We start from the raw sequence: 515,473 nt of genomic DNA on the forward strand, positions 1-515,473 counted from the left end.
TAGTTGCTTGATAACTCAAAGGTTGAAAACAACATTTAACACAAATACGTATACCAACTATTTATATGACATAAAAAATAAAGAGCTTATAGTTTGCAAAAGATTTTTCGGAAGAATTCTCTAAGTGCCTAGACAACTGCTGTAGCGCCTGTCATCTGCTCAGATTGCTAGCGTAATATGCGATTTTGCTGCCCGCCTGATCGTTCACAGATCTTGATGTGATTGGTCTAGGGTGTCTGGTAGGCGGGGATTCGCCCGAATTGGCACGATTATGCTGCACTATGTTTCCCATTGGTTCGTAACTCCCGCGTGGCTTGTCGGAGCCGGTTATTGGAAGAACATGGCGGCCGTGGGGTTGTCGAAAATTCTTGATGTGGATATAGATCCAGACGGCGTGTTTAAGTATGTGCTGATCCGCGTGCGCCCGAATGGTGGAGGACCTGACGAGGGAAAGGACATCGTGCGTGGCTATGGCTGGGCCGAGTACCACGGTGAGCAGGAAGAGGAGGAAGGGCGTGGGAGTTAATAGCCCGGCCAGGTTTATCCCGGCTAAAGTTAGAACTCTTCTCCACGTGAACCGGGTTTGATTCCAATTTTGGACCTGGGTGTTACTGTTGTTCCTACCAAACCAAGTGTGTCCAGCATTTGGGTCACTTAAACCAAACACGGGCTACAACTCTCAAAGTTCATTTCAATTAAACTGAAATACATATTTGGCTTTCTTCCGGCACGTGCAGTAGTGGTCGCACTAAAGCTCAGAGGTTGGGCTTGGAGGGGCAATGACGACATTCCCACAAGGGAGTAGTGATTGCCCGTTTCTTAAAGATTATCGGTAGGCGAGTCACCAAATCGACAGGGAGTGCCGAACCAGGGGTCTGACTTGGCTCTAAGAGGCCTCGTATGAGTGGAGTTCTCTAAATATTTATTAAATAAATTCCACTGCAAACGTTGTTTAAAATTGCTATAATTTAGCATAAAAAACAAGTTGCGTCAAAATTGGAAGTGTTTCCATCTAGCTAATGATGGAAATGCGGTTGCTGAAAAGGGTAGAGTCACGAGAGCCGGACTGAAAAGCATAAATAAAACAAACACACTTTGCTGCAAAGAAATTGCAATAAGTACAATTGTTCCAGCAAATCTGTTTTCTTCAGTGATCACATGGAGACAGTATTTTAACACATCGCAGCAACTGCTGCAGAGATCTTTATGTGCCCAGCAATTTTCTGGGGAGAATAATACCTTTAAGATAACGCTGGTTGTTAATATAATTTCTGGCGAGTTATTGTATTGTAATTGCATTTATATAGCGCTTACTACCCCTGATGAGGCGTCGAAGCACTTTTTCGGTGAGTAGCACACTACTCCGCGACCCATAGAGGATTAATGTTGAATTAGGATAGTGAAATATGCAAGTAAATTTTAAGTGGCGGATAGGTTAGTCAGTTATTTGGATTCAGAAGGACAGACGAGGGGGGAAAAAAGGTTTGTATGTATATAGCGCTTGTTTGTTTGGGCTTTCGTGCATCCTATTCTACCGAATATGCCCTGCTCCTTTCCACTGAAATCATCCGCACATATGTAGATGATGGACAGACAGTTGCTTTAGTCCTATCGACACTGGCCCATCCAACCTTACTTCAGCGCCTCAGGACAGGAGGTGTTGCTGGCCGAGCCATGGAATGGCTGGAGTCTTTCTTACACGATCGTAGTTTCCAGGTGTCTCAGGAACCTTATCACTCTAAAAGTATCAAGTTGAACCAAGGGGTCCCACAGGGCTCTACTCTCAGCGCCACCCTTTTCAATCTCTACATTTCCCCCTTGGCAGAGATTAACGAAAAATTCGGTGTTGGTGTTGTGTCATATGCTGATGACACGCAATTAGTGGTGTCCCCAACACAAGATCATGAGAAGGCAGCCATCAATTTCTCGACGTGCCTTCAAGAGCTGGCGCCGTGGATGGCTAACAACTGCCTTAAACTTAATGGTAACAAAACTGAAGTTCTAGGAAAAGCTCCCTCGATCTGGTCTGCAGCATGGTGGCCTGGTGACTGAGATCTAGCACAACGGGGCAGGTTTGCATTCAGACCATCAGGAGAGCAAGGATGGGTGGTCGCTCCTTTCGTTTTTTAGCAGACAAACATTGGAATGGACTCCCCCGGGGCTCTGGCTGGAGTCTTCGGAGACAATTTTTCAGAAAAAGCTAAAGACCTGGCTCTTTCCCTCTTTAAGCCCCCTGTCTGATCTCTCTCTTGTTTTCATTCTTTTGCTTTGATTCTGGTTTTCCTTGTGCCGCAGCGCGGGGACACACTAGTTAGTGTAGCCATACGCTTTATACATTTGTTTTATTTTATTATTGTTACCCCTGATGGGGTGTTGAAGCACGCTACTCCGGAAACCCATAAAGGATTAGTGCTGAATTAGTATGGTGAAATATGAAAGTAATTTGAGTGGTGGATATGTTTATTTGGATTGAGAAGGGTTGGGGAGGGGTAGAAAAGGGAAAAAGGTTTGTGTTTTCTGGTTGGGTTGCTGGTAACCCTGATGGGGTGTTGAAATGCTTCATTGGCGAGTAGCTCGCTACTCTAGAACCCATAAAGGATTAGTGGTGAATTAGTATAGTGGAATATGGAAATTGAGAAGTATTGGACCTAACGTCCTAGAGGTAGCTTGGCTCCGGTACAAAGGCTTTTACTCAGAAGCGCATATAGTGCTTGCATCACACCCAACTCACACTCTAGCGATACACCACTGAAAAATGACGCTACACCGAATAATTATAAAGTTTACCAGAAATCTTTATCTTCCTTCTCAAACGGGGTTAATCAGGTTCACATCTCAGAGTAAAACATTTCATTACATTTAAATCGACAGTACCATTCCCTTCGTTACTTCAGTATAGCAGATACCTACACCCCCTCTGCTGTTACAACCCAGCACCTTGACTCTGGAGCGCCACTTTAAATCCTCACAGAAGCACTCTCCATAACATTTACATCTCTCTGGATTTCAGCTGGTTATTTAGACTACACAATGCTCTTCTGACAGATGGTTTCTCTAACCGCTATACTTCTTGGACCTTACGCTGTCGCAAATAATCAAACTATTACATTTAGGAACTAAGCGGGAGATTCACTCTGTTACTGGCAAACAAATCGGTGACCTCTAGGCAGTGTACATGTAAATTACTTTAGCACTAGACATTAATGCATTACATTTAGGCATTGTACATGAACTCTTGCTGTTACTAGAGATTAAACTGCTATTTCCAACACTATACCTAAGATTCTTAGTACGTAGACTTCAGTCTCACGTGTGATTATGTCAGTGTACCCTTTTAATTAACCTAGAACCTGGCTTTCCCAGGAACTGGCAATCGGGTATGACCGGACATCAACCGTCCGTAACTGCGTGCTCTCCTGGGCTCTCCCCCCTTCTTTTTATGCCCAGCTTACTGTGTATTCAGGGTGTCCTCCGTTGGGGAAGTTCAGCAGAGCCAGGAGCTGAGTTCCCTCGTCGTTGGGACAGACGGGGCTCACCGCGCTGGCAAGGAGATCTCTTCAAGTAGGGGAGGGCGAAACACAGGGCACACCCCCTCGACCACCTCCCCCCAGGACTACCCTGCTGGTGGGTCTCCTCCGCTGGCGGAAGCCGTGCTCTTCCGCTCCCCACAGCCCGCTGTTCTCACTCCCTAATGGACAACAAGTTCCTGATGGACTCCGAAGGCCAGGCGCTGTCTCAAGGTAACTTCGCGTCTGCTGGGGAGGCGCGCCCGCAGCCGCCATGAGCAGTGCGGCTTGCGGGGGTGCGGCCTTCAACCTCTACCGGCAACAGTGGGGCGGTGCTTCGGCCCCTCTCACGTGACACCGGGACGGCGGCTTCAGGGCCTGTCACGTCCCCGGCTTCCGGGATGCAATTTCTCCTTAGCTATCAGACGCGACGGCTGCTCGCTGGCCCACACCAAGGAGTCCCGAAACCTCCTGGTGATTACAGGCCACTCCCTGGTGATCTCCAGCAATCTCTCAACCCCGGGGTTGCGGCGGTGAGTACTCCAGGCAAGGATTCGTGACGGGGGGGGGCTGAAATTAAGGATGCAGGGCTCACCTCAGAGCCGATGAGTCGGCCAGCCAATCTCTGCAGAATAGGGCCCGGGCACCCCCCCCTATAGCCAGGGACAGTGGACAGTCGCTAGGGCCAGTTTGACTAGAAACCCCAGGCAACAACAGGGATGAGAGGAAGGTAGTTCCAGACGGCGATTCTTTCCCTGGTCCAGACCTTCAAGGATTCTGAATACATGGAGGCTCCCAGGGTAACGATGACCCCCAAAGTCATTGGCTGTGCTCAGGGACCGGTCAGAAGGTTGAGGGTGGTGTCAGCTGATGAGGGAAGTCATGCAGACCCTAAGACCTGTCAATTCCCTATCTAGCGCAGCCACCTCCCCACTCAGGTGCCTTACTCCTGTCTACCTCACAGCTCAACTAAGTCCTAAAATGGCCGCCCTGCCCTCACTTCTATTTATCACCTGGGGCCTGACTGGCCAGACTGGCCCAGGAGGTTCCGGAACCTCTCATGGCAGTCTATGGCCCAGGTGCTGAGGTGACAGTTGGAACCACCATTTTGTGAGACTAACCTCTCTCTTCCTGTTTCTTCAGTGAAGCACCTTGCGCCTCTCCCTCAGCTATTGGGAATGAGGCGCCCAGAGCCTCTACATCAACACCCAAAAAGTAGTTAGTGGACAGAAAAAAAATGAGAAGGAAAAGGAAAAAAAAAAAGAAAAAGGGGAGGGAACAGCCAAAAGGGCTGACAGGTCTAACACGCGTTCCCACCCCCCCCCCCCCCCCCCCCCCCCCCCCCCCCCCCCCCCAGCTGAAAGTGGGGAGAGCTACCCAATCCCTTGGGAGTTCTCTTCACTAAGGCGGAAATACCTGGAGAAACCGTCCGCATTGGCGTGGTCCACTCCTGGGCGATGTTCCACCCTAAAGTCCATTCCCTGTAGGGAGATGGACCACCTCAATAACTTGGGATTCTCGCCCCTCATTTGCATCAGCCACCTGAGGGGCCGGTGGTCGGTCTGAACCAGGAAGTGCGAGCCAAACAGGTATGGCCACAGCTTCTTCAGAGCCCACACCACCGCAAAAGCCTCCCTCTCAATTGCACTCCACCTCTGTTCCCGGGGGAGTAGTCTCCTAGACAGGAAAACCACCGGTTGGTCCAGACCCTCTTCATTGAGTTGCGACAACACTGCCCCGATGCCATGCTCAGACGCATCCGTTTGGACGATGAACTCCTTGGAGAAGTCAGGGGCCCTGAGGACAGGTGCCGCACACATTGCCTTTTTCAAGGTGTCAAAGGCTTGTTGACACCCCTCGGTCCAGATTACCCGTCGAGGGTGCTTTTTAGAAGTGAGCTCAGTCAAGGGAGCCACGATAGTACCGTATCCCTTGATGAAGCGTCGGTAGTAGCCAGTGAGGCCCAGACAGGCTCGGACCTCCGTCTGAGTCTTGGGGGGTTCCCAGGCCATGATGGTTTCAATCTTGGCCTGGAGGGGTTGCACCTTGCCCCGACCCGCCAAGTGACCGAGGTACACTACCGACCCCTGCCCGATCTGGCACTTACTGGCATTGATCGTCAGACCCGCCTGCTGCAAAGCCTGAAGGACAGCCTGAAGGTGACACAAATGGTCCTCCCAGCTGCTGCTGAAGACGGCGATGTCATCCAGGTACGCAACCAAAAAGGCCTCCATCCCAGAGAGGACCTGGTTCTCCAGCCGCTGAAAAGTGGCAGGGGCGTTCTTGAGCCCAAAGGGCATCACACAGAACTGGTAGTGACCCTCGGGTGTGGAGAAGGCTGACCTTTCCCTTGCTCCTTCTGTCAGGGAGATCTGCCAGTACCCGGATGTAAGGTCAAAGGTGCTCAGATATTGGGCAGCTCCCAACGGGTCAATGAGCTCATCCGCCCTCGGGATAGGATGAGCATCGTTCTTGGTCACAGAGTTCAGTCCCCTGTAATCCACTCAGAACCGGAGTTCTGGGGTAGTGCCCGGCGGGGCAGCTTTGGGTACCAGTACCACCGGACTGGACCAGGGGCTGCTTGAAGGCTCAATCACTCCCAGCTCTAGCATCTTGGTGACTTCTCCATGGATGCTAGCCTTCACCTTATCCGACAAACGGTAGGACTTGGACTTCACAGGTGGGCTGCTCCCTGTGTCCACATCATGGGTACACAGATGAGTCCTTCCCGGAATAAGCGAGAACAAGGAAGCAAACTGCTCCAAAACTTGGCAGCAGTCTCTCCGCTGTTCGGGAGTTAGGGATGGTGAGAGGATCACCCCCTCCACCGACCCATCCTTCTCTTGGGACGCAAAAAGATCAGGAAGAGGTTCACTTTCCTCTTCCTCTGACCCATCAGTCACCATAATTAAAGTGACCTCGGGTATCTCTTGGTGAGGCTTGAGGCGGTTGACATGGAGCACCCGATGGGGCTGCCTGGGGGTCTTAAGGTCCACCACATATGTGACCTTACCCTTCTTCTCAATCACCTCAAAGGGGCTTGACCAGCGATCCTGGAGGGCGCTAAGCTCTCCGGGTTCCATCACCCACACCTTCTGGCCAGGCTCCAGCTCCACCGGGTGAGCATTTCGGTCATACCATTCCTTCATGACCGTCTTGCTGGGTTCTAGGTTTTCAGAAGCTTGCTTCCACAACCTAGCCATTTGGCAACGAAAGGCCAGCATGTAGCTCACCACATCCGGGGGAAGTTTTCTGGGAGTCTTTTCCCATCCATCCTTCACCAGGCTGAGGGGTCCGCGCACAGGGTGTCCGTACAACAGCTCGAAGGGGCTGAAGCCCACTCCCTTCTGTGGTACCTCCCTGTAAGAAAACAGCAAACAAGATAGGAGGACGTCCCATTTCCTCCGCAGGATCTCGGGCAGACTCCTGATCATGCCCTTTAAGGTTTTGTTAAACCTTTCCACCAGACCATTGGTCTGGGGGTGATAAGGGGTGGAGAACCGGTAAGTGACTCCACACTCTTTCCACATAGCCCGCATATATGCCGACATGAAGTTGGTACCTCTGTCCGACACAACTTCCTTGGGGAACCCCATCCGGGTGAAAATTCCCATAAGAGCCCACGCCACCGCAGGTGCAGTAATGGTCCGCAGAGGGATAGCCTCTGGGTACCGGTTGGCATGATCCAAAAGAACCAGGATAAACCTGTGACCGGCAGACGTTGGTGGATCCAATGGCCCAACAATGACGGTGCCCACCCTTTCAAAGGGGGTGCCAACGACAGGCAGTGGTTCCAGGGGAGCCTTCAGCTTCACCCCTGTTTTCCCACTAGCTTGGCAGGTTACACACGTCCTACAAAAAGTGTCGAACGTAATCCTCATCTGAGGCCAGTAGAAATGAGGGACAAGTCGAGCAAAGGTCTTGTCTTGTCCCAAGTGTCCTGCCAAGGGTATTTCGTGAGCCAATCCCAAAAGGAAGGCTCGGTAACGCTGGGGAACTACCAAGGCCCGTTATGATCCATGCACCGGAGCCTTGGGTTCGCTATAAAGGAGACAATCTTCCCAGTATATGTGGCAGTTCCCCGAATTGTTACCCGTTGCCTGGGCTTCGGCCTGACGCCGTAAACCCTCAAGGGTAGGACACTCCTTTTGGGCCCAACAAAACTCCTCCCTAGTGGGTCCTCCCTCCACCTGCCATTCTGCAGGGGTAGGTAAGCCCTCCAGGGAAGTCACATCACCCTCTGTGGACTCCGAGACCACTTCAGTTGCCCCCTCCACCTTCTGAGGTGCAGATACCGGGGTAGGTTTCCCCTGGCCCCGTCTACCCTTTTTGGCAGCTGGTTGGGCCCTTGTGCCAGGCTCCAACCTCTGTGAACTCCCCCCTCAGGCAGTCACGGACCGCGTATTGGCACAAGTCCACTCGGGCGTCCCCAACATCTCCATGTGAGCCTTGAACTCGACCTCCTTCCATGCCGTATGTTCAAGGTCATTTCCCAACAGACAGTCGACCGGCATGGCAGGGCATTCCGCAACCCGTAGAGGACCCGCAACCCCTCCCCACTCAAAGGGAATCTGGGCCACCGGATAGTGACCCTCTCGGTTGTCAGCCATCACAACCGGGTGGACTACGTTGGGAACCACCTGCTCTGGGACACCAGCTGACTCCTTACCATAGTCATGCTGGCTCCTGTGTCCCTCAGAGCCTCCACCCTCTGGGCATTGATGGTGACCCATTGCCTATACTTATTAGTATTTGAGGGCACATGGGTCTTAGGAACCATCTCGCAATCCCCTAGGGACACTAAGGTTAGCCCTGCCCACTCACCTCCCTTATCTAGGGGCAACTCCTCCCCGAGCACTACGCTTGCCACCCCAGGGGTCTTTCCTCCAATGGGAGGGTGTGGTCTCTTGGGACACTTGGCATCCCCCTTGTAGTGCCCAATCTCACCACACTCATAGCAACGGACGACCCTAGGCTGCTGACCACGGTCAGGATAAGGGGGTTTGTGGGGGCCAACCTTAGGAGGGAATCCTAATCCCTTCCCTTGCAAACTCTTTTGGGGGCCTTTAGAGAACTCCTTCTTTTTGTCTCCCCCCCCCCCCCCCCCTCTTTCTTCTGGGGGGCGCCCTGACCAGCCCCTTGGAAATTCCCTCCAGTCCCTTTTGAGGATACCCGCGTACTTGCCCAGATATCCGCCTCCTCTGCAAGCTTCCTAGGATTAGTTAGCTTGCTGTCCACCAGGTGTTGACGCAGCTCCGGAAAACTTTTCTCGAGGAGGTGCTCCCTTAAAATCAGGTCATACAACCCCTCGTAGTCTTTCACCTCACTGCCCTGTACCCAGCCCTCCAAGGCCTTCTTGGCGTAGTCCAGGAAGTCTACCCAATTCTGGGTGGCCAGCTTTTGACTACCCCGAAACCTCTGCCTGTATTTCTCAGGGGTCAACCCAAACTTTCTAATTAGGGCGACCTTCATGGTGGGGTAATTGGTCTGTTCTCGCTGCTCCAGAGCTAACGGGGCATCCCTCCCCATCGGAGGCATATACCTATACAGACCACCCCCCCACTGAGCTTCGGGGATCCCATGGGCTCGTAAGGAGACCTCATAGGCAGCCAACCATTTAGCAATGTCATCCCCGACACCATAGCTGGCGACTACATCTTTTGGCAGATAGGGTCTGGGCTCCCTGGTGATCTCTCTATGTACGCTGCCACCAATGGGACTGCTGGGGGTTCCAAACTGTAGGGCCTTGAGATCCAATTCCTTTAAATGGAGCTCATGGAGGAACCTCCTCTCCTCCCTTTCTTTCTCCAAGCGGGCTAGATCCATTTTGAACTGCCTCTCCTCCCTCCTGTCAACGAAGTCAGCTGAAGACAGGCTCCCCCCGAAGCGCTACTACCCACACTTGAAGGGGCACTAGGTCCCACCTCCATGTTGCCGCTCTCAGGGGGGAAAAGTAATTTGGTCCCTTCCGTAATGTCCAGTCCTGGTCCCTCCTCCTCCCGTTTTCCATTAGGGTGGGCCATAACCCAGGCTCTCAAGCTAGTTAGGAGTTCTATTTTCTTCGCCCCCTGCTTAAAATATACCTCCCTCTCCTGGCAGAATTCCTTGAGTTGGGTTACGGTATACTCTTCCAGCCTACCCAACTCAAACTCCATCCTACCAGGTGGGACCCAACTCTGCAGAAGAAAACTTCACAATAGGAGACCCTTCCTTTAAGAGGAAGTACACCACAGGACAGGACAATTTTGAAAAATTCCAATCAGGGAGACAACCTGGAGAAAACTCCAATAAAAACAGTCAAGTGTAGGGCGTGGTGCGCGCTAAACTGCTAATGAGTGGATGCAAGCACAGACTCAGGATCCCACCGCTGAACACCAACTTGTTGGACCTAACGTCCTAGAGGTAGCTTGGCTCCGGTAGAAAGGCTTTTACTCAGAAGCGCATATCGTGCTTGCATCACACCCAACTCGCACTCTAGCGATACACCACTGAAAAACGACGCTACACCGAATAATTATAAAGTTTACCAGAAATCTTTATCTTCCCTTCTCAAAAGGGGGTTAATCAGGTTCACATCTCAGAGTAAAACATTTCATTACATTTAAATCGAGAGTACCATTCCCTTCATTACTTCAGTATAGCAGATACCTACACCCCCTCTGCTGTTACAACCCAGCACCTTGACTCTGGAGCGCCACTTTAAATCCTCACAGAAGCACTCTCCATAACATTTACACCTCTCTGGATTTCAGCTGGTTATTTAGACTACACAATGCTCTTCTGACAGATGGTTTCTCTAACCGCTATACTTCTTGGACCTTACGCTGTCGCAAATAATCAAACTATTACATTTAGGAACTAAGCGGGAGATTCACTCTGTTACTGTCAAACAATCGGTGACCTCTAGGCAGTGTACATGTAAATTACTTTAGCACTAGACATTAATGCATTACATTTAGGCATTGTACATGAACTCTTGCTGTTACTAGAGATTAAACTGCTATTTCCAACACTATACCTAAGATTCTTAGTACGTAGACTTCAGTCTCACGTGTGATTATGTCAGTGTACCCGTTTAATTAACCTAGAACCTGGCTTTCCCAGGGACCGGCAATCGGGTATGACAGGACATCAACCGTCCGTAACTGCGTGCTCTCCTGGGCTCTCCCCCCTTCTTTTTATGCCCAGCTTACTGTGTATTCAGGGTGTCGTCCGTTGGGGAAGTTCAGCAGAGCCAGGAGCTGAGTTCCCTCGTCGTTGGGACAGACGGGGCTCACCGTGCTGGCAAGGAGATCTCTTCAAGTAGGGGAGGGTGAAACACAGAGCACACCCCCTCGACTACCTCCCCCCCCCCAGGACTACCCTGCTGGTGGGTCTCCTCCGCTGGCGGAAGCCGTGCTCTTCCGCTCCCCACAGCCCGCTGTTCTCACTCCCTAATGGACAACAAGTTCCTGATGGACTCCGAAGGCCAGGCGCTGTCTCAAGGTAACTCCGCGTCTGCTGGGGAGGCGCGCCCGCCAGGAGCAGCGCGGCTAGCGGGGGCGCGGCCTTCAACCTCTACCGGCAACAGTGGGGCGGTGCTTCGGCCCCTCTCACGTGACACCGGGACGGCGGCTTCGGGGCCTGTCACGCCCCCGGCTTCCGGGATGCAATTTCTCCTCAGCTATCAGACGCGACGGCTGCTCGCTGGCCCACACCAAGGAGTCCCGAAACCTCCCCAGACCTCCTGGTGATTACAGGCCACTCCCTGGTGATCTCCGGCAATCTCTCAACCCCGGGGTTGTGGCGGTGAGTACTCCAGGCAAGGATTCGTGACTGGGGGGGGGCTGAAATTAAGGATGCAGGGCTCACCTCAGAGCCGATGAGTCAGCCAGCCAATCTCTGCAGAATAGGGCCCGGGCACCTCCCCTATAGCCAGGGACAGTGGACAGTCGCTAGGGCCAGTTTGACTAGAAACCCCAGGCAACAACAGGGATGAGAGGAAGGTAGTTCCAGACGGCGATTCTTTCCCTGGTCCAGGCCTTCAAGGATTCTGAATACATGGAGGCTCCCAGGGTAACGATGACCCCCCCCAAGTCATTGGCTGTACTCGGGGACCGGTCAGAAGGTTGAGGGTGGTGTCGGTTGATGAGGGAAGTCATGCAGACCCTAAGACCTGTCAATTCCCTATCTAGCGCAGCCACCTCCCCACTCAGGTGCCTTACTCCTGTCTACCTCACAGCTCAACTAAGTCCTAAAATGGCCGCCCTGCCCTCACCTCTATTTATCACCTGGGGCCTGACTGGCCAGAATGGCCCAGGAGGTTCCGGAACCTCTCATGGCAGTCTATGGCCCAGGTGCTGAGGTGACAGTTGGAGCCACCATTTTGTGAAACTAACCTCCCTCTTCCTGTTTCTTCAGTGAAGCACCTTGCGCCTCTCCCTCAGCTATTGGGAATGAGGCGCCCAGAGCCTCTACATCAACACCCAAAAAGTAGTTAGTGGACAGAAAAAAAATGAGAAGGGAAAAAAAAATAAAAAGGGGAGGGAACAGCCAAAAGGGCTGACAGGTCTAACAAGAAGTGAACATGTTAGTCTGTTATTTTGACTGAAAATGATAGTGGAGGGACAGAAGAGTGCGTTTAAGAAAAAAAAAATTTTTTTAGGTCCTTGCAGTAGGAGGAGGCTTTTGGATGAGTAAATAGGATTTTTGAGGGGAAGAGTCAGAGGGGAGAGTGTATAAAGGTTTGTTTTGTGGGATCAGTATAGTAAAATAGGTGTCGGATGATGCGAGGAGGGGTAGAGTAGGGAAGAGTCTAGAAAGGGTTATTTTGGGATCATAGTAGTGGTATGGGGTTTGGGATAAATGAGTGGATGTAGAGGATATATTGATAGATGTATAGGGTGAGAGATAGAGTAGTGCATTGGAAAGAGTAGTAGAAAGTTTGAGATGAGTCAGAAGGTTGGGCCAGAGGATATATTGAGAGAAGTATGGGCTTAGAAATAGGGTAGTGCATTTGAAATGCTTAAATTAGAAGAAAGTGACAAGTATATAGATCCATAAGTACATTGAAAGTATATAGATGCATAAAGGAGATGAGTATATATAGATTAAAGATATTGATTGAGGTACAGGATGAGAAATAGGGTAGTGCATTGGATATGCTTTTTCAGGAGAAAGGTAAGACACACAGATCCAAGTACATGGGAGGTACATACATGTATAATGGAAGTAAGTATATGTAGACCAAAGATGATTTTAAAAAAAAAATCTTTTATTTACAACAACATAATTATTCTACATGTTTATACAAAGCAATACACAAAGACAGGTACATATTTATAGTGAAAATAAATGCTTTATATACAGAGGAATATGCTGTAAATTTCTGTTTGCGTATGGTGCTTATGTGGGGAAGAGCCAATTCTTGAGTAGTTTTCTGGAGATAAGGTGGATGTCGGTGGATCTTATGTTGGGGGGGTAAAAAGTTCCATAGTTTGGCTGCTTGAACGGAGAATGTGCCACCCATGTTTTTTTTCTTGTATCTTGGGATTTTGAGGCGAGATGCCCCTTTAGAGCGTAGATTCCTTTGTTGAATGTGTTTGGTGATTTTATTCCTGATGAAGAGCGGTTCCATCCCATGTATTGCTTTGTGGGTGATACAAAATAGCTTGAACGTGGATCTTCTGGCAACCGGTAAACAATGCAGGGCTTTCAAGGCAGGTGAGATGTGGTCTCGCGGTTTGATATGCAAGATTAGTCTGGCAGCCGAGTACTGAATCCGTTGTAGTCTTTTCATGGTCGTTAAAGGTGATCCGTGGTAGAGGCTATTGGCGTAATAGAGTTTGGACAGAACAAGGGAGATGGTAGCTTGGACCTTGTGTGGAAATTCCAAATGAGGGAAAATTCGTTGCAGCGTTTTTATAGTGACAAAGCTTGATTTTGCTAGTTTGTCCACTTGGGCATTCATCAACAGCTTGGAGTCCATGATTATTCCGAGGTTTCTTACTTCCTTCGATAATTTAGGTGGTGATCCCAGTACATCAGGCCAGGCAGCAAGTGGGTCGTAATGTTTCCAATCGCCACACGTGAGTATTTCCGTTTTTTAAGCATTCAATTTGAGATGGTCCAAGTTATCCACTGATCCACAGCTCTGAGACAACTGAAAATTGGGCATTTTTCAATGTCTTTGGGAAATTCCAGTTGGAGTATTTGCTTGTCGTCTGCATAGTTATAGCACGTGAGGTGAACTTGATTGTTGATTGATCAGTACCGGTAATGACTTCATGTAGATGTTGAAAAGCATGGGTGAGATGATAGAACCTTGAGGGACCCCTGCTTTTGTGGAGTATGGTTTGGACGAGAAAGGTGGGCTACGGATGACATTAGTTCTGTTTCGAAGGTAGGACGTGGTCCAGTCTAGAGCAGTTCCCTGTATGCCGGCTTCATAGAGTTTTTGTTTCAGTGTCATGGTCAGCCGTGTCCAAGGCAGCCGAGAGGTCCAAGAGGAGTAGCGCAGCAACCCCGCTGCGGTCAACTGTATTCTTTAGGTCATCCCGGAGGGCAGATTCAGTGCCTCTTCCCGGACGGAATCCTGTTTGGAAGTCTGAGAGTATGTCATTCTCTTCAATGAATTGTGACATCTGTGCGAATGCTGCTCTTTCTATCAGTATGTCCAGGAAAGGTCCATTTGTAATGGGTCTGTAGTTGTCAGGGTTCAGCGGGTTCAAGTTTGTTTTCTTCAGTAAAGGGCGGATGTGTGATTGTTTAAGTTCTTCTGGAAATATTCCAGTAGTTAAGGGCCAAGAATCAAAATAATTACCACATGGCCATTTCATATGGGCAATAGTGTTTATATAGATAGATCGACAACATAGTGAATTTAAGCCATATACAAGACAGGCTTTTGTCTGTGCACATCTTGACCAGATGTCTTTCAAGGTACTCTCAAACGTAATGATGAAGGAAAAGGAGGCACAGTGAAGTTAAGTAATTACCTACAATCGCACTATTTGGCCAAGTGGGGAAGCCAGGATTGAGTCCATGTTTCCTAGTTCCACAGTGCAATTCAGTCACTGAACAGGTGTCTCCTTCCCTCTTCCGTTTACTTCAAATGCCACTGCTTTGTGTTCAACTGTTGGAGGAGCTGAATTAGTAAATAGACATGGTATCAATCATTAAATCCATCTTGCACGCAAACTGTTTATAGTAATAAAAACACTTGGCTACTAAGTTTAGGGACAGCAGCATGCTCTGTTTTTATGCTGTTATCACTAGCTTCTATATACTACATTAAGACTGACTTCATAAGAGGCTCAAGCCCCTCAACACCCCAGAAAAGCATATGGACGTATTAGCAAAACAAAGGGTCTCTTGAGATCCCACAAAGGTATAGGTCTTCATTGAGGAAAAAAATATCTTTTTTATTATGTTTGCCTTTTTAATCAGCCTCTGGAGATGGGAGTGGAGGGTCAGAACGGGGGACCCATATACGGTGCGCATTTTCGCACCACTCTACACCGACACTAGGTCAGTACAGGGTTTTTTCCACCAATGGCAGTATTCTCGCAATGTATTCGATGTATGTATTCACATACCTTCAAACTCACGCAGGGAACAACGTATCATGATAGCATATGCATTTACATTGTTTACCATTCCAACATGTCTGCCATTTACTGTGAGTAAGTCCCCCTTTTTGATGATCATTACCATTGAAACTATAAGTGTTGCTTGCATTGGTTGCACTGTTCATGTGATCAAGCCTTCTGGGAAGGCGAAACGCGTTGTAATTAAACAACAGTAAACTTGACGAACGCGGATTCTTCCTTTACTCAGAGCGCGCTTACAAGTGGAATTTTGAAAGAAGATGTATAGTAACAATATCGTTGGGTGTGATAAAAATATCTGGACATCCAATGAGTGTTAGTTTGTTATATTATTTACAGAGTGGCGAGTAACTACCATATTATTTTTCTACCTTATTTTGTACAGTCTGTGTCCAGCTAATCGGTGTGTTTACAAAACGTACATGCTCCTAATGCACCAAAGGTGTTTAGAGGTATTGAACATATTATTATAAATCTTTGTATTGAAGAGTAACTCTGTGTGCAGGTGACAGTTGAAGACTTGTGTTCATTATGCTTCGCACACTTTTTTTGGAACTGCAGAAAACATTTCCAGCAGGGTAAAGATTCTACGTACGAAGTATTGTAAGCAGCTTGAGTTATTAGACAAAATCGTTTCAGCATGACAATGTCTACTTAACGCACCAGGTACTAACTTACATATGTACATGTGCTTGTTCTGCTTCAGAAGATGGGTTATCTGTAAAGTTTTCACCAAAGTATGAATGCTGCAGGTATTATGATCTGTATCACTTTAAGACCATCATTATTTTAAGCCCCCCTCAGCCCTGGGGACTATCACCTCCCCAGGACCGTGTAGTGCAAAGGCGGGAGGCCGCGCCCCCTCCTGGAGCCATAGATGACCAGGTCCAGCTCTTGCTATGTCGCGGGGTGGTGGGACATGGCTGTTTGCTGTGGCTTGGTGGGAGCTTTGTCGCTTCTGCCAAGCCACAGCAAACGCTCCGCTTCCAGCAAGTGAGAACACTCAAAATGCTCTCACTTGCTGGAAGTGGAGCAGTATTGCTTTCAGATGCTGGGAGCTGCATGTTTTGCAGCTCCCTATGTTGGCAAGCAATGCCGGCTCCCGCAGGCAATTACCCCCCCCCCCCAAAAGACAAATTAAATAGGTGGGGCCTCTGAAACAAGGATATCCCTCCTGGCAATGCCAAAAAGAGGAGGCCTCCACCATAAAGTGCATGCTGTTTTATTGTGTCCCAACCTAGAGCTACATTGTAGTGAGGGACTCAACCTGCATCATCCACATAATTGTGCCGCATGTTGCCATATTGCTGAAAATACGTCTTTTTATTCCCCTCAAGTCACTCTTTCTTTTCCAAAGAAAGAATGGAACTGCTACCCCTCCTTATTGCAGCTGCCCACAAAAAAGATCAGGCCAGCTGAAAGACCCACATATGCAACTGATCTCTCAGTGGTGAAACTCTTTCTGTACGTTTCACAGGTGTGAAAATAAGTCCGCTGATGGTGACTCTATTCTGCTCTCTATAAATAAAATTTTGCCCCCAATCGTGACTACAGTAAGCGGAGGAGGAAGCATCCACAACAAGGAAGAAATACAGGTGTACTTGAAGCAAATGGGAAGCTCCTGTCATCACTTACAAGCTATAGATTCTGACAGTAGCCTCTAAAAATTGTAGTCTGTCCCCTTGATGCACTCTCCATTTCTATACAAACATATGTTTTGCCTCATAACTAGATTACACTTTTTAACTCACCTAAGATGTCTGTCTCGTTCTCCAGCACATGGTCAGTGTCTCCAGACCCTTAATTCACTTCCATACTGCACCCATGAAATCATACCATATATTAATAGTAACGCATGCATGCCTATTCTCATTTTCACATCTTGATTTCTTTAATGCCTTCCCAGGTCTGCAGCTTTACTCTGTGCAATAACATTTGATTCAATAAAAAAAATTATGGTTAGATTTTATTTGCCTTTTTTGGTTCAGTCAAAACTTTTTGCATAAATAAGCAAGATCAGCTACAATACAGTTACATTCATAAACTGCTTCCCTTATACACTAATATGTTTTTCTAAAGACTTCTAAAACTCATCAGGGTAAGTAAACGTTGCATTAATATTTTAAATTATTCACGAACTCTTTATTGTTCACATGCACACTAAACCAAAAGCATTCTTTTATTGCTCTGATACAATCAAGTCTGAGTTTAGAAAACCAGAGGGGATGTGACCAGGAGTGTCCTAGTGATAGAGATCAGGGTGTGTATAATATTCCCACTACCACAGATAGAGTAATCTCATAGTTACACGCACATACATCCATCATACGCTAGGGCCCATTTCACTAACATACGCTCAAATACTCTACCAGCAGCAATAAACCTGTGGAAAGAAAACTCCTAATCACCCTGCATCTATATCGAGGTCGATAAGACCTGGTTATTGAGACTGTCCATAAACATAATCTATACAACCTATACGAATAATCAAAATATAATACACAATAATTGACAAGAAATAATATCCAACACCATGTTCAAGTTATATTGCTTTATCTAAAATTAGTCAAATGAAAATCAAGCAGCATAAATCATTTTTCTCATAGTTACCTATTCTAGCTAAATGTCAGAACGGGTCAGGACAAGTCTCTCGGTAAAGTCTCTCAAGACGAAGTCCCTTCAGCATCAATCCTCAGCAACGCAGATTCGGTACGCGGCAAAGGCAAATGGCAAGTGGCAAGACCCTCTCTAGGCTAACAATTCTTATACTGAATCGAACAAAAGAAAGATACAAAGAAAAGTTGTAATGTCCGCTGGACCGCTGAGCAGAGCGAGAAGGAAAGGATGTAACATTGCTACATTCGAAAATCTCCGCTCAGGAAAAATCACAAAATAAAGACTACGGAACAGGAACCAATAATCGCAAATGTATCTGTTAGTTCTACTTCTCCTCGGCAATGAGACCAATGCTCAGAGTCTTTCTCTAAGGCTCCTTTGTTTTCCCAAGGCTGCCAAGGACGTTCCATTTCACTCGAAGATTACCCCGGCTGCTGATGTCCTCACGGAAAATTTCATAAAGCAAGCAAGGACTGTGGTCAGCTGACTTCAGGACCATATTCAGCAGGGCTCTCTTCCATCACAGTTTTCTATTCTCAACTCGAGGCCAGGCTTACAAAATCGGCCATCTTTAACTAGGCCACCATAGGCCACAATAGACCATCTTAATTGAAAGAAACAAAAACAACGTTACCACAGCATAGTGATTAAACAGTGTTAACCCCACTAATACCCTTATGTGTATGCATCTATCTAGCACTTGCAACATAGAAAAGAATTATTCGGAAAGCGTTTTGTGCTCAAAAATAAACAGCACATAGCAACATTTAAACATGAAAACACGCACGTTATTTGTTAAACAGCACATTTATGCGCACCCACGTGTAACTCTCTCTTATTAGGACAAACGGATTGATTAATATAAACACACTTGCACAAGACAAATAATTAATTATTAATAATTAGAAAATTAATATGACAAATAGACATGCCAGAGCTTCAAAAACCAACGAATTTTCAAACAGAAAACTCTGCTCCAGCAATCCCCCCTTTGGTGATTTTATCACCAAATAAACCCCAAAAAAAAATTAGTGAAAATTTAGTCCCATTTTAGGAGAAATCGGAAATGTCTTTTTCCCCTTACACAACATTACACACCACTCACTCTTTCATCATCCCTTTTTGTCTCTAAGTAAACACTCTCCCTCAATTCTTCTAATTCAATTTCTTGAGGTTCTCTTTTCAACCTCTTGTTTTTCTTTTCTTTATTCAATTTCTTCCTCCCTCCCCTGTTTTTACAACACACACACACCAATCTCATTATCAATAAAGCAACAATTATACAAGTTAAAGGAAACAATATTCTACCTATAATAGTACTACCTATTTTTGCAATAAAATCCTTAACAGCTATCATTTTATTAGCTATTTTAGTCCATAAATTCTCAGCTTCAAGTGGTACTAATTCTTCATGCAAATCAGTAATATTTTTGATATAGACCTTCAGGTCTTTGCTTTCGTCTGGAATGTAAGTGCAACAATGTTGAACTTTCAGCATTCCACAGACTCCACCCTCCTTGGCCAATAGAATATCAAGGGCAAGTCGATTTTGCATAGAGATGGCACGTACGGCACTTAATTCCGTATTCACCAAAAGAAACCCTCCAGCGGTATTTGTCGATAAGCGATCAACCACTGTGGACAGTTTCCGAATTCCATAAGCATTCAAAGAAATTCCCACTGCTGGAATCAAAACCCCAAAAATGTCACCCACTATTTCAGACCAAGTTTCTCTCTTAAAACGCATTAGTAAATTAATATGTTCTACATCTGTTATTTTATCTATATGAAAAATCTTTGGAAAAACCAGGCCCACATAACACGTGCCATACCAATGGTCAGGCAACTTGTAATAAGCCTTGTTCCCACAAACATAATATACTCCTGGAAAAATTGTATCTTCTCCACCTCTGAAACCCCAACCTGTTGCAATGAAGTATGTATCATGGCACTCACTAGTCCCAAAAAAATATGTATCATATTGGGATTTCCTTCTTGTAATGCAAAGTTTACCCTTCTGTGGTGCATCTAAAGCTAAAGTTGGACTAGCCCCATTCTTCAACTCTTTTCCCATCTCAATGTCCCAAATTGTCTCACTCACTTTATATTTTCCTGCTTTCTCCTGCATGTTCAATCTCCTTTCTTCTACCATATCCAGGAAAGCTTTCTCCTCTCCCTTCAAACTGCAAGTTAAATTATTCTTAAAAATGTAATCTAATGTTAGTCCTTTTTCTTCAATAAAAATTTCACCAAAAGTGTTAGCTTCTTTAGCTGGATTCAGCTCTTTGTTCATTGGCAAGTGCCCAAAAATGCTATCTCTGTTAGACATCTTATAATCTACTTTCCCTAACAAATAAAAAACACTACTTAAAATACTACAAAAAATACCATATGTAGCTGGTAAATGATGATAAGTAACACCCTCTGAAACGGATGCAGGTAATTGCATACAGACGTAGCAATCCCTTACTTCCATTGTTTTCACATATTCATATAACAACTTTGAAAAAACATTACTAGAAAAATTATTAATTGACCTATCTTTGTGTATGTAAGTATTACTAATTCTAATTGGAACTACTTTTTGCGAATTCTTCTCTACATTTGTCACATTCTCTGTATGCATTTCAAACTCTACTTTAAAAGTAACTAATAAAACTAAAACACCCCATAGAAGCATTAATAATCCAGTACAGCAGCAGCACATTCTACACCACCTTTTAAAGAAGGCACATCTATTTCTATTATCCTCTATGTTAGCCATTTTACTACTTTAGTTTAACCTCTACTACTCCACTACTGTTGGAACTCTTAAATTCTTCAGCAATTCTTCAGCTTTCAGTTTTTCCAAATGATCCTTTCGTTCACTTAATCCAAGTGAATCCTTCCTTTATTCAGTTTGGATACTTGTCATTCTTCACTTCAATTTCTTCAACATCAAATTGTATTAGATCTCCAACATCAAAATCCTCAGTACTCGACTCTTCTCCAATGTCAGTCAAGAGTACTTTCAAAATTTCACCAGTATCTTCCTCAACCACTTCTCTCAAGATCTCTTCCGGATTATCTCGAGTCACTGTTTCTTCTTTTCCTCCTTCAGACAGTGCCACATAAGACCATTCCGGTGATCTGTACTTTTGGTTGGGTCTTCTTACTCTTTTTATTTCCACTGGTTCTTTTGACTCCTTTGATTCTTCTCCTTCGACTTTTGAACTTTGACTCGAAACTTCATTCACTTGTTCAGCTTTCGATGTACTTGCTCTTATTATTTTGTATCTCAGCCTCTTAACTCTGTTGTTAGGCCAACGATCTCCTCTTATCACCTTTTTTGGCTTTATTTCTTTATTACTTCTTTCTCCAATCCAAGTTCTCTTTCTCAGAACTCGACCTTCGGTTTGTTCATTCTCATCATCCAATTCTGTTTCAAGTGCCTCTTGTTTCCGTTTTCTAGCAGCTTTTTTCTTTTCCACAGATTTTTTCACCACTGTTTGAGACTTCCCTACTTTTGTCCCTCCTCGAGTCTCCGACACGCAATCTTCTTGCTGTCTACTTGTCCCTTCACCTAGCTCATCAAGAATGTTCCCTACACCTCCTCGGGGGTCTTCCGCAATCTGTCCCTCTCTATCTTCTTCTGACCCTACTTCTTCAAGTATAATCTCAAGTGGTTCTTCGATCTCCTCCTCTTCTGATTCAGGAGTAGTCTCTGTGAAATTTCTCTTTTCTTTTCTTTTTCCTTCACTGCTTTTTGAAACTTCAGGCTCTCTTGCAGAATTTGATCTCTTCTCTGATACTCGCAGTGGTTCATTCGAAGCTTTTCCTACTTCTTTCCCCACTGATTCTGTATCTTCATCATCACTGGAATCTGACTCTTCAAAATACTCTTTACCAGTCCCTTCTTTTGGGTTTGGAACTCTCAGAGTATGACTTGCATGTACCCAGTGTCTCACTCCAGCACACTTTACTGCAGTCGTCGTAGTCAGAATAACTTGTCTTGGCCTTCCCCACCTTGGAACCAAGCAATTTCTTCTTCTGTGAACTTTAATCCTCACCCAGTCTCCTGGACTTAGATCATGGGCTTGCTTCTTCTCAAGTGTGGTAGCTTCTTCTCCAACCTGGTGAAACACAGAATGAACTGCGTCAGCCAGGCCTTTACAGTAATCCAAAATCATGTCATCAGTTATTGTCACCAACTTATTGACAGGCACGAATGCATGGCGCATTGCACGTCCCATGATTATCTCGTGCGGACTCAAACCAGTAGTTCTATCTGGAGTAGATCTAATAGTCATCAGCACTAAAGGTAAAACATCTGGCCATTTCATGCCAGTGGCTAAGCACATCTTTCCAATCCTGTTCTTTATTGTGCCATTAATCTGCTCAACCACACCAGAAGCCTCTGGTCGGTATGCACAATGTAGCTTCTGCTGTATTTTCAATGCTTCACAAATCAAACCAACTCATTAGTTCATTTTGAAAGTGACCACCTCTATCAGACTCAACTGTTACTGGAAACCCGTACCTAGGAATCAACTCTCTTAACAGTAACTTTACCACTGTTATTCCATCATTTCTTCTAGTCGGGTAAGCTTCCACCCACCTTGAAAACAAACAGACTACCACTAGAACATACCTCAGTCTGTTTACTTGGGGCATCTCCATGAAATCAATCTGCATTCTTGTAAAAGGACCTCCTTCTCTGCCTATTGTTCCCAGACTCACCACTGTCTTTTTCCCAGTGTTAAATTGCTGACAAACCAAACACCTCTGACAGATGCTTTCTGCAATTGTCCTGAACTTTGCATTGTACCAGGTCTGTTTAAATGACCTTACCATCGCATCCCTTCCCAAATGTCCCTGGCCATGATACATTCTTGCCATTGACGACAAAATGGAGTTAGGCATTACTGGTCTGCCATCTCTGTAGACCCAAACATGGTCTGTTTCTCTTGCAGCACATCCTGCCTTAATCCAATCTTTTTTCTCTTCCTCTCCTGCCTCATCTTGTAACTGTTTCACTTCTTCCCAGGTTTCTAAGACATTAGTAAACATCACAGAGAGAAAAGACATTTCCCCCTCTCGGTCCCGATTTATGGACTGATTTGTCTTAGCACAGTATTGCGCAACATCATTAGCGTAACGGTTTCCAACCGTGATAAAATCTTCTCCTGGTCCATGGGCAGCACATTTTACAACTGCTAACTCCTTAGGCAGCTGTATCGCCTCAAGCAATTTACCAATCATTTCAGCATTCTTTATTGGAGTTCCACTCGATGTCAAGAAACCTCTTTGTAGCCAAAGTTGGCCAAAGTCATGCACCACTCCAAATCCATACTGACTATAAGTCAACACAGTCGTCCTCAAATCTTTCCCAATCTCGCAAGCTTTTGTCAATGCTATCAATTCAGCAACTTGCGCAGACTTCACTCCTTTCAATGGTGATGCTTCCATGACCTCTGAAACTTTGCACACCGCATATGCTGCACACAGCACACCATCATCATTTCTCAGGCATGAACCATCCACAAACAACACATGATCACTCTCATGCAAGGGAAGATCCCTTATGTCTGGTCTCGGTTTTGTACAGTACTCAAGCACATCCAAACAATCATGATCATCTTCCATTTTCACACCCACGTTTTCAATATCCGGCAAGAGTGTCACTGGATTCACATTCACACATCTCTCAAGAGTCACATTTGATGCTCCCAGAATCACTTTTTCATATTTAGTCAACCGACTATGTGACATGTACTGGGTTCTGCTTCTTGTCAAAAGAATTGCCACATTGTGAGGCACGAATACCCTTACAGGATATCCCATTATGATTCCCTCACTTTGTTCCAGACTCCTGCATGTTGCAGCCACAGATTTCAGACAACCTGGTAAACCCACAGCTACAGGGTCAAGTGTCGATGAGAAGTACGCAATAGGCCTTCTCAGTAATCCATGTTTCTGAATTAACACTGAAAGTGCACATCCATTTCTCTCACTGCAGTACAGCTCAAACTCCTTTTCGTAGTCAGGCATGCCCAAAGCTGGAGCCTCACACATTCTACTCTTGAGCTCTTCAAATGCTGCCATTTGTTCCGCATCTAGATCCAATGGATCTGTCATTTCACTTTTTGTCAGTTTAATCAGTGGCTTTGCTATCAAGGAAAAATTAATTATCCACTGACGACAATAACCCACCATACCCAGGAACATTCTCACTTCTCTGAGTTTTTGGAGCCTTCATTTCTCTGATTATTCTGATCCTGTCATCCGTCACTTTTCTCAGACCCTTTTCAATATTGTGTCCAAGATAATGCACCTCTTTCTTGCAAAATTGCAATTTGGCTGGAGATACCTTTAACCCTCCATCTGCCAGATGATTCAATAAAGCTATGGTATCTACTTCACAAGCTTCACGTGTCTTTGATGCCACAAGTAGGTCATCAATGTATTGCACTAGTACTGAGCTCTCAGGCATGATCAAACTCTCCAACGATTTCTTCAATAACTGATTGAATATCGAAGGACTCTCCGTATACCCCTGTGGGATTCGACACCATGCTAAGATACGCTGGCCAAACCTAAATGCAAAAATCGGCTGGCTATCATGATGTAATGGAATTGAAAAGAACGCATGACACAAATCAATTACTGTATACCACTCGGCATCATGTGGAATTTGATACAGGATCACTGATGGATTTGGCACGATAGGACAACATGCCACCACAATTTGATTAACTTTTCTCAAATCCTGTACGATCCTAAATTTCCCATTAGGCTTTTTCAGTCCCATTATCGGTGAATTACACGGACTACTCAGTAGTTCTCTCAGGACTCCTTGCTGAATCATTTTCTCAATTATAGGAGTTATCCCTTCAATTATTTCTGGTGTCATTTTGTATTGAGGAATGTTAGGATATGTAATCCCCTCTTTTACTGCAATTTTCACTGGATCTACATTATTCATCAATCCCACATCCTCTCCAGTAAAATCCCAAACTGTTCTTTTCACTGTGTCTCTCAGCTCTCGAGGCAAATCCTCCGGATTAAACACAGCAAATGCACCAATTAACTCACTTTCTCTATTTTCTAGAGTCACTCGGTACAAAACATCCTCATCTGGTGTCTCAAAGGCTATTCCATCCGGTGTACAAAAAATTGTGCAGTTCATCTTGCACAAAAAGTCCCTACCTAACCGGTTCACTGGACTCGTGTCACAGACAATGAATCTGTGCATGTCTGAAAATTTCCCTATCTGTACTCTTACAGGTTCAGTAAGACGTGTTCTGATTTGCGTATTGGCTACACCAACTACTTGGATTGCTTCATCCGAGAGAGGAAGATTTCTAACATCTGTTGACCTGACAGTTGATCTTGTCGCACCTGTGTCTACCAAAAAAGTAACACTCTCCTCATTTATTTTCCCATCCACAAATGGTCCTGCCTGGTCTATTTCTAGAGTTGCACCAAGTATGCACTCTTCTTCCTCTCCTCGGCACCGTCAATAATCACCCTCAGATTTACTCCCTTCACTCTTTAACAAGTACTGTTGTACCTTGTTTGAACGTCTCGGTTTGTTTACCTGTTCATCATTGTAGAATCCTGAATCCTGATTATACTTTTGTAACCCTTTATTCTGCGGCAAGGGCGGTTTTGGCTCTTGACTCTGCTGTCTCACAACTTTCTGTTGTTGCTGCTGTTGATTATTTCCTTCATTCTGCACCTGTTGATTTAAGGATTTATTCTCATTACTCACTAATGGTGGATTAGGACACTCCGATCTCCAATGCCCCAATTGGCCACAGTTGTGACAAGGAAACTTTTTCTTCGCTTCCTCAAGACTTCCTTTTCCTTTCCCTGCATATCTAGGTCTATTCCCTGCATTATTTCCTGGATTATTTGCCTGTTCCACTAACTGTGCTTCCTGTCTCTCCGCAACTTTCACTTGTGCCCACATTGCTTTCTCTTTCAGCTTTCTTTGTTTTGCTTCAATTTCATCACTGAAGTATTTTGCATGTCTCAGGATCTCATCTACTTTCTTACTCTGCCAATCCACTGTATGCTCACGAATTCTCTCACCAATTTCAGGTCTAAGGCCATATACAAATCTGTATACAAAATGACTCAAATCTTTGTCACCCAGGTGTTCAACTCCACTGAATTGTTTAAATGCCAGTATCAGCCTCTCGTAAAAAGCATGAACTGATTCTTTCGCTTCCTGTTGTGTTCGATCTATCTTTACCCAGTCTCTCTTTTGCAGGAACTTTACTCTTCAGGTATACCATCACCTGATCATACTTTCTCATTACCTCTGGATCTGGTGCCCCTGTTCTTGGGTCTCTTGGATATTCCTCAGTAGGCCAACTCACAACTATTTTACACTCAGTCCACAAGTCTGCTGGAACAATTATATCAAACAGACTATTCAGGTCAACCCACAGCACTTTTGACAATTTCACAAACCTATCTACCTGCCTATACCACTCGACGGGCTTTTCTCTCAATCTAGGGAAATCATTCGTGAATGATAAAATATCCTGTCTGGTCCATGGAACATGTACATATCCTCCTCCAGGTATTTCTCTCATAGGATAATTATCCACTGGTTTCTCTTTTTCTCTCATTGGAAATGCTGAATAAGTTGTTCTATCTTCAGCCTCATCTCTTTTCTTATACCACCTATCCTTCCACTTTTCTACATCACCCCATCTTCGCAATAATGCTACAATTTCCTTAATCTGTCCTGTTCTACCAGTAGCATTCAAATTCTCAATATCCTTCTCTGTAAAATCCATCCTGTAGGTTTTTTGTAAAGCTTTCACTTTATCAATGTCAACTCCCTGCTCATTCGCTATTGCTCTTAGCCTGTCATGTGTATTTCTTGCTCTCCAGGTAATGTTTTTACACATGAACATTAATTCACCATCATGATGACTCTTCAGAATTTCTGTTGGAACTGTTCCTGTAACAAGCTCTTCTAGTTCTACACGTAACCTAGCCACATCAATTACTTGTGAATCTTTATCCTTTTTCTGTAGAACTTTCATCCAATCATTCAAATCTTCAACTGTTATTTCAGCAGTTTTTCTCACTGGAACCACTCTCTTCTGCGGTTCTAAAATTGGCATCCCTGAACAACTAGCTTCACTAGCATCTAATATTTCACTACATGTTTCATGTCTTGATTGTCTCAGGTCACTTCTTTCTGCTCTTTTGCCTGAATCTCCTGAAGGACCAACTGAATTTGTCAAATTATTCCCAACATATGGAATCACCAGTCCATTCTCACCTGTCCTCTGTTTGTCAAACACAGGCATAACCGGACCTATTGTTACAGGCACCGTAACAGCTTCTAGATTCTTCGTTAACTCCCTAATCTTCTCTGTCAACTCTGTTGTAGTTATGGCTAATTGTCTGGCATTCTCATCAAGGTAATGATCACTTCTTACCTCAGGTGTCTCATTTTCTGTCTCACTAACACAAACTGTATCTCTTATCGGAGAAACAACTGGTGTACTTTTATCCGGTTCTGGTCTATATGGAGGTGGTCTCTTGTAAATCATGTCATTCAAGACCTCATCCTCATACTCATTAACTCCATATTTTCTAATTTCTGACTCAGGAACCCTTTCTGCTCCTCCTTCAACTGTTCTCATCGGATATAATCCCTCTGACATACTAACATCTCGCCACCTTTTCATTCGATCATGATGAGTCTCACGATCATGTCTCCTCCCAAACATGTACCTGTAGTACCCTCCAGATCTCTGTTTTTCTCTCTCATGTACTTCTTCTTCCCATTCCACTAAAGCCTCGAACTGTGTAGGTCTCGGTTTCGGGTCTAGACATAACATCTTTTCCCGTAAATTTCTCAACACGGCCAGATTAAATGAACCATGTTCTGGAAATGCTAGAACACCATCTTCTTTAGTATACCTAACCCAATTCTCCAACCATATACAGGTATGAAACCCATGTCTTGCAGCCATGAAGGATGCAGGTGTTTTCGGTGGAGGTAACAACTCACCCTCTCTCGTTTTAACATCTTTATCCTTGCTAAACCACTTTTTAATTTTACCAAAAAATGTTTTCTTCTTTTTCTCTTCTTGGTAATACATTTTAGCGTTTACCAAAAACTCTCTACTCATTTCGTATTATAAGTATACAATACGAATTTTCAACCAATTGCAGCGCGACTCACACTAACGCACCAATCCTGGAGCGTCTACGTCACTAAATAGCCCTTCCAATCCTTGCGCAGCTCACACTAACGCACCAATCCTAGCGCGAGCACTATTCTGATCTACTATCCAATCAGAGCGCGGTCTTTCTGACGTCAACAGTCGCTTGTCTCTTGTCTTCTGTCACTCGTCTACCCCTCCTTTACAAAATCTTTTCAGTAGACTTCGTGTCAAAATTTCTACAAAATCTATTAGTTACAACATAAAAAACATCTCCATTGTCTGCTTCGCTAACCACAGAATAGTAAAAGAGTCTATTTCACAAGAAATCTCTCGTTGACACAGTAGCACTTCCTCTACTCTGCCCTTCTAACATACATTCATTAACTGTTTCCTCTAGGACTTGTCCAAAGAGTCTTACAATCAACTAAATGTACAAACATTCATGCACATTCATACAAGGAAATATAGTACATACGCACAGAATCCTGCTTCCCGAGAACAGACAATCTGCTCCACTACAGAATTATAACATACATCAACTAAACAGCTTTCCTCTGTTCAGTTTCTCAAATAAGTTCAGAGAATACCTATTACTTCTCCCGCGATAAGCTTTAACGGTAATCCTTACGGATCCCTGGGACTTAAGACCAGAGTTTCACAGATAACCTTCACTATCATACACACTCCTTATATACCAGAAATATCTAATAGTAACATACGACAATGTCACTTATTCCGAACCCAGACAATGTGACGCGCAACTTCAATTGTCACACGTTATTCCTTACAATTCCGTCTTTCCCGAGAGCAGCATATACTTCCCTCTGCCCTACTACGGAACTGCTACCAGCTCCCAAGTTCCAGAAGCACTACATATAACTCAACATTACGACTCCAACATATAGTATTAGTACATATACCAACATCAATCAATAATCAATAAGCTAATGTACATGCAATCTTATCAGATCAAGACAATCATCAATAACCATCCTACTCTGCTACCAGGAAATTGATAGAGATCAGGGTGTGTATAATATTCCCACTACCACAGATAAGAGTATTCTCATAGTTACACGCACATACATCCATCATACGCTAGGGCCCATTTCACTAACATACGCTCAAATACTCTACCAGCAGCAATAAACCTGTGGAAAGAAAACTCCTAATCACCCTGCATCTATATCGAGGTCGATAAGACCTGGTTATTGAGACTGTCCATAAACATAATCTATACAACCTATACGAATAATCAAAATATAATACACAATAATTGACAAGAAATAATATCCAACACCATGTTCAAGTTATATTGCTTTATCTAAAATTAGTCAAATGAAAATCAAGCAGCATAAATCATTTTTCTCATAGTTACCTATTCTAGCTAAATGTCAGAACGGGTCAGGACAAGTCTCTCGGTAAAGTCTCTCAAGACGAAGTCCCTTCAGCATCAATCCTCAGCAACGCAGATTCGGTACGCGGCAAAGGCAAATGGCAAGTGGCAAGACCCTCTCTAGGCTAACAATTCTTATACTGAATCGAACAAAAGAAAGATACAAAGAAAAGTTGTAATGTCCGCTGGACCGCTGAGCAGAGCGAGAAGGAAAGGATGTAACATTGCTACATTCGAAAATCTCCGCTCAGGAAAAATCACAAAATAAAGACTACGGAACAGGAACCAATAATCGCAAATGTATCTGTTAGTTCTACTTCTCCTCGGCAATGAGACCAATGCTCAGAGTCTTTCTCTAAGGCTCCTTTGTTTTCCCAAGGCTGCCAAGGACGTTCCATTTCACTCGAAGATTACCCCGGCTGCTGATGTCCTCACGGAAAATTTCATAAAGCAAGCAAGGACTGTGGTCAGCTGACTTCAGGACCATATTCAGCAGGGCTCTCTTCCATCAGTTTTCTATTCTCAACTCGAGGCCAGGCTTACAAAATCGGCCATCTTTAACTAGGCCACCATAGGCCACAATAGACCATCTTAATTGAAAGAAACAAAAACAACGTTACCACAGCATAGTGATTAAACAGTGTTAACCCCACTAATACCCTTATGTGTATGCATTTATCTAGCACTTGCAACATAGAAAAGCATTATTCGGAAAGCGTTTTGTGCTCAAAAATAAACAGTACATAGCAACATTTAAACATGAAAACACGCACGTTATTTGTTAAACAGCACATTTATGCGCACCCACCTGTAACTCTCTCTCTTATTAGGACAAACGGATTGATTAATATAAACACACTTGCACAAGACAAATAATTATTAATAATTAGAAAATTAATATGACAAATAGACATGCCAGAGCTTCAAAAACCAACGAATTTTCAAACAGAAAACTCTGCTCCAGCACTAGCACCACACCACATAATCACTGGAATCGGAATGCTCTCCCATGCACTTTTGTCCCATTAGAAGGGCCAGTGGATTGATCCTGATCCTAAAATTCTACGATCTCTTGGGGTAGGAAATTCCACTACATCTGTCAATGTCTCTATATTTCAAAAATGCCAGTGTAGAGGTTTTTGGAAGTTGAATTCAGCATATATTGAAAATGACCTATGATTTTCCTGATTGATGCATCACATCATATGGTACTTTTATTATTCCAAGTGATTTTTATTGCAACCTGATATTAACAATTATTTTGTTTAACCATCATGGATACAGTGGAATGAGGGTTCACAGCATTATTTCACCTTCCTAATTAAGAATTAAAAACGAGAAAAGGGTAGATATGTTTCCTGTTATCTCTAATGAGGAGATCATGTGGACCCACCGACCTTTGGACTTTTCTGAAGGAGTGTCATGCTGAGCTAGTTTGACTGAAGAAAGGACTGTAAGATTATGGTCTTTATGTGGGAATGTTTTATATTCCATGCACTGCACAGGTTTTGCTTTAGCAGCCACTAGTACAGGTTGGCTAGCTAATAGTGCTTCACTATCTGTTTTTAAAGGAAGGTTTCACAACTGGGTCCTTTTTTTTTTTTTTTTTTTTTTTTTTTGTAGTTTCATTATTATGAATCTGATTGGGTATTATCGCATATAGAGTAGGAAAGTAACTAAAACCTACCAATAACTGTTTTTCACTCCTTGATATGAGGTTTTTCATAATTGATAGAGTAGATGAATCCCTCAAGTAATGCCTGAGGTTGGACAGTCACATCTATATCAGATGGCGCTTCAGTAAAACAAGTCTACCCCCAAAAATGGTTGCGGTGTTAGGCAACACGGCTCCATGGGCTTGTTGTTCAATCTAGTCTAACCTTCTACACAAAGCAAAAGGGTAATTGTTCAGTTGGTGAAGAAGATAATACCACAGAGACAAAGAGTCTCTTTTTATCATGGGGGCATTAGCACAGTCAGCAAGCATCAGATTCTGTATCCATCTCGGATAACTCACTCATATCCTCCTTGCTGGAATGAATAAGCAGAATTTTGGCAATTTGGTTCAAGGTAATGTGCATGCATTTTAATACTTTTCCTGTTCGATTGTCAATTAAATTCATGTCCTGGGTTGCAAAAAAGAGTGACCAGTTCTGTACTCGTCATGCAGTCATACCCAGTTGATCTGTAAGAAGTAGATGCATTCAGTTGCTTCTGTGAATATTAATTCAAAGAGATTCAATTTTCTGAGAGTGGCTGTCACACCAACACATTTTTAGGTCGAGCCTTGCAGTGCGCATGCGCAGCTCGCTTTGCGAGGCATGCAGTATTCAGTATAGAGTGGAAGCTCCGCCCATCTTTTTCATTGGCTTAGTTCCTAAATGCTGCCTTCTGATTGGTGTAAGGCTTGTTAGTCCCTCCTTATGACAGGCATGTCATCATTTGTATCCTTCCATGGCTACTGGCCCCTTTGCTTCGAGTGTTGCACGGTTTGTTTTATTTATACTGTGAGCACTATTTTCTTCCCATACCTCCCCCACCTGCAGTCGGTGCCTTCTCAGCTCGCCCCCACCAGTCCTGTTGTTCGTGCTTTCTCGCCCACGTGTTTGCAATGCAATAGGTCTCGCGTAAATGCGAGTTCTATTGCATTGCAAATGCTTGTTAGACTATGCAATGGCACGATGAAGTGAGTCCCAGTTGAGACTGAGGGATTGATAAGACCATGGGTCCGTTTGAATTATTTTTTGTACTCCTCATTCCTATCTACACTTAAATACATAACTATTCTTTATTGTGGATTTTCCCATCACCCCCACCTCCGTCCCATGCCTCTCCACACCACCTTCATATGAAGTGTTATTTATTGTATGTCCTTGTATCCAATTGTATAATTCTTCATGTGCTGTACTGTATAATTTACATAAATATAGCTTAAGCAAAATTAATAAACCGTTCAAATGACATTTTTACAGTTCATAAACCTAGAGGAGATAACAAATGCCTCAAAGACTGCTGTCATTGCCACATTTCGCTCTACTGTCTCACCGATATGTTAAGTCTTGGAATTCTTTTAGAGGCTGATGACATATGAAGTTTGCTGAACATTAAATGACTAGCGCCTTCGGCGTTGTGTTCAAGATAATGCAGTTGTCCTTTTTTTGTTGACGTGCTGTAGATTTTCTTTCAAATTTTCATAACATTCAGACATTTTCTCAGGCAGTTTCTTGGTTGCCTGTGTTTGTGGTTTAGAAACCAGAAAACAAAAACGAGCTAACCAAGATTATCTTCAACATGTGCTTGATGAAAGCCTCGTTATAATTTGTGGTGGTCACTTAGTAAGTCAGTTACTTCTAGATTAACAGAGTGGAACAGTCAACTCTGTCTTTCAAACTCTGCTGAACTGCATCACCCTTTGCCAAAAATGCCTGTGTGCCACGAGAGAACAAGGCAGGATATTTAAGAGATTCTGGCCACTAAGCATTTACCCGTTTCTGCAAACTCTTTCAACTGTAATTTAAAAGTACAAAAATGTTTCTCAGTAGTTGGGTTAGAGTCAATCCATTAAGATACATTTCATTTTTTCATGCACAATGTTTTATTCGAGTAGCTATTTGTTCTTAAATTGCAACCCAAAAATGAGGTAATATGGTTATGGGAATTTACTTTATTTCTTGTGTGTTTACTTTGCAGCTGATATTTATGACAAGGTGTGCAGTGAGATTGAGAAGCAGGGCTATGACTGCGAATGCCTTGGGGGTGGCCGCATAAGCCACAAAAGTCAGGAAAAGAAGATCCATGTGTATGGTTATTCTATGGTATGTAAAGTTGTAACAAAAAGCTATGAATTTGGGATGGAGGAAATCCTTTTCATGAAACAGGGCAAAAGGCCTGCTCAGTAAATGGGTTTGAGTATGTTCTGACCGTTGGATTAGTTCAGTAGGAATTTATTCGGAACGCTCCTCTTTAAGCGCCCCGTAAACATTCTGCACGGCACATAACCCATCTCCTCCCAGCATATCTTTAGAGAGGGTACGTGCAGTGCTTTTATTATGTTGTCTACTTTTTTTCCCCACTGATTGCTCAACATAGGTGTCTTTTGCTTGGATAGCCATATCGCTCCTGCAATAATGTAATGGCCAGTTAAAAAGCAATCTTATTTAGCAAACACATTTTATAGTTATTTCTCTTGCTATTATATGCATGCCAGAACTCTAGAGTGCTACATACCTATTTGACATCTGCTACATTTGGTGCTTCTAAGATAAGTTGACATCTGAGACACTAGTTCTGTGCCCAGTACTTTCTTTTGCTCTGCTTCATTCTTTTTTTTGTTTATATATATATATATATATCTTTTTATTGTAACGCATTCAAAACTGTGGCAGTACATCATCAAGCTTACAAGCACTGTTAATCCTTAGCATCCCGTCCTCCCCTGTATATTGCTCTTGGGCCACGCAGGGCCGCCATGCTCTGCTTCATTCTTGCTTTTATTCCATTTGTCTGTCAGACTGAGCACAAGGATGCTCTTTGAGTGTTCTTGATTGCCTGAAGAAATAACCACAGTGCACTATGCACAGTTATGCATGAAAAAGATTTAACGTTTCTCCCTAGGTTAGCCCCAGTCTAGAGGGGAAAAAACGCAAAGGGTAAAGAAAAAACTAACTGGAAATGGTGTCTCCTTTTGACTTCTGCGGACCCCCACTGAATCGTTAATTAGACTCCAAGGACCCCAACTGACCATTAAGGGAAATCAGGGACCCCACTTGGTCATTAAGGAAAGCCAGGGACACTGGCCTAGGCAATTTCTACAATTTGATCTTCAAAACAATAGCCAAATATACAGAAACAAGTTAGACATAAAACATATTGAAAAATGACGGCATATTTTATTTAACAAATACATTAAATTGAAATGTAAATTTTAACAGGAAGGTTGAAGCTTCTCTAAATTCGATGTTTAACTTTAAATGGTGAAGCAACAAACTAACCTCGAGCTTATTACTTTGTTTTTTCGGCGCTTCAATTGAGGCAACCCACAGTCCACATACTATCTTGTGTTTGCTGTACTTGTGCTGCTCATGTGAATGAGCCTATGGGTAATAACTTAATTTTTAGCTTCCAAATTCAGATTCTTTACAGAATGTTCTAAAATTTTCAGTTTTACAGTTTTTTTTTTTATTTAGGTAAACTTAATTGGTCTCCTAATATTATTGAATTTTCTATGCAGTTTCAGTTCCCCCGAGTCTGCATTGCAGACCCCCTCCCTTCCCCCCCCCCCGCCCCCCCCGCCCCCCCCCCCCCCCGAGGTTCTGCGGGCCACAAGCTAAGAACCACTGGAGCAGTTAATGATTGAAGATTAATACTTTAGACAAAATGGAGGGACGGCTTGGGCTTGAATAGGTCCCTACATGCACTATACAAAAGAAGGGTACGGAGTTCCTAGGTGATATAATAATCACACGCAATAAGCGTTAGCTTTTTATATAAAACAAGTTTACTACAGGTGAAAAGGAGGGGGATTCCTCCTTTCGGAACTAGGGCTCTCACACACCCAGCAAGCTAGGTGTCATGCTTCATCATATGAGCCTGCTCCTCGTCGGGTCGGCGCGGCAATGCCCGACGGGCAACCTTAAAGGGGCTCTTTATCTGAGATCTTTTGTTCCTTGCCGTAAGGGTGCAGTGGGTGTGAGGGGCCTAGGTTAGTGTAGATGTATGAAGTGATGTTAAAACAGGTAAGGGAGTCCCGTGATAAAATTTATTCAACAGATAAGCACCTCATAATTCAGTTTAATAAACACTCCTGCTCCTTAGACTGACTGAAAGATGTTCTCTATAAGCAGTAGAGGATCTCTATCCTTGTTTTTGATCTGATTTGTCTCTAATTAATACAAAGTCAATGATCTTGATTTTTTGGGGGGAAATACAAAAATGTATGAAGATGGTACAATTAAACCAATTAGCAAATTCTCCTATAGATAAACCTTGAGATTCTTTCTTGGATAAGTTTGATTAAAGAAAGAATTGAGTTGGACTAGGCTAAGCAAAAGCTTTAGAAAAAGCACAGTACTGCAAATGCACTGAAAAAAGCTCAGTCGCTATTTTATTGTACATGTAGTCCTTTATCTCGTCACCTGGTGACCAATAACAACATGAAGTAGAACAATATGCATTACAAAACTGTGACAAGAATATTATTCAAGTTGACCAACTTAGAAACAGATTGTACCCTTTAGTCAAGGAAATCTAAAAATGACATTCGGAAAGGCAAGAATGCCAAAAGACCACACTTCTGTACAATCCTCAAATGAAACTTGTATTAGAGAAGAGACCTCTCAAAGTTAATGATCAGCTATCAGCAGTTCAAATAACTCTAGAAGTCTTAATATCTGAGGAATATGTTTTTTTTTGGTGGCCCAGTCTTGACAAATAATCATTTCACGGGTGCCACTACCCATCAGTGCAGATGACAAATTATTATAAGTATCGTTCATAGAAGATCGAATATAAGGAAAGCAGTGCAGGACCGCTGAAATCTCTGATTGACCTGATGGAGAAACTCTGGAATGATTGGAATAACTTACTGTAGACCTCCTTTGATTCCCTTGTAATCTGTCTACCCAACACTAAATTGATAAGTTTAGAAAATGAAGTAGGACGTTGCAAACACTGTAATTAGTACCTAATTTTTTTCTTTGAAACTCATTGAAATGGAATCATCTGAGGTCTATCAACCCAGGCAGTTTCAGCTGCTAATTGACAAAAATTAGTCACATACGTCAATACATTAATTCCACAGTACACGTATCGCACAGTGCTTCCAGTAAATGCAGGTAGGAAAGTTTCATAAGTCTGCAACTTTCTGAATTCCTTACTAAATGAGATTTCCAGGTCACAACGGATCCAGAAAGGCAGTCATTCAGGTAACCCACTTTGACTCAATATTGACTAAAGTGCGTAGGATGAAATACCAATTGTATGGTGTGAACATCCAGGAATTCACTTATCTGGATCCCCGGAAAAACCACTTTGAGGAGCTGTCTACAGACCATAATATTAAGGTCTGCTTCAGAGCTGAAATCTCAAGGCAATTCTTGTGCTTGGTCCTGGGAATGATCCATAGTTCTACCAAACCCAGGGTTTCTTTGGCATTACAGCCGGTCAAGTATTTGCTACTCAGAAGGTTGTTGGGTTCCCTTCTTGGTTGCATGAAGAAATGGTGACTCCTCCCAGTAGTGGTGCCACCTTGGACAGAATAATACACATGAAAGTTGTCAGCGGCCAATGTAGAAAAATAGTCGACTAGTAAATCCAGACTGAAACGTAAAAAATCCAATCAGTGGAATCGGAGATATGCAGTTTTAAAGATTTCAGTGAAAATGGCGCCACAAAGCGCCTACTGTGGTTATTTGGTGATGCCGGACAGGGACAAAGTCAGAAGTTCAGGCCAACTGGGATGGAGTGCAAGCCGGCTACAGGGACCCACTTGGGTCCCCTAAACACAGTACCTTAATCCTGGTTGCAAAGAGATGGAGTCCAGCGGTGAGGATGCATCGAGCCGGGGAGGTGCGTCGTACAGCGGCAGTTCCTGGGAACTGTGAAGTGCGATGTGATGTCCTTGATTGGAGATGTGTTGTCCGCCCTGTGATTCCGATGGGCTGCTTTGGGTGAGGGCCTGTGTCTGCTTTGAGATTTCACATAGCAGTGGATCAGATGGGTTGCGTTGGGCGAGGACCTTGCTTAGAAATGCGTTACGCAGCGGCAGTCCTGATGGGCTGGACTGGGCGAAGCACAGTCCTTGCATTGGGGAAGTCCTTGCAGCATAGGCAATGAGTCTGCTCCGAGGGCTATGTGTTGAGCAGCACAGATGACGCACCGGTTCTGTGTGAGATGCACTGCGGAGGAGATGTGTTGGTTCTGCTGAATCCACAGAAGGACTGGCGGAGCACCTTCAGGCCGACTTCCAAGGGTCCAGTACTGGGGTGGCACCGCATGGGAGGGAAGGACTTGCAGATTGCAGAGTCCAGGTGCTGGATTTAGGGTTGTTGGAAGCCTTTTCTGTCCCCGAGGCTTCTGATCAGGAGGCCAGCCAACATTTGGAGTCACTCTGGGGTCCTGGGTTTAGAGATGCAAATCCAGTTTTTCTTGCGCAGGCAAGAGGTCAGTCAGTGGGGCAGCAGTCCATCTTGGCAGCAGAGTGGCAGTACTTTCAGCAGTGCAGCAGTTTCTCTTCCTGGCGGAGTCCATAGCTCCAGAAGTGTACTGAAGTTGGGTTTAAGGGTCCAATATTTATACCTGCTTTTCAATTTAAAGTAGAGGAAGCTTCTCAGAGGTGTCAGTCATTCTGTTCCTCCCTGTCCTGGCCCCAGCTTGTCACAAAAGAACAGCGCCAAGCCCTTTGTGCAAGTTCTCTGGCAGGAAAATTGTGATGTACAAGTGTGTTAGGTGACAGCCTCTCCCTTGTTTACTCAGTGGCCCATCCTGCCAAAACCTATCTCCCCTTTGTCTCCCTGAATGAGAGCAATACACAAAGACCAACTGCTAGCTACACCCAGTCATTTGACATGAAGACTGTAAGCACCAAATAGTTAGTGCACAAAAATGCCAACTTTCTAATATTCAGATTTGTGACTGAATAACGACTTTACCATTAAAGAGGGCTTTTAGTTACTGATCTTTAGACCTCAACCGATCTACATGCTCCCAAGTGAAAGTTATCACTTATTAAATGTAATAAAGTAACCCACGGTTATATTGTGGGAGAGGTAGGCCTGCAGTAGTGAAAAACGAAAATTCTGCGTTTTAACTCCCAGGACATGTAAAACTTAAAAGTACATGTCTAACTTTTTAAAATACAGTGCACCTTCCCTCATGGCTATTCACCAGGGGTGACTTATTTGTATAAAAAAGGAATGTTTTGTGCCTGGCAAAAGATTTATTTTGCCAGGTCAAAATGGGGTTTAAAAACTGCACATGCAGGCTGCAATGGGACATGAGGCATGTTGAAAGGGCTACTTAAGTGGATGGCAGAATCAGTGCTGCAGGCCCACTAGTATTATTTAATTTAAAGGCCGTGGGCACATGTAGTACCTCTTTACTATGGACGTAGAAGTAAATTAAATAGGCTGATTGGGTGTAAGCCAATTTTACCATGTTTAAAAGAGAGTGCAAGCACTTTAGTACTTACTGGTTAGTAGTGGTATATTACTCTGAGTCGTAAAAGCTAACAAAAAACGGTTCAGAAAAGGCAAAAAGGTATGGGGATGAGCCAGAAGAAAGGGCCAACTCCAACATTGTCAGTTTGAATTGTATACATTGCAGTACTTCATATTGGATTGGTAATCTTCGAGAGGGGGCCTTAACCCAGACCACCTTGTAAAGGGCAGTTTGTAATACTTGCCCACATCAGTTTCCTGAAGTTCTTGCTGCTCCTTTGGCTCACAAAGTAGCCCACGGTTGACATCCTTTGTCCAATGCTGAAGTCCACATTACTGCTGCTGGCCGTTGTGCTGCACTCCATGCAGCTCATGGAACATCCCTCTGGGTGGCCATTAATAAGGAGACGTCCGGTTTCAGGAGTTGCATGCAGTCGATTGCCGACTGGATGACCCTCAATTCCTTGAGGTTGAATGGCGACAAGACTGAGGTGCTGATTTTCGGAAAGGACAGGGACGCCTGGTCGAGTGAATGGTGGCCGCCATCATTGGGAACCTGTCCGACCCCTTTACAGTCGGCAAGGAACCTGGGGGTCATCTTTGACACTGAGCTGGCCATGAACCTACAGATCAATAGAACTGTAGCTACCTGCTGGGGAGTTCTAAAAATCCTTCGCAGAATAGCTCACTATTTATCTCCGCAGGCAAGAAAACAAACAGTCGTAGCATTGGTTGGATCTCGCTTAGACTATTGCAATGCACTATACACTGAGATTAACAAGGGATTGGTACTTCGCCTGCAAGTAACACAGAATGCAGCAGCGAGATTTGTTCTTGACCTTCCTTGCTCTGCCTCCGCCACATTAGCCAGGAAGAATCTTCATTGGCTACCCATTGAACAACGCATTTCTTTTAAAATTGTTTGCCTAGTCCATAAGGCTCTCACAGCAGGACCGACCGATGGACTGGGATCTCTGCTTTTTAACTATGTACCCAGCAGATGTCTCATATCGTCACAACAGAACCTCCTTGTCATCCCCCTCACCAAAAAAACAAGATGGGGAGGTAGAGCCTTTGCATCAGTGGCCCCTCGACTGTGGAATGCCCTCCCCTTCGAGCTCAAGGCCCTATCATCTTTGCCCCTCTTTAAGGGAGCTCTCAAGACCTGTTTTTTTAGGAAAGCCTATTACTAAGCATTGCAGGGCTACTCAATATATTATGTTAGGCGCCTTGATGCCCACTGGGCTGAGTTCTGCGCGATATAAATTTATTTTCATTCATTCATTCAGACGCTGTTGCAGTCTAGGCAGCGAGGATGCTTAACCACACAGCATCTAACATGCTGCCTGACAGTCTTATCACCACTTACAATCTTTTTCCTAGCACATATTTAACATTCATTGTCTGTCTCCATGGGAAGGACACACAAATTCAATGGTAGTACAGTACATAGTCGTACTGGTCAGTTCAGTGTAATCTATCTGGGGTCTTGCGTACTCCTGCTTTTCCCAGTCTCACTCAAAGATGAATTGTACGTGGTTTGGGAGCAGAGATTTTGAGGGAGCTGGTGACACAGAATCCTGAGCTGTTATTAAATTGTGCTGGATGAATGCTATTGTGGAAAGATGGTTTCTAAATCTAATGGGTTATTGTTATAGAAGATATTGTGTGATTGTTATCTACAAGGAAAACAAGATCACTGCTGATCATGAATATTTGGTAAGAATGCATCTATTAGCCGTAAGAGGTGGCTTTTCTTAGGTTTGTTACAATATCTGCCTTTAAATTGCACACCAGCAGGGAAGGTTAGGTTTTTCTATTCCTTTATCTCCCACTTTTAATGTCTTTGCCTTCTGTGCCTCTGTTTTTGGCACAGTGTAATCAGTTAGCAATGCTATACTTAGTAATGTTTCACAGGACATGACGAGGGTGTCAGTAATGATAAGTAAAGAAAGCAGACAAGACAGCACACACATTACAAACAGTACAAGTCTGGCTCAATGACATGAATAATGACCGCTTTGATCTCCAACTTTTACTGAATGCCTTGTCACTTCGATATACACTGGACACCAACCTTGCCTCCCACGGAGCACGTTTCCAAAATAGCAAAGACTGACTCCAGATCTTTCTTCTAAAGAAACTGCAAACACTTCTTCCAGAATGTGAAGTCAAAACTACCGTTCAAGCCCTTGTATTCTCGCATCAAGATGGCGGCAATGCCCTACTCTAAGGCTTGCCTGACTCCACACTGGCACCCCTTAGGGCACTGGTCTTCAAACTGTGGGGCGCACATCATCTCGGGGGGGGGGGGGGTCACGCATTGCAGCAGAATACCTCACCTTCTGTTGCGTACTTTCCAACGTCAAAAGTATGTTAGTTTCCTTCCCTATGTTTTTTTGCAGCCATCTCCAATGAAGCAGTCTGATTTGGAGGAAATGACCGAGCAACCAATCATGAACCAGTACCATTAGCCATGACCCTGCACCGATCACAGCGAGAGCACTGAAGGAGATGGATTGCTGCAAATTTTAGCTTCATAAAGCTCCAGAATGCCCACTACTTTGCTAATAGTGATACTTCTCCACTGCTGCCTTTCGCCTCCCGTTTGCTGCCTTTTGTTTTCAGCTTGCTGCCCTTCATTGGCTCGTGGGTGCTGCCCTTCGCCCTTTGGGAAGAAAAAAAAAACGTTCAGGGGTTGTTGGAATGTTTGCCATGTGAAAGGGTTACTCGGCTACTTGCTCCATGGGTCGCCTGACCTTACTGACCAGGCTTCTGCTGCCTGCAGTCGGTCGGGGTTTGTTGGTTGCGAGTTTCGGCCATGGCGTGTCTTTTGTTCTGTCCAACACAACATTGAGGAGTACATAGCGGTTTTGTAGCATTGCAGCAGTTTTAAAAGCACTGCAAAGTTCCTTGTGTATTCAGCAGTTTTTTAGGGTAACTATAAAAGTGTCATTTTAACTCTGGCGGTTCATGTACCTGCTGGAGAGAGAAGACTGTTTGTAGTGGCATGTTTTACTCATCTAAAGTAGCGCTGCAAAGACAGTGTACCTTGCATACCAAAGGAAAAATATTTTATGTATATAGCTCAGTAGGCTACAGCTTTTGTCAGATTTGTTTGTTATTGTGCAGTTAATAAGACACAATTGTAATATAGCACAGTTAGCTATGAGCTGCCATCAAAGCACTGCAAGCAAACTACATGGTACAGGTTAGAAAGCAGTTTTTTCCCCAGTCTTTCATTATCCTGATGTTGCTAAAAGAGGTTTTTTTGGGGTAGAGAATTCTTATTATTAAAGTTAGCCCTAACCACTGTTCTATTCTGAATCATGAGTTTGTGCTTTTCCAGACCAAGAACTCTTACAAAGTGCCTTCCAGTATAGATGGCATGTGAATCCTACACCTTGTAGTCCCCTTTGCTTTATGCAACATTTATCTATAAACTGATTTACACGTATGATTCATTGTCTCTGTGTGTGTTTGTGTGTGTGTGAGAATTAGAGGTCCTATAAAATATATGCACGAGAGGGGCTATGCCCTCGCCCCCTTTGTAGTGGTTAGGCTCGCTTGCTGCACACTCTATGCAACGTACGGGGCTGGCCTGACAATTTGCCAGGGCTGCTTTGGGTTCCCAGTCCGGCCATCATGACATATGCACTTCTAGCTCTTGCCCACTTGATCATTCTGTCCCTGGCAAAATAAGCAAGGGGGAAGAGAAGATGTGACTTTGGTTGCCATGGATAGCGCCTCTGGGCTCATCTCAGTGGTACACAAATTGCCCTCTGAGCACTATGTATCACTCAGAGAACCACCCTGGATCGGCGCTAATTCAAGTACCCTGTGCTGCAAAGTCTGATGCAGTAACACAAAGTTCACAGAAGCACCAAAATACTGGTCGTACCTCGGGCTTTTTTTGTGTCCTCATATGAGATGGGGAGGTGGTGAAGGGGAGTGAAACACTGCCCATTGTGCTGCTTCTACCTGAGCACTCTTGGACCGGAAGTTCAGGGCTGCCTTTGCACACACAATCCAGTCCACTTGGTATTCTGCAGTCAAAGCGCACATCTCCCTCTCCTGAAAGCACTTGGCATCCGGAGTCCATTGGTATGGTGGTTGGATAGTTAATTCTGAAGGACCTGCATTCCTCCTATTTCTGGAATCCTGGCATGGGTTTTTATGTCCGTGAACTGCAAAGTTTAAAAAAAACTATTCAACCTCATGCAGCAACTAAGACAACTTTCCCTACGAGGTGATGCTGAAAAGCTTTCAGTGCTAGATAAACAGCTAGAAGCTCTAAGTAACTGATGTAGAGATTTTTGTGCTTGGTGTTCCATAAACCCTGAATTCTCAAATGCGGAAGATGGGCAACGCAACCTGTGAGAGATTCTTCTGCTGTTAGCAAGACTTGTGGAATCTGGTCGATGAAAGGCTGCCCTTTTGATAGGTTTTGTATGTTCTACCACTGCAGAGAACGATGAGTCTGCCAACACTAGATATGTTAATTGACCCTGTGATTTATTCCACTGACGTACAAAGCATTCCTGTAGAGGACGCATGTGTAATCTTGTATGAGGCACTATTGCAATGCATGATGCCATCATCCCTAACAGTTGCATAAAAGGTTTGACTGTTAGGTATTGGTTGTTTTGAAACTGTAGCAATAGATTCTGACAGTTTTGAATTTTGGCTGTACTGGCAGAGGCTAGGGCTGTGTGAGTATTTATTATTGCTCCCAGATATGGTTGTATTTGTGAGGGTTAAAGATGGGATTTTTGTGCGTTGACTGTAAATCCCAATTGATGAAGAAGGTTTATGGTAGCTTGAGTGTGCTGTAGCCACCTTTGCTGTGTGTTGGTTTGGATAAGCTAATCGTCCAGATATGGAAAGACTTAAATCATTTCGTAAATACCCTGGGTGCTGTAGTTATTCCGAATGAGAATACTTTGAACTGATAGTCTTTAACTGCTATCACAAATCTGAGATATTTGCGATGTGCTAGGTGTACAGGTATATGGAAATACGCATCTTTTAAGTCTAGTGTGGACATAAAATCACCTTGCTGTAGAAGTACTTGTTGATGGGTAACCATATGAAAGTGTTCTGACAGTATGTATAGGTTTAATGTTCTGAGATCCAAGATTGGATCCGTCCTTTTTGGGGATAAGGAAGTAGAGTGAATAAACTCTTGATCTTTTATGTTGTATTGGAACCAATTCTATAGCTCCTTTTGTTAGAAGAGCTTATACCGCTTGTTTGAGGAGCTGTTGGTGTTGTGGCGATTGTTTGTGAACGCGAGGTTGAATATTGGGAGGATTGATGGTAAGCTCCAGGCAATAACCATGTTGGATAATCTCTAGAACCCATTTGTCTGTTATTAATTGCCAAATGGGAAGAAACTGTTCTAATCTTCCCCATACGTGATAAATGGTCGGGGGAAGTAATAAGTCACTTTGTTATTTGACTAAGAGGTGCAGGCTGGTGTAAATCTACCTCTTCCCTTAAAATTATTTCCCCTATAACCACCCTTGTAGAATCCTCTAAAGGGGAAAGATTGTGTTTGGGTCTTGTATGAAGACTCTGCCGCCTCTGTGGTGTTAGTTTTGGAACCTCCTCTATAAAAGGAGCAATGAAAGGAGCCTCTGTTAGGAGATTGAAGTGCTTCCATAGATTTTGCCATTTCAGTATCTTTTTTTCATTTTTTTCAAGGGATTTGTCTATTAGAAGGCCAAATAAATGTTCCTTATCAAAAGGTGCATTAAGAATGGTTTGCTGAACCACTGGTTTGAAATCAGAAATTCTGAGCCATGCATGTCTTCTTGGCATAATGCTAGTATTGATTCCTCTAGCTGTGGTATCTGCAGCATCGAATGCACACCTTGTATATGAATTATAAATGAGTTTACCCTCTTGTACTATTTTCCTGTGTTCTTCTGGAAGATGTTGTAATAATTCTTCAGTTTCAGGCCAGTGAGCTCTATCATATCTGGACAACCGGCCCTGCGTATTAGCTATACGCCAATGGGTAGCTGGTTGGACAGCTACTCTTTTGTCAGATGCATCTATTAGTTTAGATTCTTTATCTGGAGGCGGTGCGTCTCCTGATGTTTGTGAGTTTGCCCTCTTACGGGCATTTGAGACTACCAAAGAATCCAAAGGCAACTGACTGCTAATAAAAACTGGGTAAGATGGTGGTGGTTTACATTTTTGGTCCACCGTAGGTGTTAGTAAGCATGCTCTAACTGGGTTTTTAAAAATATATTCAGTGTGCCTCATCGTCCCTTTCAACATAGGCAACATTTGTGTTGTTTTGTGTGTGTTTCCTAAAGTTTCAAATAGGAAATCTTCTAGGCCTTCTTTGTGTAAGGGTACTCCATGATAATTGACTGCCCTAGCAATCCATTCCTAATAAGCAGTATGATGAGGAGGGGAAGGCTTGGCAGGGTATAAATCACGGTCTGTGTCCTGAGGTGGCTCTATATTATAATCATCCCATGGATCTGTTGGTGGTTGGTTAAAATGATCGTCATCCTCTCCTAAATCTGGATTTGTGTTAGGAGAACCGGATGGTGTAATGTGTACAGGACCTATATCCGGTATAAAAGGAATAGGTGAAAGAAGGTGGAGGGGTCTGAGGGATGTTAAGAGGGCTGGTAGCCATGTCCTTTTTCCTCTTCAAAGGGATCTTGTGTTCAGTGTCTGCCTTTCTTTTTGAAGGTATTACTGGTTTTGATATTATATGTCCAGTATCGGGACTGAAATGAATTTTCTTTTGTTTAGGGTCCAGCTTTTCTTCCATTTTCTTCAAAATCGTCTTTGGTGGTTTTAAAAGAGCATTTTTTTTGTTTTGGCACCGAAATCTTCAGTGCAGAGGTGGATGTGTCTCTTTTTTTTATTTTATTTTTTTTATTTTGATTCGGAACCAGTGGACGGGTTGTTGGAAGCACTCTCTCGGTGCCGACCATGGCCAACAGGCAGTGGTGGCCCAGAAGCCTTTTGCTTGGTAGAAGGAAGTTTGGGGGGGGGCAAAGGGGCTTTGTTACTCACGGCTCTATGTCCCGCTGGAAGGCCTTTGGAATCGAGCTCTATTTCCAGTTCCGAATCCAATTCTTGGATAGGGAAGGCCTCCTCCTCTTCGGCTGCTAATGCGTTCATTTCTTCCTGCCTGGTATCTTCTCTGAAGGTAATCCGGGGTGTGTTCTATGTTCTGTCTCTCCATCGAGCCTGACAGTCCCTAACGTCTTTTTCCACCGGAACGATCGACAAGCTTCGCAGTCTTCATGCTTGTGCTCTGGTGAAAGGCACAAGTTGCAGACTTTATGCAGGTTGGTGCGCAGGTATTTGGAGTGGCACTGATGACTGAATTGAAATGGAGTCTGTTCCATTGGCAGTGTAAGGTGACTGACAAGTCTAGGCCCGAAGACTGCCAACGGTGTTTTCTATACCGAAGATGGAGTTTTCCTATTTTTTTCCAACACACGGACGATGGTGAAATGCGTACGAAACGGTACTGACGAGGGTACAGTGGGTTCTGCACCGAGGGGATCTCCCAGAACTGTTTCGATCCGGAGCGCCGGAAACCACATCCAAACCCGATGGCGGAAAGAAAACAGTCTAAAAATAGAGTCTATGGCCATGCACATTATTACCGAAAGGAGGAGTCACCTTACCTTGTGACGGGAAAAGAGTTCTCCGAAGAACAACAACTTGCAAACATCCAGACCCAACACTAGATGGCAGGAGTATGCAAAGCATGTGTATCTACAGCACACATGCCTCGAACATAACATTTATTATAAAACATCTAGATTAGTTCAATGAATGTGAAGTAATGTCTTTATCTATATACTTAAAATAGCTATTTGCATTTAGCACACAGTTGCAATGTAAGATATTTTATGATTCAGAGGATTCTGTCAAGATTTTCACAAGTTAAGTAATTACTAGAAACCATTTGCCCATTATCTAGGTAGGGTGAATGCTAATGTTTTTGGTTTTCACATTCACATGGTATAGATAAACCTGACGTAGTTTATAAATTCACAGCATTGGTTTTAATCTTTTGTATTTTTTTTTTTTTTTTTTTTGCAGGGCTATGGGAAAGCTGACCACTCTATCTCCACCGAGAAGATAAAATTGAAATATCCAGGTTACACTGTCACATTTGCAGATGATGGGTACTGATGCATCCCCATTGATCTGTACCTTGAGAATCACCAAGCAGTTTTGTCATGCCTGTAATCACTTAACACTCGAAATATAAATCCTGCAACAAGGAACAACTTTGTGACTGTTGTTTGTTTAAAGTATTCAGGTTAAATATCACTCATCAGGACCTGCATTGGAGATTTTACGACTGACTTTTCTGCTCGACCTCTTGATCCCTTACTTGCTTTACATGTTCCCTTGTTTCAGCTTATCTTTTAGGGTTTGTCATAGGGAGGCGATTCTGAAAAGCAAATTTATGAGACAAAAATGAACTATATAGTTTTCCAGCAGTTTGTGGTGGATGGGTATGCTGAAGAAGGCCATTCAACAGAAGTTGTTCTGACTGTTAATCCTGGTACTGTTATGAGGCATCACAATGAGCTCTTGACAGCAACATTTGACTAACTCTTATAAGAGAGAATACAGGTGTACTGCAAATTGTCTCCTTGGAGGGTATGAAGAAAGTTGCACTGATGCTGTACTTGATATTTGGATGGAAGTTGAATGTTCTTGTAATATTGTCCTTTCAATGGGTGAATTTGCTGTTCTGCATATAAAGATTCATCCTGTATTTTACTATTTATTATGCTGAAATGTTATGGGTTTGGTTATCCTTTATCTTTACAGTACCCAGAGGTTGTTTCTTTGTGGCTTATATTGGCACCCATGCTGCACTCCCTTTTGCAACAGCTACAACTAACTGCACACTATACTGCCCTGATCTTAGAGTCTTGGGATGTAGGCTTTTACATCTTCCGGAGCCCCATAAGAATCAATTTCTTTTAACTCTTCCATACAAAGTAAAAGTGCCTGCAAGTGCCTGGAAAGATTATTGAGAAAGAACTTTTGATAAACACACTGAGGGGGGGACCAGGAGCAAGGGTTAAAGAGTAGGTCCTGTACCAACGCTCCTAAGTTAACTACTTAAACAAAAAGGTAACAGTTCCTAAGGGTGGCAGTACCAATGAGGTATCTTGCCTGAAGGGTGGAGAGGGAGCAAAAGAGAAGGTTCGTGGTGGTGTCTATGGTGTAGGCCAGATACTCCTGGGCGGTGTTCAAGGTGCCCTCACACACCCTTGCGGGTGCAAAGCATCATCATCGGGCGTTGCTCCTCGTGGGGGTGGCGCTGCAGTCCCTCACGGGCCCTTCAAGAGGGCTCTCTGTCGGAGATCTTTTGTTGGAGTAGCCGTAGTTGTGCGTGCGGGTGTGTGGGTATAGTGGGTGAGGTGGTGAAACTAAAAAGACCCTAAGGTACCCCAAATGGTTTATTAGTGAGTCCGTAGGGTCTGGATAAAATCTAACGGGGAGTGGTGCCAAATTAGCACTCCAAAGAGTAAGGGAAAGGATAGATAATCCTACTGCTCTCAACCCGTGTGTGAATTGTTAGAGTGAGAGTGAGGACGTGGAGTGGGTGGTCAACATGTTTCGCGCTGCCCTTGGTCCCTAACGGATCCTTAGCGCTTCGTCAGGACCTAAAGTGAAGGATAGTTGAAAAATGGGGAAAGAGGGAGTATACTATAATCCCATCTTGAAGGGGAGCACGTATTATTCGTGTCCCTGACAGCGAACCCGCATTTGTCTGGGTCCAAGCTGTGCCGGGTGAAGATCAACTGGGACAAGGGCTACAGACGAGCCCCAGGTAAACTGTTCTGAAAACCTACGGTGCCTCCAGGATCGCCGGAGGCACCGTAGGTTTTCAGAACAGTTTACCTGGGGCTCGTCTGTAGCCCTTGTCCCAGTTGATCTTCACCCGGCACAGCTTGGACCCAGACAAATGCGGGTTCGCTGTCAGGGACACGAATAATACGTGCTCCCCTTCAAGATGGGATTATAGTATACTCCCTCTTTCCCCATTTTTCAACTATCCTTCACTTTAGGTCCTGACGAAGCGCTAAGGATCCGTTAGGGACCAAGGGCAGCGCGAAACATGTTGACCACCCACTCCACGTCCTCACTCTCACTCTAACAATTCACACACGGGTTGAGAGCAGTAGGATTATCTATCCTTTCCCTTACTCTTTGGAGTGCTAATTTGGCACCACTCCCCGTTAGATTTTATCCAGACCCTACGGACTCACTAATAAACCATTTGGGGTACCTTAGGGTCTTTTTAGTTTCACCACCTCACCCACTATACCCACACACCCGCACGCACAACTACGGCTACTCCAACAAAAGATCTCCGACAGAGAGCCCTCTTGAAGGGCCCGTGAGGGACTGCAGCGCCACCCCCACGAGGAGCAACGCCCGATGATGATGCTTTGCACCCGCAAGGGTGTGTGAGGGCACCTTGAACACCGCCCAGGAGTATCTGGCCTACACCATAGACACCACCACGAACCTTCTCTTTTGCTCCCTCTCCACCCTTCAGGCAAGATACCTCATTGGTACTGCCACCCTTAGGAACTGTTACCTTTTTGTTTAAGTAGTTAAAAAGAACTTTTGATCACATAAAGAAAACTACTTACAAACTGGCCTTGAAGGCCCACTATGCCAAAGTTCAAGAGGGGAAAAAATCCTTTCTGGCCTCAAATTGAACAAGCTGGGAACAGAAGCCTGGAATTGTTCAAAATTGTCAAGGCGTTCTCCTCCCCGAATGCAATTAAGCACCCTTTCACCCCTACAGATGAATGGTCAAGCCACATGGCGCAATACTTTTATAATAAAATTAAAACTATCTAGGATGCATTTGTGACTGTGCCTCAAGCCGGCGACGACATTTCCGTTCCATTGTCCCCCCCCCCCCCCCCCAACGTAGATGAGATTCTTTGAGTCCCCCCCCCCCCCCTATTCCCCTGACTACGTCCCTCAAAATAATGCTAGCACTGAAATCTGGCTCCCCCTTTTATCCTTGCCCGGCCAAAGTGCTGGCTTCTATTGCGGAAGTGATCAATCCAGCAGCTAACTTGGTCCTGAATCTTTCTTTATCCGAGGGTTGCCAGAGTGTTGGAAACACGGATAAATCCTACCACTTCTCTAAAAGCCTTTAGGCAGATCCCTCTATAGCCAGCAACTGTATGCCAATAACGTTGCTGCCATACTTCTCCAAGGCTTTGGAGAAGTATGTGAACATTGTTTTCATAGAGACAACCCATGTACTGCACCCTAGTCAATCTGGGTTCAGAGCTAATTTTAGTACGGAGACGGCGTTATTGGAAGTCTCGGTACTGATACTGCTGGACCTCTCGGCGGCTTTTGATACCGTGCCCCACGAACGACTTCTGTTCAGACTCCAGGACTGTGGCATTGGGGGCAAGGTCCTCCAGTGGTTTGACTACTTTTTGGAAAGCCGCCAGGAAACCACATAGTCTATTCCCCCCCCCCCCCCCCCCCCCTTTCACAGCCCCTATCCCTCCCATGAGGGTTGAAGTGCCACAAGGTTCGGTTCTGAGCCCAACTTTGTTCAATTTATATATGGCTCTACTGGCAGAGGATTATGGGGAAAAAGTTATATCCTACACCGATGACACGCAGCAGCTGTTCACCTATGAGAAAAACGTTGTGTTGAGAGGAGATGAAATTAACAACTGCCTGTCCGAGGTGTTCTCCTGGTTCAGGCAAAACCAATTGTTATGCAACTCCGATAAGTCCAAAATCTTCTGTTTCGGCCATAGTCCAGGCGTGGGATGGCGTAAATGGTGACCTCAGGACATGTTCTACCCCTTCCCTGGACCTTTATTAGCTCCTGGTATGCCCCTTTTGTTGAGATATTCTGGAAAGGACAACTCAAGGATCAATGGTAACCCTTCAGTACCAGAACGTATGCAGATATGCACAAATACCCAACAATGCATGTGATCGTGCCAGGATGCATTTAAGGCCATCCTCTGACAGTACCATATCGTAGAAAACATGCCTCTTATGGGCATGTAGAAGCAGTTAGGAGAGATGGGCTAGCCTGTCACATTAAGGAAGTGAAGCCAACACCGGTGTGACTATGAATGAGATCAGTTGGATTTCCAAATGGCAGGCCTGTAAATCTGGTAGGTGAAGAATGGGATCTAGTGGTGTGGCAGCCATTCGATGGTGACTGGAAAGGAAAACCTTGCAGATTAGCAGTATGAGATAATTGACTTCTCGTATATAACAGAAACCGAACCAGTGTTGTACCTTTCTTATAACTTGAAGATCATTTATGAGTTATCTGTTCCAGCCATTTTACGGAGCTTATTTCAGACCGACACGCTTCCACCACAATACCACACCCTGCGCAACCAGAGGGTATGCTGCCATTCTGTCAGGTGAGCTGGGCAAGGACACATCATAGGCAATTAAAAACAAGAAGGAAGTCCTAGGGAGGCACCACATATTTATCACAGTGCTTCGGTACTAGAATAGTGAGAGTGATATGCCCTTGGGTGGGAAAAGAATGATGGGGCTGCTATGCAACATGGACCTTGTGTCTGGGAAATGGCAGAAACCTTTTATTTTCTGTTTTCATTATTGTTACCTACAATTGTTTAAAAAACAAAAAACATTTTAACGCGTGCTCTTAGTAGTGCAGTCGGGGGTTCATTTTACTTTCTTAAAACCTAATTAGATTCTGATTGAAAAATTGCTCCCATTAATAAAGTCCATGAGCATGTGCAGTAGGCTAAAAGTGACCACAATTAAATAAAACTAAATTGTGAAATTTTTACCATTAAAACCGATGGCTGTTTCAAATTGAAGTAACTTGTGTCAGCATAACTGAGGGAACATCGAGTATGACGAAGTTGCACAGAGTTAAGTACTCTTTTGGATAGGTTAAGCTCCAAACTGTACATTGACAATAGTGCACAAAGGTGTGATAGTTCGACCAGCAGAAAGCGGTGCACCAGTTGGTAGCCTCAATAAAACTGGCTATAGGACATACTCGTGGCTGCTTTTGCTTAAACTGGAAGGAGACATCCTGGCTGAATGTAATGAAACGTCAGACATTCTTAGTCACCCTGAGCATGTATTTGTACCCCAAGCATCTCTAAAATTTATATTTAAATCGTGTTTTTTTTCTTCTGGACACAAAAAAACGTGTGAAATATGCTAATGACAATGGTACCTATAGTGCGAATGAAAATTTTGCATTTATTTTAGAATTCCCCTAGAAAATATTTAGTTATAGGTGACCAGCTTATCAGGAAAGTAACTTTCTCTAGTTCATGTATGTATTCCTTCCAAGTAGAACCTCAGTTACGTTATTTATGGCGTTCTATATGGGTGAGGCACATTGAAAAAAAAAACACCTTGGAGTCTAGAGTGGTAGGAACCAAAGTTAGACAAATTGTACTTGCTCATACGGCAGTTTTGTCACCCGGTTACAGGTTTGGACAGCAGACTGATTATAAAAATCCTAAAGGTTGCGGTCATACACAGCTGTAATTGACAGATTCAAGTATACACTTAAAAATGCAGTTATTTTGTTCCCAATCATTAGTTACTCAGTTTGTGAAAATATTCCCATTTTGCTAGTAAATAGAAACTCTCCAAGCTCCCCCAAACCATCCTTATTTCATTAAAAATGGACACTAATTTTGTATTTTTAAGTAAACCAGGTTGGGCCCAAACATAGGTTTATCATTTTCATGAAGTGCTCTCCTCTGCTTCTGACACACATGGATAGACTCTGCCTTTCACGTCCATGTATCAACAGCTCATGGATACTCGCAAGATGTCACCACAACAGCATTGCACAAAGTACTGCCATTATGGCTGGGCCAGACCTATACTATCAGTTAGTGCCACAGCTCATGGATACTCACAAGATGCCAAGCACAAGTAGTACTAGGGAAGGTGCGTTGTCCCAGACCAAGACCTCAATCTGCTATGGATTCTTACAAAAAGCCAGTAATCACCACTACAGCATTGCACAAAGTACTGCCATTATGGCTGGGCCAGAACTATATTATCAGTTAGTGCCACACTTTCATTATGATCCACTGTCAGTCAGTCAGCCAGCCAATAAACGTTATTTCCGTCAACCGACCATAAAAGTGCAGAGTTGATATACACAAATGAATAAAGGTTACATGTATAAAAATCCTTTATTTCATTCAAAAGAATAATATCTGATCGATACATATAACTTGATGCTAAATGCAACCATCTAATTTGACATTTGATGAGTGGGGTCAATCCTCAATCGCCACTGGGGACCTAACCTTCAGGTCTATAAAGACCACTCAGTGTCTGCTCTTCATGAATACATTGGTAGGGTTCCCCACTGGCAGTGCCTGAAGAAGTTCATACTTGGTATGATGGAAGGGATAACCGATTTAATTTCTAGCCATCCTTCTAATTCCCCACATGTGACCCAAAAACCTTGCAATCGCACAAGCAAATAGGGGTCTTGCATCAGATTTTAAAATACGTAAAGCTGCGCCATAATCTCTGGTTCCCAGCCATATGCAATTAGGAATAAACTATGGATTCAGTCGGAGCAGGGCCAGAGGGACAGCCCTTGTTCCGAGCTGCGTTACATGACCACAAGTTTGTAAGTGAATTCAGGGGGAGTGAACCGTGTCTAAATTGGATGTAAAGCTTTCTATCTGCTAGAAACTGAATAAGGTAACCTTCCAAGGAACGCAACAGTTTAAATCAAAAAATTCCCCTGTTAATCTGCCCGGATTACTGTCCCTAATTTCATTCTCTTCTACCCAGCCCCAGTACAAGGCTTTTCGTTGCTTTTTTGTAAGCAGTTCTAGGCAGTTAGAGATACCCCCCCATCCCCCCTCCCTTTTTTTTTTTTTACTCCGAGGCTATCAAGTAGGTTATTGATGTTCCCAATCCAACCTATCTTCTTGAATGTGTCTAGGGTGCAAACATCGAGAGCTGAGGCGTATGAGGACAGTTCGGGCAGTTGAAACCAATCTCTGCCAGAAAAGGAGAGGACGGAGTTTTGCGAAATCTTTTACTGATTTGACCCCCCCCCCCCCGTCCAGTTTGAGAGGGAGAAGTGGTGTACTTGAAGAAAGTGATACTAAGTTCCTAAGGAACTTCTGCTCCATCACTGCAAGATCATCCACTTTCTCAAAGCCCCACAATTCAGCCTCATAGAGGGCACAGCGTACGGCCTTGCTTTTGTAGATCTCTAGGACTGGTGCAACCGGTTTGGTGTGAGAGCAAGAGTGTTCCTTCCTCAGGGCCAGAACTATTCACTTAAACTTTAGGTTAGCCTTGGTTAGATGTTGCTTCCAAGACATACCTTCTGTCAATTTATCGCCCAAATCTTCAAAACTACTCACCCTCTCTAGTCGAATGTTATTTAGAAAAAGACATCTTTTAAATGATTTGTGAGGGTTTAGCATCATGCGTTTTTGTTTTAGTTGTATTTATTTATAGGCGTCTCTGATGACAAAAAGCCTTAAATTGATTAAATAACATTTTGAGCCTCCTAGGCGTTTTCGAGACCAGGAGCAAAAAGAACCGTTGCAATCTTCTCATTCCCTAATGATCGGGCATCCGGTGGGGTTCTGGCTAGAAAGTCGACAACTTGGTTGATATATAATGAAAATAGCGGAGGGGCAAGAACACTGCCTTGACGGATCCCTCTGTTAATATTAATGGGATCAGTGACTTGGCCCTGGTTACCACTTCGCACTCTGGCATGGTTGTCTGCATGAAGGTGAACAACTGACAACATTTCCAGGGGCATTCTCATCTCCTTCAATGCCAGCTAGAGCTTATTTCGGGGCACAAGGTCAAATGCTGACTTAGTCTATGAAAGCTACATATAGACTCTCCTTCTCCAATAACACCACCTTCCAGTAAAGGAGGATAAATCTAAAAACTTGATTGATTGTTCCTGTTCTCTGTCGGAATCCAGCTTGTAGGGGAGACAGTATGTTATTCTCAGCCATCCAATCCTGGATCCTCACCATAAGGGTATGGCAAAAAACGTTCTGAATACAGTCTATAAGACTGATAGGCCTAATCTTGGTTGGGTTATTCTTATTGCCTTTTTTAAAGACTGGAATAACTATCTCCCTTCCATGAGTCTGGAATTGAGGCACCCCCTGCGATAGAATTGGAAAGTGCCAATATATAGGTCGCTCAATTGTTTTTGTCATAGTGAAATGAGTCTCCTGGGATTCCATCGGGTCCATGAGCTTTTGCTGGTACAATGGTCTCCATTGAGGTTACAATTTCCTTCTTAGTAAAGAGAACCCGTGTTGTGTTTAAAGATAAATCTAGAGGGGGGGGGCCTACCTTCAGTACAGCAAGTGAAGTGGTGTAAAGAGCACCAAAGTGCTCTTGCCAAGCACTGCTGCTATGTTATTGATTAGCAGGGCTTGGCTTTGAGTTTCCCCTCCCAACAAGAGCCCAACATTTCCTAAGGTCTTTCTGGGAACAAGCCTCCCCAATTGCCTCCACTTCTCTTAGTCCCAATTTCTCTTGGCTATAGCCAATTTATACGCCCTCCTTAGTTCTCGCACCAGTGGCATGTTCTTAATTTTTATATCTTTGGCAAGTTGGCGCCTTAAAGATCTGCATTCACTTGAGAACCCCATGTCTGTTTTGCATATTCGAGATAATCAATAAAGCGTGTAGCTAGCTGTTCAAAGTACTTTACATGCAGCGCACTGAAACCTTCCTTACTTCTCATGACATCTGCATAAGATTGAATCTCGTCCAACCGGGCAATTAATTTCTGCTTAATTATGATGTTTGGTTTCGTCCCCCAGGACCATAGGCCTTTAAAGACTGCATTTGTGAGTAGAGCCTCTTTTGTGATCATTTTACTCCTAGGGGCACTATATCATCCCAGTGTGATACTAGTTCCAGGCTTAGTGGATTATGGTCGCTATCGCTGTTTTTAGGTACAATCATAACAACTAAAGTTGGCCACAGCCTAAGATCCACTAGGATATAGTCAATACGACTAGCACCAGTTGGACCAATGAAGGTCCATTCTCCTCCTCCTGTCCAAATCTGTTCTCCCATTGGTGGCTCTTAGCCTATGTTCTACGACCAATGCATTTAGTTGCAAAGATGGTTGTGACCATTTCTTGATTGGATGCAAATCGAGCGATGGAAAAGACCATAATTTGTCCTCGTTTACATCATAGATACCATCCTTGTCTAAGGGTTCTAAGGTCACATTAAAGTCACCCCCTACAATCGGGGAATGTGCATCCGTCTCCTATCCAAAAGCTCATCTAGAATTTGTATAGTGAAAGATTTGCCACCCCCTGCGGCATCGCTGACCTAGACGATGTCTACAGTAAAGCCCGATTTGCCTTTCAATCGAACTGCTTGAATATCTGGGCTATTTGTGGGTAGCTCTTCAATTCTACAATTTAGAGCGATACTAATCCAAATCAATATTCCACCTGATGGACGACTCAATTGTGGGCGAGTGGAATGTCACACAACCTTGCATAAATGTCGGTGTTAGACTCCAGGGTTTTTGCAGAATAACATATATCGTGAGAATTGATGAGCTTTACCCAGTGGGGAAGGCACAGTTTACTTCTAATTCTAGCCACAATCCATGAGATCAATTTAAGCAAGTGATGGCCTGTGGACAATGAGAATTTAGAGTGAAGGACCTCCGGACTCCCTCCCCCCTGAGGGGATGTTGAAATGGGGATAGTATTTGCAATAGATTGGATATGAATATAGTCTCCTGGGTTAGACTGTGTAAAGAGCTTTAAACCAGCCCTATATATTACTGGTGATGTTGTCTCGCTAATTGTTAATAAACCTGTGTATGGGACAGCGCTATGGGCACTGGCTTCAGTAGATGTAAGTGCGGAGATGGACTGTAGATAATCATTTTTCACTAGAAGAGATGGTAAAGATGACCTTGTATGCGGCAGGTTATAAATATTCTGGGGAATGTTATTTACCATCTGTCGCTTAAATTTAATATTTTTACTTTGCTGTGGGGCATGTCGTAACTTCTAGTGCACTAGTCTCATTGGCTAAGGTTAGTTCTATTGTGTCTACTGGGCTGTTAGAGAAGACACCTTGCACGTAGAATGTCTTCCCATATGGATCTGCACCCTTTTACGTGCCTAATCCAATGAATAGATTTGTTTTTAAGGGATTCCTCGTTCTCATATCTTGCAGCATAACTACATTTGGGAACATTAATCATATAGATTTTGAGTTGCTGGAAGGTGAATAGTTTTGATGGTTCCGCTCTGTTTGCAGATCTTGGCTGGTGTTTTAATGTCTCTCTCCTACTTACTCCTCTAGGAAGAAGTGGACAGTTTGCAAGTGCCTCCTCGTGCTATCGGACATGGCTTAACCCCCCACAACATGTTCTACCCTTAATACTGTTCTGCCACAGTGGGTGGGTCTAGAAGTCCCTCGCACTCGGTCAATAAGTCAATATGATCGAGCACGCAATTCCTCCTTGTAGAACTCAGAGCTTTTTGTTAGGTTTCTTAGATACCTTATGTGCTCCGCCTGCCCCCCACCTCCTCCACCTCTTTCCTTTTCCCCATGCTGCTCCCAACAGCCCTTGGGTTTATGAAGTGAGAAAATACGGAGAGAGAGAGAGAGGGGAGCCCCCCAGACCAGCGGACCAGTTCAGAAGAGAAAGAAATTAAAATTCCTTTTAGCACCTCTGTGCGCAGTACCTTAATTTGCAGTCCGTATAGCAAGTCTTAGAGGGGAGGCCCAGCCTCTTCGAGGCTATGACGAGTGTGGACGGGACCGGGCGCGGCCCACCCAGCGTCCCACGACGTGGCTATGGCAAAGCGCTTATGAGCGTGTGGAAGCAGCTCCTCCAAGCAGGTTGTCCTGGGACAGGAAGTCCCTTCAGGCGGCAGCCCACACAGCGTCCCAGGCGCTTGTCTCCTCCCTCAAAGAGACAAGATAGCCATGTCTGTAAAAGCAGAATGATGCAGGCTCACCGAAACTAGCCCATGGCAACCGTGGCTCTCTCTGTAAATATCCGTCCCTTTGATCCACTGTTTACAGCTTGTGTTGCTGTAAATTACGTGTGCGCACTCCTGCCATTTAGTGTTGGACTTGGAACATTACAAGTTTTTTTTTCTTCGAAGAAGCCCTCCGTGCACCAGGGCCAAACTGCACTTCCAATAGTTTTTCTTTGCACCATCTGGTTCAGTCACGTTTTGACTGCTCACTTACTGCTGCTCAGCAAATAACTTTGGTGCCAGACAACTGGATCAATATTTTAAACACATCAGGGGCTGTACTGCAGAAAGTGCCCTGGGGGCGCAGCGGGCAATGTGTGCCCTTTGCACCCCAGGGCACTTTGGTATTATAGAAGGAGCTGCAGATGCTTGTGCAACCCTTCTCTAATACTGATAGCTCGGGTGTTACACGTGCACCAGTGTTGTCATGAGGGGTGTTACCTCATTTGCATGAGGGAATCTCTTTGCCTTTACTCTGTATTATGGACTCATTGGCAAAGACAAAGAAGCCATCAGGAGGTGCACTGAAAGTCCGCCACAAAAAGGTGATACACTGTCTGTGTACCCCCTGAGGGCTGCCTTCTGGAGGGTGGATGAGGGTCCCATGGAGTCCCCAGACATCACCCAGCAGACTGGTGCAGTCACTCACTTCACTCTCCTGCAAAGGGAATCTCTAATTCTTCCACAAAGTGCAGGCAAATGCCCACTGTATTGTGAGACACGGAGCAGCTGCTTCGTATTGCAGGACTTTTCCTGTTTGCAAATGATGCACCTATTTAACTTTAATTTCTCACTTGGGACACTCCGCACTGAAAATCTATAACCAATGTGGAATTTTATATATAAAATACCTCGATTCTCTACACACTGTTACATGTCCTTTTTTTTCCTCTGACATTTATGTACCCCCACTTTACTGCAACTGTGCTGATATATATATATATATATTTACTGAAAAAACCATAGGTTTCACACATGTTATAGTTAGCTGTACATTTTACTGATAAAAAACCAATGAAATTCCCCCGTTATAGTTACTGTAGGCAACTATAACTCACGCGACCGTAATCCTCTGCTGATGCTAATACTGTATTTAGACACTTATTTGCCCATGTCTTCTTCCATTAAATTTTAGCTATACATATATTACAAATATTTTTTTTTCATAAAGACACATGTCATCAGCAGAGGATTACGGTCGCGTGAGTTATAGTTGCCTACAGTAACTATAACGGGGGAATTTCATTGGTTTTTTATCAGTAAAATGTACAGCTAACTATAACATGTGTGAAACCTATGGTTTTTTCAGTGAATTTGCAAGGTTTTTTAAATGCTAATTCCTAACTATAACGTGTGTGAAACCTATGGTTTTTTCAGTGAATTTGTACGGTTTTTTAAATGCTAACTTACTTTACGCCATTCGTGGCGTGCGCGCCCAGTTAACGCAGTTCGTTCCGTGCGCGCACCGTGCGCGCACAGTGAGCACGCGGTGCGCTTCGCGCACCGCGCGCCCACATTACGCAGTTAGTGCCATGCACGCACGGTGGTCACGCGGTGCGCTACGCGCACCGCGTGCCCACATTATGCAGGATGGGCCATGTACGCACGATGCGCTTCGCGCACCGTGCGCACATGGGGGACATATTATGCGCATCGTTGTGAAATGTTTTTTTTATTATTTGCAACTGTTACATAAGCCATGCACAAATGGTGCCCTGCGGGCACCATTTGCACATGGGTTGTGGAGAGTGTGGATAGTATTTTTTTTTTAATTCAAATTTTACCGTACGTGTACGGTAAGCGTAATCGGCGATTTTTCGCCTTGGGGGTTGTTTGGGGGCCCGTATATCACTGCTGGGTGAATATTATCTCAATAAACTGCCCCTTTACACATTTTTGGGCTTCATTTATGCTGCCCCACTCAGTGCGAGAGAGAAAATGGCGGCCGCCGCTTCCTGGTTTCGGCCGATTCGAATGTTTACTAAGATCTAAGAGCCAATCAGAATCGCGCTCGCGCACGTCACCGTACGCGTACGGTAAGCGCACCGTAAGCGCACCGTAAGCTGGCTCAGATATATATATTGATTTAAAGGCTATTTTCTCAGAATCTACTGAACAGATTTACACCAAACCTACAAAAGGCACTTCCTTGACCTGAGGACTACCTCTCTGCCAAATTTCAAGTAATTCTGTTCAGCCGTTCGGGCTGTAGCTGTGTCTAAAGGTCCTATGGAAAAATGCATGGGAAAAACGCGTTTTGGGACCCCCCTTTTATCTCAGCCCCCGCTTGACGAATCCCCCCGAGACTTTCAGGGTAGGAGCGGAGCGTAGCGCCCCACCTATTTTGAAAAATTCACGAGGATTCGTCGACCGGCGCAAAAGTTATTCAAAATAGAATGTTGCGGATTTCCTATGGAAACGTGGTCCTAACTATAACTACCTACTGGCGACCGCCAGTAGGTAATATATTGTAATATCATTCACTGTGTCCACAGGAACCACTGTTTTTTGTTTAATTAGAAGTACCCTGGTTCCATGTGAGTAGGGTGTCTCTTGTGTTTTCTTACACTACTATTTAAAGGTGCACCATGGCACAAAGAGAAAAGTGTGCCTGCTGTGTAATAAGGCCCAGGCATACTATAATCACATTGACCTCTTTGGAACCACACTGTGAGACGAACCAGGGCACCATCATATACGAATGACTGGTTTGTGAGGAGTGGGATGGAGAATACGCCTTTTACATTTTGCTCCTTATCTTGAGGCTTTTCTGACTGGTGACAATTCAAACTGTCACACAGGCTGTCAGTGTCACAGAGCACCATAATGTACTTGTGTATGTAAATGAGGAGGAGGGTTTCCCTAGAAAAGCTCTCTCCAATAAACACACCACACTGTTCATGCCAATGCATAAGATTATGCGGAGGTGCTCCACAGTGAACTTTAAAGACCCTGCCAAATCCAGAGTAGTTCTCCAAAGGTAGAGAGAAAGTTTAAGCCCATTCCTCAAGATCCTTTGCTTATACACTGCGATGCACTGCCTGACTCCTGTGCATATGCCACATTAAAGTCTGAAGCTAGGAACAGGGGACTCTCCACCATCTGACCTGGAGAGTAAAAAGATCAGCACTGCAGGAAAGTGTGTAGCATTGGTTGCAATGCATGGCCCATTGCCAGTTAACAGTCCTGTTATCCAGGTATGGCAGACATCAAACACCTCCCAGAGGCACACAAAAGAAGGCAAAGGAGATTGTCCCGGTTGGCAAGGTTCCTTTGAAGCTGCCGATACTTTCGTTGGGCATGCTAATACTAGTATCCTGCTGTGGCGCCAGGCGTAGCTCAAGGTCTCAATATTCAGGCCCAAGGTTCAACCGCACGTAATAGGTCTTATGTTTGATGGACAACATCTGTTTGGGCCACAGGTGTAAGAAAATGCTTGAAAAGAATCAAAAGCTATACTGGCACTTGCATGGGTAATCTGTAGCACCAGGTGTAAAAACGGGGTTTCTGCAGATCACAAACCTGTGCAGCATCCTCCATTCCTAGACAGCCATACCAACCCAGCCGTCCTTTTAGGACGTTTCTGCTAGAGGCAGGGTATTTGTCTTTGGGATCTATGTCACCTGGACAGGGCTGTATATTATAGCCTAAAAGCTAACCTGTAGGCTGACTATACCCCGAAAGGCACACAAAACAGTTTAGAACAGGAAATGAGGGTGTAGGTTAGTTAAAGCCTTAAGTTATGAATTTGATTTAAAAGCTAGATTTGACTTTCTCGTTATATATACAAAATAGAGCAGCTTTCTTATTGAATTGTTTTTGTTTCTTTTTAAAATGGTAATCTTTAGGGTTCTTCCCATATTGTTGACTTAACATAGGGATTTGTAAATTAGGGCCAGACAAAACGTGTTTTGCCCATCGGTGGCACACATGTCTGGGGCTTTTTCAAGGATGTCTATAATTAGCATGCACATTCAAGCAGACCTATATGTTGAATCAAATTTATAATTGACATGGAACAGCCGTGCCCTCTTAGTTTTGTGCTCCTGGATCCTTTGCCCTCAATTGCCTCTTACCTTGCAGCACAATCCAATAGAAAGCAGGGGTTTGGCAAGCATGGGATTGTGCTCCAGGTTCTTCACCTTCTTGCCCTTGGAGGTCAAAATGCAGTGATCTCCAGCATCTGAAGCTTAGGTTAGTGGCACTGACCTGAAAGGGTAGGCCCACAGACTGCTGGCCCTACATGGCCTTTACTGCAGTAACAAGAACAGGAACATAGCAGGCAAGCAACAACCCTGCCTATGCATAAGCAAGCATGCATATGGCAGCTTACATGACACACATACCTCATCCTTTGCCTTAGCAGTGTATCTTTTGCTCTCCTTTCGTTCTGTTAAAGCTGCATCTCATTGCCTACTCTTCTCCTTTCACTGTGGTTCGTGCTGCGTCTGCTTCTTTGTTTCGATACTATGGAACTGCATCACTTGTGAAACTCCTTTTTACTGCTAGCCTCCCATCTTTCCATCAGAAACTGAAGGTCCACCTCTTAAATGATTTGTCTGTTTAGTCCTCTTCATGCCTCTTGTTTTCTCCTCTGCCTGGTCCAGGTGCTTTGAGAAAATAGGCTTTTATAATGCAATAGATGGTATTTCTGATCCCAGCAGCAGCTAAATCTAAACTTGCCAGTCGGATGCATATGAGTGGCTCTCTCCACCTGCTCAACATACAACCAATGCCAGGATTATGTGGATCCCGACTGAATACTCCGCATAAAGGAGCTGCTCAAGAAGAAACCTAAATACCACACTAAGGGCTTCATTATGAGCTACGTGCTAAATTCTGATATGCAGAAACTACCATTACTGCTTCTACACAAATTACAAGTATTGAGATTTTTTAAAAAAAGTATCCCGTAGATGAATTTCAGCAGATCCAACCAGTGGATATTTATCTGTGGGGAAAATGCTAGTAAGTACCGAGATATGCAAAGTTGTAGTAAGCATCAGAATCCTCAAGTTGTTCACCATTATCACCGTGAAAAAACCCATAACAGGGTGATATTTATGATAAATTCTGACTCGTATCATGTGTGAGTGATAAATAGACCAACTACGGCCCCTGGTAGTAAGGAATTACAAACTAACCAAGATCAACAGGACTAACTTGTGTGTCGACATTTGTTCCATCCTTGAACAGCTCATTCACCTGAGCACCTCCAGAGACCTATTTTATAGTTTTTACTGGCGCACCGAGGGGGGGAGCCTTCTGATACATTACCGGTTAAGCCTTGAGAATGATAAATCTTTGAACTTTTTATCCGCTGTTCTGTCTCGTTCAGTTTTCCCTTGGGTGCTTATACTGAAAGCCCATTGTGCTGGGAGGCACATACATTCCTAAATTGACTGTCAACTTTCTTGTGATCATATTTTAAAAGGACAACATCCTTCTTTATCTTTACTCAAACTAGGCAAGAAAATAGGTTGAGCAACCTAAGGGTCAAAGTGAATTTTCTGGAGCTCATACTTAGTTTGTGTTTTTTATTTATAACTTAATGGCTGGGGTCTAAGTCCAAGAGGAAGTTGGCAGGTGGGAAGTTAGTTAACTGCCTGGCAGCTGCTCTTGTCCCTGCTCTTATAGTTCTTTTACACTAAGTGATGAGATTGTGAAGCATACCTCTCGCTTTGCAATTGCATTAACCTCAAATGACATCTCACTAGCAACTAGAGACCAAGACACAGAGGATTAAACACATATTCTTCAGTTATTAGCTGAAAGAATAGGTTGCATGTGCAAGGGAGGACTTTTTGCTAATTCATAAACATTTCAATGGGCACCTTATCTAAGAAGTATGTGGACTCTTGACATTGTGTAACTATCCACAGGAGTTTGATGTTCACAAAAGTAGTTGACATTCCTATTTCTCTAATCCTACTAATACCCAATTTACACATGCATAATATTAGGAGGTTAAAGCTTTCCTTTTATTCCTGTGTTTGGAACTTTTTTCCAATTAAAAAAACTATCCATTAAGTATTTAGGGGCATATTATCAAGCACGGCGTTAAAATTATCGCCGCTTTAGCGGCAGAAAACTGCAGCTAAAGCGGCGATAATGGGCTTGATAATATGCCGCAGAGAATTCCAACAGAAGCCCATGTTGACACCAGAACATGGGCTTCTATGGGAATTTCATGGCAAGACCGAAGGCTATCATGCATATCCTTTTATTACTCCACTCCTTGCAGCACTTGGAAGTATTACATCGCCAAACCAAAACTTCTAGAACATAGAATGTCCAAACAATATATAATCCTCCACACAGCAGCCATCTTCCTCTTTTATTATGCCGCTCCTTGCAGATAAGTATAGTTTCTGTGCTTGTGTTTGAAAGGAAAACGTTTGATGAATTGTAGATGGTTGAAGAGAGAGAGAGTTCAAGGATGCATTTGGACGTTTCATAATGTGATCGTTTGAGTGAATCGAGTGATTGAGTTTAGCTGAATGTATTTTTGGCTTAACCCAATTTTCGGGTTAATAATGTTTAGTGATTAGGTTTTAGTAATAAGGTAGGTCAGGAGAGTTTTTATTTAGAGCGCTTAAAAAAAAAAGGAAAAACTAACTAATGTTTAAAAGGATTTTGGAAAGTCGCGAGTGTACTTACTCGTCTTGCGGCGGGTCTCGAGGCATCGGAAAGTGTGCTCGAGGGTTAGGAATTGAAGTGGAGATGGTACAAGGTGCGTCCATCACGCGTGCGTTCGTGGTGACGCACGGTGGCCATCTTGGATGAGGACTAGAGCGCGTAGCCTTTGTTGGCTGTAACGCGAAAGATTTTGACAGTTGCAACTGCCTCGGGCACAGAGAGGTCGGTTCAGCAGTTTAGTTAGTTAGTTAGGAAGGAAGTTGTTTAAGTGCCGTTTGGGGGAATATTGGGAGTGTTAGGAGTTGAATTGAATTCTATCATTTTAATTTGGGAATAGAATATTGAGAATAGCCAAGGTGCTGTGTCGGGGAACTCGGAGTTGAGGAAAATGGTGCAGGAGGAAATTAAAAGTTCTATGAAAGATGTTTTTAAAAATGTGCTGAAAAGGAGATTAGATGATGATTCTGAAGAAGAATTTTGGTCATTAAACGAAGAGGAGAGTAGTGAGAATAGAATTAAGGGGAAAAGAGAAGTTGGTGTTAAGTTTAAAAAAGGAAATGGTGTGTCAAGCGCCACAAGAGATGAAGGTGTCCATCGCGGCACAAAAGGTGTCCCTTGCGGCACAAAAGACATTGAAGAATCTCAAGATGAGATTTATGATGAGGAAAGTGAAGAGGATGATGATGAGTTCGTTCTGGACGATTATTTGGATGATGGTTGGGACATGGACAGAGATAAAATGGTTAAGGAGAGAAAGGAGAAGGGTTTGGTTAAAGACCCTCAGGGAGAGGATATGTTTAGTCCCGACTTAATTAGACATCCAAGGAGCACTGATTGGTGGCCATTGCCACATGTTGCTGAATTTATCAAACTATGGATTCGGAGGCCGTTGGAGAAGGAAGCCAGGGCAGCCATGAAGGCTGAATGTTCACGGCCCGTAGTTGACGGGAAGTCTTGTCATACTCCCGAATTGCACCCTGACCTGATTCGTTTTCTTTTTAAGATGGGTCGTGACCCACGGAAAGGTATAGAGAAGGCTTTAAAGCAATGTGATGACAGGTTATTAGACGTGTTGGGTGAAATTGCAAGGATACTTGATATGGTGGAGGAGGCCAAAATGAAGGTCGAAGTAGATTTAGATCTTCTTAGAGGTTGGTCACAAAGCTGTTTGCTTGTTAGGAAACACAAACGCATCATTAATTTCAGAGAGGAGGAAGGGAATTTTAATGAGCATTAGCCCAAAATTGGCAGAATTTTCAAAGAAGGAACCTTCAGATGACCCTAAAAGGCACCTCTTTGGAGAAGGCTTGGTGAAGGTGGTAGGGAAATACGTTGCTACCTTCACAAGCTTAGATAAAGCCCAAACTAGTCTGAAAAGGGTATTAATAGAGGTGTTTTTGACAGGGCCGGGGGAAGGGCCCGTTTCCCTGGCCATGGATTCTCAAGAGCTCAATACCAATCCAGTGGTAGAGCCGCCTTCAGGGGTTTCCAGTCTACACCTGGATTTTACCCTCCGAGAGGAAGAGCATCAGGAAGAGGGCGGCAGCCAAGGGGACGAGCACAGTTTGCTCAAGGATCACATGGTAAGTATGAGTACGAATTTTGGTTTTTCCCCAGACAAGATAGGGGGAAGGTTGAGATTTTTCGAAGAAAATTGGAAAAAGATAACAGGAGACAGTTGGGTCTTAGGAACCGTAAAGGGGTATGTGATAGAGCTGGTGGAGCTGCCTTTTCAAATGAGGGAGCCAAGTCAACTGATATTCAGCGGAGAATTAAAAGATATCGTAGGCATGGAGGTTATGGAAATGTTGAGGAAAGGGGCAATAGAGGAGGTTTCAGAGAAGTGCAAAGCGTTTGTAAGCACAATATTTTTGGTGGAAAAGAAAGGGAAAGGATGGAGGCCGGTGATAAATTTGAGATGTTTGAATCAGTTTGTGGTTTACAGGCATTTCAAGATGGAGGGTATCCATCTTTTAAGGGATATATTACAGCCCGAAGATTGGTTAGTGAAGTTGGAACTAAAGGATGCTTATTTCACGTTACCTATTGCCAAGGGAAGTCGGAGATTTCTGCAATTCAGATGAATGGGTCAATTGTTCCAGTTTACTTCTCTTCCGTTTGGCCTGGCTTCAGCGCCTTGGTGTTTCACGAAGGTGTTGAGACCTGTGGCGAAGTTTCTCAGGGAGAGAGGAGTTCGAATGATTATGTATCTGGACGACTTTTTGATTATGTCTCAGAGCCAGGAAGAATTGAGAGATCAGGTTTTGTTGTGTGTGGAGCTTCTGGAAGGTTTGGGTTTTGTGGTGAACAAGGAAAAGTCTGTCCTGGTTCCAAGTCAGTGTTTGGAGTTATTGGATTTCAATGTAAACACGGTGTCAAAGACTTTAAGTTTGCCGGAAAAAAAGGTAAGAAGATAAAATCAGAGGTGAGGAGTGTTTTGAAGAGGAGAATGGTGAATTTGAGAGCTTTGGCAAGAGTGATAGGGTTATCTTCTTCCTCAATTCAGGCAGTGTTTCTGGGGCCACTTCATTACAGGGCATTACAGAGGTTAAAAACATATGCTCTCAGGAAGGGCTTGTGGTATGGAGATCAGGTCATTATCACGGAAGAGGCTCGAGAGGAGTTGGTTTGGTGGTTGGAGAATCTGGAGGCGTGGAATGGTCGAGCAGTTTTTGGAATTTGTCCGGACTTTGTTTTGGAGACGGACGCAAGCCTCTTTGGCTGGGGTGCTTGTCTGGAGGAGCAGGAGACTGGAGGACGATGGTCTTTGGAGGAGAGTTCGGTGCACATAAATGGTTTAGAGATGATGGCGGGTCTTTATGCATTAAAGAGTTTTGGAAGGAAATTGAAGAACATCAATGTGTTGGCAGTACGGTATATAAATCGTTTGGGGGGGAAGCAGATCAAGGAATCTGTCTGTTAGCAAGGAAAATTTGGAATTTTTGTTTGGAAGAGAAGATTGGTTTGCAGGCAGAATATTTTCCAGGCCAGAGCAAGTTGTGGCAGATTGGAATTCAAGATATTTAAGGGATTACTGCGATTGGAAACTGAATGTACAGATTTTCAGGAGAATAGTAAAGAAGTGGGGCCCATTGGAAGTGGATCTTTTTGCGTCAAGGCTGACTTATCAGGTGGATCGGTATTACAGTTGGAGAGGAAGTGGATGCGTTTCAGCAGGACTGGAAGAAGGATCGATGTTATGCTTTTCCCCCGTTTGCAATGATACAGAGAGTGTTATTGATGGTAAGGAGGCAGAAGTGTCAGGTGGTGTTAGTGACGCCGTTTTGGGCTGGACAGGCTTGGTTTCCAGGTCTTTTGGAATTGGCAGTAGAGGAGCCTTTGCTGGTTCCAGACTCAGAGGGGGTTCTTTTAGGAGAAGGAGGGGTATTTCATCCTTTGGTTCAGGAAGGGGCCTTGAGCCTTCTTGTTTGGAGGATATCAGGAGAGAGGAGCAGTACGGAGAGCTTTCGGAACAGGCTCAGGAATTGCTCAATAAATCATGGGCTCCAGGTACTAGGAAGAGGCATTTGGGAGCATGGAGGAAGTGGTCTGGTTGGTGCTTGGAAAGGGGTCTGGATCCCGTGGAGGCTTCTGCCATAGAATTGGCAAATTTCTTGTCAACTTTGTTTGTTAAAGGTTTAAGTTTTAGGACTATTAATTATTATAGGTCTGCTATTGCAGCAGGTCAAAGTTTGGTAGGAGGTTCTTCAATTGGTAGAGAACCTTTGGTTTGCAGAGTTTTGAAAGGTGTTAAGTTAAGAAGACCTCCTAGGCCTAGGTATAGTGCTATGTGGGACATTAATAGAATCTTAATGTTGTTTGAAAATTGGCCAGCCAATAGGTTTTTGAGTCGAAAGCAGTTGTCAGGGAAATTAGCAATTCTTTTGTGTCTTATTTCTTTTCGAAGAGTTTCAGGCGTAAGGGCTTTAGATGTTCGTAACAGAAGCTTTACTCCGGATTGAGTTCTCTTTAGTATAACCAAAAGAACAAAATGCATGTCAAACTCAATTTTTTTTTTATCCAAGATTTGTGGAACATCCTAAATTATGCGTGGCGATGTGTTTAAAGGAGTACGAAGCTAGGATGAGTGAGTTTAGGAGAGATGCAGATTATCATTTGTTAATTTCTTTTGTGAAACCTTTTCGACCAGTAACTACAGCTACAATTGCAAGGTGGGTGAGATTTTGCATGTCTGAGGCTGGTGTGGATCTGAATGAGTTTGGTGCACATTCTGTTAGAGGTGCTATGGCGAGTAAGACTTTTTTGTCTGGTGGGCGTTTGGAGATCTTGTGTGCAGCTGATTGGTCCAGTGTGGAGGTTTTTGCAAAGTTTTATCTAAAACCTTTGGGGCATGTGTCGTCTGTGGTTTTGTCACAGCTTTAAACATGCATAATGATAGCCTCCGGTCTTGCCATGAAATGTAGGTTCTCCAAGTTTTGTGAAAAGAGAATCTGGATTTCGTTAAAGACACGGAGGCTAGCATTATCCCTCCCACCCTGCCTTGGTTTTGGGTGGGCTGTGGAGTAGTGAAATGTTGTGTGATTAATCTGGTTGTTATGTTTAGGTGGGTGTACAGTTGATTTAAAATGTTGTTTATTTTTCCAGATGTCCAGTAAGCGGATTTTTGTAGAAGTTCAGCTGCGGTTTGGTGTTTTTATGTTCTCTTCAGGAGCAGCGTAAAAGAGGAAGATGGCTGCTGTGTGGAGGATTATATATTGTTTGGTCTTTCTATGTTCTAGAAGTTGTGGTTTGGTGATGTAATACTTCTAAGTGCTGCAAGGAGTGGAGTAATAAAAGGATATGCATAATGCTAGCCTCCGTGTCTTTAATGAAATCCAGATTCTCTTTTCACAAAACTTGGAGAATCTACATTCTCACGGGCATATTATCAAGCCCATTATCGCCGCTTTAGCTGCAGTTTTCTGCCGCTAAAGCAGCGATAATTTTAACGCCGTTTCTTGATAATATGCCCCATAATTTTTTATATTGCATTAACATGCTGCATTTTAATCGCTTCTATTTTCCAAACCAACATAAACCAAAATGACGGTGGATATAATTGTTACCTTTGTAGATTAGTATGGTAATTACTGAGCCATAAACCATCAACAAGTTGTACTAGTTTTCAGGACAGAAGTCTCCTCAGTAGTTGGTGTTAGGCAGTTTTTTTGTGCATACCACTCTTCATTTAAATATTTTATGTTAGGTGAGCAGAGGTGAGTGTATATCCACATTACATATGATAGATTAACTTCCGGAGTCCTTGCATCAAGAGTCACAACATCTCCTGTAAATGTTCAGTACATTTCCATCGGAAGACATTAACATCGCATGGAACATTGCAGTGCAGGTAAGTATTGCTATTGTAAAAAAATGCTCTTAACGCCATCCATTTTATATATCTATTTCTATCTATTTACATAATATATATTTGTGTATCGAACATGAAACAAAAGTAGGGGTTACAATCAAGATAACATAATAAATATTAGCAGTTTTTTAAATAAAATTATATATGAGGGACCAAAATTGACAAAAATGATGTCAATCATATATATATATATATATATATATATATATATATATATATATATATATCCTAGGTGTAGGTGGCGAGCTGCTCCTGTTTAATAAGTTCATCCTGTTTTAAGAAATTAATTTACAATACCAGCATCACTGTAGATATGCCATCTACTAATATGTATTCTAGCTGAGCTTTTAAACAATCAAATTAGCATAGTGCTACCCAAGCTGTGCTGACAAATGACAAAAGCCTTTTACCATTCCAGGCACAGTATTTTGCCTTTTATTACCATCCGTATTACGTATTGTATTACGAATGGTAAAATACCATCCAAGCCAACCTGGAATAAAAAAAACCAGTGCCTGATACGTGTTTGTTTCGCTCTTAGTAGATTTCATCAGAACAGCATAGCATTGGCCTCGGCAAAAGGCGGCACCCACTATAGGTTAAAATTAAACCCAAACCTGCACAAATTAAAGCTAGGAACTCTGGGTAGTTATATGAAAATATATCAACGACAAGGGGGTTACCCATTAAAAGAATATACAACGTTAAATGTATAAAACAATAAGACTGTATAACATACCTACTAAATTGTATGTAATGGTACTGCTGATGTTATGGCCGTGATGTAGACTCCTGATGCTGTTGCCAGCGAGTAGCCCTAAAATGTTCTACTTTGTAGTATTCACAAAATCTGGACTGTATGTGTTTGATCGTTCATCAGACGTGTCCTCTTTTTTTTATGGTGAAAGCTTGAAATTCTCAAACCGTACACTCTTTATATTCTGCTCATAAACAAGTAGCTTCCTTAAATTTGATGTGCACTGTAGAAGTTTTGGAATTTCTTCGTTCCTAACCTCGATGTTGCCACTATGCAGAAGCTCACCTGTACATAATTGGCATCTCTGCCAACTGATCCACTGATTACCTTTACCACTGACCAGCCCACCGCACCTGTCCCTGGCTGCAGGTATTTGCCTATGAGTTTTTGCCTGCGGGCATTCGTTGCCCGTGTCTCCCCCTGTCCCTGGGCTCCCAGATCCTACATACGTATGTTTTTGTTTACCTAAATACTGACATTTTGTACCTAAGCAGATGGAGGATCTGACACTATGGACTACTTCTGTAGAGTTGAAATGAGGTCCTCCCGTACATGTTGGCATGTTTTACCTGGGCAGGGAACCACTGAACCTGGAATAAATGCATTTTTCCATGGGCAGGAAACTCCTTTACTTGGACAGTGATCCTTTTTACTTAGACACTAATTCTCTTCCAAAGATCAGGATCTGTTTTCCATCTGTAAATGCTCCTGCAACTTTTTTTAAATTCTCTTTATTTGGTTTTGTATAACAGAAACTTGCAGTAGCAGCTCAACAGATACAATGCACTTGATAGTATCACAAATATTATGTGCAGGAGAAGAGTCAGATCGGGCAACCTACGTTCTCGCCCTCCCTAGGGCGTCCACTGTTATAGTACTTTAACATCGTCAATTCTGATTTGTGTCCCGGGTCTCATGCCATGGGCCCCAAATCTTGGTGTGCCCTGTAGACCGCATCCTCTGCACACATGCACCAGTCCATTTTCTGGAACCATTCCACTACTGATGGCAATATATCTGAGCCCTGCAGTTTTATTATGTCCCTTTTGGTCACCATTAATGCTATATGACAGAATAGTAATGGGTATCTAGGTATTGTTTAGAAGTCCCAGATTCCCAGTAGTACCACCCTGGCATCCATTTTCATCTTTGTGTGCATGAGAGCCCTTAATTTATGTAGTATTGTATCCCAGAATGGTGTCGGGCACGGGCACGCCCATACTCTATGAAGCAGTTTTCCTGGGAGATTGCAACCCTGTAGGTACCCCTCATTCCCCATTTTTACCAGTCTGGTTCTAGTATAACATGCCCAGTGGAGGATTTCAAGTTGCACCAGCCGAAAAAACACATCTTATGGTCACTTGTCTCTGGTATTTACATGACCACAGTTTTTGTACAGGTATCCCTCCGGGTTGTGTTATGTCACTGTACAGTACATTTAGGTAATCCCTTGTTGCAAGTGTCTTCCTGTCCGCACTTACTGACAGCTCCTGCTGCTTCGCAAATTTCAAGTTGTTTTCTATGATCAGCTGGTTTGGCCAACAGTACAGCCGCAAATTTGATAGTGATAAACCCTAATGGTAAGGGCTGCCTGTAAGGGTTTTGAGTACTATTCTAGGAGGCCTCCCATCCCACAGGAGCGACCTGGTAACTGCGTCCACCCCTGCAAAGACGCCATCTCAGACCTCAAATGGTGCGTTTTGCAACCGGTACAGAAATCTTGGGAGAGTGATCATTTTATCAGCCCGCCCAAGTAGCAACAGCAGGAGTTTTCTCTAATGCTCAACACCCGACCGGTATTCATCAAGAATTCTGACCAGGTTCTTTCACATGGATTCCTTTAATCACTGGTGATGTATATACTAAGGTACCCAGTGCATGTCCAATGTATTTAACAGTCCTAGGCCTCAAATGGCCTCCAGTAAGTAAGGGGAAATGCCACTGAGTTTTGCCAATTAATATGTACCCTGAGTATATCTTCAATATACGTAGGATGTGAAGTATTCTATGATTGGATCATGAGGGGTCCACCAGACAGAGAAGGATATTGTCAGCAAAGCGGAATATGACGTCCTCCCAGTCTGGGTCCCTTCTTAGCCCATGTACTGGTGCATCCTATCAGGCGGATGGTTTAATTGCTAAGGAAAACATTAGAGAGGAAAGGGAACAACCAGGTCTTGTCCCTCAACCCAGGTGGAAGAGCCCTTAAAGTGTCCCATTAACCCTTACTCTAGCAATGGTCTTTGTTCAGCAAGTGGAACCAGTACAGACATGAACTCTGGTCCAAATCCCATTCTACCAAGGATCGTCATTCGAGCGAATCGAAGGCCTTTTCAGCATTCAAAGAGAGTATCAATGTGTTCCCCCTTTTCTCTAAGGCTTTGTATAAGACACTGTATTGGTGGCACAAATTGAGTTGTGTCAATCTATGGGGCATGAATCCCAAATGGTCTGCAGCTATGAGTTTGCTGACTACTTCATAAAGTAATGTGGTCAATATTTTGACCAGGATTTTTGTCTCAATGTTCAGTAAAGAGAAGCCTGTAGGCAGCACAGTCCTCCAACAGTTTCCTGGATTTGTGTATGAGGACAATATTGGCAGCATGGAGATCCTCTGGTAGTGAGCTCTCCTCTTGGGCCTCATAAAACATCAGTGTGAGAGATTCACTAAGATGGCAACCGATGTATTTGAAAACTTCAGATGGCAGCCCATTTGAGCAAGGAGTTTTGCCACTTTTGAGTTGCTTATTGACCTCCACCATCTCGTACAGTTTGGTCCTTTTCTCAAGTTTTACCCTGTCTTCAAGGGAGATAATGGGGAACGGTAGCTCTTCCACAAATCGTGTAATTTGCTCCGTTGTAAGTTCACCCCTCATGCGGTGTAGCTTGCTTAGGTAGTTTGCAAAAGTCTCAGCAATGTCTGAGGGAGAGTGGACCATTTTCCCCTGGGTTGTACATATGCCTCGCGCTCTTCTCCGGCCTGCCTCTGTGTGTGCAGCAATGGCAGGAGTTTACCCTACACAATGTGTCGTCCCCAGCAAGCGGTCTATATTCCTTTATGAGATAGTATGCAAAATTTCCAACCTTGCGTCATGAAGATATCCAGCTTATCATTTTGTGAGTCCCTGTTCAATGTCTTGCATCGCATTGAATTTTTCTGTGCATCTCCCAATGGAGGCAGCAATCAGGTGTCCCTTATAGACTTCCCGTAGTGTCACAGATGAGGTAACTGCCCCTGCATTTTCCAAGAAGTATTATGGTCAATTGTCTTCTAGCTTCCCAGTTACGAAGTTCCCAGGGGGCTTATCTCCAGGGCGCCCTCTGCTGGGGTGTTACTTGCTAATCTAGCAGATGGGGTGGATGGTGCGAAATACCCCTGGGCACGAACTGGGTATCCCTGAATCTCGAATCGTGCGTTGCCGGAACAAACAGATAGTCAAGTCTGGAGCATAAGCACAGACCTCTGGTAATTTATGAATATTGCTATTCCCCCAGATAGGCCATTTGCCAGAGGTCCACCAGACCCAGGACTCTAGTGAATTGAAGTAGTTGTTAGTCTTCCTTGCCCGCAAGAGAGGTGGGGGAGAATCTGTCAAGCTGTGTTTGCATTGTGAGATTGAAATCACCCTGCAAATCACTGGTGCTTCGGGGGCTTGTATAGATTGTTGCTGCTAAAATTTTCTCTACATTCCAGTTTCCCAATATAGCAGCATAGCAACCCCCGGGGTCAACCCATGTATGCAAGACCATAAGTGAGAGAGATTGACGGGACAATATTCCCACTCCTCAGGAACCTGATGTAAAGCCTGAGTGGGCTGGAACCTTAATCTACCCATACCCAGGAAGCCACAGTTATTCCATACCATGTGTGTTTCTTGTAGTAGTAAAAGGTCTGCCTCCTGCCTTGCCAGAAACTTTGTGACCACTCCCCGTTCTACCTTATTACTCAGGCCAGTCACATTCCATGTAAGGTCCAGAAGGACCACTTTACCATGTTCTATGTTGTCGGTAAATGTGTCTTCCCAGTGTTAGTCTCGCCATCCATCTCCTACCCCCGCTACTGCATTCACAAACACGGGTGTTGTATCACGAAGTGCCACCCTCTCCCTCTAACCAAAATCCACCAACCTCCCACCCTACTACCTCATGCTATGGGTTTAGAACTACCCACCACTCTAACTCTTGAGGTGTCTGAGGCCCCAACAAAACAGCACATCAAAAACAAAACGGAGCTAATGTTTCTTGTCCCTTCTCAACTGGGAACTACGGGTGTGTGACAATGGTGCATGACCTTGTGCCTCTCCAGCTGCCCCCAACTGCAGCTGGCTCTGTTTGATTAGCATTCCTGGCTCATTTTCCGTCAGACTTATGTCTTGTGCGTGTTAAAGGCTCCATCTTGTGAAAAGTCGATCTTCCTTGTGTGTGCTTCCGTAGGTGGCGGAGACAAGGAGCCTCTTATTCCATCTCGGGTCTTAACTTGATTCTTATGTTCGACCGGTTGCCAGCGCTCTAGCTATTCCCACACCTCTTCCGGTGTAGTAAAGAACCATGAGCAGAACTCAGAAATGTCTTTGTTTCGTTGGGGAGATCATTCTGTTTTGGATGTTATGCTTACGCAGTTCAACTTTTGCCTTGTCAAATGTACGCTGCCGTGCCTGGACTACTTGGTTTTAGTCAAGTAATACTATGATGGTCTTGTCATGTGTCTTAGTTAGGCCTGGGGAGAAACGCTGCCATTTTACCATGTACATGTTTCCTAAGTTGCTTTCTATTTCCCAGGATGACTTTTGACACACATTTGCGTGTGCGACAATGCAGGATTACTTTCTCTGGCTTACAAATTCCACTTAGTAAGAACATTAGCACAACACTTTGAACATCACATACAAGGCCTCAACACATATTGTGCAAATATCGTTATTTGTTTTCATCCATAAGGCGATGCAGCTATCAATAGATCATAACGATGTCGGCCTGGCTAAGGCCTCGACTCAGGGGGCAAGGATGCTTTTTGTTATAAATAAGCAAGCATTTCTGGGTTTTGGCAGAGGCGCACTTGCTGACATAGAGAAGTCACTACACGCTGAAACCTCAGCCCAGTTGCTTGCTGATCCCTCCACGAGGAGGGATGTCCAATCTGTGACCAAGACGGAGACCTACATTCTTTCCCTTCAGGTAACAGGGTTGAAACATGCAATAGGGGATTCTTGGCAGAATGCACACACACCCTAGACACTTGGGTTAGGGAACGCATAGTAGGAGTATGCTATCTAGATCTTGTTTTATATGCTTGCATAGATACATTGTTTTAGCAAGATGGTGGAACAGTTTATTCTGTTCACTGTCCTCATATTGCTAATTACTCTTATCTCCTTCTGTCTATTGATCATTGCAGCACATATATTCTATGGAAGAATCAAAATGGATCAATAAATATTGCAAATCTCCCCTCAGTGTATTCTTCGTATATTTCTCTGAGAGAAAGAGAGCATGAGTGTCTGAGCGAAAGGGTTCTAGGTCTGTTGCCATGATCCCTGGGGGGACCAGGGTTGTCATGTTCTGTGGTTGCCAAAACCATTTGCTACTTATCTAGGTTTAAGGATGCTGATGGTGGCACTGTGAGCTAGCTGGCATATAGGACAACATATCCCGAGGTGGTGCATGGAATCAGTCTGGCACCATTCCAGATTATGTTGCCCAACAAACGTGCAGTTCCTGCTGGAAGTGGAAACTACACAGCAGTCTGATTGTCAAATTGTATTTGGCTGCCTTGGTGGGCCACTCCAAGGACTGCGACCCAGTCTTTGTAGTTGAACACCCTAGCAATTAGTGGCCTTATGTCTCACTCCTGGCTTTGGTGGAGCTCCTGGGTTGTGGTGTGCTCTCTCAATGACAAAGTATGGGGAGAGTTCCACCGGTCCGATCGCCGTTTTGATTAATTGTTCCACAAATCGCTCAACTTCGCGGTCATTTGCTTTTTTTTGGCAGGCTCACCAGATAGATATTATTGTGCCTGGATCGTTCCTCTGCATCCTCCTCCCTGCCATGAAGGGGCTGGGTTTACATGAACAGATGCCCCACCTCTGTCTTGAAGGTAGCTATAGAGTCCTAGTGTTCACCAAAGTGCCCTCGGTCGTGTTCACTCTGGCTGTCATTTTGTGGAAATCGGCTCACTACAAATTTATGCCTATTGCCACATTATCCATTTTGGTTTCTAAGGATAAGCATAATTCCATGGCCTCTAGTAGCAGTTATTTCAACGTGCGGTCAGGGTCCCATGAGTTGTCCCAGTCCCGGTCATGGTCAAAGGGTTGTCCAGTGCCCTACAGGGGTAGATGTCTAAGGACATATTGTTTGAGGTTAGGTGATGGAACCGATTAGCCATGTTTATCATGGCTGTCTAACTGGGGAGGGATCCCAGTCAGGACAGTCCCTCAACTGACTATGTTTGCTCGTGGTTCTATTCGCCCTTCCTGTTTTGCATTTTAGGCCGTTATGCACAGCATAGCAAGCCACCCCTTGGCTCAAGATCGATTCAGAAGCCCCTGATCAGTTATGCCTGAGCCTTTCTCTGCCGCCACTGCCTTATTACGGGGATGGTGGGTCTGCCAATCACTCCCCCCGTCGCACAGTCTTGCCACTCGAAGTTAGCAGGTGTACCCTTCATCCCCCTCCTGCAGAATCTAGCTGTGTTGCCTTCATGACGTTTCTGTCCCCACGCACTTTGATCCCCCTGCCCACCATCCAGAGGGATTAGCAGCCGCTTCCGTTCCTCCTGCCAGAGGGTGCGGCAGGATTCTCAACCCTGCCCACTCAAATTCTTCAGGCCCCTCTTGAGTCAGTTTCGTTCCTTCGGGCGGCCGCCATTTTGGCCGCTATGTTTACGGGGATGACTCCTGTCTGGGCTGCTTTATAGGAGGCTGGGTGGCCCGCCAAGGACCCTAGGCAGCGCCTGCCTCCAAGGTGAGCTCAGGAATTTTGGGGTAATTAACGACCCCCTAGAGACAGGATTGTTGCCAGCTCCACCATCAGCTGCCTGAGCTTTGGCTTAGTGTGCCATCTTGCCACAAGCTACAAGCCACACCACTCCAAAATGCTTCCACTATTGTTTCCCTTTGTGCCCACCAGACAGGGCCCTCCCTCCCACATAGCAGGTGCAGCTACTACATCCATTCCTTCTAGTTGTGCGTGGGAGCCAGCAGTGAGCATTGCTTAATTTGCGCTGGTGTTTGCAGATGGTGTTGGTCACCAGCAGTCATATTTGGGGACTAGGACTTATTTTTCATTATCAGATTTTGACCAAAAGCAAGAGAGAGAGAGGGAGAGAGAAAGAAATGGAGAAGTAAAAGAAACATAGGAAAACAGTAACACAGAAAAAGTAGGGATGAAAAGGAACCTCCGACAGTGAGATTAATGAACAGGAAGTGGAAGGTGGTGGAAGAAAGAGACGTGAGCGTTAATCAGAACAGGGCAGCCTTGGTATTGAGCAACCCCATCATAAAGCAGGTCGGCCGATGGGCTCTTAAGAAAAACACAGGGCCTTCTGTGATTGCTACTTTTTATTTTACCAAATTAAGCCCCGACAGCGAGAGTCCTGTGCCATTACATTGGGGGACCGGATGTGTTGTGTGATTTCAAGTTGCAAGCCGTGACAGTGCTGTGCATGTATGTGGATGTGCAGTATTTGTATAGCACTCACCTAGCTGAAAGGCAGCAGAGCTCTGTGCCTGGTCGAGGATGCAGAGTGACGGGGGCGGGTAGGAGGGGGACTAGCTCACTTCTGAGAGTGGAGGTGGACTACTGTTTCATCATGATGTTTGCTCTTGAAAGAGGTGCGTCCTCAGATCTTTATAAAACCGCAGAAGCGTTGGGGGAGCCATGGTGGACCGAAGGATGTTGCCCTGTTCCTAGGTGCATTGATGGAGAGGGTCTCCTGCCCTGTTTTTTTTTCTTCCTTTTTTTTTTTTTTTACACCTCTGTGTTTCCAGTCTGATTGCGTCCTGGTTGCAGGTGTGCTTAGACCCGCCAGAGGTGCTGAGCTTGTCAACCAGAAATGCAGGGTGTCCACCTGTACCTCTGTGCGTGGGGTTCAGCAGTGACAGCCCAGTGGCATTGCATTCATCGGGAGTCCTCTGTGACAGCGCTAAGTAAACAATGCAGCAAACAGTTTTAAGTAGTAAGGACTGTGACATTGACTCAAACGCTCCCATGCCTTTACAAGGTGAGAGACATTGCACCACTGGGGTCAGATGTGACAGTGTTGTACCTTTGTACCTGTGAGTCAGCAGTCACAGTGTCAAGGAAGCAATAAAACAGAGTTAAGGATGGTAATGGTTGTGACATTGCACCTGGGGGTCTGATCTGTGACCGTGTTCAGTCCTCGTACTTGGGCGGAAGCAGTGACATTCCTCCTGGATGGAGACAGCCTCCCCTGAGCACCCTATCAGGAGGACAGTGATAAGGAGATGAAAGTCCGCTGCTTCAGCAGCTCTTAGCAGCCGCGTCAGCCCCCTCTGACGGGCAGGAGCAGGGCCCCGGGAGACTGCCGGCTCCTTCTCCACCCGGAAACCCCCATCCCAGCGCCATGTCTGCGGCTCGCCTGGTGCTGCGCCTGCTGCTCACCAGCCTGTGTGGTAAGCCCCGAAGTGCCTCTTGCGCACAGTAGTGTCTGTGTGTGGGGGAGTTAGGGGGGGGGGGGGCGTGAAAAGTGGCGCCATCTGTTGTGAGCCCTCTTTGGCATTTGGCGGGCATAGACAAACGTGGTGGCATTTGGTGCTTTTTTAAACTTGTCATAACTTTAAATTCTTCAAACACCTAGGATTGTGTGGAAACATTGTCGCAAATGGTGCATTTGTAAACATTTTGCTCATATTCGATATAACTTAGGATTTAAATATCACTTTATAGGGGTTTTGAGGTGCATCCCGTAATCGATGGGGCATTTGTAAACGTTTTAGGTCTGTTCCGGTGATGAAAACTGGACAGGACTTTAAAGATGGCATTCTGGGGATCACCCCGAATGATTATTCGAGAAACCTAGTGAGAATTTCACTTTTTAAGACATTTGGCGAGCAGGTTTTAAATTCCCTAACATAATAGCAACACTATGGAGTGGCAAGAAAGTGATGTGTCCGAAGCTGTGCAGTTAGTTCCGACTGCTCTCCTATATAGCGGGGTGAAGCCCAGTAGCACTCATAAGAAGAGCAGGAAGAGAGCAGCCATCCCCTACGGGACAGGAATCCGCGCAGGTGCAGCCCTAGCAGCTGGAAAAAAACACAAGGTTACAACACTTCAAAACCACATGAATGTCATGAGAGTCAAAACAGCAAATCGAGTAACTATTAATACGTGGGACTTGAACAGTTAAAGTCTGCAGTGTGCTAGTGAGGAGGGGGAAGTTTGGAGGGATTGGTGGCTTGAAAAAGCTGGCAGGGGTTTTAACGAGTCAGTCACTTGTCAGGCAGAGCTAACTGCAAGCCAGGCAATATCTTGAATTGGATTGACTCTGCCCCAGACCTATAGTTCTTTGAGAGACATTACTGTTGTAAAACACTACTGTTCGCCAGCACTGCCTATGCTTCAGAGACACCAGGGTGCAACCAGACCCAAACTTTTTGAGGGTGGGGGGAGGTAGCTAACATGTTACCCAATAAAGGCAGGAATAACATTTCAAGCAATGGTGCGGAGCTATCTTTAGAGCCAAGACTAGAAACTAGAATGATAAATTGTGCCTTTTATACATACTTGTCAAACCGAATACAATTACACATTTGACAATGTTTACTGGCTTCTAACAGAGGGCCCTAGTTACATGTTGCGGAGAGGGAACTCCATTTCAGTGGCGATGGAGGTTTTCTCCCTGCCAACACAGTGGTCCACCCCACTGATTTAAATGCATGCGGATAATAGGTTTGCTACGGTGATGACCACTCCATCACCACCGTAGTTAAACTTCTGCGATGGATTAAGGGCCATCGGAGAACTGGTTGTATATCTGTCTTCCCAATTAGCATGGGCAGCCATATACCAGTTCTTTACTGTTTGTCATCGCCAGGCACACCCTAGCTATAAAGGACAGTAAAAAAGACAAATAATGCCCCCCTCGCCATGGGAGATTACTTACATGGCAAGATGGGTATTGAATTTTTTATTTCCAAAAAGAAAATCTCACTGCGGGATTTTATTTTTGAACATTAAAAACAGTTTGGTGCAAGGCGCCAGTCATGTTGCTGAAGCCCTGCACCCAACTGCGAAAAGCATTTGCAGGAACCGCTCTGATGGTGGTTCCTGGCAATGCTTTAGAAGTGAATGCCAGCTTGGTGGTCATTTCTAAATCTGGCGGATGGTACCTCCGTCAGGCTGATGGAGTAATTTACCTTGCCGTCCTGGCGGAGAGACAGGGCGTCCACCAGAATAAAAATCAGGCCCAGAGCTCTTTAAAAAGGGGAATGAGTGATTTCACATCTAAAACACAACTTCTACAGATTTCAATATAGAGAACTTTAAAACCACTTTTCGCAAATCTATTTCAAGACGAGTACCCTTTCCCCAATGCAAAAACCAAAGGAAATGATGGACGGAGTGAATGAACATTGCAAGCACTCACCCCCAGTCAACTGATCTGGGTTTAATCCATCACCGTTCTTTAGCCCACTCTGCCACCCCAGTTCAGACATGGCCATATGCAAATCAGTCTGACCCTGTTACCCTTTCCCCAATACCTTCTGTGAATTGACAGTAAGCTTGTGGAGTATTTTTAATTCCATCTTTCGAAATAAGCTCCTGCCTGGCTGTTGCTCAAAGGTACATGTTCAGTCTGCTCATCGGTATGTTGCAACATATGCTTTTTTGAGGCCGCTCACAGGTACAGTTGTCAGAATATTGAGCTGAGTGGGTTAATAACCCTGATTTCGGGATGTGTGACAGGCAAGTCACAGTTTTGATTCTTAATGCATCTTTTGTTCCTTCTTAGATTGAATAAGTGAATGAAAATCAGATGGCAGTATTACCACCTGCACATTTCTCTGCCAGAATTCTGCACCATCCACAATCAAAATGAAATAGGTGTTGTTAGCACACCACATTAAGCAGTTCTCATAGGAAATTACTTTGCCAATTTCATGCACAAACCAAAGTCACCAGGCATAAAGAACTACATAACATTTAGTTGCATTGTAATAACTATGCAATAAATTGTGTTCATTCATACAAAGGGTGGAAGTATTCTTTTAAGATTCAGAACATATAGAATGAGTGGCTGATGAGCAATGCCCTGCAAAAATATCAAACCAAAAGAAACAGAAATTGACGCTCTTAATAGCAGATGTAATAATAACAACTAAGTCACATAGAGAGTATGACCTCCACTGGAACCAATTCTATCTACATGTGCAACTCTGCCATGTGCTCCTGCCCTATGCTTCTGGTTTGGAGAAGCTACCAGAGTTCAGTCCATTGGAGGCACAAGTATTACTTGGTGACCCCTACGACCCAAACTTTCAAAAATCTATAAATCTCTTGTCACACATACCCCCCAATTTCTTCCTTAGACTGCACACAGGTTGGACTCACAACCTTGCCAATTGGCAGACGAAGATTGGCAGGAAGCCTTGGTTTCCGCATGGGAGGCTGCTATTAAGGCCCAGATTTGCTTTATACAGTTGAAATACATAGACCCGTCTATCATACGAGCCCAGGTTGTGGAGAATGGGTGTGATTACTTCACTGCTTTGTCTGCGATGCTCTAACCATCGGGAGCCATTCTCCATGCAGTTTGGGGCTGCTGAGTCTTCACTACGTTTTTGGACTGGGTCTTGACATGCCTAAGGGGAGGGGTTGCTGGGCTGGCCCCAACCGAGGGATCCCAAATTAGCCCTTTTGCATGTCACTAACAACGTAGAAGATAACGGGTACAAGAGAGCCCTACTGTGGATTGGATTAGTGGTGGCCAAAGATGATATCGCCATAGAATGGAAAAAAGGTGAAGCTTCATCGTTGGCGAAATGTAAGACGGGCCTGGATGGAGGGATGGTCATGCAAAAACCAATTTACGTAGCTGGGGTTTCCCACATATGCCTGGCAATGTCTGGAGTGATTGGGCTAAGTACACAGGGAATCAACTTGACCCTTGCTACACATTAATCTGGTCTTTGGCCAAGGTGTACACCTTCGGGACTTGATGGAATAGAAGGGGCAAGGATGTGTTGTGGGGGGAGTGGAGGAGGATTGTTGCTAAGTAGTTCTTATGGCCTAGAAATGTGGATATATGATATGTTTTTTTTAGTTTGGATCTGTTACTTAGGAATGATACACTGTCAATTTGATATTGCTGTATAATATTTATGTTAAATGCCAATAGAATGTGTTATACAAAAATAACTAGATGTGCCCTCCCAGCTCGGTAGCAGCGTCCCCTTTGTTCACTACTGTAGATCCCAGAAAGGGATTGGTAATCCACTTGTTTCACCGTTCTTTAGGTGGTTTTTGAGCAAAGTAAACACACTTCAATTTTGATCTCGATTATTCAAAATTTCAATCCATCACAGAAATGCATAGAATCATATCCTGGATAAATGATGCCTATGTGTTCACACTGGTATATCCATCATAATCAATACATTCAATTGTCCCTATACATTTCAGGCTACGCACGCCTTCAGGGAATATGTTAACCTAAAAAGCAAAAGCGAATGAATTCAAACGTGTGTGTCTAAATCACTGACCTGACCTATGTGCTGAATACTAACCTAGTCCAGTGGCATAACAACACGTGAAAGATGGTCAAATAAAGGAAAAGTGTGATTCGGATGATTGTGAAAAACATCATCACTAAATGTTTTCATGGTGCTCAATCTGTGTCCGGCCATGCCACATGAGAATGAACCAAACACAAGGAGATGATAGACGGAGCACTGAAACTTTTCAGACACTCACCCCCCCGCTCACAGATCTGAGTTGAATCCATCATCGTTCTTTAGCTCACTTCAGTATCGCATTTCAGACCCAGCCATATGCAAATCAGTCTTGACTCTGTGCCTCATGGAAACAGTCCAGCTGGGATTGCCAAGCCAGGTCTTCACTGGACCGTAAACAAGCATCCTGGGACCGGTTTCAGTGTAACACGCCTCATCAACCAGGCTAGCTTGAATCCAGTGGTAAAGTGAGCAAGGGTCCCATGTCTGGGCATACCCTGCCAACTTAGGGCGAACAAAGCAAACACAAGGAGATGATGGACGGAGTGCTGAAACTTCTCAGACGCTCACCCCAGTCACAGATCTGAGTTGAATCCATCATCGTTCTTTAGCTCACAGCCACCCCAGTTCAGACCCAGCCATGTGTTAATCCGTCTTGACCCTGTGACTCATAGGAACAGTCCATCCTGAATTGCCAAGCCGGGTCTTCCCTGGACCAGAAACAAGCATCCTGGGGCCAGTTTTGGGGTAACACCCTTCATCAGCCAGGCTAGCTTGAATTCAGTGGCAAAGTGTGCAAGGGACCCATGTCAGGGCATACCCTGCCAATGTAAGGCAAACCAAGCAAACACAAGGAGATGATGGACGGAGCACTGCAACTTTTCAGACATTCACCCTCAGTCACAGATCTGGGTTGAATCCATCATCATTCTTTAGCTCACTTCGCCACCCCAGTTCAGACCCAGCCATATTCTAATCAGTCTTGAGCCTGTGCCTCATGTGAACAGTCCAGCCTGATTTGCCCGATCTGCCAGGCCAGGTCCTCCTTGGACCGTAAACAAGCATCCTGGGTCTGGTTTCGGGGTAAAACGGTCTTTCAGGCATAGTTATGGCACAGAACTAAGTTGGTATTCAGCACACGGGTAAGCTTGGCGATTCAGACATACACGTTTGAATTCACACAGGAGATGCGTCACAAGCCTTGTACATATTTAAGGATGAGAGTTTCCACGACCGTCCGAGTTACACTTTCCCTATTTTTCATTCACGGTCTCTAATGCTTGGGATACATTACATGGGTCAGGATTACCTATGGGACTACAATCCGGGCGCACTTGTTGGAATTCACATTAGATGTACTGGTTTGCACAGTGTACAATATTTTCACTGACCACTCCATAATGGTTGCCACTGTGATAAAGTGTGCATGCCGTTTTCAATTCTAGCACGTGCACTTGTGTATCACATGTGAATCTTTCTTTTATAGCTATGAAAAGAAGTTTTTCTTCCACTTATCAACTAGGCTAAAAGTTTGTACTACTGAGTCTATGTACTCCATTTGTGCTTATTTATTGTTTTGGTTATCATTCGCTTTCGCTTTTTAGGATAACATGTCCCCTGAAGAAGGGCATAGTCCAAAATGCATTGGGACAATTGAACCTATTGATTATGATGGATATACCAGTGTGAACACACAGGATGTTTTAAGCATCATTTATCAAGAATATGATTCTATCCATTTCTGTGATGGATTAAAATTTATAATAATCAAGATTACAATTGAAGTGTGTTTACTTTGCTAAAACACCACCTAAAGAACGGTGAAACAGGTGGATTACTAATCCCTTTCTGGGATTTATAGTAGTGAACAAAGGGGATGCTGCTCCCGAGCTTGGAGGACGCATCTAGTTAATTTGACACACGCCTATGATCAGTAGGCGATACCCTTGCACACACAGCAAATTTGACGAAACTGGATTATCTTCATTTACTTTATGGCGTGTGAATCCTCAATCTGAATAAAAAAAATGACAACAAACTTTTTTGCTTTCTATTAGCCCTGTCAGCCTTATGGTGGTCTTCCCCAAAACATTTTGCCTTCACCCCTCCTATTTTTCTTTAAATATTTTTGTTGGCCTTAGGACTCAGCGCACTTTACCACTGCTAACCAGTGCTAAAGTGCTTGTGCTCACTCCCTAAAATATAGTAAAATTGGCTTACACCTGATTGCATATTTGATTTACTTGTACGTCACCTAGTAAAGTGGTATACCATATACCTAGGGGCCTGTAGCACTTGTTGTGCCACCCACTTAAGTAGCCCCTTAAAACATGTCCCATCTCTACCATTGTAGCCTGTGTGCTGTTTTGAACTGCAAATCCGACTTGGCAAAATAAACTTCTTCCCATGCTTAAAACTCCCTTTAAAATATATGTAAAGTCACCCCTAAGGCAGGGTGCATTGTAATTAAAAACGTGGACATGGAATTTTACGTTTTACAAGTCCTGGTAGCGAAAAACGTTCAAATTTGTTATTCAATATTGTGAGGTCTACCTTCCCCATAAGATGACATTGGGTTACCTTATTACATGAAGAAAGTGCTAACTTTTGAGTGGGAGCAGGTAGGAAAGCCATGGTTAGAAACTGAGGAATTGTAATTTTAAATCCTCTTAAACCGTAAAGTCGGATTTTAAGTCTCAATAATGAAAATACCACTTTTAGAAAGTTGACATTTTCTTGTCCTAACAGTTTGGTGTCTGCAGCCTGGTCTGGGGCCACCTGACTAGTTGTGAGTGGCAGTTGGCCTTCGGATATTCCTCCCAGGCAGCCTCATAAAGGACAGTCTGGTTGTTGGCAGGATAGGCTATCGCTGACTTGATATGGGGGCGTAGATGTTACCTGTCTTCTTGTACTTGAAAGGCACTGGCTCGACTTACACACAGAGTACTTAATACAACCCTATTGTGCCCCAGACAGACTGAGAGCAGAGCAGGAAGGCAGGAAGAGACACTTCTTTGAGGAGAAAGCTTCTTTCACTTCAAAGGAGGCACCAGGTATAGACCCACTCTTCAGTACACTCCTGGACCTGTGGATACTACAGAAGGACACCCTGCTGCCCTGGTGCTTGAGGCCTGCCCTGCTTTTCTTGAAATCCATCTTTTTGATTTAACAAATATATAATGTATGCTCTATAAATATCTGAGATTCCTGCACTCTAAATCAAACTCATGTTTTGGGGACTTTAAACCCCTGCTTAAGGCACCTAAGCATATCTATATACAGAGGCATATTTTTGAGTGGTCTCCAATGACATTTAAATAACGCTTTTTACCTCATGTTAGGATGCTATATCACTTTTCCCACTTATGTAGTGGCGCTACAGATTGTGAGGAGTATGAAGAATATCAAGAAAATAACACAAACTGATGCTAATAGTAATTTTCTCATGTACCCTGTAGTACTACTTTCATAAGCATTTTGCTTAAAAGGCAAAATCCTTCAGCCATATAACAGTCTAAATTGTGCTTCTTTGGTTTTAATTGCTTGTCTTTTACTGCAGGGTGCGTGTTGCATGGTGCCCCTGCTGCGTATTTGTTGATAGGGTGGGTGCAGATAACAGCACCTTTCGTCTGTGCTACCCTCCTGGCACCTCATTATCTTCCTTAATAGGGAAATGATGAGGCAGGGCAATGCAGGGGGCACCCGAGTTAGTGGAAAACAAAAGAAAGCTAAGGAAGACTGGCTAGTTGCACTTCAATGTGCCTGAGGGCCGAAATTAACACTTTAAAGTGTCTGACATGCAGGTCATGCTGGAGGTCCAGCAGCCCCGCCCAACCCACAGGAACTGACGGGAGGGCTAAAGTTTGTTCAACCCAATGGGCATCGCGCGCCTGAGAGACACTTAGCCATGCCAGGTTTTCGGAGCCAGCACCCTGTTAATGTATGTACTTATATGCATCAGTGGGGTTCGGGATCTGAGAGGTATGACGTGCCCATACATTTTTAATTTTAGATAAACAGTTCACCTACTTTTGTGAAAAGACAACCAACTCGGAACGTTTAAGTCCGACAGTTGAAATGCCTCAACTGAAGTGTAAGGCATGGTTTCTCTTCTACAGTGAAACCTAGGGCGGTGCAGATAGCTAAACAAGTCTTCTTACTAGGCTGTCTGCTGCTCTGAAAGAAATGTAAATGTGTGCATCTGGTAAATCTGCAAACGTAAAGGGTGAGTGTAAGCCTTTATTGGGTTTAATTGATGGAATTATTTGAAGCTTACTGATGACACAGACCTATTCTTTTTGAGAGGTATTGTATGGGAGCTGCCAGCTAAGCTATGAAAAATCTGCTTCCTGAGGACACACATTTATTCTTTTGAGAGTATTGTAAGGCAACTACCAGCTAAGCTATGAAGTGTGAACTTTTAAAAACCAGTTATAAATAATATTGCACTACATACAGTCCGGGTATTACTAAAATCTATATTTTAGAAACACTTTTTTATCTTAAACTTTTTTGTATATTATGTAGCAGCCTAACTTATGCTTTGTGTAATACAAGTGTAAAATAATGACTCACAGTGCTTTATGTCACAGACTGGGAACTTTTAACACTAGACATACACAAGTCATTATTCTCCACTGCATCAACCAGGATTCAATTCTGTAGCTCTCTGGTGCAGTGTATTAAATAATATGGGTTTCATAATGTACGGTAGTGCATTTCCCACAGATTAAAATACTTTGCATTCATTTTTCACTTAAGCTGTGTGTTATTTTTCATGCAGTTACCTGAAGGTGAAAGACCAAAACATTTATAGAATATTCAGTTTTTTTTAGCTACGCCTTTCACCTCTTCCCCAAGCTTACTCACCCCACTCTGCTTGCCCAGCATCACAGTTTCCATACACTTTTTAATGCACTTCGACCACTGCATATGTGGTAGTGTGAAACTGGTCAAAAGGCAACAAAGCACTGTTAAGTTTCCTACTTTTCTATACAGCCAGTTCACCTCTGCACATCCATGATGTACTTATACTCATGGCCCTGTGATGGAGCTTTAAGTGCGGTCAATTTTGTACACCATTCCTCCTTTCTTTTCTGACACACATCCCTTTTCAATGGGTTAATGAGTAAGACCCCAAGCGGGAGTGGCTATATGAGACCACTTCTTTGGATTTGCTTAGATACACTTTGCTTATCCGTCTACAGCTGCAATGCTCCCACCATTCGATTAGCTGACCGTCCATCTACTAACTCTGGTGGAGATTCCTGTTGGCCAGCCAGCAGTGGTTTATTTGGTATCTATTTGCTGACACAACTCTTTTGGAAGTGATGAACTTATGGAAAACATTTCAATTGATCATAGTTGCATCTTGGAAATGCATTTTGTTGTATATTCTTGTTTTATTTAACTACTAAATCGTTGCTTGGTTTTACTACTGTCCAGAAACATATGTCACAGTAGAAACCATTTATATCTGGTCAACTGAAGTTTCCAGGTGAGATGCAAGCAAGGATTATGCTATAACTAATGAATTGAGGACGTCTGTTTCATTTCTGTACAGTGCGTGTGATGGACAACCCTCATATCAGATATGTCTTATGGGAATTTAAGAGGTATTAGTTAACATTTACTTCTGACCGCTGAGTATTATGGTTTTAGTATTATTGGGGTCATATCTCCTATAAATGCAAGTAGATAGCTATACAATGCCACAGCAAACCATAAGTCAGCCTTTCTTAGCTTAGCTGTATATTGAAAGCAGTTTGCTGATTGAGATGTTTGTAATTTGTGGGTGGTAAACGGAGGATTGCGCTTGAAGATGTAACTGTTTTATGGGCTCTGTAGCTGGAATGTGAGTGGTGCAGTTATCGAGGAAATAGCCATGTTTTCAGCTGTCTTCAGAAGTGAATATGCTTCTTGGTGCTTCCATTGTTGGTTGGTAGTGAGTTCCAGAGCTTAGCAGCTTGTACTGAGAAAGCAGCCCCTCCTATGTATTTGTTATGCTAAGGTGGTATGATAAGTGGTCAAGCCTGGTCGCAGTGTTCTGTTTTTTTTGTAATGCTTGAATTTATCTTGTAGCTAAAGCGGTCCTTTTCCTAGGGAGGCTCTGTGAACAATGTACTTATGCAGCGGAGCGGGTAGGTGAGCCGGACTGCTCGGAGCGGGAGCAGCGACACTACGTTGAGTGTCCATATACTCCGCTGCGGTCTGATGAAGCAGCACTTGAATCCTTAAGATGTTGGCTGCTTTTCTCCGGGGGACTATCCTACAGAGAGAAGGGGTATGTAGAACCACACCACACACTGTAGATAGTTTTCATTTAGTCACTAGGTCCTGAGGAATCGCCAACTGATCTATTAGAGACATTTTATAGGTGCGAAACATGTTGACCACTAAGGGGTAGAGCGTAATTTTTGTCAGATTAAAACAAAATAGTCGCCCTCATTCTTCTTTTTACTTTTTAATCAGGTTGTGACCTCTCCAGAATAAAAATAATTATAGAGGATTCCCTTACCTGTTTTAACCAATACACCACATCTACATCTTACCAGACCCCTCACACCCACGGCACCTATACCGCAAGGAACAAAAGATCTCCGATAAAGAGCCCCTTTATGGGTGCCTGTCGAGCATTGCAGCGTTGGCTCGACGAGGAGCAGACCCATATGATGAAGCATGACACCTAGCTTATTGGGTGTGTGAGGGTCCTAGTTCCGAAAGGAGGTATTTCCCACCTCCCCACCACTCTGAGTACTCACCAGGTGGCCAACTTGCCACCCAGGAACACCGTACCTCTTTTGTCTAACAATGTACTTATACAATGTTTTGGAAGCAGAAACCATTTCCCCCCGTGATGTGGAGTGAGGAGCAAAACGGTAACCTTTTCATAAATTGGTGTGAAAAAACATGTTTCGGCATATTTAGCCTTTCCTTTTGGTGTGAAAAAAATTGCCTGCCCAGTGTTCATGGTGCCTAGACCATAGGCCATTATAACCAATCATTTCCACGATTTAGCTTTTCTGAAATAATGTATTTTCACAGTAGTGAGAAGTGAAATCACATGTCCTTTAACATCATACATCAGAGGGAAGGACATGAATTGATTTGCCTGATCCAGATGGCAGGTTAATCACATTCTTATAATATTCGATTTGTGTAAAATAGAAGAACATCTAATTAAATATTGATTAGTAACAGATATAAACACCCAATTGCTAAAACAAGTATAAACTTAATAGTATGTTTACCTGTAAACAATCGTTTTTCAGATTAGTAAACCCGTACAAGTTACAGAGCAACCCAAGTCCTCATTTACAGTTTGGTGGCAAATGAAAACCCTCAAATTTCTGGAGGACACTCTAAAAACGGAGTAGATCTCCGCTAATGAATTTCTTCTGTCGGAGAAACTTCAGTTAGACAGTAAATTGTACATTTATTTATATTATAATTTATAAATTCTTCCGGAGATTGGAGGATTTTCTCTGCCTGTAAATGTAGCTCTTAGAGTGGTTGCAATGGCAGTGGCTGCTTCTCCAACACCCCTGCGTTTGTGCCTGCAATCAGTTTATATCAAACTATACTTAATTAGGATAGTGCAAGTCACCCAAAGTTCCCTGTGTCCCTATGCCAATATATGGTTACTGAAATTTGAGGTAACATGCCAAATACTGAACACTTTAGGTCTAGTGTACTCCTACCATACATGTATACAAGCTGATGAATTACTTGACCTGCCCTGTTTGCATTAGTTCTTGCCCTTTTGGGGCAACTTGGTATTCCAGAAGGGTGCACCAATGTTTGCGGAACCCCTTCTCATAATATCCACAGCACAGGTACCACCCTAGCACCAGTCCAATATAAAAAAGGTGTTTTCTCATTTCTGTATGAACCTGGCTTCGTGCAAGGGAGGGGATGCTTTCTTTTAGTTCCTGGTCCATATTACAGATGTATTGGCAGAAGGATCCAGGCTTAAATCTAGCTATATAAAAACATTGAAAATATTGTTATTTTGTGACCTACAGACAGCATAGATCTGTAGGGGAAAATGCCCAACGCTCACCTGGCCAACAACAACCAGTTCAAAATAACAATCTGTACCTCGTGACAAGGTTATTACGTGCTCTGCTGTTGCGCATGCACTGACATGATGTATATGTTGGAAAGCTGGCACAGCGTACATAAGTGTTCTGTCCTCTACCCCTCACTGTTCAACATCTGTATAGTAGCACCCCTTGGTGACCTGGTTGAAAACGTGAACAATACAATATGGCAATATCCAGATGACAGGCAACTGCATCTATGGATAACCGCGGAGCAAGGTATAACTCTCCAAGACCTACCCGATTGGATATCTGCACCCTCTAAAGCCCAGCCTCTAAACAGTATTACCTCTGCTCCTGTCTTTCACTATTGCCCTCCCTCTCCAAAGCTGGATGACCACACTGTATGATGTTGCAGTGTCCCCTACGTTTATATCTAATGCTAAATCTTAGGTGTCATCATGGACATCTTGACCATCACATGATATTGATAAATTAGCTCCATTTCAGCTCTTAAATTTAAAGCGTTTTCTGGATGAACCTTGATTGATCCATTTTCCTCTCCATGACCTCAAATTTTGGTATGGAATGTAAAACTATGTCCATTTTTAGGTCGAACATTCGAGACTTCCTGTATATTTTCTTTAGTATATACTTATATGTGTATGTACTTTGTGCTCTGGAGATCAGTCCTAGGACTGGTCTGCTTCCGCTTAGGGACTTTTTATCTGTTCAACTGCCTCTATTTAACTGGCTTCATCAAAAATAACCAGCAGAGGTCAGTAAAATACCAGAATTGCTTTCTGCTGAGGGACTTTCTTTTTTAGGTCTCGCCTGAGCCAGCGCTTTAGCGCTGCTCTGGCGAGAGCTATAGAAAACGGGGATCTGGAAGTGCAAACGAGGGCTTTTCAGTCCCCAACTACAGTGCATGTGCACCGGGCGCGCGCACCATTTGGCAGCCTGTGTGTACATTTCGCGGGCGCTTTGATGTTCTCAGTGAGCCGCGCGGCCACTGCGAACATCAAAGCGCCCGCAAAATGATTACTTTCACTTTAGTGGTAACGTTCGCACCTACTTGTTTCTGGAGCAAACCATGCGGCAGGCATGAACACTGCCTCGGCTGTGGGAGAGCGCTCACTTTATCGCGCACTTATTATTCACATTGACCACTTTTTACAAATGCCTGCACCGTTAAATCCTGGCTGGAAGCTTTGGTTGTGTGCACGTGCACACGTCTGCTAGAGGTTTGCGGTGGTATGGACAACGTATATTATCGCATTTTCCCAAGGCAGTCCAATCCACCACACTTTGCTCGTTGTTTACTTCAGTCACTAGTCCCTCCGTCTCTCACGTGCTTTTAACTCCCTCCCTGTCTCCGTTGTGTTGCTGCTCACTAACGTTCCCAACCGCAAATACCCCGTCCATGTTGTTTGATGCACTCCGTTTATTCTCAAACAGTACTGAATCCCTGAACACGTCCTAACTTCCTCCATTTACGGCCTCTCTTCTACAGTGTATCTGCATGGATTGAAATTAACTTTTGGATCTTGTTTTATTTCCAGTATTCAAAAAAGGAGAAAGGAGAGTGAGGAAACGGTGATGTGGATTTGCGTACGGGTTTGCATCAATGCTCGCCCCAGTGATAAAATTTACTCTGATATTGCTACTTTGCACTGCAGTCTCTGTCCGCTTAGCAACTGATCGTTTATCCCTCGCCTGTTTTCATTCCGTGCCAGTAACTTCCTGTTTGTCTTCAGGATATCTACCATCATACCTGCACAGGGTCAGTTTTACAGCCTACGTTTTTATCTGGTTTGTGGTTGCAGTTTCTGCCTGTGCAGAGCTGTTCCCAGTAAGGTCCCTTCCTCAATGAGCATGTATAGAGAGAGCATCCAATAATATTTTAGTTTTGTTTTGTTTTGTTCGGCTTTGTCTCTTTTTTTATGTGCAAATTACAGTGTGTGTTAGCCGCGCCATGGAGGCCCACTCAGAGACATTGGCACCAGGTGGCCCCCTTTGTTTATCTAACTCGGCTCAACCCCTCTTCCTCTTTTTCGCTTGTTTAATGGTTGTACTTTTTTATATAGATTGATCTCCCTAGCTGAAGAGTCCACCACTCCCTGTTCCTAAACCCTGCCACACCCTTCCATTCCCCGGCCATGGCAGCTGATGATAATCACCCTTAATGATGAAGAAGCCAAGCCAAGGTGGGAGAAAGGGGACAACTGAAGACAGAAGAAGACCTCTTTAAGTATATAACATGCAGTCATGCACAGTGCTCCACAACAGGCACATTAACCAGAAGTATTATCTTACCGCTTTAGACCCGCTGCATACACACAGATGTCAGCACTCGGCGCCTTAACCCAGTAAGCTACATTACCACCCAATATCCTGCCCACCAGATATTGCCATTAAAATAACTCACAAATTAATGCTGTTACTGAGAAAATCGATGGGCAATTTCAATGTTCCAGTTTGAGCTGTCTAGTGGCCACGTCAGCTTTTTATTCTTCCATTTACAACAAGCATTTGCAATGCAATAGGTCTCGCAGTTACACGAGTTAAAGCTATTGGCATTGTAAATGACAATACCAATAGGCATTGTTATTTGCAATGTCAATAGCTCAAACTCGCGTAAATGCGAGACCTAATGCATTGCAAATGCTTGTTTTGTTTTGGCAACTGCCTCTATTTAACTTTCTTGATTAAAAAAAAAAGACCAGCAGAGGTCAGTGAATAAACAGAATCACTTTAGCATTCTCTAGAATCCAGTCCATAGAAATTGTCTTCCATGAGCACCCGCTGACGATAATATGTTTTTCAAATCTTGAATTTTCAGTGATATGACCACTGAAGGCCCTGATTTTATATTAAAAACAGTGCTTTTGACTATGCCATTTCCTGCTGAAAGGCAATATTTCTCTCCATGTGTTCCTATATCTTGCGTGTCGCGCAGTTTGGTGCTTACTTCTCCTCCATGTTATAGAACAGTAGATGTTTCAGCACTCAGGCTAATGTGCTGCATAGCTAAGTACATATAAGGTCCCAAAGGCGAGACCGATTGCATTGCAAATGCTTGTTATAGGTACTTAGTGCTGAGTCCATTGGTTGTCATCGAAATGTTTACTTTATTCTTTCAGCTACGAGGTAACAATATAGCTCTTTGAGTGCTTGGATAATGTTCATTGTTTTATTTGTATTTTATGTTAGGCGGAACCTGGTAACACAATATCAGAGTCTTTGACGTTTTTTGATCTCTTTCTTAGATGCTCTTTCTTATAAAATGGCTTTCATGCTCCTCTTCGCCATCAACAGCCTATGTTTCTTGGGACTCTTGTTATATCTCTGTTCTCTAAGAGACCTTTAAAGGGGCCATTCAGTGACTCATGCCACCGAACATTTAAAAACTCAAGAAGACATCATGAAACAAACACCATTCCAGAATGTCTCTTGTCAGTGATTGATGAAGATACAGGACAGGGTAAAGAGAACCGTATTTCTCTACAATGGATGGCCCCTTTAATTTAACTGGGCTTGGCTGTGACATGACTCTTTATCACAGTGACGATGACAAAACCAGAGAAACAGAAGAAAGGGATATCTTTCAAGATCTCAGAACTGGAGGATGAATCTGTATTTTAGCTGCACATATTCTGTGTCAGGAATACCCCTCCCCCACTCCCTTCTGTGTTTTTTGCCCTGTTTATGCACAGTGTATCAGCTTTCTAAATCACCCTAAGAAGTCCTACAAAAACAACCGGGTGATTGCAGACGACTCTATATCAATGCAACAACACATCAAGGCTACTTGCGGGAAATGCTTAGCCATCTTCCAATTATTGAGAAGGTTGTTCAATTGGATTCCGATTGCTTGGTGGAAAACCATAGTCAAGGACTTGATTACTAATCGTTTGAACAAAGGTTATGCCCTCTTTGTGGGCATGGCAGATTACCTCTTTACCAGATTACAGGTCATTCAAAATACCACTTCCAAGCTCATTCGTAACACAGAAAGATGTGGCTCGGCATCATCTTGCCTGACAGCTCTACACTGGCTACCAGTTCGGAAAAGATCCAGCTTCAAACTCCTATGCCATGCCCGCAAGGCCTTGTATAACACTAGACCCAAGATTCTACAGGCCAGAGTTGAATTTTATAGGTCAGCATGGAATTTGAGATTCTGCAATTTGGCCTTAGCGAAGTCCACACAAATAAGGAAAACCAGAAGAGGGGGACGCTCATTTCCGCACTTGGCAGCAGTTCAGTGGAACTCCCTACCACTGGATCTCGCCCTACTGATAACCATCTTCAATTCAGAAAGAAATTGAAAACGTTGCTATTCTCCAGTTTGTGCTCCTTCTGAATATGAGAGGGCCGGCTGTGGGTTTTACCTAGATGAAATGAGTTAGAGCTTTACAGTACCGTGATTTCCCTTTAGGGGATGAGTGATGCGCTTTACAAAAACCCTCAACCCCTAAATAAATAAATAAACATAGCATGATAGTCATACATCACAGTGCAATCTGTGATGACAGAATTAATACATTTATATAGCACCCCCTACCACTAACATGATCTTGAGGTTCTGTGATAGAAACCCTGTGCTTTGATAGCCCTAGTGCTCAACTCCTTTTTTTATCCATTGGTCAAAGCATTGAGTTATCAGACTCTAACTGTCCAATAAGTGGCGGAGGACACAAGCATAGAAATGGGAGCCACGTAACAGAAATATTGCACTGATGCAAAAAAATGGCAAATGCATTTCACACTAAATTGATGATTGTGTAAATTGGAATGGAGCAAACACATTGAGCTACTCTCCATAACACAGAAAGAATTCTGAGGCATCTATAATGAAACGGATTGTGAAACCCTCGCTTGACACAGAATTATTGAGCTTAAGTCATTGTTTAATAGGTTGTTTAACAAAGAGATAATATTTTCAAAAGTTGTATTGTTTTTTACTTTTGTATCAGTAGATGGATTTTTTTTTCTAAACGGCTCCAATACTCCATCGGTGTTTCCCACTGCACTACCCTGCCTGCCCTGTCTCAAAGAAGAGCACTCAGGGTAGCAAAGGGATGGCCAAGAGTAGCCCTTCATGCATGGACAATGAATGGTGGAAACTCTTTAAAGCCGCCACCCAGTGAATGACAACAACAATAAAGTGATGAAAGGAAGGAATGCTTGAATTAATCTAAGCCAATGGCAATCACTCAGGCCGCGTTCCAGTCCATAATTTGTGACTTATCTTGCCACTCTAGACAAAGGCCCGCCTTATGCAAATCAGTACTGACCCTGCACCTCATGAGAACAGTCCATCCCGAACTGCGAGGCAAGGCACCATCCAGAAGGGAGCACAAGCAACCCTAGATCAGTTTCATCCTACTTCGGGCTTGTCAGTAGGATATAGTTTGAGTCCTATGGGGCAGTGAACAACTGGACCCATGTCTGGGCACGCCCATCACACTTGGTGTGACAATTGCAACAACAACAACGCGATAGATGAATGCTTGAATTAATCTCAACCATTGGCAATTGCTCTGGGTGCATATACCTTCCATTACCTTGTTGTTTTTGCATTAGGCACCCAGTGAATGATATCACAGCTCAAACCCCAGCTGACATGAACCAAAGCAATATTCTAGAAAGTTCATTGTAAGTGACTGCTAGAGATGCAGGACTGATTGGATTACCCCTTTTCAAATATATAGCATACTTGCCACTTGAGAGGCTCTTATAAGAACCACAAAGAGACAAAATAGGAAGACATTTCAAATGTTTTTTCTTACAGTGGCAAAGGTTGCTTTTTCTACCAGGACAGGTACAAAATTCGCTGTAGCAACTTCCTTTTTTATTGCTGGACACAGATTTTTCCAGTTTATGACTTGGTCACGCCACTGAGACGTCACTTCAAGCTGTAATCTACCAATAAACAGCCATTGGTACTAACATCCGAGTCATGTTACAGATAGGTTGCACTGGTGCAAAAACAGGGCGAACACGTTTCACACGAATTGGTTGCTTGTTTGGAAGAATAGTCCCCCTATTCTTCAGCCCCTGATCACCCCCTATCACCCAAAAAGAGACCTCCGGTCGTCTGTATCCCTCCTTGCTTGTCAACCTAAAATAAGGAGGACCAGATGTGGGGGCCGGTCCTTTGCATATAACGGTGCCATTGGCTGGAATGCCCTTCCACTCCATTTACGGAAGGAATCTAACCTTCTATCTTTCCGCAAGCTCCTAAAAACTTGCTTGTTCTAGCTCTTCCTTTGCCTTGCTCTCTGCCTGTTCTCTGTCCGCAGCGCTGGGAGGCCTCCGGGTAGCCAACGCGCTCTATAAATTCTACTTCATTCATTCATTCATTGTGTTATGAAATGGAGCAAACACACTTTACTCCGTTTCATAATACAGAAAGATTTTTGAACCAGAGGAAAATTGATGTAGTGGATTGTAAAACCATTGTTAAACGTATTACACCATACAAGTGATGTTTTAATTAATTTTAAGTGTGTAAAAGACTGTTCAACAAAAACCCGATTTGAATTATTTTTGATTCTTATGCATCCCAAAGTGGAACAAACAGGTTTTCCTGAAATTTAGCCTGCTTTAGATCTCTTATTGTCATGTAACCTGTTATTTTTACCAAAAATAGTATAAAAAAAAGTTCGGCCCATTTTTGGCCCAGGTGCAAAACTTTCATTTGGAACAAAATGCGAATGTTGATTTGACCTGTATTTTAATTTTCTTTCGCAAGTTTAAAGTTTCTATGCTAGAGCACAGCTGAAATATTGTCTTTGAACAATAAAGTAGGCTTGTCCTACTTTGGAATATTCACCTATTGCTGGTCATAACGTTGTTGGAGCTGTCATTCAATACAGGCAGAAAGATGGGTGCAAACTGCTGCAGTCAACACAGCAAGAGGGACAGTACAGGGTCCATGGTGTAACCACCCGGATGCAACCAAGAGGCAACCCACAGACCCCTCAGTCAAGGGCTTGCATGATCCATGTAGACTCTGTAGAGGTGCAACCCAAAGACTTTACATGCACCTTTTAGATGGTCTGTGGTGTGCTACCCATAGTGGTGGAGGTACAAGGATTACAGGCAAAACACCTTATTAGAGGGTCTGTGGTGTACCACCCATCGTGGTGGAGGTGCAACTCAAGGATTACAGACAAAACACCTTATTAGAGGGTCTGTGGTGTACCATCCAGAGTGGTCAAGGTGCAACCCACAGACATCTCAGAGGAGGATCAGTGGGATCCAGCGGTGTAGGGGAAATTTGGGAAAGCCTATGGAATGTGGCAGGAGGGAGGAGAGCCATTTAAGGAAGAAATCTGGGGAAAAGGTCAGGATTTCTGAGGGTTGGCTCTTTCACTGCCCTAAAAGCCCCAATCAAGGAAGCCATCACATGAAGATACTCCTCACCTCTTCAACCTTTATCTAGATGTCAGGGCTGGGCACTCTGGAAGCAGGAGCATAACTCATGCCCACGCATCCCCTGTGCTGAACAAGGCCCCCATCCTTTAGGGAGGCCCACTCAATGAAAAGCCTGTGGATATCTGGTAGTTACAGGAGTCTCAGGGGCTATTCAACACATTCTGTGGGGGGCATCATCTTGCCTTATGCCACCGCCTGGAAGGAGAGGTCAAATAGGGCATGGGAGGGATGGAAGACAGATTCCACAGAAGAGGTTGCAGGAGGGACAGAAGAGTAGACTTGGGGGAAGAAAGAACAGGAAATAGAAGGTCAGGTTGTACATACATGCAGCCCTAACTGGCCACAATCCCTGGTTTTAGAAACGACTGTAGAACAGGTACAACAGTTGTTGGGCAGTGAAAAAAACTCAGTCACCCCAAAATACCCAAAACACTCATTTTGGAGCACACTAAGCAAAAACGTTTTTTTTTTTTAATGTTATTCACCCAGTGCACTCCACCATCTTTTGGAGACTGCGGTTTATGATTTTTGAGGGAGCGGGAACAGAGAGCTTTGTATCTATTTCATTCTCTTGTGTGTTGACAGCCAATACAAGGTAGGGGTTTGTAGTGAACCGGGTAATAGGAACCCACCTTGATGGATTTTGTGACAGTCTTTTGTGAGTTCTGTGAGGAACTGGACTTGTTTAAGGGTTGGTTGGGGGACCATCGGAGATCTCTGCTTACATGATTAGATTTTTTTTTTAATTTTCATTAGTAAACGGATCAATTTAAATCCAAATGTGACCTGAGATAACATCACTTGAATCTTGTTTTCTGTTGATCTACAATGCAGTCCGTTAGCTAATATCAAAATAACACCAAGGGAAGTTTGCTTCGCTTGATACCCTTACCAATCCGAGGACAAAGCACTTATGGTGTTTGACTGAATAGACTCACTCATCGCGGTCACTCCTGGTTGAAAGATGAATTCTTTTTGGCTGCACGTGGCCAATTTTATGACCTCATTCTCTTTGAACTTTCAAGGAAATGTTAACTCAAATACCCTTCCCATTGTGGGAGTATTGGGCAAGAGCTGTATCTGTGAAGCCACTACTAAGTGAGATGGAAAAGAAGGGGGGGGGCTCTAAAAGGGGTGTGGCTAGGAAGCATCTCTAAGAAACCTCCACAAGAGTTGTGGTTTATGTACCTAGGGGATATAAGTTAGAATGTGTGAAATAGAATCATGTGTGCTTCATAAATATAGTCTTGTCGCCAAATAATGACCAGCAATCAGCAGGCAACAATATATTGTTGAAGAGTTTATATAGAATCATTATACAGGCCAAAAGCAGTAAACAATTCGACAAGGTATATTAAGCAGCACTTGACTGTGTGCCATCACTGCCCTCGGTGAGTCAAGTGTAGAAATGGCATAACTTAACTACTCAATTGGAATTTGTTGGAAATTTACCCTTTCTGCAGGGTCACCCTAAATTCTATTTGCCGTTTTGCTGGATCCTATTTTTGGCTACAGAACTCTGTGCTCTTTACCCATGCTAGCCAGCGGTAAAGTGTTTTTTACTCCTCCTTTTAGCATGGAAAAATTGGGTATAAACAGGGTGGGGGCGTGGCCTGAGGCGTCAAGATGGCGGTCGCACTCTAAGAGTGCTCGGGACCCCTCCGTCATCCGCCTCAAATCCAGCGCTCATCGCCACCCATCCGGACCTCCTACCTGACCGCTGTGGTTCCCCCGACTGGTGGTGCCCCTCATCTGGTGTTTTAGTGTAGATTTACGGCTCCAGTGGCTTCCTCTGGTGTGTGGCCTGTTGCGGCCTGCTGTCCCTGCAAGCGCGGCCCCTAGTCATCGAGGCCGCGGCAGCGGGTGATCGGCGGTGCTGAAAGGGGCCGGACGGCTGCCGGCGTCTGCGGAGGCTGTGCGGCGACAGCGGCTCCTGTTCTGTCCTGTGGGCAGCCTGCCACCGAGAGCGTGATCAGCCCTGCAAGACGTGGTGTGCCCCAGCCTGGGCTCGGCTGGCGCAGTGGCAGCAGAGGTGAGGACGGCGAGGACGGCCTGCGGGACGTGTGGCCGTGAACGCTGCGGCAGCTCCGTAAGGTGAGCGGGGGAAATGGCTGTCGGTCCGAGCAATGGCGGCGAAGGCGAGGGTGCAGATCACCAGCCTCCCCGCACCCCCCTGTACATCGTCGTGGCCTCTTGGGGTATGCGGCCTGTTGCGGCCTATAAGTCCTCGTATGCCTGGCCCTAGTCAGCGAGGCTGAGGTGTTGAAGATTGTTGGCGCTGAGGGGATGTGGCCAGCTGCGGCTTCTGAGGGGTCCACGCGGTGCCTGCGGCTCCCGGCCCGGGAAGGGCCTGCAATCCTGAGCTGAGACTGGCCTGAAGACGCTGCGGCAACTCTGGTAGGACACTGGCTGAGCGGAGGAGGCGTTTGGGGCCCCCGGGCGGTGCAGCTGATCCGTACGGTGAGTGGGGACCGGCTGTCGGTCGGGCAGCAGCTTTGGGGTTTGATATTGCCCTCCCCCCACTCCACTTCCATCTCAGGCACTATGCGGGGCCCTCTTCCTCTATGCTCTGTGCTGAGGCCGATTGAGAGACCTGACCGCGGTGCCCTGGGTGGCGGGGCCTGGTGGCATTGGGTCGGGCCCGTTGGTACTGTCTTGGAGTGGTGTTCCCCGCTCCTGGCAGTTGAGGCGGGAACCGGCTGCAGTGTCCAGGCCCCCCCCTTTATTTTGTTCTCAGCTTGTTGTGGACTTGTGTGGGGTCCCCTTCTCCTGGCTGTGGAGGGCCTGGTTCCCCACGGTCTGGCTGGTGGTTGGTGGAGTGGTTGGGGCCTTGGCCCATCCACGAGCAAGATCGGCCATCTCCTCGGGTGGCAGAGGGTGCTCTCTGCACACTGGTCCCGGAGGGAGCGTTTTCCAATACTTGGCCTCCTGAGTGAAACCCAGTGGAGCGCGCCATGGGCCCCCCTTGCCTCCGCCTTTGCAGATCTGTGGCCCCCACGCTGGCCTTCTGTCTCCCCGGGTTCCCCGCGGCCTCAGTGACATTGCACACTACCCCGACCATGGGGAGGGACAGGGGTCCCAAACCTACACCGGCCCCTACACAGACTAAAATGGACAGGTTTACCACCTCCGAGCAGGAACCGTCTGGGGGGCTGCGGGGGGACCACCTCCCCTCCAGACAAAGACCTTGACACCATCCTTCAGGCTATCAGGGCCTCACAGGCGTCTCTGGAGGGGAAAATTGGAGAAATCAAAATAGACGTGTCTCTCCTCTGGCAGGAGCTTCGCAATGCCACCGCGCGGCTGTCGGAAGCGGAGTCCCGCATATCCACGGCCGAAGATGATATCGCACAGCTCAAAGAGCAAGTGGCCCACCTTCGCACTCATACCAAGGAGCTCCACAGGTGGAGGCGGGTCAAGCCGCCACCTTTGTTGAAGACTGGTTCAGGGCATGGATGCCGGGAGGGGCCCTCTCAACATGATTTGTAGTCGAGAGGGCACACAGGTCCCTGGCACCCAACCCTCTTCCCGGTGCCGCACCCCGCCCTATTATCCTCAAAGTTCTCAACTTCAAGGACTGAGACGCCATCTTGCGGGAGGCTAGGGCTGCTGGGCCCCTCAAGTTTCAAAATGACGTTATCATGATATTCCCGGACTGCACCAGGGAGGTCCAGGACCTCTGGCGCTACTACACGGACGTCAAGAAAAAGCTGCGCGCCATGGGCCTACAATACCAACTTCAATTCCCGGCACGCCTTCAAGTCATTCTCTAAGGCAAGACACACTTCTTTGATGCACTCCAGGCGGCTTGGACATGGCTGGCGGAGGAACACCCTCTCCGCCAACAACGTGTCTCCTCCCCAGAACGCGGGGAGTCACAGACCGAGGGACGGCGATCGCCGGGATGCCAGCACCGGCATCGGATGCGGTCGCGCAGGGGGCGCCAATCACGAACATTGGTACTCAGGTCCTTGAGTGTGGCGGCTCCAGACCCTAGGGACTCCTCCAGCCGGTCGGGCTCTCCACCCGCATCAGGCATCGCTTCTCCAAGACCTCAACGGGCAGGTCTCTACCGATGGCCTAGGCGGACTCAGACCTTTCTCGTACACCTACTCTTTAATGGCAACGCAGTTAGAATTCAACGTATATGTCCACCATGGGTGGGGTAGCGGTCATTAGACTCTTGGTATGTCCTTATGATTATTTACAATGTTAAAGCCGATGCATTGATTATCCGTTCTTTTGGAGGGGTCCTCCACGCAACCAATACGAACGTTTTAGTTTGGTTTAGTTCCAAGGGGGTCGACAGATCCTTCCGTTCCCGAAGTATAGGGAGGGGGGTGGGGTTAGGGGGTGGGTTTGGTTGGGGGGGGTTCTTTGTTGTTGTGGGGAGCCAGGAATGTGTGCTCCCAGTGTTTAGTACGGTTTTATGTTGTTTTTCTGCACCACCGCTCACTCGGCACTTGGACTCTCTGTCATATGAGTCCACTATACAGGCTCCAGGCCCCGCATTTGCCACTGGCTTTCCAAGGCCCAATGAACCATTGTAATGATCTCCAGCCCCCATGAGTGAAATACCATCTCCGAAAGCAGTCCTCCATTATTTTATCATGGAACGTAAATGGCCTCTTAGACCCCCACAAGCGAACGGCCGTATTGCCCTACGCACAACGCCTCAACATAGATGCGCTTTTGCTTCAAGAGACACACCTGATGGGTAACCACTGACCCTTTCTAGTGCATTATGGCTACGACAGGGTTTGGCACTCGGGCTTGCCCGAGGTTCTCGTGGCGTGGCCATAATATTGAAGCGCACCCTTCCCTTTGTGCTGACGCAAGTTATTCACGACCCACAAGGCACGTTCATGATCGTTTGCTGTACTCACGGGGTCACCCCCCTTAACCTTATATCCATGAACTCACCCCCCTCGATGCTCGCCCTACCCCTGGGGCCCACCGTCATTGGGGGCGACTTTAATGCGGTCTCCTCCCCGCTTGTTGATATGACGGGGACCCCGTCTACTTCCAGGCAGTTAACAAACTGGGATGAAACCCTTGGCCTTTGTGACGCATGGCAAATCTGGCATCCACGCGCTAAACAGTTCACGCACACCTCCACTGCACATCACACGCAAACGCACATAGACTCACTCTTTATCCCGTCTATGGACTGCTCCATAATCCAAGATGTCCGCATACTTCCGAGAGGTATCTCTGACCACTCCCCGCTGCTCCTTAGTACAGGGACTCCTCCCCCAACTCCCGCCCAATGTGGCGGTTGAATGCCTGGTTTCTTCAAGACAAGGAACTCCAGAAAGCGGTGGGAGTGGAGCTGAAGCATTACTTCGCCACTAATGCGGGTTCGGTTCCATCCCCGGGTACCCTGTGGGAGGCGGGCAAGGCCACTATTCGGGGCTTCGCCAAGGGTCATGTCCAATGGCAGCGTCGGGCCCAACTGTTGCAGATCACCTCACTGGAGGCACAGGCCCTACGCCTTGAGCGCCCCCCCCTCCATGGATGGCGACACGGCTCAGGAGCGGCGCCTCACAAGTATTTGGAACGAAATCAAGCAACACTCGCTGGAAGCAGCCAAGCTTCTGTGGAGATCTTCCATGGCCAGAGTTTATGGTTGGGGTGACAAAAACAGCACGATCTTAAATAGGCTTGCCACATACCCCAGAGCGAACCGCATTATTCCAGAGATACTGGATCGGGGGTTGCTGCAGCAGTCCCCGGTGGCTATGGCCGGAGCATTCGCCGCCTTCTACCGCCAACTCCATGCCAAACGGATCCCGACACTGACGCTCCGTGAGCTGATGGGTGAGACGGGCGCCCTCCTCCCTCAGCTAGACTCTAATGTCCAAGCTGACCTTGACCGCCCTATCTCGCATGACGAGATTAACGAAGCTATCACGTCCAACCTGTCGGGTAAGACTCCTGGCCCGTATGGTCTCCCCAGGAATACTATGCAGCATACCTTGAGGCCCTTGTGCCCCGCCTCGCCGACCTGTATGTCGAGGCCCTGGAGAGAGGTTCCTTCCCGCCTGAGAAAGATATGGCCACTATCGGTGTCCTTCCAAAGTCACAACCACCATCTCCCCACTGTGCTGACTATCGTCCCATCTCCCTTATTAACACGGACGTTAAATTGTACGCTGCAATTCTTGCCCAACGGCTGAAGCCCTACCTTACCACATTGGTCCATCCAGGCCAGTGCGGTTTCATGCCCCAGCGAGGCACCAGACATTGCCTCCAGCGGCTGCACCTGGCCCTGGCTCACCGCCAAGTGCTTTCCCCTTATTTGGCACTCCTTCTCATCGATTTTGAGAAGGCGTTCGATTCCGTGGACTGGACGTACCTGGACGATGTGTTGGCGGCAATGGGTTTCGGCCCGCGCTTCTGTCAGCTGGTGAGGGTGCTGTATACCCAGACCCATTTGGGAAAAGGGGGTGGTGATGGACAGAGTTTCTGAATGATGCAGAATACTCTTACCAAGTCAAGAGATCATGGTTTTAATCCATCACCGTTTTTTAGCTCACTGCACCATCCCAGCTCAGAACCTGGCTACATGCAAATTAGTCTGTACCTGTCCCAGTGCATGATGGGAACAGGGCAAACCAAACTACCAAGCCAATTCTTATACTGGGAAGGAAACAAGCTTCCGGGGACCGGTTTCTGGCATCACAGCCTTCGTCGGCCCGGCTTGCCTGAATCCTGATGGTGCAATGAGCAAGGGACTCACGTCTGAGCATACCCTCCCACACTGAGTGTGGATAAAATCGATTTGGGAAAAGGGGGTGGTGATGGACAGAGTTTCTGAATGATGCAGAATACTCTTACCAAGTCAAGAGATCATGGTTTTAATCCATCACCGTTTTTTAGCTCACTGCACCATCCCAGCTCAGAACCTGGCTACATGCAAATTAGTCTGTACCTGTCCCAGTGCATGATGGGAACAGGGCAAACCAAACTACCAAGCCAATTCTTATACTGGGAAGGAAACAAGCTTCCGGGGACCGGTTTCTGGCATCACAGCCTTCGTCGGCCCGGCTTGCCTGAATCCTGATGGTGCAATGAGCAAGGGACTCACGTCTGAGCATACCCTCCCACACTGAGTGTGGATAAAATCGATTTGGGAAAAGGGGGTGGTGATGGACAGAGTTTCTGAATGATGCAGAATACTCTTACCAAGTCAAGAGATCATGGTTTTAATCCATCACCGTTTTTTAGCTCACTGCACCATCCCAGCTCAGAACCTGGCTACATGCAAATTAGTCTGTACCTGTCCCAGTGCATGATGGGAACAGGGCAAACCAAACTACCAAGCCAATTCTTATACTGGGAAGGAAACAAGCTTCCGGGGACCGGTTTCTGGCATCACAGCCTTCGTCGGCCCGGCTTGCCTGAATCCTGATGGTGCAATGAGCAAGGGACTCACGTCTGAGCATACCCTCCCACACTGAGTGTGGATAAAATCGATTTGGGAAAAGGGGGTGGTGATGGACAGAGTGGGCTAAAGAACGGTGATGGATCAAACCCAGATCCCTTGACTGGGTGTGAGTGTTTGATTGGTTCTGATGCTCCGTCCATCACCACCCCCTTTTGTACCGCTTTGTTCGCCATAAGTTGGCAGGGTATGCTCAGACGTGAGTCCCTTGCTCACTTTGCCACTGGATTCAAGCAAGCCTGGCTGAAGACGGCTGAAATGCCAGAAACCGGTCCTAGGAAGCTTGTTTCCGGTCCAGGGAAGGCATGGCTTGGCAGTTCGGGTTGGACTGTTCCCATGAGGCACAGGGTCAGACTGATTTGCATATGGCCATGTCTGAACTGGGGTGGCAGAGTGGGCTAAAGAACGGTGATGGATCAAACCCAGATCCCTTGACTGGGTGTGAGTGTTTGATTGGTTCTGATGCTCCGTCCATCACCACCCCCTTTTGTACCGCTTTGTTCGCCATAAGTTGGCAGGGTATGCTCAGACGTGAGTCCCTTGCTCACTTTGCCACTGGATTCAAGCAAGCCTGGCTGAAGACGGCTGAAATGCCAGAAACCGGTCCTAGGAAGCTTGTTTCCGGTCCAGGGAAGGCATGGCTTGGCAGTTCGGGCTGGACTGTTCCCATGAGGCACAGGGTCAGACTGATTTGCATATGGCCATGTCTGAACTGGGGTGGCAGAGTGGGCTAAAGAACGGTGATGGATCAAACCCAGATCCCTTGACTGGGTGTGAGTGTTTGATTGGTTCTGATGCTCCGTCCATCACCACCCCCTTTTGTACCGCTTTGTATACCCAGACCCAGGCATGCGTCTTGGTCAATGGGGTTCTTTCTGACGCCTTCCCCATTCAAAGGGGAACGAGACAGGGATGCCCCCTCTCACCTCTACTCTTCGCCTTGGCGATGGAACCCCTAGCAGCCCTGATTTGGTCCAAGAGTCTCGTTTGGGGGTGGGAATGGCCCAACTCTGAAGTGGATAAGATCGCTCTTTATGCGGATGATGTCTTGCTTTTCTTAAATGACCCAGCCCATTCTGGTCCTCGTTGTCTCCAGATCCTGCATTCATTCGGACAAACCTCTGGCCTCCACATGAATGCTAATAAGTCGATTCTGGTCCCGCTCCATCTCTCCAGAGAATGTTTCGACTGGCAGTCCTTTAAATATCTTGGGATATGGGTCACGCTCCTCCCGGAATTGGGATGGTCCCTCAATATCACCCCGCTTGTGAAGAAGGCTAGGGCAGATCTCCACAGTTGGCAGACATTGCCGTTGAACCCCTTGGGGAGGGTCGCCTTGTTTAAAATGATGATCCTTCCCAGATTTCTCTACGTCCTCCAAAAAACCCCCATTTGCTTTTCGCGGGTGTGGTTTCGGGAGATAGACACTATGGCTACTAAATTCCTATGGGGGGGAGGGAGTGCCCGGATGGCGTTACATACCTGTCAGATTCCAACATTCAACGGGGGTATGGGAATGACACATTTATACCTCTACTATCTGGCAACTCGTCTATTGAGTACTCATGACTGGTTCAATGGGGGGTGGTCAGACCCAGCCTATAGGCTTGAACTAAGCGAACTCGGCCTGCCCCAAATCCAATCCCTACTGTATGGGGAATCCCTCCCGTCCACCCTGCCTGACATCACACGATCCGTGCTTTTGGCCTGGCGGGCTGCTTTACGGCATACCAAATTGACGCGCAAACTCACTAGCACACGCCTCTATGGCACGGTACATGGCTGCTTGAGGTCAGTGGGCTACAGGGGTTCCAACAGTGGGATCTTATTGGGATCTCTCAGCTTGGCGATGTGTGGGTGAGCGGCCATATGTGCTCCTTTAAGAACCTACAATTCAAATATTCCGTGCATTCATCACAATTTACAAATATTTACAACAGCGGCATGCCCTCCTCATACATTTACCTGAGGACACTAGGATCCCTGAATATAGTCCCCCCCGAGGCACAGACCATGTTGGGTGACCTGTGGAAGGGGGGTATTTCCAGCATTTGGAAGACGCTGGTCAACAATACCCTGACTTCGCTTGACCAACTTCGGGACTAATGGGTGGGGTGGGTGGGTCACCTGGACGAGGTGGACTGGCGAGATGCCCTCATGTCGCCCAGGACGGTCACCACATCCGCCAAACTCCGCCTGATTCAATTATACTATATACACACTGCCTACCTAACCCCACAACGCCTGCATCGAGCCGGCCTCTTCCCATCTGCCTCATGCACAAGATGCGGTCAAGACCCGGCCGACTTCTTCCACATGGTATAGATGCCCTCGACTGGCGCAGTTCTGGGGAGAGATTGAAACTGAGCTGTCCGAGGTCCTGGGGTGGGAGGTTCCCCACGATCCACGTCACTCCCTCTTAGGGATTACAGATGGACTAGACAGGTCCAGGAACGAGAAATTATTCTACAATACAGCCATGGTCGTGGCAAAACGGAATATTGCCACTTCCTGGAAACTCCCTACATCATCAAGTTCTGATGGTTGGAGAAAGGGGGTGGATTGGTGTGCGGCACAAGAAAAACCCATGTACGAGTCACGGGGGTGTTCTAAGAAATACCGGAGGGTGTGGGGCAAATGGCTGGGTGCCGTGGAGTAGCATGTTCCTTCTACACAATGTATTGTACTCACTGCGGAAGGGTGGGGTCTGATTACAATGTCCGTGTTCCTCCAACTGTAATGCGTCAATATTGGTATTATGCAATGTCGAGTCAATGGTGTTTGCAATGCATTCTGTTAAAACAATAAAAATGAGTTTATAAAAAAAAAAAATTGAGTACAAATTCCAGATTAGCTTATTTAACACATTAAATATTCTGTGATATATATTACACAAAGTGTACCCAGGACCTGAAAGTAAAATTTAACCAGGGGCTGCAGCACCCGCACACACTGCAATGCCGCTTGCCCTGTGTAGCACAGTGGTGCTGTTTATAACTGCAGATGTAACCAGTCAGAATAACCCCTTTTGACATGCCTAAACCCTCCCCTATTTTTTAACTATTAATAAGGCACCTCTAAGTTGGCCTTACTGCCCATTAAGACAGGGAGCATGGTATATAAGAGTAGGGCATGTAATAGTTTAAACATGTCCTTACAGTGACTAGCACCTCAAAGCTATTTTCACTGCAGCAGGGATTGCTGTTCCATATAAAAGGTCTTGAGATCCAATACTCAATTGAATAAATGTTATCTCCACCTAAGAAGCAATTACAAATGTAATTGTTGAACTTTTTAAAATATTTATTATATGATCAATTTACTGGTGAAGACAGATTAGTAATAAATATTTTGGAAAGATGACTTTTAAAAAGTTCCCTTTGCCCTGCCTAAAGTTCCTAGAAGGTAAATTAGAATTCTGCTCTCTGCCTTCTGCCAGCCAGTAATTAGCATTTCAGTGTGTATGAGTGCAGTGTTAACTTGCTCCCAAAACAGAGACAAAAGGCCTTTAGTGTGGAGTGTGTATTGTTGTGCCCTTGACACGATGCCCCGTGGGCTGTGCCCAGGAATTTAATTAACTTCAAATAGCCCTACCCTGTCACAGGCAGATGTAGCTAACACCTGGGCCTGTCCCCTTCCTTTGCCCCCTAGTCATTCAGGCAGCAAGTCCAGTTAGGGAGGAGCTGCCCCTAAAACTGTTTTGAGCGACCATAGAGGAAGGGTTACTCATTTCCCTGGCTGCACATCTAGGCTGGGCATAAGGAGCTCTGTACAGGGGAAGAAAGGTTCTTCCATATTGGTTTTGGGTCTAGAGAGGCACTATAGAATTGTTTGCAGTAAAATCCTCAGGAAGTGCTGCAGAAGTCGGTAGGGTCAGCCCTAAGAATTTGTACCCAGTTGGTTAGGGAGTGGCGAGGAGTTTCACCCACCCACAGTCTGGCACTGGCATAAATGTGGTGTCCCCATTACCCTCCTTAGAACACTCCTGGGCCTCTGGAAGATCAGACGAGGACTGATTCGACTGAGTGAGACCAGAAAAGAGTCTAGAAGACAGGACTTGAGACAAAGTAGTGGACTCGAAGGGTCTTAAAGGCTGGCCCTCAGTTAAAGTTAAAGGAACATCAAATGCTACAATTGGCCTTTTCCTTCCACTGCCACTGTGACCTGTGACAACTAGACCTGGACTGGAACTTGCTGTGGCCTCTCCCTACCACCCTGTGAGTCTCTAATGCCTCTGCTGAGGTCCTGGGGGGCTTTAGCTCTGCACTCCTGTGGTGGATTAGGACTTAAAGGACTAAAGCCTAAAGGTAAATCTTTGGTCAGAATGGACCTGGTTAGTGTATCCGATCAGCGTCAAATTGTGCCAAGATTCTGTTCAACCATGACCATTGATGATCATTGGCACTTTGTGCTTCTTTGTGCTATTTCTGCTTAAAACTTTTAAAAATAAACACTCTTGTTCTCTTTATTATATTTTTGTCATGCTGGCGACATTATGTTAATTAATTTTTACTCTATTTTTCCAATTCTTTTTGGGATTTTTTATTGTTTTTCACTGTGACTTTATTACTTTTTTAGTTCTGCATAAATACTTTAGTGTGTAACAGACCATCAGTTAAAAAAGTTTTAGTGATTCCATAGCACTCTGGTTCAATGTCTGTTTATTTTGCTTTGCTATGGCTTAGCCCTGCAGGCCCGGTCCAATTAGGGCTTCATTACAAGCAGTATCCCCACTGTACCTGACTATGGGTTGCCCGTTATTCCTGCACCAGCAATTCCTGGGTGGGAGAACATTGGGATCAGCATTCGGTAAATCCGCTGGCAGCGCGGGGCCATGGGCTTTGGGTACTGGCATACTCTTTCTACGTGTTACTCTCCATTTTCAGGCCCAATAATCCTAAACAGCTGGATATTTTTGAGGAAATACAGACTGCAATTGTTAATTTCTGCCGCAGTGTCTCCCCAACATAAATTTGCCGTACTTGTAAAGATGACTTGGAGCCAACCATTGAGAGCTTTCAATTGAAATGTATGTGATTATTTAATGAACAAACCCCTAATATTATTGAAGATTGATGTGCCTTCGGTTATTTTCAAAATATAATTATTTTCACTATTTTTTTTTATTTTTTCAAAAAGACATTTAATAAAGACACCTGCCAAAAGTATTTAATCTCAAAGAAACTTATAAGGTCTTCAATAGCGTCAATATCTCTCATCAGCTGCTAAGTAACTATACCAATAGCAGCCACTAATGCAATCAGGTAGATATGTATCATAAATAAATTTGTTATCAACGTAAGTCAAACTGCTAGAATACAGGGCTTACTGTATAAACTATATTAGCAAGGAGTTCGTTTTTACTGCATGTAGAAACAATAAACATTCCTTCTTATCACTGAGTGGGTGATTTAACGATTTATTTTACTGAATAAAGATAGACTCTATAGAGATCAATGACAAAATTTTTGTGGTTGCGATCGCATGTGCAAAATACAGCAAGGTGCCTTAACGCACTGCCTCAATTTACTTACCATTTTGGAAGCCTGTTGGTGCAGCGCCACACAATGGATTGTGCAACGTTTAGTAAATGGCCCTCCTCTGTGACTAGCTTCTAGTAGGCACACAAAGTCAATCTGACAAAAAAAACTGAACAAAATCTAGGAATAGGGTTTGTTTTGTAACTACAGCAACATTCCATGATGGGATAGATATATTATCAGATTTTGGTTACCCAATGATAGTCTGTTTTCCCTCAGTGTTAGGAAGATCGTAGTATCTCTTTTGCAGTATCATTGTTAGCCGTCTGGTCTAGTCTAAATCATAATTTAGGAAGACATTTATTATTACATTCCTCCTGATTAACCTTGCTTTCAAGATATCAACTTTAACTAGATCAATTCAGATTGTGATGCAAAAGTTGAAGTTGAACTGTGTAGTCCTGGATGATGCTGAATCCAAATGAACCACAATGACGTTCGGGATATCCTTGGTGACGCCCCTGCCTCACCCAATCTCATATCTTATTTTAACCCATGCCACAATTGCCTTGTTCCAAAGGTCTGAGGTTTCACACCTAAACAGACAATGCTCAGGTGTACTTTAAACTTACTGGCAATTCCCCGTCAGATAAGCTCTAGTTATTTGACATTTACATAAAGGTTCAGTATTCGATAAAAGAAAATTGACACTTAGTGGTGCAACTGAATACAAGCTGGCATCAAGGAAGAAATTATATGATGTGTTTAAATTTGACAAAGTTGTCATTCCAGTAGTTTTCAGAGGTAAGATGTTGGAGGGACTCTGTTGAGACACATGTCTTTTTTATTTTATGCCTTCAGGTACATCTTAAAACAAACAAGCAAATTAGGAAGGAAAAAGGCTATACATCAGTCTTAGAACAGTCAGAATTAATGAAAACAAATGTACATGAGTAAAGATAAAGAAAAATATAGAAGATAGAAGAAAACCATGGAAGAACATTCCCATTTCAGATCTTCCCTTTACCCTATTCCCATTCTCTCCCCTAGCTCGCTATGACTTTTTCTTAACCATTTAAATAATGGAGCCCAAATCTTATCCCCTTTTTTTCTGGCACGATGGTCCTTGTTTTTATATAGAGCCATTTCCATATTATACATATTCAATATGCGATGAAGCCAGAGTGCATATATCGGTGGTTCCAAGTCTTTCCAAGCTGTAGCTATTAGTAGCCTAGCGACCGCTATTGAGACAAAAACAAAGTCCCTATGTGCCGATACTAGTCGAATTCGACTATCATACCCTAACAGCATCAGTGAAGCACTTATTTGGATTACACAATTAATCGATTCATGCCAAAAAATTTCTATACCCTTCTTTAAAGGGGTCAGGGTTTTGCATGCATAAAACATATGCGAGATATCCGCTGGACTATGGTGGCATCTGGGGCACTGATCATTATCTCTTTTCTCCCACCCGAAGAGTTTTGCTGGGGTGTAATATAGATTGAAAAGGGTTTTGTAATGTTGTGCCTGGAGATTAGCAGCTAAAAATATATCCTCGCCCAGTTTTAATGACATAACTATATCTATACCATCATCCCCTAGTTTAGATGCCCACTTTGTCTCAGTTTTCTCCACATTATCGGGTATTGTTTCCATTAGTATTTTATAGAGCTCCCCAATCCTCCCTTTTCCCCGATATACCTTATCCATTAGCGGTACTGGTCTGAGGTTTTCCTGTTTCTTGGCTTGATTCTTTATACACCCCCTTATTTGAATATATTTAAAATATGTTCTTTTATTAATCTCAAATTTCTGAGCCAGTTCTTGAAACGGTAATATGTCTAGCTTATCGTTAAGTAGGTTCCCAACTCGCTGTATGCCTGCCTGTGCCCACTCACTAGCCATATTGTCCGAGAGTTCGGCTGGAAAAATCGTAGTTCCCCACAAAGGGGTATATTTATTACATTTTGGGATGTTCATAATTTTACTTATTTGGCTCCATTCCGTTCTGGCAGCTTTCAAACATTTGAAACGTTTTTTTTAATAATATTTAGATTCTAACTGTCTGAGAAGGAGACCTGCTGCTTCTTTCCCCACAGCAAGCTGATATATAGAAGGTAAGTTGTCCTCACCCACGCGCCTATCTACACCCAGCAGATCACCCATTTCTTGCAGGAAGGTTGCCAAATAGTAATAATATAAGTTTGGAACAGCCCACCCCCCTCTCTCTCGTGGAAGAGTCATTGTCCTCAGAGCCTGTCTTGTTTTTTGATAGTTCCAAATAAAATTGGAAAAAATTGAGTTCATTTTCTGAAATGTACTAGCCGATAATTCTAGAGGGATTGCTCGAAATAAATACAGAATTCTAGGGAAGATCTTCATTTTTAAAACATTGACTCTGCCCACTATCGTTAAGTGCAATTTATCCAATCTTCGAAGCTCGGAGGATATATCCTCTAATACTGGATCAATATTATTTGCCCATAATGTATCCAAATCAGGCCCAATCTTTACCCCAAGATAGGTTGCAACATCTATCTGCCGCTGATCTTGTAAGCTTCCCTGTCTAGTGGAGATTATCTGAGTCTTCCCTTTATTCAAACAGTAACCTGATTTACTCCCAAATTCCTCTGCCAATCTCTCGATTTCTTCTATTGCTGATATTGGGCTTGATGTAACCACAGCGATGTCGTCTGCATATGCAAGTATTTTTGTCTCATATCCATTAGTTTTATAGGGTTCAATCACAGTGTTCTCTATTATCTGATTAATAAATGGATCCAGATATATAGCGAAGAGGATTGGGGAGCATGGACATCCTTGCCGGGTGCCTTTTGCCACCTCTATCGGACCTGATGCCATTCCCATCATTTGTAATCTAGCATAAGGTTGATGGTACATCGCCTGAATGGCTGTTATCATTTTGGGGCCTATCCCTCGCTCCGCTAGTGCCCCCCACAGATATTGCCACATCACTCTGTCAAAGACCTTCTCTGCGTCCAAGAGAATCACAGCCAGTCCATCCCCTCCTGCTGCGGCTATATCTAGCAAAGATATTCTTCGTCTGGTATGATCCGTTGTTCCCCTTCCTGGCACAAAGCCATGTTGCCAGGGTGAGACCAAGCTGGCTATGATTCTCTGGAGCCGGGTTGCTAGGACCTCTGAGTATATCTTCGCATCTGAGTTTATCAACGAGATGGGCTGATATGACCCTGGTACTGCCGGCGGTTTCCCCTTCTTATGAAATATGATTATATCTGTTTCCTTCCATGAATTAGGCGGAATCCCACGATATTGTACATCTAGAAAAAGATCCTGAAGGAAATTGGCCAACTGGCTTTGAAGCATTTTATATAACTCTAACGGGATTTTGTCTGGGCCGGCGGCCTTTCCTGAGGAGAGTGAATTTAAAGCTAGGACCGTCTCCTCCAGCGTGATCTCTTCTTCTAATTCCAGACGTATGGCTGGGTCTAATTTTCTAAGCTGTGGATATTCCCCTTCCGTAGCTGATTGAATATCGCAGGGATCTTGTTGATAAAGTTTACTATAATATTGCTTAAAAACCTCCATTATCTTAGCAGAGGTTGTTTCCGTTTGCCCCTCCAAATTTTTTATTTTTTTAATATTATTTCTGCTAACCTTTTGTCTGGTCCTAAGGGCCAGAAGTTTACCCGCCTTTTCTCCATATTCATACATCTCTTTTCGGTGTGATTGGTATGTCTGGGCTATTTGCATCTGGAACATGTTGTTAATCTCTGATTTACCAATCATTATCTGGTTATTAATGGTCCTTAATCTATCCCTCTCCCCCTGAGATAGTCATTTAGTGTGTTCTGTTTCTAGCTGTGCTAACCTACTCATTAGGGAGGTGACCTGACTTCTCCATACTTTCCGTTGTTGACCCACATAACTTATTATTTCGCCCCTTAGACACCCTGTATATGTATCCCGCACAATTGCTCGTGAGGCGCTATATCGGTTTATTTAAAAAAATCCTCTAGTCCACTTTTTAATGTACTTTATAAACTTTTCATCTATCAAAAATTTCCTGTCGAACGACCAGGAGCGAGGTTCTCTTTCCAGAGCCTGGCCCTTGATTTTAAGCAAAAGCGGATTGTGATCCGAAAAGATACGGGGCAGTTTATTGATCTCTGCTTCCCCCAGTAAATTAGCAGACATCAAAAAATAATCTAAGCGGAAATATTCCTCCCCCACCACCTTTAGGCTATCAAAATGAATATTAAAGTCACCACATACTATTAGTGGGGTTGACCATGTAGCAAGCTCCAATTCTAGCTCCTCCCAGAGCTCTGGATCGTCCTGATTTGATGCATAGACAGACACAATAGTTACACCAGTGCTTAATGTTATAATGGCCCATCTACCCCATTTGTCAGCCAAAGTCCGCTTAATAATGGCTGCTTGACGTTTGATAAAAATTGCTACACCTCTTATCATTGAGGTCTGCGAGGAGCATACTGCCAAATCATATCCTATAAGACTCCCCGATTGTTCCACGGAATATGGGTCTCCTGTAAGCAAATAATTTCCGGGGCAATAAATCTCAAAATCTCGAACACTTTTGCTCCCTTGGCTCTATCATTCAAGCCTGCGACATTAACGGTACAAATCTGTAATTTATCCATGCTTTACTGTGAAATTATACCAACATAATAGTTTAACATTTCAGATTTTATTCCTTCCTTCCTTTGCTACGCTTCTAGTTCTAGTCAACTTCATGTACCTGAACTGGCATTTCTTCCCCCCCCCGACCCTCCCCCATCCTCCCTATCCACCTTTACACCCCTCCCACCCCACCCACCCCACCCTGCCCTCAACCCACCCATGAAAGCCACTAGACCTTGGTCTAGTAGTGATGTGACCGCTCTTGGTGTAATCCTAGTGGCCCCCCATTTTATACTCTATCAAAAATCAAAAATAAATACATCCATAAGGCAAAAAAGGATCTTTGTGACGGACGCAATATCCTGGTTTCTTATCCACCTATTAGTTTATGAGTTCTTCATATCGCACCACCCCATGTGCTCTCCCGCATTTTCCTAGCTTTCCTATATTAATCTCACCTACACATTCTAATTTTTTCTATTTAACTCCTCCCCAATTATAATTTTTAGTTTTGCAGGGTTCAGGAGGAATGCCTGAGCTCCCTTTTCTTGGAAGGGAATGATCATCTGCCGTAACCGCCACCGTCTCTCCACTGTCACATGGCAGAAGTCTGGCCTTGTAAAAAATTCCACATCCTCCATACGTCTCTTACGATCTGGTCTTGCTTTTTCAAAAATTGATTGTCATGGGAGATAATTTCCAAAAAAGACAAGCACGGCCCGGGGTCTTGTAGTGTCACTTGTCTGCTGTTTCTGAGCTATTGGGACCCTATGTACACATTGCACTTTCTGATCCCAATTCCATCCTCCAATCTCGGGGAATGCCTTGGCCAACAGGTCAACCATATAGGTTTTGATATCCGCCGCACCTCCATCTTCGGGGATACCCATGAACCGCAGATTGTTTCTACGTTGGCGGTTTTTCTGATCTTCAAGTTTCCACTGTATGTCTACAAGTCTGGCCTCATGAGAAGTGGTCTGCTGCTGTGTTACCATCAACTCCGTCTCCATATTGCTCATTCTAGTTTCAAGATCTGTTAAACGGTCCGAAATCTCTGTGCATACTTTGGCTATCTTACGGACTGAACCTTGAATCTTCCGAATGGCAGCCTGGGATCGCCTATTATCTTGTTTAGATTCATCCCTGTGTGCCATGACCGACTGCAATATTGCGTCCAAGGTTGTCGTAGTCGCCGATCCCGTATTGGAGAGTGTTTCAGGTTTATCCCCCACAAGGTGGTTAGTGGATGAATAATCCCAGTTTAGATCTTGTGTTCCCCCTTTTGGTCGATTTGTAGCTGTCAAAGACTTAGCTAACCTTCGTATCGTTGTTGCGGAGTCTCTACCACTGGTATCTCTACCACTAGTGTCGTGTGGGCTTTCACTATCTTCTTCCACCTCACTGTCGCTACCGTTCATAGACTGGGCAGACCCCGCCAATGATTCTGATTCTGTGTCCTCAGAAAGAGAGTAATAATAGTCTGTCGTCTCAATATCTGTCTCCTTCCCCTGTTGTATTCTCCGTGAAAAATGCTTGGGTCGCACATGGGATGAATCATCCGTTATTTTTACTGTTTTTTTTAGCCTTTGACACAGGGAGGTTTGAGCTTGCTTCTTTACTGCAGGACCGGGCTGATCTTAATTTATCCCTATCCAGATATGTCGGTGTTATCTGTTTGAGTTTTGCATTACCATTACCATTACCACGGTCATGAGCCCCCTTAACCTGCTTGCCTTTTATCTGCTGCAACTGCAGTTGCTGTGTCTGGCCCCCCTCAGCTTGCCTGGTTTCCTCATCAAATATTGCTGCTGGAGCAGCGTTAATATCAATTATTGCCTCCTCATGTTGATCATCCCAGGCCCCATCAGTCATCAAGTTATTCTCCATCATTACATCATTTATTTCGTTAGAGGCTAAAGGTGTAGCAGACATAACTACAATACCCCCTGCCATAGCCGACTCTGCTATGTCAGTTACCTGTGAAGAGCATTCAGGTGTAATGTTTTGACTATCAGAGCGATCTCTCACCATATCCAGTCCCTCCTGACTTGCGTCGCTGGCCTTTTCCTTATCACTGCAGTTTGCCTGCTTTGCTTGTTTCTCCCGACTCTTCGTTAGCAGCTCCATTACGCTAGGACCGGCTGGTAGTTGCTGGGGCGTTCCTCTTCCCGGACAGTCCTTCCGGGTTGAATTCTGCCTGTGTCGTCCTAGCGGACGCGTCGCACCTCCTCCTGCAACAGCTGCGCCGTCCTCCAGCCGCCGAGAGGGTTTTGCTGCTATGCTGCTCGCTTTTCCTGGAGGGGGGGTATCCTCAACTGCATCCTTGGCTCCCACCTTCGCCCTGGGCTTCGGCTTCATCTCCTTGTAGCTCGCGCGCCGCTGCCCCACTAGCCACACGCTTGAAGACCCTCTCTGCTCCCGGCTCGCGACGATTCCGGAGGTCACCACACACCAACTCTGCCAACAGGTAACAGCCACTGTTTCCACTATAGCCGTCGAGGCTATTTCACAGTAGTTAATCCTTTCACCTCTGTTATCGAGGATTAAATTCTTGTTGGGGCCATACATCACCAGGATTAATTGCGGTGGGCGATCATATTCCACAAGTGGGGGGTCAATAGATCACACCATCGAGCTTCTGCGGCAGCCTAGCCTAGCCTAGCCTGCCGGCCGCCATCTTGCCTTCATCCCGCAAATCATCGGCCATCGCATTCACAGATTTTCCAACGCTGGTAGACCTCTTTAAGACACATGTCAATGCGGTAGCTTGCCTATGCCAGCAGTACTTGCTGATGGGGATGATTGCCAATCTGGCAGCTTACATTGGTTTGAGATGCCCACCACCAAGCAGCTGAAATTGGCATGATAATGTCCAAGAGGAGGCACATGTCACCTATTCTCAAGCAGCTGCCCTGGATACCTGTAAAACAGAGATTATTTTCAAGATTCTGTCCATTATAAAGGGTCCTCCTGATGGCAAGACATGGACTTTTAACGGTCATTGTACTAAAATGCATCAGGAACATCCCTTGAAACACTGAGCCAAAGTAGAAGACAAGAGAATTTTTGTTTGTGCAACTAGGCAGTGTAATTGCGGATTACATTACATTTTGTCATACGATGAAACCTATCCTGTTCTAATTCCCACTTTTTATCCTTTTTGTAAGTCTGTTACCATCAGGATTTCCTTCCTGGTTCTCTGAGTGCTTTATAGGTGAAATGGTGTTGGTTTAGGATTCAGATGCATTGTTTAAGCTGCTAAACCTAAGGCTCATTTGTGCCTTCGGATTGAAGGTAAATTCTGTGGGTCTCGTTTAATGGTGGGCAGTAAGGGGGCATCTCCCAAAAATTGTCACAATCCTTATCTTCTCACTTCTAACTCCTGATTTAGAGATGAGAGAACTGCTTTGTTTCCAATGGCAGAGCCTCGGCAGGGGTTCCATTTGATGAACCCACTCTTCTTTCTGTGCCTGGCCACTGAACATGTGGACACGTATCATGCATGTGCACCAGCTTCCATGCATTTTCATTCTCCTTACTTGAGACGACGGCAGGGACACAGGAAAAAATCTTTCTCAAGTCTTCATAGACTGTAGCTACAATAGCAAATTTTCCAGTCCTCAAATATATGGTTATATTTCTATGCCTTTTCTTCACTTTTGAAGGGAAGCATGGACATACACCTGATTCCAGGATGCATAAACATACGGGAGAGCTGAGCTTCAACAGTTGTAACACTTGCTCTGTCTTTTAAAAACCCCTTCTGGTGGATCACGTGCTGTAGAACCACCAGCCCTGTGGTGTTGCAAGGCACATCATTTCTAATGTGAGCTCCAGCGCTGTCTTTACCTATCTTGAACCTCCATGTACAACCCGGAAGTCCTGGACCAGAAAAAACTGGCAAATGTCCCCCATGTGCAGGGAGAAAACTCTGAGCACGCAAGGAACACATATTTTGTATATTAAGAGTGCCCAAGATGGTGGTCTAAAAATGCTAGCTAGCCTTTGCAACCATGGCATAATGGAATGACTGGCTTTGAGCATTTTCGCCAAGGTACTCCTTTTACAGTGATGGAAGGAAGCCCTTTTGGCAAACATTTTCCATGTACGGTGGCAGAAGCTTCAATATGACAAACTGGTAGATGTGGGGCCAACAACATAGGTGGGTCTTCAACACCCCCTTCGGCTAAATGAGACCATATATTATCATCCATCAATGCAGGCTTAGAACCCAACACAATCTGGAACAAAAAAGAAAACGCCAACTGAATACATCTTGATGAGGTTTCTTGCTTGGTTTATTACTCAATTACAAGAGCAAAGAGCACTACCTTCTCCTGGAGAACCCTATTTGCATTCATGCCTCACTCAGGAATTGTACTCATTATAGCAATCACAGAAATTCATCCAAAATGAATATCTCAAACTGACACTTCTATTTATCAGGACATTTCTGCATGTGATTTTAGTATTTATCAGTTTTGGAATGGATTGTAAAAACAAAAATAACTGAAAATCAATAATTTTCGAAATTGTAAAAGGATACATTTATTTTTCCTCCCTTGACAGATCAGTTGTACAAGAGTTAAAGTTGCACTAATTAAAGTTGTACTCTGGAAAACCAAAGTGTCCCATGCCATAACCAAAGTCTTTATTAACCCAAAAGAAATTATAAAAAGCTTGTGTTTCACGGATCTCTTCTAAATATATAAAAATGCATGTTAAAATTTTTTAGAATAGTATCTAATTTATATAATGTGTTTATTTAAATATCTTCTTACGCACAAAGAAGGCTGTGTCTAAAAGCATTAGAGTGCTGTATAGAGAGGAGTCGTAAGTTTGTGAGTACGTATAACATTTAACAATAAATATTAAGCATCCTTGAAATCTGAAAATATAATGCCGAGGCTGCCATATGAAGGTGGGTGTTAGGCAGTGAATACATGTTCTGCGTTCTAGAGCTTTGTGTGTTCTAAATTCTAATGTTTGTTGCTGCTGTGTTTGAGGAGCAATACATGTGGTATGCATAATATTAGCCTCCGTGCCTATGATATAATCATGATTTTCTACCCATTAAAACTGTGGAAAATCTGCATTATAACATAGAAGCATATAAGGACTGCAAGGCCAACTGTTGCCATGGAGGAAGCAATGGTGTCACAAAGTTACAGTGTCAATGTGGCCTAGAGATACGGAAGGGCAAGCCAGGCTCTAAGTTGGATCTGGAAACCCAGATTAGTGTTGGAGCGAAAAACTCTGGAAGAAGGGCAGCGAATTGTCTAGAGAGGTAGGAGAAAGTAAAATAGAAAGTCAATTATGTAGTACAACGTAGACACTGACTGAGAAGTAAGGAAGAGTTGATAAGGGAGCCCGGTCAGTTCGAACTTGGTTACCGGATCAAGGGCACTAAAGTCGAGAGGGGACTTTTGAATAGTTGTTTATAGGATCTGTTTTTAAATATTCAAACTGAGGCAGTAAAGTGGAATTTGAGGCAAAAGGAACTAGAGAGTTCTGGTAAAGTATCTTGAAACAGCTTGTGAGAGGGTGTGATGTTTCTTAAAACTTGGGGATTCGAGCCGCAGCATCTCAGTGCTCGAGGACATTTTCTGATCTGCCTAAAATGGCCAGGGTATCAGTAGCAGTCATCTTGCTTGAAGTCATCTATCAAATTATACATCTGCTATAACAGGAATTATTATGTGTATTGTCATAATGAAAAATGCTGAAAATCTAAAAATTGCAAACTTGTGATAAATCCATCACGCTTCTGTGTGAGAAGAAATATACATAGTGCAATAAGTTAAACATTCTTTTCAAATATCTTTTTATATATATATATATATATATATATCTTTTTATACCTTCTTTTTAAATATAAAAAGATATATATATATATATATATCTTTTTATACGTTCTTTTTATATCGGGCAGCCTTTGGCTCTATTTATTGCATTCCAGACGCAGAAAATAGTTCTCTCAAAGTCTATCAAAAGCTGTGGGACGTGGTTTGACCATTCCTTCCCTCCCAGACAACGTTCGAATTTCCTTTGATGTTTTTTTATTACCATTTAAAATTTTGCTTGATCATTTTGAAAATATTTAATGCGACTCTCCATCATCTTCACTAAGAGTTTTCTTTCTTTGAACAAATTGCCTTAACACTCTTAATAAGAAGGACAAGAACAATACTCACAAACTATTCAAAATGAGGGATTGTAAAGTACAGAAAATGGTGGTTTTCAGCATACTACGACATAATTAAGAATTCTGTTGATGGGTACAAGAAAGAATGGTTCCATCAGAAACTGTGTAATATGCATAGAAACTTGCTTTACAAAAAAGTGCATAGAATAAATTAAACAATCCATCTATTTCTAAAGCATTATATGAAGCAACATTTTAAAAATGTAAGTAAATTTTAGAAAGAAACACATACAGTATAGTTGTAATTTAGTGAGATTTGCGGGGCCGGGTCAAAGACATCAGTACCATGTTTGCTGTGGAGACTGTTTCCCCATCCTATTGTGAAAATGTATGGATAACTCATTTGACTATGTTATTTAAGAAAATGCCTCTTTTTGCAGGATCAGCCCCATTTTGTTTAACTGATGCGGTTGTTTTTGGACTCTGTACACTGGACCCTGCTAATCCGGCCCCATTGCATGTGCTCTGACCGCTAAAAACTTTTCAAACTGGCACATTTTACTTCCCTGTAAGTCCCCAGTACATGGTACTCATTGTACCCAGGGCCTGTAATTAAACATCAAAAGTGGACTGCAGCACCTATTGTGCCACTACTAAAGTGACAGTGCAAAGTATGTCTTCGGGCCTGCCCCTGCAGCCTGAGTTTGTTGTTTCAGTGGACCAGATTCGACACCCCTAAGGTAGGCCCTAAATTCCCATTCAGCAGGGTGCAAGGTATTTAAAACGTAAGACATGTGTACTTAAATTTTACATGTACCATGCACCCCTCCGCCCGTATTCGTCAGAATGAGCTGTTGTCTAGTCCAATTCTAATCATGAGTACAATACATCAGGGATGTCCCCTCTCACTTATCCTGTTTGCTATGGTGATTGAACAATTAGCTGCACAGCTGTGACATTAACATGCGGAAGGAGGCCTAAACGTCTTCTCATGACAAATTCTGGTGTCTCTATTTGGAGACGATGTAACACTTAATGTGAAAAGTCCAGAAGTAATCATTTCCCCATTGATCAATGAAGTCCTTGACCACTGTCAGGGCTATCCATCAACTGAGCCAAGTCCACGATTTTCCCATTAACCCAGTGCACCATGCAATGTGAGCTGTGAAGAGTGTGCGGCTTCTGTGAAGTATATATTTTTTTTACATGTGTTGTAAGTGAAAAATCTCCAAAGTGGTTTTTCACTGTGGCAATGCTAGCTCTTTCAAAGAAAAACACTGGATTACATTATAATGCTTTATAATGCATAACTTGAGCTTGGGAATTGCAAGAACAATTCAAGGACTCAAATGAATAGTAATTGAAAATCTAATCTGATGGTGAAGTCTGATTTTTAATACTGTTTTGAAAATGCCAATTTTAGAAAGTTGGCATTTTCCTGCCAAAGCCAAATGTGACTTTCTGCCAATGTTCAGTGTCACCGGACTGTTAATGGCTCTCTTGGGGTGAGTGAGATATGGTTGCTCCCAGACACTAGTACTAAAAATGTAGGTGCAGTGAGTTGTTTTCCCCTGACAGGATGACCATCTGGGATGTGCCCAGGAACTTAATTAAACCTCAGAAGATTCCTACCCTGTCACAAGCAGATGTAACTTACATCTATGCCTGACCTTTAATTGTCCTGTTAGCCAACTGGACACCAAGCCCAGTGGGAGAGCGGCTGCCCTCTGAACCAGTTTGGGTGGCCACAAGGAAGGGTTTTCCTATTATACTAGCCACACCCATGGGTGGGCTCAGAGAGCTCTGCACAAGTGAAGAAAGGTTTTGCTATATTAGCTTGAGGTAGAAAGGGCACTGTGGGATTGTTTACTATAAAACACACAGGAGTGCTGCAACAGTGAGCATGGACACCCCTGGGAACTTTTACGCCATTGGGTAGGTAGTGGCCAGGAGCTTCCCTCACCCGTAGGCTGCCACTGGGCATAAAACGAACACCCTCTGTACCCTCTTCAGAACACCTGTGGACCTGTAGAAGACAGAAGAATGACTGCACCTGCTTTTAAACCTGTGGAGAAAAACCCCAAGGGATGAACCTCCTCCCCACATGTACCCAGGACAGATTAATGGACTCCAAGAGCGAGTTGACTGGTCTCCTGTTCAGGGTCAGGAAAACAAAAGCTGCAAGGAGACCAAATCTCTGCTAAGTGCAGCTGATCAGTTCCAACTGGATCTGTCCTGGTCCCCTCTGGTGGCTTCTGAAAAATAGAGTCCTTATCCCCAAGTGGTGCCTTATCCCCAAGTGGTGCTCAAAATGTCCTGGACATTTGTCAGGTGTTTGAGCATATTCGTCCCTCCTTCAAAATTGCACGACTGGACACTTAGAAATTTTTTCTAAAAGCGGCTGCCAATGTACCACCGCTGAGCCACCAATTTCAAACTACAGGTAGGACTCAACTTGCTGCTTTCCCTCCTGAAAGGATCCTGACTTTCAGAAATGATTTAAAGTCCAAACATTGAGGACTTCAGAGAGACTAATGCTGAGCGGCACCCCAACAATGATGACACCTTTTTGGACCCTGTTTCAGACTTCGCCCACTCTGGGTTTTCCTGCTTTTGATGCCATTAGCCTCAAACGTCTTCAGGAGCAGAGGATCCCATGAGAGCCCGAGTGTCAGCTGGCCTCCATCGATGAGCCCCTTTTCAGGTCCAGCTTGCAGCATGATCTGCCAACAACCTCGTCGGCAAGGACTTTTCTCCAGAAAAACAACTAAATTCAAAGGTAAACTTTCCACCGAGACAAACCGGGTCCCAGAATCTGACCTGTGCTCCATCACGGTCAACCTTAACTTTTGGCTCAGTCAAGCATGATTAGATAACCACAGTTTATGCTTTGTGATTGTTGGTGCTAGAAGGATTTATAACTACTAAAAATCATTCCCTACTTCCAATTTTTTTTTAAAATATTTTTTTTTCATAATATTTTTTTTATATGTTTGTTGCCATTTCCATTAAGAACAAACATTTCAAACAACAAGCCGGTCACTTACAGTGTATCAGTATCTGATCATTCGTATAGTATTATCTTGCCTATAAACAAATCAAATATACAGTTCCAACCGTTCTGAGTAAATAGAATACACATATTTGTCAATACAGGGAGTACTTTATACAGAAGTGTCATAGATCACAATAAATAGTACATTTTTACCAACCAAACCCAGTCAGCCACGACCCCGCCAGTACTACAACTATGCAGGTGTGTCTAGCGTATATTATACATCACATTTTAGCATTCTCTGACAACAGAAGGCTGTCAAATGTCTGCCCGCGAGTCCCCCGGAGCTCCCAATGATCCCCCTCCCTCCTCCTGACGAGTGCGTGCCCACTCCACGAAAAGACTCCATATGTCCCTGGGCCTGGATGCCAACGGCATCAGCTCCCGATAGGTGGTTAGTTGCGTGTGGCCAAATGTGACATCCCTAACCCATTCTTTCAAAGTTGGCACCCCCTTAAGTCCCCAGTGCATAGCTATTCGGTGTTTGGCAAAATGCAAGAGCATAGCGTGTAGTTTGCGAATTACAATTAGTGTATCTTTAACATACCCCAGTAAACCTAATTGGGGGTCTGGGTCCAATGTTGTACCAATAATATCATGGATTGTAGTGAATATGGCTGTCCAATACATGGACAATCTCAAACCATGTGCAAAAATGTAGCCTGGGCATACCCACACCTCCAGCATCTATTGTCCTCCTTAATCCCCATACGGTGTAGTTGAAGGGCGGTTCTGTAGAATCTATGCAGAAACTTGAAATGTATTAAACGTAGTTTGTAGTTGGGTGATAATGCAGTGAGTTGGGCACAGCAGTATGACCATTGGTCTTCTGTCAGTGGGGTATGTAATTCTTCATTCCACGCCTGAAGTGCCTTAGGCTGCATTAACGGGGCTATGTTTTGCATGGTATTATAGATATGTGTAATTAATCTGCGGGGAGAGTTTGACTTTAGTATATTTTCGAGGGCTGGCAGTGTAGGTAGTGGGCTAGGGAATGTATTGTGTAATTGTGTAATGCCCTACATGTGGCCCTAAGTTTATAATATAGGAATAACTCTGAGAATGTTACAGTCTGCTGCTCTTCCATAGAAACCGGAGGGGCATAAATGATTCCTCCTGGTACAAGTCTGCGAATGTTACCAAACCCATCTTCTGTGCAAGTGTCTTGCTTGTGGCTTCTCCCATTGTGGGTATCATGGGGTTATATGTCAGTGGGATGGAGTGTGCATATAGGATTGTCAAGTTTGCTCCTTCCCGTAGTTTGTCCCATGCCCACCTCATGGTTTCCACAGTGTCTATGCCATTCCGGGGTCTTTTGTAGGCCTGATAGAGCGCTACCTGAAGGGGGATTGGTCTTGCCACATCCAGCTCCACAGATGTGTGCAGTTGGAACGGGGTTGGGTGAACCCAGTAATGGAGAAATTGAGCTTGGGCGCTTAGTGCATACAGCTGTAAATCTGGGGCTCCCAGACCACCCTGGTGTAGGGGAAGAGTCAGAAGTTCCCACGAGATCCATGCCTGACGCCCCGCCCAGACCATGGAAATGAGCAGAGACCGTAGAGATGTATAGAAGGCTTGAGTCAAGGGGATCGGAATGTTCATAAATAAATACAACAGCTTCTGCAAGACTACCATCTTTGCTACTGCGATTCTCCCGGCCAGAGACAGAGGGAGCCCAGCCCATGCCGAAACCTTTTCTTCCAGCCACGATACTGTGCGCCCGTAGTTCATGTCCCAAATGTCCTGCATGTCTCTACTTAACCACACACCTAGATATTTTACAGGCCCATCAGCCCAAGTAAGCGGGAATTCAGTTTGAAAAGGGGTGGTGTCATCCGTCAGGGGGAATATAGTAGATTTAGTCCAATTTATAGAGACTCCCAACAGGCCACCGAATTTGATGAATTCCCGAAGGCATATAATGAGATGAGAAGGGCCCTGGTGCTAAAGCCTATCCCCCGAGCTGTATGATGCTGCCTTATGCGTGCCACCAAAGGTTTTATTGCAATGGCAAAGAGCAGGGGGGACAGCGGCCACCCCTGCCGCGTTCCACGTGTGATAACAAATGGATCTGACAGCAAGCCATTTACTCTTATCCGAGCAGAGGGCCTAGTGTATAATAATCTCACCAAGCTGAGAAACAGAGGACTGAACCCCATCCTCTCCAGGACCACAAATAAATGGGACCACTCAAGCGTATCAAACGCTTTGGTAGCGTCAAGAAGAACTGCTGTTGCATGGGAGTTGGGATGTAAATAGTGAACCACCGTAAAGAAGGTCCTAAGATTGTGGGACGTGGAACGCCTAGTGATGAAACGTGATTGGTCAGGGCGGGCTATCAGTGGAAGCAAAGGCTGCAGACGATTAGCAACTAATTTAGCCAGAATTTTAACATCAACATTTATAAATGATAGGGGCCTGTAAGAATCAAGTTCATGTTCATGCTTCCCTGGCTTCAGCAGAGTAATAATAATGGCCTCACGTAACGACGGTGGCAGACACCCAGGGGTCTGAGCCTCCTCATACATTGCCACCAAATGAGGCGTGAGTGCTTCAGCATAGGTTTTGTAGAAGCCGTGGTTAAGTCGTCAGAGCCTGGGGCCTTTTTAATCGGCAAACCCTTAATCACCTCAGTGCCTACTTCCAATTTTTGACATTTTGGTATCTATCTGCTCATTAAAACGTACTCTATTTTAAAGATTGGAGTGGGATTTTTATCGAGTTGTGTTGTCTACTTTTTAACTGTTTTGGTACTAATAAATACTTCACACATTTCTCCTAAATTAAGCCTGCCTGCTCTGTGGCATAGTTACCATGGGTTACACTCAGGTTTAGATTAACTGGATTTAGTATGGATCTCTGACATTATTCCTTGGGAGGACTCACATCCCCTCCAACTAATAATCCATTTTCCCAAAATTATGCTTGAGTTCTGCCAACCTTTTGAATGCTATTCCTCAACAGGTGACTCCACCATGGCTATAAGTATGCCATAAGTATGTTAACTACAGAGGCAAGCAGCAGAGCTATTTCAATTGTCCCAGATGGTTAGACCAACAGTATCCTATAAACAAACTCTTCAGATGGATAGAGATTCTCTATCCAACCTTTTACTTTTTTTTCTTGAGACTGGCTGATTTCCTGAAACATGGATAAAAACATTATTTTTGCCCTTATGTAAAAAGGCAGCAGATCATTTATTGGCAGCCATTTGTTTGCTAGCATGGTGACCCCAAGTGAAGATTTTAGTCAGAATTCTTCTCACATGTTTAGTGAAATTGACATCAGAGTCTTTTTACTTTGTTCTTCAATCAAATGTTTTCTCAGGGGCACCGGTAAGTGAGCAATGCAAGATGTAGCGCACTCACCCTAAGGTCTAGAAAGAGTATCACTGATATTGCCACCCTGTTGTATTGTATATTTGTGGACTACCGCATAATCTTCGATAAAGTCAATAGTGGAATTCTGTAGGAGAACTCGATCCACCTCAAGTACAGTTAGTTGTTATTCTGGGTGAATTGCACAGCAATATATGGGGCCAGATTTGCTTCTAAGACAATGCATTATGTTCAAGAGTCCAATGTGAGCTGTGCAAGGATGTCTTCTGAAGGCCCATGTTATTTAATAAATATATCTGTTACATCATTATTGAGTGATCTAAAACAACCTTGTTTCCCCTCAAGACAGGTCTGTTCCCATATGCTGTATTGTCCATGCTGATGCCATTTTACTCATAGACTAAACACCTACCGGTCTCCAGAGACCCTTAGATGTGCTTTCTACACTCGCAGAACATAACTCACTAGTCCTCAACCTAACTAAGATGTAGATTATGTGTTTTGGTAACTCATTGAATAGCCACACTTGATTCCTTAAAGTTACATAAACTGCAGAGAATCCTGGCTACAAATACCTGAGTGCCCCAGTCTACTCTAATATGAAGTGGCACGCTGATTATCGGTTTAAAGAGAAGAGTGCTATCAGTATATCTAACGGCCTCTGCAGATTTGGAAGGAAATATAGAAGTTTATCCTCAGCACCAATATTGAAGAGATTTCACATGTCTGTCACAGAATCTACTCCATAGGTAAACTGGAAGCTGGTATTCTGCTTCGCGTATTTCCATCTTGCTAATATTACACCCTATGATGTAATTAGAGCTGAGTTTAATTTGCACTCAATATGGTGCCTCTCTTTTATCAAAATGCTACATTTTCTGTTCAAATCATCTAAGGCTCTGGATACAATGGTACCTGATGTAAATTTAGCTGAAGTTGCGTCATAATATGTCGCAATTTTGGCTGGATTGTTGAAGGGTTCTAGATGATTTAACTGCGGCCCCTTCCAAGTATCAGAATAAGATTAAACACACACCTTGTTCACTATGTGAGAACAGCTGAAAGCTAGGCTGTTGGTCTGAAGATGTCATACATATTGTGTGATCATATGCTATTCGCATTGATTGTTCAAGCTACCTTCAAAAGGGTTTAAGCCGTAAACTGAATTTTAATGAAAGGTTCCGCTTATGCAGGTTGTGCAGTTATAATATTGTGGGAACAAGTATAGTTACTTCTGAAAAGTATTTTTAACCTAATTCTGATCTAAGCTTTAGGATTCTTCCTCGGTGATGGTTGTAACACAGATAAAGTTAAATTATTTTTGGCATCTGATAATAGTACATTGGTTAAAATCTGTGTGTGAATTTTGGGATTATTTTGAATGTCTTGTGATTTCATATTTTTAAAATACTAATTTTGTCATTTCTGTATGTTATTGTAGTTGGTATTGTATATGGTACTATAGTTAATCTAAACCAATATAAAGCTCTTGCTAAACTATTACTAAGCTAAATCTAACTTGCGAGGAAGAGTTTGATTTGTGGTTTTGGTAATACCTGCTGCACATATGGGAGACTTGCCATTGTGGAGGCTACAGTTGTTCATGCTATCGTCTTACGAGGTTGGAATGATGGGGGTTATGTATGTTGCTTCTGTGTGTACTTTTGGTTGAACTGTATATGGTATGGTGGCCCCGGGAAGAGTTTCGGGTTGTAATGCACTTACTGAGGTTTATTGTACCTACCCTGATGCTCTCCTAATGGGGCCCTTTGTGTGATTCATGGTTTCTTTGGAGTTGTTTGGGTCTGGGTGTCATGAAGAGACCTCAATGAAGTGGTGCAATGTTCATGACTTAGGCATAGGCTGGTGCCTTTTCCAGGGTGTTGTGTGTGGGTGAATCAAGATAAGGTGAAGAGTATTGGTGGTGTTGCAGGTATTATGAGGGGCTAGTGCATCTCTCAATGCCCAATCTGAAGGAGAATGATTGAATTACTGTATGATTCTGCTTCTGGTTGGAGCCCTAGCAGTATGAGGAGTGGAAGAAGAGGACACCAGATATCTAAGATGAAATACCAATTGAATCCATTGTACGATCAATTGGGGAAGCTATTTTAACAACTGGACTACTCATAAATTAAATTGATTTATTTTGTAGTTTTCGCAATTTATTTCACCCATGTAGATACATTCAACACATTGTGATGCTTACGGACTGCAAAACAGGTAGCCTGAATTTTTCTTCAAATTCTATACTATCTCCCACATTTAAAAGATATCAAGGCTATTAGTATGCTCTATTCCTTGTTACGCAAGCATCAAATATAGTGCAAAATAAAATATTTTTTCCAAAAACAAAGGGCCTAGATTACATAAACTGCGAGGGTGAAGCATTTTTGTCTGTGCCAATTGGTCCAAGTTGTTAATTAACACCATCTTACATATTATTTCAAAGGGTGTGTTACTATGGTTTGTCTACACATATGCTGTTCTGTGGCATATCAATGTTCACATTGTGTCTCTTATAAATTAAGTAAAAACACAGACCAAAGAGTTATTGCCATGCTGGTAGTGTCTGCATTCTGATGCAAAAATATTTGGTCCTTTTTGTCTTAGTGAAACATTTTATGCAATATTGTCAAGAATATATGAGGTGAGTGTAAACAGCCATGCGGCGCCAGCGGAGGCCAGCTGTACTCCTCTGCTGCATAATCCCATTACACTGCCTTGCCCTCCCACATAAGAAATATCTGCTACAAGTTATGTCTACAAGCTAGTACTGTACCAGTCTACTGCAACAAGCCACTCTTCACCAACAAACAGGCATGGAATAACTGAAGAGACCTACCTAAAATCGCTAGCGAATTTAGTCCCCCAGAGATCGAAGCCGCGTAAAATTCTGGTCAACTTTCATACGTATGTGTTGAAGGAGCAGATTTTAAATTTGGCATTAAAGCAAAAATCTCTCGTAGGGAGTGGGTTTACTTTTTTAGTCAGGTCTGACCTCTCTAGAATTACATTGGAGAAGCAATGGGAGTTTGGGAGGCGACTGGATGCCTTTAGGAAAGTAGGAGCAACAGCTCAGCTCATGTTTCCGGCAGCCATCAAAGTTATGCATAATAATCGGATGTATAACATCAGGTCAGTTCAGGCAGCCGATGAGCTTCTGATGATGTTAGGCAAGGAGCATAAATAGGTTATATATGCTTTGAGATAGCCTTGGTGATTCTCTCTTGATAAGCCTTATAGATAGCGTTCACCTTTAATATATATAGGTCTATATAGGTCTAGGCTCCTCACTTTATGCCATATCTTCTTATCTATACAGATTAAAAAAAAAAAATTCTATCTCTGTGCAGCTAATCGGTTAAAGTAATTTTGGTTACTTTCTTTCCTACTGCTTGTCGGGTGGGGATTTCACTTTATCGTCGTGTATTTTTCACTTTCTATTTTCCATCGTTGGATGGGAGGGGTTTTTTTTTTGACGGGAGCTTGTCAAAGGGGTGCTTCTACCGGATTATTTTCCGGTTAGATAACACAACGGTTTTCCAAGGGGCGGGGGGTGGGCTGGAGATGTTGCACGGGGGTAGGAGGGGGGTTGGGGGGTTGCATAAATATAAAATGGTCCTCATTGCTCGAAGCAGCTTTATTAAAGATGGAAGTAGGTATATATTGACTCAAGAATCAATGCAACAAACGGTAATCTTGGCTTTTTTTTACTTTTTTTCTTTTTAAGTATGGGTAGTGTAAAATATATCTCCTGGAACGTTAATGGCCTCCGCACCAAGCCTAGAGCTAACAGAATCATGCAATATTTGCGGGACTTGGATGCGCAGGTCTTGGTGCTCCAGGAGACACACCTAACTCACACTGAAATGCTTACCCTTATTAAGAAAAACAGCTGGATAGACTTCGCAGTTTCAACTACCCAAACAACTAACACAAGAGGGGTCTCAGTTGTATTTAAAAAAGGAGCCAAAGCTAGGCTGATATCACAGGCAGTTGACCCAGGTGGCAGATGGGCCATAGTGTCAGTTGTTATGTCCGGTAAACAAAGTACAATTTTAGGATATTATGGTCCGAACCAGGACAACCCCTCCATTCTGGAGTCTATATTTTCACACTTGCTTACCTTCCCTGAACCCACTATCCTGGCAGGAGATTTTAAGATCGTACTGGATCCTTTGTTGGACAAATCACCCAATAATTGATCCTCTGTTTTTTCTAAGACTAGGGCCCTGCTCCAAAGTGCCATGAAGCAATATGGGTATGTTGATATCTGGAGAGTGAGGTCGGGGCAACAACAAGGGGTCTCTTTCCGGAACTATAAATATCACCACCAGTCCAGAATAGATTTCATCCTTATAAGTCTGAGGCTGGTGGATTCCGTAAAGAGTATTAGCTACCTCCCATCACATCTGTCGGACCATGCAGCGGTAGTAATGGAACTTGCCAGTTTGATTAAAAAAAGTTCCATCACATGGTCTTTTGACCGGTCTCTTCTCTCATCTTTAGAGGATATTACTTTTCTTAAATCAGAAACCCATAATTTTTTGAATTCCAACAGTGGCTCAGCTACGACTAGAATAATCTGGGATTCGTTTAAAGCTTTTTTGAGAGGGGTTATCATTGGGAAAGTTTCATACCGTAGGAAGTTACATAGAGAGGAAGTCACTTCCATTGAAGATCAGATATCTCAAATACAACAAGATATAGACTCCAACTGTATGGCTTCCGGTTTAGATCTGCCCACTCTCCATAATCAATTAGTGACTTTGAAGGGTAGTTTGAGTTCGATATTAAATCTTCGATTTCAACAAAGATGGGAAGCCAGTAAGTTGGCCCATTTTGAATACACTGAAGGTGCCGGGAAATTACTGGCCTGGAAAACCAAAACTGATCTGGTGCGGAATAACATTGCCGCAATAATGGTAGATAACACCTTCTCTTCAGATGAGGACATCAGGGCTGCCTTCAGAGATTACTTTCAGGTGATCTATAAGGAGGATAAGCAGATCTCGACAGACTCTGTTGAGGGTTGGTTAAGGGACATCAATTTACCTTCGCTATCTGCCGAGCAATCTCAATTTTTAGATAACGCTATCACTGAGGATGAGGTAAGATCTGCCATTAAAAGAAGTAAGAAGGGGAAGGCGGCTGGACCTGATGGTCTGCCGGCAGAAATTTATAGAGCCCTTGAAATAGAATTAGTCCCATTCCTCACCGTTCTTTTCAATCAAATCTTACTGGAAGGTCAGTTCCCGCCAGACTCCTGGGATAATGCCTCAATCACCTTATTCTGAAGCCAGGGAAACCAAAGACGGCTTGTGGATCTTATAGGCCAATTTCAATCCTGAATGTGGATTACAAGATCTTTACCACAATCTTGGCATCAAGGTTGGCTGTGATTGCGCCTTTGGTCCTTCACCCAGACCAAAAGGGCTTCGTTAAGGGGCGACAACTATTCGAGCTAACCTATGATTTAATAGGTGCCATAGATATAGCATCGGCTTGGACCCTCCCTTTGGCCGCCCTCACGTTAGATGCGACCAAGGCTTTCGACAGAGTCAACTGGGTATACCTGTCGGGGGCTTTGGCTAAGTTTGGCGTGGGGGTTGGGTTACGTAGGGCAATTGGCTTGTTATATCATAACCCTGTAGCACGCCTCTTGGTCAATGGAGATTTGTCTGATCCAGTTACTATCACTAGGGGGACACGGCAAGGCTGCCCACTTTCCCCCCTTTTGTTTGATTTTTATATCGAACCCTTTGCGCAACAACTGAGGGAGGAGACCTCTATTAAGCCTTTCTCGTATAAAGGGTGGGTAAGGAAAGTAGCCCTAAATGCCGATGACGTGCTTATTCTTACTTCAGATGTTGGCTCTGCACTCCCTATAATTTTAAGGATTGCTCGTTCATTTGGCCAAGTTTCCGGTTACGAAATTAATGATACTAAAACCGAGATGCTTGTTTGGAATCATGAAGGGCAAACTATAGACTTACAAGTGGGCTCCTCGATGAGGTATTTGGGTCTACAGATAGGGAAGGACATAGAAAAAATAGCTCAAATTAATTTAACATCGGTAGCTAAAGAATGCCGTAGGTTATTGCATTCATGGTCTCATATCCCACTATCTTTAATTGGGAGGGTCGACTTAATCAAAATGTCGATCCTTCCTAAAATTTCGTTTTTGTTTTGTACCATTCCCTTGCACTTCGATTATTCTTGTTTAGCTAAATTACAGTCAGACATAACATCTTTTATTTGGAACAACAAACAGGCAAGGATTTCTTGGAAAAAGCTTAGAAGGCGAAGGGACAAAGGGGGCTTGGCTGCCCCGGACTTGAAATTATATGCTTGGGCCTTCCAGTTAACTCACTCCCGTATGTTGTTAAAAATACCTACAGACTACGGGGTGGGTCTGATGTTCTCAGCCATGTTAGAAGGGGAAGAAGCTAGTCAATCAGCCTTTCTCTTCAAATTCGGCAACCCCAAGTACTTCAAAAAGATCAAATTGAAGGTATTACAAGGATTGGCAAAATTATGGGCCAAAGTCACAAGATCTATAAAATTAAGCTATTTTTGTGATAAGACGCCGCTATGGGGGCTTCCTGAAAACCCCGTTTGGCTTGGAGACATTTTAGCGGCTCCTATAAGAGACGCCGGCTTAGAGGTCTGGGGAGATCTTTTTTTTTGAAGGGGAGCTGCTCTCATGGGAACATCTTCAGGCTAAGATCGGCCCTAATCTATCAAGGCTCAAATACCTTCAAATACATAGTTGGACTCAGGCCTACAAATCTCAAGTTTTAGAAAGAAACAAGTTTCCACTTGGAGGATATAGCCTGCTCATAAATAACCTGATGAACAACCCCCTGGGAAAAAAGGAGACCTCACAGTGGTATAGACTCCTACTGGAGGAAACGGATGGAGTTTTCGATCTGCCTGATTCGCTTTGGAGCCCTTCAATCTCTGGCCCAAACTTACAAAATCTTTGGACAGACTCATTCGGCCTTTTGTGTAGCATAGTTAAGCCTTCTTGGTTACGGAGGAACCACTTGTTTACACTGCATAGGGCATATTATTCTCCTCTCAGACTATCTAAATTTTCCGAGGGCAACTCAATAGCTTGTTCTAGATGTGGGTTTCTGGCTGCACCAAACACCCATATGTTTTTTGACTGCCCCAGTTTAGTGTCATACTGGGCAGCTATTAGTAACATCCTAACCACTTCATTGGGTGTTAAAGTAAACATTGACTTACCTCTTGTGATCTTCGGGATTTTGGAAGGAGCTCAAGGTGCAGCCAAAAACTTAGTGTTCTATACGGTATTGTTGGCAAGAAGGGAGATCTGCAAGAAATGGAAGGACGTGTCCCCTCCATCCTTCGGCGAATGGCAGGCCTCCGTCATATATACATCACGTATGGACCTGGCTAGGGCTGGTAATCAGAGTAAAAGAGCTTTTTGGTATTTGTTGCCATGGGTACACTGAAATACCCGGGGTTTTTTTTTTTTTCCCGGGTCCGATGATTACCCTATTATGGTGTCCTAGCCATTCGTACCATACCTGGTCCTAGTCCGGGCTGACTTGGCTGCCACTTACACCAAGGTGGTTTATAAGAAGGGAAATGCCTGGTTCTTCGCCTTCCAAGATTGAGACTGCAATAGCTGAGGGATATCTTCTACCCACTTCCTTGGTCATATATCCCTGCCAGTTCTTTTATGAATTGAGACAGCTGACTGTAGGGTAATCTGGTATGGCACTGAAACCATGGTAGTAATGAGGACTAAAAAAAAAAAAAAAAAAAAGAATTTAGTCCACGGCTGCAAGTGCCTACTAACTGCACACAATGGCTTATTCTGACTTCTCACACCGACAATCATAAAAGTGATGATTGTAACAAAGCCCATCCCAGTGGATCTCCTGACCATCTCTCCAAACTATGCCTGTTGAGGACCATAAACATCAACAAAAGCACTCAGAAAGAACAACCCAGTGCAGTAAGGCGGTTACTCGACTCTGATCATAAGGAACACCATAAGGAATACCATAAAGGAACTTGCAGAGCAGCTAAAAGCTTCCAGCTTCTAGTAAACCAAAGTATGAATTTTTCTATCACAATCCTTCATTCATCACACTGCTGAGCACTGTGTCCCATAACTGAACCTCAGTGGTCCTCACGTACAATATGCAAACACATCCCACACAGGATCAAAACAAAGACAACCTCCTTCCAAGCGCACACACTACACTGTATAGCATGCTACCCATGTAAGCAAGTTCTTCAGCACCTCACATAGGGGTATTAAGTACTGTACAAATGCTATAATTGCTACAATGTAATATTGTTTATTGTCTCTTCATGTCTGTAGCTCAACAGGTTTCTTCTAGTAGCGGCTGCTCCGTCCCTCAAGACAAAAAATGTAACTTCGTCTGCGACTGCTGGAATTGCGCGGATGAAGAAGCGTGTGGTGAGTCTTTGCATCCTAAATGTCGCATACATCCTTTGTAGGCAGCCAACTTTACAACCCAATTTCACTGAATACAAGCAAGAAATATACTACATATCAGAAACATCTCTCTATATTATATGCATATTTTGCAAGCAATTCAGGCACATTATATTTATTTCATATTTTGGGGAGTATTTTTGTGGTGCGAAAATATCCCACGGGGCAGCAGAGCTTCTGTGGCCAATGATAACTTTCTGCTAGGGTCCTGGTTAGTGAGGAAGTTCAGTGCGGGGATTCCCAACACTGAGAATTACAGTTACCATCCGGTATCTCCGTTCAGAATTCTGCTTATTATGAGTTAAACCTCTCTGAATGGGGAATAATTGTGTGGACATGGAATTACCAAGCAGAGGTCCGTATGGTCTTTCATATTCCGCGGGATTTAAAGGCACACTTTTACCACCTGCTTCAAGCAAGTGATAGATGTGTGCTTGGGCTTCTGTGTGTGGGAAGAGGGGTTGTGTTTAGGGGAATGATAACTAGCAAGGAGGAGCATTTCATGCGCATTTTGGCAGAGAAAAACTTCGATGGGGAAGGGACTGAGGGAGCTAAGGGAACAAGGCTTGGCTGATGTTGCAGGCAAAGTATCATGCAATTTTACTGCCCAGAATCATCCACCAGTAGAATCAGGTCCTATGTGTCCATACCAGGCGCACAACACCTATTGGGCAGAACGGGTATCAGCCCTCCCCGTCAGCTGCCATCGGCTGGGCTGCCGTGGCTGGAGTTGGTGCCTGACAACCTGACCTTCAAGTAGGGTGACCAACCGTCTGTAAATTTCACGGACCGCCTGTGATTTGGATCTAGCGTCCGTTGTCCATGATGATCCCTTTCACGGACGCCATGTGTATTGCATTGTGCAGCACACATAGAAAAAGGAAAACACCTATTAGAATTGTCTTTGGGCAGGAAGGTGCCCATTTCTGCACAAAAACAATCCTGCATGCAACGGAGGCACCCTTGCACCATGGTTCAAGGGTGCCTGTGTTAGCACTAGGCTTCAGAAACGACACCAGCTCAGGGTGAAAGGACAAAAATATGATGTCTTCCTGCCATTTCACTTTGGCATAGGGCAGTACAGCCAGGTGTCTTGTTGCACTGCCCTATGCCAAAATTCCAAATATATTAGCTTTATTCGACAGTCATGTCATAAAAGCAGAGCACAATACATTGCAATATACATATAAAATAATAAATAATCTAAATCTAAAATCCTTTAAAAATGAATTAAACAAAATGCTGCCAAGTAAATTGATTGGAAAACCATTAAGATGCAGATACAGACAAATTGACACATGGAATTAATTTCATAATTTAGTCTGGACTTCATGACTGAGGCCAAATAGTCAAGTACCCTCAATCACCGCCCTGGCTCTAATGGACCAGGCCCAGCCTAGAAACTTAGCCATTGCAATTGCTATTGGCTGTAATGGGTCCATTGTAAGAATTCTTAGGGCATCATCATGCTTCCTAAAACCCAAAAGCTTACAAATAGGGATGACCCACATGGCCCGAGGTTTTTTATATAATGGACAAAAAAACAACAAATGGCTAACTGTTTCTACTTTATCTAAACATTTTGGGCAATCTTTCGTAGTAGTCCCCGCCCAATTACCAGTAAAAGATCTAACCCATCCCATTTGGAAGTATAACTTCCTATCTGAAGGTTTTTCAATAAAATCCCAATAGTCTTCTAGCGCAGGATTTGTCTTCAGTTCAAGGAATCGGCCTGTCAAATGTTTAGTAACACCCTTTGCTCGCGTTGTTGCCATTGTCATATCCCAGTACTTCTCCTTCAATAGCTTCTTTGACGGAAAAGAAGGATTTAGAGGCTCAACCCAGGGATCAATCAGGCCTAGGTTCACCAGTAGCAACCTTATCTCCCCTAGCCATTTAATCTTATGGAAAAAATCTGAGTCTATTACATCTTTTAGCCCTCTAGCATAGTGTGAGAGGTCCCTCGTGCACCACAATCTTCGCCAATATAAAAGAGGACGAAGTTTAGCCACATCCCTTATTGGTTTCCTCCCTAGGTCGAACAATAATGGGCACATAGGGGTACTTTTTGGTGCACCAACAGCCCTACGTAAACAAGAATTTTCAGCAGCCGTTAAAGTACATAGGTTCTGGAACCCCCATAATTCCGCACCATACAGAGTAGAGCTTAGGACTTTCAGACCATAAATCTCCATAAACGGGCCAAGTGGTTTGGAGAACGAGGTTTTAAAATTAGCTGCAAGGATCCCAGCCTGTTGTTTATACTTTAGGGTAGCTGCATTAGTTTGCTTGGACCAGCTCATATCAGATTGCAGCGTAACCCCCAGATAGGTAAAGGCATCTACTTTTTCAAGGGGTACATTATTCAAAAATACCTTACCCCGAAAGGATTTGTGCTCGTTAAATGTCATAAATTTAGTTTTTTCAGTATTAATTATAAGACCCTGATTTGTGCAGAAATCCTCAAACCTTCTAAGTGCCTTTTGTAGGCCACTAGGGGTCTTAGAAACTATCAATGTATCGTCCGCGAACATGAGGACAGGTATATGTTGTTTTGCCAATACAGGGGCATCGGTGGGGGTCTCCTGGAGGAAATCAACCACCCCATTCATGAAGAGCGAAAACAGAGTAGAGGCAAGCACGCAACCCTGGCGCACTCCTCTTTCAACGGGAAATGAATCGGTGACCTCACCCCTTGTCCCCCACCTGATCCGTGCATGGTTGTCCTCATGTAAGCGGACGATCAAGGACAGTAAATCAGCTGGCATCGCCATTTCATCCAAAACAGTCCATAGCTTACGTCGAGGTACCAGATCGAAGGCTGCTTTCAAATCAACGAATACCACATGCAGAGCACCTTTCCCCAATACGACTGTTTTCCAATAAATGTTGATAAAACGGAAAACCTAATCGATAGTACTCGTAAGGGGGCGAAAGCCTGCTTGCAATGGGGTAAGAATGTGCTCATCATCCATCCATGCCTGGAGCTTTTGAAGGATCAATCTCCCCATGACCTTTTGCATGGAATCTATAAGACTTATTGGTCTATAATTGGCTGCAGCGGATTTATCCCCCTTTTTAAAAACTGGTATAATCTCGGCCCCTTTCCAAGAGGCCGGAATTGGTGCCCCACAAGCTATAGCATTAGCTAGATGTCTTATATACAGGCGCCATGAGGATTTGTAGTTTAAAAACACATCACCAGGGATGTTATCCATTCCAGGAGCACGATTGGGGGTAATGGTGTCCAGAGCCCTGTCCACTTCTCTTAATGTAAACACCTCCCCAGAAAAAAAGGTTATATCGATAGGACCCAAGACTTGCTCGTCCTCCACAGAGGCGTACTGGGGTTTGAAGTATTCCACCCAAAGATGATGGGCAACATTATTCTGTGGGGGATCCGGAATCCCTCCCCTATCCCACTTGTACGTATCCCAAAATACTTTGGGGTTTCGTAACGTACAAGCATCTTTAAGTGCTATCCATCTTGCCTGATCCCAGAGTTTTTTCGCAACTTTAACAGCTTTTTTGAAGGAGTCCCGTGCCAGTCTTACTTTTACTATATCTCCTTCCCCTATGGCTAGCCCCAGGTTTCTCTGCAACTTGCGACAGTTATCAGTAAACCATCCCTTTATTTTTGTTTTCTTACCCTGGGATTTTTTTACAGGTTTCTGGAAGAACAATCCTATTTGATCAAATAATGCTGTATGCATTTCTGTTACATGGGTCATTGGAACTTGATTTCTTTCACCTAAACCCCAAACTTCTAGTACCCTATCCACCTCATTATTCATTGCGGTTATTGTTGCCTGGGAGCTTAAAACATTGGTCCATTTCAGATATCGTGTGTCATTAGACAACACCAGGTCACTGGCATTTGCCACTGGGGTAACCTGCTTGGTTTCCCCTAGCAAGCCATCCACTGTGACAGTGAGTGGGTCATGGTCACTCTCTACTCTGGAGACAACGACCATGTCCCTCACACAGTGCCACAGGGATAGGCCTACCAAGACATAGTCAACGCGGCTCGCCCTACGACCATTATTGAAGGTGTTAGCCCCATTCTTATCAGAAGGTGTACGCCCATTTACGGCCCTCAGTCGTTGCCCAATGCACAACCCTTTCAGCTGTATTGCCGCCTCTGTCCATTTTTTAATTGGTTCCACCTCAAGTGTGTGTATACCCCATAGTATATCCTCTTCCGCCGACAGATCTTGGTCTTTTAGTCCCAGGGGTTCAAAGGTAGTATTAAAATCCCCACGACCATCGGACTAGATTCCCTAGGTATATCGTCCAACAGCCTGTCCAGGTCAGTCACGACCTGAGAGCGTCGACCGCCGACCAATCCTCTTGCATAAACATTAAAAATGCATAAGCTGGGACTTTGCTCTGGGATTATTCTTATCCCTAGGATATCATTACTATTTATGGGTTTTGGGAAATTTTACACCTAAGTGCCTGACGTACCCATATAACTAAACCCCCCATTGGTCGACCCTTCAGTTGTCTAATCGCAGGAACCTGGAAAGAAAGATACCTCATACGAAACAGGGGTTCTGTTGCCCAAGATTCCTGAAAAAAAACACAGGTCATGGGTCTCAATAAAATCTGACCAATCGGCAAGTATCAATTTAGAACCCAGTGTCGGGATCCCACTGGTTCCGCTCCTCAGGATGACGCTGAAGCTTAAAGGGGTCCACCTCTCATCTGCCCCTAGTCCGGCGGATGTGTAATACACTCGGACGAAAGGGGTAGGTGAGCGAGGGAAGGACGGAAAGGGACGGCTGGGCGCGAAACCTGTGAATAGACAAACACACAATGAGTGATGGCTCCCTTCACCCGGCCCCCCGGCTTCCCCTTGGTGTTACTCTCTTACCGGTCGTCTCTTTCCGGGGGAGGAACAAGAGGGGTGTCTTCTCCTCTTTTCTGAGCGCACGAAGTTCTCCAGCACCGTTACGTCACGGAACTGTAAAGAACCTTGCCGTGGCGATCAGAGTCGCGGAGATGAGTTGTGTCAAGAGTCTGCGCTGCTACTCTAGGCTCAGCAAGGTCTCGAGCCGAGGAGCGCGATTCTGTGGGAATGCTGGGGCCCGGAAATCCGTGGGCACTGCCTGCGGTGTTTCGCTGCGACTCAATGCTCCAGGAGGAGCCGGGAGCAGAGGAGCGAAACCCCCAGGTGGAGATGCCCGGAAATCCGTGGGCGTTGCCTGTGGCGTTGCGCTGCTACTCAATGCTCCAGGAGGAGCCGGGAGCAGAGGAGCGAAACCCCCAGGTGGAGAGGCCCGGAAATCCTTGGGCGTTGTCTGCCTTAATACTCACAGGCTGTCCAGCGAGGAACAAGGAGGCGTCGAGGAGTAGTCGGCGTCTCTCGTGGTCTGGAGGTCAAGTCGCAGAGGAGGACCTTCCGCTCGGGTCTGGCGTAACCGAAGGCTTCAGAGAATCATCGGCACTGCTTCTCCGGGATTTGGCTGCTTTTCAACGTTTCCGGCAGCGTGAACTGTCACGTGGGACGTGAACTACCGGGAGCTCTGGGGGATGTAGTTCTTGCGGTCGCCGATTGCTCGGTCGTAGTCCAGGGGTCGAGGAGATGCGTCACTCAGCGCCACCCGAGCGCGGATCGTGACACCCAGTCCTGCTATGTTCCAAGATAACAACTTTAGGGCTGTTGGACTAGGGATACATAAATCGTTTGACATAGGGCACCCAGGGTGAGCAGGTGGAAAAGCCGAGAGCGTAATAGTCTCCATCTGCAATGCTGGGACAATAACCCCCTTTTCCCCTTTGTGCATCCCTCTATTGACAGATGAAGGGTTAGATACAGAAATCCTATCTAAAGGATAATTCGGTGCAATTGGGATTTTAGGGGCCGTAGCTAATGTCTTCAGGCCTAGAACAGGAGGAATAGCATCTTTGGGTGTACATTCCTGATGTTGATGCTTAATCATCATAATTTGTTGTCAATCACACTCCTCTAGGCAGGACAAGACCTCGAATCTGTTTTCTGTTGGAACTCCAAACTCCCCCCCAGGTCGCCCTACCAATCCACTCCTATATGCCCTAGTTTTCCAGGGGCCTAGTGGGGGGGCAGGGTAAAAATATGTTAGTGGAAGCGGCTTTATCCTAGAAGCCATACCTTGCCGATGCCAGCCACAAATAAATTCCCCTGTACTGACATCGCCAAAATTAATAACGATGCAATCACCCTCTATCGTTTTCTGTCTTGACCCAACCCAGCCCACCCTTCTTGCAAAAAGGATTTTAGCCGAGGCTCCATATGGTAGTGAACGATTCGTGTTTAACCAATGAATGCACTTGTTTTTTAAATCACTATAATTCTCCCGTTGTCCCGGTTTCAATGGGGGTACCCCCGTCAGAATGCACACATAGGGGGAGGATGCAGGAGGGAGGTCCAAACATGGAAGGCTATCCAGAGATGTGTCATAAGGCACTCTACTCCCCCTGTCGCAGACAGGGGGGATTAAGTTTGGACCATCCAACGCTACACCCTCCATGCTTGGATCCTGTGCTCCAGTTTTAGCGTGCAGGGAGGTCTGGGGAGTAGGAACACACACTGGCATGGTAGGGATACTTAAAGATACCGTTCTCTGTGGGACCTGTACTACTGGATTTAACCTTGCCATATTTTTAGTAGTCCCCTCCATACACTGTCCACTACTAGCATTGTCCGTAGGCCTCAGACTGTTAGTAATGTTAGTAGATTTACCTTCTACAACTTCTAGCAATCCTATTCTTTTTTCAATCATGGTTAATCTTTTAATAATAGGATTACAGATATTATTAATTAGCAATTCGATTTTGTCCCATACTGTCTGTGGTAAATCAGACAGGATATCTGTTCCTGGGTGCGTTACATGGTCTAACACAGTCAATATTGGGGATGGGGTCTCAACACTATTTCCTATAGGCACCATTTTTCCTCGAGGAGATTCAACTACAACGTTTGGCTTCTGGATTTTTGCCTTCCTGCCCTTCTGCACCTTACTCCCCCTTTTCCTCTTAGTTATTGGCAATGGGTAAACTACTTTTGCCCCACGTCTATAACTAGTCCTAGCATTGTTCCCTAAAGGAGCGGACAAGGTACTACCATCTAAAGTGTCTAAATGACCCTCAGAAGGTGATACAGGTATAGATGTAGAATCCAACCCCTTATGGGTATCACTTGGTGCTGAGTGTACTAATGCAGTATGAGCACCCAGATCATTAACTATGCACTCAGCCGGCTGAACAACTGGGCCAGGGATAATAGTAGAGATGGTTGTCGCAATGGGGGACACTACCCCAGCTAAAAGACCCAATGAAGACCTCCTATTGGCCGCAATATCCATAGACAATCTTTTTTCAGTGCGGTCAATTTCATGAGCTAAAATAGAAGTAGCACGTACAATAAATTGATCCAGTGTACCCATAACAGAGCCTGTGGGCACAACCTTCCTTCCCTTTCCTACTTTGCCCGATTTATTTGCCATTTCCTCCCTTTTCCCTTTCGACTCAGGTAAATGCACCAATAACCAAGTACATATGCATTGGATATCTCCAGATGTTATATAAAGGATACCAAGATGCAGAATAAGCAAAAATGATGTCCAACGGTAACCACAGAGAGGGGGAAAGTCCCAAATATCCAGGATTGCACAGGTGCACCACAATCAGACAGATCCCCACCCAGTCCGGCAGCCACAACAGGTCAACAATACCTTATGAGTACCAGCAGACAGTCAGCGTTAGGGGGGTGGCCCTGCCCTGCCTCTTCCTGGCTATGACGGGCAAGGACGGGCCCGCCCTTGGCCCGGGCTTTGCCCGGGCGCGGCCCGCGCGCGTCTCGCGCTGCGGTTCCCCTTTCGGCCTTAAATCCCTCCCCGGCGCTGCTTGATGATGTAATTAGCAGGCGCCCGGGGCAGGGAATGCTGGGAAATGGTGTTTTTGTTGGCCGTTCCCCTCACGGCAATGCGAGGTGCGTAGAAGCGCGTAGAAGCGCCGCCACCAGGACTCTGCTGCCGAGCACCGTTCCCCTCACGGCAGGACAAGTATCAGATAGCCTCAGGAATATGCCACCAGGTAGGTAAATGCGCGTCTCGCGCTGCGGTTCTCCTTTCGGCCTTAAATCCCTCCCCGGCGCTGCTTGATGACGTAATTAGCAGGCGCCCGGGGCAGGGAATGCTGGGAAATGGTGTTTTTGTTGGCCGTTCCCCTCACGGCAATGCGAGGTGCGTAGAAGCGCCGCCACCAGGACTCTGCTGCCGAGCACTGTTCCCCTCACGGCAGGACAAGTATCAGATAGCCTCAGGAATATGCCACCAGGTAGGTAAATGCGCGTCCCGCGCTGCGGTTCTCCTTTCGGCCTTAAATCCCTCCCCGGCGCTGCTTGATGACGTAATTAGCAGGCGCCCGGGGCAGGGAATGCTGGGAAATGGTGTTTTTGTTGGCCGTTCCCCTCACGGCAATGCGAGGTGCGTAGAAGCGCGTAGAAGTGCCGCCACCAGGACTCTGCTGCCGAGCACTGTTCCCCTCACGGCAGGACAAGTATCAGATAGCCTCAGGAATATGCCACCAGGTAGGTAAATGCGCGTCCCGCGCTGCTGTTCTCCTTTCGGCCTTAAATCCCTCCCCGGCGCTGCTTGATGACGTAATTAGCAGGTGCCCGGGGCAGGGAATGCTGGGAAATGGTGTTTTTGTTGGCCGTTCCCCTCACGGCAATGCGAGGTGCGTAGAAGCGCCGCCACCAGGACTCTGCTGCCGAGCACTGTTCCCCTCACGGCAGGACAAGTATCAGATAGCCTCAGGAATATGCCACCAGGTAGGTAAATGCGCGTCCCGCGCTGCGGTTCTCCTTTCGGCCTTAAATCCCTCCCCGGCGCTGCTTGATGACGTAATTAGCAGGCGCCCGGGGCAGGGAATGCTGGGAAATGGTGTTTTTGTTGGCCGTTCCCCTCACGGCAATGCGAGGTGCGTAGAAGCGCGTAGAAGTGCCGCCACCAGGACTCTGCTGCCGAGCACTGTTCCCCTCACGGCAGGACAAGTATCAGATAGCCTCAGGAATATGCCACCAGGTAGGTAAATGCGCGTCCCGCGCTGCTGTTCTCCTTTCGGCCTTAAATCCCTCCCCGGCGCTGCTTGATGACGTAATTAGCAGGTGCCCGGGGCAGGGAATGCTGGGAAATGGTGTTTTTGTTGGCCGTTCCCCTCACGGCAATGCGAGGTGCGTAGAAGCGCCGCCACCAGGACTCTGCTGCCGAGCACCGTTCCCCTCACGGCAGGACAAGTATCAGGTAGCCTCAGGAATATGCCACCAGGTACGTAAATGCGCGTCCCGCGCTGCGGTTCTCCTTTCGGCCTTAAATCCCTCCCCGGCGCTGCATGATGACGTAATTAGCAGGCGCCCGGGGCAGGGAATGCTGGGAAATGGTGTTTTTGTTGGCCGTTCCCCTCACGGCAATGCGAGGTGCGTAGAAGCGCGTAGAAGCGCCGCCACCAGGACTCTGCTGCCGAGCACCGTTCCCCTCACGGCAGGACAAGTATCAGATAGCCTCAGGAATATGCCACCAGGTAGGTAAATGCGCGTCTTTGGGCAGGAAGGTGCCCATTCCTGCACAAAAACAATCCTGCATGCAACGGAGGAACCCTTGCACCATGGTTCAAGGGTGCCTGTGTTAGCACTAGGCTTCAGAAACGACACCAGCTCAGAGTGAAAGGACAAAAATATGATGCCTTCCTGCCATTTCACTTTGGCATAGGGCAGTACAGCCAGGTGTCTTGTTGCACTGCCCTATGCCAAAATCCCATAAATAAGCCACTAAGAGGTAATACAGTTGTCATGTGCACCCTAAATGTGGCCTAGATTCTTATTATACATGTAGAAGCATTATAGACTATTAAATCAAATGCAAGACGTTTTTATAGAGTGCTCACATATTTCAAGGTAATGCCATGTGCAATAATAAAAGGAGGTATGGTGAAATTAAATATTGCCTAGGATCACTCCATTTAGTCAAGCAAGGAAGCTGGAATTGAACTCAGTTTTTCTGGTTTCTCATTGTGAATTTTAGACACTAGATGGCTATTACTTTTTCATGTTTTACATCACAGGTCAATGCTTTGTTTTTAATTCTTGCTGCATGAGGTTGGAGTGTGAGTGGAAGTGAAAAGCCTCAAGCAAACTTGGCTCTTTTTGGTCTTAAGGGTCTAAGAGGACCTCAAGGTGAGCCAGAGCACGGCATCTGTCTCGAGCCTGACTTGAACCTTCAGTAAGTCAAACCAACTATAAAGCCAGCCAGACATGGATTTGAATTTGAATTCCAACAAAGGCATATTACCTTTTCATCCTTCTGGGATCGATAAAATAGCTAATCCAATCCTGCAAAACTATAAAATATCCTGCAGCCTGTGTAATGTAGAACACAAATGTATATATTTAACTTAAACAGTTTTACAATGTGTTGTATACTAGAACTCCTATAAATAAAAGTCTCAAAAGTACAGAAGTGCATCAGTTATGTTGCTTTTTGAAAATCACAGCACTTGCAAATATCTTAATTATTTGAGTGCTGTGGAGTAATGGTTAGTCATTCAGAATTAGGTACAGCTTTAAAAGCACCATCAATTATGCTTTTCAAAAGCATTTGAGATATATATTTTTAAGTGTTGTAGTTTGTAGTTCCCACCTTTGTACCATGCTTAAAACTTTGAGTTATATGAACTTAAGTGGTTAAAGCCACCGATTTTGTTTGGCCTAGTTAATTTTGCAATGTATGGTAGCTCCTGGTACAGCACATATCCACATCGCAAGCCCCCAAACCACAACATTTTTCCCAGGTAAATTTCAACAGGTTTCCCTTTCCAAAATATACCTAGGAAAACCTTTGCTGGGGGATAAGTGCCTTGTAAATAACAGAGCAGAGAACAGTAAAACCTGTATCTTATGTCCCATTTTTAGACAAAACTCACAATTGATGCTATTTATCACACCGGATAAATTGAGACCCCCCTCTTAGTATCTAACTTAACATATGCAATAGATATCACACTCTCCTTCAAAGCCTAAGTAGAATTACGTAGTTTACAGTACAAAATTGTGCTGTCCTAATGAGCATAATTTTCAATGTGTTTTTGGGAAAAGATATATGCATGCAATATTGTTAGATACACTTAAGTTTGGAATGGAGCCAAGAGGAGTGAGAGATGCAAATACCTAACGCCAGTACATAGGTGACTGACTCAAATGAATAGCCCGGTCTTTACTGCATCCCTGAATCTGAGGTGGTTTGAGATGTTTCTTTGCAGGGAGTGAGTTTTAAAATGTTGCTTTGTGGACAGAGAAGGAAGTTACATCAGTGTGTAGCTTCCTGAAGGAAATTAATGAGGGCTGGGATGCCAGTTTTGAGGCCAGAGTTCTAGTCTGTGTGTATCAGTGAAACTTTGTTTAGATTCCCCTGTTGGTAATGAAAAGTGATTTTAAAGAGGAATATCTGACCAAGTATTTTGAGAGCAGGAGCTAATAGGGCAGGCCAAGAAGAACCCCTTGGAAGTAGAAGCTGCCCACCTTCTACATAGGTCCTCAAGGCAGACCGCTCATGATCCTTGCTATAATAGTTACATTTAGCTGAGGAGACAGCAGGAGGGAATGTGGAAGGAAGAGATGACTTATTCGAGGACAGCATGGTTGTCTTGTCTTCTGCAATAGTTTATTGGGCAGAAGGTAATGTTAGCAGGAGGGGCAGGGCTTAAAATGGATAATACTTTGTGAAGGTATTCTCTGTCTCTGCAGTAATTGCTTCCTGCTCAGATGAACCAATATGTTAACTCAAGTGAGGTTGGGATTAGGTTTGCAGGGCCTATCAATTGGCCTAATCTCCTGCCTGCCACAACAAAGCAGAGACTAGTTTGTCTGCAGTCCAGTCTTTTTCTCACACTATGATTACTCCAAAATGTTTTGCAATTGTTCTAATTTAGCCTCATCATTCTTATTTGACGACAGACTCAAGCATCCAAAGTTCTTTCTGGGATTACTTCATCATACTCCTACTAAGCTTCCACCCCAAGACTTCTTATTTCATACGTCATTTGCTTCATACAAGAATTCAATAGAAATCTGCACTGTTTTCAGTAAATACATTCTCATTCTTCGAGTACCCGTGCAAATTATTTTCACACATGTTATTGCTATTTAATAATCTGCTCCCATTTGTGTTCAGGGGTACATTGCAGGTTTGAATATCAGCCCTGAGCTGCCATGGCATTTATTCACTAAAATGGCAGCAAAAGCTGTAGTGACATCAAAGGTTGATACCTTTACACATGCTTAGCTCCACAAGAGCTACTTATTTGCTGCCGAGTGGCTAGGTAGAGGGACTGGAATGTAAAAAATACATAAGATTTACAAAGCTCTGTTTATTTTCTGATCCTTTCACTTGGACAAGGGGTACTGAGTGCAGTGTGATGAGTGCCAAATGGAAAACTAGGTCAACATATTTTACCCTTGGTAATCCCAGATTGACACCCATCTGTGATGTGGGGGTATCATCTATAATCAGGCTTGTGTACTCAGTTTCTATCCTTAATCTATGGTATTAGAGCAAATCTTATTAAACATGGGTTGTGTTTCTTGCTAAATGACTACCCAAGAATTTCAAATTCAAAAGTATTTGGTGGGAGTTGTCACAAAGTACCAAATAATATATATTCAACATTCTTTGTGCTATAGAGCTAGGATATGTGGCAGCTTCCCTCAGACAGCTACAAAGCTGTTTACTATACTAACATCATATTCAGAAAATAACATAAAAGTATTGTGTGCAGGTAAATGAAGCATGAACAGAGCAGTAACTAAATAAATGTGCTTAAACTGCATTATTTGCTTCCAGTTTTCAAAACCTTCCTTTGGTGGAAGGATGGTGAAATATCTAGTTAAAGATTTTTTTAAGACTAGTTAGTTTGACAAAACTGGCCCTGAGTGTTTGGAGTGTACGATTTGCCCGAGATTATGATGTAAAATAGAATTTGGTGTTTAACATTGCACCAGGTATACTGGTCTAATGTGTAATAAAATAGAACATTTGTCATTCACTATGCTAAAATTCCCTGAGAGCTCCAAAATCATCTTATGCCGAGAATAATGTTACTGACCCTGGTTGCTTTAAAATGCACTATTTGCCACATGTAGTCTCAAAGAATGACTGTGTTTTACGCACTACATCAGAGAAGTGAAGGGAGCCCCCCCACAAGTAATTTTGATTCAGCTCTTATGATGTCTCTGTCTCCACGAATCCACGTGTTAGCCCTCTCCCCCCCCGAAGTTTGTGTCTAATTGCGCCCCTGGTCCGTACCCAGGAAAACGGGTGACAGCAACACCCGGCCAATTGTGATTTGGCAGAACAGTATTCTATGGGGGGGGATACCTTGCTGCCATGGGCATCTGCAGACATTTTTTCAGGGAGGGGAGGGGAGGATCATTGAAAACATTTCAAGACTGCTTTGCCGGTATTATATCGGCAGCGCAATCTTGAATTTTTTTAAAGGGCTAGTTAAAATTCCAGGACCCCTTACCCCCACCCCCCTTTGCGGATCGCCCATGCCTTCTGCCTGAATCATATTCAGAAGCTCAGTGTTCCATACAGAAGCATAGGCCAACATTTACGAAAAGGTCCAGGAGAAAAAGAAATGGGCATGTGAAGATGCACATAAATGTACACATTGAACAGGAGGTAGAAAGAGGAAGGGAAGATATTTGTGAACTTTGGCATGGAGAAGGGGTTTGTGCGTTAGGTCAAGTATTAGAAAAGATAAAGGCTTTGAGTTCTCTCCTGGAGATGGGAAACAAATAGAGTGTCACCTTGGCTAACGTGGATTTTAACATCTCCGTTGCCCCTGTGTTACCCACCGAGGAGGCACCTTCCCTCGGTTCAGTGTGCAAAATGTACTGGTGGGAATGTGGCAACTGAATTATATGCGTGAGGGTATTCACAATTAAATTATGGGAATGATTTAATATTGAATTCTGTTCCATGAGTACAATAGTAAGGGCCTGATTAAGATGGTGGTGAACCCGCCACCGGCAAGCTGATGGGGGCGGATTCACCGCCATCGTAAGGTCTTTTTACGGCCTGCCAGATCAGGATGCCGGGCGGTATTCCTGGTGGGCATAAAGCCCGTCAACCATGGGTCCGACAGAGGCAATTGTTACGATTGCCTGTCGGACCCACCCCGCATCCACAAAATGGTGGCAGTGCCAAGCAGACACTGCCCGCCAGATTTGGATGCTGCATCTCCGCCAGCCTGTCTATGGCAGTTCAACCCCCATTGAAAGACTGGCGGGGATGTACTTTGGGAGCACATTTCAGGCCCCTTGTGCAGGGGCATGTGGAATTTGCACTTGGTGGGCACCTATGGTGTAACCATGAGTTACTGCGGGAGCGGGGCTCAACGCAAAGGAGGAAGGAGAGGAGTGGTGTCCTCCAATAGCGGGGCCACCCCCATGCACTCCGGGTTGCCGGAGGGCGGAGCCCTCCCTGCACAAGACACTGGTGAACCGGCGGGACGGCAGTGTTCGGCCCTCTTCCCCACTCCCCCCCTTTCTTTTTGCCCCTGTTCCCTGCGAGGCAGCGGGGGTTGATAACGGGACTTTGCACTCTGTGGCCTGACCTGGAGGACTGGCATTGCTGCGAATAGGGAGTGGGGGGCTCAAGTCTGTCCTCCTGTAAGATGATCTACGACCGTGGGGATCCCTAATGAACATGAAGATACTGCGGAGATAGGGATGGGACAGTAGCTGAAGTGGTGGCCATCTGGCAATCCCCTTTCTCCCCCGGCCCCCCCCCCCAACATTGAGGCTGGCACACCCTATGCGGCGGCATACTGCAGGCGGAGATTGCGGGGAGTCGTAATCTTGCTGAACATTGGAAGCAGCTGAGTGGTGTGTGGGAGCCTCACCACTTGGAAGGCTCCTGTGGCATGTGTTGTCTCCCTGGCACCTGCTACAGTGTACCCTGGAGCATAGGAGATCTACCCTGCCCGGCATTTGCAGTTGAGACGGAGAGAACGCCCAGATAGATATGTAGCTGCGTGATACCCATGGTGGGCTGCCTAGCGGGACTCCTCGTGCAATTGGTACACAGATCTCCTGCACAGCGTGGGTGGACAGGGATATACTGGGCGCTAAGGCCCACAGAACACTACCATAGCCGCTGCGACAATTCTGGGCTCTCTGACGCACAGATCAATCGCTCAAGGGCCATGACGCACTGAAAATAAGTGGAGTGATGGGCCGCACATGGGGTAAGATGCAGGAGGTCACAGCCACTAACCCTCAAGAAGTGGACTAGGACGACATAACACTGAGTATGCAATCACTCAATACGATCCCTCCCACAGCAGACGTGGGAGCACAGGACGGAGTCCAGGAGGGCCTTTGAACAGCAAATGGGCACCCTCACTACTGGTTTTACCTTACTGAAAGCAGACCACGTGAAGCTGGCTGACACGGTGAAGGAGCATAGCTCCACACTAGAAGACCTAGTGCCACAGCACAAGGACCATGCGAATCAGCTCCAATCCCTTCGGAAGCAGGTCACGGGATTGATGGACAGAGTCGAGGACGTGGAGGGCAGGGCACAGCGCAATAACATTCGTGTCATAGGGCTGCTGGAACGAAGCGAAGCAACTGATGCGACGGCTTACATGGAGCGCTGGTTCCGCACGCATGTGGCCCGGAGGGCCTCTCAGATTTTTTCTGCATTGAGAGGGCGCACCAGATTCCCACAGGCAGGTCGAAAGTGTGAGCCCGCAGAGACCCTTAATCGTGAAAATCCTCAACTACAGGGACCGTGATACGCTACAACAGAAAGCATGTGAAAAAAGCACAGATCCAGTTTAAGAACTGTCTAATCTCACTATATCCCGACTATACACTGCTGCTGCAATGGAGACCATCTTCATTTCAAGAGGTAAAGAGAAGGTTACGCACCATGAATCTCAAGTATGCTCTGTTGTTCCCCGCTCGTTTGAAGATAATCTATGAACAGAAGACCTACTTCTTCGAGAGCCCGGAAGACGTCGAAGAATGGCTTGAAGTTATGGAACCCACACAGCTCTCGGTCGGTCCTCTCCAGGATCACGTAGACCTAGAAATGCGGGACAATGACGATCACAACGAGTGACTGAGTCCACAAATGGGATGTCACTTCCCGGTCCCATGCAGAAAGAGGCCCAGACAAGCAAGGAGACAGCCCTGGCAGCTGCGAATGCCTTTAGAGACAGCACCTCCCGCAGATTGTCCGAATCGTCAGAACACAGTATGGTTCGCTTGGACTCTGAAGGCAGCTTAACAGTTTTTCCCTACAGTGACACCGCAAACGGCAGATGGGATACTGGGATAGCAACTGACTATGAGGGTTGAATAGCTGTAATCTGTCGTGGATGATAGCGCTACCGGCGCACTGCTCCTCTGAATTTACATATCCTTTTTCATTGTTTCTATATAAGTTGCTATGACAAATGTAATATCCTACATGATACGCTCGGGCTCTAGGGAGCTCCAGGATATGTGTTGAGTTACGCGATGGCTGCGACTGCCAGTCCCCACTTTGCAATGGCTACAGTTTATTGGGTATATGTTTATTGTTCATCTTGTTTGGTCTGGTCTGTTTTAGGTTGCAGGCATGACCTGGTATTGTGTTTAGGTTGGGGGTTACATTGCTCTGGTGCATTAAAAGCATTAAGTCTCACAAGATTGCACATGCTGCTGCAGGGTAGAGGAATCACGTGAGTGAATGGCTCAGCAGGTGTTCGATAAATATAAATTTGGCACATGGAATGTCCGGGGGTTAGGCTCTGTACACAAACAACATAGGGTACACACATTTTTGCTCCATCGAGGGGCGCAGCTAGTCTTCCTACAAGAGTCGCACCTGATGGAAACAGAGGCCGCGAAATTAAGGAAGAAATGGAGTGGCCAGGTCATTTACACAAATTACTCTGCCTTTGCCTGGGGGGTGACAATCTGGATAAGAGGGGGAGTACCATTTGTTGTGCTAGACAAATGAGTAGATAGACAGGGCAGGTACATATTTCTACGTGGTACGCTAGACGGAATACCGATTATACTTGGAAACATTTATGCTCCCCATCATGACCAACACAAATATTTCATGAGTCTGAACTCAGTACTGGCGGGGTGGGAAGCGCACCCATGGCTCATAGGGGGCGGCTGCAACGCAGTGATGGACACCACCCTAGATCGTTCACATCCTCCCCTGTGGGATGTGATAGCCAACTAGCAGGCAGCAGCACTCTGTGACTGGGTGACGGGTTGGTCCCTATGCGATACGTGGCCACTACGAAACCCGCTGCACAGGGAGTATTCCTTCTTCTCCCCGGTACACCAGTTGCATACCAGGATAGATAGGATAATGTGTTCCACCTCCATAGCTGGTCAAATTATATACACCACACACTTAGCAAAAACCTTCTCGGATCATAACCCTCTGGAGACAGTTTTTAGTTGGGGCAGAATACCGGCCCCTGTACCTATGTGGAGGCTCTGGCCCCAAACGCTAGAGGACTCTACGTTTCGCAAAACGCTCTCTACAACACTACAGAATTATTTTACAAAAAATAGGTACACTGCTACCACACCACTGGTGGAGTGGGATGCCATGAAGGTGGTCATCAGGTGCGCGGCGATTAGTGCCACAGTGGGGGCCAGACAAGAGGTGCATCGGAAGTTGCAGGACACAGAGACCAATATGTCAAGACTAGAACAGGAGGCAGTGCATGACACCACCAAACAAGCGTCACTGCAAGAGACACGTATCCAACATGAAGAATTGCTTGAAACGCTGAGGCTGATAGACTATAGAGCTTATACACAAACACACCATACAGACGCCGACAAATCGGGTACCCTCTTAGCGAAATTGATACGAAATGATCATCCCACTACTGTCATTAGCCGCATTGCACTGTCGGGAGGGGGGGATCGTGGGCACACAGTGTGCTATTAGCGACGCCTTTAGCGATTATTACTAGGGGCTGTACAGCGCCCCAAACCCCTTAGGGGAGTCTTCCACTGATGAGTTCCTTACGGACCTACCGCATCCACAAACCCCGCCAGGTATGCAGGAAGACCTGGAGGGACCTATTACCAGGGCAGAGATTAAAGCAGCTATAGGCGGACTCTCACGTAATAAAACACCGGGCCCGGGCAGGCTGCCGGTGGAATTCTTTGATAGGTTTTCTGAGATACAAGTTCCACGTTTGGAGGAGTTATATAAGACATCGCTTGAAGTGGGACATTTTCCCTGTACCACAGCACAGGCCCTGGTGGTGTCCATGCCTAAACCAGGCAGGGATCAGGCAGATATGTCAGACTATTGCCCCCTTTCACTGCTGTGTATGGAATACAACATTTTAAGTAAGGTATTGGCTAACAGAATTCAACAATACCTTAGTAGGTTGATTCATATAGATCAGTGTGGGTTTATACCAGCTAGGAATACCTCATTAAATCTACGCAGACTGCATCAGCTCATGTCTGCTGACCTCACACATCACCCAAATGTTGGCTGTATACCCCTGGATATGAGACAAGCATTCGGTACGTTGTAGTGGGAATACATGTTCAGGGCTATCGCATGCCTTGGCATACCCCCTGAATACGTGAAGTGGGTACAATTATTGTACACTGCACCCACTGCAAGAGTCCGCACTGGGAAGCTTATCTCCAGGGAATATAGTATCCACAGGAGTATGCGGCAAGGCTGTCCCCTGTCCCCGATATTGTTTGTTCTGGCCAAGCGCCTTTGGCACTCCGTATACGACAAGAGGCCACACAGTGCGGTATCCCTATAGGCACATCTATACACTTGATATCGGCGTACGCAGACAATCTCATTGTATACATGGCAGGCCTGTTGGAGGGACTGGGCTTGCTTCCCCGTATATTTGCTGACTTCGGATTGATATCAGGCTTATCCATCAATGAATCTAAGTCTAATGCCTTTTTCTTTCATGACCGAATACACCCAGACTGTATTGCTTTTGTAGAACTTAGGTTACCAGCAGCCCCTCACACCTTTAAATACCTGGGCATTAACGTGTACCGTTCACAAGCGAACATGCTGGAGGGTAACCTGGGTAAGACCATCCGGGGAATCCGATCGCAGGTAGCTTTCTGGACCGCATTGCCCTTATCGGCTATGGGTCGTGTGGCCTTATCTAAGATGGTAGTACTTCCCCGTCTTCTATATGACTTTACAAATCTGCAGTTGGTAATACCCGCAACGTCCCTTAATACACTTGACACTATCCTGATAGATTTGATATGGGGTACGATACGATGTTGAATAAGCCTTAAGAAACTCCAAATCAGCACACGTGGGGGCGGCCTGGGAGCTCCAGATTTCCGGACGTACTATTATGCATGTCAAGTTCAGTGGCTATCCTACTGGACTGCAGGGCGCAACTTGCAGGAAATTGATTATAACTCCAGTCACATTGAGCAGGGAACGCTCCATACTTTACAGTTGCCAAATAGTAAGGTGTTCCCGGCGCTTCCACACCTCCTCCAAACGGCACTACATTGTTGGGGTAAGGCACTACAATATACCTCTTGGGGCGGTAGATACGCCGCTAACATTCCATTGATTGGGGTGCCACTGATGAGCGGTAGACTAACGCAAAGGGTACTTGGACCCTCGTCGGATGTAGGGGTGGAGACTATAGGGGCACTTTTTGGAGATGGGACACTTATGGACCACGACGCCTTTACAGGTGCGACGGGAGTGCCAGCCACACTATACATGACACATGCCGCCCTATTACATTACATTAAAAGATAATGGGCTCCAGAACGGGAGGAACCCCTGACGAACGAGTTTGTCAAATCTCTGTATTACATGGGACACGGCAGTCACCTCATTAAATGGTTATACCTCAGTATCCGTACACATGCCCAAATCCCACTAGACGCCCTGCGGACACAGTGGGTGGCAGATGTAGGACGGGACTTAACGGACAGGGAATGGGGGGACATACTAGAATATCCGCGGAAAATACCACACAACGCCAAGTTCCAGTTTATTCAATATATGATCATACACAGAGCCTACTTGACCCCGCAAAGACTGCTCAGAAAGTACCCGGAAACAGCACATCACTGCCCCCGATGTAAACTACCTGAGGTGGACCTACTCCATATGGTGTGGGCGTGTGTATGCATTGGAGAGTTTTGGAGGGGTTTACACACATATTGGGAAATGTAACACACCTGCTTATGGGGAACACGGCCCTTGAGTAGGTAGTCGCAGACGAACGAAATCCCAAAAGGTTCAGCTCCGTTTTCTGGACTTAGTGCTTATAGTGGCATAAAGGTCCATCACCATGCGCTGGAAGTCCGCCAGGGCCCCCACCCTGTGTCTGTGGCATACTGAAGTGCTCGGATGGGTGGGAGCGGAAAGCGCGGCGCTGCGTAGAGAGGAAGCCCGTGGTCTGAGGAAGAACCCAATCTCCTTGGAGTGGGACACAATGGTGGAAGCATATAGAAAGCATCCCGGACAATACCCTAGCCATTCCAAGTACCCAATAATGACCAAACTAAAATGGTACTAAGTATATTAGTCCCCTGCAGTCTATAGAAGGAGCAGCGCGTTCAGACCCTACATGCAAAGTAATTAAACTTGATAGAGACGCTCAATTGATTTGCACACTATATCACCAGAGCCGGAAGGGGGGGGGGGGGCGCGGAGATAGAGGGAAGGAGGGGAGTGTTATTGAGTGATGATGTGCTATCAATATTCTGTTAAGCGACTGGTATCTTAAGACTGTGGGAATACACTGCATGGAACTAATTGTTGAGTGTAACGTCTCAGGATAAACACGATGATGAATACGTAACATATTTGATGCAGGCCTTATCCGTCAAAGGTTTATAACGTTGTATGGACGATATGTATAAAGTGATTGTCTGTTTGACAGCAGGAGAAAAAAGAAAAAAAAAAAACAAAGTTTGTTTAAAAAAAAATAAAAAGGCGTCAAACATCCTGCTTATATTTATCCCGAGCACAAAAAGTGTCCTCTGGCGGTTCTATCGCAGGCTGATGATCAAAAACCTCCTGCCTGCATCCCCTAAGCATCCAAATAACAGAACTTTCTTTGTAACAGATTCATATGTTTTTGGAGTTAGTGGTCACTAAGTTTTCAACGTTTCTTCGCCACGTTTTCCAGTTCTGAGATGATTTACTGGGACGCTGTCAAATAGAGGTAGTTGTGCCACCATGTTTAGGGTAGCCATGTCGAATTTACTCTTATCACCAAGTTTTATGTGTGTGTGTGTGATTTCACCATGTAGCTCTCTAGTTCCAACATATTTGTTTCACCATTACCATATGAGCGCTCCACGTTTTTGATTTAGTAGATTCCATAGAAACACAATGCAAAAAACTGAAAACATTATCTATTGTCAAAAAAAGCTGTGATATATGTAGTATATGCACTAATAAATAGCAAATCACAACAGTTTCGCACACCGTTACACGTTGCAGCCCAACCAGACCTAATGATCACTTTCACTGTTCCTGCATTGTTGTTGTTTCCACAACTGTATCCTCCCTGGATGCACGCCCTGCCCGCGAGGCACGATTTTTAACGCACTAGTGATAACGTGTTGCTTTCACCACTCACACTGCAGGTGTAGCATCCACAAGAGTAGAGAAAGCTTTGCCAAGTTCCAGCACTGCCTTTACTCCCTGAGTCACCAAGGACCTCGGCCTTCTCTCTTCTCATATTCCAGGTTATCGCACAAAGTCCCCTGGAGTTCCCTTCACCTGTGACTTTGAGGAGGACACCTGCGGCTGGCAGGACGTCAGCACCTCTGCATACAGATGGATCCGCGACCGAGGCGGCTTCTCCATGTATGGAACTGGGCCAGTTGCAGATCACACCCTGGGCACCGCCAGTGGTAGGTTTGGTTGCGAAAGAAGGTTCGGGGGTTCTCCTCCTGGACGTATTTACCTTATATCTTGTATTGGAGAAAGTAATTCTCGAGGTTTTGAACCTTTTATACCTCAGTTAATGATCAGTGAGGAGAGTGTGAGTACCTCCTCCTCCATTTCTCAGTTTATTTTAGGTAAGACATTTCATCCCGATTCCTGTTTACAGGAGATAGAGGAGGAGGTGCTCACACACTCCGTACTGCCAGTGGTAAGCCTTTCAACCCAGCCTCTTTAGTCAATTACTTCATTCTTGTGTGTGGACCTGAATTGCAAACCTTGCCATCAAGGAGATTCCCGAATGTATTTATTGATTGATTGATTTGTATTGATTGATTTTCTTTGTTCTGCAATCGGCCATCTCAAGGGTCTGGGTGGATAGGAGAGACCCAAAATCAGCCTCTGCAACATTTCTCCCACATTGCGCTGAGCGAGTGAGGATATAGATGAAGTCTGGCCAGGTGCAAAAAGGTGGGGGAGGATGAAGGGGCCACTCTACCCAGGAATATTTTGGGAAAAACGGAGGCCAAATGTGGCATTTGGCAGCTCGTTTCGAAATGTATTGGCTGAAAACCTGTAGGTTTTAGATGCAACTTTAAACTGGAGCCAGTAACATATTTCAGTGCTTCCGAGCCTGCCCCAGTACCGCAGAACACTATTGCTCCTAAGTATCAAATCCTGCTTGTCCCTATGAGAGAACTGTGTGCCCGACACACTGGGCCCACGGCAGGTGAAGGAGCTGAGGACAGGGTCTGTAGTTGTGGACAAGTAAACCTTCCATGGTGGTAGCTTTGACGGCAGGGGTGCTCATCACAATGCCTGATTTCCCCCCTGCTTCGCCTTGCCAGGCTTGGTGTGAATGCTCGCAGTGTAAGAGTGATTAGGTATGTGAATGGTCATAGCAGCCTTGAACCCGCTCAGTGCTAGGACTGATTCCTGGCTCAGACTTAGCTGGGCTTGCAGAGGAAGTCCTGAGGGGGGGCTTGTATTTTTGATTGGGTAGACAGGAAACACCATAACATTGTCCTAGTACATGTGCTGTAGTTCCCAGTAGAATTAGGGATACTGAAAACAAGATTCAACAAAGTGTTTAATTGATTTTGGGGAATTGGCGTTTTTGGTTTTATTGGAAGGATATGGTAGAGGGCCCTAAAATGCCCTTGAGACCGCTTCCTCAACCATCACTTGGATCAGTGCTTGTGCCATCTAGATAGCCAGTGGGGCCATTGATAAGAATCATTAAGGTTCATTGCTATGCCATTATGTTGGCTTGAGAGTCTTCGCTGGATTCATTCGGCCTCTAGTCTCAGAGCAGGTCTTACTGGTATAACTGGATTTCTGAACATCAGGGTGTGGGAAGCCAAGGTGATGTGCAAACAACCTCGGAAGTCGGACAGGCAGGAGACAAGATGCTTACCCTTATCTTCTAGGTCCTTCCCATGGATTCTGGATTTGAATGCACTCTTCTGAACTGTGTTCCCTGAACAGAAACCTTGGGCTCCCTCTAGCTAGCCAGGGCTGCAGAGTCCTGTCTGGAATCACCTTGCAGGTCACCTGCAAGGACATAGAGAGGTCTGGTCAAGGGCACCAGCTTTCCCAGAGAAACAGGTTCAAATGTCCCGTAGAATGCCTGCTTCATGAACCTGAATTGAGATGTTGGTGCAGTGCTACAAAGACGGCATTCATATAGGAAAATATATATCTTTAAAACAAATACGCATTCTTTGCTAAATAAAATTATGTGAATAATTCATATTTAATACCGCTGTGTAGGTAATTCGGAAATGGAGTAAAGCACTGTCCTATAAATTGGTCTTAAGACCCATGGTAGTAGGCCATTCTGTTTTTTCAGTTTTCTGTTTCTCCTTCACACCCTCACGGCTATCATTTTAGATTCTATGTTACTTTGCGGAAACCCAACTGTTGGAACAGCAAAAAATAAAAGCTGAGCTTTTTTTGGGGGGGGGGGCGAGGTTGTACTAATATTGAATTGCCACATGGGCTTGCTCTAGTGAGCGAAGAGCCAGAAGGGGGTATCATGGTGGGTTTGACCAACCTGGAGCTCAGTTGGGCGTTTCTCATCATGCATTATGTCCGTTCTTGCCCCCCAGTCTTGTGGATTTTAAGCTGGCTGGAGTATGATGTGGACGGAAATGGAGATAAATGGGGAAATGGAAGCTTGCATGATCCTGTTGGTGTTAGTTCTTGGTGCCTTTTTCCAAGAAGCATAGGTCTCTGAGATGTTTGTTAAAGAATGCCTCTTGGATCCTGTGGTAGAAAAGATGATGGCTTCTCGCATGAAGTACAACCACAGCCCTCAAGGCTGCAGGTGGACTAGCCCTAGTCGTGTTCATGCATACTACTTCAGTTGCATATAAACCTGAAGAACCACATGGGTCAAAAGGTCATATGAAGGTGCTCATCTAAAATTCTCTACGGCTACAGTTGAACCAGGTTTGGTTGGTTTGAGTTCAAACCACTTTAATAGCATATTAACCTCTGGAATTATTGGGATCAAATCGTTTTAGATATTCTGTCTGCATCGGCAAATTTATATTTGTTTCTGCAATGTCTATGAATCCATATGACTGATTTGCGTAGCATTTCCTTAGTCCAGGCAGGCATGTCAAGACAATTCAGAAAATGTTAAATCTGCATTAGGGAAATAATGAGTTTCTTTCATAGAGAGAAATGGTAATTGGCTTTGTGTAAGAGTACTGTAGGGAATGCTTCAGTATGATCCAAGAATATCAGGGGATCCGTACTGTCTTTGACCGGAGGCAGTCAGTCTGTCTGGTATTGGGTTGCAGGGAAAGTTGCATGTCTGAAGGTGTTTCAGGAGAGAGATGATAACATCTTTCCCACAAGCAAACCCATACAAGGTATGCTTGAAATGGTATTGTTATTTTGAGAATTTTCAAGATTGTCAGATTTAAGCGTCTTTTCAAGAAGTGCAAAGTACTTGATATATCTTAGATGTACCCTTTTTGTTTATTTCTTTGTGTATTTACAATTATTGTTCAACTCAAACCAGGCCAACTCAGTCATTGGAGAACTGGGCAGTGCATGTATATGATCATGTTTTGCTCTTGGGACGCGTTGAGGGTGGGGATCCAGATGCTGTATAGGGAAGAGACTTATTCCTTGACTGTGGTTGAAGACCGTGTGTGTAGACAGAGCCAGGAGCTAGTAATACTTGGAGATAGAACAATGAGGGCTGCTATATGAGTGGAAAGAGTAAAGATTTTGAGTAAGAAGAGAAGCCTTTCATTGCTGTCCTGTGTGGTCTACAATATTAGGGAAGACTGACTGCAGATGTGAGGCAGTTTGTTGTCTGATTTTGAGTGATATGTTGTTAAAGAACTGTAAGTCGTTTTCTCTGAGCCTGGAGGAGTTTGCTGGAATGGTGGTTGGTGACTGCTAATTTGTTGTTACAATGAAGGAAAATATGGGTGTAGAATGATAATTATTTTCTTGCTGGGCCTTTTGCTATTACAATGTTGGCTTTAAAGTTGTTGTTGCAGACAGGGCTTGTTTAAGCTTGTGGTGGTGACAAACAGAAACTTTCCTAATCTACATGGAGATGGTTTTTGGCCATTGTATTTCAAGTGGTACAAGGAGTTTACTGCCTATCTGCAACCCAAGGCCAACTCGATATCGGCGCATGAGGTCAGTCAATGCTATGGGAAAGGCCTGTAGAGAAGAGTAATGCAGTATTACACCCAGGTTGTTTCCGATGGAACAGGCGTGGAATTCTGTGTTTCTGTTTGAGAGTTTGTAGTTCACCTAGAGAACCCACAAATTGGTTTTGTAAAAGAGTATGCAGAACCCATGAACTTTCAGTAGTAATTGTGTATAATATTTGAAATCACCACAGAATATATTCAGTATTTCAAATCTCTGTAGAATTGTATTATTTGGAAAAGATGTTAAAAAAAAAACATGCACAAAAAAGTTTTTGAAACCGACTGTGTCCAGGTATTTTAATATTTCAGAACATGTGGCGCATTCATTAAAAAATATGCAGTATTGCAGATAGAGTTGAAAAGAACACAGAGCACATACTTATTCTCTCCAAATATCTGTCTTTTTTTTAATAGGTTGGTATATGGCTGCAGAAGCCCACAGAGGAAAATCCCCCGCCACAGCCAAGCTGAGATCTCCAACACTGCGAGATGCAGCAGCAACCTGTGAAGTGAGAATCCATTACCACATGTGGGATGGAGGTAAATGTGTTCATTCTACATCATACAATACCAAAAAGTTTGTATTCTTGGGTCCAAGGTACTTTGCAAACCTTTTGATGATAACAATGGGGACAGTCCTAATCATGCTGCACATGTCCGTATTATGCGGGTGGGGGCAGAGTTGTTATGCCATGAAATATTAAATAATACCAAAATAATTCCCTCATAGCTCATTGATGGCATGTCGTCCTTATCTAAATTATCTAGATAGGTTTCTTTAAACCCACAAAGTTCTTCTCTATTTCCTGCTATTAGAAAACTTGTGGATCACATTAGGCAAATGGATGTCTGTTTAAAAACCATGAATTGGTCTTGATTACAAACATAAGACTTGGTTGGACACTCGAGTTGTCGTTGATCAGCTATATTGAAATTATCTTTTTATGACTCATCTGGATTTTCTCACAACGATCAGTCTTCAGTCGTGGTGAACTTTTTGTCATTCAGTACAAGATAGTGCATTAATTGTATTTATTGAAATACTTAAATCAATGTGAAGGGAGATAGAAGAAGCTGTGATCATTCGGCTTCCAGCTAATCATTAATAATCAAGGGGAATGGATCACTTGTACCTGTCACCAGGGTTCGGTTGGTTGTTTCCGATATTTGGTAATATAAAAAATTGTAAAATTGGTTCATTCACGTAAAGCGGTTCAGGGGCGGTATATCTTGATTCTCCGCCTTGATTTTAACTACGTGACAGCATCATCATAGGGTTTTCTCTCATGCTTCCTCCGCCCGGAGGGAACCACCGGATGTTACAGTAGTGATCAGAGAAAGAATGTAAAAGTACAAAAAATGTGAAGTGCTCATGTGATGTGAAAAATTATGTTAAAAATTCCTCTTGCTGCCTGGACTCAATTTTATTCCGTTCGGTGCAAGGGATAGAAATAAAAATACAAAGATGTGCAGATAGGACGTGTAAAGAGTCCACTGCACTTTTACTCTGAGTAGTTGGTCGACATGTTTCAGCCCCTAGATTGCCCAGAAGGGTCGGGAGGCTTTCTTCAGGACCTCAGGAAAAAGTGATGTGTGAAGGAAATGGGAAATGTCCAAATTTGAAATGTTTTAAGTAAGACATACTTGAGTTATCACAGGTGATATGTGTTTTCATTTCTGTTAACAACATCCCATTTAGTTTATCTGGTGCAGGTGTGCTTACTGAATGGACTCCTGTTGTTGGTATTATTTGTGATTTCTTAGGTTAGGTGTGATTCACTGCTCTTCTGTTAGATATGTCGGAGACATAACCATCAGAATATAGAGTATGAAATAACAACAAGAGTATCATGAAGGCAAGCATATATAGGTAAATATGGGTTCATTATACTTTACCCTAGACACATGATCCATGATGATATATGTATTGCAAAGATACTTAGATGTGGAATTCAGAATAGTAAATCTATACTTACCGGTGTCTACTTATCTTCATGAGATTTTTGGCAGTTGGTATTTTGGCATGTCATTATTTTTTTCTCTGTATTCTGACATACACCCGGGGTAGGTGTTTTCTCAATGGATATTTTATGTTCCTTTTGATATTTGCATTCTTTTCAATGACATAGTGCAGAATTCCTTTTGCACATATATGTTCAAATTGGAATACATTGGTCAAGCCTTATTTTCATATGCATATTTGCTTTTGTGGAACTTTATTTGATTTGCATTGGTGGGACAAAATTGTCTTCAATTTAATAAGATTCCCTTCAGGTCTCTTGGTTGAACATGCTTGTTTTTTTCATTGTAAGATTACATTTTCTTTTTATGGGTGCAACATTTTTTGTCAATTTCCATTGATGGAGAATACTTAGTCTTTTCTTGATAAGCCACAACTGAGCTTATGATTTAAGCATAAGAAAGTTTCTGTTATTTTAGGGTCAAAAGAACTCACTGACTTGTGCAACTATCAGACTCCTTCCAAACATATAGTGTTTGGTATAGTCCAAAGATGAGTGTCTATGTTGAATGTATAACCACCAAAATAGTGAGTCTAAAATATTGACAAGCCAAAATATCGACAACCAGAGAATCATGATGGAAAGTATATGAAAATAAATATGGGCTTACTGTACTCAACCATACATATTTGAACGATATATGTGTGGGTGTGTGTGTATATATATATATATATATATATATATATATATATATATATGAACCAAACAACCAACTCCCACAGAAACTCCATAGAAAGCAGGCACGGACATGAAGTAGTTCTGGATTCGGCATTTCTTTATTTGTGCAGATCGCCCTCAATCCCAAGCACAAGGAGAGACACGTTTCGGCCTTCAAGAGACATTTGTCTATCTAGTTTGGCGATGTATTTCCCATATGTTATATAGCCCTTCCCACTGGAATAATTAATGAAAATAGAAGACATACTATAGCGCATGTGTTCATTTTACAGCCAAAATACAAAATGTAACATAAGCATGCTATAAGCTGGACACTAGCATAAATACTGGTAAGGCGCAACATCAAAAATATAATGCACAGTGCATTTTTTTTAGGTTGCTGAAATTGACCAATAATGCAGACAGAATGAACTATCAAACATGTAAACCAATTTGAACATAACACAGTGGGTTAGATGCGAGCATTTACACTATACAGCCAATCTCGAGACCCTGTGTTGCCAGTATAACATAAAATCTATCAAAACCAATTTAAAAATCAATGCTGCCGAACGTTGCTAATAATGTCCCATAGTGATTGCCAAAAACTCAGGAAGCTCTCCAAAGCTAATATCAAGTCTGCCACAGCATGACCTCTGACCCCGACTAAAAAGTCAAAAAGATTTGTGATATATATATATTGGTGTGCTGAGCAAGTTTTTACCTGAATAAATGCTTTCAACAGCGAGTCTCCTTCTGAGCGCGTCTCTAACTGGGGACAGTTTGGAGCTTTGATATATATATATATATCTGGTCAATAAACTTAGATGTAGAATTAAGAATATCACATCTATGCTTACTAATATATACTTATTATTATTATTATTAATTGATTTGTTAGGCGCGCAGCTACCCACAATGGGGTCTCCCGGCACCGCCGATGACCAGGCAATAAGGGGATCACTGTGGCTGAAATGTATTTGCGAGAAAATAACCAGGTTTTCAAATTCTTTCGAAAGTTCAAGTAATGAGCTTCAAAGACAGAGGTAGTGAGTTCCACAGCCTAGGAGCGAGACATGAGAAAGAACGACCTCCCATTCTAGACAGCCTAAAACGAGGAACATGAAAATTGCCCTGTGATGCAGATCTAAGTGGGCGGACAGGGACATAAGGATGGACAAGAGATTGCAAGTATGCAGGAGCAGTCTGATGTTTAATCTTGAACATTGTGCACAGTGTCTTGTGTTCGATGCGCTTGTCTATACGAAGCCAGTGTGTTCATGTTGTTCATTCTTGTTGTTGATATTTGGCATGTCAATATTTGTGTACTTTATATTCTTACATACATCCATGTTGGGTGCTTTCTTAGCAGGATATGTTATGTTTTTTTTATATTTGCATTCGCATTCGCTTTGATGAGACAACGCTGAATGGTTTTTGGAAGGATTTGTTCAAAATGGAGCACATCTGGCAACCCTTATTTTCATATCCAAATTTGCTTTTTTGGAACTTTATTTGATTTTCATTAGTGGGGCAAAATTATCTTCACCCTAATGATTCTCATGTTGAAAAGTGATTGGTCTCGCCATAGTACGATAACATTGTGTTTTATTGATGCAGTTTTGTTAATTACCTTTGATGGAGAATGATTGGTCTTTTCTTGATAAACTATGGCTGAGTTATGAACCAAGCATAACAAAGTTTCTGTTATTTTAGGGTCTAAAGAGGTCCCAGAGAAGTCCCTTTACGTACAAATTTCAGACTCCACCCAAACATATGAAGTTTGGCAGAGTCCAAAGAGAAGTGTCTATGCATGGAGGGAAATTGTCTTCTTCACCGGTAGGATCTCAGGAGAGTTTGATGTAAGTACGTTTACATTGTTCATTCTTTATCTTCCCTTTATACGGGCTATGCACTTTATGTTTTTATAATATACAAAGTAATCAGCTGAGGCACCATAAGATCAAGTGACTTGTCAAACTTGTAAAAACTGAGCTTCGAACTTTGAACTGATGACCCAAAACAAGTATCTTGACCAAAACAATCGCAACTGTTTCAGTTTTAAGTGAAGTTTTCTCATCCTCAGAGGACCTTTGCCCAGAATGCTCATACCAATGTTTAAAAAGAAATGTGAAACATATAATTGAAGTCACAGACAAGCCACCTCTTTAGCCTGCCACCTCTGTGTCCGACCATCTCTGCTGCATGTCGTCTTCGATGTTTCCACCACTTATCCTTCACTTTTACTGTATTCCAGGTCTGCCATAAGTCACCTTTACCTCATACCAAATGTGAACTCCAAGTTCCAGCTCTGTTATATGCCAGCTTTACCCCCATACAATGACTGCTGCACACCACCTACCCATCAGGTAGTCTACTCTGAATTCATAGCTGAGTTGCCCTCGCTCCAGAATGCAACTTCAGTTCCATACATCATCCCACACATGCCACCTGCTCTGTGGGCTATGTCTTTAATATGTCACCACTGCTTCCTGACAATTGTGCCGCCTCTAGTCCATATGTGTTCCAGTTCATGCAACTCTGTGTTTGTGTTCCTCCAGAGTTTTCCCTTCTTCTAGTGTATGCCCCATCTCCTATGACCAATCTCCGCTAAATGCTAACCCCGATATGCAGCTCTTCTGAGCCTTGGCGGAGGAGCCGCCACTGCCCTTAGGCACTGCTAGTCCGGGTTAATTGGTACAGATGGTTGCAGGTGGTGGGCACGCTCTTCCCTTAGGCCCAAGAGGTGCACCTTGAAGAATACACATTTTAATCACAAACAAGAACACGCTGCATTCCCAGTAGGATGATTTTTCCATGATAGATGATGGAGACTCCTTCATTTATCCTCATGCTGAACATCTACAATGCCAAACAGACCTCTACAGAACCTGTAAGAGTTCGAAACACATATGCTTAAGTGCTGTAGGGCTGTGATAGAGTCATTCTCATATCACGGAACGGACTGACGTGATGTATTCAGCCCTACCTGCCTTCAAGAGGCAGCGCCTTTCAGAAAATCTTATGATTACTGACCAAACCAATCCATCCCCAGGAACATCAAAGTTGTGCATCAGTAGCTGTGCAGGGGAGTGGTGCTGTGGATGGCACTTTACGAAACATCGAAATGCATCCGGCAGATCAAGGCCAGCAAGCAAAGACCTACCTTCATTTTGAGGAGAAATCCTGATTATCAAGTCATGTGATTCAGTAGGCCGTGTTGTTGTTGTTTTTATTTGACACTTATATACTGTTTGAACTGCAGGTGTTAGGGCTGGTGTTATGGCTGTTATTATGGCAGTCGTTATGGCATCGCAGTGGACTTAGTAGTTCCGGCATTTCCTCGCATATGGTGCCCAGGTTCCCATCGCAGACCGGAGAGTGGGTAGGGGTAACATTGGTGGAGATATGTTGTCAACAGTGTGAAGTGTTGAAGTTTGGGTAAGAAGAATCAAGCCATCCCCAATTCAAAAACATTTACTCTACAAACCAGCTCTTTTTCTTTCCTTTCTCCGCAGATAACTCTCTCATCAACTCGGAATTTTTCCAACAGAGCGGACTTGGCCATCGACGATGTATCGTTTCAGCATTGTGCTCTTCCACGTGAGCTTTGGAGCCTGTTTAAACCTTTATTCTTAGGAAGCATTTACACCAATCATGTCTTACTTAGCTTTTCCCACCGTCTCCCCCCATTATTTACCTAAACGTAACCATGATCCCCACATCAGCTCCTTTCTTTGCCAGATCACCAACACAGTGATTGGTCCAAAACTACATAAGAAAGTTAATGGACACTCCAGGGTGTGATTTAGAAAGAAGTAGGACATTTAGATCTGCCAGTGTCCAGTCAAGCATTTCGAAATTTACAATCTTTTCCCAATGTACAGATGGAAAACTGTTGGGATCAAAGGGTTTCCGGCATTCGCCTAGAAAACGTTTGTGAATTCAATTTTCTCATGTGAAAACATACACACATATATTTTTTACAGCAAATCTGCCTAAGACTTTCCCGGGCTGCGCGCGCTCACAGCCTGATCTCACAATCACTCAACACTCACTCCAACTCCGCAAGACATCACACAACAAAACAACACCGCAATCTACAAACATCTCACCCTATTCATACTCACTCCTCCTCAAACTGCTGCTTTCCGCCGCACCGCTACTCTCCATCAATCTCCATCAGTCCCCGTTGTCCGCTGCTCGCCATCCAATGAGTCACCATCACTTGACTTCTATGGGCCTCAAGGATCTCTTATCCTGATCTAGATCTCCCCTCGCTATCGGAAATAACCATCCTACTCTGCTACCAACTGATAGGGCCGGGTTCTTGCCTACCTGATTATCTCCAAGAACCCCCACAGGTCGCCAGGATCTTTTTATCTGCCAGATAGCGTAGAGGAGATGAACACAATTATCAAAATATATCTACCACAATTAGACTTCATTTGGGAAGAACCACTGACTCCGAATCTATAATTGAATCTATGATTGTAGGATTTTCTTACAATCAGAAATAACTGAACATACAAACACCTCAGTATAAGGTGTAACAGGTGAATAGGCACTAATACAAATGCAAGTCTACGCAAGATTCTCAAGCGGCTTAGAACAAAGAGGATTACTGATTCCAAAATCATCAAAAAGACAATGGTCAGTCCTACATCTAAATTAGAAATCATTAGTCATGGGAAAGAAAACATCAATCTGTCCCTACACTAACTCTAAAGTGACATCCCTACTTAGCATTCCCAACCCAGGCAAGAGAATCAAGGGGAAAAAAAAGGTGTCAGAAGTGAAGACCTCCTAAGAAGTTAATTCACTTAGTCAGAGCTCGATCTAAGATGCTCCTTCTAGCTTCCCGCCTAATTCTCATCTGCTCAACCCACGGGGCACTGTCCCTAATACAAAACCCCAAAATCGTAGAACACGCCCTTCGGCACACCTCTTCAGCCAGGTCTTTCTCCAGTACTTTTCCTGCAGTCCACGGATGGCATCCAACGACGGTTAGCCTGACCTTGGGTCCCAGGTACCTTCCATGCTAAAAGTATCTTCTTCACATTCCAATGCACTCCCCATTGGCTTCCCACAGCATCCTAACTCCTAAAACGAGCTAAATGTCCTTGCACCTGCAATAGAAACATGGGAACGAAAGAAGAAACATTTCACGTCTTAAGATTTTACATTTCTCTACAACCCAAAGCCTTTACCAAGGGAATCATTTTCGGCCTACAACATTAGCTAACATAAGAGAATGAAAAGGCATTATCTTCTAACGTATATGCAATTAAACCTTTCCAAAATTAAACACACTTCTAAATCACACTCTAAGCATTAGTTCATTATCCTCATGTACGTAAATAAGCAGCCTACAGATATAACGTTAACATGGCACACGTTTAAACTAATACATTACATTGTGCGAAACTAATCATTGTGCATTTTACTAAATACATTCACGATAACTTGCAACGTTGATCCTCACAAAAGCGTTATTACATTTCTAACCATCTCTATGTTAAACAATTACAGCAACACATTTCTATGGCACTTCTAAACATACATCGATTAATATGCGGGTGCTGACTAACGGTGTATATGACGCACCCCTACAAATTTCAGAATCTCATGGCGCTCTATCATCTGCAGTGCAAGGGCAAAGGCAGCTGCCAACCTTTTTTTCCTCTGCAAGGAAATTGTTTTGCCCTGTAGATAAAACCTTTCCCTTCCTTTCAAACGACCTCCTCTTCTCCTTTATCTCCTCCCCACTCCAGCTGCCTTCACTCTTCTGTCTTCCATCTAACTGCACACCCCTCTCGTCCAGATGTTGCTACTCTTTATTTAATGCTGGATTTAATCTAAGTTCTAGTTCATTGTTTTTGTCTTCTGCTACTGTAAAAAGATTCTGGTTGCCCCCGTTCTGGAGCTCTAGATACCTACCTGTCGTTCCTTTTGTAAACCACACCGATGACTATTTTAGAAAGAGCTGCACTATATACAAATGTGAAATAAATGTAAGAATAAAAAAGTATGTTGGTTTTCATTAACCTAGAGGGCATTCCTGCCATGCCACACCCAGCCCACTCCCCACGCACTTCATTCCCATTGTCTTAGAGTTGCTCACATACAATCTCAGTGTGAGGAAGCCAATTTATGAATAAAAAAACATTTTCCTAATGTATACAGCATGTTTTGCAGTGTAAATTCGATCCTCATTGACTTATTTTCTCTCAGTTTTCCACCATGTCCCCCTTTTTTTAACATATCTAGCTAAAGTAAATATCTAGTTAAGGGTCTCTTTTTTGAAAGTAGATGGAGGTGGTTATGTGATGGAACCACCCATGCGTTCACCACGCATGCCAGCTCCACGCGGTCTCAACCACGGAAGTCTTAACCACGCATATACCTGTACCACGCATGCCTTTACAACAAAATATACGTTGTTAAGGCATGTATGCCAAAGACATATCCGTGGTTAAGACTTGGCAGGTAAGTCTTAACCTCCCGATCCCTGCACCGCCCTGAGTCCTAAAACTACCCCCTTCTGAAAATCAAGCCAGAGCACTAAAAACCTCCCTGCCTCAGTCCTAAAAAACCACCCTCCCCTAACTCTAAATACTACCGAGCCCTAAAAAATACCCTGCCCCCAAGCCCAAAAAGTATCCAGACCCCTGCCCCCCAGCCTGAGCACTAAAACGGCCCCCCAAATCCCCACCCTGACATGTAAAACTTCCCCCTTTCTCCTAAAAACCAACCCCTCCCCAGCCCTAAAAACCTCCCTGCCCCCCCAAGCACTAAAAACTACACGGCCCTTCCCTAAGCACTAAAAACTACCCTGACCCCCCCCAGCGCTTAATACCTCCCCGACCCCATCCCTGAAAACTACCCGACCCTCCTTCAGCCCTGTAAACTACCTGACCCCCAGCCCTGAAAACTACCCGACCCCCTACCCTGAAAACTACCCCCAACCACCCTGCACTGAGAACTACCCCTAAACCAAACAAACTACACTCCACCCCCCATAACCTGGCCCCAGCCCCACTTACCGCACAGTGTCCTCTGGCTCCCCCAATCTTTCCTGCTTCTGCCCAGCAGCAGCTGGACTGCGCACTGCCTTAACCACGCAAATGTGTGGTTAAGGCAAGTGAGGTTGCACATGCGATGTTGGAACACGCGTGGCCCTGCCCGCGTTGTTCCGACTGTTTCCCAGATGGAGTAATTCCCACTGCTTAAAAAATGCCTAGAATAGAATAGAATAGAATGGAATAGAATTGACACAGAGAATCACTTCCTACACCTGCTGCCCATTGAACAGATGAGGTCCAGTGCTTAGTTTGAAAAAAAAATAAGTGCCAGGGCCTCTCATCAGGAGGCTGCTGCAGCTTACACCACACATTGCCCCTGCTATACTGTACATGATAGTAAGAATACAACTACTAACAACTACATTCCTGCAAGTGTGATAATTCGGACTATTTCAAGCTCCCAAAGCTATAACAATGGCTTGGGCAGCAGGTAATAGTCATTTTAGTGTATATTGAATTAAGAACTAACTGTTGTTGTGGTCATCTCTGAATTAGCTAGACCGCACCGCTTTCTGGCAGACTGTCACAAGTTCCGGTGTTGACAATTAAGTGCCTGTGCTGAGCACCGGAAACCGCCAACTCAAATTAAGCACTGCTGCCCTCTTGCGTAGCATGCTGTTCATGAGAGATGGAAATTGTGGGTAGACTCCTGATGTAACTGTCCAATAATAACTCCGATAATAACTCTTCTCCCTTCTCTCTTTCCTTCTTTACCTAGAGCCTCAGCGAGCCTGCCCACAGGATTGGTTCCAGTGCCCCGAGGGCTCGTGTGTTGAGCCAGATCGGGTTTGTGATGGCACCGCTGACTGTGGATCTAATGCTGACGAAGCAGCCTGTGAGTTTCGTTGGTACCCCTTTGAGCTCCATGGGTCAAACTGCCACCGATGGTAGATTGTAAATATATATTGCAAGTCACGGAGGAGTTCTGTGACCGTATACAATAAACAGACGAGAGGTTATATTTTATTCTTTATATTACATGATCCCATCATTACTTTTCACCCCAACTATATTTTAAGTTCTCAGTCTTGTAAATTCTTATGGACCTACGGAAAAAGGGAAATATCTACTGAAACGAACTTCATGGGGCATAGTCTGCCAGAGACCTCTCTGGTGGCAGCAATGCATTAATATGACTTGAGCAGCAATGTAATATTTATATTTGTATCCCATGGCAAATCTTACACAGACAGAGCTCTTGCTTTCTTGAGTTCTCAAGGTGATAAACAGAGGTTGCTGCCATAAAAAGTGACCAGGGCATCACTTTCTCTGATGCTCTAGTGGGATTGCTCGCTACCCATATATACAAGGTGGCGTTAAGCCACCTTGTAATTATTCCCTTTCCCGCAGCAGTCCGCTGCGGCAAAGGGGCGTGAAATGGCTGTTGCACTGGGCGTTCCACAGCAACATCCATTGCTTTTTGATGATGCCCCATATTTACAACTTGGTCTTAGGATAGCGATACAAGGAGAAATTGTACATTTTTCCTCGGAGTTTGCTCTTTTTATGTGTGCTACATTATGTAGCAAGCATAGGAACAGCAAATCAACTTTGAAGATTGTTTAAATGCAGGAAAGCTGTCCCTTCATGCACATAAACAATCCCCCCTGCAGCGCAGGCACCCTTGCAACATGACTCAAGAGTGCCTGTGCAAGTGCTAGGCAGTTTTTTTAGTGTCAGTGCTAGGGGAAACGCAGGGGTGCGCGGTATTTTTGTAAATACAGCGCATCCCTGCGTTTTGAAAATGTCAGAGTGCGGTGTTGCCAAATTTGGCATTACACCACACTCCGGCATTTTATTGTACATATCCCTCATGAGTGTAATATTCTAAAGAAACCGAGCTAAAAAGCTAGTTAGCACTTTAATTGTTTAAGATGCCAGTTGTAATATACATGGATACAAGTTTTTATACAGTTACCGCTTGCCTCCACATAATATAAAGACATGATTATCTATCACAGGGCACTGAGTTACCACTGCTTTCCAAATTGTTGAGGCACAGAAACACCCACCCAACTCCTCTATCCTACATCCTTGCATATTTATTTTCTGTTTGAGACCATATCCCTTAGTAGTTTGGAACATCATCCTTCCATGTGTAAATTATCTTCAACACAGAGTTTAAAGTTCTGAGTACGTCTCTAACCACCCTATAACTCATGAATAGATCAATATTGAATGAGTTGGTTGACTGTGTCTCTATGAGGCTTAAGACAACATATGGGACACACTCTTATGTGTCGAGAGGTGAGAGTGCAGAGAACAAGGTGCATAGAAGAGGTTGACGAAGAGCATCTTAGTGAACTCAGGTGATTTTCAATAGGCAGACACCGTCAGGAGTCCAGTGTGGTGGAGGATGCGAGATGCAGGCCCAGCAATGAAAAGGTGTTATTTAGAGTTTGGCAGATCCATTGTCCTCCAAAATTGTGGTGTTTGCCCACACCAGTTAAGTGTGTGGAGTGCTAGGCTTCTTCCAGTGGAACCACAGCTGGCTCCACCATCACAAACCTTTAGGCGATGGCCTGTCCGCCATAAGGCCGTCGGTCAATCTATGTCACAACAAGCATCCTGTTAAGGGCTGTCCTTCCACTGTATATGTTTTCTGTTGGACTGGCCAGGGAAAGCTTGGTTCTCCTTAACAGGGATCCACTTTAAACTCACAGGAGTAATACTTCAAGTGTATCAGGACCATTTATGGGTTTTTTTCAATAGCAAAATCCTGCTTTTGGAGTTTATTAATGAAAACAAAAAACTTTGCTGACTAGGCTCATCAACTTCAGAGCCAACTTAGTAAAGGATCATTGCCTTTACTGCAGCCACCAGAGTGGCAGCTCCATTGCAGTTACAGTGATCCCTGCTGGGCAGACGAGGATCTCTAAATCTGGAAGGTTGTCCTAAGCCAGATGAGCAGAGTCCATATACCTAGTGACCTGGTGGGCCGCAGACGATCTAACAGACGCTGAATAACCCAGAGTGTTGTTCACAGTGGGAGTTTGGCACTATGTAGAAATTATTGGGTATATTGCCTCATTTCCTTGTTGAACGTTGAGGCCAAAATTTTGGCCAAGGCATTAGCTAATCGCCTTCAACCTCATATAACTACTTTGCTCCATCCAGATCAGGCTGGCTTTATGCCCCAAAGGGCTACGCGCCACAACATTAGACAAGCCCACATTGCCATAGCCACCATTAAGGGAACAGGTGTAAAAGTCGCCATATTGCTGGCAGACATGGTTAAGGCTTTTGATTCCCTTAGCTGGATGTACTTGTTTGCACTCCTAGACCGTCTGAACCTGGGCCCGCGATTTTTGTCATATTTGAAGTTACTATATACTGGCCTCACGGCATCATTGCGTGTCGCAGGCTCTGTCTCCTTCACATTCCCCATTGGAAGGGGCACCTGTCAGGGGTGTCCCCTGTCGCCGTATCTTTTTGCGTTAGCAATGGAGCCCCTGGCGGTGTGGGTGCGGATGGATGCACAGGTGGCGGGCTTTGAGTGGGCTCATGGGCTTTCAGACCGCATTGCATTGTATGCGGATGATGTCCTATTCTTTTTAACAGACATCAGCAGGACGGGACCGAGGCTGCTCCGCATTATGCAAATCTTTGGGGAAACCTCGGGCCTATTTGTGAATCTGCATAAATCCAATTTGTGGGTGCTGGGGGAGCTGCAAAACTGAGGCCTTGGGCCTCAGCGATTCAGGTGACGACGGAAGGGGTGAAATACTTGGGAGTTTTCCTGTCGGAGGGGTGGCATGGGACAGAAATATTGTCCAGGTATGGACACGGGTGCATAAGGAGCTGAAAGTTTGGTCCCACATGCCCCTATCCATTTATGATAGATCAGCTATTTTTAAAATGGTGTTGTTGCTGCGCTTACTCTACCAATTGTAGAACCACCCATACCCAGTACTCCCTGCGTGGTTTCGCCAGGTTAATGCCGTACTGGGCCAGTTTCTGTGGGGTGGGCGGGAGGGGCAACCAAGGTGGCGCTGCGTACTTTTTTTTAATCGACGTATTGCGGAGGGCTGGCTACGTCAGATGTCCAATTGTATTATATGGCATCGCATTTATTGGTGCTGAACGAATGGTGGTATGGGGATAGGAAGGACCCCGTGTATGCAGTGGAACAGAGGTGTATGGGAGAGTCTACCCTTCACACCATATTGTATTCGGCGCCCATACGCAACTCGTTACCGCCGGCCACTTGTGTAGTATTCCAGGTGTGGAAACAATCTCTCCGCAGGATGGGGTGGTGGAACAGGCTGACTGGGGAAAGTCCGTTGTGGCATAATGGCGGATTGCCACAACTTGCTGCATTGCCCGGATTTCGTGGCTGGGACAATATAGGAATCTCTACGCTAGGAAATGTGATGCGGGGTTCGGTTCTGAAATCATTTCAAGATTTACAACAAGAATATCAGATGCCGAAAACTCAATTTTATAAATATCTTCAATTTCTACACTCCATTTACCCTAGCATCTTGAGGCTAGAGGCTCTCCCAGAGTTCAGTCCTATCGAAACCAAAGTGTTTATGGGTGATTTACAAGACCATAAAATGTCAAAGATTTATCAGTCCCTGGTGACTAACAGCCCTACTATGTTAGATAAACTCAGAGAAGCTTGGGTGGCTGACCTCAGCCCAATAGATGGGGACGATTGGATGGAAGCACTGGCCTCCCCTTGGGAAGCAGCATTGCAATGCGGTTGCATCTCATCCAATTTAAATACCTTCACCGGGTTTATTATACCAGACTCAGGCTGTGGAGGGCGGGTCTAGTGTCTTCCCTGACATGCCTGCGGTGCGGTCGGGAGGAGGGATCCCTAATACATACAATCTGGTATTGTACTGCACTCACGGGATTCTGGCGGATGGTTCTGGCCTGCCTTGCAGAAGTGTAGGGGTGGGAACTCCCCTCCTGCCCAAGATTAGTGTTTTTTTACATATTATGGAGGGCATAGGGGGTAATATATACAAGCGGCACTTGTTATTGCTGGGGTTGACTTTGGCAAAGAGGGATATAGCAAGGTTATGGAAGGCACCGACCCCACCTTCTCTCTCAGCATGGAAAAATGGCCTGGACTTCAGTATGGGATTGGAGATCCTAATATTCAGAGCCAAGGGATGTCCGCAAAAACACCAAGATCTGGAAAAGGTGGGCAGACTATTGGGCCTCTACTTGGATCCGTTACCTCCAGTGGACGCTTCTGTATCAGGGTTGCTATGTGGGCCTCTTGGGTAGAAGAGCAATTACGTAGTGATGTAATTTCTTTGGTAGGGTGGGTGATGTGGTGGCATCTGAAATGTAGTAGTTGAATAGTGCAATGGGGGGGGTTCGCTTGGTTTATGTTACAATGTTCTGCATGACGATGAGTATGATAAAGTATAAAATACATGTCAATGTCAGTCATTTGGAATGTCTAATATGGCAGATGTTTCCTGAGGTAAGGAGCACTGCACTGTACTTGACCTTTGACATAATAAAATTTGTCTTTAAAAAACAAAATTAAAAGGGTCCATAGCATGACATATAGATATATTTTCTTTCTTTTAAATAGAAATGTACATGCTAAACTATCATAAAATCTACAATGTTAAAGTAGGATTTCATGTTTTTACAGTGCTCTGAGTTATTTTTAGATATGATCTTTTAAAGAAAGTGACCAAGGAACCTACCAATACATTCAGTAGGAAGCGGGGCCTTAGCTTATTCTATATCAGGATCAATCAGAAATAAGTACATGCCCTTTGCTAAGACATTCTAAGCTGATAGTTTTATCCCTGCTTCTTCCCATCTCTTTTTCTTTTAGACCTGCAAGTGCTTATTACTTGAGCTGTTCTTGGGCTGGCTGCCATAGTTGTCCCTCTGATGCTGAGATCACTGCAGTCTCACATCTCAACTGGAAGACCTACAGTTATTTGCTGACCTTGCTCTACTTAATCAACTTAAACAACAGTTCTCAATGTGCATTCCAGGCACTTTAACCATCACTTTATGCTTGCTCCATGAGTGCTGTGATGTTGTTTTAATATAGCTCTGTGGTAGCCAAATTCTTGGCCACTTCACTGTAGGGGGCTTCAATTGCATGGATATCTTCAGTGGAGGGGCTCTGTATTGTCACAGTAAGGGATCTTTCACCTTTCCTCTTCATGCTATGAGTTTGTACAGTGTTACCTTTAAGGCGTCATCTGTCAGTTGTGGTTTTTCTGTGCACATGTCACCCATAAAAGCCATCGGGTCTTGAAACCCTCCATGTAACATAGATTAAGTAGCGGGATCTGTGGAGGTTCCCTGTCCAGAGCTCTGTAGGCGTTGGGGTTTGGGTCTCATAACTTTTCTTTAAACTTGTGTGAGTGAAAGTCATGATCTCCATTGAGAAGTATACGGATGAAGAGTGGAGGCGGGAGCGATAGGATGAAACAAATCATCTCATACACACATTCTATTTTTAAAGGCATGTCGTTCAAAGTGTGCTCCTTTGAAGAGGATAACTGTAATTGGGAAGAGGCGGCTTCTGATTTGAGCTGGTTAAGGACCAACAACGTTGGACCACCCAGAGACCACACCAGCAACAGACCTGAGGGTATGTACATCTTTCAAAAGTGCCTACCACTGCAACTTTAGAAATGAAGAACTTTCAGTGTAGCTAATAAACTGTTGTCAGAACTCGTGAGCCTCCTACAACAAGTGTATACAGGCACAGCCGTCACCTTACTTTTTCCTTGCCCATCACTTTGTAAAAAAATATCTATCTTCACTAAAATCTTGTAGCTACTCGAAGTATTTTCCCAGAATGCTCAGCATTGTGCGACAAAGGAGAGAGAACACTCTTCTCATTTTGTGATCAATGTTGATTTATGCAGGACAATCCAAAGCAATCCCATTCATCATTCATATCAATCATCACTTTATACTGTCTAGTATATCAGATAAACTGCAATAAAGAGATCATGGATTACTTGGTTAGGATGGTAGTCAATAAGGAGGGTAAGTAAAGAGCAGAAGATATTTTCACCAGTGTGTAAGCAGCTGAGCCAAGCTTGTTTGGAATAATGCTGATCAGGTCTGAAGAGCCTGTGAACATTCTCTTTTTTAAGTGCATTTCATAGATTGACAAGTTTTTTTTTTTTAATTCAGAAGTGCCCAAGCCTCGATATGTAAAGTCATTTAAATTATCCTGTAATGTGGAAGGCATACTCTAAACTGCGTGTACTTTGCTTTTATGGCAGGCTATTTTATGTTTGCTACAAACAACAGCATGGATGGTAAGGCAGGCCGAGCCACGCTGACCAGTCCAACCTTCAATGCGACGAGTGATGGCTCATGTTTTGTAAGTTGGATAATTTTTTAATAGTTGTGTACAGTATTGGGCTTTCGTTTTTGCAACTGGGACAGTATATCTAAACATTTGGGGAAAGGTCTGCGATTGAAAATTGATTAGATTTTAGGCTACAAGTATTAAGAACTTGTTGCAAAATACTATCGCAATTTCTGCTGAATATTAATGAGCTATGTCACAAAGTGGTGACCCACTATGATTTGCTACCATTACAGGAATGGTGGTCTACTGGGGTCCGAAGACCACCATGTCTGTGATTGCTTTTAAATAAAGTATTTGTTTTAAATGCAGCCAGTTTTACTCAAAGTTTTACAAAACATTTTAAGTGTAGGCAGTGGTCCATTGAACCACTGCCTACACTCCCAAAATGTTTTTGTTAACATTCACAAAAGGGAAAGCATTTGCAAATGGGTTACCACTACATTTTCGTAATTGGTAAAATATTATTATTTTGCAACCTGATTTCGGTTGCAAAACATTAATACATTGCATTCCGAATCAGTTTTTGGAAGGAACCCTCCCAAACAAGCGCCTTCCAAATACTGATTCAGTATTTAGTGGAAACCCCGAATTATGATTTACTAACATATTACCGAATCACAGTTTGGGTTTGTTACATGCCAAAAGGACTTTTTGCTATTGCAAAGGGCTGAGTTTGCAAATTGGACTTTTTGCGACCGCAAAATGCCTTTGTCCATCTGGCCCTTAATTTTTAAAGGATGAAAACTTGAAATAAAACATTATTAGCCACATGCAAATCCTGTGTGTTCCTTGGTGATCACGTTCCCTGTTGGGTCCTAAAGACCAGACTTAACAAGACGTTTCTTGTAATCTTCATTTTAGAAGACTTTCAGGAAATGGTATATAAGTGTTCAAATAGCATGTTCAGTCTTGTCCTGAAGTTCACAATTGGTTCATGATGATCCTATGAAGAAACTGAACATGCCTAAAAAAAGTCACCTCTACAAGATGTATTTAAATAGTTAACCACCTTCCTCTCTGCTCTCACTGTTGTAGCTCCACCTCCACCGATATTTTTCTTATGTACAGTGTTCTCTAGACTATACTTCTCCTGTCACTGATGTTTTAATGTTTTCTGCCTTGTTCACTGCTGCCCTTGTGTCCTGGTCAGTGCTATACAACTAACCTTTTATAAATAAATTATGTTTAAAATAATCAGCATTATTGGAAAATGCTCTTAAAATGGAGACTTTGGCCCTGATTACTAGTGGGCCAATAAATTCCAACCCATGCGTAAACCCTTGTTACACACAGGTCGGAATTTGTCTGTATTTAAGGCATCGGATAATTATCAAATGCATTAAATACCTCAGCTGTCGTTAAATTTAACAGGGGAAATTGTACAGTATTTATCGCACCACGCGGATGTTGGAGCATTAAACACCAAAATCCGCATGTTATTTCCCACAAACTCATGGTAGGTGTTATCCATCACACACAATAAATAACGTACCCCATGGGACTGTTATTTATAATGTGAAATAAATTACAACTAAACTCGTACTCAACTCCTATGTGGAACGGCTCTGAGATGCAGATTTAAGTGGGATACCAAAAAGAGCAAACACGCAGGATTTGTAGGGAGTCCTGACTTTAAGAATGACAGGAACAAAGGGTAAAACAGACAAATTGTTTTGTAATGTTTAATAGCCTCTAAACTGCCAAATGATGCCAAATAAATTCTGCTGCTAGGCAACTCACCCCTGTCTTGAATATGTTCCGATCCCACAACCACACTCTTCAAGATAAGCTTCCATTTGCTGTATTTCTGAATATTCTCAGATCAGTTGGAGCCAGAGAGCGTGGATCAGCCCACTCCATGCATAGGTGGGCTGGCCAATTTAGGTGGGAAAAGATTTTCTGATAGTCTGATGGCATTAAAAGGTCAGCAAGTTGTGATGGAGTTAGTATCACATCAGGCTTGCTTGTCAGGTTGCCTTGCAACCAGAGTTTTGTTGAGCCATATGTGCATCTTGCTCAGGAACAGTTGTCAAAATGGAGGCATTGAAAGCATGAGTTACATATTGCGCTGTCTCTGGGTCGAAGTAGTAATGTTCATCTTTGGTGGCTTGATTGGCATGGGGGTTCACAAAAGGCAGAATAGATGACATATTCTTGTGCACGGCCAGTGGGTATGGAAAAAGAGAAATTATGATTTGAATGATTGCTAAGAATGTCTATGGTACAGTCAAGACAATGACAAATATTCCTTATTTATTTTTATTTATTTATTTGAAAGGTTTTATAAAGGGGGAACAAGACCCATTTGGGTATCAGAGCGCTGTACAGACTTGTTAAGACAAGGGAACCAAACACAATGGGAAAATAGGTTCAGTACAACAAGCAGATCCAGTCATGAGTTGGGAGTGTCAGAAGTGCCCTAGAGAATGGGAACGCACCAGAGTAGTACAATAAGAATCAGAATGTTAACAAAACAAGAGCATGAAAACAAGTTAATGCTGTTAAAGTATGTTCAAGAGTAGCCGTTTGACCAGTTTCTTGAAAGATGCGGTGGAAGGATTGGATCTGATCTCGGGAGGCAGGAAGTTCCAGATTCTTGGAGCAAGACCGGTGAAAGTACGATTGTAAGATCTTTCCTTTTTGAATCTTGGTGGTTTCAAGAGTAGGGTGGACGTACTTCTATGGTTTCTGCCAGAGCCCGAAAGTTCAAGCTTATTTGCCAGGTAAATCGTGGTGTTGTAAGGCTTTATGGGTCAGGCAGGCTATCTTGAATCAGATTCTGGCTTCGATAGATAGTCAATTTAGTTGGAAAAGGTCAGGGGAGATGTTGTCATGCTTTCTAGAGCCCATGATGAGTCTAGCCGATGCGTTCAGGGTCGCTCAGAGTGGGGCCAAGGTTACTTTGGGAAATCCAGCAAGGGTCACCAGACCATATTCCAATCTAGAGATAACCAAGGATTAAACCGCCGGCCTGATGTCTTCGGGGGTAGGAAAGGTTTGATTTTCTTAAGAGTGTTAAGTTGAAAGCTGGCTCCCCTAATAGCTGCACTGATATGCGCTTGCATGTTTAAGTGTTTATCCAAAGTGATGCCTAAAGATTTGGCGGAGTCTACAACATGAGGGGTGCAGTTCAGAGCAGTGAGTTGTTTAAGCCATTCCAGGGTAGGAAGCGAGTGATTGGGGGGGGGGGGGAGAGATCAAAAGAAATTCCGTTTTGAGAGTATTTAACAGCAGATGGTTCCAGGCCCGGTACTAGAGGGTGGGCCAGGCCCATCCAAGGAAAATTCTCGCCTACCCAAGGCCATTCAAAAGTGAAAAAGCTGGTCCACATACCAGGGCCGACTTTCCTGCTGGCGCACAACCCAAAAAGCTGATACAGATTGGCTGTGACTCTCGGCAAGCCACAGTCAGGACGGTCCATTGTCATGGGCTGAATGACAATGGACCGACAGAGGAGGCACAGCATGGTGCATCTCCTCCCATCTCAGGCCTCGGGAGGTGGCGGAGTCCTCGGGGAGCTGCTGATGCTTTTAAGCAGTGCAGGTGACGTTGGCTTTAGTCCCTCGCAGCAGGCCACAACGATCGGTAGTAAAGCTACAGTGGGAGTTTGGGTGATGGGTGGGGGGTGGGGGGATAGTGCCAGCTGTCTTGGTTTAAAATACTGTGCAGTAGCATACCAGCTGTAGATACCAGATTGGAAGTTGCATTCTAATGAATTTCCATCTGTTTATGAAATGGGGAGGGTGCTGTGCACTGCGGAGAGCAATGGAACTTCAGAATTAAAACACACTTTGTCATAATCGAATTTTCCTTTTACCCATTTCTGGTCATATTTTTCTTCAAATGTAAATTTACATTTAAAGAAAAATATGACTAGAAATGGGTAAAAGTAAAATTCGATTTTGACAAAGTTTCAGTGAAATAATTAATTAACCTTCTTTGATGGGGCAAAAGGAGAGGCAAGAGGAAAGGAGAGATAAAAAGAAAGAGAAAAGGAAATAAGAGATGGAGTGGGGAGTAGAGATAAAAGGAGAGAGGAAGAGGAAAGAGGGAAAAATGATTGACAAGAGAAGAGAGAAAAAGAGGCTAGAGGGGAGGGGGGAGGGAAATAACTCTAGATAAGCACAGTAAGGGAGAGGGAGAAAGAGGTAAACAACAAAAGAAAAGATGAAGTGAGGACAAACTAAGTGGAGAGAAGGGTGGAACAAGAGATTGGAAATGGTAGGGTAGGAAGCGAAAGGGGAGAGAAGGGTGATGGTAAAGGGAGAAACAGAACAGTGAATGACAAAGTAAAGGATCGATGCAGAAGAGGGTGTTAGAAGTTTCCTGGTCAGTAATAAGAAAAGGGTGGAGCAAGGCCTCACAAACACTTCTTATTCTGACGTCCCAGCAGCCCACAGCCTGATTTAGAGGTTGGCAATACCTAGAGGTGGTGCCAAATCTAGAGTAAAACCCAAGAAAGGGATAGTATGGTACTACCCCTTCAAAGAAAGGATTGTATGATAAAAGAAATGACACCTGTGGATTCTCCACTGTTTCTAACAATTTCTCCAGAAATAGGTGGATTTTCCTTTACCACTCAACAATAAAACATACTTTTGGTCTGATTACTACTAAAGTTAGAATAAGGCCCCTACACTTTCCTGAATCACCTTTGGAAGCTGCAGACCTGAAAACACTCACAAGGACAGGAATCTATTTAATGTCTCCAGAAAATGGTCTTTTGCAAATGTCAAGGTTTGATAAAAACAAGTTGTTTCTGACAGCAACAAGTCAGTAAATTGGGCACAACGAAATATAACAGGTGTAGGGAAATGAGGGTAACTGGCATGAGAAAACACAATTGAAGAATGGGAGAATTTTTCAGATCGGAAAAACAACTGACGTCAAACTTGAAGAGGCAATATAAATTGAGAGAGTGGAGAATAAGGACATGGGAGGTAGAAAAAGAATGAAGGACAGAGTGTATGTGGGAGACAGAGGAGTGAGAAAGAGGGGGAGTTTACAGACTAACAGAGGGAAATAGTGCAGGGGTGATGGAAATAGGGAAAATCAGGGCAACCACAGAGAGAGAGAGAGAGACAGGAAAGAAGTGGAAAACAAGAGAGGCAGAATAATGGGAGGGAGAATGATATAGGAGGGGATTAAAATAGAGAGATATGTAAAATGACAGAAAGACAGAGGGCGGGAGACAGAATGAAAAGTTTGTATGATATATGGACAGACATACAGAAACATAGAAAATCTAATCGATGTGGAGGGGTGGGAATGTTAGAGTGCAGGTGAAATGAGAGGAAAGAAATGGAAGACAGGGATAAACACTAGCAGGAGGAGTGAAGGACTGGTCATAAGTGTGCAGGAGCGAAAGAGAGAGCAAGGGCACAGGTAATATACACACAAAGAAAAGAATGGCTGTAGTTGAAGTGATTTCCTTCAGCATGTCAAGCAGATTCAGATCATGTCTCTTCCCACAGTATAAAAGTCAACAAGTACTAAGCTCTGTTACACCCTCTAAGACATCACACTCAGAAAGACTTCTGTGTGGCAATCAAAAGGTCCATGAAAGGCTTGGCTGTGTACTGCCACTGAAGCCTGAAGTTTAGCAGTGCGTTTTCTGACTTATTATATCAGGAGACCTAAGGTGACTGGGAAAGTCAGTGATCTGAAGGGAAACAGGATCTTCTGGAATGTGAAATTAAGAGGTTTCGGAAACTTGAGGATGCCATGTGCCCCACGGGCGTAAGGTGGACCAGAGCTCCAATGAATAATGTCCCTGAGAAGGAACCTCTGGTTACTTGAGTGGGGCCAGGAGCCACAAGTAAATGACACGTAGCATGAGCCTTAGCACCCCCTGGTGAGCAAGAACCATTGGGACATGCATTAAAGACCTTGGAGTGAGCAATGTTTTGGGCAACTTGGAGTGAGCGTAAACCTCAGGACCCTGAGGGTGAGCGTGAGGCTCAGGGACCTGAACTGAGCAATGCCCCTGAAGTATATGTTCTCACCCCCAATGCCCGCTGCAAGGACTGAAGGTGAGCAGGAGCTTCAGTCGTCTGGTGTTGATGGAACACCTCATGCCCGTAGGGTGAGCAAAATATCAAGGAAGCTATATGGATATATAAGTAATGCGGAATCTCATGGTAAACTTGGTCCTTAGGAAAATGAGGCTGTCCCAGAGCTTCCAGGTAAGAGTAAACAAGAGCTACAGGGTGCTACAGTGAACAGGGAAATCAGGTGACCAGACGATGAGTGAGTTGGAACCTTAAGGACTTGAGCACAAGCAGGAGCTTCAGAGGACCACAGAGTGGAAATGAACTTCAGGGTCCTGTTAATAAGTGGGTCGTTAAGAGACCAACTGATGGTGAGCAAGAGTCTGAAGGTCTTAGGATGAGCAGCACCTATGGATTCTTAAGTGTGAACAGAAGCCTACAGACAAGAGGATATGCTGAGCTTCTGGGGTCATGTTGTTGAGGGCCAAGCAAGGATGCGTAAGAATGACCAGGGTTTTTTGGACCTGATGTATTTCAGTGCCTTAAAGATAGGTGTTTTAAGGTTCATAGTGCACCCTCTTTTTACCCTTACCTCATGTGGCAGTCTTTTTTATTACATGAGTGGCTACGCAGAGCTCTGTAGTGCATATTGTAGAGTTGTCTATTCTGAGCATGTTTGTTTAGTATAGGGCACTGCAGTATTGTTATCCTGAGTAACACTTCTTTTATTACTTGGTACACATTAATTACCATATACACATTGCAAACCAAAGACACGCTACAAAACAACCAGACAACTCAATACTAGCAGTTCAAGCATGTTGTTACTTCTTTCATAAAGGTGGAGATGTGAATGCTGGAAGTATTACCACTACAGGGAAGACTGCTAGAGGCCATAATGGTCAAAAAGACAATATTTCAGAAAAATACGTGGATGGGCTCAAAACAGATAGGAGAAAGACCCAGGCCCAGTTGAGGTGATTTTGCACGTTTGCCAAAACCATAAATCAGTTTTATTTTTTATTTTTAAAAAAAATTTTTATTCATGCTCGTGAATACATACAAACAAGCTGGGGACAGACAACATTTAAACAGTTCAAAATACAAAAAAAAGTATAACTTTTGTTAGTCAAATTCACTAATCCAGTCATTAAGTGGTCTCCAGATCTTAAGTCCCTTGATTCTTCCTTTTTTCCCTTTTCGGATATAGAGGGCTTTCTCCAAATTGAATATATGAAGCATACGCATTTTCCATTGTCCAAAAGTAGGTAGTAGCGGATCTAACCACGAGGAGGCGATACATAATCTAAGTATTGACATAGCAATAAATAGAAACTCCGTGCTATTATCTACTGGTGTAGATACACCCAAAAGCATAAGTTGGGGGGTTAGCAGAAAATTTCTATTCAAAACATATTGTAAAAATATTGTAACCTCCTGCCTTAAATTATCCAAAGCCAGACATGTAGAAAAAATATGAACCAGGTCCGCCCCCAAAATATCTAAAACAATGGATACCCTCCGCGCCACCCCATTTAGCAATTTTCGAAGGGGTAATATAAAGATCAAAAAAAGTCTTATAACATTGCGCCCTAAGATTTGCTGTAGTTAATACAGTGTTAGCCAAAACAACAGCTCTTTCCAACCCTGAGTCTGTAATCTCGAGCCTTTCCTGCCATTTTAGAGAGTGTTTCTCAATATCGTCAGAAACCCCTTCGAGAAATATTTTATAAAGTTCGGAGATTGATGGAGGAGAATCGCTGGTAATAGCCTCCAACAGGGGTATCACAGAATAGCCTTTCACACCACCTCTTTTTTTAGTTATAAAATCCCTCAATTGTAGAAATTTAAAGAAGTCTCTATTACTAAGATGAAATCTGTTTTTAATTATTTCAAATGTGGCTGGTTGGTCACCGACCAATAAATCAGAGATTCTACAAACCCCCGCCTTTATCAACCTCCCTAAACATCCGTCAAACAGCGTTGCAGAGATCTGAGTATTATCTAGAAATGGGGCTATATCTACTAAACCTGCCCAAACCAAGTTTATTTCTAACATGTGTCCAATTTTTATATGCTGTGATCAAGATCTTAAATCGTGTCTTTTTAAAATAGCTAGGCTCATATATTTTTAATAGGCATCCTGACCCATTAAGATCTCAAATATGGAAGGGACATCTTTCAAGATCGGAGAAGCCTTTTTATCTGCTCGAAACATAGGCCAATAGTATTTAAATGATGCTGCTAGATAATACAGTCTAATATCGGGTCATCCTAATCCTCCTCTTTCCACTGGGAGTGTTAAAAAACAATTTGCACGGCGTATTTTTTTAAAAGACCAAATAAACCTAGCGATCTCGCGGTCAATCTGCTGAAACCAAGTATTGTGAATTTCTAAAGGTATTGTGCGAAAAATATATAGAAGCTTTGGAAGGACAGTCATTTTGATCAGGTTGCATCTCCCTATTATAGATAATTTCAAATTATCCCATCGACCCGTATCCTTCTTAATTTTCGAAATAATAGGGGTAAGATTAACATCGACTATTTCCTTCGTTTGGGCCTTTACTCTAATCCCAAGATATATCGCCTCCTCTACTATTCTTTCGTCCATATAGGCCAGATGTTTGTTTAGTAAAATCTGAGTTTTACCCCTATTAAGCTTGTAGCCAGAAACTCTGCCAAATTTTTCTGCCAAAGTTCCAACTTCGACCAACGTATTAGATAATTCCGAAGTCACAATAGCGACATCATCTGCATATGCCAAAATTTTCGTAGAAAAATCGTTCAAAATAAAAGGGGATATGTTCTCAGAGGCCTCCAAAACCCTAAGGAAAGGATCCATATATAACGCATATAGCAGAGGGGAGGATGGGCAGCCTTGTCTTGTCCCTCTTTCTATAGGAAAGGGTTCGGAAAGACAACCCATAATCTGAACCTGTGCTACTGGTTTATGGTAAAGAGCCTGAATTGCCCTGATAAAACCTTCTCCTAAATTATTCGCTTCCAAGCATTTCCAAAGATAGCTCCAGGAAACGCGATCGAACGCCTTTTCTGCATCTAAAAAAGCAACCGCTAAGGGAAGCTTTGTAACATCGGAGACATCCAATAATGTAATAAGTCTTCTAATATGATCCTCTGTCCCCCTTCCCTGGATAAATCCGTGTTGCCATCGGGAAACAAGATGTAACATAACTCTATTGAGACGTGAGGCAAAGATCTTGGAGTATAATTTAGTATCACTATTTAAAAGAGTGATTGGTCTATAGGAGCCCATATTTAGCGGGTCCTTCTCCTTCTTTAGAAATACAACAATATTTGCCAGCCCCCTAGACATCGGTGGGACCTCTCCAGCTTTGACAAAGTTGAAGAGAGCTAAAAGCTCCCTTCGTGTCTCCTTGAAAAAAGTTTTATAAAACTCTAATGGTATACCATCTATACCCATAGCTTTACCTGATGGTAAATCAAATAGCGCTTTCTGTAATTCCTCATACAAAATTTCTAAATCAAGATGAGATGCCTCCTCATCTGTTAATTTTGCTTTGGGGAGAAAAAAAGGGTCACAGACTGTGTCCAATGAAATATCTGCTGTATATAAGGCCCTATAATAATCTTTAAACGAATCTCTAATTTCTTTCTCATCAGAAATGATATCGCCATTGATGTTTCTAACTTGATCTATATGTCGAGCGGATATCTGTTGCCTGGTTTTAACTGCAAGTAATCGCCCAACCATCTCGCTGTATTCGTAACAATCCTGCTTTCTAGCTAGATAAATGCCAGCTAGCTTATTTAAATACAAATCGCTTAGAGCCGTTTTAGTTACTGAAATTGAATCCAAAGTTCCTGTTAGTTCAGTCTTATTTCCCACTTTAGCTATTAATTCTGTTTCCAGCTGAGAAAGCTTCTGATAATAATTCTTAACTTGCAAGATATATTTCCTCTTTTTGAGCGCACCAAAACTAATAGTTTCACCTCGTGTCCAAGCCTTGAATGTATCCCAAACAATCCCTAGAGATGCAGTACCATTATTAATCCTAAAGAATTCCCCTATTCTAGTTCTCATATAATCTCTATAATCTTTATCTAAAAGGATGGCCCTTTCAAATGTCCATTTTTTACCTATGTTTACCATACCATCCAAGGGAATTTGGAGAACTAAAGGGTTGTGATCTGATAGAACCCTTGGATATAATTCAATTTTTGCTTCCTTTAATAACAAGGGGGAGACTAAAAAATAGTCGAGCCTGGCAAATTTCTGATGGGGGGCTGAAAAATAAGTAAATCCCAGATCCGGACCTCTTAATTTAGGCCAGACATCGATTAGCCCCAGATCAGTTATCAGATCATTAAATGCCTTACGTATTTGTGGTTTACGTTCTGCGGTCGCTATACTATCTGCCTTTTTGGCACCATTGATATTTAAATCCCCACATAAGACATAGGGTGCTGGCCATGATGGAAGCTCCATTGCAATATATCTCAAAACTGAAGGATCATCTAGTACAGGAGAGTATATTGAGGCTAAAGTAAACACACTTGATCCACATTTAATGGTCATTAAGGTCCATCTTCCCAGCCTATCCGCAACCTTTCTATCGCATCTAATACTGCTATTTCTAGATAGTACAGCAACACCCTTTATCCTGCAATCCTGTGTAGTATGGACAAGTCTTTTAAACCCCAAGCTATCTAATAAATTGCTATCTCTACTAGCTATATGCGTCTCTTGCAGACATAACAAGTCTATATTCAAAAATGTAAGATCTTCTTGGAGCTTTCTTCTTTTGTTTTTATCATTAAGACCGCAAATATTAATAGAGGCTATACGAATAACCGATCTAGCCATTATTTACTAATATCAATTTTCTCAATATTATCTTGCCACTAAGATACTTTTTTTTTTACATTGACAGCCTTATTTTTCAGAGGCTCATTATGAACAATGGATCCTTTGAAAATCAAATCCAAATAAAAAAAGTAACACACCAAATTAAAAAAACACATCTCTGTCACCAGCTGTGCAGAGCTGAGAATACTTGTGTCAATTATGTCAAAAACAAGCATTTTTTTTTATACCCAGCCCCCCCAAATCTCCCCTCCCCCCACTCCCAAGCAAATCCACCCAACCCACCCAACAATGCGGTCTCGTCCCACTCCAAAGATAGCTCCAGGAAACGCGATCGAACGCCTTTTCTGCATCTAAAAAAGCAACCGCTAAGGGAAGCTTTGTAACATCGGAGACATCCAATAATGTAATAAGTCTTCTAATATGATCCTCTGTCCCCCTTCCCTGGATAAATCCGTGTTGCCATCGGGAAACAAGATGTAACATAACTCTATTGAGACGTGAGGCAAAGATCTTGGAGTATAATTTAGTATCACTATTTAAAAGAGTGATTGGTCTATAGGAGCTCATATTTAGCGGGTCCTTCTCCTTCTTTAGAAATACAACAATATTTGCCAGCCCCCTAGACATCGGTGGGACCTCTCCAGCTTTGACAAAGTTGAAGAGAGCTAAAAGCTCCCTTCGTGTCTCCTTGAAAAAAGTTTTATAAAACTCTAATGGTATACCATCTATACCCATAGCTTTACCTGATGGTAAATCAAATAGCGCTTTCTGTAATTCCTCATACGAAATTTCTAAATCAAGATGAGATGCCTCCTCATCTGTTAATTTTGCTTTGGGGAGAACGAGGCATTAGGACCAATGGTCCCTCCCGAGGATGTATCGAGCCGAGCTGCCCCAGACCAACCCCACGGTGGCAGAATGAATATATACTTACAAAGAACATTTAGCAGATTTCCAAATTATTTTATCTTGCATAAAGCACACTACACGCCCATTCAAAGTGCCAAAGATAAACCAGAGAAAAAAACACCTTTCCAAAATAATATTATAGTGAAAGTAGAAATATCTTAGCTGCCGCTTCTGAGGTGAAAAACTTTGTTTGATTCTTACTCACTATCTTAAGTTTGGCAGGATTTAAAAGATACGCTTGAGCTCCTTTATTATTAAAAGGTGTAATAAGCTGTCGCAGCTTCCATCTAGTTTCAACTGTTACCGGGCAATAATCTGGGCGCACAAAAAACTCAACCCCTTTACCCATTTTTTTTCGGTCAGGGCGGGCTAAATCATATAGGGCCTCTCTTGCTAGAAAGCTATGAACAGAAATTAAAATAGCTCTAGGACGAGGGGAACCTTGTGCTTGATTAGGTCTACCTCGTTGAATAAAGGGAGAACTATGAGCGCGCAATATCTCTGTATTCCAGTCCCATTGGGTTAAGGTAGGAAAGGCTTCAATAAACAGATCAATAATAAATTGACGAGCATCAGATCCTTCCAACCCCTCCGGAATGTCAATAACACGTAGGTTATTCCTGCGCAAGCGATTTTCCAAATCAGTTAGTTTCCAGGCAGTGTCATTTTTTGCTGCGCTTAGAGTCTCTGTGGTAATTTTCTGAGCAGCTAGCTCATCTTCTAAACTGGAGATTCTCGCTTCAGCCTCCGTAAAGCGCGCCGTAAACTCAGCACAGGATTTCTCTATGCGCCTCACCGTATTCTGCAGTTTGCGACAAGCACCCTGCACCCTTTGACTTTCCACTCTGGTTTCTTCCCTATGTGCTTTAATGCTCTGAAATATATCTGCCAAAGAAACATTTTCAGCAGCATCTAGCGGACTGATAGCACTACCACTGACCGCTTCAAATTGTGGGGTAAATGAGTAATGCCATTGTAATTTCTCTAATTCTTCTTCAGGAGTAGCTAACGTGATTGGACCCCTGTGGCTATTCTTTTTCCGTACAGTTTGAGAGTTTTCAACAGCCGCATTGCTCCATTTTTCTTTTTCAACCTCTTGGCACTCGCTCGCCTTACGTTCATTTATTTTAGCCACAGGGCTCTCGCTATCTGATAAATTAAGCTCACCGTCAGATGAACCAGAGAGAGAAAAAAAGTCACCAGAATCCAAATCCTTAACACCCTCCTGCTGTGGAGCCTTAGCTGGGTGCTTTAGAGCTAAATTAGGCACATTAGCCACAGGCGTCTGAATGCTCATTAAATTGCTTGTGTCAGCAGATAATCCATCTTTTTTATCTTTTTTCCCCTCCAATCCATCAATAATTACACCATTTCCAGTGATCAATGTTGCTCCTAAGTTTGATTTTTCAGTTATCTCTGTGTTTATTAACTCAGTCAGTGATTTATCTGTAGCATCATGCTCTGGCGTTTTCTCACCAATTACAGCTGCACCCTGCGAGAGAAGATTGAGTCCTGCTGTGTTGTTTTCAATATTGACAAGTGAGGAAGCAGCGTTTTTCTTGCCCTTACTAGTAAAAATTGTAGGGACTAGGGGAATAGTACGCTTACCCCCTTCAGTCTTCCTCTCCGCCGGGGTTGCAGCTTTCCCCTTAGTGTTTTCTCCAAACGCCGAGCCGCCAGCAGCTGCACCGCCAGTGGTCCCGCTCTCGGCTGCTCCGTGAACTCTGCCCCGCCCAGCCTTCTGCGGCATCCTAGAAATTGTTGCTGGTTCGCCGCTACCCCGCCACGGCCATCCTAAGACCCAAGCCTGCGTCCAGAGCCTTCTTGCCGCGGACAGTGTTGGGGAATACTGCAGAAACAGCCAGAGCATATCGGTGCACTATGCGGTAGGTGGAGAATAGCGTAGTAGGTCAGTCCGCTGTCGATCCGCCGTCAATCCGCCATCATTCCGTCCCTGGTTAGTCCGGGGCAGGGATCCCAGCTCACACAGCCGTATCAACGGCCTCCATCTTGCCTCCCCATAAGTCAGTTTTAATTGTGTTATTTTTAAAAGACAAGTGCACAGAAAGGAAGGATACATGATGGTAAAATCTGTATTATTTTGTTAAGTAGGGGTGTGCAAAGTTGTCAGAGGGCTTGCTGTAAACTTCAATGCTTAGCAAATTCCAAAGCTGACAATTTAAAAATAATATTATATATATATATATATATATATATATATATATATATATATATATATATATATTATCTACTGGCAGTCGCCAGTAGATAGTTATAGTTAGGACCGTGTTTCCATAGGAAATCAGAAAATTCTATTTTGAATAAGTTTGGCGCCGGTTGACGAATCTTTGCGAAATTTTCAAAACTAATGGGGCGCTCCGCTCAGCTCCTACCCTGAAAGTCTCGGGGGGATTCGTCAAGCGGGGGCCAAGAAAAAAGGGGGGTCCCATAACGCGTTTTCCCCATGCATTTTCCCATAGGACCTTTAGTCGAAGGTACAGCCCGAACGGCTGAACAGAATTACTTGAAATTTGGCAGGGAGGTAGTCCTCAGGTCAGGAATGTGCCTTTTGCATATATGGAGTCAATCTGTTCAGTAGTTCCTGAGAAAATTGCAGTTAAAAGCACATACATATCTATAGCCGCGCACCGTGAGCGCTCCGTGCGAGCACCCTAACGTGCGCGAGCGTAATTCTAATTGGTGGTTACATGTTAGTCTACGTTCGAATCGGTCGAAATCAGGAAGTGTCGGCCGCCATTTTGTTATTTTTCAGTGCGAGAGTGAAAAAGGAAGGTGGCGAACGTGAAAAGGGGGCAGGGTAGAGAGTTCCTGACCCCCTAGCCTTTGTCAGGGGGTCCCTGAAGGACCCCGAAGGCAGAACATTTTTTTTTTTAAATCGCGGGGGTGTGCGCACCGTGCGCGCATGGTGAAAAACCCAAAAAAAAAAAAAAAAATGTTAATACGTAGTTTATTGTAAAATAAATATATAAAAAAATAATAATACATACATAACTTAGCATTTAAAAAACCGTACAAATTCACTGAAAAAACATAGGTTTCACACACGTTATAGTTAGGAATTAGCATTTAAAAAACATGGCAAATTCACTTAAAAAACCATAGGTTTCACACATGTTATAGTTAGGTGGATATTTCACTCGTAAAAAACCAATGAAATTCCCCCGTTATAGTTAGTTCAGATAACTATAACTCGTGCGACCGCCACTCTATCACAAGGATGATGTCATCAGTGATGTCATGAGTGATGCCACTGACCATGTCATGAGTGATGTAATATGTGACGTCATGAGCAGGATTGCGGGCGCGCGAGTTATAGTTATCTGAACTAACTATAACGGGGGAATTTCATTGGTTTTTTACGAGTGAAATATCCACCTAACTATAACATGTGTGAAACCTATGGTTTTTATATATATATATATATATATATATATATATATATATATATATATATATATATGATCCACAAATGAATGGGAACACCCGTTGCCTCCAGAACGAAGGGCGCGTCGAAGAAGAGACCTCCCAAACGCGGTCACAAATATTGTCCAAAACTTCTCCAAGTTAAAGAAAAGCAATCGACGCCGTGTCTGTGCTGAAAGTTATTTATTGCCAGCCGAAAAAGCTAGACGCGTTTCGCCTGTCCTGCAGGCTTGTTCACTAGCAGTTTGGTAAAGTTTTCAAAGGCAATTTAAAACAGTGAGTGACGATCAAGGCACGTGATGGACTACAAGACACAATGGCTGAAATTATTTTCAGAGCGTCTGATCACTTGATCTAATCACCCGTGTAATGCATTAACCTTGCCAGTTAAATATTGACTTGGTTTTAATGTTTCATGACAGGAACACTTGGTTAATAATTGTGTTATAATTGATGAATGTTACCGAATACTCCAAATCTTATGAGTTCATATTATGTTCTACTGACTGTAATGAATTGGTCTTACACTTTGTGGCACTTGCCTGGACTGTTTATCTATTGCAGTTTGGTGAACTACGAGTCTGCTGTTTATTTCTATACTTGTAGTCCATCACGTGCCTTGATCGTCACTCACTGTTTTAAATTGCCTTTGAAAACTTTACCAAACTGCTAGTGAACAAGCCTGCAGGACAGGCGAAACGCGTCTAGCTTTTTCGGCTGGCAATAAATAACTTTCAGCACAGACACGGCGTCGATTGCTTTTCTTTAACTTGGAGAAGTTTTGGACAATATATATATATATATATATATTTTGCCTCGGGACTCAATATCCCAGCATGCATTCCAACAGGAAGTTGTACTAAACCAGCATGCACTCCAACAGGAAGTTGCACTAAGCCAATCAATTTAAAGGCACTGAGCCAATAGGAAAGTACTCACCGTGCTCCATGTGTACATATTGCCCTGGAAGAAGAGGTCTTTACCTCGAAACGCGTCGGCATGAGTGAGAGAGTTCGGGAGTGCTGGAGGAGGTGGAAGAGATGCAAGCTGTCGTGTGCCTCCCTAAGATCTGGACGCTTTGGAGAGGAATATATATATATATATATATATATATATATATATATATATATATATATATATATATATATATATATATATATATATATATATATATATATATATATATATATATATATATATATATATATATATATATATATGAAATATATTGCAGCAGGATTGTTTCTGCACATGACCAGGAGCAGGCTACAGCCCATCTCCATGCTGCATCCCTCCCTTTCAACAAAGGCGGAAGCGCAGCAGGGAAAGCAAAATAGGTACCTCGTTGGTGGGTGATTATGGTGTTAAAATGTCAAAGGTCGACAAAGCCTGTACCTAAAATATCAGATCCCTGCAATACGTTGTACCACTGCCCATTTAATCTGCGTGGCCCACCCATCCTTGTTCATGGCCCTCCCTGAGCAAGAATCCTAGAGCCGGGCCTGGATGGTTCTGAGCTAACCATTGTTGGGTTTGTGCAAGTGCAGCATTTAGCGTTTTTATGTCCTCTTGAGAGGAGATCTTCAGGTACAGTTGTCTATCATCCACATATATGTGATACTGAATGTTAGCAAGGGTCAGAATGACAGAAAGTGGCTCCATTAAATGGTTTAAGAGAGTGGGCGAGAGCGCTGATCCTTGAGGCACTCCGATCATGACAGGGGTACTGGATGCAAGGGAATGGTTAATTGTTATCCTTTGTGTGCAGTTATGCAGGAAAGAGGCAAGCCAATTTAGGGCCAGGCCTGAGAGACCCATCCTGTGATGAAGAAGATCAATCAGGTTATCATGTTTGATGGTATCAAATGCTGAGGACAGGTCCAGAAGGATCAGGAGACAAGGGACATTTTGGTCAAGGGATCTCAAGGCATCATCTAAAATGTGAGTTAGTGCTATTTCAGTACTGTGCCCTGTTCTGAAACCTGGCTGATGGGGGTCAAGGAGTTGATATTTCCCAATGTGGTTTCATAGCTGCGAGTGGACGCTTTTTTCGAGCAATTTAGCTAGTGTCATAATGCAGGTGATAGGTCTGAAGTTGTTAGGGTCCAACAGGTCCACTTTGGGCTTCTTAAGAATGGGAGTAACTTGCCCAACCTTGAGGCAGTCAGGTATCTTTCCCTGTAAGAGGGATTCATGCATGATCCTGGACCAAAGAGAGAGAATGGCAAGCTTAGCAGGTATAGGATCGCTGAAATGGTTGGAGGGTTTAAAGGACGCCATGTTGTGTAGAAGCTCCGTGACATCTTGGAGGAGAAAGGAATTCCAAGAGTTGTTATTTTTGAGCGAGCATCCTAAGGTCGAGGATATTGTCGAGGAGTCTGCCAGCTCAGCTGGTAATACGGATGGTGTCGGAAGCCTCAGAGTTGGGGTGACAGGTAGTAGCTCCAGCTCGATTTCCCTTGTTTTTTCAGAGAAGTGAACTGTGAAATCATCACCTCTAGGAAGTAAGGATACCGGCGTAGTGATAGGGTTAGGAGAATGGTTAGCTTGTTCCTTGATGATTTCAAAGAGCTTCTTGGGTCTCTTTTTGGCTCCATCCAGCTGAGTCCTGAAGTGGTCTATTTTAGCCAAGCAGATGTGTTTGTTGTAAGTACTTCTCACTTTCCTAAGTTGAGTGAGACTAGTGGTGGAGGGCGTGTCTCTCCAGAGCCTCTCTGAAAGTCTAAGATTGCGGTGCTCATAATTTAGGGCACCATTAAACCAAGGTTTGGATTGTTTGACGGGAATCCTTTTGAGTTGCTTTGGTGCAATAGTATCAAGAATGTTAGACACCATGTTAATGTAGTGATCGGAGAGATCTTCAAGGTTGGTCATGTTGGGGAGGTGCTGTAGTCTATTTTTGGTGATTGAAGTTAGCAAATTTATGTGGAGGTCTCTCATATTGCGCGTCAGTTGTTTCGCTTCAATAGGTTGGCCCTGTCTACCCGGGCCCTTTTCCAAGATGAGGAAGGGAATTTGATGATGATCCGACCAGTCACAGGGTAGGATGTCACCTATTTGTATGCAATTGTCTTTAGCAATAATAAGGTCGAGAGTGGCGCCCTTATTGTGTGTAGAGTCTTTACAGAGCTGTGAGAGGTTAAGGTCAGAGAGGAAAGTTTTAAAGGAACAGACTATAAGATCATTTGCGTCATTCCAGTGAAGGTTAAAGTCTCCGAGGAAGATGTGGCAGAGTTGATCCAAGCTTGAGCTAATGACCTCCATGATTTGCTCTATGAAGACCAGATTTTCAGCCAGTGGATGATAGATCGAGTGCAGCACACAAACCTTCTTGCCTTTATTCCAGATTTCGGTGACCAGCTTTTCACAGGAGGATAACACAGTGCTCTGTGGCCGGTTCACAGAACTAATCTGAGACAAAATCCTAAACTTACTACCTTTGGTATTCACAGAAGGCATTTAGTAGTAGTAAAGTTAGGATTCCTAACTTTACTACTACTAAATGCCTTTTGTGAATACCGAAAGTCGTAAAGTTAGGATTTTGTCTCAGTTTAGTAGTAGTAAAGTTAGGAATCCTAACTTTACTACTACTAAATACCGAAAGTCGTAAAGTTAGGATTTTATCTCAGATCACTTTTGGGAATCGGGCCCATAGAGATTGTTTTAAAGTGAGGTTGGAGCAATGAATGCATGCAATGCCCCCCCACCTCTGGTTTTAACAAGTTAATTGCTTCCGATAGGTGCGTAGCCAGGGGGGATTAAGATGTCGAGAACTGGGGAGGAGGTATCATTGAGCCAAGTTTCAGTGAGAATCAGTAGGTCAATGTTTTGTTCAATGATGAGTTCTGAAATATCCACTGCATGTTTCACAGCTGATCTACAGTTGAGTAGCACCGATTTGACGTGCAGGTTGGAGGTGATCACTTCATGATGAGAGGTGGTTATGTTGAGTAGGCTTTCTTTGTTCACCGATCTGTGCTTAAGACTCGGTTCCCTGTCAGGGTCCGAGGTGATAGAGGGGATGTTGAGAGTAGGGTAGGAGGAGGAGACAGTCCTTGAGTCAGTGTAAGAGAATAGGAGGAAGAGAATGTCCTCCTCAGATAGCTGAGGCAGGAGTCTATGGGGCCTAGAGTGATGGTTAGGTGAAGGCCTAGAGCTCCCACTAAGAGGGGAGTGGACAGAGGAAAGGTTGTTAGGTGCGCAGATCATATTCTGAGTGTTGTATTTTTACTGTTCCTCTGAGTGGGGGGAGGAATCCAGAGCTTCTCCATCTTCAAGGAGAACTGTAGTATGACCTGCACGATCTCTTTAACAGCCAAGAGATCATGCTTCAGGTCAGCAAACTTCTCCTTGTCCTTCTCCTTCTCCTTGTCCTTTTCCACAGAACCAGAATGAGATGCTTGGACAGACCCAGCAGCGAGAGGGTTGAGTAGGACCCTTACCACAGTTACAGGGGGAGATAAAGTCATGCTTGAGACTGGAATTGGAGCCCGGAGTGGGAATGGAGACAGGCAGAATGAATTTAGGAGAGGCAGTAGGTGTAGCATGTAAGGTGTGAGAGGGTGAGTGCAGGTTACATGTCAACAGACTGGAGACAACAACTAGATCCCGAGCCCTAGAATTGAAAGATCCTGAGTCTAAGGGAAGAATACCAGCGCTATTCTGCTTGTTAATGTTGGAGTGGTGCCCAGCACCCCAGTTGTTGGAGCGTGAAATGGGTGACGAAGGGGACACAAGCTAAGAGGGAGGGCGTGGTAAAGGAGGAGCTGTGCTGGGGACAGCAGTTGGGTGGGCGGTACTCAGGTCGGATGAACCATAGCCCACGTGAGGCAAAATAGGTATGTCCGGGTTAAGGGTGTGGGTAATAAACACATCCTTCGTGTTGTTGGATAGGTCCTTATCATGAAGCCCTGACACAGTGTGCCCTGATATAAACTTGCCCAGGCAGATTGTGATATTGAGCTTCCAAAAAGGTGCGTCTCAATTTTATGGGCTCTTGAGGATTGATTCTGATATGAAGGAGTGTGAAGTTCTTTGAGTAATATTGGTCCACATTCTTTCCCCAGCTGGTGCTCTACTATTTTATGTCCGGCTCTGATACGAACATCCTCAACATTCACTACAACATTGGCAGTAACGTATCTCTCATCTTGGAATCGACACATGAAGGAGAGATGGGAGATCATTGGTTCAGAGACAGGGTGGTCTTCAATGTCACTCAAGGGACGTTCCAGGTATGGTATTCTACTATGATCGCTTCCTGGGAACAAGGAGAGATTATGGCAAATCCATAATAATTCTGTGGAGAAGTGGGAGTACTGTTGTTCAGGATTAAGAACCTGATATATAGTTTAGTGGACAGGTACTTTGTGACAAACTTGATCGATATTGCACCCGCTTTATAAGTGCATTAGGATACAATGCACTTGTAATAGGGAGGATGGGATATCTGTCACATTTGTGACGGAGCATCTGCACACTAAACTTTAAATGAGACTCTAAATCGCTAACTTTCTTACAGGAAACAGAAATGGGGACTTTAGTCACTATTTACATTGAAATAGCACTATAACTACAGGGTAGGTACACACCACACAAATGAATGACATGGGGACATATGTTATTCTACATGTTTCACTAGTTTTACCTTCCACTAGTAGAATAAAATAATCTTATTTGCATCTTAAATTCATGAATCCTATGTACACTCTACCCAAAAGAGAGATCTTAGTTCAATTTTCACATTTAGACATTTAAAATAAACACCAAGGGGCATATTATCAAGACCGGCATTAAAATTATCGCCGCTTTAGCAACAGGAAACTGCCGCGAAAGCGGCGATAATGGGCTTGATAATATGCCCTTGAGAATTCCAATAGAAGCCCATGTTCACACCAGAACATGGGCTTCTATTGGAATTCTACTCTACTCTAATCTCTATCATTTTCTACACAAAAACCAGAGTTGGAGTTCTAAAAAATTATTCCTAAAAATAGAAAATGTCCAAATGTGTGAAAGATGTATAAGCATGTATTTCCCAAAATCAGTAGTTCATCTTATTCAGTAGTGGTGAAGTTACTGTTTCATAAATTGTAGATTTCCTTCCCTTCAAACAAAGGTGTGATAGTATTTAAAGAAGTGCTATTAATCAGTTCCAAAATGTTCCTTAACATATAATCTGGATCATAATACTAAATTAAAAAATATATATCTCATACATTCCAGTGCATTAGATTGCAACCAGCTATACCACTGGAATTTCAGATATATTTTAGAATGTTCTGGCTTGTGTGTCCAGCATAATCTTTTTTAAGGCCTAAGGAAGGTCTTACAACTTTTTTATAGACTTTTCCCATATTAGCTGAAAGGTCAAATACTTAGCTCAAGTGAGCTGCTGGTTGTAGTATTTATGGATATAGCGCTGTTTTAATCACAAAACACCATCCCGAAGGTATCCACCTTCAACCACCAACAGTGGTTAGAGCTAGCTTGACCAAACAGAAAAATGCATGAAAGAAAGTAATAAAGAGAATAAGATAGAAAAGAACACTCAGATGCCCTCCAGAACTAATATTCCAGCATACCAATAATCAACACTTTCGAATGGCTTTAAAAAAGAAATGCTGTTTTACGTAAATGCTACCGATCCCTCATCAGATGCTTTTAGATTGTACAACTCCCACCACTTATAACCCATCTTGACTGGGATTTTGTCAGCTAGAAATATTTCAGTTTCGATTATTGACAGTCCAGCACATTGACTGTCCCTTACAATCTTGTGCAATTATTAATCTTGCAACAATACCTATTTATAACATAACTGACAATCCATGTGCAAATTAGTAGTAACAGAGTTCGTAAAGATTAAAGCAACTTTGTCCACTATGAAAATATTAGCAGAAGTATCCCTGTTCAAGTAACTGAGATACACAACCACAGTTTCCAAAGTAGAGGACATCCATGAACATATAAGGGTGATTGATCACTACCTCTCCTTATCTTGGACAGGCTGAAAGCAACCTTATCATCTTCATATTGTTCAGCTTTGTAGGGATGTAATATCCCAGATGACTGGAATGCATTATTTTGTGCTTTTTAAGAACACGTTTTGCTTAGCTGTAAAGTTTAAAAACATAGTAGTGCAACCAAATGGGCAACTAATACAATGAACTATCAAGTTCACTTCTGGAGTTACTTTAAAAAGCCGTAGCTAACTTTTTTCATACACAGGCTAGGATATCAAATACACAAAATACAATAAACATAACTGTAGAAGAGAAGTCAATATGCCACTGTAATTATGCATGGCTAAACCCATATATTTAAATCCAGACCACAATAGCCGTTTCATTCATGACAAATCTTGGTGATTCTCCAAGGGCAATATCATCTGGTGTAAACAACTGTTTCTGACTGCATACACCAGCCATATTGTTTTATCAAATATCCAATCATGAAAGCAGCCAGATCTAGTCACCACCAACCAAAGACTACAAAAGGTATTTGAATATTTCAATGAGTTGCATGTGTCTCATAAGTCAAATGGAACTGTTTACGTTGCCTTGGTTAACCTACACATGAGCCCTATCCCAGCAACCTTAAGAAGTAGGCAGTGCCTCATTGTGTGGATGCAAATACCATTTTGAGTACTTCGCTCAAACCTGTCATCGGAGGCCTTCTAAAGGACTGGAGTCAGGCAAAATACAGTTGTTGACATTGATATCTAGAGGCACAGCCTCCCATCGTAATGTAGCCATACCCTCACTCCGAATCTTCTTTCATCAGATTGATGACCCCCCTTTACCCAATTTGTTATGATTTGAGTAGACATATGCACCTCAGTCTTATTGTTGGTCTCTCCCAAAATCGCTATCCTTTGAGAAACAGTCTGATTATTAAAGACTTTACCCAAATAACAGATTCACTAGTATGATCGGATGCATCACATAATTACTCATATTGACAAAACAAAAGAATGCTTTAAATTGTAAATAGATCGAGAAAGTAAATTGCTGACCCACCATCATCTGAATTTCCTTCTATGCACCTAAGATCCCCATCCATTTGAATAAAAGACCCAACCTCCCTAAAAGTAAAATCAGTAGGAAGGGAGACACTTCTAGGATGAATTTCAGAGTTTCAAAAGCATAAGGATTGCGGGTGAACGTAGAATCTCTGAATGCTTTCCTATCCTCCAAACAGGTAAAACAGATGCCTTCCACTATTTTAAGGCAACCCTTCTTAAATTCTCATCTGAGATATCAGGTAGCATAAGATATTAAAAAATGATAGGTATGCAATAGAGTTCTGATACAAATGGCTTGCCAAAAGGTACTGGATAATCTCATCAGGCTGCTATAAAATATTTCTGAAAGCTAGGTCTCAAAAAACCACACTGATGAATTTCACTAGTTAGCTTTTGGCGGGAAATACAAACCCCACTGTTAAGACTGGCTCAGTCATTTTATTTAGTTTTATTTAGTTTACTCTCAACTATAATCAATAAATATTTTGTATATACATATTTTCTTTTTTTTGTGTGTCCCATTTCACCTGATCATTTTGGGTTCTATTAATATAAATGTCCTATCAACCCACATTTCTTTGCATGGCAGTAGTGCCTTACAGCAGCAAGCTTAAGAGGGGCAAAGAATGTACCTGATTTGTAGACATTTGGTTTGTCTTGGCAGATTGTCATTGAGGGCATAGTAAAGATGGGAGGAATTGCTTTGGATGATCTCATCATATCACCTGGATGCAAACAGTCTGATGGTGAGTACATGCTTTTGGGGACCATCAAACCTAAACCTTGCCTTTACTATTGAGGTAGCATCAACACCTCTGATGACATATTTTGAACCATTGGACGAGTGAACTGCACCTGCTGCAAAAGTGGAGATGTTTCTCTTAATACTGCACATGATCAAGACCTTCTCTATGGTTTGTTTGTCCTCATGTCCATGATGGCCCTACACCTATGCCAATATGCAGTATAATACTAAATCCTGCACCATTCACCTGTCTGTTATGGTATTCACTAAAGACAGTACCACTCTTGGGGAAGCTGAAGAGATTTCAAAAATAGGATTATGATCCTGTGACAGAAAGCAGAGGCAAACAAGTAGATCTCACAGGTAATCCACTTTAGACACAGCAATAGCTGGCTAGAAAATATGTATTTATTATATATGTGTATATGAGATACAAATCTGTCTTTTCATAGCAGAATGCAATGAGCTAATCTTAATGGGCTTTCTTCAAATTGAGTCAATACCTGTAACTTGCATGGTATCCATTGACAAAGCAAGAGTCAAAAGAGATCTAAACGATGTAATTAAGTTGGGGAACAATCCCCTGTATGGATAGTAAATGACAACCATAATAGGAGTGCAATGGACACTTATACCCCAGAAACCTAGATGCCACTGCACCTGTGCAATAATTATAGCACCACCCCAGACAGTGACTAAGAGGCATGTTTGGATTGGGGTAAGCCAGGCCACACAATGACTGGTTGCATGCTAGCTCATGGTCTGATAATCAGAAAAGCAATGGTAATGTAATTGCTTGTGTGGTACTGCAACATTGTTGTCGTAACACTGTTTGACGTAAATGATGTGTCCTAAACATTGTCTACAAAGATATTGCCTCCCATGTTAGAAAATAGAAAGTGGGACAATATTTTTGTAAAGGATATTTATGACACAATATTTATGTCAGATGATAGTTCTATATGTGATATTCTGACATAGAATTGGATATTTTCCTAGGTGTAATTTCTGAAGGTTTCTCTGCTGCAGAAAGTTCCTTTGTCGTGCTATAGAATGACAAAAGTAAATTTTCTGGTGGAATTTCTGTCAGTGGAAATGTCACTGCTTTTCAGGTGATGATACACTACCACTCTTCTTTGAATCAAGCCCTGTTAGAATAAAGAAGGGTGTTGATAAAGTGAGCAAATTTGTCTTCTTTTAGCGACACTTTGATGGCAGGTATTTTCCTCAACTTCTGCCTTCCTCACTCTCTATCACACAAATCCCATGACACTTTGTCCTCTAGCAAACCAACTTCCATGATGTCCTAGAGCTTTCTTTACTCTCTACAGGATCCACTCCAGGCTGTTCCCCTAGTTTGAGGCTAACAGATGGAAAGCGGGTGAGCTCTTGATGTCAACAGGTGGTCAAAGGGCAAGTAATGTCTCTCTCACTATGCCTTGCCTTTCACTGCATCAACACCCATTACAAGGACGGCGGTAGCAGTGTAGGCACCTCTAGCCCAAAAAGGGGCTATTTACATATGTTGTAGAGTGTGGACTCATTTGGTTGCTACATTTTAAAGAGTCAGTTCACAAGCCTTGGCACAGTGAGGAGCTGTTGACTTGATAATATGGAACGAGGTCTTCTAGTTCTTATTGAATTGACTGATGCCATTATTTGTGGCTTGTGCAGAATGCTGAAAGAGTTGCCTCATTTATTACTAAGCAAGCCACATAAATACTGAAGAAATGGATTACCAATAAGACTGTGCACCATGGGGTGTAATTTTCAAGGAACTATACAAGGCATTACAGAGAACTTAACTATACAGTGCCTCATGCATGCTCTTATGGATTAGTAATAAAGATATAGTCCATGTAATATGGAACTCACTGTTTCAAAATGTATCTCTACTTAGAGCAATAGCTGCTGAGAGACTAGTGCGAAAGCCTCTCTAGTACGAATGGTGCCTTTATTATGGGTATCAATGTACATATTGATAATCTCATAAAACAGTAAATTAAGGGCTCACGTCTGAGATCGGTATGACCTGGAGGCCACAAGTACAAATCCCGGCTAAGTGGACTCAGCCTTTCATGTTCTCCATATTAAGGCCCTCGCTCCAAGCGCTGAGAAAATCCTGTTTTCAGCACAAACCAGAGTTGTTTTGAGCTTTGCTGTTTATATCACACTCTTCCTTTCCCCAGGAAACTTCGGATGAAATTTATCTGAGGAAAAGGGGCGAAAAAGAGGCAACGCTTGCTTTAAAAGGGTGCACATACTCTGATAGCACGCTATGCTTCATTCCAAACTGTGGAACTTGGAATTAGTTGGTAATACAACACCTGGTAAAAGCAAAAACCTTGCTGTAGCTGTATTCTATCACCCAAATTACCAGGACACTCATATTGAGGGCCTAAGATGGGTAAGAGTTAACACCTCTTGGTTATACAGATTATACTAGGTATAATAATGAGTCCGTAGGTTGATGATTTCTTACAGCAAGGACTGTTTGCAGAACATTGTTAAGAACTGATAGATGAGTTGTTTTTCATAAAGAGGTATGTACAATTAAGAAAAACATGTCTGTAGGTTCTATGCATTTGTAAATCATCACAAATGTAGTGTCGCGAAGTAGCAATGCCGGAGACAGTTTCCCAAAACAAACTTGGAGCCTCTTAATAGAATAAGGTAAGTTTGAGAAAAGTTATCGGAAGGAGCTGAGCACTTCACCATATTGATGAAAGGTTTGAGCAGAGGAATATAAGTCTGAATTTAAAGGAGCATTGCTTGCTACCTAACCTCTAGACCTACAGGGGGAGTATAGACCTGATGTAGGGAAGAAGAGGATGCTGAGTTGCATTACCAAGCAAGGAGGCCCAAAGTTCAATGAAGACCTGGATGGTGTCCCCTTCATAATAAGCCCAGCCTTAGTGAATTTGATAGGGCCCACTAAAGGACTTAAAGGGGCCATCTGGTGAATGATGCCAGAGTACATCTCAAAATCCCTGCTGACTTCATCAATCAAAGCAATATTTTAGAATGCATATTGTTGGTGATTGTTAGCAATGCAGCATTGGCAGGAGAAAATAGTACTTTTCTCTTCACTAACTAGCCCTCAGGAAGCCGTCTACCATCTATACCTTAGCAGTTGTAGCAGGGGATCTGCGCACCCAAATATTTAGAGCCTGCTGTGCGTTTACAGATGAGATGACCATTTGTTCAAATGCTTTGTGTGTAATCTACATTAAGAGTGATCCCAACTGTCTGGTTCTTTGCAGTACCCTTAAACTCTTTTATTGATCCATATGTTTAGTGTGTTCTACAATAACAGTGGTCCAGGCTATTTGATTCTTTACAGTAAAGCTTGAAATCTTTTATGATCCTTGGCAGAAATTTGATGGCCAATTGAGGTCTTCACAGAATGGGAAGAAAATAGCATAATCACTGTAAATATGTTCAGTATTACAACAATGGGTTCATTTCCTTATCCATAGTCAATGGATAGTTGCACTTTCTGCGAGCGGCACAGTTTGATTTAGGACCTGTTTATCAACTTGTTAAGGAGTCCACATCAAAGAAGGTCTGTTTTTTGTCTGAGTTCAAACATACTCAAGTATTATGTGTTTCATCGAGGTGGGATGCCGGATGCAAAAGGTTAGACACACAGTTGTGTATATTACCTTGCCCTGTAGTAAACACAGCAATATAGTTTGTAGGTGAGAACTTTTGAAGCTGAAAGTTTCCTCAGGGGTGACAAAGCATTCGCGACAAAACATTCAGGGGTTTGTGATCCCTTTCTATAAGTCTTTCTGTGATTATCCACTGCCTGCCAGTCATTCAAAAAGTCTCTCTCAATTTTATCATTGCTGTGCTATGAAGTATAAGTGACAGATCTTCCAAGAATAGAAAAAGGAAAAAAATATATATTTAGGGGCTAAAATGTTGACAAACGCTCTGAAGAAATACATTTTTTTTAAAGAAGTTTAAGACATGAAAATGCCCTGTGTGTGTGTGTGTGTGTATAGATACATATTAGTGATCCACTTCTCCGATGCCCATAGAGAAAGAGGGAGACACTCGACTGCAAGCATCCAATCTATTTTATTTTCGCCAGGACATAACACATAGAGTGCCTCCCGATGCGTTTCGGTCTCCTGACCTTACTCATGGGTGTACCAGGCAAACCAACTTGTTACATGACTGCTGATCTTTATACCAACGGCACTTCTGATACACCAGCCAATCAGAGTTGCAGATGATGCATTATGGTCTAAATAGGAAATCAAGATAATCTTGTTTTTATAAACAGCAATCCGACTGGAATAGATCTTTATGTATAAATGTCACAGTTCTTATAATTACTTTCAATAGGTTCACTTTAGTCATGTCCATTAAACAATCACTTTGCTTGCTATCCTATGTATAGCCGTACTCCAGAGGCAAACATGGGCCCTCTACGCAGTAAAATCTGCTTCAGCACCAGTCACCTATGATCCGCCAGGCGACACAGTGCTTACATTTACGAGGAGGTGCCATCCCCTGCAGGCATTGGGCTACGCCATCAAATATATAATCCACTTCTTTGATGCCCATAGAGAAAGAGGGAGGCACTCGACTGCAAGCATTCAATCTATTTTATTTTCACCAAGACATAACACAAAGAGAGCCTCCCCGACGCGTTTCGATCTCCTGACCTTACTCATGGGTGTAGCAGGCAAATCAACTTGTTACGTGACTGCTGTCCTTTATACCAATGTCACTTCTGATACACCAGCCAATCGGAGTTGCAGATAATGTATTATGGTTTAAATAGGAAATCATAATAAGCATGTTTTTATAAACAGCAATCCGACTGGAATACTTCTTTAGGTATAAATGTCACAGTTCTTATAACTACTTTCAATAGGTTCACTTTAGTCATGTGCATTAAACAATCACTTTGCTTGCTGTCCCATGTATAGCCCTACTTCAAAGGCAAACACGGACCCTAAGCGCAGTAAAATCTTTGGCAACACCAGTCACCTTCGATCCTCAGATGACACAGTGCTGACATTTGCGAGGTGGTGCCGTCCCATACTGGCGTTGGGCTACACTGTCAAATTTATAATCCACATCTCCGAGGTAAACAGCCATTAGTTCGTAGTCATTACTTCGCATACCATTACAACGCATGCATTACCACGCATGCGCTGTACAGCGCAAAGTAATTACTATGCTTTTTTTACTTCACAAGTGCAAATACCACGCATGCCTTTACAAAGAAATTCGTTGTAAAGACATGTATGGTATGCTTTTACAACGAATTTCGTTGTAAAGGTATTCACATTGCAACTAAAAACAAAAAAAATGATCCATGTTGTTGTGAGGAAACAGGCTGTTTCCTCACAACGACGTGCACCACTCCTCGGAGACAACGTGAAGAAGGTCCCAGGAGGAGAGAGGAACCACGAGGAGAGAGAGGTAAGGGGGATTGGGTAGTGTAGTGGTGTTTGTGTAGTGTAGGGGTCCGTGCTGGGGGTAGTGTTTTAGGGTTTTGGGTAGTGTTGTGGTGTTAGTGTAGTGTAGAGGGTCGTGCTGGGGGTAGTGTTTTAGGGTTTAGGGTAGTGTTGTGGTGTTTGTGTAGGGTAGTGTTTTAGGGTTTAGGGTAGTGTAGGGGGTCGTGCTGGGTAGTATTTGAGTGTACAGACAGGACTGGGGGTCGGGGGTCGTGCTGGGGTAGTGGTTTAGGGTTTAGGGTAGTGTAGTGGTGTTTGTGTAGTGCAGGGGGTCGTGCTGTGGGTAGTGTTTTAGGGTTTAGGGTAGTGTTGTGGTGCATGTGTAGTGTTGTTGTACTGAATGTGTAGTGTAGGGTAGTGTTTTAGGGTTTAGGGTAGTGTAGTGGTGTATGTATAGTGTATGGGGCATGCTGGGGGTAGTATTTTAGGGTTTAGGGTAGTGTTGTGGTGTTTGTGTAGTGCAGGGGGTCGTGCTGTGGGTAGTGTTTTAGGGTTTAGGGTAGTGTTGTGGTGTTTGTGTAGTGCAGGGGGTCGTGCTGTGGGTAGTGTTTTAGGGTTTAGGGTAGTGTTGTGGTGCATGTGTAGTGTTGTTGTACTGAATGTGTAGTGTAGGGTAGTGTTTTAGGGTTTAGGGTAGTGTAGTGGTGTATGTATAGTGTATGGGGCATGCTGGGGGTAGTATTTTAGGGTTTAGGGTAGTGTTGTGGTGTTTGTGTAGTGTAGGGGGTCGTGCTGGGGTTAGTTGTTTAGTGTTTAGGGTAGTGTTGTGGTGCAAGTGTAGTGTAGTGCAGTGTAGTGTTTTAGGGTTTAGGGTAGTGTAGGGGGTCGTGCTGGGTAGTGTAAATGTAGTGAGAGGACTGTCACTTGCCTTAAAAACATTTACCACGACTATACCTTTATCACGCATGTTTTTGCGTTGTAATGGCATGCGTGGTAAAGGCATAGTCATGCTAAAAGTTTTGCATAGTAATGATATCTCGTTGTAATTGTCTATGTGTACTAATACACGCTTTGTAATGGTACGCGTTGAATTTGTATGCATTGTAACGACTCATATTCCATCTCCGATGCCCATAGAGAAAGAGGGAGGCACTCGACTGCATATACCATATATATGTATGCACACAGTTTTTAAACTGCTTTTCTCTCCCCCTCCAAAGGCTTAAAAATGTCGTGGGGACCACCATATCCTGGGGCTAATTATATTATTAGCATATTAGCATATGATATGCTTGGGGGGGCCTTGCAGACCGCCCCCCGAGCCCAAGGGACCACCACCTCCCCGGGGCTTAAAATAAAATGCTTAGGGGGCCGCGCAGACCACCTAGTCCCCGCGGGCTAACTTAAATATGGAGGGGGGCCATGCGGACCCCCGCACCCCGGAGACCACTACCTCCCTGTGGCTATCTTTTTTTTTTTTTTTAAATAAGCAACAGGGAAGGCCCGATAAAGTGAAAGGAGGGTCCTGTGCAGCCGCCCTCATGAAGCCAATAATGGCCTTGGGACTCCTCCCATATCCCAGAGTGTCTACCCCAGGGACATAGCTGTTTGCTGTAACTTGGCGGGAGCTTTGACAAGTCAGAGCAATCATTCAGCTTCCAGCAAGCGGGAGCTAACAAAATGCTCTCGCTTGCTGGAAGCGGAGGTTCTGTCTGTTTCTCTGCCAATTGCCAAGTGGGCAGTGAAAAAGATTAACGATTGCTCTAACGGACAGGGAGCTACATGTTTAGCAGCTCCCTGTCTGTGAGAGCACTGATAGCTCCCGCAGGAGGCGGGGAGCCACCAGGGGCCGCAGGGGCTTTGAGGTTCCCCCTGGGGTCCCCGGGGAAAAGAGCAGAAAGAGGAAAATAAAGGTGAGAAACGAGCAGAAAGAGGCAGAAAAAAGGTCAGCAATGAGCAGTAAGAGGCAAGATAAAGGTGAGAAACGAGCAGAAAGAGGCAGAATAAAGGTCAGGAACTAGCAGAAAGAGGCAATATAAAGGTCAAAAAGAGGCAGAATAAAGGTCAGAAACAAGCAGAAAGAGGCTGAATAAAGGTCAGCAATGAGCCGAAAGAGGCAAGATAAAGATGTAAAATGAGCAGAAAGAGGCAGAATAGGTAGAAACCTTGAAATCTGTGGATTGGTGGGTACACGTTAAGCGAATCAAATTAGATAAATTCTTTCAGCCAATGGGTATAGGGTGGGTGGGAGAGGGGGCGGAAATGGAAGCCTGCGAGTCAGTTTTCGCGTTCGCCATATAGTCTCTTTTGTGGCTTTAGAACTGCAATAGATTCCCTCGAAAGTGGGATCACTTTGTGCTCGTTGGTATGTAACGTTTCTAAATTCTCTCTTAACTGTTTATCTTGGACATGCCTGGCTAATTAACACAAAAGCCACAAGGGCATGAATGTGTGCCACATGGCACTTTAAAAAAAGCAAAAAAGTGCTTTTATAAAGGAAATCGCTAATTACCACCAACTTGAAGTTGGTGGTAATTAGAGATTCTTTAAGGCTAAAGTGCACTTACTTTTGTGCTACTTACATTGCATTTAAGGAATCACAATTTCCGATTCCTTAAATGCAAGAGCAAACTAAGGAATCGCAATTTTGCAATTCCTTTTTTTGCTAGTAGGTTTAAACTCACCTACATTGCTCGCAGCCAAATAGCAATCGCAAACGCTGGAATTCTGCTAATTTCTGCGTTACCGATTGCTATTTGGCCAACTACATCTGGCCCCAAATGGAATAATAGCAGCCCAGCAGCGTAACTAAACAGTAGTTGGTCGGTGCTGCTTCCTGCAAAACAGAAGAAAAACGCAAGTGACGTTTCGCATCGCGAGCCAACCATAAGCAAGATAACAACAACAATGCAACGTTAAACAAAGGGCGAGCAGCAGTACATATTAGCCGCCAATAGGTGGAGTTTCACTCAACAATACAGATTACTTGATGTCTCGGAGAGCAGCGCATGCGCGCTGCCTAGGTCAAACCTAAAAAGGCAAGATAAAGGTGAGAAACGAGCAGAAAGAGGCAAAATAAAGGCCAAAAGGGAGCAGAAAGAGGCAGAATAAAGGTCAGCAACAAGCAGAAAGAGGCAAACTAAAGGTCAGCAATGAGCAGAAAGAGGCTAAATAGAGATTAGAAATTAGCAGGAAGAGGCAAAAGAAAGGTCAGCAACAAGCAGAAAGAGGCAAAATAGAGATCAGAAATGAGTAGAAAAAGGCATTCAGACATTCACGTGCCCTCTCACAGACCCACACAGACTCATGGACTTGCTCACAGACCCAGTCAGACACTGCTGCACCGACTAATAGACCCACTCACACACTCATGCACCTATTCACAGAGCCACTCAGACACTCACGCTTCCAGTCACAGACCCACACGGACATGCATGCCCCCACTTACAGAGATCCACACAGGCACTCCTACACCCACTTACACAGCTATGTACACACCCATACAGTCACTCACACACCCACTCACAGACCCATACAGCCACTCACACACCCACAAACCAACTCACACACCCACTGAGACCCATACAGCCACAACATCTCTGTCATCTCTATCAGCCACACCTCTGAGCCAAATTGGACCGACCACCACTGCTTCTACTTCTTCACCAAACCCACATTACACCACCACATCTTCCACTAGTCTCGCAAAAACTGGAACAAGCTCACCGAAGACCAACTCACCACCTCCCTCAGCAAAACTCCACCACTGACATCCATGGATGCCAACGTCTCAGCACGCAACCTCCACAGATAGATTTCCGACTACGCCAACACACTCGCCCCCCTCAGGAAACCCTCAGGCAAGCTGCCCTCCAAGAAAGCCAGCTGGTTCTCCTCCTCCCTCCAAGAGTCCAGGCTCACCTGCAGATGGTTTGAGAAAAGATGGAGGAGCAGCAAGATCATGGCAGACCACGCAGCTTACAAAACAGCCATCACCGCACCGCACAACCACCTCATCAGAATAACAATGAAAGCAGCCATACAGGAACGCATCAACGCCAACGCACACAACAAAAAATAACTTCACTGTGGTCAAATAATTTGACAAACCCAGCACAGAGACAGCAACCCAAGAAACACACACCTCACCCGGAACCACCCTACCCAATGGCTCCAGTTCCCAGCATACCATGCCCAACTGGACCACCCTCGCCTCTGACAACACCCTCAGGATCATGAAGAGCATCCACTCCAGAGCCCCTCGGATCCCTGCCCTCACCACATATTCAACAGAGGTAGCACCCACCTCCATTACACCCGAACTCTGCTGCATCATTAGCTGCTCCATCGAGTCCACCACCTTCCCTGAAGACTGAAAATACCTGCTGAAGAAACCCTCTGCCAACCCAACGGACCTCAGGAACTGCAGACCCATCTCTCTGCTCCCCTTCCCAGTAATCAAGAAAGCCATCAAGCCCAGCTCTCTGAGTTCATCGAAATGAACCTTATCCTGGACCTCTCCCAATCAGGCTTCAGAAGCAACCACAGCACAGAGACTGCTCTCTCCACTGCTACAGATGACATCCGCACCCTCTTCAAGCGAGGCAAGACTGCTGCCCTCATCCTTCTGGAATTCTCAACTGCCTTCGACAACGTCTCCCACAACACCCTCTGAACAAGACTCCACGACATTGGCATCTGTGACAAAGCCTTAGAATGGATCCATTATTTCCTCATCGGCCAAACACAGAGAGTCAGACTTCCACTGTTCACCTCAGAACCCACAGAGATCAGCTGCAAAGTGCCTCAGGAATCCTACCTGAGCCCCACCCTCTTCAACATCTATGTGGCCCCGCTTGCAACTATCATCAGAAGCCACACACTCAACATTGTCTCCTAAGCCGACGACACCCAGCTGATTCTCTCCCTCACAGACAAACCCACAGCCACCAAGAGCAACTTCCACAATGGGATAAAACAGTTGCCACCTGGATGAAGAACATCTGTCTCAAGCTCAACTCAGACAAGACCAAAGTCCTCATCCTGGGCTTCACCCCCTTCATCTGCGGCGACTCCTGGTGGCCCGCAGCACTCAAAACCCCTCCCACAACTGTGGACCACGCAAGAAACCTCAGCATCATCTTGGACTCCTTGCTTTTTATGAACCACTAAATCAACACCGTCTCGTCCTCCAGCTTCTATACGCCCCACCTGCTTTGTAAGATCTTCAAGTGGATCCCCACCAAGTCCTAGAAAACCATCATCCATGCGCTCGTCAGCAGCAGACTCGACTACAGCAATGCACTCTACGCCGGCACACCCAAAAAGTCCTAAAGAAACTGCAGAATATCCAGAACGTCTACGCCAGACCCATCTTGAACAATCCCTGCCATAGCCACATCACTAGTCACCTGAGACACTTTCACTGGTTACCTATCAAAAATGAATTTCCTTCAAGCTTCTCAAGCATGCCTACAAAGCCCTCCACAATGCTGGACCTACATACCTCAACCACCGCCTCCTTCTACACTCCCACCAGATATCTCCGCTCCACCCAACTGGCACTGGCCATCATCCCACAGATCTGCAAAACCACGGCTGGGGGAAGATCCATCTCCTACCTCGTTGCAAAGACCTGGAACTCCCTGCCACTACACCTCAGGCAATCACCGTCACTGCGTCAATTCAGGAAGGACCTCAAGACCTGGCTCTTCGACTGAACTGCAGATCTACCCCCCCACTCAGCGCCTTGAGACCCTAACAGGTGAGTAGTATACAAGAAACATGAATAACTGACTCACACACCCACTCATCTACCTAAACAGCCACTCACACACTCTCAAAGGTTACACGTTATAGTTAGAAAATAACAATTTTAAAAACATTGAAATTCACTGAAACCAACAAAGGTTACAGGGACATTACAGTTAGGAAATATATTTTTTTAAACTTAGAAATTAACAGAAAAAATAAAAAAAGGTTACAGGGACGCTCTATTTAGGCTCAGATTTCACTTGTACAAAACCACTGAAAATCAGCAGTTATAGTTACCTAAGACAACTGTAACTTATGCCCCGGCAATGTACTGCTTATGACCTTACATATTGTATCACTCATGACATGGTCAGTTACATCACCTATGACATCATTGATGACATCTCATATGACATCACTGAAGATATCATCCACAGAACCACTCATACACCCACTCACATCCCCATACAACCTCTCATACACCCACACAACCACTCATATACCCATTCACAGACCCATACAATTACTGATACACATACTCATTCACCCATACAGCTACTCACACAGCCACTTATTTACACATACAGCTACTAACAGAGCTACTCCCTCACCCATACAGCCACTCATACATCCATTCATTCATCCATCACTCATGCACCCACTCATTCATCTATACAGCCACTCACACAAACACTTACTGTGTGCAAAAAAGCCACTCATACACCACTTACATACTCATACACCCAAACAGCCACTCAATTACACATACATCCACTTACATACCCAGTCACTCAACCATAGAGCCATTCACAGAGCCACTCAGTCATCCATACAGCCACTGACATGCACACTCATCCACCCATAGATCCACTCACACAGCCACCAAAATCATCCATACAGCCACTAATACACACACTCACCCACCCATACAGCAACTCACACAGTCATTCACTCACTCATACAGCTACTCACACACCCATGTATTCACCCATACAGACACTCAGACATCCACTCCCACACTGATACAGTCAAAGTGTCACTCAGATGACATACATTACAAACAGTATCACTCAGTAGTACAAAAAGAATAGTAATTTAACGTATGCAGTACCTTAGGGATATTTAACTCTCAGAATCTTTTATGAAACACTTACATTCACTGAATGATATCATCAGTGATTTCGTTTGAGATGTCATTAGTGATGTCACTGACCATGTTATGAGTGATGTAATATGTGAGGTCACAAGCTGTGCGTTGCGGGGGCGTTAGTTATAGTTAGCTTCGTTAACTATAACTGCTGAATTTTAATAGTTTTGAATGAGTGAAATCTGAGCCTAACTATAAAGTCCCTGTAGCCTTTGTTGATTTCAGTGATATATATATATATATATATATATATATATAGATATATATATATATATTATATACTGGCGGTTGCCAGTAGATAGTTATAGTTAGGACCGTGTTTCCATAGGAAATCTGAAAATTCTATTTTGAATAACTTTGGCGCCGGTTGACGAATCCTCGCGAATTTTTCAAAATAGGTGGGGCGCTCCGCTCCTACCCTGAAAGTCTCGGGGTGATTAGTCAAGCGGGGGCCGAGAAAAAAGGGGGTCCCAAAACGCTTGCACGGTGAAAAACCTGAAAAAAAATATATTAATAAATACATAACTTAGCATTTAAAAAACCGTACAAATTCACTTAAAAAACCATAGGTTTCACACATGTTATAGTTAGCTGGACATTTCCCTTGTAAAAAACCAATGAAATTCCCCCGTTATAGTTAGTGCAGGCAACTATAACTCACGCGACCGCAATCCTCTGCTGATGACGTCAGATATTACATCACTGATTACATATGTGTCTTTCTGAAAAATAAATATTTGTAATATATGTATAGCTAAAGATTAATGGAAGAAGACATGGGTAAATAGGTGTCTAAATACAGTGATGTAATATCTGACGTCATCAGCAGAGGATTGCGGTCGCGTGAGTTATAGTTGCCTGCACTAACTATAACGGGGGAATTTCATTGGTTTTTTACGAGGGAAATGTCCAGCTAACTATAACATGTGTGAAACCTATGGTTTTTTAAGTGAATATATATAAAGACAATCCAACTCCCAGCAAGAGGAGGCACGTACACGAAGTAGGTGAGAATAAGGCTTATTTATTGAGCTTCAGGTCTCCCCCGACCCCGCATTGAAAGAGAGACGCATTTCGCCTGCACAGCAGGCTTTGTCAATCTGATATATATATATTATATCAAACTAGATCCTATATATACTGCCAGTAGGTATTATATATATATATATATATATATATATAATACCTACTGGCCAGTAGGTATTATATATATATATATATATTCACTTAAAAAACCATAAGTTTCACACATGTTATAGTTAGGTGGACATTTCACTCGTAAAAAACCAATGAAATTCCCCCGTTATAGTTAGTTCAGATAACTATAACTCACGCGCCCGCAATCCACTGCTCATGACGTCACATATTACATCACTCATGACATGGTCAGTGGCATCACTGATGACATCACTGATGACATCATCCTTTTGATAGAGTGGCGGTCGCGCGACGTGAAATATCCACCTAACTATAACATGTGTGAAACCTATGGTTTTTAAAGTGAATTTGCAAGGGTTTTTAAATGCTAATTCCTAACTATAACGTGTGTGAAACCTATGTTTTTTTCAGTGAATTTGTACGGTTTTTTAAATGCTAAGTTATGTATTTATTATTATATTTTTTATATATTTATTTTACAATAAACTATGTATTAAAAATTATTATTATTTTTTTTTTTTTTTTTTTTTTTTTTGAAAACCTTTATTGACAGTTCAATAAGAACAAGTATGGGCCTACAACCCCCCGGGGCCGGCCGCTAAGCAATCAGAGCAATAACGACAAGTATCAACACAGGCAGCACTTCAGGGAGCAAAATCGTACTGCTAATACTGTGAACAGCGTAAGTAGGGCACCAGGAGAAAAAGGTTTTCATTTTATGATGAAACAAGGCAGAAGGATCAGGTGACAAGCAATTTTAAAACAACGATCACGGATATGCAGAGTAATGAACGTTAGCGATTTACAGCAATATATTCGGTCAATGGCGCAAACACAAGAACATCAGGATGGAGAAAAACATAGTCTACAGCTGCGCCCACAGTCCCCCGCCAGAACTCCCCAAGAACACCCCGAAAGTTGTGAACACATGGAACGGCAACGAGGCATAGCAAAAGGAGGTGTCTCACGCTGATCCCAGAAAAAGAAAGACAAAAAGAATCAGAGAAGAAAAAGGAGGCCGTGGAAAAAGATGAAGGAATACAGAGTCCCCTCCCCCAACCCCCCACCCTGCACCTCTGCAGATGAGTACGGCCCCCCCCCCCAGCAGTGTGCCTGTCGCCCTGGAACCAGACCCGAAATGTAGGAGAATAGGGAAAAAGAAGTAGGAAAGGACCCCCACCAGACGGGGGGGTAGAGAAAGTATTTATAAACTGGAGGAGGGCCTTCAAAACAGACTATTATTATTTTTTTAATGGTTTTTCACCGTGCGCGCAACCCGCGATTTTCTTTAAAAAAAATTAAAATGGTTTTTTCTGCCTTCGTGGTCCTTCAGGGACCCCCTGACAAAGGCTAGGGGGTCAGGAACTCTCTACCCTGCCCCCTTTTCACGTTCGCCACCTTCCTTTTTCACTCTCGCACTCAAAACAAACAAAATGGCGGCCGACACTTCCTGATTTCGACCGATTCGAACGTTGACTGACATGTAACCACCAATCAGAATTACGCTCGCGCACGTTAGGGTGCGCGCACGGTGCGTGGCTATAGATATTTATGGACTGTAACTGCAATTTTCTCAGGAACTACTGAACAGATTGACTCCATATATGCAAAAGGCACATCCCTGACCTGAGGACTACCTCTTTGCCAAATTTCAAGTAATTCTGTTCAGCCGTTCGGGCTGTACCTTCGACTAAAGGTCCTATGGGAAAATGCACGGGGAAAACGCGTTTTGGGACCCCCCTTTTTTCTCGGCTCCCGCTTGACGAATCCCCCCCGAGGCTTTCAGGGTAGGAGCTGAGCAGAGCGCCCCATTAGTTTTGAAAATTTCGCGAGGATTCATCAACCGGCGCCAAAGTTATTCAAAATAGAATTTTGAGATTTCCTATGGAAACACGGTCCTAACTATAACTATAAATATATATATATATAAAAAACATGTTGGGACAGGTGTACGATCAAAAGAGTAATACTTCTCTAACCCTATGAATTGCTGCATTGATGGTTATATATCTTTTTACATAAAAAGTGGATAATCTGATGCTTAGACAACTTTACATGCAATGAGGATAAAATATGTGTTTTTTATATAAATATTTTTTATAAAAATCCTATTTATTAGCATATTTTTTAGTTTTTAGAATGATTTTAGGTATTACTATTTTTATTTGGTTGTACAATGTAAAACAACTGTCAATTTACAAGCATTTAAGCAGTAATGATTTAGCACATGTTTAGAAAACAGACTTATCGCATCCCCAATGTTTGGTAGTGTTTTACCTATTTTTTATGTCTATGCACCATGTGATGTTGACACTCCAATCACTGTATAGCATTTAAAAGCAATGACGAAAGTGTTTCAAGCTGACTTGTGAGCAAGGGCTTTTGTAGCCCGAAACGCGTCAGGTTCGAGGTTAACAAAAAGAATAAACTCCATCTAACCTCATTCGTTGGGTTCGCGTCTCTGTTCGCCATCGTTGTGGAGGTGCAGAGAAAATCTTCGTTGTTTTCTATATTGAGTTACGGAAGTCGGCTTTCTTCCGTAGGTGAACCCACTCCCTTTCAAGTTGGCGGCCGCTGAAAAACCGTTGTGAAGAGTGCAAAGTTCGAGAAAGGAGCTTGTAAACGGCAGCCCCTGGTATCACTAAGCAATACACTTCGCCAGCCGGAAGGAGGATCGACCCGTGAGCCAAGTCAACAACGGGCTTTTGGTCGTAAGAGTATCCAAGGCGGTGAGTGGTGTGAATCTTGGTGAAATAATACCGGTGGGGGAGGTGAAAGAGGAGCATCAGTAGTTATGTGGCGTTAACTAACTGAGACGGAGAATATACTGAATTAGTATAACCTCGACATGTCAGCTGAGGCAGTGCGCGAAAGGGAAGCGGCAGCAGAGGAGTTGTTTAGCAGTATACCTAAGACGAGTAACACGTTCATATCGTCTACAGAGGAAAATGCAGGAAAAAATGGGGACCTGAAGGTTCTGTTAAAAAAACTAGAAAAATGCATGAAAACGAAAATCACAAAGTGGTGGGAACAGAAATCCCTGTCGAAATATATTGAAGCAGGAAGAGTCCCGAGGGGGCTTAGAATTCTTTTGGCACCCAGTTACGAATGCCCCAACCCAAATATGTTAAGAGAGTGGGGCGAAAGTAATCTGCAAGCATCGTCAAATCTGGTGAAAATATTGATCAAATACGCTGATATTGACAGAGAAATATTGTTGCGGGAGATTGAACAGATCAATGAAAGCTTGAGCAAAATGGAACCTAATGATCTCATTACCAAAACAAGGGCAGAAATAAAAGAACGTTTAAAAAAGCGGAAGAAAAAATAAAAGCACGCAAAGCCTTCAAATTCTCTAGGGACCAAGCGGATTATGAACATGGCCGTATCTATACCTTTGCCCGCAAGTATGAGACAGCAAAACGCAATAGTAACAGCAATAAAGGAAACAAAGGAAATCAGCTGCCAGAACAGAGCTCCAGCACCAACTCTAACTGTGCTAGCAATGAACAGACGACATTATCAGACAATGAATCACCCACAAGTGAGAATTCATCGGAAAGAGGAAGCAATATGGGGGATGAAATGCCAAACAGAGTACTAAACCTAGGGGAGGAGGTGGATTTTTAGCGCTGGACCGGCGCCAAACACTACGACCACGACAGCCAACAAGGAGAGAAAACGCAAGAGAAATAATATACGAAGGAGGGAAAGGCCGAAAAGCCACAACAAAGAAGCCAAAAAAGACTTTCTGGCACAAAAAGCAGATGTAGATGAAAATACGATCATCAATTTGTCCACCCTTATCCCTACCCAAGCAGAAAAGCAATTATTATCATTGGGACTCTTTTTCTGCACAATCAGCGATTTCAATTACACCCGCACAAGGATTGATATTTTCTGTTTTATACGAACATTAAAACTAAAAAAAATGTTGCCATCAAAGAAGGTTTCAAAGACTCTCAAACAGAGGGAAATGTGAATAGAGAAAAAATAGAACTACAAGCTAAGGATGTTCCATCGCTCTTGACTTTACACCATCTATTTGAGAATGCAACTCAGGAAAATACTGATCTATCGAATACACAAGAGCGTTTAGCAGCTGCACATATCAAACAAAGCGGCGCTGGTATAAGTCCTTTTAAACCGAAATCACGATTTATCCCAATGATGCCAAAGGACGATATTGACATTTTTCATGAAGTGATAGTAGAGGACATCAAAAAACTACACTATCAAACCAAGCACAAAAAACGTCATAAGAGCTACCAGGAAACAAAATACTTTGAACTTATGAAAAAACTCAAGTCAAATCATGAAATCTTGGTAACTAAATCGGACAAAGGAGGTAATGTTGTACTCTGGCCTCAAAAGGATTATAAAATAGAAGCACAAAGGCATCTGGATGATAATACATACTATGAAAAAGTGGACCACAAAACATACAATGCAGCCAGTAGTGGTCTGAAAAGCAAGCTGCTACAATGGAAAAGAGATGGGTGTATCTCTTCTGATGAATTTAACTTTTTATTTGTGGAACATCCAGTTTTACCTAGGTTATATTTTATTCCCAAGGTCCACAAATTGACCAATCCAGTGCCGGGGAGACCGATAATAGCAGCAATTGGCAGTATGTGAGAACACATCACACAATACGTGGATTTCTTCCTACAAGATTTGGTCAAGGAACTCCCAACATATATCAAAGACACCAGTGATCTATCAAATAAACTGACCAACATACAATGGACGGAAGACATGCTGCTCATTTCATTGGACATAGAATCACTCTATACTAGTATTGAACACAAAACAGGGCTAAATGCCCTGTCACACTTTTTGGGAACAAGATCATTAGATATGTACAACCATAATAAGATGTTAGTAGATCTAGTAACATGGTGTCTGTTCAACAACTATTTTCTGTTTGGAAATGAAGTATATGTACAGAAGAGAGGCGTAGCGATGGGAGCCTGCTTCTCCCCCAGCTATGCATGCTTGCATGTAGGGTGGTGGGAGGAGCAGGTCCTCAAATGCACATTCCAAGATGATTATTGCACCCATATAATCCAGTGGTGGCGTTACATCGATGATGTCCTTATTATTTGGAGAGGGGATGAGCTAAGTGTAAAAAACTTTATTGACAAAATCAACGATAACATCTATAATCTCAAATTTACATCTCATTTGAGTACAAAACAAATAGATTTTCTAGATGTTAGAATCTATGTAAAAGACAAACAGCTGGCTACTTCCCTTCACAGGAAATCAACAGCAGGGAATACCACGTTACACGCCAGCAGCGCACATCCCCACCACACAATCAGAAGCATACCTCAAGGGGAGTTAACACGCCTAAAACACATTTGTAGTACGTCTGAGGACGAATTGCTGCATTGATGGTTATATATCTTTTTACAAAAAAAGTGAATAATCTGATGCTTAGACAACTTGATATGCAATGAGGATAAAATATGTGTTTTTTTAATATAAATAATTTTTATAAAAATCCTATTTATTAGCATATTTTTTAGTTTTTAGAATGATTTTAGGTATTACTATTTTTATTTGGTTGTACAATGTAAAACAACTGTCAATTTACAAGCATTTAAGCAGTAATGATTTAGCACATGTTTAGAAAACAGTCTTATCGCATCACCAATGTTTGGCAGTGTTTTGCCTATTTTATATGTCTATGCACCATGTGGTGTTGACACTCCAATCACTGTATAGCATTTAAAAGCAATGACGAAAGTGTTTCAAGCTGACTTGTGAGCAAGGGCTTTTGTAGCCCGAAACGCGTCAGGTTCGAGGTTAACAAAAAGAATAAACTCCAGCTAACCTCATTCGTTGGGTTTGCGTCTCTGTTCGCCATCGTTGTGGAGGTGCAGAGAAAATCTTCGTTGTTTTATATATATATATATATATATATTCACTGAAAAAACCATAGGTTTCACACACGTTATAGTTAGGAATTAGCATTTAAAAAACCTTGCAAATTCACTGAAAAAACCATAGGTTTCACACAAGTTATAGTTAGCTGTACATTTCACTCGTAAAAAACCAATGAAATTCCACGTTATAGTTAGTGCAGGCAACTATAACTCACGCGACCGCAATCCTCTGCTAATGACATATGTGTCTTTATGAAAAAAAAATATTTGTAATATATGTATAGCTAAAATTTAATGGAAGAAGACATGGGCAAATAAGTGTCTAAATACAGTATTAGCATCAGCAGAGGATTGCGGTCGCGTGAGTTATAGTTGCCTGCACTAACTATAACGTGGAATTTCATTGGTTTTTTACGAGTGAAATGTACAGCTAACTATAACTTGTGTGAAACCTATGGTTTTTTCAGTGAATTTGCAAGGTTTTTTAAATGCTAATTCCTAACTATAACGTGTGTGAAACCTATGGTTTTTTCAGTGAATTTGTACGGTTTTTTAAATGCTAAGTTACTTTACGCCGTTCGTGCCGTGCGCGCCCACTTCACGCAGTTCGTTCCGTGCCCACGTTACGCTCGATGGGCCATGTACGCACGATGCCCTTCGCGCACCGTCCGCACACGGAGGACATATTATGCGCTTCGTTGTGAAAGGTTTTCTACTAAATGTTCAGTAAATAGGGTAATATGCCATGCACACGGGGGGGGGGGGAATATATGGATTTTTTTTTTTTTATTTAATTTTTCACCGTAAGCGTATTCGGCGTTTTTTAAAAAAAAAGAATTTTTTATTTTTTGGCTTAGGATGGCCTTCTGGCACACCATAACCAAGGCTAGGTGGTTAGGAGCTGTCTAGCCTGACCCCTTTTTATGATATCCAACTTTGTTTTTCCTCCCCCCCTCAGAGTGCGAGAGAGAAAATGGCGGCCGATACTTCCTGGTTTCGACCGATTCGAATGTTTACTAAGATCTAACAGCCAATCAGAATCGCGCTCGCGCACGGCACCGTACGCGTACGGTAAGCTTACGGTGCGCGCTCGGAGCGCGCTTACAGATATATGTATTGATTTAAATGCTATTTTCTCAGGAACTACTGAACAGATTTACACCAGACCTACAAAAGGCACTTCCTTGACCTGAGGACTACCTCTCTGCCAAATTACAAGTAATTCTGTTCAGCCGTTCGGGCTGTAGCTGTGTCTAAAGGTCCTATGGAAAAATGCATGGGGAAAACGCGTTTTGGGACCCCCCTTTTTTCTCAGCCCCCGCTTGACGAATCCCCCCGAGACTTTCAGGGTAGGAGCACCGTGCTCACTGTGCGCCCTGGTGCGTTAAGTGGGCGCGCACTCCACGAATGGCGTAAAGTAACTTAGCATTTAAAAGACCGTACAAATTCACTGAAAAATCCATAGGTTTCACACACGTTATAGTTAGGAATTAGCATTTAAAAAACCTTGCAAATTCACTGAAAAAACCATAGGTTTCACACATGTTATAGTTAGCTGGACATTTTACTGATAAAAAACCAATGAAATTCCCCCGTTATAGTTAGTGCAGGCAACTATAACTCACGCGACCGCAATCCTCTGCTGATGACATATGTGTCTTTATGAAAAAAAAATATTTGTAATATATGTATAGCTAAAATTTAATGGAAGAAGACATGGGCAAATAATTGTCTAAATACAGTATTAGCATCAGCAGAGGATTGCGGTCGCGTGAGTTATAGTTGCCTGCACTAACTATAACGGGGGAATTTCATTGGTTTTTTATCAGTAAAATGTCCAGCTAACTATATAACATGTGTGAAACCTATGGTTTTTTCAGTGAATATATATATATATATATATATATATATATATATATATATATATATATATGTACCACATATATGATGCATGAATATAGGGACGTCTAGGTGAAATGTTATTTTTAATATACACATGGCCATTGGTCACGTGAGAAACAATATGGTAGCCCACATGGGCTGGATTGTAGCAATATTAAATTTTGGCATTTTCATATTTTTGAGGTGTCCATTTCACCGTAATGTCCACAAAAATAACGTTCTTTTCATTAATGATGACACAACACAATATAAATTGTTATGATTGTTATTATTGAATGTTATTTTGCATTTAAGTCTTTACGTGCATATGATGGCCTGGATTATTGACCAATGTGGGCTAAATCTGAATTTTCAGTGATGATAAAGGATTGATTTTAATGTGTTTATGAATTTTAATAGACATGTTTTTAAATTCTTGCGACTTTGCACATAACATGCAGTTATTTGCACATGTATAAAGCATATTCAGTACAAGTAACAGCAATATGTATTTGTCCACGCTACTGAAGTTTCGGTTTAAACGTGTTTATGAAGTCAATAGACATGTATGTTAACCAATGCGAATTTGCACAAAAAAGAGCAGCATTTTGCACATTTATGAAACAATATTTGCACTAGTCAATTTATATTGTCGATGTCTATAGGTCTATAACTTGCTTCTTGAGACATCGTTTTTAAATGTCTGCAAATTTTCACAAAGAAAAACAGTATTTTGCACATTTGAAAAACTTCGAAGTATTTTGTCGATGTTTATGTACCCATAATCACATGGTTGTTGCACTGGCACTTTAAATTCTATGGTCACTCCTGGCGTCATGTGGTCAAGGCTTCTTCGGAGCCAAAACGCGTCATGGCGGCAGTGCCGGTTTAAAGAAAATGAAATAATCAGCACTTATATCTGGGTCCGTACCGTCTTTTACGCAGCGCCTGGGAAGTGGAGTAATGCGACGGATTGCGTGTGCATATACATAGATATATATATATATTTTTTTTTCGATATAGATAGTGATCTTTTTATCCTCGATATTCTGACATAATTTTTTTTTAAACTTTTCTACCTCTGCAGAAATGCCACTCCCTACATTGAGTGTGCCTCATTCACACCAGTTTGTAAACTTGCTTCCTTCGCACTGTGTTCTTTTCTTGACAGGAAATCAGCCCCCTGGGACGTTGGCTCCACAAGCAACAACCACAACTGCAACTGCAATCGCAACCACAATCGCAGCCTCAAACACATCCGCCACCACAATCATCTCCAATCCCCCATATGAGAAAAGACTTTTCCGCTGTGCCAATGGGAAGATCTTGGCAGAGCACGAGGTCTGCAACTTTAAGGACGACTGCAACAAAGGCACTGATGAAATAACCTGTAATAAAGGCCAACTGACATGTAAGAGATACCTTTTAACATAGCTAAATCATGTGGGTTCTTTGACTCAAGCATTCTGAGTAAGATCATCTCTGCAACACCAAGAATGTGACATATATTGCCTCACAATAGCCACGTCATGCGCAATTATGTGTATTTTTACTAGCAGATGGGTAGTGCCAAGATAGATAATTTGCAAACATTCTTGATTTTCCGTGTGCTGTATAATGAACCACATTAGGTTTAGAATTTACACTATATTCATATTTTGTGTATGGTCTTATCTGCTACTGCTGTTGATAAGGACACCTGGTTCACCCTCACACAATTCCTCATTGTTAGTGAAACTAGTATATTTGTGTGTCTGCTGTATTCACAGGTCGTCGTGAGGATACCCTTGGCAAATACAATATTCTTCCCTCTGAACAGGAGTGGACCTTGTTAAACATGCCTACTTTTCTGTATGGGATTCACTTGTAACAAATAAAGGCAGTTGCCAAGAAACATAGGCTTTCTAGAAAGAGGAGAGAGTATGTGGTTATGTACTGGGCAGGCAAGCATATTTGTCAGCAGAAGGCACATCTAGCCCCAATATAAATTCTTACCTTGGACTCTCCTTTTCACATAACAACAAAGGTGCAAATCTTGAACTTCTAAAGAAGACAGTATATTGCTGTCAATTAAACACAAGGGCCAGACTATGTGCAGTGGAGTTTGGGTAGCCATTATATCCAGATTATTCCAAAGAAGTCCACCTGTAGCACTAGATAAAACAAGCATTGGCAAAGCCAATAGGTCTTGGCAATCCCCGAGCTATTGGCCTTGTCAATGTGAATGTCTTTTAGCCATGTTGTCTAGCAGCACATCTGCTGTTCAGCATTGCTGAAAGGCATTAAAAGTGCAGAATCACAGGATGTCAAGCCAACGCCATGTCTTGTCAGCCCCCCATGTTGGGTTTATTGTCCTGCCCCTCCTAACACAAAAAAAGTGCTATGACCTGGCCTGCGCTGGCCACATCATCACTTTTTTCAGTGACTTTCAGCCATTGTGAACAGTAGATGTGCTGATAGACAACATAGCTAAAAGACATTCACATTGACAATGCCACTCGCTCGAGCATTGCCCAGATCTATTGGCTTTGCCAATGCTTGTTTGGTGTTGACTGGGTCTTGCTGAACAAATGTGGAAGTGATAGTGAGAAACAGCTGAGGAGCTTTGAAGTAAAGCAAGGTTGTGGCATAATGGCCAGAGCTGCCAACAGGAGAACAGGGGAACCACGTTCAAATCTCTGGTTTGGCTGAAACATTTGTGATTCTGGGCAAATCACTTACGCTTCCACCTGCATACATCAATGAAAGTTTAATTGTGTAATGTAGCTGGTGAGCACTTAACACACTCCAATACCATTGGCTGGTGTTAGCACTATGACAAGATGGAGGACAGAGCAAGTGCTCCAATACCATCGGATCATGAAAAACAATTTAATTATTAAAAGCAGCAGCAAGGAGGGAGGTGTTGGAGGGTGGGTGAGGCAGGGAAGCAGGAGGAGGTGGGCAAGCAATGATGAGAGAGGGCGGGAGGAAGCAACAATGAAGGGGGAAAAATCCCCTAATTGAACCAGGATAAGCGACAAAAATTAATGTGTCATTGTAGAATGTAACTGGTGAGCACCTAAAGAGCTCCAATACCATTGACTTGTGTTTGCGCTATGGCAAGACGGAAGATGGAGCGAGCACTCTAATACTATCGGATCATGCAAAAAAAAAATAACCAAGTGTTGTTCATGTTTTAACAACTTTTTGTCAAACGTTTATTTAATTTTTTTTTTGTTTGTGGCATAGTCAACAATAAGGCTATCAAGTCGCCCCTCGCAGGGGGGGATTAGCGTATGTAAGAAAAACATAAGCGGCTAGCAAGAAACATTATACAATCGGAGTTCACTGCCGTCGTTGAAGGGTTATCAAATAAGGGTTACAGTTCCTTATAACGACGGGAAGCGAGATCAGCCAACCTCAAGTGGCAAGGGAAAGAGCCAGTCCACCTGAGTGTCTCCCATCTTTCTTTTCGATGTGAGGCAGGATGGCCCCCAGTCCAGGGCGGACATTGAGATAGCAGGGCCCTATGCGAAGAGTCTCTAAGTAAAAGCACAAAAAAGAAAAACACAACACCCACCCCTATCCCTCCCCCACCCCGACAATGGTGGCGGCAATGAGCAAGCAAGTGGTCGTGGAAAAGCCAAGCAAAGACGTCTAAATCTGAAACAGATGAAGAGCTCTAAGCGACGAAGGGCATACAGCAGACGGTAGACCCCTTGAGAGGAAGGCAACCAGGGGTCCCCACCGGTACTCAAAATTCTTAAAGTCATCCCGGAAGACAGCTGACATGCGCTCCAGACTGAGTAGTTTCCAGAGCCTGGAATGCCAGAGTGAGACCGCTAGTGCCTCCCTGTTTTTCCAGGCAGCAGCTAAAGTGATTTTCGCTGCTCCAATGCAGAGCCACATAATAGTCTTATCAGCTCGTGTTTGGTGCTCCAGTGTTGGATCACGGAGACCCAGAAGGACACCCAGCATGGTGTTTGGGATAGGGTACCCCAATATATCTTTGATGTGTGCCAATATTTCCTCCCAGAACGGCCGAATAGTGGAGCAGTCCCACCAGATGTGCTGAAAATCTCCCAGGAGCCCACAGCCTCTCCAGCATCTATCGGAGGCGGTAGGGAAGATTTGATGGAGCCTAGAGGGGTGAAGGTACCAGTCCATCATGGTCTTTATGTGAGCTTCCTGGAGGCCAGAGGAGTGATTGAAACGATGGATGTTTAACCATAGGTGTCCCATTCAACGTCTGAGATAGCGCGTTGGAGGGTGTTTTCCCACATGGGCATGTAACGGGGCCTCGGGGAGTCTGTAGTGGTGAGAAGGAATTTATAGTGGAACGAAATAGCTCCCTTTAGAGCTGAGGCCTTAGCGAGGAAGGTTTCACATTGCGTGGGGGGGGCACGTAGCAGCTTCTCGTATGGGGGGTGTGAGGGCCCAATGCATTAGCTGAAGGTAGTGGTAGTTTTCCGAGGCGTTCAGCTCGTAATCACGTCTGCAGTTGTCGAAGGTGAGGGGTGCATGATTGTGGAAAAGTGAGTTAGAGCAAGGCATCCCCTCTCCCTCCACGTGTCAAACGGGCCCTCCAGATTACCCGATGGGAACTCCGGGTTAAAGTGGAGCGGGGTGAACGGCGAGGGGAAGGAGGTCCACCTTGCATCTTCTGCCACCGTGTCCCATACTTTCAGCGTGGTGCGTGTAGGTGTAGCAATGTATGCATTTTTGGGTCTATCTTTTTTAGGGTGCCAAATTAAGTCCCAGGTAGGTCTGGCGGTCACACTCCGATCCATGTGTAGCCTGTTTTTTCTCGGAGTCCCTCTTGGACCACTCCACTAGTATTCGCAACTGGGCAGCTTTGTAATACATTTGGATGTCGGGGAGGCCCACTCCTCCGTCCGCGCGGAGGCGCCGCAACAAGGAGAAAGAAAAGCGAGCGCGGCCCCCTTGCCAAATAAAATGTAAAATCATTGTCTTGACCCGACGGAAGAAATCCTTCTTCAATTCTATAGGGAGAGCCTGGAATAGATAGAGGAGCTTAGGGAGAAGGGTCATTTTCACGGCATGTATTCTGCCGAGGCAGGACAAGAAAAGATGTTTCCACTTTGTGAGGTCCGCTTGGATACGTGTGAGGATGGGCTACAAGGTAAAAAAACGCCACCATGTCCCCTCCCTAATCCACCCCAGGCCCCACACATAAAGAAAAAACTGTAAAAAACAATACATTTCCAAAACTTGTAATCAGAACTCAAATGGGGGTGAGAAGCACCCGCAAAATACAGGGGGAACAACGGGTCCGAGGGCACGGCCCACGTCCGCCCCAACAGGTAACTAAAAAGAGGGAACACTTAGTAGAGTCTAGGAGCAAAGAATGAGTGAGCACCAGCCCCCCTCCACCCGGCCCAGAAGCCCGCCCCAAGTGGCCATACACAGGGACAGAGCCCAGCAAGTCCACAATCAGTCTGAGAGAGAGACCCCAGTAGGTGTGAAAATCAATACCCTCCAATGGAATAAACAGTTCGTCCCTGGACAAGAACAGTAAAGAAAAGAGCCATGCTAACAGCAACGTTCTTACTTTGGAGAGAAGGCAATCCACGGCTGGTTCCACTCCCCCCTGCCTGGTCAGAGTTCCAAATGGTCGGGACCAAGGGGGTTCCGGCGAGAGCAATAGAAGGCATTGGAGGAGGAGCCGCTGGAAGCTGAGTGGACAGTCACAGTAGCCGGCCCCCCTCAGGCAGGGGGCTCTGTAGGTAGTCAACAGTAGGGCAGAACTGAGTTCAAGGTCGGGCCCAAGGAGGTAGTAGGTGATCAGTCCCATCAGGGGCCCAGCATTCAGCGAGGACCCCTGCGTGTATTCATGGACCACCCAGTGGCGGACGGGGATCGTTGGGCTCGGTCACCATGGCTGTCCTGTGCGGTCTCCAGGCTGTCCGTCGGCAAACCCAAGAGCTCCAACCCCTCCTGGAGGTCCGTGATGTGACGCCGCTTGTTTTTAAACTCAAAACTAACGCCAAAAGGGTAGGTCCATCTGTACTGGATGTGGTCCTCGCGAAGTTTGGTGGTAATGCTTCTGAATTGCTGTCTCCGTGCTAGAGTGGCCGGCGCTAGGTCTTGATAGACTGAGCAGGAGTGGTCTTGGAAAGAGATGGTGCTCCTCGCTCTGGCTACCTGTAAGACCTCCTCCTTCACCTTGAACAAGTGAAATGGCGCCAAAATGTCACGCGTCGTTTCTTGTCAGTAGATTGCAGGGTGCCCACACGGTGGACTCGGTCAAGTTTGATTTTAAGCGTCTGCGGGGCCAAGATATCAGCAAACAGCCCCTCCATGAAGGTTGCCAGGTCCGATTCTTCTGCGCCTTCCTCCAGGTCCCTGACGCGGATGTTCTCCCTCCGCGAGCGGTTTTCATGATCTTCGGACTTGAGGAGGGACTGGTGTAGTTTCTCTTGAAGTTAGCGAACATCATCCCGTAGTTCAGAGGTTGCTCGGTCATGATCTTGTGAGCGAGCCTCCAGATCGAGGGTCCCGGTGCCAATAGAGTCCACGTCCTGCTGGAGGGTGGACAATCGATCCGTTAAGTTGTACCGCAATTGGTCGATCGAGGTGGTAATGTCCTGGTGTAGGTCGTTGCGGAGTTCAGTTCTGAATTCCTTGAACATCGCCTCCAGATCTGCTTTTGTGATCGCTATGGTGGCGGTCCCTGCGTCGCCCCGCAGCGTCGGGTGGGCGTGTGGAGGGGTGAAAAAGTCAGAGAGTTTACTTGACTGCCTGCCCGTCGACTTCTTAGGCGGCATAGGGTGGAGGCTTAGTCGGCACTTGCTGGGTCGCCGGTGGGGATCGGCCACAAGGCTGCCAATCGTATGGGAACTACAGAATGGAGGAGTTACAGTGTAATTGGTAAAGGAAAGGCCGGGGTGTCAGTCAGTCACAGCCCCAGAGGTGAGGGGTTGAGTTGAATTCATGCTGGATTAGTTCAGTTTACAGGAGTGTTTTCTAAAGGTTGTAGTGTACCTCTGCTATGGCACTTGGGTTCTGTGAATTCCACAGTCTGGGACTCTGGACTTACAGGGAGATATGGTTTGCGCTTGTTGATCGCAGTTTTCTGTTTGGCACATAGTGAGTTGCCAATCTCCACAGGATCCAGGACCTCTGTCCCAGCAAGTCTTGTGCATGGTGCATAGAACTATCTTGTATCTCCTAAGAGGTAGGGGAGTTTATCAAAAATGGTCTTAAGCAGTTGCGCCGCCCCACCTTCAAACACATTATGTCCTCTGTGTTCTGGAGCCTTTAAGACCTGTCAATAAGTTTAAGTAGAAGCCTGGTGTAAACAATGTCACAATCACCTATGGCCACCACAAAGGCTCTAGTCAGCTCAGCACAGCGACTGCTTCAGGGGAGAGGGGGAGTTGCAGATTGATGCCCTTGACCATTTCATTGACCTGGGGAACAAAGGAGAGTTCAGACTAGAATGTCAGTGAGGTGGAGTCCCATATATCAGAGCATGGATGTACATTTCAGAATAGCAGGATAGAAAATTCAAGTGTGACAAAAAGATAATTTAATATAGAAATTATCAAACATAATTTATTAATATGTACTGAGATTTCCAACTCTGCACAAATTAATTTTTGTTTTCTTAAGTTATAATTAAAAAAAAGATAATACACCACAATTACCTAGACCAGTCATTCCACAACACATGAAAGTTCACTGATCAATCATGAAGAGCAAAGTGCCTAAAGTAGACACAGCATCCACAATACACAGAGAGGCTATACAAATAGAGCTACATAATTAGCATAACCAAAAGATATACTTTTTTTCTGTTTTTCACAACGTGCTTGAGGGTTTTTCCAGTGAATTCTAGTTTTGGCATCATTTCGGAAAGGAACGTAAATAACGAACAACTTTTCTGAAATCTTTTAAGCAAAATTGTTTGAAAATGTATTTTATGTTGGCATGCCTATAATATGCGATTCCTTGGTAACTCAAAGTCAAACAATCCAAGTTATCAAAATCATAACAATAAAGAATGAAGACACAAGAGGGAGTATTCCAACTGGTTTAATATTCCATTGAATATCCCATGCATGATAGATGCACACAACCACTGTAGCACTTGTGAGCCCGTTCTGGGTCGGACACAAAATGGCTGGTATTTCCCTCATTCTCCTGCCTCCCCAGGTTATCAATATCAGAGGCATCTGTATCTCAGTGGGGCAGATAGTTCACAGATTACAAATGGATTCCTGGGGATCCCCTCAGAAATAAGAATTTATTAAGGGAATTGGGACCCAAAATCGAACCCGAACCCGATCCAACCCGATCCTTTCTGGAGTTTCACCCTGAGATTTCACCTACTTTAGCAGCCAAATGGAAAAGGTGAAATATATTTAATATGTGGTATTAACATTGATCTTGTAATTCAAAAGTGGCTGTTAAATATAGTTACAACCCCTTCGAAATTAAACAGGCACTCTTAATGAGGCATACTCATTAATGATGGATAGTAATGCATTGGCCAAAAAATCCAATTAATGGAGGAATTATGTAGGAGTGATAACATAATTACAATACAATGTGAAACCCCTCTATCTTTTATATACAGCCATATGAAAGAAATATAGAAAATATTAGAATATGAGCATCTTTTTTTAAAGATTTAAACAAATACAGAAAACGTTACAAAGTCATTTACCAATCTAAATTACACTCTCAAGTGTCCAGAGACTGTAATAGGTAACATTCCCACTGCTAGGTTAGGTGGTTTTCAATTAGGATTTGAGTTGATTAATTAAATGAGTCTAAAATTAAACAAACCAGAAGAAGACTATCAAAATCACACAATATTATGTGCCTGTTCAAAATGTTTACTTACTAAATGGTAAGGTGCTGAATTAAATTTTACAGAAGTATATTTCTTTCAAGTCGATCTACATCTCTGAGCAAGTTACTGACAAAGTACTAACAGAACAGTCTACATATCAATCAAAAGATATTGTGGAAGGGGGGGGCGTGGCCAACCGGGCAACATGGCGGACGCGGGCTACTGAGGCTCCGACCGCTACCTCCTGGCGATCCTGGAAATAATCCTGTGAGGGGGCAGATCGCGGTGGCTGGGCACGGGCCCGGTGTGGGGAAGCGGCGAGGAGTCTGCACAGCCCAGCGGGCGGCGATTGCAGGGCGCCGGGAACCGGCGTGGCTCAGGAGGAGAGGATGCGCGCGGCGGCCTGTGAGGAGGGGCCGGCCGCTGGAGCCCGCGCTGGCACTGGGAGGCAATTTGGAGACGGCGCTGTACGAGGGGTCCCTTCACCCCGTGAACGGAGTGCCCTGAAGGCTGCGGGCTGACGCCGCCTGAGGGCGCGGACTGGCGGGAGCCCCTGCCGGGTGCTGGGGTGTTGCGAGTGGCCCAGAGGAGGTGGCGCGCGGCAGAGTACAGCGCCCTGGACTGCACACTGGAGGCCTGCTGCACCCTGTGGGGCGATCAGCGGCGGAGCACCATGGAGCTGCGGCCCGGGAGGACGACGAGGTCCGGAATGAAGGGGGAGCCTGAGGTCTCGAGCCGTTGCTGAGGTCCGGACAGCGAGGTGAGCTGGGGCCGGGGGCCTATGCAGGTCACTCTGATAAAGTGAGCCCGCAGTGACTGTGTGCGCGACGTGCAGTGAGGAGGGCCCAGGCATCGGGGGTGATGCATGGTCGCACCCGCGGCAAGACATGGGTAAAGGAACCTGGACTGGGGTGGCTCGGAGCCGGTGCACGTCGAGGGATGTAAGGCGGAGAGAGGTGCAGAAGCGCGCCTGGAGAGCCCGGAGGACCCGGAGGCTGCGACGCGGGCGGCCCGCTGCTGACTCTGAGGCCTGGCATAGGCAGGGGTGGGCGCCATCCCGTGAGGGACGCCATTTTGTGTGCGGTCGCGGCGGCGCATGGTGTGCCGGACACTGCAGGGATCGCCAGACGGCACGCAGCAGAGCAGTCTGGGGCCCCCTCATGAGACTGTGAGCTGGGGAGCAGAGCGTAGAGACTGAGGGAGTGGGGCCGCTGCTGTGAAGCCGGCTGACGGGGCTGACACGCCCAGACTGACTAACACTCCAGTGGGCGCAAAGTCAAGATGGCACAGCCCGAGTGAGCCTGGGCACGCAGCAGTCTGCTGGCGGGCACCAGTCGGGTGTACTTGGCAGGGCCGGAGCGGGCCTGGATTAGACGTCGGCCGGTTGCCGCATCGGGGGACAAGTACAGGGGTGCGGCGCCCTGAGGGGTAAGAGGCAAACAGTTCTATGCGCCCCGTCTGAGCGGGGGAGCCTTCCTGGTGTGCTTCCTCTCTGGAGCCTGTTGCTTGCGCGGGCTGTGGGGTGTCCTCGGTCCCCCTCCGGCTGTTTGCGGCCAAGCGGTTGGGCCCTGGGGACTGAGAAGAGCTCCGGCGGCCGCGCAGGACAGAGTGTTGGCGGGATCGGAGAGCCCACGCCCGGCTGTGCCTACGACGTCTGGGGACGAGCTGTGAATGCCGACTGCTCAGCAGTACGCGATGGGTGCGGCTTCGAGACAAATCGCAGCAAGGACAGCTGCGCGCCGGGAGCCTGGACCCCCCACAGGGGCAGTCGGGAGGAGACATGGAGCCGCAAACGGCGGCCCTCTCCACTAAAATGGACACCATACTTGCGGCGGTGGAGAGACTTAGCACTACCTTGGACCAAACACGGGAGTCCGTCAAAACGAGGATTGAAAAGGTAGCATCGGACTTCACCCTCCTTCACGCTGACCATCGCAAACTGGCCGAGAGGGTAGCGACACACGACCAAACGCTTCAGGAGCTCCAACCTGTTGTCCAGAGTCATAGCGCAGCATTGCAGGATGTGCTGGACCGGGTCCATGCGCTTGAAGATCGGGTGGACCACGCGGAGGGACGCTCCCGGCGCAATGATATCCGTGCGGTGGGTCTTCCGGAAGGAGTGGAGGGTAGGCACCCGGAGCGATACGTGGAAAACTGGCTGAAGGGATCTTCTGCCTCAAGGGGTACTGTGTCAGCACTTCGTTGTGGAAAGGGCACACAGGGTGCCGGCGCAGAAGCCCAAGCCGGGGGCCCGGCCCCGACCGTTTCTCTTCAAGCTCCTCAACTACCGGGACAGGGATGCAGTTCTGAGTGAAACTAGGAAGTCTGGCGACCTGACTGTGGGCAGTAGCCGAGTCATGTTATTTCCAGACTACATCGCAGCCGTGCAGCGGCGCAGAAGCAACTACATGACGGTGAAGCGACAGCTCCGGGAGCTGGCGCTACCTTACTCCCTGCTGTTCCCGGCCCGCCTACGAGTGGTAGCAAAAGAGGAGACCCGCTTCTTCGACTCCCCAGCGGACGTGTGGGACTGGCTGGAGGAGTCGGGGCAGTGGACGGGGGCGAGGCCCGATGGTCCGGATATCGACGGCCGCCCAGGGAGACGATCTAGGCGTAGAGGGGCACGACAGCTGGCGCGTCCGGGACCGGTGGCGCCTAGCCCGGAGAGTATGCGGATGGAGCGGCAGGAGGCACTTGAGGCGGTGGCGACGCTTGGTGCATCACCTGCCAGTGGGCGACTGGAGAATGGTGCGCACAGTGCCCCGGGCACGAGCGGGGCGTCGTCCCCGTCCACGGTGGTCTCGGAAGACTTGATTTTGCCAGTGGTGACCCCACAGACTGCTGACTTGATTGTGTGATCACATGTTGCAATGTTACAGTCTGGGCAGGGACTACGCATACTAGACAGGGCCACGTGCCTGCCGTGGCATCGTGCTGGGTGGTCCTGGGGCTCTGGGACCTACTGGGGGGGCGTGGGACTAGCGCTGGGAGCGACTGGGCTCGCGGGGGCGGGTAGGACATGGTGCGCCCCACTAGATGTCACAGCTGCGGGCTCCCTACGCCACGACTTGCACTGGGCCTGCACGGCAGTTCAGTCCTTGACACGATGCTGCTCCTCCTTCTTTCAGCGGAGATAAGGGAGGGGAACTAGTACCAACACGTAGCTACGCTCGCACGCACCCCATCAGGCACTACACTGCAATAGCCTAATCTTACTTAGCATTCCAGAGGATTGGACGGATGCCCTGTTGGGAATACGCCCTATTTGTTAAATTGTTCATAATAGTTACACTGTTTACATGGCAGCGCATTAACATGCTCCCTCCGGACTGTGGCCCACCCCCCTCCCCTGGCGCGGACACTTTGCCCCCAGCCCGGCTTGCTCGACTAGCTTCGCGATGGCGTACACTAACGTTGTGACCTGGAACATACGGGGCATGCACACGCCGTCCAAGCGTTACTCCATCTTTTCCTATCTGCAGCGACACTCCGTTGGGATTGCCCTCCTACAGGAGACGCATATGACCCAGACGGAGCTGGGAAGGCTCTCCAGGCGCTGGAGAGGGCAAACTTATGGCACCGTTTACTCGGCGCACACGTGGGGCACGCTGATCTGGGTGCGAGCAGGCGTCCCCTTCGATTGCAAAGAGGTGGTGGTGGACCGGGAAGGCAGGTACACGTTAGTGCGGGGGAAGCTGAATGGTCAAGAGATGTTGCTGGGCTCGTTATATGCGCCTAACGTGGATCAGGCCTCCTTTTTAGTGCGACTGACGCAGCTTCTACACCCTTATGCTGGGCTCCCCTGGATGTTGGGAGGAGACTTCAACATGGTGTTGGATGTCCAGTTGGACAGATCCTTCCCTCCCCTCCGTGCCACGGTAGCGGAGTCCGGCCCCTGGGCGCTAGGAGACTGGCTCACGCACTGGTCGCTGCAGGACTTGTGGCGCATACTACACCCGCAGGATAGGATATATTCTTACTACTCAGCAGTTCACGACCTGCACGTACGGTTGGATAGGATAGTGGGCTCCCGGTCCTTGCTCCCACTCATCGAGCAGTCGGAGTACCTGGGGCGGACGCACTCCGACCATAACCCCTTATGGTTTCGGATTGGCTGGGTGGCGGATCGCCCGCCGGTGCCCACCTGGCGACTTCAGCCGAGCGCGCTGGAGGACTCGGAGTTCCGCTCCTCCCTTGGCACGGCTATGCTAGCATACTTTGACGCAAATGAGGGGACGGCAAGCAGTGCCTTGGTGGAATGGGACGCCCATAAGGTGGCCGTTCGGGGGCACTGCCTGGGGGCCCTCTGTCCCCGTTGCTGTTCGCCCTGGCGATGGAACCCCTGGCGGCGGCCGTGCGGACGACCCTAGGAGATGGTATACCGCTGGGAGACGCTGTTCACCAGGTGTCGCTCTATGCCGACGACCTGTTAGTATACGTCAAGGATGTGGGATGTATGCCGGAGCAGCTGGCCCAGTTGTTGCAGTCCTTCGCCACTATTTCGGGGCTCCGTGTTAACGCAGGTAAATCTTGTCTGTACGCTTTTAGCGCAGGGACTGAGGACCCGGGTTATCGCCTGAATGGCACGCCGGTTCAATGGAGGGAAGGCACCTTTCGATATCTGGGGCTACAAATATACCGCTGCCCGACTGACTTATTTGATGGTAACCTGGGAAGGGTGGTCACGGCGCTCAGGTCGCAGGTGCACTTTTGGAGCACACTCCCACTGACGACCACGGGCAGGGTGGCACTAGCCAAAATGGTCATGCTTCCCCGCCTCCTGTACTACTTTGTTAATTTACCGATGTATGTCCCCCCCGACTTTTTTGGTAGGCTTAATAGGATGCTGCGGGATTTTGTTTGGGGAACCGCCAGACACAGTTTGGCGCTCGCAAAACTATTCCTGCCAACGGACAGGGGTGGTCTGGTGGCTCCTTGTTTTGAACACTACTACCTGGCCGCTCAGCTACAATGGGTCGCCCGCTGGCTGGCTGATGGAGGCATGGACGACACGGCCACGGCGCCCTATTCGCTGGAGCGTGTGACCGGACTCTTTCACCCCTTAGCTACGGTTACGGGACCGCTGCCGCTTCTCCTAGCTGTGGCACATAAGTGCTTTCGGAGGGCTTTGTTCCTCACTCGCGCGGTTGTTCCATACGTGCCGGCAATACCCCTGGAGGGCTCCCCCGGAGGTGGAGGGGTACTTGCGGCCCCCACACTGACGGGCTGGTGGGAAGCAGATGTGCACACGCTGGGGGACCTATACAGACACGGTGAGCTTATACCGTATTAGCCTTAGTGTCGGAGGACGGGCTCCCACCCGGTGGGTTCCTTACGCACCGCTCACTCCTGGCGAGATTGACCGCCAAATGGGGGAACATGACTACGGAGCCTCGTCAGCACCTAACCATGCAATACCTGCATGTCATGGGGAGGGGCGGACATCTGGTCCGCTGGTTCGTGGCTTAGTTACGGGAGCACACGGCAGTTAGTCTGGGCCCGCTCCGCGACAAATGGGAGTGAGATCTGGGGAGGCCATTCGCAGACAAGGAGTGGGAGAGGGTCCTTAAAGGCCCAGTGCGTGTCCCTAGAAATATGCAGTTCTGCCAAATCCAGCTGTTCATAGTACACAGGGCCTACCTCACACCTGAGTTGATTAACAGGTACTTTCACCACAATGACGCACTCTGCCCTAGGTGCAGAGAGCTAGGGGCGGGGTTTTTGCACATGCTGTGGAGCTGCCCTGGGTTGAGCGCCTATTGGAGAGAGGTCAATGGGCTGCTGCAGGGGAGTGTGGGTCGCAACATCCCATTAGACTGGCCCGAACACATTTTACACCACTTTAAAAGATCGCCCAAAGACAAGGTAACGTCCAGATTTCTGGACCTGGAGCTCGTAGTAGCAAAACGCCTCATCACCAGAAGATGGAAGGCACATGACTCACCACACACACGGGCATGGAGCTCCTCATTCCAGGCATGGGCTAGAGCGGAGGGGACGGCCATCCGCAGGGAGGAAACCCTGGGGCTGCAGAAGGAACCTATGGCGGATCGCTGGGAGCAGTTGCTTGCTGAGCTCCGGCGCTTGGAAGGGGAGGGTCACACGGGCCACATGGGGATGGTTGGAAATGCCTGCGCAAGCGACGGCGTACTGCCGGCTGCCCCGTAGACGGGGTAGCATAACCCCTACTGCCTCTGACCTGCGGGTAGGGGCGTATGCGAACACATGGGGATGGCTGCAACCATGGGGGTTGGGGGGGTGATCACGGGGGTGGAGGGGGGTGGAGTCGAGGGTAGGACAAGGGGGGGAGCACTCTATGTGTACAACTGTTCACGCTGCCACTGTTATGAGTTCTTCTTTTGAATTGTTAGTGACTCATCTGTTCTCAACGCCTCAGTTGTGTGGGCGACAAAAGTTTGCATGTACGGCTAAGTGGCTGGTATATGGTGGCTGCTGCCCCTCTTTAAGAGACAACACCAGAACTGATGAGGTAAATGCAGCCGGCTCCTGTGCAGGTGGCGGTTGGTACATTACTCGACTGCAGGTGATATTCAATTGACTAGGCTGGGCACGGATCAGCAACCCGCATATGTCCATGAACTTCTGTGTGTAATGTATCCTGCCGAACCATGTATTCTTTTACTAAACCTAAAAAGTAATAAAAACAGATTTGCAAAAAAAAATAGATATTGTGGAAGGGGGGTTTAGATGCAACCTTACCTATCTAGGCAGGTCCCCAAGCATTTAAAAAGTGCTGATGCCCATTGATCAGATTTAACACCGCTTCACTCACCAGATTGTCCTTGGTGGCATATACCAAATGATCCGTAGAATTTTACCTGTGGCCCTGCTGCTAGCGATGTAGCCAATCATAGCCCTTGCCTCTCTTGCATACCAGTCAACGGTTCTCTTTGGGGAAGCAATCTGAAGTGCACAAGTTCTTTTCACGGTAACCTCAAAAGTGAACTTTGTGTAAGACTCTTGAATTGACCAAAAGGCAATTGGGTCGTGTAGCATATGAAAGCAGTAGTATGTTGTTGGTGATTTCTTCATAAATAAATCTATATACTTCTAGACCATTAGACTTTGATGATCACATCAATAAAAGGTATTTGTATGTGGCCACGAAACGTGCACCACAATTTTATAGCCGTTGTTTAACCTGGTAAAAAAACCTTCAGATGGGAATAGCCGGCCTTACAAACTGAATATCATGTAATTTGTACCAGAATCTATTTCAGATGTTTTCGAATTAGAAAGAGGTATCAATCAGTGTATACAGTGACTCAAAAATAGTCAATACACAGATATGGCAGCCTCGGTCAAAAGTTGTCATTATACTAATATCTTTCTTTAAGCTTTATTTCGGCTTATATAGCCATAAAAGCAAGAATACATAAAACATTTCCAAAATACAAATACGGAGGGCAAACAACAATTAATCATCTCGGTTGTGCAACTTACAGCTTTAAAATCAAAGACATACATTATAATTTGATTTAAAAGCCAGATTTTTTAAAAACTTTGTTCCTAAAAACATATTAAAAAGGAGGAATCAGTGCAATTCTTAATAACTAACCAGGCCAGGGGAGGGTGCAAACCGCTTCTGTACATTACAACTTGCAACCTATCTGTTTCCTTATAAGGTACGCATTAAATAGGAACCTACTTGTACAAAACACTACTAGTTGCGAGGTATTTGACTTGAGTATCCTTTCTGCCTCTTTGTAGGACCTAATCGCCATGTTTTTACATAAGGGTTTGATCCAACGGTCCCTTGATTTTTTATAGGCTGGGCAGAAAAGCAATAGATGGGCATCATCTTCTTTTGCTTTTTAAAAGCAAAGGGTACACAGCCCACTGGCCTCCTTACCCCCCCCCCCACCTACAAGTGTTTGCAGAAGTCTGTAAGACCCCGTATCTAAATTGCAAATATAAAGTTTTTGCTAAGGGTGGTCTTATCTCGTCCATGAATTGTTCAAATTCAGGAATATCCTTTATGGTCAGAAATCTCTGGGTCAGTGTGCCCAATCTTGAACTAAAAAATAGTTTGCCATTGATATATTTCCAGAAAGTAGACTTCACAAGCTTTTTGAAGGGCGGTGTCATGTTCTGAGGTTCTTCCCAAAAGTGGGAGAACCCTAGCCTGGTAAACCACTGGGAAATGTGCTTTAGCCACGCAATCTTCTTATACCCATCAATCCGGATTATTTCTATCAGTCCACTCTTATAGTCACTCAACTCCGGAGTTGTCCATAACCTAACCCAGTACAATAGTGGCCTTAGTGTGGCTTGGTAGTCTGTCCTTTTAAGGTTAATATCCATAAACACTGGAACTATGGCGGTTCTGATTGGTATTTTAAGCAACCTACGTATAAAATAATTTTCTTCCTTCTCGAAGTTGCTTTTACAAGAGTGCCCCCATACTTCAGCGCCATAAAGTGCCGCTGATTGAGCCTTCGCTTTAAATAATTCGAGTGCCGGCGTAATAGCTTTAGAATGACTACTGCCGTGCACCTTTAGAATAGGCATCGAATTTTGTTTTAAGATTAGTTTACTTTTTTCCAACTGCCCCTTCCAAGAAGGCGTACTATCCAGCATGATTCCTAGATAATTAAAACTCTCCACATACTCCAATGTTTGGTTATTTAAGGCCAAATTCTTCCTAAAAGACTTCTGGGGATTTATGGACATATATTTTGTTTGAGATAAATTTATTTCTAACCCCTTCCCCACACAGTAATTATTAAAGGAATTCACTAAGTTTTGCAGACCCTTTGGAGTCTGTGAGATGAGAATTGTATCATCAGCAAAAAGTAATGCAGTGATCGCCTCATCTCCTAGTTTCGGGGAGTCATGTTTACAGTCTCTTAAGTAAGTAGGTATATCGTTAACGTATAATGAAAAGAGTGTAGGCGCCAGCACACAGCCTTGGCGTACACCCCGTCCTACTGGAATAGCTTTTGAGGTTTCACCTCCCTTCCCCCATCTAACTTTGGCATAATTCCCTGTGTGTAGTCTAATGAGTTCTTTAAGTAACTCACTAGGGACCGCCATGTTCTCTAGAGTAGACCACAACAATTTACGTGGTACGAGGTCAAAGGCGGCCCTCAAGTCAATAAATTCCACGTACAAACTGCCCTTCCTTATGTTAATGTATTTCCAGCAGATGCACGTGAACCTGAATACTTGATCAACCGTGCTGGTTTTTGACCAAAACCCTGCCTGGTATTTAGTTAATATCTGAGTCTCCTCTATCCATACTAAAAGTCTATTTAAAATATGTCTGGCAAAAACCTTTTGTAAAAGATCTATTAAACTTATAGGACAGTAGTTGGCCGGATCATAACGGTCGCCTTTCTTAAAAATCGTTACAATTTCAGCCCCTTTCCAGGTTTCGGGAATTGGCGTTCCGGCCACTATAGAATTACATAGAAAATTAATATAGGGCCCCCAAACTTCCACATCGTGCTTTAATAGATCACCAGGGATTTTGTCAGGTCCAGGGGCTTTACCCATTTTGACGGCCTGTAATGCCTCGATAGTCTCTTCTAGACCAAATCGCAAGGGAGAGTTATCCAATGTTAGATTAGTCTCTTGGTCCCCCATGGTCAACCCCTCACTAACATTAGAATATAATTTAGAAAAATGGTCACACCATGTTTTTTCGTCTAAATAGATATCCCTAGGTGATCTCCCCTTCTTATTTCCTTTTGAGATTAAATTCCAAAAGGCGCCCTGATCTCTCAGTTTAACCGCATTTCGAAGATCATCCCATAGGGCATCATCTCACGCTTTTTTTGCTTGGGTCAGTGTTTTATTATATGCCTGTCTGCTATCACTTATACCCTGGGGGTTCTTTAGTCTAACAGCCTGGATCAGAATGAACTTGGCTACACGACAATCCTTATTATACCATTGATTAACTGCCTCTAAATGATTTTCTTTCTGGTTCTTATCCTTTTTGCAAATTTTACTTAAATGAGGACTTAGCGCATCTACTAATTTATAATGTAGATCTAAAACACCCTGGGTGCCCAATAAGGGCATCTGGCTTGCTTCAATGGTATCAGCAAAGGTATTGTAAATATTTAGCATCGTCTCTTCTTTAGCCAGGATGTAGGGCCATCTTATAGCACGCCTATTGTTTGTTACCTGGAGTTCCCCAAGGGGGCTACTTAACATAACTTCTACAGCTATGTTTGATATAAAAGGCTCTGAGTATAACCATAGTTGAAGAGGGAGATGGTCACTCTCTGTCCTATGATCTATTTTAAAATCAATTATCAGGTACCATAGGCTCATGGAGACCAATATAAAATCTATATGTGACCTACAGTTGCCTTTACAAAATGTTGGAGCCGATGGTCTATCGGACTGGAAACGGCCATTACATGCCCTTAAATCATGGGTCACTGACATTTGTAAAATCTGCATAGCAGCTATAGAGTTTTTAGCTGAACCAGTGGAATCCAGAGGCAGGACATTGTTTGCAGTATCCTGTTCATCAAATAGAATGTCCAGGCCCAACACCGGTTCGTATTTACAATTAAAATCCCCTCCAACTACTACCTGTTCATTTGGTCTTAGTGTATCTAAAAAAGAATCCAAGAGCTCTACCACCTTCGATTCCTTATTAAGAGGGTGTGGTCTATTATAAATATTTAGCAAATATATAGTTTCTTTTCCCCTAGTCACCAGTTTTAATCCCAGTAAATCGGGGGAAGAAATCGACAATTGGGTGATATCTAGTTCCAGAGTAACCCTTACCCAGATCACCAAGCCCCCAGACGCTCTTCCTCTTACTGACGGGGTTGCGTCACAACAAAATGATTTGTACCCTAGTCAATGCGGCATTTCTATAGCCCAAGTCTCCTGAAGGAGAATGATGTCATACTCCTCAATATAGGAACACCAGGCTGCATCCCGTTGGTTCCTGGCTATCCCTGCTATATTCCATGATGTTAATCTAACAGGTAAATGTTCTTTTGGGCAAGTTACAGATACATTCACCAATCTGTCATGCCTTGCTGCACCATCTACAGGGCTACTTGACAATTAATTCCATCAACTGGGAGTTTTACAGTATTAATCCCCTCTATCTCAATACTCCTAATGCAGCACTGTCCAGCCTCACTCAGACTAGCATTACTAGCTCCTATATTGTTTGGGAGCTCATCAATTACCATAGCTTTAAGAGTCGAGACAGGCCTAGCTCTAGCATCATAAGATAATGTGGGAGCCTCCATCTTTGTTTGTTCAGGCTCTATGATACTCGAATTCATATCCCCAGCCTGAGTGACTGCAGTTGCCTCTATATCGGAATTACTGACCGACGAAAGTCAATCATTCTGATCCAGGGTACTTAATGCCAAGTATATGTTATTTGTAGGAATCTGGAAGGTTGGGCATTTGTTAGAATTCTGAAACCTACTTAGAATGTTAACCGGTGGAGCCCTGGCTAGATGACTATAGAAATATCCCAAGGGATGCACACCCACACTATTCTCTCCCAGTACCAACGATGCTGCTCTGAGTAACACAGTTGCGACATGTTGGGGATATTTAAAATTTATAATTATACAATCGCTTCTACAGGTTTTCCTGGCATTACCAATCCATGAAACCCGTCTAGTCGATAGTATCTGGTCTGAATAGTTTACGGGGAACCCACAATTTTTGTTCAACCAGGACACTGTTTTCCGTTTGAGAGAGTCATGTGATTCATTTCGTGTACTAGGCTGTGAGGAGTCAAGGAGTGGAACGTTTGAAAGAACAACAACATATGGCTCACACTCTGGAGGTAGATTAATGGAGCGTATTTTTTTGTTGGGACCGGAGTCCATGCTGGTCTGGTTGAAGCTATTTTAGACGGGGTGGTTTTATTGGCCATCCGGCTTCTCACCCTGGGATTAGGTGAGCAAATACTCTCAGTCAACGGTAGCTGTACAGCTTTTCCATGTTGTTCCACTATCTCACTCTGTGGATTACTCTGAACGTCAGTTATTTTAGATAGAAGACCACCCAATCTAGTCACTTCTGCTGATAATAAATCTATCTTTTCAACAAGTGGTTTAACGACAGATTCCAGTTTGGCTTCTAATACCTTGGCTATATGAGCCAAAATTTCTGAGCTCATATCTATATTAGAGCCACAGTTATTGGTCATAGTCTCCTTATGGCCAATGGAACTTCTCTGAGCTGGTTCGGGTAGTAGCTTATGCTGTACACCCCCCCCCCCCGCTTAAATTGCGTTTTCCTACACTTCCTTACCGCTCTCTTTACAGGAGAGTGTACTATTGGAATGACCCTGGGCTCGTTCAATAAATTCAGGTCTAATACATCCTGGTCCACAACCATTAGTGCAGGAGGCTCCGCTAGTAAGCAGTCAGTGACAAGAGGTGCAATAACATTAGGGCTGGTGCCAATGTCAATAGTCGTAGACGTTAACTCCATGCTACTATCCCGTCCCAATGATTTTCTTCTGTCATTATTAATTTTACTCACCACCTTTACTAGGTAGTTATCCATGGTTGATTTGTTTTTAGCCATTGGTGTACTTATATTACACTTTTTAACTCTTAGGCTAAATAACAAACACTTCACGTAAATGCTACCAACAGTGTTCAAGCTTTACAATACTTGTTAAATAATCACCCAAACATTAAGCACAAAACACAAACGCAAAAGAAAATCTTAGTGCTGCGACCAAGCGTAATTAAGAAACGCAACAGTCCGGGCGTAGCCGTATCCGTAACGGAAAAACAAACGACAAGCAGTCCCGCCCCTCTCCTTTCTCCTTTCACCTGGCGTGGAGTAAGGAGCTCAACCCACAAAGTACCTCCAGAAGCGTTCAAGCGATAAGGTAAGAAAGCCCACGATATTTTGGGGAACTCTTCGCTCAGTCACACGATAGAACACAGGAGCAACAGAAAAACCGTCATCAGCACCCCCCAGGAGCTGGCCACCGAGGCAACACAAGTCACAGCACAAATAAGGGGGCTCTGTCAATAATATGTGGTTGGGTCCTTACAACGGATGGTTAACACAGTCAATGTGCAACAGGGGAACTATCATTGATCAAGGGTTGTCCCCCATCTTACCTCGCGGAAAGGGGGTGGCCCAGCCCTGCCTCTCCCTGCCCCGGATGGCCACAAACGGCCCGCCCTTTGCCCGGGCTTAACCCGGCGCCGCCCGCGCGCGTCCCGCAACGCGGGTCCTCTGCTCGCGCTTTATGCCTCCTGGCGTGATTGACTAGCGGCGTCTTCTGGCCGCTGAGGCTTCTGGGGCTCGTAGTCCCCCCACACTGCGGCCGCGATGGTTGTTGCTGCTGCGGCGGCGGGAGGGAACGGTGGTTGCAGTGGCCGGGTATCAGGGTCAATATGCTCAGGACCCAATGCAGGAAGACAAGCGGTGAGTCCCGCTACAATTTACAAGGCACCCGCTCCGTCGGGCCTCTGCTCGCGCTTTATGCCTCCTGGCACGATTGACTAGCGGCGTCTTCCGGCCGCTGAGGCTTCTGGGGCTCATAGTCCCCCCACACTGCGGCCGCGATGGTTGTTGCTGCTGCGGCGGCGGGAGGGAACGGTGATTGCAGTGGCCGGGTATGAGGGTCAATATGCTCAGGACCCAATGCAGGAAGACAAGCGGTGAGTCCCGCTACAATTTACAAGGCACCCGCTCCGTCGGGCCTCTGCTCGCGCTTTATGCCTCCTGGCGCGATTGACTAGCGGCGTCTTCCGGCCGCTGAGGCTTCTGGGGCTCGTAGTCCCCCCACACTGCAGCCGCGATGGTTGTTGCTGCTGCGGCGGCTGGAGGGAACGGTGGTTGCAGTGGCCGGGTATCAGGGTCAATATGCTCAGGACCCAATGCAGGAAGACAAGCGATGAGTCCCGCTACAATTTACAAGTCACCCCACATTCAGGACCTCATCCCTAGTATCTTTCCGCTGAAGGACAAACATATTTTGAAACATAAACTACAAGGTCAAAATAAAAGAGATGGTCCAGTATAGAATATCTTTTATGGTTGGGTTTCAGTACTTATAAGGTTGTGTCCTGAAGAATGTTTGTATACAGCATCACCACATCAACCGTGATAACAAACAGTTCAGAAAACAAACGTTCCACCTATTCAAATAATTCTGCTATGATCAGTTATTGAGATAAGTGGCACCTCCTTCAACATGGTTGGACAAAAAAAAATCCAAGTAGTGAGACAAGCTCTAGTACATTTCCATTAACACCTGAAACAGAAGGTCTGGTCAGTTTAAGGCCCAGTGTGTGAAGCTGCTGCATACTCAGGCACATCAACTATTCTTCCCATTAGTTGGAGCTGTACCAGTGGCACACACAATGTATTAAAGTATGTAAGAGCAACAAAGCAACTCCTGCCTTTTCAGCTCAACTGCGTTTTTTGCTTCTTTCTCCTCGCACAATGGTCAATCTCACAAATGCATCAGAAAATAAATAATCCCTTAAACTTTTCGACACAATGTATGTGTCTCCTCAGGGATCTCATCCATTTATTAAACCCATAAACTTGTAGCTTTAGGTGCTGTTCTCTGCATTATATTTTTGTAACATTTTCTTTGGCTTCTTCCAAATTTATTTGTAAAAAAAAACTAAGAAGACTTAATTATTCCACTGATTTTTGTTCTTTTCTACTCTGGCATATTCTACATGTATTCCTGCCCTGGGATCACCGCTGTTCGCAGCATATAGAGGTATTCCAGCAATGCATGCATAAGAATAGGCCTGTAAACCCCACCCTTTCCAGTCTATTATAGGTGCATTCATGTACACATCAATTAAGTGGGCATGTTATTTATTTGTGTTTGGTTATGAGAGGCTGTCAAGCAGTCTGTTCTACTCTCAATTTAGACAAAGTGTGTGTGGCTTGATGTGAAAGTAAAATGATTTTGATTTTGGAAGATCTCTGTGAAGGTTTATGCGTACTGGTGGGTTTGCCAAAGGGCTTTTCTATTTTTTCATTCCGTTGGTTGGTTGTCCTTTACTCTGCTGGTGCATCACAATCCAGGTAGGTCATTATGATGTAATCTTGTGCTCTTGAGGATGTGGTATTCTTATGAAGGTATTGTGTGAGTGATGCCACTGTGCATGTTGGTGTGGTGAGCGATAGTGCTGTTGGTTTGGCAGCGCTTTACCACATATGTGGCTTTGGTAAGGGGTCTCGCTGCGGTGTTCTGAGGAGATGACTATTTGCGCATTATTGAATATCGAAATGGTGTTTTGTGAATGTGATAAGGACAAATTGTAATGTGGTGACTGGGAAGATGCCAGATGTGATCTTTGGTTTGGGTGACGTGAGCATCTTAAAAACTGCCTGTTCTGTAACCACAACACTATAGAAGTATGTCAGATATTATGCAGTACGTCCTGAAGGTTCAGTGGCCTGTCCTGTAAGGCAGGCATGGCAGGCAGAGCAAACCATCGCAGTCTTCGGATCATCATTGCCTGGCTAAAACAGGTAAACCAATTAGTAAGTACAAAGCACAATTTAGAATTGACTGCATAATTTGTGGTATGGACATTAAGGGGTCCATTAGGCTAACGGGCGGATCACCACCGCCTGTATGGCGGTGGTGATCCACCCGCCAAAAACCTCTGCACGCTTAGGATTTCCCCCCGCCACATTACCATGGCGGGGGGGGCCCTGGCGGACGGGGGCCCTGGCGGACGGGAAGACCGTCAGCCGGTTTTCCGCCGGTAGGCAATCCGTCCGATTGCCTACCGGGCGGAAAAGCATTTTATATGGTGGCGGTGTCTGGTAGACACCACCATCCATATTATTATGCAGGCGGGGACCTACCTTTCGGAAAGGCAGGCGGTTTTTGCCATTGGGGGCCCATAGCGGGCCCCCAGGGATCCTGGGGGGTGGGGGGTGCACATGGGGGGTACCTATGGTACCCCCCTGCAGTTCCATGCACAACATGGCAAGCACCGCGCGGTGCCTGCCATGTTGTGCATGGAAGTGCACGACATGCCTTCTTGGCATTGTGGCGGGCGGTGCTTTCTGCACCGCCCGCCGCAATGTTAACAATGCGGGATGCACCCGCCAGTGTGGCGGGCGCATCCTAATTGTAACTGCGGGACCGCCGCATGCATTGCAGGTGGTCCCATTTCCCGGGGCAAAGTCCGCCCGCCATGCTAATGGTGCCCTAAGTGTGGTTGGACAAAAAATACGTGCAAGAAGTATGATAACAACCATGTCACGTTTGATGACTTGGGTCTGACTGCTCCTGGACAGCGGTGAAAGACGCATCAGTCCAGGAGTCCCCCTGGAAAACTATGTGAATTCTGATTTACATTCATGCACAGCCATTTCCGCACACATAATTGTACAGAGTGTACAACCTCACATTTGAAAATGATTTTATATTAGAGCAATTGCACTGTTCGTTTCTTCGGCACAGGCAATTTCTTTCTTTGTGGAGACATTCACCCACATCCTCACCAATTTTGGGGGTGTTCCAGGCCAATTCCTGCCCTAGAAACAGAATACTCATGTCTCGACAGCAGTAACTCGTCCATTATTCTCAGGGTAGAAATGGGTCATGGAAATTATTTTGAACACCCTAAAAAATATTAGTGTAAGAGTGTTCCCAAACGTTCAGATAATTCACACTCTAGAACACACTAACCCTGCACCTGCTAGTAGATTTACAACCAGGTACAACTACACAATATAGGAGTAATACAGCCCTGCTTGCCCACTGCCACATACATAGAGTGTGTGGACACCTGAGTGAGGCAGAAGAAGCGGGGCGACACAAGGCAGTCTTCTGTGAGCACCATGAGATCGCAACAGCAATGTTGAAGTAATAGGGAGCCACACATGATAGGTATTTCAGAAGGAAAGCAAATCTACAGTAGGTTCCCAGATGACCAATGCAGTCTGCCTTGATATTTTATTAGATTGATGGAATGAAGTAAAGATGGTACAGGGCAGCATCATGCAGGTGAGCCTACTTCAAAGCCATAATTTGCTTAAAGTGATTTACCAACAGCCTCTCTACCTCATGAGTGGAAGAGCAGACCATGGCTAGTGACGGAGTGACATGCGGTGGCAACATCGAGTAAGGTCTGGTTGAGGTTTGAGAATGGTTCTTGCTTCTAAAGCACATGGAGCATTGGGGCGTTTCAAAAGCTGAAAAAGAAATGAGCACACATGCAATCATGGATCCTTACCAACCAGCATGGTAGATACTGGGGAAGGGAGAGATGAAGACTGGACTTTGCCTTGAGAAGGGTATACTGAAAAACTAAAAACATATCTTTCTGCTCTTTGAGACACCAGCTGCAATGGTCCTTCATTAAAAATTATTTTGTTTCTACAGGGGAAACCAACATCAGGATGATCAACGGTAACTGGAAGGATCACAGTGTAGGGCGACTGAAGTGGGCAGAACTAAATACATCTGATAACAATCAAAACACAAGCTTTGTTGAAGGTAACCATTTAACTAATGCCAGATCTCCTTAGTAGAGCGTTCGCTTTATTTAGGTGCAAATATATTTGTCTTTGTATAAAATACAGGGAGGGTGTATAGATATGTGTATGTGAATTGTATGTAGCTTCATAGATTACTTTACCCCATTGAAGACAGAAAGAGATATGATTTTTTTTCAAAGTTACTAACTATATTTGTTGGCTATAAGAAAATGACTCCATGTGACTTTTGAACTTGGTGAAGTCAACCTAAGTAACAGATAACACTATGTAGAAAATGTATTGCCTGCTTCCAGGGCGGGTCATGAGCTTTTACCCCACATATATTTTCTGGGCTGAAGCTGCCTCGCTTCCTCTTCTTCTTTAGGCAGGGGTTGGAAATGTACTTCTATGTATTGACTGCTTCAAGGTCTACTACTTTCTCTACGCTTGCTTGTACCTTTTCTGCTGCATCTGGGCCTGCTTCTCCATTTTTGAATTAAAGAAACACAGTGGTTCTCCTGAAATCACTTATTTTTGAAATTATACTGTACAATTATTTGTGTGAGCAGTGGGTTCTCTAATTTGCATTAATTTCATATAAGGTATGGGAGAGGATGTTGCCTTTTACCTAGAGCCGTTGACCTCGAAGCTGGGGAACCGGTTTCGAGTCTCAGCAACGACGCTCAACATCCTATGATTCTGGGCAAATTACTTAATCTACTGTGCCTAACAAAAATGAATGTGTCCATCTGTAACGAAACTGGTGCTCATCTAAAGCACTCTGATACCTGATATCTTCGGGTCTAGTTTGCGCTATATCAAACAAAAACAAAAAAAAGTGTATAGAGGTATACATTTGGTACCCTTGCATGTGAATGAAAGAATAATTTACTACTAAGTGCTTCTGAGGGAACTACTGTGTTTCTACAATTCAAGTTTATCTACGTTCACTAGAACTAAAGGGTTACCCCTTGTTTGTTGTAAATCTCTTCTCACCTTTAAGCTCTGTCCAGGTTATATTCTCCTTTTTTCTGGGAGTGTCTGGGCCTTTTGTTTCTCTTCTCTGGGCTGTTCAGCCTGTAAGTGAGACGACTTGGTGTTTTCTTTGTTTAGCATTTGTTTATCTGTTGTATTTTACATTATTCCGAGGAGTTGCTTTTAATTAGTTTTGTACATAATCATTTTTTTTTAAAGTCAGTCTTAAGTCTGAATCTTGTTTGGGCTTATGGTGGCTGAATAGTACCACTTTTTAGGCCACTGATGAAGTAGCCGCTCGCCCTAGTTGTAGAGCCTGGATGGGGCGTTTCAATCTTCTGCCATACTGTTTAATCAGGATGCAAGCATGGCTACGTGCTGCTGGCGCGCCGCCGGCGCACCAGTGGCAGGCCCAGATCACAGCCACCACCACCTGCTGCCCTTTCTTCCCCAGAACTGGCAAGAATTGTTTTCAGTAAGGCCCCTCTTCTCAGCCTTCAACCACCCAAATGTAATTACCATCTCTCTTGTGACATAGAAAGCAACAGCAAGTTTTCATGTCCAAACTGTGGCTTTCAATTACATCTTAACACGAGTTTCCCTGTATTAGACCCTCGATATCTTCTCACAAGCACCACAAGAGACTTTCCCATAGGGAACACATGAGGCCATCTCAATAGGGAAATATTAGACTGACCTCAAACGATTCTATAATTCCCAAACTAAATTTACATGCAGATGGTGTTTTAAAATCCTGCTCAATAAATGTTAGATCACTTCCCAAACATAAAATAGAACTTTGGCATATTTTACATGAAAACAACTGTGATCATATTTTTCGTACCAAAACATAGCTGAACAAAATGTGGGCCTGGATCTTGAATCAGCCATTGCTAATGGAGGCTCTATCTCACATTTAGATAGAACCAGGGCAGTGGGTGGTGGGGTGGCCATCATTTACCGCTCCAAGTTCCTTTGCCCTGTACATCCAGTGGATGTACAGGGCAAAGCTGAGGCCCTTGCTTTTTACCATAAAGGTCTTGGTCAATTTCTTCCTCCGAAGGCCGACTCACAGTTTTGTGAGATTTTAGACAATGCTAATATGTACCTTGGTCCTCCAAAATTTTGATTTGATGGTGCTGAGTGACTGCAACATTCATGTTGAAAATCCGTCATGCAAAGCTGCTGAACAGCTGATTGAAGCAATGTTTGACTTTAAATTAGTTCAAAATGTTGCTGTCCCCACACTTATTGGCGGCCACACTTTGACGTTATTTTCTCTAATTTGCCCACCCTTAAGTGGAGAAAACACTCCCCCTAGCTTGATCAGATCATCATCTAATTTCTTTTCAATTTAAATCACCCTCTCAGCAGGTCCCAAAAGCAAATAAGGTGGTGATGTATCACGGCCTTGGCAATCAGTCTCGGATGCAGTACTGAATGTGACCTGCACTCAAGTTAAGGTTGATCAGTCTGGTGATATTGATAAGGCAATTATAGCCTTTGATTTTGATCTAAGATCAAATTTTTATAAAATTGTGCATTTGAAAAAAGTTTTTTTCCTCAGCTCCGTTGTGCTCTGCAGAACTGAAAGCAGAAAAACGTAAATGCAAAAAACTAGAGAGGAAATGGCAACGTAATTTTGCAGCTACACATAAACTCATTTGCAAGCCTGCATTGAAGCAGTTTAGGAAAAACATAAGAAGTGCTAAAGCCTGCATGCAAATTGAGCAAACTGACAAGTACCCAGAACCATATTTAAAATTGTAGACTCCTTCCTGAATCCGAAATCAGACAAATAATCACTTCCCTCTTCTCAAGAATTCTCCCAAAAACTTGTTTTTTCCATGACAAAGTTTTAAAAATGTACTCCAGATTCAAAGACAGTCAGAATACTGCTCCCCCTCCCCCCCTCTCTACTAAAACCTCACAGCATCCTGTCACAGCTAACCACTTTTGGCAGGATGTCTCTGAAGGACTCTGAACGGATTATTATTCAAACAAGCATTAGAAATGCAATAGGTCTTACATTTTTTTGAGTAGGAGCTATTGGCATAGCTCAACAGCTACCGGACAGAAATTGCCACTTTGCAGGTGCCAACAGAGCATTGGTCCGTGAAACGGCCTAAAACGATGTTGATAGCCTAGAAAATAAAAGGGCAGATCAGGATGAGACAGGAGGAACCCCGGACTTATTGGGATGACCAACGCAAGCAAACAATGAGTGAAATCGCCTTGGCGTGACCCAAGCACGCAAAGGTGGGATAATCAGACCCAATGCACCAATAAAAACCCCGTATTTCTAAATGGCACAACAACGAACAAATGGCAGTTCATGGGCATGCCAAAGCCGATAGAGGAGATAACAACAGGTCTTGCAGACAGCGCATGCGCGCTGCCTAGGCTCAACCTAAAAAAATGGATGTGGCTCCCCACTAGACGTCTCTCCTCTGCATATAATCAAACGTGCAATTAATTCTCTCATTCTACAGATTAACTTTCTGTTTAATCTTTCCTTATAAACTGGAACGGTACCTATAAATTGGAAATAAGCAATGGTACTCCCTTTGCTGAAAAAAACTAATTTAGACCCATTAAATCAGAGCAACTATAGACCCATCTCCTTAGTCCCGGTGATGGGGAAGATGTTAGAATCTTAATTGCCAAATTATCAAATTTATAGTTGAGAACAACTGTCTGCACCCCTCCCAGTCTGATTTTTTGGGCTGGTTTCAGTACAGAATCAGCCCTTCTGGAAGTGACAGACTTTATTAAAATCCTGCTTCACTTTGGGAAAAAATGATGTTAGTCCTACGTGATCTATCGGCTGCTTTTGATATGGTTTCTCATTAAATCTTTTTGCAGCGACTGGAAGAAATTGGTATAGCAAACACCGTCTGGAGCTGGACATCCTTCCTTTCAGGCAGAAAGCAAGCCGTCCACCTAACCCTCTACACCTCAGAATTTATGGAAGTTAACTGCGGCATACCCCAGGGCTCGGCCCTCAGTCCTACTTTATTTAACATTACATGGCCCCCCTCGCTGCTATTGCACAGGCCTGGGGGTTTATTGTTGTGTCCTATGCGAATAATACCCAACTGTTGTTTGTCTTTAATGGTGAGGATTCTGTTATAGCCACCCTCCAGGGTATCTTGCAAGGGTCGAAATGGATTCATAAGTGCTGCCTCTGCCTAAACTCTGACAAATTCAAATTCCTGGTGTTTGGCACATCCTTCCTGCTTGATACAATGAGAATTTGGCCATCAGAATTGGGACAAGCCCTAGGACACACCACCGTGGCAAAAAACCTGAGGGTTAATATAAACACCTCACTTTCTTTTAAGCCACAAGTCAAGGCCACTGCCAGAATTTGTTTTGCCTTACTGAAATTACTTAGAATTTTTTTTAATTTCTACAAGACAATGCACGAAAGTGCATCACTCATGCCTTAATCACATCTAGACTAGATTATGCAAAAGTCCTGTTACTTGGGGCCCGTTAAGAGCTTGTAAATAGACTAAAGCGGGTTCAGAACTCCGTGCCTCCCCTTGTGCTGAACATTCCACAACCCAGTTTAATCCCAAAGCGGTTTAAAACACTCCACTGGCATCCTATCAGCCAAAGAATAAAACTCAAAGCACTCTTATTCACCTTTAGGGCACTGCAAATGAGGGGCCCGAATTACATTCAAAACAAGATTAAAAAGTATCAACCTTGCAAAAACGTACATTCTACCCACGAAAAGTTTCAGTGTATCCCAAGAATACATAAACCTATAGCTGGAGGCAGGGCCTTTTCCTCTTTGGCTCCCAAACTTTGAAACTCTCTTCCTGACCATCTTCAGAATATGTCTTCAGAGGCTATGCTCAAAGCCCTTTCAAAGATGCATCTTTTTAAAGAAATATGCATCTTTTTTCCTCGCCTCTCTGTAGAAAGAAATTGCTAGTGGTTTACTAGCACTGGGGTGCTCTCGTTGGAGCAGCTGCTGCACTTTATAAATTCCTCTCATTCATTCATTCATCTTCTCTGAGCTTCTTATCCCCTTGGCCATGTCTGGCACATTTTTTTCTGAGCTTCATCTCATCCATATAGTCTTCTTTTCTAGGCCATATTTCTGGTTGACATGTTTGGGCCACGTCCTCCCTTGTTCTGTGCTTCATATGGGCCTCATATTCCTGTTTTCTTGTCCACGTCTTGGCTGTTTCTTACTGGAGCATGTTTGGTCATCACCCTCTTCTCTGCACAGCGCCTAATCTGCTTGTTCTCTCGGCTGTGCCTTCCTTTTCTCTGAGCTATCTCTCGGGTGCTGGTTTGTTTTCCCTTGGCAGCTTTATTTCTGGAAAATTACTACCGACATCTTCGTGTCGGGTTTGGGTTGATTTCCTTGTGGTTTCTTACAGCTAAAATGGAGCAGGGAATTTGCGAATTTGATAGAGGGTGTAGTGCCAACAATGTATGGAGAAGCTCCTGTCCTCAAACCCCCCTAAGTCTGCTTGCATGTTGATGTTTAAGAAGCTCCTGTCCTCAAACCCCCCTAAGTCTGCTTGCATGTTGATGTTTAAGAAGCTCATGTCCTCAAACCCCCCTAAGTCTGCTTGCATGTTGATGTTTAAGAAGATCATGTCCTCAAACCCCCCTAAGTCTGCTTGCATGTTGATGTTTAAGAAGCTCATGTCCTCAAACCCCCCTAAGTCTGCTTGCATGTTGATGTTTAAGAATCTCACTAAAAATTGTGATCTTTCTTTTTGCTCGCCTCATTTTTGTGTAGAGATTCAGGGTATACAATCATGTTTTTAGATTTGGTCTAATTATGTGTTTTACACTGTTAATCTTTTGGCAGTGCGTTTTATCTGTCACTGATTGGCAAAAGAGCTGGTTTGCAAGACATCTTGCTCACAAGTCATTAGCCATACAGGACACTTGCCACACATTTCAGGATTTAGTCACTTAATGCTTGGCGTATTGACATGCACCTGTGGAAAGTCTGTAGCACCATGTGCATGAGAGAGTGGTGAAAACATGATACAACACAAACCAAAATTCAAAGCTGACAAGTGGCACAATCAGTGGCTGTCCCTGCAAGTGAGCGCGGTGCGGTGTGAGAGGGGTGAGGGGATGGAAGTGACACGACGGAATAGGGAAAATAAAATAAATAAATAATACCACTTAACTTACGGCAATGCGGCAAGCGCAAGGTAAGTGGTTTCATTTATCTATTTTATTTTCCCTATTCCATTGTTTGTCACTTCCCATCCGCCCTGCCATGCCCCCGTGCTGCCAAACAGCGCTTACCTGCACGAGCCACGACTGGGCACAATGTGATGCGTGACCCCTTCAGCCAGCCCTATTTCTTTTTCCCAACCATACGTTGACGACTGGGTTATTTGAGCCCAAACTTACAAAGTTGAAAAGTAAATCAACTAGTTTAAGAATTCAAAATGTCGTTGGTTAATAAGTCAGGACTGTTTAGAAGTGTGGTTTTGCTGCTGTGAATATCCACCACGGTCGGTCTGGCCTATAGGGCAAGCAGGCAGCGCCCGATGGCTGGTCTGAAAGGTCAATGTGTGGGCCGGCTTTTTAGCCATTTGTGGGCCTCTTTTATGGCCTGGTGCCATGGTTTAAACTGCTTATATTCTTGATATTATGAGAGCACATTGCCTGCAGCAAACACCAGTCTCCTTCCGCTTACAAAATACCCATTCAGCGTGTCTGTACAAGTTTAAAACTGGCTTTATTTGCAAATGTGGGACACATTTTTAGCCCTCTGGTTCGCGAATGGCGCCAATTTTATTTTGGATCCAGGGTTTGATTTCAGTGCCATATCGACCCTGATAGCCACACAATACCAGTACCACTTCCGTGCTGCAGGAATCATGGTTCTGTTGTGTAAAAATGTAGTGGTACAGATTAATCTGGTGTACGTCAGAGATTTGGAAATTCCACAAAATATCGTCATGTTTTCGTAGCTTAGAGCCCTGCAGATATCATACTATCCAATATGTATTAGGCGAATGGCCATTAACTGTGTCCAAGCATTAGTTTGCTAAACAATATTTGAATATGAATAATTTCGAGTCATAGACAGATCCCCATGAAAGTGTGGGAGGCAATGAGCATGTGAGAGGGCTTGTAAGAAAACAAGAGAATGAGTAAATTGTAAAGAGCCACAGAGTCTGACTGAGATCAACACTTCCATGAAAAATACAGAAACACCGTCCTAAGCCATCTACGGTATGTCCAACTGGTGATGCCCTGCATCATTCCTCCTTTAAAGAAAATTTGCATTTTCAGCTGGCACTGGAGTAAAAGAAACTAGTTTGTAAACAAAGGAAAATAACATGTTTGTGCATTTACAGAGGCTCTTCGAGCTGAGGAATATGATCTATTTTTGTTGCTCACAAATGGCTCTGTCAGGCGCGTTGCGTGCTCCCTGGAGCTATATGATGAGTGTTTGTCTGTGTGTGATAATGTGGTATTTTTTATAGTGCAAAGCTAGTCGAAAGCCAGCAGAGCGCTCTATAGGGTTAAAGGCTAAATATACTCAATGGGGCATATTATCAAGAACGTGTGGTAATCATCGCAAAGGTAACTTAACACAACCTACAACATCGCAGTCTATCGCGGGAAATTTACGCAGTGTCAACCAAGTATTCACAACACAGCGGAACCATGCAATAGTCACCAGATAACGCATCAAATGGCCGCGTTAAAAACAATGCCATGCCGCAAAAATGTGAAACACGAACACCAAACAAGCTGCGATGAGGCCAAGCGAGATACAAAAAGCTGCGAAAACCTGCCACAGGCCTGCAAATCCCAAGCGTCTGGCAGGAAAATGCACTATAAAAGAAAGGAAAAAAAAAACACCCAAACCAATTCAAACTGCGTCGCTCCATGGATGCACCTGGACCAAGTGCAGAGGACAAGCCGAACTCCACAAGCCCCACGGAAGACCAGCATGGAACCCCGTGTTCGGGGAAGGGCAAGGAGAAGAGAAAGAGGAAGACGGGTTCAGTCCGCAGGAAGACTGGATCATCGTCATGGAGGTGATAGAACACCATCAACAACTGTTCAGCACCTCCACTGCGGCACTGGCAACCCAAACGGAAATATGGCAGTCCATCGTCACCAAAGTCAATGCAGTCGGAGTACCGGGGAGGTCAATGGAGGAGGTCAAGAGGCGCTGGCATGATGTGAAAAGGCAGACCAAACAGAAACTCGCCGCCAACAGGAAGGCAGCAACTGCGACTGGAGATGGGAGTCCTGCGACACAGGAGATGCTGGATGAGCTGGAGGAAATGGTGGACACAGTCAGCAGTGTGGAGACGGTGGCAGGATTTGGGGCCCTGGACACAACTCGATACGACCTGACCCAACAGCAACAGGGTGAGTAACAACCAGGGAGTGGGGGCACGGGGGGATTTGGGCACAATGGCGCACATGCACAATTATGTGTAGCACACTGCACACCCACAATGATTGTGGAATACGTCCCACACAGCCTTGGCACACTGCAGCACACATAGACACACCAAGTAGGCCCCCGTCCACAATGTGCACAAAGGGGCCCCCATCCCTATCACCAATACCACAACCTACCCATGCACATGTGCTGAATCCAGCAAAGCAGCGGCTCTGTGAGCTACACTGACTATGCAAGTGACACTTCATGCCCGATACATGGCAGCAGCCCAAAAACATGACATGGTTCACAAATCGACATGGAGGTGGCCCAGTGCTAATCACATCTGTAAAGGAGCAGGTCACACTCTGACAAATCCACATGGACCCACAACCCATTTTGTACAATACACACAGCAGACGAACAATTCACCAGGCCACAAAATCTGTCCAAGAGCACATATGGCCCAAGTCCCATACAATTCAGCCCCTGAAAAGCACACAGTTCAAAGGCACCCCGCCTCAAAGGAAGAAGGATACACAAAATCAGAGCTGCAGGGGCAACTCCCCCACAATGCAGCACACACACATAGCAATCACAGAACATCAGCAATGACGGCAATGTGGTACAAAGTGCAACACCAACACCAAAGGACAGAGCTCACAACAGGTTCCGCCCGTGCGTAGTAACTGTCCACTCACATCTGACATTGCCTGACACTGTGTGATGATAATGTACGGGTACTACCACATATCCGTCATGTAGTCGAAAAACACACCGACTGCCATCAAATAGCCAGCTCCACCCAAACAGTCACAATGTACATTGGCATGCAGTCTGTATGTAAACATCTGCAAATCTTCAACATACATGTGAAACTCTGTTAACCTGCATTTCCCCTTTACGTTGCAGAGGGACAAACAACACCTCCTGCAGAGCACACCACACTTCTCATCATTGATGATGAAGAGGACAACCTGCACACATGTCAAGACACCCTCCAACGGATAATGGACAGCCTCCGTACCCCATCCCCAGGAGCAGGGCAGGCCTGCTGCCTCAAGGTCGCCCCACCACCTGCACAGACGACACAGCAGGAAACACACACCACCACGGCTGTCTCCCACGACCCCCTGACCAATACATTGAATTCCAACGGCGTGTGTTGGGTTGCCAGGTGGAGTTGGCTGATTAGCTGCGGGTGGGTTTCGAGCTCGTGGCTGCCAAACTCGATGCCATACGTGGGTGTCTGAGTCCCATCAGGGACCACGTACAGTCCGTATCGGACACCCCCTGTTCGCACCATGCTTCACCACAGACCTTGGCTGACTTCGCTGGGGCCATTAATCGGATACAAGAACTGTCTGGTCAGACAGGCACCAGCAATGACAGCACAGAGTTGGCACAGATGTGGAGGTCAATGGAGACCATGGAGCAGATGCAGGCTTGAAGTATGGCTGCCATGGCTGGACACCAGCGAGTAGTAGCTGGGAACTTCAATGCCCTGCAGTTCATTATCTTGCTATTGCTGAAAACTAAGCCTGTCCCAGATGACTGCAGCGGGAACATCGACACACACAGCTCCGACCCCTGATGTGTCAGTGGCACACAGTGATGCAGCCCCATCACCTTCGCAGTCTGATGTGTCAGTGGCACACAGTGATGCAGCCATTACCCGCCACACACACCAGACACACCGGACACAGAACCCGTATCAGGGGAGTAAGATGACAACCGAACTTCACGTCGCATACCTACCCACACAAATCTGTGTGGACACGTCCTGTTATTATTCATTACATTGTTCCACATGGTCTGAGTTTGGACACCATAGTCACATTGCTGAAGTCACGTAAGTGCACAGGTCGGCCAGCAACTATCCCAAAACTATGTCTGGCTCACAGAGGTGAAGCTTGCAAAAGGGAGCCACCCCTATTGTACATGCGTCAGTCAGTTCCTCTCTGTGTCGGGACGATGCTCATTGTGGCACACGAGTGGACAATCTAATCAACACTCATCACAGTTAAACACCACTGGAGTTGCATAGACTTTATTGGCATGTGCGTGTCAGTACGGACGAGGCAAAGGCCACAACAGGCAGGGACATACTTAAGACACATACATGCAGCATGGGAACATGTCAAGGTACAGAAAATGGTGAGGCAAAAATGGACAACAATCATCACGGATGGCAACGGTCTCAGCCCACCTTGCCGTGCTCCATGAAAGAGATGCAGGAACGTAGTTACTCGTCCATGAATGCCCGCGCAGCTTCATGTGCAATGTGTTCCAATAGTACGTCGTTATCCTGTTCAAGGAACACCAGGGTGAGCCAATCCATTAACTGGTCCAGGCAGGTGTGCTCAGCCTACGCCGTTTCACCAATCCGCAACACAGCCCAATAGGGGAGAACCTCGATGTGGTCACTGCACACGAGGAATTATGCAATCTCCCATGCACAACTGTCAACACATACGCAGTATGTCAAGGCATACCATGCATGGCTGTCTCGGTTACACTCCTATTCGTGATCCAACAGGGGGCGCACACACAAATCATAGTCCAATTCATCTACGGTTGTGTTGGATAGGTAGACATCCATGGGACACTTGAATCTGCATGTTCGGCAGTGGAACCAGGGCTGGACCCAGGTGACGTAGGCAAGGTGGAAGCTCAGCCAGTAACTGATCCCCAGCATTGCCAGTGGCAGTGCACCCACTAAATGCAGCATACATGCACGGTACTGTTCCACGTCACGGGGGCTGTGCATGTGCCCGGAATGGCCTGCCATTGCGTTGGTGCGTCTCGTGGAACCGGCACTCTTCTGAACTGCGGGAGTTGTGTGGAGGATATGCCACAGCTCTTAGCAATGATTCGAATGTGTGTGCAATGTTGGGGAGAATGGGTTGCTGTTTCCATGAGTGTCAAGGGTATCCCATGCGGGAGTACCTCAGGCGGGGGCTTCTGTGTGTGGGGTGCGGATAATTTGGATAGTTTATTTGCGCAATGCATGGTGTGGGAGTCGTCCCCATCTGCCATGGCATCTCTCTCAGGGTGTTCCAGTCACATTCAGGACGAAGGTCAGAGGTGCAGGTGTCCTCCCGCCTTCTGCATTGGAACAAAGGAGCTTTCATCCCTATGTTTGCCTGACTACTACTTGCGTTTTCGGAATGTAATGTGGCTTTGGCGCTGAGATTGAGACAAGGCCTTGGGCTCATGGTGTACCAATGGTGATACACACACACAAGTTGGCAAGTGGAGCCAGGTGCCCGAGAGGCCTTGCGCTGCTTGTGCAATTTCACTCCGTCTCTCTTCCTCGCTCTCTCCCTTTCTTTCCTTTGTTGGGCGCATGGCACACTTTCTTCTCTTGGATTCTGTCTTCCAGACTGTGTCCTACAGATTGTCCTGTGAGGACCCACTAGGACTCATCCGAATGGTTGTTTTGGCTTTTGTTTGAATGGTGTTTTGTGTTGGTGATTGCATTGCTGTATGACTGATTCTCCATTTTCTGGCCACGCATGGTCAAGCAAATTATTTTGTTTTGGGATTCGTAGTGTTAGTGTGCAGTATCTTTGTCTGGGTTTGGGGGGGCCCGGGGTGGGGGCCAGGGGTTGCGGGCCTGGGTGTGGTGTTGGTGGTTGTTGTGGCCCTCTTGGGTATCCTTGCTGCATGGGCAGTTGCTCGGGGGCATCTGCTGTTCTTCATGTGTGGCTATGGGCTGTGCTCCATTGTCTGGTGCCAGTTGTGGTCTGACTTTGCACAAGGTCAGAGCAGGTGTTAATTTCCTGGTGCTAACGTGCCTTATCGCATGTTTTGTGTTCTTATCGCAGATCTGGCTGGTCATTGAGACTGTTGCGGAGTGATGTTGTTGCTGCTTTTTGCTCGGGAACGCCTACTCTGCATCTCATTAGCGATAGTTGCCGGGGTCATCCGTGGCGATGTTTGTTGCGGATGCTAATGCCGAAAAAGTGGTGCTGTCTGCTGTTTGCACCAGCTTGTAAATGGGGCGGTAAATTTATCACAACTTTTGCTGCGCTAAAGTGCCGTTAATTCGGAGATAGCTCCTTGAGCATATGGCGATGAGTGATTGGTTCTGCGTTGTGATATCACGTTCTTTAAAGAGATGTATCTTGAGCTCTTTCTTAAATTGGAGCAGGGTTGGCGTGGTCTTGATGGGTATGGGAATGTCATTCCAGATTCTTTGAGCATTGAACGGGAGGGTTGGTTGCCTTTTATTTATTTTATCTGACTATGAGTGTACTGACATCCACTGAAGTGGTTAGCTTGACATCCATATAAGCAGGAATGCTGGCTGTGATGGATTTGTAGATGATGCAGCTAGTTTTTAATTGAGTGCAGGCAGGTAAGTGGATCCAGTTGTGTTTCATCAAAGAGGAGAGGAGTTGGCCTAAGGCTAGGGTGGTCATCCTCGAGTCTGGGGAACCGGGTTTGAGTCTTGGCAATGACGCTGAACATCCTGTGATTCTGGGCAAATCACTTAATCTCCCCGTGCCTAACAAAAATGAATGTGTCCTCATGTAATGTAACTGGTGCTATGTAAAGTGCTCTGATACCCGATACCGGGTCAAGTTTGTTCTTATTAAAACTCTGTAAAAAAAAGAAAAAGGGGTGATTTTCTCATATTTTGTTAGGCCCTAGATTAGACATACTGTGAATTGTTGGATGCACTTGAGTAGGAGACCGTGGCAGGTGTTGGAGGCCACTTACCAGGATGTTGCCACCATTACAATGCAAGTATACAAGAGAGCAGTTCTGAAGTTGCTTTTGGGGTGGAGTGGATTAATTTTCTTTATTATGGAGTCCTGGTACCAGGATGTGTTTGTTAAGGATTTGATCGGTGTCCAGAGTGAAACCAATAGACACTGTATTGTGTTGAAGTTGCAGACTGAATTTGTCAAGGCTCATGTCCTTGAGCCAGTTTCGGACAATTTAATGTTTATTGTTCTCATGATTGTTTTGGTGGGGGTTGAGCTTCATATAGGCGACAGACATCCAGGTCTGGATGAGGTGCAAGTAGTTTTTGAGGCATTTGATGCCTGAATTAGAGGAGACTTTCAAGTAGAGTATCATTGGTGTTTGTTTGCATTTTGATTCTGTTGTCGGTGAATAGAATCCTAATGGACTCAATACAGAGGTTGAAGGTGATTGTGGCAGGATGGAACCCTAAGGTGATGGGAATCTTCATGGACCTAAAAGTGCCCATGTGAATGAACTGGTGTCAGTGGATAGATAAGATGAGGACCAGTATAGGGTGTTGCCTCAGAATTGCCCTGGGGACTTCAGGGTGGCGACAGCATTGAATGGGCAACAGTGTAAAAGGCGGCTCCGAGGTCCAACAATATCAAGAGGCAGGGTTATCATTATCTGTGGTCAGGTGCTTGTTAACTGTCATTTGTACGGAAGCTGTCACTGTACTGCAACATTATCTAAAGCCAGATTGATAGATCTGGGTGAGATGGCTTGACTGAATGTGGTCTTGAATTTGTGCATACATTGTTTCTTGATGATTGCTTTTTGATGATCTTGCCAAAAAATGATGCATGAGTAATCGGCCAAAAGTAGAAGATGTCATCATAGTGTAGTGTGGATTTTATCAGGAGTGGGAGGGTTTGGTGTTTGAGTAAGGGAAAAATAACAGCGGTTCACTCGGGACTTATTTTGACAATTAACACTGAGTTAATGGATGTGTAAATTACACAGGTTTGAAGCAAGCAGGGGAGAGGAGTTGGCCATAACAGCTAGGGCGCTCGACCTCGGACCAGGTGAACTCGGTTCGAGTCTCGGTAACGACGCTGAACATCCCGTGATTCTGGGAAAATCACTTATTCTCCCCGTGCCTAACAAAAGAATGAATGTGTGTCCTCATGTAACGTAACTGGTGCTTTGTGAAGCGCTCTGATACCTGATTGGATTCGGGTCAAGTTCGTGCTATATAAAACTCTGCAAAAAAAAAAAAAAAGCAAGTAGGTAACCTGGCCAGCAAAATATATATTTAATACTTATGCATACATAAGTTGTCCAGTGTTTTTTCAGTCGTAACAGTTGAGTGCTCAAAAAAGGTGATCACAGAGTGTGACAAATGTGAGGTCGTGATGTCTATACGGGTGCAGAAATGACTCTGAACCCAGGTAGATACATAAAAAGGCATGGCCAATGAGTCTAGTCTAGGTTTATATGAGTCAACGCCTTTTCGACCAGTCATTTGGATTGAATGTCATTATAAGGACTAGGGATCAATTTCAAGTACTCCTGGAAAATGGCTGATCATTCCATAGAGAAAATTACTTCTAAGAGCAAGATGTGCCATAAGACAAGCAATTTAAAAAAAGTAAAAGCATTAAGTCACTGAAAGGGGCTTGAGATACGGCAATGAATATTATGTTGAGGAGAACTTTGAAACGTTGCAGAGAGGGGGCTAAAACAAGGTCCACCTCCTGGATATGATCAGCAACGGGGAGAAGGTACTACTCAAAGAGTCCTGTTTTTTGGCAAGGTATTGAGGTAGTGGGTGAGAGACCCGCACAATTAGGCATCATGAATGAAACACATCAACAAAGAAATTGAATAGACTGAACTGCGGTTCAGTGAAATATAATTATTGAACCAGATCTATTCTACCCAGGTATGATTTAACCTTCTAACTTTCAATTTGTGTGCTGATTTGTTCCCCTCGGGATGCATAATTTTGTGGATATGGGCTCTAGGGTGGACAACCCAAATGTGTATTTGGCATTGAAAGGTATAAATCTGCAAAAAACTTGGAAACTGGAAGACACACATGAATTGTACTAAGACTCAATCACAACTGCAGGGATGAAGAAACCACCATCTGTCCATGCTTTGAGCCTTTCCAGGAGGATCCAATGCTATGCATAGAAATCACACATACACAAAGCCACGTACAAGGTTTAAGACATACTCCTTATACAAGGTTTGAGACATGTACTGATAATGCTCACCTCACTTTAACATAATCCCCCCAAGGCCGTCAAAAGGCTCCTGGCAAAGTCATGCAGTAGGGGCATGAAGATCTCCCCAAATAGGGTTAAACACGGCGGGTGCTTCAAAGCTACAGCTAAATATCACCAATGTCAAATAGAGCTACAGGTAAAATGTACATAAAAAGAGCCAGTGATGGACACTCCCCCAGACACAGTGGTGACAGACACAGGACATCCTTAAATACAGCTAGAGATTGAGACTCCAAATGAAGCGTGAGAGCAGGAGAATCCCCTAGAAGGAGTTAGAGATAGAAGGCCATATAAATTGAGTTAAGGATGAAGACAACCCCTTGTCAGTGGGAGCTGCAGATAAAGTCCCCAGATTAATAATTAAGTGTTCCTCTGGCAGAGATAGAGATTGATACCTAGTCAGAGGTTAAAATTGAGACTCTCCCCAGAAAGAGCTAGTGATGGAGGCTCCATTTTGGAGAGAATCCTGTCACAACTAAGACAAACCCTACCCCAGGGAGCGGTAAGTCCAGCATGGAGCAAGATATTGTTAGACACCCCAAAGCAGAAAGTGTAGAGAAGTTGAAGCTATAGCTTGTGTTAATGTACACATCCCCATTTCTTTCTTCAAAAGTAACCCAAACTATGTTGTTTTGTTTCACACAGAACCTTCCATGATTTTGCAGGGTGCCGGGGGGCAGATGCTGACTCCAGCAGAGATGCGCACTGCTTCATTGCAGCCCTCAGGTGTGGGCTGTACCATGAGTCTGTCCTACTTTCTGAAAGGTGAACATGCAGGTAATTATTTTGAGTTACTTCTTTTAATTACTGGCCCTGAGGCTAATCAATGCAGTCCCTACCAGTAGTACTCACTATAGGTAGAGTCAGGTTTCATGTCAGAAAGCTTCAGTTGGGACATTTCAGAAGGGGTGTGTGTGTGTGTCTATGTGTGTGTGTGTGTGTGTGTGTGTGTGTGTGTGTGTGTGTGTGTGTGTGTGTGTGTGTGTGTGTGTCTTTTGTGTGTGTGTTGTGTGTGTCCCTGTCAATATGGCCTATACAAATATATAGAACCACTCTATTTAGATGCTTACTTAATGAAACAATTTCATCCTATGTCCCTGATCTCACAGGTTATTCAACAGTGTGTGGCAAGAAACTAAACTTCTTCTCAAATCTGTAAAACCATGTGTAGGTATTAACTTGCATTGATGTAATACTACATTGTACATCTTTTATAGTTTTGGTTTATACTTGGCTTTTATCATCTGTACATTTATGTTGAACTTGTGTTAAAATATTTTTAGAAACTATAAATAAAAAGTAAAAAAAGAAAGAAAAGTATATGTGCATGCACGCAGAACAAGGTCATGTCCCCATTCACCGGCGCAGTGCAGTGTAGCCTTGCAAATACTGTTATTTTCTTCTGAACAGTGTGGACTTAAATCTGTTTTCTTCATGCTCCATGTTTTTGGTCCACCTATTTTCATCCAGGGTAGCCACTGCCACACCACTTTGATTTCAAGACATACTAATTATGCCACATGCATTTGCAGCAGCTGACCTGCATTCGTACTGTGTATCTGGCATGGGGAAACCATTTAGTGCTCGACTGTGCTTTGTGTGTAGCCATCACAATAAGCTCTCTGAAGAATCTCCCATTGCCTATTCAAAGCATAGCCACAAGAGATGCTGGATTTAATTTAATATTTGTCAGAACTCCTCTCAGAGAGCCGCGGGGTGACACAATGGTTACTTGGCCCAACTGTGGGGTTGTGGCCTTTTACTCCTAATGCCTCGGACCCAACCTTCTATGGATCCTGCTCAACTGGGCCAAGTACCCTTCTGTGCTTGACTCTCAGTGGTAGCTGTGGTCGATAAGTCAAGGCTTCCTCGGGGATATAGATAAAGTTCAGTGAACACGACTCATACCTCAAAGTGCAAACAGTATGAACAATAAATCAATGTCCAGCCAAATACTTGCTTTTATAAGGAAAGTAGTTTTATATTTTTAACTACACACATGCAATGAAGTATGACATTCAGAAGAAACATCACAATCCCCCCTTAGTAGTTATTGGGGCACATCCCTGTCCCACCCTTCTTTGGGTAACATGTTTAGTTTTATTCCCCCTTCACTGGTGGCCACATCCAGGGAATGCGAACTATTAGGCCATACTCAAGAGGTCTCCCTTCGACTCTTCAGGAATTAGTTAAAAGTGTCTATGGTGCTGTAGCACCATTAACAGCAAGTCCCATTGGCCCCAAGGGTCTGGTTTAATTCTTACCTGCTCAGGTGGTATGGAAGTCTTCAGGGTGCAGTGAACACACTCTCCTTAGGCGCTCCCAAGTCTGGATTCTGTAAAGTGAAGTCGAGCCCCTGGCAAATGATACACAGCAGCAACCAAGTCCTTCCTGTCGAGCAGCCCTGATGATCGGTTTCCAGTGATTGGAGCTGCTCCAGCTCAGCGGAAACTAAAGGTAAGTAGCTCTTCCCCTAACAAAGGGAGAGAAATTCTCAGGCTCCCGACTGGAGCTCCAGTGAGGGTGCGATGTCCTCAGCAGTGTGCTGAGATCCTCTGGGAAAGAGTCAGGTGCAGTCGGCGGACTTGACCTGCTGGTCACGGCAGTAATCACCTCGTCTGGGCTATGACATTTGGCCACAGTGATACCGACAGCTTCTTTTGGCCTATGGGGTTGCTGCGTTGCTCACTATCGGGCACAGACTCTTCTCTGTGATCCCCCTCAATACATCGGACAAAACAATTTCACACTCTGGCCCAATTAAGTTCACTGGTGGCCCCTTCTGGCATTCAGAGTCATCGGGGCGTGGCGTGTGGATCTGGTGCTTACTGCATGGTGCTCTTCACATGGCTGAGATCAAGGCTCCCTTTTTTTGGCACATGAGGCTCATCGGATTGTTCCTGCACATGGACAATGACCTGATCAGTGCGCAGCCATTCTCCTCACACCTCGCTCAGGGATTCCTCTTGGTAGGGCTCTCCGTTGGGCCTTGCTTCATCCAGTGCTCTCTTCTTCCTCACAAGGCACACTGGTCTTGGCAAGCAGGGAGGCAATGGTGCTCCAGTGCAGGTGATTTTGGCTTCTCTGGGTAATGTCCCCTCAACCAACAGGGAGTCTACCAGGCCATGGCCCACAATCCTGGTCATAGGCAGAAGTCTTGCAGTGCTTCCACTTCTCACACAGTCTGTCTGGCTGCTTGGCAGATGATATATTTTGGGGGGACTTAACCTCCTCTTCTTACAGTCTTTTCTAGTTGGATTTCTGCCTCCTTTGAAGTGGGCACTTCTGCTTTTCATCTTCCTCCATGAAAAAGGTCTGTCGGAGCAGACACGACTTTGAAGCTGATTGTCGACATAATTCTTGGGAGTCACCAGAGTTCACACCTGGATGTCAGTCACAGTGATATGTTCATCAGAAGATTAATCCCAGAACCTTTATGATTGTCTTATCAGCCCCATCTCCATTTCTGGGATGTGTCCAGGCCTCTTCCTTGTGACCTATTACTGAATCAAAAAGCAGTCTTTTGAAATGTAAAAGGAGTCTCTTCCTTTTTCCTCCAGTGTGTCCCTGCCCAGATAACAGGAATGCAGTAATACACATATCTGTCTGGGGTGAATCCTCTCCTCCTTATGTGTTTACCAGCTAGGCCAAGGCTTGCCAAAATGGAACCTTGGGTCCTCCATACAATGTACTATTGCAGGCACAATCACTCAGTTTACTTTCAGAGCACACATTCAGTCCAGCACTTTTCCTCCACGGATTGTACCCTCACATGTACCCATGCATCCAGCACACACACTCAGCCTGCGCACACTGTTCAGCACTGAAGCTTTTTTATATTAAACCAGGATGTGCTCTTTTACAAACACACATACTGCCAGCACACACACTCACTATGTGCGCACTGTTCATTTTTCATCTATTGTACTTCACGCAAACACACCCAAATTCAGCACATGCTTTAACCACACATACACTGCACAGCACTTCACCTCTCATTCAATGTATCCCTCTCAGCTTACATACACCCAGTACATGAACTAAACACACATGCACTGCACAGGACTGTGCATCCTTGTACTTTAACCTCCCCAGGAACACACAAAAGAAATGAAGAGTCACTACTCTTGCGCTATGCAGCGTTCCACATCTTACCTAATGTAGGCCAAGGGTGAGTTAAGCACATAGCAGTGGAACTTTTAAAAAAGGTGAGTGAGCATGTAGGCCTCACTCCAATGACACAGGTTGTTAAGGTCCTGTTCACTGCAACTCATCACTACACGGTATGCTGCCACTGCTGGCTCGTGCTGGCTAAATCATGGTGAATGCAATAGCCTTCCACCAATGTGAGGGTAGGACTTTCGGTGCCCCCACCGGTCTAACAAGGCCACAATCTGTGAGACCGGTCCATGTCATGGTACACACGCATAATCCATGTTTGCCTGTGTCAAAAAATCAACAGTAGGGATCCAGAAAACAGAACAGTTGGACACGCAGGGCAGGGATACATATCTTTATCATGCAGAGGGACTTTCCCGGCCCAACAGTTCTTAATTTGAGCTGGTGGGCACAAAAAATAATTTTGGGATAGGGACCAAGAGCAAAAGAGAGCTAGAGAGAAAATGAGAAAGCAGGGAGGAAAAAGGGGAGGAATATGTTCATTGCGCTCTAGTTTGGATGCTCCAGTTCAGACTAGCCTTGATTTCAAGAAGCTTCACCAAGATCCTTGCTTCTCTGGTAGGTATACTGCATCCCAGTAGGTCCCAGTCTTTCTCTACCTGGATGATTGGTTAATCTGTTCTTCTTTCAAAAGGTAAAAGATGATCAGCTGGTTTATGATGTCCTGTATTCCCACGGATTCCTACTGAACTCCACTAAATCACACCTCATACCATTTCAGTCCCTCTGTTTAATTGGAAGAGTATTTCAAACAGACCTGGAACAGGTGTTCCTTCTTTCTCTAAGGAACAAAAAGAAATTTGCTTGACTTTCATCTTTATTGGAAGTCTAAGAATTTAGAGCTCAGGATTGTCTGAGACTGTAGTAAGACATGACAGCATGCCTTCTGGCGGTCGTCTGGGCTCGTTTACATCTTCATACACTCATTCGTCATGGGCTATCAGAACCCCTGCTCAGCAGACTTCAAGGTCATGATTCCGGTTACCCCTTCAGATTAACAGACCTTCCAATGGTGGCTAACCACGAGCCACTTGGACATAGCAATTTTGCAGGCTTCTCACCCTCTTTTGATCGTAACCACTGATGCCAGCAGTAAGAGATGGAACTCACCTTCGGAAGATGCCTGATCTCAGGGCTTTTGTTCTCAGATTGTATCAGCCGGTCCTCTAATTTGAGTTGGCAGTAGTCTTCAGGATACTCTTGTTTTTTGTTTCCCGTCTTCAAACTAAAGCATTCCATGCCTTGACACACAATCAGTTTACCTGAGCATATAACTCAGTGGAACAAGGCAGACCAGGGTTTCCAGTCTGGTAGTTCTAGCTCAAGAAATCAGAGTCTGGACAAAGTGTCACATCTAGTCTGCCTCCGGGGATGGAGAATGGGCATGCAGATCACTTGAGTCAGGGCTTCCCATTTTTCATCTTACTTTGTATTTGCCCCCAACTTTTTCAAGCTATCATGAAGTAGTACAGTCTTTCTCAATTAGACCTCTTCACTTCTGAACAGCATTCTATCCCAACACCTCTCTCAGGGCATGGGTTGTTGATCCTGAATTTTGACATGGCCACTTGGAATACTTTATACCATTCCCCTTTTGAGCCAAAGAATCAGGACAGTTGTGTAGAAGTCCTCTTAATAGCTCCATAACTGCTTTGAAGACCTTTGTTTCCCAAGTTACAGCTTCTCTTAGTGCTCTTAGTGCTCCCCTTGGAGTATTCCCATTAAACAACCTCTAAAAACTTCTCTGCTTGCAGAGTGCTTCTTGCTGCACAAAATGTTGTGAAGCTGGAACTTAAAAGGTTGTCTTCAGGCTGAGGTTGTTCCAGAGGTGTTAGTCTCTGAAAAAAGAGCCTAAGCATCCAAAAGCCCATAAGGTTTATGCTTGACAATGGGAAAATTGTAATTTTGTTTTTCTTCCAGGGTGTCTTAAGGCTGCCTTTTGTAATCCTTCAAATATATCGGAATTTCTCCAAGATTGGTTTCTTTTGGGTCTGGCAGTCTCCACTTAATAAAACAATTTGCCTGCTATTCAGGCTTTCCTAGATTCAGAGGTGTCCCAGGTGTCTCAATTAGCTGTTCAGCTAGTCCATTTATGTGATCTTTCATTGGTTCCTCAGGGGATGCAGTTTGATTCTTTTGAGCTTTTGGATTCTACTTCCTTGCAATAACTAATTGCCAAAGTTATGCACCCAGTAGTCTGCTTAGGTCATCATATGGCTGAATTAGATACCTCACTTTACTGTGACCTTTTTCTTCGTTTCTCTCTGTTTTCTCCATCCTACTCCTTGTTTTCTTCCCAATGTTACTTCAGAGTTTCCAGCTCACAATATATTTGTCTTGCAGTTTGTTTCCTTCTCCTTCCTCAGCTGAGGAGATTCAGTTACATTCTTTAGATATTCACCAAGCTTTCTCATACTGAATGGCCTCTTTACATAAATCAGAATCTCTATTTTTGCTACATATGGAGTACTAGTGAAAAAAGATTTACTAATCTAGTGGTCGACCACTAAGGCAAGCAGTGTTATTATGGCTACTACTAAGTGTACCAGTAGAATGTAGTTTGATAGCTATACCTCCGTACAGAGACGTTTTAAGGCATGAGCAAAGTGGCCAAGGGGTATCTGAGAAAGTTAACTTTCTCTCTAGCTCCCATCTGTCTATTTCTTCATCTTTCGCTTCAGCATTTTATTCAATATTGTTTGACATCATTGGGCTGGAATAAGAAGACAATGAGCAATAAAAGACAACATTGTTCCGAATGGGGGCCCCTAAAGTATGCTTGCCGAGGGACCCCTGAAATCCTTAAGTTGACCCTGCCTCCATACTGCCCAATCAAGTTAAGAACCAGAATACAAGGTTATGCATAACCTTGTAAATGAGATGACTGATCAAGCACATGTCAATGTCCTAAGACCTAATCGATACATCTTTGCATTTGCTGAACACTGGCCTCACCAGGAGGTGCTATGAGTTTGCCAAACTTGACCAAAGTTTGTCAACTTAAACCTGGACTGTTGGGACAAAGTCGTTCATCTGCTGTTGGACACATGCGTGTTCTAGTGACACATACCTTCCTTTCAGTTAGCAAAGGACTTAGGGGGCATATGTATCAAAGGATATTGTATTTGCAAACGCTGCGAATCGCAAAAAAACAGCGTTTGCGAATACAAAATCGCAAAAGGAGATGTATGAGGCATTTCAGCCTCGCAATCTTAAGGAATCGCTAAATTTGCGATTTCTGAAGTTTGCGTAAGCATTTAAGAAATCGCAAATTGCGATTTCTTAAATGCAATGTAACACGCACCCAAGTTTCTCCTTAAGAAATCGCAAATTACCACCAACTTCAAGTTGGTGGTAAGTTGCGATTTCTTTGAAATATGCACTTTTTTGCATATTTCAAAGTGCCATGTGGTGCACATACATGCCCTCAGGGCATGTATGTGCGCCATATGTGCAGACATGCTGATTTCAGGGGTGCATCAGGGTGTCATCATGACACCCTTGCACCTTTGAAAATATTCTCAATTTGCGATTAGCAAATAGAGATTCGCAAATTGAGAAGGACTTCCCATTCATTGCCATGGGCCTCCTGGCCCATAGGAATGAATGGGAAGGTATTCCTTAATTGCGATTTCGCCATTTGCTAATCGCAATTAAGGAATTTTAAGAAATCGCAAAATTTGTGCGATTTTTTAAATACATCCGTTTTGCAATTCTCAAATAGCGATTTGAGAATCGCAAATGGAGATGATGATACATATGCCCCTTACATTGTTTGAAGGAGAGCCTTCCTTTCCTTCAAACTCACAGGAAATGGATGCACTTCTGAATGAAGGGGCTTTAATAACAAATGTGCAGTATTAAGGCTCCTGTTAAAAAATATATATGCCATATTTGTATTGTAGCCCAAAGACAGACACACACACACTTGTCTCCTGCTGAGGCAATAACAACAGACGAGGGACGACCCTCTACTCCTCCCTGCAACATAGACTCAGCTTGAGCACCTCATCAAGCTGAGACCCTTTGCACGCATATGCCTTTCGTCAACAATCTGGCTGTCTTGGCAGCTGTCTAGAAATCATCCACAAGGTGCAAGTACAGGAGTAAGTGGCAGCGGCTGTGTCTTTGGGCCCTGATCAAGTCTTTTGAGAGTACCTGGTAAAATCCAGCACACAGAGTTCATTTAGTTGTCAGTGCCACACACAGTAACAAGCCGGGGAAATCTTTTTCCACTTCCAGTGAGGCCATCTGTGGGCCACAAGGGCTGTGGCTTGATGGAATTCAATCCTCATTATCTTTTATTTCTTGCCTGTGCTGTGTAAACCATTAGCCTAATGACAGCTCATGCTACATTCTTGGAAGACAGCCTTGCTGGTCTCCATGGCGTCTGCCAAGGCAGCAGCAAATTGCAATTGAAATCGCTTCACCGTATGCCATCCATCTTTTGTACCCAACGTGTTGCCAGAATTCCACCTGAATTAGATAGTGTATCCCCTGGTCTTCTTACTGCATCTTTCTCTTTCAGTCCTTAATGGCATTGATTTTAGGTGCACTTTTGATTGTACGTGAGCGGGAGAAAGGATCTTTGTTCCTGCGTGCTGGTATTTACACAGGCAACCAACCTTCTTACTCCCATTGATAAACTCTTGAAATCAATATTGTTACTTTTTGCTTGGGACATCTCCTTCAGTGAGCGTCTCTCTTTTTCACTAACTCTGGAAATCACCAACACACTGCATTAGGAGAGAGTTAGAACATAAGATTTCTGTACCCTTTGCTTCTGCTCCAGAACTCCCAGAATGAGTTTGTGGTGCTTTGTGTCAACTCCGGATTACCTAGACTGCTAGTGTGACATCCTTTATTTCTGCCCCAATATGCCTAGCACAAGATCAGTGTGTTTTCTGTCTGCCTGAGGGTTCCCAGAACACATTCTTTGTTTGATGCATTCTCCAGTACTCCCAGAATGAGATCTTCGCTCAGGTTTGTTTCTGCTCCTACAGATTACAATTGGATCATTGTGCTATATGTGTACTCAGCACTCTGAGAACGAGATTTCTTTGATCTTCCTGTCTGCTCTGAAACTCAGAGACCAGGATCATTATGGTATGTGTCTGCTTCAGTGAAATCTTCATGCTGTGGGTTTCTGCTCGTGGATTCCCAGAATTACATGTTTGCACTTTTTGTGTCTGCCCTTGGACTCCTAGATTGAGATTTTTGAGTGTGTGTTCAACTTGGACTGAGAATGAACTGCTCTTTGCGTCTTTTCTTGCACTCGCACTTTGAGATCCAAGGGCTAGATGTACGAAATAGTTATTTTGCATTTCTAAATAGTGACTCCTTAGAAATCACTATTTAGGAAATGCAAAATGATATGTATGAAACTACCGTTTTCCTAATAGCGATTCCTACAGAGTAGGTATCACTATTAGTAAATCCCATGCCATTCGTACCAATAGCAATTTTCTATTAGGAAATGCTAAACCAAGGATAGCTATGGGCATAAGGCCCCCCGTATGGCACCCCACAAATAGTGGTACACGTGTAGAGGGGGCATGTGTGGTCTCTATTGCACTTTAAAAAAAGCATCTTGGGGTGCTTTTTTTTAATTTGCACATGGTTGCCATCAACTTTGAGTCAATGGTAATTGCACTTTGTCCTCGACATTTAGTACAATTGATATCCTGACTTTGCTATTTGGTTTGCACACATTTCCCTTTTATTCCCAGTTTAGTTGTTTTGGGGCCTATTTTCAAAGGCAAATAAGAGCACTACAGAAACACTTGATACATGCTCTTGTATTCCTTTGTGAATAGGTCTATGCGCATTGGCTGCAGAGGGATGAGCGCGGTAGGTGTGTTGCTGTACATTTTCAATCCTTTGGGGCCTGGAGACTATAGCGCAGAACAGTGATGAGCATGGCTGCCCATGGCATAGATCATTCTGCAGACATTCAACAATTCAGGGGCATTATAAATGCTTGTCATGATCCATTTGGAGGTTATTGTTGCCAGTTCTCTGCATCACACAATCAATGTTTTCTCCTGTTTCCTGTGATAGGTGTCCTTTCCGCCAGTGTTGTAGACTCTACCTTTGGAACACACCACCTGGTGTGGTATGTGCAAGGCGGGCACAACACAAACTGGACCCATGTGTCTATCCCACTTGGAGAAAGACTGACGCCGTACCAGGTAAAGAATGGATCTTCTGATAATGGGCCCCTAGATGGCCACTGCTTACAGATACCTTTTATGTGGACTAGTTTCCCAAAATGTCAAACTAAGACACCTAGTTGACCAAATATAGTTACAGCTTCGAATGTACTATCCATGATCGGAGACTGCAAGTGGCCATGATTCGTGGTGTTGTTTCTTGTCCAGGTTCTCTGTGTTTAGAATTATCTCCTAGACTCAAGGCCGTCCATGTTGTTTGCACATGTTTTAGAAACTTTAATAAGCTGGCCACATTTTTAGAAAGGTCCGTGATTTCATATTCTCAATTCTAGCACCAGGGTTGAATAACAGATCGAGGTAAGACACCCTAGCCCTCAGCCACCCTCAACAGACCAGATCTCACCTCATCAACTCAGTCTTGCATGCCTTGTATGCTCCTCACCCTCATGCGTCTTCCTGTTACCACACAGCCTTAACACTGCTTTCTCATACATGGTGAACCTTTCCTTAAATGCAATGCCTCTTTTAAACATGAGTGTTTCTGTTCTCGCATTTTGTTTTATAAATCATTTTCATATACTTGCCTGGCATGTTAAATATCCATCACCCTGGTGTAAAGTGTACTTTGTACTGAGCGCTGCCCTGGCAGCATTTGTGCCAGTCTCCCACTCCTTCCCTATACCCATCTGCACTCCTCAGCCCCTCCCTAATGCTCTGATCTGCTTTATCATCCTCCCCCTTCCTTTCTCCACGTGCAGCATCCCTGTTCAGTTTTAGATCACACTCTTGACTAGAATGTCCTGAAAATCACTGCACTCACTAGTATAACTTTTTTATTTACTTTTGGACTTTTCTGGAAGTGAATAGTCTAGCACCGTTTATGACATATTATTTTTCGTAGCTGTTCTGTAGAATAGATGGCATTTAGCATGTTTACAATGATTTTTTATAATGTCTACAACTTGTGTTAAAACGTAAATATGAGTATTTTATGGATTTATTGCAGCCCGTTTTGTCGCTTGTATTGTGAGTGTGAAAAGAGCCTCACACTGCAGTGATAATCTACCTCCTAGTTAGGCAATCGTTCCTTCTCTGAAAAAAACGTGCTAGTGACCGACAGGTAACCTCTAGAGTAGTCTAGAGTCAAGAGATAATCAGTATTTGTCCCAAACCAATTTACAAAAAAATATTACAAATATTTTAAAATTGGGTAAATCAGTTCGTAGTTATAGATTTTTGACGAAGTTTATTTGATTATGAGTTCAGCATGAAAGTTAGTGGAATTCTCTCTACGCGTTATCAACGAGTGGCCCCGGGTGCACATTCCAGGCTTGTTCTAAATGCTCATTTAAAGGCACCAGTCTTTACAGTCAGCCTGACTAAGGTAAGGTGGGTGGATGTCCGTGCACTGTCCTCCTTCCCTGACCACGCCTAAATTTACTAGTATTTTAATCCCTTACAGTCAAAACCTTTCAAAGTGAGTGGACAGTCACGAGGTTTCCAAAAATGTCTCAACCCTTCACTCATGCTAATGGCTACAGAAGGATCCATGTCACGGGCTACCTGCATTTAATACCTCCCGGTAAAGGGAGAACATGCCTGGACCAGTTTGGTTGCCTATGACCCCACAACCCCTAACAAAGCAGATTTCAGCCATGTATTTCCTTCCCAATCCTCAGCTCATTTGTGCCTTCTTTGAAGTTAGCCAATCAAGTTGCCCAACACATTCCTTTGCAATATCATCTTCCTGTGTGCCTCCCTCCCACCTTCTTTCAGGAGTGTAGCTTCAGGGGAGCTGTTGGGTGTGATACCCCGAAATAAATGCATTCTTGGCTTAGTAGTTGGTTCTGAGGGCCCTGAGTCGGGTTTGCTATATCTGTATTGGTTTTTCTCGTTGCCCTGATTTCAGTAAGAGGTTTTGACTAGTTAATTTTTTTGGGCCAGGAACCTAAATATACAGTGATCAGTTTCCAAAAACAGTTGTAAATTTGTACCCTTAGAAGTCTTTTAATAGATGTATATTTATTACTTTTTTTAATTCACAAACATTAGCAGTAGTAAGATTGGAAAGTTGCCCTGGTCTCAGATTTCCAGGTATACTTCTGGCAATTAAATACCCAGAAGATGAGGAAACGAATGGTTGCAAGTAGTTTAACCACTAACATTGGTAGGAACTGCTGTCATGGCAATTTCTGTCAATGTAAAAAAAAAGTTTGACGGACAGCTTCATCACACATGATGACCAGCCGTCTAACTTTTCCAAAGTTTATTTTGAAAAACAAACTGGTTAAGCAGGAGTTTGTTTAAAAAAAGATAATGTCCCCCGTACACCATGGGAGTTTCCTTCCATTGTGTGGGAGTAATTTTTTATTTTTTTTATTTACTGTCCCCCAATGGCAGGAAATACCGGGCAGTGACAGTTAAAGAAAGCAATCCGACTATCCACTAGAAATAGTTTGGATGTTTGGATGACTTATCCCTGATGGCTCCTACTCCATGGGGCTATCGGAGGAAGTTTTACACCCACAGAGTAAATTATACTTCATTTGTGTAAAACTTGCAGTTCACTCAACTTATCTAATCGGGCAGGTAGACTTGAGTTTGACAGAGAAGATACTCTGTCACTGTTGTGTTAAAATACCCTGGCCTCCAAATTCTAAATAAGCCCCAGGGTCCCACCTAATGCAAAGCAGGACGGACTCTGATCATCATTGGAACAGTTCATCTGAAACCTTGGTTATCCCATCCAATCACACTGCAGCCCAATGCTTTTTAGGTGGGAAATTTGAGATTCAGCTCCCCCGCCCCTGAATCTCACTGACTCAGCGACACCCCTGCCTCCGTCCAGGACCCGTTTAAGGGATGTGGAGAGGCGATCCTCTCCTCCACTCCATGAGCAAGCCTACTCTCTGATTTCCTCAATGAAAAGTACATGGAAGTGTTTGTCCCTGAAGCTGAGTCAGAAACGTTATACGAATTCCTACCCAAACCTTCTGCATGTTACAATAAAATTACCCTACCTCATGGGGATTCCTGTTAGTTAAAGGGAACAAATCTATCTGCATCGGTGTGCTCACTCCCTTGGCGATGCTCCACAGTGAAATCCATTTCTAGCACACAACCATCTGCTAATGTGTGCTAGTGGTGGGTCCTGTCTCTCTTTATTTATCTGAGATAGAATCTCCTTGATGCCATGCTCCAAAGCACCTGTCTGCATAACAAGCTCCTTGCTTTAGCCTAATGCTCTGAGCACTTGTGCCGTGCATAAGACCTCCTTCTTAGTGCCAAACACCTCAGTCCACTGAACTACTGTGAGCTGCGTTGTAGAAGTCAGCTCAGTCAATGCTCCTGTACCCTTTCACAAATCTTCTGTAGCTCCTAAAAAGCTCTCATTTGAGTTTGAGTCTTGGGTGTCTCTTGAGGTGAAATGACTCACCTGTGCCTATCTGGCGAACAAGGCAGCACAGATCCTGTTTGTTTTTGTATGTGGTATTAGTAGGATGATCGTCTAGCTGAAGGCAGCAGAGCACTATAAACATACAGGACACAGTTGACCAACCTTTGGAAGGCAGCAGGTTCATATTTTAGCCCATCAGGCAATACCTTAAACTGAAAGCGACTCTCTGGCATTGAAGTTGCAGACTTCTTCTTTCCACACTCTGGCACGGTAAGTACTGTGGTGCCAAATCAAAGGCACTCGGAAGCTTTGAAGCTCCTAACTTGCCAATGAGCTTGTCAGCTCAAGGTATGGCAGTGCGCTTCATTCTTGGTAACAGAGGTGAAGCCACATATTCTACAAACATTCCATGGTGACATTTCGAACCAGAATCACGAGAATGGCAGGAAGACTCCAATAGGGTTTAATCATCCCCAGGGTCAACATTTTAGAAACCTCCTCCTTAATATTAGCCCCTACTTTTTCTGCATCTCTAAATTTTGCTTTTAACAGGTCTCTTGTGTTGATGTATAATGCACTTCCCTGTTCTAAACCTTTCTAGTGCTGCCCATATTGTCCTTCTTGAGATCAGACCACTGCCCATCTTCAAACAGCCTCCCATCTAAAGCTCTTCCATTTCTTCAAGGAGGTTCATGGAGCTTTCCCTCCCCCTCCATTGTGACGTAAGCAGTATCTTGTAAACAGTACACATAAGGCCTTTGGGCTTTGAGTTTTTCTAAAGTTGAAACCGCTCACTTTCCTGAAACTCAAAGTCTTTTTATCAGCACTCAAATGACGTGAGGGTTATTTTGACAACATAGTTGACATTGATCTGCGGCCATTGATTTCCCAGTGACTATTGATGCCAGGAATGGACAAAAATCTGGGGATTAGCAGCAAAATAAGCCAGCTGACATGTAGCACTGTAGCGGCGTCATGGAGTCTTGGGCATGTCATATTTTTTAGATAGTTACCGAAAATGACTGTTTGTTTTCTCCACTGCAAAATTATATATACATTAGGACGGTATAGAAAGGGTTTATAAAACTGCTGCACCAATGTTCCTCATTATGAAGCACACACATGGTCCAATACGTTTTCGAAAGCCGGTCAACGCTGATGACGCTCAATACGGACAGTTTTGAGTAATATTTTCTGTAATGTACATCATAGAGATGCCCGTGTCAAAAACGTGTCCCAAAATGACATTTTCGAAGAAGAAATCTTTAGCCTAACCTCATGTGTTCAAGAAATTGGATGTGTGCCCCAGACGGCTGTTCGAAATGTTGGTGAACTCTAGTCATAGACTTCCAAAGTCCTGGAACTTTCAGTGGATGAAGCTGAGAGTGCATAGTGTGTACCCTCATGCTTAGCTCCCAGTTTACATGATGATGGTGCAATGGCAGAACACTTTTCAGAGACCACAATGAAATTGAATTTTTATTAGGATCTTCGACTTGTTCTCACCCGAAACAATACCTCGAAGATTGACGGCGTTTCTTTGCACCTCATCAACAAGGAGAGACTGGCAACCGGGCTAGTGCTGTAGTCGAAAGAGAGAAGAACCTTAGGAAGTAGTTTTAAAAGGAACACATCATGGCAGGACCAATCAGAGCAGCAGCCTTGCGAATCTAAAATACTTCACGATTTATGTATGACTGGTCTCTCTGGAATGGGATAGTGGGCAGGCAAAATTGAACGGAATGCAGCCCCAGTAGTTATCAGTGGCTGGGAATAATTCAAGCATTCTACCCATCACTTTTTTGTTTTTCTAATGGTGTGACACTATGTGCCGTGGATATTATGCGCATATGCCTAGACTTGTGTTCAGTTCTCCCCGTGCCATAGGCCTCAAGCTACACCTCACCGTAAATGCTCCAACAGGCTGAACATGGTCTGGGGTTGCTTGTTTTCCCATGTAGGGGCGAATTGGCCAGACAGGAACATCTAAACTGTTCCTAATGAAGAAGGATCACAAATGCTATAGTGGTAAAAATGATGGAATGGAATACAGCCCTGAGCAATTGCCAGTGACTGAGATTAATTCAAGAATGACACCCATTACTTTTGTTCTTATATTTGAAATAGGCATCTAGACATAGCCAGCAAAATCAAATTTAACAGAGGGAGTGTATCATATTGTATCCATTTCCAAATCGGATTTTATGAAAGAGCTGGTCAAATCTGGCTGGGCTTGTAAAGGCCACTAATACAGCACCCATAATCAGCTGTATAATGATTTGGAATAGAGCAAATAAGAATAGATGGCCTTTTGTGAAGTGAATTTACAATCCACTGAGGGGACTGCCTTATCTATGGCACCTGTGGGTTCAGCTACTCTTCTGGACTGTAATCCTACCCCTTGATTTAGGCTTGGGCATAATGTCAATTACACTAAAAAAATTGCGAAATTATTAAAAAACTTGCATTACATACTTTTGCCTAACTTTTGTTTATAAGAACACACATTTAGTGTACAAATGTCTTTTAAGATGTCAGTAGGAAACTGGTATACATAGAAATAGTGTCTCTGAGAAAAGATCTTCTACTTAAACTGGTCTCCTGCCCGTACCGCGCTAAACGTTTATATGAAAGGTGCATGCTCTCTCAAAAAAATAATGCGCGATAACAGTGAACCATATTTTGACCAAAAGTATAATTTTAGGAAATTGTCATAGACTTTTATTAAATATTCATGGAATTATGAGAAATTTCGTAATTTTTTGTTGCTATTTCCCACTCCCCTTTTTCAGGAAGAGTGAGTGCTACAACTCCCAGCATGATCCTTGACCTGTACCACTAGTCAAGGCTGGGCTTATAAAGGAGAAAGAACCATTCACCCTGGGACTGGTATTGCCCATAAAGCATCCTTCTGTAGGAGAGATGACAGAAGAGGGCCCTGGCTTCATGGAGCGGCCAGGATAGCCTAGCACATGAAGTTTTGTAAGGACAGGAAGGGTGTGGCTGTTGCTTAGGATTTGCCTCTAGAGTCGGATAATGATCCCTCAGAATTCTTGAAGAATAGAGGTGGGTTAAATCACCCTCATTTCATTTGGTTTTTTAGGCCTCACTGTAATCTGCTATAAAGACAGGGTAAGCTCATGATGGTGCTCAGTCCCTCACTGTACTGTAGACTCTGCTTCATGCAGAACAGCCATCTGTCCAGAGCTCGCTCTCTTCTCCTGCTGGTGAACCAGGAGTGAAGATCTGAATGGCGGTACTACTAACTTCTGCTTTGCAGATCATCTTAGTGTGTCTCCTTCTGGACAGACTTTTTTTGTAATTCATTTCTGTACACAGGCGTACGGCCTCTGTCCAGGAAACGCATTGTACGCCACTTCGCCACTACATTGTGTCATCCACACTAGCTGACCCAAACCTTCTCCACAGCGGTCTGCTTCTTTGACCCACTGGACAAGTAAGATTACTATACTTTCCTCCTGATGCCAGACGGGTCCCAGGTAGAATTCTACATTAACCATCTAAGCCGACAAGGATTGGAATATATAGAGTGAGTTTCCCAAGAGACAATCAGACTTTGCCGGAGGGAATCTGAATTTCTGGCATTGTTGATAACTTCTGGAAGGGCGCTGCACCAGCGCATCCTTTGTCCTTGCAAACAGATGTTTTATTTCCTTGTAAATCTTGGACCACTGCTGTTAGTGGTCCCCTTGTTTCTATTGTACCCCACCTTGCAGATGCCTCATCAGCCGCTAGGTCCAGCAAAGTGAACCATTCCCCACTCCTTTACTGGGTCTTCTGTGGCCTGGTCAATGCAGTGTGTCCGACTCACCTTGGCTGCACTTTCTTTTCTCGGCTTAGAACCAGGCTGTTCCTCTCACCTTTTGCTGCTGCCCTCTATGGATTCAGTCAGAGGTAGCGGTACTGAACTGTGCACCTTACTTCTAATGCATTTGTTACCACAGGGTGCTTGGTCTTTAATTCAAAGGCCCCATCTATGATGTCCAACATGTCTGAACACTGGGGGAGGCAGTGCACTCCTAGGAAGGACCCACGTAGCTAGGGCCCCATAGTCGACTTGTGCACTGTTTACTGCAAATGCTCTGTTGCACTAACCATTTCCTTCCTGCAAATTGAGATAATAAACCTTGTTTTTTGTTTCTTGCAAGCTTTGTCTATTAGGTGTGTCTTACCTTGTTCTCTTGGTTTAGTCATGAGGATTGTAGCATACCAGGTGTCTTGTCGTTCAAGTGTCTGCTCTTTTGAGTGATTTGTCCCAAAATGTCCATGTCACTGAAGCAAACGTTTCTTTGTAGTCAGACTTACTCTCTTAAAGCATCCTACAACATGGCTGGGAGCTCCGAAGAACTCTCCTGAAGATGCAGTTCTTTCTGTTCCTTACTTCACTTCTCAGGACGCCTGTTCCTCACTGTGCCCAAGCACTCCCCAAGTGGTGACACTGTCTATACTCCTATTTGTCTCTGAATGACCAGAAACCTGCAAGCCTACACTATAATTGTTTTCAACAAAAATGAACTTGGCTCTCCTTTGCAGATCACGTGACCCTCAGCACTAATCTAAACTATTCACTCTCTTGTGAGGGCCATGAGGCTCAGGTTCCATAGCAGCTAAGGACAGACATTATTTTGTTTCATGTATTTTTGTGTTAAAGTGAAAAAAACATGCTCGGCCCCTTCAAATAAACAAGTTGATTACTGAAGAGTGTTGTGAATTGGATTGGATGCACTCAGGTAATCCTATGGATCGGAAATGGGGTAAAAAATAGCATAAGCATTTACATGTGTGGTCTGTAGTGTATTTCTGTTGATGGGTCTGGAAGCTTGAGGGAATATGCATGGATGAGACAAATTGTTGCTGGTCCTGCAAGAAGAGCACATGAATGGAGTGTGGGAGGGTGCACCTCACGTTTTCTTATTCTGTCTTGCAATAGGTCATGATCCGTGGCTGGGCGCATCTAAATGAAGACAACAAACAAAGCCCTGGTGTTAAAAACATCCAGTTTGTGGACTGCGAGCTGAGCACAACTAATGCAAGAAGTAGGTGTTCCTCACACCCCATTGTTAGCACAATAGCATCCCCGCCATACATCGGTCATGGTCCCTGTATGTTACTTTCTAGAGCGTGGGCACATAAAAATTCCCAAAAATGCATTTTTCTTTGAATTTAGCCACCAGCATGTCCACCAAACTTTATTGTTCAGACATAAACAGTACTCAGCTAAAAGTTATGTACCGTTTCCTTTGCTTAACTGTCATTTCTTGGTTTCAACAGAAGTACGCACTTAACAAATACACCACAGTGTGACACAATAATATCATACGCTTCATTTGCTCCACCAGAGGGACTTTAAACTCTTTCATTTATTTTACTGCATAGATAGGTTAATAGCTTTTTTTTTATATCAGTTTTAATCACTGTATGTAGACTTAAATACAAAGATAGACAACTAGCTGGTTAACAATTACAGCCTGGATGCCTTGGCCAGCGCCAGGTTACAACAACGATAAGGAAGTCAATGCCAGTAGATAGAAACAACATGGTCATCTGATCCATTGGAAGGCCTCCAGCATTAGATCAGTGGTGGCCAAAATTGTAATTATAGGGCATTGGCAGGCAACAAACTTGATATCCAGGTCTGGACCTCAGCGCCGCCTTCGACACGGTAAGTCATCATCTGCTGCTGTCTCGACTCCGGAACATCGGGGTAACTGGGAAAGCCATGGAGTGGTTGAGATCTTTTCTCGAGGAAAGATATTTTCAGGTGTTTGAGGGTAACAACTGCTCTCGCCTGTTAGCGTTACAGTGTGGGGTACCACAGGGGTCGTCCCTTAGCCCCACACTGTTTAATGTCTACATGGCCCCATTGGCGGACCTAGTTGCTCCGTTTGGCATCCAGTTAATAAGCTACGCGGATGACACCCAGCTGGTGTTTTCCTTGCAACAAACAGATGCTCCCCCGAACAATCTGGCTAATTGTTTGGAGGTGGTAGTAAACTGGATGAATTTGTCTCAGCTCAGACTTAACGGAGGAAAAACCGAGCTGATGCTCTTAGGAAAGCAGGATATCCCTGACAGTCTAGCTTGGCCCACTTGTATGGGTGCCATACCACCACCCAAACCAGAAATAAAAAGTTTAGGCTTCTGGCTCGACAACGCGTTGTCCTTCGAAACACAAGCCAGAAAGACCTCTGCAGTTTGTCATGGGATACTCAAATCCCTGCGCAAAATCCTGCCCCAACTCCCTGAAAAAGCAAAGAAGACCATAGTTCAATCCTTGGTTTTATCACGAATTGACTACGGGAATGCTATATACCTTGGGGCACCGGCATCCACTTTTAAAACCTTACAAGTGGCTCAGAACTATGCCGCCAGGATTTTGACTGGAACTAGTCGATATATGTCGGCGAAGCCAGCTCTAAGATCACTCCATTGGCTCCCTGTGAAGGAACAGGTGCGATTTAAATCCCTATGCATCACATACAAGATCATGCATGGAGAAGGCCCTTCCATATTGGAAAATATGATAAGTCCCTATAAGCCCCAACTTAATCTCCGCTCGAGTGACCACAACCTGGCAATCATTCCCAGGATAAAGCGAGCCCGCTTGGGCGGCCGGCTCTTTTCTCTGCAAGCAGCAAGAGAATGGAATGCCCTCCCATGCAACTTGAGGCAGGAACAGACCTTCCTTCAGTTTAGGAAGAAACTCAAAACCTTCCTATTCCCCAGAAATTAGCTTGCAGTAGGAATGTAGATCGGACTAGCCCAGGGTCACCGTTGCCAAGAGCGCTGGGATGCCTACGGGTAGCCATGCGCTATATAAGTGATTTTACAATTACAATTACAATTTCTAGGTCACAGTATTTGAGTAAGCTACAACCTAGACACTTGAATCAATGATAATTCGCAAAATGGATATATGTGTCAATTTCAGGCTACATCGCCCTGCGTTAATTGACTTGGCTCTTCATTTACAATTTCCTTAACCCATGGTCTTTCACAGAGGCTATACTCACATGCCTCACACTTTATCACTTATGCTGACCCCAATGACTGATGGTTCTTTTTAGATTTTCTGGTCCCTCCTGCTTTTGTTGACCACAGTTGAACATCCTTTATAGATCAAAACACTTGCTACCCTTGAAGCATATTGATCAGCATTGGGCTTGTTTTCATCTTACCTCACCTATCACTTCTCCTCCATGGTCTGGTGCTCCTTGCTCGCTCCATAAGTTCGGACATCCTTAAAGATTCCATCTTGATGACTTTCCCTCTACACCATCTTAAATGACATTATCTCCTTAGTGTGCTTTTCTTACCCCATTCCCAACACTCTGGCCCTCCATCAATCCTTGCATGTCTGACTATCAATCTACAGTCCAACATTTCATGGTGCTCCACTCTCATTCTGCACTCCTCCAACATTTGAATTATTTCCCCACATCCATGCCATTTGGTATTCTGCCAGCTTCCATCTAAGTTCCCCTTAGCATCCTCTCTCCATTCACCTTTTTTACAACCTTGAAGTGCTTGTCAGTCCTGCCATCGCGCTAGATTGCTTTATACTCAACACAGACACCTCTGCCATGTTTCAGGTTTGGAACACTGGGAATCCCCTGTTTTTTCATTTAACCTCAGCTGCAAACAACGTCCTTGTAAAGCAGAATCTTTTACTGTGCCAGCCTTGTAGACCATCTTCCTTAGAATTCTTGATCCCCCCGGACAGATAACTAACTTTGCAACAACCAACATCTTCAGCATGCCTAGGCTCATACCTACTGGCACCGGATTGGCTGGTTGTCTGCTTAACAATGAGCCCTTTACAAACTACTCCCATAGGTCTGTAAAGTGATCCAAATAACTGTCCAAAGTACTGCTAAAATATTTGCTATTTACACTACCATCCAGAATTTGTACTTCTCTATCCAGAACTAATTGCTCTTCTAAATATCCTTGTGTCGCATCAAGAACCTAGTCCTTGAACATATTGGGACCCTTTTGGGAAATCACTGCCTGCAACCTGTGTGCCATCTCCTCCACTGGAACAACCTTAAAAAGAATCCTCATGATGAATGGGCACAAAAACAAATTAATTTATTTTTCTTACCCACATATCCAAATCTGTCATGGAACGAGTAATGTAATTATGGCTCAGTGAGTTGAAGTCTCACCTTCAAAACATTCAGGAATGGGTATAAAATAAAATTGGGTAATAGTAACACTTTTTAAGCGTGCTATTAAGTGATACATAAAAATGAGTTATTATTAAACAGATTGTAATTAAAATCAATAGCCATGTCTCATTCATGTAAGTGGTCTGGGGCCATTTAGGCTTAGGAAACCACTATACTATACAATACAAAACTATACAATAAGTGCAATAGTTTCCTGCCATTCCATTACCTTTATATGCATCCTATGAACACAACAATCTTCCTATGTACAGCATGCTCATATAAAGAACACTTATGTTACAAATTCTACTCAAATAATTGAACTACACAATTCAAAATAAGAAGTAAGCCAAAAACTAAATTCTTCAATATTAGGGCCAACAATGTTCTGCCATCTAAACATGTATATATGGTGGGCCAAAAACTACTTACAGTGTGACTCACAAACCTTATGTGAGTCAGGTTTTGTCCACATGGGGAAGAATAGGGGTGGGGTATGAGTTTATGATTCCATTCATTAGGCTAAATCTGGCTGTTTCTGCACCCATTCCTGTTTAAGGACATACACACCATGGATGCCCACTCTCCTCATTGCTATTTGCCATAGCTAAAGAACCACAAGCACATTTTCTATGTGAAGATCATAGTCAGAGGGAGATTACATTCTGAACGAGCAGGTTGTTTATACCACTATATGCAGATGATGTACGATGTTTGGAAAAAAAAATAATCTCTCATCAATCATCAGAGAATTTGTTCAGTTCAGTGGATTTTCGGGAATCACAATATATTGGGAACAATCAACCATATTACAACTATTGGATTCCACTGTCCAATATTACACCTTAATAGGGAGTATTAAGGTACACAGGAATATTGGAACTATTACATGTGAAAATTATGGTTCTGTAATAAAAGATAAAATTAAGAATTTGACAATGGATGAATCAGTCCCTATCTTTTATAATGCTTATGAAGATGGAGGTATTACCTAACTTAATAGATTTATTCATAAATATATAAAAAAAAAAAAATGGTGAATTCTTCAGGGAACTTAAAACTTTGATAATTACACCGGCATGAGCTGGTAAATCACCCAGTATTAAATGGGAAGCACTTATTCTGCCTACAAAGGGGGGTGGTTGCTGCACCCAATTGTCTTTTATACTGTTATTATATTGCTCAGGCGATGCATTTCCATGCTTGATATTTCCTTAAGCCACTTATGCCACATTTGGTGGTAGAAGAAGATATAGTGTGACCTTGCCTATTGGTCACATGTACGTAGAACTAGTGGCATGTACGGTATCGGCATGGAGCAGTCTTGCAGGGATGGCAGGGAAGTCTAGACTGCATGCACCTACATTAATACTCAAATCCAATCCATTGCTGACTTTATTGCTAGAAACCGAAGCACAAGACAACTTTAGAGAGTGAACTTTCAATACCTGTTAAAACTATACTCAGAAAGGAAATTCCTAGATAAGGACGCATTTATAAAGGAAGGCGGAACCTCCCCATTAGACATATTCCTGTATATTAGATTGAAGACTACCATGCAGGAGATATGCCTTCATTTAAGAAAGAGCCCCAATTATTAGAAACGTTGGTGTGATTGCTCTTTACCCCATCTCAAAGAAATCTTATAACACTGGAGCTCAATAGGGGATAGAGAGAGACACACATAGGGTGCATCACAAATGGAATGAGGATCTTAGTACCCCACTGACAGATACACAAAGGAAATGTTGTTGTAAACTTTCTAGAGAGATATCATTAAAAAAAGTAGACATTGACTGGTAAATTACGGATTTTTGTTGCAGGTTTTTCACACCCCAAAGAGCCTGAAATGGATATATGACGGAACCACGCATTCGGTTGTAACGCATGCCGCTACAACACACCCATTATAATGCGAATGCCATTTCCCCGCATAGAACAGATGCATGCTGGTTGTTGTGGTCCGAGTGGGTGTCTATACAATGATAGGGTCACTCCAAACACCTAGTGATGTCCCAAATCGTTGGTCACGGGCCACACACCAGCTCAGGTGCCCGACAGAATGCAAAAAAGTATTTTTGTCGGACCCCTTACTCAGGCAATACATATTACCTACTCTCTCCCCTTGTGCAGCAAAATAAAACCACGATGGTGATAAAAGCTGCCGGGGGGCTCTGCGTATTGCAGTCCAACTACAAACTTCCAAGATGCTGGTCTCACCCAGTGCTCCTAATCGAGAGGGTGTGTCATGAGTCAGCGACCCGCCTGCTGACAACACATAAAACAAACGCCTGATGCCAGGTAGGAAAGGCACGACACAACTCCGGGGTCTTTGAAAAAGAGGCTTTAGTGATGTTATCTCGCGTAGTGCTGGCAATCCATGAAACACTTGGGCAGACGCGTTTCAGCCTTCATTGGCTTTCTTCAGTGCCAGTTCCACGGGCTCCACACTCTCTCAGGGGGTTAGACAGGATGCAGGTGATGTTATAACCGCCCCTAGTCAGATGGTATCACACCCCTCTCCTCCAATTAGAGGTGCACTGTCATTACGCATTCACCCTCCCGAGCAGATGCATGCTGGTCGTTGTGGTCCGAGTGGGTGTCTATACAATGATAGGGTCACTCCAAACACCTAGTGATGTCCCAAATCGTTGGTCACGCGTGACACACCAGCTCAGGTGCCCGGCAGAATGCAAAAAAGTATTTTTGTCGGACCCCTTACTCAGGCAATACATATTGCCTCCTCTCTCCCCTTGTGCAGCAAAATAAAACCACAATGGTGATAAAAGCTGCCGGGGGGCTCTGCGTATTGCAGTCCAACTATACAAACTTCCAAGGTGCTGGTCTCACCCAGTGCTCCTAATCGAGAGGGTGTGTCGTGAGTCAGTGACCCGCCTGCTGACAATACATAAAACAAACGCCTGATCCCAGGTAGATAAGGCACGACACAACTCCGGGGTCTTTGAAAAAGAGGCTTTAATGATGTTATCTTGCGTAGTGCTGGCAGTCCATGAAACGCTTGGGCCGACGTGTTTCAGCCTTCATTGGCTTTCTTCAGTGCCAGTTCCACGGGCTCCACACTCTCTCAGGGGGATAGACAGGATGCAGATGATGTTATAACCGCCCCAAGTCAGATGGCATCACACCCCTCTCCTCCAATTAAAGGTGCACTTTCATTACGCATTCACCCTCCTGAGCAGATGCATGCTGGTCGTTGTGGTCCGAGTGGGTGTCTATACAATGATAGGGTCACTCCAAACACCTAGTGATGTCCCAAATCGTTGGTCACGGGCCACACACCAACTCAGGTGCCCGGCAGAATGCAAAAAAGTCTTTTTGTCGGACCCCTACATATATATTGCCATGACTCACCGTAGCACTTTGGAGGAGGATAAAAATGAAACTTGCATCAGTTCCAGGGCCCACAGGAGGGCAATAATATGATTAAAGAAACGTGCTTGAAGCGGAGCCCACCGGAGGGTGTAAAATTACTCTGACATGAACTATGTGTCCCAGCATGCATTGGGGAGGTACAGAAGATTCACGCACTAAGCAAAACCCACTGGGGGTATTTAAGGAGCCATGCCGTGAATGATCAGAGCCATCTTCTGTGCGCATGACTAATCATCCATGACTAAGAGGCAGGAGACTCGAAACGCGTCGGAAGGAACACTAATGATGAATGCTGTTGCTCGTTTCTTTCCTGAATAAATCTTCAGTTTCCTCCAATTTGTGTGTGCTCTCAACTGCTCTGGGCACTTTGGACATCATATACATATATATATACATATATGTATATATGTGTGTGTATATATATATATATATATATATATATATACACATATATATATATCGTCTCTTGCGCGTGTATGCTGCGCAACCTTTGAGGCGATTCCTTGTGGCATATATATATATATATATATATATATATATATATATATATATATATATATATATACACCAATTACGTGGTCGTCTTCTATGACCTGTTCTACCGCGGCACAAACTCCTCAAACACCGTCACTTGTAATTTGTATGCTTTTTTTCTTTATTTTTCCAGTTGGTCCCCAGTCATACATTTCAAAGAGGCAAGAATAATTATTAAAGTGCAATATAAATAACAAATTACATCAGTCTTCCATATATGTAGAATGTGTTGCAGGGATTCTGCACATACACAGTACTATGCACAGGAAACCAGGACCTCGGTGTATTGTGGTGTACCAAAAACACGCCTCAGTGCCCAGAACCCCTATCCGGCTAGCTATTTTATCGCATTCGTTCTCCGTACTACAGCGGAGCTACCAATGATTGGATATCCTAGAACACATGACTCAGGGCCTCTCAGCATTCATGGGAACAAGACACTCTTTCGCTTAGGAACTCATACCTGTTCACAATGTGAGTAACCAGAGACAATGTATAGTTTAAAATGTTTATTTAAACTAGCATGCTCTGTAATGCAGTACACTTGCTAACACTAGCAAAGAAATGCATAAAAACAATAAAATCAGCATGGTTACAATTCCATATAATACGAACGGGCAAAGCATATTATAATGACAGTGGATGAAGCCATATAGCGCTTTACCACCCTCCCCGTGCTCAAAGCTATGTTTATTATATCAGTGGAAGACCTCTGGGCTTGGACAGCGCAACCCCCTACCTCAAGTCTTAGATGATAGGATTTACATCCCCGCACAAGCACAGCTCTTCCTCTGGAAAGGTTTTCTCCAAGTGTTGATATCTTGCATCCCATGCAATATTAAAAGCACCCGAAAAGTCAGAAGCACAGCTGTGTTCCATGTTATGTCTATATGTGTGTGGGACGGACCAAAGCCGATTAACCAGTGGAGTTGTTTTCTGGCCTTGAACACGAAGTACAGACGAGAACTCAGAGCACAACAGAAATAGTGAAAGGCAGACAGTTCTCATGTGAAGCAGCATGAGCAAAAGTGTTTACGGGAACCAAGGCATGTAGTGTCGTGTGCATAAGCGGCAAGATGGCGGTGATGCAAAGCACGGACTAATGCTAACTTAGCAACATCCGCTGGCACCCCTAAACCCTCACAACAAGGGTTTATATTTTCCTGTGAAATACTTACATTTTCATTGTAAAGGCATGCATGGCAAAGGCATATGCTTGCTAAAAAATGTACAGGTTGGTACAAACATTTTATTTGTACACACACACACATATATATATATATATATATTGTTTAAATAAATATATGTATATATGCATATATATGTATAATTTTATATAGTTACACATGCACAACTGCATATGAATGTGCATGTGTATATATACATAATAGTAAATACAAATATATATATATACATCTCCTTGAAACCCCAAAACCTCTCAACAGATATCTAACCTAAACCCTAAAAAACATACCTTGCCATTCAAAAACTCATGCACACCACAAACTCTGAAATAACCTTTGCTACCCAAAAACTCAAAGCCATCCTAAACTCTAAAAATGCCCTTGCCACCCAAAAACTAAGATCCACCCTAAACCCTAAAACGTATCCTTGCCACCCAAGAACCCATACCCACCCTAAACCCCACAACTACCCTTGCCACCCAAAAACCCATACCCACCCTAAACTATAAACATTCCCTTTCAACCTAAAAATCCATACCCACCCTTAAATCTAAAAATTCCCTTGCCACCCAAAATCCCTTACCCACCCAGAACCCTAAAACTACCCTTGCCACCCAAAAACCCTTACTCACCCTAAACCCAATAATTATCCTTGACACCCAAAAATCCATACCCACTCTAAACCCTAAAAATGCCCACCGTAAACACTTTTTAAAAAAAACATTCCCCCGCAAATAAATATTTATAGAAATGTACCTAAACTTACATTTAAAACCCTAGCCATACCAACCCTAAACCCTAAAAATGCTCACCCTATACCCTTTTAAAACATTTCATATATAGATATATAAACTCTAAATACTTGCCTAATACTAACATTTGAACCGGATATGCCTTTACAAGGAAATTAATTGTAAAGGCATGCGCGGTAAAGGCATATGCGTTGTTAAATCCTGCATGGTAATGGCATGCATGGCAACAGTACCTGCGTTCTAATGGCTGTCTTCCATCTGAAAGAGCTCGGATTACTTGACGATGCGATGTGCACAGGATGCAATGCGTCATTTGGCATGGCATTTCTTGAGGGTGTGTATATACTGGTCTACAAAATTGTGATGCAGTCAGATGTGATAGGTGTACAGCTTGAAGCCTCGCCTTTAGTGGCAGTTCTAATTGTATTTAGCCAAGGTTCCATGAGGAGTGTGCAAAGTTGTTGCATATGAGCTGCTGTTGTCAAAGAGAAGAATGGCTCTTTGTTGGGAAAGAGGACCAGCTTTGATAGTGAAAGAGAAGATTAAAGATTTGGGGTCCTCCGTCACAAACCGATATTCCGCCTGCCGTATTACAATTGCATTATATCCAATGTTATGTTATGTTATGTTATGGGAGCTTATATAGCGCGCAGCTACCTCCAACGGAGGTGTCCTGGCGCTGTTACTAATCATGTGGACCTGAACGGAAAAGAGCTGTGACCAGTGAGGAGATGAATCAATGCAAAAGAAAAAGCCAGGTTTTCAAGGCCTTTCTGAAGACATTTTCTTTCTCAAGCGCTCTAAGATCCTTCGGCATAGAATTCCAAATAGTGGGTGCCCGGACAGAAAATGACCGACCGCCCATACTGACCTTTCTAAATTTAGGTACCTTAAGAAGATTCAGATTATTAGATCTTAAAAGTCTATTTTGCGAGTACCTTTGAATTCTAGCTCTAAGATATAGAGGGCCGATATTATGCAAGGCACGATGGATTAGTACCATAGCCTTAAAAAGCACTCTTTTCTTTATAGGTAGCCAGTGTAAACTGGCCAGATGAGGGGAGATTCTATGGCGGACAGGGATATTTCTGATTAATCTAGCTGCTGCGTTTTGGATTAGCTGAAGCCTGGCTGTCAGATAGTCTGGAAGTCCAATGAATAGACTGTTTGCGTAATCCAGGCGTGAAGTGATGGTGGCATGCACCACCGTTTGACGACAGTCTACAGGCAGGAAGTGAAGAAAACGGCGCAGCATTCTAAGCTTCCAAAAACAAACTGCGGAGAGCTGCGCAATGTGATCCTTTCCAGAAAGCTCTGTATCCATTTTAACGCCTAGGTTCCGAGCCACCCTGACTGGAGCCGGTGCAGGATTTAAGGTGGCAGGCCACCAACATTCTGAGGACAATGGAGATTTGTTATTAAAAAATAAAACCTCCGTCTTTTCTGTGTTCAACTTTAGACAGTTGTCCGACATCCAAGATACTATATCCAACATACAGCTCTTAACACTCAACATCCTTCCTCCATCCTTTTCATCAAAGGAGAAAAGGAGCTGGGTGTCGTTGTGGGAAGATGGCCTGATATGTAGTGCTCACTATTCTAGTGATCACTGTGTATCATTCCAAACGACCCTTATTGATGATTGGTTGTAAGTCAACCTTATAGACCAGCTATCCTAGTAGCGTGGACAAGAGCAGTCTTCAGGCTAAACTCTAGAGGGCGTGTTAAGCCAGCTGTTTACCATCACATATACCCCTTGAACGCCAAGTGAAAGGACACCACACAAGTTGTTATGAAAATAAAGGATATTTATTTATAACAAGACTACCCTGGCTCTTTATGAGTCAGGGAGCTAAGCACACTACAAAACTCTTAGAAAAATACTTCTGGTTGCACAATTTACACAAATGCCCGAAGGGCACGAAACCATTCCACTGCAAGTGGAATGGGAGAGGTTAGAAAGTTTAAAGTGACTGATTCCGGAGGAATCCGATCAGTGGGACTAAACGAAAAAGGAACTGGACATTTGTAGAGTGAACCTACGATGGAGCACCGAGATGCTCGAGTTACCTAGCCCCGAGGCTGCGGCTGCGTGGGGTTCAGCAAGATGTCGGGAGTCCTCGTTGTAGTCTCAGGAGCCTGAAAGAAGAAGTTGCTGGCAGGCGACCAGTGTCGATGTTCAGCGAGATCCAAGCCTGGATCGGTGATGAAGGAAACCTGAAAGCAGAGGGGACTCAGTTCTCAACCGCTAGCCAGCGATCGTGTGGGTACCAGGAAGGTACCGGCTGAAGTCACCTCGACCAGGTGAGTGGATGACGTCGGACTCGGCTGGCGCGGCGGCGACCAGGATGGAGGGCGGGCTGTCCCACGAAGGTGTCTGCTGTCGATGATGCTGGGCCCAGGAATGGGGCAGCAGGTCTTGGCAGTGGCAAACCCACGCGGTGGAGTCAAGATGGCGTCGGGAGTGGACCAGGAGGGTCCGAGGTACTCCTCTGTTGAAGGGGAGCAAGAGCCAGTCTGGAGCAACCAGACCAGTGATGAAAGTCTGTCGTGGTGCGTCGTGAAGAGGGCCACAAGCCGGTCGGCGAGTGGTCGGACAACGCGGTGAGCAGCAAGGAGCAGAAGGGCCCCCACGCAGATCTCGTGGATGCTGGGGAGGCAGACTTCGGTGCTGGAGCTGCTCAGGGTTAGGGCTTCTCAAACCCTAGGTGTACTCACTCGAGGGTCCCTCGGTGGGCGTACTAGATAAGCGTCGTGCAGGTTCTGAAGATGGCCGGCCCCGCAGGTCTCGTCACACCTACGAATCTCAGCTGGGCTGATGATGTAGGTAGAGGTCAGAGATGGCAGGGAACCCGGGTCTCGTCGAGCTGGGCAGTCTTGATTCGTGGGAGAGACGTACAGCAAACCGCAAGCGCTTAGGTGGTGCCTGCTGGTGCAGGGTGGCTACTCCTTAGCCACAAGGGAGAGTCTTCAGAAATAGTCAAGAGTTCCTTTCGTGGAAAGTAGTTCAAGATTCAGAATTATCCAATTTGGGAAGGGGACTCGCTCCTACCTTTATTCTAAGAAAAGGGGCTGGCCCGTGACTAGGTCCTACCTATGGGTGGGGCCAGGAGGGGGGTGGTTACACCCCTATCCTTTGTCCGGCTTCGCCCCAGCTCAGGGGCTGGTGTGCCCCCGAAACTGGTTTGAGCCGGGCTATGCACAGTGAGCACCGGGGTGCCACTTGCAATCACCTTCCTTTCAGCCCTGCCTACCTGGGATACACAAACCCTGTCTGGGATGGTGCTAACACCGCCCTCGACAGGAAACCCTTTGTCCAAGCTCCCCTCGCTGGAAGGTCTCCCAGCAGCAGGAGGTCAGACTTGTGTCTGGTGGCAGCATCCATTTTGTGATGCTGAGGCTTGAGTCAACTTTAACCGGGGTTCAAGGTTACTTCCATGTCGTGTCCCTCTAGAAGGGTGGAATGCTAACCCCGTCGCCAGAACTGGCGAGGGGTTCGTATTCCAATTCGTATGACACCTTACTCGACATGTTTGGGTGATGCGATGCCAAAGTTAGCAAATAACCGCGAGGATTATAATGCACTTTAAGGTAGTTGGCCCGCGTCACCATGGAACGGCTATTAGGATTTGGCTCCGCAAGCCGTCGACGGGCTCAGCTCGCGCCAGAGCACCATCTCACATGATTCCCAGCACTCTGCCTTCAGGATTGATAAGGCCTGCCATAGGAGTGACTGATAGGAATTCATGTGTCCATTTTAGGGTTAGGTATAGGAATACTACACCTACAGCAACGGGTGATTACACCACCTTGCCCCAGCTGTCGTGCAGCCAGTTGTGTCAGATTTGGGCGGCCATCCAGGGGTGGCATAATACATGCTGCAGCCCCTGGTAGGCCCTGGGTACACCGATGCCCTGGATACCTATGGTATGCTGATACAGGGACTGATAAGGCGGCCCAGTTCCAATTAGTGGATGCACCTAATGTACATGTGTGTTAATTTCGAGAGAGAACAGCTAGGCTGTGGGTCTGATTGGCAGGCCCACAGCCAGGGAAAGTCGTAAACCAATGAAGCAAAAGCAAAAAATCTGGGTGATCATAGGATTGCAGACCCTACTCTCCTACAGTCGTCAGCATAGTTGACAACACGCAGGCCGTGTTTCTCAATTATAGGGGCTAGGGGAGCCAGGTAAACATTAAAAAGTGTCGGGCTCAGTGCAGAGCCCTGAGGAACTCCGCATGACAGCAATTTTATTTGTGAGGAATGCGGACCCAACACCACCTGTTACGAGCGTCCCTCCAAAAAAGTCTGAAACCACGACAAAACTGCTCCTGATAGACCAACGTTCTCTAATCTGTGCAGTAGGATTTTATGGGACACGGTATCAAATGCCGCAGAAAGATCTAATAACACAAGCATTGCACAGTGTCCTTTGTCCACAGTTTCTCTCAGAATCTCCGTAGCCTCCAGGAGTGCGGTCTCAGTGCTAAATGTAGCTCTAAAACCAGACTGGGAGTCATGCAACAGGTTGTTGGCATCCAGGAACCTCGAGAGTTGCCTCTGAACTTCCTTCTCCAAAACTTTAGCTGGAGCTGAGAGTAAAGAGATAGGGCGATAGTTTTTTAATACCAAGGGATCAACTCCTTCTTTTTTTAAGACGGGTCTAACCAAGGCTTTCCTACACTCAGCTGGATAGTTTCCAGTTTTCAGCGACTGGTTCCAGATAATATCCAGGACTGGATTTAGCCCCTGAGCAAGAGTCTTGTAGAACCTGGCAATAACACTTGCAATACGGCAGGTGAGATATCTGTCATGTTTATGATGGAGTATCCCATTTGCTGAATTCCAAATCAGGCCCTTGATCTGCTACAATTTAATGTCAGACCCATGTAATATGCCTCTGCCAATTTCATTTAGTCGAAGTGATGCTTAGGCTCCCTAACTGACTACGCTATGCTGTATTTGGCTAAAATCTAAAGAGGAAGCAACTGTACAGCTTGATGTCCTGAATGAACCTGGAAAATATTGGTATTAAAGCTAGATTTTAGAATACTTTGATTGAGATGCCAGTAGGGAGCTACATAGTACTTGTGTAGGGGTACTTAGGATGGAGATTTTGACTGTACACACTGCAATGGTGTATGTTAAACCATCTACAAGATTAACACAAAGTAATTCAGCTAGATCTTATATGTTATTTTTGTATATAGTCACTTACAGTGTTTCTGATTGTTCATTTGAGTGAGTTTGTGATGTATGACAAAATCAAAAAAATAATTGAAAAATGTTTAATTCACATGAACATGTAATTAAGTGGAATGGTTGGATTTCACATGATTAATTTCTCACACGCTAAGCATATATGACAAGTGAAAGGTAAGAAAGCTAAGGTCGTTAACATACGACATGACAATCTTGATCAGCTGCACAGGATAGTAAATAAAGCAGAAGGTAATTAGTTACTGAAAGATGTGACTGCATATGTTTTTCCGTTTATGAGCTTGGCTTCTGTTTTCATCCCTAGTGGACATTTCTTGCAACTTTGAGACTGATATGTGTGGCTGGTACCAGGACCAAAGAGATGACTTTGAATGGGCATTTGGAGATGCGAGCCAAGATCCTGTCTCTAACCACATGCCTAATTTTGACCATACTACTGGAAAAGGTATGAATAGTTCACAGACTATGGCACTGTATTTCAGATCTCTGTGTTTACTAATGGTGAAGGAATGCCATGGATACCTGTACTTACAGAGAGTATTCAATGCTCGCACCACATTTTGGAACTCTGAGGTTCAAGTTCCGTATACGTTGACTTCTCTCCAGTTCTTGAGCTCCAGCCCTGTAAACAACTGAGAGCCTCCAGCTTGGAACATACAGATTGCTGAGGGGAGGAAGGTGTTCTGCAGTTATTGGCACCTTCTTACAACTGCAGTGAAAGAAGGTGCATTGCATCCAATCAATTATCTTCTGATATAGTCTGGGAGTTGCTACACAACAGGGTCTCAAGTGCTTAAATATGTGTTCTGACATTATGATACTTAGATCACCTCTCCAGAACATTTTGTCATTACAATCCCTACAGACAGTTCCATGCCAGAAGAGATTGTGTGCTTACATTTCCTGTGCTACATGCGGTATTGGCTTGAATCCTCATCTCAAGACGCTTAAGCAACAGATGGGTGCCATAGTGGCTTCCGCCGAGTGCCACCTGCCAGACAGTGATTTGGGAAGTAATACCCCAGAAATGACTTAATTGACTCTGATGCCTCTTGTCTTTTTCAGTGGGGGGGGGGGGGGGGGTCACTTCTGCCGAGACTGATAGAGATGTTCTGTGTCCATCGGCATTCAACATCTGGTCTTCCTCTGGTGACATCACTGTCTAGCATAATCTTCAGCCAGGATGGTCTTCACTTGGCAAACACCATCTGTGTTAGAATTTATCCTACCTGATCTTCCCAGACATAAAAAACACAATATCCTAACTGTTCAAGTAACAACAAAGGGATACACTTTACTAGTACATGGCATTTAATGAATTTGTTGCTGTTGAAAAATACCATATTGAGAGAAGAGGAAAATGAAGATACAGGTTTGGTGCAACTTAGAGAGCCACATTATAAGCTACCATGAGCTCTCAATTCATGCAACAAGAGCATAAAAGGAAATGTCATTCTCATTGCTGATTGGCTGGCATCTCTGTAGAGCCTGCCAGCTAGAGTTCCAACTATGACTATGTTATTTCAACAGAAAGCATGACTGGCCAGTGGAAACCAGAACAAGACAGCCGGTGGACAGCCACCATGCAGTTCAGTTTGCAGAACCGGTCTATATAACTCCGTCAGTGTGTTGGTTCTTAGTGTTTGACATTTGTACTTTCATTTGTTTGTTAAGCCAGATAGTTAGTCTTGGTTATGACATTCCGCTTTTGGCCTCGGTTGGCTTGAAAATAATGTCTTGGTGGCAAAGGATTGTCTGTCCTTCAGACAGCAGATTGAACGATCCACTCATGCTAATAATTATAATGAGTGCTTCCTGTTATGCAGATATGGGTGCTTTGTGCCAAGTTCTGTAATACTGTTTGTGTGTAATGTGGGCATATAACTTGGCTTCACCCGACTGCATTATCCTTTCCATCCCATTGACCATGGCCATCTATCTCTAAGACAGTAGCCACATAGGGCTGCTGTGTCTTTGAGATGAGCGCATACTACTATTAGCCTTCATGTTCCAGTGTTAACCCGTGATGTTGTTTCCAATACTTGCAAGTCTGTTGGTCATGAACAGCCTTTTCTTGGTTCTTAGGTAAATTCCTCTATGCAGACACCTCCTCTGGTTTGCATCGTGGCACGAGAACCCGCCTTCACACCTCCCCGCAGAAGCCCGTTTCTGGCGTACAGAAACAGTGCCTCTCGTTTTGGTATCACATGTATGGACCTCACATTGGTAAGTTTCATTCCATGGTGGCCGAGATCTAGCCATTCAGAAAGAAGGGAAGTTTGTTGCCCCTCGTTCAAAATATTGTTTCAGGTCTGATTTGGAGATGGTAGTAATAGAAAATCCTTTGCTTTGTGGCGATGATGTAGGATTCTTCAGAAGAATCCCATTACTGCCCATTTACATTCATTCATATTCTTCATTCAAAGCACACAGTGATTACACTAAGTTAAACAAGCATTGGCATAGCCAATAGGTCTCGCCTTTGGGACCTTATAAGTGTTTAGCCATGCAACAGTTGCATAACTAAACACTTATAAGGTCCCAAAAGCGAGACCTATTGGCTATGCCAATGCTTGTTTTAACTGCTGCAATCTATTGAAGCCTCACGGAAAACATCAAAGCGGCCGCGAAAGTGATCGCGATCAAACATCAAAGCGGCCGCGAAAGTGAAAGTAATCACGGTAAAGTGCGACGCGCGCGCCCGCGCACATGCACTGTAGCTCTAGGCTGGCCTGGTAGCACTTTTTGGAGCCCTCTCAAAATGTCTCGCTAGACCAGCGCATGTGCTGGGTCAGGCGAGACCTAAAAAGGGCACGACACCATGCAAATATTAACAGCATGATGAAAGTCTGATTGTGTTTATTCATTAAAAAGCAAAATTACCATAGTATGAAAACTGACCTTCAGAACTCTATTACAGAAACAGGAAGAACAGTGACAAATGCTGGTCAGTCACAATCAGTGGCGGCTGGTGGATTTTAAATGTGGTGAGCGAAAATTGTAGACCTGTGAAAATGTGCGAGCAAGCACAACAAGCTTGCCTAAACTGAAAAGGGGGAACAATGCTGGGGTGTATTCCCCACCCAAGAACATTTTGGGGAAAAACTGATTAGAATGGTGAAATTTACAATGCACTGTCAACCACGGAAATCTTTGCATTTCAGTGTAACGCATACAGCAACACCACAGTGCGCAGTATTTTCACCTACACCTAACCCCACACAAATACAAGTGTGTACTGCCATAAGAACAATTTAGATCTCAGTAAAAACAATTGTATTTTTGAACAACAAGGTTCCCTCATCCTAAGCAAGCTTCTAGCGATAGAGGTGCCTTACTACTGGCAATACCCATGCATTGCACTGTTGTTGAACTGCACTATTCACCCTGACCATGTTCCACTGAGATCCTCAATGCATGCTTTGTTGGCTGTACAAGTGCCATGCTTTCCCATGTCTGCAGATCACACCAGGGCATTGTCGGCTGATGTGACCATTTTTCATTGATTCACCGAAGAGAAGGGACCTAGTGGCCGCAGCAGCCACCCATGCAGCTCTACTTTATCTTTCTTCCACTGCCTATCCTCTCTCCTGTGACCTCCCTCCAGGTATTTCGAATATGTTTTCTCCCTATTCATCATTCTGTCTGTTCCTCGCCCCTTCTGTCCCTGCCCTGCACCTTCTCCTCTCCACCACAGCTCTTTTCTGTCTAGTCAGCAGTCCTTATCAGCTCGGTCTCCACTTTACATATTCACTGCTCCTTCTCAGCTGTTTTGTTTCTCTCCTCTCTATTCCAAAGTTCGTTTCCCTTTTGTCCCATCTCTCTCTCCTTCACATCTGTTCTGCCTGCCTTCTCTCTCCCGCAGTATTTGGTTTGCTCTCCTCCCTCTCTTCTTCCCTGCTCTCTTTCAATTTTCTTTTCCATTGTTGACAGGGGAACATGTTGTTCCCCTGCAGTTCTGCTCCCTTTCGTCTCACCTTGACCACTTCTCTCTCTCCTTTCTCAGGACTACACATCTCCTTGTTGAAAAACACCCTGAGGTGGGCACACCTCTGTAATTGCATCTGATTGCATTAATTACAGACAAAAAGCAGAGGCCCACAGACCTCTTAGGGGTGATTTTGTGACTTTGTTCCCTATGCCCATCGCAGGTACTGGGTTTGACATATGACAATGACACAGGGTGACCCTGCTGATGATAAAGACACGGGGCTTAATGACAATGCTCAATATGTCAGTGAGAAAACACGAATATTGTTTTTTCCATGTATTTCAAGTGCGTTACATAAACTAAGATGTGACCTTGTACAGGGCTAATATCCAAAACAGAATCAGCACTGGGTATTCTGCCTAAATGGGCACAGTGCGACAAGGAAATGCATGTTGAGCAGCACTCTGAATTCAGAGGCAGTTTCTGATGAGGTTGCAGTGATCCGTGGGCAAGCCGTCACGCAGGGAATGGTCCAAACTACAAACATGCTCATACTTTGGTTTAGCTAATACTTTTTTACATATGAAATTAGATGTGTATATCACGTGTACAAGAAACAATATGCTACATATCCATCTCATTTTTTTTCAAATGTAATTGTAGGAATAGCAGATCCCAGTAGTGACTACTCTAAAGGCGGTATGATTGGAACAGTCCCAAATGCACACTACTATGACGCCTCACCCAAAGGCTCCACAATGTGCTTAAATGCACTGTAGAGATTTTCTCAACACACCGCACAAACGTCACCTCACAAATGTCAGCGCCAGTCACCCATACTGTCTGAATATTCAACGCTAAGGGTTAGCACAAGGCTTTCTGCTGCAAAGCACTCTGTGGCACGCAACCACTAAAGGATCAGTGTGAAGACCTTGTCCTCCAAACTATGCACACCTCCTCAGCAAACGTTTCTTTATCAAACAACCTCTGCTCAAACACACGTCTAACGAGCAGCAGTAAGGCACATTCTGCTTGCACCATCACTCCTGTTAGGAGACAGTGACAAAGCACCTCCTCACCACTCCCACCAATGGTGCAACGCCAAGCACGCAGCATCCAATGTGTCATTACCAATCATGCAAAAAACCTGACTTAAATTAGAACTACTGCCAATCACCCAAAAGTCTACTGAAACAAGCATTGGCATAGCCAATAGGTCTCGCCTTTGTGACCTTATAAGTGTTTAGCCATGCAACAGTTGATGTTGTTGCACCAAGGATATTGTACTGCATAACTAAATACTTATAAGGTTCCAAAGGCGAGACCTATTGGCTATGCCAATGCTTGTTTACTTTTAACTTTAGCACACATGCCTTTACTACGTATCTCGTAGTAAAGGTATGCGTGGTAAAAGCTATTAGTTGTAACCACGCATGCGTTGTAATGCATGCGTGGTTATGGTTATGCGTGGAAACGGCCGCGTTATAGTGGCCGTTTCCCAAAGGGCAATTGGTATGACCATGAATATTGCAAATTGTATAAACATGTTATGTTTGAATAAACTGCGACCTTTTAAGGCACCAAAGCACGTTGTCAATGGTGCGACTTGAAGGTTAATATGGACACAGTTTGTAATAAGGGAGGGGGGGGCAAGGACTGAAAAAACACGCTGAACAACGCAACCTGAAGTGACATCTGAGGGAACCAACGAGGAGGAAACAAAAAGATGCGTGGTGAAGGTCATTGAATAAACTAGCACGAAAGCGGATAAGTGACGCAATGGGAAGTGTTGGCAGGGTAGCGCCATTCCTGGACTTGAATACTAGTCCTCCTCTGCTGACCTGGAAGACCCGCCCTCTGATCTTGAGGCTTCACCATATACTGAACCACTTAATCTTACTTTGTTCCATCTCCAAATGAAAGCTTCAGTTTTATAATAAACTTAAGTCAGATTTAAGGTGAGAATATTCTGTACGGGAATTTCCAAGCTAATTCTAAAAAACATAACACATTGTTTACTCCCTGCTCTTGTACCTTTGCTTCCTGCACACTCAGCACTAAATTCGGTTGGCCAAAAGACTGCATTTTGCACAGTGGGGTTCCAAACTTTGGTGCAAACATTAAAAGACAAAAATGTATTATTTTCGACGAAGTTCCATTTTTAAATATATATTTATGTATAAAAAATGGTTTTAAACTGTGATGTGTATTTGACTTTTCTCTTTTATTCTCCCTTAAGATATTCCCTGTTGATTCAATTTTCTGACTGCATATTGTAATGGAGGAAAAATCTTTTTGCATGACTCGTTGTCCTGATTGTCACCCTCGCACACCGTCATCTCTTACGATGAGTCCAGTGTACCGATGCTTCTGACGTTTTGCAACATCGGGAAAACCTTTTTTAGTGACAGCCTCTTTCTTGGCATGTCGTCTCTGAAAGACGTGTGTCTGCTACGAACGGCACATGGAATGTAATCACTCTTTACGCTGCCTTACTATCACATATCAAAGCTGTCACTACTGTGGCGTGCTCCTCTCTTAGCCAAGATGCACTAGCTTCACCGCGCTTCTTTGATTGTAAATATGTATTGGTTCTCGGTGTTGTCGTGACCATGGATGTCCAAAGCAGATAATTGAGAGTGCGAGCCAAGACGTGTTCAGGGTCACTGTAGACTATGTAAATGAGGTACATGATGGTATGTAAATCTATGCTTTGTGGATTTCCTTTACACTTTATGAACAACTAGAAAACAAATGGAAAAGGTCTTCCCTACAAGCTCAGGGGCAGATTTACAAGCCTCTTGCACCTCATTTACGCTGCCGTTGCATCACTTTTGTGACGCAGCAGCAGCGCAAAACCAGCGCCATGCTGGGTATTTACAACCTGACGCATCTGGGAGATGCGTCACGTTGTAAAGCCCTGCGCCAGAAGTAGGCGTTGCTGCGCAGGGGGGGGGGGGCGTTCCATTGCAGGAACACTTCCCAAAAGTGGCTGAGTGATATCTACAAGATTTCACTCAGTCACTTTTGAGCCCAGTCTGCGTCAAAACCCTGCGCCTGCTTGAAGCAGGCGTAAGGATTGACAAAGCATTGTTACGATAGGGCACCCCAGAGCCTTGCTGGAGCTGCGTCGTGCTTGCGATGCAACTCCAGCAATGCGGCGCCTTTATGGCACAGATGCGTCACACATCTGTCTGTTTTTGCCCCATGCTGCGCCGCATTGTAAATGCGGCGCATCCATGGTGGCGGAGCCGTGACGCACAATAACTGGCGCATCCCTGCTGATAGGCAGGGATGCGCCAGTTATTGTAAATCTGCCTCTCAGTATTTTATTCCGTGTAAGTCTTGCAGTTCAACTTGACACAAACATATTTCACCCTTAAATTTAAATCGTGGTCTCAAATAAGTATTTATGTTTTTTACTGGTATAAAGTGCTTGTGGCACACACTGCTGCTACGCTCAAACGTGCAGCCACAAATGACTCGGTTAAATAAAGTGCCTTTTACAACAGATTTATTTGACAGGTGGAGTTCAGCCTCTAGCATTTCTGAAAAATATGTATATTAGAAAATGCAGTATGGTTTTCATGCCCAGAACTGGCTCACGGAGAACATCAAAGCGGCCCTGCTGCCGCGAAAGTGAAAGTGATCCGATCAAGCCGGCACGCATGCCCGCACACATGCACTGTAGCTCTAGGCTGGCCATGGCAGCACTTTTTTGAGCCCTCACAAAAAGTCTTGCCGCACCAGCGCATGCGCTGGGTCAGGCGAGACCTAAAAAGGTATAGGAGTGTCAAGACCCTCTCCACACTGGGTAATGTACGTACCAGATTCCACTTTGAGAGTGACCCCATTTTCCAAGTCTTCCAACTCCTATTAGGTCTGGCCCGAGGTATCCCCGAATAAACTAAAGCTGTGCCTTCCCCCCAGTTCTAGAAACTTTGTGCCCCTTCCCTGTCTTGCAACCCGAGCCAAACATCTGAGGGCCCTGCAGTTCACAGTTTATCCAGGTCCCCCTCCCTCTACCCACTTCTAGCAGTATTTTCTACCCAGTACAGCCTCGCCACAGCCCCAGCCGGCCTCCATCGGCTCCCCACAGATCGCATTGCTACCAGGTACTAGACACGGAGGAAAGCTAGAGACGCAACTGGGAGCAAATGGGGACAGGCGATGAGAAAAGACACTTACTAATTAACAAGGACCTCCGATCCAGTGTGTCAACATTTATTGTTTCCCAAAGCTGGATCATTCCTTCTTCTGGGTCCGTGCCAGATAAGGCGCCTACTGAAGTGGCAACCTCAGGCTGAGTTTCATAATGTTTTTGAATGTGAAACCATACGCAATACTGAAACACGTGCTACTGCACATTTATCCGAAGCGAGGAAAGCAGATCTCTGCACCCCCTCCTACAGCCCGACCCCTCGTGATGATTAACAAATAGTTGCCACCCACTGCCCCATTGTCGCCTTTGGCCTGCGCCAGTCATTGAAATTAATAGAGTTTTGTTAATTTCTCCCAGGGCCACTATGTGTGCGCTGAAAAAACAACCCAATACATTTTTTACATTTTATTTTTGCAATTTTATATAGCCCGGACATGGCCCGAAGGCATCAGAGCACTTTACAACAGTAGCAGGACACAAGGGTACAGCAAGTTATAGTTAGAATAATTAACGTTCAAACATTTGCAGATGGTGGAGACACACAATGGAGGTAGCTTGTCTCCTGGATAGAGTTCTTAGGTATGGTTGAGGTTAATTGACCCAGGTGTCTGTCAAATAGGAGGAGCTTGAGGTCCTTTTTGAAGGTGGTTATGCAGGTTGTTAGGCAAAGGGAGTCAGGTAAGGAGTTCCAGATTCTTGTAGCACTACCAAAGAATGGCTAGCTCATGTACCATTCTCAACGGAATTTTGGGGCCCATGAGCAGGGATTGGACATTTCTGGAACCCCTATTTGCTCCAGGGATTTTCAGTTTCTCACTTTGATTGGAGGGTGAAGAGGAGTGCAGTGCTCTGTGGTTAATGCAGGCGCCTTTGAATTGGGCGAGAGCTTCAATGGGAAGCCATTGGAGGATTAGCAGGGCTGGGGAAATGTGGTCACATTTCTTGAGACCTTACACGGAGTGTGCTCCTGCATGTAGTGTTGGTCTCAGTGGGCCTAGATGAACTTTGTGAATGCCTGAGAGAAAGGTAATTCCGTAGTCTAGTTTGGAGAGGATGCGAGACTGCACCACTGTTTTGAGGTCTTGTCTAGGGATTAATTGTCTGACGCCCCACAGCTGTCTGAGTTGGTGATGTGTGCTTTTGGCCATGGCTGTGATGTGGCTGTGAAGGTATAGATGATTGTCAAGGGTGATATAAAGGGATCTAGCACTCTGGACAATGGCAGGGCAGCCATCCATGCCTGTACTGGGGTTTTTGCTTTCAGAGATGAGATCAAAAGAAATTCTGTTTTAGTTAGGTTGAGTTTTGGATGATGGTTAGACATCCAGTTATGAATCGTTAGGTGGGTGAGTGAATGGAGGGCAAGGTCTTCAGGGGAAGAGATTTTCATGTATATTTGAGTGTAGAGGTGGAAGAGAATCCCAGCATTTTTGAGAATCACACATGGTGGTTCTAGGTAAAGGTTAAAGAGGGTTGGGGAGAGGATCGAGCCTTGAGGGACCCTTGATGTACATTGACTGCTCTTGAGAACAAGTTTCACATTTTCACAATTTGGGCACGGTTGGTTAGGTAAGAGGAGAACCAATTGAGGACTGTGCCTCCACAGTCCATGCGTTGTTCAAGAGTGCGAAGGAGGTCCAGATGGTTGACAGTGTCGAATGCAGTAGACAAGCCCAGGAGGACCAGGAGGCAGGAGTTCCCGGAGTCGAGAATTCTAAGGGAGTCATCGACTATTTGTAGGATAGCAGCTTCTGTACTGTGGCCCTGGCGGAAACCTGTTTGGAGAGAGTGTAGGAGGTTTTTTGTTTAAATGTGTGACGTGATCTGGGGAGCAATGCAACTTTTAATGACTTTGCCTAAAAATGGAAGTGTCGAGACTGGACAGTAGTTGTTCATGTTCTCTGGGTCGAGACTGAGGTTGTTTTTTCAAGAGAAGAGAGACTTGACCCACTTTTAATCATTCTGGAAATAGGCCCTATTGAAGAGAGGAGTTGACCATGTTGGTCCATAAGGGGAGAAGGTGTGTGGCATGAGATTTGCTTGTAGACCCTGGAATTGCATCCTGAAGGTGATTCAAGGGTTTCTCTTTGGGGATTGTTCTCTGCAAGTCTCGTTCAGAAATTGGGGAGAAAGAGGACCATGAATGAAGCACCCTGCAAGGTAGAATCTCAGTTTCTGTAGGTTCACAGGTATGTAGCGAGATATGGATGTCTCTGACTTTTCTATCAAAGAAATCCACAAAGTTATTGGAGTGGGCCACTGATGACTCAAGAGTTGAAGAAGTGGATGAGTTTGTAGTTTGAGCGAGAAACTCGAACAGGTGCTTTGGTCTGTTATTTGCAGAATTCATGAGTGCTCTGAAGTAAGAGGATTTGGCTCTAAAGATTTGGTCTTTGTTTTCCTGCTATCCAAAGCTTATTCATACTTAGGTGAGAGGGTGCTAATCTGCATTCTTTCTCACACTTTCTGATAAGCTTTCTTTCTTCGTAAAGTTTTTTGAGAACTGAGGATTGGAGGGTTTTGGTCTAGGTAATTTGCACTTCAGGGGTGCAAATTTATCGATAAGGGATTCCATGCAGGAGTTGCATTTGTCAGTGGCCTCATTAATAGGGTGGAGTGTGATTGAGATTAGGGTGGGAAGTGCCATGATGACCATAGCTTCTGTGTCAAGGTTGGATGCGTCCCTGAGCCATATTTTCTCTTTCTTGGGTTTCCTGGACGTTTTGTTATAAGAGCTGTAGAGGGAGAATGTGATCTGCATGTGGTGAGACCAATCGGCTGGAATGGGCTTGTATGACTGTAGATTGGGGGAATTGAAGATTATCAGATCAAGAATGGTGTCTTTGTCGTGTGTAGGTTTAAGACAGTGTTGTTGGAAATCATTGTCTTTGAGGAAGGCTGTAAAGGTGTCCACCAGGCTGTTACCCTCCAATCCCCAGTGGAAGTTTTGAACTTGTAGCGCGATTCCGCGTAACGGGAAAACGGTAGCCACTTCATTAATTCTACGATAGGTAATACTGCGATACTTCTACTATAATGATGGAATAAGAACTGTACGGTGACTATCATATCACAATTGCATTGGATGACGCCATAATAACGATAATTTGGAAGATAGCTAACACATTTCCCTCAACCTAGAAGTTGATTTATATCTAACGGGCAGATAGGACGCTTTGGATTAGGACGACATGGTCACAAATTTTATATCGGCTTTTTTGTGACAATCAGGAATGCCCTGAAGACGTTCTCTGTGGAGAACGAAACGCGTTGGCTGTTTGTTTTCTATAAACAAGAAGATTACGAATCAATAATAAAGAGGGACAACTGAATATTTGATGGACTTTATGTGGACCATTTGATTATATTGAATAATAGTGGTGCAATCACAATACAAGTTTATTTGCTTTATTGACCCTGTTTTTCAGGGTGGTTCCTTTGGACAGAGGGCGCCTTTGTGAGTTTGCACACAGAAGGATTGGTGCCTCCTGCCTAGTTGGTTCTCTGTCCGGTTTTGTTTAAAGCAATCCCCAGTGGATGTTGAAGTCTCCAAGGAATATCGTGTTGTCTGAGCTGATCAGTTGAGAGGGGAAGAGATCCCTACATTCCTCAATGAAGGAATTGTTTTGACCCGGTGGATGGTAACCAACATTCCGTCTGATGTCGGAGGTAGTGGATGTGGGCATTTCCACCAACATGCATTTGAAAGACTGAAATGGAGTCATTTGGAGGATCCTGCATATCAGTGAGCTTCTGAGAATGAATGCGAGACCTACGCCTAGTCTATCTCCCCAGTCTCTACGTAAAATGGAGTAATTGGGAGGAAGTAGAAGGTCTAGAGTGTAGTTAGATGAGTCGTTGAGCTGCGTTTCACTGAGGAACAGGATATCAAGACTATGGTCCAGCATGGAGGCCGATATCTCTAGACAATGTTTTACTGCAGACTGACAATTGTGTAGCATGCATTTCAGGGAGAAACTGTTAACATTCTGGCAAGGCTGTTCAGGGAGGGAGGTTGAGATTTGTATCAAGTTAAAAGGGGGGGTTATTGTACACCAGGATGGTGTGTGTTAGTTTGACTGCAGTCTGAGATAATAGAGGAGATGAGGTAGCCCACTGCGGGAATAGAGGGTGGAGGAGTGGAACATGAAGCTGCGTAACTCTCTAAGAGATAGGATAGTTCTGAAATGTCTATGGGTGAGTGTGTCCATTTGGGTCTGGGTAGACGGCTTTCTCTCGGTATGAAGGAGGGTATGGGGTGGATGGTCGGTATGTCGGTGGGGGTGAAGGAAGGAGCAGCAACAGGAGGATAGAGAGATGCTTAGAAAGGTAAGAGCAGATGACAGATGAGCAGACTACTTTTAACTATATGTGTTGCGCTGTGTCACTGACTGCTGTGGGTGACACACAAGCGCTTTTTGTTCTTTCTGCTTTGCCTGTGTTGTATTTGTATTTTACTGGAGTTTGGGTGAGCTGAAGGGAGGGGATTCAGGGGATTGCAACAGATCTTTAAAAATAACCGCACTTACCCGCACTATAAAACTTCCTTCACTCCCGCATTTTGCGAGGAATAGAGCACTGGATTCTTCCCCTCGAGAAGCCGAGAAGACTATCTCCCCACTTCCGGTCGCCACTTGAGCATCGCCATTTTGGTCGGCTCTCTAGTGGTTGAACCGCTGCAGCTGGTCCACTACTTTAGGAGGGGCCACGCAAGCGCGCAGCCCCAGGACTGCTTTTAACTATATGTGTTGCGCTGTGTCACTGACTGCTGTGGGTGACACGCGAGGGCTTTTTGTTCTTTCTGCTTTGCCTGTGTTGTATTTGTATTTTACTGGAGTTTGGGTGAGCTGAAGGGAGGGGATTCAGGGGATTGCAACAGATCTTTAAAAATAACCGCACTATAAAACGTCCTTCACTCCCGCATTTTGCGAGGGATAGAGCACTGGATTCTTCCCCTCGAGAAGCCGAGAAGACTATCTCCCCACTTCCGGTCGCCACTTATGCGTCGCCATTTTGGTCGGCTCTCTAGTGGTTGAACTGCTGCAGATGGTCCACTACTTTAGGAGGGGCCATGCAAGCGCGCAGCGCGCGCAGCGCGCGCGCCGGAGGCGCGCCAGAGGCAAGCCCGTCTGCGCCCGTCCGCGCCTCGACCGCACCCAGCGCCAGCCACGCTGCTCGTGCCAGCCAAATTCCACTTAAATACACTAAGGAACAGCTACTAGATATTGGGAACAAGGTTAGTAGGGGGGAGACGGGTGTTGAGGCGCTGCAGCCCAGCCCGGTTCTTGAGTGTGGTCTGCTTAACTGTCGTTCCCTGGCCAAACATCATCAGGAAGTTTTAAATTTGGTGGAAGATCTGGAACTGGACGTGTTATTTCTTACGGAGACGTGGTGTAGTAATGACTCTCTGGTGGAACTGGGGTTTGCCTGCCCGGAGGGCTATAAGATTTTTCATAAGCCCAGAGTAACGGGGAGAGGTGGAGGGGTTGGGGTGATGTTTAAGGACACCTGGGACTTTGCCCCGTTTGAGGTTGATGAGGTCGCGGGCATTGAGCTCTTAGGATTCTCCCTACAAGAACAGAGGGGGAGGCTCCTTACTGGGATGGTCGGCTATAGACCCCCTAGCTCTAACACTCAGTACCAGGCGCTCCTGGATGTCATTGCGGCCCAGTCACTAACCCATTCTAGAATGCTGCTTCTGGGTGATTTCAATTTGTGGGAGAATGGTACTTTAAGAGATCTCAGGGAAACTTGTGAGAGTTGTAACCTGCATCAGCTGGTCCAGCAACCCACCCATCAAGGAGGGCATATTTTGGACCTTCTGTTTGCTGACTGTTCTGAAACCGAGGTGGTTAACATTTTACCTCAGACCTGGACAGATCACTCGCTGATTCGGTTTCGGATTCGAATACCTGGAGGTAAAACAGCTGGACTGCCTCCTGTAATATATCGCATGGGGAGAGATTGGGCAAAACTTATGAAAAGCAGGGCGGAGCCACTCTTTCAAAACCTGCCTCAATTTGACCCTCATGAGTCAGTGGGTACGAACTACCGCCTGTATCACAACTATATCCATGAAGTATTAGACCGGCATGCGCCTTTGAAGCACCTGAAGGCCAGAATAAAACATTCTGCACTTTGGTATACCGAAGAGCTGAGGAATACACGTAGATCCTGCCGGCATGCAGAGAGGAAATGGAGCAGGCACTATGCTGAGCATGATAAAATGGTCCTTAGAAGGGTGTTGGCTCAGTATAAAGAGCTGATTGCTAAGGCCAAGGCGGACTTTTTTACGAACACCATTCTGTCAGCATCAAACAGCGCCAGAGCTCTCTTTAAGATTGTTAGAGACCTCTCTACCCCCACTAGTCTGGGAAACAAAGTGGTTGCCTCGCAGGCGCTATGCGATAAAATTGCCTCCCACTTTGAGGAGAAAATTTCAAAAATTGTAGGGGGCTAACTTCATGTGATCCCACCCTCCAAAACATTCATGGACACAGGTCTTCGGAAGAACCAGGGGCGGTAACTTCATTGGATCACTTCACACCCCTTACAGACGAGTTGTTTAATAGCTGTGCACAGAATGTGAGGTCAGGGTCTCCGTTAGACCCCCTACCTAACAAGATCTGGAAAGAGCATGCACAGGCACTGCTCCCTCGGATGCGGCAAATATGCTGCCAATCCTTGGAGGAAGGGGTGGTGCCTGAAGCCTGGAAGCTGGCAGTGGTCACTCCACTATTAAAGAAGCCTTCCTTGGACCCAGGAGATCCTGCTAGTTTTAGACCTATCTCCTTGCTGCTGTTTCCTATTAACATTGTTGAAAAGGTAGTGAGTAGATCCCTGTCAGGGTATCTGGAAGAGTTCCATCTTCTGGACAGAAACCAGTTTGGCTTTCGGCCAGGTCATGGGACGGAGACAGCTCTGGTCACCGTGTTGGATAACCTGCGGATGCGGGCTGACAGAGGCATTTTGTCGGTACTGGTCCTCTTAGATATGTCAGCAGCGTTCGACACGGTTAACCACCGAATTCTGCTGAACAGATTGGAGCGTCTGGGAGTTAAGGGACGGGCTATGAGATGGATGCAATCCTACCTCGCAGGGAGACAACAGATGGTTACCTTGTCCCCTTCACCTCTAGCAGGACCTTGGTGGAGCATGGGGTCCCTCAGGGATCGGCCATTAGCCCCATCCTCTTCAATATTTACTTGCAGCCACTAATCCCTATTATCAAATCGCATGGGATTGACGTGGTCAACTATGCAGGCGACACCCAACTGGTGTTTTCTTTGGAGGGAAAGGGCGCATTGAATATGGACAGCTTCCAGAAATGTATGCGTCAGACTTCGGACTGGCTCAGGGTCAACTCCCTGCAATTTAATGGAGGAAAGACAGAGGTGATCTACTGTCCCTCGTCGGGAGTTCGAGACATGCCTTTTGACCTCAGACTGGCCCCAGAGGCGGCACCCATTGTCCCTGTGACAACGGTGCGGAATCTGGGGGTCATGTTTGACGATAATCTTCAAATGGCTTCCCAAGCCAAAAAAACTATTGGAATGGGCTTTGCTCTCCTGAAAGCCCTACGACAGATTCTACCTCTTTTGCCTGTAGGGAAAGACCTCTGGTGGTACGTAGTATCATCTTGAGTAGGCTGGACTACTGCAACTCCCTGTATTTGGGAGCTCCTCTTTACATCTATCAGAGCTTGCAGAGGGTCCAGTCTATGGCGGCCAAATTAGCACTGAACAGAAAACGCGGATCTTCAACCACGTTAGCGCTACAAGAGCTTCACTGGCTTCCTATAAGGGAAAGGGTCATGTTTAAATCCCTATGTATTGTTTACAGAGCGGCACACGGCCTCGGCCCAATTTCTCTGCAGGAGAAATTATCCTGGTATAAGCCTCAAAGAACTCTACGCTCTTCGAATGCCTCTTTGCTAATCACTGGCAGGGTCAAGAAAGCCAGGATGGGGGGCAGGGCCTTTGGTACAGTGGCCTCGCGTTGCTGGAATGACCTCCCTCTGAATGTTAGACAGGCCAACTCCCTGATGGATTTTAGGCGAAGTCTGAAAACCTGGCTCTTCCCTAGGGAGGGGCCCATGATCTCCTAATCCTGCATTCTGTGGCCGGCCTTTGCCTTTTCTATCTCTCCTTTTTTCCCGTCTTTGTTTGTGGACACTTGGTTGGTTAAAAGTCTTTTTTCCATCTTAGTTCTAGCGCCAGGATACCCGTAGGGTGACAGCTGCGCGATATAAGAATAAAATACAATACAATACAATACAATACAATGAGAGGATGTTGATTCTTTGAGAGAGGTGCAAGAATTAGGAAAGGAGCTTGTTGAGCAGAGGCCAGTTATGTTAATCAGTTATGATTGTGGGCGATGTGGGTTATTGGTATGTGGTGTTGGGAGAAGTTAGGGCAGTGGGCGATGAAGGAGGGGAGGAGCAGGGAGGCATGTGGGTCGACTGTGTAGCGGAGAAGAAGGTGGGGAGGAGGAGATACTAGTGTGTGGGTGGTTGGAGATGAGCGGTGCGGAGATTGTCTGGGGGGAGGTGTCCAGGGTGTGGTGTTGGCTGTGAGCAATGGTTTGAGGGCGGCATATCGGACTGTGGGGTAGTCCAGGGAGAGAGCGGTTGTCTAGGTGGACCTTAAGAGGTGTGGAGTGGGTGAGCCTTGTGAGGGATGAACAGAGAGGTGGAGCGTGGAGGATCGTCGGATGGCTTGAGGGTGGTATAAATAAGGTCGACTGTGGCCACGATTGTGTCGTTGGCTTAGAACATGATTTTCCTGTTGTAGTAGATGGAGATAGCAAGGTTGCCCGAGAGGCCAAAGGGAGAAAAGCATTTGAGTTTGCAACCAAATGGTATGTTAGAGAGAGAGGAGGATGGGAGAAAATTGCGTAGGGACCTGATCCATAGGTCAGTGTTATGTGCGAAGAGGAGGAGGTCGGTTTTGAGGCCACCTTTGCATTGGTAATGGTATTGGTCTGCAAAGAGGGTTTCTTAGGCTCCTATGTTTCAGGGTTTTCTTTGCGTATTTGGAAAGATTCGGGGGAGTATTTGATCTTGAAAGCATTGGTGCCAGATGTGGACAGGTGCGATGGTGGGTGTCTCCATCATGTTTGAGGGTGATACAAGGCGGAAGGTTCTAGGTATTATTTAGATAACCATTGCTAGGGTAGAGATCAGCGTTGTGCAATCACCCGCAGCCTTGTGAGGTGAACTTTGTTTTTTTTGTCAAAATTGTGTTTATTAGCAACAGAAAGAAAGTACAAACCATGACATCTATAACACAACGGAATGGACTTGCAAGTAATAATTAGGAGAGAAAAAAGTACAAACCCAGACCCGGACGTGGAAGAGGCGAGCTTCACCAATAACAACATACGCTAATGTAGGGATACAGTAGTGCGAAAGAGGAGGCGAAGCACGCCCTAAAACTATGCCCTGGAGACCCCCAATGGGCAATACCTAGAGTCTGGTAGTCCGGTATCCGCAGTCTATGTGGAGAGGAAGTGTCCATTCAAGCCGGAGCCTCCGCGTCATGGAACATCAAACTCGTTTTATAGGAAACCTAACACCCCAAAATTGTTTTTAAAAATCCCACCCCCTCCCACCCCTCGTACCCAGTTAAAGAAAAGCGAGAGCGGTAGAGAGAGAGAAAGAGGAGAGACCCGGGGACGGACCAAGCAAGGGTGGGGTCAGGGCAACGCCTCATCCAGGCGGCATAGTGACTGTGAAATGAACTACCAGGGGGACCCACCAGTAGTGGCTTCAGCGGGCTACAATTGGAACAGCCGCAACCCTCCAACATGGGGCGGGCAAACAGCCGCCGGTAGACCCTGAGAGAGGAATGTCACCAGCGGTCCCCATTTGAGCTCGAATGCAGCGTAGTCATCCCTAAAAATATCTGCCATTCTCTCTAAACTCAGAAGCCTCCAGAGGCGGGAATGCCACATCGAGGCCGTGGGGGCCGCCTGTTTCTTCCAGTTGGTGGCGATAGCCACTTTCGCTGCCCCTAGGCACAGCCACATAACGGCCTTATCTGCTCGGGTTTGGTAGCGCAGGGAGGGGTCTCGAAGGCCCAATAGCGCAGCCTCAATGGAGGTGGGGATCGGGTAGCCCAGCATAGTCTTGATTTGCGCCAGTATCTCTTCCCAGAATGGGCGAATAGTCGGACAGGTCCACCAGATGTGTTGAAAGTCCCCCAGCAACCCGCACCCTCTCCAGCAGCGGTCAGAAGAGCCCGGGAATATGCGCCTCCGTTTAGCCGGGTATAGGTACCAATCCACCATCACTTTCGTGTGTGCTTCCCTTAGTTCTATCGAGTGGTTGTGGTTTGTGATGTCGGACCATAGGGCCTCCCACTCCCGCTCCTCAATAGGCCTATTCACCACCTCCTCCCATTTAACCTTGAATCGTGGGGTCGGTGAGACCACAGTGGCCAGAAGATGACTGTAGAGGAAAGAAATTGCCCCCTTCATGGTGGTGGTAGAGCGTATGAATTTTTCAAACGGGGTCTGGGACCTGTTGATCGCCGCCTGCATTGCGGGCGACTGGAGCCAGTGTCGCAATTGGAGATATCTGTAGTGTTCAGTCTGCGGGAGGCGAAAGTCAGTCCTGCATTCCGAGAATGTCATCATCCTAGTGCCTCTAAGTAAATGTCCAGTCATTAAGCAACCCCCCTCCTCACAGGCGGTGAATGGCCCTCTGGTGAACGCCGGTGGAAAGGCCGCATGCCCATGGATGGGGGTGTGAGGGGAAGGGAAAGTGGTCCATCGATCATCCTGTGAGAGAGTATCCCAGACCCGTAGTGTCGTTCTAGTGGGCGTACTAATGTACGTGTTATCCGGCCTATCGTGCTTGGAGCGCCATACCAGGTCCCAGATTGTCCGTCCCGCAACCGACCTATCCATATGTAACCAATGTTTATCTGACTCTCTTTTAGACCATTCAAACAGCACCCGCAGCTGTGCCGCCTTATAGTAGAGATGGAAGTCGGGAAGGCCCGCTCCGCCCGCAGAGCGGGGCCTCCGTAACAGGGAATACGACAGGCGGGCTCTCCCTCCCTGCCAGATATAACGGGAATAGAGAGAGCGCATGGTCGAGAAGAAGGAGAGGGGGACCTCAATGGGGAGGGCCTGAAATAAATGGAGCAGCTTCGGCAAGACCGTCATTTTAAGCGAGTGTATGTGCCCCAACCAAGAGATAAATAGCGGTTTCCAGCGCGCTATATCAGCCTTAATTTGAGTAAGAAGGGGGGGGGAATTAGCCTTATACAAATCCTCCACTAACGGAGTAAGCCGAACGCCCAGGTATTGGAGTGAGTTAGTCGCCCATTGGAAAGTCGTGCTCTGTTGGAGCCTCGGGAGCTCTTCATTGGGTATCATAAGGTTTAGAATATAGGATTTGTCTAAATTTACCTTGAACCCCGCTACCCGTTCGAAGCGCTGCAGCTCTTCATGTAGAGTCGGGAGTGACGTAGATGGTTGAGTGAGGGAGAGGAGAATGTCGTCCGCAAAATGGGATATCTTGTGTTCCTCCCCCGCAAATGGAATGCCCGATATCTGTGGGTTATGACGTATGGCCAGCGCAAGGGGTTCTATACTCAAGGCAAACAAAAGGGGGGAAAGGGGGCAACCCTGCCTCGTGCCTCTAGAAAGGGTAAAAGGAGCCGAACAAGTCCAGTTGACTTGGACGCGCGAGGTGGGATTCCGATAGTTGGCCTGAATCATAGCAATGAATGCATCAGCAAAGCCCATCTGCCGCATGGTGGAGAATAAGAATCCCCAATCCACCCGGTCGAACGCTTTTTCAGCATCCAGACCGACTAGGAGGTTTTTTCTATCAGATGTACAATACGGCACGTGTTATCGTGAGTTTGCCTTCCTGGAATAAATCCCGATTGATCGGGGTGTATCAATGCTGCCATAAGGGGATTGAGCCTAGCGGCCAGGATAGCAGAGTACAATTTAGCGTCTAAGTTCAATAGCGCGATAGGGCGATAGGAGGAACACTGATCCTTGCGTTTTCCAGGTTTCGGGATGACCGTAATGACAGCTTCCGCAATGGAAGGCGAAACGGCACCCTGGGCGATTATGGTGTTAAAAAGAGATTGCAGGCGCGGGGCGAGGTCTGGCGCGAAGGTGCGATAAAAGAGGGCTGTGAGGCCATCTGGCCCCGGCGCTTTGTTGAGTTTGAGCGCCATAATGGCTTTGGTGACCTCTTCTAACGAGATGGGGGCACAGAGCTCTGCATTGGTAGAGGCGGCGACCTTGGGTAGTGACAGACCCTGCAAATAGTCATGCTGCGCTGGGGCCTCAAGAGAGTCGGAGGTATACAGTCGGTTGTAGAAGGATCGAAAACAGTCAGCCTTCCCTTTATCGGAGTGTATGACCGTGTCTGTAGTGTCTCGTACCCCCTCTATATAGTCTTTGTCCCTTTTAACGCGGAGCTGCTGGGCTAGATGTCTCCCAATTTTATTCCCCTGCGCATATGAGGTTTGGCGCAGGCGCAAGAGAGTGAGTTCGGCCCTGTTTGTGTATATCGCCTTCAGTTTGCCCCTTAAAGCCGTAAGGGGCCGTAAGCTAATGCGGGAGGGCTTGGCCTTATGGACCTGCTCTGCAGCCACCAGCTCCGCATCCAATCGTTCACGCTCAGCTGCTCTCTGACGGTTGAGCGCAGAGTTAAGTGCGATGCATTTGCCCCTAAGTACCGCCTTAAAGGCGTCCCACCGGGTCAGCTCCGAAGTCGCCTCTGTGTCATTAAGGGCAAAGAATTCTTCAATGGCCTCTCGTAGCGATTGGCGCAGCACAATGTCTCTAGTGAGAGAGGCGGGAAGTAACACTTAGGTTGGCGATCCCGTGGGCCATCCCAATGGAGGGTGACTATAACGAGACTATGGTCAGAGACGGAAAGGGGGAGAATCTGAGCGTCTCTCATAGACCCCAACAAAAAACGATTAATGAAAATGTAATCAAGACGGGAGTAGGATTGATGGACATGCGAAAAATGGGTATAATCTTTTGAGGAGGAGTGTAGTGTGTGCCATGCATCGCAGAGGCCAAGGTCCGAAAAGCGCTGTTTGGTGGCAGGGGAGAATGAACCCGATTCCGCCCTCTTCGCGTGAGAACTGTCAAGGTCCACTTGCCATACAAGATTAAAGTCCCCCAACAGGACGACTGAGCCCTCCGCAAACTGCTCCAATTTTGTGCAAATGGTGGACAGACACCCCGCCTGGCCCGTGTTTGGTGCGTATATTGCGGTAAAAGTACATTTCTGACCCCTGATAATCCCCTTCACCATCACCCATCTCCCCTCCCTGTCGGAGCGCACATCTAAGGGTTGGAACTTCACCCCGCTATGGAACATCAACACCACTCCCCGATGCTTAGTGGTGGCTGAGGAGCTGTATATGAGTGGGTATGACCTATGTTGCAACCTATGTTCATCCCCCTTGCTAAGGTGTGTTTCTTGGAGTGCAACTATGTCCAGGTGGTGGTCGGAGATGTATTTCAGCACCCTCTGGCGTTTCTGGGGAGAATTAAGCCCTTGCACATTCCTTGAACCTATGGACAAAGCCATCGTAGGTCTTGTAGCAGTTCCCTGGCATAAGCAGATCTCAAAGCCCGTTCCCCCCTTCCCCCGTCCCACTCCACCCCCCACGAAGATCCCCCCACTCTCCTAGACAAAAAGAGAAAAAGATAGGTAGAAGAGAAAGAAAAGAGAAAAAGAAACATCCGAAGAATCCCAATAGCACATACCATCTAGGAGCAAAGGTCTCGGAGGGCCGTGACAACCCGCCCACCCTCACCCCGGTTGCATAAATCTAAAAGAGAAAAAGAAAGATGAAAACATCCACAAGTGCTGAACCCAGGCCCCAAACGATGCAGGTTCATATAAGCAGCTACTCCGAGTGTCCCTTCCTCCATTATCGGTATCAACCCCCGGCGGAGTATCCGCCACATGGAGCCGGCAGGGTCTGCACCAGCCACACAGGATCTCCCCCTGTAGTGAAGTCCTCCTCAGGGCAGCCTCCCACAGGGAATCAACGGGGAGGAGAGCGACCCACCGTGGCCCACTCCCCAGCCATCACCCCAGAGCCGCCGGCCGCCGTGTCTCCCACATCCTCCTGCACGTCCCCCGAGGGGGAGAGTCCCAACAAGGCCCGGCCGACCGCGAGGTCCACAACAGTCCGCTGCTTGTTTTTGTATTCAAAAGATAGGCCAAAAGGGAAGGTCCATCTGTATCTGATGCGCTCAGCTCTCAACTTGGCTGTCAGTGGCCTAAAGGATTGTCGTCTCGCCAGTGTAGCCGGGGACAGGTCCTGAAACAATGAACACGTAAAGCTTTGAAACGAGACCTCCGAGGACGATCTGGCCGCCACCAGGACTACCTCCTTGACTTTGTAGGAGTGGAATTTAGCTAGAATGTCCCTAGCCCGCCTTCTGTCACCTGGCTCCAGGAAACCGACCCTGTGCACCCTGTCGAGCTTGATTTTTAGCATTTGTGGCTTCACCACCTCCGCAAAAAGGCCCTCCAAGAGATCGGGGCCCTCCGCCTGCTCCTCCAGGTGGCGCACACGGATGTTATCGCGCCGGGTACGGTTTTCCAGGTCCTCAGCTTTGAGCTGCGCCTGTGTTAATTGTTCTTGGAGGGCCTGGATCTGTCGGGAATGATCCAAGGATCTGCCGTCCAGGTCCTGTTGTTGAGCCTCCAGATCCAGCACCCGCACGCCCACCGCGTCGACATCCTGTCGGAGGCCGGACAGTTTGTCCTGAAGGTCTGAGCGCAGCTGGTCGATGGAATGCTGTACATCCCGGCTGATCTCCGCCCGTAGTTCGGCCTTGCAGTCTCTCAGAGAGGCCAGGAGGTCCTCCTTGGTCAGCGCCATTGCCCCCGACGGGTCGGCCGGTGCCCCGGAAGATCTCTTATCCGCTGGGGTGAAGAAGGTGGTCACCGAGGCGTTCCGTTTGACCTGTCCCCTCTTAGCAGGCATAGGGCTTCCCCCGTCCGGGCACCACGCTCACCCAGTGAAAGACGGTGCCCCCTGGCAGGAGCGCAAATATTGCGTGGCGCTGCACTGGTCGCTATAGGTGGGCGCAACGGTGATAGGGCCTCCACCGCAGGGAATGTGGCGTTCACTGATGGGCCCCCAGCAGCACCCCGGCCTCCTGACCGCTCTGTAGTTGTGCGTCTTGTGCTGTTGGGCCCCCTCGCCGAAGTCTCGTCCGCCACTGCACGGTCTCCGGAGCCTCCCCGGGCGGCCCGTGAGGAAAGCACGGCTACTGTCCCCTCCGCCGAGCTAGGTCTCCTCCACTCCAAGGCTGGGAAGTGTGCGCCCCCCGCCGAAGGCCTCCGTTATCCCCCCGGGGGAAGGCACGCTGTGTGGGGAGTCCGTGTGTGCCCAGATGATGCCCCCTTCACTCTCCAGGGGAGGTCGCTTCACTCACCCGTTGGGCCGGGACGTCTCCTCCAGCCGACCCGTCGGATAGGGTCCCAGACACCGCCGCGAAGAGAGCTCCGCCCCCGCAGCCGCTCCAGCTCCACCAACACCAAGCAGAGAGGGATCCCCACCTTACACCTCGCCGGTAGTGCGCCGCATCACTGGGGGCCGCCATGTTGCGGATCTCGCCCGCTGCGCTGCTCGTCGTTCTGCGGGAGCCTCAGACGGGCAGATGATCGGCCCGGAACTTGCCCCCCTGTGCCCGGTCTGCAATGGAGGCACCCAGTGGAAGGTGGGGCCGCCTGTCGCGTTCCATTCCCCGCCGGCTCGGCTTAATCAGGTGGGCATCGCGGTCACGTCTCTGGGGGCCACCATTTTGCGGGACTCCGCCGTGGCTGTACGTGGCGGGCGGCGGGCGCTTCAAACGGCCAGGAAGCCAGCCCTGACCACACCAACGCGCGCCCAGCCGTTAATCATGGCATCCGAAGGATGGCAGGGCCGCCTGGGAGCCCTGGGACAGCTCAGCAACCGGGGTAACACCAGAGTGGCACGGGAGCCGACTCGGATTAGGTCCGATCGGCCATCTTGCCCAAGCCACGCCCCGCACTTTGTTTTTTGAGATAGAGGGACACAATCTCAAAGTTATCTGTATGTTGATCAGATGGGATTGTACAGATATTCTGAAGTTAACTGGGCTGGTTATGTTGAGTCGGAGGGACTGGCCATTAAAGGACAAACATGTCTGGATGGCTCAAGTAATTTGTAACTCTCCAGAGGATGAGATTAAAGCCAATTCAAGATGAACGCCGTTTAGTGGAGGAATGAAGTCCTCTTTCTATTGCGGTGAATTTCAGAAGGGGAGTTACTGGCAAGCAGAAGGTTCATAAAGAAGCCGCCTGACCTTGACATAAATCAGGTCAGTCAGTGGGCATAATCACGTAATATTAATTTATTGTAAGGCTTTTGAAGCTTAAAGGCACCAGGATCGGCGGTTATCACAGTAGCAAGCACAATGTCTTTTTGGTGGCCATGTTAGGGTCAGGTGGGGTGGCATCAGTAGAGAAAAACAATGCTGATATTGGTGGAATGCTGTTATAAGGAAAAAGGTACCTGCCACTGGGTTTGTAGACTGCAGTCTCTTGTGTAAGCATTTATATTCCCGGAGTGACTGAATCGCGGGGGGTCAGCACGTTGTAATTACCTACGCCTTCTAATGTTACATCACTGCTGTAGCATGTGTCTGCGGGTCAAAGAATACCTCACCCTGCTGGCACATGCATAGCAGGACATTATCAAAATCCATCTACCTTCCCCCCTAATAAAAAACACACAGATTCAGACCACTTTATCACCGTGCAGCAAGTGGTAATTTCTATCTAGCTGCTCTTTGTTTTTTCTTCTTTTCTTGCCTCTCCCCACAGGGTGGTAGGGCAATGCCCCATACGCTAATTAACACCAGCTTCCCCTGGTCACAATGCTCATTGAGAAATGCTTAAACTTAAGAAAACCTAGTTACTCCAAATCCAAATGAATAATCAGTGACCAAAACATTACCTACTACCTCTAGCTTTATCTGTCTGCACACAGTGATGGTCATTCTTCTGCAGCCCCCTCAGATAAGCTGGTGGCACAAGTACAAATCCTTCATCTTTTCACACTTAGACAGGGTTGTTGGCTGGAAGTTGCATATCTAGACTCCTTATGAGGAGATCCTTGGTGATCACTCACAACCAGAGCACTGCAGTAAGGTGACACAGAGGATGAAAGTGAAAATGTACGAACACGTATGAAGACTTGAATAAGGATTCGAGGAAAGTACAGTTGATTAAAAGAGATAAAGACACTTTTAGGGTCAATCAGCACAGATGTGGGTTGTGACAGCTGGCTGCAAGGCTTGGTCCCCCACAAAGAAAACCTATCAGTAACAAGGGGCCATTAGAAATACGAACCAATTCTATATTAATGTACCAAACAAAAGAACAACGAATGCAGCAGAAATGTATTTGAGGGTGAACAAATCCTATCAATGAGAATAGGGGTTAGTGATCTAGGGGATCTTCATCACGTAGACGGGCTAAATGTATCATGCCAGATGACTAACCTATAGGTGGGTAATACCCCTAACAACCTGCAATTCAACAAATAGTAACCAAGGGTATAGGTTAGCCTTGTGCAATATATGTCAAAAATCCAAAATTAATTATATGAAAATGTTAAATACAAGGTAGATTGATTTATCATTTTAAGTTGTGGTGTATTATTTTTGCAATTCTTGATGGTTTTCAAACATTATAGGCTTGTTAAAAAAATTTAGGAATCGTGACCAGCCGGCACGTGTTTCACCAATGCGGCGCATATGCCTCGGGCTATTTCAAGGCTGTATATACATTTCATAAAATCATAGGTGAACACAATAATATTATAACATGTGTAAAATAGGTATTAAATAAATAGAAGCAAAAAGGAAATCGCAACATTTCTGTGTAATAGTCATACCCATATTGTAAGTTAAATAACAAAGTGAGAAAGGAAAGGAAAGATTTTCAAGCACTGAAATGACGTAAAAAAAAGGACAAACGAAAAATCAGAAAAACAAAGAAGGATTATCAATTAACATACTACCATATCATTGGTCTAGTCAGTATCTAGAATTTGTTGCATAATGAGTGCACTGTATCCATGTGAAATCAATTCCCAAAAGAGGGACACTGCACACAGATGGTTGGTCAACAAGGTCCTACATAAAGGGGTTGCACAGCAGTGCTGGTGTATTGGTGTACATGCCTGTTGGGACTACTCATGCATGGAAAGCCTTGGGGAAAAAAATCAGTTCCACTATGCAGTGCTAGAGATAGGTATCATATGGTATACTGGTATCCATTAGAAGAAACGATTTTGGGGCTGGGGCCATTGTGAGGTGAGGCGAACATTCAGTATCATTATGCTAAGTGATGGGGAGAGAGAAAGCCTACTGAAAACCAAGGTCTTGCCAAAGTAAAGTTTTCAATGTTTGATCTAGGAGAGGGATTGAAAAAATTATAGTATGAATGTTAAAATAAAAGGAGGCCGAAAATCGGGTTGTCGAAGGGGAGAGAATACCTTAGGTAATACAGGTAGTCCAAATTGTACAGCATGCGGAAATGGTATTGAATGGCGTCTAAAAGAAGGTTTATAAAAAAATATTAGTAACTCAAGTTTTGAAAGTGTCTCAAGGCATGTGGGAGGTTCGGAGGAAAAGAGCTCTGTGCTTACCTCCAGAAAACGGGGGATTGATAGTCACTGTGGTCTTTAGGAGTGGATAAGTTACTCCCCATGGTAATCATTGCAGTTGTCTATTCGGAGACCGTGGGGCCCAAGGTTTTTAAAGCTACTAATCTTCAATTTAGTGTTGCTGCAAAGGTCAAGCAATAGTATGTGACAGGAGCATCCATAATAGGATAAGGAAAGTAGTGGAACAAGGCGGCCATCTTGTAATGGGTGAGGTCGAAATGCATAAGTGTCTACAGACAGGCACGGATGCTGAGTGAAGTGGAGCTTATCTTGGTCAAGTGAACATGTAAAGGAGTTTCCTATTAAGGAGAGCCCAAGCATTATAACATCCCGGAAAATACTATAGTATTAGAACTTAGTCATTGCCCTACCAACAAGAAACTAGCTCAGTTCTGGACTCACTGGGAAGTGGAGTAGAAGCTAAAACCTCCAAACTCAGTGTTAATTTTTTCAAACAAGTTTGAAGACATCGCCTCAGTATTTGGAATCAAAACATACCCGATACCAGAACAAAGGTTCTCAAAACCTCACAACAGGCAGACACTCCAGGAGTAACTACACGAACACGAAGGAAGGAACAAGAAAAAGAAACCAAGAACCAAACCAATTGATGATAAATCTTTCCAATATCAACATACGTAAGCACCAAATTGAGCTCATCAACCAAGGCTTCACATTTTGCCCTGCTGCATACTGGGACCTTACAAAAACTTAAATTGATCTGTTCAACTTCACTGAAACATACATCTTTCTTCAGCAGCAAACGTAAGAACCCCACCAAAGAAAGACCAATAATGACTAGTACACTATCAGTCCAGGACCTGGAAGACATACATCTGATTGCTACTCTCTCATCATTATCAGAGGATCTAAAATCCTCTTCTTTCTCACTGCCCCAAGGTCTTGGAATTGATACTCCCCCTACTCTGAGTGACATTATAACTACCAAGTCAGTCTTCTGTCCACAACCACCGGCAGGAAATACTGTAGATCTATTTTGCACAGTAGTATCTCAGGATTTGGAAGAAGAATATAAATAATATAATTCTATGCCATTTTCGCATGCTGGACAATTTGGAATACCTGTATCACCTAACGTATTCTCTCTCCTTTGACCACAGGGTTTTTCTACCTCCTTTTATTTAACATTTATACTATAATGTTTTCGATCTCTCTTATAAATAGAATGTTGAAAACGTTACTTTATCAGACATAGGTTTCTTTTGTAGGCTTTCTTTCTCCGCGTCACTTAGCATGATGATGCTGAATGCTTCCCTCACCTCATAGTGGCCCCTGCCCCGAAATCATTCCTTCTAATAGGTACCGGTGTACCTTACGATACCTACCACTAACACTGCATAGTAGAACTGCTTTTTCCAAGGCTTTCCATGCATGAGTATGGCCCAACATGCATGTACACCAATACACCAGCAGGGCTCTGCCAGTCTTTTATGTAGGACCTTATGGACCAACCACCAGTGTTCCAAGTTTTGAATTGCTTTGACACAGATACAATGCACTCATTATGCAAAATGCTGTTGATACTGGCTAGACCACTGATATGCAAGATAGTTAATTGATCATTTTTCTTTGTTTTACTAATCTTTTGTTTGTCATTTTTGTGTGTCATTTCATTGCTTGGAAATCTTTCTTTTCCTTTTTCAGTTTGCTATATAACGTACAATATGGTTATGACTAATATGACACAAATATGCAATTTCCTTTTTGTTTCTATTTATTTAATACCTACTTCACACATATTATAATATTATTGTGTTCACTTACGGTGTTATGAAATGTATTTACAGCCTTGAAAAGGCCAGAGGCCTATGCACCACATTGGGCGAAACACATGTCGCCCGGTCTTAAATCTTAATCTTAATCCTTACGTTTTTTACCGAGTCAATAATGTTTGAAGACCATCAAGAATTATAAAAATAATAAACCACTACAGCTTAAACAGATAAATCAATCTACCTTGTATTTAACATTTTCAGAATAATCCATTTTGGAATTTGGCTTATTTATTGCTCAAGACTAACCTATACCCTTGGTTACCACTTGTAGCAAATCCTGTATTAAGCCATGAGACAGTCATACTTCCACTGAATGCCTTTTGCTGTATCACAGGCATGTTGAATCTGAAGATCAGACATGGAGAATCTGAGACCCTCCTCTGGACCCAAACAGGAACCCATGGGAACGCTTGGCACCTCGGATATCAAACAATTGACCACAGCGGGGAAGAATACCAGGTAATTTCACTTTCTTTGTGTTTGCATTTATTTCACCTACATATGAAACAGATGTGCTGCCTAGAGTTTACTGTAAAAGGTACTTAGAAATCAGTGACTGCTAACATAAACTAACATGTGGCATTAAGAGTGGATAGTGAGCAGCACAAGACCACTATACATCTACACATTGTCACTAGAGTGATAGTAATGCATTAGGGTCTAAGTGACATCAGCCAGATGAGGGATCTAGCCAGCTATTGAGGACCATTTTTAGGTGCTCAAGCAATAGTTAGATCTAAGGTCGATAGAGCAGACTTTCCATTGGAGGGGTGCCAGGAACGAAAATTAAATCACCTATGGGCCGGAGTAGTTTGATACTGACAAAGCGGTGTGTTTCAATTATGCAACGAGGAGGCAGATGGAGTTGTACAGGCAACTGTATGCATGGTAGGCTGAGGGCAAGGTTGGGATTCTTACATGCCTATTTCAGTCTAAATCATCCTTTTCGAGGTCTGTAGAGGGAATGTGAACTGAGTCTTAGAAGATTGTTAGGAGTTTGAAGAGTTAGAACAAGGAATGAATGGAAAGGAAAGCAGGAGTTTGCTGCAAAAGTCATGCTTGAAGATGTCTTTAGTACATTAATTGTAGTCATGGTGTTGGCAAAGTGCAGTGTGAGATGTGGTACATTTTCCCGATGTTGAAATCATAGCAGTGGGGGAGGTGGCATTTCAGCCGATGAAGATAAAGTGCACCCTTTAGCTGAACATTGATGCTAAGTTTAGAGGTAGAAGCGTGTGGGGAATAGAATCAGAATAGAAAATGTGTGAGAAACAATGATTTTGGTACAAAGAAAAGTTGTCTACCATCTTTACTGATTTTATTTAATGGATAATCCTATATCCCCTGAGAAATCTGAGTACATATTACAAGATAGCAAGGATTTCCAAAGGCAACCATTCTTTTATATTGGAATTATTCAAACAAACTGGGTGGATTTTTCCCTTGTCCACAATTAAATATTTTTATCTGGATATATGCAATCAATCAATCAGAGCTATGACACAAAAGAGACATGTTTATACAAATTGTGGGCAGAAATCAAACCAATATTAATCAATTCCATACAAATGATTGAAGAAATGGTGTGATAAATAGCGTGTCAACACTTTAAATAAAAGATCAAAAAGGAGTGATATGGCTCATACATGAGAATCAGATGTTTGATGCTAGAAACATTTTGATTATGTATTCAACAACTGTTATTGACCATCATCAGGATCAAGAATATACGTGACATACCCATAGACCCGGGTTTTATAACTTCTTCTGTTACGGAAAGGACCCCATGTTTCAATCATTGTCCAAGCCAACTCAATTCAATTCAATGCAACAACTGAAAGCAACTAATCAGAACAGTGAAAAATCACTTGAGACTGCAGGTTTGTTGAGCTGCAAGCTCCAGCAGAAACAAAGTCTGCGAATCAGCTAGAAGGAAAGGGGATGCAAATATGAAAAATAATATTCAATTTGCCACTTTGTATGCTGGAAAAGGTTCAAATCTAGAAACTTACTTAGGGATAGAAGTCTCTGATCTTAGTATGCGATTCAAAGTAGAAATAACAACATTATTGAACCCCTTGTCCAAATTTGACCTCAAAAGTTAGGAGTACCTTTTAGGATGATATACACAACTTCAACTTCTTTTGGTCACCTATGTAGCTTCCACTTTTATTAACAAAATATTATGATTTCTAACATGGGCAGTGCAGAGCCTGGAAGAGATAGAAGGTTCCTTATCACAAATTTTATCTGAATAAAAAATATTTATATATGTGTTCATTGTAGGTGAAATGTGGTTTTCGCACTGTGCAGGTGCAGAGATTTAACCAGCCTCTTTACCAGACCTTATTTTTTTTTTTGTTTAAATATCTTTATTGGTCTTTTCATATTTTTCCATTTTCTCAAGGTACATGCATTAACAGAGTGTAAAAGAAACCAACAATATTTTCAATTACATATTACATTTTCGCAACAGTACTGTTGTGGATTAACTACTCATGTTACAGCAGATCGTATTTCGATGCGTTACAACACATCAACTTAACATTAAGGCTGTCTCTCATAGCGTCTTCGTGATCCTCTGACCTGCATTCCTTCCCACATTACTTAATCGCCTGTGGAGAAAGAGGTGTTCAACCAGAAGGAAAAAGGACAGAGAAAAAGGTGCCCAATACCACATGATGATATCGCCTATAACATTAAAGCCACCCACTCACTCTGGTAGGATGGCCCAATCGGGAACACTACTACACGAATAGCGCGCTTCGCACATGGACGGGATGTGTCTTAACGGAGGCAGCGTCCCTTTTCGAGGACGGGCAACTAAGACCGTTCCATAGTTTGGTGGAGGAATACGGGCTTCCCCCAGGGCAGTTCCTGCTTCACCGCCAACTCCTAGATAGCTACCGACCGCATCAGGACCTAAGTAGCGGGGAACCACACCCACACCCAGTGCTACACACGATCCTACATATGGGAGCAGGACGCCATCTAACTACATGGCTTTACAAAGCCATACGGGAATTGACTAATAAACCATTGGCGACCCTCCGGGCCACCTGGGAGGCAGAAATCGGGCGGGTGCTCCATGAAGGGGAGTGGGAGAAGGCTTTGAGATACCCTAAGAAAGTCTCCAGAAACGCACGATTTAAAAACATCCAATATTATATCCTACACAGGGCCTATCTCACACCTGCACGCCTCCAACGATTCTACCCTGACACTCAGTTCCTATGCCCCAGATGTCACGAACAAAATGCAGACTTTCGGCATATGTTTTGGAGCTGCTCTGTCATTCAAATCTTCTGGCACCACATTCACACCGCTTTGGGTACCCTCACTGGGCTAACTTGCATGAACACTTGGGAGGCCAGCGCCATAGGCATCTTTCGCGTCAGTAAGCAGCACAAGATGCAGACTCGCTTCCTCTCCTTAGCGGTGCTCTTGGCCAAACGCAGCATAGCCATGCATTGGCGTTCCCCCACCGGCCATCCGGTGGCAGCGTGGGTGGGAGCTACACTCAAATGGGCGGCGGCGGAGGAGGAGACATTACGGGAGGAGGAGGTGAAAGGGACCCGCAAGCACCCTATATCAATGGAATGGGCCATGTTATTATACCAGTTTAGGCAGCTCTCCCCGGGGGCGGACCCACCAGATGACGCATCTACACAACTAATCCGGAATACACAATCACAGGCTCTGCCCACCTGAATCCGTAGGCTCCCAGCCGCGCGAGGCCTTGACAAACCCTAGCTCCAGGCGCACTATTACGATTTTCGGTCGTAACGACCAGGATAGGCACACATGAGTATCAGAGGTGCCTCACCATCACGACGCTGCATTCCCCCCCCAGTGCAATTGGATATACTCTTCCATATTCATTCCCTAGTTTACACCTCTGTTAAACCCCAGTTCCTTTGCCATATATGGAACCCGAGATCGTAGGATGTGAACGTCACGATAACTGTATACACTGTTTATGCCTCTTGGTAACGAATCATCAATCAATACAATTGTTAAGTAACCTTACAGGATGTATGATCGGACACGACCACTTGAAAAATATGAATGATGTACAATGTATGAAATGAGAAAATGGCAATAAAAATAAGTTTAAAAAAAAAAAAAAAACATTAAAGCCACCCAGATCTGATCGCCCTGAAATTAGCAAATGTTGAAAACAGTCTTATGTGGCCAGTGTGATAGGCCGACAGTGGGATTGTTCCAAAGGTAAAAGGAGGATAGAAGCAAATACACCAATAAAGTAAACATTTACAATATAATAACTGTTAACAACATAATTAAAGGGCTGCCATCCAGAAACCATTATGAAAGCCATTAATTACCAGACCTTATTATACAGAGATATTCACCAATCCTGCTAGAGTTGCCGGAAAATCAGAGGTCGAACACAGCCAAGTTAATTCATTATTACACTGAACATAGGCCTAGAATCCTTCAGAGACTGGACGGTGATCATAGCACACTGATAGTACAGTTTGAATATTGAAAAGGAATCTCACCTCCAGGCAGTTGAGACATCTTTTCCTAAGTGAAGTACTTGAAGATGCCGGCAAAGTATACCTTGCTTTGTCTTATGTACCTCAACTGATCCTTAAGTCCTTAAGGCACTAAATTCTCCATGCACATTATAAAACTTAGTACTTGTCGGACACATTTGGTGATGGCAGGGAGAGAAACAGCAACATTCTTATGGTAAATATTGTCCTTTTGAATGAGCTTTTAACCTAAAGAGCTGTTTTACTCACCATTATTACTTATGCTATAGACTGATGGCCTTAACTGGGAAGTTTTACGCCTAATAAAGGGATTGATTTGACTTGTTCTCAAATCCCATAGTCAAACAGATGGCTGAGACAGTTGCACCTTGGGTTTGGAGAGCCTAACTAACTCCAGGTTTTCACATGTTGTCCCAAAGATAGCAGTGTTCTGCTAGTTCTGTCCTGCTAGTCTACAATCCTCTTGGCAACCCATTTAAGGCATCATTTTGCCATGCAGCTGGAGCAGCAGAGGCAGTATCTCCTCCTTCACAGCCACAGTGGGCTACCGAATCCAGAGTTACCTGCCTTTCTACAGTAATGACGATATCAGTAAATGTACTAAGTACTGTGATGATTCCCATGGCATTCACCTTTAAGATAAATATTCTCTGCAAGATTCCTTGACATTCTGGTTTCTGTTCATTGCAGCTGATCTTCGATGCAGTGCTTGGTGGCCCCTTGGGCAACATTGCCATTGATGACATCACCGTGCAGTCGGGGCCCTGTGTAGCTCCGGTGCACTGCTCCTTTGAGGAAGGCCTGTGTGGTTATTCCAATGATACAACCCACTTGTGGGTCCGACAAAGCAACTTCAGCGGCATCACCAGAGGAGGGCCTCCTCTGGATCACACCACAGAGACCATCATGGGTAGGACATTCTTAAGCCAATGATGGTGGATAGTAACATGTGCCTGATGTAACTTCACTTAGGAAGTTTCTTTGATGTCATATTTTTCAAGGTTTTTTCATCATTCAAATTTTCATTGTGGAGCAGATTAGAGAAGAATAAATTAGTTTTTTTCTTTGCAGGTGTAATATAGCTGCGGATTGTGCTTACTATTGATCTGTGATGATGCCACTTCCTGGATCAAGGACTGATAGTAGTGCCCAAATTGCAGGGCAGACAAATTAAGAAAAACTCTTTAAACAAGTTAGAAATAAGATAGATTGAAAACGTATTTAAAGTGGAAATCCAGCGGAAGTTAAAACATCAATAGAGTAGGTCAACATTATAATTTTAAAAAATGAGCATGTTCCTTCAAGTTTTGCTCCTAGTGTGGATTTTGAATACTGGTGTTACTCCATTACAAACCACTGGTTGTCTTCATTAGCTGGTCATCCTTGGGCCTTCCTTTCCTTTTTCAAGGCAGAGGTCTAAACATCTTTGTAAATTCTGACTGTGGCTTTTTCAAAGATACCATCTTCAAAGTCTATGGCTTCCTGAATGGGCATCTGTGAGAAAGTGCCATCTTTCTTGCATGGTATCCCCCACTTTTTGCTGAATTGCTGACTGTACTTTGACTGAGTGTGCCCTGGGCTCCTGCCAATCAGGTGCCCAGGGCCTATGTTCCTTCCCTAAAACCTAAAACCCAAATTGGCAAACCCTGGCCACATGTCAGCCCCTGGTAAATGGTACCCTAGGTACCCAGGCCCTTGTGACCAGGGAAGGCCTCTAAGGGCTGCAGAACTCATTGTGCCACTCTTAGAGGCCCTGTACCCTAACACAAACACACTGCCCTTGCAGGCTGAGTGTCTGGGTACAAGACAAAACAAAGAGTCGACATGGCCCACATCCCTGTGTGCCATGCCCACAACCTACACTGCCCTGGCATACACCAGCCACCCCTCTAGCTGGGTGCCCTATGCCAGTGGTGTTGACACAGGAGCATGAGCCCTGTGCCCCTACAGTACCCAGGTCCATTCCTGGGCACTGTAAGTGCAGTGCTGCCATTTAAGAGTATATGGTGCTGGGAGCTCGTCAAACACGAACTCCACAGCACCATAATGGCAACACTGAAGACTGAGAAATTTGGTATCAAACTTCTCAGCACATTAAACCCTCACTGATGCCATTGTGGGATTTATTGTACAAAGCACTACAGAGGGCATCTCAGAGATGCGCCCTGAAACCGACCCTACAATCCACGTCTTGTCTGAAAGGCTGCCTAGGCTGCCACACAGCAGACATGTTGCTGGACCCCTGGGTGGAGAGCCCCCGCTCTCCTGGGCCTGCAACAATGCACATCCTGGGCGAGGAGCAAGGTCTCCTCCCCCAGGATGGGCAGGGGGAAGCTTCAAAGGCATGCCGCCTTTGTGAGCTTCTCCAGGCCATTTGCTGTACCCAGCAACTGGCCCCTACTGGCTCTGACCCCCACTCTGGCGGGAAGACTGTCCAGAAACCCCAAGTAAGGACAGGGGATGTGCCAGCCTCTGCCAACCCCACCCCTCAGGTGGGGGAGGCGAGGTGAAGCACATCTCCGGGCTCTCGTCATCTTGAAGATGGGAAGCCCTGCCCAATCAGGACTAGGCTACTGCCCCCCTCCCACAGGAGAGTGGCAGGATAGGGGGTGTACCCACCCCAGGGCAGGGACCCATTGGTCTTTACCTACCTGTAACGCCCCTAAATCTAATATTTAGGGGCACCCTGAACCTTCCCTCCTCAGATTCCAGATTCCAAAAAAGCAAAGAAGAACAAGAAGAAAGAAGACCTGCCGTGGAGCTGCTAAGAAGAGGAAGACACCAACTGCTTTGGCCCCAGCCCTACCGGCCTGTCGACCCTCGAACCTGCTCCTGCTAAATCCCGGCACCTCCTGTAGCCAGCAACCTCACAAACCCCGGAGGACCTGGCTACCTTGTGACTCTGAGCATCTGGGACTCCCATGTGCAGTGGCTCTGCTCAAAGCAAGTTTCTAACCACTGGCATCAGCCCGGAACCGCGAACCCTGCACACTCTGCACCCGCCAAGCCTGGCCTGTGTCGGAGTGGATAAAAACCCCGAGGACGTCCCCCCGGCGACTGTGACCCCGAATCTGGCACCCAAGGACCTACCTCGACGCTCCTGACAACGCCTGCAGCCTCAGAACCAGGGACCCCCCCAACCGCGATCAACAGAGGGTAAGATTTCCCGACATCAAAAGGCACCCCTGCACCCGGCGCCCTGCGGCCCCCTGTGCCCGACTCCTGGGTACCTACCTATCCTCCAACTACTCAACTTACCTCTCGAAGTGGTGGTGGCACCTGAAGAGTCTTCGTCCCCGAGCTTGCAGCCTTTGTTCGTCCTTGAGCTTTCCCATTGAAATCCATTGAGCTCCCGAAGGTTCAAAAGCACCCTGCAGCCAGCCGCCCGAGTGGCCCTGGCAGTGCAACTTCTACTCCTACATACTTCCCCATTTGCCCTGAGCAAGTGACCAGGGGCTCAGCTCCCACAGCCCCGTGGCCTGCTGGCCTGCTAGTCAGCAGCCACCAACCAAGGTCCCCCTGCCTCCCATTGAATAACATTGGGCCTAACTCACTCTGCTCCCGGCTGCCCCTGTGCCGCTGAGGGTGTACCAACTGTACCTACCTGACCCTGGGAGACCCCTGAGTCAATGCCCTGAACCTTAACTCTGCCAGTCGAGTACTTACCCAAAAGCCGATAACTCACTTTTCTTCCATAGGGTAACATTGACTGGCTTCTTCTGAAATTTCTTCTAAGTGTGGCGTTTCTAAACTTTAAAATATTCACCTAAAATCAACCGAGTAACGAAAACGGAAATACTCACCTGCTATTAGGAGAGATCCCAGTGCTGGATCTTGGTGCCCAGCACTGACCCTGAAAAGTACTTACAACCGTACTTACCACTAACCCAATTTTCTCCCATAGGAAACCATTGACTGTTTTTCGGTGAAATTTCTTGTGTCGGTTTTTGCAAACTACAAATATTCTTTAAAAATCATATCCAATTACTTACCTGTTTTAGATAGATGCCCCAGTGCTGAGCCTATGAGCCCAGCACTGGATTACAAAAGTAATGAGAACATACTTTACCCGTAACTTGAATTTTTTCCCATAGGAAACCAGTGACTGTTTTTCTATGAAATTTCTTCTGTGTCGATTTTGCACACTTATAAATATTCCTTAAAAATCGCCTGTATAACTTAAACGCAGTTTCTCAACTGCTTACAGGTGGTACACTAGTGCTGGATCCAGGATCCAACACTGACCTAGAAAAAGTACCCATAACCCCACTTACCTGTTAAGTGAATTTCCTTCCATAGGATAACATTGGTAATTTGATCAGAAGAAGTTTCTGTCAACTTTTAAAATAGCAAAATATTGTTTAAAAGTCACAACAGTAACTTAACTGAATTTACTCACTTGTTTCCAAGAACTGTCCCAGGACTAAATCTAGGATCCAGTCCTGGAGTTAGAAAAGTAATCCTGAAAGTAATCAAGTGCACATAACTTAAAATTCCCATTGAGCTCAATGTATTATTGTGCCTATAGCAACAACCTCTAACTATTGCCTACAAAAGTCAATTCCATATTGAAAAAGTATTTAACTAAAGCATCTCATTCTGAGAAAGTATATTTTGATACCTATTGTTGGTTCTAAAATAAAACAACCATATATTTTTTATATAAACCATTGGCCTAGAGTTCAGTTCTTGAGTGTGTGAGACCATTTGCTGACTGAGTGTGTACAACAAATGCTTTACACTGTCCTCTGATACTGCCTTACTGCTCGACCAAGCTACCACTTTAGAGAGTAAGGTTATATCTAACTTTAACCTCTGCCAAACCTCTGGGGACTGTGGACTCTGTACACACTGTACCTATTAGGGAACAGTATATACAGAGCGACTTTCTCACAGCATCCAGACCAGATGATATTATATATATCAGATTATTTCTATATCGATATTGAAACATCAAACTAGAAAAATATTGCAACCATTGCATTGCCTACCAATACATTGTCAAGGTAAGTGTATATGTGCTATTCTACCAGAAGAACCAGAAGAACAGGCCTAAAACAAAGGGAAAAGGTGTGTTTTAATGGTCTTGTGGAATGCCAGATATTTGTCAATGCTACGGATGTGTGCAGTTAGAGAATTCCACAGTTTTGCAGCCAGGGTGTGGAAGGAGCGTCCTCCTGCACGCACCTTCCTCGTTCGAGGGACAACCGCCAGATGCTGGCCCATATATCGCAGTAGGCGAGTAGGTGTATAGGGTGAAAGCAGGTTCGCCAGAATATCTGGGAAGGAGAAGTTCATGATTTTGAAGGCAATGCATAGAAACCTGAACACGATACGCCTCTCCACCGGCAGCCAATGTAGTAGGCGGATGGCGTTGGTCGTAGGGCAAGTTCTAGGGAGGCCAAGAAGAGTTCTAGCTGCAGCATTTTGAACCCTCTGCAGACAAATGATTTCAGCCTTATTCATCCCCAGGTAGAGAGAACTGGCATAGTCCAGCCTAGACATGATGGATGCCTGGATGATGACTTGACGGACTGTGGGATCAAAAAAGCCCAACAGGGGTTTGAGCCCTCGCAGGACACCAAAGCAGGTCCCAGCAACTTTTTTAGTTTGAATCTGGAAGCTGAGGGTCGCGTCGACTCATACACCCAGGTTTTTAGCCACCTGTTTAGAGGCGGATGCGCAAACCAAGGTCGCTGGCCACCAGCTCTCACTCCACAGCTCGGGATCTCTCCCTACTAGCAGAATCTCGGATTTGCTAGCGTTAAGCTGGAGGCAGTTGGCAGTCATCCACTCTGCGACAGCAGCAAGATCTCTCCTGAACTTAAAAGCATCCCAAGTGCAGTCATCAGAGTGCTACTACCAACTGAGTATCATCAGCATATGATACCACCGTTAGTCCTCTACTCCTAGCCACTTCTGCTAGAGGTTGGACATACAAGTTAAATAATGTAGAGCTCAATGCTGTGCCCTGTGGAACCCCTTGTTTGATAGCATGTGTCCGGGAGGCGAAAGGGGGAGCCGACACCTGGAAGGTTCTCTCAGAAAAAAAAAGAGGCAAACCATCCCAGGGCCAGGCCCTCGATACCAGCCTCCTTCAACCGCTGCAACAGGATCTGATATGAAACCACGTGGAATGCGGTGCTGAGATCTAATAGTATCAGCGCCGAGGTACGTCCAGCATCCAAGGCCTCCCTCAGGTGTTCGGTCACAGCTAGGAGAGCAGTCTCCGTGCTGTGACCCGGGCGAAAACCATTCTGAGAGGAGTCAAGCGAGCTGTTGTTTTCCAAGTGTCCTGTCAGAATGGAGTTAATGTAAGCCTCGGTGACCTTGGACACCCACAGCAGGAGAGAGATGGGACGAAAGTTCTCCGCTTTGGCAGCATCCAATGTGGTGTTTCTTTAACAGAGGGACCACCATGGCTTATTTCCAATCCCTGGGGACAGCCACCATGGACAGAGACAGATTAATCTGCTGACACAGTGGTGTAAGGCGTGAAGACAAAGATTTAAGAAATAGCATTATTTTTTCAAAACTATTTTTAAAGATCTTCTGAGCTTACAATTACCCTTCTCAGACATTCGACAGTGAGGTCAACCCAAATCTATGTTGTGGGCTGGAGTGTCCATTTAAACACATTTGATTTGGAATGTGACAAAGACCGTCCCCACTTTCCTTTACCTTGTCACTTTCAACAGGTATTCACTTATTTATAAGAACTGTTCCAGGGCATCTTGGTTCTTGGGTAAATTCCCATCTTTCCACTAGTAGGGTTACTGATAAGATAACGTATTCACTGTTCTTTAAGTTTGAACCTCTTTTTTTTTTTTACATATTTATATAGTGCAAACTTGACCCGAAGATATAAGGTATAAGAGCGCTTTACCTGAGCACCAGTTTCGTTACAGATGGATACATTCATTTTTTTTTGTTCGGCACAGGGAGATTAAGTGATTTGCCCAGAATCACAGGATGTTGAGTGTCGCTGACGAGATGTGAACCCGGTTCCCCAGCTCCTCTCCCTTGTCTTCAGGTCAAAAAGTATAAGTCTTTTGGTGATTAGTTGTGCTCTGAAAATATTCACTTTGTCATGTGGGTTCTGTACTGTTGTAATGTGGTAATTCTGGAGGCAGGTGAAATGCTCTCATGTTTGGTACTTTAAAAAGTAAGCATTTGTTTGCTGCTAAATCATGCCTGCATCTTTAATCTTCTTCTTGAGGATGTTAATTCCCATGTGCCACAGGGAGTGTGAAAAATAAGGGATGGGGCAGATTAAAAAGGGATGGCATTTCCAATGTATTCAGTCTTGTTTGTTCTTCTTTTACAGGGCAATATATGATTGTGGACACAAGCAAAGTGGCTATGGCCAGTGGGACTTCCTTTTTAATGAGATCAGAGGTGCATGAGCCACTCTATGAGAATGGATGCCTTGGGCTATGGTACCATGTGAGTGGCACAAATGCAGGTAAGGCTGCTATATTAACAGGCGACCCTCATATTGAATCTCATAACTTAAAATTCCCACCATTTCTTCATTTACAATTCAAGAACCACCTTTGCTTCTGGAGGCAAGCATTCTAAAATAAGTGCTCCTAATGAGCAAGCTTTACAGTCTCTGTTGGATGCTATAGAGACTATGGGGCCTATTCACAAACAGAATTTTGTTGTACATTTAGTAGTACTAAAATACTACTGCTGAAATGCTACAAATCACTATTCACAAACCTTTAAGTAGAAATCACCACCTCTACCGGTCCTATCTTTTCCATGGGGACATCCTTACACTTTTAAGTTTACTATTTAGTAGTAAATATGGGAGGGATTGGGGAGTGAACACAAGGAGATGATGGACGGAGCGCTGAAACTTTTCAGAAACTCACCCCAGTCACAGATCTGGGTTGAATCCATCATAACTCTTTAGCTCACTTCGCCACCTCAGTCCTGACCCAGCTATATGCAAATCAGTCCTGACCCTGTGCCTCATGGGAACAGTCCAGCCCGAACTGCCAAGCCAAGTCTTTACTGAACCGGAAACCAGCATCCTGGGACCGGTGTCTGGGTAACACCCTTCATCAGCCAGGCTAGCTTGAATCCAGTGGCAAAATGAGCAAGGAACCCACATCTCAGCATACCCTGCCAACTTAAGGCCAACAAACCAAACACAAGGAGATGATGGACGGAGCGCTGAAACTTTTCAGACACTCAACCTCAGTCACAGATCTGGTTTGAATCCATCATCATTCTGTAGCTCACTTCGCCTCCTCAGTTCGGACCCAGCTATATGCAAATCAGTCTTGACCCTGTGCCTCCCTGGAACAGTCCAGCCAGAACTGCCAAGCAAGGTCTTTCCTGAACTGGAAACAAGCATCCTGGGACCAGTTTCTGGGTAACACCCTTCATCAGCCAGGCTAGCTTGAATCCAGTGGCAAAGTGAGCAAGGGACCCACGTCTGGACATTCCCTGCCAACTAAAGGTGAACAAAGCAAACACAAGGAGATGATGGAAGGAGCGCTGAAACTTTTCAGACACTCACCCCCAGATCTGGGTTGAATCCATCATCATTCTTTATCTCACTTTGCCACCTCAGTTCAGACCCAGCTATATGCAAATCAGTCTTGACTGGGGTCGGGGGAGTGGCTGGAAAAAGGGGCATACTTACTACTGTATGGGATGGGTTTAGGAAGTACTAAGGAGACGCTTACTGAGGGGTTTAGGAGGGGCGTGCACCGACCCACAAAAGAGTAAGCCCATAGCTATTCACAAGCTTCACTTCTAAAGTTACTAGCGCCAAACAGGGACCCAAATAGGTAGTAAATGACTTCTATTCAGAACTGGAATATATCCAGCACCACTTATGGCCAACCACTGGTACTGCAAACCCTCCCACAGAAAAAAAATGGAAATAGGAATTTAGAATAAAACTCAATAGACAATGATGTTAAACTAAATTAAAATAGTTAAAATCCAAATAAATATAATTTAATGTTCAAATCTATTTAAAATTAGCACATATTCATCACTTAATTGTGAACAACCAACTCTGAATATAGATATTAATGTAAGATTAAATTTTGTGAAAATATATTTAAATTACATTTAATCATTTCTATACATCACATTAAATATTTATTAATGTATAGTAAAACAAGTTTCATTTTCCCACTTTAGTGCGAATAGTTTTTTAATTTCAACTTTAAAACTGTTATTATATTTAAATTAATTACAGATTCAATGTAAAATTAGGCTAATAGTGCTGTAGCTTTTTGTTCTATATTTAAATTATATAAGAATTAATTTAGAATAATACTTAACTAAAAAGATTCTTACAATTCTTTTAAATTAAATAACCTTTGTTTTAACTTTTCCCTATACTTTACCAAAGGCAGATTCCTTCCACAGTCCAGGTGGAGATCTCCTTATGGTAAACAAAAGGAAAAACTGAAAACTTGTATTAAAATTTATAATGAATCAGTAAAAATATTTGTGCACTAAATATTATTGTAAATGAATTTCATATATTATTATTAAAGGTAGAAACCAAACACATAAAATCATTTTTAGTTAACTCTTTAATTAAAGTAAGTATTGTCCATTGAAATTAAAATTATTTAAATTAAAAATAAATTCCCACATGAAGTAAAAGCAAATATTTTACATTAATCATTATTATTATTAAAAGTAATGTATAGAATTAATTACAATTAGTTGAATTATATTTTAATAAAAATATGCTAATGTATACATTCAAAAAAAGTAGTTAAAATAGTTTTAAAATGATAAATATATTTGAACTTTATTTGTTAACATTACATCATATGTATTTATATTTTAAACTATTTTAAATAATTGAATTTAATTTAACAATATTTTCTATAGGATTTTATATTAAGTCCTTGTCTCTATTGTTTTATTTGGGAGGGTAATGCAGTATCTCTGGTTGGCCATGTGTTGTGCTGGACTTGCTACTCTTTCTTTTTTGCAGAAGTAACTTACACTCATACATTTGGCCCCACTCCCTTTTTCAGTAACTTTACATTTGGATGTTGGTAATAGCCAAAAGTAGTAAAGTAACTAAAAAGTGTAAGACTAAATTACGTGCGTAAATTACTTACCTTTGTGAATAGACCTGAATAACTTCAGAGTGTACTAGTCGGCCAAAGACCACAATGTGGTGAGTCTGTTACATCACACTGCAGAAGGCTGCTTTAACAGTGTGACATTTGACAATCAACCTTATACAGGATTGTGGGATTGTAGCAAGTTAACAACAATGTTGGCAACTACATTTCTTGTCTCTTCTGAAGCCACTCTTGCTGTCCTTGCATCTCTCCAAGACATCCTCATTGTTTCTCAAGCTCGATATATAGTCCCTGTTATATCATTTAAATTTAACATTGCATTTGATCATACCTTTGGCCAGACTCACATTTTGCTCCTCTAAATATTTTATTATAACTTATTTAAACATTTTATAAAGCTACCCTCACACAAAGGTGTTATGGGATTCTGTACACTGTACAAAAAATAAAACAGAACAATGACGACAATTACTTAAATCCAAAATAAGGCAGTTGTTGGAGTAAAGATACAGCCCAAACTGAACAAAATGTAAAACAAATATAAAAGAGAACGGAACTCTTGGTAACAACGCACAAAAGACAAACTAAGAAGGAAATTCTTATATAAATATGTGCATCTTCAGTGATTTTTAAATGAACAGATGATCCTAGTATTGAAAATTGTGACAGACATAGAATTTCATGGGCCTGGTAATGCAATAGAAATTCTTAATCCAATACTTGTCAAGCCTAAGCCTTGGAATTTCTTAATATTGCAATAACTTGCTATTATCACCCTAATGACTGTATCATACATTGTTTCTTATCAATTTGCACAGACTGTCTCTATGTGATACTTGCATATTCCAATGTTTTCTCGTCTGGCCTTTTGGTGAAGCAATCAATGACTAACAAGAGTATATTTGTTAGAATTATTTTCAACATTCCGATTCATAGAGCCTTTATATGCTTGGTTAAGATCTCCATAACATGAAACAAATGAAGAGTAATATTCTGTTTCCTACAAGCTAATTGTTCATGGTTTTACAGCCAGGAATTATCTCTTGCTTCTCTATCTAAGTCATCCTAAAGTCCTGCTGCTTCATCTGGTATAAAATGTCTTAGGGCCTGATTAAAAGTTTGGTGGTGTGGCAGCGGGCCGCCAACCCAGCGCCCCGCTGCCACACTGCCAAACTTATCCGCATACCTGGCAGATTGCAAGTTCATTCGTGGTCTGGTGGGTAGTGCTTTGGCGGTCCTACAGCGGTGCCAAAGCATGTTCCTGCACAGCATGGATGGTGCAGTCCATGCTGTGCAGTAACAGGTGGTCCATACTGATAGGGGCCACAACCAGTGCCACCCTGCATGCACCCCCAGGCCTGGAGGCACAAGGGGGCCCTAGGACCCCCTTTGTTTCCTCCCCGACACACTTTTCATGGCAAGCCCAAAGCTATGAAAACTGTGGCGTGAGGAAACTCGTAATACGCTTGGCGGTGCTGCAGCCGTGGGGGCAGGGATCCCTGGCGGTAGCAGCGGTCTCATGGTGGTCCAACCACCAAAGTTGTAATACGGCGGACGGTAGCCGCAGTGCCACTGCGGGTTTAGTGGACCATCAGACGTCCAAACCCATAATTAGCCCCTTAATAAGAACTTAACTAAAAGCTGAACCTGCACGTTTATGTCCCTTGGCACTCATTATTGAAAAATGTCTTAAGCCTGCAATCCTGTTTCCCAAAATCAGTGCCATATGTACGAATCTTCATGCTATTACATCAGTCTAGCTACTGAGAAGTTGGTTTTGTTTTGATGATACCTTCTGTACATTAAAAAAAAAGGTCTATTTTTGAGTTTTATATCGTGCAAACTCAACCCAAAGATATCAGCTATCAGAGGGCTTTACATGAGCACCAGTTTCGTTACAGACGGACACATTCATTTTGGTTAGGCACGGGGAGATTCAGTGATTTGGCCAGAATCACAGGATGTTGAGCGTCCGAGCAGAGACATGAACCCAGTTCCCCACCATTCTAGCCGTAAGGCTACATCCCCTCCCCTAATTTGCCAGTCTAACGCTACAGATAGGGAATTCTTTAGCATGAGAATAATCTTCCACGCTTGGAACAACCTTAGCTCAACATATTCCCTTTCAACATTTTCTACAAGTATTTTCCAACAATCCTATTCTTTCCATTCAACAATTAGCTTTTGTCCCATATAAATATATATTTTCCACTCCTTCCTTAAGACCCATCTTTAGAAAGCAGACCTAAATGTAACACTTCACTTAATGTTATCTTCACTGAACACACTTATCTACAAATTAGGTAGAAAGGTTAACTTGATAAAGGTTTTGCAAATGAAGGAGACTTTTAGGAAGCACAACGCAGAACGCACTGATCTTCTGATCTAGGATACTGTTCCTGGTTACACGTGCACCGCTGCACCGCGCCCTCTTGCCGCTGCGAGGTTAGGTACAAGCACTGTGTTAATTTTAGTCATTGTTGGAATCTTATTTTTATATTGTCAAAATACTTTTAATACTGCCAAACACCACTCTGCCCACTTACCCGCACCATAAAAATATCGGCACATCACCTCGCTACTTAGCGAGACAACAAGAGAATCCATTAGTTCAGTGCCATCCACCGAGCGCCATCTTGGTTAGCGCTCTAGTGGCTTGCTCTATTTAGGTAGGGGGAATGCAAGCGTGCAGCGCGTGCGCCGATAGCGCGCCAGAGGCAATCCTGTCTGCGCCCGTCTGCGCACCGGCCGCACCCAGCGCCAGCAATGCTGCCCGAACACACACTGGTAGGATTTGCTATTCCAGGGAGACACTGTTTAATATCAGTATGGGGGGTCGGGGGGAGTACCAAATGGTCTCAACATGTGGCCCGATTAACAGCAGGTCCCTGATAAAACACCACCAAGATATCTCCAGTCTGCTGGAAGATCTGGACCTAGACTTTCTATTCATTACAGAGACCTGGACTAACCCAGACTCAGTGGAGATTGGTTTTGCGTGTCCAGCAGGCTATAAAATCCTTCACAAACCACAGCCAACAGGGAGAGGAGGGGGGGGGGGGGGTTGGGATAATTTTTAAAGAGAGATGGAGCTGTGCTCCGTTACAGATAAAGGAGATTGCTGGGTATGAGCTCCTGGGCTTCATATTGCAAGAGCTAAAATGAAGAGTGTTGACTGGCCTGGTGTGTTATAGACCCCCGGGCTTAGATCCCCACCACCAGGCACTACTTGACACCATTGCCACCCTAGCGCTGACACACTCTAGACTGTTACTCCTAGGAGATTTCAATCTTTGGGACACCAGGAGCTTGGGGACCCACCTGCAAGCTCTGAGCCAAAACTGTGAGAATCTTGCCTTACACCAGCTTATTCAAGAGCCAACTCACCAGGGAGGGCATATGCTCGATCTTGTGTTTACCAATCAGTCGGAGACAGAAGTGCTTAACATATCACCTCTAAGCTGGACCAATCATTTTCTCATACATTTCAGGATGACTATACCTAAGGCCACATTGGATAGGAAAAATCAAACTGCCTATCGGTGGGGGAGAGACTGGGCAAAACTTTCAAAAGATAGCCCAGTCCCTCTCTTCCCAAAACAGACTCTTTTTAATCCGTCTGAGTCAGTAGATGAGAATTACAATAGATATAGCAACTTTGTCATCAATATCCTTGATGGATGTGTCCCTAGGAAAAAGTTTAAGGTTAGGAGAATACCCTCGGACCCTTGGTTCAGCGAGGAGCTGAGGTCGCTACGCTCTGCTCGCCAACAGGCCGAGAGAAGGTGGCGCAGATCTTATTCAGAAACAGATAAAAAAGCACTGAAAGTAGCATAGGCACAATATAAACAGGCCATTAGTGGGGCCAAATCGCAATTTTATGCCAGCTCTATTTTGCAGGCACCCAATGGGACAAAGGCTCTCTTTCATATCGTGAGGGACCTCTGCAACCCCAGGTGCCTGGCCAGCAGAGTTCAGGCATCACAAAAACTCTGTGATGAAGTTGCCACCTTCTTCGACGACAAGGTTGCTAAAATTGTGGGGGGGTTGACCAGGGCATCACTAGTACCCTGTTGACCGATGAGGAAGTCAGGACTGATATATCTCTTGATTACTTCCAACCCCTTACTGAAGATCTCTTTAACAGTATCGCCCAGGAGATATCCTCTGATTCGCCACTTGACCCTCTCTCCCTCATAAGACCTGGAAGGAGTATGGCCCTGACCTATTTCCATGGCTGCGCCAAATATGTTGCCAATCCCTGAGTGTAGGAGTAGTCCCTGAGGGTTGGAAGCAGGCAGTGGTTGCCCCCCTGCTGAAGAAGCCATCTCTGGATCCAACAATACCAGCCAACTTTCGACCCATATCCCTTTTGCCGTGTCCTATCAAGATCTTGGAAAAGATGGTTAGTAAGTCCTTGTCATGTTATCTGGAAGAAAAACATTTTCTGGACAGGGACCAGTTTGGATTTCGGCCTGGGTATGGGACAGAAACTGCTTTGAGAACTGTGTTGGATAAACTTCGAATGCGAGCCGACAACGGTGACTCCTCGGTGTTGGTGTTACTGGATATGTCGGCCGCATTCGACACAGTTAGCCACGCGGTACTGGTAGCGAGGCTGGAGAGACTGGGGTGAAGGGCTGTGCCCTGAAATGGCTACAATCCTATTTGTCAAATCGACAACAGGCGGTTACCATGGCGCCATTTGTCTCCCCCTGGTCTCCGTTCCGCTATGTAGTGCCCCAGGGCTCGGCAATCAGTCCGATCCTTTTTAATGTTTATCTATGCTCTTTGATCCCTATTATAAAATCCTTTGGGATCGACGTGGTCAATTACGCCGATGATACCCAACTGTTGTTTTCCCTGGAAGGGAAGCATGCGCTGCCTATGAACACCTTTCAGGCGTGTATGGGTCAGGTCTCAGATTGGCTGAGGGCCAACTCCTTGCAGTTTAATGGTGGGAAGACAGAGTGGTTGTATTAATCTGCTGCAAGAGTACCTAAACACCTGCTGGGAGAATTTAGGCTTAAGCCAGAGGATGACCCCATAGTGCCAGCAAAAACAGTCCGCAACCTGGGGGTTATGGTGGATGATGCAATCTCAGGCCAATAAAACAATCAGCATCTGTATTGCCTTGTTGAGAGCTTTTCGGCAAATTCTTCCCCTTCTACCCAGCGAGGCTAGACCCCTGGTGGTTAGAAGTATAATCCTGAGCAGACTGGACTATTGCAACTCCCTGTATTTGGGTGCCCCTCAATACATCCTGCAGGGGTTGCAAAGAGTCCATTCTATAGCAGCCAAACTAGCTCTTAATAGACAGCGTGGCTCCTCCGCTGCCTTGGCATTGAGGGACCTTCACTGGCTGCCCATCAAAGACAGAATCAGCTTTAAGTCTCTTTGCATGGTTTACAGAGCATTACATAACACAGGTCCGATACCCCTGCAAGAGTGATTCTCCTGGTATGAGCCAAAAGACTCCTCCGGTCCACTAGTCAAAGCCTGGTGTCTATTGCTAGAGTAAAGCTGGCCAGGATGGGAGGTAGGGCCTTCGGCACAGCAGCAGCATGTCTTTGGAATGAGATACCCAAAAACCTTAGACAAGCGGACTCCCTGCTGGATTTCAGGAAGAACCTTAAGACCTGGCTATTTGCCAGGAATAGGTAGTAATACTCCTGATTAGTAGCTCAGCCATTTCTGCTGCTGTAGGGCAACATGGTCTCTAAGCGCCAGGATGCCCGTTGGGTGACAGCTGCGCTATACAAAAACTCTATACAATACAACTTGATAAAGGTTTTGCAAATTCCCTGTCCTGTTCATATCTACCCTTGAGCCATGCAACTGTTTGTTTCCTGTTGGTATTACTTTAGATATCTCGCAAAGTACAATTATGACTTAATGGCTTTCTCTGGAGTGGAAGAAACATTGTAAAGTGGCATTTTTCCTCTTCTACCAAAACCTCTTCTTTCTCTGTTCTGTTTAGTGCTAGTGAAAGTACTAGATAACTACTGGTGCAGCCTCCACTGGCTCTGCCAGTGACAACCCTTGACCCAGCGGTTTATCCACCATAGGACCACTGGGTTGCAGTGATGGTCGTCCCGTACTATTTAGAGCAAGATGACGACCCATCCACCAGGTGGGCGAAGGTTACAATCTCCCACCCCCGGTGGGTCAGGAGGGCACATGCCAAGGAGTAAATAAGGGCCTTATTTTTTAATCAACTGCTATCTACCTTCATCAAGACAGTAGAACAACATGGTTTTAATAGAGCATTCAAACCTTTTCAATAAGTTTAACAAAATGAACTTAATTGATATGGCTCTTTTTAGTGTTGGTTTTTAATGCACGAAGTGCAGCTGTTGATTTTGTTGAGAGCACTATGAACTCCAGAGTAATTAATACTATGGAGAAACTGAACATTAGGGTCTTCAGATTTACCACCAGTGTCAGGAAATGTTCCTGGAAGTTCCAATTGTGAACATAGCCCCTCTTCTTCAGTTACAGATTACAAATATGTGTTAGGACCTTTGTGTTCCATTTTTTGGAAACTGATGTCATTTAACATGGCCTGAGCAATGTAATATATGAGGTCAGAAGTAGTGCATTGCAGAGGTGCAAGTTAAAGTTAGTTCAGTAAACTATAACTGGTGAATTTCAGTGCTTATTTGCTTTTTTTTATTTTAAACCTGAGTTTTTATATTATTACGAAGCCTAACTTTAGCTTTTTTTTCAGAGAATTTCTATATTTTTATCGTAAAGTAAGATCTTACTACCATACTAAACTATAACATCAAAGTAACCGTTGTATTCCACCAACTCCACCACTGAGCATAGCTTATGACCGTGCTCAGGAGGGGTTGGACACACAGCCTGGTCTGCGTTCAGGTCCTATGCCCAATCTCTTGTGGGCCACCGACCTCCTACCACGTACGGCCTTTGTGTGATTTTTCTAAACCTCACCTAGTATTTTAAAAATATATATTACCAACTGGTGATCTTGAATCTGTACTCCTAATTTTCAGTTAATTAAAACAACTTTAGAAAATGGATATGGAAGCACACACCCACTGGGTTAATAGTTGTTAGTAAACCTGTAAAGTGCATATATGAGAGGTTGGTACTATTGCCATACATGATTTACTAGATGATGGTTTTCATATATGAACATGTTGATGCTGCTAATTTGTATATTTGTATGCTAATGTGTGGTTTTTAGGGTATAGGCTATTATCTGAAAATTCCACACATTGACTGAAATTAATGGATTACTTATTTTTTATAAAGTTGCAATCTTGTTTGGAAGCGTTGAAGTCTTTCATCTGTTTTCACAAAGCATAGCATTTGTATTGAGGGAGTGTTGGGCACTGTGGGGTTTGACAAAGGCTTAACATCGAAATGCGCAACCCCTGAAATATAGAAACCTTTCAATTAGAATCCTGAAGTTCCAGTTGTTTCCTTTATGATGGTTTACACGTTTTGTGTGATTTAATATGGGAACTGCAACAGTAACCGACACCTCCAATGAAAGCATGGATGTGATGGGCCTAATATTGTAGTAAGGGAGGCCGTGTTTATAGGTTTATATTTATTTGCATTCCTCCATTACTTAAGGCCAAAAAGTGCAGCAACACACAGAGGTACATTACAAGACAGGACAACAGCCAGTTCCTTAAACAAAAGCTACTTTTGACCACAATGTGTAAAAGCGTAAACACAAGGTTTTTCACCATTTCCCTTATTAGAAATGACTAGACCAGCACATTGTCAGTTCTGAATACGGAACAGAAATGCGCCATTTTAAACACAGATGCATTTCATAAAAACACTGTCCTTTTTAAGGAAGTAACAACTAGTTGTACAATTACCTCTAGCCATTTTAATGACACTGTACAGTTTTGTAGATCACATAGTTCAATATAATTTTAAACATTATATTAACAAGGAAGAATTAATTTACCAAATCACATCATGTAAAGGTCAACATATTTACAATAATGAGTGTCCCATTTCTTCATTTCAGATAACTTTCCCAGTTATTGATATATGGTTTGGCTGTATCATTCCCATTACTCACTAGTGTATATCAAAACATTCAACAATCATTCTTCTTGTTGATGCGCATCTCCCGACATTTAATTTCCCTTAAATTTGCCCATCAGCTGCTTATGTGTACTTCCAACATCTTTACACTGCTACATGGACTATTAGATTTAACATAAATAACAGTTTACTGTGTACCTCCATCAAACCCATCTGTACATTTCATACCAACAAATTTTCACATAAACAGTGCATTGAATCCATAAATAAATATAATACAATAATCCATATCAGCAACTCACATATTAATGATACCGTTTACTACATCATCCATATGAGATCTAACCCATCTATAGTGTTTCACATGATGGTATACATGAGTATACATTGTTATAAAGATGGATAGTGCTTTCATGGTTATAAGTTGAAAAAATACCATATGTGTTAAATTAAATGTAAGTGCCATGCACATATTTAAAGTGACAACCCCATACATACAGATATTGATATTATACAAGTGACCTGTGCAATAAAGTGACCATTGTCTGATCTTGACCATTCCCATCACAAAATAATTTGGAAAACATGCTTAATATTAGGTAGCATTGCCTTGTGTCTTAAAAGAAGTGGGTCACAAAAATGTAGCATGTATTGTTTAATAGAGTACTGTGCACATACTTTATTTCTATTTATTGAAGTCATTCTTTTGAAATGTTACCTAGATTTTAAACTCACATATATATGCATTCGACTCAGTCAATCCATTGCCTAACGATTTGGTGACAGATCTTGTGTATTGGATATGACAGTGCCATGTGTAGAATTCCCTTTCAATACATACATATATATATATTCACTGAAAAAATCATAGGTTTCAGGGATGTTATAGTTAGGAATTAGCATTTAAAAAAACCTTAGGAATTCACTGAAAAAGCATAGGTTTCAGGGACGTTATACTTAGTTGGATATTTGCCTTATATAAAACCAGAGAAATTCGCCTGTTATAGTTAGTTGAGCTAACTATAACTCGCGCCCCCGCAATGCACTGCTGATGACGTCACATATTACATCACTCATGACATGGTCAGTGACATCACTGATGACATCACTGATGACATCATCCACGTGAAAATCAGATGCACCCGATCAGACCTTAATATAACACTTGATACACCCAGTCTAAAATACAGACTATAATTTTCAAAACCGTGAACACACCAATACCAGTTAGTGCATATCCACTCTCTAATTTGTAGGTCTACACACATCCACGTCAGGTATTGTTAAATATGACAATCGTTCTCTGTCAACTATAGTGCTTGAAGTTAACGAACACTCTTCACATTTATGTTCTCATTTGTAACTGAGTAATAAATAAACTCTCAATCTGAATTCCTTCATCTTCTAGTACTCCAAGCATAACCATCAGAAATTCTTGTGCATCTTGCTGTATATTAGCACTGAATGTTAAAGATCCAGTACATGTATCCAACAGTTGGCGAATACCAGAAGCAGAATGAATCTTACTTCTATCAGTTCTCAATTCTTGAAATAAAGTGTAGAGTGCAGAACATAAAGTTTTTTCCTGACTTTCCATAATTTCACCACAAACATCTTCAAGATAAAATATAACATTTAGAATGACATTACCATAGCAGTTGACACCAGAAGCATTTTCTAATTGGTATCCAACAACATCATCACTTGTTTGTATTTTCTGCTTCTTTACATCTTTTCTTTTCTGTTTATTTTCTTTCTGCTTTTCAACCATAGTTAACTCTTCAACATATTTGCGTTTTGAACACACAACACGTTTCTCATAAATAGGATATTCACCTAAATGGGGAGCATAAAGCCTTCTCAAACGATTATATTCTGTTACACAATTAACATCAGCACTAACCTTGTTCTCATCAAAATCAATTAAATACAAACCAGACATTCTAACTCGAGATAATGCAACATATACCATTCCCTCTTTAAACACAGTTTTTCCAACATTTACCAAAGCATTATATACACTTAAACCTTGTGATTTGTGAATAGTTACTGCATATGCTAAACAGAAGGGAAACTGTTTTCTACGAACATACAAGTCTTTTACAAGCAAAAAACGTGCGGCAGAACTTTCAAAAATTCAATTCCATTTCTATTTTGATATTTCACAAAATCAACAACTTTCCCCATTGCTCCATTCACTAATCCTTCTTCTACATTCAGATTACGCTTCAAAATTACCCGACAGTTTAAACATTTTTTTCTTTCATTTTTCTTGTACATTACTTCTGCTGGTGTGTTTTCATTTGTAAACAAGTTCTTTAGTAGACGACTTTGAAAAGCTTCTTTACCATGTTTGCTTAGAACACCAATTCTTACAACTTTTAGAATATTTGCATAATCTTCATCTCTTGCTTGTCGCATATACTGAGTGAGTTCTTTATATTCAAAATTTAACTACAGATTCACATTTCCAATACTTCCCAGAGATTTCTTTGTGTCTTCATGTAGAAGAGTTTTAAACACTGGTTCTCCTTTTACAGGGGTTAGTTGTAGCAAATCTCCAAATACAATTAAATGTTTTCCTCCAAAGAGAACGTCGTAATCTGTTTTTAATACCTGTTGCATTCTTAAGTGTACAAAAGCAAGCATTAAGTTTGAGACCATGCTCACCTCATCAATAATTAAAAGTTTCATTTTCTTCAGCACTCTTGACACTTCATAAGAAGCTTCTCCAGACAACTTCGGATATTCTAATTTATTATCATGCTCCACTGGTAACATCAATAATCTATGCAAAGTAACTCCTTTAACATTGTGTGCAGCTAATCCAGTTGGAGATGTTACCACACAACATAAATGTGAACCAGTAGTTTTTTGAAGATAACTGGTCAAAACTTTAATTAAAAAACTTTTACCTGTCCCAGCATGACCACTGATGTACATCAGAAGAAGTTTAAAAGATGAACACAGACATTCTTTTTTTTCATGCAACAAACCATGTTCTATCTGTTCTCTCACTTGCACATATATTTCTTTCTGTTCAACATTTACTTGTTCTTCTAACTTTTCCAATGATATATTCTCCTCGTGTACTTGTTGCATTTCAATTTCGACTTCATACATAGCAATCGCTGCTTCATTTTCCAGCATTGGTTGTCCAAGAGGATCTTGACTACATGGACCACTACTTTGACTATCTTGGGGACCTTTATGAGCTATTTCAGCTGTAATAGTCTTTTCCTGGTCAACTTCATCATTCAACATTTTTAAACATGTAGGGAAAATTGGACATCGAATGCTATCTTTACAAGCATTAAAAGAATCTTCGTAGCAGTCAAACTCTCCAAGTAATTCACTTTCGCTACGCCATGGTTTAAACAGCTGCAGAAGTGCAAAATAGTAAAATTCTCGCTTATCTGGAGTTTCACAACTAAGTTTCTTGTGGTTTATAAGATTACCCTTTGCATGTTTTACTAAACAACCATCACATCCAACTACTGCAAACTTTCCTTCTTTTAAATTCTCTTTAACATTTCTTTTGAAGCTGTAATGTTGAAGTACTTCATACAGACATAGCTGTTCCAGATGTTGACTCCTTTTCGGATACTATGTGTCCAACATATTAGTTTTAAGAATGTCTGTACTATCTGGCTCATTTGCTGCTAATTGTTAAATTTCTTCCAATGATTTCAATTCAATTCAAAAAGTCTTTATTGCGATTATTCATCTTAAAAGACAAAACAGTCAGTATATTAAAATTAGATACAACCACATATATACCATACCAAGACCTAAGACTGGTTTACAAGTTTCTCAGTAAGGTTTAAAAAAAACAAAAAAAAAAACTATATTTACATATTAAAACAGTTCCTAATACAACATTAAATATATCCCACGCACAAGACTTTGAGCACATCATAAAAAAACCATAAAAATACATAATTCCACGTAGTTTGTTCAATACCCCAAGGGAAAATATCTTAGCTATTAGGGCCCCCCATTTTTCATCCGCAACACCCATGCCCAACTCAGGAACTTAGCTACTCCTATTACTGCGATCTCATTATAGCCAGATTTCAGCAGCCTCTTAGCGGCCATCGCAGAGCTGGTTCCTAAGGACCGACATGCTGGTTTTAGCCACAAGCTACGAGGTTTGTGATAGACCGGACATACAAATAGGAGATGGTCAATATCTTCAGTATGATCCGGGCAAAATCGGCACTTATCACCAATTCCTGGTTGCCACTTACATGTAAACTTCCGGAGTGGCAATGACCCAACTCTGAATTGGTGGTAAAGCTTGCTGTCTGATGGCTTTGATATAAGGTCCCAATAGCTTTCCAGGCAGGGTTCATCTTTTAGATCTAAAAAATCTCTAGACAGAATGGGGCTAGTGACAGAGGAGAAGTTCCTTATTTTAAATAGCTCCCAATATGCTGCTCGATAGGATTCTTTGGAAGGAAATTCCACCGATTCAGGGCTCTCCCAAAGTTCCCTCATCCCCATGTCAATAAGGAGAGATTTTATGCCAATCAGCCAAGGGATCCTCTGCCGGCGATTCAATCCCCTTACTTCGGACAAAGCCCTAGCAAAGAGATGGAGCTCTGGAGTAATCCAGAGACGTCGCCAAAAGCCAACGGCCTATAACAGGCGGTATCCTCAATACTATGACAGCCTAAGTCAAACAGCAGTGGAGTACGGGGGGACGATTGGGGCAGGCCCACAACCGATCTCATAAATTTATTCTGGGCTGTGGACAATTGGGTCAGGTTACAAAACCCCCAGATTTCAGCACCATATAAAATAGCGGGAATAATTTTAGTCGTGTAAATTTTGACCACTGGAGCTATTGGCTTAGTTAATGATAGCCTGTGTTCCTTGGTCAATGCTCCCGCTAATTGAGTGTGTTTCAGTGCGAGGATCTTAACTTGGGGATCCCAGCTCAACTTATCGCCAAAGGTGACACCCAAATAGGTGAAGACTTTTGTCTGCTCCAGAGGTTTCCCACCCATGCTTTAATGGGCTTGGACCCATGGAGCACCATAAACTTAGTCTTCCCTATGTTAACCACAAGCTCATGTTCGCAGCAAAATTCCTCAAAACGAGACAGAGCTAACTGCAACCCCTGTCTCGTCTTGGATAGTACCAGCGTATCATCCGCGAACATGAGCAGGGGCACCTTTTGGCCGGCGAGCATCGGTGCGTCCGTTGGTTGGTCAACAAAATACTGTACTACCCCGTTAATAAATAGAGAAAACAGGGTTGGTGCCAGCACACACCCTTGCCGGACGCCCTTTGCTACCTCAAATTTCTTTGTAACCTTGCCCAGTTTCCCCCAACGAACCTGAGCATACGTTGATTCGTGGAGTCTAACCACGAGGGAGACTAACTCTTTAGGCATCCCCAGTCTCAATAGGACCTCCCATAATTTTGCTCTTGGCACGAGGTCGAAGGCAGATTCTAGATCCACAAAGGCAGCAACGAGCATTCTCCTACCCAAAAAGACCTCCTTCCAATATATAAGGACAAATCTAAAAGCCTGATCCAAAGTCCCCATATGACACCGGATCCCCGCCTGTAAAGGAGATAAAATGTCATTTTCAGACATCCAGCCCTGGATCCTACCCAATATTACACGTGCTGTTATCTTTTGAATAGCGTCAATTAAGCTGAGGGGCCTATAATTGGCCGGAGCGGAACGATCACCCTTCTTATAGATAGGGATGATTTCCGCTCCGGACCCTGATGCAGGAATTGGGGCTCCACCAGCTATCGAATTAATTACATTTGTAATATAGGGTATCCATAAATCAAAATCCTGTTTGAATAAATCGGCTGGAATGCAGTCAGGCCCCGGTGCCTTACCACTTGGGATAGACTTAAGAACTGTCTGTACCTCTTTTGTGTTAAACAGCAGAGGGACGTCAATTTGGATTTGTGGGACAACCCCTGACCTCTCTGAAACCAGTTGGAATTGTGTTTCGAAGAAGACAACCCATTGCTGCGGTTCGACATTATTATTCGGGATTATTGACCGATGTCCATTCTCCCATTTAATAAGATCCCAGAATTGGGTCATATTCCTGCCTCTACATGCTATCAACAGACAACGCCAACGATCCTCATCCCATTCTTTCTTGGCGTGTCTGATAGCCGTTTTATAAGTTACTCTACACTGCTTGATAATACCATGGATCCTAGATTTAATGGCTACCACTAGAGCTTTGAGAGCTAGCCTACACGTGTTATTATACCACAAGTTAGGTTTATACATACTAATCTTTTTAGCAGGTCCAGCGTTTATGAAAAACCTTTTTAGGCCGCTAAAGAGGTCACTATGGATTCCCCCAACTTGGCATTTAGGACCTCCTGAGAGCCACATTCGGAAAGTTCCCTTAAAGAACCTGACACTAGAGCCCTAATTTCATCCATTGCTACCTTGGCCCACCGTACCCTTCTTAAATCATTCGCAAAAGTTACTATATTGGGGCAAGTGTCGCCTTCCATCAATACTGGACCACAAAAACTCCTATCATCAAATTTAAGAACCGAGGGGTTGTGGTCACTTTCAGGGCGACATTGCACTTCCATGTCTAAAACTAGTATCCATTTCTCCACATTCACAAGGATATAGTCGATGCGGCTTTTGGATCTACCATTATCAAATGTCACCGCACCCTTGGCATTGGACTTAGTCCTACCGTTAACTGCCCTTAGGCCTCGTTCCAGGCATTACCCTTTCATTTGAAGTGCGGCCTCAGTCCATTTTCTAATAGGCTCGAGATCCAGTTGCGGGATCCCCCAAAGTGCATCAATCTCTTCACTAAGCCTGCCATCTTCTAAATCTAGTGGTTCAAAGCAGGTATTGAAATCCCCTGCAATAACTAAATCATCATTGGGGGCCAATTGGGACAAATGATTCTCTAAAGCCATTATGACCTGGGAGCACCTCCCACCAGGTTGACCCCTAGCGTAAACATTATACAAAATTAAATCAAGGCCGCTCACTGATCTAACCCTTCTGGCCAGAAATCTGAAATTTGTGCATAACTTCACACAAAAATTCTAGAATGTATATTAATTGGTTTTCCTCATGGAAACAGGAATACCGGCAACATTACAATATCCTTTTCCAGTGTTGTTTTTGCTTTTGTGATAATAAAACGTGAGAAAACAAAATGTAGTTTATACTTTGACTTTTCTATGACAGTGACTCACAATGACTTAATTCTCTTGGCTTGATAACTAGATGAACTTTGATTAGGCTTTTTGCCAACACAACTCAGAGACAAGATCAAGGGCAGTCTAGGGTGGGCGGAGAAACCAGACAAGTGTGGAAGCCCAAATAGAGGACATGGCAATAACCCATGGCTTAAGAATAGTTAAAGGGAACACAAGATCAGATATTCACGCTCTCCCAACCTTTAAAAGAGAGATTCGCATGTTATACCTTGGCACCTAAAACAATAGTCAGTTTGATTGAAACTGTAAACGGAAGGAATGTCATATGGTCAATACTGGCAACTGACGTTAAGGCCCAATCCCAAATATGTGAGCTCTTTGTGACAACAATGTCCCTAATTGAGACATTAGATATGACCAAGGTAAAATGTATTACCCTGCACTGCCAACTGATGGAAGAGATGAAGAATTTCTTTGTGGTAAAAGGGTAGAGGGGACGTTGTCCAAAAAGAATGCTAAGTTAGTACTCAAAAAATTCCTGCCACTCAGAAAAGGTCCTCCTAGAAGCCATTAAGAAGGGCAATTGCCAAGACATTGTTACCGCAAGAAAAAGTTATAAGACAACCCTTAGTAAGGCCAAAAAGGGTTGGGAAGTGGAGCAATGGTCATTAATGACGGATGACCTCCAGTACAAGAATAGCAAGCTCTTCTGGAAGATTATCGCAACAGGCTCACATATAATTGACAACTATCTTCAATTAGTGATCCAGTCAGACATGTGGGTAGCTCACTTTAGGGCCCTTTACACTGCTTGCCTCAAGATCAGGATCATGCTGGGCTGAATCCCGTTAGGTATCCCACCAAATTTAAGAAGGGTGTTCTAGACTTTAACTTGGCAGAAACAGCCAATGCACTAAAGCAGATGAAGAAATTAAAAGCCCCTGGGTTGGATGGAATTCCAGGAGACTTGTACCTCTCTCTACCTGAGGTTTGTGTACCCTATCTTAATGTCTTGAGCAATGCCATAATGAGGGGGAAGAATATCCCCCAACGTGGCGTGGCACTGTTATTGTCGCAAAATACAAGAAGTTGAGCAGGGATACACCAGCCAACTATAGACCCATAAATCTAATTGACATTAGTCAAAAATATTTTGTAGGCACGTCTTGGTAAGGCACCAAACCTGGTTGTCTGAAAATCATATACATTAGGACACCCAAGCGGGCTTTAGGAAAAGGGTCAGTACCCTCAATCAGGTCTTCCATTTTAACATTCTATGCTGGAAATACATTGCCATTAGGCGAGATCATTTCTATGTTGCCTTTATAGACTTAAAAAGAGCGGCATTCAACCTGATCCCTAAGGAAAATACGTGGAGGGCCTTGGAACTCTAAGGCGTCCCTTCTGACCTCCTCTAGATTTTAAAAGTCCTTCACACTGACATGTATGCAAGGGTGAGAGGGAACATGGAGGGAGACCTTACACCTAGGATACCTATAAACAAGGTGGTCAGGCAGGGATGCATATTTGCGCCAACACTATTCAGCCTATACATAAATGGTGTGGTAAAGTGGCTAACACAGTGTAAGCAAGATACCCCTAAGTCCACTAGAGTTCCTGTTTCAATTCTAATGTTTGCGGACGATACACTCCTCATCTCCAGAACCCCGATGAGCTTACAAGCCAAGCTGGATATGGCAATAAGCTCGCACCTGTCTTTTAGAGGCCGAATCACAATTGAGGTGGGTCCCACTTGAGCAGGTCAAGAACTCTGACTACTTAGGAGTAAGGCTTGTTGACAATATGACTGTGGGAATGGAAATTGAGAAAAGCAAAACTATTCTTCATCAAAGGTCCTCAACAATGGGTAGGAAATGCAAGTCCACTTTGGGGAGCTCTGTATCGCCAGCTCTTAGACTTTACAGAGCTGGTGCTGTGGCAGCAGCCACCTACAGAGCTGAACTGTGGGGCTACACTGATGCAACTGCGCTAACCAGGTATGAAATTAAGTTCATCAGGGCCCTCCTCAATCTTCCACCAAGCACCCTGCTCACACCACTAAGATTCGATCTAGCGATCAATAGCATCTATCTAATAACTACCCTGAAGCCATTGTTATACTTACTGGGTGCACCTTTGGTCCACTATAGAGCTGTCACCTTATAGGTACACCCTACTGGAATTAATTACTTATGATAAGCAAACATACACCCATGGCTCAGAAAAGCTAAGAATCTTTGCAAAATGGTGAAAACCGACGAAGTATGGAATTCTCCTTCTGAACTACCTAAAGGTGTAACACAGAAAGTGAAAAGAGCTTATTGCGAATGTGCCATGTTGCAGATCTGGAATGACCAAAACGAAGAGAGCATAACCGGGCAGTTTTTGAACTACAAATGTACTCTCAGTTTTGAATCCTACCTGGATAGAAGCTACACATTCCAGGTGAAATGCGTGTATGCAAAATTTAGAATGGGTGTACTGCCGTTAAAAGCATTCACCTCAAAATGGGACAAAAAAAGCTCCCAATCACCTGATTGTCCACACTGTCCGCAGCACAGAGTGACACAAGAACACTTTCTGTTCTTTTGTCCAAAGTACAAACAGCCTCGAAAGAAATGGGTTGTTGCAGTATGTAACTTACTAGGCGTTTGTCACTATTTGGATGCCCTTAGGATTTTAAAGAGTAATACAAGAGAGCAGATTAGGTTTGTAACTTCTCGATTTCTGCTGTGGGCATGGAAAATCTGGTCGCAGAGCTTACCTGCTAAAATCCCTTATCACACTTGAATAGATCGTTTGAGGCAATATGCAATGCTGTCAGTGCCCACAAGGTTGAACTAAGCTAGAATGTGGCGCCTTCTGCAAATGTCCTTGCCATAAGTTAAGTATGGTTAGCGTGCCTGTATTCACGCTAATAGCAGGCACTTGGGGTAATGATTGCCTGTTTATGCAATAATGATATTTGGTTTTGAAAACCTTTTACCACGCCACTTTGCAGTTTACGGGATCAACTGAGATTAACTGAATTTAACTACATTTGTATAATTTTATAATGTGTTATTTATGTACACTGATGATTGTTTTAATTGATGACTGTGTATTTTTTATTTGTTTATAATTGTACTATGTAAAGCTTTTACGGCTCTCTCAAGACCAATTAAAGATTATATATATTTATAAACAAAATCCATATATCAATCACTTAAAATGTTAGTTCAATAAGGATGTAAAAAGCACTAAAGTGACATGTACATATCCCCATATCTAGCTAAAGAAAATTAGTAAAATCATGAAAACAGTTACTGCAACTTAGAGGCATATTCCCAACAAGTCTTGATAAGAGGATACAACCTCACATTTGAAAATCAAATAGCTAATCCTAATATTTCTAGTTCTAATGTAGGTGTGATAAAGTGACTAATTCACAAGATGGCTTATATATCTTATTGGACAAATCCCATCAAATCCTGGTAGGGGTAAAACGTTGCATCAATCTAACACCATATTCAACAACATTAAAGTGCAGCAGTCATATGCAATCTCCACATTAGTATGTTGGAGAGCATAGAGTTTTGTTCTATTATTCCACACATTGATAAATAGTTGAAAATCAATATCTCTAAAGTGTGCTCATGGTAAGGCATTATATATCAAATATATATAACTGGCGGTAGTTATAGTTAAGGTTGCCAGAGATCAGAATTCTTAGGATTTTTGATCTGTAATAACTTTGCCCATGTTTGAGGAATTGCCATAAAACCTTCCAGACTGTAGTTATTTTTATGTTGGCTGATTAAGGAACGTTTTGTGGATGATTCGTTAAGGAAGTGCAAAGAAAAAGGGAGGGGGGTGTCTCAAAACAGGTTTTTCAACCAATGCCTTTTGTATAGAAAAGAGAAAAAACAGCTGAACAGAGTTTACTTAAATTTGGCAGGAACATAGATTAAGGTATGTAGATGATTCATTTGGGGATTTGAACCCAATAGGTTCAGTAGTTTTTAAAATCAAAGCACAAAAACTTACACATACACATTAAGGGCCTCATATACGAGGTTTTGCAGTAGGGCAGCATTGCAGGCCTTCCTGAAGCACTGCCCTACGGCAAAAGAAAAGGGCAGGACTGCACCGTATCTATTGGCTACGGGACATTCCTGTCCTTTTTTCCCTGCGCCGGAACACAATAGACTGCTGTGCACCAACGCAGGCACCTTTGCACCATTATGCAGGAAGGAAAACCTTCCTGCACAAAATCAATCACAAGATGCTTTTTCCTCTTTCTATGTGTGCTGCAGAATGTAGCACACATAGAAAAAGTAGAAACTAGGTGAAATAAAAATATTTCTCCTCGTTGTGCCTCAAGGAGTGCCTGTGACTTCTTTCTGGAGCGTTGATATATATCTATATCTCTATATCTCTATAGCTATATATCTATCTATATATCTATCTATTTATATATCTATATATATATATATATATTCTCTTTCAGCTCACAGATCCTTCATCTCCTGTAAGTACGAGCCACACGAATCCAGTTGAGTTGCAATATTTTAATGTTTACGGGCAAACAAAAATGACGCGTTTCGAGCAAACGTGCTCTTGGTCACATGACCATAAGTTCCGAGTTCAATGTATTTAAAGTCATACAGGGACATAAACAACAGACTTTTCAATTCATTCATTTAAAAGAAAAATAACAATGGTATTTTTATAAATCATCAAGCTGCTGCGCAACGGTAATCATAAACATGAGAGAATGTAATTTAAAGAATTTAGAAAATATAAAGGAACACCATTTGTTTTCTAATGCGTCTCCTGTGAAAATCACATATATAAGGAGGACAAGCAGAATTTACATACTTCATTATGTTATATTTATGTGAGTACAGATCAAACTTATAGTAAGTCAAATTCAACATAGATTTTGCCGCCGCCAAGATATACAAAGAAAATAATAAATGATTCATTATTCTTAGGTTTCACCAGAAATCAAGGTATAGTACCCTATCAAGCTAAAGAAAAGTGTGTTTCGAGCTCTGTTTATTACATACTATGATAGAAATCACGGTGACCCTTAAGGAGATGGTGCTAAAATATAGTCACCAAGTACTCCGTGCTCGTATCAGATAACAGTAACGGTGGTGTCTGAGAGTTTCCAGGTCCCATCTAGATGTAAAAAACAAGAATAAAATTTATATTAGAGCACATAGTACAGTGTCATTTGAAACACACAATTATAATGTAGTATATCTGGACTTTCACCTACCAAAAGAAAAAAGATTTTAAATACAAAAGCATATCTACAGCAGGGGTCATAAAATCAACCAAGATAAATTCTGCAGTCATGAATGGTGGCCTATTATACAAAGTAAATAGATTTTCTAGTACAAAAGGTTTCATGAATAATACCATGCATTGCAGCTAAAAAGACGATCTACAGTGAACTCATATAGCTTGGAACAGGAGTAACTGAATTACTTGAGGCTAAAACTGCATCTATCAACAATATACAATTTACAGATGCACATGCATCTCTTCGTCATTATTCATCCCGAATGGGGCTACACTTCCTGCTTGTAAGATGAACTTGGATTCTGCTCTACGTAGGGCCTGAATTCTGTTCCCTCCTCGGGGGTCTTTAGTTATAGTGTCTAAGGCAAAAAACTTCGCCTTGGTCCAATCTCCATTGTGTTCTTTATGAAAGTGTCTGGCTGTACTATAACTAAAGTCTTTGTTGGTTATGGCACGCCAATGTTCCAGTATTCTCTTCTTCACTGGAAACATGGTGGAACCTATGTACCACTTGCCACTAGGGTTTACACCAGGATATGATCCGAGTATTCTCCGAAATAAATCCAGCGGCACACCAAGGACAACACAATACGCCTTTATTGTGTCACAAAAACAGAACTACGCGTTTCGGCGAAGCCTTTGTCAAGTTGCTGACCTATGCCCAAATTCCCCTAGAAATACAGGTCAAAGTTCATAGACATGAAAGAAAAACTTTGCGAGCGCCCCGTTTGAAACAAAAACAATTACATTCATCAATGATCGTTTTTCATCCAAATATGTGCAAATAGAATTCACAGTTATATAATTTATAGAGGGCGAAGAAATAATTTCTTTTCAGTTTTCGAAAAAACATAAGTAATAAACTCAAAGTTATTATTATTATCTCCTAGGCAAGTGCCTATGTCATCCATTGTTGCACATTTTTTGTCAAGCAGAAAGGTTTCATGATCAAATTAATTAAGGGCAATGACTCGAAAAAAACTTGATATACGGCACTTTCGGATTCATGGAAGATAAGAAAATACATACAAATTAAACAATTATAATTATACAGACAAGGGTAATGTACCCACAATATTAACATCTGATAGACAAGTGCCTATGTCATATAACAGCCCATATTATGCATATTTCATCAGAAAAATTATGGTAAGCACAATTGCTATGGGTAATGTACCCAATCCATCTATCTGCAAACAATCAGTAAGCAATCATTATGCACCGGGCTATTTTAAAGAATTCAGATTTCGTATCCAACCCCAATCAATTAGACGTTAGGACACGTATGTATGATTTTTCTGCCAGTCAAGTTCATATAACATTCCACATCATAGAGGGGGAATATATGAACTGCTCCCGCCGCTTCCATTACAGTGACATCGATATTCTTGGGTAAGCGGGCGTGTTTGGGAACAGGCGGGGAGGTGTCCTGAATTCACACCGGAGGGTGGGGTTTGAGGCAGTATCTCTGTCTGTATCTCGTTTCCGCCTACGCTACCGGTATCGGAACAATTGGGAAGCAGACGCAGCACCCTGGCACAGAATCTTGCGCTGGGTGCCGAGGGACACGTTTGTGAATAGACTTCTGATATATGTACATAACATGAATGAATGGGAAACTCAGAGAAGGAACGAAGCACTATCCTTATTCGATGAAGGCTTGGATAATATAAGTGTCCCAACAACGACAAATGTCAGTGGAAATACAGCGGAATCTTCCTTGAAACAGAAGTTGTTCCAACTTGAAAAGCTATCAAAAAGAGAGATAAATAAATGGTGGGAAATAACATCGTTAACCAACTACATAGGGGTAAATAGAGTACCTAGAGGACTCAGGATTGCCATCATTCCAACTTATGAAACCTGTATTTCTAGGGGAATTTGGGCATAGGTCAGCAACTTGACAAAGGTTTCGCCGAAACGCGTAGTTCTGTTTTTGCGACACAATAAAGGCGTATTGTGTTGTCCTTGGTGTGCCGCTGGATTTATTTCGGAGAATACTCGGATCATATCCTGGTGTAAAACATTTGAGGCGGAGTTGTGACCGTTGCTGGCACCGGCGTCGCGAGGGAGGAGAGCGGTGAACTCACAACAAACTTTTGGAAACATATATATATATATATATATATGCACGCAGTATTCCTCAGTTTTGCGCAAACAAGAATACACGAACTCCTCTTCGTCGGTGAACACTCTTTATTTCAAAAAGAGTCTCCCTTCTGTCATGACGCGTTTCGCCACCGGAGTGGCTTGATCACATGGGACAAACTTTGCGTATGACGCTATTTAAAAAGGCAAACACCCCTATCACATGATGGAGAGGAAATAGAAGACATACTATCATTTTGCATTTTCAACTTCCTGCGAAAAGACAGACTCTTAATAAATGCACGTAATTTGCTTGTAAACATAATCAAATGTAAATATGGCCCGATCTACCGAGTTAAACACTATATACAAAGTTTAAATACATATTGTTGTAGTGAACTCGGAACACATAAAAAAATATATATAAATTTTTCATCATCTGTGTTAAAATGAGGTCATATGTGATACATGGGCAATTCAAGACAGATCTAGTGTGAAATATAAATCATACACAATAGAAAAATAATAAATATACGTACAGATATAGTCAGCAATGTATTCTGACACTACTCCACAAATGTAATCTGGATAAAATCCAAAACGCAGTAATATCATATGTTAAATGAATTTAGTCATAACAATCCTCTCCGGATGTACTCTAATATTTCCTATCGATATGAGTAATAATTGATTTTTAATTTGATATTTTTTAAAAAAATATTATGTATATTTTTTTTGTTAATAATTTATTAATTTAATATGTATAGACATTTTACGTAAAGTGCGATAGTGCCTAAAGGTGCAATGAATAAGGTACTAAAGTGCAAAAGTGCAATTTAAGACATTGTGCAAATCCGCAATAAATATATCGAATATAAAACTATTTGTAAAACTCATACATTAGGTAATACATACCGATATGATCTCAATATTACCTAAAATTAGGATATTGGAATAATGTAGTGAAGTGGGTGTATTTTTTTCTTAGTTACTTTCTTAAAGTGAAGCAGCATTTTATATATCAGATCTTGATAGATAATCATAAAGTATAGAATTGCTAATACTTCGTAACATACACCACCAGACCCGAAACCACCTAAGCATATGGTTTAAGGCAAAGAGGTAGAAACCTATGAATTGACAAGGAGTAAATATGAAAAAAAGCACAACAAGATAATATTTCTGCTATCATTATCACTAGACTTTTATAGGAAGTTGTGCATATCTTCCGTTGTGTTGAGCCCGAAAGGTGTTTTATTGTCGAGCTCAATGATTACTCGTGTTTCCAATTGTCTGAGCATACGCTCTCTATTACCCCCTTGTTTTAATTTCGGGATTGCATCAATTACATAGTAAGAGAGACAGGTAAGGTCATTGTCATGAACAGCTCTAAAGTGACGGGCCACAGGATAGGTGGAATCATTATTCACGATGGCCCTGAGGTGCTGTAAAATGCGTGCATGAACTTGTAATTTAGTGCTACCTACGTATCTGAGACCGCAGGTGCAAGTTAAGACATACACTGCAAAATCCGTGCGGCAGGTGTAATGCCCCCTGATTTGTACTGGAGTGGGACTGAAAGGAGTGTTATACTGCAAAGTATTCACTCCAAACTTACATGCCCTGCACGAAGTGCATTTGAAGAAACCTTTTCTTTGCAACCAATTTGTTTTGGTAATGGTTTCAGCATTTTTAGACACCAACTGGTTTCTCATCGAAACTGCCCGTCTAAAAGTAATGGTGGGAGTGGATGGTAATCTAGGGGTCAACACTGCGTCTGTTTTCAGTATTGGCCAGTTACGATTAACTATCCTCCTGAGCTGGTTATGCTGTTTGTTGTATGTAATGATAAGACGGGGTGTATTACTTTCTTGAGAACTATTGGTCACAGGTGTAACAACATTTATCTTAGGGGATAGAAGGTCCTCTCGGGATTTCAGAGCCACCTTCACCTGGGCTTGTTTAAGGATGTTATTTTTGTATCCCCTTTCCCTGAATCTGGACAATGCCTGTTCAGAGCATTTAACAAATTCCTCATCAGTGCTGCAGATTCGTTTCAGCCTAAGAAGCTCCCCATAGGGGATGCTTCTAATCAGATGGCCGGGGTGAGAGCTAGTTGCATGTAGGGTGGCGTTCCCTGCTGTGGGCTTTCTAAAGAGTGTAGATGCAAGACGACCATCCTGGATGTAAATCATAGTGTCTAGAAAGGGAACCTCAGAGGCGCTGATTGATGCAGTGAATTTAAGGTTGCATGTGTTGTTGTTAAGTTCATTAATAAACAATAAAGCACTCTCACGATCACCTTTCCAAATGAAAAAAACATTGTCTATATATCTAAGCCAATGCATCACTTGTTTATCCGCCACTCTAGCCAAAGTGCCATGGAGGGTCTGCTCCTCCCACCAGCCCACATGTAAGCATGCGTAGCTGGGAGAGAAGCAAGCCCCCATGGCTACACCCCTTGTCTGACGGTATACTGAATTCTCAAACATGAAGAAATTGTTAAAAAGACACCATTTGACCATCTCTAGAAGCATAATGTTGTGGTTATACAGGCCAAGGGGTCTATTGTCCAAATAATGCTTGATAGCTGACAAACCAGCATGATGGTCAATGCTGGTGTACAAAGACTCAATGTCCATAACCACTAATAACAGATCATCTTCCCATTTAATGTTTTGAATTTTGTTTAAAAAATCACCTGTATCTCTAATATAGGATGGCAGTCCTTGTACAAAAGGTTGTAAAAAATAGTCAACATATTCGGTGATATGCTCACTCATTCCTCCTATCGCCGAAATGATCGGTCTGCCAGGCGGGGGATTAATTTGTTTATGTACCTTTGGTATTAGATACAGGGTGGGAATGATGGGAAAGTCATTGAGCATAAAGTTCAGTTCTTGACTGGAAATAAGACCCTGTCGTTTCCAGTTCATGAGATCTTTCTTAATCGTATCTTTAGCTTTATGATATTCACTTAGTGTGGTTTTGGAATAGCAATCAGTATTGGACAATTGTGTCTGGGCCTCTTTTATGTATTGTTCCTTCGGCCAGATGACCACATTGCCACCCTTGTCCGACATAGAAATGACAATGTCCTTTCTGTCCCTTAATTTGCGAACAAGATTCTCATATTGCAAATTGTGGTGTTTAAGTCTGGTTTTGTTGTGATTGGTTCGATGATATAGTTTCTTGATGTCCTCTGTTAAGCGTTCGTGAAAAATGTCTATGGCGTCCTTGGGCATCATCGGATAAAATTTAGATTTGGCCTTGAAAGGACTAAGCCCAGCACTAGATTCTGTCAGATTGTGTATACCAAGTCTTTCTTGAGTGGAAAATTGACTCATGGTAGGGACATCGGTAAAACGATTTTCATTATTAAGTTCGCTGATTGTGAGCATGATGGAAGCATCAGATGCTGCAAGGTTGGGCTGGTTGCTAATGTTCGAAGTGCTTACATTGTCAGGCAGGACTGAGGTGGTATTGCCCTCTTTAATGGTGAAGAATTTTTGTAATTTCAGCTGCCTAATATATTTATAGATGTCGATGCGAGTTTTCGCATAATTGAAGCTGCTCTCCGGGCAAAAAGATAGACCGAGTGCAAGGATCTGTGTTTCCGCTTTGGTGAGGACAAGTTGTGACAGATTAACAACCGTATTGCTGTTGACCATTATCTCCTGCGCCACTGTTTTTTTGATTTGCCTCTTCCTGCATTTGCGCCTTTCTCGGCGACGCTGGTTTTTTCGCTTGTTGTTGTTTGCGGCAGGTTCCGGTTTCGTGGTCGCAGTGTTTGTAGCCGGTCCTCCGCTAAAAAATTAAGCTCCTCAGCCGGACTAAGAATATTCACCTGATCACCCGCTCTTTGATTTGTATTGATGCCATCATCAGATTCGTATTCGCTCGTCAATGAGCTTGTCTCTGAGCTCAATTCTCCTCTATCATTCCTGGTTACTGCAGTTTCTGTGCTGGGGACCACATTTTTTTGAATTGTGCGTCCCGACATGTTTTTCTTGGCATAATCGTACTTGCGGGAGAACGTGAATATTTGTCCCAACTCGTAGTCGGTTTTGTCCCTCGCGTATTTGAATGCCTTACGTATTTTAATCCTGTCCTCATGTTTTTTCATCCTTTCGCCAATTTCTTTCTTTGTTTTGATAATGTATTCAGTTTGTTCAAGTTTGTTCAATTGCTCATTGATATCCCCAATTTCTTTCAATAAGCTCTCACGATCAATTTTGGCGTGTTTGATGAGTATGATGACCATATTCATTGATGCAGCCAAATTATTTGCTGCCCATTCCTTTAACATATCCGGGTTGGGTTTTTCATAATATATATATATATATATATATATATATTACCTACTGGCGGTCGCCAGTAGGTAGTTATAGTTAGGACCACGTTTCCATAGGAAAACCTCAACATTCTATTTTGAATAACTTTGGCGCCGGTCGACGAATCCTCGCGAATTTTTCAAAATAGGTGGGGCGCTACGCTCCGCTCCTACCCTGAAAGTCTCGGGGGGATTCGTCAAGCGGGGGCTGAGATAAAAGGGGGGTCCCAAAACGCGTTTTTCCCATGCATTTTTCCATAGGACCTTTAGACAGGGCTACAGCCCGAACGGCTGAACAGAATTACTAGAAATTTGGCAGAGAGGTAGTCCTCAGGTCAAGGAAGTGCCTTTTGTAGGTTTGGTGTAAATCTGTTCAGTAGATTCTGAGAAAATAGCCTTTAAATCAATATATATATCTGAGCCAGCTTACGGTGCGCTTACGGTACGCTTACCGTACGCGTACGGTGGCGTGCGCGAGCGCGATTCTGATTGGCCCTTAGATCTTAGTAAACATTCGAATCGGTCGAAACCAGGAAGCGGCGGCCGCCATTTTCTCTCTCGCACTCTGAGGGGGGAGCTGATAAACAAATGCCAAAAACATATAAAGGGGCTGTTTAGACAGCGCCCATGCACATAACCATGTTAGTTGAGTCTTCAAAGATCCCCCAAGGCAAAAAACGGTAATTTTTAATTTTTCGAAAATTTCGCCGATTACGCTTACCGTACGCGTATGGTAAAAAATAATAAAAAAAAAAATCCACACTCTCTCCACCCCGTGTGCAAAAGTTGGCCGAAGGCCACCATTTGTGCATGGCTTATTTGAGCACAGCATTTCCCCAAAAAATTTCAACAGATTACCTATCACAAGGAAGCGCATAATATGTCCTCCATGTGCGCACGGTGCGCGAAGCGCATCGTGCGTACATGGCCCATCTAGCGTAACGTGGGCACGCGGTGCGCGTAGCGCACCGCGTGCCCACCGTGCGTGCACGGCACTAACTGCGTAAAGAGGGCGCGCGGTGCGCGAAGCGCACCGCGTGCTCACTGTGCGCGCACGGTGCGCGAAGCGCACCGTGCGCGCACGGAACGAACTGCGTTAAGTGGGCACGCACGCCACGAATGGCGTAAAGTAACTTAGCATTTAAAAAACCGTACAAATTCACTGAAAAAACCATAGGTTTCACACACGTTATAGTTAGGAATTAGCATTTAAAAAACCTTGCAAATTCACTGAAAAAACCATAGGTTTCACACATGTTATAGTTAGCGGAAATTTTACTGATAAAAAACCAATGAAATTCCCCCGTTATAGTTAGTGCAGGCAACTATAACTCACGCGACCGCAATCTTCTGCTGATGACATATGTGTCTTTATGAAAAAAAAATATTTGTAATATATGTATAGCTAAAAATGTATGGAAGAAGACATGGGCAAATAAGTGTCTAAATACAGTATTAGCATCAGCAGAGGATTGCGGTCGCGTGAGTTATAGTTGCCTGCACTAACTATAACGTGGGAATTTCATTGGTTTTTTATCAGTAAAATTTCCGCTAACTATAACATGTGTGAAACCTATGGTTTTTTCAGTGAATATATATATATATATATATATATATATATATATATATTACCTACTGGTGGTCGCCAGTAGGTAGTTATAGTTAGGACCCTGTTTCCATAGGAAAACCGCAACATTCTATTTTGAATAACTTTGGCGCCGGTCGACGAATCCTCGCCAAATTTTCAAAGTAGGTGGGGCGCTGTGCTCCGCTCCTACCCTGAAAGTCTCTGGGGGATTCGTCAAGCGGGGGCTGAGATAAAAGGGGGGGTCCCAAAACGCATTTTTCCCATGCATTTTTCCATAGGACCTTTAGACACAGCTACAGCCCGAATGGCTGAACAGAGTTAAATGAAATTTGGCAGAGAGGTAGTCCTCAGGTCAAGGAAGTGCCTTTTGTAGGTTTGGTGTAAATCTGTTCAGTAGATTCTGAGAAAATAGCCTTTAAATCAATATATATATCTGAGCCAGCTTACGGTGCGCTTACGGTGCGCTTACCGTACGCGTACGGTGACGTGCGCGAGCGCGATTCTGATTGGCTGTTCGATCTAAGTAAACATTTGAATCGGTCGAAACCAGGAAGCGGCGGCCGCCATTTTCTCTCTCGCACTCTGAGGGGGGCAGCATAAACAAAGTCCAAAAACATCTAAAGGGGCAGTATATTCAGTTCTAAACCACCCAGCATCGATATAGGTGTTCCCCAACAACCCCCAAGGCCAAAAAAACAATTTTAATTTTTTTCGAAAAATCGCCGATTACGCTTACCGTACGCATACGGTTAAAAAGATTTAAAAAAAGAAAATGATCCACACTTTCCCCACCCCGTGTGCAAATGGTGCCCGTAGCGCACCATTTGTGCATGGCATATAAATTTATTGAAACTACAAATGAATTCCTTTCACAAGGAAGCGCATAATATGTCCCCCATGTGCGCATGGCCCATCCCGCGTAACGTGGGCACGTGGTGCGCGCAGCGCACCGCGTGACCACCGTGCGTGCACGGCACTAACTGTGTAAAGTGGGCGCGCGGTGCGCGAAGCACGGAACGAACTGCGTTAACTGGGCGCGCACGCCACGAATGGCGTAAAGTAACTTAGCATTTAAAAAACCGTACAAATTCACTGAAAAAACCATAGGTTTCACACACGTTATAGTTAGGAATTAGCATTTAAAAAACCTTGCAAATTCACTGAAAAAAACCATAGGTTTCACACAAGTTATAGTTAGCTGTACATTTCACTCGTAAAAAACCAATGAAATTCCCCCGTTATAGTTAGTGCAGGCAACTATAACTCACGCGACCGCAATCCTCTGCTGATGACATATGTGTCTTTATGAAAAAAAAATATTTGTAATATATGTATAGCTAAAATTTAATGGAAGAAGACATGGGCAAATAAGTGTCTAAATACAGTATTAGCATCAGCAGAGGATTGCGGTCGCGTGAGTTATAGTTGCCTGCACTAACTATAACGGGGGAATTTCATTGGTTTTTTTACGAGTGAAATGTACAGCTAACTATAACTTGTGTGAAACCTATGGTTTTTTTCAGTGAATATATATATATATATATATTACCTACTGGCGGTCGCCAGTAGGTAGTTATAGTTAGATCCGTTTCATCTCAAAGGCTTCTGATGAAGAGGAAAAGAATCCTTGAAACGCGTTAAGCTGGGGGACAGATGAACGGAATGAGAAGCTGCCTGCTATTATGAAAATAAAGGTTGTGTCCTTACCTGTAGCTGGAGTGCGGCTTTGCTTTGCTGGTGTAAATTTTGGGAAATGTTTGACACGGCGCGCTCCAGGCCGTGAAAGCGACGCACCCCCCATGAACATCGAAGGGGCCAGGTGGGGGGAAAATTTCATCTTGCTATGGCACTGCAGGTCATTTTGAAACTAGCAGGCAGAGTCTTATTCGGGAGCTCAATGTGGGCTGAAAATAGTCCCTGGAAAAGTTGTTTTGAATCGGGCCCATTGGAGGGAGTAAAAGATGCAGTAAAAACCACAATTACCAGCGTGCAACAGGAAGAAATGACATTAAAGGCACACCTGAGGCCAATTCTCCTAAATATAAAATGCGCAAGGTAAACATGGGAAATGCACGTAAAGATCCGTTTCATCTCAAAGGCTTCTGATGAAGAGGAAAAGAATCCTTGAAACGCGTTAAGGTGGGGGACAGATGAACGGAATGAGAAGCTGCCTGCTATTATGAAAATAAAGGTTGTGTCCTTACCTGTAGCTGGAGTGCGGCTTTGCTGGTGCAAATTTTGGGAAATATATATATATATATATATATTACCTACTGGCGGACGCCAGTAGGTAGTTATAGTTAGGACTTAGTTTCCATAGGAAAAGCATTTTTTCTTTTCGTAATAACTTTGGCGCCTGTTGACAAATCTTCGCTACATTTTCAAAACTAGTGGCCCGCTCCGTTCAGCTCCTGTCTTGAAAGCTTCGGTGTGATTCGTCAAGCGGGGACTGCGAAAAAGGGGGGTCCTAAAACGTGTTTTCCCCATGTTAATTTCCATAGGAAACTTTAGACAAAGCTACTGCCCGAACTGCTGAACAGATTTACAACAAATTTGGCAAAAGGTAGCCCTTGGTTCAGAAAGAGTCCTTTTTGTGAAATGGTGTAAATCCATTTAGTAGTTCCTGCGAAATTTGAAAAAGAAAAAGTTTCGATATCTAGGGACGCGGTGGATTTGCGAACCCTCCCGAGCACGAGCTTCATTCTCATTGGCTGCCAACACTCCAAACTGGGAACTGTTGGCAGCCATTTTGTGACTCTGTAGAATCGAGTCACAAGAAAACAGTAAAATAAATATTAAAAAACAATAAAAGGGGGGAGGAGCCTAGCGCTTGACCAAGATGGCCGCGTCAGCTCTGAGCTCCCGAGACCCCCGTGCCCTCCGTCGACTATCCTGTCTCTAATCCTGTCTGTATGCATGGCATCGTGTAGATGACCTGTCAGGGAGGCGATTGATGCTACCCGCGGTCGGATCGCCCACCGGGAACCGGACTTATGCCTGGCAGAAGATTGCGGCCTATCTCCGAGGGATGCCAGGGGCTAGAGTTGGCAGGATGCCCGACTTCTAGTTGAACAACAACAGCCAGGCGAGGTGTGAACTGTCGGACGGAGGTCCCCGTCCTTTCACTTTCGCTTTCTCTCCCTTTGTCTGCCCTGCCCCTGGAGAGCTCTTGGTGGCTTTATTATCCTTTGGACGCTCTACATGCTACTCTGGCGGCCCACTGCAGAACTGATCACTCCTGATTCCTCTCGTTGAGAGAGGGCCGTCTTATCTGAGCCGACCTGCTTGGTACCAACCATGTCGGGCAAAGCAGAGGTGGATCGGCTGAAGACTAAGTCTACCAGGCGGGGAGCCTATACCCAAGTCAATAGTATGGACCGCTATGCTCTGCAGAAGGGATCACCGAGTGTGTCGAGCCAGTCGCCGGATACCCAGAAGGCGGCCTCGCCCTTGGCCCCGGAGCTCTCACTGCAGGATGTTATGGGCGCGCTCGAAGGGATGCAGACTTCGATTGGGAGACAGTTTGATGCCCTGGCGCATAAGGTGGATGCCATCTTGGTGGATGTTAACCTGATCCGTGCGGACTTGGGCAAAACGAATGAACGGGTTAAAACCCTGGACCTCAAGACCACGGGCCTCGCCGACGATGTCACGGAACTGCAGACCGAGGTTCGTAAGCTGAGGACCGAGAGTGATCTCGCCGCCCGCCGGCTGGAGGACTTTGAGAGCCGGGCCAGGCGCAACAACGTGCGCGTCATCGGGGTCCCGGAGTCCTCGGATGAGGCTTCGGTTGACCTGCTTGTCGAGGACTTGGTGCTTAACCATCTGCAGCCTAAGGGTCTTGGAAAGTTCTTTGCGGTTGAAAGGGCCCATAGAGTGCCGGGTGGGAGGCCCAAGGTGGGTGCCCCACCGAGGCCGATTGTCGCCCGGCTCTTTCATTTTCGAGATCGGGACGCTATCCTGCAAGCATCGAGGGTGACGGGACCGGTCCCCTTCCAGAACGCGTCGGTGAATTTCTATCCGGACTTTACCCAGCAGGTGCAGAGGCAGAGACAGGGCTTTCTGGGGGTGAAGAGGCGACTTCGGGAGAGGGATCTGAAGTATGCCATGCTCTTCCCGGCCAGACTACGTGTGGTGCACGAAGATCGGACATTCTTCTTTGAGTCTCCTGTTATGGCCGATGAATGGCTGGACGCTTTGCCCCGGCGGCGGATGGGAGAGGACACTGCCGAGGATGGGGACAGTGGCCGGGATGGGCAGGGCTGAATTTTCGGAGCCGGTCTGACTCGATTTGACTTTATTTGATGACTTGAATAGAGTGCAGTAAATGCGGAGGGTTGCGGGAGGACGAGGGGTGCTCTTTCCTCCCTTAGGGTGCTTTTTGTAGATTTTGGGTTTGGTAGGGCGACAGGCACACTGCAAGTTGGGGGGGGGCTTTGTAAGCTGCAGCAGGGGTGCAGGGTGGGGGGGATGGTTGGGATTTTGGGGTTGTTGTTGGGGGGTTTGTTTCTGCAAGGCGTAGTGATCATCTTCGGTATTGTCCCATGGTGGCTCTTCGGGGGGGGGGCCGGCCTCTTTGTGTTTAGGGATGGGGGGTAGAGGTTTAAGTGTTATTAGCTGGAATGTCAATGGTTTGGGGGATCGCATTAAGCGCGGGATAGTTTTGCAACACTTGAAACGGTCAATGCCAGATGTTGCCCTATTGCAGGAGACACACCTTATAGGTAACACGTGCTACGCTCTTAATAGGAAGGGTTATAAATTCATAGCTAATTCGGGATTTTCCTCCGGGTCTAGGGGTGTGGGCATCCTAGTCAGGGCCTCGCTACCATTTGAGGTGGACTCCACAGTTGTTGACGATAGGGGGAGGTTTGTGGCGGTGGCGGGGAGGTGGGAAGGTAGAACTTTGGTTTTAGTTTCGGTTTATGTCCCTCCGGCCCTGCAGGCCTCCACGTTTGTAGATCTGGGTAGGGCCTTGCTGGATCTCCCGGGGGGTATGCTAGTGGTGGGGGGGGATTTCAATGCTGTCGGCTCTGGACTGCTGGATAGGTACCCGCCCAGAGACACAGGGGGGGCTCAGAAGTGGCTTCCAGACTTCCTCGACACACTTGGCCTGATAGACTGCTGGAGGCTCCGGCACCCCACACAGCGTCAATACACTTTCCACTCCGGGGCGCATGGTAGCCTTTCTAGGATTGACTACCTGCTCACTTCGGCTGCGCACGCCCCTTTGGTGTCTGAGGCCAGGCACATGGCGCGTGGCATATCGGACCATTCGCCAGTGTGGGTCAGGCTGGATGTCGGCCGAGAGGGAGGGGGAAGGTTGGCTCCTATTAACCCCTGGTACTTTCGAGATTCCAAGATGCGCAGCGCACTGGTGAAGACAGTTGATAATTTTTTTAAGGACAATCAGGGGTCCGTGGACTCGGCAGTATCGCTCTGGGAAGCATTTAAGACCGTGCTGCGAGGGGAGGCCCTCTCACTTGTAGTGGCGGCCAAGCGGCGGAGAGATGGCGAGGTTATGCAGGTGGAGGAGGAGATCGTGGCTTTGGAGGGAGCGCTAGAGGAGGAGGTAACAGCGGCCTCACTGCATGAGCTGAGCTTGAAGCAAGCCGAGTATAAGGACCTTGTGACAAATGCCGCTAAGACCCTCAGTAGGGAACAGCAGGGCCGCCTGTATGATGTTGGCGACAAGGCCGGGAAGCTCCTAGCTTGGCTGGATAAAAAAGAACGGGTTAATAGAGTAGTGCCGGAGCTGACGGGAGAGGTGATTGTGGAACCTGAGGGGATTGTCCAGTGTTTCTCGGACTATTTCCGTAAGGTTTATGCCTCAGTGTCGGATAGGCCGCCCGAGGACTCGCGTGACCTCTTGCGGGATATCGCTCTGCCCTGTCTTTCTGATGTAGATAGAGATGATCTTGATGGAGACTTAACGGTCGATGAGGTGGCAGGAGCTATTCGCGCGCTGAACTCGGGCAAGGCCTCGGGCCCGAATGGCTTGCCGATCGACCTGTATAAACTGTTCCCGGATAGGGTAGCCCCTCACCTGCGCGCCATGTTCGTTGAGGCGCGGGGGAGTGGGACCCTCCCGTTGGACCAGAGGCTGGCGACAATTGTTGTGATACATAAAGATAGTAAACCCCGAGATAAGTGTGCCTCATATAGGCCCATATCACTCCTCAACGCCGAGCCGAAGATCCTAGCTAAAATCCTGGCGGGCCGATTGGTCAGGGTACTTGGAGACTTGATCCACCCTGATCAATCCGTTTTTATTCCGCATCGCAACACCGCGTTGAATCTTCGGCGCCTTCATGGTGTGATCGCCAAGGCTGGCACGCTGCGAGAACCGGCTATTGTGGCGTCTCTTGATGCCACGATGGCCTTCGATACGGTGGAATGGGAGTATTTGTGGGCTGTGCTAGCCAAGTTCGGCTTTGGCCCTGGTTTCGTGAGCTGGGTGAGGTTGCTGTATGAGGGACCCCTTGCGAGTGTGGTGGTGAATGGCCGGGCATCGACTCCGTTCCGGCTTGGGAGGGGGACCCGGCAGGGCTGCCCCCTGTCGCCTCTGTTGTTCGCCCTTGCTCTTGAACCGCTGGCGGCGTGGATACGCTGGCACCCGGATATACGTGGCCTTCGGTGGTCGCCCGAGCACGAGGACCGCATTTCGCTATATGCTGATGACATCTTGTTGTACCTTGCCTCGCCCAAGAACTCACTCATAGTGGTCTGTGACGTTCTTACATCCTTCGGTAGGAATTCGGGTCTCGTCATTAACTGGAGTAAATCGTATTTATACGTCCTGAGTGGTGAGGTTCCGCCGGTCCCGCGAACTTGTTCGATCCAGATTGCTCAGCAGGGCTTCGTGTATCTGGGGATCTTTATCTCCATGGACCCCGCTTTGCGGTATGAGAGAAACCTGCTCCCCCCCCTGGCACGCCTGCGGCGGGATGTTGAGGGCTGGCGGAGGCTGCCGCTCTCCCTCGTCGGGCGCGCTGCCTTGTTCAAAATGATGTCCCTTCCTCGGTTCCTCTACGCATTGCAAAATACTCTAGATTGGGTGCCGGCCAAGTACTTTCGGGAGGTCGAAAGCCTCCAACGGACGTTGTTGTGGGATGGGCGGCCGCGGATAGCGATTGCTAAATTGACGCTTCCATGGTATGACGGGGGTATCGCGCTTCCAGACATCCGACGCTATTATTGGGCCACCCAGTTGTCCGCGATTAACCATGGTTTCTATGGCCCGGCTCTCAGCCCTGGTTATGCCATGGACAGATGGTTGTTGCGCGGTGGGAACTATCTTAGGGCGTTGTACTCGCGGTCCCTCGACTCATCCCTCACGGGGCCCACTGGGGTGGCGGTGCGTGTATGGAAGATGGCGACTGACTCTCTGGGCTGGAAGGATAGGCTCACCCTAGCTGCGCCGTTGTTTGAATCTGACAGGTTGGGTAGGCTTTGGCATACGAAAGGGTTTGATAAATGGGACTTGATCGGCATCTCCAGGGTTGGAGATATGCTGATTAAGGGTAGGGTGAAGTCGGGGGGCGTGGCCAAGCCGCGGGCTAAGATGGCCGCACGGCGTTGAAGCTCCGCCATCGACCCGGCGCAAACCCTGATTTCCTCGCCATCCTGATGCGGGCGCGGGACGCCAGACACCTCCGCTGACCCTGCTACAGCCCCGGAGTGCGCTGGGATGCAGAACGGACCTCCCGGGCCGCGGGGGCGCCCGGCGACGACCACACTATCCTGAGGCCTAAGATGGCGGGCTGATCCGGGATTGAGGGACCCGAGTGCGAGGAGAGCGGCCGGCCGAGAGACAGGTACCCGGGGGGCTCAGGGGGGGGGGGGCATTGAGCACCGTGGTGCTGCCTGGCGGGGGCCCGCTTCTCTCCCTGCACCGTTGCGGACCGGAGGACGACCGGGCGCTCGGCTCTTGCCCGGCGCTCCGGCCGCGGCCTCGCTCGTTATCTCCTCCCTGGGGGCCCCGGGCTAATTCGGTCGGGGAGCCTGGGGGGGGGTGGCGAGACGGCCTGCTGGCGGTGTGGGGGGGGCGGTTGGGGCTCCGCGCTGGGCACGGTACCCGGGTTGTCTCTGCCTCGTTCCTTGGGCCCTCTCGGGGTTTGCCATGTGCTCCACGGCCGGTTAGTGCGATCCTCCCTTGCCCCTTCCGGAGACGCCGAGTAGCGGCTGCTGACTACATCGCGCTGGCGCACTTGATGCTCCCTTGGGGCCCTGCTGGCTATATGGAGTTGTGGCCCTTGCCTGCTGCACGGTGACGTCGAGATTTGTCCGGTGCCCGGTGGGCCCCCCATCGCCAGTGTTCCAGACCAGATTGGCTGAGGATTGGCCGGCGCCGTTTGCCTGACGCTCCATCGCTCCATCGCCTCCCCTGCTCTACGCACGACTGGCGAGTGGCCGTCTGGCGGTTGTGGGCATGGGTCGTAAAGACCCCAAACAGAAAACGCTGCAGTTCGAGAAACTGTCTGAGCAGCCCACGGAAAACCCCCCTGACATGCCGGACCCGGCTGGTGGGGCGACCGGCGGCTCGACGGCCCGTGCCCCGTCCCCGGACTGGCTGCAGGAGATGCGGGCCGGGTTCAGGGCCCTGGATGGTCGCTTTGATGCCCTAGATAAGACGCTGGAAACTATGGGGGCCAAAATCCAGGCCCACGACAAGTGTTTGGGAGAGGCGGAGGCCCGGATCTCTGCAGTGGAGGATAAATCGGTGCAGGAGATCAAAAGGGTGGACAGATTGGAGCGCATACTGAAGGAAGTGGCCAGCAAAAACGAGGATTTGGAATCGCGCAGTCGGCGCAACAATGTGCGGATCATTGGGGTTCCGGAGTCCACGGCCACGGGCAGGCTGGATGTTTTTGTGGAACAACTGTTGGCAGATATCTTTGGGAGAGACTCCTTCACGCCTGGCTTCGTGGTGGAGCGTGCTCACCGCTCCATGGGGCCGAGGCCTAACCCGGGGCTTCCGCCTCGCCCGCTGATTGCCCGCATTATGAACTTCCGAGACCGCGACACTGCCCTGTGGCTTGCCAGAGAGAAGGGCGAGATTACTTGGCAAGGCTCAAGACTTTCATTCTACCCGGACTTCACCGCCATGGTCCAGGAGGCCAGGCGTAAGTATGCGGGGGTGAAGGCGGCGCTCCGGAACCTGGGCCTTAAATATGGCATGCTCTATCCGGCCCGGCTCCGGGTCGAGGTGGATGGCCGAGCTCGGCTATTTGACAATCCCGCTGCGGTGCAGGATTTTTGCCGTACCTACAAGCCGCGCAGAGGCCCGCCGGGGGGGAAAGAGGGTGGACGGTCTCCCCCTGGTAGTGGGTCTGCGGGCAGCCAGGACCTGTTCTCGACCTCCGGTGTCGGCTGAGTCGGCGCCCGTCTCCGAACTTTGCACTGTTTAGACTTTGGTTCTTTGAGGACGTATGAACATTCGGAGTATATTTGTGCTGCAGCGCTGGGTTGATTGCGGATCGTTGTCACCCCCCTTTGGTTGAAACCGATGGGATCGTTTTTTGTTGCGATGCTCTGCTTTTTGCTATTTGGTTACTTGGTTACACTTGGTATTACTATCTAGAGCTATGTTCCTTTTTTTCCAGGATTGGGTTTGCCTCACGTTTGCGTGGTTTGGCTGGGTGGGGGGAGGGGGGTAGGGGTAAGCAATTTTGATTCTTCTAATGCGGCTATGTGTGAACGAACTTTATTGATCCACAGTGACATCCCGATTTTGTTGCTCCCATCACTTGCTGACTGGCATCAATGGCCCACATAGGTCTGAATGAAGCTCCTCTCAATCTATCGTTAATGACTTGGAATGTCCGGGGCCTGAACAACCGGAGCAAATGCAAACATGTACTGCATTACTTAAATCGTCACCGGGTGGACATTGCTTTTCTTCAGGAGACTCATCTGCACGCCCCAATGACCTCCCGCTTTGCAGCTTCCTGGGGCGCTCACCGATACTTTGCCAATTTCAGTAATTACGCCAGAGGCACTGCGGTGCTGATCCATAAGAGAGTCCCGTTTCAGTGCCAGACGTTCCTGGGAGACAGGGAGGGGCGCTACTGTATTGTCAAGGGGGTCCTGATGGGCCATGTTGTCACTCTTGTCTGTGTGTATGCCCCCAACACTGATTCCCCGGACTTTTTCAACGCGCTTGCGGCCCAGCTGGTAACCCTAGCGCCGGCTGGCGTCGTGCTAGGCGGCGACCTAAACATGTTGCTGGATGTGGGGTGTGATAGCACCTCTGGGGCCCCAGACTCTAAGCCTAGGGCAAGGCGCGCGTTCCAGGACCTTTGCCGTCGGTTCTCGCTAACGGATATATGGCGCAGGCGACACCCGAACACTACTGACTACACACACTTTTCAGGGCAGCACAACACTTGGACCAGAATCGACTACTGGCTCCTCTCCCCGGGCCTGTCCCCTTGGTTCCGCGCGTTGAGGACGTTCCCGAGGACGTACTCGGACCACTCGCCGGTCCTGCTTGGCTTAGACGTTCCCCGACCTGAGGGGTTTGAGCGGCAGTGGCGCTTCCCTGGGAGGGCGCTACTGGATGATCTTTTTGTGCACGAGGTTTCCGAGGCGATAGAGGACTACTTCACCATAAATACTGGCTCGGTGGCCTCGTGGGCAGTACTCTGGGATGGGTTCAAGGCATATATTAGAAGGGTCTGCATAGCTAAGCACGCGGGGGTCCTGAAGGTGTTGCGCGCCACAATAGCACGACTGGAGACACAGCTAGACGCGCTGGACACTGAGGCGCAGCAGGCACCTTCTGACAAGGTATTTGCCAGGCGCTTACGCCTGTTGTCCGACTTTCGGGAGGCCGCGGACAGGGAGATCCTTTATCTAGGGAAATACCAGGCTGCGCGTAGGTATGGAGAGGGGGACAGACCAGGGCGCACGCTAGCGCAGGCCTTGCGACCACCATACAGCAAATCCCTGATCGCCGAGGTGCGGGGCACGGACGGGGAGCTCCGCACAACGCCCGCTGAGATCCGGGACGAATTCCTGGCCTACTACACAGATCTATACACCACCAAGCTGGGTGACTCCGCGGCCGCTCGTGCGGCCTATCTATCGGAAATCGCTCTTGTGTTCCTGGATAGGGGCATGCAGGAGTTCATGGCGGAACCCATCACGGTGGCGGAAGTGCGGGGGGCGATCAAAGTGCTTCGGGGCTCTTCAGCCCCGGGCCTTGATGGCTTCTCCGCTGACTTTTACAAGGCCTTTTCTGATCTGCTGGCGCCCAAGCTAATAGAGGTGTATGCGGAGGCCTTGGAGCGTGGCTCCCTCCCGTCCACTCTGAGTGAGGCGGTCATTGTGCTGCTCCCGAAGCCGAATAAGGACCCGACGTTGTGTGGGTCGTACAGGCCCCTCTCCCTCTTAAACACTGATTATAAGATCTTGGCCAAAATAGTGGCCAACAGGCTTTCCCAGCTGATGGAATTCATTATATCGCCCGCACAGTCTGGCTTTGTCCCCCGCTGATCGACGTCGCTGAATTTGCGTACGCTCTTCACGGTTCTGCACAGAATTAACCCGTCCACACCGGCTGCAGCGATCCTACTAGACACCGAAAAAGCGTTCGATTCCTTAGAATGGCCTTTCTTTCTTTCCGTCATGGAGCGCATGGGCATGCCTGCGAACTTCCTAGCTACTGTCAGACTCCTCTATAGTCGCCCTACGGCCCGTTTGCGTCTCAACGGCACGCTATCTCGCCCATTCTCGCTCACGCGCGGTACGCGGCAGGGTTGCCCGCTTTCACCGCTCCTGTTTATTGTGGCGATGGACCCCCTGATTCGGCATTTCCAAGAGCGGCACCTCCACAGGGGTCTCCAGTTTCGGACGGGCCCACTACTGGCCTCTCTCTATGCCGATGACACAATCCTGTATGTCAGGGAGCCGCAGGCCAACCTTGCCCCCTTGATACATGAGATCCTTCGTTTCGGTAGCCATTCGGGCCTGGGCATAAACTGGCATAAGTCCATCATCTTCCCACTGACTAGCGGCACCTCCCCATGGCAGTGTGAGTTCCCTCTGGAGTGGTGCCCGGACTCGGTGCGGTACTTGGGCATACAAATACATTTGAACACGGACGAAATTATCCGCCTCAACTATGGCCGCGCGATTGCGCGACTGGAGACTCAGGTGGATGGATGGCTGCGGCTCCCGCTCTCTATGTCCGCTAGGATAGCTATTCTTAAAATGATAGTGCTCCCCAAATTTTTGTATCTCTTCAATAACATCCCTATCCCTCTGACCCGGGCCTTTTTCTCTACCCTGCGGTCCCTCATGATTAGACTGGTCTGGGGCGGGAAACACCCCCGGATCCGCTGGGCGACTCTCATACTCCCCCAGGAGCGTGGGGGCCTTGGAGTGCCTGACTTATATCTATACTATCTAGTCGCTCAGTGTGCGCACGCCTATGCCTGGTACCACCCTGATGCTCGGATCCCATTCCTTCGCCCAGAGGCGGACTTTGTCCTCCCGGGTCGCTTGTCGACGGTGTTGCCCAAAGGTATCCCCAGAGACCCAAAGGACATTCAAACGGTATCTACCACCAGCTGGGCGTGGAGCAGGCTCTCGCGCTATCTGGCTCAGCCTCTGCTGTATTCGTCTTCCCTCCCGATACCCAACCCTGGGATGTTACCGGGCACGGATGAAGCACTAGTGCGACGTACGTTGACGAAATTTGACCTCACCAAGATCGGGGACTTATACCCAGGTGGGCACATCTTCTCAGCGTCGGAGGATGCGCGATTCAGTGACGCTACATTCATGGACCGGTTCGTTCTTCGCCGGCTCTACTGCGCCGCCCGGGCGAAGATTCAGGGATTCCCCCTCGAGCCGGCCTCCTTGGAGCCCCTCACCACCCTGATTGACACCGATACGGGGGCACATATTGTTTCCAAGCTGTACAAGGCGTGCGCGGCACGGGTCCCCTGCGCGGACGATCGTGCGCGGGAGGAATGGGGGACAGACCTGGGTAGGCCTATCACGGACGAACAATAGACGGCATGTTGCAAGGTCACCGACACGGTATCACTGAACAGTCGTCACAAACTCCTACACTATAAATTCCTACGCCGTTGGTATATGACCCCTGTTAGACTCCACGCGATTGATCCCGCGCGGCCACACACCTGCTGGAAATGCGCTGCACCACATGCCGATTTTGCACACATGTCCTGGACATGCCCGAGACTGCAGACATTCTGGGCACAGGTTCACAAGATCCTAGAAGAGATGCTAGGGCTGACACTGATTCCCACTCCTGAGGTCGCACTGTTGGGTTATACCGTCAATTTCCCAAAGAATGTCCGTAAACTCGCCTCTCTGGGGCTTCTGCTGGCCAAGAGGGAGATAGCAAGGCACTGGGGGAGGAAGACAGCCCCCACGTCCAAGACGTGGCTTACGGCCATGGCTTTCTGTAGCACGAATAGCGAGATCTACGCTAGTCTCCTCCCCACGATAGCGCGTCCTAGGGACATCTGGGGCCCTTATAAAACATACATTGCGGGCTTGCCTGGCTCGACCCCGCCATCCCCGAGTCCCGGAATAGCTCCCACTGGAGTGGGGTAGGTCGTACCAACCCAATGTTACGCAGATGTAGTGGTCCTGCGGGGGTGCAGACGCAGGGATATTCAGCTCTTGGGGTCAGGTACTGTTCGCCGAATGGCGTTTCCCCATGCTAAGAGATTGGAGCGGGGGAGGGGGGCGGCTTTAGTACCCTGGAGACAGATCATGGGTCAGAGATCCCCCTGGTTCGGGCTCGGGCAAATGTTGATGATGGATTGGCAGTTGGGGTCTTGTTGTCGGTTGCAATGATGATGTGGTATTGTTCACGTAAGGACCGGAAGTGTCACAATGTTGCTACTGATTTGCTTTTTGTTGCTCACACAGCCGCAAACTCTGTATTATTTGATTTGTCTAATTTCAATAAAACTTTAAAAAAAAAAAAAAAAAGGGTAGGGTGAAGTCCTTTGAAGAGTTGCAGAAGGAGTACGAGTTGGGGGCGTCTGAGTTCTTCCGATATGTTCAGGTGCGTCATGCCCTGCGGTCAGTCCTCGTGGAGGGTGAGAAGGTGCCCGAGTCCTCTCCTTTGGAGGACCGGATCCTTGATGGCCATATGCCGGAGAGCACGATCTCGCTCATCTACAAGAAACTGATAAATGTTCGGGCTGATATGCTACTGGGGCTGCGGGAACAGTGGACTAGGGACGGACTCGAGTTGGATGATGAGGACTGGCAGTCTGCTGTTTCCTCTCCTAAGGAGGTTGCGATCCCGTCGCGTCTGAGGCTGGTGCAGCTCAAGATCCTGCATCGAGTGTATGTGACGGGGCCGCGACTGGTTCATATGGGATTCTCTGAGGAAGGCCTATGTAGGAGGGGATGCGGTATGGTGGGTACTTTCCTACATATCATCTGGGAATGTGGTGTCATCACGGAATTTTGGAGGCGAGTTCATGCGGTGATGGGGGAGGTGACGGGCATTGCTATGCAGCCGGAAGCGCGGTGTTGTCTCCTGAATGTCTGGGGGCCCACTGATCATGATGAGGCACAGACCCAGTGGGTGACCCTGGGTAACATGGTTGCTAAGAGGGACATCGCGCGATTGTGGGGTTCCGAGGGGCCCCCCACGTTAACTGCTTGGAAAGAAAATATGGACTGGAGTATGCTCAGGGAGAAGACAGTATATTGCGCCAGAGGCCGCCCTCAGAAGTGGCATGCCATCTGGGGGCGGTGGAATCAATACAGGGGGGGAATATGTCTTCCCCCTGATCTGGATCCCCCCGAGGAACAGCTTTCTTTTTGACTTTTTTCCAGCTCAGTCTGCAGATGTGATGGTTAATCGGCTTCTTGGGCCTCTGCTTTTCCCCCTTTTCCCTCTTATCATAGTACTGTGACTGTTAGACGATTGGGGTCCGGCGCCCCCTGAGGGGCTAACACCGTGGGCATTCAGTCTTGTTGCCTTGCTGGGGTTTGTTGTGTGTTTGTAAGTATTAAAAATGGAACCTTCTCATTGCTCCTTCAATGCACTGTGGACGATTCTTTGTATTCTACTACCGAAGCTGCCGAACCTCCGGGTTGTCGGCTGAATAGCTGTGTCCAGATTCTTGAAGAAATAAAGGTTTTTAAAAAAAAAAAAAAAACAATAAAAGGGGGCAGAGTAGAAACACTCTGACCCCTTAGACCTGTTCTGGGGATCCCACAAGGAACCCCAGGGCCAAAAAAACGTATTTTTTAAAAAATAATTTTGGTGGAAAGCGCGATGGGGTATCGAATCCCACTGAAATTGTTTTTAAAAATGATTTGCAGGCTTCCGCGCTTGATTAAAATGAGGCCCCCAGGTGGACCAGGTCCCAGGGGCATTGCCCTATTCATAATTGCGGGGGGCCCGCTGGGCCCCTGCAGCCCCGGGGACCGCCACCTCCCCAAGGCTATGTAAAGTATATGCGAGAGGGCAAGCTGCCCCGGGGACCGCCACATCCCCAGCTAATCTTCAACCTTTCCCATTCTTCCTCATCTGCTCTTAATGTCCAGACAGTTATGACATTCATTCAGGATTGGATGAACTGCAACCACCTCAAACTCAACCCGGACAAGACCGAGTTGGTCTTGACCGGAGGTGGTTGCAGTCCGCGGTCTCCCTCCTGCTGGCCTTTGTCACTCGGTGCCCCCCCACTTCCCGTACCTAAAGTCAAAACTCTTGGGATTCTCCTGAACTCACAACTCTCTGTTCACTCACAAGTTGGTTCAGTGGTTTCCTCTTGTTTTTTTTCCCTTAGGATAATTAGGAAAGTTTCCCGTTTTTTTTCTTTCTCTGCTTTAAAGATTATTGTGTTGGCCATGGTACTATCGCGCATTGACTATGGCAACATAATCTATAATGGGGCTCCTGCTTATGCGATTCACCGCTTACAGCTGATACAGAACCAGGCTGCCCGTTTGATTCATGGCCTACCTAGATACCATCGGGCCACTCCACTGCTCAAAGCACTGCACTGGCTTCCGGTGAGAGAGCGCGCCCTTTTTAAACTTGGCTGCCTCACCTTCCAGGCTAGGTCGGGCACCGCTCCTGAGTTCATATGCTCAGTCATTAAGCCCTACCTCCCGGGCAGAGAACTTCGCTCCACCCATATGGCTCTCTTGGCCACTCCCCGCTTTAAGAAACAGAAGTCTGGTGGAGCGAGGTTTGCTGTTCTCGCTCCAGTATTCTGGAATTCCCTTCCTGCTGCTCTCCGCACATCGCTTATGTACAGTTTCGGAAGGATCTCAAAACCTTCCTATTTGTGCGAGCTTACACTGCCTAGCCTTTCGCTGCTGATGACCACTGCACCACATAAAGCGCCATGAAACCGCTTGGTAAAAGCGCGCTTAATAAATGCTTTTAAATTCAAATTCAAATGAATCTGTGGGGGGGCCTCCAAGGCCCCCAAGCCCCAGAGACCGCCACCCCCTGGGGCTTTTCTTAAATATTCACAGGGGCACAGGATTCCCCCGCTGCCCCGGGGACCGCCACCTACCCAGGGCTCTATTTTTAAGAAAATTACCTGTGTGGGGGGCTTGAGCCCCTTCATATGCCCTGGGGACCACCACCTCCCCGGGGCACTAAGTATGTAAATGCAGGGGTCAGTTACGGACCCCCGAGCCGTGGGGACCACCACCTCCCCGGGGCTTTAAATAGTAAAGAGGGGGGCCACTCGGCCCCCCTCCTGGAGCGCTTGATGGCCCTGGGGACCGCCACCCCCCAGGGACGGGTCCTGCAGTGTCCCGGGGTGGCCACCCCCGGAAAACTGCTGTTTGCTATGACAGGGCGGGAGTCGTGTGGCTCCCGTCCTGTCATAGCAAACGCAACTTTGGAGTTTGGTAGCAAGAGCAGGTTTCCTGCTCTCGCTTCCAAAATCCAGAGCGGATTGCTTTTCCACACGGGGAGCTGTATGTTAGCAGTTCCCCGTGTGGAAAAGCAATGCCGGCTCCCACAGGAGACGGTGAGACGGCGGGACCGTGGGGGCATTGGGGCTCCCCCCACGGTCCCTAACCATGAGGCCAGGTCCCGGGAGGTGGGTCCCCAGGGCCCATAATGACCCAAGAGTGGGGTGGCAGTCTCCCCTCCTCCGTTTAAAAAAAAAAGTATATTTGGGCATGCCCCGAGGGATCGGGTTCCCGGGGCAAATGTAAATTAATGGAAGTGGGCGGTTTAAAAAAAAGCACGACCCCCTAGTGTGAATTCGGTGGGTGTGCAGCGCTCAGCGCAGCCCCCTCATGTGAACGCGATGGGTGCGCGGTGCTCAGCGTGGCCCCCTAGTGTGAACGCGATGGGTGCACGGCGCTCAGTGTGGCCCCTAGTGTGAATTCGATGGGTGCGCTGCTTTACGTCGCGCTGGGTACGCGGCTCCAAGCAAAATTAATTGAGATTTTCTTTTTATATAAACCTAGGTTATATGTTGGGTTATTGGGTGGCTCTAAAAAGAGCCCTTGTGTTTATTATGAGTTTCTTGCAGCTACATGTAAGTGCGGATGCAGAGCTTCAGGTTGTTGAGAAACACTCTGTTCCCTTCATCAGTGAAGTGTACTCCGTCACTCCTATAGATGCTCTCCATATGGAAACGTAAATTGTTGTTATATATGGAGCCCATTCTATGGTCTCTGAGGTGAGCAGAAACAGCTTTATTGACATTTTTTCTAGCTTTCTCAATCTGAGAACAAAATTGATTGGACCACTTCCATTTCTGTCTTTGGCATATTTTAGAGTATACAAAGGCAGTTTGGGGGAAAAGCAACATCAATTCTGCAAAGGTGTCCTTCATTAGCATTTCCAGACCTACCCCTGTCAATGTGCCTTGGTCATTGCCTCCACAGTGCACAATCATGAGGTCAGGGGGTTGGAGATGCAAAAAGGTTTTAACCACAGGCATCAAGTGGTGCCACTTTAATCCTCCCTGTCCAATCCATTTAATGTCTACATTTTGCAAAGCTAGGTCTTTGTCAATACCTATGCGTTCAACATACCTTATTCACCAGAAAACATAGCTGTGCCCAACAATCCACACTGAAAGCGTCTTGAAGTGATGACTGTAGGTAATGAAAAGATGTCTGTAGCTGAGGTAGTCAATTGGTAGAATGAGAGATATCTAAAATGGTGGACAAGATTCTGTTTTAAAGAAAGTAGAGATTTGATTGGTTGTTTCAGAACATTGTACATTCAAAAATAGGGTGCATTTTACTTTGTTTAAAAAGCAAGTTTCTTATTGGTTAGTAAAAAATGTGTGAAAGGTACAGCAGAAAGGATAAGGTCATCTTTTGCAATGCCAACCACACCTGCTGTTCTCATTTGCAACATTGTGTGGTGAACTTGTGACCTGTGAGTTAAGTTGAATATTGCATGACCTGTTGCTTTGGAAACTGACATTAAGCAAAAGGGGTAAAGAAGTCAGTTGATAAGGGTTATTATCTGTGACGAATTGAATTGTGTTTTACAATTTGAAAAACTCTGGGAAGCAATGTCATTTGTTGCTTATGTGTATTTGTATGGGTAAACAGAGGGAAACCTTGCCATTACTGGTTTTACCTTGCTAGTGATTTATATTGACTATGTGTAAAAGAAAATCCTGTCTGAGGGCCCGATTCACAGAACTAACTTAAGACAAAATCCTAAACTTACTACCATTTTGGTATTCACAGAAGGCACTTACTCATTTTGGTATTCACAGAAGGCACGTACTCATTTCGGTATTCACAGAAGTTAGGAGTCCATACCTTCTGTGAATACCGAAAGTCTTAAAATTAGGATTTTTCTCAGTTTAGGAGTAGCAAAGTTAGGACTCCTAACTTTAGGACTCCTAAATGCCTTCTGTGAATCCCAAAAGTCTTAAAATTAGGATTTTTCTCAATTTAGTAGTAGCAAAGTTAGGACTCCTAACTTTAGGACTCCTAAATGCCTTCTGTGAATCCCAAAAGTCTTAAAATTAGGATTTTTCTCAATTTAGTAGTAGTAAAGTTAGGACTCCTAACTTTAGGACTCCTAAATGCCTTCTGTGTATACCGAAAATCCTAAAATTAGGATTTTTCTCAGTTTAGTAGTAGTAAAGTTAGGACTCCTAACTTTAGGACTCCTAAACTGAGAAAAATCCTAACTTTAAGACTAATATATAAAAAAAAAAATACATACATGACTTAGCATTTAAAAAACCGTACAAATTCACTGAAAAAACCATAGGTTTCATACACGTTATAGTTAGGAATTAGCATTTAAAAAACCGTGCAAATTCACTTAAAAAACCATAGGTTTCACACATGTTATAGTTAGGTGGATATTTCACTCGTAAAAAACCAATGAAATTCCCCCGTTATAGTTAGTTCAGATAACTATAACTCGCGCGACCGCCACTCTATCACAAGGATGATGTCATCAGTGATGTCATGAGTGATGTAATATGTGACGTCATCAGCAGTGCATTGCGGGCGCGCGAGTTATAGTTATCTGAACTAAATATAACGGGGGAATTTCGTTGGTTTTTTACGAGTGAAATATCCCCCTAACTATAACATGTGTGAAACCTATGGTTTTTAAGTGAATATATATATATATATATATATATATATATAATTCACTGAAAAAACCATAGGTTTCAGGACGTTATAGTTAGAAATTAGCATTTAAAAAACCCTAGAAATTCACTATAAAAAACATAGGTTTCAGGGACGTTGCAGTAACAAATTAGCATTTAAAAAAAAAAACGAGAAATTCACTGAAAAAACCATAGGTTTCAGGGACGTTATAGTTAGTTGGATATTTTACTCATACAAAACCATAGAAATTCCACCGATATAGTTAGTTCAGCTAACTATAACTCGCGTCCCGGCAATGCACTGCTGATGACGTCCCACATTACATCATTCATGACATGGTCAGTGACATTCACTGATGACATCACTGATGACATCTCAAATGACACCAAGTAGCAGGCACAGTGCCTGCTACGTAGTGCAGTGAAATGCACAACATGCTCGTTTTCGCAACACAGCGGTGCTGCTGCAAGCGCTGCCCACCACAATGTTAAAGCTGCGGAATCTGACCGCTGCGGTGGCGGGCCCATCATAATACAACTGGCGGAACCGCCGCACGCATGGCGGTCGGACCCAATCTCCGCTACGTGGCGGCTGTAAAAAATCAGACCGCCATCCTAATGACCCCCCATATGTCCATGTCTTCGCATGGGATTAAAAACAATTTGGAAATGTATTGAATTGCATGTGAGCTATACCAACCAAATTTATAGAAAAGCATTTTAATTCAAACAGTCCATCCTTTGCAAGCAATTCTTAGAATGCAACTGAAATCAGGACATTTTCAGCCACATGAATTAGTACACGCAATCAAAGGAAAAAATGTTTTCCCTCCTTTAGAATTCAACAAAAACATAACCACTCTTGGGATACCAATGTAAATGGAGGAACCTTTAGTGGTTTTAGTCAATGGAGTACCTACAAAAGTCAAAAATGTTCGCCAACAATTAATAAGTATCAAGAAATTGCAAAAAGCTTTACATCACCTTCCCAAGAAGAACATATGCTATAAAGATTTAAACATTGGTAACTTTGTCATCTACATGCTTATCATTTAGAAAAGAAAATCCTACTGGACGATTTTGGGAGATTAATCGGGAAGAAGCTGAACAACTATATGAGCATTTAAATATACATCCACTTCACTCAAGAGACCTAATGGGTGATGCTTTAGAGCTGTATTAGATGAGGGAGCTAGAAGAGATCCAATTAGTGTCTGGGGGAAAAAGACTCTATTTGTAAGATGCTATCCACATCTACTCCCCACTGGGAAAGGGGGACGATATGATGATTGTCCAGTACACAATTCTGCTTTGGAGTAACAAGCAACAAGATTATGATCAGAGGATCCATGTTTTCATCAAGGCATTCCTTACATTTTCACACTACTATATGAAAGTGAACTTTCATTCACGTCATGTGCTGTTGCACATGCTATGCTAACTGGACCTGTCTTTACTTCTATAACAGCTCAGGATTTTCTTGAAAAGATACATCATAACGATGAGAATCTAGAATATAAATTGATCAACATCATGGCGTATCAACAAGGCACAAATGAATATTGGTTTCTAAGACATGGAGAATTGAAATGCATGCCCAGAAATTTAGGTCCACCTACTTGATTTATCAATTCAAGCTGTGCTGAGTATGTCTAGGACGACGTGTATCAATTTGTACTTGAAGCAAATGCTAATATAAGAGACATTAACTCCAAAACACCCACTGAATTAAGTTATTTGACTCCTGCAAATGTTTGCAGATATTTCAACCAAGAAATTTCAAACTATGCTTCACTTCTTAAGCAGCAAAAACAAAAAACCCATTGGACAGGTACTTGATTTCTTTTGGAGAAAATAGTATCAAACAAGTGGTGCACCATACAGTCATATGCTTTTGTGGATTAAATATGGACCAAAGTTTTGATACGACTGTAATGAATCTGTTCTACATTTAATTGAAATTTATGTCATTTGTGAAATACCAAACAAAAGCACACAAAAAACTCTTTCAGCAAGTATTATGCTTTCAATCACATAAGTGTGGAAAGGACTGCTTACGAAAATATATCAGAACAAATCAAAACATTATTCTAAGTATCACTTTGGATTTCCAAGACTTATTCTACAAAAGGAAGAGTGAACAATTTATTGTCATCTGTAATACGGTAAAGAGTCAGAATATCGAGTTGGAAATGTCGACTTGCACTAATATTGAGTGCAAAATCAGGGGAGATACATAAATATTGACTGTAAGAATATCTTGGTCAAGAATATCGAGTTTAAGGTAAGAAGTCGTTTTCCAAAATATCGGAGTCATTAATATCATTTGCAAAAATATAGTTGTTAAAAATATTGTTTTTTTAGTTAGTGTTATGTATTTTAGTATATATTTTAAATGTATGTGCTCAATTTTTTTGTCTAAGTATTGCATTTGTTTTTTAATATGTGTTAAATTTTTAGAAGTTATTAATTTTATTTTAATTAAATGTTGCGTTTTAGTTCCGTATCGGGTTGTGGGTTCATAGGGGAATAGGGTGGGAAGTAATTGAATTATAAATAATTAATAATTAATATGTATTTATTTAATATTTTAAAAAAATTATTGTGGGAATTAATTTAGTATTAATTATTTATTAATTGGTTGTTAATTATGATTAATTAATTGGTAATTATGTTAATTGTGTCATTTTTTTAGGAGCAAGTTGTGGGTTGATAGGGGAGTAGGGTGGGAAGTAATTTAATTATAATTAATTTTTTGTTGAGTTTTACAATGAGAGTACATCATGAGAATAAGAATAATAAAGCAGTAAAAAATTGGTAGTAAATAGGTAAAAGAATTTAGAGAGGTAAGAAGTAGCAGTAGATATATGACGTTTGTTATTAAATAAAGCATATTAATATGAGATATATAAATAAGTACATTGCAAATAAATAATAAATAATTGAGTAGATATAGAGATAGAAAGTAAGAAAGCAAAGAGTAAAAGGAAAAATAGTGGGCAAAGGGGAGGGAAGAAGAATGTAGGAAGAGTAAAAATGTATAAATATGTAAATGACATAGATAAAAAATAAATATAGTGTACATTATGAATTCATTAAATATAATTAGCACAAGGATAGATATATATGTCAATGAATATATAAGGAAACAGCAGAATAATCACATAACAATGTGCTACCATAGGAAAGTACTCACCTTGCAGAAGATTAAGACAACGTAGATTGGGGAGAAAAGAGGATAATAATGTAAATATGAGAAAAGGAGAAGAGAATAAGATAGGAGGAATAATATGAAGGAATGAGCCAGGGTACGAAGAAATGGGGGTGAGAAAATAGAAAGAGAAGGGAGGTAATGAGAAAAGAACATGGGAAGAATGGAAGAGGCAAAACAAATCATAAAACAGAGTAAACAAGGATGTAGGACAATGAGTTAGTCTCCTTGGTTGGGTGTATTGGGAGGAACAAAAGAGTTAAGAGGGTCAACAGCTTTTGTTTTTAGAAAAGGTGACCACGTCTGAAGAAATATGTCAGTTTGATCCTGAAGGTTATAAATTGTTCGTTCATGTGAAGCAGTTTGTATTTTGGCTACCAACCATTCTTCCTGGGAGGGTGGTGAGGACGATTTCCAATGACGTAGAATACATATTTTAGCTGTGGCCAATGCAGTGTGGAAAAGAGGATGTTGTGGTTTAGAGAGCTTTGGGAAATGGCGTAAATCATGTAAGTGAATATTGGCTGGTGTGAGTAACAAATGTAGGGGCATTATGGAGTGCAAGGTTATACCAATGTAATTCCAAAAAGATTGTATACTTGGACATTCACAAACAATGTGAGTTGTATCGCAACCAGAATTGGAGCATCTCCAGCAAGTAGGATGGGAGAGTAGACCAGCTTTATGCAATTTGACAGGCTACCAGTGCCAATCGTGGAGTATTTTGAATAAACAGAATTTGAGCCTTGCTTCACGGGCTCCTTTATGCAGATTCTCTAAAAGCTGTTCCCATTCAGTGTGTGTATAAGAGTCTGATAAACAGGATTGCCATTTACATTGAAGATTATGAGAGAGAGGTTGAGGAAAAAGATGAGGTAAAGGTTTTATAGAGACTAGAAGTCACTCCTTTAAGTTTCCCCCATGTAGTTAAATAGGATAATTTTGGAGAAGTGTGAAACGACCAAGGGGGTGGTCACAATTGTTTTTTCAAACACTGTTCGAGTTGGAGGTATTTGGAAGAATGTTGTGTAGGAAGATTAAATTCCTCACTTAGTTGTGAGATTTTTTTATTTTTTTTGCAGAGTTTTATATAGCGCGAACTTGACCCGAATCCAATCAGGTATCAGAGCGCTTTACATAGCACCAGTTATGTTACATGAGGACACACATTCATTTTTTTTGTTTTTTTGTTAGGCACAGGGAGATTAAGTGATTTGCCCAGAATCACAGGATGTTCAGCGTCATTACCGAGACTCGAACCCAGTACCCCAGGTCCGAGGTCGAGCGCCCTAGCCGTTAGGCCAACTCCTCTCCCAAGAATGATTTGAAGTTGCCATTATGAAGAAGTTGATCCGGAAAGTGAATGCCTGCTGCTTGCCACAAAGGCCAAGATGAAGTACGGCCATTAATACGAACACCTGAGTTATTCCAGAAGGGGGCCTTGCTATGGATACGCGGGTTTGAATCTAATAAACGATGTCCTCTCTGCCAGGATTTATGCATAACTGATAAAATTGGGTTTTTAGAGTCAGAACGACTAGTACCACTACCATACAAAAGAGAGAGACCGGAGTCTGTGGATAACAGATGGCATTCGATATGAACCCATTGTGGAGTTTCTTTGATTCCTGGTAACAAATAAGAAAGTTGAGAGATGTGCAATGCGAGGGTATAGTGTTCAATGGATGGGAGGCCAATTCCTCCGTATAATTGGTGAGCCTTCAGGTTTGTCATGGCAAGACAAGGCTTACTCGAACACCAGATAAATGTTTTAATCTTGGAATCCATTGATCGGAGTATGGATAAGGGGATCTGGTGGGGAAGCATGCCCAAGATGTAGATGAACCGCGGTAGGGTGACCATTTTAATAGCTTGGGCTCTGCCCCAAAGGGAAAGTCACAAAGCCCTTAATTTGTCAAAATCACGCTGCATTTGAGAAATAAGTGGAGTTATATTGTCTATAACATATCTTCTAAACCTTTATTGACTAGAATGCCCAGATACTTAAGGCACAAGGATTGCCAATGAAAAGGGAATCCGTGTATAGCTGCTTTTCAGAAATGGGTAACGCCTCAATCTTGTCCCAATTAGTTTTGTAACCCGAAAAAAAAGAAAAATCATTGATGATTTAAAGAAGGGATGGAAGAGATCAGGGGAGGTTTGTAAGAGTAAGTAGGATATCATCGGCATATAAGTATATTTTAGAGTGTCCAATTGGGAGGGGAATACTTGTAATTTCATCAGTTTGGCGGATGGTTGCAGCCAATGGCTCCATAGCTAAGAGGAAAAGGAGGGGAGATAAAGGGCAACCTTGGCGCATCCCTCTCCGACTCGGGAATGTGTCAGATAAAAACCCACACAACACTTAAGAATGGGGGACAGGGAGCGTATTCAAAAAAGCTAGGTCCAGTACCGTTGCTCCCAAGGACTAACATGAAATCACTGTGTGGTAACTGTTCCTAAAACATGGACCCATAACCAACCTGGTTATGCATGACAGGGAAATGCAGTGCAGTGTGCATGACAGGGAAATGCATGCAGTTGTGCATGCGGGTGTGTGGGCCCACACACCCGCATGCACAACTGCGGTGTCTCCTAAAAGATCTCCGACAAAGAGATATCTCGCGGGTCCCGTGGGGGACAGCAGCGCCACCCCCACGAGGATCAACGCCCAATGATGAAGCATGACACTCGCAAGAGTGTGTGAGGGCACTAATTTCTAAAGGAGAAATTCCCCCACCTTCATCAACTGGGAACCACACATAGCGACCATCTTACCTCCCTTTCTCTATTTTCCCTGTCATGCATAACCAAGTTGGTTATGGATCCTTGTTTTAGGAACAGTTACCACACAGTGATTTCAGATAAAAACCCACCACAGTTCACCTGAGCAGAAGGATTGTCGCATAGTAAGCGTACCTTAGCTATAAATTGATTACCCAATCCGAATCGTTCCATTACCGTCAAAAGGTAGTCCCACTCAATGCGATCAAATGCTTTTTCTGCGTCAAGCAAAAGAGCTAGTGCATCATCTGAAAGGTGTTTAGCCAACCACAGTGTATGGGCCAATGTGCGAAGATGATTCAGAGAGGAACGCCCCGGGACAAAACCAACTTGAGTGTGGTGTATCAAGGAAGGTAATACTATACGGAGGCGGGACGCTAGGATGCTAGCTAAAATTTTAATATCCGAATTTAATAATGAAATGGGACGATAGCTACTGCATAACAGAGGATCTTTACCAGGTTTGGGAAAGACAGCGATAATAGCTTTGTTGGAGAGAGGCCCTAATGAAGATACATTATCCGCTTCTTGGAATGCAGCATATAAGGTATCGATAACATTGTGTCCTGCCCATCGATAGAATTCGGCAGGGAATCCATCTTCCCCAGGAGCTTTATGATAAGGTAAGGCAGCGATAGCACAGGAAATCTCGTCTTTGGTGATTTTACCTTCAAGTAGGGCTCTACCATCATCACAGAGACGAGGAAGGTCCACCTTTGTAAGAAAAGTAGACATCTTATCCAAGTCTATCTGGTTACCTGTGGTATAGAGAGATTGGTGAAAGGAGGCGAATTCATTGACAATGGTTAGAGGTTTCATAAGCATATCTCCTCGTGTCGTTCGAATGCTGGGATAGCCATAGCAGCCTCTCTTCGGCGTAATTGTGCAGCTAATAATCTCCCCGCCTTTTCTCCCTGTTCGTAGTGTCGCCCCTTCATTTTCTGCAGAGCATATTCGTCTTTGGATGTAAAAAGGCTATTTAGGGCCATGCAAGCTTGTTGTGATTTACAATTCTGCAATGTTGGGGTTAGTGTGTACAAGCGAGAGTAATATTGAGTGTCGCATTAGAGTTCTATTTGTCGAATAGAGTTCTGTTTGTTCACAAGTGCTGCATCGCGCATTAATTGACCCCTGATAGTGGCTTTAGCTGCAGCCCAAATAGTCCTGCTGGATGTTACAGAGCCCTGATTTGTGGAAAGATAGTCTTGAGGATGTGATTGTAATTGAGATTTACCCTTTGGAGTTCTATGCCGCTGGATGTTCATGCACCAGGGTTTACGCCCTGGTCTAGAGAGTCCCAGTTCAAGGGATAGAAGGACAGGGGAGTGGTCAGACAAAGCCATTTCCAAGATGCAGGATTCCGTGACCAGCTGAACTACCTTCTGTGATGTCAAAAAATTGTCCAAACGAGAGAATGTGCAATGAGTGGAAGAAAAGAAGGTGTATTCCGTATCTGTTGGATGACTAAGATGCCAATGGTCAACTAATCCGTTATCCGATATTACGTCACCTAATCGAGCTCTATCTGCAGCATTTCCCCTGTCTAATGGACCTGTTTTATCTAGAATGGGGTCTTGCGTCAGATTCCAATCACCGTAAATTAGGTATTGTGATGCATTTATTTCTGTTAAAAGACGGGACAACTGAAGAAAGAATTATTTTTTTGGTACCTGTAGGGGCATAGACGGATCCTACGCAAATGTGTGTGTCTCCAATTCCTAATTTAGCAAATACATAATGTCCATCAGGATCCGACCATGTTTTTGAGACAGTGACTGGAAGTGATTTGGAATAAGGATTGCAACTCCACATTTGCGAATAGGGCCAGCGTCTGTGGATTCACCCTTTTGAATACTACTGTGAATGACCTTCCCCACCCAGTCTCTGCATAGTTTATCAGATTCTAGCGTGTCTAGATGAGCTTCTTGCAGCAAGGCCACATCTACATGTTTGGACTGGAGATAAGAAAGCACTTTCTTCCGTTTAATGTAGTGGGTGAGACCATGAACATTCCATGTAATTGTACATAGAGGGTGTGAGTTTGTCATATTAAAGTAGTGTCAATATCAATAGCAGAAAATTAATAAAACAATATTCAATGTCCTTATCGAAGTGAGGAGAACAGGAAGTTAGAAAGAGTATAATATAAGGAGGGAAGAAGAGAAAGAAAAGAGGTACCCTGGCTCAGCGCAAAGACACCAGTATGTGGGTATATAGGAACAATCAAGGATGAAGAAAATTAAGCTAGGCAGATAATATAGCGTAGACAATGTAATACGATGTTGTTGGGAGTATATGAAGGAGAAGAGGGAGAGAAGGAGTGAGGGTATAATATGAGAGTAAAATGAGAGGAGAGAGTATATATGAAACAAAGTTGAGGTATTAAAATAACCTGTAGAGTAATAAGGTTTCGCAGAAGAGAATTTGCAAGAACAAAGGTATCAAAAATAAGAAACGAACAAAAGCATAAAAAGGAAAAGTGTAAAAAATAGACAAAATTTTAACTTTAGCCACGGGTCTGGGCTCACAAGAGCACCGCCACGGGTAGGAACCCCGTCAGAAGGGTTGAAATTTGATGAGGACCATGTAGGAGAGAAGTAAAGATCTGAAGAGTGAAGTATGTGTAAAGAGAATGTAAAGAGCCAAGCATGCATGAGAATAGTTACTGAAAGGGGGGAGACAAATGTTTTAAGAGAATGCATAAATATACTTAAAAATATATATGAGTTCAATATCATTTAAATATAAGCTAAAATATAAAGTAATGTACTAATTATTGACATTTATGAATAGGATATGTTAAACAATAAATTTGCTTATAGTAAGAATAGTAAGGTAATTAAATACAAATATATTTATAAATAGTAACTACGAGCGTGAAGAAAAACATCTGTAAAAAAGGGAGAGGGTAAGAACTAAAAGAATAGAAAATTATATATTAGAGGAAACATATGTTCATTAATACACAAGTATAGGCACAAAATGTGTAACAATTGACTTAGTATTAAAGATAGGGAGATAAAAGTAGTTACATATATATATAAATAGTAATCAGAGGTTTGAAGAAGAACACCTGAGTATAATGTGGAACAATTGATTAATAACTTACAACTTTAAATAAAATACAGTAAACAATAAATATCTTTGGATTAAGCGTGGTATTATAAGCTGAGGTGCGAATATAAATACAGATGTGAGCAAAAAGAATGACAGAAAGCACTGCTGAAAAGAAAAGGGATGAGGACTAATAGAATATATAGTTAGACCTAAGATATGTGTAAGTTCAGGAACAGAGAGATAGAAGCAGAGAGTGTGGAGAAAGGGAATTAAAAACGTGCATAGTTATAAATAAGATACTGTCAACAATAAGTATACACTGTATAAAAAATGGTAATACAAACTTGGATATGTATATAGATATAAATATTATTGAATACATATTGTAAAGTACGAACAAATAAGTAAATAAGACATTTTCAATCGATTAAATGATAGGTGAATGAAAGTCGTTTGGTATATAACAATAAATATCAAGCAAGAAATAATTCTATATAAACTAGTAATAAATAGGGTCATATCTGTAGTCAATTGAAGAACAATATAGGTATAAAATGCAGTTATAAATAGAAATATTATCTAATATATAGTAATAACATATGCAACATTGATTAATAGAAGGAAGGATCCAAGCTGATAATACTTTAGAAGGGTATAGTAAAACATTTATAATTCTAAAATATATAGAAGATTATAGGTAAATTACATGTTGAGAATCACTTAATAAACCATAACACTTAACATCAAATATAGTAGATATCACATAAGGTAAGGCTAATAGCACATTGCGATAAATAACAGTTAATAAAGAATCCTGTAATCGTCCTAAATTGAGAAACAATTGTGTGGTAAAACAGATAAAACCTCCCTATAATAAACTACTCTGATGTGAGGAGCTGGAGAAGAGGTGAAAAGAGGATATGAACTATGGATCATATCTGCAAGAGGATATAAATATTAAGGTCATTTGTCATCCGAAGCAGATTTTAAGGGAGATGGAGATTTATCTCTATGCAGATCTTTTGTGAAGGTAGAGGATGCCTGAAGGGCAGAGATTTTAGCTACATTAATACGGATCGATCTTTCAATGTCTCTGCCACTATGGCGAACTTCACCAGCGATGCAAAGTCGAGTATCTGATAGCTGGGGAGAATGTTGAGAACCGTGGGAAGATTGATCAATAGGAGAATGCTGTGTGTCCATGTCCTGAATGTTCAGCTCATTTAGAAAGTGTTGCAAATCTTCAGGATTATAAACATCTTTGGATTCACCATGTTTGGAAATGCGAAAACGGGCAGGGTCAAACAAACCATATTTGATGTCAATTTTCCACAACTGTGGTCTCATAGAGAGGAAAGCCTTCCTTCTTTCATTAGTTTCTCGTGAGAAGTCCGCCGCAATGCGTATTTTGTGGCCAGCATAGAGATACAAACCTTGTGTGCGCGCTTCTATTAATATTTGTCTTACTTGCTCATGTCTCAAGAAGCAAGTGATGAGGGGTCATGGTCGAGAATCTGCGGCAGTGTGCGGAGGACCAATTCGGTGGGCACGCTGAATTTCAAGCGGTGGATTAAAGGTGATGCCCAGTAGCTTAGGAAGGACATTACATAAGAAGGTTCTGGCATTCTGGCCTTCAAGCTTTTCAGGAAAGCCAAAAAAGCGGATATTATCTTGCCGGCTGCAGTTTTCTAAATCAATTAGCTTACTGCGGAGAAGTAAGAGATCTTGATCCCTGTTTTGCATGGAGTCAGTCTTGGTTTCTACCACTGTTAATCGTTGGTCCAATCTGTCTGTTTTAGTATTAAATTGTACAATTTCTGCTCAGATAGATGTGGCCTCTGTGGTGAGGGAAGAGATATTAATGTCCATGTCTGTCAAACGACAACTGATAGTTGAAATTTCTTGTAAAATACGATCCATAGATTCCCTTGTCATTGTAGAGGAGGTGGCTGAAGACGGATTAGACCTTGACGAGCCTGAGCCTTTCACAGTCATGCTTTGTGATTTTTTGAGCACTTCAGCAAAAAGAGGTGACTTGGAATTTTTGGTCTCATTCTTATAGTTAGGCATTTGGAGATCGTCTGCTTTGTATTAAAGAAGATTAATAGCAGTAGCACTAGATCTCTCGTCTGAATTATAACAGTGACTAAGTCTAACAAATTAAGTATATGCAGTATGTAGTAGTAGCGACACAGTTAATGCAAAAATTCTATATCAAAAGTAGCTCAGTTTATTAATAAAGTTTTGTAGACAAGAAAAGCGAGCAAGTCAAAATATAGCAACAATATACGTTGAAGGGAATGCTCCATTTTCAAAAGTTGAATAATGTTGATAACGTTACATCACAAAAGATTTAACTGCAGCTGTCCTTGAGAAAATGAAACATTTGAAGATGAGGCTTCAAAACAATGCGCGCTTGAACTAATATTCCATTAATGCGCTTATTTAAATAGGAAGCATATTGCCATTGTAATCTTTAGAGCTGGTGTACACAAAAAACACCATAGCCTAAGTTTCTCAAAAGTAACAGGTTAAAGTGTATCTGTGTAACAGAACGTCCATAGACGTATAACGCATTACAGTGCTGGTTACGAGAAATGGCTGTGAAGTCATGTCAAATAGAAATACCACAGACCTGCATTTAAATAAAGCTGTGGTTTCCAATATGTAAATAGTCTTGCATTCTTGGTTATTTAGAAATTAGATGCTTCCAAGGTCAGAGTGTTCCATGAAAAATGAAAAAGGTGAGGAGAGCATTCCTTACTTTTTTTGTTGTAGAAAATGTATTTGTCACTGTTGTAGCTAGCGCTTACAGAGCCCGCCGTGTACTGGCTTTGATGAGCCCTCGCTGACCGGCAGTCGCGCGTGTGGGCCGAGGCTTCCGGAATTCCTCAGGGCCAGCGAGGTGTTCAGCGCCTCATAACCTCACCTCCTCATAAATTGCGCAAATGGGTGTCATTTTTCGTCGGAGTTGAAGCCAGTTGCTCCGGCACTCCATGACGTCCCGAAAATTGCACTGCGGCGTCTCAGGTAGCACTGAAGAGAGTGTTACCTCCGTTCGAGGTGCGTCCCGCGGCGGAGCTGTATCTTCAGGCGACAACTTTCCTGCGTGGCCAAACCATGCCCCCCTATAATGAATTTATTAATGTTTTTAATATAATCTTTAATTAATTTTATTGTATAGTGTTAATTGTGTGGATTAATTTATTAATAATTAATTATATTTGGCTTGTTTATTGTTATTAATTAATTAATTGTTAATTAATTATGTTAGTCAGTAGTAGTCACACAGATTTATTTATTTAATTATGTTAATTGTGTCATGTTTTACGAAATTGGTGGTGGCATTTCTGGGGGAATATGGTGGGAGGTAAATTATTTATAATTAATTATTATTTGTTAATTAATGCTAATTAATTAATTAAATATGCTAATTGTGTAATAATGTTGATGTGTGAGTTATGGGGTTTATAGTGGTAAATGGTGGGAAGTAAAACACTTTAAATTAATTCATGATTTGTTGTTAACTGTTATTAATTTATTAATGTAAAATTAGTTATGGAAATTGTGGAAATATTTTTTGCTGTGTGTTTTGGTGTCTATTGTGTTAGAGGGTGGAAAGTAATTTAGTTTAAATTAATTAATCATTACTTGATAATTAATATTCATTTATTAATAGATTACAAAAAATTGGTAATTGTTTAGTTTTTACTTTGTGGATTTAGGTGCAATAGCAGTAACGTTTGGTTAGTACATTAATTTTTATTTTTTTAAATGTGTTTTTTTAATTATTAATATTTGTCTGATTGATAATTAATTGTGTTAATTATGAAGATACACGTTTTTTTTAAATTTAGATGTGTGTTGTAAATTGTGTGGTGTTATAGGGTAGGAAAATAAATATTACATGTATGTAATATTTATTTATTTGATTACAATTAATTTGCATTACAAAATATGTATTTGTTTGTAAATGTTTTGTTAAACTAAAAAAATATATTTTTTTATTTCAATTTGAGATATTTGCTACATTATAATATTTTTCTATGTTTTGTTAATTTTTATATTTTATATATGTTTTGGTTTAGGTTTTTTTATTATATTTTGTGTTGTAGTTGATATTTTGTTTGTTTTTAAATTTCAATTTCGGGGCTCATTATGATTATGATTATGACATCAGTCCAATGTTAAAAGGCCAAGATGTGCATTTCCATGCACAACGTGGCAAGCACCACGCGGTGCCTGCCACCCTGTGCATGGAAATGTAGGGGGGTACCCCCCGTATACCCCCAACCCCCACAAAGGGGGCCCGCAACGGGCCCCCAAAGCCATTCTCCACTTGTCTTTTTGCGGCAGGATATTCGCCACAAAAAGACAGGCGGAAGGGCTCATCCTAATCTACGTACGGCTCCACCGCAATGATGCCCTGGTTCCGGGTTCCATAAGGTGGGCAGAAAAGGACTGCCTTGCGGGACCATGGCGGACGGACTTTCTGTCCGCCATGGAACCAATGTGATTCCCACCGCCATCCTAATTTGGCGGTGGGTGAATCACATTGTGATGGTGGGAGGATCGCCACCGCCGGGCCGGCGGGTGGCGATCATCCCGCCATCATAATGAGCCTCTTTGTTCTGTGGGAATAGTACTTTTTTGCCCTCCGCTATCCAACACTTTCCCTACTGTTTCACTCATTAGGGTGGGAATAGTAATGTTTACCCCTCCGCTATCCAACACTTTCCCTACTGTTGTACTCCCTGGAGAGGGAATAGTAATTTTTTCCCCTCCGCTATCCAACACTTTCCCTACTGTTGCACTCATTGGAGTGGGAATAGTAAATTAATACCCTCCACTAGCCAACACTTTCCCTACTGTTGCACTCACTGGAGTGGGAATAGTAATTTTTACTCCTACGCTACCCAACACTTTCCCTACTGTTGCACTCGCTGGCGTGGGAATAGTAATTTTTATCCCTCCGCTATCCAACACTTTCCCTACTGTTGCACTTGCTAAAGTGGGAATAGTTAATTATTCCCCTCCGCTATCCAACACTTTCCCTACAATTGCACTCGCTGGAGTGGGAATAGTAAATTATTACCCTCCGCTATACAACACTTTCCCTACTGTTGCACTCGCTGGAGTGGGAATAGTATTTTTTCCCTTCCGCTATCCAACACTTTCCCTACTGTTGCACTCATTGGAGTGGGAATAGTAAATTATTCCCCTCCGCTATCCAACACTTTTCCTACTGTTGCACTCACTGGAGTGGGAATAGTAAATTATTACCCTCCGCTATCCAACACTTTTCCTACTGTTGCACTTGCTGGAGTTGGAATACTAATTTTTTCTCCTCCGCTATCCAACCCTTTCCCTACTGTTGCACTCCTTGGAGTGGGAATAGTGAATGATTCCCCTCCGCTATCCAACCCTTTCCCTACTGTTGCACTCGCTGGAGTGGGGATAGTAAATTATTACCCTCTGCTATCCAACACTTTTCCTACTGTTGCAGTTGCTGGAGTTGGAATACTAATTTTTTCTCCTCCGCTATCCAACCCTTTCCCTACTGTTGCACTCCTTGGAGTGGGAATAGTGAATGATTCCCCTCCGCTATCCAACACTTTCCCTACTGTTGCACTCGCTGGAGTGTGGATAGTAATTTTTTCCCCTCCGCTATCCAACACTTTCCCTACTGTTGCAGTAAATGTAGTGTAAAATGGAATTTCAGTCCCCAGCAAACGTTACAATTTGACAATGCAATAAATGACAGCAGTAGCTATTGTTAGTCACAAACAAATATATACAGAAATCAAAGTTGTTTCTTCAATCTTTATTCCTTTTTATGGATTCTTTGTGAACAGATCTTAAGCCAACACATGTTTTGTCGCCTCAGTGATATGAACATGCGACTTTCTCAAGGCTAAGTGGAAACATCGGATACAGTCACTAATACAGTCTTGCCAGCAACTGTATATCTACAATATATTTCTGTAATACCTCCACAATGAAATGTTCACATATTATCAATAAATCTTCACTTCTCTTTATTAATCATGCATCATTAGACCAAACTCTGGTCTTGACATCACCACAAACGTGAATAAACACAAAAAAGTCTGGTGATCCAAAACTATTGGACCCGTAAAAAAACACCAGCAATGTGCTATATGCTAAATTATATCCTTATGTGCATTTATCTCACCATAAACTTTGCACCAATGAGTCAATAAGGTAGGTAAAGAAACCATCATCCACTTGTGAGTGCCACACCACACACACAGGTGCAAACGTATAAAAACCAAACCGACCTTCACTGTTTTCTGTTTATATATCTATATATCAATGACAAAGACAACGACAATATGTAAGTAGGAGCAGAAAGGCCTCCATACTTCTTAGTAGAGAATTCATTTGTAATTATACATTAGTTAAACACCAATCTTTTACCTACTTGAAGTGTGGTGATAAATCCATCCCACACTGTCCTTAGGCGTGGGGGAGACTAGTAGAAATGCGTTTCAGAAATAAATAATCTTGCTCTTCAATAATAGGGTTCGGTCACTGCAAAGACAAATCAGACACAAAACGTCTGAGAAGGTGCCTACATCTGAAAAGCAGTAGACACTTGCGACCTGCTCTCAGTTCAGTTTTCCCTATTATCACCATCTCATGTCATTCCTTGGCATTGTAGACTGAGTATTACATATGTACTGTACGGAACTATCGAGTTCCAATCCTCTAATTTTTAAGTTTCCTTAATCATAGTATCAATACACCCAATCCTTATTGCTATCAGTACATAAAACATAGAAATACACGCATATTAGTTGCCAGTTATCTCCCACTATTATCCTACCTATGCCTTTCGCCATGCAAGCCTGGCCATACTCTATTATCACCTCGGGATAAATCCCAGTATGCGTTCCCTTCTTACCATCTCGGTATTACTGCAAACATCCTAAGCCCACACGCCGACTTCTCGAGTACGAGGCAGAGTGCTATGATGCTGGCACTCTTATGCTACCGTCATCGACCACGTGACCGTGACCATAACATGCCTTATAAGTTTCAGTAAATTATCAGCGCCATCTTGGAATGTACTCTAGTATATATATCGGTCCTCAAAAGACTATTTAAAGGTCTCCTTACTCATTTCCCGTTTAGCACTGCATTAACAAAATTTTGCCCGTATTTCTGCAATCATTTTCTACTAATTCTCTCCAAAAAACATTCAAATAATTGTATTGATACGTATGACCAATTACAAGCCGCATTAAACTAAAACTATTCATTGGAAGTGAGTACTACTCTCACTTGGTACTGCTCCTAGACCCAAAATAACCTAAAAGAATGTGAATAATTTAAAGGACACACTATGATTCCCTAATATCCGAACCGTAGCTTGTTATCCAGTTGCAAAGCAGGCAACTGTAAGCGCCATCTTGGAGTGTAATACATACGTATCCAAAACGAACCTCACTGCATTGTAAATAAGTCCACTTAGTCTCTTGTGTACTAAGTCAGCGAGTGCATGGGAACATACAGAAATGTTAATCAACATGATAGAACTGATTTTAGACAATAATATCTTCTTATTCAAAGAGAAGTGGTACCAACAGAAACAGGGAGTGGCCATGGGCTCCAGATTTTCTCCCTCGTATGCCAACCATTTTATGGGCTGGCTGGCTGGAGGTGTGGATCTGGAGTGCCATGGGCACGTAATGGAATGATTAAATTCTGTTTTGGGGGCGGTACATCGATGACTGCCTGACAGTTTGTACAGGAGACGCTGGGAAACTGGTTGATTTTGTTGAGCATTTGAACAATAATGATTTTAATATCAGATTCACCCATTAGATTTTTAGATACAGAATTGTACATAAGGGATAATCAGATTCATAGTCGGATATTCCGCAAGACTACAGCATGTAATTGAGTCTTACACGCGTCCAGTTCACATCCTTCACACCAGATTAAGGCAAGGTTGCAGTTTCAATGGCGGTATTTAGGACCTCCGTGAGAGGGCAGGCGAGTGTCTCGACTAACATATGGCTTATTTTTGGAGGACAAGGGTCCAGTGGGGATCCTGACCTAGTTGCTACCAGAATCTTGGCGGTTAGTTCATGAGACATTAATGTAAAGATTAAAAGACCGGATGGAATGCGATCGCGGGCCATGGTGGACATGTCAGAACATGACTTTTCCGTCACAGTTCGCGGGGCCTGAGCAGTTACAGAGTGGGTCATGAATGTATTATAAATAACAGAGACTTTATCACAAGAGTATGAGGCCAAATTGTCACAGAACGCTTGATCTGCTGTGGTTTGACTTGTCTCTTGTAAATGGCTAAGTTTCAAAACTGTAGCAAATAGCTCCTTGGAATTGTTCTGTGCCCCTTCTATTTTTTCAGAGTAATATCTGATTTTAGTGTTTTTAATCAATTCTTTATATTGTGCTAATCTTGACTTGTATTTTTCTTTTTCCTTAAGATCATAACGTTTGCGCCAGCATCTTTCTTGGCTGCGACAAAGTCTCCTTAATGATCTTAGTTCTTTGGAAAACAACAGTTCCGTGGGTGCAGTCCTGCTAGCTTTACCAGTTCTCTGTGGGATAGTTATATGAGCTGCTGTTGAAATCCAGTCATGATATTGTAAAGATGCCGTTTCTGAATCTGTAGAAAGACATGGTTTGCTTTGGTTTAGTTGATCAGTGAAGGCGTTTTTATCGAACCGCTGCCACAAATAGCTTTTTACGCTGCTTGCTTGCCCAAGTTTAGAGCGTGTTACAGGCGGTATATCGAGGGTTAGCATAACTGCCGAATGGTCTGACCACGGCAGTTGCAGGTTGCTGTTGAATTTAAGCAGAGGACAATCGGAAAAAACAGCGTCCAGGAGATGGCCCGCGGTATGAGTATGTCCTATTACCATCTGTTCTAGACCTGCGCCTGTCACTAGGTCCATCAAGGCCTGTGAGTCTTTGTCAGACATCATGTCTAAATAAAAATTGAAATTGCCTAAAATGGTGAAGTTTTGAGAGTTAACTTTATATTCCAAGAGATTGCCCATGGTTTGCAGAAAATGATTTCTGGGCCCGGGGGCCTGTAAACTAATAGCCCATCGAACGAGAGGACATGACTGGCTGCTATCTTAAAAGAGAGCACCTCTACATGTGAATCTGTGGGAATCGTTTTAAAAGATGCTTTTAAATAATCCTTATAAATTATCGCCAGCCCGCTCCCTTTCTGCCAACATGGTCTTTCCTAGCTATTGCAAATCCAGGTGGGATTGCTATCGCCAGGTTTGGGCCTGAGGAATCCTCCGCCCAGGTTTGGTGTGACAAAAATAAGGACTAGGTCATTGAAATTAACAAAAATGCCAAATTTGTGCTTGTGTTTAATCAGTGACCGTGCATTTAACAATGCATATAATAGTCCTTGAGATTTTTTTTGTCTTATGGTTATTGAGATCCCTCCTTGTTCCCACCTGAGGGCCGTTCTTACTATCCATAGCAGCCTCGTCGGAGAGACACTTGACTTTTATATCAGTTAGTTTCAATTTACAATTCGGGCAAGTCTGAACCCCGGTGCCCTGGAAACCTCCCAGCCGCTGTCCTGAATATTTCTGACTCCGGTGAAGTGCATCAAGGAGCTCACCTCTGGTATAGGAGTACGAGGTTGCCATTCCTGACCCAAAACCGGCAGCACGGCTGGCGCTGAGCGCTTCCCGGGCACGGACGGGCGCAGACAGGGCTTGCCTTAGGCGCGCCCGCTGCGCGCGTCCGCTGCGCATCCGCGTCTGGGGAGTTTAAGTACTCCTCCCCGTTATGTGGTTGCTATGACTAGAGCTGACTGTACACACTGATGCTATTGCTTGGTCGGGCTATAAGAAAGAATGCACAGTTATAACTATAACGTTTGAATTTCAAATGTCTGTGTAGTTTAAAATGTATGATATAATTATAATATTTAACATATTCCTAGCTATAACTAAGCTTTAACTTTTGTTGTTTACCTCGAATATATATTTTCACTTAAAAAGAAAAGGTTAAAGTGATGTTATAATTAGGTATGGTAAAAATATCTTACTTTGCATTAAACAAAAACTTAGAAATTTACTGAAAACCACAGGTTAAAGGCACGTAATAGTTAGGTGTAAATGTCAGTTAAAAACACAGTTTTAAGCAAACAAAACCACTGAAATTCACCAGTTATCTCAAGAAGCTATAACTCTGGTCCTAAAGTAACTATAACTCACGCCCCTCCCAAAGGCTCAGAACACAAAAATATAACAAGTGGGCCCATTGGCTTTATGAGGGGGTCAGAATATCAAAATTTATAAAGCAAATGTGTTGTCTGTGTCAGAAAAGAACCAATAATTCAAATGAAATGTATATTTAATTAATTTACACAGTTCAATGTTTAATAAAAGTGAATGTCATTATGGGTGGGCAGACCCCCTTCATTGCATGACACAGCCCTGGGGAGGTGATGGCCTGCGGAGGCCACGCGGCCCCCTGACTTTAATTCTTAACATTTGCCATGAGAAGGTGGTGGTCCCAGGGGGTGCCCCACAGGCCCCCCGCATTCATTTCATTTTAGCCCCGGGTAGGTGGCGGTCCCTGGGTGCTGCAGGGGGGCAACGCAAGCCCCTCCACATTAATTCAACATTTGCCATGTGGAGGTCGCAGTCCCCAGGGCACAGGGGTTGCTGAGCAGGCAACCCTAACATAAATTATAATCAATGCCCCAGAGAGGTGCTGGTCTCTGGGGTTTTATGAGCCCCGGGAGGGTGGCCCTGTGCACCCTTCTCTTACATATATTCTAAATGCACCAGAGACCTGGTCAAGATTACAGTGCGACTCCTGCTGAAATAGTTTTAAAAAAATGCTGTTTTGGCCCTGTGGGAGCACCCAAAGATGCCTGGGGGGTTAGGGTGTTTCTACCCTGCCGCCTTTTCTTTTCTTTTTTGCAGTCGTTTCTGTGACTCAGTTCAAGCCGAGTCACAGGATGGCTGCCAACACTTCCTTTCTGCTGACAAATTTGGTGTAATTCCGTTCATCAGTTTGGGATGTAGCCGTGTCTAAAGTTTCTCTGGAAATTAACCTGGGGAAAATACTTTTTATGACCCCCACATTTTTCTCAGCCCCTGCTTGACAGATCACCTTGAAACTTTCAAAACAGCAGCTGAAGTGAGCGGCAAACTAGTTTTGAAAATTGTGCGAGAATTCGTCAAACAACGTCAAAGTAATTGGCAAATGAAAAAACTCTCTTCCTAAAGAAACTAGGTCCTAACTATAACTACCTACTGCCGACTGCCTGTAGGTAATATATACATGCATATATATATACATATTAACTCAAAAAAACACTGAAATTCACCAGTTATAGTTAACTGAAGAAATTGTAACTCGCACCCCGCTATGCACAGTGTTGTCATCAATGATGTAATTTCAGATGTTTACACAGGATGAGAGTTTTTTGTTTTGCTAATAACTTTAGGCCATTTCACCAATTTGCACAAATCTTTCCAAGCAAAGTTCATCCACCTAAACCCCTTCCTGGAAAGTTTTACACCAATCCATCAAGCTGGGCTAAGCAAATGGAAGGGGCTGCAAAACATTGATTTCCCTTGTTAATTCCCAAAGGAAACTTTGCTCTCTGACACAGGAAAGACAGCAGAACGCAATTACACACAGTTTAGCAAAATGTTAGAATTTTACTCAGAAAGCGTTTTGTGATATGGTGAAAATCCGTTCAGCTGTTTTCGTGACATTTGCGTTTAAAGAGATACTCACGTTGGACTTGATGGGGTTAGAAAGTTAGGTTTATCTGGAATGCTAGTCTCACTGGAATGTTGGTGGTGCCAAAAATAAAAAACACAGGGCCCTTTGATAGGCTGAGGAAGATTTTTCTCATATTTGCTCTTTCTATACCACCGGACAGCTCCGTTTTCTGCAGGACCAAATGATCTCATTGGCTTGCCACAACCCAGAGAACAGAGTTTCAGCAGTCAGAACAGGATTCGTGAACTCAGGCCCTCTATTCTGAAAACATTTTCTAAAAAAGTATAAAGGGGCAAGTTAGGGACACCTTGACCACTTGGCACTTGTGAGGTGGATCCATAGAGACCCCAGGGGCAAAAATGTAAAAATAGAATTTGTACCGTGGTACTTGCACTAGACTGAGTGCAGCCCTCCTCTGAGGTACCGCAATAGTGCCACTGGAGTTGTCATGCAAGCTTCACCCACACTGTACCATGGGGACAAAGCTTGTGTGGTGGGTACCACAGAAGTATTCAGTACCCAAAGTAAAATAAGACATTTGGGTTGGCGGCCCCTGGGAGTCTTGGATGCAGGGTCTGGCCAGTGGCCAGGCCCTGTGGCCAACTCTCCACTACACACAGGCCAAAGGCCATGCACATAGGAGGGGTGGCCGCCCGTGGCGTGGTTACAAGTCACACAGCTTATGTGCAAACAGGCATATAGGTGGCTAACAGCCTCACCAATATTTTGAGCCACCGCAGGCGTCCGCCAATCCAAACTCCATTAAGGGAGGAATGAGATTTGAGCCATGTATCCAGGCAATCTACATCATCCCTTAGATACTCTACATATGGCTTCACATTCTCCAACATTATTAACACATTTCTTAATTGATAATCCACTGATGTATGGCCTGCCCATCATATGGTGCTGACTTATTTGTGCAGCCCCTTGGAATTAAATGACAATGCCCTTTGGCAACTTGTACAAACCCCTTTGTACCCCTGTTTGGTGAATGTGTGTGTGGGCTGTACCCCTCCCTTGTGTTCCCAACTGAACGTGAAACTGGCGTGTGTGTAGGCTTAGGCCTGTCCCTGATATTGCCAGGTCCAGAACCTGTTCTGGCACCTGGAGTGGAGCACAAAGTGTGCTCTCATAGAGAGCATAGGACTAATGTGTTCTATGTACTAAAGCGGTGGTGGCAACCAACCAAGTTTTTGTGAATGTTAAGAATAACCAGAACATTTACTCTGTTAGGAGAAAGCACAGATTACAGATCTCTCCTGTGTAAAATTCTACTTTGATGCAAATCCAGACTTGGTGCTGACTTTGTGTGTGTGTGTCTATGTGCGGTGACTGTGTAGCACATAAATGGTGTTCTTGACCAAGGAAGGGAGTGGTCCACAGAGTACTTAAAGGACTCCTGCATGACCAGCACTGATGTCTGCATGACGGGACATAATATGAAGTCTGCATCTTCTGCTGGAGGAGCTGAGGGTCTGCTTAGAGCCTAGAAGCCTGCATCCCTGCTGGAAAAGAGAAGGAGAGTGTTTCTCCCTTCCAGAGCCGACACAGTCCAAGTGTAGGAGCACAGCATGTTACTGGCATGAGAAATGCCCATAGGAAGTGGACTACCAAAAAGGAGGCTAAGCCAGGAGCGACTGAAGTTGTGAAGAGGTTGCCCTGACTCCCCAAGCGATTCTTGCTGTCAACTGCTCCATGGCTTACAAGTGCTATGCATAATCGTGTTGTTCGGAATACTGTCATGTGCCCACTGTTGCTGACACCACTGACATCAGAGTTGAAGATCTTTCATTGCCACCAAAGCAAAAGCCTTGGTTGGCCAGGAGACTGCAACTGCCGGAGACACCCTCCCTCTGATCACTAGCCTGAAGGCCGCACATGGCATGTCTAAGTGCCTATCTGGTCCTGGCTAGGGAGGCTCCCACTCCTTAACATGAGTGCTGTTATGTGAGCCTGCGAAACTGTTTCTGCCCAGCAGCCAGGTGTGGTCGCCATGAGGTCCCTGCAATTACATGAGCTGCTGCCGCAAGAGCAGGAATGCGGAAGATGTATGCCTGCATAGACAGAACTGCACCTACTGGGAACAGTGTCTTAACTAAGAGTGGAACAAGAGACTGATAGTGCAGAAGAATTATGCTGTATGAACTTTTGTTTTATGAATTCTGCTGTATGACTTTTGCTGGGTGAACCTGAGTTGGTGAAAGCTATTGAACCTGGTTTGAGCATCTAGGCAGTGGGGTACTTTTGAGTGGACTGCACCTGTGCTGAATCAATGCCTACACTCATGCCACACATGATGCAGGATGCACTAGGAAACTCCTATTGCAGGGTGAGAGTACTAAAAGAGGAGTTAACGACTTAATGAAGGCTGCAAATAAGATAATCCTATAACTGAGCCCCCTTTTGAGTTGTGTAGTATTTAATTTTGCTGTACATTATTTTACCTAACACTTGAGCACTGGGCTGAACAATACATTATTGTGTCTAGTGGTTGACTGTTGAGTCCTGAGATTTTGTCCCCCACACTACCTCCCTGCAAGAAGCTTTTGACTTCTCGCCTCCACTACCCTTAAATTCAACTGCGAAGAGGGTTTACTTGTTTAGGACACCAGTGGCAAAAAGCCTCAACTACCACGGTCGGTCCCCATGGCCTGTCTACTCTGTGGCCACTGAATGAGCTCTGACACCCCAACATACAAGACAAAGCATCAACAAAACTCTGTAATGTACAGCCTCTGAGACCTCTGACTCCACCTTGGTCAATAAATACCTAGACTCGATCTCCCTTTGAAAAATATTGGTTAAGTATATCACTTAACGTGGAGGAAAGGAAAATATGTTTTTGAAAGTGAATTTCCCCTAATGGTTTCTCTTCTGTGTTGGCAGGAACGCTGAACATATATGTGGAAGAGAAGACCAGAAAGCAGGTGCTGAAACTCAGTGATATTCCAGGGGGCACCTGGCACTACAGCAACGTCAGCATCCAAGTAGATGCGCAGTGGAAGGTGGGCAAGCTCTCCAGTACCCTCTGAATCATGAGCAGTGAGTGTGTGAAGGAAAAGGCTAGGGTGGTGTGGAAGTGGAAAGGTGGAATGGCAAAGAAAGTGTAACGTGTGCATTGGGAGAGAAAGGAGAAGTGTAGGTTGGGAAAGAAAGAAGCATTGTGGTTTGGGATGAAGATGGGGGTGTGGGTGTAATGAAAGAGATTGTGGCACAGTAGGAAAGTATGGGAGGCAAACTGGAATGCTGGTGCAGAAAGAGAAAGTATAATGTGGAATTAATTTAGACCTGACAGCCTTGGAGTGATTTTCCCCCAAACATTTTGCCTTAACCCCTCCTGCTTTGCTGAACTCATGTTTTGTTGTCTTTAAGACTCTGTGCACTGCACCATTGCTAACCATTGCTACAGTGCTAGTACTCTCTCCTTCAAACATGGTACAATTGGTCTACACCTAAGTGACACATTTAATTGACTTGCAAGTCCCTAGTAAATGGTAATGCATGTACACAGTCTGTAAATTAAATGCTACTAGTTAGAAGATAGTCCCCCCACACAAAGGCTGGCATCAGGTGTAAATATTGGACCTCCAGAGCCACTCTTCAGAACACTCCAGGGCCTGTGAAAGTTACAGAAGGACTACCCTGCTGCCAAAGGACTGCCCTGTTACTTGAAGGACTGCTGTGCTGCCTGAGAAGGAAAATTGGACCTGCTTGCCTTCAATCTAATTCCTGCCTAACCAGAGTGACTCCAAAGGTCAGTTGGCTAACCTCCAGTGTCGGCTACAGGGACACAACAAGCATCAGAGGCCTTCCTGGAACTGCCCAACTACCTGCTACAAGTGGACCTGCTTGAGCCCTGCTGGCCTCTTCTGGAGTGAGTCGCTGATCCCCAAGAGGTGCCTTCCCCGGTCCCGAACCCTTAGTTGGCATTTCTAAAGAAAAGGTGAAAATGCTGAGGTTTGGGCTCATCACGACCTGGCCCATTTGGACCAAGACTGAGCTGCCCATGACGACTGCCAACTTTAAGTTCTGCTGAGACCTGCTCTTAGTGTCGACAACCACTGCCAGTGATGACCAGCAATGCGAGACCCGCACTTCCCTCTACATCAACGTCAGCCCACAACAACTGTCTGTGACATTTTACTGACTCTTCTTGCTACAGTTATGGTGGTCTGCAACACTCAGCCTCCACCTCACGTCCTTCTCCACCCCAAATGGAACTCTTTACGCCGGACTCTCAAGGTAACTCTTCTGTGGGACTAGCCTGGTACCTGGATCCGACCCATGATTTATCACAGTCAGCCTCAACTTGTGACTTCCCCCAGCTAGCGCAACTAGATGACTGTGAGTGGCGCTTTGTGCTTATATGCAGTATTTTCACTAAACATTTTAGAATTTAATATTTTCAGTTGTACTGATGGGATTATTGTTGTTCTGGAATAATTTTAGTTATTGCAATTTACACTGTTTTTCTACATTGGTTTGCAGTTTTACTTGTGCTGTGTTTTCACTTTACACTTTACTGCTGTTTGTGTGTTGCATAATTACTTTACACATTGCCTGTAAGTTAAATCTGACTGATTTGTGCCAAGCTACCAGAGGGTTACGCACAGGTTAATTTAGTGACTTTTTGTATTTTGCCCTGAAAAGGCTTGTGGTTGTTGCCTGAGTAAGGCTTTCACCCCCCTCAACCAATAACCCAGTTTCTTTTAAAGAGAAAGTAGTGTGAGCAGCTTTTTGTCATATTTTCGGCAGTGATGCCACATTGCAGGAGTTGCACAAACAAAAAGCACAAGTGACTAACAATTCTTAGAGCCCAGGTGCACACAGCACTCACTTCTATGGCAGTAAGAGGGATGTGTCATCTGAAAGGCTGGAATCTCTGGGAAACCTGGCATTGATGAAATTCAGAATTTACTGGTGCCTCCAGTCAGTTTTATGAGACAACTTGAAGAGTAGCAGATGAAACCACCAAAACAACAAATCTCCGCACACCATCTGTGATAATAACATATAAAATGTATAATATGAAATTTGCTGTTTATCCAGTAATCTAAGTGTTAGAACATTAGATTCAATAGGTATTTAGGGGCACATGTATCAAGCTAATTACAGGTCGCAAAGGGGGCCAATTTGCAGAATCGGCCCCTTTGCAACCTGTAATTAGCCTTTTGGGATGCATCAAGCCCAAAGCCATTCGCAAAATAGGTAATCGCAAAATTTGCGATTACCTATTTTGCGAATGCAGTTAGGGAATCGCAATTTGTGATTCCCTAAATGCAATACAAGATTCCTTCACAGAATGCAACTTTGCATTAAGGAATTGCAAATTAGCATCAACTTCAAGTTGATGTTAATTTACAATTCCTTAGAAAAATGCACAAAATTGCATTTTTCTAAGTGCCCCAAAGGGGCATGTGTGTGCGCCACATGTGCACACATGATAATTTGGGGGGATGCATCAGGGTGGCCATTTGGCTCCCTAGCACACTTGAAATTGCATGTGCAATTTGCAATTACCTTTTTTGTAATTGCAAATTGCAAATGGTTTCCCATTCATTCCTATGGGCCTAGAGGCCCATAGGAATGAAGGGGAAGGCCTTCCCTAATAGCGAATCACAAATTGCGATTCGCTAATAGAGAATGTGTAGGAATCGCAATTTATTTAGCGATTCCTACATGCATAAGGAATTGCAATTCCTCAATAGCGATTCCTAAATAATCCCTATTAAGGAATCACAATTCCTTATGTTGATGCATGTGCCCCTTAGTGCTTAAACTCAAAGGCAATATTATTACCCTCTACTACGGTGTTATGATTTTGTTTATATTTTCTTTAAAATGTGAACAGATGTCTAGGGTGTATATTTTCTTTTTACACGCTCTGGATTCTTGTTCTTTAGTCCAACAACCTCATAACTGTGTTTGGACCTTCCAAACAGCACCCAGTACCATTCCACATTATCGGGATGTCTTTATCCTTGCCTGGAGTATGGAAACCTTGACAGATTGACTGTCAGGGGAAGCATGATCTGATAAACCTGGGTAGACCTGAATACAAGTCCAACAACCAACCGTGCTTCATGTAAAACAGTAATGTTGTGTACATCCAGTTCATGACGTAAATATCTGATTTTGCTACATTTCTATCTGCAGAAACGAAATAACACACAGCATAGCTTGTATCTTCACCCTTACTTCATCACAATTAGCATAATTAGCACACATTGCACACTGAAGTGTCTTCACAATAGTACATTTATATTGTTACTCCTTTGCAATGAGCTTCGTTCTGTGCCTGAGCTCTGGTCTGGCTGTATTTGTTGATTCTACCCACCCAGAGCTGTCACCTAACAGACAACAATAAACAAGGATAATTTGCACAGTGTGCCTAGTCCTTGTACAGAAGGTTCTAGGAGATGATAATATGCCTACGAAGAAATGTATATGTAAGCAAATCCTTTCCGAGTACATTATCATATTCGGGTGCGCAAACAAATGTGTGTCAGAAATCACCATCTAGAAGAGGTCTCTTTTAAACATGAGCATGTAAAATGGAAGAGTTTGTACCAAGAGGCTGAACAACCACACAATTCTTCTATAGTTCTAATACAATAACACCTGTTAGATAATCCACACGTTTTGTCATGATGGGAAAATGGACGTGTGGTAGTGTAGTGTTTGGTAAAACAGAAGAGAGAGAAAGGATGTGGTGGTGTGAGCTGTAAGAGGATTCACTCTATGGGAAGCAAAGGAGCATGGTAATATGGTAGTCCATTTAACCTATGTGAAGTTACTGTGTTAGTAAAAAAATACAGGGAAGAGCCATAGCAAAATGAAGCCTTTAACTGCATGGCAAGCTTTGCAGTCTCACCCATCAATGACCAGCAGCCCTGCTCCAGAAGCTTTTTTTTTTTGTAACATACTTTATTTAAAGACCATTATATCAAATCCAATGCAATGAGAATTTACATAGAGACAGTCATTTTGCTCTTACAATGGATACAGTATAAATACTTCACAAAATTACCATCTTTCCCCCCTCCCTCCGTTAGGCTGAAAACGGGAAATTAATAAGGTCTGGTGAGTGCTCCAGAAGCTTAAAAGTGTTGGGTTTTTTCCTAGTTTGATCTTTTTTTATTAAAATGTTTAGTTAGATAAATAACAGCATCTATGATGCAAATGCTTTAATAATTGATATTGAAAATAAGAGTATTGTGAGAAGAAAAAAGAAACAGCACTGTTCGACTTATGATTTCTTAAAACTTTGTATTTGATAACATACCGCATATGATTAGAAGAACAGCGCAGAAGGAGTTTTAAAAGATGTTTCAGGAGAGAACAATAAGGGAGTTGTAAAAAGAAGAGAGGAGGAATATTATTGTTTTTTAATGTAATACTCCATGCCTGCTCTTTCTTAGAGGCTGCAAGCAAGGGAGTCAGTTGTTGCCAGTTGTCATGTAACCTAGCATTAATGTATTTTTTTTATAAAGTGCTGCACATCTCCTAGGTCACCTTACTGCTCTGAAACATACTGGAAAATATAGCAGCGAGAGGTTCAGAGCGCATATGACTTATAACCTAGCAGCAGGCTTAGGGTGACTCTAGATCTGGAATTCTTTGGTCACTTCAATATGGCTCCTGAGTTTATCTGAAAGCCTGTTTGAGAGTTTGGCTTTCATGAGCTTCCTGAACTGAAAACAAACAAACAAATTACGTCTAACGGCTAGGGCGGTCGACCTGAAATCTGAGGAACCTGGTTCGAATCTCAGCAATGACGCTCAACATCCTGTGATTCTGGGCATATCACGTAATCTCCCCGTACCTAACAAAAATGAATGTGTCCTTGCGTAACGCAACTGGTGCTCATGTAAAGCGCTCTGATACCCGATACATTCGGGTCAAGTTCACGCTATATGAAACTCTGTAAACAAACAATCGCATTTGAAAATGGGGGCTAAGGCTGTTCTCAGACCCTGAGCTGCCAACTATCTTGTGCCATATTTAGCATTCTTGTGCCATTGTTTGATAAACGTATGCAATCAAGAGTGCAGATTTCTAAATGGATGATAGCAGCATGGCTCAGGACCTTTGCCCAATATACTTTGTGCATAAGCCATAGAGCTTTGATCCAAAATTCTCCTGGGGGCTAATGGAGATCTCTGGTGGCTGGTTACTGCAGTTCCATTTAGATAGGTGGAAGCACCTGATTCTGTACACTTTTCATAGTGGTGATAAGACTTCATGAGAGGCCAGGGGAGAATACATTACAGTTATTGAATCAAGACATGCTAGAGCATGTGTTAGCTAAATTTGGTGGTTAGTTTGGAGGCGCAAGCATATTTCCTGGCGGGGGTAGATCTGGAAATGAGTTCCCTTGATATGTTGTGGCATACTTCCAACCTGAAAATAGATTGACAGAACCAATCCATTTCAGTGCATGATAAGACAGCAGATTTGAATGGACTTTGCTAACAGATAGATGGTTGGATTAGAATTTCTAATCCACAAAGAAGAGTGTTCCTTTTTTTTTTTTTTTTTTTTTTTAAACAAACTTTATTGTGATTTTCATATGCAGGTATTATAAATTACACCTCACATTGCACAGGTAATTATTTCCGGAAACACAGGATACAATTCAGGTTTTGTGTATTATCCTGTCAAGTTGCGCTGTTGTCCACAATAGAACACGATAACGTCCCAATCACGCTAGGAGGGTCGCCTGTACGTCTCAGTATTATGCTCTCCATACCCAGCTTTTGAACGAACGTGGTCAGGAGGAGCGGGAACCGCTCAACTGTTCACAAACCCCAATCCCACCCAAAACCCACCCTCCATACCCACCCATGCCACAAAGTAAACAGTCACAGTCTGGGGGCCTCGAAGCATTCCCTTTGGGGGGGGGGGGGGGAACGGAAGGGACCGCCAGCCGGGGCAGAGGGCAACCCCATCCCAAGCACATGGATGAGGGCGAACAGAGGCCAATCCATGTATCCCGACAGAGGGGCCCCGATCACACCATACACCCCACCGCACAACACCCGGAGTCAGGAAGAAGAGTGTTCCTTTAGTGTGCCAAAGCACTGATCCATCTAGAGATAATGTTAAAAACTCTGTGGGAATACAGTAATTCATGTCCTACCAAACTGAATCAGGCCATACTATAGTGAATGCCCGGAGGACTATGTGGCACTTTAGAAGAAGGTTGGATTAATGAAGGGAGGGCACAAATAAATGTCTTGACAAGTTCCCCTTCTTTTCTGAACTTTTGATGTTGCTGGCAATCTCCTTCTCCTGACAGGTGGCTGTTGAGGCTGTGGGAGCTGGTGCTGATCTCTCGTTCATTGCCGTAGATGATATAAAGCTGAGTCGCAAGAGCTGTCCAAAGCCAGGTGAGTGTGTAAAGCTCCCCAAATGCCGATGCTTAGGTTGCCAACAGGTTATATTACTCTATTAAGTCATTTGCTGGCTGCTAGAATCCTGAGACATGTGAATCGGTCCCAGGTCAAAGACTGCAAGCTTATTGGACAACAAAACATTAAAAGTGACTATTAATCATTACAAACGGCAATCGTGATAGTGGGCTTCAGTAATACGTTACCCATTAAGAGACCTCCTCTGCTTCTCAGAGGTACAACGCCAATGAACGAGATAAATAACAAATATATTTTATGCTGTTTAAATTTATAAACAAAACAAATCCATGATTTTTTTCCTATCATTGTAGGGGTTAATCTTAGACATTTAGCTACCAATTACCATTAACCTGAAGTTCCTAATAATCATGTATCCAAACAGTAGATGAAGGGTAGTTTTCAGTTCTTTATTGAATAGTCAGTCAGTTCACTTTTGGTGATGGTGATCCATGTGCCTGTTATTTATAGATATAAGAGGATCTTAAAGCAAACATACATGAATGGTCTAGTTGTTCCCAACTTCCATAGCTAGGGGTGTCTGACTGGTCATAATCCTGTTAGCGGCATTTATTTCACTATAGGCTGAGGATGTTTGTCTATTCACTAACTAGTTTAAATCGTAGTGCCTTGTGTATTCCCTGATGAATAAATTTGATTACAGCCTAAATTATTCCTAGATACACCAGAGTCCATTGAAAAAGCTTCCTTTCAATTTGCAATGCAATGTATCAATGCTTTTCAACCAATTTGTAGATTTATATTGAAAAACTGAGGTCGAGTCGCAAAGCAGTCACTGCAAGAATAACTGCTTTGTGACCCAGCCTTTGTACAATGATGTTTTTTCACGCACCTTTGGGGTGAACTTTTTTTTCTTGGATTCTTTTCAGTTTTTGAGATGCTGTTATCTATGATTTACATGATAAGTTTGGACCACTGACATCTTGATAAAGGGAAGAATAGTAGGGGTGAGGACTTTTAATAATACTGTTGGGATGTTTGATTTTTTGTAGTCTCTGACCCATTGTTTTGGTCTTAGGGTGCATAGGAGACGAGGAAATGCTAGGACCAGTCTCCAGGGGCTGAAGTATCTATTATGGTCATCTCAAGGATTGCAATAAGCAAACCCAGATTAGCACTTGAAAGAGGTGGATGAGTTCATTACTGAGTGGAAACTTGCACAAAATGAGAATCTTTCACATATCCTAAGGTAGACACTGTTGTGGAGGAATATTGCGCTTTCGTTGACGAACCCAATGAGTTGTTTAGCATAAGTTGTGTTATCTACTGAAGGGCTGGTAGATGATGTGGAGTTTGGTTAATTTGATGTTAATCAATGTTTTCTTTAATGTTGAACATTGAGGAAGGGTGTTCTTTGTTTTCTGATTTTTACATGCAATGGCGTCTTTAAAAGTCACAGCTACTCCTTCGAGGTTCTTTCCAATCCAACCAAGGCGGTCGGTAGAGTATTCTGGTGGGATAAGAATGCCCATCACAGGTTGAGCGACATTGTTCGGCCGAATAGTGGTCAGGAATAAAAGGACGAGGTTGTCCGATGCATTCATATTAGCAATCTCAAGAAGAGTCTCAGTTATATAGCAAGGGCTTTAGAGAGCACTTCGCGAAGCCATTATTGAAGAACTGGAGGTTAATATCTATTAGGGTGTCTAAACACCTTTAGTATGATGGTAAGAACGTTTTTCCTGGCACTTTCAATCATAGTCTTGAAGATCTATGACAATTCTGCTATGTTATCCTCAAAACCCACAATCTGCAGCCTGCAACCTGAAGTCCCCATCACTTTCATTTCAGACACTGCCTTGTCGGAGTCATAATATTCAGGAAATGCTCTTCAGCCTTAATCTTGACCCAAGCTAGACAGCAATCAAAATGTTCAATTTTTGTCTGTAAAGTGGCCACGTAAACAACAGGGTCTCAAAAGGTGTATGCACAGGGTTACGTGGTGGACTACACCTTGTTCATACTCTTGTGACTCCATTCCCCTGATGTTTTTCCAATCACAGGAGCAAATCAAAGCCCAATTTATGTATGGCCTCTAGGTGAGATATAATTAAATCTTTTACCTGGTTACAGACACAGACAATTGGCGTGAGTCCCATACAAGCAGAGGAATACATTTTATAGGAGCTTACCCGGGACATCTAGTTTCCAATATTATTCTCTCCTTTCTTATTTGTTGAATCATGTATTTGTTCCTCTACCCCTTTTTTCAGAAGTGTCTTTCCTTAGTCTATACAGATCGTGTTGTAATACATCATTATCCCATTCCCATCCACTATTAGAGTCCATCTGGGGGCCATGGGATTTATACAGCTTCATCTGTTCTTTATTACTTTTTCTCTTTCTCTCCCCTTTTTGTTGTTACTTTATCTCTACCATCCGAGGGCCCTTCATGGGGATCAGAATATTTGTAACGAAGTTCTCCATTATCATCCAACAAAAGAATCACCAGTTCCCTGCGAAAGCAAGCAGACGCTAATTAATGAATGGAAGCTGGGCAATTCTTCCTTGTGAATATAGCATCCCCACTAGAGAAACCAATCCTTATATGTTTGCAATACAAGTTCTCTACTGGCATTCCCACTTTCTCTGTACAGCCAACAGCTCTTTCAAGACTTTGTTTAGAAGTCGCGCGAGCTAGGCACCATTGAAGATGGCAGCCCAACCTTAGCTCTCCTGAGAAAGTGGAGGCCATCTGTGCACTCTGACAATCGAGCAGGGTCAAGATGGCCTCAATATGAGAGGTTGATGCTCTGGAGGGCGGAGGAGGAGCGTTTTCTCCATCAATTCAGCTTGCTATCCTTCCTTCGTATGGGGGTGCGGCTGCGGCTGTGTTACTGCGGTCCGTTGGCGGCATTATGAACCACTCGCCACAGCCTTCTGGCGGCATCCTCGAAGATCTGAAAAGGGGCATCTTCAGTAAGTATACCCCCGCCGCAGCAACAGAATCTGTTGAAGGCCATATATGTTGCTGCAGATCTGCAACATTAACGACCGTTGAAGACTTTCTCACAGTATGGCTTGCCGCCAACTTCTGGCTCAGGATGGACCTGCAGGTTGTTTTGCTGCAAATGAATCATCATCATTGTCGTTACTCTGGTATATTTGGTATATATCATACCGGTGTATACATACATCAGACAAAATACCAGCGAAAATAGTGATTGCTTTATGCACCAGGGAACCAAGAGCAGCAATACGTCTTTTTGCATGAATTATCACTCTGCTTTCAAAAATGCAAATATGATGTCAATCAAATACCAACTTGCAAGGTTCTAAAAAAAAAAAACTATTTTGGCATCTAACAAAACCATATTGTTTAATAAGATTTACAAGCAACTGGACAATCTTTGGAACGTTATCACACTAGAATATAAGGGAGAAAACACTTCTCAGGATGGAAGCATTGGCTTGGGATACAGTCAAAACACAAATTCAGGTGGGGGGTTGTGAAACCTGATCCCCCCATATTGAAGATAATCCATCTCAGAGTGGGGGGTGATTTAGACATCCATCAGCAACGGGAATGTTTTAGATAGTGAATAATGTGGTACAGGAAAATTGTGGGTAACAGATTTAAGTAACCTGATAAGGAGCATCCTTGCTGTTCTGGATACCATCTTCTTATCTACCCGCAGCAGGACATTGACGTTACTATCCTCCTTCGTGGGCCCTACCCACTAAGGCCCTGTCTCCACTCCTAAAGGTATATTGTGCTGCCTCACCCCCTGGACCTTACCTGATCTCCTACTTGCTTCCTCTCATGTCAAAATCTAAATCTATGTGCCAACTAACATTTCTGGAAGCCATGGCTAATGCAACTCAGGTCAAGCCACCATTCTCCATTTCCTCTTCAACCCCTACTTTTTCTGAGTCTACTCTCACTACTCTCTACACCGAACTGGCTGAGATTAAAGGCTCCATTGCACAGATGTCCTCTGCAGTTTCCGCGACAAATTCAGAAGCGCAATCTTTACGAAGCAACATCAGTTCCTTTCAGGCCAGACTGACAACTGTTGAAGGGCAGCAGATGGATGTGGAATCCTGCCTAGATGCCAATCTGGATTGGGGTAAGGATATCTGGTATCTCTAGCAGAAAGTTGTCGATTTGGAAGACCGCAGGCACAGCGGCAATATCAGGATTGTTGGCCTACAGAAGCACATTGAGAAGGATGATATGCCTCACTTCGTGTGTATTTTGATCCTGGAACTTCTGAACATTACCTTTGTATCACCCCTGGAATTCCGTAGGGCTCGGAGGGCTCGCTCCAATCGTGACAGCATGCTAGACAGATCCTCCTGGAAGCCTCAATACAAGACCCCTCACGACATGAGAAGGCTCAAATTCTGTTCGTAGCAGATTTTTCCACCCATACCAATGCCAAACCGCAGCAGTTCTTGACTCTCCAGCCCTGATTTAAGAAGGACATTGAATACAGATTACTGGAAATCAATGCAGATTACTGGAACTCATTACAATGCTCATTACTTTTCAGGGAAAAATATCTGAATACCACGAACCAAGCGTTCTGGAGTCCTTTTTGGATGCTTTAGATGACACTAACATGGAAGCTGCTCCTTCTGTGGCTCCCTCTGCCTCCTTGTCCCCGCCCAACAGGGCGCACCTCAAGGGGATGCCTCCACTTTTTTGGATGAGCTTAAACATTGGGACTGAGTCGTGCAAAAATGGTCACAATCGTCCGGCCACGATCCGGAAAGTCTTTTCACCCAAGAGATAAATCGATGTCACCTCTTATAGCTTGATGGGACTCTGACAACACCTAGTGATGCTTGATCTATAATGCATTTTAGAACCTTGAGTCTTCCTTGTGTAATTAGGCAACCTTTTACCCCCTTTTGTTGTTCTTACTTTATGATTGTATAGTATCAAGGGAAATAGATGATCCAGATTACCTGGTGTATTGTATATTGTTCCAAATGTATTGCTGATGTTCTTTTTCAGGGGCTAGGGGGTGGTAAAAGAGATAATATTGATATGGTGAGTTAGATTGCAGCCCCTGCATCTTGTGGTAATCCACTCCCACTCTTGCTTTCTGGGGTGATCTTCCCTCCATGCTGTTACACCTTCCAGCACATTATTCCCAGCCATACAGACCACATTGTGTTTCCCTTATCGGTGGGTGGCCCCACTCCTCTCGATATCGGTGCCTCCTCTCGCACCCCATTTACAGGTTTAATTTCTTGGTTGTCCAGGGTCCCTTTACGGTCCCAGAACTTATCAATGCCTTAGCCACCGGCTTCTCTACTTCTATTGGACTTTTCTGGTAGGTATTTATCTCAAACCGCCTTTATCCTTTGCTGCACCCCTTCCGGAGTACTTCACTAGCTCGACCTATCTTAGAATCCTGCTCTCGGAGAAGCTCTTGCCTGCTGGTTGACTTCCCCATTGGGATTTGCCATTGTGGCACTACAGCATATATTGGTTTCATGGCGTATCCTCTGCCTCAAAGACCCCTGAATGTATTTTCTCTCAACATACATGGCTTTACACACCTTATCAAATAGAAGAAAATTCTCACCTTTTTGGGCCAACACAAACTTGAGATTGCCCTCCTTCAAGAAACCCACCTGACCACGGCATAGAGCGATAAACTACAGAGGGAATAGTTGGGCCGGGTCCTCTAGGCTAGCATCTCATCCACACCATGGGGGTCCAGCTAAGGCGGGTGGTCTACCCAAGAAATAAGGTGTTGCTATATTTCTCCATAAGCATCTCTCATATAGAATTCCCCAAACTTGATCGTATACTGATGGATAGCTATGTGTTTTCATGGTTCTCAATACAGGGTACGACTATAATTGTGGGCTCTGTATAAGCCCCCAAACATCTAAGTCTGGGTTTCTTTCTAAGATCCATAGGTTACTGAAATCATGCTGCACCTCTAGAGTCATCATTGAAGGGTACTGGAACGTGACACTTGACCCTTTCTTGGACAGGTCAGGCAGGCAGGACACACTCCATGATGGGGACAAGCATGCCCTATGAAACCTAATGCAGATCATGCCCTCTTCAACCCTTGGAGACACTTGCACCCACGAGTTAGAGACTATACCTTGACCTCTTGCTTCCATAACATTTGCAGTCGCATTGACTACTTCCTTTGTATCCCTCTAGTGAACCAACACTTAACAGATGTGAATATAACCCCCTGCGGGTTTCTAATCATGATCTTATAGAGCTGCATTTAGAATTGGGTTAGCATACACCCCCGCGAGGACCTTGGTGCCTCAATAGCTCCCATTATAAGGATCTGGAGGCAAAACTTTGCCTAGCACAGTATATAGAAGGATATTTGGAGGATAATAGGGGCTCTGTGAACTCTGTGTAGATGTTTTGGGGGCAGGCTGTGCTTCACGGCATGCTGATGAGAGATTCGGCCCTGGCCAAACAAAGGCTTTTGGACTCCAGAACGCAGCTGGAAACATGGATCAGACTCCCTGACTACTGCCTATTCTTCCTCTCCGGACCAGTCTCTTCTCACGAGAGAGGCCACACAGGTTTGCGATATGAGCTCTGTCAGCTACAAATGGTAGCTGTGACAGATTACCCCTACTCCTGACTCATGGAGCCTGTCCCTTTAATCTTTGGTGATTGGAAATAAGAGGAATACCCCCTCTGCCAGTTAAGGCCCTTAGCGTGCGCCACACATAGATGGCTATACACACTCTGTTAGATCTGTCCTCTCACCTTCCACTTTCTTGGTCCTGATGAAAGCTAGCCCCAGTTTCCAGGCACTGGCTGAAACATGTTGACCCCACTGGATGGTGGCGGCCATTGATACCTCCTTAGCCATCCCCTGCCTCCTTTTAATGCTTCCCATTATTAAATAATTCTAATTGGTTTTTGGGACCAGAGGGACAGCTTTTAAATATGCACACACTACACCATCACTGCACACTCACCTTGACAATAAACCAGCTCCGCTGCAATTGCAGGCGTCTCAGCACACTTGGGGTACATTCGGTACCCCTAGTGGGGGCCGATGATGAAGCATGCCACCAACTAGGTTGGTGGGTGAGGCCTTTCTTAAAAACCTAAATGGTTTCGCTTGACTAAAGAGACTATTCTGTTTCTTCATATCTACATACACATATCCCCCTTGACCGTGGGGCTAGTTCCTTTTGGACCTCCCAATGTTACCGGCTAATTGATACTCAGTGAAAATGTTATCTGTCATTTACCAGGTGCCTTCAAAACATCACTTGTCACAGTGAGAGCCCTTTTAATAGAGTGAAGAGGCTTAGTCCTATTATCATGTATTAAAAAGCCCCCAGAAATTAGTATCTTTAGATGTTATGTCATTCTTAATAAATTGTGTGGATGAGGAGTACAAAACAGAGGGGCCAAGTTAGACAGTCGTCGGTGTTATAAGCAGTTGCAAGGTCCAGGGGAATGGAGACCAAGGCCGGAATTGCCGTACCGGACATTGGGCGTTTCCCCAGGAGACTGGAAGGGTGGGAGGCTGGTTATGTTTCTGGGGGCCAGTATAGTTGTGGAGCAGCAGTTTTAAGAGCACCCACTGCAGAGTTTCTTGTATGTTCAGCAGTTTTCAAGCAACAATAAAAGTGTCAAGCTAACGCTGCTGGAAAGAGTTCGGAGATTTGTCTAGTGGCAGTTTTAACTCATCTAATGTAGCGCAACTAACGAGTACCATGCAGATCACAGAAGTGTTTTTTATGTGCATACCTCAGTGGTTTACTGCTTTTGTCACAGCAGTCCTTGTGTTACTGTGCGGTTCATCAGTTACAATGCAAACTGCATGGTACAGGTTCAAAAGTTATGTTTTTTCCCCCGTCTTTCATTATCCTAAAGTTGCTAAAAAGGGTTTGTTTGGTTAGAAATAAATTATTATTAGTAAAGCCAACCCTAACTCTGTGTTAGGTTCTGGATCCTGAATTTGTACTTCTCCAGACCAAGCACTCTTAAATAAGGCCTACCAGTATGGATGATGTGCGAATATTACACCTTGTAGTCCCCTTTATCTTATGTAACATTTTATATATACTGATTTACACACATATGATTCATTGTCTCTGTAGAAGTGTGTGCTATAAAGTGCTTTGGCACCCTACACTGGTATAAGAGGCGTTCTAAAACAAATGAGATACATATGAGAGCTGGGCGATGGAGAGATGAGGAACACTGTCAGAGGGTGAGAGTGAAGTGCATTGGAAGGTCATCATTTACTGTGCTTCAAAAGCTAATACAATTGAATATATCATGGAAAATGTGTTGTAGAATGTACCTTTTTTGCCATTTTTTCCTCAAATTTTCTTGGGTCAGATTTAATTTGGTTTATCAATAAAATTCTAGTTAAGAATAATTCAGTCTGGAAACGCAGCAGTGTGGCGTTCTCAATTTTGAAAAGAGATATGGAAAAGGGCGGTTTAGCTGCCCCTGATATCCGCCTGTATTATTATGCAGCACATCTCCGACTCACGGCCCGCTGGCTGTCAGACGGAGAAGCGCCTCCTCTGGGGTGTGGTGGAGGGGACGACACTGCCATGTCTTCTGATGCGGGGAGGCCGGTCAGAGGGAGCCGTGCCCTACTTGACTCGCCATACGGCAGCCCTGTAGGAAACCGCAGTGAAAAGATACTACGTAGAGCCCCCTTTGACTGGGAATTACCCATATTGGGACCTAGAGCCCTTCTATTCCATTGATCAGGATATGACCATGGACAGACGGAGGGAGAGTGGATGTGGATGGGCGGGGGACCTGTACCCACAAAAACTTTCATTACATTCCAGGAAACACAGAACACATTCGAAGTGGGGCAGGGGCAATTCTTACAATATGTCAAAATAGACAACACGGTGAAGGAACTCTGGAACACTCACCCGGCGGCGCCTTCGCAGACAGTTGGAGGATTGCTCCGATGGGCAGAGGGCAGACATTTGATTTCCTCCTTCTATGGGGCACTCCGTGAGGACCAAACAGATAGACATTATAAGACGAGGGATGGATTGGAGTTGGGGTTAGGAGGTCCTTTGGAGGATGCAGTCTGGAAGCACGCATGTGCATTGGTGAAGAAGGCATCCTCCAATAATAGATTCAAACTAATCCATTTTAATTACTTACTCCATACGTACATGACACCGGCCAGGCTCCCCAGCAACGATACGAGTGGGGGGGGGCATTTTGTCCGCGTTGTGAAGAGGAGGGGGCCACGTTCTCACACCTGGCCTGGCACTGTGGGTCTATAATTTCTGGCAATTGGTAGTGCCCCATGTCTCTCCTGCGGCGCACATTATGGTTTCCTTGACCCCTAATGCCTGTCTGTAGCGGGGATCAAAGAACCCAGGGGGCGTAAGACATATAAGCTGCTCCAACTGACATTGCTCCTTGCGAAGCGGAGGATTGCGATAGGCTGAATGGGTCCAAGAATCCCAAGTGAGGGCTTCTGGATAAAAGATGGGTTGGAGTGGGGTAGTGCGGAGGAACAGCACGTGAAACTTTCCCGCACAGATGACAAAGTGGCTAAGGATCTGGAGGCATGGGGTGCAATGTTGGCTACCTTTAATGAATATGTAACAGCGGACATGGCTTTAGATGAGGGAAACCAGAGCAGAATGGCACATTGACACCCACTGTGGGTGCATGACCGAAAGCTATAGTGAACCTTGGTTGTGACCCATTCTGCTAAATGGTACGTTGCGGATTGCAAATCAGAGGAATTGATACAATCTGCTGGAGGGATGATTGTATACCTGTATTCAGTGATTATAACAATGGCACCTTTTACCATTCACTTCATGTTGCGTTAAACTATGTTAAATGCAAAAATTAAAGTTTAAAAAAAAAATCAGTCTCAGACAGACTGAAACAGAGGCACGCTTCCAGTCCGATAAAGTATGTCAACCATGTGTAGTTTGTTATATGGGAAATACCCTATTCATGCATCAATCTGCTGATCAGGCTACTCCTATTGTCTCCATAAAATCCAGCCTATGAGTTGCCCACACTTTATGTGCACTAGATAATACTAACTTCATCATTTGACATGCTATCATTTCGGTACTATTTCAATTTAAGAGACACAGTAGCAGACAGATGTCTCTACTATGTCCATCCTTTCACCACAAATGCACGATTTCCCAGGTTTAACACTTTCCTATGACTATCATCAAATCAGAGCTGCCTCTTGAATGTGTGTGTGTTTGTATATACATATATATATATATATATATATCCACAGTAGCAGGATTACCCATTCGAATGAGGCCACAAGAAGAATGGTTTCTCTCGTGCTTTTAATCGGCAGCCAGCCAGCAAAGGATGGATCAGCAGTATTCACCAAATAAAGTTCAAACGCCGGACGCGTTTCGGGAACTCCCTGTCCCTTCTTCTGTGGCGTGTAGTTCACAAAGAATGAAAGCACACAGTATCACGCACTCCTTCATTTAAACACCTGCCCATGTGGGCGTGGCCTAATGCATGGCCTGCTGGATATTGGAGTGCGTTACTTATCCTCCCATGTGGGTGTGCTAACCATTCCAAAATTAGAACAAAGTTATTTCCCAAGTGGGTCGATGAAAAACAAGCTGCCATCCTACGCCCCGCTTTATGGCTGTCAATGCGAGTGAGCGGACGTTAACCTGCAATCGCGCCAGCTCTTTCTTCACTCCTAATGTTCGAGCACCGGTTGGTGCATGATAGGACCCGCTTCTCCGCAGTGGGCCTCTTTCGCGACCGAGGTCAGCCGCCATAAATCCACAGTAGCGGGATTACCCATTCGAATGAGGCCACAAGAAGAATGGTTTCTCTTGTGCTTTTAATCGGCAGCCAGCCAGCAAAGGATGGATCAGCAGTATTCACCAAATAAAGTTCAAACGCCGGACGCGTTTCGGGAACTCCCTGTCCCTTCTTCTGCGGCGTGTAGTTCACAAAGAATGAAAGCACACAGTATCACGCACTCCTTCATTTAAACACCTGCCCATGTGGGCATGGCCTAATGCATGGCCTGCTGGATATTGTAGTGCGTTACTTATCCTCCCATATGGGTGTGCTAACCATTCCAAAATTAGAACAAAGTTATTTCCCAAGTGGGTCGATGAAAAACAAGCTGCCATCCTACACCCCGCTTTATGGCTGTCAATGCGAGTGAGCGGACGTTAACCTGCAATCGCGCCAGCTCTTTCTTCACTCCTAATGTTCGAGCACCGGTTGGTGCATGATAAGACCCGCTTCTCCGCAGTGGGCCTCTTTCGCGACCGAGGTCAGCCGCCATAAATCCACAGTAGCAGGATTACCCATTCGAATGAGGCCACAAGAAGGCTTTCTTCGAATGGGTACCCTGCATGCTTATATATATATATATATATATATATATATATATATATATATATATATATATAGAGAGAGAGAGAGAGAGAGAGAGAGAGAGAGAGAGAGAGAGAGAGAGAGAGAGAGAGAGAGAGAACACTAAATGGAACAGTAATCAGTTTTCCTCCCTGGCAGGTACCTGTGATTTTGAGCTCGATTATTGTGGCTGGAGCACTACCAAGAATGGGCGGCTGGAGCGGCATGACTGGGACTGGAGCAGCGGAGCAACCCAGGGAGGAGACCGTGCTCTTCATACAGACCACACATTGGGCACCAAGGAAGGTAAGGCACCTAAGCACGTCGTGTAGCTACTGAAAGTAATGACCCCAGTTGTCTATTCCAACTAAAAATGTTTCTCGGGATTTTGGATAGGGCACAGTAGGTTGTTAGCGGAGCTAAATGTATATGTGATGTGATGTGTTTCATATGATTTGCTCTTAAAATGCTTTAGAATCCTAGAGGTTGATTGACGCGTGATCTCCATGGCTCGTTCATCAAATTTAAGCCACTAAATAGGAAAATCCAATCGGTCTTCCAGAATGACTGACAACTATATAAATAATTACCAAGGAATATGTTATATGCACATTCTTCTCGTACATAGGCATGGTGGATTTTCTAGAAACCAGATTATATTTTAATATTTGGTGGGTTGCTAAACTCAGCCCTGGTTAAATTGATAGGCACAGTTGATGCAGAGATCTAAGTCCAGCACCCAGTGGAAGCTGCTCGCCCATGGTGAGAGAGACAGAGCAGGTCATCGTGGGGAAGCGGAGGTCATTCCTGATGGACGGCAGAATCAGGAGGGATCTGAAGTGGAGGGGGAGATAGTTCAAGATTAGGGGATCCCAAACAGCAGAGCATCCACTATCAACCACTGCCCTTGCTTTCAATGCTAAAAGAAAAACGGGCAGAATGCACTTGATCTCAGTCATTCTGTAGTCACTAGGGTTTCGCAGACATCCTGGCATGATTATAGGGGTGCACTTGGTAGCCGGGTCTGGTGGGGCAGTGGACTAATGCATCCACTGTAGGGGCCTGTGTTTGACCTCATGGTCACAGGTTCTAAACCCGACGGGTCCACTCAGCCTTTCATCCATCTGAGGTCGATAAAATGAGTACCATTGAGTTGGGTAACAATATACATCTTTTATTCAGCGACTTGAGACCCTTGGGTGATACGTGTTCTTTACAAATGCACAAGTTATGTTACTTAATACAGTTAATGCGAATCATAGGGACATATAAAGTACAGGTGACAATAATGTGAGGCAACTGCAAATACTGCACATAAGGAAAACTTGTTACCTTGGTATGTTGGAAGGGGGGAGGCTGGTGAGGGATAGACCAGTGATATGAACAGAGGATGGAAGTCACTATAATCACGCTCACATGCGCCGTTTTTACCAATTGATTTACCAGACAGCCCCTTGTTAAATTAATCGTGGTAATTGCTGACCCATTGTATGAATAATTTAAATACATACAGTAAAATTCAGCTTTTTCTGATATTAATATACACTCTCAGTCCTTATTTGTGTGTGTTTATCTGTCTTTGGTATCTCAGTCACCTTTCTAAATACAAAAAATCACAAAGAAATTGCTTTCTACCCGGCAGAACTGATTGTTGTTTACAGTATACATGCCCAGGTTCTGAGGGATACTGGGTTACCCCATTGTTATGTACTTTGTCATGAAGAGGTCATCCAGAGTCCAGACTACATGATAACATGGAAAGGATGGTTTGGATGAGAGAGAACACAGAACAATATCCCCGACAAGATAACCCTTTGCCTTCATGTCAAGACGGAAGCTTAGAGAAACTTTAACCACAAAGGCCGCTCCACTTTTACAACCTGCTGTACCACAGGTCAGCTGTGCCCTCGCTAAAGTGTGCATACACATGATGCACACACATTTACTGTCCTACAAGGACGAGTGAGCAAGTACAGGACTGAACAACACAGGATTAGGCGCAAAAGTGCAACGTCGTAATGCGTGCACATATGTGTGTCATGGCATGTGCATGAGGTGTGATGTATGGCAGCCATTTTTCATTTACCTTTCCAACATGCCAAAAGCCATGCTAGAATGGTGAATTGAAATGTAAAAGCAAGTAAAAAAGAAGGCACGTGAAGTACAAAAAAAAATAAGTGAGTGGTCGAACAGCAATTTGCAGCTGACGGGCCCACAAAAATAATAAAAATAATCATATGAAAAAATGAACATGAGGAGCAGAGCAGGGTGCCAGGGGAGCAAAAACGGAGTGACTGGGGTGCGAAAGAGTAAAAAGCGGGGAAAGAGCAAGGAAACACATTCCTTCCCATGTAGTGCTCAATGCTAAATAAAAAAGAGTCCCCTCATTGGAAGGATAAAAATGATCCAATCAGAACAATGTGTGACCGAATAGGTCCTGGGAGGGGTGGGGGAAAACACGAGAATAGGGAGGAAAGCTAGTGAATTAAGAGCAAAAAACTGAGATAGACAATAAAGTCATCATGAGCAAGGGGCTGACCCAATGGGCACTCTAAGAATACGTTATAATGACCATGTGTAATACAAAAATCCAAATGATTTTCTCAAGTGTACCCCGTTGCAGTATGCCTTGTGTTGCCACTTGCATGATTGGTCTTTGTAACCACTCTAGCAGAAAAACTTGTTTTTTCTGTTTCCGCTTTTTTTTTTTTAGACTTTCGATGAGGGCCTCGGTTAACCCATGCAAGGAGGTGAACTTCTAATACAAAGTAGCTGTTAAATCACAGTTTATGGATTTTTATTTTTTTATTTTCTTTAGGTCACTACGTTTTCTTTGATACTGACCGACTAAATGCTGGGGATACCTCAGCCTGGCTGGTGAGTGAGCAGCTCTCTGCAACCACCGGCTCCTGCCTCAAATTCTGGTATCGTACAGACTCGGAAGACGAATTGCGTAAGTACAGATGCTTTCGCCCTACGTACTGTCTCAATCTCATGGCTGTATCTCTGTTGGTGTGCAAAGTTACGAATATTTTTTCCCCTTCGTTAAAACTGTGCAAAGGGTGCAAATCTTTCCATTGTTCCACATGTGAAGACTTGCATAAAAGTTGACTTTTGCAACAATTTCTCAAAAGATAAACTTGCAGAGAAGATAACCACATGCATCCACTGTTGTGCATAGAAAAACTCTGCAAAAGGTAAATTTGGAGAAAAAAAGCCTGCATTACTGTTCCTTCTTGGCTAGATTTGATGGTACTGAAAACTGACACTAAAATTACCTTGCAATGGTGTTACATTTAATTTTATATTTTTTTTACCTTTTTGCCTTTTTTATTAGCATTTATAGTTTTTAACAAAAATAACAACCACCATGGTCATGTAGGAAGATGTCCTCATTTTTGCCTTACAGTGTAAAGTATCAGTCCAGCATCGGGAAAAGTAGTCGGAAAGGTGTGCATCGGGATTGTTGGTCATACGCATTTATTTAACAACAGTTAGACAAAAGGAGAGAAGAAAAATAAAAGGGATGTACGACCCGCACACCTCCGAGGTGGTCTAGGAAACTGTTGTGACAAGGAGGGAATCAGAGAGCCAGCCAGTTCCTAAATGCTCTAGTGTGCAGTGTGGGGCAAATTCCCTAGTCAGTCTCTCATATGACTGGTCTTGTGTGTTGTCAGACGGCTGCGCAGCAGATAGGCATGGCACGGTCCCTATATGTCTCGCGGTTGAGATGTGGGTGATTAAATTAAAGAGAAGGTTACGACCCAGTCAATGCAGGTCGCCATATGTCACAGTCAGCCAGTAACCTCAGGTCTTAAGACCCACCCCCAGCTCATCGCTACCATTCATTTGACTAGCAGAAGAGACATTGTAGTGAGATGCCAGACCCCGGGTGGGACCTCTTTTACATAACCAAGTAGAAGAATCAGTGGAACCAGTCGTAGGGTGTGTTGTGTTATGTCTGCTATCACACAGAGTATCTCACGCCAGAAATTGAAGATAGGGAGCAATCCCCAAGCTAAGTGAAGGAATCCAGCGTCAGTCTGTGTGCAGCGATGGCAGCCATGAGGGACAGAGGGATCAATTCTATGTTGTTTTTGTGGGGTGCTGTGAGCGCGGGGTAGAAATTTATAGAGTAATAACTTGTCCCTATAGTTCATGGACAGCGTGCAACAGTATTTTAAGCAGGAAGCGAGTATAGGGGTCCCGAGCTCCAGCTCCCAAGCTGCGTCAGTTCTGGCTGTTCTCAGTTGTGTTGTGACCATTGAGTAGTATCAGCTGATGTGATGAGTTGAGTCCGGGGGAAATATTTGGTAGGCTCTTGTGGTAATCCTGGCTAGGTCTTTCTCACCGTGTGGCATAGACAAACATATATGAAAATTTCAAGGGCAGTAGCGTTGCTGCGAGAACGAAATTTGTCTAGGGACATGAAAATGCCATTGGTATAAAGGTGTTTTACAAAGATAAGGGAACTGGTTTAAGGAACACCGGTACCTAAGAGAAAAACATTCACAAATGATCATATATATAGAAATACAATGATGTCTATATTTTGGTTGTCCAACTGGACATCATCTTTTAATGAAAAAGTGAAGAAAAACATACAAGTGGGGACATATATATCATTTGGAATGGAGAAAACGCTCAGGCAAAACAGGAAATATTGGCTAAACAAAGGAATATATCTATTAGGCCAACAAAGAATATGTAAAAGCAACCCAGCACATGTTAATACCAAATATACATTAATGTCAGAGTGCAAGAAGTCGACGACGTTTCGATCCCTTTAACTTAATGCTGGAATCATCTTCAGGACAAAACAAATGGGTGCCTGAGGTGATTGCTTGTCAACCGAGGTTCTAGAAGGAGGGTGGAAAGAGAAAAAGAAAGGAGGGAAAGAGGGAAAAAAGGCGGGGTTAGAAGTCGGTGATATAAAGCTTATTGATGAGCAATTAGCACGTGGAAAGTGAGGCATGCTGCAAGTAGGGCTGTGTCTATTCAGATGTTGTACATCGGTGCTTGCAGCGGTCTGGGGGTTATTGGGTGGGGTATTTTATGGTTGATGTGTACTTAACGTCCAACTGGGGTCCATGCATCATTGCAGGAGAGCGGTGATAATAAATTGGACAGTTACCTGGGACTCAGAAATGAGTCAAAAAGGAATGCTAGGTCCAGCTAGATCTAGTGCATCACGTGATGAAGTGCTGTGGAGGCGAAAATTAATTGATCAGGAATCATTAAGAGTGGGTGTGATTGGAGTAAAGGTGAGTGGCAACTGTATACGAACCGGGATAATGTTGCGGAGATCTGCATGCAAAATTATGGGAGTGTCCACCGGTAAAGGGGGAAATCCATGGTTCTTTCAGCGGGTCGACCAGCCAGTCACTGGTGATGAGGCTGTTAGACAAGAACCATAACGTAAGTGATGACATATGGGGTGGGCCCCAGGAGGTCCTGTGCGTGTGTAGTATGTCTTACCGTGAAAATGAAGTTAAGCTATACCATCCAGTCCACTCGGGGAAAAGGAGGTGATGTGGTGTGATCACACTATTAACTATATACATAGACTCTGACATAGGATCTTATTCATAGGGCAATGCGTGATTTGCAAACATAAGTAATAGGTCGACACAATTAATTTGCATTATGTAAGGTCGATCAGAAATGCATTGTTAGCTGTATAAGTAGACAACCAGGATTCAGGGGATAGCTTTTATTGTAAAGATGCATATTGTGGACGGTAGGGTGGGCAGCATTAACTCATTTATGGTAGAAACCATTAGTATCTACATGATCTGTAACAGGTTAAATAAGAGTTGTCCAATCCTCCATTCGGTTTAGGCCTGTGTAAAGACTCTTCGTCCGCAGAATCCATTTCAGTTCCTCCTTATTCAAAATGTGTTTAATGTCTGCTCCTCTAGGTGGTGGTTTAACCACATTGATAACCTGCCAACGGATGTCGTCCTCTGTATTTTCTTTTAGGGCAAAGTGGTCCACAAGGGGGCACCTTGTACCTTGCACTGGATGCGACTCTGGTGTTGGCAAATGAGGATCCTGAATTTGGGGTTGTTTGTCCAATGTAGATCATATTGCATGGGCACAAGACAGCATAAATCACATTTGGGGTGTTACAATTCGAAAAATGTTCAAGCAAACTTCTGATAGCATCAAACACAAATTATTTACTCTCAATGGTGTACTGGCATGCGAAACAGTTGTCAAATTTTGAGTGGCCCGTTATGGAGAAAGAGCCCAAAAATCATTTAGTGTCTGTGTAGCTATTTTGGGGGGCAGGTTAGCTCTGATAGGGTGATATTTAATGTTTTTATTTTTGTGAAATGCAAAAAGAGGGAGTTCCAAATTATAGTCACTGGCATTTAGTAGTGGCCAGTGTTTGAGAATGCTTTTCTTCACTTTGTTGGATATAGGGGAGAAAGTGGTAACGCAGACCAGGCGGTTCTGTTTGTCTTTAGTCCTGGGTGTAAGGAGGCATTCACGTAGGCAGTGCCAAGCTCTCTTGATAGACCTACATACTAATTTGTGTGGGTATCCTCTGGCCTGTAGTTTGTCTGCTAGGATGTTTGCTTCATGGACGTAATCTTGCATGAATTAGCAGTTTCTCCTAATATGGAGGAACTGTGAGAACGGGAGTGAATCCCTTAGGGCACGTGGCTGGTGACTGGTGTATTGTAGTAATGTGTTTCTTTCCATGGGCTTCCTGTAGAGTGCGGTGGAAAGTTCCCCTTCTGTGTGTCTAATCATTAAGTCTAAGAACGATTGTCCCATTTCCGTCATAGCCATTTTAGATAAAGCGTTGTGCTTTGTGCGCTTGAGTGCAAGGGAAAGTACGCGGTTGGGCAGCAATTTGATGGTCGGAGAACATAAGCAGGACATGCCGGTCTTACGACTTAGAGATCTCCAAGCCCAATATGTATTGGCCAAAGTGTGATTCTCTCTCTGATGTCTTACACTACCTAATGGTAGATGGGAAGCCAGCAGATTCACACTAGTCTGAGCTTGTTCCATAACAAGATAAGTAATATGCATATCAGGGAAGTACTAAAACTTAGCAAATTGACTTTGAGCAATAAGATAATAAATTTCAGCGTCTGGAATCTCAAAACCCCCATGGTAAAATGGCAGGACCAATAGGTCCCAAGCAGCCAGTGCTGGCGTATTCGTCCAGAGCAGCTTTATCAGGACAGCACAGAGCGTGGTGAAGAATTGTTTATTTAGTAGTATGGGGATATTCGTAAATAGATATAATAATTTAGGGAGGACCACGATTTTAATCAAGGTCGCCCTTCCTGCCAGAGAAAGTGGAAGGCGGAGCAATAGATCTATGCAACGCTACAGCTTGTCCACTACCAGGCCATAACTAAGCCTACTCACTTGTTCCAGCTGCCTGTGCAGGACGACGCCAAAGTATCTCACCAAATCGGTAGCCCAACTAGCTCAGTAGTGTAACAATACTGGTATGGTACCCTCGGTGAGCGGAAATAGGTAAAGTTTTGACCAGGTAATAAAAACAACTGAATATGTGCCAAATTGTACGATCTCACAGATCAATGGGAGAAGGTTAACTTCCGCTTGCTATACAAATAGAACATGCCATCTGCATAAATGGCCAATAGCATGCTCCTGTGCCGGAAAGAAAGGCCTCTATGGATATGTTTTTCTTGCAGTTGTCGAGACAATTCCAATATCTAGATAACGTACATGGGCCCAAAGGCCACACTTTGCTGGTGAAAAACAACTGTGTGCATTGCCTTACATCTCCTAGTCATTACATACCTCTCATTTGATATTCCTCCAAAGATTGCAATCCTTATTTTCTCATAATTTTCAAATAAAGAGCAGTCTTTGGTCAAGACACAAAAATATCTGCATTCTGTATGATGCCTTTCAGTAGAAAACTGAACGGGCCAGAGGGCCCGTAGATTCAGCTAGTGACACAAGGGGATAAAGTGGTCTCCTAGACTACACACGAGCACTTGTCATAAGGAAAACCTTGTCAAGGAAACAAGGCTTGGGAGGAACACCTGATGCCCCTCTGATGCTAAAGCTTCTGTATGGCGTTTGCAGCAGAGTCCCATAGAAAGGAGCCTGACTGATCCGCGGGCAGTGCTGGTGGTGAGGAGGAATACCACCCATTGTGGGATGTACTCCCCTCTTACCTAAAAAAGAATGTACGTAGAATGTAAGCCAGGTAAGTGTACTCATATGATAGAGACCAAGGTCATTCTTGCGGTTTTTGCCACAACAAGAAACAAGAGAACAAACGGTTGACAACCTTATTCATTATGGATGAATGAATAAACACTATTTGTTTGATTACTTAAAATCATTACAAATAGCTAAAATGAAACGTTGAAAATATTACACTCCGATGATTATAAAATTCCAGCGCTGTTATAACTCCACGGGGACGAGCCAAGCTAATGGAATTACTTGAGTAAGTCTGTGTCATGAAAACAGGGAGATAAAATATGGAGGAGTTTATGTACAAGCCGTCACTTTTTTGACGCACTGGCGGCGCAATGGGCCCCGCGTGAGTTTCATGGCCCTGTAAATATAGGCCCCTTTCACGCATTAATCTGCGTGAAAGAGGCGTTCCATGGGTGTTGCTGTGGGTGTTCCCACGCAACATCCATGGAACTTGACGCATTCCTAGATGTACAACATTTTGTAAAACTGGGAATGTGTCAGAATCCTGCGCCTCCCAAGGGAAGGCAAAGGAATGGCGCAACAAGGAGAAATACTTTTATTTCTCCTCGTTTTTCCTCTTTCTATGTTTGCTGCATTCTTCAGCACGCATAGAATAAGAAAAATGCCATTAATGAGAGTTTTTGTGCAGGAACACGTCCCTGCAGCGCAGGCACCCTTGCAAAACGACACAAGCACCCTTGAAAATGATGCAAGGATGTCTGCGCTGGCGCATGGCAGCCAACTGTGCGCGGTGCAACTAAATGGCTTGCGGCACCGCACTGCGTCTACCTTGTGCAGTGAGCTTTGACTATATTGCGCTTGTTAACACCAAAGAGTTTATTAAACCTTACGCCAAATCATTCTTTCATCTGGTATAGGATAAACAGAACAATAAAATGGCACGTAATACTTAAAAAAAAGCGAATTTCATAAAACTATCAGAATAATATGAAGGTATTAAAAACTATACACTGTAAAGGGCCTCGTGCTGCCTGCTTTTGCCAACATATGACAAAGTTGTCATCAAAACGTTTGTAACCGATTTCCCTACAATCCATAAAATCAATCATTCCTCTAGAACAAACAGAGCAGTAAAATGAGGAATAATGCTTAAAGGTCAAACATCATAAAATAATCACGATATTAAGATAGTGGTAAAAACGAAGAAGGTGCGCCTTTAACTGTAATACAACTTGACCCTCTGGTGCCTGCACCAACTACCAAGCTGCTATCCCGGAAATCTGGAAGTTTTTTTTTCTTCTAAATGGCCTGTAGGAATTTTTCATAAGGACAGAGGGGCATATTAGCAAGACCGGCACATCTAACCTGGGCTTCTATTGAAATTCTATAACGCATATTAGCAAGCCCATTATCGCCGTTTTAGCGGCGGTTTCCTGCCGCTAAAACAGCGATAATTTTATCACCGGTCTTGCTAATATGGCCCACAGTTCGGAAAGGATCTTAGTATTCAAACGGTGTAATACCGCAGGTGCTTTAGGGGCATATTATCAAGAAACGGCGTTAAAATGATCGCCGCTTTAGCGGCAGAAAACTGCCGCTAAAGCGGCGATAATGGGCTTGATAATATGCCCTTGAAAATTCCCATAGAAGCCCATGTTCTGGTGTCAACATGGGCTTCTATTGGAATTCTCTGTGGCATATTATCAAGCCCATTATTGCCGCTTTAGCTAGCAGCAGTTTTCTGCCGCTATAGCGGCGATAATGTTAACGCTGTGCTTGATAATATGCCCCTAAGTTTTTAGAGAGCAGATTTTTGATTCATGTAAATGTAAAATTTCAGTTAAACACTCGGGCAGCAGCATAAAAGATGAATAAAAAATCCCTGTCTATAGGAGCACGGCCAGCAACCGAAGGAGGAAAGCGAAACCGAGGAGGAAGACAGTCTTTGCTCTTTGATTGGAAACAGCAAACATCTCCGTCTCACAATTAATAACCTCATAGAGCTGCTGATATTTGCTTGCAGATAATATTGCCGAAGCAGAGACTTATAGAATCCAAAAGTAAAGATGCAAACTTATGTATAGCGAACTACTCCATATCCTCTGCCCGGCTTAATATTAATTCCTGACCATTCAAAGATGACTTGAGGAACCATCTTCTCGGATGGTTATGCCACGTATCACTCATTTCTAGGGATTACATTGCTTTGTTTAAATAGCTCGCCCAGGGATTAGTGGGAGCACTTTACTCCCCAACCAGAAATGAACTAATGATCAATTTATTAAAGCAAGTTCTTGCCTGAAAGGCTGATTTTTGAAAATATTGTCATCTGGTGTTTAGGGCAAAAGGCTGAACACCAGATGACAATATTTAAAATAAAAAAAATCAGCTTTGCAGGCAAGAACTTGCTTTAATAAGCCAAACTCTAGGCGGACCTGGGCCCCAGAAGAGCTACTAGGGAGCCAGAGTAGATTCCTGTAAACTTTGCATTGGATCTGATCTAAGGTGGAGGCTAGCCTGCCAGGAAAACCCATGATGAGCATAGATTAAAGCTGGCGGGAGTTTGCCACAGTTAAAAAGGAGAAGCTGATGGGCTATGAAGCTTAGCTTGTAGCCTCCACAAGGTATAAGCAAGCGTATTAATTTATTATGGGACTTTTACTACACAGGGTACAATCAAGGGTGAACAGAGGCAACTGTGATAGCAGCTTCAACAGGGGTACCACTGGACAGTTAAAATAGTTCTTAATGACCCTTCGTAACTTCATTCTGAGCTTCGCAGGTCACAACAGAGGCCGGCGCTGAAAAAGTACGCTGCAAGAAAGAAGTTAATATGCGGCAGCTGTGGAATGCAGACCAAGGAGTGGCATTGGAACCAAGCATGATGAGAGAAAGGAAAGTGCAAAACCAATTCAAAGAAAACATGCATTGGCAAAGCTAATAGGTTTGGCATTGGCTGCAAGACTTTTGGCTTCGCCAATGCTTGCTTTGTTTTGTCATGATTTTTTGTAAAACTTTATTTTAGGGGTGCTGCCGGGCCCTAACTGATATTTTCAGAAAATGGCTAAAAGCTAAAATATTTTGGGCTTAAATAGTACCCATTGCCATAGGAGTCCCTGGCACTGAAGGGAACGGCCATGTGTGCGGATGTGCCCCTTGTGAAAGAGCAGAATGCTGCCACTTTCAGTGAAGTTAGCCAATGACTGAAGTGGGCTGACCCATTGCTCCATGCTTTATCCTGAAGTGGGAGTAATAACAATGCGAATGATGACACAACAACAGACAAATGGATCAAAAGGGCTGGCTGAAAACCCCTATAAGTAAGCATAGTTTATATATAATTTTAGTAAAATCAAAAGTTCTTCGATAATGCCAGAACTAAGAAATAAGTAAGAAGCAAATTAAAGAATAGTGCGAAAGATAAAAAAAAAGAATGATGCAGAGATGGAAGGAAAGTAAGCAAGCAGGATGGAAAGAAAGCAGAATGCAATGAAGATAAGATGGAAAGGCGAAAAAAGAAATAAAGATTGAAAGAGGGAAGGAAGCAAACTTCAACCAGGAGAACAATTCCAATGGACCAACCTAAACTGGTCAGTATTGCAGGAGTTACTTACTCACATATTGCTCTATGGTTCAAAGTGGAGGCTGGCTGGTCCCATGGGCGGAATAATGACTGCACAGATACATCAGCATTTGCTATACAGCAGGGGGGTGCAACATAGCTTCAGGATGGCTGGATCTATGCCACGTTTTCAGGATAACCAGTAAGTTTCTCTTAAAGGCACTTTCTATAAGGGTATCTTACATGAAAGCCCTGCCAATCAAACCTGGCTCCGACCCGCAGAACCTATATTGTTGGACAACCATCCTATAAAGGATGTAGATCAGGATGTAGTAACAATGTGAATTTGTTTGCCACAGATGGAAAATAATAAGACTGGGTTGCTGTCTGGTACTGAGTGACTTAATATTTAACATAGTTATAAATGTTTGCTGATTTGATAAGATGTAACTTCCCCGATACCGTAGCTGTTTGATTTATTTTATTTTCTTACCTTTGATTTTCTGTAATGTGATATGGGAAAAAGCTAGGTATGATGGTATTATAAGTTTTACGTTTGAAAGAAACAACGCAAAATTGAACTGAGGGGGGAAGAGTATTAAAAAACGTAGACTGATAAATTGCACCCATGCCCACTTGGAAGAACAGGACAGGCACCACCAGACAGACGGTAGCTCACGTTCGAGCTCTTCAGAGCCTTGTAGCTCAGTCGGAACATGAGCAGGGCCCCAATAAAAATGAAATCACCTCGGTTGGAAGCTTACAGAGCTGCCCATGAACTATGCAGAGCATAAACCTGAGCTCTTTGAACAGGTCAGCCAGGAGCTTTTGCGAAGCAGGGGTCACTAACGTTCTGCGGGGCCCTTCTCTTGTGTGAGCATCTTTGTTCAAAAGAAACGCGAAGTCCTGAGACTCATTCTGAAGCCTCTCCATTATATGTCGCTGCCTAGTGGTGACTGGCATTACCCGCCTCATCATGCATGTGTCACGAGAGCAGGCTAGCTTATATAATACTCTGAGCAGTGGTAGATGGGCCCTTAAAACAGAGGGGCCTGGGGGTAACATCCCTGGCTGCTTCCTAACTGTGATAGCCCTGTTGCTGGATTCCACTTCTAGATGGCATCATAATGTTTCGTGTGTAGCCCATCAGTGCTGTCACTTCCTGAATCAAGTTTATTTATTTCTGCATCTGTAATTCTCCATTTCCAGTTAGGAGTACTACAGTGGAGGTGTAAACAGCAGTGCATGTGAGACGCTCTAAGCTCATGCACTCTCTTCCAGTTTGGTTGTCATGGGCACATAAGCTACTATAGAGAGATCTTAGTACAGTCACAATAAAATCCGCAACAAGGTAATGCTTCTCTTTATTGGAGAGTTGTTCATGTTACCGTGGTGTCTTTACATGTTATACGTGTGAGCAGAGTGCTTTGTGCGATTGGGCAATGTCAGACACATGCTTTGGAAGGACTCGTAGCAGTTGCTGCCAACACCCTCATGAGGACAGCTGCTCCAGGCTCTAGGGGAGGCCTGCGGCCTCCTCATTCTGGCAGCCATTTCACACTGATTGCTGTTGGAAACCGGACTTCAACTCGTATGGTGATTACCGTGTTAGCCATTGATTAATAGTGAGTAGATTAGCACCAGGACCCTTCATAAATGTATACTTTGGTAGAGGCACTGGCTGTGTGGGGTGCTTGCTTGTTTTTCCTGCTCCTAGACTGCATGTGCGCTTGATTGCTGGTGTGTGTTGATCATGTGAGACTTTCTATCTCTCTATGTGTGTGTGTATACAGCAATGTTGCACTCCTGCGTGTGTTGATCATGTGAGACTCTCCACCTCTCTACATGTTTGAATACAGCAATGCTCTACTCCTGCATGTGCTGATCATGTGAGACGCTCCACCTCTACATGTTTGAATACGTCAATGCTGCACTCCTGTGTGTGTTGATCATGTGTGACTCTCCACCTCTTTACATGTTTGAATATGGCAATGCTCTACTCCTGCATGTGTTGATCATGTGAGACTCTCCACCGCTCTACATGTTTGGATACGGCAATGCTGCACTCCTGTGTGTGTTGATCATGTGAGACTCTCCACCGCTCTACATGTTTGGATAGGGCAATGCTGCTTCCTGTCAGAAGGTAGTGGTCAGCTGCCCACTCACGGCTGTGGTGCCTCTTTTCATTAGTGTGGTTCAGAAATGCCTGGCCTCTCTGTGGAAACGGTTTCGGTGGAAGCCAGTTTATGAGCCTAACATCCATTAACAATATTAACATTATGCGTTATAGCACATCAGTGCTTGTAATCCACTTTATACATGACGCCTGCTGTGCGTTTCCTTCTCTAGTGCTCATCATGTCAGGGAGGGGATCAGAGAGCATGCCTCCTGTTATCCACCGGATCCAGTATATTTGTAAAATGTGTTTTTCAGCATTCAGGTTATGGTAGAGAGGTCTTTTGTGGCCAAAAAAGAAATGCAGTTCTCATTCAAAGCACTGACAGCTGCTCTCAGATTATGACCAAGAACGAGAGTTTGGACAATAATGGGTTTCAAAAAGCATTCGCCGCACCCACCCGCTTAAATGCCACTTACCCGAACGAGGTCCATAGGCTGGCATCTTGTCTGATGAGTTTAAACACAGAGTCCGAGGATACAATGATTTCTGGATTATATTTTGTGCCATTGTGCAGTTATATTGCCCCATTGCTGATGTTTGGCTTTTCTTTTCATGGAACACTCCAAATAAAGTTTGGCATGCTTGTGGTTGGTGTTATTGTTGCCGATCAGTAGAGTAGAGTAGGAGAGGGCAAGGGTGGATATTAAAGTCCATTGTAGTATTTATAAGGTTTACCATATTACAGCAAAGTGGAGACATTTCCTTGATTTCCTCATTCCGAAGTGTGCAGGTCACACAACCTGATGGTAGCGTCTTAAGTGGGGACTCCTCATTACATACTGGATAGTTAGCGTACTTATGGAGCATATACACCTACTATGCACAAATCATCATTAATTCTTTCACGAAACCTCAGCCATCCCTGGAAATGTTCCTTTCCATGTTGTTGAAGCCAACCTACACCTGATTTGTCATTGCCTTGTGTTCTATTTGTGACAGATCCAGGAGAACTGAAGGTAAAGACGTCCAGCTCAGCAGGCCAGCTCACCGTGTGGAGCATTCAAGGACACCGGAGCACAGGCTGGCAGGAGGGCAGGATCACAGTGACCAGCTCAGTGGACTTTCAAGTAAGCACCAGTGTACAGGAACGTCAAATAATAGGGCAATAAATGGCGGAAGACAAGTCACAGCTCACACAACACTTAGTTACTCCACTGGTTTTCACCCGGAAACTGCGGCTGCCATAGGGTGTAAGTAGCCGAAATATCCAGTCACAACTCATGGGATAAATGAGGAATAACCTGCAGGATAGGGTTTGGTATTCCAAGTTCTGCCTTTTTTTTCATTTCTGAGAGGACTCTCAGGGTCCACCTTGTAATACCCCAGTAACTCCATCACCCTCCCCTCTCTTTACCCCACAGCAGCGTTATCCCCCATATCCGGTAACTGTTAACTCAGGGATTTGAGAGAGGGTGGCTGGCGATATTGCAACAAAATCATGGGCCTAGTAACAGTGCCCTTACACTTAAATCAATCAGGGGCGGCTCCTCCGCAATGGCGGAGGAGTATCGCCCCACTGGCTCTGAGCCAGCATGTGAAAAATAAAACAATTACCTAAATCGTTTTATTTGTCATTTTCCTTCTTCGAGCCAGCGTGTTCAGGGAGGGGCGGGCCGAGGCATTGAAGGGGGGAGTAGGAGGAGTGCTATGTGCACTCTTTAAGTGAGCATATGTGTTTGGCCGGCCGTCTCAGGCCAGCCAAACACACATGCACACTTAGGTTTCTCCAGCCCAGCTGTTCAATGTAGCCGGGCTGGAGAAACCCCACAGACTCCCTGGTCCGAGCAGAGCGTCTTTTCAGCCCGCTGAGAACAATCTCTGCACTGGTCTCATAGCATGAGGGCAGCGTGGGGATTGCACAGGAAGTCTGTCCCAGTGTATTCTGGGAGCCTGGGATTAGGAAGAGAAAACGGAGGCGGCCGCAAGTCCAAGTAAGTGTATTTAAAAAACAAAATGTATTATTAAACCCTCCCACCCCCACACACTACCCCTCCCATGCTCACCCACCCACCACCTCTTCATTATGTCAGCCGCCACTGAAATTAATAGGTCCTTAAGGGCTTGTTTTAGCTTGATTATGAATAGTGGCCTTGCCATTGGCCCTGCCAATAATTAGTGTCATGACAGAAGCCATAACAGGGATCCTCACATAAAGCACTTTTACTGGGTAGTGTAGGGTACCTAACCTGTGCTTCGAAGGTGATGTGCTTTAACAAACATCATAAAGCCGATCGGAAATTCACTTGGACTCTGGACAAGCGACCTTTGACCGAGGTGGTTTCATACAAATACCTAGGCTACCAAATTGTTCGCAAACTCACCTTCAAGATTCATCTGTCCCAAGGTCATACAAAATCCAAACAGCTGCAGTTTGCCTTCAAAATTTTAAAAAACAAGCTTGCAGGTGGCTCCACTGGCCACCTACTAAAGGTTATAGCAGCAAAATTCCTGCCCTCTATCTCATATGGCACAGAAATCTTGAATGGCAAGGATGCTACAGGCTTGAACCTGGAACAATCAATTCTTTTTAAGAAACTGTTTGCAATCCCCCGCCACATTTCGCAAGCCCAAATCCGACTTGAGTATGGTCTAAGAAACCAGATCCCCGACAAACAAGGCACACTAGTCAAATACTACTGGAGGATGCGGGACGCAGAGGAAAACACACTCGCACACTATTGTTGGGCAGAAATTGAAAAGCAAGCCAGCCTCAAAAATTCAATCTTCGAAGCTCTGAAGGCCTCGCTCTCAGCACTGAAGTTAGAGGAGGCATGGCTTACAGCTCCTACCTACTCCGGCTTTAAATCACTGGTCAACAATGCCATAAAACGGCATTCTTTATTATTAGACAAAACTGCCCTAGCAAAAAACAAACACGCCTGGGCCGTGATACAGTCATACCAGAGGTTGCAACCCCAATCCTATCTGCTAGATCACTTTCCACATCAGAAAAAACACTTTTTCACTTTATTAAGGCTTGGGTCATACCCATCAAAGGACCTGACCCCAAAATGGAAATACGTATGGCAATCAAAGGAATGCCGCCTGTGTGGAGCATGGAATGAGTCCTTACTGCACCTACTATGTATCTGCCTTGCTTTGACAGAAACGCGCAAAATGGGCCTTCAGGAGCTCTTCAGGAAGGAACAAATAAGAACTTGTAGAGCAGCAGTGATTCACTGTCTCACGGGCTCATCTATCCCACTGTCCTGCAGAGCCATTAACTTCCTAAAAAACGCAGCAAGAGAACTGGCCAGTGCAGAACCTGTTAACCAACTCATGCAGCGTTAGAACGTCTGGCTCCGAAATCACCCGATAACTCTGCTTAAATGTAAATACATGTAAAAAAAAAAAATTATATATACTCCGCCTTTTTATATCTTTTACAAAAACAATTACAATGTATATCCTCGTAAGTTTTATTCACGGTGGTTTTTCCATTCTTTTATGGTTTTTTAATGAAATCAAATAAAAGTATATTTGACACCTGTGCTTCGACAAATACCTACAAACTCAGGCAAGCGGGCCATTTAATTTAAATAGCAGCATGATTGAAAACATGTGAACAATCAAATCCCCAAATTGTACATCCTTCTTTTAGTTTAGCTAGGCTGTTTTTTCACCAATCCTGTGGTACTGGATACTGGAATTATCTGGCAGTGAAGGACCACATTATGTGGCCTGTTGACTAACTTATTTAGCAAGAAAAGGTAAATAATGAAACATTATATTGCACATTGTCTGGCAGTAACAGCTTACGCCCTTGCCATTTTAATATACATTGATGGAAAACTATTTTAAACACTAAGCAAAACACAAAGGGGCATATTTACAAGCCCCTATCGCCACCAAAAAGTCACTTTTTTTGATGTTGTGGTGGCGATAGGGGCTTCACCTTATTCACAAGGCGGTGTTTAGCCACTTAATGTGGCTCACTGCACCTTGTGAATAAGGCACCCTTTCATGCTATACTTAACTTGAAATGGGCAGGCAATGGGTGTTGTGGTGGGCGTTCCACAGCAACACCCATTGATTTTGACGCTGCCCCAAATTTAAAAGGGTGGTGTAAATATGGGGCAGTGCCAAAATTAAGACCAGGGAAAACCTGGTCTTACCCTGGTGCAACAAGGAGAAATGTTTAATTTATGCTCGTTTTTGCTGTTTCCATGTGTCTGCATTGTGCAGGACACATAGAAACAGCAAAACGCCATCAATTGTTGTTATGCAGGAAGGTGTCTCTTCCTGCACATAAACAATCATTAAAAAAAGAAGGTTTGAAACTTCTACATATGCTGCATTAAGCAGCACATGTAGAAGTTTCAAAAAGCTATTTCAGATTGTTTATGTGCAGGAAGGAACAACAATCATTCCCTTCAACGCAGGTACCCTTGCACTAAGGTGCAAGGGTGCATGCGTTGGAGCTAGTCAGCTAAATTAGCACCAGTGCAGGGGGAAACGCGAGGCTGCACCGTATTCCTGTAAATACGGTGCAGCCCTGTGTTTCAGAAGTGGCGGAATGCTGCGTTAAGCCAAGGAAGCTAAAGCTGCGCTTTGCCACATCCTTGTAAATATACCCCAAAGTTTTTTTAGAAATAAAATTCTCCACATTCACCAGACCCTACTGAAAATGTTATTCACCAACAATAATGGTTTTGTCTTAAATGGGAGTACAGGAACACCATTTTATGAACATTGTCCTGTCTAATTCCCAGTGTAAAATTTTTTTTTTAGACAACATAACACACTGCAATCAGCAGAAAACACATCGTACATTACTCATAATAAAATGTGAGGTCTTTTTTTCTGTGTGTCCCAGTATGTTTTTAGAACCATCTCCAGTTATAGGCATACTTTGTGTTCACAACTAAAGACGGGTTGGAAAGGACAGTTTAAAATGGCACTGCAGGCTGCAATAGGCTGCCTGAGATATGTTTTAAAGTGCAACTTTAGTGACTTTAGTGGGTGGCACAATGAGTGCTGTAGGCCCACTGGTAGCATTTAATTTACAGTCCCTGGATACATGTAGTACGATATACAAGGGACTTATAAATAAATTAAATGTGCCAATCAAGCGTAGACCAGTTTTGCCATGTTTTAGGGCGCTAGCACTAGTACTTTATCAATGGTTGGTAGTGGAAATGTGCACAGAGTCCTAATGGCAACAAAAACGAATTCAGAAAACAGGAGGAGCGAAGGCAAAAGGTTTGGAGGAATACCACACCAAGGATGCCAGGCCTAACTATAAGCAGAGGTGTATTCTGTAACAAATTGAATTTTGAGAAACCACTATTTTTGTGTACACGTAATTCAAGCCTAAGAGGCTTATTGGTACATTCGAGAACCAAGACAACAGGGACGGCTGGTATTCATGGTTGTTCGGAGAAGTACCCTGCCAGTTATGGAAGGAGAAGATGAATGGCAGGAGCAGGTCAGCACTGCTGCCTGCATCGGAGCATGATATTTAAATCAAGACTTTTTGGGGAGATGAGTGAAAGTGCACATGTGCCCGGCTGGGTGACATAATATTTGTCATTGATGCTCAGAGTAGGATACTTGCTCATCAGTGGGGCGTGGTTATATTTCAGTATCCTTTTGCACTAGGGTGCTGAATTATGTGGCTCAGGGTGGAGTCAGGATATTATTCTTTAGTTAAGGGAATAGGGCGGTCATGGAAACAATTGGCTTGTGGAAACACCCACTTTACGTTTTTCTTTCAGACAGGCTGGAGGGCCTAGGGTGGAGTCTGGCAGGCAGCAGATACCCACAAAGCTAGTTCGGGTTTGATTCTCAGGCTGTGTACGGGTTTTCAAAGATTTTCATACTTGGAGTGGTGCTAGGCCCATGTTCAGGCGCGTTGCGTCCATTGGGGCGTTGCCCCTCCGCCCCCGCACTTGCCCGCGCCTGCAGCTCCCTCCTCGGTGTCTCTGAACTTAGTTTACTTAAGTTCAGAGACGCCGAGGGTGGGGAGAACTGACAATGCATGTCAGTCAGCATGACGTCGGACCGTGGGCGGTCCGGCGTCATGTTGACTGACATGCATTGTCAGACAAGCCAGGGAAAGCCAGCACTGCAGCACAAGTGCGCATGAGTGGGCATGGAGAGTAATTTTTAGTCCGTGCCCAGTCATGCGTACTTGTGTTTTTACTGCCTTGCGCATGCCCATTAGGAGCCCCTCGGTCTCCTAATGGGCAGGCGGCGGGCGTAGCGTAATCTGTGCCCTCAGCCAATCCTGGCGCTGCAGCAGCGCCAGGATTGGCTGCGGGGTTGCCACTCCAGTGCTGACGTGGTGTTCTGGTTTGAAGGGGGCAGAGGCGCCAAAGCGGACCAGGAGCAGAGGCGGTCAGGTAAGTTTTTGTTTTAATTTTATTCAGTTCTCCCGCTGCTGGTGGTAGGGTTGGGGTGGTGTTTAGGGTTAGGTGGTAGGGTTGGGGTGGTGTTTAGGGTTTAAATTTGCTAGGGTTCCCGGAGTCTAGGGCTCAGGGCCCGATTCAGGTTCGTGCATAATGGTGTTGGGAAGGTTTTAGGGTGGTTTTGCAAAATTCCATCCAGATTTGGCTGAGTTGGGGTTGGGAAGGTTTGGCTGGATTTTATGCAGATTTGGCTGGGTTGGTGTTGGGAAGGTTTTAGGGTGGTTTGTCAAAATTCCATCCAGATTTGGCAGATTTTGGGGTGTTTTGTGGGTTTGCGGGGGGCTTGTGTTTGGGTGAAAATTGGTGAGATTCTCGGGAATGGCTGGAACTAGTGTTCCAGTGAGTTTGAAGATGATCGAAGTAGTGGAAGTGCGAAAAAAGAGCATTTTTTGTGAAGGCCCGGATTGCAATGTTATCCAATGGGCGGTGTTGGGGTGCATGGAGAAGTGTTTTTTAGGGGGGTCCAGTAGATCGACAGGAACGGGGCTGCTGTGAGTGGTAGGGAGGTGGAATTGATGGGTGTGCAGGAAGTTTGGGAGGAATCGATCGATGGGAAGGGTGTTTTTTGGCAAAGTCGAGGAAGGGAAAGAGCTGCCATAGGAGCCCATTTTAAACGTGAGTTTTGCATATTTTTGGGGTTCGATTGTAGGGTGTTGCAGGTGGTTCCAAGTGGATTTGCTTAGCTGGGATCAGAGTTGGGAAGGTCTAATTTTGATTGCAAGTGTTTTGAAGAAAATCCATGGAGGGGAAGGTGTGTTTTGGGCCTAGTTTCAGAGTGCGTTTTGACGCGACTTTAGGCCTTTGGGAGCTGGCGGTAATGCACATGTTTGGGATGTTAATTTAGGGTGTTCTTGGTTTTTGGGAATGGGTTTAGGGGTGTGGGAGCAATTGTGGGAAGGTCTAGTTTGTGTGAAAAAGAGCAGTTTGGTTGTAGTTGAAGGGGAAAGGGAAATTTGGCCCTGTTTTCTAGGTGTATTTTGTGCCATTGGCGAAGATTGCCTGTACTGGGTAATTGCAGGTGTGCGGGATACGAATAAGCTAGAGCGATAGAAATAAACAGATAGCGGTTGGAGAGAGAGAGGTGAGGAGAGGTAGAGGCGAGGATAAACGGAAGCGTGTGCACCACACCAGGCTTGGCAGCTTTATCTCCCACCTTTGCGCCGAAGTGGTAAGCTAGCGTCCAGGTTATGTTACGGGGCACTCCTCCAGCCCTTGTAAGCCCCGCCATTTTCAAATGTCACCAGCCGCCCCTGCCCATGTTACATGCTGCCTGCTCCTTCATTGGACTTCGGGTTTATCAATAAAATGAGCAGCGTTTCTGTCTTGGCCGAACTTTAGAAGCTGCAGCCTTGCTAACTTAAGCAGCCCGCTTGCTGCAGGATCATACGTGGTGCTCCGACAGGGCCTCCCTGCTCTTCATGTCAATATCTCTGCTGCCCAGGACCGCGCTGTTTTAGCCACTGCTTTCATTTTTCAAATTCGCTCCACTGCCCCAGTCTGGGTGAGCTCCGTCCGAGGGAGAAAGTCCCCTGGGTCAACCCAGGGCTTTAAGTGGGCCTCTATCGGGCTCTGTTTTGCGCCCTGGCACAGGGGGTCCGTTTTTTTCCAGACTGCAGTAACAGCAGGCACGTGGTTGTGCACGTGCTCACTTCTCACTAGTGGAGAAGTTACGGCATGACGTCATGCCGGGTGAGCGTTGTAGGGGAAGGGAAATCCTTTAAAGAGAGTCATTTTCTCCATGGATTTCCCTTCTCTTTTTGAAACTCAGGAGCAGCCAACATTGTCGTGGCATCACCAGGGCTTTAAGTGGAAGCTTTTACAATATTATAAATAAGCTATAGTTGCTGCTTATTTATCTTATGCAACTAACAACCATTGACAAAGCCAATTGTTGTAGGTATGATGTTACTTGTTGTATCATATATCTGGATGCAATGACAGAAACAGCAAAATACAAGTCGGGCAGCACACTATGCTAAGCACAGATTTTTAGCTTACGTGTTTTAAGCCACGCCCTAATTACATTGGCCACGCCCCTTTGAGAGACACCCACCCCCCTCCAGGTTTTTAATCCCACTTTAAGCCCTGGCCACACCACCACTGCCCATCGACTCAGTCAATGCCAAGGCTTTGCTCCCCAGTGACGAAGAGTGTAGCTCTGCTCTTAAGCATCAGGGCACACAAGGAGCGGGCCAGATGCAACACATTTCTGGTGTCCCCACCCGCACACTCCTTAACTTTAAGCGTAGCTTAAAACTGACTGTATATCATGAGAGTGCTTTTGCCCGTATGACATGAAGCTCGCTATCTGGCAGCTTTGGAAACAAATTGCTCAAAGGACCAGCTAGAAAGATATATTATAACTCCCTCCTAGTGAGGGTCATTCAGATGATGGATGTAGATCTCTGTGGGATCCAACTTTGGCATGTTAGAATCCCAGTAAAGTAGCCGGGCAGGCTAACACTCCTGGTGAAGCAGGGGGTGTTGTGAACCCCTCCACGCTTAGGCTGCTACAACTGGGGTGGTGTTCTTTATGGGCCTCTTCTGTCTGCAACCTGTCAGTCAAAACCTCATAATTAATGCTATGAAGGTCTACAGTCTCAATACAAGAGCTAGCAGGAGGATGAATGAGTGGGTAGCTGGATGAGTGAGTGAAAGGGTGAGTGAATGGACTGGTGCATGGACATGTGACAGAATGTCAGAGTAAAGGGATGGATGGAGGAGTGAGTGAATGGATAGATGGATGGACGGGTGAAAGGATAGCAGCGTAAAGGGATGGATGGATAGGTGGATGGACAAGTGAGTGAATGGCAGAGTAAAGGGATGAATAGGTGGACGCACAAGTGGAAAGATGGCATAGTAGAGGGATGGATGAGTGGGTAAAAGGAGGATTTAATGGATGGATGAGAGTGAATCGATGGCAGGATAGATGGATGACAGAGTGGGTGGATGGATCGATGGGTGGCACAGTGGATGGAAGGAGTGGGGAAAGTTTGGATGAAAGAATGAATGGATGAACAGACAGTAACGGTGAACCAGATTGAAGGGTGAAAGGATGAATGGAAAGATGCTTGGGTGGAAGAGACAATGGTGCTTTTCTACTCAGGTTTGAATAGACTAGATTCAGTTGCTTGGCACAATCAGATCTTTAATTCAAAGTTTTTATTTTTTTATTTTCTGGCTACTCCCTTGTCCTGAAGCAATATGTATTGCCTATGTTTCACTGCCAACAATTGCCATGAAATAGGTTAGTGGATAAATACTTCTGCTGAAGAGACCTCTTTAATCCTCTGTTTACAGACCTGTCACTTGCTTCCTTGTCTGTTCTCTCACTTCCATGGCCCGTCGCTTCCATCTCCATCTCCGTCACCTCCTTCTCCGTCTTAGTCTATTTTGTGCCTTTATTGTCCCCCCTGTCTTCTCAACCTACTTTGCTTTTTCCCTACTTACTCAGCCTCCTTTCTTCTGTACATTGTCCTGCTTATCTTCCATGATCCATCCCTCACATCTTGTCTTCTGACTCCCCTCCCTTGTTCCCTCACGCCATTTCCTGTCATTGGCTTCTTCATCACCTCTCCACCTTCCTCATCTCCTCTTTTCCTGCCATCCCCTTTTCATGGGGCTGGGTTCTGACAGCACATTTGAGAAGGAGAACTGCTGCTAACAATATATGTACAGTGGCTGTTTACTCCATTCAGCGCCAAGATGCTCCTTGGAGTGATAGTTGCGCTATACAAGTATGCTTTTACATTACATTACATTACTCATTTTAACCATTTGGGTTTCCATGATCAGCCTCTTTCACCCATTGCCTGAGACCTTTTCAATCACATCTTGTCTCAGCCTAGTGGAATATTTATCTCTTGTCTAATGCTGTTTGGATGTATCCTTCCACCTCCCACACGTGCTTGTATTGACCTGCATGAGGGGCTACTTTACAACTATTGTTCTCTATGTCTGCTTCTGCTACTCCCTCCTGTGTGCCTCACTTTAATAAACTATCATTGACTACATTAGCACATTAAACCACACCACCTGGATTTGCAATTGCTTGCTTTCCTTATTTTCCATTTCCCATCCTTGTTATCTCTCCAAAGCATGCATCCACTTTATTTGTTTCACATCTTTCAATGCCTCTTCCTTCATCCTTACATGTCGCCGCTCTTCTGTCTGAGCTCCTCTGCCTTCTTTGTTTTCTCTCCACATTCTTTGTCTGCTCTCTTCCTTCCTTTCACTTTCCCTTGCTGTTCTACCGTGCACAGTACTTCCATTCATTCCATAGCTCTGCTTTCCTCATTTCCTCGAATCCTTGTATCCAGGCTGCCGTATAATTCTTTGCACTCTGTTCCTCATTTCCTCTCTTCTGTCCACTTCTCCTCCTTCCCATCTTTGACTACCCTCCACCTTCTTTTTCTCTTTGGCTCCTTTACCAAGTGATTGAATGAAAGCTGAAGCGAATCATGTATATGTGGATGTCTGAGTGCTTGGTTGGGGTCGTAGGGCTTTTTTAAAAAAAACAGGCCTTTAGGCATTTAGACTAGCAAACTTATTGTTTGTTTCTAATAGGGTTTCCTAAAATATATGCTTTAAAATGCACTATTTGACCCCATTTGTTTACAAATTTTATTGCAGTGAGAATCTCTCAACAAGTTGGATGGCCAGATGGCTCCATGTAACTAGGATTCCAATTTTCCATTCCTGAACTGTGCTTTTGCGTATCTTTGTTATCAGGCATATTGGTCCAATTAGCTCAAATACAATGAACCAAGACTACAACTACAAATGTAATGATATGTAAAAACAAAGTCCGTGAATTGAAATGTGGTGTCCCGGTGACATGGAGCCATCTTGTCACCCTACCTGCACATATTTCATGTCAGGCTCGCTTGCATTAGTATTCAACTTCGTTCTCAACTTTGCGCTCACCACTATTAAAATCCACCAGCCGCCACTGCAAGACAAACAAAAATGGTATCCAGAGAAATCTGTGTGATGTCCCGGGAGTCACGGGCCATTATTCATGCTGACAATGTTCAGTGTGCTCCTTCAATACTCAGACCAAAAGCATAGATTTGGGCCTGAGAAAATTCTGGAAACAAAGACACAACACTAACTGTAACTCTACTAATGTAAATGCCCAAGTAAAATGTCCACTACAAATGGATCTACTAGCGCAGCACTATTGGCATGAGCTCCTTTAAAAAAAGAAAAAAAAAAGGATGAGGCAGTCTCAGGAAACAGTGGTTTTGGACCCACACAGGCTCTGCTGGCCTCCTTACACTTATTAGTGAGATTTCGGCATAGTGCCAATATCGGCAACAGTTGTCACAAAACACTTAAGTACATAAATAAACCACACAACACTGTATTGTTAGTGGAGAAATATTGCTGCAGGTTTATTAGCATAACCAATATGCAAACATGGTGGGTTATCTTACGGGCGATCCCAGGGCAGGCCAGCCCCTATGCCGCCTGCCCGTCTGATAAGCCTAAAGTCACCATGGCAATGCCAAATGGTGTATACCAAATATTGGGAGGGGCCACCCCTCCCATCCGTGGACCCCCAGTCCACTTGCTTCACACGCCCCCCCGTGAGGGGTGGGCGGAGCATACATGGCAGCCCCCGGTTGCTCAGACCCACAACCGCCTGTCGGCTAACGGGGCGCCGTCGTTCTTCCAGGGGACAACGCTAAAACATCCCTGGGTATCCTGGCTTAGCACCCTGCGGTGCTGCTGCATGATGTACCCCTTGGTATGTGCAGACCCTGGATCGCCCTGTAACTCCTCCACAGCCTAGGGAGTGGCCACCGTCACTACCAGGGCCCCCCACCAAGGTAGGCCTTTTTACTTACAACCTGCTGATTGCCGGGCTTCTCCCAGGTCCAGCCAAAACAGGTCTTAACCATTACAGGGCCGGAGGCCAGCATGCCCCATCAGGACAGGGGCCCCCATCCTTTCTAAATTCCCTGTGGATTTTTGACTGAATTGACCTGAAACCTAAAAATTAGGCGATGGTCCAATGTTGCCTTTGCCTGGCTGAAGAAAATACCTATGACAGGCCACTCCTGCCAGGAAGTGCCAATACGGGTGGAGTTAAGAGTTGACAAGCCCGCTCTATTTCCTCTTTCCTCAGTCATCTGAGTCCCGTACTAGTCGGAGTATGACCATCACCTTCCGACAGTCACCACCCTATGTGAAGCCTTGCCCTCCCAAACCTCTGCCAGCATACCAGGGAGCAGACAGGACAGCGTGACCCAGGGGGGGGGGAGACCAAGGCATAAATACCTCTCTATGTTGAATACTGGGAAGGCCAATAGTTCTCCTGCTACTTTGTAGCCCAGGTCTGTTTCCCAGGAGTTTCCCCCCAATAATATGGGCCAAATCGCCCCCGTTGGAAGGCCACTTCCACAACCTGCGTAGCTGCCAGCCAGTGCTGGAGGGCGGGAGACGTTACCCGGTACAGGTGCTCACACCAATGGTACCTGTTTCGTCGAACTCAAGTCCGGGCTACTAAGTAAGCAACCAGGCTCTGCCCTTTTATCCAAAGGTCAAACCCAAGCCCCTCCCAGTTCTGCTGCTTCACCTGCCTGTTAACACGAATCCCAGGGCAGACCACCGGCCTATAACCCAAGCTTGGCCATGCCTGAGCTAAAACACCTCTGAGCAGCCTGGCAACAGGATAACCACCAGCATTGCATTCTGAATGTTCCTGACACTGCCAAGAAACATGCGCATAACTAAAGCAACTGGCCCATGCCATAAAAGTATCAATTCAGCCTTCTATGAATGCAAAATGTGCTCTTGTGGCGATCCGTATTAGTGCTCCCTCCAAACCAGCAGCCCTACCCAGGCAACATGCACCGTCATGGCACTGGCACACTCACGCCCCAGCTGCCCTAGAGTGCCTGGTCGTGTGTAGCCACAACCTACGTTTTATCACTGACGTTATATCAGGGTATGATGACACACATCTAACTCTACTGCCGAGTGCCCGTTGCACCGTTGCAAGTATGCCTTTGCCTACTCAGCGTCTGGCTGCAAAGTTGGATGACATTGGCAGCCCAGACCCGGGTGAAAATAGCAGCTTCACAGTTTCTGGTGCTATAGACGGTACCCGTAGCCTGATGGAACAGAATGCAATTCCCTTGCTCCTGTTGAGCACGAACCCACAACCAATTGCTCGCCATGGTTCAATACCTTCCTGCTGCTAAACATTTCCTAGCAGAATGTTGACAAATCTATGTTCTGCAATGGCACTACTTCGCAGCCTACACCATTCTGCCAGTGCCGAAAAGACCTTTGTCATGCTGCCTGGCCTAATCAATCTTGCCCTGTTCTAGAAGCGCCCGCTTCAGCCCTAGAGCAAACAATTCGCCAGTAACCCCAAACTGGCCCTGATGCGAGCCAAACCATGCCAAGGCACACAAGTGAGTGTAATAACTAATAGCAGGTCTAACAGCGTCAACGGGCATCCTCAGCTTACAATAGGATTGATGGCGTAAGGGTATCCAGTGAGAATAAAGATGACAGCTTCCCATCTGACCAACCGTGGTGGGAACCCCTCCTGCATATTCTAGTACAAATGGTCCCAGTTCAGCTGTCACTGCCTGATGTACGTGACCTAGGTACATGGTCCCCTTGAATGGCGGCATGCCATTGAGACCAACATCAAGTCCCCGATCAGTACCACTATCTGCCTACGCTACAATCTTGCCTGGCGTTCCTTCATGCCCAGATATACCATGCGATTATTGCTCTCCTCCGTCGCTTGACCCGACCACACCTGGAAGAACAAACAGCGAGAGGAAGCGGCCGTGACCTGCCCCAAGACTCTACGAAATCCTCCTACCGAATGATGTGGGAGCTCGCCACCAACCTCTGTCCAAGCTTGCCCACCCCACAAGTATTTGGACCCCTATTGCTCCAAGAATTGGAGGGGGAGGAGGGGCAGTCCTGTCTGGAGATGTGTGTAGTAGAGGACATGTGTCCTAGGGTACCTATTATTTGGGTGCAAATATCAGTACCACGAGTACCTGCAGTGTTTAATACTCAAAACAGTACTAACAACTCAATCAGCACAGGGCTAGTAGCCCCCCCCGTCTTACAGCCGTGTGTGACAAACAGGGTGATTAAAGGAAGGCTAACCCCAGTCAGACACTTAAAGACCCACCACGTGGCTGTGCCCAAAAACCACCATCCCGCATCAAACAGACCCGATGGAAAGACAACAAGAGCCTAACGCGCTACACCCGCGGATGACCCAGGAAATAACCAATCGTTTAACAATCGAGTAAATAACAACAGACATCCTTTTAGCATCTGAAGGCCTAGCCATTTCCGAAGTAACCTGGGACCCCAATGCCAGGCATCAGTGCAGGCCTCGGCACCCATGGTGTGTGTGATCTTTGCCCACTTCCGTGTGAGCCAGGGCCCGCGATGCATACTTTCTTCATGATCGCTGAAGCACACGTAAACCACCCTAGCTGTTCCTTGCCACTAGGTCATCCTACCTTAAGGAGCCCCAATGAACGACCAGGTAACCTTAACCCTCACTCAACACTAGGCGTAACTCTTTGCTTACCCTAGGTGCTGGATGCAAAGTGACACCTCCCCCTGCTCCCGACCGTAGTGGTGAAGCGTCCCAGGAGTGCACGGATAATATAAAAGACCCCGACAGAACCGAGGGAGCCCTGCGCAGCTACAAGTGTTTTCAAGAGTAAAAACTGGTCTACAGGGCTACCCAGCATGCTCAGGCACTGGCTATGGCATACAGACCGGCCACCAGCACACCGCGCCTTTCCTAGGAGTTCCGCGCACTGAAAATCCTGACTTAACACTATTCGAGGCGTTAATCTCACGCGCATTGAGAATTCATCTCAATGTACAAATGTAAATGATGTGACACAAGTGAAGAAACGTGAAACAAGGGCCCCCGTTACGTGGGATACTGAGCACATGTCATGCGTCCCTATCTTAACTACAAAATAAGCACTCCCTACAACAAGCCCATCTATTGGCTAACCAGCTGAACCAACAGAAGCATATTAAAACAGGGTCAAACGTGCACGTGCCGTGGGCCCACTGGAAGGCAACAGCCATTATGACGCCTGACTGGTGATGTACACTCCTTGCGCTGGCGATGAAGCTTACCACCTTCTAGCCGGCTGCCGCTCGGGGCCCCCCTCATTGCCTACGAGACCCTGAAGCACAGACCTTCCTTGTACCCTTACGGTCTTGGTGCGCTGGCCGTTACTGCACCGCTGGAAAGTGCGCAACACAGCTGCTTCGTTGACAAGGTTGAACGGTTAACAGCCCCTCTCCCTGCAGTCTTCCCTGCAGGAAACCAGAGAAGGCTGGAAATGGGCAAAAGGCACCAGGGCGATGCGACAGCAACTTGATATGCCTGATCGTTTCCGTAGCGCGGACCCGGGGCTCCAAGCTCATTGCGAACGGGAAACCCAGACCAAAGGCATGCAAAGATCACCTGGCCACTACTGCTGAAGCGTGATCACTTGCCACTGTCACACGCCCCTTCACTCCGAGGGATATCCTCATCACTTGCCACTGTCTTGTGCCCCTACAACCCGAGGGATATCCTGCCACAGCCTCATAGCTGTTGTTTGATACCCCTAATTTACGGAATATAGCAACCCCCGGAGGAGGAATGCTGGGTGGACGGCGCACTCTGAAGTGGGAAGGCCGATAATAATAGCTGCCCCTAAGTCCAATCTTCCTCACAGGGAGGACAAGTGTGCAGGTTACTCTGCAATGCTCTGCCCCCAATCTTATCACGCTGCTTAAATCCCAACAATTTGAGTGACTTTTGGACATTGACCCTGCTATGGTTTTGAAATGCGAAGGCTGTGCAAGCTCCTAGAACCTGCTACAGTTACGAAATGACAAGGCTGTGCAAGCTCATGCTCCGACACTAATGTGGACCTATAGAAGATACATCACCGAAAATGGTCTTAAAAAAAAAACCTTATTCGCTGCGTTATTCCAGATCGCGCACCCAAAACTCGAGCCAAGCTCGACACCCAAGCTACAACCACCACACCTTCTGCTGCTACACTCCCCCTCCTCCTTGGAGCAGCTGCCTGAAAAGCTGTCCCACAAGCATTGTGGGCAAGAAAACCAGGTAACATTCGGACAAGTTGAGAAAACAGTGGAGCCGTGCCACCTAGTGGCCTGACACTTAAGCCAAGGAGGGCAAACAACAACTCCCTTTACCCAAAACGCAGTGTAAAACCAACCAGACTGACCACATACCCCTGGATTCTCTGGAGGACTAATGCTTGCCATGGCGTAGTACCTCCGAAGAAGTCCCCTTGGGTAATCTATTCTGCCTGTAACAGTGCCGCTGCTGGAGGTACATCATACCCCCGACAAGCTGCAGCGACGCGGGACACACTGAGGCCCGGTTCACAATGCCTGGCAATCTAGCCATATAATCACCACTAGTGCCAAATCTGCCCTTCCCCAGTTATTGCTGGCAGAAAACACCTGTTAGTGAGCTGCTGCTGTATTACCGTACTGCACATATGGCAATTGGCAGAGTTTGCCCGTGCACTGTCAGTACTCTTCCCAAAGTGTGCATGAAAGAGCTGGCCTGTATTGAATTAAAGCTGGTCCAAACAAAGGGGCCCCCAAATGAGTTTCACCAAGGGCACCGATAATACTACCGCATGTGCTGTAAGGCATACCAAGAAACCCCTCCCCAACTGTAATTGTGGTATTCTGAGAAGTCTCTTACATCCTTTAATTATGGGCGTTTTCCTCCTCCGCTGTATTTCAATTCTGTGGTGTTGTGGACCTCAGTATGACTGAACATTCTACCAGTGGACTGAGATACCTTCGACCACCACCCAAGCACGCCGGCAAGCACACTCAACCACACATGCCAAGACCGGCGCACACTCAACCACACATGCCAAGACCGGCGAGACCTTATCCCAGTATAAGTCTATTGAGGAAGAAGAAACAACAAAACAGTGGGTCAGTGCCACCCCGTGACGCCAACACCTAAAAGGACTCTCTGGTAAATGAAAGCGAACCTGAATTCCTTCGCAAGGACCCATCCTAAACCGCGACTTCGCTGTAGTGACTACAGCGCACGACCTCAATACCTTAGAAATGCTCACTGGGAAAAGCACAAGACCTCAATGACCCTCAATGCGCTGTGCCGTCACGAAGCCATGGAACAACAGCGATGTCCAGTCATCTCAAGTTGCATTGCACATTCGTGCCCGGGGAAATAAGTGATTTGCCCCGCAGCACCGTATAGCACCGGATCGCCCGCATGCGCCCCGCTCCACAATGAGCCCTCAGGCCCGGGAGACAAGCGACTTGCCCGGCTGCACCGGAGCGCCAACACGCGCCCCGCTCCCCACTGCAGACTCAGGCACGCGCACCGTCTCACATTCAACATTCGGGCACGGGAGACAAGCGCTATTGCCCTGGAGCACAGAGCGGCACCCGTCACCACCACAACCACGCCCTATCACTACGACAAAATTAGCACCACAACAAACTACACAAGACCAACACAGTCGACCGGCCTGTGCAGGAAACAATGCAACGCGCCAGTGCCCCCTGGCGGCCAAACACAGCTATCCCCAAATCCCCCAAGTCGGGACCATTGACGCGGTCAATGGTTGTCAATGGCATATGCAAAAGAAATCCAAACGCCGACCGTGGGGATTGAACCCTCGACCCTGAATTTATGAGTCTCATGCTGTAACAACTGAGCCACCTGAGGAACTGAAACAAGCAGCAACTAGGCCCGTGCACACTAGGCCGTGAGTACAGCCCCTGAGACAACCCCGCCGCGGTCCGTGAAAACCTGCTGTCCGGGCACCAGCGTCAAAGCCAAGCTGCAGCCCCACTGAGGGAACAGCGTCTGCGCCGCCCACCCGGGCCCAGCCCCTCGCCGCACAATAGAGGGCATGACAAACCCGTGTCCAGGGTCTGGCCGCCACGCCGCCGACCTGTGGACAGCTGCCTCGCCACCGAGTGACCCGCAGAATCCTCCCAACCACAAGTCAAGGCTGTCGGCACACATACAATGCCTGCCACCTCCGCTCGGGCCGAAGCCCCGACACCGCCACGGAGGGGGAACCACACGGCGCCCACGCACTCTCCCAACGTCCACCCCCGCATATCGCCACCACACCGAGCATCCACCCCGCAAGGGAAACATGAAACAACTCACCCAGCTCAATGCCCACGCGATCGCCACACACCAAAACCAACACCAAAAAATGCTGGCGGTCAACAGCGCACGCAACTGAACCGGCGGCAGCGCAGGCCCCCCACCGCATGCCCCGAGCGAACAAGGGTGGCAATCGATTTAGCGATAGACACAGGATTCCGGGAGCTAAACCGAAATTCAATTCTTGTGATATCCACAGGAGGGGACTGGCAGTCAATGAATTAAGCCTCGTGGCTCCAGACGCGAGCCTGCCCAGGGTGACACACTGGGATCGAGAAATACTCTCAGTAAGTAAATGATCCTGCGCGAGTGTGATCCACTAGCATGTGATGCGGCCTGAGTGAAAAGGAGCGCGCGAAGCCGTGAACCTGACTTTACTGACTCTTCCCAGCTCTAACAGCCAGAGATAGTCAGTCATTGGCTATATGTAACCTACGGAACCTGCGGACATCGTGACAATCTATGGCCCCCTAACATCAAAATTAACTGCACCGAGGGGCGGGGGGGGGGCACCCGACTCCCCCTCACTGCCACTTTCGGCTCGCTCAAACAAACGACGGTATATCCCGACCAACGACCCTCACAACGACGGTCAAGGCGACGACAGTCAAAGGCGACGACGATACAAGGCGAACGAGAGGGACAAGAGGGCGAGGAAGGGGCGGAGACCGTATAAATACCCCTGTCCCCTCCCCGCCGGAAGTAGCCATCTGCTGGGGTCTCCCCTGGTGGACCCAGGGACTAGACCTCTCACCCCTGTGCCTTCCTGTGGCACTAAGGCGGCCGCCCTTTTAGGGGGGTGGGGGCTGCTTCGCAACCCCCCCCCCCGGGCAGCCTCACAGTTCCCCGGTTTGGCAACTACCCATTAGGCAGGGATACAGAGGGGACAGATGACGCCATACCGTATACCATGTTGTACGCCGCCACAGAGATGCTAGGAATCATGAAAGACAATGAAATGCCCCTACCGGCCCTCTCAACTTCCTCCGAACAAGAAGAGCTTGGGGCGTATGTAGGTGTCATGACACACTGGAAGACAGGAGTAATTACAGTAGTTCAGTCTAGATTGTCTTTGCTTCTCAGCACAATCACAAACTATTCAGCAAGAGCATTTAAGAATCTTAAATATTGTCTGGAATTCTGCAGATGCTATTATTGTTTGACCGGTCGTATATGATGGTCTCAACCATGTAGAGAAAAAAAACACTTCTACTCTAACATCTCCAACAATCACCAACATTAGGTATGTTCATGTGTTTCTTATTTGATGTCTGCTTTGGTTTTATGATGCATTGGAATGTCATTCACTGGCTGCCCCCTTCAACATGTCAATCACATTCTTCTCTATAGGTTGTGTTTGAAGCAGCCAAAGGTGTCCTGGGGGCTTCTGGACCTGTGTCACTGGATGACATAGAATATATTGTGGGGGGGAGCTGTGACACTATCAAGAAGGAGGAGGAAAAACCTAAAGGTAAGACAAGAAGTAGAGACAAGTTACAATCTCTGTCATTATTGGTAAAGTGATAAATTGTTCCCACTGAAGGCAGTCTGGTAACATATATTATTATTAACAAAGTGTAAACAATAATACTCAGGTCTCATAAATATGAAATTGCAGATGTTGACCTCTCTTCTACAACCACCCACAGTTGGTTTGTTGAGGCCTCAGGAAACATGTGCTGCTAATACAAAAAGCTCTGCACTGTATGTCTGTGCCTCCATGTCTTCAGACGAACCTTCTAATGTAGCATTTCAAAAGCACCAAAATTCATGAAGGGGCGCCTTCTTCCTATGTTACAGATCATGTGCCTACCACTGCGCATAGCATAACCTAAAGCAACCCCGGGGATTTTTCTCAAATCGGTCAGGGCTGTAATTGAGGGCAGATTATTTTACAAATCTTCAGAAAATCGTAGTAATCCAGATAATGTAGGTAAAATATTAAGGGCGCAATAACCTTTAGTTATTGAATGGGTTTTACACAGCCCACGAAAAAAAAGAAGCAATGGTGGGTGCAAGGATAAAATGAATCAATTATTAAAAAACTGATTTTCCTGCACACATACTCTGTAAAGATCCTTGATTTTAAATAAATTACAAAAATAATGGCTCTTATTAGACCAGAATTATTCCTGGTGATAAAGATATGTCAAGATTACTGTCTATATATTGTACTTCAAACTACTCTTAGTAAAAAGGAATTCTTACAGGGTTAAATAGATCTGGCTGATAAAAAAAAAAAATGCTTGGACAAACTAGATACATCTATAGTTATCAGCTAAACAATAGCTAAATAACTATTTGTAATAATATTTACTGCTAGACGGTAATAGTACAACAGACACAAAATATTTTAATATTAGGGACTAATACTGTACAATATTCACCCGCACCATTGCATGACTGTTTAGTGACCATGCATATCCAAAACTTCAGGTTGTGGAAGGTGGCGATGAGCTTTACCACCATCAAGGCCAGTTAGTGCTGAGCTTATTTTATACAATAATTTCCCTCATTGAGGGCAGTATTCTTTCCTGTGAAGTGCCTATGGAAATACCTGTTACTTCTGGTAGTAAATGTAGCCATGGTAGTAACTCACGAGAGAGGACTCTACTGCTGGTAGTATTTTCTTCTACAATGGGCAGTGTTTATTATCTGATGCCAATGACTCTCTCTGCTGTATGGCATTAGCCTCTTCCATACAAAGCACCAAAGACTCCGTAAATGGATAGAATTGTAAAACAAGAAGGAAAATTGAAATAAAATGAAACAAGAAGTTAGGCAGATGTGTCCCTCAATGATGACCATCACCTACTGACTCTCCTATGTTTTATACTATTGGTAGCCATTAATTCTTGAGGATGGAGTGTGTCATGCCTAGTAAGCCAAAGGTGAGGCAATCTGGAGACTATGAATTATCTTCCCATATCAGAGCATGAACCATTGATGAACCATGTTGAAAATTGAATTCTCCTTTTTATTTTCCAAGACCTAGGCTATAGGCTAGGCTGAGATGGAATGAGCTTCATTTCCATCTCAGGAACACCACAGAGCTGTTGACATTCAAGAAGGGACTAAAAATCTGGCTCTTTAATTCTCAGGTCAACACACACCCTGTCATCCGGAGGGCAGTGCCAGGACACCTTTGGGTAACCGTTGCGCTTAAGGAATACAACTAACATAAGATAACATAACATAAAACCTATATAATCATAGCAGAAGTGATGTAGTTATGCTGAAATAGTAAGGATTGGCAGGTATACAACAAGGTGATCACCTGTATTGAGTTAGTGATGCTAAAGTCTAATGCCTTTGTGTCCTACATAGTATTCTGCTTTGTTGGACAATCTAAGGCATAACAGCTTGATTAATATCTTGAAGCTTCTACAAGAAGTCATTTTGCTTCCCTGTAAACGTATAATGTTATTCTCAGCAGGTCTAGAGTTAGCTCATATTTACTAATCTTGGGAGATTTTTTCTAATAAAGATCTACTTTTAGTATTAAGTTATAGCTTCACGTTAAGTGGTATTAAGATTTACTTTCTCCTTTTCTATGTATTTTGAGACAATGTGTTTTGATAAACCACATTACAATAAACTTAAGCATTACTTCGGTTCCCTTACACAGTAATAGTTCAAGTTCTCAGAAGAAATAATCAAAAATCTCTGCACCCATTTGTAGGTAAGACGGACAACATAGCAGCTATCGTTTTTGGCGTCATCTTTGGGATAATATTTCTGGTGGCTGCCGCCATTCTGCTCCTGCGCTGGGTGAGGAAGAGGGAGCAAGCGCAGCTGTCTGAGGATCACGGCCGCGTGGATGGTGTAGCAGGCTTCGCCAACCTCACATTTGAGGAGGTAAAGTGAAACATTTGTTCTTTAGTCTGGGGTGGAGAACAGAATAATACAGAGTTTTAGAAAACCTACTTTTCTTTGGAAGGTTTATGCTAGGAAATAAACCAGATTCTTCAATCAGCAGTTCAGGGTTAACTCAATCCACTGACAAATCACCCAGATGGAAACCTAAAAGCATTAATGTGTTAATAATATGATACAAATTACTATAACCTGACATGATGTTTACGTAGATCTATACCGTGTATCCTTTTTAGATCAAGCCTACCAGACAACACTAACTATCTGGTAGTGAAAGGCATAATGTGGGCTTACCAAGAGCACTCAGGGCTTGCATCCTGCCCACTGCTTACCATTGGTTAACTCTACTGTTGCTCTTATTTGCTTGCTTTACATTGGATGGTTTTGCTTATTTAAGCCTATCCATCTTGTGTTTGTCCGTCCCATGGAGCATAGTTTCTTTATCATCTCTGTGATTAGCTGGTTTCTATACTTCCTCTGTCCGCTTTGTGGCAACTACTGTTTTATTTTTGGCTAAACACTCCATGAGAACACATGTGTTTTTCAGCTGTCTCCCTCGTGTGCTTCACCACCCCCAATGGTTTCTCTAGCCCATGTGCTTCTCTCTCCTCCCTCGTACTTGTGTTTCTCTATCTCGCCTATGTACTTATTCCTCTTGCTCCACATTGCTGTTTCACTCATATGCTCTGCCTTTGTCCATATGTTCTTTACCTCGTGTTGCTTTACCCCACCCACTGTGTTGCTTCACTCCACGCCCGCTGTGTTGCTTCACTCCCCGCCCGCTGTGTTGCTTCATTTCCCACCCGCTGTGTTGCCTCACTCCCTGTCCGCTGTGTTGCTTCACTTCCCGCCCGCTGTGTTGTTTCACTCCCCCCTCTGTGCTGCTTCACTCCCCGCCCACTGTGTTGCTTCACCACCCGCCTGCTGTGTTGCTTCACCACCCGCCTGCTGTGTTGCTTCACCACCCGCCCACGGTGTTGTTTCACCCTCAGGCTCCCTCCCCAACCTGCTCCCGCAACCAACTCATCAGTTTACATTTTGTTCTAAAAAGTATTTTCACACAATGCTTTTTTTTAAATGCATTGGTCTATCAATAGATAAAAAGAAGAGAAATCCTGTGTCCTTTTGTAGGCGTGCGCATGTGTGTTCACGTCATCACAATTCTTTTTATTAAGGCATACTGCATAGGAGCCTTAATGCTGTACAGCATGTTTGGCTAGAAAACACTAGAAAAGCCAATAGGTCGCATAACATTGTTACATTGTCAAGTTAGATCGAGCGAGATTGGTCATTGCTGTTTTCGTTCTGGTTTTCAAGTTGAAAAGCATATAATAATTTTTAAAAATAGTTTTTTCAGCCACTGATATTCATCAATTTTACCTTTTCAATAAAAGCTTGACGTTTATATGTAAAGCTGAATTTATAGTTCACACCATGACGTTTTGTTCAACAGTATTACTTTTTTTTTGTCTTCGCAAATTATGTTTGTCTGTCCATCTTAGTTGCATATTGAGTTCCTAATAGTCAGGCAAACATTGCTAGTTTCTCCAAGTTTCAATACAAGCATACAGAAAATGCTTCCCTTGTGATGCAGTGTGAACCAAAATGGATATATATGTGTTTAAGCTGGGGCCAATCAAATCTCCAAGTAGAACGAGTAACCTCATTAGTAAGTCTCGCCTGAGGCAGCACATGTGCTGTCGCTTGAGAGACATTTTGTTAGCTCAAAGTGGGCTTACAGTCATTCCACTGCTTACTATTGATTGGCTTCATCGTCACTCTCATTTGCTTTTTATTTGTCAGCACGTGTGGGATTCACTTCCTCTTCTTGTGTTTGGCCTTCTCGTGGAGCATAGCCCAAGTACTTTAGTCCTTCCACCTTCTTGCTTTAGAAGCTACTTTTTTCTTTTTGTTGAAGCACTCCATGAGAGTGCATGTGGTCTCAAGTAGTCTCCCTCATGAGCTTCCTCTCCCCCCACTCTGTGTCGCTTTCCCTTACCCATGTGCCTTTCTCCCCCACCCCAACTCTCGCCCATTAGTTGCTATGCCCCCCTGCTTTGTTTCTCACCCGATGTGCTTCTGGTCCCTACCCACGCTCATGTTGTCCTCTCTCTGCATTCTGCTTCTGTGAGCCCCCACATCCCCATATTGCTCTTGTTTGTCCTTGCAAGGCGCTTCTGTGCCCTCCTGCGTCTCCTTCATGTTGCTCCCCCACTCCATGTTGCTGCCTGACGCGAACCGCAACCGGACCTCTTTTACATTTAACACTTCTTCAACCAAAAGAAATGTTCAGGGGCCAAACATTTAAAATAATGGGACAGCAAGGACAGGCAAAGGTGATTTTAGCTGTTTGTGCTGGGAGAAGGGATAGAAGAAAAAAAGATTGCTGGGTTCCCACTTTTATATACTAGCAAGATGTCTTCCTCTTTAAAGGCATGTGGAGCTGCTCCGGGTTTGGGACTAGCTAGCCTATACTGTATTGGATCCCCTAAGTCACCCTGAATGAGTTTACACTAAAAAAGTTCCTCAGGAAAAGCTGCTCATGGTCCACAATTGTTCCAAAAATCGATTTACAGTAAATTATGGGATAGCTAAGTGATGTATAGTGGAATGTTGTGTTAAATGCGCTTAGATTTAGGAGCACAAATAAATGCCTAGCAGCCCAGAGACTTGTTTTTTTGGGTATTATATCCTAGGCTCACAAAAATGTTCGGATAATAATATAAGGACAACACAACTGGAGACAAAAAAGCTGGGAAGCGACAGGCAAGACATTTTTTTTCAGAGTAAGGTTTAAATTAAGGGTATGGTACCACATAAGGGATTAACGATAAAACAAAACATGAAAAGCTAAGGTTATGGACAAGGGGAGGTAACATTGTCTCCTCTGATGTCTACAGAGTAAAAATAAAAAATGGCATATTTACAAAAGACTAATTAATATTTTTAACGTTAAGAGCAGAACAAAATATTAAGCGAGAAGGACATGTGGGTGGTGTGCTCCATGTACAATAAAAAAAAAAAAAATTTGCATTGATTTTCCTGAAAGTAATACCTAAAAATAGGAGAAAATAATAGGAGAAAATAATAATAAAAAAAATAGAATTAAGGGACCAATCACCAGAGATGAATCTAAAATGATGAAACCACCTATGAACAACACATAGCACCTGTAACCCAACATCTGAGGTGTCCAGTGTTATCATCCCCTTTCGATTGTAGTTCCATGTGTGCGTGGAGATCTATCGGAGTCAGCCACCCCTTGCCCACCTTGACCCGGAGCCTCAGAACTTCACGGCCCTTCAAGTCCGTGGAAAATTTCACTGTAAATTGTCAGCCCAAAAAAATGATCTCTGACACGTAGCACTGTGACTTATAATGGATGTCATTTCCACATGCAGGCTAATCTATAACCAGAGTGTGTTTGTGATTCATTTCAGGACGCAGTGAGCTTTGGTGAGCAATGATGAAGAAAGCAAAGACAGCACGGAAGTGACGCAATGCTGCCATGTCTCTTTGTATGAGAGCACTCAAATACAGGCTAGGACACCGACTTCCAGGGTTGAAGATGCGAGGACAATAGGACGAAAAAGGGGGAAGAAGCGGCAGTTAATGGACGTACAACTAGTAATTCTTCACCACACATCAAGGATAGGCGTGTCCTCTTCTGACGCCTCTAACTTCTGCTGCATTCTCCAGCGAACGTGCACGATGGCTGCTTGCATGACTCACTTTAGTAACCGCTGCCTGCACATTCCTCCTCTCCACCATCTGAGCTGGCCACCACTTACAGCCCACAAAAATTCTAGATGGCCATTTTGGTCTCCAAAGCATTTGAGTACTGGAAAGCTGTGAGTCAATTTCTGACTGCTAGACTTGGACCAGCATGTTCTGCAGTTGGACAGGAGCAGGATGTGTCCATCTTGAAAATGGTATTTGTGGTGATGTGTAGAAGCGAGAAAAGCATTTTGAAGGGTTGGAGAATTTAGGCTATGCAATACTCAACTGAGAACCAAACGTTCCTGTGCCTCGCATGATTCTTTAACTAGATGCACCCTAGCTGATGCAACATACATTTGCTTTATCTTTTTCTGCAACAACTGCAGCAGTTTACCTTTGGGTCTTCCTATTTTAATTACTCCCGAGGATTTTGTGCGGGTGAAACTTAATGTAGGACAATAAAATCAACAGCCATGAATTCATAGAAATTGTGTGCGATGTGTTATTACCACCCGTCCACCCTCAGTGGGTTGAGCCCACTTACTACTATCGGAACTGCATCACACTGTCACCAATTGGTCCAGGGCCACTCCCACTCTGAGCCGCTGGGGCACCAGACTCCCCAGGACACCATCTGACAGTGGCCTGGGATGAATCTTGTGCCCACCTATCCAGGTGTTCTGCTATCCCTGCGCCCATTTCCAACCTGGAAGTATTTTAACAGGGCAGGGGCACTCCTGGAGGCGAAACGTACCTGCCTCTTAAGATGCTCCTCCATCCTCCTCTAAGATCTCCACACATCTCTAACATCTAGAACATTCAAACTCCAGCAGACTTGGCATGTCCTTCCATCCTCGATCCACACGTCCAATCATTCTGGTGGTTTGTGCTCATAGGCCCACCCAGACCATCAACCTTCCCTAGCTACAGGAAACTTTTTGTTATCACACCCATGCTAAACTTTGTGTAGCATTGACACTTAAAGGGCCCAAGATTAGCATGCACATGCGGTCATCCATTTGATTATGGGATTTATATAGCGCTCAAATGCCCAAAGGCGTCTAGGCGCTGTGTGGAGGGCTGTACCAGGGATTCAGCTGGAGATGGTGTAGCTTAGTTTGAGAATAGCCATGTCTTTAGCAACTTTCTGAAAGCAATCAACGTTGGGCAGTTTTTAATATTTAGCGGGAGCAAGTTCCAAAGTTTCACTGTACCCAGGACAAAGCTTCTTCCTCCCCAGCTCGCTTTTTAAAATGTTGGTGTCTGGAGGAGTTTGTTATGTGCTGAACGTAGATGCCTGGATGGAAGGTACCATGTAAGGTGTTTTTTCAAGAACGCTGGTCCATTTCCAAACAATGCTCTGTACGCCAGACATAAGTATTTAAACTCGATCCTTTTTTTAGACCTTCTGAGATGGACTGAAATTTGGGGATGTTCAGCAGTAATCTTGTGGCTGCATTCTGCACCCGCTGCAATTTAAGCATTTCCATAATCTAGTCTTGCCATGGCCAGCACCGTCACTAATGTTTTTACTGCTTCCGGAGGGATGAAAGTGCGTATTTTACGGATGGATTTTAATGTTAGAAAGACCTGGGAGATGACCTTGTTGATCTGGCGTTGGAAGGTCAGTTTGTTATAATAAATGATGCCCAAATTCCTCACTTTATGGACTGGGGTGGGGTGATCTCCCATACTGGGAGGCCACCAGATCCGTGACCAAAAGGAGGTAACAGATCCTAATAGAAGAACCTCTGTTTTAGTCCCATTGAGTTTTAGACAATTTGTGCCCATCAATTGATTTATGTGGGACATGCATTGGCTAAAGCGGTCAGCTGTTTCCTCTGGGCTGCTAGATATGGACACCACAATTTGGGCGTCGTCTGCTTAGGAGATAAGTGTGAAGCCGAACTGCCTGATGATATTGGCTAGAGGGTCACATATAGGTTGAATAAAATGGGGCTTAATGAGGTGCCCTGGGTCACCCCACACGGCAGAGTAAACTGCTCTGAGCAGGAGTTGCCGATCTGAACATATTGATACCTGTTGTTCAGATAAGATTTGATCAGATTGAGGGCAGCGTTCCTAACTCCTACCTCTTGGAGTCTTTTGATTAGAATATCGTGATTTACAGTGTCAAATGCCGCCGATAGATCCAACAGTATCAAGGCGGCCTTGGCACCGGTGTCTAGTATCACCCGTATCTCCTCTGCTGCCATGATCAGGGCAGTTTCTGTGCCATGCCCTTGTTGGAACCCATATTGGGAAGAATCCAACAAGTCTGCCGAGGAAATGAAGGTCATAAGTTGGGATTTGAGAATTTTTTCCAGTATTTTAGCTGGGAAGAGAATTCTCGTAATTGGTCTATAACTACTGTTATCACTGGGATCTAGGTTAGGTTTTTTCAACAGAGGAAGAGTTGAACGTGTCTTCCACGCATCTGGAAAGATACCTGATGTGATGATTAGTTTAAAAAGTATACTGAGTTGTTCACTGATATTATCATGTGCCATATGATATATTTTTGGAGGACAGGGGTCTAAAGGTGCTCCAGATTTTTTTGAGTTGATCACCTTCGAGATCTGTTCTATATTAGGTGACATGAAAGAATTGAAGACATTAATGGAGCATTGGGGGGTAATAATGGAGGAGGCAGCCGTACTGTTATCCTGGTCTGTGAGGGATTTAAAAATAGTTTGCACCTTGTCCCTAAAATACCCTGCGAGTTGATTACAGAATGCCACACTGTGATAATTTTGTTGTGGTTCAGGTAATTTGACTAATTCCTTTAATGTTGCACAAGAGCTTTGCTAGAATTACCGGCCTGATGTATTTTTTCTGAAAAACAACTTTTTTTTTATCCAATATCAACTTTTTATACCAACTCAGTTCTTGGGAGTATGAGGTTTTATCAACTGTTGAGTAGTTACTTCTCCAGCGTCTCTCAGCTCTTCTACAGAGTTGTTTCTGTTTGTGCAAGGCGTCACAGAACTAGGGCTCTGATTTCTTTGTGCGCTTGCTAGTGCGTTTTTTTTTCCGGTGCTAGTGAGTTTATTGTGGATTGAACCCAATTAGTAAAACTATCTGTTGCCAAGTTTGCATCTGAATTTAGATCAGGTTTAGATCAGGTTTACATCCTACTGCCACCTACTCCTGTGTCCTCGTCACAGTACGCACCTACTCTCGCACTCTGTAGAGCGCTGCTCTATATCTGGAAGAATTAATACACAACCAGATTTGTAGCAAAGGGTTTCTCGGGACATCCAGGTGCAAAATTCATATTTACACTAATGGGCAACTAGCAAGCACAACTATCTCTAGAAATCAATCCATATTTACTCCTCTAGTAGACCCCTCAGATCATCAGGGACCAGGATGCTCATGGTCCCACATTTGAGACACTCCAAACTGGGCGGTTACTCATTTGTCTACTGATTTCCAAGCGCTGGAACTCCCTCCCTTTGGAACTGCACCATGCATCAACTGAACTGTCCTTCCTAAAGCTTCTGTAAACTTTGCTTTTCAAACCAATTAACTCTCCTTTCTCAAGTGCAATGTCATAGTACCGGGATGCCCTTATTTAGGGCAGCTCTTGCGCTATACAAAAAAATGTAATTGATTCGAATACACCGTGGCATAATTAATTTTTCCTAAAGTCATATGGTGTTATTTTTGCTGCAGGCACAAATATATTGGGGGCACCATTAGCAGGGATAGCGCACTCGCCTACATATAATGCACTTCTCCAGAGGCTGACGCCAACTTGTGGCTGCCTCAAGGGCAGCACATTAGGGATAGGAGGAGCAGCTATTTGAAGCAGCATCCCATCTTTCACAGTGCAGGCAGCACTGTGCCTGCAGTTCAAATGAAGGACAGAGATCCTCTACAGGCAGGTTCATTGAGTGATAGCACCGACCTCCAAGAGGATGTCTGAAGGGGGCAGGGCATTGGACTCCTGTTCCCACTTTGCAGGGGTCATTCTTTGGTGCACAGTGACTGTGCATCACCTCTTTGTGGTGCATAATCTTTGCACCTCATAACTACCTCTTTGCCTCTGCGCCCGCATCCATAATACGACATGGCTGCAGAGGCAAGCATCCCTTAATGATAGTTCTGGCTTTACAGGTGTGCCAACGCCATCTGTATTACAGGGGGCCCTTCTGTAATACAAAAGTGCCCCAGGGGAGCAGGAAGTGGTCACACAGCTCGTTGTGCACCCCGAGGCACTTTATGTAGTACCTGCCTAATTGTCCTCATGATAAAAGGAGGCAAAGCCTTAAAAGGGGCCACTTTCAGTGGGATGGATTGAAGCATCCACCACTGAAGACACGGCCAGCACATATTCGGGATCATGATCTATAATTGAGACGCTCCAGAGTGAACACACTTCTAAGCCAGATAGCACTGCCAACCCTCCTCCATATGCAAATCAAGGGAATCAGATGGATCGAAGAGACCATCACACCTAAAAGTGTCTGAAAAGATCACACTGATGTCTGAAGAAGATTGAAAACATGTACCAATGCCTCACTTAGGGAGCTAATCCTCTCCAAATGTGTTTGCATGATACCCACTGAGGAATCTAAATGTTCCTAAAACCTAAAGTGTCTGGGGTAGAAATCGAGGAGCCTTTTTGGGTCTGATATTAGCTAAGATCTTTTGTATTTCAAAACCAATTTTTAAGAAAAATATATACACACAGAGCGGCTTTCAGTCAGTTTTAGTCAGCCCTTTTCATCCATTGGTCTAGTGTAGCGTATTCAAATTTTGCATATGCCCAACTCAGCATTGTGCATATTTATTTATTGGATTTGTTCATTTGATATGCACAACTAAATTGGATTTACAATTTTTCTCTTTGTTTGGGTTTTGCTTTATTAATTTATAATTTTTTGCTTCATTAAGGACGTTGAATGAATCTGTGTGGCTTGTGCAAGTTGTTGGTGAATGGGGTATGTGGTATGATAGATGAGATACGAGTATGAATGGTAGATAAGCCAAAAATAATTTGCCAGGTCATTGTTTGATTGTGGTATAATCCTTTTTTTGAATTTTATTCTATATAGACGTTTGTGGTGTTCTGTACAAAAAATATTGTGGTCTTTAGACAAAAAAGTCAAAAATGAACTAAAATAAGGTTCGAAAAATAAACACTACTGATTAGTAACGGTGCAGATTGACTGAGTTTTTCCACCTGGCTGAAGTATGATGTGAATTTATCATCAGTATTGGCAATTGTTGTTGTTTTCCCCAACTCAGCATACAGCATTGGGTAGTGGTCAGGGCTGGACTGGCTGTAGCGGGAACTGGGCATTTCCCTGGTGGGCCGGTTTTGGACCGGTGGGGGGCGGTTTCCTTACTAGGGTCCGGTTTTGTAGCAGTGCTGCAAAATCAGCCCCTTGTAACAAAAGCGCCAGCAGCAGTGTTCCCGCCAGAACCCCCCCCCCCAATCTCACATGCCGGTTGGATGTAATTGCCAGGGCTGGTTGCGATCCCAGTCCGGCCCTGGTAGTGGTTCAGCCTTCTCACTGTGAGTGACAGCATCTTGCTTGAGTACCATATTCAACAAAGAGCACATAGGCAACTAAGGTAATCCCCTTTTCTGGCAGGGACGGGTGGGCGTATGTGTCCTTTTTTTGTGTGTGTGGTATTTGTATAGAATAAAATCTAGTCAAAAGGCAGTGAAACACTGCATAGAGTCACAGGAAAAAATAGTAAACGTGTGATTGAACGGGTAGCTGGTTCCAAGGTGCAAGAGTGCAGTAATACTGCATCGTGATGTAGTGGTCCTTAATAGACATGTCTTGGGCTATTTCCTAAACTGTAGGTTTGTGCAGTCCTGATGGATATGAGGATTTTGCTCCAGATCCTGAGTGCACAGACATGTGCAACACCTATTGCCTTGTTTTTCACCTTTTGGCACTTCTTCATCTCAAGTCGGATGGTGTCCTGACTGCAGGTGTGCCAAGAGCCACAGGAGATGGTGATCTTGTCAGACAGATAGACAGGCTTATCGGCTGTCATGGCTTTGTAGATAATGCAGCTGGTTTTGAAGATGATGCGGCTGGATCAGAGAACAAGTGGGGTTTTACAAAGGTGGGAGTGATGTGGTCAAATTTGTTCAGGACCTTGGAGGGTATGCTGCAGTGCGTACAATATAGTATACTAAAAGTGATGGATTAAATACCAGAAGTCTTAGCCACTGGTAATTTCTCAGGGTTGCATCTCATGACAACATTTGTTTTCTCACGCTGCCACCTCAGAATAGACCCAGCCTTATGCAAATTTACCTTGGTCCTGCTCCAATAAGCATTGTCCAGCCTGAAATGCCAAGCCAGGTCCTCTTTGTGCTGGAGCACAAGCAACCCAAGACAATTTTTGGCCTATTTGGGGCTCTTTCGTCAGATGCTTCTTCATTCCACTGACACAGTGAGCACAGGACCTGTAATGACTGGAAACACCTGTCGCATTTAGGGTGCCATAGAGCAGAATACAAAATGTGATGGACGAAATGCCTGAATTAATTCCTGCCACTGGTAATTACTTGAGGGCAGATTCCAGTCCACTGAAAAATTTATTTAAACTTTTTGAAAGTGTGAAAATAATAGCTTTGAACACACGTATAGAGCAGGGAGAAGATTACATCAGTGAAAGAATGTGAAGACGGCATTGATGGTACAAAGAACCATGTGGAAGCACTAAAGACAATACAACTGAAGAAACGGAGTGCCCTTTTGAATCTATCATATATTCTGACATAAAGATGCCTCATTTGTGCAATAGAAACAGACAATGCAGAAGCAATCGAATCAAAAGATATCTATTTTGCGTTGCTTGATAAATCTGACTTAGTAGTTGCATCTCCCTTGCAGCCCTTTCTGAGGCACATTGGCAACACAACTCAATGATAAATCTGCCTCCCAGTGTCATAGCCAACTCAATAAAATGTGGTGCAGTGAGGTATTTATGGACCTTGAAATAAGGAGTCCAGCACTGTTGTGTTGACACCCCAGCTGCACCCAAGGTTATGGTCAAATCATGTTCCTCCAAAGCCTTTATCACGTAATGGCAATTAAGGGGACAGAGGCCTTGCTCTCGCTCAGCTTAACGTTCTCTTGGACTTTTGAGTCCAAAATGAACAGAGCCTTCATGTGGCTTCTCTTATGATGTAAAGCAAGAAAGAAAAAGATACCCAGCTAGTGGCTGAAATGCACAATGTAACACCAGAAAACCTGGAATCAATCCCAGTTGCCCAGATTGATTGACACTAGGCACTGATTTTATTTCATCTTGCCTCCTTTCTATTTATTATCCCATGAGGTACCTTGAAATACACAGGTTTGGGATGTGTGCTGTACAAACCTTTCTCTTCAGTTTGATCTAATAGACTGTAAAGTTGTTCCACGTAGAACAACAACCTAGGCCACAGAGTGGGTGCACATGACAGCCGACTTGCCTGTCTCACTGATGTCACTGTCGTTAGAGATGGGGGTAGGGCACGAACGCTTCTAAGTTCATGTTTGAAAACTATCACTTCTAATAAGCGGCACTCAATGCAGTGATACAATCTGGTATTAACACTTCCAAATGTTAGAAATAAAACACTTTTTTGATTTTTGAGGAGATTGTCATGTACACAGGTTTGCTGACCTTGACATTGTGCTCCTACAGATAAGTGGTGCAAGGTGCTATCTAGGATGATTTTCCTTTTTGTGTCAATAAATGCTAGCCTGTTTGTTTCTGCTGGATATTTGTGCTCAGTCAGATAAACCACATAAAAAGGTCAGCTAGGCTACCTGCGGTCCCGAGTTCTACAGTGAGTAACCCTGAAATGCAGTGGTGGCTGTTGGAATTTGAAAGTGGTGGGGTGCAAGACCAATAATGAACATTGGCAAGCAGATGCTCTCCAGGGAGGGAGAGTCAGGGGATTAAGGGTTGGGAGAGCGAATAGGGGCCGCGTCATCCCCGCCCCCCCCCCCCCCCAAACCCCCAAGTTTGTAAAAATTGATGTAAAATGGTGCATTTCCCAGTACCATTTCTGTTCTAAATTGGCTCAGTGCTGACAACATACATTCAGCAGCGCCCGCACTTTGCTTTGAATTCGAAGGGTAAGAGGGTTTCTTAGTTTCACTTCCAGCTGGGGCCAACACAAAATTCTCATTTAAAAGGCCATCAGCCCTACTTTTTTGGGAGTTTCATCTTGCCTATTTGGAGTCTAATACCTGTATGGAAGTGCCATATAGGGAAAAAGTCACTCAGCTTGTCACTTCATAAGTGCTTAGGAGAAACTATGATTTAGTGGCATTTATTCATCCTGCATATGCAAGAGATAGGAGTACACTTCAAGAATGTCAGACGTATCAGTCTGTTTGAGTAATTACACTAATCATTTATATAGCACTTATTTTTTAAATATCCTTTATAGTGCTACCCATCCCAATGCAGGGTTTAAGAGCACTTTACATCACACAGATATTATACGACTCGTAGGAAGGAGTGTGTAAGAAATGTACAGCAAGCGGTACATGGGAAAAATAAGGGTTACAAGCATCCTCCCGCCCTGGGAGACCTCGGGAGCATAGCTTGTTATAGGAGTACAGAGATTCAGGCCGATTGGGGACTAGGAAGGGAGGAAGAGTTTCAGCTCACACAGTTTCTCCATTAGGCGGGTGCCAAGAGGGAGAAAACCTCACTTGAGAATAGACGTGCAAATAAGCTAGGCCTGCCAGCGATAACTTGGCTGTAACAAGTGATTACAGAGCTAGTACCTTGAAGTAAACACAGCTATGTGGGACCATGGATGAGGGACCTAGGCCATGAGATAAAAGGGATAAGGCAGAGAGCTGCAAAGACCTCCATTTGTATCTCGCATAAAGAAAATGAATATAGGTGGTATCTATCCCCGACATGCATGCATGCAATGATGGATTAAACCCAGATCAGTTGACCGGGGGTGAGTGTTTGATTTGCTCAAACGCTCCGTCCATCATCCCCTTTGGTATCGCTTTGCATGCAATGTTCAGCCAAGAGAACTGCTGGATAAATTGTGGCGAGAAAAGCTCCTTTTCCATGTGTGGTGGTCTTGCAGATTCATTCAAGCATAGTGGAAAGAAATCCGCTCACATAGAAGACAGATAATGGGAGCTACGATCCACTTGCATCCCTTAACTGTATTACTGGGCGACCCAAGGGAAACCAGTGAACACCCCTAACCACACCACGGGGTAAACTCAACTGGCAGATTTTAGTAGCTGCACATTTCACGCTATTCCAAGTATGGAAATAGCCTGCTACTCGTCTCCCACATTTGCGGCGGTGGAAACTATGGGCTGCTTATGCACTGGAGAAACGGATGGCTACACTACATGACAGAATGGATAAATGTAAAGCCGTCTGGCTGCCTTTCAAAACTTTCATGAAAAGAGACAGATTAAGGGAGGACCATCCCACTCTGGTACCTGAATCGTTTTGAAAAGCCAGACTCCACATGATGAGGTCCCCATTAGATAGCTCTTCTGACACAGACACCCCTTTACAGCTGGAGGGCATTGCATTGAAAACTCACTTCGTAATCTCCTACCGCCCCATACGCATAACGAACGCAATAATTTGAATAATGATAAATATCTAATTTGCTATTACTATGCAACAGTTTGCATGTCGATTCATAGCTCACTGTGCTCGAATAAAAAGATTAGAACTTATGAAATGCTAACAAAATGACAAAAGCAGTGAGTTATAAGACATAAATATGAGCGCTGTATGTTAAACTTTGTGATTTGCAGTAGGCGCATTAACGCTGTATGCTACCCCATGAGGAGTCAAACCTGTGACGACAAATAGATAATTCCAAGTACATTTATCACCAGAGTTATCCTATCCTTACTATACTCTGAAATTGTTGAAATAAAGATTTCTGCAGCCGAGGCTTTAATCCCATTAGGTATTTTAAAATGCAGCCAGTTTGTGGCAGCTTAAAAAAAATACACAAGAGATTTACTCACATTTGTCCCTGTTGCAAATTTCTTTGTGGCAGAGGTTTTAAAAAAAAAAAACACTAAATGAACTGAGACACGAGCGAACGGACGTGTAGAAGGGAGATCTAAGCTCCCTGTTTTTTAAAAGTTTTTTTGTTGCATATTTATATAGCGCGAACTCGACCCGAAGGTATTGGAGCGCTTTACATAGCACCGTATTTTACATTACACATTCAGGCACGGGGAGATTAAGTGATTTGCCCAGAATCACAGGATGTGGACGCGACCTCGAGGCTCGAACCCTGGTTTCCTGCACCAGAGGCGGCAGCGCAGCCGACGGACCACATCCGGCGTGTAGTAGTCACGTCTAGATTTCCTGGGTAGTGGGCCACTACACTTCCGTTCGCTCATGTCTCAAGTACCGCTGAGACACCGGGGAAGGACCACCTGTACCCTTCCCGCCTGTCCTTAGCTTTCAATTAACCCTTGTCGATACCGGGTTGGAATTATCACCGGTACTGCGACTTTCATGCCACCGTTTGCCATTATACAGCCCTGAAGAGTCACAATTGTACCATGTTGTGACGAAACCCTTGTCGGCTGGTTTTTCTTTCGGTTTAGATCTGGATTCATATAAAAATCCCCATTAAGATACTCCTGATGTCGACCTTCATAATTTCTGGAAGAAAAGTTTGCCAATATTGGTTTTCACACTAAAACCATCAACCTAATACGTATGCACAGGACTTGGTTCTATATATACAGTGTGGGTCTTGACCTACACACTTGCAGGGGTTGTTTTGTTTGGGTTGGTTTCCCCTGACCTGGCAGCACCGTACTCATTTGTTCACACCCTAGACTCCTTTGCGTACTTGCTTGAGCGCCATTACTTCCTGTCCTTAATCTAAACCCTCCTGCGATTCAGTAATAGGCATCAGTGTGTTCGGCTGGGCGTGGCAGAGATAAGTAAAACATAATTTTCTTGCTTGTTTTCCTGTAGTCACCTTGAGACAGGGGAAGTGCATAAGGCTGTAGGTCATGAACGGAGTCATTCACCCTGACACCATGTGTGACCTTGGGCTAAGTTGCAACACAGTTTAGCCATCACACATTTTGGGAAGAATATCACCAGGTGCCTCTAGTTGGGAGACTGCAACACCCTAATGGTGGTTTCATGCCATTGAACGACTGCTGGAAAAATAAAGCTATGTCTAGAGAATACCACTACACATCAGTGTGTAATTCCAAAGCTAACAGATGCACAGTCCAAACTTTTGAATTCTTTAACAAAAACTGAAAAGTGGTATGACAGACAAGGTATCCCAAGTGTTTTTGTTGGTAATTGTATTATATTGGAATTATGTACGCTTACTACCCCAACAAGGAGTTGACGCCATTTATTATGTCTTTCTTGCTCCCTAAGAATGGTGAACCCAAGCATTGCCTCATCACCGCCAATGCCTCCATTTAGATGGTTTTGAAATTGCTCTTCAAAAAATGCAAATCACCCAGGATAATGTGTTGCATGGCTAAACACTTATAGGATCCCAAAAGCGCAACCTATTGGCTATGCTAATGCTTGTCTAAATGAGGGTTTGTAGGGCGCAGCCCAAATAGCAATGGCAACGCATTCCAAAGTTTAGGGGCTACATAAGAAAAGGAGGGGGCTCCCAGACAGGCACCCGCATCGGAGGAACCACAAGCAACAGCTGATTGTAGGATCTTTAAAGCTCTGGTATGAACATAATGCTGAATTCGGTTCCAGAGGTAAACAGGTCCTTTGTGGAGAAAAGCGCCAAAGGTAAATAGCAGGCACTCTAGAGAGATGCTTCTCAATGTAGAGTCCTTGAGTAACCCCAGATCGAGTCTTGTCTGGGGACGTTAAGGAGAAGCTGGGCAGGAGCATTCTGAACCAGCTGGAGAAGGTACACTGGAAGGCCAAGATAAAGAATGTGGCATAATCAAGGGGGAGGAGGGGGGTAACAAAATATTTTCCTTGCACATCAAGGGAGCAGACTGAAGAATGGTTTAGGCTTTTTAAAATTGAAAAGCAAGTACCAGTAACACCCTTCACCTGGTGGGGGCAAAAGAAAGGTCACTATCAAATCTGACTCCTTAAATTCTTGGACTGCTCCACCGGAGATGGATGGAAACCCAGTTCCCAACAAACCCTAGACCAGAGTAGGAGGTGGGGGCACAGTGAAAGAGTATAACCTCAGTTTTAGACACATTCAGCTTCAAGCAGCTTAATTTAATCTATTGTGCCACTCGCACCAGAAAAGATTGAGAAGACTGTTGAAGATTGCTATTGCCCTCAGTAAAAAAAAAACAAAAGGAGCAGAGCATCATCCGCATAGGACACCACCTTGAACCCATGAGGCTGGATGATTCCCGCCAGTGGAGCCATATAGATGTTAAAAAGGGTTGGACTGGGGAGAGGCCTGCAGCTGACGGGAATGGCTACACACTAGCGCGGCTCCGTAGCCCTCTCCTGTTATCTGGCTAATATCCTGCTTTCAATCAAGACCACAACGCTCTGGGAGGAGGAGACCCCGGCCCCTATGCACAGGGGTGTGTGAATATGCAGTAATTTCAACTCGGTGCTCAATCGGAGCCCGGGAAATATTTCAAGCCGGGAAGCGGAGGCAGAGACAAGATGGCGGCAGTGAACTGCGAACTATAATGAAGCTCTGTGGAGCAGAGTGTAACGCCAATCACCACGGAAGAATCCCACTGCAAGACGCGGAGCAGAAAACCTGAAGACCTCCTGGACTACTGCAGACAAGTGAATTTGGAGCTTTGACTCTCCGAGATGGCGTGGCAAGGGTCGTGCCCAGTCGTGGCCGTGCAGAGCTGGGCTGGGGTTTAATTGAGGGAGCTGCGGCAAAGGATCCTCAGTTTGGGGGACAACCGGAACGCCGTCCGGGTGAGTGCGGCCTCTACAGTTTGCAGCCCTGAGCGGGGCTAGCACAGACTCCTTCAGCGGTGTTGGGCCAGGGTGACCTCGGTGGCCTACAAGGTGCGGCAGGCTGTGGGAGTGATTCCGGTGATCAGTGGGCCCCGGCAGCTGACTTGCGGGAGGAGCATGGTGTGTGTGGTCTCACGTACAATAGCAACGCACCTAATCGGTGCAATCACAGGTGAGAAGGGGGGGACCACATCCATTAACAGTGGTCTAGCTACCACTGCCAGAAGGGGGGGGGAAGTGCACAACGGCATGACGGTGGACTGGGGCCTGCCAGCTCAATCCATTAAGGCTCCGGGAGGTGCTGGAACAGATCTAGCCTACAGAGGAGGGCCCGTGTACAATTGTGGACCTACGGTGGGAGGTAGGCTCAGGGATTTTTAGGTGAGTCCACTAGTCGGGCCTAGGAACTCTGGGAAGTGCAACTATCCCCCTGGGCTTTTGAAGACATTCAGTATGTTAGAGTCTGCTAAATCATAACGTTGCTGTCCAGGCCTTACTGACCGAGCAGTTGATCCTTCCTGGCAACTCCATAAAGTCATGGAGGTGACGAGCTCAGCCCTTCGACAGGCTATTTTTATTTGGAAGTGAATTGCTGCGCCTGCAACCTGGAGTGCAGACAAAGAAAGCCATTAAACAAGACGGACTGTCTGATCTATCTACTCACATCCACGCAGTGACAAATACTGGGGAGTTGATATCCCCTTTTGCATCTACGACTCCAAGGGGTGCATAGCTAAGTTCGGGGGTGGTGACACTGCGAAAACCGACAGGCCGCTAGAGGACTTAGTCCCTTGGGCAGGCAGCGGCAACAGGTCCAGCCCCCGGTCACTCAGCTCTACAATACCAATAATAGATAGCAATGGCAGGAGGAATAGGAAACAAAGCAACAGCACAGAGTAAGCTGGCGAAGTTTGCTTGGGACAAAACTGGTGAGGATCAGGATACTATTCACCAGGAGGTTCCAGAACAGTCAGAGTTCCCCCCAAGCGCAACTAGAACCGACGCTCCAGGATATTATGGTGGCGATTAACCCCTTGCATGCCCGCCCCTTTCCCCGCCCAGTGCCGCGCTTTTTATTAGCGGGCGGAGTTCATGACGAGCTGGACTCGTCATGGGCACAGCGCCACCGCAGCCCATGACGAGTCCAGCTCGTCATGGGCACTGAAGGGGTTAAAGGAGTGCGTACCTCTCTCGAATCCCGTATCGATACAGTGAACGTTGAGGTCTCCCTCATCAGAACGGAACTCCGGAAGATGGACACCAGAGTTAAGGAGTGTTAGACTTGGGGGTCTCTAGTTGGCACAGGTATGCACTTGTGACAATTAGGGACCCTCGCCTCTAGTCAGGGTAAAGGGGTACACTCCTAAAATAACCCCTGCTCACCCCCTTTGTAGCTTGGCACGAGCAGACAGGCTTATCTCAGAGGCAGTATGTAAAGCATTTGTGAACACATACAGTAATCAAGTGACAACACTACAGATGGACACCACACAGGTTTTATATAAAAAAATAAGTATTCTTTATATAGATTTACCACAAGACCATAAACAACAAAAATCCACAATACTGTTACTTTAAGATGGTAAAATTTAGCTTAGTTCTCTTTAGTTCTTAAATGCGACACTTTAAGTCAATGTACCTTTAGATGCGACACGCAGGGCAACAAAAGTGTTGCAACGATGTTGATGCAATGAAAGTTTGGTGCAAAGAAATAAAGACGAAGATATTCCAGATGCGGCACGCTTCTCCGATATTGCGAGAAGACTCGATTCGATGCGTCAGCTGCAGCGGCGACACCCCTTTACGTGATGCAAAGACAGCGGCTTTGGCGGCGACACTTCTCCGACGTTGCGAGACGCTTCCGCTCAATGCGACAACTGCAGTGGCGACACCCTTTACGCGATGCGACAACAACAGCTCCAATGGCGGCACCCTTCTCCGTGGATGCGAGGCGCTTTTCTTGATGCGATGCAATGCGTCAGCTACAGCTGCATCATCCAAGATGCGACAGCAGCAGCTGCGACAGCGACACGCTTGTTCCTCGATGCGAGAATCTTCTCTTGATGCGGTGCAATGCGTTAGCTACAATGGCTGCGATGGCGACGCGCTTCTTCGGCATTGCGAGACACTTCGAAGATGCGAGATGCTTCCGCTCGATGTGACAACTGCAGCGGCGACACCCCTTTACGCGATGCAACGACAACAGCTCCGACGGCGGCACGCTTCTCTTTCTTGAGTCACGGTTCCAGCTCCTTGCGACACAAAGTCCCTCAGAAGGCCCCAAAACAGCAGCAGGCACTTCCAAAGAACTCTGGGGAGCTGGGGGTTGAAGTATGTTGTTCCTGAGACTTCAACAGGAGGCAAGCTCTTTTCCAAGCCCTTGGAGATCCTTCACGAGTTGAGCGAAAGTACACACAAAGTTCCTTTCTCCTTTCTTTGGCAGTAGGCAACCCCTACAGGCCAATCCCCCAGTTTCAGGGATAGTCCCTCCTCAGTTTCTTCTTGGTTCCTCTCCTCAGCAGAGGTTTCTTCTTGTTTTCCCAAAGTGATCTAAATTCTTGGGATCAGGGTCCCAATACTTATACCCCAAAATCCTTTGTCCTCTGAAGGCAGAGGGGCCTTTGCCTTGTTCAAACCGGTTCTGGTCAGTCCTGGAGCACTTTGTTTACCTGACTCCTCCTTTACTTTCAGAGTGCAGGGAAGAGACATCAGACGCGCCACAGGAGGTGGAGCCAGCATTGTGGAGGGAAAGCACAGCCCTATTCAGGTCCCAGGTGCAACTCCTCCCACCCATCAACATGGAGATCTCTCTAGTCAGCCCTGTGCTGACTCACTCTGTCTCCGGGAATTCCCCAGCCCCCTGGAATTCCCCAGCTCCTGTCACTCAAACTCCAGACAAGGAATACATAGCCTAGCAGAGGCAGGTTTGAATGGTTAAGACAAGAAAATACCTACTTTCTAAAAGTGGTATTTTCAAACATAGAATGTTAAAACCAACTTCACTAAAAGATGTATTTTATCATTCTGAGTTCAGGCATACTAAATTCGAATTTCTACCATGTTCCTTGCGTCAGTTAGGATTATAAAATGTAATAATCTAACTGCCCATTCACCTATGGAGAACAGGTAGCCTTGCAATAGTGAAAAACGAAAATGGCTGTAATTCACTTTTAAGAACATGCCACACACACCAGGGCATGTCCTACCTTATACTTACAATGCACCCTGCCCTTGGGCCTACCATAGGGGTGTCTGACATGAAGAAAAGGGAAGGCTTGGGGACTGGCAAGTGGGTGCACGTGCCAAGTCAGCATGACAGTGCCAGACTGCACGCAGGCTCTTCAATGGCAGGCCTTAGACACACTTTTACAGGCTGCTTCTGTGGGTGGCACAACCAGTGCTGCAAGCCCACCAGCAGCATTTGGATTACCAGCCCTGGGCACTCCTGGTGCACTGTACTAGGGTCTGACAGGTAAACCAAACCAACCAATCATGGAATCACTAATCTTTACATCAATTTACAATAGGGAGAGCATATGCACTTTAGCACTGATCAGCAGTGGTAAAGTGCCCAGAGTCATAAAACAGCCAACAACAGGTCAGAAAAAAATACAGGAGGAAGGCAAAAAGTTTAGGAATGACCCTACAAAAAGGGCCAAGTCCCAACACAACCCCCTTCCAGCCAAAACACAGGGTAGACCAATCACTACCTTGATGGGCTTCCCTGCTTTGGGCGATAGAACCTGGACCTGGCCCGCAACTGCAGCGGCATATTCCAGTTCTACTCCAATCTGAACCCATTTCAATTCCTCTGTCCATACTCTCAGGGCCCACCAAGCTAACCCATGTGGAACCCTTTTCCTCACCTGGGGACATCACCTGTGAAGCATCTAACCTTAATTTGCTCACCGGTGTGTCCCAACAGACAGACAGCAAAATGCCACAGTGGCCAATGACAGTGTTCAGTGATGAGACCCAGGCCTTATGCCTCTCAGGGCTCTCAAACCTCTGTGGCTTCAGGGAGCAGGGGGCAGTAGACCCAGGTGCCTGGCACCCTTTGTCCACTCCACCCTCCTGTCACGTCAGGGATGACATCCTGGCACTGACCCACCAGCCCCAGGCCCGTACCCGGCAGCTGGACAGGAGACTGGGGTGGGCTTTCCCACACCCGGTCCTCCTCCTCCTTGTTGGGGCTCGGTACCCTCCCACCTGGAGTGGTATCCCCTTTCAGAATTGCCAGGGCACCTGTGGCAGGTGTCCTGCTCAATTCACCCACCAGTTCAGGGGTTCTATCCTGCAATTGAGCGTCCGGGGGCGGGGGGGGTGGGGGGGTATGGACACCCTGATCCTGGCCCTCCAACCTAGAGACTAAACCCTCAGACTGCACCGGGGTCAGCAGAGGCGAGGACTCCCTCCCACCGCACCCCCGTCCTGAGTGCTGTATCCTCCCACCTGGAGTGGTACACCTATAAGACCAACCAGTCAGGACACGTTTTACAGTTGCCCCTTCCTCCAGGTCAATCAACACCTGTACCTGGCTTTCCAACCCCGGGACCAACCCATGCGGTTGAAGGATCACCTGGTGCACCAGGACTCCCTGGGGAGCACATATGCCCCCGAGGGTAACACATAACTCATGGGTTGTGTGATAGTCTGCCTGGCGGAGATCTCCTGACCCCTGTCCATCTGAAAATGCGCAAAGATCCCCCAGGAGAGAAGTGGTGTCACCATGGTCATTCACTGGGGACGCAGCCCTTCTGGCTGGCCCCTGACCCACTGGTTCTTCCACTGGGGACTCTTTCCCCCTCTCACCCCTCAGTCTGGACTTCTGCACCCTCCACTTAAGAGTGGCACTGCCAGACACCAGAACGGATGGAGGCCTGCTTACAGACACTCCCAGTTCACTAGACACCAGAGGATCCCGCACAACGGGCAGCCCCTCAGGACAGACTAGGCTCCCCACCTGGTGTTCCCTTAAAGAACCATCTAGGCTCTGAGACTGGGTTTCGGGCACCTTGTGACACACAGCCCCACACTCACTCCTTCTCCACTGAGACAGTACGTGAGTCTCTACACCCCTCCCACTATACTGGGACCTAAGCTGGGCTACACTGAACCTCTCCCCCCCCATGCTGGATTGGAAGATACCTGAACCACTCTTCTTGGGATCACTCCCCGATGTCTCTCCAGACCCTCTGGAATCCACCAAACGGTCTGCCTACAATGTGAGCTCCCTGGGGTCAGAGAACTCACTCTCCAACAGGTGTTGGCATAGCTCTGGAAAACAGGGACTTACAATAGGCTCTTCCACAATTGGATCACACCGTCCCCTACAAGGGTTAACCAAACTATCCTTCACCTCACCATCCAGTGCCTCGCACACGTACTCCACACTACTCTCCTGAGATTGGTAAGACAGTATCTGACCGTCTCTGTCATTCAACCAACACTCTTCTGGGCGGTCTTCACACTCACACACCAGGACTTCAACCATGGGGGAACCCCTCTCCCTGCACCTCTCATCTAGAGTCAGTAGAGTGTCCCTCCCGCCACTAAGACTATGAACCCCTGTGCCAGTTCCCCAATCCATCCCAGGGACACTGCGCACTACTGGAGCTACCACATATCCGTGTACTTCCTGGTGTATGTTAACCCCCTCCTTCAAGTCAGGCGCCAAATCTCTAGGTGTGTGTACTGCTCTCCCAGCACCAGATAACTCAATACTGCTGCCACCATCTGAGCTGGATTCCATCTCCAACTCAGCAAAGCTCACTCTCTGAGCTACACACATTTTTTGTTGCTGGGCTGAGACACTCATGGCCTCAAGCCTCTCGAGCTCTAAATCAAGCTCCCTCATTCTCAACTCATGCTCCATTTCTATTTTCTTTTCTTCTAGGGCCAATTTCCTAATTTGCAATTCAATTTCTAACTGCCCACTTAACTTGAGCTTGGTCAGCTCCATTTCGTGCATCCTACACTCTTTTCCATCTGCCAACTCCTCTGGAGACAGACTCTTAACAGAAACACTGCTACTGGTAGGGGAAGAGGTTCTCCTTCCTCTTGGACCCACTGGCCCTTCCAGCTGCTCCTCTGCATTATCATCATCAGTGTCATTCCTTGCTTCTACCCAGGCCCTCAGCGCCTTGTAGAACTCTGCCTTATTTCTACATCCAGTAGTGGAAACATTAAATTTCTTGCAGAAGAACTTCAGCTGCTGTACTTTGTAGCTTTCCAGTTTCTCTTCTTCCCACTCCCTATCAACAGAGTCTACAGATTCTGCTCTCTCCACCATGGTTATTGAACCTGGCATTTCTCAAAAACAGAAAATCCCAAAAAGAAATCTACCAACAAGTATGTGGTCGCGTTTTGGTCTGCACTCACTTGTAGTGTTCACCAATCACTGTACATGAGTCACAAATGCAAGTCCAGAATCCTCACCGCTGACCACCAATGTTAGACTTGGGGGTCTCTAGTTGGCATAGATATGCACTTGTGACAAATAGGGACCCTCGCCTCTAGTCAGGGTAAAGGGGTACACTCCTAAAATAACCCCTGCTCACCCCCTTGGTAGCTTGGCACAAGCAGACAGGCTTATCTCAGAGGCAGTGTGTAAAGCATTCGTGAACACATACAGTAATCAAGTGACAAGACTACAGATGGACACCACACAGGTTTTATATAAAAACATAAGTATGCTTTATATAGTTTTACCACAAGACCATAAACGACAAAAATCCACAATACTGTTATTTTAAGATGGTAGAATTTAGCTTAGTTCTCTTTAGTTCTTAAATGCGACACTTAAAGTCAATGTGCCTTTAGATGCGACACGCAGGGCAACAAAAGTGTTGCAACGATGTTGATGCGAAGAAAGTTTGGTGCAAAGAAATAAAGACGTGAAGATCTTCCAGATGCGGCACGCTTCTCTGATGTTGCGAAAAGACTCGATTCAATGTGTCAGCTGCAGCGGCGGCACCCCTTTAAGCGATGCAAAGACAGCGGCTTTGGCGGCGACACTTTACTGTGACGTTGCGAGACGCTCCGCTCGATGCGAAACTGCAGCGGCGACACCCTTTACGCGATGCGACAACAGCTCAGACGGCGGCACGCTTCTCCGTGGATGCGAGGCGCTTTTCTTGATGCGGTGCAATGCGTCAGCTACAGCTGCGTCATCCAAGATATGACAGCAGCAGCTGCGACAGCAACACACTTCTTCCTCGATGCAAGACTCTTCTCTTGATGCAGTGCAATGCGTTAGCTACGATGGCAACACGCTTCTTCGGCGTTGCGAGACACTTCGAAGATGCAAGATGCTTCCACTCGATGCGACAACCCTTTACGCGATGCGACAACAGCTCCAACGGTGGCATGCTTCTCCTTCTTGAGTCGCGCTTCCAGCTCCTTGCGACATGCAGTCCCTCAGAAGGCCCCAAAACAGCAGCAGGCACTTCCAAAGAACTCTGGGGAGCTGGGGGTTGAAGTCTGTTGTTCCGGAGACTTCAGCAGGAGGCAAGCTCTTTTCCAAGCCCTTGGAGATCCTTCACAAGTTGAGCAAAAGTACACACAAAGTTCCTTTCTCCTCTCTTTGGGAGTAGGCAACCCCTGCAGGCCAATCCCCCAGTTTCAGGGATAGTCTTTCCTCAGTTTCTTCTTGGTTCCTCTCCTCAGCAGAGGTTTCTTCTTGTTTTCCCAATGTGATCTAAATTCTTGGGATCAGGGTCCCAATACTTATACCCCAAAATCCTTTGTCCTCTGAAGGCAGAGGGGCCTTTGCCTTGTTCAAACCGGTTCTGGTCAGTCCTGGAGCACTTTGTTTACCTGACTCCTCCTTTCCTTTCAGAGTGCAGGGAAGAGACATCAGACGCGCCACAGGAGGTGGAGCCAGCATTGTGGAGATATAGCACAGCCCTATTCAGGTCCCAGGTGCAACTCCTCCCACCCATCTACATGGAGATCTCTCTATTCAGCCCTGTGCTGACTCACCCTGTCTCCGGGAATTCCCCAGCCCCTGTCACTCAAACTCCAGACAAGGAATACACAGCCTAGCAGAGGCAGGTTTGCATGGTTAGACAAGAAAATACCTACTTTCTAAAAGTGGTATTTTCAAACATAGAATGTTAAAACTAACTTCACTAAAATATGTATTTTATCATTCTGTGTTCAGGCATACCAAATTCGAATTTCTACCATGTTCCTTGAGTCAGTTAGGATTATAAAATGTAATAATCTAACTGCCCATTCTGGCCCATGGAGAACAGGTAGCCTTGCAATAGTGAAAAACGAAAATGGCTGTAATTCACTTTTAGAACATGCCACACACACCAGGGCATGTCCTACCTTATACTTACAATGCATCCTGCCCTTAGGTCTATCATAGGGGTGTCTGACATGAAGAAAAGGGAAGGTTTGAGGACTGGCAAGTGGGTGCACTTGCCCAGTCAACATGACCGTACCAGACTGCACGCAGGCTCTGCAATGGCAGGCCTTAGACACACTTTTACAGGCTGCTTCTGTGGGTGGCACAACCAGTGCTGCAAGCCCACCAGCAGCATTTGGATTACCAGCCCTGGGCACTCCTGGTGCACTGTACTAGGGTCTGACAGTTAACCAAACCAACCAATCATGGAATCACTAATCTTTACATCAATTTACAACAGGGAGAGCATATGCACTTTAGGACTGATCAGCAGTGGTAAAGTGCCCAGAGTCATAAAACAGCCAACAACAGGTCAGAAAAAAATACAGGAGGAAGGCAAAAAGTTTAGGAATGACCCTGCAAAAAGGGCCAAGTCCAACAAGGAGGTAGAAGATGCGGCCACAGAACTCCATAAAGACACCTCCACACTCAAACAGCAGGTCCTCCAATTGCAAGATAAGCAAGCAAAAATGGAACTGCAGCTCGATGACTATGAAGGCAGGGCGGGGCGAAATATTGTGCACATCCTGGGGGTGCCAGAACGCGCAGAAGGGCCTGCAACGGACCTATTCGTAGAGGAGTTAATATTGAATCATTTCCAACCCAATAGACTTTTTAAACTATTTCTCCGTGGAGCGGACTCATTGAGTCCCGGGGAAGGGAGGGGGGGGGGGCAGGGGGACTTAAGCCGGGTGCCCCCCCTCATCCGATAATAGCCAGAATCTTCAATTTCAGAGACCGCGATGTTATACTTCAAGTGGCCCGGGTTATGCCACCAATCAAGTTGGACAATAGTGTGGTTTTCCTTTTTCCCTGACTTTCCAACGAAAGTTCAAACTCAACGTTGCAGTTTCTTAACGGTTAAAAAAGCGTTGCGAGAAATGGAGGTGAAATATGCCATGATGTTTTTGGTGAAGCTCCGAGTTGAAGATGGCGGTAAGGCCTGGTTCTTCTCCACATAGGAAGAGGCATGGGACTGGATAGAAGGCTGGCGACGTGTGGAGAAAACCCACTAAGAACGACAACGGGAACCAAGACATAACATACCGGCCCATCTGAGGGGGTCACAAAGTAACTCAATCAGTACAGAAAAAACGGAATTGACATCTCATAACTGATTGCGGAAAGGCTCTGGTACGAGCAGAGGACTTGGTTGACCACAGATAAGTGTCTATGAGGGGTCAGGTACTATTATCAGTAGACCTAGATATGGCCTCATCGCTATTATGGGGGGGGGCTTACCCGACCCAAGTGTATATTCCCGGCAGTGAAAAGATTGTCAACATTTGTCTGAGGGGTAACAACCGAAGGGACAGGGGTCTCCCCTCGTAACTTATGTCTCAAATAAGCATAGTTAGATTTAGGTGTGGGAGGACTGGGTGCTGTAGATCAGGCCCTCATCTGGTGGGAGGGGCAACATGCACTCTGGATTTTAAACTACCCACTCCCAAACAAGGCACAGGCAGGGAGGGGGGGAGGGGGTAGCTTTTGTTTATGTAATTTGGTCACATGGTTTGAAACACTTGCTCTAGCCACATGTAACATTCCTAATCGTATTAGACATGTCTCTCTGCGGTCATTGGGAAATCATCGGCCTGATAGTAATTTCCGGCTTATGCCATTGAGTGCCTCTGCCTTTGTGTTAATGAAACTATGGCGAGTAGATTGGTAGAATCATTACTCTGTTTTGACTTGTAATGTCCACGGGTTGGGAGATAAGATAAAAAGAGGAGTTGTGTTACAGTACATTAAAAGACAAGCCCCCGATTTGGTTCTGCTACAGGAAACGCATTTAATAGGCAATAAACGTAAGGCCCTGACGCGTTGGGGTTATAAACTCTTAGTCCATGCGGGATTCACATCAGGGTCTAGGTGGACAGGTATCCTTGTCAAAAAAAAGCCTGTACTCACCCCGTTACAGACATGGGCAGACCCCCAAGGTAGATTTGCTGTGCTGGAGGCACACTGGGATGGTAGAGCGCTCAATGCAATCTCAGTATATCTTCTCCCAGCGTTGGGTAAGGAGGCACTTACAAAGCTTGGGAAAGTTATAGTTAACCTACCGAATGGAACCCTTCTCCTGGGCGGGGATTTAATATGACCTTCAATGAGCATTTAGATAGGCACCCGGTGCGCCCCCACGCACGCCCCAGCACACCTTTGTCTGAATTTGGCACAGCCATGGGACTCTCAGATGTATCGCAAATAGACTATTTCCTGATACATATGGCAGATATTGGCAATCTACGTAACCCACGTTGCCTACCACGAGGTATTTCTGATCATTCACCGGTGTGGGTGGAAGTTACCCATTATAATCAGACACACACCAATACAATAGTGATCAACCCCTGGTTGCTCAAAATCCCAGATATAAAAGAGAGCGTAATAACACATACCGAAAATTACTTTACTGATAATGTGGGTTCCGTGGAGTCAACACAAATCGTATGGGAGGCATTCAAGGCGGTCTTGAAGGGGCAGGCATTGGCGCTTAAGGTGGACTATCGGAAAAAACAGCAGCAGCAACTGGTACAATTGGAGAGTGAACCCCAACAGTTCGAACTAGACCATGCACAGTCCCCCTTGATAATACGGCCCATCGCCTTAACCTTAAGCAGATAGTATATATTACCCCGGCTGGCGAGCGGGAAAAGCCCCGAATGCTAGCCGCACGGCACAGGCTGTATGAGAAGGGTGATAGAGCTGGCAAAATGCTGGCGTGGTTGGAGAAGAAGGAGCCAGACGAGCGATGGGTGCCTGGACTGACACTAGCCAATCAACAGTACATCTCGGATCCGCAGGCGGTAACATATGCATTTGCGGATTATTTAGAAATGGTCTATACCTCCTCAGCTACCGCCACAGTGGATGATTCCCAACAATTGCTAGCAGACATCCTGTTGCCCACCTTGTCCACAGATGATAGGGAGGCCTTGGAAGAGGAATAAATAGTATCCAGTCAGGAAAGGTGATGGGACCCAAAGGGGTTCCCATTGAATACCTTAAAGCTACAACTTTGCACATTGCACCTCACCTATGAGCAATGTATAATGAGCTATCAAATAGGGGTTCTGCCGGAAGACCAATGACTGGCCGCCATCGTTGTCATCCGTAAACCAGGGAAGCCTGTGGACAGGTGTGGCTCTTACTTGCTGTCCTAGTTCTGTATCGTAGGAATAGCCATTAAAGTCCTAACATTTGAATGATTTAGCACTGTTCATTTGAACCTGGAGCACTTCAACACTGATAATATAGTCCATAGAATACAGCACAGAGTGCCAAGGTCCAGAGGATGAACCTGTCTATCAAAGACTGGATGTTTTCTGGAACTGACGAATAGCATTAACAGTAGTATTTCAAAAATGCATAGCAGCTTCTTACAGGCAAAGGAGGGTTGAAAATCTGAAGCATGAAAATGCAGCCTGATCGACTTACATTGTAATGAGTAAAGTATCTCTTAGATGGAGGTGATGTTCCAGTTCATGATGCACTGTACTGAGAGTCTGCCTCAACCAGTAAGTTATGTTTTGTTTTTTTACCTAAGAAATTATTAGAATCAAATGTTCGAAAGCCATATAGCCAGTTTATGAAGTCAATGAACAGTCCAGGCATTTATAAGTGTGATCAGAATAGCAAGCTTCAAAAAGAAATCAGCAGCTGTTCGGCAGAAGGAAATTAAGTTACGCCTTTGTAAATATTCGTTTTTTACTTTATATATACACACACACACACATTCAATTTTCATGGGCTAGACGATTGTACATAAAGGAGTTATTGTGTTCTGTGTACTGCTATTTGAAAAGATTCCTAAGAATGTTCTGACCCAATCTTGATTCTGCTTGGGTTTCAAGAACAGGGCAATAACATCTTGTATATGTGTGAACAGATTTTCTAGAGGATGCCTTGCAAGTGTCTGCAATCCGAACATTTCAGCCATGCTGTGGCGACAGTTTTATGTATCGACACTTGCGATCAACTAGGAAACAAGCCCCTTCCAGATAAATCTAAAGCACACTCCTCTAGAGATAAAGCCATCTATCAATTGACTGTTTTGAAGTTGAAGGATAATGCTACGTACCCAGTAAGCATCTGTTCTTGGCATGTAGAGCTGTAGATTCACATGCTTTGCATACACCTGCCATTTAGTGTTTGGTCCGGATGTTTGCAAGTTGTTTTTCTTCGAAGAAGTCTTTCCAGTCACGTGGTAGGTGACTCCTCTTTTCGGTGACAGTGCGCATAGGTATCGACTCCATTGTTAGATTGTTTTCCCGCAGAGGGTGAGAATGGAGTTAGTAAAGGTAGAATAGAGATGTTCATGCGTATGTATGTAAGTAAGAAGAACTGCAACAGGTATAGGTACCCCGGGAGGTGGGTGGGCGCATGTGAATCTACAGCTCTACATGCCAAGAACAGATGCTTACTGGGTAAGTAACATAAGTTTGAGGCACGTGACCTGTAGATCACATGCTTTGTATAGACTATACAGAAGTATTCTCCGAAAAGCAGTGGCTAACCTGTAGCTGTTGCAGTGGTCTGAAAAGGGGTTCTGATATACTGCCTACCTTACATTAGCTTGTTGTCTCGCTAACACTTCTGTACAATAGTGCTTGGTGAATGTGTGCAGTGTAGACCATGTTGCAGATTTACAGATGTCAGCTATGGGGCTGTTTCCTAAGAAAGACATAGTAGCCCCTAGTTTGCTAGTGGAATGCGCTCTAGGGGTATTGGTAAAGTCCTCTTTGCTTCTGCATAGCATGTTTGGATACATTTAACAATCCACCTTGCAATACCAGATTTAGAAATTGAATTGCCTTTGTGTGGTGGAGCAAATGCCACAAAGAGTTGTTTAGTTTGACGAAATGGTTTTGTTCTCTCTATGTAATACAGTAAGGCTCGTCTAACATTTAAGTGTGTAGAGCCTGCTCTGTCACTGAATCTGGTTGAGGAAAGAACACAGGCAACTCAACAGATTGATTGATGTGAAAGGCAGATACCACTTTGGGTAGGAACTTGGGGTTAGTGCGAAGAACCACTTTGTCTTTGTGGAGTTGGAAAAATTGTTCCTCTATGGTTTTGCCTGAAGCTCACCCACTCATCAGTGATGTAAGTGCAATGACGAATGCAACTTTCCAAGTGAGAAATTGTAGTTCACATTTATGCAATGGCTCGAAGGGTGGACCCATTAGTCTGATAAGGACAACGTTAAAATTCCACACTGGAGCAGGTGGAAGTCTTGGTGGAATAATTCTGAAGTCCTTCTATAAAAGCCTTGATAACAGGTACTGTGAAAAGGGACAGATGCTGTCTATTTTGAAGGTATGAAGCTATCGCAGCGAGATGTAAGCGTATGGATGTGTAAGCCAATGCTGACTGCTGCAAGTGTAGTAAGTAACAAATGATATTTTGAATGGAAGCATCTAACAGGTTGGTATGGTTCTTATCACAATATATAACAAATCGCTTCCATTTAGCTGCGTAGCCCTTCTGTCCTCCTAAATGATGTTCATACAGTCTGGTGGAAGGTTGAGATAACCAAACTCTAGGACTTCAGATGCCAGATCACTAGGTTGAGTTCTTTGGGATCTGGATGTCTTGTCTCCATGGCTGTGTAAGGAGACTGGGTGTGAAGTGTAGTTCTTGATGAGGAACTACTGAGAGCTTCAACAGGGTAGTGAACCAAGGTGGACAGGCCCATGTGGGAGCTACTAGGATCAGTGTGAGGGATGTTTGTCTAAGCTTCCGAACCACTAGTGGAATGAGTGGGAGAGGTGGAAAAGCATAGGCAAATATCCCTGACCAGTTCACTCAGTGCATTGCCTTTGGACAATGGATGTGGATACCTGGGGATGAAGTTTTGGCATTTTATGTTTTGATGTGTGGCAAACAGTTCTATCTGTGGAAAACCCCACATTTGAAAGAATGGGAGAACTTGAGGGTGATGTTCCCACTCGTGAATCTGTTGTGTCTGCCTGCTGAGGTGGTCTGCGATTTGATGGTTTACTTCTGGGAGGTGTTCTGCCAGGAGAAAAATATTGTGATGTATGGCCCACCTCCAAATGGCTTGTGCAAGGCGTGACAGCTGGAGAGTGTGTGTGTGCTTGCCCCCCGTCTCTGTATGTAATACATGGCTGTCATGTTGTAGGTGTGGACTAGGATTGCTTTGCCTGCAAGGCGAGTTTGGAAGGCTTTGAGCGTTAAAAATACTGCTAGCAACTCTAGATGATTTATATGAAGTTGCTTTTGCTTCTGACTCCACAAACCTTGAACTGTGTGAGTTTGGAGATGAGCTCCCCAACCAGTGAGCAATGCGTCTGCTATTAAGACCGTCTGTGGAACTGCGTTGATGATGGACCGCCCATTGGATACATTTTGTGGGTTTCACCACTACAGAGAACGATGAGTGAGGCCGTCTACCAATACTAGATCTGACAATTGACCCAGAGGCCGATTTCACTGACGTGCTAAGCATTCTTGAAGGGGACGCATTTAAAGTCTTGTATGGGGAACTATAATGATAAAAGACGCCATAATTCCCAGCAGCTGCATGTATACTCGAGCTGAAAGTGACCAGTCAGGCTGAAACAGTGAAATTACAGGCTGAATTTTGCAGATCCTGGCTGCATTGGAACAAGCTAGAGCTTTTGAGTATTGAGAGTGGCTCCCAAATATGTTTGTGTGTTGGAGATGGGACTTCAGCACATTCAGTGTGAACCCCAGATCGTGCAGTAATTGCAGTGTCATATGAGTGCGCTGGAGACACTTTGGGTAAGAGCTGGCTTTCATGAGCCAGTAGTCCAAGTATGGGAAGACCTGAATATGCTGTCTTCGCAGGTGAGCAGCGACTACTGCCAGGTATTTGGTAAATACTCTAGAAGCAGTGGTGACTCCAAATGGAAGCACTTTGAACTGGCAGTGTTGTCCTGCTACCACAAACATGAAATATTTGCGATGAACAAGATGTATTAGAATATGGAAGTATGCGTCCTTTAAGTCTAAAGTGGACATAGTCGTCGTGCTGTAGGAGTGGGAGCACTTGTTGAAACGTGACCACATGAAAGTGATCTAATTGAATAGATGGATTTAGCTCTCTCAGGTCTAATATAGGCCTGAGAGACCCATCCTTTTTGGGTATAAGAAAGTATAGGGAGTACACGCCCTATCCTTGATATTGTAATGGCAAGAGTGAACCTCTTGTCTGAGGGGGTGTAAATGCTCTGGTGACATTTTGTGTGAACATGGAGGGATTGTTGGTAAGCTCCAGGCAATAACCAGATTGGATAATTACTAGAACCCATCTGTCTGAAGTTATTGTATGCCAGACGGGGAGGAACGGAGAGAGACATCCCCCGACCGGTGTGAAATGATCGGGGGAAAGGGGAGGCAAGTCACTGCTTGTTGAGGGGGCGGTGCGGGGTGTGGAATCTTTACCTCTTCCCTTGACATTATTGCCTCTAAATCCGCCCCCGAAAGTAACCTCTTGAAGAGGATGACTGATTGTTACCTTTATAGGATGCGGAGGTGTTGTCTCTAGATAAGTTTTTAGAGCCCCCTCTGTAGAAGGAGCAACGAAAAGAACCCCGATTGGATGGTGACTGTAAGGCTCCCATAGATTTTGCAACATCTGTGTTCTTCATCGTCTCTAACGAAGTGTCTACAACAGGACCAAAGAGAATCTTTTTATCAAAAGGTAATGTTTAAGATAGAAGCCTGTACTTCGGGTTTAAACCCTGAAATTCTAAGCCAGGTGTGCCACAGTGTCAGCCGCATCTAATAGATGTGTTTGAAATTAGCTTTCCTTCTTGAACTAGGTCGTGTGCCTTAGACCCATGTTCATCAGGTAGAAATTGGAGCAATTGCTCCAATTCGTTGTAGTGCGCTCTGTCGTATCTAGCTAAGAGAGCCTGGGGATTGGCTGCCTGTGCAGCTATTCTTTGTCCGGAGGTATCTATTAGTTTAGATTCCATGTCAGGAGGAGGGGCGTCCCCCGATGTTTGTGAGTTTGCCCGTTTATGGGCATTAAAAACCACTAAACAATCCAATCGTAATTGACCTTTGATGTAAATTGGGTCTGATGGTACAGTTTTATACTTATCTACCCTTGGTGTAAGAGTTTGTGAGGGAACCAGATCTTTAAAGATGTCGTCTGCATGTTTTAGCATACCCTTAAGCATAGGCAGTGTGTGAGTGGATCTTTGAGAAGAGCTTAGAGTCTCAAAGAGAAAATCCTCCTTAAGTGACTCTTTATGAAGCTGAACTCCATGATACTCAGCAGCTCTATTTATTAGGTCTATATACCCTATATTATCATCAGGTGGAGAGGGTTTTGTAGGGTATAAGTCTGGACCGTTATCTGTGTTTGGATCTGTTTTATATTCGTTCCATGGATCAGGACTATTATCTACCCCGTCATCCTGATTGTCAGTCGATTGTGGTAGTGGTAAATTTGTGGGTGTTATCAATAATTGTGGGTTAGGTGGGGAAGGAGGTGGTAGAGAAGGAGGAGAGGGATTAGTACCAACACGTTTTCTCTTAAGAGGAATGTGGTAAGCGTCCTCCGTTTCTGGTTGGCAATTCAATGGCAATTTTGTTTGAATATGTCCAGTTTGGGGATTGATAAATCAATTCCTTTTGTTTTGGGTCTGTGTTTGAAGGCGGGACGTTGAAGTGAGGCTCCATCGATGGAGTAGGAGCCATTTTATCTTTTGGTGCCAATATTGTCGGAGCCGATGTTTTTGGCGCGGAAGTGTTCGGATACGAGGATGGTTTCAGTACCGAAGGAGTTGAGTCTGAAACGTGTTTTGGTTTCAATGCCAATTGTTTTGGCTTGGTGCCCGAATGTGGCCAACTCGATCCTGAACCGGAAGGCTTTAATATTTGTTTTGGTGCCGTGTCCAAAGGCGGGGCATCTGAAACGTGTTCATGGTGCCGACCTTGGCCCGAAGGCAGGAGGGCCCGGGGCCTTTTTCTTGGGCAGCGGAGCAGGGGAGGATCGGTACTCACGGTATGCTGACCCTGCGGAATCTCTTCGTCCATGTCGTAGTCTGCTTCTGACAAGGAAATGAGCTTTTCTTCTTTCTCGGCTCCTTGTGCGTTGTCGACATCTTGTTCGGAATCTTCTCCAAAGAGATCAGTAATGGAGCTGCTGTGTTGTTGCATTTCATGACGTCAAGCCTGGCAGTCAAGGAGCGTCTTTTTGGACTGGAACGATTTGCATGTGTCGCAGTCTAGTTCGTCATGCTCCGGGGAGAGGCACAAGTTGCACACTTTGTGTGAGTCAGTGTGCGAGTACTTCGCGTGGCACCGGGGAGAGAATTTAAATGGAGTCCGTTCCATCGACTGCGAGATGGTCCGATGCGGCTCGGCCCGACTACCTTCCATGAAGTTTCCAATCGAAAGAGATTTTTGTGAATGAATAAGATACGCGGAGAATGGGAAACGCGATCGAATAACAATACCGTCGAGGGTAACTGAATTGCGCACAGAGGGGAACCCGAGAAACAGTTGCGAGCCAGAGCCCAGCAGTACACATCCGAACCCGATGGCGGAAAAAACCTATTTAACAATGAAGTCAATGCCCATGCGCCCCATCTCCGAAAGGAGGAGTCACCCAACCGCTCTGGGAGCCGCACCATCACCCACCGACGACGCTCGCAACGTGGGGTTCATCCTGTACTCATCGCTCTCAATGACCCAACAATTCAACGCCATCCCCTCCTCCTGCTTCAACACCCTCTGCATGCTTCGCAAGATCTACAGATGGATCCCCACCGGAACCAGTAGGACGGTCACCCAGGCCCTCGTCAGTAGCAGACTGGACTACGGCAATGCTCTCTACGCAGGAACCACGGCCAAACTCCAGAAAAGACTTCAATGCATACAAAACGCCTCATCCTCGACATTCCCTGCCACACCCACATCTCTGCCCACCTGAAAGACCTGCACTGGCTCCTAGTCAACAAGAGTATCAACTTCAAGCTCCTCACCCACACTCACAAAGCACTCCACAACGCCGGACCAGCAAACCTCAACAAGCATCTCACCTTCTACACCCGAGTCGCCAGCTCCGCTCCGCCAACCTCACCCTCGCCACCGTCCCACACATCCACAGGACCACCACCGGCAGCAGATCCTTTTCCTACCTCGCCGTCAAGACATGGAACACCCTCCCCACCCATCTGCGCCAAGACCTGCGGACCTTCAGGAGACGTCTCAAGACCTGGCTGTTCGAGCAGTAGCTGCACCCCCTCCCCCTCAGCACCTTTAGACCCTCACGGGCTGTAGTGCGCTCTACAAATGCCTGACTGACCTACCTCGTGACTGGAAATACTTCTTTGAAGAAAAACAACTTGCAAACATCCAGACCCAACACTAGATGGCAGGAGTATGCAAAGCATGTGATCTACAGCTCACATGCCTTGAACATACCTTTTCTCGTTAACTGTTAATGAAAAGTTGGCTAGACTATGTATTTTTTGTTTTATGAAGATAGAACATCAGCCTCTTTCAATGTCTAATGGATGGATAGATTGCTATCCAGGAGTTGAAGGGTTTGAAAAAAATGACAAGGACTGTATTTCGTTCACTCTGAGGTGTGGTGACAGCAACTACGAAGACTGATTTCCGAGAAAGATGTTGCAAAGTAGATTTATGTATGGGCTTAAAAGGTGGCCATTAGCCTTGACAGTACTAGATATTTTTCCCAGGGGAAAGAATTGCCTTTTATTTGGTGGAAATACTTTCTTTAGACTTTCAAGAAAGCCTTTGATTACAGAGATCTTAAAGAAAGAAACCAGATTAGTATTTTTTCTGTAAACTGCAAGTACTTTTATGGAAGGAAAATGCTACATGGATTAGGCCAAATGAAGCAACTAAGGCAGTAGAACCTCCGCTTGGCAGGCTATTAGATAGGGCCAGTGGTTTAAAAAACTCTTCAATTTCATGGAACAGTAGAGACATTTAACACCTCTTAAAATTTCCGTATGCCTGGCAGTAATGTTATATGCTAGCCATCGGATCTCAGGAGCCATGCTGCTAAACTCAACGATGTTAAGTTCGGATGAATAACTTGGCCCTGAAGTCTGGACAATAGATGGGGGGGGGGGGGGGGGGGGGGGGGGGGGTGAGTGGAAGCCTCCCCTGTGGTTTGCAAATGTGAAGATCCTCAGAACTCCGCTGTCTTGGCTATCAAGGAGCTATTACAATCATCTTTCCCAGAGATCTTCTCAATTTCTGGATTACCAATGGGATCAGTGGCAGAGGAGAGACTGGCATACAGGAAGTCTTGTGGCACCTAATCGAAAGTGCATTGCTATCCAATCGTTGCTCTGGTCGCCTGGATGTCGAGTTTCAGCATTAGCTGTTGTGTGCTGTCGTGAACACTTCTAAGGAGATGTTGTAAAGAACCCGGTCTTTTCATTGAGCCGGTTAGAAAATCTGCTAGTGAGTTCACTGTCACTAGGATGTATAATGCTGTCAACGACAAGCACTTGGCTAGAGCCCAGTGCCAGATAGTTTGCACTTTCACCAAGTGTCCTCAATCTGGTGCCTCCCACTTGTCGATTTAGAACATATTGGTCATGTTGTCCCTGTGAATCCTGATCATCGTATGGGTCTGTAGTGATGCTTAGGTGGTATGCATTCTCCCTTTCATCCACTGAGCATGGATGGACAGATCACCTAGGTGGGCACCTCATCTGGAGAAAGAAGCATCCATCACAAATGTTTGTTTTGGATTCTCTTAATGAAACATAACTCCCTGTAGCAAATTACTGCTGATGCATTACCAATTTATGGACAACAGAAAGCATCTGTTGACTTTCCAGACACTGCTGGAGCGGTCTCACCTGTAACATTGCATTCTGTACAAAACAGATACAAGGAGTCATAGAATGTAGGAGGGATGCCATCTCTCTTGCAGTTGGGTTAAGCCCCCCCCCCACAAGTGCTGCACTTTTCCATATAGATAACACTCTCCCCTACCCCTCGCGCCTAAAGAATACACTCCTCCTTCTACAATGGCTATCTTTGCTCCTTGGTAGTGAAGCCTTTGACCTGGAACAAGGTTTGATTTCTGGTAGTCTATCTAAAGGTCTGACCTGTTCAACAGCCTGAGAGTTTGTTCAAAATCTTATGTCGTCTTTTGCTGGCTGTTTGTCTTCAGGAGCTAGTTGTCTACATATAACATGTATATTCCTTGCCTTCTCATTACTGCCATACATTTTGAGAAAGAGGGAAGTGCTGACTCCAGGCCAAAGTAGGAGAATGATGCATTGGTAATCTAGGTAACCTACAAGTCTCAAGAACTTCCTGTGATGTGGATTTATCAGGATGTGGAAGTATGCGTCTTGGAGGTCTATGGGATACATCCAGTACTCTCACTTTAGATGGGAGATTTGATATAATGCCAAAATGGTTCTTTTTTTAATACTTTTTTTTCCAATAGAAATTACAAGTCTAAAATTGATCAAAAGTATGCTTTTAGGCCTTTCTTTTACAATAGGCACTATCTTGAATATAGACACTGACATTTTTGATTGTTTTGGACAATATTCTATTGATTTTGAAAGCAAAGCAGGTGTTTTTCTTAGCATTTATAGTTTTTACTTTGATGGCTATTTTGGAGACAGAGATGGTGGAATGACCTTGAAATGAAGAAAGTATCCATGGGATACAATACTCAGGACTCACTTGCCCTTTGTGACGGTAAATTAGTCTTTCAGAGGAAGGCACAGCACTCCCCACCGGAATGGGAAACTGGTTGTGGCGAGGAGGGGTACAAATTTGTCACTGCCTACCTGATGAATGTTTTCCCTTCCGGGGGTAGAGGACTTTAGCATGGCAGTCTTTGATCTTGTCCGCTTTCTTGGGTATTGGTATTTTTTGCACTGCTTATGTTTGGTAGAGCCACTGAGGAAAGTGAACCCTCTGTTGGCAATGTCCTTCCCTGGTCTTGCTCTGCTGTATGAAGATCCTTTTCTTCTCTATCAGGCCAACTGCATGCAGAGTTCCTACCTCGTTCTCCTTTTTCAGCATCTCATCAACTGTGTGCTGACCAAATAAGGATGCGCTTGAAATGGAAGATACACTACGTTTATCTGTGCCTCTGGGTTCAATGAAGTTAAAAGAAGACAGGATGGTCTAATAGCCACACCATGGCAATAGGCAGTGGAGGCTGTCAGTAGATTGCAATGGATACTTGGAACTGTTGTTTCAGGAAGTCATCAATAAATGACTTCAGACTGTCCATGGTTTCCTTCTGATATATTCCCAGAGGAGCAGATAAGTTGCATCTGTACAACACTTTTACCCAGCTAAGCCCAATTTCTTACTCCTTCTGGGGCCATGGTTGTCTGTATAGCTGACGCATGTGTTCCAACTGAAGTGACAATGATGGAAGTTGGTTATCGATCCATTTTTAGAAAGTCTGGATCTTTATGCAGAGCTCCATACTTTAAGTAACCTGGGCATAGGAGCATTAACCGTTGCCCCAAAAGAATTCTTGCACTATTTCTAAGAGGCCCAGGACCATGGGAAGCAAGATGTCAAAGCTACCTGTGTTTGAAGTGTCTCAAGAATGACGGAGATAGCTGGTTTTGAAGTCACCACAGTCATTTAGCTTAAACACCCCCTCCTCAACAAAACCTCATGGGAAGTGCTTATATCATCCGCAGCAGAGACACTTGAAGGAGAAGCTGCAGGTGAGATTGGAGTGTAGGAATAGTGTGAATCATTCATATCAGAAATAGATCTCGACCTTAATGGTGAATGGCCAGCATTACTTCTTTCAGGAGTGTATCCAGGTTCTCTATAAAATGAACGTTTCAGTGGAAAGAGACATGGCAAAGAATTACAGATCATCTTGGAGATCTCTCTGAGGGGACAGCTGTAGAGGATGAAGAGGCTCGTGAACAGGATCCTCAAAGGAATGATAGGCCTAATTGGCCCTACTTCCTTGGCAGCGACAAAGTAGACAAACGTACCACTGGAGTCTTGGCAGGTTAATCATGAATAGACCTGGAAGTTATGGGGGGAAAAAAAACACTTGGGAAAGGGATAGAAACCTTTATATTTGGTAATGGAGGAATAGAAAACTCTGCACATGAATGCATTGAACCAGCTGGCAGCTCAGGAGACTGTGTTGGACATTGTTGGAGATGGACATCGAACGGAGAGTTTTTCTTGCAATGGCAATTGCAGCTCTTCCGACAAAAGATGGTTCTTCTCCACTGGTGGACGGAAATAGATCATCAAAGGTGTTTGGCGGTGTGGTTTCGACACTGATCACCTTGCCTTTTACACCGGGTTTTCAATGTCAATGAAACCGCATACTCTGGAGACTGACTGCCCTTGTCTCTAGGGCTGTGGTGGGAAAATGTAGAACTCCACCTTTGATGAAGAGCACGTCGGGCTGACTTGATATCTTTAGTCTTGACAGCTACTTCAAATTAAGTTGAGTGGCAACTTGAACAATTTACTTTTTCACTTTGCATTTTGTCTGAGGCTCTCCCACTTGAGGTGGCCTTATTAGAGCATCCCTTCTTAGGAAGGTAAGCCGGAGAGGCTGCCTCCTCCAGACTTTCGCTTTTTTCTTTCCTCCTTTCCCTTCCTATCTTTGAACAATCCCTAGAAGCCTGATGTTCTTGTATGTTTTTTGTCAAATACTGCAGTCCTTAGGAGTATGGGAAGACGGAATGAATGCAACACATACGCTGTGTGGGGTCTATAACTGTTTTCTTTCTTAGGAGGGGTACTTTTCAAGAACAGATGACATTTCATAAGCAACAATATTTTAACTGGAAAGAAACATTACACTTAACGGAGAGCTGTCTAAAATGTCAACTGAATATAGTCAAAATTACTGAGAAAAACCCTAGGTGTGAAACCTCATGTGCTTGCAGTTCCTTCTCACCAGAAAACTGACTAGGGCAAAATGCTAGTATAGTACCATCAAGGGTTGGAGACTCGCATGGAACTTTTAAAGGGAGAGGACCCTTTTTACTCTTTACAATGGAAGGTTTATCAGGCTGCCTTTTTTTCCTTTCACACTTCTCATTTTCAACCCCCATTTGCATTGAAGATGCTGCAATGCAGACTTGCAATGCTACCAAGGTAAAACTATTTGCCAATTCTAGAACAAAATCCAATCTGATAAATGGTTACAGGGTGCTACTCATCCTATAGACAAAAGGATATTAGCACCACGTGCTCCAGACTGAAACAACCACCTCAATCATTGAAGCGCTTATGACTCAATGAAGATCATAAGATAGTTACTTACCAGGCAAGCATCTGTTTGTAGCATGTAGTGCTGTAGATTCACATGCTGTGTATACTCCTGCCATCTAGTGTTGGGCTTGGACACTTGCAACTTGTTTTTCATCGAAGAGGTGTTTCGAGTCACGATGTATAGACTCCTCCCTAAGATGGAACTGCACATGGGCATGGACTCTATTGATAGATTGTTTTCTGCAGTGTGTGCGGGTAGTACAGAGGGGTTATTGAAGATTGTGTAATGCACATGTGAATTGGATGAAAGGTTAATGGAAACATCTCCGGTTACATCCATATGCTTCCAGGGAGATGGGTGGGCTCTCACGAAATCTACAGCACTAAACGTTTCAGCCAAATGTTTACAGGCCAAATAACATATTCCCTTCCAAGCATGTGTTGCTGTAGATACATATGCACACCATAGACTGTAAAGCAGAACCCAGAAGTGGTGGCTAGTGTCTGAAATAAGGCCCTAATGACCATTCGGCCTACCATTGCTTGCTATCGCAGATATCCACACAATGTTTAGCAAATGAGTGAGGAGTTTCTATTTTAATATTTAAAATATATCTATGATGTATATATTTTACTGTTTTTATGTACTTATATTTATCAACTGCGAATTAAGTTGATGATTGATTGAGTTGACCACGTAGCTGCTTTACAACAGTCGGCTAATGGAATGTTTCCCAAAAAGAATCAGCCTTCTTTTGGATAGTGCACTCTAGATGTTACAGTAAGAGATCTTTTTGCCTTGTTATAGCAAGTTTGGATGCATTTAACTATCCATCAGGCAATTCCTGCCGTTGATATCGGCAGTCATTTATGAGGCCTTGTAAAGGCTAACAATAGTTGATAGAGTTTTATCGATGTAGAACATGACAGCACGTTTTACATTCAGATTATGTAACACTCTATATGCCACAGACTGGTTGTGGGGGAAAAACTGGGAGGTCTATAGTCTGGTTAAGGTGGTATAGAGAGACTACCTTAGGGAAGATTGAGATTTTGCAGTTTGGAATCTTGGGATAGGACCTAGCCACTGGCGAAGTCAATCCTGTTGGGCAGCCTCTCATGCTGGCTGATGGACATATCCAATAAGGCAGAATACCAGGGCTGTCTTGCCCAGGAGGCAGGCCACTAACATGAGTTTGTGAGGTTTGCCATACCTTCTGTATCACTTTTGGACAGAGGTGGAAAAACATGTTTGTGAGGTTTGCCATACCTTCTGTATCACTTTTGGACAGAGAGGTGGAAAAGCATAGGCAAATATCCCTGGCCATTAGATCCATAGCACATTGGCCATGGGTGTGGGTATTTTTAGGCGAAGTTTGGGCATTTTGCATTCTCTGGGGGTGGCAAAGAGATCCACATTGGGAGTCCCAAAGCAGTCGAAGTACCATGATAAGATTCACCCCATGCGAATACCCACTCGTGGACTCTTGAAGGCTGATGTTCACCCCCAGTAAGTATTGTCAACAGGTGAACACTATGGTGAATGGCTCAATGCCAACTCGACTGAGCTAGGAGACAGAGAGAGCAAGTGAGTGGTCCCCTGCTCCTTGAGGTAATACCTGGCAGTCATGTTGTCGGTCCTGATGGGAACGACTTTCTTGCGAACAAGTGGCAGGAAAAATTTGAGAGCATGTGGAATCGCCAGAAGCTCAAAGTAGTTGATGTGGCATGTTTGCTGGGCTGGAGTCCATAAGCCTTGAACTGTACCGTCATGGAGGTGAGCTCCCTACCTTGTTTGGGAAGTGTCTGTGGAACAGGGTCCAGAAAAGGCCTGCCCGCAACAATTTGTTGCTGTGCCGCCACTTCAGAGCAACAGGTGCTAGCCGTTACCACCACTAGATTCTACACATGACCCTCCACTTTTGACCATTGTGCTGCTAGGCACTGTTGCAGGAAATGTAGGTGTAGCCGGCGGGTCTCAGTGAGCAATCCATTTTGGGTATGAGGAATTAGAATGAGTAAACTCCCTTGCCCCACTGACTGTGGAGTACTGGCTCAAAAGTGCCCTTTTGAAGGAGCACTTGGACCTCTTCTTGTAGCAGGGCGTTCGTGATCGCTGCTTAGTGTGTGTCTGTGTCGAGGAGTGTTTGGCGGTGTTGCAAGGAGTTCGGAGCACTACCCGAGCAGAACTATGCTAAGCACCCAGTTGTCTGATGGGATTTCCCCTGCCCCTGACATATGTTCGGTTATTGAAGGGGGAACGCAAGGGAAGTCACTGGACGATAGCGAGTGCTCCTTTCCTAGAGCCTCTTTTGTCTCTGCCCCAGTTGTTGCTTCTTTATGCTCCTCTAGAGTATCCGGTGGGGTCTGCTCATGGTTACTCTATTGCAGCCTCTGGTAAGATGAAGAGGTTATTGGGGAGTGCACTTTTCTGCCTGCCCTATATTGATTTATACAAAAAAAGTGATGGATGGAATGCTTGAATTAATCTCAGCCACTGGTAATTACTCTGGGCTGCTTCCCAGTACACAGAGATGCGGAATTGAATAAAATATCTACTTGGGGCAGGTTGCTTCATAAATCTACTTGTCCTGTAACAAAATCCACTTGTCCCTTTTGTGCCATGTAATACAGCGACAAATTATGGCAGCAATCTCATTATATACAAGAGCTCTGAAATATCCACTCTGATTATGCCAGGGCTTCTTCCATAAGTAGGGTTTGAATACTAGCAATTCCCTTCTGTTGCCATGTTTACGCAGATCTACATACTGGGGCTGAAGGTAGTAGTAAGCAACAGTGCCAGGGATGGAATACCCTTTTGAGTCTGTGCAAACCTACCAACTTGCATGTTTTAAGGGTTTTCACTAACTCTACTCTAATCTTTTCCCATACTGAGAAAGATTGAATATTTACTCCAGACAATGGCAGACAAGAGTTTGGAAAAAAAGTGGTTGGAGGGAAAGTGAACTTGCAAACACTCAGATTTTCGCATGAGCAAATCCACACCTGGATATTCGCTCATGCAGAAATGCAGTTCACAAATATTTTCTAGGAGTACTATTTCTTAGCCTACTAGTGTAAAGTCTTGTAAATTCACAAAAGTAGTATATCTGCACTTAATGCAAGGACATGGGTGCACTTTTGAGATGTTTAGTAATTGGGCCCCTAATTAGGTCTGTCTGTCTCTCTCTATCGGCTAGCTTCACTGTGACAGCATTCTATTCTTTCACAAGGAGCTTATCAACACAGTTTTGTTCAGTGCTAGGAACTACTGTGGCAATGTGTGGTTTTGAAGACCAAAAGAAGTTTTGCTTTTGCCAAGGTTTGTTATAATGGTGAGGGCTCGGCAGCTTCCACAACAATAAGGTTTTACAAAAACCATGCTAAAACAAGTCAGATTGACAAAACCAAAAGGCTGACCAACAATTTCAGACCTGCTGGCTTTATCAATGCATGTTTATGTTTACCATAATTTTATTAATGGTCACACTGATTTTCCATTATACATATTTTTGGGAAATACTAGCATGCACCAACACATTTTACTAAATGATGTTGCCAAGAAATGGTGCCCAAAATTTATAGAAGTTTAGCAAAACGTTTTTGCATTTTTGTTGTGAACATTTTATTTTGAAAGCAAAGAATCATCAATCTTGCTTTAAAGCTTTTGCAAATATTTGCATCTAATCAGAGAGCATTCAGGGAGCAGTATACATAGCCTCATATTGCTAAACGTTGAAAAGGTGCGTACACGTGTTATACTGGAACAACTGTTAGTAGTGCAGTCTGAGCTTACAACATTTACTTTGAGCGCTCATCCTGATAAAGGCTTTGCATTAATGAACCGCAACTACAAGTTTGAACAGCATTAACCCATGGACACAAATATTACCTTAACTGCAGGCAATGAATGCCCTTCCCGGATCCATAATGTGGTACTGCAAACTGGCAGCCAAAGGGTTGTGCTGTAGGTGGTTGGGCCTACTTCTCCCAAGGACAAAATACACATGAAAACGTGTTGCCCTTGACCCCAGACAATATGTCCCGGGCGTCAGGCTATAGGAATTCCACATCCCTGAGTACATCAATATTTTGCACACCATCACACCTTAGTTTGGACCCAGCTACATGCAAATCAGTCTTTACCCTGCTCCAATGGGAACAGTCAGGCTCGAATTTTCTAAATGCGGTCTAACTTGAATCGGAACACAAGCAAGCCAGGGCGGTTTTGCACAAGTTATGGGCTCATCAGCCATATACATCTTGGTTCCAGTAACAGTGTGCAAGGGACCCACGTTTGGGCATACCTGTCTCACTTAGGGATAAGAACTGAAGTTTATAAAAAAAAAAAGTGACGGAGGTTTGTTTGAAATAATCTCAGCCAATGGTAATTAAACGATGCCGTATTCCTGTCCATAGTTATTTTGCACATCATGCCATATCAGTGTTTTTTTGATGCCCTATATTGAAGTCTGCGAAAGGAACCCTTTGGATGTGGCTGTTGGAAGGGCACTCATAACCTTAACTGTATTTGTATTCTTCACCTTCTCCCACATTTGTTCAGTAAACGTTGTTGAGCTTCCGCCTCAAAACCAGAAAATCAAAGACAGGCATGTCATCCCATTAGGAAAATGGCGTTATTACCTTCTGCCGTGGTGTTTGCAGCGTCCAAGGTAGAACGGATAGCAGTGCAGGACATTGTTTTCCCTTCAGCTACAAGTTCCTCTCCCTTTGTCTGTATTCTTCCAAGAGATTTGTTTGAGGAGATCTTGTACCTCATCTCAGTGCACCCTTTCATATCAGGAGAGCAAACCGAAGGAAATGGTGATCCTTAAGTTGCTTTGTTAGCTATTCTTCCCTGACAACTATCTTTTTGCTCTCCTGATCTTGGGGAGGGGGGTGCTTTCACGTGGTATGGACAATTACTGAATCCAGAGGTAACTGTCCCAGATTGTAAGGTGGATCGTTTGGGGAGGCTTTATAGCTATTTTTTTTTTAACCAACAGATGGGGGGCAACCCTAACCTTAAGGGTCTCTTCAAAGATCTCAGCTTATGTTTTTAGTATTTCCTTTAACATGCGAAGAAACTGGACTGTGTGGTGTGTTCTAGACAACGGCTCAATAAGGAAAGAACAGTCTTCAAGAATGTGCATGCTCGCCTTGTAGCAGGTGGCCTCTTGGTAGGAGGCTGTGTCATTTTAGGGGTGAGGAGGATAGCTTGGCAGGGTACATATCAGTGTCCTCTGTTGAACCAGGCTCATAAGGCACATCAGAGCAGTCTGGAGTGTAGCTTGGGCCCCCTTGGCTTTAAGATTGAGGTGACTCCTCTGGAAAGTGCAAATAGAGGTGGTTTTAGATTAGGAGGTGAAGGCGGATGAAGCAGGGGGGCTGGTGCCCTGTCCACATACTTTTTTTGCTTTGGGAGTGGTGAAAGTTCAAAACAATCTCTTCAAATGTTAGCCTTCTTTTCTGAGGTAGTGTCTCTTGGCTTTGCCAGAGCCTTGGTTCTGGTTTTCCCTGTTTGGAGATGAATAAACAAGGATTTCTGCCTAGCATCGAGCTCATCCTGTAGGCACTGAAGAATTGGTAGTTTGGAGTTACCCGGTGCAGTAGACTAGGACATTTCCAGTGCCGGCTGGTCTCACAGATTCAAGAGTTTTTTTGTGCATCTAACTTTGTTTGGTGTCGAGATGAATTTAGTGCTAAAATTGGTTTTGGCACAACAAGTTTTGATGTTGAAGCCAGCACTGAAATGTCTTTTGGCCTTTAAGGCCTGTGAGGGAGTTCGCACTGGAAAGCCAGCTCGGTTCAGTGCCCAAAGGTCAGATGGCCTTCGGCACCAAGTTTTTGCTTGGTGCTAGCCATAGCCCGCAGGCAGAGATGGACCGGCTGAGTGTCTGATTGCCAGGACTAGAGGTCTGGCCTGTACAAAGGTGTTGGTAAACCTCAGCTCGGGGTCTCTAAGCTCAGTTAAGGTGGCACTCCGAAGAAACAGTACTCAAAGTCAGTGTATTGATAGTCGTGTACGTGACTAGGGGCTCTTGCCACTGTTCTTTCTCAGACTCTGAGAATTCTGCATCAACATTCGGAGCCAGAGCTCGCCCATTTGTCTCAGACGGCCCAGGTTGTTATTCCTCTTCTGCCTGGACGCCCTGCTCCTGG

The 515,473-nt window shown here is 44.6% G+C and overlaps 2 protein-coding genes across 2 annotated transcripts; both read left to right on the top strand.

The window, feature by feature from the left end:
* The first annotated feature begins 279 nt into the window (after positions 1-279).
* On the top strand, positions 280-47,223 carry PHPT1 (phosphohistidine phosphatase 1). The gene is made up of 3 exons (XM_085611021.1): positions 280-491; positions 32,978-33,102; positions 46,531-47,223. Exons 1-3 carry the CDS (start codon positions 341-343, stop codon positions 46,621-46,623), a joined length of 369 nt encoding a protein of 122 aa, XP_085467147.1. The 5' UTR covers positions 280-340; the 3' UTR covers positions 46,624-47,223.
* A 31,346-nt stretch (positions 47,224-78,569) lies between these two features.
* MAMDC4 (MAM domain containing 4) lies at positions 78,570-473,204 on the top strand. The gene is made up of 29 exons (XM_085611032.1): positions 78,570-78,912; positions 136,925-137,023; positions 158,862-159,029; positions 163,161-163,286; positions 167,141-167,286; positions 168,943-169,027; positions 173,228-173,344; positions 178,967-179,095; positions 179,742-179,842; positions 200,095-200,262; positions 203,719-203,800; positions 226,225-226,464; positions 251,216-251,329; positions 267,325-267,456; positions 276,919-277,049; positions 285,380-285,485; positions 300,009-300,149; positions 301,790-301,930; positions 328,641-328,765; positions 333,517-333,736; positions 340,154-340,291; positions 414,725-414,843; positions 421,140-421,230; positions 432,755-432,901; positions 435,414-435,548; positions 447,445-447,572; positions 466,477-466,597; positions 468,809-468,984; positions 472,443-473,204. The coding sequence occupies exons 1-29, from the start codon at positions 78,864-78,866 to the stop codon at positions 472,467-472,469; spliced, it is 3,702 nt and encodes a 1,233-aa protein (XP_085467158.1). The 5' UTR covers positions 78,570-78,863; the 3' UTR covers positions 472,470-473,204.
* Positions 473,205-515,473: the final 42,269 nt, after the last annotated feature.

The sequence above is a fragment of the Triturus cristatus genome, chromosome 1_2, assembly GCF_964204655.1.
Source record: "Triturus cristatus chromosome 1_2, aTriCri1.1, whole genome shotgun sequence".
In the NCBI taxonomy this organism is placed as follows: Eukaryota; Metazoa; Chordata; class Amphibia; order Caudata; family Salamandridae; genus Triturus; species Triturus cristatus.

Bases quoted from the DNA above. Each gene is read 5' to 3' on its own strand.
- PHPT1 (XM_085611021.1), top strand. From the start codon at position 341: ATGGCGGCCGTGGGGTTGTCGAAAATTCTTGATGTGGATATAGATCCA. The intron at 492-32,977 runs GTGAGCAGGAAG...TTTACTTTGCAG, and splicing joins TGGCTGGGCCGAGTACCACG to CTGATATTTATGACAAGGTG. The intron at 33,103-46,530 runs GTATGTAAAGTT...TTTTTTTTGCAG, and splicing joins ATGTGTATGGTTATTCTATG to GGCTATGGGAAAGCTGACCA.
- MAMDC4 (XM_085611032.1), top strand. From the start codon at position 78,864: ATGTCTGCGGCTCGCCTGGTGCTGCGCCTGCTGCTCACCAGCCTGTGT. The intron at 163,287-167,140 runs GTAAATGTGTTC...CTGTTATTTTAG, and splicing joins TTACCACATGTGGGATGGAG to GGTCTAAAGAGGTCCCAGAG. The intron at 466,598-468,808 runs GTAAGACAAGAA...ACCCATTTGTAG, and splicing joins GGAGGAGGAAAAACCTAAAG to GTAAGACGGACAACATAGCA.